The sequence below is a fragment of the Macaca mulatta genome, chromosome 6 (genome assembly GCF_049350105.2).
Source record: "Macaca mulatta isolate MMU2019108-1 chromosome 6, T2T-MMU8v2.0, whole genome shotgun sequence".
Classification (NCBI taxonomy): domain Eukaryota; kingdom Metazoa; phylum Chordata; class Mammalia; order Primates; family Cercopithecidae; genus Macaca; species Macaca mulatta.
In genome coordinates, this window is record NC_133411.1 from 116,020,322 (window position 1) to 116,507,908 (window position 487,587).

General features: G+C 38.3%; 1 protein-coding gene across 4 annotated transcripts; it reads right to left on the bottom strand.

The window, feature by feature from the left end:
* Positions 1 to 177,783: 177,783 nt before the first annotated feature.
* On the bottom strand, positions 177,784 to 473,250 carry EFNA5 (ephrin A5). Of its 4 annotated transcripts, none has more exons than XM_078004020.1 (6): positions 472,268 to 473,250; positions 471,410 to 471,569; positions 228,621 to 228,913; positions 188,530 to 188,595; positions 188,058 to 188,138; positions 177,784 to 182,251 (listed from the first exon to the last, which is right to left on the bottom strand). In XM_078004020.1, exons 2-6 carry the CDS (start codon positions 471,532 to 471,534, stop codon positions 182,130 to 182,132), a joined length of 687 nt encoding a protein of 228 aa, XP_077860146.1. In that variant the 5' UTR covers positions 471,535 to 471,569; positions 472,268 to 473,250; the 3' UTR covers positions 177,784 to 182,129.
* Positions 473,251 to 487,587: the final 14,337 nt, after the last annotated feature.

Consider the following 487,587-nt stretch of genomic DNA (forward strand, 5'->3'; position numbering starts at 1 on the left):
TTGGAAAAGGTTACATTCTCCTGTAACTTGGGTACTAGAAATTAGGAATTAAGTTTACAAGCTCTTCCAAAATAGAGTTACTTAGGGATTGGGCAAATAGCGCTCATTGTTTTTAAGAATGAACATGCTATTTTGCAGAGTACTAAAAGTGTAGGGCAAGGTTTAAGTTCCAGAATTGATGCTAAGTGACCATTCACAAGATGAGATCTACGATTCTGAATCATGTTGATTTAGATTATCTGTTTTAATAAATATTTAAACTCAATTGACTATACTTGAGTATCTTCAACAACTTGATTTATATTTGTGAAAAATCTCTTAATATTCTATTGCATAGTTTTCATGTCACCAAAGTAGCTTTGATAACAACTACTCACAATTCCTCTAGATACATTATGGATTTTTCATTTAAACTGGTCTTTATTTTAATATGCTCCAAAATTTATATGATTACTCTGTAATAAATACATTATATTATTATTCATATCCAATATTCAAAGAATGTTAATAGCTAAAATTCAGCAGTCTTTCAAGTAGTGGAAAATTAGATTTATTTCATCTTCTTAATATTTTAAACAAATCAACCACTGGAGTTTTTGAAAGCTAAGCTTAGAGGTCAGTTTTCAAATTTCTAATTTTTAAAATTTCCTGACGAACATCATTATTTGTGTAATACTGAATATTAGCAGGAAGAGTCCTAGGAAACCCTTACAGAAACATAAATCCAGGTGTATAAGCTCATGAAGTACACATTAGATTTAATAATTTACCCAGGATTGTTAAGAGCTTCTCATCTGATATTAATGAAGCCATAATATCTTCCTGCTCTGTTTCTTCATCTAGAAGAGGAGTAAAATTTTACCTACCTCCAAGAAATTGGCATTGATAAGTGAGAAAATCACCCAAGCCTCCCATGGAAAGCATTATACCCTGGAAATAAATTAAGCACATCTGGAAGCAACATTAAAACTCTTTCAGGCCACTGGGGTAAAGCTGCAATCATTTGTTAGTAAACGATACTCTAGCAGCATGGATGAATGCACATTTAAGAACCTATTTTACTCCCAAAGAGAAACTGAAACCTTGGGAGATTCCCACTGAATATGCAAAATATAATGAGATTTAAATCACATTTGAAATAGTTCTTTCTTTTCTCACTTTCTGGTTCCATATTGATACATTGATTTTTTGTGCATCAGCTTGACTTGGATTGCCTTCAAAAATCAGGAAATTATTCTCTATTTTCATGCCCTTTAACACCCAACATCAGAAGCTATATGAACTCTTACTATTTGCTATTGCTGTTGGTTTTATGGTAATTATAAATTCAGGTAGTCTGAGCCATTTCCAGATTATTTAAAAAATTTTTTAGATTGTTTGCACTGCTAATATTTCAGGCTCTTCATTTGAAGTCAGAGGATGCCCACTTAATTTGCCACAATTTTAAAAATAATAACTGGAAAGTCAAGGAGTCACATCGTTTAAATTATTTTCATTACATTGACAAATGAACTACTAAAGGAACTGGGAAGATGTCTGGGCAGTTTCCTGTTCTTGTCATGTTCTGTAGCAGCAAGAGTCCTGGGTGACTATGAAATCTACCAGTGAAGAAAACGAGTGGGGAGTCCAGTAGATTCCATTTCAGAACACTGTTACCTTGAAGCTGCTTCAAGCTTACCCTTAGGTATTCCCCAATTTTTTAAAAGTCTGATCACAATAGCAAAGATAAAGTAGATAAAAAGACAAAAAATAATCCCAGCAAAGGTGTTTCAACTGTAGATGAGACAAGTAATGACTCAGAACTTTTTTTTTTTAATAAGAGGTAGTAAAGTTATTTGGTAGAGTTATGGAATGCCACTTCTTACAAGCACACCTTATTAAAGCATATATTATTCTGTATGTTTTTCATGATGTTCCAGCTAGAAAAATAATGATAATTAGCTGCAGAAAATTATCACCTGTTTCAGAGTACCCATTGCCATTGTTGTCTTTTGTCTGTCACCGAACTTGTAACTGAAACATTTTCATGCCCTGTGAATGACAGTTTTTAAATTAACAACACCTTCACGTTATTCAGAAAAGAGTGTAGGAAGAGAAACACACCAGCATGCTTCTCACTGGGAAGCTGGATCACGTTGTCATTCAAGAGAGAGAACTATGTAACTTGCATGCCCTTCAGGCCTCAAGAAATATGCCATTTCTCACTTTCTAAGCCTTCACTGCTATAACTCACAAACTAACACAAGACACTCACAGGCTTCTACACGTGAATTCTGGCACGATTGCCTAAAATATTGGGTTTGTCTATTTTGTGCTGTCAACCTGCTGAAGACCAAAATACCTCAAAGAGCCCAAAACATAAAGAGTATCAATATATTTTTCCTTTAACTTTCATGACTTTGGCCTCTGACAGAACCTTAATTTATTATAACTACTGCGAGGAGCCACATTTTAGCATCAAGTACTGAAGTCAGCTCCAGACACACAAGCCTGCCAACTCTTAATTTATTTGAAATGAGATGAGATTCAATCATTTATTTTCCCACTGAGAAGATTTGTGCTGCCTTTTAAAGTGAAAGAACTTGGTATACCTTCAGAAGCTGTTTCGGGTTCGTTGAAATTTTGTTAATAATCATGCTTTGAGGAACGAGTGAATATGGCATAAGCTATAATCAGATACAGCCAAAACAGAGCCAAAAGCATCTTTTATTCCTTTGATACTTACCTCAGTGACTCACTCAATGACCTAGAAAAGATAACCATTTAGAAGAGTCAAACGACAGTGTCCTGAGAGAGGGGAGAGGGTGCTGAGGAGGTAGAGTTGATTCAAAGTAAAAGTAAAAGATAAAATGAAAAATATAATTTTTAAGACTGATGGGGTGAAAAGATATTTAGAATTTTTCTAAAATACTTACATTACCAAACTAAGTATTATTTAAAGTAAGGTAATATTTTGATTAATAAAAGTAAATCAAAACCAAAATATCTATTGAGTTTTTTAAAAAATGTAAAACAAAGCTCTGTACAAAAAGATGTGAGTAGAAGAGTGTATATTTGAGGAAGACATGAGAAGCACAAAATAAATAACACTCCAAAGAACAATAGAAAAAAATAAAAAATTATGTATAATAATAATAAATGAATTTAATAGTTAATTGTAGGAGAGATTGAGGAAGGAAAGAAAGCTATAGAGAAAAGAAAGAAAGCTATGAGAAAGGAAAGAAATGTAAGAAGGAAAAACAGCTTTAGAATTTAAAGAAAATTTAAAAATATATATATATCCACAAAGTTTAGGTGAATTCCTTTAAAAAAAAAAAAAAAGTTCCCAAAGTTCAAAGACCACAACTTTTACCATTTTTCTCTTTATTTAATTAATTTATTTATTAACTTGTCTGTTTATTGAATTAATTTTTTTTGAGATGGAGTTTCGTCCTTGTCACCTGGGCTGGAGTGCAATGACACGATCTCAGCTCACTGCAACCTCCACCTCAGGTTCAAGCAATTCTCTTGCCTCAGGCTCCTGCGTAGCTGGGATTACTGGCACCCGACACCACACCCGGCTAATTTTTGTATTTTTAGTAGAGATGGGGTTTCACCGTGTTGGTCAGGCTAGTCTCGAACTCCTGACCTCAGGTGATCCACCTTCCTCAGCCTCCCAAAGTGCTGGGATTACAGGCATGAGTCACTGCACCTGGCCCCATCCTTCTCTTTATGAAGTGTTAAAAAGTAATGTACAGAAGAAGATACTTTTTGGTTGGATTAAGTTCATAGAGATCAGATTGCTAGCAAAATATATAGGTAGAAAGTTGAAGAAATCACTGATAAACATAGATGCAAAAATCCAACACAAAATTTTAGCAAAATAAACCCTTCAAAGTTTGAAAAAACATAGATTATACTTACCTGGGTTTATTTCAGGAATTCAAGGATGTTTTAACATAGGAATTTATATCATTACAATTTACTCATGCTCACAATTTATATCTGAAAACCATGTGTTCATCTTACACTTGATCTTAGCCAAAAGGCCAAGAAGCAATCAACCATGTGTTCATCTTAACTGATGCAGAAAAGTATTTAATAAAATTCAACTCTCATTCATAAAAACCCTCTCAATAATGGAGCATCAAATTGGATAATATGTAACTAACAAAAATTTGCAGCAAATACCATAATTCATTGTAAAACTTTAGCAAAATTTGTATTAAATTTCAGAATAAGGCAAGAAAACCCATTATCAATATTTCAATTCAACACCATATTTATATGGCATAATCAGGGAAATATGACAAGAAAAAAAGTAGAAGTACAAGGGTTAGTAAGGGAGAAATTAACTTTCAATATTCAGAGATGACGTGATTATCATTTAGACTGTGTAAAGGTCAATAAATCAAATTATTAATTGTTGAATGTATCAGATCACTGGATTTAAGATTAATAAACAAAAGGTTCATTCTTCCATACTAATTTCAAACAGAAAATGTAATTTTTAAAAGGTACTATTTATAATTGCCATAAAAAAATAAAAATGTGTAGGACTAAATCTGACAAAATACATGTCTCCAGTTTATGGAATAAGTTATGAAACTATTTAAATAAACTAGAAAAGAAATTAATAAATCGAAAGAGTGATAATATTATCATAGATAGTAATAATAGGATATCATTAAAATGTCGAATTCTTCACAAATTGACCTATAAATTTAATGTGATTCCAATCAAAATCCCAAAAACTTTTTTTGGAACGTGAAAAGGTAATTATACAATATTTGTGAATGAATAAAAGCTTAAGAGTAACCAGAACAGAGTTAGTGATTGCCTTTCTAGATATCTAGGCTATTAGAAAGCTATAGGAATTAAGACATTCTAATTTTTTAAGCAGAGATAGGGCAATAAAAAAAGGATGGAAAATATAGAAAGAGACTTTTAAGTATACAGAAACTCAAAATACAAAAGAGATGACATTTCACATTAGTGGCAAGAAAAACATTAATACACGGTGCTGAGAAAATTTGCTATCCATATGTATTTTTTAATGTATATCTACTTAAAAACATGCATAGTCAAGATGAACAAAGACATAGGTAAAAGGAAAACTTGAAAAAAACATACAATAAGTAGAAAACTAGGGCATACGGTAGTGTCCTTTTACCAAGATGCATATATAAATAGACAAAGAAAATATTATAATGTCTTCCATTTATCAAAAGATAGTATTAAATATATTTTTGGTCAACTGGTTTTTGATAAGAGTGCCATGATAATTCAATAGAGAAAAAAGTATTTTCAATAACTGGTGTTGGGACACCTGGATATCCACATGCCACAGAATTACCTTAGACCCCTATGTAACATCTTTACACAAAAATTACTCAAAATGGATCAAAGGTCAAAATGCAAGAGGTACAACTATAAAACTCTTAGAAGAAAACATAGGCATAAACATTTGTGAATTAGACAATAGTTTCTTAGATGTGAGAAAAAATAGATACATTGGACATCAAAATGATCCTTCAAAAGGCATCATGAGCAAAATGAGAAAAGAACCCATAGAATGAGATGATTAAAATAATGGATATGGTAGGTATTGCCTTCCATACCCCCGTAAGAAACTTCTAATGAAAATATAAGATGAACACCTAAAACTCAATAGAAAGACAACAATCCAAATAAAAATTGGCCAAAATATTTGAACAAATTTTTCTCTAAAGAAGATATACAAATTGACCCAAAAAAACCATAAATATGCTAAACAACATTAATAGAGAGATTCAATTCAAAACCACCATGAGGTACCACTTTACACCCAGTAAGAAGGTTATAAAAAAAAAAAAAAAAAAAAAAAAAAAAAAAAAAAAAAAAACCAAAATAACAAGCGCTGGCAAGGATGTGAAGAAATTGCAACCCTCATACATGGCTGACAGGGATGTCAAATGGTACAGCGACTCTGGAAAGTATTTTTTTACAGTTTCTCAAAAAGTTAAACATAGAGTTACCATATAACCCAACAATTCCATTCCCAACTATACATCCAAGATAACTGAATACACACATTTACACAAAAATTTGTACGTAATAGGAAAAAAGTGGAAAGAACCCAAATGTGCATCATTTGATAAGTGGATAAACAGATATAGTATATGTATACAATGGAATATTATTTAGCCACACAAAGGAATTAAGTACAAGCTCCAACGTGAACTTTATTTTTATTTTTTATTTTTATTATATGTTAAGTTCTAGGGTACATGTGCACAACGTGCAGGTTTGTTACACATGTATACTTGTGCCATGTTGGTGTGCTGTACCCATCAACTTGTCAGCACCCATCAACTCGTCATTTACATCAGGTATAACTCCCAGTGCAATCCTTCCCCCCACCCCCCTCCCCATGATAGGCCCCCGTGTGTGATGTTCCCCTTCCCGAGTCCAAGTGATCTCATTGTTCAGTCCCCACCTATGAGTGAGAACATGCGGTGTTTGGTTTTCTGTTCTTGTGATAGTTTGCTGAGAATGATGGTTTCCAGCGGCATCCATGTCCCTACAAAGGACACAAACTCATCCTTTTTTATGGCTGCATAGTATTCCATGGTGTATATGTGCCACATTTTCTTAATCCAGTCTGTCACTGATGGACATATGGGTTGATTCCAAGTCTTTGCTATTGTGAATAGTGCCGCAATAAACATACATGTGCATGTGTCTTTATAGCAGCATGATTTATAATCCTTTGGGTATATACACAGTAATGGGATGGCTGGGTCATATGGTACTTCTAGTTCTAGATCCTTGAGGAATCGCCATACTGTTTTCCATAATGGTTGAACTAGTTTATAATCCCACCAACAGTGTAAAAGTGTTCCTATTTCTCCACATCCTCTCCAGCACCTATTGTTTTCTGACTTTTTAATGATTGCCATTCTAACTGGTATGAGATGGTATCTCATTGTGGTTTTCATTTGCATTTCTCTGATGGCCAGTGATGATGAGCATTTTTTCATGTGTCTGTTGGCTGTATGAATGTCCTCTTTTGAGAAATGTCTGTTCATATCCTTTGCCCACTTTTTGATGGGGTTGTTTGTTTTTTTCTTGTAAATTTGTTTGAGTTCTTTGTAGGTTCTCAATATTAGCCCTTTGTCTGATGAGTAGATTCCAAAAATTTTCTCCCATTCTGTAGGTTGCCTGTTCACTCTGATGGTAGTTTCTTTTGCTGTGCAGAAGCTCTTTAGTTTAATTAGATCCCATTTGTCAATTTTGGCTTTTGTTGCCAAATTTGGTGTTTTAGACATGAAGTCCTTGCCCATGCCTATGTCCTGAATGGTATTACCTAGGTTTTCTTCTAGGGTTTTTATGGTATTAGGTCTAACATTTAAGTCTCTAATCCATCTTGAATTAATTTTCATATAAGGAGCAAGGAAAGGATCCAGTTTCAGCTTTCTACTTATGGCTAGCCAATTTTCCCAACACCATTTATTAAATAGGGAATCCTTTCCCCATTTCTTGTTTTTCTCAGGTTTGTCAAAGATCAGATGGCTGTAGATGTGTGGTATTATTTCTGAGGACTCTGTTCTGTTCCATTGGTCTATATCTCTGTTTAGGTACCAGTACCATGCTGTTTTGGTTACTGTAGCCTTGTAGCATAGTTTGAAGTCAGGTAGCGTGATGCCTCCAGCTTTGTTCTTTTGACTAAGGATTGTCTTGGAGATGCAGGCTCTTTTTTGATTCCATATGAACTTTAAAGCAGTTTTTTCCAATTCTGTGAAGAAACTCATTGGTAGCTTGATGGGGATGGCATTGAATCTATAAATAACCTTGGGCAGTATGGCCATTTTCACAATACTGATTCTTCCTATCCATGAGCATGGTATGTTCTTCCATTTGTTTATGTCCTCTTTTATTTCACTGAGCAGTGGTTTGTAGTTCTCCTTGAAGAGGTCCTTTACATCCCTTGTAAGTTGGATTCCTAGGTATTTCATTCCCTTTAAAGCGATTGTGAATGGAAGTTCATTCATGATTTGGCTCTCTGTTTGTCTGTTACTGGTGCACAAGAATGCTTGTGTTTTTTGCACATTGATTTTGTATCCTGAGACTTTGCTGTGATGGGTGTATGACTTTGTTAATACATTAAAAACCACTGAATTGTACTCTACTTTTTATTTTTTTTTATTGACAGATAAAATTGTATTAAATTGTATACTTTAAAAGGGTGAGTTTTTGGTTTATGAATTCTATCTCGATTTTTTTTTAAACAGTCAAACTGCATAAATGCAAATAGACATAGCAATCTCATTTTTGAGAATTTATTAATTTTCTGAAATAGTAACCAAAATGATAGTGCCAGAAAGTAATGATCTATATGTGAGAATGCCTGAGGCAGGACTGTTAGCATTATCAGAAAACAGGGAACAACTTTAAGAGTGAAAGAATGGTCAAATAAGTATGGTGCATCTATACAGAGAAATGTCATGCTTTCTTTTAATTGAAAAAAATTACACTGTTCTTTCCATAATCAAACAGTATATGTTTATAGTATAGAAATAAGAATTACAAATAAGATTTTTAAAGAAAAATTGTTAATTCCAGCACTCAGAGATATCATTTTGGTGTATATCATCTCAAGTCTTTTATTCTGTATATGTATGTGTATTTGTGTATGTATGCACACTTGCATGCATATATTCTTGTTTTGTGTATATACATATACTTGTTTTGTGTATATACATATACATGTATATAAACACACATACACTTGTTTGTCAACTAAAAAGGGATCACTCATTTTTTAAAAATAGCATTAAAATCTTGAAATAATGAGACACAAATTAGGAGAAGGTACAGGCAACACATATAACTAACAAATGATTAGTATCCATAAGTTTAAAAAATGTTACTGGTAAATTTATAGAGTACGAGTGCAATTTTGTTACATGTATCACCTTCATAGTTATTGAGTCAGAGCTTTTAGGGTATTGGTCACCTGAATAATGCACATTGTACACATTATTTCTCATCATTTTTATAAATTAATAAGAAAAATATATATACCCAAAGAAAAATGAGCAAAAAGTATGAGTAACCAATTCGCCTAAAAGGAAATATAAATGATCATTACATAAAAAATAATCAGTACATAAAAAATAGGCTCATTCTATTATGGAATGTGGAAAGTACCACTTAGATCATCAGTGAAATCACATTTCACACTAATCAGATTGAGGGAAAAAATCTGACAATATTAAGAGTTGGTAAGGATATAGAAAAGTAGCAACTCATTCACAGCTAAAGAGGATGTAAATCAGTATAATCAATTTGAAAAATAATTTGACAAAGTTGAAGATGGAAAAACTTATCACTCAGCAATTCCACTTCTAATTATATATTCTAGAAAAAAAATTGTGAATGATAAAGGGTACTAACCAAAGACTGCTAATGGCAGCATTTTTCACCATACTGAAAAATTAAAATAGTAATGTCAATATACAGGAGAAGAGATGAATGATGGCGCATTTATTCAATGTACCACAAATGAATAAAGTGTAGTCACATATACCAACATAGATGAATTTCAAATATTTATGTGAAGCAAGAGAAGCAATGAGCAGAAGTATACATCCAATTCATACACATAAAACTTAAACCATATTTATGGTGTAAAATTTTAGAGAAGTGCATGGAAATTTCAAATACTAATTTAGAAGAGTGGTTCCTCAGAGAAAAATAGAGGTTGAGGTGGGTGGAATTGAGGGAAAACTTTGTAGCTTTAATTGTTTAGATAATGCGATAATGCGTTATTTCTTAAATTGTATGGTAGGAGCATTGAGTATATTGATTTTTATTCATTTATGAATGTCTTCAATATTTCTAATTAAATGTTTTAAAGAAAATAAAATATATGGAAGTGGGTTCTTCTGGTTTTGATATAAATCTCAGATGTGGATATTAGAAATCCTTAGCCACACCATTTTCTATTGTCTACATACAAATAATTTTAGAATAGAATTAAAATCTCTTAGCATTTGACTTCAGTACAATCAGATGGCAAGCTGGAAATTTTATTGTGTTGTTGTAAACATGTTTTTAGTGTTGTTATAAACATAGCATCATGTCATGATCATTATTCAATATAATCACTGTTTTGTGCAGTTCTCCCTAGTTGAAAAATTCTTATTCAAATTCTTCAGTAGACTAAAGACATTTAGAGAAATGCTACTAAGACTTTGAAGTTTCTAGTAAAAGTATCCTATAAATAAACAATAGAGATTAGAAGAACTTAGCTATAATGGGCACAGGATTTTGAACTGAACTATTTAGCTAATATCTGTTATTAACATAGTATTAATGAGAGAGGTCCTTAACATTCAAATGCCTTAAATGCACAGACCAAGTCTATCTCTATTCAAGGTTCCATCCATCATTCTTGTTACCAAGTTCTGCAGTTTCTTTAGAAATACAGTAGTATAATCACACAAAATTTCTCCACTAAAAATGTGTAAAATAAATTATTATTTTTGCTTAACCTTTGAGTACATTTATGTGCACGATGTAGTCAAGAACACAAAATATCAGTATTCTAATATCAGAAGACAAAATCTTATGGAAGGACACAAAAAATAATTTAAAAAACAAGTTTCCAGTAAAAACAAGAGAGCTGAGCAGAAGGTTTCAGTTATCTCTCAGTAGAGAAGATAAGTACACAAACCATGTTTATACATGGCCACTGGATTTTCTGAGTATCTTAATGAATTTTCAAAAAATACTTTATATTAGTTTGATGACATAAGACACTTGAGGGGGTTATAGAAATTGACAAAGATACATATACAGTGATTCTACTTATACTTAAAAATTAAAAAAAAATAGATCAATGCTTTTGGAAATCATGTCCATAGTCCTTTTGTGAGTCCTTAATTATCTTTTTTCTGAAAAAAATATTGCATAGAACCTAGGATAAAATATCTCATAAAGTTAAACTCAGAGTCAGCTGAATGGCAGAACAATGGCAGGGAATCTTTCCCTTCAATCTGTTTATGAAAATTGTTCATTGTGCCTGGAAGAGTTACATGGTGTGCCAAATCAGGCTTAAAGTACCATTAGAATTTCTCTGCTAGTAGTATGCATAAATATTTTTTTCAATTGCCCAACCTGTTCTCTAGGAACAGAAAGAGACACATTTACATAGCCCCTGTTTTTCTGTCCACTCCCAGAACAGATATTATTTATGTGCAAATCAACTGAAAGGCATGATCTGCTTCACTTGGCTTTTGCTTTACACACTCTTATTTTCCCTTAGACAAAATTTGGGTGAATTATGTCTTAGCAAAACTGAGTATTGAGTCTTTAAAAACATATATACACGCACAGACACACACACATATATATAATATAGATATACATATACCTAAAGTCATGAGCCTTTTCTAATTCCATTTCATCAAGTTTGCTGACATCAGGTTGAACGCTTAATTTAAAAATGGGGTAACAACCTTATACTGTTGTCAAAGATTTCTATACCATTCATAAAGTTATGTGGAAATATTTTTATTTTAATTTTCTTGGCAGCTGAATAAAGCATCACTCTTAAATTTAGTTAGTGTGATCTTTATACCCCATTACTCTTACTTCAATTTAATTTTTGTACAATAATGAGTAAATGACTCATGTGCTCAATATTTCAAGCAAATGCAACCATTTTTGAATCTCACAAAGAACTACCTTATTGGTTATTGACATTAAGCACTCATGACAAGTCATTAGAAAAAGAAATATACCCAAGAAAGCCTCACAACGTTAGTGACGCAGGGCCCTGATCCACTTGAAATTTTAAAGTAACTAGTTTTAATTTTTCCTGCAGTAGTAATATCACAGATTATTGTTGCTGTTTCCATTTTTGACCCTTATCCTAATGTGCCACCAAGCATTTTCCCCCAAATTCATTTTTTCCACATAAGCAAATTAAAGTGGAAAACTGAGATAATTATCCAAGTCATTCAAGCCAAAAATTGCTTTTGCATAAAATATATACAAATACCAAAATAATGGACTCTAGATCTATAATTATGAATCATCTAGCTATTAGAGGCCAGACTGCCTCATATCGGTCATGTCTCTCTCACCTTTTTCACTGAAATAATCATTTACTAACCAGAGGAGCTTTGCTCTAAATCAATTGATCCATGTCCCAGGTTTCAAGCTAGAGCATACACAAAAAAGTTATTAAATGCAGAGGTCAAAGAGACTAGTTGAATTAGTAAATTGATAAACAGATTTTAGCATTAATTATCCTGACAGTCTACACATAGAGGCCTGGGCGCTCATGGGCAAACTGACACTGCCAGTTCATACTCTGAATTTTTTTCTTTCACTCACAAGAGAGCAATAATTTTAAAAATAAGTAAATTAATTAAAAGATGCAATCACACTAAAAAAGATGATAAGGATTCACGCACCAAAAACATTCAGAAGTAGAAGCTGAATCTACCAGCCTGCTCAGTTTCAAGTAGAGAAACAAGGAGATGCATCGTTAAGCTGGGACGCTGACCAGTGAAGGATGCTGACAGAGCGTTCCATTGCCTGAGGCTACACTCGATAAAGCTGTGAACTTCCAGAGGTTGGAAGACCAAAGGACTTCCAGTCAGGACCTGGGCTGTGCTGCTCACTAGCTTGGTGTTGGGGTGTGGGTCAACATCCCAGGGCGGGGAAAGCCACCAGCTCTATACCACTGTAGGATGACTGTAGTTAGCAATTCTATCTTGCACAGTTTCAAAAACTAGAAGGAGGATATTGAACATTCCCAGAACAAAGAAATTATAAATGTTTGAAATGATGGTATGGTAATTAACCTGATCTGATCACTATACATTATATGTATTGAAACATCACTATGTACTCCAGGAATATGTAAAATGCTTATTTGTTCATTAAAAAAAAGACAGTTTTTAAAAAGCAGTATGTGTAGTAGTAAGTATAGAGAGGAAGGGAAGGCAGGCAGGCAGGATGATTGCTCAAGATAAATTTAGGAAGGATCATCCTAAAGCCCCTAAGAATCAGCACTACGAAAGAGAGGAGCATCATTAATAATTGAGACACTCATTCACTACCAATAAAATAATTTTTAAAAATCAAAATTAATATAATAAAAGCATTTGAGCTCCTTATAAAAATAGTTCTAGCTTTAAAAGTAAAAAACTTTTTAAACCAAAATAGAAACAAATCAAGAACAGATAAATTTAAAAATAGAGCCAATTTAAAACATAAGAAAAAAGATATATTTACTAAATTTCTAAACCTCCATATTAATATAAACAAATAGAAATTCAGTGAATTAGAAGACAGGACTAATCAATCCACTCAGAATGCAGCAGTAGATTGATATGGTCTACCAAATGAGAATGGAAGATAAAACTGTATTTGAAAAGATAATAGCTGAGAAAATTCCAGGATTTGAAATACAAAAAAGTATACCCCAAAATAGTTCCAACCTAGACACAGCACAGTGAAATGGCGGAACAATTAGGATACAGAGAAATCTTAACAGCTCAACAAGAAAAGACATAATTTTTAAAAGAATGAAAATTAACATACACCTTCCTTGAACAAGTAGTTAGATAGTTAAATATCCCTTTCAGTTTTTCTGGTTAAATTTTTTATATCCTATAGACAATTGTATATGTTAATAAAGCTAGTTTTGTTTTTCGTTTAGAGCCAATAAACATGAATAGAATAGCATTGGTATTTTTACAGAAATTAATAATCTGAAATCAAGATGTCAGCTGGGGAAAAAATTAATAATGAACATTTTACAATAACTACAATAAGTTAGTGTTAAATAAAGAATAAAGTAAATACTTTTCATCAGGGTTAATAATATTTTAAATCTACACCTGGCCTCTGCGGTCATTAGAAATTCAAAATATAACAGCCTGTAAGGTACAGCAGTCTGCAGATGAGCTTCTGTGATATAAAATTAATAATCTTTTTGTTATCTGTGAGCCAGTGCTTTACTAATACAAACCCAGCCATGGACTATACTATAGTCTAGTAACAGTATAGTTAGAAATGAGAAACCATTTACAATCAAAGCCTGAATATTCAGATGTGTATAATTTTTTATTATTTTTATTATTATTATACTTTAAGTTCTAGGGTACATGTGCACAATGAGGTTTGTTACATATGTACACATGTGCCATGTTGGTATGCTGCACCCATTAACTTGTCATTTACATTAGGTATATCTCCTAATGCTATCCCTCCCCACTCCCCCCACCCCACAACAGTCCCTGGTGTGTGATGCTCCCCACCCTGTTCCAAGTGTTCTCATTGTCCAATTCCCACCTGTGAGTGAGAACATGTGCTGTTTGGTTTTCTGTCCTTGTGATAGTTTACTCAGAATGATGGTTTCCAGTTTCATCCATGTCCCTGCAAAGGACATGAACTAGATGTGCATAATTTTTGTATTAAAATATTTTCTGTTTTAAAGCTTCTTTTGAAAAAACATATCTTTCTTATCCAGTTCTAGACTCTGTAACCATGAACAACCAAATTCTTCGATGGATAATAAATACTTCATAATTTTTCTGTAGGATAGGATAACCATGATTAAATTTCTCCTTTTGAAGAAAACACTATGCACCAAATAAGTAATAGTTTCTTAATATGATTAATTATTAAAGTAACTTTATTGGGGAGAAGAAAGAGGATTTATTGTTTAATGGGTACAGAGTTTCAGTTTGGAATGATGAAAGAAGTTCTGGAGATGGTTGATGGTGACGATTGTACAACAATGTGAACGTCCCTAAAATGTACACTTAAAATAGTTAAAATGGCAAATTTTATGCTATGTGTATTACAACAAAGTTAATATGCATATTTTAAAAATAATTTTAAACTTTAGGTTGAAAAGTAATTTTATAAATTTTTTAAAGCATAAGGAAATCTGTGGTTTCTACTGTATTTAAAGAAATGACTGCTCATCCTCACGCATAAAATTTAGGATGAGACGCTGTCTTACAATTTCCTGGTTTCTGACTGTCCTGGATTGATGCTTTCAGTCATGCCAGTTTTTCACAGTCTGTGTGGCACTTCTGCAACAGGAAATTTACCTCAGATCAGCTCATGTCACCAGTCCTCCTGTAGCTCTAGCTTCTCTGCTCCAAGTTAAACTGAAAACTACCCTGTCATTTCTTTTAATCTTTGAGTTTGAGGCAGTTCTGAGAACTTCTCTCACAGCAATTCCTTGTTCATCCTGGGCACCATGCTATAACTAGGCTTAATCATAGAATTCTAGGGTTGAGGAACCTTGAAAAGCACTGTGACCTCTCCAACACTGGCCGCAGCCACTCACAAACCATCCTCACACACTGTAGAAGTTGTGTTGCCTTTTAAAGCTCCCTCTCAGAGTTCTATACGTCAGGATTTTCTCCTAAAAACACCAACTGCAAATCTAAATCTATCAACCTTTGTGCTAAGGCACACTTCCCTTTGCTCTTGCTAAAGCGGGATAGGGGAGAAAATTGATCACTTTCTATACTGACATTTTATGTCCATTTTTTGAAGGCCATTACTAAATCAAAGTCAGATCTCAGCTGTCTCCTTCAGAGCAAAATAACCCTTATTCCTGAAACTTCTCCACATAAGGTTAGATTTCCACTATTTTAATAAAGTTTGTGACCATTTTTTTATTCTCTGTTAAGCTCCTTACATTTCCCTTGAGTTATGGAGGGCAGAATACTCAAATAAGGTATTTTATTAACTTTTGCAAATTTTTACATTCTAGAACCATGCTATCTTTTTATGAGAGATTCTGCTAGACAGCTTAAAATTCAGTGTGTCTCTCATATCGCCACTACTACATTTATTGTAAATATTTACATTTGTCAGTTAGTATAGTTTGATTCGGTTTACCTCTCCAAATCTCATGTTGAAATTTGATTCCTAGTGTTGAAGGTAAGGCACCTGGAGGTGTTCTTGTCAGGGGGGCAGATCCCTCATGAATGAATGGGTTGGTGCCATCCTTACAGTGATGAGTGAGTTCTCTCTCCAATAGTTTCCATGATAGCTAGTGGTTACAAGGAGCCGGGCACGTCTCTCCTCTTTCTCTCTCTCTCTTGCTTCTTCTCCCACCATGTGATCTGGACATGCCTGCTCCCCTTAGCCTTCCACCATGAGTGGAAGCAGCCAGGGGCCCTCACCAGAAGCAGATGCTGGTACTAGGCATCTTGTACAGCCTGCAGAACTGTGGGCCATATAAACCTTTGTCTATAAATTACCCAGGTTCAGGTATTCCTTTACAGCAACACAAACGGACTAAGACACCAGTCATTTATTTTATATGTATTAATTATATTCAGCCTATTCTTCCTGAGTTTACCTTTAAGAATCATTTTTTTCCAGCTGATACCAACTAACATCAATATAACACTGATCTCAAATAAGCTGTTGCCAGTAACAATTATTAAACCCACATCCATGTCAGGATAGCTTTTTTAAAAAGAAAAATGCCGATCTATTTTAATATCTTCATTAACTATGACTTTTAAGAGTAACACACTGCCAGTAATTATCCAGAATAATGGATACTCTCAATATATGCTTTTCTGTGTATCAACTTGCTATTCATATTTTAAAACTCAGGTTACTAAGTAAAGAAACTTTGAGTATGTATTATGCATAAACATATTTCATTACAATAGTTAAACATCTTTTGTATTAAGCTTCTTTACTTCCTTAAGAGGAAAACGTTATGCAGGCATCAAAACTCCACATTATGCAGGTAGTGTGAAATTCACCCTATAGTTCCATCAAATCATAGAGGATCAATCATGTGCACCCAGGAGTAGAAATGGTTTGCTGAGGCGTTCAGGCCCAGCAAAGGAGAGCAAAGCACGATGATCATTATAAGAGTGACAAATTTAATAGTAGAAATGCTTTAAAAATTAGTGTTTTACAGCAGCCACAACTTGCAGCTCCAAACCTGCAGCTTATACATAATCTCTGACCTGTTCTGGGCTCCAGACATCCTCAGTTAGGAACAGCATACACTCAGTGCCAAGCAAGACCAACAAGATTCCTAGGCTATGATGAATACAAGGAAAGGAGGGAACAGGGCACCCTTGCCATGGCAAACCTGTTCTGCCCAGTCCCCCAAGGTGATGAAATGTGTGACTGTCACAAGACTCAGTAATACTGTTATAATTGGGATGTACAGGGAATAGATGCCAGCTGCAGAAACAGTATGTGCTTTGACAAGGAGTGTGTTGGAAACGACTGCCAGCCTGTGCCTGCTGCCAACTCCACTCAGCTACAAATAGAAATGACGATGCACAGTGGGCCACAGCTCTCATAGTAGCCTTCACCAACCACTGCTCAGGACCAAGCAGGACCTAGAATTTGAAGTGGTCATGGCAGTCTTCAAATTAGTTACACATTGCAGAGTGGTACTATTCAAAGTGTAGCCACAGTATAACTGCACTGGCATCAACAGAAAAGCTTGTTAAAAAAATGTAGCTTCATCCCTGACCCAGACCTATTGAATCAGAATCTCTAAGGGTGAAGCCCAGGAATCTGTATGTTTAAATTTCTGCTGGGGTTTCTTATGAATATAGGTTTCAGAGCTAAGGTCAAGCAAGCTGAATAAGAGATACCAAAAGCACAAATCACAAAACTATGTAAAGTAGGGGAAAATAATATCATCTTACATTTTTATCATGCTTTGCAATTTACCAAGTGCTCTTATATGTAACCTCATTTCTGCCCAACTATATTTTACAGAAAATATAATACCTAGGAGATCTGAGTTAGAAATACACTTTAAAATATATATATACACACACATATATATACATATATATATCAGGAATAGAGCAAAGGTATTTTAATGATGTCTAGAGCTCTATCCACTCCATTGTTATGACTCATAGTCATAATCATTATGATGACATGAATAACAATAAAAGGAATAAAACAATAGCATGTGCCAGACATTGTACTAAGAGTTCACATTTGTTACCACTTTTAATCTCTGTAACAACACATAAGATATTATACTTCCAGTTTTACAACTGAAGAAATTAAGACTCCAGGAAATTAGATTGCCTAAGATCATAGAGCAAGTAATTATGGTTGCCTAGATCCAAACATGTTCTGCCTGACTCTAAAGCATATACATAACCTCTCTGTTCTACAGCCTCCTTAGTGTGATTCACTCAAGCAAAGTTACAGCATTGTTCAAAGATTAAACGTGGCCTCACTTTCTCACAATAACCAGCATGGTAAGATGATGAAGTAAATGAATTTCTCAATGACTCCTTCACCACTGGTTCCCCATATACTCTTTCACCATCAATGTATTGAATGCGAATTCCAGTGCTATACACTGTGCTTGGTGATGGGAAGACAAGGATGAGTAAAATGAAGTTGCAGTTTCTGCCCTCATGAAATTTACACTGTGGTATAAATCTGGGGTTAAACCATTTTACACCAGGTCCTATTTACCTTGGCCAGCACCGTGATCTAGAGATTTCCCCATTTCCCTGTCTTAATAAAATATTGTGATTCTCTTACTTTCTTGGCCTTGACCAACCTCTCTCCTGGTGAATTTTACCAAATCAGATCCTTACATTGCTAATAGCTCCTAGTGGAATCAGGTGCTACATTTGCAATGGACCGAGATAATTACATCAGTCAGGACTTTGTCCACAGCATTTTGTTTGGGCTTGGCTCAGATATCCACTCTGTAATAGTGTGACCTTGGAAAAGTTATTTAACCTCTTTGTAAAATAGAGATGGAAAAATGGATCTCCTAAAGTTGTTATGAGAATCAAGTGAGCTAATTGAAAGGGAACACTTAGCCACACTAGTGGCTGCCACAGTATAGGCATGAAAAACTATTATAATTACTTGAAAATCATTCTTGGTAATACTTAGCAAACAACGGTTACTAGGCTTGTTTGCAGCAACCATTGAGTTATGCCAAAAATTAGACTTTGCCTTAGATTATGATTAGCCAAATACTTTTCTTACTATCTCTTCTATGTGGTAAGAACTTGAGGTCAGCAAAATCATTGATTTCTGTATCTTCCCCCCACCCCACAGAACCTAGCATTCTGTAAATTATCTGCTAATTTACATTTTTAAAAGTTTCTTTACAATCAACAGAGTGAAGAGACACCCATAGAATGGGAGAAAATATTTGCAAACTATTGATTCGACCAGGACTAATATCCAAAATATAAAAAGAACTCAAGCAATTCAACAGCAAAAAATACAAATAATCCCATTAAAAAGCGGACAAAGTATCTGAATACATATGTCTCAAAAGAAGACATACAAATGGCCAAGAAATATACAAAAAAAAAAAATGTTAAACATCACTAGTCGTCAGGGAAATGCAAATCAAAACCACAGTGAGATATAATCACACCCTGGTTAGAATGGCCATGTCAAAAAGACAAAAAATGACAAATGCTAGTGAGGATGAAAAGAAAAGAGAACTCATACACTATTTGTGGAAATATAAATGAGTACAACCATTATGGAAGACAGTGTAAATTTTTGAGACGGAGTCTTGCTCTGTCGCCCAGGCTGGAGTGCAGTGGCCGGATCTGGGCTCACTGCAAGCTCCGCCTCCCGGGTTTACGCCATTCTCCTGCCTCAGCCTCCCGAGTAGCTGGGACTACAGGCGCCCGCCACCTCGCCCAGCTAGTTTTTGGTATTTTTTATTAGAGACGGGGTTTCACTGTGTTAGCCAGGATGGTCTCGATCTCCTGACCTCGTGATCCGCCCGTCTCGGCCTCCCAAAGTGCTAGGATTACAGGCTTGAGTCACCGTGCCCAGTCTGTAAATATTTCTTAAACTAAAAATAGAACTACCATACAATCCAGCAATCCCACTACTGTGTTTTTATCCAAAGGAAAGGAAATCATTATATCAAAGGCATACCTGTACTTCTATGTTTATCACAGTATTATTCACAGTAGCAAAGATATGGAATCAAGCTAAATGTCTATCAAAAAATGAATGAATAAAGAAAATGTGGTATATATACATCATGAAATTCTAGTCAGCCTTTAAAAAGAATGAAATCCTCTCATTCATGCCAACATGAATGAGCCTGGAAAACGTTAGGTTAAACAAAATAACTCAAGCACAAAAAGATAAATATCACATGTTCTCACATGTGAAAGCTAAAAACAAAAAGCTCAGTTCATGGAAGTCATTAATTGGTTAATGGATACAAAATTATAGCTAGATAGAAACTAATTAATTGGTTAATGGATACAAAATTACAGCTAGATAGAAAGAATGAGTTCTGGTGTTGTGTGGCACTGTAGGGTAGGTATGGTTAACTGTAATTTATTGTATATTCTGTAAAATCTAGAAGAGACGATTTTGAATGTTCACAACATAAAGCAATGATAAATGTTTGAGGTGGTGGATGTGCCAATTAACACTGATTTTAGCATTACACATTGTATGCATATGTAGAAATATCACTCTGAATCCCATAAATAAAGGCAATTATTTGGGCCAACTAAAAACAAAAGGAAAAAAGTTTCTTCAATTCGTTTTTTGTTATTGAATGAATGAAGAAGTAAGTAAATGAAAATGGACAAATGAACCCATCTGTTCTTCCATCCTCACATCAAACTGTCTTTCCTTCAGATTCCTACATTTTCTGTAAAAAAAAATAAATAAAATAAAAAATCAACTAATATAAAAGAACTTCTACTCACTGCAATAAATAGATTTCCAAAGATTATTCCTAGAAAGGACAATGTTTTACTTCTAAAAAAATAATAATAATAATTGATTGATGGAATTTCAAGAACAAGGACAGTCAGGAAAAGGATATATTCTGGATCAGTGGACACTCCCGGCTGCCCTGAAATCAGCCAGTGTAATTTGTCTTTCACGTGAGCAAACTTAGAGACCATGTTTATTCCTTCTTGCTCTTCACAGCACCCTTTAAGCAAAACTAAATGCCTGGGAGTACTTGCTTCCCCTCAAATCTCACCCCACAGGCTAACTCCTACTGCGTATGTGCTTACGGGACGCTCTTGTCTCTATTAGACAGCTCTCCATATTTACCTCCCAAAGTGCACAAGTGGGAATGAAAATAGCCAGTTCTCTAGAATAACATCTGAGGTACCATGTGAGTACTGACACGCTGCAGAATGGCCACAGATGACCACCTGGGGACAACCATACGACTGCATAGACTTCTGCAGTGAGCAATATGTGCTGGCAAGTGGAGCCAAAGTCTACATCTACACGCCCACCCTGGAGTTGCATAACTTGTGCCACTGCCAGAGCTTCCTGAGGAGGGAGGAGATTGAGCAGGTGTCCATTTTCAAAATGTCCCTCCCCTTCTACAACAAAGAGATTAAGACCTAGCTCCATGTAACAACAGCTATCTGAAGCCCTCTCATCCATTTAGAACACAGCACTGCAGGAAAATCTTTTCTCCAGTCTCTATGATTTTTCTATCTCAGCATTTTTACACCCTCTGCGCTTAACAGGTTAATGGAGTTTCATCCCCTGCAACGCCACCAGAAATACAATGTTATCTGTAATACATTTAACCAAAAGGCACTTTCTAGCTAGGGTTCTTAGTAATCATTCCCTTGATAGAGTTTGCTGAAGCATTGATCATAAGCTTCATGCCTTGGAAACCTGACCTTCTGGGAGGGTCAGTCCCTGTCTATGGAGTCACAACTAGATCTTGCTCCTATAAAATGAGTGCAGACATTGAAAAGGTTACAAAATTGTTTTAAATATGTTTATGTGGTCAAAATACATATAAAATTAGTAATCAGACACCTCCTCACAAGTATTCTTTTCTGTGTGGTCAAATATCTTTTCATTATTCTAGACACTATGAGTAAATATTTTTATCTACTTTATTATTTTTGGTACTAATTATTCAAAAAGTTAATGGTTTTAAACTGTATTTACTGTAACAGTTAACTCTCTTTAATTTTTTTAATTCATTTTTTAAAAAAAATCTATTTCTAGCTTAAGTTTACAGTCTACCTGGGATATTTGCCTAGATGGAATGATAATTTCTTAATTTGTCTTGATTAGATGAATAAAATACATCGTGATCTTTTGTTCACCAAATTTACCTGTATTACCACCTGTTTCATTCTGAAAATATTAAGAAAACTTAAAAATAATTATATATATAATAATAACATATTTTTAAAGCACTATTATTTTTAACTAGATTTACGGTTTTCAAAAGTAAAAACTAATCAAGATCTTTTCTCTTCAATATTCATTTTATATGCTGGCTGTTTAAAGGTTGTAGGAAACCTGAAAATATACTTCTTGACATTTTAAGCTATCTGAAAAGAGTCAGATGGATAATGTTTAACTTCACATTTTTATGAGGGTTACCAGTCACCTAACACCAAGCTATAATTTTAGGTTCAAAATGCAATTCTGAAATACTTTTTAACAATTTCTTCATGCATTAGAGCCACAATTTCTATAGGTGACACAATTTATATGCAGAAAGGGAGATAATATTTTATTTATCTTTTAGAATTTCAGGGCATTTCTTGGATATTTCTTTAATAATGTTCGATTTATCCCAAGGAATATAATGCAAAATAATGACACACATAATTTGTTTTTGAAGTACTGATGTGAATCACAAAGATTCCCATGTTAATTGGAGTGTGCTTGTTCAGCACCTTGTATGCCAATGCAGCTTCTCTGAGTTCATTACATTGTTGCATAGGTTTTGAAAACATTATTAACATTAAACAAGTCAACCCTTGTGCAACAGTGATGAGAACTATAGGAAAAACCACACTAAGATGAGATTGCTCCACTGGGCATGGTATACCTATTATGTCACATCAATTAAGTCATTTCTGAAACACGAGGTATTTATTTGAACTAAAATGGGTGTTATTCTTAATTGGCACTCTGAGTTCTGAACTTGAATCTTACAGTGAGCAACTTCTTATGATATCTAAAAGGATGGAAATATGTTCGTGTGTCACTAGAGAATCTGTGCCTGGTATTATAAAAAAATCTCTTCTTACGAAGTTTCAAGGTGCTTTAAGGGAGGTCTTCTTCAGACTGCTTATCTTAAGCCATCACTTGTGTTCAGTTCTATTTTCAATGCATATACCTTCTTTCATTGAGAAAATTAAAAGAAAACTAACAATATTATCACAGCAACATAAACTAGGCACAATAAAAACTAGGCTTATTTTAAAAGTGAAAAGGATGAGACAAAAGTGTGTCATGATCACAGTTATTATAGTTGATTTACTTTTCTTGTTTCACTTTTTAAATTTCTAGTAATGTGAATATTAGACTTTAGAATTTTTTTTGTATAGGAAAGAATTCAAAGCAACAAGTTAATGGGGAACTACCATTGCAATAAAAATAAATAGCGGTTCTGACATCCAATTAATAGTGTCTAGTGAAAAGGAAAATATCGTCCATGACATACTCAAATTTGGTGGTTCTTATAACAAAATATAGCAACAATAACACCTCATTATTTTTGACGGCATCTATAGTTTGGTAGCACTGAGAGCAAATCAATTGAAGAAGAATACATTAATCTCAATTTAAAGAAAAAAATTATTTAAAAAAGCATTCAATGTATACTACTATATTTTGTCTGTCTTTTCTTTAAAATGTTTCAAAAAGTAATAACATTTATAGAATTATCTTCAATACAATTTGCAGTCTTATTCTAATTTTTATAGTGTTAAATTAGTATTTGGAATTTGAAATTTGAGTTATAAATTACCTATCATATATTCCAGCTAAACATATTTCACACAGGTTAATGATTGAAGTATAAAAAGGGGAAAAGAAAAAGAAAGAAATAGCTCTAGGAAAAATTGTCTAATAAAATTCCTTCCCCAAAATAGTTGTCACCTAGTTAGACAAATTCACAAAATTGAGTTGGAAATAACCAGTCTCTGGTGCTTCCTTCCCTTCATTTACCCCTTCTGGCAAACATAGCAATTATTATGACAGAGGACTTCTAGTACTCTAATCTTAGTTCTTGAAGCTTTTCCTGACTTTGCCTTCTGTTCTGTTTTATAAATCTGCTTAAGGTCACTCATAACAACTTAGTCACTTACTAGTTATGTGTCACTTATAAGCTGCTTAACTTTGCTCTTTGTGGGTTTTCTCATTTATACAATAGGCATAAAAATAGTGTCATCTCAGGCCTATTGTGAGGACTAAATTAGTTGCTACAGTGGCTGGATAGGTAAATGCTCAATAGATATCAGCTACTATTATTTGTATCTATATGGATGATGGATAGAGTATCATTCCTAGATAAATTTTGAAATAATCAAAACTTCTCTTAAACTTTTCAACTTTTCTATTTATTTATTTTTCCCAATTTCATGCCTTACTCTCCGTGCTACATGCCCCACCAGAGTTGGCAATGGACTCTGTTCCACAAAACCAGAGACTCAGGTTGGGAAATGTAAGCAAGCAGATGGAATATTAGGTAAGCATCAATATGCTTGCCACAGTCTGCCCTTCTGAGCTCCAAACAGTCTCTATTCTCCCTTGCTCCCTTCTTTCCACACATGTGTTCTGTACAAGCCCTTCTCAAGGGAAAAAATCAAAAGCCCATCTGCTTGGCATCCTTATCAAAGCCCATTATCCATGAGGGATGCAGAATTATCTCTAAATCACTTGCAAACATGAATCCATCTGCCCTGTACTCACTCAATGCACAGTAATGGAACAGTGGCCACCATAAAAGTCCTACTGAAAATAGGATGGTTAGATATTAGACCTTTGTCAGATGCATACTTTGCATATATTTTCTCCCATTCTATAGGTTGCCTGTTTATGCTGTTGATAGTGTCTTTTGCTGTGCAGAAGCTCTTTTGTTTAGTTAGATCCCAATTGTCAATGTTTGCTTTTGTTGCAATTGCTTTTGGTGTCTTTGTCATGAAATCTTTGCCCGTTCCTATGTCCAGGATGGTATCGCCTAGGTTGTCTTCCAGGTTTTTTATAGTTGTGGGTTTAATTTTAAGTCTTTAATCCATCTTTAGTTGATTTTTGCATATAGTATAAGGAAGGGGTGCAGTTTCAATCATCTGTATACGGATAGCCAGTTATCCCAGCACCATTTATTGAATAGGAAGTCTTTTCCCCATTGCTTGATTTTGTCAGCTTTCTCAAAGATCAGATGATCATAAGTGTGGGTCCTTATTTCTGGTCTTTCAATTCTGTTTCATTGGTCTATGTGCCTGTTTTTGTACTAATACCATACTGTTTCGGTTACTGTAGCCCTGTAGTATAGTTTGAAGTCAGGTAATGTGATGCCTCCAGCTTTGTTCTTTTTGCCTTGGCTATTCGGGCTCTTTTTTTGGTTCTATATGAATTTTTAAATAGTTTTTTCTAGATCTGTAAAGAATGTTGTTGATAGTATGATAGTTATACCACTAAATCTGTAAATTTCTTTGAGCAGTATGGCCATTTTAATGATATTGATTCTTCCTATCCATGAGCATGAGATGTTTTTCCATTTGTTTTTGTCTTCTCTGATTTCTTTGAGCAAGGTTTTGTAATTTCATTGTAGAGATCTTTCACCTCCCTGGTTAGCTGTATTCCTATGTATTTTATCCTTTTTGTGGCAATTGTGAATGGGATTGTGTTCCTTATTTGGCCCTTGGCTTGGCTATTGAGGCTGTATAGGAATGCTAGTAATTTTTATATACTGATTTTATATTCTAAGACATTGATGAAGTTGTTTATCAGCTGAAGGAGTTTTTGGGCCAAGACTATGGGGTTTTCTAGAAATAGAATCATGTCTTCTGTACACAGGTATAGTTTGACTTCTCTTCCTATTTTGATGCCCTTTATTCCTTTATCTTGCCTGATTGTTCTGGCCAGGACTTTTAACACTGTGTTGAATTGGGGAGTGCATCCTTGTCTTGTGTCTGTTTTCAAGTGCAGCTAAATGATGAGAATTCATGAACACAAAGAAGGGAACAACAGGCACTGAGGCCAACTTGAGGGTGGAGGTGGGAGTAGGGAGAAGAGCAGAAAAAATAACTATTGGGTACTAGGTTTAGTACCTGGGTGATAAAATAATCTGTACAGCAAACTCCAAACTCCCGTGACATGAGTTTACCTATATAACAAACTTGCTCATGTATCCCAAACCTAAAATAAAAGTTAAAAAAGAAAAAGAAAATAGGAAAATAGGATGGTTAGAAGACACACAGAACCCACTGGCTTATAGCTATTCTGAAATCCCACTGAGAAGACAATATGAGGTGTTCCACTCATGGGTATGGAATATTTCTTGATTAGGCCCTAATTCCACACTTAGGGGAGATCTCCCTGGCTCCATCCTCTAACAGATTTTTTTCATTCTCTGTATCCTGTTTTGCTGCAACTGAAGTGATCATTAGAACAAGCCCCACAGGAGTTGCACAGATTTCTCAATCACCAACACATGAGAAGAATGGCGTCCCAAGATTTGTTTTAAAGCTTGAGCAATCACAGGCCTTCAGTACAGGTTCAGTATGATTTTATTAAAAAAAAAAAAACTGATAGGTTTCTTTGATGAAATGCCCACAGTTCATTTCAAGACAAAATCTCACATTGCTTTCTTCCTTCTTTTTTCTTAATACCACCACCCCTGCAGCTCCCTCCGTCTGCTCACCCTCCCCAACTATGACCCACCACACATGACATATTTCCCTTCCAATTTAAGGGACACTCCTTGAGACTGAAAACCACATACCAGGTCTGATATTTTCCCAGTTTAATAAGTTGAAAGTTTAATCAGTTGAAAGATTTAATCAGTTTAATCAGTTGAAAGACTTTATTGAGTTTAATCAGTTGAAAGATTTTATTGAGAATCTGCTCACTGTAGGCTGAATGGAGAGTACTCTCATAAACCATTGGATTATGGATTCACAAGATAATAGAGGCCTAGATCCTTGAATCACCATGTGGAAGAGACCTGCCTGTGTATCAGAAAGACCTGTATCAAACTGTTCCATGAGTAAGAATTAACTTCTTTGATATTTAGCCATTGAAATTTAGGGGTTTATCTCTTACTGCAGTTAGCAATTCCCCAACTCATACAATAAATTATTCAGGAACATACTAGAAATTTTGTTTCATTTGACTGATATAATAAGCAAAATTGTTTTCATGTATTTAAAGTGCAATTGATAGCAACTGAGATAGCATTTTTGTAGAATATATATATATAAGGCATTCACTAATGAACTAAATGAAAAATAATTATATGTGGGCTTGCCAAGAAATGAAATGTCTTTGCTGTTCACTTAGTTTTCTGTTGATCAAATAAAAAATAGAATCATAATAGACATTCCCCATATAAAGCAAATTTGATAGTATATAACATGTAAAATTTAATAGCCAAAATTAGTTTAAACCATATATGAAACAAAGTCACATAAAAGAAATATTAATGTATGCTTTCCAAATGTGACTGATCTGCATGTAAAGATTAAACATAATTGTTTTTTAAAATAGCAACAATTTCCACTAGGCTCTGTTTGCAGCCTTTGAATTACTGATGACATAGGGGTCTGGATATATAGCATTTTTGTGTGTGTGTTACCAACTCATTGTGTATAGATGTAACGGTTTATTGCTAGATGTGAACTTAAAATGAAGAAATTCAAATTAGCTTTTAAATGTAGTATGTAACAATCAATATTGATAGATTCCAGGTTTACCACTAGTAAAATGATGGGAAGTGTTGTTTTCCCTTTAATTATTCCTTATTTAACTCATTTTCAAATTGCTAAACAAAACTTCTAATATCGTTTTATTTAGTTGTAAATAGCTTTTGGAAATGTTGCTATATGGATATTTGTATTCTTATACGTGCATAGAAAACTGTCTGGAAGCATACCTTGAAACATTTGAAAAATGGTTAACCTTGGGAAATTGGATACAAACAAACGGTAAGATGAAGAGAAGATTTTATTTTCTCCTTCTTGTAATAGCACATTGTGTAATTTTTGGAACTCTGTGAATGATTCACTCTTGTAAATATATTTAATAGAAAAAGTTGTGAGAACTGAATGATAGAATCTGGAATGGCTTCATTTGCATTAAGTGCCTAGAACAATACCCTGCCTGAGGAAGGCTCTTAGTAAACAGTCATTAAATGAATACATCAAGCTACTACTTTCAGAACATATTAGTACATGGATGAGGGAGGAGTTACTAATGTTGGATTTCACCCACAAAGAGTTGTGATAGAAGTGACAGCTGACAGTTGCTTTCCAGGAACAAATCATAAGAAAGTTTTGTTCATATTGTTCTTGAAAAGCTAATAATAAAATTAAATTAGCTATTACCAAAATAGGTTTAATTATATATTTAATCATTGGGGAGGGATTTTTTTTACATTCCTTGAAAAATACTAAAAATCTTGAGGTTTTAAAATGGAGAATATGCAATCCCATTCCATTTGACACATAAAAGGTTTGAATCCACCATCTTGCTCTTAACATCTTTGAAATAAATTGTCAAAGAAAAAGCAGTGTGCTGTTAAATGGAAAAGCCTTCTTGTGGTTAACATCACCGTGAAGAACCAGATCCCATGCTATGTTGGAAATACATGTTGGTGGAGCTCATATAGATCACAAGGTAAGGGTCACATTCCAGACACCTTAGGTAGAATTTTAATAAAGATTTTTAAAAAATACAAAACATTCAGCAATCACAAAATGAGCCCATGGCATATTTAAATGAGTCCCAACTTCATGTTCTATCAATTTTTACTTTTACAAAGTCTTTTCTAGAAACTATCAGCGCTTGGAAATGTTAAGAATCAGAAAACAATGTCCTAAAATGAAGGCCTCAGAAACAGCTCTCTGACCTTCTCCTGCCCTCCTGTCTCTGGCCCTGCATTCTTCCCTGAGGCTAGGCATAGAAACTAGAATCCCTCTTTCCCAAAGCAGTTCAGAGAAACCAGAAACCTTTTTTCCCAAAGGCAGCCATAAAACTTAAAAATAATACTCCAAAAATACTTTCCCCCACCTTTCTGTGTAAACTGGCCATAAAGAAGTTATTGGGCCAAACATGTTTGATTGTAGGTCGTAAGACCCCCATTCCAGAGAGGGTCCCGCCCCATACCCAGAATGCTGCACAGAAAGAACAAGAAGAATCTAAACAGACAGACTTTGTTGGGTTTCCCCGCTCAGCCTCTTAGCATTACATCACATCCTTTTTGTCCTGTCAAATTTCTACATGGCTGCCCATACTTTGCTGAATCTAACCATAAAAATGGACAGTTTCTCTTGTATCTTTGGGTCTTCATTCTAAAGGTTCCCATATCACATAAAATTGTGATTAAATTAACGTTTGTGTCTTTTCTCCTATTAATTTGCCTTTTGTCAGTTGATTTTCAGCAATTCTTTATAGAAGGAAGAAGAATTTTTCTTCTTCTGGCGCCTACAGGAACAAATCATTTGAAAAGTAAATTCCCATTTTAGGCCTATTAATGATGTACCATTGAGAAAACATAAATTTTGGAGAATAAGCAGTATCAAGTAAGAAAATTCATGTTCAATTTATGTCAGTAAACACTAACACATTCACAGCCCCTTCTCGTGAACCTAGTTATCATCTTCTTTACCCATTAGTTACATGTACAGGCATATACAGCTTCATATGCCCCTTGTTCCTAATGGAGAATGTTAGAAGTAGTAATCTCTCAGAAGCATTCCTGCTGTTTAATTTGATTATGTGCATTTCTGATTGGTAAGATATTGAATTTTATACTGTATTTAGCAAATCTTTTGGGCTTATTTTTACTTGTTTCTAAGCTCTAGCACTTAATTTATTAGTATGAAATTACCTCTATGCCAGCGTCTCTCAAAGTGCATTCTACCAATCATCTGCACCCAGAAGCTTGTTCAAAATGCACATTCCTGCAATCCAGTCAGACCTGCAGAATCACTACTTCTGGAAGGTGAGCCCTAGCAATCTGTATTTTGAAAAAGTGCTTCATATACACTTAAGCCTAAGAACCACTGTGTTTGTAGGGGTGCATAGGCAAAAGAATCTTAGCTAAGGGGACGAGGGAGAACTAGAAGAGAGGGGAAAGCAGTGGAAAAGGAAATTGGAACACTTGTTCTGCCCTCAGACAAGCCTTGGGAGCATAGAAATTTTTTCCACCACACCCTCTTTGTAGCAGGATTTGTTCTTTCGCATTTGAAGTCACCGTGCAGCACAAGCTGCTTGCTAGGTGCTGTCTCCTCTGCCCCAGCCTGGAGTGGGTGCAGTGGGAGAAAGCTAGGCAAGCCACATCGGAAGCTAGGTGTCAGCAGTGGAAAGAAAAGACAAGAAAGCAGCTTTACAAGAGCAAAATTTCAGGTCTTTCCTCTGGAAATTTAAGTATCCCATTTTACAACCCACCAGCAAGAGAATTAAGTTTTAGTTTTGCCTCACAGATTTGAAAACAATTATCAGTAGGATTTTGAAAGATTTTGGCCTCTTTGAAAAATGTATAAAAGAGATTTATCGTCTGTTTTCATAAATCTAGAATGATAACTCATTATAACTTCTAAACCATTAAAAAATTACCCTATGTTGGTGAAAGAATAGACAAATAAATCAATGCACCAGAATAGAGAGCCCATAAATAAATCCATACAAATATAGTCAACTGATCATTGAATACAATGAAGAGAGTCTTTTCAATAAATGGTGTTAGAACTACTGAATATCCACGTGCTAAAAAAAAAATGAATCTAGACACAGACTTGATGCCCTTCACAAAAATTCACTCAAAATGGATCATAGACCTAAATGTGTAACGCAAAATCATAAAACTTCTAGAAGATAACAAAGGAGTAAAATCTACATGACCTTGGGTATGGCAAAAATAACTGATAATTTTTACTTCATTAAAATTTAAAACTTCTGCTCTGTGAAAAACTATGTGAAGAGAATGAGGAGACATGCCACGGAATGGAAGAAAAGATTAATAAAAGGACAGATCTGATAAAGGGCTGTTATGCAAAATATGCAACAACTCTTAAAACTCAATAAGAAAGCAAACAAGTCAATTAAAACCTGGGCAAAAGACCTGAACAAACAGCTTATCAAAGAAGAAATACAGATGGCAAATAAGCATTTGAAAAGATGTTCAATATGTGTCATTAGGGAATTGCATTAAAACAAGTTACACTACACACCTATTAGAATGGCCAAAATCCAAAGCACTAACATCATCAAATGTTTGGAAGGATGTGGAGCAAGAAGTCTCATACAGTGTTAGTGGCAATGCAAAATGCTACAGCCACTTTGAAGAGCAGTTTGGTGGTTTTGTAGAAAGTTAAACACACTCTTACCATACAATCCAGCAACCACTCTCCTTGGTATTTACCAAGGAGCTGAAAATGTATGTTCACACTAAAACCTGCACACGGATGTTTATATCAGGTTTATTCATCATCTCCCAAACCCGGAAGCAACCAAAATATCCTTCAGTAGGTACATGGCTAAATATACTGCAGTACACCCAGACAACAGAATGTTACTCAGTACTAAAAAGAAATGAGTTACCAAATCATGAAAAGGCATGGAGGAAACTTAAACACATATTGTTAAGTGAAAGAAGTCAATCTGAAAATGCTACATACTGTGATTCTAAGTATATGACATTTTAGAAAAGGTAAAACTATGGAAACAGTAAAAAGGTTAGTGGTTGTCAGGTATAGGAGGAGAGATGCATTCTCAGGGCACATTAGATTTTTGGGGGCAGTGAAACTCTTCTGTATAATACTACAGTGGTAGATATATATCAGTATACATTTGTCCAAACCCACAGAATGTACACCACCAAGAGTGAACCCTAATGCAAACTACTGGATTTTGGGTGATAATGATGTGTCAGTGGAGGTTCAACAATTGTAACAAATACAATTCTAAGGGAGATGTCAATGCTAGGGGAAGCTGTACATGTGTGGGGCAAGGGGCATATGGAAAATCTCTATACTCTCAGCTCAATTTTTCTGTAAGCCTAAAACTTCTCTAAAAAATAAAGTCTATTTTTAAAAATGGATGAGGGTTTAAACTAGGGCCTGATTATGGAAAGAAAAAAACCAGAATCCTCTTTATATATTTTCTGAAACTCTTAAAATAAGGCACTTGAGTCGTTCAAACATAGGACTTTCTAAGTATTTGGATTAACATGGATTAATCAGTTAGCTCTTTCTCAGCTTAGACTAAATTCCTGTTATCAAATTGACAGAAACCAGATTAGGAGGGCCCTAAATCAAGTGATTAAAACATTATTTTTACTTGAAAGAAAATTCCATTCTTCCTTCTCAGGAGTTGAAGTTTGGCTCCATTAAAACAGTTTCAAGCTTCACCTGAATCGGCCTGACAGTATTGTGTAAAAACTATTCGGCCATTCTTAAATTCAAATTTCCTCACTGAGGATCCTGCCCCCAACAATTTCTCGTCATCTGAACTTTGATGGTGCTTATGTTAGCTAAAACATAAGTAAGTGCTAACAATTACAACACTTTGGGGTAAGAATTCCTGGAAACTGGTGCTTTCTATCCTGAGACAAAGAAGGGTCTCCGTTAGCTAAGGACTGAGTTCACCGTCTGTTACCACTGAAATCCAATAGGCCCTCGGGGAGTTGCCACACATGTTTGTTATACAGGCTGAGTTCAGCGCAGCAACCTTCTGGTACTTTCATTCATTTGACAAGTGGAATATACTTGGTATGTTCTAATGGTCTCAGACATTCTAGCATGATGAGCTGAGAGATTTTTATCAAGTGTAAAATAGCTTTTGGAGGTTTGTGAAAAGCAGAGGACCTTTATAAACTTTATCATATTTCAGAAGAAATTGTTATAAAACGTGGTAGATTGTAACTGTATTTTAAAGCATTTTTCTACTCACTTCATTAATATCCATCCATTTTTCAATTCCAGAATTAAGCTTTTATAATCTGTGTCATTTTGTACTAAGAAGTAGAGAAGTGGAAGAAACTCCAAAGATGGTACTAACTCTATTTTTAACTTGCCAGTGACTTTTTCTTGAAAAGCCAATTACTTATGCACTCAAATTTTTTCTTCTTAGTTCCCACTTACTGCAAAGGACATTATAATCATTCAGATTATCTTGATCACACAGTACTTTAACTTCCTTGGAAGAAAATCCCTATCAATATAAAGTTTTAGGTTTAATTATAGTATAGTTCATGTTTTTAGTCTTTGCAGAGAACCATTAAAATAGTTGTTGCCTTAAGAAATTTGAGTAAAATATAAAATTTCTCCCATTTTCTTTCTCAGTTTGATGATTGAAAGCTACTCTTGAAATTCCCCCACTATCCTCAACCCACAAACATCTCTCCCCCATTGAAATGCTAACCATCCCACAAAACATTTCCCTACAAAACTTTCTGGATTGCCCCAACCAGATGTGCTCTCACCCTTCCTTGAACCCCATGGTACTTGTTACTTTTCTTATGGCACTTCTCTAGTTCTGTCTCATATTAATACTATTGCCATATTGCCTATTCCTTATAATAAGACCTTCTTGAAAGCTGGGGCAGAGTTGCAGCCATCTTTTGCTTCATTTGCCTAGTGCTTTGTAAATATTAATTATGCATAAAGTATGTGTTTAGCCAACTTGATCTTTTAGGTTTTGGAGGGAGGAGCCATATGAGCCATTTAAAATATGGTAATAGTCTTGAAATAATTCAAACTCTTAATGATATGCATCAAAATTTTTGTCTGTTTGTTTATTTCATTATCTTGTCAACCATGGCGTGATACACAATACTTCTCTCTGGAAAAACCCATTCATTTCTGATGATCCCAGCTACTGCTTATAAACCAGTTACTTCCAAATCTTTAATTTTAGCCTCTCATAGCTGCCTTGCAACTACCTATTGAATAAATGTATCAGAGAAAAGTTAATTTGCATTCATATTTATTCATCTTTAAGAGAAATATTAATGAAATGTATACACACACAACATTAGGACATTGTTTTTTTCTAGAAAAAATTCCAGACTTTCTAAAAGAAATGAGTTGATTAACAGATAATAAGCCTAAAACGGAATTGAGAAAACTAGAATTTAGCTCTGTCACAGCTCTTTTTCTAAGACCCTGTAAGAGCTATTTAATTGTCTACAAACCTCCTCTTCAAAATAGGAATTGTTGTCCTCTCTTCTGCGTTACAGCACTGTGAGGCTGAAATGATAGAGTGTGCAGCAGCATATCAGAGACTGTACAGTACTGGATAAAACAAAAGGTGAGTGGTTAAGGGCACAGGCCCTGGGATCAGACTCAGACTTCCTGGGTTTGAATCATGAGACTGCCCCTTGCTCCTTGTGAGTGCCTGTCCCTGAGACCTCCTCTGTAAAATGGGAAGCTAATAGAACATGTCTCAATCTCTTTGGAGGAGCAAATGAGAAAACAATTTTTCAATGGAACTTGGCAGTATGTCTATAATTACCCTAACACTGCGGTTTCAATAATGAATTTGTTAAGATCTTTTAATTTCTCAGAGAACTTTAAGCTATATCACATGGTTCAGGCAAACAATTAATATATCCATTTCCTGGAAGGAAATAAATGCTTAGACACTTTTATAGAAAAGGCTTTGTGTGTATTTAGCTGTTACAATCTCTTCAAATAATGTTACGTGTGAAAAAGGTACAACTATCCACAATACTCAAACATAATACATGGCATTCAAAAACAAATATGATTTCCAGTGCCATGAGTGGAACTTGACTTTCAACCTATTTCTATATTTCAATTTATAAAACAATTATCCTCTAGATCCTCAATCCACTGATTTCAAAGAGAGGTTAACTTTTTTATCTCGTGTTAATTGTTCAGCCCCTGTGTACATCCACCGAGAGAGAGAAGCCTGAATGTGTAATGCAAAGCACTGTACATTTTTGGTTAGCAAACTCCGGAGCAAAAAAATCTCTGTTAGCCTATTTTGACAATTCTTATAATTTGCGGTGATGTTTTCATTACAGTGTGTCACACAGGAAGCCACAAAAGGATTAGATATAGACCAACTCATCCACATTTCTTCCAGCCAGTAATCACATCGCTGCCCGCCAACATTCTTAACTTCCTTAGTGCCAACTCTTCCATTTACCATATAGAATGGCCCCTAAATTTGTTAAGAAATAGATGCATCACATGGGCAAAAATGTCATTATCTGCATTTTATTAAGCTCTGTGATTTGATCTTTCAGAAGTATCTGAGCCCACAACAAGACGAACGTCGGGTCTGACAAAAATATACCAGTGGGATTTTGAAAACCACAGAGAGAATCTATAGGAAATATTAGGAAAGAAGAGGGCAAGAAAAAGGTGACCTGGGGGAAAAAAGATAGATTCTATAAAATTGGATCCAGGCTATACTTTCCTTATGGTCTTGTAGGGTATGTTTTAAAAATCCAGAAATCATGTGCATTTTATCCAAACCTGAATTTAAAAAAAAAAAAAACTATAGCTTTATTGGACTAATAAAACCCAGGTAATATGCTTGCTGACACAATGGAAAGGCCACATAGGAAACATCATATTTGACATTTTTTTTTCTTTAGTTCCTGAATTACTTTTTTATCGCTATGGAGGCACCTAACACTCTTTACAGTAACAAAACCATTTTAAAACTTTGAGTCCTTTCACCAATTAAAGAAGCTATTTGCAACATTTCCTTTATTAACAAAATTTTATTTCAGTCATTTTATGTGATGCTCTGAAGCATTTGACAGGGTTGAAATTTTTTTTCTTAAAATTTTCCTTTCTTGACATTCAAAATGGGTCTCCTAGTTCAAGTCCAGACTCCCTGGATATTCTTCCACCATTTCCGTCCCAGACTTCACTTCCTCCACATGCTCTTTAATGAGAAATTTTGTTTTACCCTCTTCTTGCTCTATACTCTGAGTAACCTCATTCACTTCCATAGCTTTAGCTATCACCTCTAAAATGCTGCTTTCTAGCCCTAACCGCTGTTCTGAACCTCAGATTCAAATTTTTAACTGCTGAACATACAGTCATCTAAAAAGATGCCACATCATTCATTAATTCAGTTGTCAATTTGATTAACATATGCATTCATTAATTCGGCTGTCAATTTTAGTAACATACACATATGTGTATAACATTATATTTAAGTAATATTGTCTTTAATTCTTATTATCTTTCATTAACCAAATTATATATGCATAATATATGCATATAATAACTTAAGAGGTAACAACACATATATCGAAATGCATAATAACATAAATACTGCTTTTTCCCCCTCACATGCGGGTTTTTCACAGTTATATCCTATTATCTTGCCAACAACAGGCTTCTATAATTGCATATTTTCTTCTCATTGCTTTCCATAGCACTTTTTGCATAACTTTACCATAATATTTTTATACAGTAAAGCAATTATTCACCTACCTGCCCGTGTCCCCCATTACAAAGATCATTTTAAGTGCAATGAGCATTTTTAAAAATTAATCTTGGAGAGTGCCTAGCACAAAGGAAAAATTCAATCAATGTTGACAAATGGATGAATCAATCATGCAATTCATAAGACTGACTTTACTATCTTCACCTTTTTCACTGTTACAGTTCTTTAGTTCAAAAGGTACACAATTATAGGCTAGGTGTGGTGGCTTACACCTATAATCCTAGCACTTTGGGAGGCCAAGGTGAGTGGATGACCTGAGGTCATGGGTTCAAGACTAGCCTAGCCAACATGGTGAAACCCCTGCTCTACTAAAATTACAAAAATTAGCCAGGTGTGGTGGTGCATGCTTGTAATCCCAGCTATTCAGGAGGCTGAGGCAGAAGAATCACTTGAACCTGGTAAGTGGAGGTTGCAGTGAGGTGGGATAGTGCCACTGCACTCCAGACTGTGTGACAGAGTGACACTCTGTCTCAAGATAAAAAATACAAATAAATAAAAAGAAGGTACACAATTATAATCTTTCCCACTTGAACATCATTCATTGTATAATGGACATTTTCCTAAATCTTACAGTTCAAGTTTTATCCTTAGTAAATTGCTCAGTGTCTTTGGAAGAGTGATGACATTTGTTGTCATATGGTTATCAATGTAATTATAGAGAATGGCCGATTAATTCTTTGTTTCTGTATCGAAGCAGCATAAATATAAGCAGGTCTTTGAGCCCTTCAACAAGCTACAACCTCCCTCTAACTCTTTGCATCCAGCCTCCCAATGTAGATGTGGAATTCACAGATCCTTCTGTTTCTTTTCCTCACCTCATCCAAGAAATTTGTTTCTAGGCTGCTGCTTTTGATGCTTCATGTCCTCAAAATTTCTCCTGTAATCCCAATTTCAACACTTAAGATTCAACAATAATCAAATGATATATTTTTCATTACTATATTATTTAGGTAATGTAGTTTAAACATTTTTAAATCACTTGGAGGAAATGTTAATGAATAAAATTACTGGCTGATGGAGAACCAAAACTCTCTCTCAATGATTCACATGCTTATGAAAATAATTCCTCCAATTTTAGCTTTTTCCTTATAGGTTGTATTTTCCTAGAACTTTCATTCACTCAATAAAGATTGAGCAATGGGCATGTGCTAAACACTCTGATGAAGCAGAAAAGGATATTAAAAAAAAAAAAAAAAACACCCTCATGAAACTTGCATTCTAGTTGGAAGACAAATAATAAACAAAGTAATTAAGTAAAAAATAAATAGTTTAAACAATGAAAAGCACTAGGCATCAAAATTAAGCAAAAAAGTAGGGAAAGATGAAGGGGCATGCTTACATGTTGGATAGGGTAGCCAAGAAGTCCTCTCCAGAAATATGACATTTGAGTGAAGATCTGAACAATATAAGTAAGTAAACTATACAGATATCTGAAAGAGTATTCTCAACCAAGATAAAAGCAAGTGCAAAGGGCCAGAGAATTATGCCTGGCATATTCTAGGAAATGCATGGAAGCCAATGAAGCTAGAGCTAAGGGAGACAGGTGGTAGATAATGGGTTTGGAGTGGGGTGGATGGGTGAGGAAAACAGGAGGTATGACAGATTGAGTAGTCTCTTATTGGTTGTGGGAGAGTTTTGGCTTTTTACTGTGAGAAAGTTGGAAAGCTATCAAAAGATATTGAGAAAAGGAGAGGTTTTTCCTTATGTTTTAGCAGAAAAAAATGTTGGCTGCTGCATTGCAAATCAACTATAGAAAGGCAAGGTAGAAGCAGGAAAACTAGAGGGCATTAAAATAATCCAGGCAAGAGAGGCCAGTGGCTTGGTCTATAGTAGTAGAGAGGAAGTGATGAGAAGCAGCTGAATCAGGGGTATTTTTTAAGGGTAAGGGCAAATTTTTTTCCCAGATTGGATGCAGTGTATAATAGTCTAGATATATAAAACTAAACCCCCCACCCAAACATCTACAATGATATAATCAATTTCAAGCAGCACTTTTAAATCTTTCTTAAAGCTCCCACTCATTTCTACAACCAGTCTGTCACAAAATTCAGCCTTTTCCAATCCTGAAACATTTTCAAAACTTTTCCCTCCTCCCATGCCAACCACTCTACTTAAGGATCCTCATTATTTCTTCCCTGACAATTGCTATAATTTTTTAATGGGCTTTCTGGTTTCCAGTTTCTCCCATCTCGAATTCATCCTCCTCTAGTCTATCAGAATTGCATTGCCAAAACACAGACCTAACTGTGCCCCTGCTTTGTTTAAAATCTTCACTGAAGTTGCACTGCTACAGAACAAGTCCCATAGCCCTACCTCTTCAGCCGCAGCACCCAGAAACCCAAACACATCTATTCCACAAATCTTCCACATCCAAGTATGTGTTTGCCTTTGCTCATTCTGTACCCTCATTTGAATTTGCTCCGCTTTAATGTCACTTATCAGGGGGAACCCTACCCCTGATATTCAATGTGGGTTCTTTTCTATTTCCCTAAGTGTTGGCTGGTCTGAGAAATAAAGGGAAAGAGTACAAAATATAGAAATTTTAAAGCTGGGTGTCCAGGGGAGACATCACATGTCGGAAGGTTCTGTGATGCTCCCTGAGCTGTAAAACCAGCAAGTTTTTATTAGTGATTTTCAAAAGGGGAGGGAGTGCATGAATAAGGTGTGGGTCACAGAGATCACATGCTTCACAAGGTAATAAAGTACCACAAAGTAAATGGAGGCAGGGCGAGATCACAGGACCACGGGATGGGGAGAAATTAAATTTGCTAATGAAGTTTTGGGCATGCATGGTCATTGATAACATCTTATCAGGAGACAGGGTTTGAGAGCAGACAACCTGTCTGACCAAAATTTATTAGGCAGGAATTTCCTCATCCTAATAATCCTGGGAGTGCTACAGGAGACTGGGGCTTATTTCATCCCTTCGGCTTTGACCATAAAAGACAGCTGCCCCCAAAGGGGCCATTTCAGAGGCCTATCCTCATGGGCCATTCTCTTTCTCAGGGATGTTCCTTGCTGAGAAAAAGAAGTCAGCGATATTTCTCCTATTTGCTTTTGAAAGAAGAGAAATATGGCTCTGTTCCTCCTGGCTCACTTGCAGTCAGAGTTTAAGGTTATCTCCCTTGTTCCCTGAACATTGCTGTTATCCTGTTCTTTTTTCAAGGTGCCCAGATTTCATATTGTTCAAACACACATGCTCTACAAACAATTTGTGCAGTTAACGCAACCATCACAGGGTCCTGAGGTGACATACATCCTCCTCAGCTTACGAAGAAGATGATGAGATTAAGAGATTAAAGTAAAGACAGGCATAGAACATTACAAGGGTATTGATTGGGGAAGTGATAAGTGTCCATGAAATCTTCACAATTTATGTTCAGAGATTGCAATAAAGACAGGTGTGAGAATTATAAAAATATTAATTTGGGGAACTAATAAATGTCCATGAAATCTTCACAATTTATGTTCTTCTGTCATGGCTTCAGCCAGTCCCTCCATTCGGGGTCCCTGACTTCCCATAACAATCACTGTCTCCCTGATCCATCCACTCAGGCCTGAAAAAACTCTCTGTTCAATCCAGCCTGTAACCCCATGACATCATTTATAGGCACAGTGTGGCAACTATGATTCTATATTATGACTAGAGGTCTGATTTTGTTTGGCTGTGTCCCCACCCAAATCACATATTGAATTGTAGTTCCCATAATCCTCATGTGTTGTGGGAGGGACCCAGTGGGAGGTAATTGAATCATGGGGACAGTTTCCTCCATGCTGTTTTCATGATAATGAGGGAGTTCTCATGAGATCTGATGGTTTTATAAGGGCCTTTTCCCCATTTCTGTCAGTACTTCTCCTTGCTGCCACCATATGAAGATGGGAGTGTTTGCTTCCCCTTCTGCCACAATTGTAAGTTTCCTGAAGCCTCTCCAGCCATGCTGAACTGTGAGTCCATTAAATCTCTTTCATTTATAAATTACCCAGTATCAGGTACATGTTTATTAGCAGTGTGAGAATGAACCAATACAGTAAATTGGTACCGGTAGAGTGGAATGCTGCTATAAGGATACCTGAAATATGGAAGCGACTTTGAAACTGGGTAATAGGCAGAGGTTGGAAGAGTATGGAGGGCTCAGAAGAAGACAGGGAAATGTGGGAAAGTTTGGAACTTCCTAGAGACTTGGAGGGCTCAGAAGACTTGTTGAATGGCTTTAACCAAAATGCTGGTGTGGACAATGAAGTCCAGGCTAAGGTGGTCTCAGATGGAGATGAAGAACTTGTTGAGAACTGGAGCAAAGGTGACTCTTGCTATGCCAAAAGACTGGTGGCATTTTGCCCTTGCTCTAAAGATCTGTGGAACTTTGAACTTGAGACAGATGATTTAGGATATCTGGCAGAAGAAATTTCTAAGTGGCGAATCATTCAAGAGGAAACAAAGCATAAAAATTTGGAAATTTTGCAGCCTGATGATGTGATAGAAAAGAAAACCCCATTTTCTGGGGAGAAATTCAAGCCAGCTGCAGAAATTTGCATAAGCAATGAGGAGCTGAAGGTTAGTCACCAAGAAAATAGAGAAAAATGTCTCCAGGCCAAGTCAGAGACCTTTGTGGCAGCACCTCCCCTCACAGGCCCAGAGGCCTAGGAGAGAAAAATGGCTTCCTAGGCTGGGCCTATGCCCCACTGCTGTGTACAGCCTAAGGACTTGGTGTCCTGGATGCTCCAGCCATGGCTAAAAGGGGCCAAGTTACAGCTCAGGTCATTGCTTCAGAGTGTGAAAGCCTCAAGACTTCACAGCTCCCTCCCACGTGGTGTTGAGCTGTGGGTGCACAGAAGTCAACACTGAGATTTGGGGACCTCCCCCTAGATTTCAGAGGATGTATGGAAATGACTGGATGTCCAGGCAGAAATTTGCTGCAGGGGCAGAGCCCTCATTAAGAACCTCTGCTAGGGCAGAGCAGGAGGGAAATATAGGGTCAGAGTCCCCATATAGAATCCCAACTAGGGCACTGCCTAGTGGAGCTATGAGAAGATGGCCACCATCTTCCAGACTCCAGAATGGTAGATCCACCAATGGCTTGCACTGTGTGCCCGGAAAAGCTGCAGGCACTCAATGCCAGCCTAAGAAGCAGTCAGGAATGAGGCTGTAACATGCAAAGCCATAGGGGTGGAGCTGCCCAAGGCTGTGGGATCCTATCTCCTACAGCAGTGTTCCCTGGATGTGAGACATGGAGTCAAAGGAGATCATTTTGGAACTTTAAGATTTAATGACTGCCCTATTGGATTTCAGACTTGCATGGGGCCTGTGGCCCCTTTGTTTTGGGCAATTTCTCCCATTTGGAGCAGGTTTATTTGCCCAATGCCTGTAACACAACACCATTATATCTAGGAAGTAACTAACTTGCTTTTGATTTTGCAGGCTCATTGGCAGAAAGGACTGCCTTATCTCAGATAAGACCTCAGCCTTGGACTTTTGAGTTAATGCTGGAATAAGGTGAGATTTTAAGGGACTGTTGGAAAGGCATAATTGTGTTTTGAAATGTGAGGACATGAGATTTGGGAGGGGACAGGGATGGAATAATATGATTTGGCTGTGTGTCTCCACTCGAATCTCATCTTGAATTGTAGTTCCCATAATCCCTTGGAGGGACCTGGTTGGAGGTAATTAAATCATGGGGGCAGTTTCCCCCATGCTATTCTAATGATAGTGAGTTCTCATGAGATCTGATGGTTTTAGAAGGGGCTTTTTCCCCTTTTGCTTAGCACTTCTTCTTGCTGCCATCATGTAAATAAGGTTATGTTTGTTTCTCCTTCTGCCATGATTGTAAGTTTCCTGAGATCTCCCCAGCCATGCTGAACTGTGTATCAATTAAACCTCTTTCCTTTATAAATTACCTAGTCTCATTTATGTCTTTATGAGCAGTGTGAGAACAGACTAATACATGGTCTGACCATCTCCCATTCTATTCACTGTAGATAATGCCTGGTGGATGCTTCAACAAATATAACAGAGTCAAAACCTATGGTAAATAAAAAGATGTGTCTTACGCTTTTCCAAGCTTCCTTTGTCCTGGGCTTACACTAAGGCAGCCCAATGACTACCCCTTTCAAATTATATTATAGCAATATCTACCTATAAAGATCTACACCAGCCATACAGAGGGATGCCCCCCAGGAAGGAGCCTAAATATGTCTAAGTAAATAGCTTTCTCTCATTCCTCACCATTTGTGATAATCTGAATTATTTGTCAGGGTTAAACAAATTACTTCATAAACTATCTTTTCTAGACTGCCTCCACATTCTTATTCCTTTTTGTCTAGTGTTTATTTTTCTGCCTTCTTCACTAATTCCTATTTTTCTCTTAACATTCGAATCCTCATACATTGTCATCATACTTTTCATCTGCAATTATTATTGATTTCTTTGCAGATGTTAAAGACTCATAAACCTAAAGCTATACGCTGACTTTTCACCTAATCTCCCATCTTGCATTTCCAGATTCCTGTATTGCTCAGATGCCAAACAACATTCACTGCATCTTTATTACCCACTTCAGGTCTTCTCTCCAATTATCCCTATTTGTCTGAGGTAACTACTATTCTAATTTCTCAGCTTAAAATATTGAGGTTATCTTTGTATCTTTCTTTTAATTCATGCTTTACATCTAAATTAATAAGTATTTTTTCAAAATTCTTTGTGTTCTTTATTGTGTCAACTCTGGACTCAGCTGTCATTATTTTATCAGGGAAAGAGCAGCTCAACTGGCCCTATTCACTCCAGAATCTTCCTTTTCCTCTTCCTCTTGCATATGCCTAAAAGACTAATTAGAGAAATAATGCAAGCTGTTGTCTGCAGGTTAATCCTAAAATCACAATGGCTTAACCCACCCCCACACACTCAGGTTACACTTCAACACAGATGTCTCTAGTCATGCAATGTCCATTCAGGAATTCAAGATCTTTCTACCTTGGGACTCCACCTACTTCTAGGTCTTCAGAATGCCTCCATTCAGCCATCAAGTAGGGAGGACATGCCCTCTTCTTAACCACTCTGGCAGTGAGGTGACACACTTACATCACTTCCACCCACTTTCACGGGCCAAAGCCCAATCACATAGCCTCACATAACCAAGAGAAAGACTGGAAAATTGGTCTAATCATGTTCTCAGAAAGAGCAGAAAATGAATATTAGTAAATGCAAAGCAGTCTCTGCTACATTCATCTTTCTAAATCAGGACTCAGACACTTTCCCAAGGACAAAGTTTTAAAAGAATGAAGTCCAAGTCCCAGTCTCAATGTCAAGGCCTTCATAGTATGATGCCACTGGTGTTTGGGAGGAGGATAAATTGCCTGGAGTCCTACTAGTTATGCAGTGAAGAGAGATGACTTTTCTATCTATTTTTAGATTAGACCCTGAAGAGTGTTAGTCCATTTGTACTGCTATAAAGGAATACCTGAGACTAGGTAACTTATAAAGAAAAGAGATTTATTTGAATTATCGTTCTGCAGGTTATGCACAAAGCATGGCCTGACATCTGCTTCTAGTGGGGGCCTCAGGATGCTTACAATCATGGTGGAAGGTGATGGGGAGCCAGTATGTGTCACGTGGCAAGACAGGGTGTGAGCAAGAAAGAGAGTGAGAGAGAGAGAGAGAGAGAGAGAGAGAGAGTGAGAGAGAGAGAGAGGCTCTTTTAAACAACCAGATCTCATATGATCTCATAGAGTAAGAACTCACTCATTACTACAAGGACAGCACCCAGCCATTCATGAGGGACCTGCTCCTATAACCCAAACACCTGTCACTAGGCCCCACCTCCAACACTGGGGATCACACTGCAACAGGAAGGAACGATGTGAGGGGACATTTGAAGGGAATGAAACATCCAAACCATATCAAATAGTAAGTCTTTCCAATTTTAAGAGATTGTTAAACTAATGAAAGCAGCTATACTGCTACCCAAGTCAGTGGCAATGTAGATATTTTCACTTAACATCATGGAAACTTGAAGGAAAAAAAAAACCCTGTGAAATGCTGCAAAAAAAAAAAAAAACCAGCAGTCCATTGACTATTACCTGAGGCCAATTAACCAGACCACTTCATTTCCAAGCTCATCATTGTGGCAGTCTTGACACTCAGTAACATTAAATGAGACCAACTGCTGCCACATCAGCCATACATGCATGTTATCTACAGTCTGTAAGATAACAGATGCAATCAGGGTTAGCACAGTCACAGTTTTATTATTTCCATTCAACTAGTTAATATAAGGAATATTATTGAAGAATTTTAAGACTAGATGACTCTTGCTCAGACAGACTTCATGAGACTACTTTTCCTTTTATAGAAGAACAAAAGCACAAATTCCAACTGCCTGTCACTTATTTAAAAAAGAAAAAGAGGAATTAGCCAAAGATACACGCACTGCAGCAGGAGATGTGCCCCAGCTTGCAGATGCTTCAACTGTCAGTGCTCTCTACCTCACCTTACCCTCTCCTTGCAGCATCAACTTTAGAATGCAGCCAAAACAATGGAAGTTGAGAGAAGTATTCTGAAGGTTGAGTGACATATAGCCACATAATCACTCAATTGGATAACCAGAGTTACAGTTTTTGCAAACCAGAAGGCTGTCACTCAGAGTGACACCTGGCCTTTGCTCATTGGACAGTCCATGCATGTAAAATAATAGCTCCTCCACTTGTTAGAGAGAAAAGAGAAGGTGGTGAAGGCTGCTATTGCCTGAATTCCAAATAGCAGAAATATTTCAGTGTTGAGTTCTTTGGTGTGCAATACTAGTGGTGTCACAAGTGAAAAGGAAAAGAAAATAATTACAGTTACCGAAGAGAAGAGAAACAAATGCATTTATATTTCTTAACTTTGTTGAGGCATACTCCATTATTTTGGAAGGTGGGGTGTAAGAACCAAACTGGTTTCCCTAACTACACATCCCAGAAGGAAATGTTACCCTGAACATTTAGGATGGCAGAGGCCAAGATCTATGGATGTACTGTACATGCATATACATACCAAATATTTGAAATTAACCTTGTAAATGCACTGACATTCATTCAAAACTTGCAGTCATACCCATTGACTAAAGCTCTCCCAAGATTCCAGTAAATTATACAGTAAAATACCAAAAACGCTATGTCTAATTCATAAAGAATAAATACATAAATCATTCATTTATTCAACAAGTGCTTAATGTATGTCCATCACATCAGTCAGGGGCAGTTTTTACCATTTGCCAAACTAGACACTGTTCTAGCACAGGGAAGATAGCAGTGGCCATAACAGCAAAATTGCTGTTCTAATGGAGCTTAAATACTGAAGTTGTGGAAGCAGACAATAGATAGAATAAATAATAAAATATAAAGTGTATTAATAAGTGATAGTTACTCTGTAGAAAAATAATTCCTTCAAATTAGTCCAGTTTAAACTCAATGTAGGAAGATAATGTAAGGGCTACAATTGTAAAAAGGGTGCTCAAATACTTTAAAGTGAAATGTGGAATGTTATGAATATTTAAAAGCAAAGTAATCAAGGAAGAGAGAAAAACCAGTGCAAATGACCTGAGACAGGAGTGTGCCTGATACACTCAAGGAAAAGCCAGGAAGGCAGTGAAATGGAGAAAAGAATGAACAACGAGAGAAAGCAAAAATGTATGGGGGCCAGGAGTGGTGGCTCACGCCTGTAATCCTAACACTCTGGGAGGCCAAAGCGGGTGGATCACCTGAGGTCAGGATTTCGGGACCAACCTGGCCACCATGGTGAAACCCTGTCTCTACTAAAAACACAAAAATTAGCCAGGCATGCTGGCAACGTGCCTGTAGTCCCAGCTACATGGGAGGCTGAGGCAGAAGAATCCCTTGAACCCAGGAAGCGGAGGTTGCAGTGAGCTGAGATTGCACCGCTGCATTCCAACCTGAGCAACAAAGCGAGACTCCATCTCAAAAAATAAAATAAAATAAAGTAAAATAAGTATGGGGGAAAGTGGCCAAGATTGTGCAGAATTTTGTAGGCAGTTTAAAAAAAAAAATGGCTTTGGTCTGAGTGAGATGGGGGCCACTGGATGTGAATAGAGGTGTGACAGGATCTAAGTTATGTTTTAAATGGATCACCCTGAGTGCTATGTCGGGAATAGACTGAAAGGGGCAAAAATGGGGGCAGTAATACCAGTTAGGAGGCAGTTGCAAGAATGAAGATGAGTGATCATAGTAGCTTGGACCAGGATGATAGCAGAGGGGGCAGGGAGAAGTGATAAGATTCTGAGAATACTTTGAAGATGAAGCGAACAGGATTTTCCAGTGGAAAGGATGTGGCATATGAGGAAAAAAAAGAACCAAGAATCATTTTGGATTTTCTAGCAGTTTTCTTTTTGTTACTTGTTTTAGTTTTTCTTTTTGCTTTTTGAGCAACTGAAGATAGGGAAGTCTGTGAGCAGAGAAAATTTTAGAAGAAAAAAGCAACTGCTCAGTTTTTAGCATAATTTGTTTAATATGTCTATTAGGCATCTAACTGGGAGTGTTAATAGGCAATTGAATATATGAATCTACAATTGAGTTCTGGTTTGGAGATATATATTTGGGAGTGGTCAATGTAAATGTGATGTTGATATCCCAAGGGAGTGAGTACAGATAAAATAAAGAAGATGAGAGTTTCAAGAACTAGGCCTTGGGATACTTCAAATAAGAGAATGAAAAGATGTACAGACACTAGAAATAAAGACAAACAGAAGTGGCCAGTATTTTAGAAGGAACATTGAAATCCAAGAGAAAAACTTATTTCAAAAAAGAAGAGTTATCCATAAGTCCAAGACAGTTAATAGCTATTAATAGAAGGCTACTATAATCAAATTACTTGGTATCCAGTCTAACCTGATGTATTCTGCAATTCAGAGTGAAGCTGATATTAGCAACCAGAAAATAGAAGTGCTAATAATAATAACAATAACAATATGTCACATTACGTTCTTATTATGTTGCCAGGCATTTTGTCAAGTATTTTACAGTTACCTCATGTAATACTCTCAAAACCCTAGTAAATAAAGAGTTTCCCTTTTTTACAGAAGATATTCTGAGGTTCAAGATTCTTGTGATTTCCCTAAGTTAGCACAACTCTTAAGATGAGAAACTGTCCAAAACAGCTCAACACCACAGCCCGTGCTTATAACCACTACACCATAGTGAAGATATCTCACCCTGCTCAGTCTTCATTATCCTGAGTTTCCAACATTTAAAGAGCTTTAGTAACTTCGAGGAAAGATCTTATGTAAAAGTCAAGAAGAAATAACAAATGCACAGCTAATGACAAAATGTATTCAAAATTATAACAACTATTGTAACCAAATATAACTGTTCACCCTCATGAACCGTTTTTGGTTGAATTCACAGTGTTGAATTCAAAGATATAAAAGTTCAACCCCAGACATCTTGAAGAACAATATAGATCTTTACTTATAATTTCTTAAAAATAAAGTATGGGGGTGTCAGGGACAGGGGATACACAGCATTTAACAAAAAAAAAAAAAAAAAACTTTCTAAATATTTTATATGATGTATTTCTCTCACCCCCAAATTTACAACTGCCTTTCTCATAATTATCATATCTGTCCCCTGAAACCCTGGTGAATAAAATCATCTGCCTCATTTGTAAAGCAGAATAGCATAGGTAAAATTAAAACTCAGGTGCCAAGCCTTGTTACCCAGTCCTACCGTGGAACTCCAACTGCTTGGGGCATCAGTTTTCTCAGTTATAAAATGCAATAATGATAATATCTCACTCTGAGATTATTGTATAGATTAAATAAATCATTCTGTTTAGTACATTTAGTACAATGCCTGACACATGGCAGGTGCAAAATAAGTGTTAGCTATTCCGTATGGTGACAGCATCTTGGTAACATTCCACGAAGACTAGCAGCATCTCTGCAAGTGCTTCCCATGCGCTGCTCCTACTCACACTATGGTGCCTCACAGTCAGTTTTCTTCCCACCCTTACTGAGCTGAGGATGATTCATTTCAGTCACTATGACGGCTGAAGCTCTCCTTGGAAACTCCAGGAGCAAAACTCATCATATTTCTGACATGATACCAGTTTCTGTCTCTGATGATATTAGTGAAAAGGGGTATTCACTTAATTCTTTCCCTCAAGGGGCTGACAACCACTAGAAATCCCTTGCTAAAACAACTAAAACAAACGTGGTGTTGTCTCTTGCCCCTCAAAATTCCTGAGCAGCCTAGTGTCCTAAGGTCTGCAAAACACGGAGACATCGAGGGGGGTGCCAGAGAATCAAAGCAACTTTGCTTATGATCAGCATGCCACTTTTGAAAGAATAATAGAGGAAAATCTCCAACTTGATTATAACCAGCCTCTTCAGGGTTTGCAACCTGGAGACCTTATTTTATTGAGGGGTCAAATTTCATGAAACTGAAGCATACTCAAAGCACTCAAGCCGCCGAAATCGTGCCATCACCTCACGCTTTAGTTGTCTGTGTGCCTGAGGTTTGCTAGAGTTGCCTCTTTTTTCTCTCCCAAAAATCATGATGGTTTCTTGGTTTGGAAATAAAATCCAAAACGTTGCCTATAAACAGTAAATCAGCCTCAAGTTCTATTGACCATGCTTCGATCTACTGCCCCCTAGTGGATGGACCACAGTTGCAGTTGTACCTCTCCTTAATTCACAGTTGCCAATTCAAAACTATAAGCTATTCTCCATGGCCATTCCTGATGAGTTAGAATCCAAGAATGACCTGAATGCCTGTAGACCCCGACTTCGTTGGTGGCATTTCCCTGCCCTGAGGCTATTTATCTTTGTTCCATTTCAGTGGCATTTCTAACTGCTTTTCGAGACCTTTATTCCAATCCCTGGCATAAAATTTCCTACTAATTTCTCCAGTTTCTAGGCGAAGTGGCCTCTACCCTTGGGCTCAAAGCCTGCTTAAATCCAGTCCCACAGTTGCAGCCAAGTCCCCAGAGATTTGTTATTGTCCAATGAAGTGAGGCAAAACCACTGAACAAGCCTAAACATGGCTGTCACTGACCTCTTCTCCCTTTCCAAGAACAATTCCAATTTCCTCAGTAAATGGGTATTCATGGAGTCTGTTAAAAATCAATTTTCAGCCGATTTGTTCACAAGGGAATTTTTAAGGCTTCCTCTGTTGACCCTCAGCCATTAATCTCAAACAAACCAACATGATACTACAGAATACAAACTGATAGGAGGAGATCTACCCAACCAGAGAACAGAACTGTTCCCCAACAAGTCAGATGCAGCTACTATCTTCCCTATAATAAGAAATTTTTGCCATCACAAGGACTACCTTAGCTCTAGCTCACCTGAGAGCCTTGTCTTTAAAAGCAAACCTTACCCAGTCATAGTCTGGTAAAGAACCAATGACACAAGGGGTGATCTGACTTATACACAATGCAATGAAGTTTTTTCTGCCTCCCTCCCTTGTCTCATCTTCAGTTGTCCCCCAGCAACTCATTGCTCTATCCTCATGACCTTAACTCCTTCTGACTTATTGTTTTCTTACCGATGTCTCATGACCTTCATGACATCATCCAGAAGCTTGATATCATAGGAGATAAAAGATTGAGTCCATTCAGTTAGCTCTTCTTCTTGGCTAATCAACCATCTAACTATTCTTCCTTGGACATTGTCTAAGTTCTTCCTTGGACATTGTGTGTGAACATTGATACTGGTCAGTTCTTCCTGTTTTTGATTCAGTTTCTAGAATTATATGGCTTACCCATAAATCTCTGCCAAACTTCTACATCTATTCTTCCCTATTGCCCTACTGTAGATATGTCCTATGGACATGTATATACATAACACAAGCAACACTCTTTTATGTTTATATTTTACAAAATTTCATAATGCCCTGTTTCTTCAGTTGAAATAACCATGCAGCATAAACTTCATAATACTAATTTTCATATAATTCCAAAACATAGATGATCATACTAAAGGTACACTTTTAGTTTAGGTCTAGGGTAATAATTCAAATCCAAAATCCCACATGTGCCTCCCCACTCTTATTCCAAATATAGCTGACTGTCACCTGGACCAGTCTTTATACAGCATAGAATTCAATTAAACAGCACTCAGACCACAGAAGTCCTGAAGTATTATGTAGGTCTTGATTGTGAATTGCTTTTAATGAATAACATGGAGAATTTACACAAAGCTTCACAGAAATCTTTCTAAAAATTATATCTGGCAATTTCTCATTCAACCCAGTTCTCTCTCTCACGGATGTTGCCTCTTACTTCTCCTTGCTCACTTCCTGCCCTGCTTCTCTCTCTCCCTTTCCATCTGGTATGGCTTACACACCCAGGGTTACTGACAGGTGAATGTGCACACCATCTGCAGCCCCCAGAGGAGCAGAGTTTGTCTTCTACTCAGAATGCTTTTCTCACAACAGTCAGCTCTCAAAGGAATTCTGTTGAACACAAATACAAATTCTCCGTCTTGTTAAACTTTCAATTTTTAAAGTGTACAATGATTCACCTACCACACAACCACTGAAATTGTTCTGCAAATAGAAATTATTTTCAGTGACTTCCCCTGGACATCTCTTTCTGATTTTAAGTCAAAAAATCAATTTAAGATGGTCCTAAATGGGGAAAAATTATAACAACTAGTTGGTAACAGGCATACTTATATCACTTGAAATATGAATGAATGCAAAAGCTATTTTAGATGCATAGACAATATTGGAGGATGATAATTATAACTTGCCTAGGGTATACAGTGTGTGTGTATTTTACCAATGCAGATATTCTATTGCTCTATTGGTATCCACATTACTATTTGCTCACTTGCAGCTACAGATTTGGGAAAACCTATACCTGGTGCTGCATTCCTGAGTTTCTAGAAGACTTTATGGCCCTGCGGGCCAATTTTCAGAGACCAATACATCTTGTTGGGCTAGGTCTGAGAGACAAGAGTCTGAGAAGAATACTAAGGACTTTGATGGATTATCACTAAAACTGAACTTTGCTGAAAAGTTATAAATCATCAGCTTTCTTCAGGCTTAGATAGGACTGATACTAGAAAGATCATTAAAGTCACCAAGCTGTCCTCAGGCCTAAAAAGCACATTGAAAAGGGTATAGTCTACCAAAAATGTAAACGAGTGTAATACACATTCCAGGCATTTGAAGTTCAGGCACTAATCATCTCAAATAAATGATAAACAAATGATGACTTACATGTAAATCAACAGTGTTGTCAAAACATTGCCCTTGTAATCCCAGATAAATGATGAAGTTTATAAAAGGAAATTTCTGAGGGTCATGGAAGATTGTTTAAACATACATGAAGAGTGGTTTAAGTGCTAATCCATTGCCATTTATGTAAACTGCATTTCTATCATTGGTCTTTGCTGCATCAAATTGCCTCATCATTTTATAAATCCATAGACCCAGTTGAAACTAGTCCCTGCTGGAAAAAATTTTTCACATTAAGCTTGAAAGTTTTAAACTCTCCTCTACATACACATAGTGACACAGTTTTGAAAACCTCCGCTTAAGAAGTGACAAAGTTTAAAGCACTTCGCAACTTTCATGGAGTGTCACTTTCTATCCAATTCTAAAAGATCTAACGATACAGAAATGCTTCCACATCAAGATGTTTCAAAAGGTACTTTATAAATGAATCTGGATTCTACCAAAAGCTGTTACACATCTGCTTTGCTTTACCAATGAAGAACACAAACATGTTGATGGTTTCAGTCCAAACCCTTTTTGCAAGCAAGAAGGAAATGCAGAATGTTCAGCTAATTGCTAAGAGGAAATCCATATGTGTTATTTGCTTTCCATGAAAGGACAGGTCCTCTTGCTATTTAATTGATGAAATGTTGTACACAAAACTGACAGTGATTAATACCATTCTAAGATGCCATTTTAAGAGCTGTAAGTGTAATGCTTTGGAATATGTTCTTTGACATTTACATTGCTATTTGCTAGGTAAAAAAAAAAAAAAAAAATCTAGTTCTTGCCTTAAGCATTTATATTGGGGGAAAAATGTTAAGTAATTTCAAATGGCAATATCTTCCCGGGGAGCCAATCATTAAAAAGCCAGGAACCAATTACTTGTGCCCCAGATTTCCTTGTTCAAAACAAATAAACGGTACCCTACAAATTCATCTAGAAATATTTATTAAGCACTCAGGATATTTTGTGTGGTTTCCCTATGATGTGCCTCTCCCTACAAAGAGACTAAATAGGCATAGAATGCCCCAGATTCGAGGAGCATGTAATAAAATGAATGAATTCTTCGCCAGATCTTCCATCCATGGTTCTCTTCCCACAAACTCACAGAGAACTCAGCTGGGAAGTCTGTCCTCCAGTAAGCTCCAAGACAATACATAACAGCTCTCACATTTCCTTCTTTGATGCAGTCTCAAAAGGCGGTAGGGTTCAAGCCTGCGTTTTCTTTTGTAATTTCCAACATAGGAAAGGATGTGAAGAGCTTGTTTTCTTCTTCAAAGAATTCACAGTTCATTATACTTAAGCTTTCCACAGCCCTGTGACCGCTCAGACTCTCCCCCAACCTTAGTGCATTACTGCCACTGGAATCACTTATGTCTAACAGGAATAACAAAGTTTCTCTTCTGCATCTACCATAGTCATTACTCCTGACACCACAAGTATTCGAACACCAGAATTTTACAAAAACAAACCACACAAAATAAATCTAACGGGCTCTATTGCCTGAGTTCCTTGATGAGGGGACACTCTGGCTTTCTGACTGACATTCCTGTGCCTTACATAGAGTTGAAGGCTGGCAACACAAATGCGAACATCCTAAGGCATCAAACAGGTAACTACAACAGGTAAAGGAAGCAAGATGACATGGGCACAATGTTAAAGGTTCCTAACGCTGCTGTTTGCTAAGAGAGCAAAATTGCAAATACGATGAGTGGCAATTGACACTGACCTCAGTGCTTTGGAGCCTGTGGTGAACTTGCCCTATCTAAAAGGGCCAGTAGTTAGTAAGCCCCATGCACGAGTTTGCACGCAAGAATTTAAGTCCTGAATTGCCAGGCCTTACAAACTCTCTAAGAGCTGGAAACCAAGATTTTCATGTGATTCTCCCAACATGTTAGTTTTTAAGTGATAGCATTTAAGTCATCTGAAAGACAAAGTTGGCCACGTGGTGAGATATGTGTTCAAGATGAACAAAACCCACTTTGTGGACCAGATCAGGGCCAAAGGCTGACAGTTTGCACCTCTAGTTTTGGCAATGCTCAAAAAAGGTGTGTTTTATTTTTCTGATTTTAATTCAAGCCCAAGTTGAGAAGTTTCAGAAAGCTAAATCTGGAGTTCTGCTATTCAAGTCTTCTCTGACATCTCTTGTCAGAGCAAGGAAGGCCCCATACAAGTCTAAAGGAAGCAAATTCTCTTGTCAGCCATCATTTATCTTGAACACTGGAGGATGGAGTCCATGACGCCCAGTGTAAATACCGGTAACCAACTGCAGATTAATGCAACTGCCATCCACTCATCTCTTCAATTATCCAGAGGTTCTTCAACACAGAGAACAAACCATAAGGAAAAATGAAAGAAGTTGAGTTACAATTATAATAAAAATTTTAAAGTAGTATTGAAGGCTTAGTAAGTACTTTGAAAGGTAGAGGAGCAGAATGAGTAATTTAGGGGCAATGAAAAGCAGGGATATGGTGGCAATTTAAGCGGTTGAACAAGTGCATAGAATGTATGGAATTCCAGTGTTTTTATGGGCCACCAACCAACTGAAACTTCCTCCTCCTCCTGATGGTGAGGCGTATATGACTCTGTTTATGAACCACAGCATGTTTGTGTTTCCTACTCGAGCCGGCTTTACTGCCCTGGAGTCCCTGATGCCAACACATACACACACATTCTGAGTTCAGGGACTGAGCAATCCACCTTTCAAAACCCAACAGAAGTATTCTATGCCAGTCTCAGTTCTACTTTGAAGATGCTGACCAGGGGAAAAAATAAAATCCTCCATTCAAATCCTATCCTTGCTAATAGGAGGGCCATGAGCTGCCAGCTATCTTGTGCCAGCCCCTTTATGGTTTGTGTCTGACAGATCAGTATCAAACCAAATAGCTATAGGCCAACCAATTTAAAAAAAAAAAGAAAAAAAAAAAAACAGAAACCAAAAGACTCATGCCTGCTGGTGAAAACTTAAGCAGGCATGTGGGAAACATGAGTAGGACAAGCTGGCAGCCCACAGTCTTTTTGAAGTGAAGAGCAAACAAGTTGAGGATTTTTATAATGCAGGCTTTGTCCGGTAATTCAGCCAGAAGCTTTACCAATACAGCTGCTTCCAAAAACTAAAACACATGGGGCTGAAAGCATTGCAACTTAAAGCAAACAAGATTCGCAGCCAGGTCCAGTATTCCCAACAGCTGAAGAATAGACACGCTCTGCCACTAAAAATAAAGTGGTGGACCAATTCTGAATGTCTCCCAGACAGACCAAAAGTAAATGATGTTGGACAATTATAACCTGTAAAAAGACCAACTAAAAGAGACTGGGATCGGTGTTTGAAGATACAGCTACAAAGAGCTTTCTCTTGGGATGGAATTCAAGGGTCAGAAAGGGAAGCGGGGTAAGAGAGATGTCAGTTATGAAAATAATGCTTAAAAGAAAAGAATAAAGAGCTTACAATCATTTTCTTGTGAAATATGTAGCACCTATTACCCTTTATCCTTACCCTCCAAGTTGGGGGACATATACGTGTGTGTGTGTGTGTGTGTGTGTGTGTGTGTGTGTGTTTATAGCTTTTCACACATTTATCTCTCTAGCCCCTTTTCAACAGATCACATCCCCTCATTGCACATCAGGCTTCAGCCCAACTGAATTTGAACCTTCAGTGGCACAAGCAGCAAAAACAGCCCTATCGTTTCCGTTGAAGTGCAAATGTTCCTGTCATAACACTAGATGACAAACATCACGAAGAAATAAATCAACACATTCTCAAATGTTATGTTGTGATTATCCAAAGCCCAAAATACTAGAGAAAACTAGGCGAAGAGAGTGCTTGATCTCCTCCTGCAAAACAGATCAGTGTTCTTTCTCATCAAAAGGAGAAACTCCTCACTTTTGAGCTTTCAACAGGTGGCCTGAAAAAGCCTTCAGTCTACTGGGCAACAAAGTGGCACGTGCTAAAGGAGTCGGTGGATTAGGAGGACTTGAGGGGTTATTTCAGCCCAGAGTGCATTCTTCAAGCTGGGGGTGTAATTTATGTTTCTACATCTATATGATAGATTCCCCGTTACAGTAATTATTATGAATTATAGATAAGCACTCTGTGTGTAATGTTCTGCTCTCCATTTCCTACAAATCAAATTACTGAGGGTTATATTGGATTGTGGACATATTTAGAAAATCCTTTTATGGTTGTTTGTTAACTTTCCTTCTGCCAAGAGGCGCCAATCTCTCCTTTGACCAGATGGCTCTAGAGCTCCTGCCTTGTAAAGGAGCATGTGCGACCAAGGGGGCTGGCACAGGGCAGAGCCCTGGAGTCACCATACAGACCAACAAAGGGCTAATGAAGCCATGCTGGCCAGGAAATGGTTGAGGCGCCCTAAGTTTGGGCACATGGTAGGTGCTTAGGAATGATCTATTGAATTCTACACTGGATATGATCCCAAGGAGGAGAAAAACAGCTTCTACAGAGCTAGGCTTCTAACCCCAACTGTTACAGCTTCCTTATTCGGGTGCTTGATAACAGGTATCATGGGTACCATTGTGGGTAGAGGAGAGGGATGGGTCCACAAATTAGGTTATATCTTTTTTTTTTTTTAGACAGAGTCTTGCTCTGTCACCCAGGCCAGAGTGCAGTGGTGTGATCTTGACTCACTGCAACCTCCACCTTCTGGTTACTAGCGATTCTCCTGCCTCCGCCTCCAGAGTAGCTGGGACTACAGGCACCCGCCACCATGCCCAGTTGATTTTTTGTATTTTTAGTAGATACAGGGTTTCACCATGTTGGCCAGTCTGGTCTCAAACTCCTGACCTTGTGATCCATCTGCCTCAGCCTCCCAGAGTGCTGGGATTACAGGCTTGAGCCACCGTGCCTGGCCTCGAATTAGGTTATATCTAAACACTATTCCTATTATGAAAAATTAATCCCTAAATATTTTGACTCCTTGATCAGCTTCTCAAACCTGATTTTGGGTATCTTCTTGTCCCTCTAGGCCAAAAAGATGGGTTGTGTGCATAAGTGAAGATTGGAGGACTGCCCATAATGAGTAAAGACTGCCCATAATGAGTAAAATCTTCAAGTCTAATGAGTTGCAAAGAGCAAAGAGAAAACTCTAGACTCCTACCTTTCCTATAACCTCTGTACTTTAGATACAAGTTACTCCCATCAAAAATTCCCTTCTCCCAAGATTATTTCATAGGTGAGAGCTAGTTGTCACATGAAATAAATCTTGCTATAATGTTAATGACTAGCAAAGATACCCTGTAATTTTTAAAGAGCTAGCATTTATTGAACACTTACTCTGTGCCAGGGACTGCTGTACATGTTATTCCATCTTCTCAACAACCTAATGAGGTAAGCAGTACTACATATCATTACAATCTGACAAGTAGGGAAATTTAGGCAGGGAGGCTGAACACCACCTTCTCTAATTTGCCCTACAGAAGTATGTGCAAATCCAAGCAGTGTGGCTTAGAACCGGCACACTTAACCACCTTCTACGTACCAACTCGCACACTATCATCTACAAACAGACACCATCTGCATTATTCTGCAAATAACCTTATCTTGGGCCATTGGCTCTTGGGTCCTTCATGTCCCTCATCTTTAAAACTAAGGGGTTAAACTCCCTCAGTGGTCTTCAAGATTCGTCAAGCTCCCTTTGGGCCTGTTTGGTGTGGAAGTTGAGGATGAGAGTGGCAAGGCTCTGTTTATGCACCCCAATTTCAACCACAATACTTCGCTTCTGTCCTTACATGTGTTATATTTAGGTATCAAATTTCTTTTGCAGGATGTTTCTGAATCTTTAAACATTTTGAAATCTACAATCAAGAGCAGAGATCATAAACGGCTGACCTATGGTCCAAACACAGGCTGCAGATTTGTTGTTGCTGTTGTTTGGCCCCAAAGAGTTTGGTTGTGTTTTGCTTTGCTTGAATTTGATTACACACCAATATTTAAAATTTAGAATAGTTCACATAAAAATTGAGTCTCTCTTGAAAAATTAGATGTGTAAGCACTGGGCAGGCCTTCCCACCTAGCAACCATTTTGTGAATAGTTCTCTAGATGGTCCATGCAGTCTGCAGCTCACCACTGCACCTGCCCAGCCCACTTCATTCAGCACTCACCTTTCCTGATCCTTGTAGACATTTGAGTTTGCAATCCCTCATCTAGATTATCTTTAAAGCCCTTGTTAGTCTTGGCCAGGCATAGTGGCTCATGTCTGTGATCTCAGCACTTTTGGAAACCCAGATGGGAGGATTGCTTCAGGCAAGGAGTTTGAAGTCAGCCTGGGCAACATAGTGAGACCCTCTCTCTACAGAAAAAAAAAAAAAAGTTTAAAAATTATCTAGGTACAATGGCACATGCCTGTAGTCCCAGCTACTTGGGAGACTGTGGCAAGAGGATTGCTTGAGCACAGGAGTTCGAAGCTGCAGTGAACTGTGATGATACCACCGCACTCAGGCCTGGAAAACAGAGCAAGACCCTGTCTCTTAAAAAATAAAAATAAAAATAAAAAATTCTTCCTAGTCCCAAATATTCCCCAAACTGAATTGTAAACTTCCCCCATCATCTCTACCCCATCCTAGCACACACACACACACACACACACCTGCACACACACAAACATGAAAAATGTTCAATACATAAAGAGGTTCAATAGCTGCTCTTTATGTTGGAAAATGGCTTTCTATATTACACCACTCAGCATTATTTACATTTTATTGAAAAATCTTGAGCCCCCAATTTCTCAGCCCAAAAGAATGCATTTCTAATGATATATTTCATCTTGCAATGTGTCAAGCAAGCCTGGGAGAAATTTGGGGATAGAAGGATTCTGTTAATAAAGCAATCTGTTCCCAATAAATAAAGACTCACTCTAGTTCCCTTGATTAATTAGAGTTTATTATAAGGATATTCAAGAACATAAAAGAAACAGGAGTGCCATGGGACATCTTTTACCCCTCAGAGACTCGTATATTTGGGGATAAGAAAAATCCACCATGGCTCCAGTGACCACTAACCTTATGGGCATGTTATTAGCAGGACTCTGTTGATCTCTTACCTTTATGGTGAATGAGCTCCTCTCTGATTGCATCTATTCCTCCCACTAGTTCCAGTAGCCACCTTACCCTCTACTCGCTGCCATGCCATTTCTGTTTCAGTTTCTGCTTACTCATAAAGTCTGTTTACTTATCCACTTTATTCATCTTTCTTGCTGCCACAAGGCCTCCCCTTGTGGTTCTTTTCAGCTTATACTCCTTCCCAAAACCAACTAATTGACTCTCTCCCCAGTTGCCCTAGTTCAAATTCCTGAGTGAGAACATCTGACCCAGCTAATCACATTTTGCCTGTTTGGGCAGTTTTTCATGCCAAACCATCTCATAAGGACACTGGCCAGCCTAGAGATTGGTTAGGGATAGGACCACCCCATTGAGATAGGTCTGGAAAAAAGGGACTCGTGACCACCCAGGGCAGCTCCCACAGCCCACATATGGGTAGGCACTTTCCCTAAGATAGAAGCTACTGGCATGGCAGGCGATGTGATGGACCTGCCCAATAGTCTGAGGAGACATCAGTTCAAATCATGTCAGTGTCTCTATCTCTGAGGGTAGTTTCTATCTGAAACACAAAACAAAGCTATGACTATATTGCTATAACATTTTTGTTCATGTGAGCCTGTAAGCTGGAGACATATGTGGTTCTTTCCTGACCTTGAATTACAATTTACTCTAATTCAGTTTACTCTAATCCTTCATATACATGGATCTCAATTGTTTTCAGGACATCTCAACCAAACATTTTTATACATTATTACCTAGGCATAAGTTCCAATGAATTATATAGACTCCCAACCTCTTCATCAAGTTTATTCTCATGACTTCAAATACTACATGTTGGCCAGTTGCAGTGGCTCACGCCTGTAATCCCAGCACTTTGGGAGGCCAAAGCAGGCAGATCACCTGTGTTCAGGAGTTCGGGACTAGCCTGGTCAACATCTCTACTAAAACTCTATCTCTACTAAAACTATAAAAATTAGCTGGGCGTGGTGGCACGCCTGTAGTCCCAGCTACTCGGGAGGCCAAGGCACAAGAATTACTTGAACCCAGGAGGCAGAGGTTGTGATAAGCCTATATTGTACCACTGCACTGTCTCAAAAAAATATACCATATGTTAAGGAATCTCAAAGCATAAACTCAGTCCAGCTCTTTCTCTCCTGAGCTCCGTGTCTATATTACCCACTTCCACCTAAATATCTGATAGTCATTTTATATGTCTTCAATGTCACTAAAATTCATCATGTCTGTATTAGTCTGTTTTCACACTGCTCTAGAGATACTACTCAAAACTGGGTAATTTATAAAGGAAAGAGGTTTAATTGACTCACAGTTCCACATGAGTGGAGAGACCTCAGGAAACTTACAATCATGATGGAAGGGGAAGGGGCACGTCTTACATGGTGGCAGGTAAGAGAGAGTGAAACTGCCATTTATAAAACCATCAGATCTCATGAGAACTCTCTCACTATCACGAGAACAACATGGGAGAAATGGCCCCCATGATTCAATCACCTCCCACCAGGTCTCTTCCTCAACACCTAGGGATTACAATTCAAGATGAGATTTGGGTGGGGACACAAAGCCTAACCATGTCATTTTGCCCGGTCCCTCCCAAATCTCATGTTTTAACATTTCAAAACTAAACATGCCTTCCCAACAGTCCCCCAAAATCTTAACTCATTTCAGTATTAACCCGAAAGTCCAAGTTCAAAGTCTCATCTGAGACGAGGCAAGTCCCTTCTGCCTAGGAGCCTGTAAAATCAAAAACAAGTTAGTTGCTTCCAAGATACAATGGAGGTACAGGAATTGGATAAATGCTCCCATTCGAAATGGGAGAAATTGCCCAAAACAAAGGGGCTACAGGCCCCATGTAAGTCCAAAATCCAACAGGGCAGTCATTCAATCTTAAAGTTCCAAAATGATCTCCTTTAACTCCATGTCTCACATTCAAGTCACACTGATGCAAGGGGTGGGCTCTCATGGTCTTGGGCAGCTTTTCTTCTGTGGCTTTATAGGGTATAGTCCTCCTTCTGGCTGCTTACATGGACTAGCATTGAGTATCTGTAGCTTTTCCAGGTGCATGGTGTAAGCTGTTGGTGGATTTACCATTCTGGAGTCTGGAAGATGGTGGTCCTCTTCTCATAGCTCCACTAGGCAGTGCCCCAGTGGAGACTCTGTGGCAGGGGTTGGGCTCCAACCCCACATTCCCCTTCTGCACTGCCCTAGCAAAGGTTATCCAGCAGACTTCTGCCTGGACATCCAGGCATTTCCATACATTCTCTGAAATCCAGCCAGAAGTTTCCAAACCTGTTTTTGACTTCTGTGTACCCCAAGACCTAACACCATGTGGAAGCTGACAAGGCTTGGGGCTTGCACCCTCCAAAGCAATAGCCCAAGCTGTACTTTAGCCTAGCCATGACTGGAGCTGAAGCAGCTGGGACACAGGGTGCCATGTCCTGAAGCTGGACAGGTGTTGGGGGACCCTGGGCCCAGCCCACAAAACCGTTTTTCCTCCAAGGCCTCTGGGCCTGTGACAGGAGGGCCTGCTGCCAAGATCTCTGACATGCCTTGGAGACATTGTCCCCATTGTCTTGGTCATTAATAATGCAGTTCCTCATTACTTATGCAAATGTCTGCAGACACAGCAGACTTGAATTTTTCCCCAGAAAATGGGTTTTTCTTTTCTATCACATCATCAGGCTACAAATTTTCCAAACTTGTATGCTGTGTTTCTGTTTTAAACATAAGTTCCAATTTCAAACCATCTCTTTGTGAATGCATAATACTGAAGGCTTTCAGAATAATCCAGATCATGTCTTGAATGCTTTGCTGCTTAGAAATTTCTTCGGCCAGATACCCTAAATCATCTCTCTCAAGTTCAAAGTTCCACAGATCTCTAGCACAGGGGCAAAATGCCACCAGTCTCTTTGCTAAAGCATAGCAGGAGTCACCTTTACCCCAGTTCCCAACAAGTTCCTCATTTCTATCTGAGACCACCTCAGCCTGGACTTCATCACTCACATCACTATCGGCATTTTGGTGGAAACCATTAACAAGTCTCTAGGAAGCTCCAAACTTTCTCCATCTTCCTGTCTTCTTCTGAGCCCTCCAAACTCTTCCAACCTCTGCCTGTTACTCAGTTCCAAAGTCACTTCCACATGTTTTAGTATCTTTATAGCAGTACCCCACTCTATTGGTACCAATTTACTGCATGAGCCCATTTTCACACTGCTATAAAGATCCTACCTGAGACTGGGTAGTTTGTAAAGGAAAGAGGTTTAATTGGCTTATAGTTCTGCATGGCTCAGAAAGTCTCAGGAAACTTACAATTATAGTGGAAAGGGAAGCAGGCACATCTTACATGTTGGCAGGTGAGAGAGAGTGAAAAGCCCAGGGGAATGTACCACTTATAAAGCCAACAGATTTCATAAGAATTCCCTCACTATCACAAGAACAGCATGGGAGAAATGGCCCCCATGATCCAATCACCTCCCACCAGTTCTTCCCCTCAAAACCTAGGGATTACAATTCAAGATGAGATTTGTTTTGGGACCCAAAGCTTAACTATATCAATGTGTCCAAACTACTTTACCTGCCTTTTTCCCAGTTAACTGACCCTTCCTCAACCATCCAATTGCTAAAATAATAAATTTGGGAGTCACCCTTTACTTTTACCTCTCCAAGGTTCATATCCAATCAATAATTGCTGTTGCTACTGAATATCATTTCTCAAAAACCTCTTAACTTTGTCTCTATTGCTCCATCTCCATTGCCAAAGTGAATTACTATTAATTCCTCTCAGTTATCTCTGGTCTTTTATATAACAAAGCCATTCCCTCAGACTAAAACACTATCCTTCTGTTCATTAGTCCCTGTCCAAACCCTAAATGCCTTTTGTCTGGCTATTTCCTATGCCTCCTTCAAGTCTCACATTAGGGTCACTTCATCCAGGAAGCCATCCCTGACCCAAAAATTCTGCGGCAGGTACTTCTTCTATGTGTCTCAACTCTTCCATCCTATCTCTTACCTTGTGGTGTTTGGAATTGCCTCTTTGCTCCTCTATATCCCCCACTAAACTATTTGCTCCCTGAGACATGAACCACATCTGCCTTATTTAAATCTGTGTTCCTGGTGCCCAACACAGTGACTGACACATAGTAATTGCTTAGTTGCATCACAAATATTTGTTAAAGAAATAAATGCCTTACTCTGCAAGACCTATATGCTCTTCATAAATTTTTCTTCAAAATGCACCCAGAGAATAAATTGTGATCTTGATAAAATTTCAAAGACAATTGGAAAAGGCCAAAGACATGCATAACCCCAAAGATAAAACAGAATGAAAAAGATACAAATAAAAAGATGCAAAACTAAAGGCTCATGCCTGTAATCCCAACACCTTGGGAGGCCAAGGTAGGCAGATTACTTGCGATCAGGAGCTCAAGACCAGCCTGGCCAACATGGTGAAACCCTGTCTCTACAAGAAATAAAAAAATTAGCCAGGCATGGTGGCAGGCACCTGTAATCCCAGCTACTTGGGAGGCTGAGACAGGAGAATCACTTGAACCCGGGAAGTGGAAGTTGCAGTGAGCCGAGATGGTGCACCACTGCACTCCAGCCTGGGTGACAGAGTGAGACACTGTCTAAACAAAATAAATAAATAAATAAATAAAATGAAGATGCAAGTCACAGAGTCATGTAAATCACTGATAGAAGCAGAATATAAATTCTATACTTAAATGTGTTTCCCAACTCATATTTCTAAGGACAGTAGCACACCATGCCCCTGAGAATTACAGCATACCTTTTTTTCCATTGTTCATACACAAATTCATACTTCTGAAACTCAGATATTCAGATAACAAATAACCAAGTGTTGGAAGGAAAGTTACAAATTATAGTCATATGTCACAGTCCAAGCAAATGGCAGCCAAATTTCCCTGTATAAATTGCAAAATTCTCTTATGATTTCACAAGATGTATTGAAAAGAAAAACACTAAAAATTCATTTTTTACTCAGCTAATATAGTGTATGGGTAAAGGGTTCATGTTTAAACTGTTACAGATGAGTGAGTTTTTCCAGAAATGCAATGTTAACAAAGCATAATGCCACTGAGATATTAAAACTAAATTTAAATTTTTTAATATTAGGTTAACACCCTTAGAGCAAATCATGCTTATATCAGATGGTTTAAATAATGTTACTTAGCTAGCAACAAGAAAACAGATTTCAAAAGAAGACAATAGAAGAATAGAGCTAGTCAAAGGAATCTTCAGAAACAAAAATGACTTTTTATTAGTAGACCTAAAAACTAATACTAAAGAAGTTTTCATGTGGGTGTTTTAGATGATTTTGTTGCGATGGCTGTTACTGTTAATTATCAGTGAATTTGAAGTTATCACTTAGAGAGTGAGACACCACAGTGAGCCCATGCTTTTCAGGTCAGACTGTTAGATTTTATTGCTGAGAATGCATACAATATTCAAGGTCAAAACTTGAATTTGTTTTAAAAGTGACAATTAATTATTGCTAATCTTTGTCATCCTTAGAACATTTTTACTTAAGAGAACACTCAGAGAGAAATGCTGATGAGGACCAGCTCAAAGACAAGGTAGAGCTAAAAATCTGCAGCCTGGGGTTTCTCTAAAAGAGAAGCAGGTAAACAACACAGTTTTGCCTTCAGCCAGTTCAAGGGTAATGATTTGTAGGTAGGTGAAGTTTGAGACTTTCTTTTCACCCCCACGCTCTACCCTGACCCTCCTCCCCTACGTCAGGTATAACCGCTGTCCCTGACACACGGTAAGTCCCAAACACCCAATTTCTCAGCCTCTTAAAGAACTCCAGAAGCTCCTACCTAAATGCTACATGTCTTCTGATCATTCAAGGGTGTGGGTTTTGTCATTTGCATATGATTTTGCCCTGATCTCAAGTTCAAAAAAATAAAGCGTGTTTTGCCGCAGCCTGATGTAGAAACTCTAAACGTTCCCAGAATAAAAATAAACTTGTTCTGGCAGGGCCATTTGGGGATTATTAGTTGGCATCTTTTGGCTGTAGTCAGAAATAAGCAAGCATCCATTTGTAGCAATCCTTATAACATTATCTCTGTTTGGATTGTTATTATGCTTATAAGTGCTTTTGGAATCCATGCTAGTCTTTTTTAAAGAGATCTAGGGTCTCTTTTTACTTATTATTTTTTTCTAAATCAAGGAAATCAAAATTTCAAAAGCAATATATTTCCATAGACTATATGGGAGACATGAAAAAAATTCAAGTATAAGTCCTGTGAAATACATTTGTGATCAGTGGAATGAGACCTCTTCCTAGTGTTCTAGTGACTATCAAAACAGATGTGTGATATCTGCGTCTGTCAGGTACCTTTTAAAACCTTACATGGTTGGCTTGTCCTTGCTCAGCTCAGAGTCATTTAAAAAATACTTTGAGAGCTAGCCATGAGAATTACAAATCATTTTTCAAAGGTATGTACAGCTCTGCAAATTACAATGAGTTTACAGGTGCAGTCTTATTCTGTGTAACCTAGAGATGAAAGAGTTATCAAGGACACTGGTGCTCATTGCTGCATCGATGAAATCTTCATGAATTCAAAAATTGTAGCAATAATCTCTTTTATGGAAATAGATCTATGAGGTTGTCAAGCAGATGGCATCTGATTTCCTTCTAAGTGAGAAGGCCTTGTAAAGTAGTATAAAGGTTCCAAAAGCAGTGGTCAGTGGGAGCAGAAAACAGAGGCAAAGATCTTCACCCCCTTGGTGACCTGCTGGAACTCAGAGAAACAAAATGTGTCAGACACTCTGCTGGTCACTTTCTCACACACTGGCTCACTGAAAGCACACAGATACCTAATAAGACACCATTTTTTCCCTCTAATTTAAAGCTAAGGATGCTTCAATACAGAAAGATTAAGGGACTTGACCAAGATCACCAAGCTCACAAAGGTCATAGCAAAAAGGAACTAAGAAGGAAGAGGTGCTTATCATGAATGTCTGTCTTTCTCTCTCTCTCTCTCTCTCTCTCTCTCTCTCTCTCTCTCACACACACACACACACACACACACACGCACACTTACCCATCAACCCATCATATACAATTAGCATGTTAGCAGGGCTCAAAGTCTGATTATCAGCCCATTCTTTCCATCTGCATGTACTTTTCAGCCCGCGTGCTGTCCTATTTTGATAACTGCCATTCTTCCTTTAAATGATCGAGGCTTTCCTAAATGTCCATGTGAACCTGATTTTCCCATTAAACAATTGCCCTGGATTAGTTAGTGGTTTTCTAAACCTGACCCTGGTAGTGGACAGTAGGCTTGTGTGTGTTTCTCGTTCTCTGTAACTCCCTCTTCCTTTGGCTTCCCCTTTCCCTTGCAAGCATCATTGTCTGTACTTCTTCTGCCCCATGCTGATGCAGCTAAGCACTGTTAATGAAAATCCAGGAACCCAGCTGACCTGGTCTAATAAATTCTATATTGTCACACTGCCCTGCTTACTGCAAAGCAACATAACTACTCCTTCCTGACCACAGATGCTCTCAGATCAATATCTCAGGTCTTGACCCCTCATCCTTTTTCTAATGACATATTTCGTGCTGTCTACAAAATAACTCTCCTTGGTGATCTGCCAAGATCTAAAACTAATTATGACAACACTGAGCCCAGTGTCCTCTCCCTCAAACCCTCACCCCATTTCAACTTGTCTACTCTGGTCAGGGGCACTGCTAGCCATCTGAGCACCCAGCAATATAACTATGGGGTCATCTGCAGTCCCTCCTCCTCACCCATCCATCCCCAAGGTCCAACACTACTTCTACCAGTTCATCTTTCCTAATTTGGGGTCCATGTGTTCGCATATCCTCTTTGTTCCTACAACTAAACCACACTGACCAGCATTAATAGTGGAAGCATACAAATAAACTTCTCTCCAAATTCTCCTGATGTCACAGGAACAACTGCTATGTCCTCATTCACAAAATCTTCAGCATGATCAAGAGACCCTTCATTGTCTGGCCCCAGCTACTTCTCCAGACTCAATTCATGCCACTCACCCTCTAATTCACTATCTTTGTTTTTTTCCTTTCATATCTGCTTGCTTGAAATCCTTTTCTACCTCATAGCCTTTGCATATTCAGTCACTTTTCCTGGAATGTTCTGTACTCTACACTGGGTAATACCTACTTAGCAGCTCCCTCCAGCCTTCATTCTGGTAAGATTCCCTTATTGCACCCTGCACTTTTCCTTCATCAGTCTTATAATGGTCCCTGAGAATATATTTATTTTCAAATAAATGGATACTACCAATTGTTCCTCCAAGTAAAGGGAAGAGTATTTGCAATAGATCAAAGATGAGAAAAATGGTGACTCATTTGTGACAATAGAAGTTAAGACAGAGAGAGTGAGAAGTTCCATGCCACTAGATGAGGGTGAAGGGGTAGGTGAGACCATATTGTGGAGCTCTTGTAAGCCATGGGTATTAAAAATTGGGATATTGAAAAATAGGATATTAACCTACTAACAATGAAAATACATTGTAGAGTTTTAAGCAGGGGAATACTATAATCAGACTTGCATTTGTCAAAAATCATTCTAGGTAAAGGGCAAAAAATGAACTGGAAAGGACAAAAGCAATTACAGAAGAAGAATTTGGGTGTTCTTGCAGGTGGCTTGACTAGGAACATGGTTGTGAGGGTGAAGGGCAGATATTTAACTGAAGTATTTCTGCAGTAAAATCAATAGGTCTCACCTACTGATGGGAAGTAGGAGTGAGGGTGTAGGGGTATTAAAAATGATTCATAAATTTCTTCCTTGAGCAAACAGATGGATGTAATGCCCCTCACTGAGAGAAGCAGAGTGAAAGAGAGCAGCAGAGAGGAGTATCTTAATGAATTCTGTGTTAAATAAGTTGAGTTGAGGAATCTTCTGGAGAAGTCAAGCCAGTGGGAAATTGGATGTACTAAACTGTATATGCAAATATGAGAATATTTAACACAAGAAATATTTGAAGTCTTAATGTAGCCTAGGGATATAGAAAGAGTGCAATATGAGAACATATTGCCTAAGGCATTCTCCTTATCTGTGTTTCCAAAAACACAATCTTGCTGCTAAGACCTGTACCTTCAAAACATTCAAATTGTTATTCAAAACTCACATTTTCCATGAAAGCTTCTTAGACTTATATGGCCTTTGTCTTATTGTAATAACACTTATCACCTTTGAAAAAGTTATCATACATGTTTATAGGACCCTCCTCACATCAATGTTATTTTGCAAGACCTCATGTTTCTTCTTTCACTAAATACAGACACTGTACACTCAATTGGTATCCTTGACAAGCCAACTCTATACCCACTAGTAGTATACACCTAGTTGGATTTTGTGAATGTTGAGTTTCCTATTTGTACAGAGCAATTTTAGTTATTTATATAAATATTTTTGTTTTGGCCAAGTTATATATGAAACTAAAGACAATATAATCACATGATTCAGTGAAAGTAGAGGGTTAGAATTACAGCTAGTCAACACACTGTCCAAAGAAGAACATTAAGGCAAAAATGCTATCAGAACATAAAGCCAGCCAAGGTTTTCAAGTATCATTTCCAATTTCATTTCATTGACATGTTTAGATGCCTTGAAGTGACATTTACAACTCTGCCTCTGACACGTAAGTTGGCCTATATGGAAAGTTCTCCAGCTACTTAAACTTCCCTGACAATTGACAACTATCAGAAAGCATTATTCACAAAATAATCTTGAGCACCCTCATTAGCAGGAACCCTCACTGGGATAATGCCCACTGGTGGCTTGGCAAGGAGAGGGCACTGAGCTGCTGATAGCCATCCACCAGGGCGGCTTTCCATGGAAGCCACTGGATTCCAGTTCATTTTCTCAGACTTCCCATGAATGGGTAGATACAAAAGTTATTAATCAGAGTTCCACATCGCCCAATCTCCAAGTCAATTAATGAACCTTTCTATTTGACTGGCACATAGAGGTTGTCAAAAAATATTTGTTGGCAAAGAATAATATTAATACGAATTGACTATGTGTTTAGGCCTTTTAAAAAACTACACCAGGATTTTTTTTTTCTTCAGTATGCTAAAGATGAAATTCAAATTCAAAGAAAGTCAAAGAAGTTTGTTAACCTGCTCAAGTCATATAGCTAGTAAGTAACAAAGTGAGAATTTGAACACAGATCAAAAATTTAACTCCAAGCAAGATTTGCAATATTGGCAAAGTGAGCTTATTATCCCAACACATTAGGGAAATATACTGAATAAGAGAACGTCAGTTTAGAAAGATACAAGGCTCTCATACTCCCATTTTTGTATAGAACAGAAGTTGTTCTATACAAGTACCCATGAAGCTAATCAGTTAAATAAAACTGTAAAGTCAGCCCAGATCAGTGAATCAGATTTCAATTTTCCATCTGTTTCAAGTGAGTCACATCCTACACATTCAGGGTCAACCTTATGTGAGTGCACAGTAAGCAATTTCCTATCCTAGATTGGCTTTAATTAAAAAGGAACATCCTAAAAATATCTTCCCCCATCAGTTCTGCTATGAGTGCTCCATGCCCAGGTAGTCTTTCCAGGCCAAACATCATCTTAGAGGAACTATTGCATTAAGTTTCTCATCAATTAAAATACATAAGTTTTATCAAGTTACTTTCCTATGAGTTAAAGGAGGGACATAGCAGCATCCACCACGTGGATTATGGTGTCTTGGTTCACATAAGCGTGTCCTGGTTAAGAAAGCAGTCTTGCTAGACAGGCCATCCAACTGCCACTGTACTGCCTACTAGTGCTGGGAACTCTGTAAGTTACTTACTCTTTGTGAGCTTCAATTTTCTCACTTGCACAATTAGCAAAATACTAACCTTATATTTATGTATGAAATGGTGATAATTATTAATATTTCATTATAACTTATGGTGAAATCTATTTATACTTCCTCATATGCACAGTGAAAAGTGGAACCCATTTCATAATTATATTTGATGCATTTATTTTTAAGAAAGAAAATATCTACAAAAGTAGAAATCACTGATATAAAAAGACAGAAAAAATGTAAACATAGCTTTCTCTCAGCAAATAAGTGGTAATTTTTATGTGTGTCAATGATGAGTACAACAAGATAGGGATCTATATTCTGAATTAGTAACATCAGGATTTTATACATATATCAATTCTGATTTTAATGATATGAGCCCTCTTATAGGTTGCCAAAAAATTAACTACCAAAATACTAGTCTTCCAGAATGTAGAAACTTTTAAAGAAGCCATTGATACCAGAATCTTTACTTCATATTAATTTTCAAGGGCTGCCATAATGAAATACCACAAACTACGTGGCTTAAAATAACAGAAATGTATTCTCTTGCAGGTCTAGAGGCCAGCAGTCCAAGGACCAGGTGCCAGCAGAGCCACACTCCTGCGGCAGCCTCTAGTGGAGAATCCTCCCTTGCTTCCACCTTCTGGTAACTGCTGCCATTCCTTGTGGCTGCATCACCCCAATCTCTGCCTCCATTTCCACATGGCCTTTTCCTCTGTCTATCAGTCTTTTCTTCTATCTCAAAACTTTGTCATTGGACGTAGGGCCCATCTGGACAATCCAAAAAGATCTCATTTCAAGAGTCCTAATTCCATCTCCAAAGACCCTTATTTCAAATAGTCAAATTCATAAGTCCTGAGAGTTAGGCAATGGACATATGTCTTCAGAGACCACCATGCAACTCACTACAACCACTAACAAATACTATAATTGCTTAATTTTAATAATAAAAAATCATTAAAAAGTAACAGCTCTTTTCTATTAAGTCTATATTCATTCTTCCAACTATTTAGTACTGCCCAAATGCCCTCTTCATGCAGAAAATATTAGGCAATGGACATACCATGGTGAATCAAGCAGCCATGGTTCTCCCTTCCTGAAAGTATTTTGTACTCAGAAAAAAAAACTGCTTTTGTCTTATTTTTAATAAGAACTGAATTTCAAAATTCAGAAGCAAAAACTGTAAAGCTTCTATTCCCAGCAAATTAAGCCATTTAATATGTTAGCTCCAGCTATAGCATGCATTTATATTTTTATTAAAATTTTTAATGAGTATAAATACTTCTCTCCTAGAGAGTTTTAAAAACTAATGTTTATATTATGCTTCAGATTCATTGGATAAAAGGTGCTCCATAAATGCAATGCATTATTATTGAGTGTTATTAAAGTAAATTGAAGGCAAAGCATGTAATAAAAATTTCCCTGTGACAAAAGTCTGAGGTCTATATATGGTTCCACAGTGCTTAGACCATATTTAACTGTGAAAGTACCAATATTAACATGAAAATGTTTTTGCTGCAATTTGGAATCAATAATGAATATGTACCGTTTGGCATTCTGTTTTTAATTACATATCATATTTCGTACTAGATGTTGACATTATGTGCCACAAAATTTTATATCATTTAATAGGTGCCAAAATTATAAAAATTAAAATATTTCTATTTCATAGAACTCATGCAGCTAAAGTTTCAGTTGCTAACAGTAATATTAAGGACATATTGATGGAAATGAAATTTTTAAATGTCAAACAACCATCAAGATTTCCAGGTCTACACTCATATTTTCAATCAGTTCCTAGTTATTTACATCAGAAGTAAGTAATAGAAAGCATCTGTCAGACTGGTTCTTAGGTATTTTGAATTACAATAATCAAGAGATTAGTGAGATATAAGTCAGAGGAAAAAGGAGGGTATCCCTAGAGATTATATCTGTCTAAATAATAGAGAGGATTGGGAGGGAAGAGGAAAAAAGATAGCCAAAGTGAAGGTGGGGAGGGAGTTTAGATTGTATGACGTAAAATGTTTAATAACAACTTCAGGATAGCAGAAGAACTGGAGAATTTAGAAAGGACTTTTGAAAAACCCAACCCAGAAACTCCCTTTAACCCACTATGAAGGAGGTAGGTACACATTAGAATTCACTTTTAATTGTATTTGTTGGCCGAACACTTTTTTCTTTTTTGAATATAATTCTCTCTGGAAATTGCACTACCTGTGATTCTAAGATTCATTTGGGTTACAAAGGAATGTAATTAACTAAAAAACAAAGGAAGTATAAGCTTTTTACTTTGTCAACTGTGTAAGTTAGAGGTCCTTTCCTTTTTGCCATACAAGTAAAAGGAAAATAGCCTCCTGTTTTGAAAGCTTAAATCTAACATTAGCGTACAAAACCATATTTGCCAGATTGAATTAATGGTTAGAATTAATCAACATTGGGGAAAACATGGATGCAGTTAGGCAGCCCATTTTTCAAATCATGTGAATTATCCTTTAAGATGTAAAAAAAATTCTTCAATAATGCATGTTTTCTTTGGTGTTTTTTAATTACCTCAAATAAAGTTAATGTTTTTAAAAAATTAGTAAAACAATATAATTATATATACACCAGAAGTCAATTTCAAAAAGCAGCAAATTAAGTGTCTTAAAATATGATGTTAAGACAGGGATTCTAAATTTTATTATACATTGGAATCATCTGGACCCCTTATTTCAAATGTAGATTCCAGGATTCAGTACAACCATGAAAAGTCTAATTCAGAAGGTCTGACGTGGAACCCAGTCATCTGGCAAAGTGATTTCAAAGCAGAAGATTCACAAACCACAGCTTGAGAAAAACTGAATTAAAATTTGATTCCAAGTAACTGGCGAAAGTTTGGGGTACCCAAATCTCTATATGATATTTATCAGCAATTTCTTATGTATATTATATCCTAAAAGATTAGTCACTGCAAGCCTGTCCCTAAATCCACACACACAATTTCAGAACCACACAAAATTTCCATGCAAACTTTGGCCAGCCCATTCTTAAACTTGGCTCTGCATTTTTTAACTGCAGAAGCCAATGTCCCTGTGAACTGCTTTTATAGCACATTTTTATTATGGTAAATTATTGGCATAGTGTTGAATAATAAAACTGAGTTTATGGGTCAAAAAAAGTAGTTATTTACATTAGAAAAGTTGAAACTCATTTTCTTCTGCCTTTTTAACATTTTCTCACTGGTTTGTATGAATTAAACAAAATGGAAATGTATGTAATTATTCTGCGAATCTGAGTAATGGACCCTTGAGTCTGAGTAAGAAAACCTCAGATTTACCATAACAACATGTTTTCCCTCTAAATTGTCTGGATAATTTTGTTGATTCTCCAATTTATGTGACCTAAGTGCAAACAACCATTATGTTGCTTATCACTGACTAAACCTGTGTGTCAGAGAAAAATAAGACCAGAATCAAAGTTCTGTTAAAAAAAAAAAAAAAAAAAAAAAGACCACAACTTATCTACATCTGCATTAATATGGTTTAGCTGGAATTCAAAAATTTAAATCTCAAAGCACTTAATAAGCATTTTTGTAGAAAATGACTACATAGGTTGCTCTTTTATTAATCGGTTCAAATATTTGGTCCTATCTCAATTGGAAAACCAAGTTCTGAGCACCACTTACACTGGAATCTGGTCCTATATATTGCTGAATCCCAGTGCCTAGAATAATCCTCACAAGTAGTAGGAGTTCAACATGTATTTGTAGGAGAAAGTGCTATTTTGGTAAATTCTTGTAAATGAAGGTCAAGTATCACGTACTGTTTGGGAAAGTCACGTGGATTTCTTCGTCTATGTACAAAGGTATGCCAATCAGTGGTTCATGAACAAATGATGGCAAATAATAATGTCAAGAGATTATGTAATATTTGCCAGTCACCAAAGTAGTTCAGAATATGGTCACTTGTCTTTTGACTTTCATTGCATAGGTGACCTGAAGCAGGTTAATAATAATTTGAAGTCTTCATCAAAGCACAACAGTAAACTATATGACTGTCAAATCTATGAACAAATGCCCCTTTGTGGGTTATTCATAGGGAATGTAGGAGTTTCGTGTCTTATTGGCTTAGTGTACATATAACCTCCACAGGATTTTAAGATTTTAGAACATTTTTCTCTCGCTTCCTCCCAGGTTTAGACATCGGATAAAGCCACAGAAGCCAAAACACATCATTACTTTCCAATATGTTCCCTTAAGGAAGGTGTGAGTCAGACCGTGGATGAGCTTACCAAGAGATAAGGTGAGCTCCAGATGTTGCGAATCAGTCAGAACCAATCCAGCATCTCTCTTGAGCGTGGAATCAGTAACAGGAAAGACTCTGGCAAGTGATAAAACAGGATGGGAAGTTGGGAACTTTCCAAATCAGATATTCAGAGTGTGTTTTTTGGTTTTTTTAAATCATTTGAATGGAAATGGTATAAAATCCCCAACATATCAAACACCTGGATTAAATATATTACAGAAATGTAGAGCAAAACAAAATGTAAATGATTTGCAATTTACTATCCTTGTCAATGTTCCCCTCTATTAGCATAAATAATTCAGACTTTTAAAAATGATTTGTACTCCAGTTGTTCAGATTGAAAAATAATTGACTGCATTATGTGGTTATGCTTGAATTTTTTCTTTTTGTTGTACTATATATTTAAATAAACTGGATATATATCTGGAAGAACATTGTTTGATTGGAGTTAGTCTCTTGTGTTTATTAGTAAACATATTAGTTTCCTAGGATGTCAAAATACACTTCTAACCGTAGACTTGATCAAAATACACTTCTAACCACAGACTTGATCACATTTGTACATCCTGTAAAAGTTTAGTATCAGCAAAAATTTTGCTGCTTTTCTCTTTAAGAAATAATCCTGAGAAATTCACTAAAATGGCACTGTTAAGCCATACATGGACAACCCTCTACCAATCCAAACACACAAAAATGATAGATAAAAATATAACAAGAGAAAGTTTAAAAATTTATGCTCAGCTCATAACAAGGTAATCATCTCTCTGGACTAGAAGCACAAACAATTCTGTGGGGCAGAGGCAGCAGTCTTGCTGGGTTCTGTGTCTAGAAATAGGCAGAGGCAACCAGGAGTTTGCCTACACAATAACGGGGACTAAATCTATATATGTAGGGGCTAAAGTTGGCTCACTGCTTGAAAACAGGGTCGAGATAGGGTTCCTTACCCATGAAAAATAGCTGAAAGGAGCTGCAATTTAACATTTTCTAAGGTTACAGCTTACATGAAACTTCATGCCTGTGGTGGACTGAATGCATCCCCTCTAAATTCACATGTTGAAGTCCTACCTCCTGGTACCTCAGAATGTGTTTGGAGATCAGGTCTTTAAGAGGTAGTGAAGGTTAAAATGAGGAAATTTAGTTGGTACTAACCCAATATAACTGGTGTCCCTACAAGAAGAGGAGATTAGGACACAGATACACACTCACAGAAGGAAGACCATGTAAAAACACTTGGAGAAGATGGCCATTTACAAGCCAAGGAGAGAGATCTTTAGAAGACCTCCAACCCTGCCAATACCTTGATCTTGAACTTCCAGCCTCCACAACTGTAAGGAAATAAATCTCTGTTGTTTAAGCCACCCAGTCTGTGGTACTTTGTCACGACAGCCTTAGCAAATTAATACAATGCCTATAGAGGCAGAAAGATGTAAACGCAGCCTCACTGTCAGGTCCTGAGTCAAACTGCCCATTAGTCAGTCACTTAAACATGTACTAGTCCTAACATCGCCATGGAACCAGAGCCCCAAGGTGAAAATCTAAGATGGGGTTCTTAGCTGGACTAAAGGTTTTCCTAGGAAGCTGGTTGAATACAACCAGAAAATTACAAAACAGGAATAGGAATGTCTAGGGAGAAAAAGGAGAAGGGGGGAATTACACTCCAGATGAGTCTGTATACCAAAATTGCAAAACACATAACAAAAGCTAATGCCAAAAAAGGAAGCCAATCAAACCACCAAATGGATAAGGAATTCACTCAATATCAAACTAAAATAATAGGGCAATCTGAAAATAATCTTAAGAATATTTTAGAATCCTCAAAGAGATGAACAAACACTCCTCACAATAAAAGAATAAGAAATTATGAAAAAGGACAAATGAATATTTAAAAAACAAATAAAAGTTCCTGGAAATGAAAATTTATATTTATAAGAAATTCAATAGACTAGGTATATTCTAGAAAGGATAGTGCCAAAAACCAAGTGAATTCCAAAAGAGTGCTGAGGAATTCACCCAGAATGTAGCAAAACAAGAAAAAGAGCAGTTAAGAGCTATGGAGAAAAAGTTGAGAATCTAAAAATCATCTGATGCAAGTTCCATAGGATAAGAAGAGAGAGCATGATGAAAAAGCAGCATTCAAAAATAGAATAACTAAAAATTTTCCTTATTTAAATCAATCTGGAGCCCATTAAAAGCATCAGTTTTTAAAATATGAATTATGAAAATTTATTTCCAAGGACAAAAAGCAGAACTGCATGCTTTTTCACTGTGAATCTTAATAAAGAAGTTACACTCTATAGAAAGCGCAGACTTTAGAAAACACACTAACATCAAACAATCATACCTCGGTTGATGGGAGATTTCCCTTAAGCAAATGGATACACGTACCCTGGCAACCATCCGAAGATAATAATTAATTCTAGGGCAGAATATAGGGCAGGCCATGAGGCTGCGGGAAAAGAGACTTCTTCCTGTCTTGGGATCTAGATGCTAAGTAATACAAGTCTAACAGTACTAGTGATAGCAGTAGCAAAGAGCCATTTTGTGAATTAAGCCTCCAAATAAGTTAAAATCCTATTGGTATCATGAACATAAGTGGATCTGTGTTCCCACCCTAAGAACCACAGGCATGTCAGGAGCAGACACAACTGGTGTCTAGGTGCTAAAAGTCCTCGTAAGTACCTTGTAAAACGTATCTACCTGGATGAAGTGAAATGACTGGCAGTAAAACCATAACACTCAGTGCCTAGTGTTTTCTACCCAAGGACAACATAGTACACCTCTTTATTCCTGCAGGTGCCACCAAAGCCTTGGTGAATTGGCCCACGTTGGCATCCAAGCTAATGGAAGCGTAAAGATACCAGATGTATTCATTTGGTAGGACTGCCATAACAAAGTACCATAGACTGGGGGGCTTAAACACTACAAATGTATTGCCTTACAACTCTCAGGGATAGAAGTCAAAGATCCAGTCTCAGTAGGGTTGGTTTCATTCTGAGGTCTCTCTTCTCGGCTTGCAGATGGCCATCTTCTCTCCTTTTGTCTTTACATGATCTTCCTTTGTGTAAGTCTGTGTCCTAATCCTCTCTTCTCATAAAAACGCGAGTCATTTGGGATTAGGCCCACCCATGTGATCTCATTTTACTTTATTTACCTCTTTAAAGGCCCTATCTCCAAATATGGTTGCATTCTTGGGGTTAGAAGAGTAATGGGAGTTAGAGCTTCAACATATGAACTTGGGGAAACACAATTCAGCCCATAACACCCAGTTTACCTTTCACTGTCAGATCTACCCAAGACCAAGCCCAGGCAATCACAACAGGACTTTCTTCTAGTGACAGCAGCAAGGAGGTTCTGGGGGAGACAGGCAAGAGTGGAGAACGGGCTGTCCTACATTCAGCAGCTGCAGAAATCTGACCCTACTCATGGAGCCCTTATTCATGGACTTATTTAAGCTGCTCCTGAGAAAAATTTTGGAAGAGGATTACAAGAGAAAGTATGGATTTTGGAAGAGGATTTTGGAAGAGGATTACAAGAGAAAGTTAGAACAAATGGAAGCTCAAAGTGAATACCAAAGAAAACCACACTTTTTACCACAAGAGGGGAAAGTGAGGCATGCCAATCATCATCTCCGAATGTGAGTGAAGCCTCTGTTGCTAGAGGAGGAAAAAAAGTGAGAATGAGAGGTGGAGAATCTGAAAGGGCAAGAAGAATGGGGTTTAAGCAATGTGGGTCTGCTGCTTACCGGACACTGCTTAGCAACTTTGTGCTACAGATTCTACTTATGTCTGAAGGTAACCTACTAAATTCGGTACACGAGAGGAATGTTAAAAACAAGTATTTGTTTTAATGCAGTAGCCATATTATGGTTTTTAAATTCCATATAATATTTAAGAATTTAAAAATAAATCTAAGCAAAAAGAGCATGGAAAAGTTCTACTTATGACCTTACTTCTGAGAGAAATTTAACCACAGGGAGACTGGCATCACTCACAGAGCGGCTCCCCTGATAACTAATCAGTACTCTAAGTCAAGTGTTCAAATGCAGCCAGTGAAGAAGTTTCAAACATTTATTTTTCTGTTGATTCAGCAAATACCAATAAAAATAATAGGGAATGACAGAGGTGAGATCCCTACTCTTATACTATTTCCATTTATACCAAATAAGAATAACCTAAGAATGGTTTAATAAAGGACTACTTAAAAAATCACAGTCCCAGTGAAAATAAGCTGCAACATACAGTGCAACACAAGAACTGTTTCCATCATAAGCCTGAAGGAGGAAGAAAAGGGGCAGTTACAGGAACCAGGAAGGAGACTCATGTGGAGAGGGCCATCTTAACAGAAGCTGCAATTTAGTCGAGAACAGCTAGCTGAAGTGGACTGTTAGGAAGAAAACTAGAAGAATTCAAACCCCAATTCTCTCACCTCCCTCCCTGTGTCTCCTGCTAGGGTATACTATGGACCAAATTCAACCTGAGGCTGGAAGATGAGGGAACCCTCGACTGTAGCCCATGTAGGTCAGCTGCCAGGGCTGAGAGCAAGGTGACCAAGAGTGACAGCCTGTTCCAGACGGGAGAAAGGAAGACGCCTGGCCTGCATCCCTATCACTCCATTCCATCTCCCTGAGTCCAGTGCACAGAGGAGCTTGCACTCTTTCACAAACACCGTGTTGGACCCGCCTCAATAAATGGCCTTTCCAAATATTTGATGTTTTATAGTAATGGCAAAGAACTTCACCCTCAAAGAATTTGGACTCTCATAAATGAGATCAACACTTAAAATTTCAAAGCATTCGCTTAAAACATTCCCAAAGGGTTGGTGATGGAGCATGAAAGGCTGGAAGTTCTTTCTGGCAAGGGTTGGTGATAATAGCAGCTTAGTCAGGGGTGGCTCCCACAGCCTGTGCCTGGGTAAGAAGATTTCAAAAACCTATATTCTGAGTTGAAATGTGGCTCCCACCAGAAGAGAGAGCCCTTAAAAATTATCAGGGGAAGTAAAATGAACTAATATAAACTGGTTTTGTGTTGTTTCTCCAAGCAATCTATAGAAAACATGTCAGCATCATCATCCCCCTGACCACCACCTCCTTTCTTCTTGATTGTCTTAATATTGTCTCTCCTTGTTTTTAGCCAACTACTGAAATGTTTTAAAGAATATCCATCCTTTCCCTTCGTGTACTTTAAATGTTTTGAATACTCTTTCATCCATAGGTCTCAAATCATTTTATAAATATTAATTTTGCCCAACAAATATCTGAGATCAAAACATAAATATCCCTTTCTTCCCATTTGTTTAAATACAAGAAACACAGAAATGATAAGAAATCATATCCCTGGTCTCAGAACAAGTCCATTGCAGACTAGAATTCAACACTCTAGTTCCTAGCAATCTTCTCAGCACTTACATCACTAGAAAAAAAATTCAGTCTTTTAGTTTTTATTATCCTATTCCAATACTTGAGGAGCCTCCTAAGGAAATTAATGATTGTTGAGCACCTACTGTGTGTCAGACACTGTGCTTTTTTTCTAACTTTTATTTTAGGCACAGGGGGTACCTGTGAAAGTTTGTTTCAAGGGTACATTGCGTGTTGTGGGGGATTGGTGTACAGATTATTTTGTTATCCAGGTCATAAGTATATTACCCAATAGGTAATCTTTTGATCCTCATCCTCCTCCCACCCTCCACCCTCAAGTAGTCCCCACTGTCTATTGTTCCTTTTTTCATGTTCATAGGTAGACAATGTTTAGCTCCCACTTATAAATGAAAATATGCGATATTTGGTTTTCTGTTCCTGCATTATTTGCTTAGGATAATGGCTTTCAGCTCCATTCATGTTGCTGCAAAGACATGATTTCATTCTTTTATGGCTGTGTAGTATTCCATGGTGTATATGTACCACATTTTCTATATCTAGTCTACCATCAGTGGGCATTTAAGTTGAAGTTGATTCCATGTCTTTGCTATTGTGAATAGTACTGTAATGAACATACGGGTGCATGTATCTTTACGGTAGAATGATTTATATTCCTTTGGGAATATACCCAGTAATGAGATTGCTGGGCCAAATGGTAGTTCAAAGTTCTTTGAGAAATCTCCAAACTGTTTTCCACAGTTGCTGAAATAATTTACATTCCCACCAGCACCATATAAGCAATCCCTTTTCTCTACAACCTCTCCAGCATGCTATTTTTTGATTTTGTAAGGATAGCTATTCTGGCTGTCGCGAGATGGTATCTTATAGTGGTTTAGATTTGCAATTCTCCAATTATTAGTGATGTTGAGCATTTTTCCACATGCTTGTTAGCGGCGTATATGTCTTCTTTTGAGAGGTGTCTGTCTGTGTCCTTTGCCCATTTTTTAACGGGGTTGGTTGGTTTTGTTTTTTTGTTGAAGTTCCTTATAGATTCTGGATATTAGACTTTTGTTGGTTCAATGCATAGTTTGTAAATATTTTCTCCCATTCTGTAGGTTGTTTATTTACTCTGTTGATAGTTTCTTTGGCTGAGACACTATGCTTTAAATGAGTGATTCTCAAACTTCACAGCACATTCAAAGTGTCTGGAAAACTTTAAAAAATCATCATACCCAGGATGTACCCCATGCCAATTAAATCAGGAGCCTGGACATGGGGCACAGGAATCAGTATTTTTTTTTAAACTCCCCAGGTAATTTCAATGTGTGGTCATATTTTAGAACCATTGTTTGAAATTCTTGCCATTCAAGTGTGATATACAGACCAATAGCATCAACATCATCTGGGATTTTCTGGAACATGCAAAATTTCATACACCACACCAGACCCACTGAGACAATGTTCATTTTAACAAGCTCCCAGGTGATTAATATGAACATTGAAGTTTGAGAAACTGCTTTAAATAATCCAATGATGCCAGTGGCGCTATCCCCACTTTAAAAATGAAGAAACATGTTCAGAAAAGTAATACTCAGAGATTCTAACATACAGCTGATTGACTTAAAAGTTCATGCTCTTTTGACCACATCAGTTATAAAATTGAAGAAAGAGATTCACAGATTCTTTTGGAAAGCTGAAGAAGGCTTTAACATCTTATTTAATAATTAGTGCAAATATGCCCCAAATTTTGAATGTACTTTGAAGGATGTATTATCCCAGAAGCCTTCCATACAAACTTCCAGGCCCAAGGACCTCAGGTTGTAGATTCTTCAACCCCCTTTTTCCCCTAACTACTCCACAACCTGTATATGAAGATTTAATTTTTTTATTATAAAATGAGATATATTAAGAAAATAAACATGCTGGGCACAGTGGCTCATGCCTGTAATCCCACCACTTTGGTAGGCTGAGGCGAGCAAATCTCATAAGGCCAGGAATTTGAGACCAGCCTGGTCAACATGGTGAAACTCTGTCTCTACTAAAAGCACAAAAATTGGCCAGGCGTGGTGGCATGTGCCTGTAATCCCAGCTACTCAGGAGGCTGAGGCAGGAGAATCACTTGAACCCGGGAGGCAGAGGTTGCAGTAAGCCAAGATTGTGCCATTGCACTCCAGCCTAGGCAACAGAGTGAGACCCTGTCTCAAAAAAACAAACAAGAAAATAAACTTTACCAAAGATGGATATACTTTGTGTGGATAGACATATGTATAGGTATAAGAGTGTATGCACGCACGCGCGCGCGCACACACACACGCACACACACACAGACCATTTCCTCCAAATACTACAAATGCCTTGGGAATTTTACAACCAAAAGTAAGGCACTTTGACAAAAGGTAATATTGTATGTGGGCTCTTCTCCACACCTGTTAGCAATTGAACCTAATTGTTCAGCAGCTGGGACTGATTTGGGATTCTTTCACTATACCTCATTATTCCTTTTTCATGAATTTTTTTCTGGTTTGGAGCTGCTGCTGCTGCTTCTGCACGATGTATATATTTTCGAAACTAAAAAGACATACTTTGAAATGTCTCTGGAGAGAGACATGAAAGTAATTTTTTTTATATACCGTTTTGCAGTTGAATTTATTTAAACCGACGGTGGTGATTATTAGGTGTGGAAAATCTAAGGGTAAGAAAAGATTTAACTAGTTGGTCATCCTTCATTGTCTTAGATCTCTTTCTGGTCTTTAGGTAGTTTGGCTAAACTCAAAGGATTGTGATTTGCACATATTTGTGAACTGCAGTGCCAAGGAATATTGTCATTTATGGGTAGAGAAAGTTGGAAAACGTCTGGAGCAGAAGAACACATTAGCTGAACTGCATCATGGAACCAAGGTGCCCTTGATGGAACATTGGATGGAATAAACCATTTTCAGAAGAAACATGAGGAAGATAATAAAGGCAAGGATTTAAGATACATAGAAAAAGAGAGTAATAGTTGCACACACAAACATACATATACACACATGAAAATACAAAAACACATATAAGATTATCACATATCAAGTGAATATTTAAGAGTGTTTATTTGCAAATCCAGTGTGTCCTTCCCTGAATGTGCTTATCCAGCATCCAGAACAACAGCTACCTAGATAATACAGTATTTTCCCCCTTTTTATTCTGATTCGGAAAAAAAATATTAATTCTTTGAGGTCAGATAGTGCAATAGAATGTGTATTTGAAATCAACACCTCAGGCCAGGATGCTCACACCTGTAATCCCAGGAGTTTGGGAGGCTGAGATGGGTGGATTGCTTGAGCCCAGGAGTTCAAGACCACCTGGGCAACATAATGAGACTGTCTCTACAAATTTTGTTTTTAAATTAGCTGGGCCTGGTGGCATGTACCTGTTGTCCCAGCTACTCAAGAGGCTGAGGCAGGAGGATTGGTTTAGCATGGGATGTTGAGACTGCAGTAAGCCGTGATCACACCACAACCCTCTAGCCTGGGAGGCAGAATGAAACCTTGTCTCTAAAAAAAAATAAAAATATAAAACCAAATAAACACCTCAAAGCCTGATTGTGGCATTGGAATTAAGTAAAAATCAGACTTGTATTCATCTCCATCTAAATTAATTTTGGTATTTAAGGACCACAGAGACCTAATAATGAGGCAATCTTATTTATCAAGCAGGATCTCCAAGGAGAGCTATAAAGTAAAGGCGTTAGTGGGAAAAGAATACTTTGTAATGATTTAGATTCCTTAAATCATTGAATGGCAAAGTTCACTAAGATCACATACTTTCATTGCATTGACTCACATTCACCTCCACGTACATAGAATTCCTTCTCCCTGCAGACCGATACAGAATGTTAATTAATTATGCTGCCATGATATATTTTTCCAGTTTCTCCATGCCTGATCTGTTCTCCAGTATTAAGTTTTAATCTCCTTCACTCTTCAGCAAATTACTGGTGTTCCTCAGAACCCACCAGATGGTCTTACAAGTACTACTCAGGCTGATGAAGAAGACTATGGGTCAACGGCATTGAAAGTTGTTGGAAAATATTTAAACCGTCTGCCCTTAAATCTCTAGTTGGTAGTACACATTTCTTCTTCAACAATGAGAGCAGGTGTGTTGCTAGAGTTTATATGTTTAACTGAAATGAGAATACTCACCCTGTTGATAGTTTGCTTTCTGTCATGATGTCAACGTATACATCATGTTCTTTTGTATTTAGAACGGCAAAGTCTGTATTCATTGTAATAGACAATTTGCATGAATATTTATAACCCTGAGTTGAATAGTTAGAATTACACTAATTTGCATCACTATTGATGGAGTTAGGTTTGGATTTACCTATTAGTGTTCTTATAAATCTCATTAATAGATGTAATAGAGGTCCTCTTACCATGTGCCCTCAGTAATTCTGCAACCACAGCAATAGAAACCATTAATGTGTCTTGAGACAATTTTCTTTAAAATAGTGTCTCTGTGGCTTGCCAGATATTTATTGCAGCACAGTGTTTTATGTCTTTATCTTTCTTAATGCAGAATTAGCATTGATATTGGCTTGAGAAGGGAGTTATTGTACAGAAAGCATGCCTAAATAATGAAGAAAGAACTTATTTACTCACTCTTATGAAGGTAAGTAGTACATTTGTAATGACTTCACAGAATAAATACATGCTGACTTAAAGATTATGATCTTCAGTGAAATTAGGTAAACACTAACAACAAGTTCACAAAATTGTATTTTTGGTGGACTCTTAAGCTGTTGCTAGTTTGAAGGAGCAAGTATTTTCAAAGATTGGATGAAAAGGAAAGATCAATGGCATAAACTATAATTCAAATTAATACTTCCTTAATTCATCAGTTACAGCACTTTCTCCTCTCAGATCAAATATTTGAATGATGACGAACTTGACCCCAACAACGAGTTAGTGAAGTGTAGTGGAAACAGTTTGGCTGGGCATGATGGGTCACACCTGTAATCCCAGCACTTTGGGAGGATGAGGCAGGCGGATCACCTGAGGTCAGGAGTTCGAGACCAGCCTGGTAAACACAGTGAAACCCTGTCTCTACTAAAAATACAAAAATTAGCCAGGCATGGTAGCACGCACCTGTAATCCCAGCTACTCGGGAGACTGAGGCAGGAGAATCACTTGAACCCGGGAGGCGGAGGTTGCAGTGAGCCAAGATAGCGCCATTGCATTCCAGCCTGGGTGACAAAAGCGAAACTCCATCACACACACACACACACACACACACATACACACACACACACATACACAAAGAAAGAAAGAAAAGAAACAGCTTGAGTCAGACTAGATTTGGGGGTTCTGGTCCTGTCTCTGCCACAATCTAGTTGTATAAGCTTGGATAAGAACCTTAGCATTTGGGGAATTCTGTTTCCGTAGAGGAAATAAGGCTTGCAGGACAAGATGATCTCCTCAGGGTCTTCTAGCTCTATCCTTCAAGACATCAGCAGCTTTGGAAAGTCTTAAGATAAAAGAACCAGGCAATAGCCATTCTGCGCTGCTTCTCACCTCGTGGGTTATTGTATAGTTCGTATGAGGCAAGATACATCAAAATTCTTGGAAATGAAAGAGCATGAAGGAAAACAATGGGAGATGAAGGTAGAGGTGGCATTCCATAGCTAATGATCTCTAACCTATCACAGTTAAGTCTTTGTGCCCTGCTCCTTTTAATTTGCATTTTTTCCTATATCTTACTTATCTTTGCTGCATTGACCCGCACTCAAAGTCTCAACCTCAACCCAAAGGTTTTAACTTCTAGTTGTATAAAAGTTACAACCTTTTTAAATTTATAAAATTTCAAGGGATAGCACATTATATTTGCAATCTCTCAATCTGTTGACTGAGAATACATACTTAACCAGCATTTAAGAAACCTTCTTCTAGTACCCACGGACTTAATGGAATAAAAACAGATTCGTAGAACCTACACTCTAGTGGGGAAAAATGTGTAATAAAATAATTACACAGGCCAAAGTAAAATGCGAAATGGTAAAGAGACACAATGAATTTAGTAACTTTAAATAGATTTATATTTTAGTAATCACAGTAGATCCTATGTGCATTAAAACTAATAGCACATCCTTTTTTGGACTATGCTTCATGTATTATTGTAGGCCCTTTACAATAAAACTTCCATACCATAAATCCATACCCAACATGTTAGGAATTTCTATATTGTGTGACTATTGTGCCCTTAGCTAGAATTTATGTTAATTGAAGGCAAAGATCTTGCTTATTAATTAAACAGTCATTAAATAAATATATTAATATAAATAACTGCTAGCTTCTGCCTCAGACAAACCCCAAATTTATTTCTCACTTCTGTTACTTTCACAATGCTGAATGCTGATGAAAGGCAGGATAAAGAAGGAATGAAAATGTGTTCCACAGAAGTCAAACTAACAGAATCTCTACCATCTTACCATTACACTTTCTAGAACACATATCTTCTGAGGTTGCCACATAAGTAGACCACAGATCTGAAGGAAGTATTCCAGCTTTAACTATTTCAACCCAGAACTCACCACCACAGTATGATGTAATTACTCCATGACACAACTCCCAACCACTTAGGCCTGTATCACTAATGCCTTGTATGGTGTCCACTCAATGAGAGCTTATTGCACGAAATAATGGAATGTAAAATAAAATGTTCTCTACAATCAAGCAAAAGGATTTTTTTTTTTTACTCCTTCCTACCATGACACAACAGAACCTACAGCGCTGGCACAAAAGAAAAAGAAATATTTGGTATCAGCCGTCACCTGGAAACATTGCAAACATGACTCAGAACCTCACATCTGTTGTCTGTGAAGTGTTCCCATGACTCTGCGGGAATGGGAGATCACTGGGAGTGATCCGGTGGCTGCTGCCTCATCGTGTCCATCATACTGAGCCTCTCTAATAAAATTCAGTCCTGTTCTTGCTTCTTTGAAGGGATAAGAGAGGCTAGCTACTTCCCACCAGCCCTGAGCCTATCTCCTGCCAGTTTCAAAGCAAGGGGAACAGAAGTGCTTTCCACAGGGTAAAATATGCACATGGACTCCCAACACCCACCAAAGAAACACTAATTTCTGTAAGGTAAATACTTCTGTTACTGGTCAAAAGTCTAGGTTTTAAAAAACAAAAACTGTCTTATATTCCCAGATGTCTTTGAGTTCTGAAAGCAGCTTTGCATTAGTAATCTCATTTGATCCTCAAAATAACGTCATGCCCTAGGTAGGGCAGGAGCTTTTACCACTATTTTAAGGGTGAGGAAAAATTATCCATAGGATTAGGTGACCTGCCAGGAGGTCACACAAGGGAAGAAAAGCTGGCACTAGGCACAGGCCCAGGCCCTCTGACTCGGCACTCTTTGAACATCACATCACGACTCTTATCTCCAAATGGATGACGATCCTTTTGACCATGGGTTGTGGTTTTGGCAGTCGTGCCCACCTTTGTGATTACTGCCAAACTTGGCTGTCTCAGATGCTTGCTATTCAAAATGACCACAGAAGGCCAAATCCAAAGGTAGTAATTGATAAAGAAACTGCTGAGACATCTCTCTCTTTCTAGGTTGCCTCCAGCGAAGTCAAAAGTAATGTCAGATAGTGCCCAGATGTCCAGTCCTTTCAAGATGTAATAATAAGCCACCTGTAAAACAAACAACCTGATCACAGTTTTCAGGGAGAACAATTTCTTTCTACATTATGTTTTGTTTTTGTTTTTGTTTTTGTTTTTGTTTGAGACAGAGTCTCACTCTGTTGCCCAGGCTGGAGTGCAGTGGTGCCATCTAGGCTCACTGCAACCTCTGCCTGCTGAGTTCAAGGGATTCTCTTGCCTTAGCCTCCCCAGTAGCTGGGATTACAGGCACCTGCCACCACGCCTGGCTAATTTTTGTATTTTTAGTAAAGACAGGGTTTCACCGTCTTGGCCAGGCTGGTCTCAAACTCCTGATCTCAAGGGATCTGCCCTCCTCAGGCTCCCACAGTGCTGGGATTACAGGCGTGACCACCACGCCTGGCCTCTACATTGCATTTTCTAAACTTTTTATCCACCACGTGGCTATTCTGAAGATGGTCTTAATTTCCAATGTTTATTTTACAAAAACTTAAGCTTGCTTACCCCGCCTCTTTTCATACCAAAACATTTACATAAAACTCAAGAAATCCATAACTCAGCATAATTAGTACATGGCATTCTCCCTGTTCTTCCTAAAATAACTCTCTGTACACGATAGAACCATAATATATTTTGGTTTTATTTTTTCAGTTCCTAGGAAAAGAACTTACAATTATAAATGGTTAACAGAAATTAATTGTATTTGGCTTGTATTTAAATCAAGCTGTTTATGTATACTTGTTATGCACCAGCACAGCTCCTTGCTTATATAGGTGTTCAATAAATATTTGTTAAATGATTGATGGAATGAATGATGCAATGCCCTGTGAGCACACAATGTCTTTGTCCTGCTGTATGACTTTCGGTAGAAAATTAAAGTAGAGAATTACAAAGAATAGAAAGTTAGGCCTTTGAAGACAAAGATTCTAGTCATTAATACTAAATAACTCAGGACAAACTACTTGATTCACCAGGCCTTTAGGTTTCTTAACAATAGAATAAGAGTATGGATAAGAATCGAGATGGTCTCTAAGGTGACTTTCAGCTGCAACTATTTTGTAATTCTAGATTGAAAAATATCAGCCAGAGAAAAATACCACTCTCACCAGAAAATAAGTATGAATGAAGCGTGATCCCAGACCAAGGTCTAGCTTTTTAAGTTTAAATGTGCCTGGGGGGTTTTAAGAATCTTAAAGAGTCTAATTGAAGACAATGAGGACTTCCCAGAGTCTAATAGAGATTGCTTTTAGCACATTATCGTCTATTACAAGCCCTATAAAGGGACTGTAGTAGAGGGAGTTTGAAGTAGGCTCTGAGGAAAAAGGAACAGCACTGAAGAAAGCTAAAGTTTCTTCTCCTATTATTTTTTCTTTAACAAAGCAGATGAGGGAAAGAAAACACCCGTCATGAACTGTTCCGAAGTCCCCAAACTTGAAGAATGACTATTAAAAGGCTCTTGGAGTACAAAAGGAAAGAAACCTAGAGGAAATAGAATTTATGGAAAGAGAACCCGGAACAAAACTCCTAATTTCTGAAGAAATTGGCAGCTCGGACAAGAGTTTCCACCAGACACCAAAAAGGGATCAATCTGGGATCCAAATAGGAAAGGACTGTGCTCTGCCAATGGCCAAAAGGAGCTGAAGAAAAGTACCTCAGCCTCTGAGGAGAGGAGAGGAACCACGTGAAAAGATTGCTAAAAGGTTAGGAAGGGCTCAGAAGAGTAAGCAGTGACCACCTCAGAGGAACGAAACCTATAGTCAGCACCAGGTGAGGCTTCATCTGCCTCAGTCAATGATCCTGATACTCCAGAAGTTTCTCCTACTATCATACAACACTTGAAACAACTAGGCAACTGTGTGTGTGTGAGAATTCTATCGGCAGTGCTGCAGCAGGAGAATACAAAGCAGGGAAGAGTGTGACTCTGAACTAAGACCTTTAAAGGAGAAATTCCTTTCTTTCCCTTCCTCCCACCACAACCGTTCTCCTTCCTTTGTTTCCTCAGGGATAGCAGAGCAAATTTCACCTAATATAACCTAACGTTTAGCCTTAAGACCACTCAGGCCTGCCAGCAAATCCCTCAGTTTTGCCTCTGGATGGGGGTTTCACATCAACCAATAAAGTTGCCCATAAAGAAAAGCATAGACCCAACCAGAACATGTGACTATGCACCCTTTATATGTAAAGCCAGGTTTTTTAGAAAATAAAAAGGTAGGCAAGACATTGCAGCTGCTGTAAGAGGCTTCCAATCCAGTGGGGGAAGTAAAATATTGAACGAGCAAGACAAAGTAAACAATGTGCCAAATGTGAAGCTGAAACAAAAACCTAGTGCAGGAAGAGTCAAGATCACTTCCCGTGTGGCTCATGGGGTTGGTTCGCAAGAAAAAGCATCAGAGACAAACGTGGAAGGACCATCTGTTTCTCTGCATCCTCTTCTACCACCCTCTTCTAAGTACACTCTTCTCTTGCCTAGAATACTAAAAGTGCCCCACATTTATTTCTACCTCCTCTTAACTATTCTCTAATCAGAGGCAGAGTGACTTTTAAAAAGCAAACCTCATGCCACTCCACTGTTTTCAAAACCTTTAATTGTACTTAGAATACAGTTTAAGGTTAAAGGCTTCACCTAATTTGGCCTCTCTCTACATCTGTAGCCTCATCTTAGGCCTCCCTTTCCCACTGTAGTCTCTGTCAACCTCGGTGGTCTTCATTCATTTCTTTCCATATACTTGTTTGAAGCATTTACACTGGCTATTTCCTCTGCCCTGAATGTTCTCTCTCCCCTCCCCTTTGCTTAGTTAATTCTTGCACTATCCCTCATCCCTCCCCATATCCCTCTCGCCTGTTCCCACTAGTTTAGTATCTCTGTTGTCTGTTCCTGTGGCCCCCTGTGCTTCTCTTTCACAGCATTTATAATGGTTGATAAGTGTGTTATTTGTGGAATTCTTCAATGACAGTTGACACTCCCACATATTATAAGCTCCAGGCAGAGACCGTGTCTATATTCTCACCCTTATAAAACATCTAGCTCAGAGCCACAAAAAGTAGGCACTCATTAGCTACTTCTTCAATGAATAATGAATATTACAGATCAATCATCGGCTCTTTTTCAAAAGAGGGAACTGAGGCTCAGAAAGCAAACAGACTGACTCAAAACCCCAGGTTGCTGAACCAGAAAAAAAATTACTCTTGTCTCCAGACTTTTAATCCCATAGTTCTCATACAGTTCTACCACATGGCCTGAAAGCTTGTTCATGGGCCAAGTCACAGGTTCTAACTCTATTGCTGGGACAAAAGGTGATTGAGAGGAGAAACAAAAGGAATTATTCATTGGGTCATGTGAGCAGTTGAACGTAAGTGAGAAACTGAGAAATGAAAGACTGAAACTCAAACGAAAAGTTGATGAGTGGGTGGTGTGGTTAAAGTATTGACACACAGATGAGAGATTGATCTGGTTGACTGATCTGCGATGTACACACATACAGCACAGGAGATGAGACTCCACAAAGACAGCACATATACCTAGCCAGAACCTAATTAAGAGAAAAGAATTCAGTGGAACAAGTGAGTGTTCTGGAAAGTACAACAGGATCAAGTTTTGTTCAATTGATTTTGGATTATAAATTCCTCCTAGGGGGTGGAGGGGTGGGGATGGGGGTAAAGGTAGAAAATAGGCAATCTATTGATGTTTTTATATTTGAGGAATTATACTTATTAAGCAGTATGTATACTATTGAGTCTAAAAATGCCAAGTTCAAAAAAAAAAATAATGGAAGTACTGGAAGCCAAAGAAATGGTCTGATGAAGTGATAGAGGTTAGACACGAGAGAGGGGCTCCATGCTGGCACCACACCCTTCTGTTCAGCCAGATCACATCTTGGCCATGATCTTTCCTTTTAACCAGTGCCAGTCACAAGGAGGAGGTGTGAATCCAGGCCCAAGGCTGAAGCACAAGGTTGATGAGCCGCAAAGGGTAGGGCCGCCTCAGCCTAGGCAGAGAAGGCAAGGGCTCTTTTATATTTCCTCTGAAGGCAGCATCATGTTTTAACTCAAAAGTGGAGGGCTATTAGTTTTCCGACTCCCCCCCAAAAAAAGGTCTCAAATGTGGGATTCCACATAGCAGAGCTGCTTTTGAACTCCCCCGCCCTCAACATCTGCAGCCATTTTCATCCTCCGAGTGTTGCCAATTTCTGCTTTCAGGACTGATATCTCCACACACACACATGGGTTCTGGCAGCCTCTGTTCCAAACAACAGACTGCGGGAAGCCGAGTCAGCAAGGAAAAGGGTAAGGGATTCTCTGCACATGGCTCTAACTTTACTTTGTCGCTAAATCTCTGCCTATAGAAAAACTTTAGAATATACAAAGTGCATTGAGGTGCTTGTGTGAAAAGGCCTCCAGGCTTATATAAGGGTAATTAAATATATATACATACACTCTCAGAGTAGTCCGGGTAATATGACTTTCAGACTTTAGAAGAGTGATAACACATTTTTAAATTAATTTTTACACAGAGAAGACTCCTCAGCGTGGCATAGTGGAAAGAGTGCAGGCTTTGGACTCACACCAGGTTTTGAATCCTGACTGGGTAAGTATGAAAAAGTTGCTAACCCTCTCTGTGGCTCGGTTTTCCTACTTTTCCTACTATAGAAGAATTGTAGCAACCACTTTGGAGATGTGGGAAAGAATTGGAGATAATACCTGAAAGCACATATGCAAAGCCTAGAATGTAACAGACACTCATTAAATGGCAGCTACACTCACACATAATGATGAAAGAAAACAAGGCAGTATTTTTCTTTGTCTGTGTTTTTAACAATCATTAATAAGATTGTAAAACTTGAGTTGGTAAAAATCAACTCAGCCCCAGTATACTGAGTGAGTCACTGACAAGCCATTCTTCATCAGGTTCCTGATTCTAACTATTAACTATTTCCTCAATATGCTTTCATTCACACGGGGCAGTGAGGAGGGGCTTTCTATCCTTAAAAAAAAAAAAAATGTAGAAGGTTGTCTATGGTACCATCTTAGTCACAGCATAGGTAAGCACTCCTTAAAGTTCTTGCATCATCACCTGACTTCCTTAGCCTACCTGCTTGCATTTACAGTTGCTTAAAAATCTAGTTCAGAAAAGGAACGTATTAATGGTTTAAGCCTTCCGATCCAGTCTGAGTACCAACAGTCGCATATCATTAGCTATCACTTCTCTGAAAAGGAGTCCCCAAACTGCATCTCCCTTCAAAGTGGTGCCACATAGCTCAAGAGACAACCCTTTCAGCCCACTTGTAGGCTCTTTAAGCCTTATGCAACTAATGGAAAATTACAAAGTACTTAGAAACTATACAATTCCATGAAGAGTCTACAGTGCCTGAGCTATTCAATCTTTCGGCTTCCCTGAGCCACATTGGAAGAGGAAGAATTGCCTTGGGCCACACATAAAATACACTAACGTAATGATAGCTGATGAGCTTTAAAAAAAAAAAATTGCAAAAAACAACTCGTAATGTTTTTAGAGAGTTTACAAATAGAAAGTCTCAGAATGTTTTAAGAAAGTTTACAAATTTGTGTTGGGCTGCATTCAAAGTCATCCTGGGCTGCGTGAAGCCCATGGGCTGCAGGTTGGACAAGCTTGAGCTATATATTGCAGTGATTTTATTAAAGAGTTGCCAGTCCCCCCACTTCAGTCACAGATTTACTCATTTTTTGTGAATACATGGTGATCATCCCTCCTTGTAACTCTCCCCACAGTCTTCCAATTCGAATGCCTTTTCTTATCCGTTCTCTACATCAATCCCTAAACCTGAACTGACTCCCAAGAGTCTGCTCCATTAACAACCTGAACTGACTCCCAAGAGTCTGCTCCATTAACAACAGCCTCCAAGACTCTGCTGCCACTCTAACCTTCCTGTGAACTCATTCAAAAGTATTTCTTGAATACCTCCAACATGCCAGGCCAGGCCCACAGCATTCACTGTCTGCCACTCTTGCTTGACATTTAATTATCTACTGCTTTGGAACACTTCTTCTGTCATTATTTAACTCCAGTTATCTAAAGGGTCATTGTGTCTCTTGTCAATTTGTTAAATTTTAAATATACGTCCATTTCCCATAATCCCAGAATAGTTCAATATCAAAAAGAAGATCCTTATTAAGATTTTGAATTAAAAAAAATGAACTTACCAGCGGATACTACTGCAGTAAATAATTGTTTATTCTTTTGCACAAATAAATTTTGCATACTTTATTCATTATGGTTTTCACCAGGCAGGGTAAAAGATTCAGAACTAGCATGGTTGTGATGGATTGGATAATAAAAATGTGGTACATACACACCATGGACTACTACTCAGCCATAAAAAAGAACAGGATCATATCTTTTGCAGCAACATGGATGCAACTGGAGGCTATAATCCTAAATGAATTAATGCAAAAACAGAAAACCAAATACCACATGTTCTCAGTCATAAGTGGGAACTAAACATTGGGTACTTATAGACATAAAGATGAGAACAGTAGACACTGTGGACTACTAGACGGGTGAGTGAGGGGGGGTGTGAGTTTAAAAACTGTCAAAATTACCTATTGGGTACTATGCTCACTGTCTAGGTGGTGGGATCCATACCCCAAACCTCAGCACCACACAATATACCCATGTAACAAACCTGCACACGTACCCTTTGTATCTAAAATAAAAGTTAAAATTGTTTAAAAGGTGAAAATTTAAATTGTGTGTTTTTTTGAGACAGACTCTCTCTCTGTCACCCAGACTGGAGTGCTGTGGTGCAATCTCGGCTCACTGCAACCTCTGCCTCCCGGGTTCAAGCAATTCTCCTGCCTCAGCCTCCTAAGTAGCTGGGACTACAGGCACCCGCCACCACACCCAGCTAACTTTTTGTATTTTCAGTACAGACGGGGTGTCACCATGTTAGCCAGGATGGTCTCGATTTCCTGACCTCCAGGTTTGCCCGCATCAGCTTCCCAAAGTGCTGGGATTACAGGCGTGAGCCACCGCTCCAGGCCTTAAAATTTTTTTAAAAGGAAAAAGAATGAGAGTGGTTGGAAGCTGAGTTCTTCTATTTGCCTAGCCTCACTCTGACTCATGCCGATGCTGGCTCCACATCTTCTCATCCCCTCAGCCAGGAGAGCCTCACGTTTGTCATGTATGTCAAGTTCCTTTCACTTGAGGAATTTCTACAATCTGTTCTCCACTCTTGCAAATGTTTAAAGTAAAGCATTTTAGAGTAAAGTATTTATGCTCTCCATTAATTCTGACTTAACAGAGGTTTCGTATTAAAATTAGAGATATGATTTGAGACTCTCTATAAATAAAATGGGAATCTTTCCACATAGACAAAGGGGAAACAAAGAATGTCTATGGAGTGAATAACAAATCCATGAGCAAAGAGGTTGGGGTCTCACAAACAGGAACAGAACTGTGAAGGAGCTTCATATAAACATCTTCACATGCTTACGAAGGTGAACCAAGAGGCAACTTGGCTTCTCTTCTTTTCAAAAAGAAAAAAAAAGTTTATAAAAAATGGAGTTGTTTATAGTCACTCAAAACTCCATATCCATAAAACAGGATAAGGAATGTCTCAACACTGTAGATAAAAGTCATTTGGAGAGAGAACACTCCCTTTAATCCAAGGAATGCATGCTGATTAGATGAGGAGGGTGAACGAGGGCGGTACAACACCTATTATTAATAATAATAAAATGACTTTGAACTTCTCCAGCCCCTTTCATCTAGGAATTTCAATTTGTTATTAAACCTCACTTTTACTTTATCACCCCTTGTAAGGAAATAAAACTGTAATACTTAGAATTTCTACATTCTCTTGTAGTTTTAAATACTTTATAATCATTCATTTGTTGTTCAAGGCTATAACTTACTGAGTAAGCTAGGGTAATTACCCCCTTTTACACAGATAGGGAAACTGAGATATAACAACCTCTTGCCAAGACCACACAGTGAGGCCGCTGCAGAGCCAGAACCAAGGCTAATACTTGAATTTGTGCAGGGCTTCTCGGTGGGAAACTAAATGAGTTGCCACACTTCCTCCTGAACAGCCATCTTAACGCACTGATAGCCTTAGAAGAAGGAACTTCAGCATTTTTAAAAATCAACTCAGAAGAAGTAGAATAATGTTAAATATTCTGCACACTTCAAACGTAGAAGGACTAGAGAAAGGCTAACTGACAACTCATAATAGAACAGGAAGAGAAGAAGAGGAAGTGGGCAACATTCACTGCTTTTCGAAAGATTCACCCCTAACTTTCACAATGGGTAACTGAAGACACTAAATAACAACATATAACTTGTACTTTATATATACATTGATATTATTTGATTGCAGCTCAAATTACCTTTTAACCCATTCTTCTCTCCCCACCCACCAGGCACTGGGGAAGAGGCTGGCAATATCTTAAACATATTACATTTCAAATCCTCCCTTAAGTCACAATGACAGCAACATCAGTGACAACTCTTGGACAGTACGGAGCATTTTTAGCCCTTAGAATCTACTCATTTGAAGTTAGTGAACTTCTGAAGAATAATTGCCTTAAATATCATATTTTAAAATTCAAATGTTATACCGAAAAAAAGCAAATACTTTATCAGGCATTTGTGGTCACTTGACCTTTTCCAAACCTAGAATGTTAGCCTTATTAAAATCCACAGCTTTTCTGCCTCTTTCCATTGGGAAAGGGAGGAGGGAAAGACCTAACCCTTAGACAAGTATTTTATTTAACTTCAGAGGCCACCAAAGTATTTTATTTCCTTTGTGAACTTTCCAAGTGACTTCTGCCCTAGGCAACAAGCAAAGGGTGAATGTAAGGAGTGGTGAAACCAAAAGTGACTTGGCTGCTCCTGTCAAAAAATAAAAATCAACAACTTGTTCAACCGTTGAGATAAATACCCTCCAAACTTAAATCTTGTACATGAAACAGGGTCAGATCAGTCCAGGCCAGGTCATCGTGCCCAGTGGTGGTTATTGATGGATAACAACATCACAGGCAAAGAATCCCGGACCGGAGAGATCCCCCTACCTCCCATATCCCCATACCCTAAAGACAGATCATGCACTTTGGCCATGTATAGAAAAGCAAAAATAAATAAACCACCCCTTGATTACTAATCTCAAACTTCAGGCAATGTGTGAACGAGATGGCCGAGAGTACATGCCAAACTCCGCATACCTCAACAGAAACCTAGCATCGTGTGTATTTCTATCAATTTAATATGTTAGATTACATGTAATACAGAAGCCGGACTCTGATTTTCTGTAAAGTAGAATTGCTACATTTCTACTCTTCCATTAGCCCACCCTGTAAAACAGCAACAACAATTAAAAAAAAAAAAAAGTTTCTGTAGACCTTTCATTTTGTTTTCCAGAAATATTGCCAGTTTTGCCAAGTTAAAGCCAAAGTTCACCACCGCCCATTCCAACCCCCAACCCTGCCAAAAATCTGAGAAAACAATAGTTTCAGACATAACAAACACATTGCAAAAAGAGTCAGAACAAGAAAGTTATGGAAATAGGAAATTATTTAAAACCTTGAATAAAATATCCTTGAAGCACTTAAAACACACACACACACACACACACACGCACACACACACACACACACATTTCCAAGTCACAGGATACATCGGAAGTCCTCTTAAGGAAATATAATTTGGCAAGTGACTGCCTAGTAGAAATTTATACTGCTGGTAAAAGTTGTTCACTAGATGCAGAACAGCTAAATTGCAAGTTCATGGAAGAAACCACCTCTTCAAATCTCAATAAAAGATTAGAAGGCAGTTGCCTGTAAGCTTGGTTTTAAATCTGCCAAGCTGGCTTGGGGGCAGCTCATTTTTTTTTTTGTACAAGTGTTCATTCAAAAACAAAATTAGACCCAACTGTCCCTTGCAATTACATTTCAGTGGCTTGAGCTGGGTGTTTGTGTTTTTTCTAGGTGATTAATAGCGCTCACATTTAAATGGTCTCAGTCAGCCTCTACAGTCATTAACACCCCATTAAGATGGATGAGAAGAACTTCGCACCTTTTGTTTCAGTCTGCTGCGCCCTAGACTTAACAAAACAGCAAGGCACTGATTTAGGAAGGGAAGATTATCTGCACAACCAGACAAGCTAAAACTTCCTTTACAAACAAACGAATTTTCAAAATCCCGTATAAAACCTTATTTTTGGAAACACTCTTCAAATATCATCTTAAGAACATTAAGCCCGAAGTTTTCTCGTACCTGAATTTATGCATATATTTGGCATGGTTCTTCAGTAATGTTTACAGAGCTCTGGGTTTCTTCACCACTATTGCCTTTGCTCAAAGCCTGTAATTATGATCCGGAGACTTCTGTTTCTAAGGAAAAGCAGTAGTAACATGAATATCTAGTTGCCTTTGAGGAAAAATACATTAGTGAAAGTCTATGTGTGACAATGAAAACACTGGCTCCATTCCCCCAAAATGGTAGTGAAACCTCATGTATTTGGAAATTTCAAGTAAGAATTAATTGGTTCTATTTAACGGAAAAAAAAAAATGAAGAAGCTAAAAGTCTACAGCAGTATGCTGCCCGAGATTTTGTTTAACCACCAGAGTGGTCATTGACACTTGATATTTTTAATTTTTCCTCAAAAAGCATTCCCCTAAGAACATCCTGTGTGGTGACAGTGGTGATTTTGTAGCAAAACCACTTGTTCACAAACTTGCAAAACAGAGTACTTCACCTTTTTGTGTTGAAGTACTCACAGAGAAAGTAGGACACACCCTCCTTTTAGAACAAAAACCTGAATTTAATTGATAGGTTTGTTCAGTGTACAGGTGGTTCATGAATCAACATGGCATTGCCATTGTTACCATTTTGACTTATCAATTAAGAAAGTGAATTTATTGGATGAAAATTATTTATGCTATTGCCTCTTAATTGTTATCTTCCATTGAAGCAGGTATCTTTCAAATCATACAGAAAAGTATAACATTTTTAAAGCAATGACAACATGCATATCTTAGCCCAGTCACATAAAAGTTCAGAATCCATGTGCATCTCACATCCTTTACCTGAGTACCCACACACACACGCCTGATATTCCTTATTATACTTTTATATATTATATGAAAAGCTTTTCCAAAGGAGCAAATGTATCAATGTACCTTCAACATTCTAACAAGGCACTGATTTCTACAGAAGGCAAAAGTTCTTCCTCCTGGCTATTTGATGATCCTAATAGTTTTAAAAATTATTAAATTCCAATTCGTCTCAGCTTCTAAAATTATAAAGTTAACCATTTTCTCTCTTTTCTGCTATTACATTTGAAGGACTGTCCTGCTTCTATCAAGGACCAATCCCCCTACTAGTGTTACAAAATTCATCCTCCTCATCCTCTCTAGGATTTCATACCCTCTTTACTATATCATCAATTTCCTTCTCTCTATTGGATCTTTCCCATCAGTACACAAGCATGCTGTAGCAAGAATGGCCTCACCAGACACCAGGTCTGCTGACACCTTGATCTTGGACTTCCCAGCCTCCAAAACTGTAAGAAATAAATGTATGTTGCCTAAACCAGCTTACAGTATTCTGTTCTGGCATTCTGAACTAAGATAGATCCTATATCTCCTTCCAACTGTCACTCCATTTCTCTGCTCTAATTCACAATACAAATTTTCTAAAGAAATTCTCTCATTCTTATCTCCCATTTTCATTTCTCCCTGCTCCAACCCCATTTGTTTTCTGTCCCCACCACTGCACTGATATTGTTGTTGTCACAACCATGACCGGCAAGCTCCATTTTATTAGTTCTCTGATTTATTCTGTGACCTCATCCTAATTGGGTTCTCAGTAGTGTTTAATATGTTGTCTAATTTTCCTGTTCCTGGAACACACTCCTGACTCTCTACCCTATGGTGATTTTCCTTCTACCTCCCTGGCCAGTACTTCTCAGACTCCTTTATTGGTTCTTCAGCATCCAGCTAACATCTGATTTTACAAAGCTCCAAGTCTTGGTTCTGTATTTTTTATCATCTTTTAGGTGGAATGATAGGTAATAATATTTGAGGTGAACCTGGAAAGTCATCCTTAAGAAAGAAACCATTCTGCTCATTCTCCATCTTCTTTACCTGGGGAACCAACCATGGAGGCCAAGGTGGCTTAGTGTGGCAGGAAGAAAATCTGTAGGGTATGGTATTTAGAAAGTAGACATGACCAGCTGTGCTAAAAGGAACCAGAAATGAAGTAAAACAAGGACTGAGGTGTGTCCACTGGATTTTTTTCAACACGCAGATTATTAATGATCTTAGAGAGAACAATTATTTGGGGCAATGGGGACAGAAGGCAGCTGAGAGTGGATAGAGCTGCAAGTGAGAACAGAGCAGAAATAAGGATAAGTGACAATTGTTCAATGACTAAGTAGTCACATGCTTTAAAATTCTTCAGAATAAGCAGTATGATTCATATGTGTATGTAAGTTAACTTTAATCAGACCTCAGTAGGAGGTTAGTTAGCTCTTAGAGGAATGTCATTAGGAATCCAGACTTACAGAGGCACTAAGACAAGTGCTTCAAATACTATCTCAATCTGCCCCAGATAGTTAATTACCTTAATGGATGTTGGAAATAAATTTTCTTTTGTGAAATGAGTAGGGTTCATGATATTTGGAGAACAAAAGAGATTGTGTGGGTTCTATCTTCTCCATCTGAAAGAAATTAAAGAATCTAGCAAACGTAATAGCCTAACACCTCCTAACTAGAGCCTAGGTTTCCAACTTCTGTGTCCTCCACACACACAGGGCTCTGATGCCCAATCCAATTAGAAGTCCCACAGTATATCAGGTGTCACTTTAGAGTAATTCTTTCATGCAAATGCCAAAGGACAGCAACGGTCTCAGTTGATTTTAAAGGAACTGGTTTTATACATTTTGTGCCTATTTTATAACAAATACTGGTATAAATAGCAGATTTCAAACCGAGACTTGCATCCGTTATAACACACTACCTGGAAGTAAGATGACAGGGAGGAGCCATAAATCCTTCTCTGCCTCTAGGATCAGAACCTACTGATGTTTACCAAAATACCTTATTTTTGACCTGCAAATTTAGCTTGAGGTCACTTGGTAGCAACTCTTTAGAGAAGTGTAGCTGTGAAAGGAAGAAGATAGAGGGAAAGCTAACTAGAATCAAGAAAGTGGTTTTGGAGGACCAGTGGCTCACGACTGTAATCTCAGCATTTTGGTAGGCCGAGGTGGGAGGATCACTTGAGCCCAGGAGTTTGAGGGTTTGAGGCCAGCCTGGGCAACAAAGTGAGACCCTCCTCTACAAAAAAAAAAAAAAAAAAAAGAAGAAGAAGAGAAAGAAAATCATGGTCCCAGATACCCAGTAGGTGGGAGGATCCCTTGTGCCCAGAAGTTCAAGGCTGCAGTGAGCCACTACACTCCAGCCTGTGCAACAGGGCAAGACTCTGTCTCAAAACAAACAAAAAAAAAAAAAAAGAAGAAGAAAAAATGAGGTTTAAATATTTGTTTTTGTTTATTTGTTGTGTTTCTAAATGGAAGAAAAAGAGAAGATCAGAGACGTAAGACACAGAAATAAAATGAGAAAGAATAGTGAGTGGTAGCCAGGGAGCAGAAGAAGAAGGGACTTAAACATGGGTAATGATAGGCCTTGAAATATCAGGCTCCCTCCCATAATAAACAGAGGGAAGGAAATGAGGACGAGGTAGTGGTGGGTAGTTTTGCAGATTTTATAGCAGAGATTTCAAGATCTTACCTATTTCTCCCTGAGGTGAAATCATTCTTTGAGGATAAGCGGAGTGGTAGATAATTCACAGATTTTAAATTCTCCAAATATAGAATTGATCACTGGAACTCAAGTTTAATATCTAGAGTTTATGATTTAGTTATTCTGAAGCTATCAAGATTATGCTTGTATAAAAATACAAAGGCCAAAAAATCTGTGAATTCACAGTGAAAATTTATTTTGCTTTTTCCTACAGTTTCCTTATTTCTAAAGCTCAAAATGGAGAAGGTGATTTAATCAGCTCATTTGAGAACTGGATCACTGCCTAGTAAAAGGGGTATGATGTCCATTACCACATAAATACCTCGGTAAAAGGGTATAGTCACTCCTGCAGCCACATCCAAATTTCAAGGGAGTTGGGGGAAAGAAGGTTGATATAAAGAATATTAAATTAAATTTCTTTCTTTTTGCTTTGCTTTCCTTATTTTATTTCTTAAGTAAAGTAATTTGGGAACAGGGACCTGCTTTCATTTACCTGGTTTTGAATTTGTTTCAAACCAGCTTTCGGGTTATTGTTTGTTTTGCAGCTGTCATTCTAGCTTCTATTATATTCCATTTCAAAACCAACATTTTAAGTCATTATCTTTTAGATGCCTGTCATTTGGGAAAGTACGTGCTATAAATCTCCAGAAAGCAAAATTTTAGTTTTCTATATTTACTACTATTTTTTATATTAAATGGAAATAGTGGTTAGGGTACCAAAAAAAATCCTTTTTCTGTTTTCTTCTTAACTTTTTGTTCTATATGAAGCTCCAGAAAACCAGTGTTTGACAGAGAGTTTATGTACAAAATGCAAAGCTTAGAAAGTATGTGAATTATCCGTACATATGGTCTGGGGTCTGGGTATTAGTGAGACTTAGAAATCTGGAGTATTTCGTCTTGATCCTAAAAAGCCCCATGGAATGCTTCGGGTGTCTCACCACATGGTGAAAGAGATGGGAGAAAACTGGCAGAGACTCTCCCTTCCCACCCAGTTTAACTGATTGAGACAGGGCAATTTTGCTGGAAGAGTCTGTTGGCAATCTGTAGGTCTCAGCTTGCTCCTCTATGCCTTGCTGCGAGAAAGAACTGTTGGAAGAGAATCAAGGCATGAAACTTTTGCTGCTCTGGTTTAAAGCTTATGAAAGCAAATGATCTCCAGGGCACTAATCCTTTCACCTTAGTAAACATGCAACAGATCTACACGAAAGAAAAGCTGAAAGACATCCCATTTCTCCTCCTGCAGCAACTCAGGCTCCACACTGACTAATAGGTGCCTCATGAGTCTTTGCAGGAGAAACGTCGTAAGAAAACAAAAAAGACAGAAGTTGGAGGGTTAAAAAAAAAAAAAAAAAAAAAATCATGAATTCCCATAAAGTCCAAAGTTGCTCTGACTAGAAGCCATGTGTTATTCCTCCTTGTCCTTACCATGCAGATAAAGATAGTTTGACAGAAATCAACATGGGTTGCTAATAGTCATTTTGCTTTATTTTTAAACTCACAATAGGATGTCAGGTTTTGTGTTGTTTTACTTTTTAATCAACCCCATTCTTTCCTATTTACTGGCACAAACTCCCTCGGCAACTTGCTGTGTCAGGGAATGACTTTGAGAGGCAATCAATTAAACTCAAACTGAAGGATTTTTTTCCCCCTGTAGATCTGTTTATCAGTTTTAATTATTGATTGAAAATTGTTTGCAATGGATAAAATTACACACTGAAGGTAGGGGAAGAAAAAAAAAACACACACCCAAACCCAAAGATATTTTTTTCCCCGTAGTCATACATTTCTTTTAAAATATTGGTATAGATTGTCACTGTATTTGAGGACATTTGGCAATCCATACCAGGGCTTTCATCTCCGGAAATTGAATATAAGGTCAAACTAGTGGTTTTATCAGGCCCTTATCAGCAAACAAGAGCATGAAAAATAGCATTTGATATATAGTCCCTAGAGAAAGTGGTGAGGCAACCTGGCACCAAATTACAGGAAAACTCCAATTATGAATGTTATACCAAGATTTTAATCAATAAAGCTACGACTTTTCCCCACTAGGGACACATTACTTGGTGAAATACCTGAGATTGCTTTAAAAACCCATTCTCTGGGCAATGTGGAAGGAGAGGGGAGGAATGAAGGGGATCACACTACATCTAATCCAAACGCCTTTAAAGAGAAGAGAAATCCATGTTGGAACAAAGCTAGGCAACCATCAAATGAAGATGTACTTCCTGAATAATAGAAAGGAAAGTCCCTCTACCCCAGCATGGGGATTTTGCTAAAGAGCAAAGCACGATTTATGTTCCCCTTTCAGTCTCTTCCCTCCAGTGTAATGATGGGAAATTCTCTGAAAATTTCAGCTATCACCCATTATAAACCATTAACAGAGGTCTCACAATGATTTTGAATTTTCTGCCACCTACAAATATGACAAATGCAGCTGGAGGACTGAAATTTTCCCCAGGCTGCCCCAGAGATAGACTGGGACACTGAGGGCCCCAGATTGAAAACATCAGAAAGTCTTTAGAGGTCATCATTTCAAAGTCATAGGAATGGGTCTTTATATTACAGAAGGGAAGGGAGGGAGGATAGGGAGAAAGATGGAATCTTAGATCAGACCAAACTTTATAGCTACAGGGTGGGATTCCCTGAAGCTGATGGGGAGACCCAGGGTGGATGTATAATGCACCTGACTTCACCAAAAGCCCGAAAGAAAGGTGAGATTACAAACTGAGTGCATCAATATGACAATCTCCATGAGGGACCATGGGAAATATTAAACATTAGCTGCAAATTTTCCCCTACTGTGTCATCACTGCCATAAGTTAACCCAGTCCATGTTACTATCAGTCATATCTACTCCTTGAGTGGCAGTGGTGAAAGAACAAATGGACAGGGTAGTTAAGGGACCTGTAGCCTTCCCATAGCCAGGCTCTGTTGGCAAAGAGTAGGATGCACAGTCATCTTCCATTAGCCACAGTTTCACTTTCATGGTTTCAGTTACCTGTAATGAACCATGCTCCAAGTACAGTAAGTGAAAAAGCAGACAATCCTCACTTCAGAAGGTCTATTTACCTAATGCTCCATCACAATGCCTACATCATTCATCTCATCACACAGGCGTTTTATCATCTCACGTGATCACAAGAAGGGTGCATACGGTACAATAAAATATTTTAAGAAACAGACCACACTCACATAACTTTTATGACAATATATTGTTATAATTATTCTAATATCTGCTTTTGTTGCTACTTGTTTACTTGACTCATTTATAAAGAAGACTTTATCATACTATGTAAGTATACAAAAACCAGTATATACAGGGTTTAGGGCTACCAGAGATTTCAGGCCTTTGCTAGGGTTCTTAGAATGTGTCTTCCATTCATGTCACCATTGGGCCTAGTTGCAGAAGTTCAAGAGGACGACTGTAGCAAAGGAAGGGTTGGCCCACAGGAAACAGGAGTGACAAAGAGCTGCCTATGGCGCTGAGGAGGAGAACAGAGAGCTATAAGGCAAAACCATGCTTTTCCCCATTATATGTAAATACGTGATTCTTGAAAGGGAGTGTAGGGAGGCAGGTGCTTGGGTTGCCTGCTCTATATTTTTTCTCGTCTGGTTACCTAAAAATCAGAGATGTCTTCACTACAGACTTTTGATAGAATCTTCCAAGTTATTCAGTTTCTAACCAAAATATTCAGCCCTGAAGGTTTTCTAAAACAGTGATTATCAGCCAGTGCTGTAAGTGCCACCAGTGGAAACCCCCCAAAAAGCCTAGAGCTGAAAATTACTTCCCTTACCAAAACCTGGGCATTCTCTCCCATTCCTTCTCAATGCTCATCCATTTAACAAATATTTATAACAAGACTGGGATGTAGCAAGATCATTATTTTAAATATTTGTGTTTTCCTTTCTGAACTTCCTATGACATCCCCTCTAGTCAGCCAGAGGCAAGCACATAGCCTTGAGGAGAAGTCAGTTTGGAATATTTGTTTTTAATTTCTAAAACAGTCTCTAGAGAATCAAAAGAGAAGGCCTGAGGGGAGCAAATGATCAAGTTCAGGTCATGAAAATAGAGCAGGTAAAAAAAATAGAGGAACAGATAAATGTTCAGGGAAAGGCTGCGGGGCAGTCAGGCCTGGGAGCCTCAGAAAGGAGAGGTCACAGTGGACGGTGGAGAGTGGGACCTCAGGGCGAAGCTGGAGACCACCTCTCAGGATCCCAGGAGTACAGCCCAGAGTGGGGAAGAAAAGCCTCGGGAGACATTTTCTGTGACACTGAGAGTGAGGTCTTCTATTCCAGAGGTGTATGCATAGCCCTGAATCCTCTGCAGAAAGACTTCCCATCCCCAGCACAGGCCCTGGAACTTTCTAAGCTCATCTGAGACTATTTGAATGAATTGCTTTCCTCCCTCTTTACCAAAACCCCTAATAAGCATAAGCCCTCAAAACAGAAAGCAGGGCATCAACACACAGGTGGCACTGGTGGCTTCAAAGTCCTGTCGTGAGGACAACCGCAGAGGGACACAGAGATGGAGGCGCTACAACTTCATGAAGCCTATGAGCCAGGCCCTTTGCTACCTAGGACTCAAATAACATAGGACAGAGTCACAGCTCTAGGGCAGAATGCAAGAGGTTTGAAAAAGGAGGAGAGAAGAAGAGACAGGAGAGAGGGAGAGAGAAAATAGATATCCATAGTAAAATAGAAGGAATATTGAGTTCACCGTAGGAACATAGAAAAGAATCTCTTAAACCAGAATCGTTGCTTCAGCTGAGTGTTAAATGATTAATAGCATTTAGCCACAGAGAAGGTGTGTTAGTCTCCTATTGCTGCTGTACAAAATTACCAAAAATTTAGTGGCTTAAAACAGGAGACATTCATTATTTTACAGTTCTGGAGGGTAGAAATCTGAAATGGGTTTTACCAGGCTAAAATCAAGGTGCCAGCTGAGCTGCATTCCTTCTGGAGGTGCTAAGGGAGAAGCTGTGGCATTGCATTCCTTGGTTTATGGACCACTTCTAGCAGTGACATCACTCTGAACATCACTTCTAGCAGTGACATCACTCTGACCATCACTTCTAGTGGTGACATCACTCTGACCATCACTTCTAGCAGTGACATCACTCTGACCATCACTTCTAGCGACGACATCGCTCTGACCATCACTTCTAGTGGTGACATCACTCTGACTATCACTTCTAGCAGCCACATCGCTCTGACCATCACTTCTAGCAGTGACATCACTCTGACCATCACTTCTAGCGATGACATCGCTCTGACCATCACTTCTAGTGGTGACATCACTCTGACCATCACTTCTAGCGATGACATCGCTCTGACCATCACTTCTAGTGGTGACATCACTCTGACCATCACTTCTAGCAGCCACATCGCTCTGACCATCACTTCTAGCAGTGACATCGCATCACCTTCTCTGACTCTGACCCTTCCTCCTATAAGGACCCTGTGGTTACACTGGGTCCATCTAGATAATCCAGGATAATCTCTCCATCTCGAGACCCTTAGCTTAATCAAATCTGTAAAGTCACTTTTGCCATTTAAGGTAACATATTCACATGTTTCAGGAATTAGCACACAGACATCTTGGGAGAAGGGAAGAGCATTGTCCTGCCTACCACAAGAAAGTTTCAAGCAAAGGCCACAACCAATGTATAGACCAAAAGGCAGAGACAGTACTACATGTGAATGAAACACCAGGTTCATAAGGCTTCAAAAAAAAGGTTGGGGCCCAGGCAGGAGTGATAAGAGAGTGTTCAGTGGGACAGGCAGGGACTGGGTCAGGAAAAGGTCTGTATTCAGGTTTAAAGGACTGGATTTTATGAGGAGAGCAATAGCCATTCATCAGTTCTAAATAGGGGACTAATGTCATCAGATTTACACTCTAGAAAAATCATTCTGGCTCAAGTTTAGTACAGTGTACAAAAGCCCAAGGAAGCTGTGAGTTGGAAGGGAGGGAAACAAAGCGGGAGGCTATTTTTATGATGCAGGTGAAAAGTGAGTAGAGCCTGAACTAAGGCAACAGATATGAAGAGGATTGCAGAATTCAAGAGAAAGCACAGAGTGAGCATCTGCAGGATGCGAGGATGGACTCTAATATGAAAACAAGAGAAGAGTCATGGATGATAACCAGGCTTTTATGTCAGGTGACTGCATACATGATGATGCCTCTTCTTAGTACCTTTCACTGAGTTCACAAATCAAGGGGCATGGATCAGGTTTCAGACAGACATGGATGTGATAATACATTTCATTTCAGTCCCAACACTCCGCTCCTTCATTCCTGCATTCAAATCTCAACAACTACTCATAAGATGCCCAATTATTGGGATTAGCAGAATGCTCAATCCCCCAAATTCAAAATGCTACTTGTTTGTATATTATGTTGGCTTCAACCAATCCAGTTTTGTGTGTGTGGGTGTGTGTCTTATTTTTTCAGATGGTGAATTTTCCTGGGAAAATTTACATGATTTGGAGTTGGTGTAATGGATCTTCGGTGTGCCAGGACCCAGCACTCAAGACTTAGGCACTAGCTCCCCTAGCTACATGGGTGGTTGCTTACTGAACTCACAGCTTAGCTCCACGTCAGGAATTGCCTTGAACGTGAGGAAACTGCCTCACCCAAGGTTACCTCCACTCCCCAGAGGCATCCCACACCCAGTGACTGGACTGGTCCAGTCAGGAATTCAGAGGCCCAGCCCTCTGACTTCATTTTGAGACATCTCTAAAGATCCATACTAGCTACATAGCTCCCTATGGGGTGTGCTGAAGGCTCTGTTACAACTAAATCACATTTCAAGTGCTCCCTCTACCCAACCCTGCCTTCCCTACCTCCTTAGAGATCATCTACTACTGTCGCACCAGCCCTATGGCTGCATGGAGGATGGAGTGTACCCTTATGACCCACTGATGAAGGAGAAAATCATGGATGGTTTAGACTGATATGAAAATGCAAAACAAAAATGAGCTACTGCCATACTTTTAGGGTAGCTCTGAAAAACATCAGTGAGGAAATCCTCCCAAAGGAGCTTCAGGTGGTGCTCCTAGTTATCCACTCAAAGTAGAAAAATAATTTGCCAGCCGGGCGTGGTGGCTCACGCCTGTAATCCCAGCACTTTGGGTGGCCAAGTCAGGTGGATCATAAAGGAGATCGAGACCATCCTGGCTAACATGGTGAAACCACGTCTCTACTAAAAATACAAAAAATTAGCCGGGCGTGGTGGCGGGTGCCTGTAGTCCCAGCTACTCAGGAGGCTGAGACAGGAGAATGGCATGAACTCGGGAGGTGGAGCTTGCAGTGAGCTGAGATCGCGCCACTGCACTCCAGCCTGGGTGACAGAGTGAGACTCCGTCTGAAAAAAAAAAAAAAGAAAAAGAAAAATAATTGGCCTGAGCCCTATTATAGGCAGTGAAAAATGGCTTAGTTTGTTGGTCAGGAGCTTGGAGGGAGAAAGATTGAAAGATCAGGGATAATAAGGCAAAGAGATGTGTGAATATGGGACTGGGCACAAAGTCTGAAGATCTTTGTATCATCTGTTAATGCCCACTAGAGATCATCCACCACCCAAGAATAGGTACTAATTAACAAAGTAGACCAGATGACTTGGACAGAGGACATTACAGAGCCTAAGTCATCAGCCACCCCAATGTTGGAATAATATGTGCATGAAAAGAGTAGCCACATTGGCAAGGATGGAGGGAGGATATGTTGGGCCAAACAGGACAGCTCTTCACTCACTAAAGCTTAGATAGCTATTCTGCTCATGAATGGACAATCCGGCAGCAACAATGACCAAAACCAAGTCCCCTGTGGCATATCTCTTATGCACATAAAACATCACAAGGTGACATGTCAATTCCACTGGACCCCTTCCATACCGGAAGAGGTAACATAATAGAGTTGACTCCGGGATATTAGAAGTCCAGCCTAATAGACTTGCCACTAAAGAATATTTTGTCTTCTCAAGAGATGGTGCCATACCAGGAGCTCAGTGTTGGTCTCTGTTGCTGGTAGCAATTCATCTTACTTGCAACTAACTAAAGTAGAATGTGTCCATGAAGGGAGATAGAAAGAGTCAAACTACTGCACAATCACTTTGGGCTCATTGAGCCAAGTGACCAGCTTGTAAGGAAAAGCATCATTTTCCTTAAGTAGACCTTCATTTAAAATAAATGGACAAGTGTACCAGCTAGGACCTAAGAAGAGCATGGTGATCCCTTAGGGGTAGGCTGTGAGTGATCCTACCAGGTAAGCCTCCTAGACCAAAAGAGGTGCCAGTTGAGGCTAAGGGGAATCTAGAAGGGATAGTAGAGGAGGGAAATAATGAGTTATCAGTTGCAGCGCTGAGAACAAGAGCCATGGTGGGGGCCGTAGTTCCTCCTACAAACCTTGCTGTAGTAGTTGGGATCCTGAAGGAGTCATCTTCAGATCGAATGAAGTTATTATACAAGGCAGTGGATCTGAGCAACACCCCCTCTCAGGACTAAGGTACTCGCTTACCAGCTGGTGGGTGTGTTTTCTGATGACAGCCTAAGGATGACCCTCAGCTGCAAGAAGCTATTTTGCCCAAAATTATACCCACATTAAATCACTAGTCAGAGAGGGCTTACAAAATCCCAGACCCCTTACCTCAATTCAAGACATCTCAAAAAGGCCATCCCAGCTTGCGAGCTCCACAGGGGATTGGCTGAGGGCTCTGTTGCAACTACATTGGAGCTTAACATTTGCTCTATGAAATCTGGCTTCCTTCCCTCTTTCCATTAAAAATGTCATTCTGTAAGTCCACTCCCAATAAACCACCTGAACACAAATCTCAACTGCAAACTCTGCTTTCCATGGAACCCAAATGATTACAACTGGCTTCTTTTGTAATTTTGCACTCTTGAATCTATTACACAGCTTGCTTTATCTTGTTTCTATCACTACTGAGATCTCTGTTTAAATGTGTCATAGGATTTTCTCAAAGCTATCACAGTGAAAACAGAAGGCTTGACTTCTCTTGCCCTCTGCCAACAAAGTGATTCTTCCCCAATCTCAGAAAAGTAGCATCACCATTCATTCGCCTTGTTGATGAAGTCAAAACTCTGTTCGATAATTTCTCTTTTCCCCACTCCAGAAACAATCCATCAGCAAGTTCTGGCACCTTTTTCTCCAAATAAAAGTGCATAAATAAAAGTCCCATTTGCATGATTTGAATACTTCATGCTTTTGGTATTGTTAACAAGATTGGATTACTGAGCCTTGTTATTATTATTTCTAAGTACGTCTAAATCTACTTACATACAAACAAATATAATACACTTGCATAAGCTCAAAAGAATATGGTATATTCTTCTGCCTGATATGTTTTAGAAATGACTTACGTGCATCATGTACTCTTGCAAACATTTGCCAATGTAGAATCTATTTAAATTTGTGTCCATCATTCTTTAGCTATCTTGGATTCAGTGCCTGGAATACCCTTTGGTCTGCAGACAGCACTGTAGTTCAAATGCTATTATTACAGAAAGAAATCTTTTTCTCTATAAGTTCCTACTGGTATGTTATAAAAATTTCTTAAAATCTATCTTTAAAATGTCTCTTACTATATAATGCTCTATCAATGGAGAATGATATTCCTGAATGAACTATTATTAAAGATAAGAATTGAAAGACCAGATATGGTAGTTTTCCAGAATCCACTTGCTAGGTAATTCTGAGTCTCAATAAACCTGTTTCTTCCTTTTAAATATCTCATATTCTCAAAAGTGACCTAAAACTAACAATTTCATGTTATCAGCTTGCCTTATCTTGTTTCTATCACTACTGAGATCTCTGTTTAAATGTGTCATAGGATTTTCTCAAAGCTATCACAGTGAAAACAGAAGTCTTGACTTCTCTTCCCCTCTGCCAACAAAGTGATTCTTCCCCAATCTCAGAAAGCAGCATCACCATTTGCCTTGTTGATGAAGTCAAAACTCTATTTGATCATTTCTCTTTTCCCCACTCCAAAAACAATCCATCAGCAAGTTCTGGCACCTCTTTCTCCAAAATTTAACCTGAATCTCCCCACTGCCCATCATCACTGCTCTCACCGTGGCAAGCCACACTTGGCAAGTCCTTCTATCATGCAATAACCTCCTAACTGGTCTTCCTACCACCATTCATGCCACCTTCAGGACACACACGTAACAATCAGAAAAAAAAATTATTCAATGTAAAGCAAAATGCATTATGATCCTGCTTAGTCTCGAATGCTTCCCATTGATCACAGAATAAAATAAAAAATCATTACCATAGCCTAGAAGGCCCTTACAATCTCCATCCTTCCTCCCCTACTGAGCTCATGGCATGTCACCTCTTCTTCACTCTCTACCTCCAGACACTTTGGCTTTAGTTGTTATTGTAGTTATTGTGCAAATAAGCCAATTTTGTTTCTACTTAGGGACTCCTGCTCTGTTTGTTCCCTCTTTTTATTTTTTTTTAGTTGTTATTTTAGACAGAATCTCACTGTCACCCAGGCTGGGGTGCAATGCTGCAATCATAGCTCATTGCAGCCTTGACCTCATGGCCTCAGGCAATCCTCCCACATCAGCCTCCTGAGAAGCTGGGACTTCAGACATGCACTACCACACTGGAGTTTTTATTTTTCATTTTATTTTATTTATTTATCTATTTTTTGTAGAGATAGGGTCTCACTACATTGCTCATGCTGATTTCAAATTCCTGGGCTCAAGTGATTCTCCTGCCTCAGCCTCCCAAAATGCTGAGATTACAGGCATGAGCCATAGTGCCATGCTTCTCTGTTCCCCTTTCCTGGAACATTCTGCTCCCATGGTTTCATGTTGCTTGCTGCATCTCATCACCAGAGTCTTAGCTCACCTGTAGCCTTCTCAGAAGTTTTCCTGACCAACTCGAAGATACACTACTCATCTTCTGAGGCCTTCATGAACAGATTGCCCTGTTCTATTTTTGTGACCTTTATCACTATCATTTATTTTAATTTTATATTTCCTGTTTCTCCCTTACTGGTACATGAAAATGAGGACCTTATCTGACTTCTTGCTGTTGAATATTTTTACCACACCTAGACAGTACTTGGTGCTCAGTAGATACTTGTTGAATGAATATATAAATGATATAAATAAATAATATAAATATATATCTTACATAGTAAATATAGAAATATATTAGTAAAAATGCTATAAAAATATAAATAAATATATAAATGAATAATATTTCAGTACATAAAGCAATTTAGTCTCATATAAATCTAATAAAATATGCATTAAATTGAAGGTAAAAATATGCTTAATATCACCAATCACCAAGGAAATGCAAATCAAAATCACATTCTAACCTCACACATGTCAGAATAACTATTACCAAAAAGACAAAAGATAACAAGTGTTGGTGAGGATGGAAATGTATATAGCCCTTATGGAAAACTGTATGAAGCTTCCTCAAAAAATTAAAAATAAACTACTGTATCATTCAGCAAACTCACTTCTGGATTTATATCCAGGGAAAATGAGATCAGTATTCCCAAGAGACATCTGCACTCCCATACTCATTGCAACATTATTCACAGTAGCTGAGATACGAAATCCACCAAAGTGTTTGTTGACATATAAAAAAGGTGTGGTGCACACATACTCACACGTGGACATGCATGCATAATGGAATATTATTTAGTCTTTAAAAAAAGGAAGTCCTATCATTTGCCACAGCATGGATGAACCTGGGGGACATTATGCTAAGTGAAAAAAGCCAGGCTCCAAAATACAAATACTGCATGATTTCACTAGCATGTGAAACCTGAAAAATCCACACTCAGGTAGGCAGCACCTGGTCATGGTGGTCAGAGTCGGGGGCATGGGGAAATTAGAAAGATAAGGACAAAGGGTAGTACCTTGCAGTCACACAGGATAAATTCTGGAGACCTAATGTACAGTGTGCTGACTATAGTTAATAATACTGTATTGTATATTTGAAACTTGCTGAGAGTAGATCTTAATATTCTCACCTTATAAAAATAAGTGTGGTAATGGATATGTTAAATAGCTTGATTTAATCATTTTACAACATGCACATTTATCAAAACATCACTTTGTATATCTTAAATATATACAATTTTCATTTGTCAATGATGTCTCAATAAAGATTAAAAAGATGTCAACATCAAAGGTACAAAATAATGTTTCTGAGTTGTTTACTTATAGTGGTAAGGTATTATATTACAAACTATATTTTCCAAATTCTAAGACAAACACATTTTTTCACATTTTTTTTCACATTTTTTTCATACATTTTCAAGTTTATATACATATTATAACCCATGGGTTTTTAAATTCATAATGTTTATTCTATTCCTAATATTGAAGTGATGGTGCCTCCTATCATCAATGATGTCTTAGAGTTAAGAAATAATAGTAACAGAAGTTTAATAAATACTGTTGAATAGAATGCAAGACTCAATCCCCTACCTTGTAAGCAAGTGAACATGAGTATGGGACAGAAAACTAGAGCCACAGCAGAGTCAGGTATTGCAGAAGAGTCTTCTCTGCATTTATCTGACTGTGACAGGAAGACAAGGGACTGAACCCCTAACTACAGTCTCATTAGTGCCAAGTTCCAACCAACCAATTTCAATGATACCTGGATCAAAAACAGAAAAATAGAGGTGACTGCAACTTCAACATTAAACATGAAAAAATCTCACTAAACTGTAAAGAGCATTAAGATTTTCAAATAATTAAAGCTTTCTCCTGTGAATGTTTTTGATAATCTTCTCAGTATCTCTGAAATTTGCCATATAGACATCATTTATTTTGTTCTATTTTTTAAAAAATAAGAGAAACCACTAGTGCTTAATTTTCATATTTACATAATTTTAACACCTAAGGAGTTTAAAGGGAATGCAAGTTCACACCTCTCTGCTGCTATTAGTCAGATGAAGAATATTTAATTAAAGCAGTAAGATTTAATAATTTCTCATAGTCCTCTTATCTGTGCTCTGAACAAACCTTACCCCCCTAAAAGATAAAACTAAGACCCATGGTATCAGAAGAAATCAGAAAAACATTTCTTGTTTCCGCCATCCTCCTCACTTCTGAGTGGTCAGTGGAAAGTAGGAACAGATAAGTCTCCAGATGAACACAGAAAAGAAAGAAATTTCATACATTCATCTGAGAACCAGTACATTCCCTGGATCTTAGAAGAGTGACAGGTTTTTCCTTGCATGCATACCCTGATTGGTATTATCATCCTGCAACACTGGTTGAGAAGGATTTCTAAGATTCAGCCAGGTTTAGGAAGAAAGAGCATTATGATCAATCAACAAATAGAACCAATTTGCTTAGACTATGGTGATCAGAACTGGACAATTCCAGGCATAATTAAACTCAATATTTAACCATGATGTTATGTGCTTAGCAACGTGGGGGGAATAATAAAGTAGAAAAGTTGACTAATTTCTGTCATTCATATAATTTTTTTAAAGAACCTCACTTTTAACATTTTAATCAATATTAGTTTTTGTATTCCAAAAATGAGCCCAATACAGTTCCAGGTACTAAGGACTGGTCGGTAAACAAAACAGTGAAATGCTGCCCTCTTGGAGCTTATATTCTAATTAAAAAAATAGAAAAATCAAAATACCAAATATTTATGTAGTGCTTCTCATGTGCCAGCCTATTCTATGTGAATTTTATACGTGTTAGCTCATTTACTATTCACAAGACCCCCTACGACACGGACGTTGTGGTCTCCCCAGGTCATGCAGGTGGCAGGACGGAGAACCCGGGTTGTTGAGCTCTGGACGCTGCTACTCTCCAGTGCTGCTGCTACAATGTGCTGCTTCTCTAGCTTCTCGTTTTAAGCACTGAGCTACAACAGTAATAAGCCAGAAAATGTTCCTTGCTCACCTAACTCACATTTTGGAGGAAAGAGACTGACTATAAACAATAAAATAAGTTGGGGTAGTGCCTAGCGCACTACGGATCACCCAGAGTGCCTGCAGGGAGGGCACTATTATATAGAACAATCAGGAAACGTCTCTCTAAGGCAATAAGAACTGAATGACAGAAGAAACTAGGGAGAAAAGTTATTTGGAACAATCGGAACAGCAAGTGCAAAAGGCCTTGAGGTAAGGAATCAGCTCAGACTATCTATGGAAGGCCAGTGTGCTGGAAGCAGAGAGAAAGGGGAAGGACAGTGTGACATCAGATCAGAGAGGACACTGGCCTGTTCTCTGATATGACCCATGGCCAGATCATGGAGAACATTGCAGATCCTAACAAGAGATATCTATTTCATTCTCAGAGCAGTAAGAAGGCACTAGAGAATTTTCTATCACTAGAGACACAACTTTTTCCAAAGATTCTAGGTGAAAGAAAAAAAAAAGGAAATTCGTAACCCAGGATATTTAGCATTTTCCTTAATTTGCTCATTAATTGATTTTCATTTTCTCATGTTTACATCTTCTAAAATAAGCTTAAAAGTGGGTGGGTTGTTATCATTGTACCCACACATTTCCTGAATATGCTCATTAGCAGAAATGCTCCACCATGGAACTTTAGAGCAATTACTATAAATCCTATGAAGGAATATAAACAGAACCAGTTCCAAAAGTGGAGGAGGGAAGAAATGAGGAAGGATAAACTGCATCACGTTCAACACCAAAACTGTTCTTAAGGAAGCATGGGGATCTGAAGGCCACCTGGTTTCATGCGGGGAGCAGGGGAGGGGGGACGGAGGTCCCTTTTTTCTGTTTTGACTGCTGTCATTGTCCTGAGGATTTGGGGTTTTGATCTTCAACTAATGTGCTGAAATGACATTTCACTAGCTCTTTGTCAGGGTGATATTCAAAAAACTCCAGAACCAGAAGCATACAGCCACGGGCCAATCAGAACAGATGCTATCTATGGTCCAGGAGCAAAGACTTGAGTCTCTGCCAGGAATTACCCCTTGAGTTGCTGACCTTAGAGAGGGTTAGAGGTCAGGGAAGGAGCCACAATGGCCAGGGGCTGTTGGTGGGGAAGGTTACTCAGGACTCTGGCTATTTATCAACCAGTACAGAAGTAACTCTGTAATTCAACAACACTTAGAGCCATACTGATATCCCTGTCTGCATTGCCCTTTCTCCCAAACCCTCTATAATTTAGCCAACCGCATTCTGAACTGGGTGAGTCCAGCAGAAACAGGGAGGAGCTGGTTTCATATAAAGTTATGTCAGTTCTCCCCTTCTAATACTTGGGCCGTTTACACGAGAACAATAAACTGTATTGGCTAGAAAACTCCCCTCACTGTGAGAGAACAGACTGATTCCCATAATACAATGTTGTTGGAGTAGCCGCCTGGGCCAAACCAGCTCTGTTAGGAAAACACCACCCACCTCAGTCTGGTCTGGTCTGGTCAGCCCTGAACCAGACTGTTGTCCTCATGCAGACACCAGGTTATAGTACAATAGAGGGTAGTTTGCCAGTGAATGTTAGTTTGTTGGCCAACAATTTAGTAATAAGGGCATTGTATTAGGCATACTCGTGATTATTATTCTTGAACATTGAGCAGCACAGCATCCACCTTGCATAGCACATAAAAAAACATTCCTTTCTCTCAAGGAGTTTTTATAAATATCCACACACCCATTGAAAATAATCAGTAACAAAATTTTTGATAAAAGTCAAAGATATCTCTTGATTTGTGAAATCCTTAAACCTTACAACTTTACAACTGGCCTTAAGTGGTTATCTTATAACTCATATAAACAAACATATAAAAATACAGGGAAACATTGAGATCCATTGGAACAGAAAGTAAATTGTTGTACTATTAACTCATTCTCATGGTGGATTTGAACACGTTTGCTGGAAATGTTCCATACATCAATGCAATATTTAGCTCTGTGGTTTCTTCAAATAATTTTTTTTTGCTCCCAAATATTGCTGTGGTTTTTTTTCCCTTGCAAAAGAAGAACTGGGAAAAGCCATTTACATTAACCTAATTTTAAGAATTTTTAAGACAGTTTATCTGCTATCTAATACTTTTACATTAAGGATATTTTTATCTCTGAGGAAAAGGAATAGAGTAAAACCCAATTTGTTTTTGAATAGTGTAGAAAATTTGGCACCATATACGCTTTCTTTGCATTCATTATATTTTATGTAAACGTGGTGTAGTTACTTTTAAAATTATAATTTAAAAAGTCTATAGTCACTAAAGTCAGTTTCCATAAGGATTGCAGCCATAAAAATATATCTCTACAGTTTTTGTTTTTATTTAAATTGTAATTATTCCTTTTTTAGTAGTCAAGCCCAGTTTTTAATTTAATTTAAATATCTGCCTCTTATTACTTTAACACTATAGCACAACTTTTAAAATAAAAACGTGGTAAAAAATCAAAGCCAATTTTAATGTCTAAATGACTTGAAAAATGATTTTAAATGTTTCAATATATTATATTTAAATGAAAATTACAATTAGCAAACCAGTTGCTTTTTAGACAAGAAGCATTCATAGAAGCTCATCTAAATTAGCCTTTCCATTTTGTGACTAACGTGAATCAAAATTTTGAAACAAAAAATAATAAAGGTGGCCATATCATAATCATTGCCTCATCCAAATAAACATAAAGCCATCTATCTCAAGCTTACATACCTGAAAATTAAGAAAGAATATAGTTGTCTTAAGTCAAGGCATATCATCTCCTAGCACCTGCCAAGAATAAAATCTATCCTTCCATTCCATACAACTTACTTGTAATTAGCTCAACATAGAATCATGGCAAAGGTATTTTAGGCAATTGTACAAGATGCATTAACTTTGCATAGGTTTTTGGTATTTGTCTTGCCAACATCCAGCCTTCCCTCTTCAAGCAACCATTCTCAAGTTTCTTTTGGACTTGTACCCTTCCCTCAATCTCTAAACCACTTTTAAGCCAATCAGCCCATCATCCTTCCCTGGCCACAAGGATTGGTACAAGGGTGGGATGGGAGCAAAAGTGCTAAATCAGTGAATTTTAGATCTGATGTGGGAGGTACTTGATAGAGCTCACTATTTCTTATTGCCTTTATCCTCAGAGGCTTGAGACCCTGGAGTTAGTGCAGTCCTTTGCCACCACCAGGACTGAAAAAGGAGGCAGCATTGAAGAGGCAGAGCTGGGAGATGGAGAGAAACTGCTGGCATGATTTGAGCTCAAGTCAGTCATTTTTCCCTTCTTAAACTGGTTCCAGTTGGTTCTGTCCCACTTGCAATACGAAGTGTCCTACTGACGCAGTCTGTTTAAACCACTCTATATTTCTGGCTAATCAGAAACTAGTAAGATTCACAAATTAAGTGTGAATCTTCAAAAAATATCTCTTAAAACCCTAAAATTGTCTTTAAAGCTGAAGGCCTTGGGATCACAATCACCATGTGACCAGCTGGTTATTCCTTCTCCCATTGTACTCTCCAGTTAACCTAAGCCTCAATTTCCTAATTTGTAAAAATGCCAAGAGTAGTGCTTGAAGCCAATTAGTGGGTTTCAGCATGAAATGACTGGTTCTATAATAAACTAGGGGCTTTCCATCTCAGCCCACAATATTCCTGTAATTTTTAAAGCAATCATTTATTTGTGCTTTAACCCCTTAATCCCTTACCACAGTGATTATATTAAACATTTTTGGGCTTTTCTCAGGCTCCTACTCATCACTATCATGCTCATCCTGATCCAACCCTATATGAACCTCTTCAGGTTCCTTCTTCCATGCCCCTTACCTACAAATCTACAAACTTGTACATCTACCTATATGTACTCTGTGTGCGTGTGTGTGTGTGTATAACTATAGTTATGCTGCATATATAAATTCACATCCTGTATGTCTGGAACTAATTTCATCCTTTTCTAAATATTATATATTTCAAACATTCATTGGGGTGACCTAGATGGCAGACTTTATGGTAATCATCATAACAACCTCAGTTTACATTTATTGAGTGTTTACTATGTGCCAGACACTATCCCAACTGCTTCATGTTTATTAACTCGTATAATTCTCTTAACAGCATAGGAAGTAAATACTATTATCCTTACTTTACGGGTAAGGAAACAGAAGCATGCAGAGGTCAAGGTCACATCTTAGTAGGTGGTAGGGCTACGATTTCAGCTGAGATTCAAGAATCAGTCTGACTCCGAACCCATGCCAATAACTGCTATGCTGTAGTGTCTCTTAAAGGCTCCAGGAAGATATTGTCCAGAAATAAATTATTATATTTGTGTATATAACATCACAGTGTACAAATGGCTTTCATATTAAAAATGCCCTATTAAATTAATGGTTAAGTTACTCTTATTTGTACTTTATAAATGCAGAAAAATTCAAAGATTAATGGGCTTATTTATCCAAGGTCATTAAACTAATGAATGGTGAATCCACATCTCCTTCCACGCAAAGGAAATTTAGATCAGAAAATTGCTTTCCCATGGGCTATTTCTATAGAGATAAATGTTTGAAACTTTGATAAAAATAGCTGGTCAAACTCATCCTCTGTAACTCCATAACACTAAATGGCAGCCTCTGGGCTATCTGGGGGACATCAGCATTAATGATCTATTAATATTATAATTTATTGTATTTTCACTCCTTAAATTGATACCATTGCCTCTATGGAAATTGTTTCCTTCCTCTTTAAATGTACTTTGACTTTCAACATTATTGCTCCTGAGTCTGACTCTACAATCAGGTGAGAATAAGAGAAGGTTACAACGCAATGAAAAGGTCAAGATGGAAAGTGCATCCCACAATTCCTCAACTAACCTCTACATTGCCTTTTCAAATAACAAGAAATAGAGAAATAAAGCTAGTCTTGACTGTTTTTATCTGGGAAAACAAAAGTCTGGCTTAACTTGACTCTTGATTCTATAAAGATTGATATCCTCTCCCAAAATAAACAAATAAACAAAACAAAATACCTCCCTGTTATGGGTTTCATTGTGTCTCCCCAAAAGATGTATGGAAGTCCTAATCCCCAGTATCTCAGAATGTTACTGTATCTGGAAAATAGAACAGTTGCAGATGCATTTAGTTAGATTAAGATGAGGTCAGACTGGAGTAGCAAGCGTCCTTAATCTAATCTAACTCCTGTCTTTATAAAAAGGAGGAGAGACACAAAGAAGGAAGATGACCATGTGATGACTGAGGCAGAGACTGGATTATGCTGCCACAAACCCAGGAGCACTTGGGGCTTACAAGAAGCTAGAAGAGGCAAGAAAGGACCTTCCCCTAAAAGCTTCAAAATGAGCATGGGGCTGAGTGTAGTGACTCACACCTCACATCTGTAATCCTAGCGCTTTGGGAGGCCAGGTTGGGAGGATTGCTTGAGTCCAGGAATTTGAGACCAACCTGAGCAACATAGTGACACCCATCTCTACAAAAAATAAAAAAATGATAATTAGCCAGGTGTGGTGGTGTGTGCCTATGGTCTTAGCTAATCAGGAGGCTGAGGTGGGAGGATCGCTTGAGCGCAGGAAGTCAAGGCTACAGTGGTCTGTGATGGCAACACTGCACTCCGGCCTGAGTGACAGAGTGAGACCCTGTCAGAAAGAAAAAGAGAAAAGAAAAGGAAGGCAGAAAGAGAAAGAAGGGAAAGGAGAGGAGAGGAGAGGAGAGGAGGAGGAGGAGGAGAAAGGAGGGAAGGAAGGAAGGGAGGGAGGGGAGGAAGGGAGGAAGGAGCATGGCTCTGCCATTACCTTGATTTCGAACTTCCAGCCTTCAGAACTGTGAAAGAACAAATTTCTACTGTTTAAAGCCGTCCACCTTGAAGTACTTTGTTATGGCAGCTCTAAGAAACTAACACATTCCTCTTTTCTTCTCTTTCCTTCTCTCATTTCCACATTCAAAATTTTTTCAGTATATTGTATATAAATATATAAAATAAATATAAATGTTTATATAATACATAAATTTCATGTTTTATAGAAACATATATAATAAGATTTCAGTGAGAATCTTTGAAATCAGGCACAGAGAAAACAATAAAGAGAGGAAGACATGGTTATTTATAACTTGACTTTTGACAGAATTAATAGAAGCATAAATCTTTATTTAAATTCACACAACTGTCTCTATATTTTGTACAATTGATGGACCTCCCCAGATGGAAGCCAATGACAGTATCCAAGACAAAGGACTTGATAAATTCCTAAAGGACTCCACTTCTGTCCCCAAACTATTCTCAGTTCTTTCTTCTCCTTCTTTTCTTTTTTTTTTTTTTTTTCTTATTGTTGTTGTTGTTGAGTCAGTTTTGCTCTGTCACCCAGGCTGGCGTGCAATGGCACGATCTCGCCTCACTGCAACCTCCACCTCCTGGGTTCAAGCAATTCTCCTGCCTCGGCCTCCCAAGTTGCTGGGCACATGCCACCACACGCTAAAAATACAGCTAATTTTTGTATTTTTAGTAGAGATGGATTTTTGCCATGTTGGCCAGGCTAGTCTCAAACTCCTGACCTCAGGTGATCCACCTGCCTCAGTCTTCCAAATTGCTGGGATTACAGGCATGAGCCCACCCTCTCGGCCTCTCAGTCTATTCTTACTCTGTTCTTATCCTGCCAAATTGAAAGTCGAAGTCCTTCAGAATTGCCAACTTTTACAAATGGATGCTCCTTATATTCTGAATTTCAACTTCTTGACTTCTTAGACATGCTTTATAAACTCTAAGCTGCAAGTTGATTTCCAGCACTATTATTCAGTTTTCAACTTGCAATGTCTTAACCCAGCCTCCCTATTGATCACCCATCCCCCTTCAGACTGTAGGACACGTATCAAACCAACCCACAACTACAACATATGGTACAACTATTCGAGAAACAAGCTGTATTCCCTCTTGGTATAGCAAACAGAATGCCAAATATCCTTCTTTACAGTGGCCAAACTGTTGAATATTCTCTGACAATAAAACAAATAAAGGTCTTGAGCATTGGACTCATCAGTTCGTAAATTCAAAGAGGTCACTTGATCTCATTTCCATCAAAATTGGTAACATCTGGTAGTCTTCCGCTAACATTTAAATGGACATTTTAAAATAATACTATTCAACAGATTTAGGTATGGCATGTGTATTTTGCAGCTAACACTTCCTGGCAGGGCTATCAAAATGCATTTTTACTTTCCACAGGTAGCATAAACATTTCTCTGCAACCAGCATGCTCTATGGTTGCAATAGCTAGACAATAGGAAGATGTGGAGAAAAGACTGGTCCTCTCTCCAAGCATTACAGCTGCCCATGACTCTGCTAAAAGGTAATACTTTCTGGATGATGAGAATACAAGTTAAGCTTTCATAACAGAACAATTATGCCTCATTCCCATCTATCAGTTTCTAGTTCAGAATAGTATCCCGAAGTTGACAATAATCCAGGCCTGCTTAAAGCATCTAGAATTTGAGAGAGACTGTCCAGGAATATTGAAACCACTTCCTTTTTCTGGATTCTCCCAGTTCTATTCCTATATTAAGCCATATCTTCAACAAGTGGAATACTTACACTTTATTATCCAAGCACCCCTAGAGCTGCCTTCACTGAGTTATGGTTTAATATCATATCCTCAACCTTCAAAGAGGACTGATTCAAAAAGGGTCTATTTGAACGATCTTTCTATAAAACAAAGCTGGTATTTAAGACACTGTCTACTTTATTATTAAAAGTCCCTTGTTCAAGAATCCACATAAAAAAATTTCTCTTTGAATTTACATCCTGAAATAAGTTTTTCTCTGCTAACACATATAATTGCTTTCAGGTTAGACAATGAAGATTGTGTAACCAACATATTTCCCGTTTGCTGTAGATGCCAAAAATTTCAAGTCAATCCAGTTCAGTGGCCAACTAAATAATTTGCTTATCTACTGTACCCAGTGACATAATATCTTTGTTCCTTTTGATATGTGTTTTATACAGCTGTTTATATTTGCTTTATCACATGTTATGATTCCATTTCACTCATATTATGGGTCCATTTTAGGGACTTCAAACGTTTTGGATGTGGAATAGTAATTACTCCTAAAAACTAAAATGCTTCTATATAATTTTATTTTATTTTTTTCCTTAAAAAGGAGTTCAAAAAACCCTTCAAGGGACACAAGTAATAGTCTTCCTTTGAAGTACAATGACAATGGAAGAACAAAAATTATAACACTATTGTATTATACTAGCAAAGTAACAATGATCAGACCTAGTATTCCACCTTTTTTAAAACATTTACTTTTTTGGTTTTGTTGATTCCGTGAAGTATACAAAATTCAAAAGAAAAACTGAAGATAAATGCATGCTTTTGCTCTCTTCCACAGAGTATTAATAGCTTTTAGAATTGAAATTGTTTTATTAATTTGATTAAGCTGAAGGAAAAATCCAAGACTCTTATGAATAATTCAGGTTTCTGTCAGATCCTGGAAAGCCTTATGGAAAGTACTGTTATACCTCAAAATGCCCTCACAGTAGACCAGACATTTAATTTCCAATAACAGTGATTTATAGTTTTATAAAGAAAAATAATAAATATAATGAATTACCCCTATATTTCCTGATCTCAGTCACTATAAAATAACTGCTGTAGTTTTACATTTCCAGTGTGAAATATTAAATGCATAAATCAAAACAAAATTATTTTTCATCTAGAGAGAGAGAGAGACAGGTTCCCGAGACTGACAAATTCATTTTGTTTTAAAATTAATGTTTTAAGAAAAAAAAATCATTGAATCCCTATCAGCTTTAAAAAGAAAAAAAAAAGAACTTGCATCTTAGGATTTTGCCTGTAATGTCTACTAAACAGGTTCTGTGTGTAAAATTATTAAGGTCCCTGTGACTCCAAACTTATTGGGAGCCAAATTATAATTCCTGACATGAATCATTTTCCTCTCCCACTTCCTTTCTCATGGCATTTCCTTTTTTCATAATTGTTTTACCTTAAGTTGCCAGCCAGAGATAAGCTTCGCCCACAGTATATTTCTCTAATGCCACCAGACTGGCATTTTTGTAATTCAAATATTCTCTTACAGCTACAACTAAGTAATCATGTAATGAGAATATTATCAAATAAGAACAATTCAAGAGAGATACAGATTTTCAAATAGGCAGAAACAGATGCATTTACTTTTGTATTTTCTCAACTTCATCTCCTAAATTTCATTGAGAACAAGAAATAGTATTCTGCATCCTTGATTAAAAAGAGTAAATCTAATTATAATAAATCATTTTCACATTTAAATACCTCTCAGCTTTTGTGAGTGTTCAACATTCAACCACAAGAATCTTTCCGAAGGAGTGATGAAGGCTGAATACTAAAAAGTGTCAAACCCTTGAACAAATGGGTTACTCTGAGTTAACAGACGAAGAAAAAAAAATTAAATCACCTAACAACCATGATATTGGAAACCTAGAAACGACCATGGGTTCAATATTGTCTCTAAGACTCAGTTACATGCTAAAAACAGATGAATTTAAAGTAGCTTTTTTTTTTTTTTTAAGTTTAAGGGCTCACATGATTCCTAAAATTATCATATGCATTTTTGTCAATTACAAATACATTAATTCACAAATTATTATGAATCATTACTTATAAAACCAAAGAAGCTTATAGGCGAATCTTTTAATAAAAAAGTTCTGTTTGTCACCTGGCTAAATACAAACTAACTTCTATTAGAAAAGATTTAATGTGAATAAGACAAGGAATCAATACTTGATTTTAATATTTACAATAACTCGGTGTAGTTTTAAGGTGGTGTGTTTTCTGGAGGAGTTTCATAAAGAAAAGGAAGAATCTCTGGAGCCCTGAAATAACCGTCTGGTGAAGATCTGCACAGGCCTCTCTAAAAATAACAATGGACTGTAGACTTCAGAAACATTTTTAGAAATTAAATAGCTGCTAACTTGTTCCATATGGAAGTAAATTCACAGAGTCCAACATGTTGTTCATTGAGATCATCATAACACATATACCAAAGAAAGAGGCAAAGTCATCCACAAAGTCATTCACGAGAACCCAGAGGAAACAGATGATCTTGAAACCTCCTAAAAAAATAAAACATGAAAAGCAAAGAGCTCTGAAAACCACATGATACTCTTGCTCTAAGATTCCCTGGGGCTCCTTAGGTCAAGCAACATTTGAAGATCCCCAAATAGTAATAATTACTTATTAAATAAGGGCAATAACAAAACTGCTAAACATTTTGGACAATTGTTATAAAGGTCAAATTACAAATAAATTTAATTTTTTTATATTGTCCAAAATGACAGTATTTCATAAATCTACTTTTATAATACGCTTAAAACATGAAGAAGTGCAGAGATTTTCAAATTTTAGAAATGCTGACTTATTGATTGTACGCTTACAGAGACATAGTCAGTTATTCAAAATGGCCCAGGTGTCCTTTCACTCAGAATTCTAAGTAGTCCCAAGTAATCTTCCCAACCTCTGTTTTTGTTGTTGTTGTTGTTGTTTTTGTTTTTGTATTCTCCTCGTATAATAAAAGAGAATGAGAAGGCAGATGACTCACAGCACACTCTCCCATCTGTTAGTCTGTTTACAAACGTTTCAGTGTCAGCTCATTCACTCCGCAGGGTTATGCAGCCCAACTTTCTGTTACTAAATTGGGGAAATTGGTTTCCTCTGGTAAAAAACACTTCTACTTCAAAGTATTTTCCCTATATTCATACTTCTGATTTTCCCTTTTTGATCTTTACATCTGCTGTTGAATAGATTCAAAAGCCCTGAGATTCGTACCTCCCCTCTGAGAATCCCAAACACATGGTTACTATTTGACATCCAGAACTTCATTTTTATTTTTTAATACTTATAATTTTGAATGAAACTGTCACAAGAAATGAACTTTAAAGAAAAGATAATATCAAATACATCTCTAAGACTAAATGTATTCAGGGTTTTATAATTCAAATCAAATTGATTTTTCTAAATAAAAGAGGGGGGAGCTAAAATTTTGGGGGCTGTTGCCATAGAGAAAAGTAAGAGGAAAATCTATAGGAAAGAAGCTGAGCAAGTCTGGTGCAGCTGCTTGCATTCACACTGGTGAAACACAGCAGGGCTGTGGTATTATTACCTATGTAATCACTGTTGCGTGTTTGTTCTTACATACCAGCAAAAGGATAGGAAATTTGAGAAGGGCTAAGATAAATGTGTAAACCTTTGTTACAAAGATTTAAATCTCTCTGAATTAAAATCTGCTATGAGTTAATAGTTGGATGTTTCTCTCAGCAACTAAGAGTTTTACAATAACCTATTTTCATCTGATAGTATGCATATCAAATGATTGCTCTTTGGTTGGGGAGTGCAGAATTGCAATGGTTTCTCAATGTTTATTTCTAAATTTCAGGACCATTTTATAAATAGTTGCTGAAATAGATGGCCATTTATAGTCTGTCATTTGAAGAAAATATTCTCTGTCTTAAAATTTTATTTCCCTATCAGCTGTTGGTGCTTGAAATTTAATCATTAAAGATTACATTTACATAAGATCCTAGTAAAAGTGGTTACATGGAGGAGGTAAAGGAGGTGATACAGAATGTAAACAAATTCTCCTCAGTGTGTATTATTTTTATTTGAACCATGTGACTGCATTACCCTGTATTGCTTATTAAAAATAAAAATTTTGAGGCTAAAAAAGATTTTCTTGAAATTTTAGAGATCCTCTGGAAGTTCCCATTGAAATGCAAATGAAATATAAACGCTTCTGGAAAAAGAAGCATATTTTTGCAAGAATTAGCTGTTAGCCAGCTGGGAATGAGAGCAACCCTTGACCCAGAATGATCTTTCCCTATTTGTGAATTCTGCCCTTTTTGCAGAGCTTGCCTAGCCAGCCTAATTCATCAATGCAACCCTGGCTATCCTTAGAATTATGGATGCACAAATAGCTCAACTTTGAATGTGAAACAAGAAAGGATCAGTAGCGGCAGAAAGGAAGGAGAAGAAGGGGTCACTGCAAGGAGAGCTGTACAGTAGGAGGCTGCCTGCTGTACTGCACCACATAGGGCCGGCACCACCTGTGTCCTCCTCATGTACACAGACACTGTGGGTACACCTACATGCACACACACCCTCAAATAGCTTATATAGTACTATAGAATCCAGTTGAGAACCAAGATTCACTTCCAGGCAGAAAAGTATGGCCTCTTTTCAGCACTCTCTGGTTCCTTTCCGAAGCAATGCCACCCCCTTGCTAATGCTCACCGATGCCCATCATGATCTAGCTCCACCCATCAAAAGATGCTCTAAGCAGGCCCTTGATATAATAGAAGAATGAATATGTTAACACATATGTTTCTATGCATCTTCATGAGTTATGCTAGCTTCTATAACAAGCAATTCCAAAATGTCAGCGGCTTAAAAAATTAAAGGTTTATTTGCTGCTCACACCACAGTACAAAAAGGTAGGGGATCTTCCCCTGGCAGATCTCCTCCAAGTAGTGGCTCAGAAATAATAGTTCCTTTCATCTTTGTTATGCCACCCTCTTCCACAGATGGCATCCATTTTCACCAAGGTAAGGGAAGAGAAGACATGGATGATAATACAGGAGATTCTGTGGCCAGGCTTAGGAGTTACAGACATCATTCGTGTCCACATTTGACGGCCCCTTAATAACTGCAAGGAAGGTTTCAAATGTATTTTTCTTCTGAGCACAGGAGAATGAAACATGATGAATGACCATACAATCAGTCTTTTATACAATTCCCCCTTCTGATCATCAATTATTCATTTTAATGTTCCTCCCACAGTCTCTTCTGGTCACTGCATCAAGTTCAGAATCCTGTATTTCTGGGAAAAGCACAGTCCTATCCCCCCATGCTGAATATGACTAACCTAGTTCCTCCCACAAATGTACTGAAGAGACAAGTTTTCTGTCCCCACATGCATGTTCCCTATACAGTGGTGTAATAGAGGCAGGATAACTGCAATAAACACTCCCATTTGGAAAGAGGAAGCATATGGGTCACACAATAGGCAATGGTCTGTTTCACTTCTGAAGTTCTGCTAGATACATGGAGGCAATTCTTTGCCTGGCTTTTATTCTACTCTCTGGGAGAAATTCCCTGTCACTTGTTCTCCATGGCCCCTGGCTATACTTCTGTATGGCCTTTTTGCCCATTATCCTCATGAGTCACATCTGATGGAGATGTTTCAGAGCATGGCCTCCTTGGAGGCTGCAGAGCTTTTGAAGCCCTATTTGCTGTTCATGGAAAGTAGTGACCTGTCTTGGTATGTGTTCCCTAAAAATCAGACTCTTGTACAGAGACTCAGGTGCAAGAACTTTATCTGGGAATTGATCTCAAGAAGCACTATGAACAGCAGAGAAGTAATACATGTGAAGAAGGAAAGCCAGTAAGGGGAGCCTTCGTGACTAGATTATCACTTAGATAAGCTAGAGTTCAAAACCTCTGGAGATGCTCCAGAAGACTCTATGAAAAATGATTTCCCTGAGAGATGCAGAAGCCAAGGTGTTAATATATCCCAAATCTCCTGTCCCTTGCTGGTTTAAAGTTACTCCTGGGACACTAACTCCAAGTAGTCCTGTAGCCAGCAAAGTCTACCAGAGCAGAGACATAGACACATGTCTGTTGTATCCTAGAATAAGCAGCAGGACATAGACGGTGCAATGACAACATCTGCTACAGGCCCAAAAGTTACTTAAGACCAAAAGTCAAAGACTGCTTTAGTCTGGATTTACTGTTTCTTTGGCAATACAATTCCCTCAATGACTTAATAGACTTCCAATATATTTGCTATGAGTTGCTAAATGCTTCCAACTTTCTTTCTGAGATATATTTCTTAAATCAGCTTTATTACTTTGCTTTCTCACCCCATACCTCTCTGGCAATTTAACACAGAGAATGGGGTAATCTTCCATATCAACAAACAATCAGGATAAATTAGGTAATGGTCAGCTAAGGAAAGATGACACTTAATCTAATCTTTTCCCTGAGCTACTATACTTCACTCAACTAACAATTTTTTGAACCCAACTTTTCCTCTTTAGGATTATAAAACAGCTTACCAAATAAACATTTCTGTAGTCCATCGATTCCCTTTCATTTATGCTTACAAATCAGCCAATTCTTTCCTGAACCCAACTCTTTGGATAGTACCTTGAAAAATACAGCCTATAATAGCAAGCAAACACTAATGCTCTGATTCATTTCAACCATCTCTTCTTGGAGCTGCAGGCTGAGGAGGGACCAGTTCTGACTTCCAATTTATTGCAGGGAGACAGTTTTACTCAATGTTTTGCCACTGCATTACATGGACAGCCATCTTTGAAGACTCTAATGTCAGTCTTCTCACTACTTACCTTGCAACAGTTAAGTCAACACCACCCAATTTAGATTTTTAATAGCAGTGCTCCCCTTCTGATATAAATGTCTGCATTAGGACAGATAACCTTAGCTACTCAAACAACTGCAAAATCCCAAATGTTTAACACTAAAAAGGTGTGTTTGTCATTTATACACAGTCTATTTTGAATGGGCAGCTCTCCATGGAGGTTCTACTTTCAGTGAGGAATCAAGGATTCAGAGCCCTTCCCTTGTGTAATGGTGCCATCTCTAATATAACTTTTTGAATCACTAAGGTTAAAAAAAAAAAAAAAAAAACAGAGCTAGGAAGACCAAGCAGGAGATTTTAAGTCCAGGTCTGGAAGTGGTAGGCATCCTTCCACTGACATTTCCTTAGCCTCACTCTAATGCAACAGAGGTTGCTAATGTAATTTGACACATACCCAGAAAGAAGAAACAAGGGTTCATCCAGTTTAACTCCAGCATTATGACTGTTGATTCTAATTTGTTACCACTCCCAAGAAGGACCAACTTTGAAACAAAGAAATTAATGTCTTACAATAAAATTCCATATTGAATAAGACTAGATATGGAAGGCGAGGGGTTCCTTGATATTGTCTGAATCACACTACCATCACCTGGCTTCTCCCTCAATATTTAAGACTGTTCCTGTATTAACTATATTCTCCCTGGGAAGTAAACAACCAAGAATGGAGCAGAGATGCTCACTCATTTTGGTGATCTGTCTTGAAGTGATGGCACATACTGCTTTGTTTCGCTAATCTCCTAATGTAAAAACCTTGCCAATCCCCTTAGTAATAGACATATATACAAAAATGTCTTTTTTTACTTTCCTATAGACACCTTTGTTACAACTGATACTCAATAGTATATAATATTGAAAACCTTGGAGAACAAAGTATCCACCTCTGACATCACCTTTTACCAAATACTTTTCTGTGTCAATATGCATGAAAAAGTATGTGGGCTAAGGAAAAATAGTAGAACATGCACCCCAGAGAGTAAGAGTTAGCCCAGGACCCAACCAGGATTTTAAGAAAGACATAATAGATGCATTTAACATAAGTGAGTTTAACTATTCATGTTCAAGATTCAGTTTAGAATATTACAAAATGCTGTAAAATTATACTTTGCATATGTACTATTTTAATATGCCCTTTAATGTTTTCTTATATGGTCCTGTATATACAAAACCATCTATATTATACTTCATGAGGAATAAAAGATTGTTTAAGCATAATTTTGATGATGCAATTTTTGCCAGTGCTGTTTTGTGAATTGAATGCCCTAGGAAGATATTAATAAAACCTTGCAGTAATCTCATTTCTGCACATGACCCACCATCTGACTCAGCCTCCCTGTATTCTGAGCACATTTCCTCTTTGCTGGTTCATCTTCTGTCATGATCCTTGTGCCCCTTGGTAACAAGCATCACTTTTTGGATAATCCTTCTGTTTGATAGCCTGATTTTGACTTTCTGTAAAACAATGTACTAGCAGACACTTGAACTCTGCCAAATGTTTTCTAAGACAGCCATTTCCTATTAAATAAGATCTCATTTACGCAGAGATCTTGATTTGCACATCAGACACAGTTCCAGAATTCACAAGCAATCATGACAATCAGCTTAGGCGAGTACTGATAGAAGAACAACCACTCCTTTGCTACTGCTGCTTAGTTCTCCTCAGCCACTCAACTCTTCTCCATTTTGGTCTCTACCGTAATTGTTTACGTCCCCAATATATCTTAACACAAACTTCTTTTGCTAGAAGCAGCCTGTGTTCTCAGCAAGAATACATTTGACCAAAGAGTTTCTGCTCCAGTTACAGCTTCACTTGGGAGTATGAAGGGTTTATCCCTTTTGAATCAGGAAAAACTTACAATCATTATAACAACAATAGCCACCACTAGAGTGTTTACTATGTGCCAGACACTATGCTGAGCTCCTTGTACATTAACTCACTTAATCATCACAACAATCCCATGAGGTAAGTATTATCATCTCTATTTTATGAATGCTGACATCAAAGAAGTTCAATAATTTGCCCAAGGACATGATCCCTATAGTAGTGAAGCTGGGATTTGAACCCAGAGAGTGTGGCTCCAGAGTCTGTGTTCTTACACATTTCCTCTCTTATAGGAGATTCTAGTTTTATCTGTCAGTAAATAATGTCCAGTTTGTAGTAGCCATAGGATTGCTGTCAGCAATGACAAAAATAGAAATTAGCATTTTACCTGAAAAAAACAAAAAAAAAAAAAAAAAAAAAAACAACTTTCTTTCAAGATTGATACTTTCTGGATTTTTAGACCTGAGTAAGTCCTAGGATGTTTTCACATTGATTAACTGAGGATGATCACTTAGTCCAGCATTATTATCTCAAAAATTACTTACAGCTATTTACTCTGGCAGAAAATCAGTAGGAGTTGTCATTACTTAAATCTTGTTGCTGGAGCACTACACTCATGGAGCTATTTCCTGAGTGGGTGCTCAATGAGAGAAGACAGCTATTCAATCACCTGGACCCCAGAAAACAGAAGTGAAAAATGCAAAGCTGTGTAAGACTAGGTCACAATGGATATGCAATTAACCTTGGACATCTATCCCTTGAATTGGATTGTGTCTGTACAATGCCACAAAAAAAATCTGTTAATTTTCTCATTCAAATCAGTCAAAAACTCAAAGTATAAAATTACTGACAAGTGGCTTATTTAGTAGCATATAAATATGTGTGTGTGTGTATATATATATATATAGTGTATATATATGTGTGTATATATATACACATACTCAAAAATGTTTATTAACAAGACTTTACAACCATTTATTGTGATGTTTAATGAATTAAAGAAACCTGGCATAAATTGCAATAGGCAGCTTCATGTGTCATTGTTACATGTCTGGGTCCCTTCATCACATCATTTGTTGGTAGAGGGAAACACCTCACAAACCAGAAGTTTTATAATAAAAAGTGTCCAATTATGGAGAAAGTAAAGTAAAAACAACAAAGGACTGTGACCTGACTTTAAGCCCTTACTATTTAGGAGGCAATTATGAGGGTATACTGTATTTAGGCTTCTGGTCTCCTCTTCCTGAAACCTGCCCTTGGGACAGTACTAGAACTCCCACCAGCAGGGTTCAAAGACAGGGAACAGTAGGCGGTTGACTGTGTAATAGAACCTGAAGGATATGACAGGTGTGTTTGCCCCAAGATATCTGCCCTACTTTTCACCCTTACCCTCCTCATCATGTAATTTCCACTTCTTGCCTTTTTTCTTTTCTTAGTCAAAGTCATGCCTGCAGATGGACTCTATTAAAATAAATCTGTTACTTGTAAGACATTATATTTTAACTCAGTAATGGTCACTTACGCAGTGACCCACTATTTACTTAGCAGACCAGCTAACATGTTTCCTGGCATAGCTCAGGGTTCTGAGGGAATGCAACACTAGGCAGGTATATTTTACTAGGGAGAGGAGGGGAGAAAGAACAGAGGAAGTCATAGGAGTCATCCCGAATGTACAGTGCTGAGCATGCGCATTGCTGCGGAAAGAAGGCAGTCAGGATGGGGAAGACAGCTCCAAACAGAGCCACTGGAAGTGACTCAGCTAATTTGGTAGGGGTGAGGGAGGATCCTGCTCCTCTCTGCTAGATCACAGAGGAAGAAAGAAGAAAACATGAACTAATATATAATTTGCGAAACTAATTAAAAAGTTTTATTGGGAAAGAGACGAGAATATGAAAACCAAAAATGGTCAAAATTCATTATCTTCAGATCATCTATTATTTTCATCTTCATGAATGTATTCATTTCCTAGGGCTGCCATAAAAAATTACCACAAATTGAGTGCCTTAAAACAACAGAAATTTATTCTCACAGTCCTGGAGGACAGAAGTCCAAAATCAAGATGTCAGGAGAGTTATACTTCCTCTGAGGCTCTGGGAAACAATCTGTTCCATGCCTCTCTCTTATCTTTTGGTGTTGCAATCCTTGGCATTCCTCAGCTTGCAGACAAATTACGTACTCCAATCTCTGTGTCCATCATCAAGTGACATTCTTCTTATATGTTCCTCTCTCTGTCTCTTCTCTTCTTATGAAGACACCTGTCATTAGAATAGGGCCCACTCTAATCCAGTATGACAACATCTTCACTTGATTACATCTTTACAGATGCCATTTTCCTATAAGGTCACATTCACAGGTACTGAGGGTTAGGACATCCACACATCTTTTTGGAAGACACAACTCAACCCACAACAGTCTCTTTCCAAAGAGAAACAAGACTTCAAGCTTAGTGTTCATTCTTCCCAGGGCCTTCCCACAATTCAGAAGGGATCATTCACTGAAGGAATGGTGACCACTCAACTAAAGGAGGCAGTTGAGGAAAACTCTATCACTGTGATTAGGAGACTGAACAGCTCCTAGAAATTTAAGATCATATTCTTATTGTGTTCTTCCACTTAGAACTTTACCAGCATCAGCATTTCCATAAAGTTTTCAGAGTTTTGTCCTTGGCTATAATCCAATACATAAGCACAACACTAAGGCATTGGCAATAGAGCATAAAGGACCTATTGTTGCAATGAGGAGTGGCAGCTCAGAAATAAGGAGGAAAGAGAGGAGCTAATCTCAGCGGCAAAGTAAATTGCACACTAAATCAGTGATATCCATAATACTAAACAAAGGGAGGCTTAAAAGACAGGTTATTGACTTTTGTTTTTCTTTAAAAAAAGACAGGTTCTGAACAGGATCACAACCTGGGATAGCAACTAGATATAATTAACATGTAAACTATAGTTTTGATTCTATAAGTTTTTCTGTCTCCAGCCTTTACTACACACACACCCAAATTCAAAGCAAGGCAAGGAAACTCATTAATAGATCCATTACTGAATAAATGAAACTGAAGCTATCCATGGCATCCATTGAAAATGGGCCAGCATGTGTATACCTACATATCCGTGCCAACCATAATCAGCTGAAATGAATCGGAGTCTACCATCCCTCAACATTTAGGATGTCAGCCATTAATAATGGAAGTTTCAGGATAATGCTCTTAAATGAAATTGGGACACTATTAAAATCAAGATTGGCTGTTAACAGTACAGTTTCATCACACCCAAATTAGAATACTTGAGAAACTTCAGAGGTCTTAGGAGTAAGAATAATCGCTCAACTCTTTAAAATTGAATAGAAAATGACTTGGGGCTTTAATATCTGAAACTATATTAAATGATAATACTGCATAAATTTGGACTGGCCCCTCACTTTCAATAAAGCTGACCTTGAAACTTTTTATTTACAAACTCATCAAAGCTAACACCATAGCAATTAAGCCTTGAACTGCTTTTTATGGTTGCATTGTCAAAAAGACAGCAAAAATGTATTGAATACCTACTACAGGCCACACAATGTTCTAGAATCTGGTGATTCAAAAGTAAACAAGGCAATGTCCTTACTCCATGAAGATTACAAAGTAGCAGGGTGAGACAGATGAGCGTGCCTCGGTTCAGAAACAGGCATACTACTGGGTATAAAGAGATTTTGGGGTTTGGGCTTTTTTCCTACTACATGAGTATTTTAATATGACAGCTACTTGTAGTAACTAGACTTTTTTCTGGATCTAAACACCCTTTAAAAATTATCTTTTATTATACTTTTAAGTTCTGGGATACATGTGCAGAACGTGCAGTATACACGAGCCATGGTGGTTTGCTGCACCCATCAACCCATCATCTACATTAGGTATTTCTCCTAATGCTATCCCTCCCCTAGCTCCCCATCCCCTGAGAGGCCCCAGTGTGTAATGTTCCCTTCCCTATGCCCATGTGTTCTCATTGTTCAGCTCCCACTTATGAGTGAGAACATGTGGTATTTGGTTTTCTGTTCCTGTGTTAGTTTGCTCAGAATGATGGGAATGCTTTTACACTGTTGGTGGGAGTGTAAATTAGTTCAACCGTTGTGGAAGACAGTGTGGTGATTCCTCAAGGATCTAGAACCAGAAATACCATTTGACCCAGCAATCCCATTGCTGGCTATATACCCAAAGGATTATAAATCATTCTATTATAAAGACACAAGCACACATATGTTTACTGCAGCACTATTTACAATGGCAAAGACTTGGAACCAACCCAAATATCCATCAATGATAGACTGGATAAAGAAAATGTGGCACATATACACCATGGAATACTATGCAGCCATAAAAAAGGATGAGTTCATGTCCTTTGCAGGGACATGGATGAAGCTGGAAACATCCTTTTATAGACACCATAGAAATAAGTATAAAGGGTTACAATGTATTTTACGAACTATACTGGAAGGCCTGAAAACTCCTGTGTTATAAGTTAAAAAATTCTGAAATGTATTTTCCAAAATTTATTATTTACTTTATTTGATAATAAGAAAAAAATTAGCAGTGTGCAAAGTGAGGAGAGTCATAAGCTACAATAAAAGCAGACCTGTGGACTAGTCCTTCCCAAGTTCCATCACTTGGCTTTATTTTCATAATCTGTGACATTGGGGGTTAATTTTATCTACCATTTTTAATGCATTATTCAGATATTACTGAATTATTCTGAGGAGTTTTGTATCTTCCAAAAGCTTAGTTGAAATTTAAATTTTTCAAATAATTTTAGAACTATTTTTAAAATAGAGTAAAGCAAAAGGCACAGTAAAATGATATAGCCCATTGGAAACTACTAACAGAAAATTTATGCATGTAGGTTAACATATTTGCACAGGCCTCTTAATGATCTCTGGGCATATATTTGAAGTTCTCGAAATTGGATTATTGATAAGGAAAGTTGTAGCTCTGACATGTCCTTTCAATAAATATGTTCCTGCCTATATGCACTTTGTGAAGAATGATTTGAAGAAGTTCAATTACTTCAACTTTGCAGTTTGAGCAACTACTTTAACACAAACCTGCTGGGCTCTATTAATGGCAGCTTAGACTCAACCAGATCCATTTGGGGTAGATTCTATTCAGAATCAGTATAACAGCTGTGCAGTAACAAGTAAACCTAACATATTTTATAATACCATAATGTAAGTAGTTTTAACATTTTCTCTAACTTTTGTAAGTTTATTGTCTTCCTTGTATGTCCATGATGAAGAATGCAGATATGTTAGATATTGATAAGAATTCCAATTTATAAAGAAAATTAACCATTGTTCCACTTTCAAGTTCTAGGTCAGATTATTTGAAGAAAATCCTGAGGTTTCAAGATGAGCTGTTCAAATCATTTACCATTTGCACCTATTTATTAGTGTGAATTAGAATTTTTTCAATATCATGCAAGCAATGAAAAACACAAAAATAAAACTGAAGATTGAGACTGCATTTATATCATCTATAACCCAGAGTTCACATTTTTGTACTCATTAAAACAGTGTCATTTTTCTCATTAATTCAGCTTTATAGAAAATAAATGTTACAAATATGAACTTCTAAAATGTTAGAAATATAAACTTCTAAAACAGTTACACTGTTCTCATCTCTTTTATACATAGAGTTTTTACATGATACAGATTTAGAAAAAAGTTGGTCATTTTATGAAAATGTTTTACAATTCTTCTTGTCAGGGGTTGTTTCTTTTCAAGAAACAGAAACCTACTCAAGCTAGCTCAAAGTAAATTTTCACAATTTTCAGACTAATATTATTGGAAAAAAAAGCAATTCAATTCACTTGCTCAAAATATCCTTAGCATGACCTTCAAGGCCCTACATAATAAACCCACTACATCTCTCTCTGATCTGAAGTTCCACTAAGCTCCTCCTGGCTTCTTGTGCACTAGCCCCAGTGATCTTGCCGTCCCATGGCACCACTCTCATTTGAGTCTTGGCATTTCCTGTTATCTCTACTTGGAAGTCTCTTTCTCCAGCTATCACAGTAGCCCATCTCCTCACTGCCTTCAGCTGACAAGTATCAACTTGTCAGCCAATAAGAACACTATCACTCTCACATCGATTTCTTGATCACTCTTAACTTTTTAGTCTTCTGTAGTTTTCTTCAAAGCACTTCTAATATTCTCTATCTCTTTCTCTCCATATATTACTTTATTTTTTCTTACTTTTTCCTTCTTTTCCTTTCTTCTTTATTTCATTTTCCTCTTCTAAAGTATAAGCTCCATGACAAAGGCAGGAACTTTATCTTATTTACCACAGTATCTGCAGAACCTAGAATAGTATTGACACAGAGTAGTAGCTCAGGGATTATTTGTTGAATGAACAAATAGATGAATGAATGGAGAGCCAGGACACTCAGCCAAGTTACAGAAGGAGTGAAAACAGAAATTCAGAAACTTACATGACTTCTTTCATCTATTGTAAGGTCTAAGCCTCTCTCCCACTCCCTCTCCTCACTTCTAACCTCTCTCTCTCTCTCTCTCTCTCTCTATCTCTGTTTCTCTGTCTCTGTCTCAGCTGGTCAATTGAAATTTCCGTTTCCTTCTCCAGGCTTGCCTTTTCTGTTTACTAGTCAATGTGCACACAGCTGAAAATTACCACTAGACTCAACATGACCTGCAGTTCAATTGATCATCTTTCTCTCGCTGTAATTTTGTCTTCTAGTTCAAATTCTCAAATGAGATAAAGCATTTGGCTCAGCTCAACCTCGAGATTGACTGAATCTTTGTCTGGTCACCAAATGAGGTTGCAGGGACTCAATATCACATGGAACCAACATAGCCTTCTAGGCCCACCACTTCAGCAGGTGCTGTCAAATATATTGACAACAACTCAAAAGGAGTGGAGGAGGTTTCTGCTAGACCCAAATAGTGTCTCCTTAGAAAACCAAAACAAAACACTGAGTAAGGTGAAAAATGATTTCAGATAGTCCTGTCTCACTTTAGTATCTTAATATCATGATAGAGAAGTTAAATATACTTTAACAAGTTTATCATATTGTTTCCTTTTTACTTTTTATTCTTAGGATTCTTTGAATTGCAAGTCACTGAAACCCCAATCCAAATATGCTTTAAGAAAAATAAAATCTACTGACTCACAAAAACAAGACAGAGATATTCTAGATTCAATGAAGGATTGATCTAGAGCTTGAATAATTTTACCCAAGAGTTTCTGGTTTTCTTTTTGATTTTGTCCTTACCATTTCTCAACTTGATGTCCTTAGTGTTTTCATGGTTTCAGACCGGCTGCCAGAATCCAAGTAGTCCTCAAAAGTGCTAATGGATTGACTTGGCTCACACTGAATTATCTACAAGTGTTAAAGGAACGTGATAGGTTGATTGGTGTAGGCTTTGGTCACATGTTCTACCCCTAGAATTAGGAATACAATCAACTGAATGAGGTCCACATGAGCTTAGACTGGGGCGAGGCGATTCCACCACCAGAAAACCTGGATGCTAAACACCACAGCCAGTTCCTACCATCCTTGATGTAGTATTCAACTTAGTGAGACTGGAAGTAATTTCATACCAGGTGAAAGCTTCTAATCTATAATTTTAATTTAATTTCAATTTTTGCTCTGCCAACTTAATGTAAATATTGACTATTAAAACCAAACTATCTTTTTGAATAGTCTGTAGATAAAACATCATTACACTTCATATTTATGCTATATGCTTTACTTTTGGTTGAACGGCCAATTCTACCAATCTACCCTCAGTAAAGTGCCCACAAAACCCTATTCTCTAGACACGTACATCAGGAGGGGAAGTGAACGTTTAATCAATTAATATTTGCTGGCTAATGCTTTGACATTTACAAAGTCTGGGGCACATCTGCATGAAACTCTAAAATAAAATTGGGAAAGTGATTAAGAATAAGACAATGAAAAGAAGCCAATTGGATTTAAGAAACAGATGCATTTCTTAGCCATTATGAGATCTGAAATGATGCTCATTGTCTCCTCAGTTTGTGAAAACCCTTTGTCAGATCATTCTACCCACCATTAACAAAACAGAGAGGTGCACTTCATGGATTCAAGATCAAGTGACTGGTGAAATAGTTCAACGTTCAATAGATGGTCTAGGCATTTTGTGCAACTATACCTAAACAAATAGAAAATTCAAACCCCAACTTATTTTGTGTTATGATGATTTTAAAAATTAACTTACTGTTTTCCAAGAGCAGTCAGCAATTGTTATGTAGAAGAGAAATATGTCATAAAAGTTGAAAACTTGAGTTCTGATGTCAGACTGCCGGGGTTCAAGTCTTAAATCTGTATTTTATCCCCCCCATTTCTTTATCAGAAAAAAAATCAAAATACTACTATTAGCTAATAAGGGTTTCCATAAGGATTAATGAGTCAGTCCAAGGAAGCTCTTAGAAGTTTCTGGAAAGCAGAGTCCAAGGAGTGTTAGTTACAATTGCTGTTCTCCACTTTTTCCCTCTCTCTCTTCTCTCTCCCTTCACACTTTTATTTCTTCATTACATTAAGAAATGCTATTAAATTGTTTTATGGATACCTCATTTTTCTATAATGCAGATCACAAACTGGCCCAGTCATGATTGAGATATAATCACCAAAGAAATGCCTTTGACAGAGATGGAGTAGCTGACAAGTTGCTAAACACAATGTTAAACTGTTTGTTATTGTTGAGGAGTGGGAAGCTTCTCTTTTAAAAGACTCCCAAGTTTAAAGCCAACATGATTAATATTCAGAGAAGACAGACTAGTTTATATAGCCAGAGACACTGAGGTCAGCCTGGATAATGGAAGAGCATGCTCATTCCTGAGCCTGTAGTGACACATACTTACATCCCTACCGAGTCCAGGCATCTCAGGCTTGTCAAAAAGAGGTGTGTCCATAAGGTTGTAAAGATTTGAACCTTACAAATGAGCATCATGTAGTCATAAGCATTTGGATGAGTCACCGCTTATTTTATGGGTGTAGCTCATCTTCAAAGGAAGATTGAACTGACCATAAACATCAGATCATGGAACATAAGCTTTTCCAAAGACTCCTCATAAAAAATACAATAAAAATAAATATAGCTATTGCCTAAAATTCAAAGTCTCACAGAGATTTATTGTGGATCAAACGCATCATTGCTCATCTTCTTTTTTTTTTTTTTTGGATGATATCTATGCCACTGAACTGAGTTTCTTTCTAAAATGTTGATAAAGCTATTTTTGTTAATGTACATAATCAGTTATAGAAGACAACCTCAATACAGCGTGGAATAGGAGAACATTTTGAAACATCTGCATTTTTACTGTTTTCCAATTTTCATCAGGAATTTTACTGGCCACTCAACATGTAATCTGACATGACCTAAATAATACTCACATTTGGAGTGGCCAAAATGCCAAAAGATTTCAAGATATCACAAAAACAAAAAAAATCCAAAGTTCAAACACATTTTTACATGTGTGGTCCACCACCCTAAATTTTCTGAAACTAAACATGAAGATCATTTTCGTGAAAATAATAAATTATGTTTTTGCTAGCTTCCATTTATGTGAAATCATTTAACACATACTGTTTTAACATACCTATTACTTTTCCAGCACAATCCAGATTCTGCAGGAAATTTAGAACAAACACAAGAGCCAGTTTCTGCACTCTAGGAGCTTATATTTCAGCAGGAAGAATATATTGTGTGCACACAATATCAAACATCATAAGGCAGGCAACAATTACTGGTGTCTTTTGGTAGAAATCAACCATTGTTGAAGGTTAGAGAAGAGGAAGAGCAAGGGCATAAATCTGGCAAAACTGCATGAAAAAAATGTCTTGAACTGAAACTGAATGTATTAATAAAACCCAGAGGAAAGTTGAACAATGAATTAAGTCAAATAACAATAACATCATCAAAAGATGAGTAAAGAATAACAAGTCAGTTCTTAGACAAAATCCAGGTTTCATTAGTAAAACAGATGTATGAGTAACAGGTAGCTCCAGCATTTCAAACTTGGGTAACCTAGAGAAGATCTTTATCAAATACAGGAAAATTAAAAAACAGAGCTCAAAGGCAAGAGAAATTTTATTTAAGAGATATTATAGTTGAGGTGACAGTACGATTTCTCATTATTCATGTCTGGTACAAAAGGGGAGGTGATAACGGAGAGTAGAGTTTTAGAGAGAGATCTGGGGTTGTAGCGTAAAAATTATAATATCACTTAAATTCTCCCCAGGCAGTTTATTCAATAGTGTCTAATGTCTTTTTCCCCCAGCACAAAATTAGAGTGCCCCTTTAATATGAGATTCATCCTACCCTGGAATCATTACCCTATTGTCTACATCAAAAATTATTCAACTCTTATGGGTCATGGTCAGTTGAGCCATATTTTCTAAATGTTCCTTCATCCCAGTACTCATGGAGTTAACTAGTATCATGCAGATATGCCAGATTTTATTTTTTTCAGTAATGTCAGGGATACTGCTAGGTCAGGCTGACCTAGTGTGAGTTTAAAAGCATTGATATTTTACATATACTATTATTACATGTAAATGCATTAAGGCATAAGAAAATTCCAATGTTTGTAGATTTTTTGTTTGTTTGTTTTATCTGAGTCTTAGTAGTTATGCTATGCCGTTTTATAACAATCCTGTTATGAAAGTCTTGAATGTATTTTGTATTTTCCAATGCTGGCCAAATTATTTTGATCTCTCATTAACTGTCCACAAGAATAAGAAATGGATGCTCTAGATGAATAAATGCAAGAGTTGGAGATTTAATGGATGAGCAGCAAGGAATGAGAGGAAGAATGTTATATATGTGAACTGTAAGTTAAGCATTTCCGCAAATAGCAGCTCCCTACATGCTTTATGGTGGAATCTCAGACCTCTGGGTTGAAAGGTACCTTAGAGCTCCTCTAGGCTCACATTTCTTAGGAAAGATTAGGGCTGTGGCAGATGCAGAAGGATTTTGAGTAGACTCTCTTTCTTGCACTGTTCTGCTCCCACTTGGGGCAGAAATTTGGGTTTTGTATTTGAGTGTTTGTAAAAGATAACATTTAAAAAAGACCACAAGACCCTGGTTACTAAGCTTGATCCCTCATTTCCCTAAAGAAACTCTGAAGGATTTTTTTTTTTTAATCACAAAAATAACAACAGAATCCTAAGATCATTTTTACCTTTTATACTAATGCTGCTAGATGGTCTTTGAAGGTCTCTAGTTACAAATGGATAAATGGAGGCCATCTCCATCTCTAACGACTTACCAGCTTAACCTCACTAGGCCTGTCTCCCTTTCTGTTGAGTTAGATGCCCTTAAACTCATTTCCAGCCCCATCATTCCATAATTCCACACATATTCTGAGATAGTCTCATGAAGTCTATCCAAAGGCTCCATGATGGCAGATTCCTAATTCAACTTACAATCAAGATTACAATTTGGTCATTTTACTGGAATGTGAGTTATTGTTAATGGCTTGATGATAACTCTCCTTAAACTTAGAGAAGTTACTATGCAAAGTGTTTATTTAACATTCAGTTAATTCCTGTGGATAACACAACAATCCATGAAGACAATGTGAACACTAATTTTTCAGAGTGAAAAAAAATATATAGGAAAGAGTTAAGTGTACTTATTAACCTACAGATGGCAATTTTGATCAATAATTAGACCTAGAAGAACTTTTTTAAAATATATTTTAATTTAACCCTAGATGAAGCAGTTTTGCTTCAATATGCATGACTAGGTTACTTACTATAGCTTCCAGGTTTCCAGGCTATTTGTTTGCATTTACAAAAGAAAGAAAACTGGGAATATATGCAATACACAATTTCTAAGATTTTTTTTTCAGAGCTAAAATCATATTGTAATAATTAAATAAATCCCTTTCTCCCTTGATCTATACAATATTTATATATTGTTGGAAAATTATAGACATGATTCTTAATATATCTTTATACACATTCATATGCCTTTAGACACATTAAATAATATTTAGAGGTTTTGCTAACTTTATTACTTAGGAAACCAGATTGCCAAATTAGAGCATGGAAGTGTATTCCTACCTGTGTCAGAACAAATCAAACTTTGAAAATGAGACTGTATATCCCTCTCATCGATGGTCCCTAATGGCAAAGGTCCCATCTCCAGCTTTTGATCATTTTTCATTTCAACGGAGCATGCTGGGCGGAGGCTAAGCCTGTGGAAATGGCCATGAGTCAGGGGAGTAAGGGAAGCCCTGTGTCAGCACATGCTGAAAGCAGCAGCTGAAGTCCTGTCCACACTGGTAAAAAGACTGCGCTGGAAACGTGTTTTGCCACACCCTGACGGTTGCCCTGCTTCTACCTGATATGGTCAGTTTCTGCCTGTTTATTCTCTAACCCACAGGCATGCTGCATCCAAGTTGCTGTTTCCTTCTTGATGAATCTCCCTTGGATTCTGAAGGAATCCTTGGATTTTGCAGCACATCTTCACCAGGATAGTCAAAAAAAGCTGCAAGTACCATCCTTCCAAATCAGATTTTAGTTAAGTTCAAGGAGTCGCTTTCTACATTCCTAGGACTGGTTTCTTTTCACTTAATGAGGTTTTTCAATTATTAAGATTCTTTATCTATCCACATCCAAGTCATGGCAGGGCGGGTTTAAATGATGAGCATTTCCCCAACAAAATCATCATTTAATGTTGAGCAAGAACTTAAATAGTAGACGGCACATTCAGGCTCGGAACCAATGTCTGACAAGGACAAGCTTTCTCCAGCTCGGCCTGAATGATGATAAACTTGGGCTTCAACATTTCAGACTCTAGAATCTGGGAAACAACTCAGTGGAAATTTATATACAGTACGTAATGTGAGGCTTGGCTAAAAGCAAAGCTGCCCTTGGAAAAAGATAGATGGTTTTAAACAAGGCTAATTTAAAAACCTGAATCAAAGATAAATCAGCTTTCTGAACTTAGAGGGGCAACCTCCACAGCAGAGGTCCCGCACAGCCCACCCAGCGGAGGAGTCTCTCTCCTGCCCTGCCAAGAACAGAGGCCTGGGGCTGCTGGAAGAATCCCTCTGTGAGCCCTCTCTGGATGGGGAAAGGCAGGCTGGGGCCCTTGAGAAAGGCATTAATCACATTTGGTTCCTTGTACCTGAGAAAAAATAGCTATCTATGGGATCTGATTTTTTTGTGTTTCAAACTGGAGAAAGCTTTTATGATGTCTCTTGATGAAATATAACCACCCTCTCATTCTAAGCAGCCTTTAAATTCTCAAATGTGTGTAAATGGAAAACATGCTGTGGGTCTTTATTCCACTGAGCAGCAAGAAATAAATCAGAACTCTCCCTCCGCACCCCCCATTCTGTCTCTCCCCTGATACCTCACAGATGTGCAGCGTTAGAGGGAAGAGCAGAAATGCTTTATAAAATTAATATGTGGAAGCTGCTTTATTTACCATAAATGCCTAGCCCGGGGCTTTCTCTACAGTGCCCCGTCAAGATATTAAGCTGAGTTCTTGCCTTTTGCCTACCAAAAAGTCCTCTTTCATTTCTGTCGGACGGGAGGGTCTCCGTTTTCTGCATAGGAGAGGCAGTTGGTGGTGGTGTGGTATTTACCGTCAAAAGTGAGATGGCTCAAGTTAGTGGTAAACAAAACATTTCATCCATAATGTATAAAATGTGTAAATCACTTTAGGATCCTGCTGGGTTGAAAGTCCTATATTAATATCCTTCATTAGTATAATTGATATTAAACTGGATGCTAGAGACCCCAATAGATGAATACAAATGCTAGAACTCGCCTCCGAAGCTCATTCATATCTAAAAATATGTAGAAGACATACCACAGAGCTCATGAAAGACTTTTAACTGATTTTAATAGCAGTCATTACATTAGAAAATGAGACTTCCTCTTGTAACAGAGATGAACTGGGAAGAAACAAAGGAGGAGAGGTAACTAGTGCAGCGCCCCAGTGCCCTGCCAGAATTACTGCTCATCATTCTTGCTTTCAGCAGTTAGCCGGCTCCTTTTGTCAAAGACTACCACCATCTAATGAAACAATTAGGGCTTGACAGTTTAAATATGCTATTTTGTTCTTTTCAAGCGTAAGTGCCAGCCACTAAGACAAACTATACCCACTACCTTCCTATCAGCAGAGCCATTGTTATCCCAGATAGAATGCCCTAAAAATAAAATCCATTTTGTATGTGAAGCTTCATCAAGTCAGGTCATGTCTGCTCCTCAGGGCAGACTGCAGTGTACTAATTTCATTATGCTATTTTTAAATGTGGCCTCCTTGGATCTTTTAGTATGTCCTACATAGCTCAACAAGGCCCTGAGTTAATGTTCAGGGTTCTCTTGCTAATCACCTCTGTCCAACCTGCCCTCCACCCTAACCTCCACAACCTCTCCAGGCCTAGATGGTTAACAGGAAATAGGCACACTAACGATGGATGTGTTCACACGAAGATGAACATCACCTACTGGGCATTGGCCAACACATGAGCTGTTAGAAGACCAAATTGGCATCAGTTGCTTGAATTCATTATTGAAGTTACACCAGTTTTAAAACTAGAAATCCCCAAAAAGAGAGAATGGCTTTTTAAGATATCATCTTGAGTTATTTTTTAGTCTTTGTACCTATTTCTGTTTTGTCTCTTATAGAAAGTTTTTTTTTTATTTTTTATTTTATTTTGTTTTTAGTTGTAAAATGAACACAGACTCAAGTAATTGAAAAGTGTAGAAGAAAATATCATTATTCATTACTCTTTTACTTGTGATTAATAGAAACCCAACTCAAACTTGATACACAAAAAAGGACATATTGTTCATTTAATCAAAATTGGAATGGCATTGGTCACAGACAGATTCATGGGCTTAAATAATGCCACGAGGACAAGGTTTCTGTCTCTTGGTCTCTCCGTTCTATTTTTTCCTGTGTTATCCTACATTTCAGGGGGCCCACTCCTCCTGGTAGCCCATGACACCCTCAGCATTACATCTTACCGGCTGAGTAACCCTCATGAATGTCATCTCCTGGGGGTAGGGAGAATGAGATGATGGCCAATGGACAGAAAATCTCAGAGAGGAGAAATAATATTTTTTATTTTGAAGATCTATCACACAGTGTTGTGACTATAGTTAATAATAATGTATTGTACATTTCAAAAATGCTAAGAGAGTAAATTTCACATGTTCTTACCACAAATAGAATATTTGAGGTTATGGATAGATTAATTAGCTTGATTTAATTATTTCATATTGTATTTATAAATCATAACATCACTTTGTACCCCATAAACACATATCACTATAAATTTTCCATTTATAATATTTTTTCTTAAAAAAAGAAATGTTTTCTTCTTCAAAATTATTCTAACCACACTCCCCAAATTGAGTCTCATCAGTATGGCATGGGTTATGTGTTCATCTCTGAACCTGTAAGTATGGACAGAGTAATGAAAATCTCTGATTGAGTCCATTTCTGGCATATGCTCACATAGAGCCAGAAGTTTAGATCAGTTGCAGGTACGCCACATGGACTGAGAAGAAGCAAGGCATGGTTCCCCAAAATGTCACCAAGGTGTACCACCTTAAGAAAAAGGAAGAGATGCAGAGAAAGTAAAAACAGCAGATGTCCAACAGAGACATTTATTCTCTCAAGCTAAAAACAAGATAATATTCTCTGAAAATTTTATCTTCTTTATTTAGATAAGAATCAAAGATACATCCTTAATCCTAGAGGAGGTGGAAGGTCCAAAACTATTTTTGAAACTTTGATGAATCTGTTCTGAAGAGCAAAATATTTTCCTCTCCAAGATTCAGAAACTGTCAGGAGATACCAATGTGGGGAATAATGAAGAAATTTTACAGAATAAAGAGAGAAAAACAAATAAATGGCATAAAGTAATTGGGGAATCATGTCCACAAAGTCCAGACCCCAATTGCACACTCACATTTTCAATATACTGTCCTGCTGATTTCTTACCTCCATTGTTTCTAATGAGAAGTTAATTGTTTATCTTACTGGGGTTCCCTTGTGCATGATGAATCTTTTTTTGTTACTGCTTTCAAGCTTTTCTATTTATTTTTGGCTTTCAACCTTTTGATTATGACATGTCTGTAGATTTGTGTGTGTTTGTCCCACTTGGAGTTGGCTGAGCTTGCTGGATGTATAGATTAGTGGCTATCATTAAATTTGGAAGTTTTCAGCCATTCCTTCTTTCTTTTTTTCTTTTCTTTTTTTTTTTTTTTTTTTCCTTTTTTGAGTCAGAGTCTTGCTCTGTCACCCAGGCTGGAGCACAGTGGTGCCATCTCGGCTCACTGCAACCTCCACCTCACAGGTTCAAGTGATTCCCCTGCTTCAGCCTCCCAAGTAACTGAGACTACAGGTGCCCACCACCACACCTGGCTAATTTTTGTATTTTTAGTATTTTTTAGTGGAGACGAGGTTTCACCATTTTTGCCAGGCTGTTCTCAAACGCCTGACCCCAAGTGATCCTCAGCCTCCCAAAGTGCTGGGATTACAGGCATGAGCCACCACACCTGGACAATTTCCTCAAATACTTTTCTCACTTCTTTTTTTCTCTATTCTTTTTTGGGTACTCCCACTATACACATGTTCCTTGGTTAATGGTGTACCAGGTTTCTCTGAGATACTGGTGTTTGTTATTTTTTTTTCGGTTTTTTTTTTTTTTTGTTTTTTTCTCCATTCTTTTTTCTCTCTGTTCTTAATTCTAGAGGAGGTGGAAGGTCCTCTCTATTGAACTAAGTTTACGTTTGCTTATTCTTCTCCCCTCATTTTGAGCACCTCTAGTGAATTTTTCATTTTAGTTATAGTACTTTTCAACTTCAGAATTTCCATTTGGTTATTCTTTTTAAGCCTTTCTATCTCTTCATTGATAGTCTCTATTTGATAAAACATTGTCATCAGGTTTCCTTTGATCCTTTAGATATGATTTTCTTTAGTTCTTTGAACATATTTTTAATAAATGCTTTGAAGTCTCTGTCTACAAAATCCAACATCTTGGTCCCTTAAAGACAGTTCCTATTGCCTAGTATGTTTCCTGTTTGTCTGTCGTTCTTTTCTGCTTCTGTGCATTTCTCATAATTTTTTGTTGAAAACTGGACATTTTGGATAATATCTTGAAGCAAACTTGGATATGAATATTCCCTGGGGTGCTGATGTTTGCTTGATCATTTGTTTGTTTGGTGACTTGGGTGAACTAATTCTGTGAGGCCTGTTTTCCACGTAATGTGTAGCCTCTCATGTTTCAGCTCAGATTATTTTCCCCTTGTTTTTTACCTTTTAGCCTGGTTTCCTAGGGGTTGCCCCTTAGTCACCATAAGCTACTGATTGGTCAAAAGAAGATACTAATTAGTCAAAATCAAGCTCTGTTAGACTTTTATCCCTTATTATTGGATGTATGTGTGTGTGACTTGGGGGCTGCTATTACAATTCAAGAGGGTGGTAGTTTTGCCCACAATCAGCCCAGGGACTAGTAGCTTTGAAGTTCTTGTCTCTAATTGCCTCTAAGAGGGCACCACTTTGGGTATGCACACTATCTTCCAAACTGCCAAGGATGCATGTGCTTTTATTTTTAACCCTGAATTCCTAGGAATTATTTTTGGGCCAGGGTAGCTTATAATTCAGCCAGTGTTCAGGAAGAGGTATGCTTAAAACCCTTGTGCCAGTGAATCTTCTGCCCGATGTTGATGATAGATATGTTTGTAGTTTTGGGAGTGATTTCAAGTCTGTCCAAGTCCTCTTCCGATTGCTCTTGAGTAGGTCCCTAACACGTATGCACAGCGCTTTCTGATCCACAGAGTCGACTGTGAATCCAGAGGAGTATTCTTAGCTGTTTCTTTCTGTTGTTCTGTCTATTAGACTTCTGGCTGTTTTGTTTTTTCACTTGTTGCCCTCAGTATCATGGAGCTACCAACACCCTCATAATTGCTTTCCACCAATATTTCCATTGTTTTCAACTCCTTTAGACCTGGAATTCCCATATTCTGTTTCAAATAAACTCAGTTCCCTCCAACTGAGCTGTTTACAGCCTGCCTCTCCCACTGAGCACAATCTCCCAGCATAGGAGCTGGGAGCAGGGATGGTGGCTCACCTCTCCTGGATTGACACCCTAGCTCTACCGGTGGGTGCTAGAATAGGAAGTGGTAGCCCCTGATCTCAGCTTACCCCTCTGAGCACAGAACTTCCACATTGCTAGGGCATGAGTGATAGGGGCACATATATTCTCAGCCTGCCATGCCTGGGTTAGCACTTCTGCCCTGGGAGTAGGGGCTGCTGGTGGTTGGGAGTCTTAGTTCTTTCAGCCACTCCTGTCCTGCATAGAGCTTTTGCAACAAAGGGCCCAAAGGGTGGGCAGGGTGAAAAGATAGCGCTGGACTGGGAGCCTAGGGATGAGGGAGCCCTTCTCCTCTCTACTCTCACTTCTTCATCTTCTTGGCTGCACCTGCACAGAGTGGGACACCCAGAAAATAGTTTCCTAAACACAGAACTGGGCTAGAGGCAAAGGTTATGACTCAAATGTCACAGACTCTTGCTGTTCTTACTGCTCAATGAATTTTCTTGAATGAGTATTTCTCCATTTGCTGTGTGACCTTATGACAATGTCCAGAGATGTTTAAATGACATTTTATAATTTTTATCAATTAAATAGTTATTTTACTGAGAAGAGAGTCCTCTGGCTCCTCACTCACCATTCTGGAAGTCCCTCTACACTCACATTTAACTTTCATTCTGTAAGTTACAAATCCATCAGTCACAAGCCATTCAAGAGCTTAAAGAGTTATCTACCCTATTCCATCTGCCTTTGGATAGGATAATACCTTAGCCAGCCCAGATAGGTGAAAATCTATACTGGTTTTGAAAACCTTCGGAGAAAAAAATTTCACAGCCTTTCTTAATAACCTAAATCAATGCTTAACAACTCTCACTGCCAGGAATTCTTCTTTGCTCATAACCTAAAACCCACATGCTACAGTTTAAAAGCCTTTCCTCTTCATCTGTCCTGGAGAAGATAAAGAACAGCTGGTCACCATACAACATACTTCCTCTCTGTGAGGAACCATCTCTAACATCTTTAAAAAAAAATCCTCTTTTGACCCTGTCATTAGAATAATCTTAATATTTCCTCATTCTAGTTTTAATTTTAATTTTTGTGGAGGGATACATAACATATTTTGATACAGGCATACAAGGTGTAACAATCACATCAGAGTAAATGCAGTATCCATCACCACAAGCATTTATCCTTTCTTTATGTTACAAACAATCCAATTATATTCTTTTAGTTATTTTAAAAGGTGCAGTAAATTATTGTTGACTGTAGAAACCCTGTTGTGCTATCAAATACTACATCTTATTCATTCTGTCTATATTTTTGTACTTATTAACCAATCCCACTTCCCCCTAACCCCACTACCTTTCCCAGCCTCTGGTAACTATCATTCTACTCTCTATCTCGACAAATAAGGGAAAAGAGATGAAGTTTATCTCTATGTGCCTAGGTTAGTTTCACTTAACATAATCACCTCCAGTTCTATCTATGTTGCTATAAATGACAGTATCTCATTCATTTTCATGGCTGAATAGTACTCCATTGTGTATATATATATATATATATATATATATATATATATATATATATATATCATATTTTTTTAATCCATTCATCTGTTGATAGACACTTAGGCAGTTTCCAAATCTTGGCTATTGTGAATAGTGCTGGAATAAACATGAAAGTGCAGCTATCTCTTCAACATGCTGAGATTTCCTTGCTTCTGGGCTGTATACCTAGCCATGGAATTGCTGGATCACCTGATCATTCTTTTTCTATTTTTTTGAGTAACCTCGAAACTTTTTCCATGGTGGTTGTGCTAATTTACATTCCTACCAGCAGTGTATATGAAGGTTCCCTTTATTCCACATCCTCACCAGCATTTGTTGTTGCCTCTCTTTTGGATACAAGTCATTTTAAATGGGGTAAGAAGATAGCTCATTGGAGTTTTAATTTGCATTTATCTGATTATCGGTGATGTTGAGCATCTTTTCATATACCTGTTTGCCATTTGTATGTCTTCTTTTAAGAAATGTATACTCAGATCTTTTGCCCATTTTTAAATCGGATTAGTAAATGTTTTTCCTATTGAATTGTTTGAGCATGTTTAATATTCAGGTTATGAATTGCTTGGCAAATGGATAGTGTGCAAATATTTTCTCCCATTCTGTGTGTTGTCTTTTCACTTTGTTGATTGTTTCTATTGCTGTACAAAAGCTTTTTAACTTTATGTGATCCTATTTTTCTATTTTTCCTTTGGTTGCCTGTGCTTATGGGGTATTACTCAAGAAATCTTTGCCCAGTCCAATGTCCTAGAAAGTTTCCCCAATGCTTTCTCTTAGTTTCATAGTTTGAAGTCTTAGATTTAAGCCTTTAATCCATTTTTTATTTGATTTTTGTATCTAGTGAGTGATAGAGATCTAGTTTCATTCTTCTGCACATGAATATCCAGTTTTCCCAGTACAATTTATTAAAGACACTATTCTTTCCCAAATATATGTTCCTGGATCTTTGTCAAAAATGAGTTCACTGTGGATATATGGATCTATTTCTGGGTTATCTATTCTGTTTCATTGGTCTATGTGTCTGTTTTTATGGCAGTACATATTGTTTTGGTTACTATTTCTCTGTGGTGTAATTTGAATTCCAATAATGTGATTCCTCCAGTTTTGTTATTTTTGTTCAGGATAGCTTTGGCTATTCTAGGTCTTTTGTGGTTCCATATAAGTTTTTGGATTTTTTTCTTCTATTGCTATAAAGAATATCATTGATATTTTGAGGGAGATTGTATTGAATCTGTAGATTGCTCTGGGTAGTATGCGCGTTTTAACAATATTGATTCTTCCAATCCATGAATATGGAATATCTTTCCATTTGTTTTGTGTTCTCTTCAATTTCTTGTATCAAAGTTTTATAGTTCTCATTGTAGAGGTCTTTCACTTCTTTGGTTAAGATTATTCCTAGGTATTTTGTTTTCTTCGTAGCTATTGTAAATAGGGTTGCTTTCTGAATTTCCTTTTAAGGCAATTTTGCAGATGTTGTAAGCATGTTTCACTCTTTTCTATTCTTTTTTCTTTTGTTTCCTCTGACTGTGTATTTTCAAATAGCCTGTCTTCGAGTTCACTAATTCTTTCTTCTGCTTCATCAATTCTGCTGTTAGGAGATTGTGATACATTCTTCCATATGTCAATTGCATTTTTCAGCTCCAAAATTTCTGCTTGATTCTTTTAAATTATTTCAATTTCTTTGTTAAGTGTATCTGATAGGATTCTGAATTCCTTCTCCATGGTACCTTGAATTTCATTGAGCTTCCTCTAAACAACTATTTAGAATTCTCTGTCTGAAAGTTCGCATATCTCTGCTTCTCCAGGATTGGTTGCTGGTACATTATTTAGTTTCTTTGGTGAGGTAATGTTTTCCTGGATGGTGTTGATGCTGTGGATGTTCCTCAGTTTCTGGGCATTGAAGAATTAGATATTTATTATAGACTTTGCAGTCTAAGCTTGTTTGTACCCAACCTTCTTAGGAGGGCTTTCCAGGTATTCCTGGAATTCTAAGTTTTGGTCTCTATAGCCCTATCTGCTTTAGAGTGTACCCTATGCCCAGTAATGCTTTGCCTCTTGGAGATTCATAGAGGTATCACCTTGGTGATCTTAGGCAAGATCCAGGAGAATTCTCTGGATTACCTGGCAGAGACACTTGTTCTCTTCCCTTACATTCCCCCAAACAAATGGAGTCTCTCTCTATGTACTGAGCTGCCTGGAGCTAGGGGAGGGGTGATAGAAGCACCACTGTCACCACTACCACTAGGACTGTGCTGGGTCAGACCTGAAGCCAGTACAGCACTGAGTCTTGCCCAAGGCCCATAGTGACCACTGCCTGGCTACCACCTATGTTCACTAAAGGCCCAAGGGCTTGTGTCTTTCCCTTCGGGGTAGCAAGTTCCCCCAAACCCCAGGTGGGTTTGTAGATCCTGTCCAGGAGCCAAGGCCTGGAGTTGAAATCCTTTTGAATCTACCAGGTACTCTATTCTACTGCAACTGAGCTGGCATCCAAGCAGCAAGACAAAGTCCTTTCTACACTTCTCACCCATTTCCTCAAGCAGAGTCTCTCCCCATGTCACCAACACCCTAGGCCAGTGGCAGGTTCTACCAGGCAACTGCCAACGTTCACTCAAGGCCCAAGAGCTCTTCAGACAGATTATGATGAATGCTGCCAGTTCTGAGTCTTTCCCTTCAAGGCAGTGAGATCTCCTCCGGCTCAGTTCAGGTCCAGAAATACTATCTAGGAGCCAAGACCTAGATCTGGGAACCCCTGCAACCTGCTTGGTGTGCTACCCTATTGTGGCTGAGCTGGTACCTAAGTTTCAAGACAGTTTCTTTACTCTTCCCTCTGCTTTTCTCAAGCAAATGGATTCTCTCCTCATAGCCACTACATAGCTGGCAATGTGCTGGGTCACACCTGAAGACAGCACAGCTCTGAATCTCAACCAAGGCCATGGTGAGTATTGCCTGGCTACCACTGCTGATTATTCAGGGCTTAAGGGCTCTTTAGTCAGCAGGTGATAAATCCTGCCAGGATTGGGTCCTTTCTTCAAGGTAGCAGTTCTCTTCTGGTCCAGGATTGTGTTTAGAAGTGGTGTCTGGGAGCTAGGGCCTGGAACTGGGGGCCTCAGAATTCTGCCTGGTGCCCTGTTCTACTGTGGCTAAGCTAGTATTCAAGTTGCAACACAAATTCCTCTTTACTCTCCCCTCTCCTCTCCTCTCCTCTCCTCAAGCAGAGGGAAAGAGTCTCTTCCAGAGCTGTGAGCTATGTTGCCTGGGGTTGGGAGAGGGGTGACACAGGCACTTCCTTGGCTGTCTCACCTGGTATTTCACAGGTTGTGTGTATTCCAAATCCACTGGCTTGAAGCCCAGCACAGCACCAAGATTTACCCAGGAATTTCTGTCTTTGTGGCCTAGACTGCCTTTCAAGGTTATTTAGGACCCCAGGACTCTTTAGGCCAAGGTGGTAGGACTTGCCAGGATGGGTGATTCCCCTCTGACTAAGGCTGGTCTAAGTGCTCCCTCTGTGGGTGCCAGCTGAGTTCTGCCCCATATTGCTTTCTGCTGTGACAGGATGGCACTGATTTCCAATGCAAAGTCCCACAGTCTCTGTCCTCTCCCTCCCCCAAACACATAGATTCTCTCTCCATGCCATATGGCCACTGCCAGGGATGGGGAAGGAGTGGTGTAGGCGATTTGAGACGGTCTTTCTTACCCTCTTCAGCACCTCTTTCCTTAATATGATGTTATAACTAGGTACTGTGATCACTCACCTGATTTTTGGTTCTTTTGAAGGTGCTTTTGGTGTGGATAGTTGTTCAGTTTGGCGCTCGTACGGTGGGGAGACAATCAATGGAGGCTTCTATTCAACCACTTGTTCAGCTTCCCTTCCTTCATACTATCTTTCAATCCATGAGCAACCATTGTGCTCTCTTCCAAAATCATTTCACTGTTTTCATTAACCTCTTAAGATTTGAAATGTTTCTCAAAACAAGGTCCAAGAACTTTATACGTGATTCTCTTAAAGTGCTTGCTAAATACACAGATTCCTGTGACCCTCTCTGGACTTAGTGACTCATAATCCTGGTTATGAATCTGGAAATCAGCATGCCTAACAAATTCACCAGGTGCTTCTGATGCACTGATGTATAAGACCCTCTAGGCTAGCCTGTAGTCTATTTTCACTGAGTTATAGAGTGCAACACCTTGCCTGCATAATAGAATCACATGGGAACTTTCATAAATTCTGAAGTCCAGGCTGCACCCCAGTCTAATTAAATCAGAGTCTCTGGGGGTGCCATTAGGGTCAGAAGACTTTTTAAAGCTCCCCAGGTGAATTATAAGTAAATTCAATGGAGACAGCCAGTTTTCCAAGGCAAGAAGATATTAGCATTTGTATCTTAGCACCTATCATCACAATGCCTAATACAGAGAATGTTAGTGCCTAGTTAGGTCACTGAGTAAACTAGACTTAAGTTTTATTTCTAGGTCCATGTTCATTGAATGTCCCATTTTCTATCTATATCATGGGATATTTTGTATAATAGTAAGAGTGAACTGTCCTTTCTCATAGTAAAGATAGGTCTTTTTGTTACTATTTGTTGTTTTAAAGGAGAGTTGACTTTTAGGGGCAGGAGACAAATACTTCAGTTCAGAAATGTATAAGGTTGGAGATGCTGAGTGATCCCTGTGTAAAGATTACTCATAGGCATTGTGAAGACTGGAAATATGGATGACAAGTGTTGAAACCTTCACATGGAATGATGTCACGACTCCTTTCACGTACCACCTCAGACACACTTCACCTATTCTGATTTTTGTTCTGTCATCCCACTGGGGTACTACCTGCAAGTTCTACGGGCACCACCTGACAGTGTATCACTTTATGCCTACTCCATATCCCCTTTTCTTCCCCCTGAGGCTTCCCTGACACAAAGAAAAGGAATAAGGCAGACTCCCAAGGTGCTCACAAATGGGTAACCCCAAAGTGTGAGGAAGTTAATACTCCAAAGAGCACACATTCAGCCAATGGAAAGTAGCAGTTGGTAGATAAATTTGTTTCCCTTTCTCTATAACTTTTCAACCTCCACCATGTAATGCCCTGAAACACAGACTATAAAGTTTCTAGGGGACAGTTCTTCTTCTTCTTTTTTATTTTTTAAGACAGAGTCTGGCCCTGTTGCCTAGGCTGGAGCGCAATGGTGCGATCTCGGTTCACTGCAACCTCTGCCTCCTGAGTTCAAACGATTCTGCTGCCTCAGCCTCCTGAGTAGCTGTGATTACAGGCGCCTGTCACCATGCCCAGCTAATTTTTGCGTTTTTAGTAGAGACAGGGTTTCACCATGTTGGCCAGGCTGGTCTCAAACTCCTGACCTCGTGATCTGCTCACCTGGGCCTCCCAAAGTCCTGGGATTAAAGGCGTGAGCCACCGTGCCCAGCCTTCTAGGGGACGGTTCTAAGGAATCTGGCAGTCAGTTGCACTTGGTGTTGGCCAACTGAATAAGACTTCCTTGGCTTGCTCTTCCTCCTTCCCCAGTTCACTGCCCTATGTTCTTCATTTCTAATCCCAGGGATCACAAATAAGAATGGCATATAAAACACAGAAGCACTTGGCCTCAGACATTGATTTCCGGGGGAATCCAAACTAAGCAGATAGTGTTAGGGACATGTTACTCATCTTATCCTTACGTATCAATCACAGTGCCTGACACAAATGAGGTGCCCAGTAAACATATACTGATCTGAAATAGAGGAGAAAGTTGAATAGAGGAAGGAGTGCCTCAATACACTATACAATACATGATGAGAGAATGTTTTGGTGAGAGAATAACCAAAAGATTGTAACTTAGTGCCATTTATTAGTCATGAGAAAATGAGCAAACAAGCAATTTCTTGGATATGCAATTTCTTTACCTTATAAAATGAGATTCCAAATTATATCTGAATCTCTTGAGACTCAAATGAGACAATACATACGGCAGTGTTCTACAAATTACAAACCAAAGTGTTAGGTTATTGCTTTGGTATCATAGACTTATATGACAGCTTTTTTTCTGCCATTCAGATTGTGAGGGTAGTTCCATGTATTAGCAGTTAACGCATTTCAGAAAGAATTTCTAATAGCTATGTTAGAATAGGATAACCATAATTAAGAATTGTGAGTGGTCATCTGAGATAAACATTTTTATTTATGATTTATGAATATATTATATAAATACTATATTATATAATATATAATATAATATATAAATGTTATATATTACATAATATATATTTAATAATATAAATATATATTATTTATATGTGTTTATATGTATACATATAAGTATATATTCTTTTATATATATATATATATTTTAGAAAGAAGAAATGCCTAACAAAACAATTTCAGGATATGCAAAATTTTTTCTCTTTTTTCTTCTTATTCCGTAAATTATAATCTTAAAATGTTAGGTAAGAAGGAGTCCCCCATTAGATTAGGCACTTAAATGACTAGGACTGAATCTCTGCAATCGTATCAGCTAGCAAGGTGCTTCCCTTAGTTCATACTTCCTACATGTCTGCCGAGCAAGTAAATAAATAGGTTGAGTGATTATTTTTTGGTTCTTCACCTTCAAGGCCATTCCATTAAGTACCCATGGTAAAGAGTGGAAAAGAGTTGGAGTCAGAAGTGTGCACAAAAGCAGCCAGTGATGCACCAACCTCAATTTACTGTTTCCAAGAGTTTGGGACCCATGTTCCTACTACCATTAGAGAGGATTCTAAGTGCTAGAGAGCCCTCACATGAAATAACTTTGAATTCCATATGAAGAATGCATTTCCTTTCAAATGTCTTTCAAGCTTTAGAAAATCTCAGATGGTGCTTAAATGTCTTCACCAAACTTCTCTCTCTGTCTCTCTCTTTCTCTTTTTATCAAAGAGCAAGGCTAGGGGTCAGAGCATTTGACAAGCAAAACTGCCTAGCTAGAATTTACTAAGATTGGTTTATTTTCATTATGTTTATTTTTATAGTTATTTCAGGGCAAGTGCAGTGACCTGTCCCTTTATATAGTAACACATTTTCTTTATTTAAAAAAATACATTTAAGTTATTTTTTGAAAACATGAGCTGTTTCAAAAAGGAAAAATATAAGCAAATCATACAGGGAGTATACAAATTTTTTAAATAAAACTGTGAAATTCTAGGACTGAAGTTTGAGAATTATTATCTAGGCTTCTGCAAAGCACATGAGATCTCTTATTCTCTGGCCTACAAAATTAGTGAATGTAGTCTTTCTTGTTTTGTATGGGTACTTAAAATTTTAATACTGTATAACAGTAATAGAAGAAAAGCCTAGTTCTTTAGTATTCACTGATAAAGTTATATTTTTTCCTGAAATCAGTCCTATAGGGCTTTCAGCTAGAGCTGCCTCTTCATGGGGTATTACTATTAAGAAGAAAAACTACTGATCAATGCTCATTAGAGAAAATTCAGAATAGAAATTCAGCTAGCATTCTAAGCTTAATTGAAGGAGAACCTCAGTGATATCTTTTACATATAATATTGTATTTATAATACATGCACCTAAATTCATATTCTTTGTTCTTTCTGCACAGTATGTTTAGTTGCACTCTGAGGGTTTATATATGGAGGCCTGGAGAGGCTAATACGAAGTAATCTTCAAGAGAAAGTTTTGCAAACTGCAAAGCTGATTACAGAAATATGTGTCAGAGATAGGAGATTAATTCAAATATATATATTTTCCAGACCACTAGTAAAATAGCTATGTGCAAGACACATATATAAAATAAAAATTTATGTTCTAAACCATGTATACTTTTTTATTACCTTATCTCCTTTTTTTCCTCTGTGACTTGAAATCTATATTAACTACTTATTTGTCATGTGTTTCTGTCTGCTCATTTAAATGTGCCAGATGCCTTTAAATAAACCAGAATACATGGAAATAAAGCTTTCACATAGCAAATAATTGTACAAACAGATTCTTATAAAGTGTAGAATTTATCGGGACCAAACAATTTTTTATCGATAAATCCCTTAGACAAATCTGTGAATGACGCAGTTTAGTCCATGTTAACTAACCTCACTCAGAGAGGGCAAGATTGAAGGATAGGCTGATTATTTGGAAAACTAAAGTGTACCATTGAAGTATTTATCTAAGAGTTGAGACAAAATAAAATAATAGAAAAACTGCTGATAAAACCAGATGAAAGTGGTGTGGAAATGAGATTCGGGTCCAATTATTGTGATCAGTTGTTCACATTGATCCACCACTTTTCAGGTACAGATATAATCACAAGTTCTCAAAGAAACTGTGAGTAAGAAAGGAGATAGAAATGTACATTGAAACAAGATTGACTTGGATGCTACTACAAAGGGTTTCCACAATCCCCTTTACTGTACATATTGTGAGATGAGCATTCTGAGTTAAATGATTCTACTTGATATCCCATAAGGCCTTTATTTGAAATTATGGAATTGTGCTGGGGGTGACCTGGGAAGTAGTTCTTTTGTTTAGCTAAATCACATTTATACCAACCTGGAGAGTCAGAATAAGAACTGCCACGAGCCTATGGATCACCCTTGTGCTAAGTGGAAAAAACACTTTGTCTTTCGGGCTTATGCAGCTCCAGGTTGGCAAGTGAAGGGCAGGCTGAACTTCAGTTCCCATTTCGTCCTTCCCTTAGCCAGTAACCTGCACTGCTGTAGGGAGAAGCTCTGAACAGGATCAAGGATTTCTGAAGCACCACCAAGAATATGTCTTTTTATAGTTTTTCTTAACAACTCATGTTTAACAACCAATAATGTCAGAAAGTCTTTTTAATAGTTAACTACCTTGACAAACTAAGTCACTTACCCCTATGTACTAATAACCCTTCTAATACGTTTACAAGTAAACTACTGCTGGTCTCATTTGTGAAGAAGCGATGCCCTGTTATAACAATGATCACTAAAATTTTCCTCAAGGAAAGCATTGATTCAGGACTTGCAATGATTTAATCATTGACCCAGTGGCCCTGAGAGCACAAAGCTCAGATAAGAGTAGAGCTTATGTGGCAATTCAGTTTCTATCAGGTGGAATTATACTATAAATCCAAAAGACAATAATGGTTAGATCCATTGAATTAACATCTGTGACCATACATACAATAAAAATACCTTTTAATGCAATTTGCTCCACCAGCTCAGAATCCAAATGTGATTGATTTTAAACTTGAAATCTGATTTTTAAAATGTTTTGGGGATTAAATTCCATAGTTCCTTGAAAACAAAATGGGGAAATGTACATTTAAAATACTTTAAGCTGCTTTAGATGTCATCAGGTATATAATGGGTATAATTTTCTCTGCTCCAAGTCATTAGGAGTCTCAAAAACTGTTTTCCTTAAACAAGGGGGAAAAGCCAGAATCAGGAAAGGAGGTGACCTTTAATTTAAGAAGGCTAGAATTATCATATCATGTGGTATATTAAACTTGCAAAAAATGCAATGTCTTTATCTGGCTTGCTCTGGGAACCTAGTAATCTATAAATTTGACATTATTTGTATAAGATATATTAAAACAAAAAATGTAAGCTGAATTGTTATTAAATTTGTGCAAATGCAGTCACTAAATTATAACAGTAAAGCATTATTATGCAAATTGGAGCTAATTTTATAATATCGCTACCTAATTGTTTACAGTACAGTAGAATTATGGCACTGTTAGGCAGGACAGGATGTTGTGTGAAAGACAGTGTTTTTAATTTGAACCATTTTTACTTCCTGTGATTTTTTTACTTATCGTAAGCATGGAAAAGGGATTTAGTATGGAGAAAACAAGGGCAGATGTCTTCTGCATTGTATACTCAAGGACTTAACTAATTAATAGCTTCCATGTGCTTCAGACGCAGAGATGAAGATGGGCACTCTTTGGAGATACACAGAGCTTCCTCTTTTCAGTCTCTATGAGATGTCACAAATAGAACAGTCTACAAAGATGCGCTCCAAGGAATATTTTTAAGAGATTTGTTTTGAGATGAAGGGCTGCTTGAGTGTGAGGCTTCCTAAGCGGTCCTGAGCCTGCAGCTGTGTTCTTTAGTAGAGGGGTTAGAGAAAGCAGCTCACAACAGGACTGAACAGAATTATGTTTGAAATGGCACTTACAGAAAGGTTTGGGGAAGAAGACAAGACCACTCTCCATCCAATGGAGAAATCACATTGCATAAACAGTTTTAGCAAGAGGTCAATGAAGGCTGCTTCAAAAGAAAGGCCCTTCATCTTCTTAGATAAAAAAGGCAGTCTCTGGGATTCATTTAAGGAGGGCATTGCACTTCCTTTTCCCCTTAGAATCCTTATTTGATCCTTCCTATTACTCAGCAATTTCATATAAGCTAAACTGTCAGCACACAAGACACCTCCCTGCCAGTGAGATGACTTTTTTTTTCTAGAAAGCCTTGCCAAGTTTATGAGCCAAGAAATAGCTGAATTATAATGGCTGAAACTTCAAAGAGAAAGAAGAGTGAAAGGTATTAAAATATTTTTGGAAAAATCCCTGACTCTTAAAACCAGCAGGGGCTGATCGATATAAGAATAACATAGTAAAATTTAAAGATTTGACAGGGAGGGGCTGAATATCTGGTGATAAGGAGATGCCCCCACGTGGAGCCTTCTTGCCTAGTTATTCTCCGTTGCTGGGGGTGAAAATATGACTCTAAAATTCAAGGAAGACACATGTCAGATGAATAGGACCTATTGCTTTCCTCTTGACTTAGCACAGGTTGCCCCTGCCAAGGTGAAACACTTTTTTTTTTTTTCCCAGTCGCTTTGGAATCTTCTGAAAACCTCAATGTAAAGTCTCTTTATCACTCCACCGTTTATATTAAAATAAGCTGATATTTAATTATCTTTTTAGTTGCTTATGGGATGCGCCCTCCCTGCCCGCTCTGAAACCCTTTTCTTCACTCTGAAGTATTCTGTTTCTACCTTTGCACTTTTTTTGCAAAACCTGCTCTACAGAAATGACCTTAAACTCAATATGTTATTTCTCCCAGGGGATTCTGCACTTCACCGAAGATCAAAGCTTAAGACCAACAAGACCCATTGCTTTTTAAATTTAGACAGTGTTGAGTATTTTACTCCAAGTATCCATTAGGAATTTGTGTGTGCTAGTAACAGAGACTTGAAATAAGAATTACTTAAATAAGTGGGTTTCTCGCACATTAACGGAAGTCTAGTGATAAGTAATCCAGGGTTTTAGGATCCCTGCGGTCATCAGGGATACAACCTCCTTCCATTTTTCTACCTCTCTATCCTTAAAGCACAACTTTCATCCTCAAGTTTGCTCCATGGTCTAACATGAGTGCTGTCATCATGTCCACAACCAGGTAGGAAAGAAAGTGCGTGTGAAAAGGTCCTAGCTGACTATTACCCTTTTATGGTATTTCCTAAGCTCTGTAAATAATTTTTGTTTACCTCTTATTAAACACAACATCTGGCATAGGAATTATCTCTGCCCTAGATAAATTCAAGGATTTTGATTTTTTTTTTTTTTTTTTTTTGAGACAGAATCTGGTTCTGTTGCCCAGGCTGGAGTGCAGTGGTGCGATCTCAGCTCACTACAACCTCCGCCTCCTGGGCTCAAGCGATTCTCCTGCCTCGCCTCCTGAGTAGCTGGGGTTACAGGCATGAACCACGACACCTGGCTAATTTTTGTATTTTTAGTAGAGACAGGGTTTCACCATGTTGGCCAGGCTGCTCTCAAACTCCTGACCTCAGATGATCCGCCCACCTTGGCCTCCCAAAGTGTTGTTATTACAGGCGTGAGCCACCATGCCTGGCCAGGGATTGTGATACTATTTTAAAATTGAGAATGTTTATCATATAGGTAACTAAGCATTGTGTTTTTTTTCCCTCATAAACTCAACCAAGTGTTGATGACTAGAAGTTCCTGCTTCACCACCTAAAATGCAAACTTCCTCACAGTTACCTACTTACTTCAGTTATGTCCAAGCCCTGTCCTCTTTGTTAGCCTATTTTATCACTTTTTAAGAAGATAAATATATGGTCATTTGGAGGGCCTGAATTGTAAATAATACATGGAAAGAAACACATGGTCCTATAATCAATAATGTCATTCATTCTTTATTCTCAGCTATATTGAGAATGACCAATTAATCATGTGTATTATTACTCATTAGTCTTTTGTGATGAGGCAACCCTTAATTTTTCATTGTAATGGGACACTAGATTATTAGGGATGATAACAAACAGAGGAAGCTGGTGAGATGCTCAAATTAAACACCAATGTTCAGAGTTTAAAAAAATCCCCACTTAAATTGTCAGTTGAGTTTCGCACATGTGAAAGTAAATGAAGAAACCAAGTACTTTTCCAAATAATCTCAAATTCTTTGCTTGTAGACAAACCCACACACAGAAGAACATTAAAGTTCGTATAAGTGAAAAAGACAGAAGGAATTCTTCTCATTGTTTAAAGGAAGTTCTCAAGAAAAATGTCGCAATATTTTAGTGTGTTAGTGCGAATGATATAGCATTTGGGGAGAAACAATTGAGGTAATATCTTTTTAGGTTTGTTATTTTGCCTTTCCCTGCTTACCCTAATAGAGTGGGTTAATGATGTCAACTCTGGAGAAAGCCGGAGTTAAGGCTGCCCGAAAGCACATGGATAATGCAACCTGCAGGGGCGAGGAAAGGGATTTTGAGTCCACAAAATGCATCACTAACAGTCACAAAATTTACCAATTGGTTATGTAATACTGAAGCTTCTTCCTCTTGTTCTGTAACCTTTCCAGGGTTCAGTTCATGACTGTTGCTCAACCCAGTTTGAGTTACTAGGGCCTTTTGGTAAAGTCTTGATTTGTATTCACACCCCGCTGACTTCAAGTCCTTGCCCTATTGCTTAGGTGGCAGGAGGCTTTAGGCGAAGGGTTCACACTTTCTGGAGCTCAGTTTCTTCACCTCTAAAGTGTTGTTACAAAGATGTGCGACATCTTAACGTGTTTCACATAAGGAACACACCTACCACATCGTAGTGGCTCAGAAATTGGTTAGGTGATGGGAGAAAAGGGGAGAACTATATGCCAACTGGAGACTTTGAGACAATGTTCTTGGTCCTTTATGGTTGCCTGGTGGGATGGGATGGTTCATGAAACATGTGCCATGATAATAATTTGCGGGACATACTGTGCATGAATCTTCAACATGAATTAGTGATTATGAAAGAATATAATTATAGTAAAAAATATTCAACCACACAACTATAAAGAACATCATTTTGGCCAGGTGTGGTGGCTCACACCTGGAATCCCAACCATTTGAAAGGCAGAGGTGAGCAGATCATTTGAGGTCAGCAGTTTTACACCAGCCTGGCATATGGAGAAATCGGCTTACTAAAAATACAAAAATTAGCCGGGTGTGGTGGTGGGTGCCTGTAATCACAACTACTCAGGAGACTGAAACAGGGGAATTGCTTGAACTCAAGAAGCAGTGGTTGCGGTGACCTGAGATGGCACCACTGCACTTCAGTCTGGATGACAGAATGAGACTCTGTCTCAAAAAAACGAAACAAAATGAAAACACTTTTTGTTTCTTTTGATGGTTCATAAAGTATTTTACTATCCTGTACAACCTTGTGGTCAATGTAATTGCAGGAGCTTTTCATTGCACTACCAAAAAATTTAGATTAACAGAGGTTTCTGTTAATAGGATACCCAGGAACAGAAGTTTGCTGTACTCAACACCATCTACCTTCACATGCCTTGAAAGCATTGTTAACCAGTTTTATGACCAAGAGATTTCCATAAGGCCATAAGTACTTTCTCACACAACATATAAAATGCACATCTCGAGCTGATGAAAATAAGAAGTTTGATCCACTCCATAGCAAACATTTATAATTGCTAAATTTTTCACACATTTTTTATTACTTTGTATATTACAGATGTGAGAAATGTCACCATCTCTGGGTCTATTAGGAGTGACAGAAAGTGATGAATGCTGACTCTGTGTGTGTATATTTTTTAACCAGACACAAAGGGATTTAAACAGCCAAAATAGATGTCCTTCAGAGGAGTAATTTTAGAAACCAGTATCGATTCTAGAAATACTGAATTTATTTGAAATATCACTGGATTTTCCCTCTGAAATGTTTAAAACCCATGCAAGAAAATCGTATTGATGTTTTACAAATTACATCTCATTTTTGCATAAAAACAGTGCTACCCAAATAGCTCACACTCCATACTGATCAGTTGTGCTTTCATGGACTTTTGGCTACTTCTCAAAATTCAATGCACCTTCACAGCACAAAAATGTATCATCATTGGACACTGAAAATATTCTGAAAGCAATTACAAAAGGGGAATGTTTTTAAAAAGTATAACAAAGGTAACAACATTGAGAATGTGTGTATGGCCTCCCAGAGGACTGTTCTAAAGCAAGACTCTCATTTGGGGGATATGTCGGATGGGTTTCTTTTTATAAAGAGGTCATCTCAAGTATACCATCTGTTGAGCCTTCCTTATTTGTTAGACAAAAACATTTTCATCATTTCATCATTTCCTCCATTTTAGGAAGTATGACAAGCACTAGAGGCTAGAAGTCTCGAGAACTTGAGAAAGCTACACATTTGTATCTCAAGTTAAGAGAAAAGAAAGGTAAGAAAGAGAAAACAGGAAAAGACAAGCACTAATGGCAAAGTAGGCCAAACGACTTCCTATGTTCAAATATTCCCTAGGTATTGTTTCAAATGTTCTTGTTGGTAACAATTATTATTGGGCGTTTACCCTGAGCCAATCACTGTGCTTGTTGCTTGATATGCTCTATGTCATATAATCCTTCTAATGCCAGTGCTCTCTCAAACCATACCAAGAAGCTAACATAAACCAGCACCTCATGTAATTTTTAAGAAGACAGCAAGTTCAGATACAACTCAGACACTTCCACAGGGGATTTGGACAATATGTTTGTCACTCTGAGGCTGTGTTATATGATTTCTGTTGATTCCATCGGGTGACCTTTTTTTTCTTGTAAGCCTTGGCCCATCTCTTGAGATCTCAAAGAATATGCCTGAGAGCAAAGGAACCACCAGCTCAATTAGGTTGAAAACAGTTAGCCATTGTAGTACTACTTAGTGCTGTTTTATTTAATTGATTAACTTCCCTTTTAAAATGTGTATGTATTTTCTACATAGGTTTTTGGTTCACATTTGCTTTTCCCATGACCTTAATACTTCCTATGCTATGATGGCCACCATTAGAAATTAATTGCATGCCTGATGGTGGAAATAGTCAACATAGATGACCACTGATGTGTCTCTACAGGTCATGTTTGCCTTAGGTTTTCAATTCCTGTATTTTTTCCCCTCTCATCCCATGCATCTCTTCCCACACTTCCTTTGTGAATTAAGATAGAAGGAATAAGAAACCAGGAAGTCTTCCTTCCACCTGACTTCTGACTACACATAACCACACAAACAGCCTATTTTGATCAGTTTCCTCCAGTCTCCATCATAGATGTTTGATCTATAGTTTAGACACCAAGTCCTAGATAGTAGAACTCATGTTTAGCTGAGTGTTACACATAGCTCTTTATACAATGCAAGGACTTCCAAATGACCAAGTGTAACCATGACACACTGGTCAGAAGCAAGTCAGACTCAGGTTCCAGCTCTTGGTCCTAACATTGTGATGATTCTTTTCATTCTGTTAGCTATTACTGGACATGCGCATAAATATATTGTTGGAGGAGGTGGAAATATTGGAATTAGAATGTACCTACATGATCTCAGCTTTGGGTAGTATTAAAGCTTTTTGCTTTTTATGATAAACAATAGGATGCTGCTTATTTCCTCCAGGAGACTTTTTTGTGGTATTTCTGACGGTAAGGTGGCATGGGCAGGGAACTTCCTTCCAAAGCCACTTCTCATCCTCTGTTCTATGAGTTTTCTTCCTCTTCATTCCTCTCTTCTGCCTCCTTTCCTTCTGGCTGTCCCTCCTCTAGCTCTGTTTCCAATTCCCTGGGGAGGCACTCCAGGGTCTATCCTGTGGGAATCCAATTTGCAATGACTCTTTTTGCTCTGTGAAACACCTATTATCGGTTCCTCAGATTTGAACACCTAGACAGATGTATGTGCTCCCTTAAGGGAGAAGTACTGTGGCATGAGGAGTGTGGTGTGCCAGGCCTAATCTTCTATTCTGCGGATGTTGGTGATCAGTTGCTAGTCTTGGTTGACTGGGCAGTCCCCATGTAGCTTTTGCTTAATGTCTGAATAATTGGAAGGAGAAGGACTTTGGTCTGTCGTTCTCCTTTTGTAACTTCCTCTTTTTGCACTTTATCTGAGATTACCAGTGAGTGTGATTTCAGATGAGAAACACTTAACAGTGAGTCAGGGAGATGAAATTTCACTGAGACGCGGAACACAGGAAGAGAAAATGTGTGAAAAATCACGTTGACGGGGTTGTCTTGGTAGCTAGTAAAGCAGAGAAAGGAAATTCCCGCACAGCAGGCTTTAATAAAATTGGCAGGCAGGAATGTCACACTGTGTGAGAATATTGGTGAGGAATCTAGGGATGGAGAGCAAGTAAAGGAATCATAAGGGCCTTCTTATATTGGACATTCTTTCTCTGCACCTAATTTACTCTAAATGAGTTTGCAGATGAGAATTGTTTTCCCATGAATTTGCATCAATAGATTTAAGAGCATGGATGTGCACATCCCAACACAGGGTGTCAACCAAATATTAGGCAATATAATGGCTTATTAAAGATTTTCAACCCAAGGATAGTTTACGAAGAATGGACATTTATGTCTGTGTATAACAAGCAGTATATGGAAATTCAGATTCCCAGGGGAGATAAAACAAGACATGGTCATTATTTAACAAAAGGATTCACCATGTAATTCTATATAAGACAAACACACTCACACATTCTTTAAGGGCTTTAAAAATATCCTTTGATTTTCATGCAACTTTTCTGGACTTTTTATATCTACCACATAAAGCGAGCCTGTTACCAAGATAAATGTGGAAGTTCTATGTCCTTATTGCCTGGGTCACTTTACCAATGATCCACCACTTACGTATTCATTTTATTATATAAATTCTGTCTTAAATCTATTGATACAAATTCATGGGAAAACAATTCTTATCTGGAAACTCATTTAGGGTAAATTAGGTGCAGAGAAAGCATGTCCAGCATCAGAAGGCCCTTATGATCCCTTTACTTACTCTCCATCGCTAGATTCCTCACCAATATTCTCACACAGTCCGACATCCCTGCCTGCCAATGTCATTAAAGCCTGCTGTGCAGGAAACCTACCAGTGTGTAAGATTCTTGAGAGCAGACCATTGTCTGTTTTGTTCACGTATGTATCACAAATGTTTAGAACACTCTATGGCACATAGTAGGTGCTTCATAAATATTTATTGAATAAATGAATGAATGATCTTGGGAGGTCCGGGAATGTTCACCTCACTTGATGAGTAAACCACCCAAGCCAAAGGTGGCAGCTAACCCAGAACTCCTCCACTTAACCCCCTTTATGTCAATGGCTCTCTCTGGAGTCACTGCCAGGTTTTGTGTGTAAGGAGGCATAATGCTCCCAGGGTAGGCTGCTGGGGACCAGGCCCTGGGACACACAGAGCATCCTGAAACACCAGAGACTGGCAGGGTCACACTGGGAATCACTTGTCTTCAATACATAAAATATTGGTGGGGATAGCAATTTTAACATTTGCCTTTTAGAAAATTATGATGAAGGCCCTTCCCAAGTTGAAGTTGGTGGCCTGGGAGACAGTCAGCAGCTTCCAGAGAGAGGGCGCAGCAACTTTTTCCTCCACCAAGTGTTTTTTAATTAGTAGTTGGCTCAGAAAAGGCAAAGCAGTAACTTCTGCTGGAGAGCCAAGGCTGAAATAAATACTGCTGTTAGAAGTGGAAGGTCACTTTACAATGGGGTTGTCTATCACTCTGAACTTTCTGCACTTCCAGGGAAGGCCATGAGCTTAGGCACGAAGTGTGGATAAATGCCTACTTTAGCTGATGATGTAGATTAAGAGAGGGGGAGAAAAGAGCCTACACCCTGTGCCCTCTTTTGCACTTGGTTGTGGTGGACGGGACAGGGAGGTGGTCAGCTCCTGCTGTTCTCAGTGGGCTCCCTCCAAGAGCAGTCCTTGTATTACCCACTTCACTGTTTTGTCCCCATCTCATTATCTGTTCTTGTTAAAATCTTTATTATTCATGGATGCAAAAAATCCCATCATTAAACCATCATAAATATTCATAACACTTTGCAATTGTGTGCATTTCATTTAGCCACTTGGCAAAACTTCTCTGAAGTACCAGAGTTTTAAGGAAATCTGGCTAATGAGAACAGAGCCCAGGAAATGCAGGATAGCTTTTCCACTTTATTTTACTTTAACCTGAAAACAAATGCAAAATATAAATAATAATTAAAAGAGAAAAACAGGGAAGGCGTTCACTCGCAATGAAGAGCCACGCATTCTTTGGCTTTGTCTTGATTGTGCTTTTGTGTCAAGCAAAAGATAAGGGTAAACACTATGCTACAAGAGGGGGAGTCCTGAGGCTGCAATGCTAATGGATTTATCCAGGAGCCTACAAAGGCCAGATAAAGCCCCTGCTTTGGTTAACAGGGACCTCTCTTCTTATGTTCTATATAATTACTGGCATCAGGTTGGAGTTGAGATAAGCATGGTCCTTTTCTTGGACTTATTATAGCAGGCAGCTATGCCATTTTTAGTGTCTAAAAAAGAATTATATCCATCTCTTTCTCTTCTTCTAATCCAGTTTATCTAAACTGTGCACTCTCCCATCAGTGCTGAGAGCTTTTTCTCGGAGTAAAAGAGAACCCGGCAAACTTCCGCGGCAACCAAGTGGAATTGGAATAATGCGCCTTCCCACTACCACCCCCTCCCATCCAGGGCGCACAGATTTAAACCACCGAGACATATTTTGTTTTGCACCACAAATTATTGCATTGAAACATTTTTTTTCCTGCCTTAAAGATTATCCATACTGAAAAGGAATTTTTAAACGGTATGAACTTGTGGAAGAAAATGTTTATACCAATAGGAGTTGTTGCCCCTGGCCTGCACTCGTTTAGGACTCCTCCCTGCCATTACTGACAGCATTTATGCTTGATAACGAGTTGCCTTCCCTGCATAACGGCTAACAGGTGCTGGAAAATACTGGTAACAGTCAAGACTGCTCAGCAAGTTCTGATTTCCCTGAGGGTTTATGCCAAGTAGAAACAAGTTACCACCAATCCAAGCATTAGACTGGCTGATGTGTATATCACTTCGTTAGGAAATGTCACATGTTAATGGGAGAGCGCGCTAGGTTCCCAAGCAGAGGACCAATTAAGTAAAGTTCTCCTTGGTCTGCTCCTGTGGACCTAGGACTTAGAAAGGGTCCTTTTTTTTTTTTTTTCCACTATTGATCTTTGAGCTCATTTGTGGCAGTGTTTGGCATTCATCTTACCATTTGTTAGCCCTTTTCATTGACTCTCTAATCAGAATCTTACTTTTGTAACTCCTCCCTGTGCCAACTGAAATGAGATATCAGTAGGGATATTTATTTTATTTTGTATTCGATCCCATCAAATTAAAAAAAAAAAAGTCTGAATCTTCAAGAAAATCAAGTGAACCATTTTATATAATTATTTTGTCAATTTAGATGTGACCTTTGAAATATGGCAAATGTCTTCAGTACGGTAATATATTGAAATTCAAAATCAGGTTCTGAAATTCTAGTAGTATTAATTACTCCCTCTGTGCTTTCATCACACTTTCTTCCCAGCCCTCTTATCCTATCATATTTGTTTAATAGACTATTGTGCTTGCAAAGAACTGTGATTCACACGGGGTAGCTCAAATAATGAGGGCTTATTTTAAGGACGCCTATGCTAATAACGGAGTCAGAATATTATGAAACTCTCAAAATACAAGTCAAATAATGACCAGGCATTACAGTAGCCAGAACTAGGTTGTTCTGGGCTTAAGGACACAGCTGTATGGAACTGCACAATCAAAGTTAGGGCTTTGTTAGAAGAAATGATACTAGATACATTCTGCATATCTGCTCTCTTTTGTTTATCTCCCTTCTGACTTATTCTGTTTCTATTACCTTTCAAGCAGGATATACTAACTGTCCTGGGTAATTACTGTATAACAAGTAATGGCAGAAATATTTCTTTCCTTGCCAGAATGCATAAAGGACATTGACTAGCCTGAGTACTGGTTGCCTCTGGGTCAGGTGCCCACTCTCTGTCCAATCAGTCATCAGTATGATGACTTGGCATATTACATGGCAGCCCAGTGAATGTCTCCTTTCCTTCTTAGAAGGGACTATGACCTCACAAGTTTCCTCACTGATGTGTGCAGCCCCATAATGACTGGGAGCTTCACCCAGGTGGAGCCAAGTCTCCTTTTAAAAATATCCATAGTTTTGAGCGTGAGTTCTGGCATATAGTAGATGCTCCATAAATTGTGACTAAATGAATAAGCAAATCTTTATATTCTTCTTTCCTGGGGCTAGTTTTGGGTGAAGTGAAGTAACTTGCAGTATGCTTGTGATTTGATGTCACTTACTTGTCAACAGCAGGAAATTGAAGAGGGTACTGGATTCTAAGATGATGTATTTCACTTTCCCTCTGCCCTTTTCAGAAAAAATTTTTTACTTTGATCTGTGAGAATCAAGCCATTGTAGTAAAGTCAGCAAGTCAATGTGATATGACATGAAGGCCAAACCGTATTTTAAGATGAGAAACTTGCTATAACTCCAGTCATTCTCTCTCATACCCTGGAGTCGTTCTTCCCAAGAAACTAGAATAAAACCCTACTAGTTACTACAGAAACAAGCAGTTCCGAAGACTATAAATTTGTATTCTGGTTTCAAGAGTGGGGTCAGAGTTTATTTCTTTAGAGAGAAGTCTGGAGAACCTCCCTCTGAATGAGAACTTCCTCTAAACTGTGAACTTCTCAAGGCCATGGACAGACATCAGGGATGATGGGGTCTATGGGAAGGCATAGGGCAGCATTGCCTGCCCCCCACCACAGGAATTGTGGGCACACAGTGTCACTAAGTTTCAGTCCCTTACATAAACTTCCCAGTGGGATTGTCTCCAAATGAAAACTGCACCAAGACTCTGTGACCACAGTGAGCAGTGTAGACACGCCGCACCAAGAACAGATTTGTGCTGGACAAAGGCCTATCCCTACCAGGACTGGCTCCCATTACATAGTCATCATTTTCACTTGTTCCTGCCTGTCCATTCACAAACTTGATCAGGGCAGAGGATGGGTTTAGAAGCAGGGGAAATGTTGTAGTGATTACAAAATCAACCTTCCTTTTTGCAAATCTCCCACTAAAAATTAAATCTCAATTCCTTCGGTGTAGGGTCTTTCCACATTTCTGGAAAGAAAAACTCTCTTGTGTTTGGGTGGCTGCTTCTGGAAGATTGTGTATACCTGTTGTGTACAATAATGAGGGGTCCTGATGACAATTACTTTGCTTCCTTCTATGTAAACTTTTTGGCTTCTCAGAGCATTCTGGGGAGTCAGTATCTGTGGAACCCACTGTTTCTCTCTCCTCTCAATGGAGTTGTGAAAGTTGGGATCAGAGCACTAGGGTGTGTTTTTGTCTGCTGTGAACAGCTTAGCAAAGGAACCTGGCATCCTCAGTAGATAGAGTAGGTAATAAGTCTTGTGGGCAAACTCAATGATAAAAGGAAGGGGGAAAAAGCAGGACTAAGAGATGAGGACAGCCAAACTGATTTCAGCTAAAACTGATTCGGCTTGCTAATGAATCCACCAGCTAGTACTGAATTCTTGATACTCTCCTCACTTCTCAAATCAAGTTAAAAAAATTGATTCCATGCCAGTTACAAGAGGCAGAGCTGTCACTTACGAGGGAGATTAACTTGCTTTGTTGAATACTGACAGGGACCAGAGAAGGACAGGATCCACAGAGAATGCAGGGCACTCTAATTTGTGGTAACCTCACAACCTGAACTAGTAGTAAATTGAGGGTTTGTAATTTGTGCTAACATCCAGTCCAGACTAAGGTAAGCCTAGAGAGTGAATTTAAGGAAGCCCTAAACCTATAGGATTTTGTGTCATCTTTGTGAATCCAAGTGCCCAGAATGGGGTCAGAGCTTTAAAGGTGCAGATCCTAGTCTTTTTTTTTTTTTTTCTGATACATACTACTAATAATAATTGTATATGTTTACAGGGGTATATCCTAGTTCTCCTGCTCAGAGTCTGCACACTCTCACATTTAACCAGCTAGACCCATTAAGAAAGCTTGGGGCTCAAATATTGGCACAATGATGACTGCCCTGCCTCCAAATATTGGAGAATCCTGTAGGTGCGAAAGTCAGCTGAGTCAAGGAGAAAACACCGAGGATCCAAAATGCCAAGTGATGTTCCCTGCCAGAGTACATGGTTTTCTGTTTCCTGCTGGGGCTCTGGGAAATTCTCAGTGTGGTCAGATATGTGAATATCACAGTACCCGGCTGGCCACCCCTGGTGTGATTTCTTTTAACCACCACACTTTTGCCCTATGGCTTCAAGTATTATCACACTGGTGTTTAAATGTGCCTAAAGTGACCCTCAGTGTCCTTTCAAATACCACACTGCTTAGCACAGACAATGCCAAGGGAAAAAGGCTGTGGATTCATCAAATTAGAGAAAATACTAAAAAGTGTGTGACTGTATGTATGCGAAGCAGGGGAAACTGCTTTTAAAAAGTAACAGTATGGCCGGGTGTGGTGTCTCACACCTGTAATCCCAGCACTTTGGGAGGCCAAGGCGGGTGGATCGCCTGAGGTCAGGAGTTCGAGGCCAGCCTGGCCAACATGGGGAAACCCCATCTCTACTAAAAATATAAAAACTACCTGGGCGTGGTGGCGGGCGCCTGTAATCCCAGCTACTTGGGAGGCTGAGGCAGGAGAATTGCTTGAACCCAGGAGACGGAGGTTGCAGTGAGCTGACACGGTGCCACTGCACTCCAGCCTTGGTGACAGAGTGAGACTCTGTCTCAAAAAAAAAAAAGGTAACAATACGAATTATTGTTCTTTTCAATTCTTCCTAATTTTTACAGATTAAGTTTGACTATGCACAGAAGGAGGAAGACACCTTAGGAAATTATAGAAGACCATTACATTTGAAAAGTTCACTTTTATGATAAAGCCACAAGACTCACAAGAAACATTTGGAAGTTGCCTAGTGCCCCTCTCCCAATTACATTGCATTTGAAACTTCCTAAAGGGATAACACGTCATTTGTTTTTCCTTCAGCTGGAGCTCTTAACTTCTCAGGAAATAAGAGTAACGAACCAGGGGCCTCTGTCCAAAGCCTGGATCAACTTGACTCTCGTTCTTTTTTCCTGGGCTACCTGAGTTAAGTTGCTTTCTTCTACCTGTTTCTCCAGGAAAAAAAATGATGACAATCCTCCTTTCCAGTTAATTCTTCCCAAGCTTGTTGGAAAGAGCCATTAGTTTATGTTTTATTCTTTATGCCTGTAAGATCTTGGGATGAAATACTCTTGATAAACCACAAAGCCTATTACTATTTTAAGTACCTGCATCTTCCAAGAGAAGGAACATGCTGGTTCCCTGCAGGAGAAATAAATGGAGTCAGCTTTCTGGCTGGCACACTGTCTTTAAGAAAAAAAGAAAAAAGACACAGATCGTCTTGTTCTGTCTAGTGAAGAAAATGTGTTCAGATTTAGTAAAGCCGAGCACACATTTCAGAGGAGTTACTCGTTCCATACTCTCTGCTACACAAATCATGGTGCGGAGCGGGGGTTGTTTTGTTTCAGTGTGGTTATTTTTTGGTCCAGAAGAACAAGCTCTGAACACAAAATGGAGAGGATACCAGGGTGGTGATAAAATGTGCCTTTTAGGACGTATGTGGGAGGAAACATGTTCTTTCTCTTATTTTAGTGTCTTGTTTCATGGGTGTGAAGGAAAGAAAATGGCTTTGGCTACCTGCATTTCAAATCGTATGTGTGGTCTGAGGGAGCACCTGGCTTCCTAATTTTTTACAGATTAAGTTTGACTATGCACAGAAGGAGGAAGACTTGTAAGAAAACAGCATGCAAAAATATTTTGTTCTATTTTCCCATTGTAATCTCTCTTCAAGACTTTTTTTTGTCCCTCCCTTTGTTTTCTTGTCAAGATTGACAAGCATCCATGTGTTACCAAGTGACATAAAGTTCTTGCTTGAATAATCATGACTAAAATCCAGGGTATTTTAAAGCGCGTTATTGACTTGGAGAGCCACCCACTAGATTGAATTCTTCTGAATTAACAAAGACTAACAGCCTCAGTGAGGTACGTTTACCCTAAACGGTTGGGGCCTCCCAGGTTCCTACCGTAGCCCTGGTGCTGGCCTCTTCTTCCCAGGGCTGTCATGATGAGGGTTATGGAGCTAGAAAGGGTTTTCTCATTAATATTACAGAAAACTACATGTTTAGGAACTAAACTCTGGATCAAAAAAAGCAGATGACAAGAAGAGGAACTGAAACTTATTTTTATTTAAAGTGGGTAGCACTGCCTCGTTGACCTGCCATCAGCATGAACACCAACTAATGCCATCCTGGGAGTGAGATGGCAGAACTCATGAGACACTTAGAGAGAAAGACGGGGCCATATTTAATGAAAAGTAGTGAAATCATGTTTTACTCTCAGCATGTACTGAGGCTCTTGGGAAGGGAGTGTGACAATCTCTGAAGAAAATTGTTGAAAGGGTCATTATGTTGGAATATGCCGAACATGAGGCCTTTACTCCTTTTTCTTTCTCCAGTGCTAGGAGTGGCTCCAGAAACTCTGTATAAAAGGGCTTAGAAACTGCATTCTGTTTAGAAAGGAGGAGGGGGAAAGGGAACTTACCTGGAAGCTGTATTTCTCAGCAAGCCCACTGTTTTTAATTAGATACTATTTGTTTAAAGAGTGGCTTGGCTAATCACCTCCCTCAAACCAAATGAACCCTTGGTGAAGCCTTTGACTAATTCCTTGGGCAATGCAATTTCCTTTTTTTTTTTTTTTTAATCTTATGCATTTATCATCTGTATAAAACAAAGACGCACAATTGATACAAATGTACTGCTCACAGAGTCCAGCAGTTACAACTCCATTTTAAAAATAGACCCTCATATGTATTTAACCACTGAATGACTTAATATAGCAGAATGTATCAAAATAAAAACTGATGGAGAATATTGGCCAGATTAATTATTTCTAATAATTTTCAGAAATACTTGTTTTCCAAAGGGAATGTGCAAAAATCATAATGCTTTTCATAGCATTTTTTGCCACTGCTTTCCTGAAGGATAGTTATCAGCAGAATACAAAACTAATCTTTGCAAACAATCTCTAAGAAATTGTTTTGCAAACAATTCTCAAGAAACTGCTAGAATGGTCAGTGAGCAATTCATCAGGATTATACTGAACTTTTAAAATGACACCTAGATTATACACATTCCTATAAGACATTCAGGTACATACATGTGTGTTTTAGTCACCACATGCATGGACATCTAGATTCCAACATTTTCCCTGTGATTCTTTTTATGTAACACCTTAGATTACTTGAGCATTCCAAATGCTTTGTTACCAGATTAGGTGTGTTCGTGCAGCCCTGCTCATTGTCCCATCTCTGGTCCAGTCAGCTTTCCATTAGAGTGTGCAACACTTTGCATCTTCTGGATTTTATCCCATTTCCCTCATCTGTGTGTGGGTGTGTGTCCAGCCTTCCCGCTCGATGAGGTTCTAGACATCTCACAGTTAGGTGTAGATACAGTCTCAGTTTCAGGAGCAGCTACCTGATTATTCTGTAAAGCAGAATCTGAAATTGTCATCTACTCCTCACTTCCCCTACTTCCTTAGGGGAAGAAATGTGTGATTTCTCTGGACCAACACACCCAAAATTTGCTTCAGTGACATTCAGATGGTGCGATGGGTTTTCACATTTCTACAGTAGCCTCTGTGGCTAACATGAACATTTACGCCATGCATTTCTCCACTCTCTTAAAGCCTACAATGCTTTTAACTCAAGTGCTCTATTTTCTAAGAAGTCCCTAACCCCATCTTGACTATTTTAAATGTAATTTCCTTTAACTCAATTTTACTAATCTATAATCCCAAACTTTTTCCCATTGACGTATGTTTTTTAAAAAGTATTTACCTCTCCTATTATATATATAATATAAATGCTTGAATTTTATTTCTTTCCTACAAATCACTATCATGTCATGCTTACACGTAATGTCTGCCTTATGTTGTAAGCTTTGGAAGTACAGACTGTAAACATTAACTTTATTTTGCACAGCACTGAGCACAATGTCATGATCACTTAAATGCTTTTGATGATGATGGTGAAGATGATAATGATAACGTAATGCTGTTCTGGTTTGAAAATGTCATATAAGTAGTCCAGTACATATTTTTTAATGTGAGTTGTTTCTCATTCTATAAAGCTGTCATTCTTCATTAACAAAAAAAGGTTACAGTAAGTTATAATTAGTGTTTAGTGCCCTGTCAAATAATTAAGTATAATAAAAAGCTTTCAATGAGTTTAATGTTAACATGGGGTAATTAAAGCCAAGTCTTGAAATGCATTAGGTGTCTATTATGTGAGATATTTGATGCTTTTTTCTTCTACAGATGAAATTGTCAAATTGTGCTTATAGCAATGTCATCATCAAAGACAAAAACACTCACATCACATAGATGTAAAATGGGCTTTACAGTGCCCCAAAAGGGTAGAATTGAGAAAAATCAAACAAATCTCTTATACAACCTTGTTATTTACAGATAAGGAAACTGAGTCCCAAAGATACTGTGTGACTTGCCTAAGGTCACACGGTAGTAAGTTAATTCTTCCTTGATTGTGAGAATTGAGGCTTTGGGCAGTACTGAAGTGATTATTATTACTGTTATTGTTTCTTTTCTTCTTCCAGTGTATTTGCTGGGAAAATGCTTATTTGGTCTTTTTCTTGACGGGGTGAAAAAACTACGTGCAAAGTAACAGAATATAATTTGTATTTAGCTCCTGTTGTATTTAACAGTCGTTTTAGGATGCAGGGCTTGTTATAGTGCCTATTTTAAGGCTCAAATACAGAGACTAGGCTGAAATCTCACTATTCTCTCATCAGAATAACTGGAATGCGCCCAGATACTTGGCCATTTCTAACTCTGCATTCTTTGAGCTTCCCAGGCCTTCCCTTGTGCATGTTGTATTATCTTTTCTGTCCACAAAGATTTTGAAAAATCAGCAGAGTACAAGTAGCCCCTGAAATAAAGGCGTCATTCAAGGAACAAAGAAGTAGAAGGAGGGATCCAATTAAAATGATGAAAATCTTTAATTTTTATTTAGGTATACTTGTACGGACACGTGTATATACAAATACAGATCGTATGGGTTTGTTTGTGTGTGGGTTTTTTTTTTTTTTTTTTTTTTTACATTTTCTTTAACGTTTATATAATGTCAGCATTTCAAAACAGCACTCGATGAGTAAGTGCAAAGGAACTGCAAAGCAGGGCAGTACAAGCACAGGACCACACGGAGCTGGACTTCACACCCAGACGCACACACAATGAGTGGCTTCAATGGGGTGTCAAGAGTAAGCATGGAAAGCGGATTTTGACTCATGGGTAACCTCCGACATGCCAGCATCTATTAAACTGTACAGACAATGGGAGCAAGCCCATTGTAGGGAGATTTGTCTCACATCCTAGCAGCCCTGGGGCCAATGCATGGGAAAAACTCAGTGATGCCAAACCAGACACAGACCTGACCATTCACGGCTCTGAAGGGAAATAAAATGTGGGAGGAAGGCGAGAGACAAAAAAATAAACTAAACATATAAAGTAAAAGGGGGGTGGTGTAGGCAAACGGGGGTGTTGGTGGAGGTGGTTTTCAAAAGAAAAGTCAGTGACCACAACTCTGAGAGTATTAATGGAAAGGAGGAGTTGAAAACTGTTTTTCTAATTATTTGAAACTAATACAAATGGCTGCTGCCGTTGCTAAGGCACCGGAGAAAAACAGAGTCCCTGAAAATCCACAGGTACTGTGTGACTCTTCCTTTCACAACGACATGGAGAGGGAAACAGCCCCATTGAACCTTCCTACACTGATTGGTTTGCAACCATTTCCATGAGCGAGCTGCACGTGATATCGATAAAGACTCTTCCTGGGAAAAAATAAAACAGTCCATGAAAACAATCACACACAGAAAACCAAACCAAACCAAAGTACAGAACCATTTCTAAATTCCCTATCCTTTTCAAACCAACATGCTGGTGGAGAAGGGAGGGTGGGCCACAGGGCTCCAACATCAGACCTTGAAAACACTGAGGACAAAATATTGATCAAAAAAGTCATGTTGTTCCAGGTCCCGAGATGATGGAGTCATAAGATTGGGTGGGCAATGGCCACACACGAGTCCTGTATGGAGCAGTGTCTCAGCCACTTGTGACTCTTGTTTTCAGCCACGGTACACATTGGATGTTTCAAAGCCTCAATGCATGTTTTGTATCCTGAAAGTCTATTGTTCTCACTTACAAAAGACATAAGAATCAAATTAATACTTTATTATCAAACACTATATACAACAGAGGTTGCTAATAATACAGAATTTAAAGAACGCAGTTTTTTTTTTTTTTTTTTTTAATGTTTTACTTTTCTTTCCTCTGCCACCCAAGAAAGTACAGTACAAAACAATAGTCTAAACTAACACGAACTGTTACCTGGTCTATTAAAGGATACACGGTATCCACTAAACAGACAGATCCTTATTTCCCTGCTTCATGTTGCAAAGCCCTTGGCAACCAGGGGCAAAGGTCACTGGGGTTTGACTAACTGGGGCTGAGTGGCAGCTATGACTGCCCTTTAGACTTTTGAGTTGTTTTTGAAATTAAAAGCATCTACAAAGTTGCATCAACATCCTCCTAAGCCCCCAGAGGATTGTAACAACACCACAAAAGGCCACTAACACTTTTTAAACAAAATGAAAACCGTCTGACACCAATCATCTTGAAAACTCCATGGCAAGTGCATTAGCTATGATTACGTCACTTATAAGTAGAGAAGCATACTGTCTACTGGTGTGGATAGTCTTGCTATTTTCTTTATACTTAATTTGCAGTGGCAGAATGGTGAAGTAAAGGGGTCGAATTTCACTGTGGAAAAAATGAAAGACAATGGCAGAGAGGGCCATGAGTAATTATTTCACCATTTGTTAGAGACAAATGCTAGGAAAACCACAGAAGTCACCATTTCTAAATTGAATTTAGCACTACTAACGTAGTTATGACTAACTGGAATCATTACAGAATCATTTGATTTCCTTGTGGTTATAGAACATGCAGTATTATTTTGGTTGTACTGATTCATTTTAGAAGGTATCTTTCTCCCCCTACCCAAATCCCACTGGACCAACAAGCCTGTAACTATTAATTATTTTTAAAAAAGTATTTCTGAATATTACTGAGAGTACTAAGTATATGAATAGTTAAAGGAAAAAGGAATTGAATGCCGTGAACTTTTGTTTCAGTGAAATGGTGGCTGCCTTCTGTGATAAGACTCTGCCACTCCAGAGGAGTTCCTGATGTCAGGGGGGAATAGGATTGATTGTATCTGTGAGGCTGGCAACCCCACGCACATGGTTCCATGTGAGAACAGATTCGGCAGTGACATCCACTCCAAATGGATCAGGTAAGCCCAGATTACATTTCAACATGTGTACAACTCTCCAGGGTGCAATACGTTTACAGCTGCCTTTCATTCACATACTTTTCTAATTCAGAACTACTCACAATTCTAAGCAAATTGCCATTCACGAAGTCTGTCCATAACGTGACCTTCTCTTTTTTTTTACATATACATCTTAAAAAACAAAGATATAAAAAATTCTTATTTTGCTGGAATGCTTTCAATTTTTCACATTTTACATGATCATCACATTTCTTACTTTGAAAGGCATGGTTTCTGTTGACATATGCAATAGCAAAAAAAAAAAAAAAAAAAAAAAAAGGTTGGATTCCTTTTCCATTGGTCTAACACTTTTCCCTGTCTAGGCTTTGGATTTAGAAGTTCATGACAGCCCCACCACCAGTAGAAACCCCGAGGCTTGCATTTCCTGGTAATCGACTGGAAATGTCCCCTGTTGGCCATGCTAAGATTCCTTCAACAGGGTCATCCTGCATTTATTCTCCTTCTGCCCCACCCCCACAATGAAACAAGATAGCCCCCATATTTCTAAATGTATCAAGGGATACCACTTTTTCTCACAAGTTTAAATAGGACAAGCATATATACTCACTCTCAGCATAAAGTATATCTAAATAATGTATTTTCTATTCTAGTGGATTTTTAAAAAAATATTTTGTTAAAGTCTTTGGGACTCCATCTTGTTTATCTCCCACAGATAAACACATGTTCCCCCTATGCTTTAGGCTGTGCCAGAAAGGGAAAGAATATAAAATCAACACTTGAATTTTTTTACTCCAAACTTTGGAATTTTATTTCCAAATTTCCCTTTAGCCCTCCCAAGTCGTGCTGACTGACTCTCCTGGTGACAGGGGTTTGTGTCCGAGCCCCTGCAGTCATGGAGTGTGGAGCAAAACGTGGGTACTAGGGTGGGAGGCGGGGAAAGGCCACAGCACACTGGCGCTCCAGCAAAGCCAAATCATGTCTCCTCTGGCCACTGCGGTCCTCTCCTTGGTATACATCATCCCCCAGAGGAGCATCCAAAGCTATTCCACTATGCACTCATCAACCCTGGCTTGTCAGCCTTGGGGAAGGTCACTTTATTCATAAAAATGCCTCTTTGAGTTTCTAAAAAAAAAACAAAGTTGTAGCACCATGGTGATCTGTATTCAAAGAAAAAATATCTGGTGTGCACTGCCCAGTCACCAAAAAAATTAGAGGCACTCACACATACACACCCCCAGCAAACCTGTAGTTTTCTCTGTTTTCACACCTGCTCTGTATTAGCATTCCACACCCAACCTGCCTCCTAGAAAAAAAAAAGGCTTCTTTTAGAGAGCACAAGTTTTGCTGTCAAGAATGCTTTAAGACAGTCATATTAAAAAAAAACCCAGTGTCTCAACCTTTTAGAAGCCAGTTCATTTATACACTCCTATAGGAAATGGTGTAATATTATATCTATTCTTAATACCTCCCCTCTGGACCTGACATGGTGACATGATGCCCTGCGCGATCATCTTACAGTTCTGAATGAGAAGGCATAAATATTGTATAGGACAGCAAAACCCTCCCGGGCCTAGCCAGCGCTGGCTGCATCTGCCACTACTCTTCCTTGTCCATAGACCGCTGACACAGTGCGCTACCGGAGGTGAGTTCTTAGAGGAGAATGCACAGGAGCTGACGAACCACTGGTGTCACTACGACAATTTGGCATTTTCATCTGGAGTCCATTTAATTTGGGAGGGGCGAGAGAAGTCAGGGGCCAGGGCTGGGGGTGGGGGGGGGTGAGGGAGGCAGGAACAAGTTTAGGCCCCCAGCCCCAAGTTGTTGCTTAGAATTCAGGCTGAAAGAAAGAAAACAAAAATCTGACATCTGCCAAAACCCAATAACAAGTCCCTTCTTAGGATGAGCAGTTAGGTGGATCTCTGGTGTTCCAAGACCCTGATGTTTTCTGTGACAAGTGACGGGAGGAGACTGTGCTATAATGTCAAAAGCATCGCCAGGAGGAACAGTAGGATTGCCAAAAGGCGGCTGGGTATCCTTGGTGTTTGTGCCGCGTTCTCGCCGCGGGATGGCTCGGCTGACTCATGTACGGTGTCATCTGTTCAAATAGAAAGCACACATTCCAATGAGATTTCACATCCTTAATAACTCTCTTGCAGCAGCCTGCTGTTAACAGACCTCGCCACCCTCTGCAAAGTAGGGTAATGAACCTTGTGCCACCATTGACTTTCATGTCTGCATAATCACTCATTATTTACAGCAAACAAAGAAGCAGCAAAGAAAATTGGACTTTCTCAGCAATATTAATACTTTCCTTAAAAATTGAAGGGAAAAATTATGCATACACTGTAACCTTTGGCACGTGAACTGCTTTGGTTAGCCAGCAGTCAGATATGCCTTGCACAAATTTCAGATATGTGAATGTACCTTTGAAACCTAAGATGTCACAAGCAGGCAACTGACATGTTGGTGGGGGTGGGGCAGAATGCACTGCCCATTTCCCTTCTTTTAGCTGTTTCATAGGATTAGTGTAGATTGCCTGGTTGTTGGATGCCTAGACGAATTTTCAAACATGAAAAACTAAATGCCAAAACAACAGCATTTTGGATAAACTATACATCATGCCTAGTAAACTTCAATAAACCTATGCCCACTAGTTTGCCTATAATTAGGTGTCAATTATGGTGCTATCTCTATTACAAACCCTGTATTTCTAAGATTAAATTACTTGAACTTGACTATTTTTATTTTTATCGGGCTGAAGCTTGGCACATAAATTATCAGCGTGGATGCAAATTTTCCTCTAAATAAAATGGATTAAGTGAGTTAAGCTTCTTTTATTTAGCTATAAAGTGTTCTATGAGGCTGCCTCTGACTTTGGATAGCCTTCCTGATCTGCATGATTAACAGGCTTAACTTCAAAATGGGAACTCTGCAGCAATTAGTACCAAAGAGAGGTTGGAGGCTTGCCTAGGAGCCATGCTCTGCTCCAGGGCTGCCTGTCTTCTTCTTTCCACCTGTCTAACATGCTTTTCTTTACTGTTAATTAAATTAAATTAATCAATGTTTTTGAGAGGTAAGGTCTTGCTCTGTTGTGCAGACTGGAGTGCAGTGGCCCAATCACAGCTCGCTGTAGTCTTGACCTCCCGGGCTCAAGCAATCCTCCTGCCTCAACCTCTCAAGTAGCTGGGACTCCAGGTGTGAACCACCATGCCTGGCTAATTTAAAACATTTTTAGAGAGACAGGGTTTTGCTTTGCCTCCCGGGCTGGTCTCAAACTCTTAGCCTCAACCAACCTCCTCCCCTGGCCTCCCAAAGCATTGGGATTATAGACAGGAGTCACCATATCTGGCCACTTGTGCTTTTAGACTAAGGATCTCTGAATAACACATTCTGGGGGGCCAATAGTGAGTCCCTGTGCAAATTTTATCTCAGCAACAGGGTAACTTCCTGTAGGTGCTCAGCAGTTGCCATCTGGGAATTGCTCAAGGGTCAGAGAGAATGGTAACAAGGCTCTAGTGGTTGTTCACAATTATATTGACCTCAAAGGACAATCCCTAAATACCCCGGATGGGGCCACCTCAAACCCCTCAACGGGTTAACTAACCATTATTTTAAACTCATTTATATTTTCCTACCACACGTGTCACAATAAGGGTGCTTTTAGTTCACTGGGTAGAATCACACTCCCTAACATTTGTCCTAAAGTAACCACTTTTCAGGTTCACAGGCTGACTTCTGCTTCAGATATGCTCGTTTGGGATGTTTCTGTCCATCACATCCATTCCCAATGAGAAAGGTCTTCTTAGTGTTGAGTCTCCTGCCCTGGAGTGCTCTTACCATCTTAGCCTTCCCTCGAATGAAAGCTGTTGCATCCCCTTGTCAAATTTGCTCCCTTTTCCTGGACCTTAGTGAATCTACATGGAGTGATTTTAGCCTAGGAGACTAGAAAAGGTTAGGAAGCAAGATGGTAAGATAAATGGATGCAGAAAAAATATATATAAAGTCCTCCACAATGTGGCCAAATACCTTCAGACTCTCCTCTATTCTCTGCTCTTTTTCAGCCTTGCAAGTGTATTAATTAAATCTGTAGTTAACAGGAAGTAGAAGTAAAGGCCCTTAATAGCCCTGAAATTAAAATCCAAATCACTTTCTTAAGAGCACCAATATGTTGTCAATCAAAACAATGGAGCACTTCAGGCTTAATTGTGAAATAACCATAAACCCTGAGGATTCCAGAGTTCATTTCATAATATCACATATTTAAATACCTGAAATTGCATCAGCTATTGGATTCCTCTCTATCTTATTTTTACTAGCATATTACCCAATCCTTCTCCTTGTATAGTTTACAAGTGTACTGTTAAAGGTACCCAGCTAGCACTTAGATCTTCGGTGTGAACCCCTTCACCACAACCCTAGTCCCTTCTATGTACACAGTGAGGGCTATCCATTATTCCAGGTCTACTCAGCACAAGACACAGGGAATAGGTCTTACAGGGTAATGGAGAGAAAGGCTTTTGTTTTTCATCTAAGTGAAGTATGAGGCTAAGTGGGCCTTTCAGTCCTTTTATCATATACAATCTTTGGAATTAACCTTTTATAAGCACCCAACGAATATATATCTTCCTGCCCCACAAAAGGAAAGTCAGTCCCATTAGGGCATCAGGATCCTTCTCTTCTTCCTGCAACACGCTGTTCCTCATTTGGGATTCCACAAAGCATCCTTTGATTAAAACAGGTTCCCAGTGTTGGGAAATTCTACAGCCCCCAAAAGTGAAATGAGAAACTGGCTGTCATTTGGGCAAATCTGAGCAATTTCAGAATTCTAAGGAGGAATTCATAGGCAAAATCTATCCCAATGAAAAGTACACCTAAATATGAGAGAATTTCTAACACTTGTAACATGGGCTTGGGAGAAGAAAATGTTCCTCTTCAGAAGCTAAATCAAGTTTTGCCTCTTGGCTACAGGATTCCACAACATGGGGGTTTCAATGGTTAATGGAGAGAACACTAGCAATATTTTGGAGCATGTTATGTGGCATATGTCTGCCCTGAGATCATCCTGCATCCCTGATGATAGGAAACTGGCAGGCAGAGTGTGCAAGCAAACAAAAAAGACAAATACATTCCAAAGACAGGTGAATTAGTACACATTGCTGAGATCATGCAGTGGAATCCTTTCAGACTTGCTGGGTTCATAAAGACTGGGTCTACACCCGGAGCTGGGGGAAGGCAAATACCCTTTCATTCAGTGGTTTGACACAGTGGGGAAGAATTGCAAGTCTGACGGGACTTTCTCTCTCTTTTTAGAGACAGAATCTTGCTCTGTCACCCAGGATGGAGTGCAGTGGCATGATCATAGCTCACTGTAGCCTCGAACTCCTGGGCTTAAGCAATCCTCCCGCCTCAGTCTCCCAAGTAGCTGAGACTACAGGCACACACACCACTTCTTTTTTTTTTTTTTGGAAAGACAAGGTCACACAGTGTTGCCCAGGTTGGTCTCAAACTCTCAGCCTCAAGCAATCCACCCATCTCAGCCTCTCAAATTGCTGAGATTATAGGTGTGAGGCACAGTGCTTCACTCCTTATTGTTTTCTTATTGCCAGGAATTGTGGCTCAACCTTGTCTCACTTTGTTAGTGAAGTTGCTCACCAGCAAGCCCTTAAAACATAGCTCTGACTGACTCAAGGAGCTTTTCCTGCATGTACACCTACGCTCTACTCCCCAGCGCACGTTTGCACACACTGAACTACATTCTGCCAAACTTTTGCAAACTTCCAGCAGTTACATGTCCATCAATTTGGGGCCATTGTGCATTTTAAATGTTCAGTGAAAAAAAAACATTGTTTCCGCAAAGACAGTGACATATGTTCATGCACGAAGGCATCTTAATATCTTGCATTGTATCGTTAGTGGAATTCAAAGGTAATTTTCCTAATGGCAGGATGGTCCTCCATGTGCCTCTTCATTACCAGAGAAAAATATGCAATCTGTCAGGTATCTAAGCAGCCTTCTATGCTGTAGACAGGCAGTGGAGATTCCCTGGGGAAAAAAAATCCATGGGAAAGAGATGCCTACATTATGTACAATGTGTATCAATAGATCATAATCCTGGGTAATTTTTTTGTTTAGAACATGCTGCTCATTCTTCTTGTGGCTTCTTAACAAAGCCAAGAGACTTAAGTCCTCTTTATGAACATACCTCTAGCAATGGTAAGAGACTACTACTTTGATACTAATATTGGAATAGGAGTCAGAAGATCTGAGTATTAACCCTGGATCTATCTAATCAGCAATGTGGCACGGGTGAGTCTCCTCAGTCACAGAAGGAAGAGTGTAGACTCTGGGGTTGTTGAGGGAGATACTGAGTAACTTGCAGATCCTCTGATGGCCCAAGTCCCCAATTGTGAGGACTCTGGTACCTTAAGAAGCCAAAGTCATGGCTCCAGATTTCCAGGACACAATTAAAATGTCTTCATGTCAGCATTCATTCCTTAAAACTTTCTAAAGCAGCTAACTGATCCCTGGGGAGCCACTAAGACCTCAGAGAGCTCATTGTACACACCTCTCATTTGCGCTCTGGGTGAGATGCCTGCCTTAGAAAAACGAGAATGCTTCAGGGAAAAAACTCTTACTCTTTCTGTCAGTTATAACGGGCAAGCTATTGTATGTCCTGAGGCACAGCATTTACTCAGGGTAAGTTTCCCTAAGGCTCATTGACTGTGCAGTCCTGGTTACAACATTGGAGGAAAAAGTGGACCTCAATGCCTGTTAGTTTCTAGGACCATAAGGAAGAGAAATTTCTACTACAAAAAGAAAAAAAAAAAAAAATCTCCATTTACATAAGGGGGCTCAAACCTCTCCATGAAGAGGAAAACATTTTATTGCCCTTAAGCTTTGAGATGATCAAGGGAGATGGGTAAGGAAACCAGTGAAGATCTGGAGCAGGTAGGGGAGAAGAGGACACCACAGAGGAAGGGAACACACAGGGCCTCCAGGCACACTCCTCCATAAGCAGTTGGCAGAGGGCGACCACACCTCCCAGTGAATCTAGTTTCATTAAATGGCCAGACTGAATTGATAACCAAATGAATAGTTTACATGTTCTCATTATCCATAGTATGCGACAGACTAAATGCCTCAATGAGTGCTTTGATGGGTTTTATTTTTCTTTAGTTATGGGAAACATTAGGAGTGTGGAAGTCAATAGTAGAAAAATTTTATTTATCCTTAAAACTTATTTTGCCTCGGTAATCAAGGATCACATTTGGCTCAACAGGCTACTGGTACATTTGTGGCAGCAAGAGATGTGTGAATTTGTGGTAGCAATGTGATTATACTTCTCTAGACCAATTACTATTGACAATAGCTAAAATAATATTTAAATAAAATAAAGTTCCTTAGGTCAGTTCAATGATGCATGTAAATTTCTAGAGAAAACTAAATATGTTGAATTAGTTTCTATTTTGTGCAATAGTCTTATTACTTTTATCTATAGATTTGGACATAAAAAATAAAATTTTATGAACATATACAATAGAAATGTTTTGTGTCTTATATGAAAACAGAACCTTTAATATTCACAGTGATTCACCAGCATGCTCTGAGGATATGGTAAAAGGCAGTGAGATTTTAGCATTCTGATGGGGCTTTTATATTAGGATACTGCATTAGCTCAAACCCATTCCAAAAAAGAAAAGTTTTATTTTATCTAACATGCATTACACAAAGATACTGGAGGAATGAGGTAGAATATAAGTCATATTAGCATCGCTAGCAATGAGCAAAAGCAGAACAACAACTATACCATGCAAACATGCAGAGAGGAAGAAAGGAAAAAAATACTGAAGCACCAGAGAAATAGATGCATTTGTTAAAAGAGATTCTCTAAGCATACTAACCTGCTGGTTCTAATGAATTTTCTACTTTGTCGTTAACATCGAAAACACGATCATGAACACCTATAGTTTTCATACAGCTATCTATAACAAAAATAGAGATAACAGCCAAATATGTTAGTGAAGACACCCTTAAACTCCCATTTCTTTCTTTTTTCTTTCTCTCCTTTTTTTCTTTTTTTATGTAAAGATTGTTTTGCAATCAATGGCATGTTCTAAATGCCAATATTGTTCCCATTTGCTCTGCATGTACAACAGTCTAAGAAACAACAAGTTAGCAACTGCTGTGTACTTAAGTAAAAGCATCATGAAGAATGAGAAAAAATATGATGAAAACTAAAATATGAATGTTGATATACAAAACAGATACCACACAAGATTTAACAGTAAAAAAAGTTTTACCGCTGTGAACCAGACCACACAATAAAGCATGCGCAGTGAAGCCACCCTCTGAAGCTCATTCTAGTGAACTTACTTGTTGGTCTCACAAAGACTTTGAGCTTTAGACAGGACCTTCTTCCATTATCTGGGATTGCAGAGGCTGTAGATAACACAGAGAGAGAGCAGGAGAGAAAGAAGAGAACAACAACACATTACTCTTCATTTTCACATACACATGATGGACAATAAATTCTTTCCTGATTTGGACAACAGGAACTTTCTCTAATTCTTCCCCCAAATTAAAACAAACAGTACTTTTCAGGTCTCACTGCTACAGAAAGGCTACTTTCATATCCTGATCTTCTCTTTTCAATACAATAAAAGAATCATGCAAGAATCTGAGTAATCTGTGAAGAAATACTTTGGATTTTTATTTCAAAGGCTCTTCCATTTAACTTGATCTGTTATCAATTTTCTCTAAATCGAGAGGATAATGTGTGAGCCCTCTGGCTTTCACAGAGCTGCTCCTCCTCTGCTGCAGGAAAAGGGGCCCAACAGAGGCATGAGGTGAAAGTGCCGGCAAAAACCAATAACAGAGAGTTACAAGGCAGACTTAAACATGACCTATTTCTGCTCGGGAAAGCAGAGCTTTGTCCGTCCTGAAAGCTTGTCTGTCAGTGCTTTTGCAGGTAATTCAATTAGAGGTTTTACTCAGAACTTGGCTCTGCATTCTATATGACTAACCCAAGCCCGGTAACTTCCATCATGCTATTATAAGTACAATATGCTATTGAGAAAGCACTATGTTGCAATGGTACATGTATTTTTTTTTTTAATTTGCCACAGAGAAGGATGGAATTAATAAAGTGGGCTTACCAAAACATGACAGCATGTTTCAAGTTATAAATCACTTGAGGAAGAAACTTTCTTCTCCTCTTCAAGATAATAAGACTGTAAACTTTCCCTACGGTTGAAAGATTATCTCCCCTCTGTACACACAGCAAAATGTCAAAGGAATTTCCAAGGGCAGTAAGGCCCTTCACAACCACATGTATTTACTAATGCATTCTAGAAATGAAAAAAATTACAGAAACGAGCGTCGCATACTTTCCTCCCTATGTGTTTGCTTCAAGTGGTTTCTTTGTTCAGAAAAAGCAGATGACATCCATCAAATCACACATGGCTTACAATTAGTTTGGCAATACCCAAAGTGACAAAGCGAGGGATCGGCATTTGGTGTGTCTTCTCTTTCCTTTATTTTTAAATTATTCCTCATGGGGAGCCCAGAACACAAAAATGCTTCTTTTGCAGGTGAGAGGATTCAATATACAAACTTGCAAACACATTTTATACAATCTCCTTATGTAATTCTAGATCCAAGTAACTCTCCTGGAGGAGAACTAAATTCACCAACTAAATAATGTCAAGTAGTATAGAGCCCCCAGTGTCCCTATTCAACACCTGTTGAAAACTACTTTAATTTTAAAACAAAAGTATAGAGAAAAAGTGTTTTTGGTCCTCCCTATCTCCCCTGGTTGCTCTGACAAGCAGTTAAGAAGTGCTAACAGCTGGCTTTGCTGTAGGCTTTCATTAAATCAAAGTCAGAAAAACTCCCTCTACTGACATTTACAGTAACTAGTGTGTTATTTAGGGCACAATATTTGCACTCTGCGGTTTGATCCAGGAAATGGTGTCCTTCCTGTGGACCTCAACTGCAAATGTGCATGTCGCAAATACAGTACACATAGGTGACTCCAATTCATTAGGAAAACCACGGGTTCTTGAGGGAGTATATGTCTTATTCATGAGAGTTAGTGTGAAAAAAGTGACACATGGATGTTCACACTGCTGTTCTATGAATTTCCGAGCTGAGATGAACTCACTTCAAGCCTCACGAACTTGATTTGCTACATGCAAATAACTGACTTTACAGATGATACTGCTAGATAAACATGGTGAAGACAAAATCAAATGCTTAATTGGTTTAGGGAGGAGCTTCTTGGATTTAGTACAGGTCTTTCAGATTTGTATATAGGAGAAATAAATCCAGGACATGAAAATTATTGTAGGGCACATGGGAATAACTAAAGAGCAAATGATAAGCCATCCAGGAAAAAACTGGAGAGTTCTCTCATGAGCTCTCAAGGAGGGACATAGTCTTAGCTAGTGGATGTGCTACATACTTCTGTAAATTAAAAGTATCGAATGTATTTGTATTTATATGACACATAAAATAAAAACCTCTCTTCCCTAACAACCTGCCCCATTACTTCCTTATTTTCTATCACCAGAAAATGTGGCTGATGCCTTGTGATACTGTTTGACTATTATACTCTAATCCTTAGAAAAATTTATGAACAAGGAATATTAGCATACAATGTGATATGTGAGTACACAACACAGATTGCACGCCATGGATTGACTCTGTCATCACTGCATCACTGGCCTGAGCTCAAGGAGTAAACTCCTAACCCTTCAAGACAACCTGAGAAGTGTGCCTTACTAGCTCAGTATAACTTGGGTTTCTTATTTAACACCTTGGAAAACAAACAAAAAATCCAAAAAGATGAAAACTTTTTCCATATAGTATCAAAACTCTATTTTTTAAATGTAAGGTTTAATAAAGTGAGAGTGTGGTTTTCCTCTATGTTATGCTCAAGGTTCTTTCACCACACACTTCCTGGCTGACAAAGGATACCTTTATACCAACTTAAATATACAGATGATTAATTTTTAGTACTATTTGAAGATATAAGTGCATTACTAATCACAATAAGCAAAAGGCAGAGGACTGAGCACTAAAAACAAAACATAACAGAGGAATTGAAACATATAATATTCCCACTACTAAACTTATAAAGAAAATCTCAGGATCAATTTATGAGCAATAGATAGAGCAGAGGATGGAAATGAGGGAGTAAAATCTTAAAACACGCCTTGTTTTTGTCAGGAGGTAGGTAGTATTAATCCTTAGGGCTCTAGAGATACATCACTTTGTCTTAGTTAAAAGCCAACTTTATCTTAGTTAAAAGCAAATATGTAAGCATTTTATACATAAATTATATACATAAATATATATAAATTTATATACATAAATTATATTCACTATATATAACTTCTTGTGCTGCTTTCCTTAGAAAATGAATAGTCGATGTTGAAAGTTGATAGTGAATAATTATAAAAATCCATTACATATTACTGCAGCTTCATCTACCATTTCAAATGCTTTTAAAATGCCTACTATGGGCTGGGTGCAGTGGTTCATGCATACAATCCTAACACTGTGGGAGGCCAAGGTGGATGGATCACTTAAGGCCAGGAGATCGAGACCAGCCTGGCCAACTTGGCAAAACCCTGTCTCTATTAAAAATGCAAAAATTAGCCGGGCATAGGGGCACACACTTGTAATCCCAGCTACTCGGGAGGCTGAGGCATGAGAATTGCTTGAGTCCAGGAGGCGGAGGTTGCAGTGAGCTGAGATTGAGCTACTGTACTCCAACCCAGCAACAGAGCTAGACTCTGTATCAAAAATAAATAAATAAAATAAAATGCCTACTATGGATCAGCTTCTTTATTAGGTGCTGTGCATGTGAAGAGATATAAGATTTCAAACTGTCCCTGCCTTTGTGTTGTGCTTCTTCAAGCTGGGACATAAATATGAACCACAGTTCAGGGTACCCTGGAGGGATCCATGTGATAGCTGAGGTTCACATGAAGAGCCAGTGCAGCTCTGGGCAGGAAGCAAGAGTGTGTACCAGACATGGTTATCAGAGGCTTCACAGGTCCTCCAGAAGCTAACCAGCAGCAACTGGGACAGAAGACATTTTATCCCTAAATTTCCAAATCGGAGCTTTGGCAACCAAAAAGAGGCAGTGACTTGCAAACAGGTGAAAAAAATCTAGATCTGAAATCTTCCTCTAAAGATACGCGGATTTTCTAATAGGATTTTTCAACTTAAAATGAGAAATGTCTTAAACAGCCGCCGCATAATCCAAATTCACATCCATTTACTCAGTTTACTCCTTAAAGTGTATACTGGAGTCAGGAAGCTGGGAATAGGGATATGGGGACAATTAAAACAAGCATTATCTTAATAGCAACTTTATAAATCAATCCATAGAGTCCCTTCCCCCGAATGAGCTGCAAAGTACCAATCAAAACCTTGTAACACATAATGAAATACAAGCTGGAGACTCTCTGGTTCTCTGTGTTTAGAGTACCTCGCTAATAAGGCCGTGAGGGCCCCTTACTTTTACTCTGTTCCATGACCTCAGACAGGGGCTCTAACTTTAGCCTTCCCAAAAATCTTGGTCTCCTGGGGCTCAGGTGAGTGTGACTCAGCACTTAGCCAATTTGGTATAGAAAAGTGACCATATTCAGTGCCCCAAATCAGCACTTCTAAAAGTTATATGCAAATATATGTAACATTCACACCACAATTCATCATAGGTCTATCCTTCAGACAGAGTAGAGAACACATCCCTTCAGGTACTGCCATGATGCTTGTGGCAGGCAGCTTCTGACATGGCTCCCAGTGATCCCCAACTTCCTGTAGGCAGGCCTTTGTATAATCCCCTTCCCTTGAGAGGGCGCTGAACCTATTAACTTGCTTCTAATGAGCAGAACACTGCAAAAGTGATGGGTTGTCACTCTGATTATGTTACAAAAGACTGTGCCTTACTTCTAGCAAACACTCTGTCTTTTGCTCATGAAACAAGGTACCATATTGTGAGATTTCCAATGGAGAGGACCATGTAGCAAGAAACTAAGGGAGACTTCCAGCCAAGAGGTGCAAGGAACTGATGTCATAGTTCAACAACCCACAAGGAACTGAATCGGCTAACAATCGGGTGAGTGAGCTGGAAAGTGAATCCTTCTCACTGAGCCTTGAGATGACTGTTGCCTTAGGAGAAACCCAAAGGATCCAGCTACGCTGCCCCTGGATTCCTGGTCCACGGAAACTGTGGAATAATACATGTTTTAGCCACAAAATTTGGGGGTAATTTTTTCATCAAGAGCTGATACAATGCTGTACACTAACAAATCTGTGTAATTAAAGGCTTCAAGCCAACTTTGGACTGAAGGACGAAGACACTCCGGCACGCTCTGCTAATGGCCAGCATGCCCTTGCTCCCACAGAGCTGCACACTCCTGATTCTGCAACTGGATCCCTTACTAGTTTACATTTCAAGCTACTGTTACAAGTCCACTTAAAATATGCCTTGAAGAAAGGTAATTATAAGCTGCTGTTGAAGAAATACGACAAGACGTATCAATTTAAATGTTCTCACTCCAGCATTTAAAAAGTGTCTTTCATTTTCCTTCCTATGCAGCTTAGTTTGCTTTTGCTAAGGCAGCCAACCTGTGCTGTTCTTTGCAATTACATGATGTCTCATTTTAACTCTGAACTGCTGGGGAAACCAAAATGAGTGGATACAAAATGTGAACACAAATCTTAAGGAGAATGCCTTTCTTCAAATAGGAGAAATAGAATGCAAAGGTAGTCTTTAAAAATACCTGAAAGGATTTTAAAATAAGTTAAAACTTCTCTTACTATAAAAAAAAAAAAACTCCTATTAGTTATCTTCCACACAGGCCAGCAAGTTAAATACAAAGATTATGAGACTTCAAACAACTCAAAAGTTCCCTGATCATTAAGGTAACAACCATTCTTCTTTACGAAGTACCAAACTTTTAGCAGAAAAGGAGGGAAATATTGTATTTCTTTCACATTTTCAGGCCCAACACTGTACTCATTAGTCAACCTTAACATCTCTGCCTAACCTTATTCAGCTTCAAATCTTAATTCTGAAAGCCAAAATCCTCCTTTTCTGTGTCCCATGTCAATCTGGGTACTTTGGGAAGTTTTATTTTTAAGAATATTCAGCCGCTTTCTTCTTTTTAAAGAAATGAGTGTGTGGGGGGGCACTAAAAATGCAGTTTTCCATTATGTTTGCCACAGGCAATATTTCTCAATTTGTGCAAGTCAAAAGAAAAGATAGGCTATTAGCTGTTAGCACGGCCCAGTATTTTCCCCTGTAGGTTTTTCATGCAGTTCAACATACAACACAAATATATGCAAATTAGGCAGGTGAAGGTGGAATTAAGCATTAATATTCCATTCACAATAAATGCTGAAAAAGTAAAGCCCGTTTAAATACATGGTACTACTAGAAATATCTCCTAAAATTTGACGAATCAATAAAATCCAGTTTGTGTATATGAGTGGAGTGGGGAAACAGAAGAAGTGGTGGGAACAGAATAGAGATTAACCAAAGCCATATGGACTTGGAAAATGGTTACCAGATCCACAGAAAACTTCTTAAAACAAAAGTTAGGCCTCTTCTAAGGGAAGAATACTAGAGCAATAATTTGCAAATGGCTATGTGCCCTTTTTTAAAAGCACCATAGGATACTTAATTTTCATAAAAAGAACAAAATCATGTGTTATGATGAAATACTTCTCACCCATTCTAACTTTTGGGATTTAAAAGTCACGTGTTTTAATGACTTGCTCATGGCCCTGGTTTACCAAGCTTGCATTCATGGTGCAACCCCAGGAGCTGCTAAATTTGCCAACACATTTCTTCTTTTGCAGTCCACTGTGTCTCAAGACTTAAATCATGGGCAGGTTAAGGTCAGAGCCCAAGATGTAAAATTTAGAAAGGAGGTCACTAAGTAAAGATAGAGGCCTTGGAGAAATTAAGAATATCATGTAAATATTAGAAACTTTGATATGACTCTGGGGATGTTTCCTTTAAAAATTAGAATAAGAAAAGGAATGTGTTTCCCACCACATAACAAGAGGGATAGAAAAACATATTCTGCAAGTTAAAACTTGGTTTTAACACCAGGGAACTGTAACAGGGAACAAATAATTAGAGTAAACTTCGGGACAAGGGAGGTAAAATAAGTTCCAGCTGTGCAGCCACACACAAACGAGAAATGGGAAGCACCACCCACCCTACCCACTGTTTCCCTCCCCTCCCATCTCTCTGCCCCCTTAAGGCAAAGTTCTCATTGCTAATAACTAACCTGAGTATTATTTAAATTCTAGCAGGTAACTCTCAGTAGATCAATTACTTTTTCTTAGCGACCTCAAGTAAATGGCTGAGGACAAGTTTCCACTCATTTCTAGGAATACTTAAGTAGGACATTAACATGCTTTTTATATATATGTATCTGAAGTATGAACAAACTTTTACTTGCGTTTAAAAGCTCAGTGACAACAAACTTTGTTTCTGCTGCTTACTGAAGAAGGGGATGATTTGTCTCATACAGTTTGATATCTATTCAGGTACGAGACAAAAACGTGGATTTTGGAGGACGATGTTAAAATGTCTCCTTATAAGAAGCATTTCTAGTTCTTTTTTTTTCTTTCTTTCTTTTTTTTTAAGACAGAGTCTCATTCCATCGCCCAGGCTGGAGTACAGTGGTGCGATCTCAGCTCACTGCAACTTCCACCTACCACGTTCAAGTGATTCTCCTGTGTCAGCCTCCCGAGTAGCTGGGATTACAAGTGCATGCCAGCATGCCCGGCTAATTTCTGTACTTTTAGTAGAAACAGGGTTTCACCATGTTGGCCAGGTTAGTCTCGAACTCCTGACCTCAAGTGATCCCCCTGCCTCAGCCTCTCAAAGTGCTGAGATTACCGGTGTGAGCCACCATGCCCGGCCCATTTCTAGTTCTAAGGAAATTTTAAGACAGCTTTAAATAAATCTCACATTCTGAATGTAAATTTCACCTCTGTCAGTCATGTGAATGGGGAAATCTCGTCCACAAAGGCACAGAAAGCAAGATAATATTTAGATATCACTTTAATTGTCTAAGAAACTCCTTAACATGAAGAAATATATTTCAGTTTCTTATATATTTTACTATTTTTAAAAATCACTGAACATCTTTGAACAGTTAAGAAAAAGTAAGTTTTCGATTATCAGTGAGTGTTCTAACTATTCTCTGAGACCTGGCCTTGCCTAAGGCCACACAATATTTAAGTGACTTTCTCAGGCTTTAAGGTCAGCCAGTTCTTTCTTTCTTGTTTGTGGTTACTCTGGTGAATCTACTGTACTAGAGAGGTATTATCTGACAAAACAAAACAAGACAAATCAGCAACAAACCAGATAGGCAGAATTACTCACTTAGAAAACCTCTTCTTCAGATGGAAGCCCCATAATAACCATAATAACAACAAAAACAAAAACTCCAACAAAGGCAGAATTCCTAGAATCCCACAAGAGGAACTATTTATATTATTGCTTCTCCACAGGCTCCTTTTGCCCCTCTGTGTGATACCCTATGAGGGTGGCTGTTAGCTGTTAGGCAACGAAAGCAAAGCCACAAATCTCATTCCTCATTCATACGATATTAACAGAAACAATGTCGTTATCAGACAGCACTAATGTAGCATGACAGTAAATTACTAATAAATCATCAAGTTAATACAATTCAAAGAAGCTCCTAGAAAAAAGTTAATATTTCTGTGAGCCTTTCAAAACCCCTTTCATTTTTATTCTCCTTGGTGAGGGTTCTTTTAAGAAACATGGCTTAGCAGTTTGAGTGTATGCATAATGGTTCTCTTTCTCCCTGGTTCATCCTTTTTGACTTATTTTGTGGTTCTGAGCCAGCTACTTAACCTGCCTATGCCTCAGTTTCCTCATTAGCTTCATCTTCTCTAAAACAAATTTTAAGTATGACCTGTTTTAGAGGGGTAGTACAATTTTATAGGGCACTTAGAAACTCAGGTGATCCCTACAGATCTAGAATATTGTTTCACTACTCTACAGATTGATAGCATCAGCTCTGCGCTTACTGAGGCCTCTGCATGGGGATATCCCTAAGCAGGGGGCACCCAGCTGAAGGCTTCTGAGGTTGTGAGTTCTAAGTACAAATATGGAGGGGGAAGGACTCAGGTGTGGATAGTGGTGATTAAAAGTTACTTAGGAGTCATAAGAAAAACAAGGGAAATTAACTGTGATCCTTTCTAGCCTAAGTTTTAAAAACCAGATTCTACCATAGTTTGATTTGTTATTTTGTGTGTGTTGGAGGGTGGTGGTGGTGATGAAGACATTTATGTGAGGATGTGTACTGAGGCTGAGAGAATTTAGAGAATTAGGGTGCTGGAAGATCCTGATCCTTTTGAAAATATGTTAAGATCTCAGGTCTTTTTTCAATCCATGTTAAGAGTGTGAGCATGCTATTAAGCTAGAGGGACAGTAGGACAAGGATGTAAATCCTGCAGAGAGGAAACTAGGCTGGGTGTTGAGACTGCTTTTGCAACATGACAGTGATGACACTAAAGAAAACCAGCCCAGAGGTGGCTATAGGGCCTGCACCATGGCCATACCAGTCCATGGATATTGTGCTGCTATATATAAACGCTCTCATTACGCTCTTTAATTTTGTTTTGTATGCTATTTGGGTTAGCCTGGTGTCTAACTATAGTCCCAGCTACTAAGGAGGCTGAGGCAGGAGGATCACCTGAGCCCAGGACTGAGACTGCAGTGAGCTATGATTGTGCCAGTGCACTCCAGCCCAGGCGACAGGGTGAGACCCTGTCTCTAATTTAAAAAAAAAAAACAAAACAACAACAACAAAAAAACACAGGCTGGGTGTGGTGGCTCACACCTGTAATCCCAACACTTTGGGAGGCCAAGGCAGGTGGATCATTAGGTCAGGAGTTCAAGACCAGACTGGCCAAGATGGTGAAACCCCACGTCTACTAAAAATACCAAAATTAGTCGGGCATGGTGGCAGGCACCTGTAATCCCAGCTACTCAGGAGGCTAAAGCAGAGAATTGTTTGAACCTGGGAGGCGGAGGTTGCAGTGAGCCAAGATCACACCACTGCACTCTAGACTGGGTGACAGAGCGAGACTCCACCTAAAAGAAAAGGGTGGGGGAGGGGTAATTATCTGTTTACACAAATCAATGATTTCTTTGGTTATATCTCTTAACCAGTAAGCCATGTTCTCCCCAGTGTCTATCATTTCTGGTGGTATTACAATTATCTAGACAGAAATATCCATTCATCTAGCCTGCAGGCTCCACATGGAATCCTAGAGGCCTGAACAAATTAACGTTCTCTCTGTAGAAGATGAAATTTTACCAAGGAGGGAGTCGTTAGGTACCAGGAATGTATATTTTGTTTCACACTCAAAATGCTTTCTTTGATAACACTTTTATGTAGATAGAGTGGAGAAAAGGAAAGTCAATCGCATGGACTAAATTCTAGCTTACTCTGATTGTCTCTGAGACAGATTATCTCCAGAAAAGTTAATGGCTGTGCATTTCCATTCGTCATAGCACAGAACAGCAGCCAGGGTTTCCTCTTCCATAATCCGGTCCCAACCTTATTCTTCTTCATTTTGTTTGTTGTTTGTTTTTTGAGACAGGGTCTCTGTGGCCCAGGCCGGAATGCAGGGGTGCAATCAGGGCTCACTGCAGCCTCCACTTCCCGGGCTCCCTCTTTATCCCTCCCACTGTTTTCCCTTCTTTGGCATACATTCATAGCTTGTACCAACAATATTCCCTCCTAGAATCTCCTGGAAAGTCCACTTTTTCTCATGTGACCTTTCCTTTGCCTCTCAAAATTCCTGCTCCCTCTGGCCACTTGAGGTATGTCTCCATTTCTCCAACACAATAACCCTCTTCCAGGTTCCCACAGAGATCTGTTTCTGTCTCCTTATTAGCACTTAACCCATTATATTTTGTTTTAGAACTGGTTAATACATCTTATTTCTGCCACTAGAGCTGCAAATTCCCCCAAAGGCAGGAGCCATGCCAAGTTGTTGTGTTCTTGGGTTCTTGGTTCTGGAGAGTCTATCGCTTTGTTCTTAACAGGTGTTCAATAAAGATCTGAAGAATTATTGTAGAGATTTAAAAAAAGTCTGCCAAGGCCAGGCACAGTGGCTCACATCTATAATCCCAGCATTTTGGGAAGCTGAGGCAGGAGGATTGCTTGAGTCCGAGAGTTTGAGAACAGCCTGGGCAATGTGGCGAGACCCTGTCTCTCTATATATATAAAAAAAATTCTTTTAATTGGCCAGGTATGGTGGTGTGTACCTGTGTTCCCAGCAACTTGGGAGGCTGAGGCAGGAGGGTGGCTTGAGCCCAGGAGGTCAAAGCTGCAGTGAGCCGAGCCGTGTCTGTACCACTGCACTCCAGCCTGGGTGACAGAGTGAGACACTGCCTCAAAAAAAAAAAAAAAAAAAAAATCTTCTAGCTGCAAGGCGATTTGTTGACCAAATATGAACTAAAATTTAGGATTAGGACACAAAAGTGAAGAGAGCGGTAGCGGTAAATGTCAAAGAAATTAAGAAAACAAAAGAGGGCCTTGTCCTAGAACTAGAAGTCTCCCCTGCCCACACTGCTGGCTCCTTCTTGTAGAATGATCTTGGAAACTGATCTAATAATCAGGCAAAGCCAGGGATATATGAAATTCAAGTAGGTAGCATTTCAATATCTGTAAGAGTGTGGGGTCCCAAGAAGTAAGAAATAAGTGAAAGGAGGCCAGGCGCGGTGGCTCACGCCTGTAACCCCAGCAGTTTAGGACGCCAAGGCAGGCGGGTCACCTAAGGGTCAGGAGTTTGAGACTAGCCTGGTCAACATGGCAAAACCCCATCTCTACTCAAAAAAAGAAAGAAAGGAAGAAAGGAAGAAAGAAAGAAAGAGAGATACAGAGAGAGAGAAAGGGAAGGAGGGAAGGAGGGAAGGAAGGAAGGAAGGAAGGAAGGAAGGAAGGAAGGAAGGAAGGAAGGAAGGAAGGAAAGAAGGAAAGAAGGAAGGAAGGGGAGAGAGAGAGAGAGAAAGGAATGTGGGCATCTTTAGATCCAAAGATATGTAGATGTAATCAAATGATAGTTTGGGTACAGGTTGCAGGCCCCTCCCAGTGAACAGAGAATAAAGGCAAAGTGAGGTTAGAATCCAGGTGACCATGGGCTTCTTTAAGTAATGATAAAAGGTGGCTCTGGACAATCATGATCACAGGTAAGGGTGACATTGTCCTTGCTGAATTCCTCTAATCATGAAGATTAGAGAAACCTCTCAGCAAGTTACAGCAACTCAGATGTTACATGAGAACATAACCCCCCAAACTGTTCTGAGGGATACAACTATCTTTCAACCATAGCAGAGCTTAAAAGAGGCATTTTTTAAAGAGTCAAAACCATAGCGAGTATTTCTTGTACATTAAAAAATGCCATCTGTGAATGTGGTACTTTAATACTTTTAAACTGTGGGATAACTTTGGCCAATTTGAGTAACAGGTCAGACAAGCAATTCTAATTTAAAATATATAATGGAAAAATTGACTTAGATTTGTGACTAAGTGAAATTTTAGCAGTGACGAAACCTATAATTTACGTGTACAGTTTTAGAACATTTAAGAGAACTAAAGGTTCATCATACTTTAAAATTTAATTTGTTATAATAAGAATTACTGAAATAAGAAGTTTTTACAGTCAGACAACTAAAATACTTTTAAACGATAGAGAATAACTAAATCTAAGTTCAGCTTAAAATGTTTTAAAGTCTATTTAATTCACCAAGGTTTTAAATGAAACCAAATATTTACATTTGCTAGTTTTATATATAGAATAAGATGTATAAGCTAATCTGAATAGGCTAAATTTGAAATTTTTAGAAAGATTTAAAAAATTTATAACTTCAATAAGTCAAATTTTAAATGTAAAATTTAAATGAACTTATTTTACAGATAAAACCCACCCTTCTGTGTACCAAAAATTCATCCTGACACTTCCTTTCAGGTCCTGGATCACATGCTGCCTCCTCAGAGAAGCCTCCTATGACCACCTAATCGAAAGCTATCTCCATGTTTCTGTAGCACTGCATCCAGCTCCCTACTAGTATAACTGGCAGTTATAGATTTGTTTGTTTCCTGGTTTATTGTCTACTTCCTGATGAAGCTGTAAGCTTCAGAAGCAGGAACCATTTTTTAATATATCACAGTGTTTCTAAAATCTAACATACTGCTTGGCACAAAGGAGGTACCCAAGAAACATTTTGGTAGGAGTGAATAAGTGAATGAACTGAAAACTGAATTAGCCAGAAATAATCAGGGCCATATATTACAAAAAATAACCAAAGGCAACAAGGTGTTCCAGAAACTTGAGATCTTCACAGATTGATTTGCTATGTTTTTAACTCTGTGAATATTACCTTTTATATTTCCTCTTGCTAATGTACAGAGCAATCTCATAGCTAGCTAGATGAAAACTTTGCCTACTTTATTGCTGGTGCAAACTTATTGAGAGATTTGTTTACTATCTGATTTGCCAGAAACCTTAGTTTAGCAATCAGATAATGCACAGATGGATAATAAAAGATTGATAAATGACAATTATAACTTTAACATGAAGTATAGTAAATAAATCAATGATGCATTTTTAGGAGCTTCTAGTATACGAAAAGCCTGAAGAATGGAAAAAAGGATAACCATCCTTTAACATTTTGTTTCTATTTCTTAAGAAATTGCTGCAGCTAACATATAAAAACAAGTATGCTACCCATTAACCGTGACAGTGACACCGATGTGCTACTTCAGTTTTAAGGAATCATTCCTATTGCTATGCTGACTCAACATGTCATACAAATAGGAAGATTTCTTGTATTACTTGGCATTTTGAGGAGAAATGCATTCGATTTTGCCACTGCTTAGCAGAAGAAAACTCATGGGTCAACTTATCTTTTTAATCTAGGAGGTCTCAATTGAAATTGGCTTTGAAGTTTGCTAATTACAAAACTCAAAAGGGGTTTTCCCTTATTTGGTGTAACTCATATTTCTATTCATTAACCCCAGTTTTAAAAAGATTAAAAAGTCTGAATAGAAACAACTTAAAAGTTTGAAGAACAGCCTCTCCCCTGTGATACCTTTATAGACACTTCAAGTGCAAACTTCCCCCGTACTATCAAACTCTATTTAATTACAAATCTTCTGTGGTTGCAGGAGGGGAAGGTAAAACCCATACATTTTGAACTTTCCAACCACACAGGGCTGTAGGAAGATGAGAAATCAGTAAATTCTTTTCACTCTATATATTGGGGAAATTTATGTCAACCTGAGTCACAAGGAAATCAAGATTCTGAAGGGCAATCCTGCTAGCTGCTTTTGCAGGGCCAAGCCACTGGGTTCAGATGCTTTCATTCGGGTGAAAAGATCATTACCAGGCGGCTCCGGGGAAGCTGGCCCTCCTGTAAGTGTGCTCCTTTGTTATGAATATGGAACAGATGGAGCCAAATCTATCTGCTCTGTAGGAACAAAAACACTTACAACCCAGCTCTCTCTATTAAAGACTCTACTTAGCTCCTTTATACCATCGGCTTTCTGTGCACTGCTGTGAGGTTTTGACTTTATAGAAAAAGGCACTTCATAAAAGCAACAGTTCTTACTCTTAAACCAAAGTGGCCTAAGAACTAAAGAAGATGAATACATGGTTTCACCCACAGGACTCCTTGGAGATATGTAGATATTCAATTAGGTGTGTGTGCGTGTGTGTGTGTGAGTGTGTGTGTGTGTAGGAGGAGAAAGAAGACTATATTCAACTCTGGTAAAGGTCTGCATTAAAACAGCATGAAAATATAGAAGAGAGCGATGAAGATGTCATGTTTCTCATTACAAGGATGGCATCTAATTGCTCTAGCATAATAAAATGGCAAGATTTAATTTTGTATATATGTCTGTAAGGCTAGCGAGGGCTGTCTTGAACAAAAAATATGACTATGCACAACAAAATCATGCGGGTAAATATGATTAGTAATTAGGACCATACCACAAAACAAAGGCTATATGACACCTCTTCACTATGAAAAATAATATTAATTACTTTCAGCATCATTATGCCAATTTGCTTTTACAGTCTGAATGATGCAAACACTGCAGGTAAAACCAATGCATGCACTTATTTATCATGCCACAAGAAATCTAAGGCCATCCCTACAATGTGCTGTTGCCGAGATATATGTGCTGACAGTTAGCAAGGTAAGTGTCACAGACCTCCAGGTGTGGATACACTACTGTATATGCACCTTCCATTGATAGCAACAGAGGGAAAGGAGTGTCTGCCTTATTTCATTACATTTATTATACTGATACATTTAAAGTCTGGCTGCCTCTTCGGAGATAATTGAAAAAAGAAATTCTGTGGCAGGATGCTTTGATTCTGACTAAATCAAGTCTTCGGGCAAATTTCCTCCTGCCAGTGGAAGCACAGCTTGCCTGAAGTCGTAACCTTTGTGGGAGGAAAGGAACTGGCCTTGAAGCAGATCATGAAGCAGATGTTTTATGCCAAATCAGAGTCTGGGGATACGTAGGCTACTGCAAATAAAACTCTTCTTCTGTCTGTTCAATCATTTCAATTCCCTGCAGTGTGAAATATGAACTTGCCAACAAATGGCCAGCGTGCTGTGCCTCGCAGCAGGGGGGGAAGTGCCACAGCTGTGCCAGAGACTGGAAAACTCAAGATGCGCATGACATGTTCATTAGTTCCCCTGTATAGCCAGGGCCTGAACCAGGCCAGTCTCCAGAACCATCCACAGGGAAGCAGAAGGAGTGTTTACTATACCCCAAAGAGTTAAAGACACGATTTCCACCAAAAGGTGTTGCACAACTTGTAGTGATCCCTTTGATGACCCGAGGTTAGTCTTTAAAACAAGAACACATCTCTGGACAGGAATAGGCAGAAAATATTATGTCTGCCAATGATTCTAGCTTTTTCTGATTTTATTAGCAGCCTGCTCTGTGAGCAATCAAAAATGAAATAATGAATAATACTTTCAGTCTCGAAGCATCTATGAGAGATTGAAAGAATTTAGATGTCTCTTCCCTTTATCAGAAAGAGAGATTTGTGGAAAATGCCTGGCTCACCTGTTGCAGGCAAACATAACACTAGTTCTTCCTGGTGTACTAGCCTTCTACTACATTCTACCTTACATTTTCACAATAATAAAACAGTTATTTGACTAAATTAACAAAAAGCAACATTAGACTAACAAATTTCAATTTGATGTCCTTTACGGCATATTGAACATACATATTCACACATAGCTTTATAGCTGTAATCCTAGATTATATATATCCCATATTCAGTTCTATTGTGAGATTTTTCAAAGGTTATTCACATGCTTTCTAGTGCCACATTCTTTCAAATTTTAATCATGAGCTCCCTAAATAGAAGTCATTTGCATCTGTAAACATTCCCTTGCAGTAGTATTTAGCAGTGTATTCTCTTTGTGCAGAGCTATTTTAAAAGGAAAATAAACCTTAATATGGAACAACAATCAAGCATGAGCATAAAGAGATAAATTAGAGGCTTGAGAAACCCTGTAAACCCTTTATGTAATTTCTGAAAAATGTCTGAAGTTTCTCAATCTTAAAATAGCCCAGAATCATATAGCTTATTTCAGACGGTGGATTATAGGGATACTATTCATATAATCCAACTTATGACCTAAATCATAAGAACATATTCAAGAAATGAAGTGAGTTTGAGATAATTTATTATTCTGAAATGAGGCCAAATAAGTACACATGGTTCAAACTCGAAATGATAAACCACTATCACAAGTGATGGTGAGTTCTCATTAGTTTGGCATTTCTAAATCAATGTTGTAGTCAATAAATCTGTTGCAGAATGGTTACACATGACTGTTTTTAGGAATTAATAACAAGACATATATTTTTTGGTTTAGGATTCTTTTGGCACCAATTACTCTAGAATATTATTTCTTCATAATGTTTATTTTTCTTTATTTAACTTGACCACATACAAATTAGAAACATGAAATTATTTCTTAATTGACATGGAGCTTGGTGGAAGCGAACATCATCTCAGGATGCACAATACTATTAATATTTTTATAACAGCTATCAATTATCTACTATTTCCATGCACCAGGAACTGTGCCAGATTTATTAAGTTTAATCCTCAGCACATTTCTTTGAGGCAGGTATTATTATCCTCATTTTAGAGATGAGGAAACTGAGGCTTAGGGAGGATAAGCAGTTAGGCGATGTCATACATAGCTAGTGTAGGGTGGAACGGATATTCAATTCCAAGTCTTCCTGATGCCAGAACTATACAACCTCAGTTTACAGTATAAATCATACTTTTCTTCCTGACTGCCCTACTTCAAATATTTGTTTCATAATTTCCCAGAAGCTCTTAAAGGTCCTTCCAAAAAAGTCTAGGGGAGGTTGAAACTTGGTAGAACTTGACTGTGTAATGTTAAGCATGTGCAATAGATTTCAATAAAAAAGCTGCATGGGGATTTAGCCCGCAGAGACATGCCCTATGCATATTTTCTAATCAGATGCATGTCAAGAAAAAGCCTTTTAATACTATATTACTATAACTGTTGTGCTCCTTTTTAAAAATTTTCATTGTTCAAGCCATGGTAGGACTTTACGATGTACTCCTAAGTACCCACAGGCGCTATGGCAGGAGAAACAGGAAACAAACATAGTAACCTAATGTTCCAAAAAGAAAACTGGAAGAACTGACAGTGACCTCACTTGCTGTGAAAGAAGAGATTTCCCAGCCTGGCCTTTCCATCTCTGACCTCACAGCATGTCCCTTGAGATTTGGGCAGCCCTTGCCTGCTCCCACTCCTGTGCTGCCTCAGCCCTGGCCGGAAGGAGAAGCAAACTAGCTGATGAGGTTGTGGCACAAGAACCCAAAGTAACATATAAATCAGAAACGTCTCTTATCCAAACCCAACTGAGAAGGCTCTGTCTCGAGAACGGGCCTGCCCATTTACATACAGACATTCCAGGGCCTTTCTGGATGCCTCCGAAAAGTAACAGATGCAGCAGATTCACTCATTTTTACCTTAAAGTCAGTAAGGATATGGTTATTCATGAGGTACACCAAAGTGACTTTGTATCTATTTTTTTTCCTTCTGTAATGCAGGTATTTAATCAATGAATATCCTACTTAATGGCATGTGTAACATTTTTCTATACCATCTGTTTGCCAAAAATTATTTACTTTAACAGACCGAATTCACAGAATCTCAGCCTGAGAAGCAAAAAGGATTCTGCTAAACTTGGGGCAAATGGGCAACAGTCCAGAGTGATCCTTGTGGAAACTAAGTCAGATCATGTTACTTCTGTGTTCTAAACTCTCCAATGGCTCCGATCTGACTGAAAGTGAAATCCCAGATCCTTACATGGTCTATGATGAATGGCCCCCCATACTCTATAGCACCAATTAATATTTGTATACATTCTATGTATATAAATACATATATTTTCAAATATAGAATGTATACAAATGTTAAATTAATAGAATGTATACAAATATTAATTTTGGTTTTTGCCATTACTTTTAAATGGCAAAAAAATGCAATTACGTTTGCACCAACTTAATACATACTCTGCACACGTCTACAGTCCTTTCCCTCTGTTCAACCTACTTGAGTCATGTGAGCCTTCGTGGTGCTTCTCTAGGCCCATGATCCCTGCAGCCTCTGGATATTTTCCTGTTCTCTCCACCTGGAAAACTCTCTTGCCAGACAGACACACGGATTGCTTCCTCACCTTCTTTAGGTCCCTCTTCCAATGTTAACTATTAGAAAGGCCTTTCCTGACCGTTTCATACATACACACACACACACGTATACACATACAATATGTATGTTTTATTTTTATATATATATATATAAAAAAAATAATTTCCCCACCTTCACATTCTCTATTCTTCTTTACTTTTCCATCATAGTACTTACCACCTACTTGACATATTTTATATTTATTTATTTGTTTATTTAGTCCCTTCCCAGCCTCCTGTCCCCAGTAGAGTGTAGCTTCTATTAAAGCAGGGCCGTTGCCTATTTTTTTCTCTGTTGTATTCACAAAGTCTAAAATACTATCTGGCCAGCAGAATGTACTCAATAAATACCTGCTGAATGAAGTAAGGGAGGAAGGAATCAGTGAATGAAAGACAACATCGCCTCAAGAAAAACACTGTTTTCTCACTGATCTACTCTAATTGCCCATAAAATCACAAGTTTAAAGTAGAAAAAAGTGAAATAAAAAGTCTAATCACTGCGTAGGCATATGAGTTTCATGCAATTTAAGTAGGTTCTTAAGTCGGCTATAAAGATGAATAAGTAGCTTATTTTTCAAGATATAGCAGGTTTTTCTTCACATTTGTTGCCCAGGCTGGAGTGCAATGGCCAGATCTCAGCTCACTGCAAGCTCCGCCTCCCGGGTTTACGCCATTCTCCTGCCTCAGCCTCCGGAGTAGCTGGGACTACAGGCGCCCGCCACCTCGCCCGGCTAGTTTTTTGTATTTTTTTAGTAGAGACGGGGTTTCACCGGGTTAGCCAGGATGGTCTCGATCTCCTGACCTCGTGATCCGCCCGTCTCGGCCTCCCATAGTGCTGGGATTACAGGCTTGAGCCACCGCGCCCGGCCTTGGTAGTTATTTTCAAAGCATTCCTGCAAAGGGTGAAGGCAGATGATGGCAAACTATCAACCAAGCATTGAGTCTAACGCAGGCCTTAGGTTATTCTTGGTGACCTTTTTTGCAGTAATGTCGAGTAGCAGCAGTAGCCCTGATTAACTGGAAAACGTCTAAGGAGTGACATAGACCTGGAAGACAATCTCATTTCCAACATCATCGATGACCACTTTCGCATCCTCAGACCAAACAGAAAGCTAAAATCACGGAATCACAAAACTCGTTTTGTGGGGGATCATCTAATTTAATCTCTTCGTTTTACAAATTTAAGAAACTGAGCTTCAGCATTTCAAAGAGATCAAGTGGCTCACCGAAGTTCACTTTACTTGGGAGAAGAATATTGAACAAGATGACCTGGGCCAGGGACACTTATCAAAAGAAAGTGTTCACTCAAACTACCTAGGACAGAACTAGAGTAAAGAAATTGTCCCCAAAGCTCCTCTTAAATACTAAGAACCCAATTATTAGGAATTAAATGTTTAATGAGTTTACATTATAGCTAGTTCTGCTAAAATTCATGAAATAGTTTAGTTGAACTTTTTATTTGCTGAACATATTCTTTAGAGTGCATGTAAAATCAATGTGTATAATACATTTATGTCCCCTTTATAGAAAAGAGTATAATTTTACTATTTTAAATAACGGTGAAAGGTTATGGCTACTGCATCTTTGCCTCTGACATAGCATTGGTCATAGTTATGATTTATTGTTTCTCAAATATATGGTCAGAGACACAGTCTCAATTAAGATATTACTCCTGAAGGAAAATGGGAGGCATTTTACAACTCTCTGCTTTATGATTCTATTTCCAGAAAGCAAAGGGGTGAAAAGTGGGAGCTGTCTGTGATACTAATCTGAAAAACTAATGAAGTAATAGAACTTATTTCTCCTAAGTGGCTACCAGGCCCTATTCTCTGCACAGTGTAATACTGTATCTACACATCTATGACTTAGGCCACAGCTACCACCACAATGTGCCCCCAGCAAAACAACACACACACATGCACACACAAAACCATCACTTTCACCATCACTGCTGCCAACACATCTTACTAAAGAAGATGTTTATAAACTTTTTATCTCAATTCCCAGGGGCCAAGAATTTTACCTCAATCTCAAAGAAATGTTCTTTACACTCCCTCACAGCTATCTTTTCAAAATTTTCAACTACTTTTGCTCCTTACAACCAATTTGATCCTGAAAAGTATATGTAAACTGAATTTTTAGAAATCAGACCATTTTTAAAAATGCTCTAGGGCTACTGAAAATAACTCCATTTTTGTAAATGAAATAATCACTCTGCAATTTATCTTTTGTAAAATCCTTATTTTCTTATGTCATGCTTGTTTAAAATGATATAGACCTGTTCAGAATTCCTCAAGGGGATAAAACCAACATAATTATTTCTTTCTACTCCATTTAAGTTGAAAACTTTCTCTAGACTAAAAAACAGAATTTTACTAATACTTGGCATCATCTGCCTTGTCATTCTCTTTATATCGGCACAGATCCATTCATTCTAGAAAGCAAAACTTCTCCTGGTAAGGCCTTGGTGAGCTCCGACCCTTACGCAAATGTTGAGTGACAGAGCCCTGGCCTCCCACGTAGACAGACCAAACCATCTTTTATCAATTCCTCCTTCCCTTCCTTGTGCCCCTATGTCTACAGTAAGAAAGAAGATATGCAGTCCTGCTCTCAGGGCCTAACGCTTTAAAGAGTAAAATACAAAATTTGAAAATGTCATTGTTCTGAAGAAAGAACCAAAAGGTTTGAAGGTTCTGTATGGGATGGAGTGGTAACACCAACTATTGAACCAAGGGGCACAGTCCAAAGTGATAAACTCCACATCAAGCTTGAACACAAAGACATTAGAATCTTCCAAGGGGTCAGGTTCAATTAGAGCCCTTTGGCAATCTGGATACACTTGCTAATCTGAAGGGAGTACCAGATGCAAGACAGTTCAAAACGCACTGACTGAATATTTACACCACCCTAGGAACTGAACTCATAAAGACAGGAGTATGCCTCAACTTTTGTCTTTGGATCACCAGTGCTAGAAGCACCTACATTTCCACGTCCAGAGTAGTTTCAGAAGACATCGAAGTTTGGGGAACGTTTTGGATTCAGCAGTCAGAACCCAACCATTAAAAGCACCAAGGGCATCCCCAAACATCAGGCCTGTGAGAGATTGGAAGGGTGTATGGGATGCAGCAGGAACAATGCCCTGGTGTAACTATGTAGGTAGCATGATGTCTTTTGCAGGACAATGAGATATCAGATGAAAAACCACTGTGTACTGCTAGGGATTGCAAAACTGACTAGCTATTCGTTGCAAAAATAGGATTCTCAGTGTTCAGAACCAACTTGGAAGGCATATGTGTTAGTGAGTGCCTGTCCTTCTCTAGCCCCCAGGTTAGTCATAATTGAGGTATTACTTAATATTTTCATCAAAGAATGTAAGACGGACTTACAAATAGGTTTATAAGTAAAATTATTTGGGTGTGGTAACTAGTTATTGAAGCCAACTAGTTAAATTGTTCATTAAAGTGGAATGAAGTTCAATAAAGACAGTTAAGGGCATGCTATGAGTCAGAAGCACAGAGCCTATCACATGAACAGAAGAGCCACTTACTAGGTACAAGTATATCTCAGGAAAAATGAAACCTACAGCAGACTGCAAATCAGATGTGAATTATACTGGTCTACTCATCAAATCTAATCATAAGTTTTATTCTCACATTTTGGATCTGCATTCAAAATGTGACTCCAGAAAGATGACAAAAGTTACTTAAAAGACTTAAAACTGGTCTTGTAGGAACAACCAGAGGAATTTAAGTGACTTTATTATTATTATTATTATTATTATTTTGAGATGGAGCCTTGCTCTGTCACCCAGGCTGGAGTGCAGTGGCACGATCTTGGCTCACTGCAAGCCCCACCTTCTGGGTTTACACCATTCTCCTGCCTCAGCTTCACGAGTAGCTGGGACTACAGGCGCCTGCCACCACGCCTGGCTGATTTCTTTTTGTATTTTTAGTAGAGATGGGGTTTCATCGTGTTAGCCAGGATGGTCTCGATCTCCTGACCTTGTGATCCACCCGCCTCAGCCTCCCAGTAAGTGACATGATTCTTAACAAAGGCATGAGTCTTTGAAGGAAGAGAACACTTGTCTGTATATGTTGCTCATCTGAAAAGAAGACTAGAGACAAGGATGTGTTTTTAAATATACAGAAAGTCTGGTTGCACTGACCAGATAGAAAGGACTAGATGATGAATGGTATTAAAATGGATTTTTTTGACCAGGAGAACTATATACTTAGTATACTTTAAATGTGAATGGGATTTTGTAAATAATCTAACCTAATCCATGGAAGTCAGTTCCCTCAAAATTCTCCATAAAAAAGGGTTCCTAGGTATAATAAATTTGGTGATCACTGTATATTGTACCACTCACTTTGAAGAATTAACAATACACAGTATCATATTTAAGGCATCAGAAAGTTTTTCAGGAAAAAAAAAATAACTTTAACAAAATTTAGCAAACTTAAACAGAAATTATAACATCTTAATAATTTTCTTGTTCCTTGAAACTATCTTTGGATCCTCAATCAGCCTAAACCCCTCTCTTACATTTGAGAAAACAGACTCACTTATATGACTGGCCCTAGATCTGATTAGAGTTGGGCAGTGGCAGAAAGGAGACTTAACCCAGTCTACGGCATGTCTTATATTCTGTTGATGCCAATGAAATAAAGCTGGAAATTAAGAAACAGGATGTTTTCCATTCTTTGTCTTGGAGTTGTTGATTTTTCGTATTACATCCATTAAAAGAAAGAAAAGTAATTAAATGTGAGAGAAATCTTAACTGAAAAATATAAACCACATTCTTTGATTTGCTGACCACAGTTAAACCTGCAAAAGCACTAGAAAAATATAAGAGTACTAGATAAAGATAAAATAATACTGTACAACACCAGAAATATAAATGGTAAATTGACCTCTGCCCCTGTTGCACTTAAAGGACTGACTGCATAAATTTTCTCTTTGTTTTGAACTATTCCACATATTCTACAGTACTGTTCATCAATGAAATACACCCTGGTTTTGGCCAGTGGTTGTTTCTGCCTATTTTGCATCACGACCTAACTTCCTTAGGCTAAAAAACCAACAACAACAACAAACTCTGAAGAACTCCTCTTTCCTTATCTCATGCAGTCCTGGAGCTGTTGGTCAAAGTACTCTCTATTCTTTCCAAAGCACAGGCATATAAGCCAATCAAATTCCTTCTCCCAGGAACTTGCATCCTGAGCAGGGTGACACAAGGAATTGAAAAATGTTAGAGCTAAGAAAATCGAATGGCTGAGTCTTGATGAAACTATCTACGTGTTTCTATATTTAAGATCCCCAGCACTGTCTTGGTTCCTGTCCATCCTGAGGTCTTCAGTTAAAATAACCAAACTCTGGGAGGAAAAAGTCCGTCTCTTTTTGTTTGTTGGTATTTGACACAGGGTCTCATTCGTTGCCCAGGCTGGAGTGCAGTGGTGCAATCATGGCTCGCACCAACATATAGGCATGGCCAACATGCCTGGCTATTTTTAAACTTTTCTCACAGATGGGGTCTTACATTGCTGCCCAGGCTGGGCTCAAGTGACTCTCCTCTCCCGCCTTGGCTTCCTAAAGCACTGGGATTACAAGGTGTGAGCCAACACGACTGGCTCTTTTTGTTTAAGTTAGCTAAAGTTGATAAAAATGTTGTTTATAAATGGAGAACCTTAATGAATATAATACTCATCTGTGGTGTACTCTGCAAATGGATGGGGTATTATCAAATGTTCATAATTATTACAGGGGTCATACATTTGGCAATGAATTATTCCAGAGTATAGACACAGAAATGAAAAGTAATATTAATTTAGGTGTGATGGGTTTTAAAAAAAAAGCTCTTAAAATCATCTACAAACAAGGCTTGCCAAAATTTTAAAAATATAGATTGGGTGATACTAACTTTGGGCAACTTATTGATTAACCTGTTTCTGATGATAGAATTATTCTATCTTGTGTCTCCATGGTATAATTTTATCAGTGAAGTGACAAACCATGCTTTCCAGTGATGCCTTGAAGTGACTTGGAATGTACAGTAAAATACAGATTTCCTCAAATGAACTGCCAAAACCATTAATCTTTATCTAAGGACCCATAATAGTGTGTTCTCAGTAGCAGGTGGGGGAGAGAGAGAAAATGTCTTCCAGAAAGCACTTTGGCAGTCAATCTGGTTGATAATAAAACTTGATGAAACATCTGTGATTAATATTAATTCTGATTCTCTCTTTAATGGATAATTGTGAAAAAGATAATTTATCCCATTTCATTTAGACTAAAGCTAAGTTTTTCAATTTAGAAAAAGAACATTTCTCCATGTTTCTCAGGTATGAGACTACAGGGGAAAAAAACCAGGTGCACAAAACCTGCCAACAGACAGGGAATTTTCTAGTTAACCCTCAAAAATATTTTGTACACATTCAACTGACCACTACAGATTTGGATGTGACCCCAAAATGATTCTCTAAGTGAGTAGACTGATTATTTCTTCATCTTCACCACTGCAGAACACTCTAAATGAACCTCAGTGAACTGAATTAATACTTTTTGAACTCGATTAATATATTTGGCCATATTTGATTCCGCAAAGATGGTAAGAAAAATGCCCTTGTGAGTAAATGACAGTGAGCTATTTCTGACCACCAGTGTATTTCAAACTAGTTGATGATAGAAACTATTTTTGACACATGCAAATGTATAATTCAAAATACCCATAAAAATTTGTCATGGAAGCTACCATTAATTTTGACAGAAACTAGGAAAGTAACTAATTGCCTTTCAAATATCAATATTAAGAAAACCATTTATTAAACTAGCACTTCAACTCATTTACACAAGGAAAACTTGAAGCATGGGTTGAAGTCTCCTGCCCAACTCTCCACACCTAATGAATGGTGGAGCCAAAACCCAGGCCTCCTCATTCTCATCTCATCTATCTTTTTAAACTTAATAATACTTTAAAAAGGAACCTATGAAATGATAGACTTATTTTCTAAGAATCAGGGCATATTATATGGGTAAAACAAATGACTGTTGTCTAACCCAATACAGAAGTGGTAAATAGTGATTAAGTACAGATCACTGTTGACCTTTAACATAACCAAATCATTGCTCCATTTAAATTGATTCCGTTTTCATCAGACTCTAACTGACATCAGGGAGAGCAAAACAAACTGACAAGCACAAAAGGTCACAGACAATAGGCACTCATTTCTTCGGTGTACCTTCCAAAAACCTCATGTTATATAAATAGAATATTACAGGAACTATTCATTATTCTTTTCTTTCTCTCCAGGTACACATTTTCCTTCTAAAATGTTGGTCCAAAATGAATATTTCTTATCACTTGATACCTTGCCTGTTTTCTATTTTTATGTGGCTTTCTGATTCTTATCCTAACACAGCTTACCACTTTGAAAAAGAAATTTATTTTATGATAAAAAATTTTAATTGTACAAAAAATACAAAAACTCTAGAGGATTCTGTGGTTTTTATTTGCATCAGCAAGGTCAAATTGTGTCTAATTTATGGGTAAAGCAATGAGAGACAATTTACTTGGTCAGGCAGAAGGAAGGATTTGTTATGACCATTGTGAATTAGATGACTCCCAGAATCTTAGTCTATTTTAGTCTTTATCTTAGACTTAGTCTCTCCTTAACCAGAGTTCCCTGGATTATACCAACATTCACATCACAAAGACTGCTGTTTCTCAAGGCTGATGGTACTGTTGACATGACCCTTCCACTTAATCAAATCCTCTAGTACCCACTTCTTTCAAGTCTTGAATTCAAACCATCCATTCCTACTTTACGCCAGTGTTCCCGAACTGTGGTACAACTTGCAGGAAAAACAGCTGGAGGGCTTATTAAAAATAAATTCCTACATTGCAACCTCGTAAAATTGAATGAATCAAACTTTATGGAAGTAGGTTCCAAGAATTTGCCTTTTTACCTATCCTCTGCAGGTAGATCACTAAATTTGGGATAGCATCTTAAGCCCTGAGATTTAAATTCTACCTTGTCCCTCAAATCAGCATGATTTTTAACTGATCCCTTCTTCAGTTAAAATCTTTAACTGATCCCTTCCTCCTGAAATAGTCTTCTCTCTCTCTCTCTCTTTTATGGAAAGTGCTAATCTGGTAATTCACTTTATTTCTCTTTTTGCTATTATTGTCATGAATATATTTTTCCCACACTGGATTGTGAGCTCCTAGAGGACAAAAATCATATCGAATACTTTCTCCACAGTGTCCCCTACATTGGCCCTCTAGGTAAACATAGCTCAGTAAGCACTGATGAACTGCTTAACTAATGAGAAAATAATATGTAATACTGAAGTGTGTCCTTCTATAGCCACTGTAGATTTTCTACAAATATAATGATGCACAAGTACCAACAGCCCAAGTAGAGTTTAATAAAGGGCTTTTATAGCATTTTGAATACAAATATTTCACAAAATTGCCACAATAAATCTTCTAAAATGTACTTTAATAATAAACTAACACATTGTATCTAAAGGTCAGAAATTCTGTTATTTGATTAAACTAATAATCTAGCAAATGTTATTGATTTAGCAATTCCACTTAATATAAATATCATAAAAACTTATAGAAAAATCTCTACACCTATTGCAAAGGAACTAAAGGCAATCAAAAAAAAAAAGAAATTCAAGTAAAGGATATTAATCTCTCTGAGATTAGAATCATTTCTGCATAAGTACCAGTACTATTTATAGAATAAGCTTTTGAACATTGCTTTTCACACATGGATAAGAGCTAAGGGCATGAACTTTGAAGTCAGAATGCCTTTGCTCAAATCTGGACTCAACTGTACATGAACAGTGTGATTCTAAACAAGTGATTTGACCTGTTTGCATTTCAGTTTTTCTCATCTGTAAACTTGGAACGGTAACAGTGCCTAACACATACCTGTGATAAAGTACGGATGAGATAATATATATATAAACACATGGAATGGATAAGTGCTTACTACATGCTAGCTATTAATATATACCCAGCAAGCACGTAGTCATAAAACAAATGATTTCAATGTATTTGTATACTACTTCTCCCTATTGCCTGTTACATATGTTCAAAACTCTTCAGACCAGAATTAATGGCCCTTCATAATCTGACCCAATCTATCCAGTTTTTATTTTCCAAATACTCTCCATTCTATTCAGACCTGTCTTTTCATTGATTCCTGAGTTTATGCTGTTCTGATTCCTTATCAGGAGAGGGGAGGCCGGTAAGAGAAGAAATCCATGTAAGCGGTGTGAAGCTTGTTTTTTGGAGGGCTGCTGGGTGGGCTCCCTGACTCTGGTAATCACCCTCATGAACCAGTGCCAAGACCCCTTCTGTGTAAAATCTGGGTGCTGTACATGGCTGCTACAATTCCTGAACTTCATTCAAAAGGATTTCAAATGTTATAAATTCTCAAAGTGTCTTTCCCCTTATGGGAGCTCTACTCATCTTTCTTGTGCAAAGATGTATAGTAACTGCAAGTCTGTGAAAAACTGGTGGATTTTAAATAACAATAGCAACAGCAAGCATAACTAATTACAGTAAGTGAAACAATAATTTGCAGCTGCTGTGCTGCTTAAGGCTAGATAAGGTAAGGAATCCCCGGCATGGCGCATCATGTTAACAAGCTGCAATGTTGAGACAGTTGTTCACTAGGCTTTGCAATATATCCACCAATGCCTACACTGTGCTATTGATTCTGTTAATGAAATTTAACCTCTGAAAAATGACTCAGGGTACTGAAGAGACATATACTTTCAATACACTTGCTAATCATTAAAAGCCTTCATCACAATTGAAACAGGAATGGTGAATGACACATTTCATTATGTCATCATGTCTGACCCCACAAACCATTCTATAGTACTCTGCTTTGTTCTATAAACCCATTAACTTCCTAGTATGTGAATTTCAGGAATAAGTTGACATGAAATTCCCCTATACATTTCACATTAGCTGTCTTGAGAACAGGGTCTACCTGAGTTCCAAAGTGAAGGTAGAACTTAGATAACGACTTGCCACTGATGCTTGAAATCTGTCTCCTTTTAACATCTTTTAAAATATTTATTATGAAATAAGTGAATAAAGACTCTAGGCTTGGGGTCAAACTGCATGGGTTCAAATCCTGACCCCAGTACTAACTACATGATCTCAGGCAAGTCACGTAACCTCTCTGAGCCTCAGTTTCCTCATCTACATGATAGATAATGATAGTACCGGCCTCACAGATGAGGATTCAACAATTTAAAACAGATACAGTGCTAGGTACAGTGCCTGCCACATAGTACCTGCAATACATGCTAAATCACTCTAATTACGACTATCAGAACAAGTGTTATGGGAGGAGTTATTAGTCAAAGTATGAGTAAACTTTTAGCAAAAGGCTGAACTAAACTTCATTTAAATCATTGCAGTATTCATCATATTGCTTCAAAACTGACTGAACTGAACTGCCTGCACTGTATATAGTAAGACCTCTAAGCAATATATCAAAAGTAAAACATTTCCCTGTTCACATTTTTAGCCTCTAATTTATTCTCCTTGCTTACTTAGATTTGCCCATTAAAAATTCCACCTAAAATGAAGCAAGTATTTCTGAAATCAAGGTTGAGGATCAATAGAAACTGTTAAAGCAAAACATACAGTAAAACTTAATTCAGATTTTAGTCAGAATTTGTAACAATTTACTGTAGGAGAAAATGAACTTTTAAAAATGTCTTTTAAAAAAAAATTCAGGCAGGCCGGGCGCGGTGGCTCACGCCTGTAATCCCAGCCCTTTGGGAGGCCGAGACGGGCGGATCACGAGGTCAGGAGATCGAGACCATCCTGGCTAACATGGTGAAACCCCGTCTCTACTAAAAAAAAAAAAATACAAAAAACTAGCTGGGTGAGGTGGCGGGCGCAGGCTGAGGCAGGAGAATGGCGTAAACCCGGGAGGCGGAGCTTGCAGTGAGCTGAGATCCGGCCACTGCGCTCCAGCCTGGGCGACAGAGCGAGACTCCGTCTCAAAAAAAAAAAAAAAAAAAAATTCAGGCAAAGCAAATTTACATTAGAAGCCTGATATTGGAGGTACTAAAAGTTGGGCAAGTTAAAAATAATATACATTCTTCTTAAAAATGATTCAGAGCACATGTTAGTTGTTTTTATGGGTTTACATACAAAAGGGAATGCTAACTAAAAACTAAAACTTAGTTAACATTAATGTAGATAAAGCTAGTTGGAAATATTGTATATCTCTAAAAATAGTCAAATGAAAAGATATTATCATTCCAATTTCCAACAATAATAGACTGGCTGTTCTCCAATTCATGATATTTTGCTTTTGAGGCTCAGAATGAATTAATTTTTTTTGTGAAGCTTTAAACTTTAAAACCAAACCCATACATAGCATATATATTAAAGTTCTGTTCCTAATGTGGATTTCATACAATCTGACTTAAAATATTCGATGGAAAAAAAGCCTGTTGCCAAAGTCCACATATTTCCCCTATTAAACAGAGGTAAGCCATATCCCCAGAAACCATATTTCAAGCCCACTGGATACTCATGAACTAAAATAATGAATGATAATGCCTCATTCTCTGCATTAATATTAAAGAAACGAGAAAATAGAAAACTTTATAGCCACTATCAGCTCTCTGGACCATAAATCTCAAGTTTTGAGAATTGCTTCCCAAAAGGGTAGGGAGCAAGGATGAGTTGTGAGGGCTTCGGAGCCTAGAGATATTTTTTAGCAAGCCAGCAAAGCACTGACACAAATTTCTACATATCTCTGGCTGTGAAAAGTCTCATTTGTGGTGATTTATATTTCCTCATAAAGAACTCTGTAGATAATATAAGCCTGCTGTGAGGCTGTATGACAACTTTCAAACCAAGAGTTACACGACCATTCGGTGAAAATAGACCAAGAATAGATGAGTGGGAAAGTCTGTAGAAATAGTATTTCTTCTGATGAAAGGCCCAAATACTGTTCTTCCAGCATGCATGAGGTTCAGAGAGTAAACTTTCACTCTGTGTGTATATCTTGTGGATAATATTTTGGTTGTCTATTCTAGAAAGTATTATTTTTTTCCCAAAGATTGACTATGCATTTGGTGTGTGCATGCTTGTGTAATTTAAAGAAATGACACTCAGACATCATCACACTGAAATTCAGTTGCCTTAATAAGTTACTAAGGGAAACACAGAGAATAGCATGCTGACAACCCAAAGTCAATGAAGTATAAACACTGCTATTCCAAGTGTCACTGGTGTGTTATTTCCTTTTTTCCTGGCATCTGCTCTATGTAACACTGTACATACATGTGATACAGCAGCTCATTAAACTGTTTCAGTTAACTCTGAAACCACATTAGTACATTACATGTTTATAAGGCTGAGAATTACTGCTTCCCTGTGAAATTACACAATTAATCAGGTGCATTATTTCTTTAGGAGATGCAGCCATGTTTGACATTTAGGGATAAAAAGAACAATCCTTTAATTTGTTTCCATTTCACCATTTAGTCTCAGTGGGGTAAAGGAAGCAAAAGGTGACATAATTCCTCATTTTCCCTTAGGAGGTCAGAACTCTACATGCTTCCTCTGTCTTATAATAGCATTCTGAATTCTTAAAATGAGTACAAATAAAAACTATTTTGGTTTTGAAGTTCTTATCTGAGTGTCACAGTCTTTGAAAAATTCAGACAATGGGAACGGTACTTAGGAGTCTTCAGTTTCTTATGACTTTATACCATGAATTTCCATCAAGTCTCGATTATTCAGTAACTTTTAAGGCTCCCTTTGCAAACTTTCAAGATGGTCCCAATGTCAAAATCTATTAAGCAGTGATATGTGCTCCACTTTCCTTTTTCACAGACCTGGCATTAATTTCTCTGATTCTTTTAAATGAGTAGTTAAACTAGACTCAACCTTTAGTCACTTAACAGGGCATGCATTTCCTTTTAAAATCCATGTTACTTCATCAAATAATATTGTCAACAAATTTAAAAATACTTTTCAATACCCTGTGTTCCTATGAATTGCCTCCTCCACCTTTGATTTCACTCAAACTATGTGAAGTGTGCTGGGCGAAGCCATTACCAGAAGGCAGAGGGACAGGTCTAGCTCCAGCAGCAGCTGAGCTGATGTTGTGCATGCTTGCTCAGAAGGTTAAGAGAGCACCTGGCAGTAAACAACTGTTTTCATAAGAGGAAATTACAATTAACAGAATAATTTCCACAAGTCCCTAAATATCCTCTTTCATGTTCTTTATTTAACCTTCATTTAAGAGCCCTTGAAATTCATTCATGCTTTCCTAAATAATGACTAGGGACAACTTGAAACAGACACAATTCCCTAAACTCATTCTTTAAATAAAAAGGTGCATTATTGAAGCTTCACTAAAGACCTGTGGGAGTATACAAAGCGAATAGAAGGACTATTTTCAAATAGAGACCTGATATAATCCTTAAAAAATATGCTAGCTTTCAAGTGGAGAAAAATTGTTCCATTCTATTTTCAAAATAGACGGGCGGATCACGAGGTCAGGAGATCGAGACCATCCTGGCTAACACGGTGAAACCCCGTCTCTACTAAAAAATACAAAAAAAACTAGCCGGGCGTGGTGGCGGGCGCCTGTAGTCCCAGCTACTCGGGAGGCTGAGGCAGGAGAATGGTGTGAACCCGGGAGGCGGAGCTTGCAGTGAGCTGAGATCCGGCCACTGCACTCCAGCCTGGGTGACAGAGCAAGACTCCGTCTCAAAAAAAAAAAAAAAAAAAACAAAAACAAAAAAACAAAAAAGCTTAAAAAGAAAAACTAAATAGTTTTTGGTGACTAAGATGTACTCTGCATCTGTATCTGGGTACTTACTATTTGACTTTTGTGCCATCTTTATTCTTCTTTAAATTTTTTTATTATACTTTAAGTTCTAGGTTACATGTGCACAATGTGTAGGCTTGTTACATATGTATACATGTGCCATGTTGGTGTGCTGTACCCATTAACTCGTCATTTACATTAGGTATATCTCCTAATGCTATCCCTTCCCCTCCCGCCACCCCACTTTTCCACTTTAGAAAACGTTAAAATTTGTCAGTTTCCCAACACTGCCTTTCCACTTTTCTGTATTAATACAAGTGTGTCTTAAAATGCCATGTGCTAGTACACATACTTGAAAAACTAGAGGTGCACTAGTATTTGACCACAGTCTTACAGAACATTTCAGTTATAAACCTCTTCAATCTTAGCGAAGTTGATGCTACAGTAAATAATGCTAAAATAAGACTTCAGTAATCAAAAACATTTTTCAATAACAAAAGTAAAATGCGCACACACACTGAAGCAAACATTGAGTTTTTCATTGTAAGAAAGTACATTGTACTTACAAGTCATTTCCCCTGCAAGAGTAAAAGACAGTGAACAGTGAAAAAGATTACCTCCTGCTTTGATAATTGTGTCATTTTGACACTCTTCTATTTCAATAAGAAAAACTATGTAAAAAAGGTGATTGGTGTGAACTGTCCGGAGCAAAACAATTCTTAATGTAGATGACTAAAGTAAGGCACTGAAAAACCAGACATCAAAAGGAATGAAGAATTCCTTAGGCGTAATAAACCTAGCATAATGCTCCTTAAGAATATAGGAAATAGTCTTAAAACTTAATCTTTATGCATTTATGAAATTTTTTACTGAACTAAAATATCAATCTGGGATATTTAAGTTGCCTTAAATTTTCAAAAAATGCAAAACTTTTTGGACTTGGATTACTGAAGTTATTATTTTGGCAGTCAACTGGTTCCTTAAACAATATTTCATCAATTGAGACTCAAAAATCAGAAAAGAGCTGTGATTATTATACCCATTTTACAGAGGAAGGAAGTGAAGCTCAGTGAGGTTTGGTACAGTGCCCAAGGTCACACAGCTAGTAAGAGCACAGAAAGAGGATTCAGACCCAAAGCTACACTTACCAGAGTCTGTGCTTTCTTTAAAAAAAACCAAAAAACAAAAAACAAAAACCAACAACAACCATGTTCCACTCTCTGCTTTGATGTTATGTATTCCTAGCATATTATTTTTTAAAGTACTAAAATACTAGGGAACTGCTGCAGAGGGTGCAGTAAAACTTGTGCCCTATAATTTATCTGCTTTTCTAAAAAAAAAAAAAATTAGAAATTTAAAAAATTAATTGTTTTTTTGCCATATGTGGCTTATTATAGCATTTATCCATGCAATAAATATTTACTGAGTAACTCTTCTAGATGCTGTTTTCTAAAATTTTTCATTGAAACATATAGCTTATCATCAATATTATGACTAAGCAGATTCTCCATATTATGGAAAACTTGCACTTCTATAAAAAAACTGTATTCTAAATTCTAAACAACTCACCTGCAAATAAGGTTTTGAAACACATCGAATTGTTAAATGAGGACTTTCTTCAAATTAGTTCTGTTTTACTAGTTTTACTGAAGATACTCTTAAAAGGTTAGTCAATAACTGTATTGTACAATCAAATGATTTCTGAAACTGGTCTTGATCATTTTAATAAGATAGTTCTTAGGAAGTTAGGTTACTTTCTTTTAAAAATTATACAGTGCATATTAAAATTGCCTGATGGCTTAAGATAAGACTGCAAACTTTCAATCTAAATACGTAAAGCTGAGAATTAGCAGTTAACCACATATATTTAAGCATCTACATACTATAGATTTTAAAATGATGCCCATAGTAACACTGAATGTCCCAGTAATAACTCAGATATAACAAATGCTGGAAAAATTCTCTTTTAGTATCATTTTCAGAAAATGACGACTGTCTTCTTTATTATAGATCTCTCATTAAAACATACTAATTCCTGAATCAAGTGTGCAATCGTGATTCAGGCTGGATGATGACTATTCAGGGCATTTAAGAATTTCTTAGAAAATGCAACTTTTCTGGTTTCTGAAGTTATCTGAGTTAAAAGATCAACCCTCTGGGAAGATACAGTTGAAATATCTTCTGGAGATGGAAAAGTATCCTTTGGAGAGGAGAAAATGCAGGAATGTGTTTAAAATTTATCTTTCTACTATCTGATTCAGGGTTCCTAGGAAGTGTTCATAAAGTAGAATTCTCTAAACAGTAGATATCAAAGTGAGTGCTATTTGTTTCTAATCTGTGTTTTAAAAATATAAAGTGTATTTTTTCAAGTATAATAGACCCAGGATTTTATCTCTTCACTTTTTCTTTATTTTTATTTTTTCTGAGACAGAGTTTCGCTCTTGTTGCCCAAGCTGGAGTGCAATGGAACGATCCCAGCTCATTGCAACCTCCGCCTCCCAGGTTCAAGCAATTCTCCTGCCTCAGCCTTCTGAGTAGCTGGGATTACAGGTATGAGCCACCATGCCCAGCTAATTTTGTATTTTTAGTAGAGATGGGGTTTCTCTATTTTGGTCAGGCTGGTCTTGAACTCCCAGCCTCAGGTGATCCATCCACCTCAGCCTCCCAAAGTGCTGGGATTATAGGCGTGAGCCACTGCGCCCAGCCCTCTTCACTTCTTTTAGTTGCTTACTCACTTAACTTCCTCCCAGATCAGCTAGTTCTTATCTGTGTGAGCCTTTTTCAAATTACCTAACTTTTCTGTGCCTCAGTTTCTTCACCTGTAAATAAGGAAAAAGAACAGTTCTTCATAGTGTTGTTTTGAGATGGTGCCTGAAACAGAATACACGCTATATAAATTCTAGTTATCCTTACTTATTAAACATCTGCACGTGCCAAGCAATATAATACAGGGCAGAAAGCAGGAACAGCTATGAACAACCTACCATAAATATATAATGTCAGGGGTGATAAGTACCTGAGGAAAAATAAAGCAGAGTAAAAGTATAGTGAATGCAGAGAACAAGGTGTTATTTTTATATAGAGAGGTCAGAGTAGCCTCTTGGATAAAGACATTTTTTGAACACAGACCTGAAGAAAGTGAAAGCAAGGAACGTGAATGCCTGGGACAATGGGAAGCCGAGGTAGTGGGACAATGAAGTTCCCAGGCCCTGATGTAGAGGTGTACTGGATAGGAGAGGGAGGAGCACGGGCGGCTGAGCAGACAGAATCAGGCAGAGGGTGGTAGCAGAGGAAGTCAGAGGCCGAGGGAATCAGGGAAAGTTCAGCCATGGAGGACCTTGCTGGCCAGGTTAGAGACTGTGGACTTTGGTCTGGGTGAGACAGGAAGTCACTGGAGAGCTCTGACTGAGCAATGCCATGAGTCGGGAAAATAGGAGCCTGCTGCACTGGTAGAGACCACAGACAATGGTGTCTTGGACAGAGAAGCTGGGAGAGAACTAGTTCAATAACCCTAATACGCCTCTCCACTCTGCATTTTCCCTAAAAATGTACCTTTAACTCTGATTTACTGAACACCTACTAAGCAAGGTATTGACCTGGACCACTGTACAGACATTATCTTTTACCCTAATGCTGCAGACCCTCAGATAAAATGTAATAAAATTAGGATATTAAAGCTCCAAGAATTTCTGAAGTCGATTATAATTACATTATTTTATAGATGGAGAGTTCAAACTCCAGAGAGATGAAATGATTTGCTCAAGATCATACAGCTAGTTAGGTCAAGAAAAGGACCTGGGACTCAGTTTTCTTTACTTTATAAAAGCATATATTCGAATCAGTGTTTTATGGAATTACAAAAATAACTTATTTCAAGGATTTCCCTTTTCCCATTCTGATGTAAAAATAACAGCAAAACTTCTCTCAAACATGTTCTCATTAGGTTAATATTTAAGAGTATCATTTCTAAAGTGAGTATTTTTTAAGTTTCTAAAAGGAGTATTTAAAAAAAACCAAAAAACAAAAACAGGGTTTTGCTATGTTGCCCAGGCTGGTCTCAATTTCTTGGCTCAAACAATCCTCCTACCTCAGCCTCCCAAACAGCTGGGACTACAGGCATGTGCTACCATATCCAGCTAAAATGTGAATTTTTGAATTTTTTAAAAATTACTGTTTCCTTTAGGAAGTCTATATAAACAACTATTGCCTTAATCAATTGGCAGTTCTGCAAATCTATCATTGATATAAATACCACCAACTTTCTGTAATTACTTTAGTATGCCAATCTCTTACCAAAATAACTCCTGTAGATTAAAAACAGCATTTATCAGATTCAGAGATAGCCCCAGTCTACCTTAGCAATAATCAGCAATTATAACAACTTAATATACTATCTGTTCCCAAGGAAAGGAGAATATAGCATAGAGTTATTCTTGGGAGTTAAAATAAAGGGACTAGAACTGCAAAGGATGTTTTATTTTTAAAGTAAATTGGAAGCTTCGTTTAGGATATTTTCAACTACCACATTTTCTTAATTTTATAAAACTCAGAGACATTAAGAAAGAAAGAAATCTGGTTGAGGATAAGGCAAATGTTGATAAGAATCCTCTGACTTGTGTCCTCTCTAAGTAACGAGGTGAACAGCTTGTTATGAAATCCTTTTCTCCCCTTCCTCCAAATCTGTTTGTATCTCAATTTTGGCACTCCACAGTTTCCACTATACTTAAGTCTTAAGTCTACTCCTAGTACCATAAAGCAGGATGTTAGCTTTCTTTTTTCTTTCCATTTTATTTTTTATTTTTGAGACGGAGTCTCACTCTGTCGCCCAGGCTAAAATGCAGTGGCTCAATCTCGCTCACTGCAACCTCGGCCACCCTGGTTCTAACGATTCTCCTGGCTCAGCCTCCCAAGTAGCTGGGATTACAGGCTCCTGCCACCGTGCCCAGCTAATTTTTGTATTTTTGTATTTTTTTTTTTTTTTTAGTAGAGATGGGGTTTCACCAGATTGGCTGGGCTGCTCTTGAACTCTTGACCTCGTGATCTACCCACCTGGGCCTCCCAAAGTGCTGGGATAACAGGTGTGAGCCACCATGCCCAGCCAGCTTTCTTTTTTCTAGGAAAAGTTAGAAGAGATTTTAAGGCTATGAGGAGCTAAGATGTACTCCTGTCCTAGCAAGAACATTCTGTGAAATTGACTGGTGGGCAGTGAAGCTTGTTCCTGAGATCAGCAATAGAGTTTCTTGTAACGTAGTAAGTGTGAAAATAGCTATTTCCCAATCATCTTGTTCATTCCACACACATTAGGGAAGAGGAAAATTCAACTGAGGGCCAATTCTCCCCTAAGAATCCTTTAGTTTAATTATGACCACAGTACATTAAATGTCTGTAAGACAACCATGTTAGCTCTGCTGCTCCTGACTGCAGTGGTGGAAGAGAGGAAACCCTTTCATTGCTAAAAAGACAGGGAAGGATGCCTTTTTGGGTAGAAAACATGGCTGAAAATTCAATTTAACTGAACACCAGGCCACTGTGCTTCTTGTAAATGAACATCTTTTTGCTGCTAATTTTGTGCTATTTTACCTTTCATTAAAAAAAGTAATTCAAGTTAAACTCAGCTGAACAGCAAAAAGCTCTTCATATTTTGAAGCATTTTGGAACAATTACTTTGACGGAAGCCCTTGACAGTTAAATGACTCCGTTAAATGAATGTTATAGAAGTCACATAATGATTTTTAGTGAAATATTGAATTTAACCACAAATGAGGAAAAACCAGTCATAAGCGCTATGGCTATATTTGAATAACATCTTGCTTATGAAGCTGAATGAATTCTATAATTTTTAATAATCAGGCAATCAACCAGTTAGCTGGTGGGTATGTTTCCCATCTTGGTGCTCTCTATTCATTTTTTATTTTTGCTTTTATTGTTGTTTTTTTAATCTGAGAAGCCATTAAGAAAATTTCAAAACTAGCAAGAATTTTCTCTTAAATTGGTACAGTATTTTACAGTTGGACAATTAATGAGTTGCTGTCCCACAAGTGAAGTCCTCCTCTTTCCTTTTTCTCATTTGCTGAATGAGATTCTTTCACAAAGTAAAAAAGCAACAAAAGTCAAGAACATGCTGCCTGAGAAGTGTGAATTCAGTGTATGCCAGTGCTTCCTGCATCTGTGGGACTCAATATTCCTTTTCTTATTTTATGGATCAAATGTGAGATAGTATCAAGGCTTTTTGCATGTTTTCTCATGACTAATAACTGAAATATGTACTGAAATAATAAAACTGGTACTGTTCAATTTCCTTTTTAAATTCAATTCCAATATAAGTGAGAGTTATTTTGATGGTGAAATCTGACTTATAAAATTCTGTTTTCTGGAGAAGGAGAGGAGCTAGAAATCCCTGTAGACTCAAACCGTGTGAGTTGTGAGTGGGTAGGGACATTTGGACTGAAAAAATGAGTCAGAAAAAAAGAATGTTCTTGTTTGTCTGGCAAGCTGGGGTGAAAGTCGATGCTAAACATACTGAGTGGTATAACTTGGATCTCTACCCACTGCGTGCGGTTGCATTTCCTGATTTTTCCAAGCAGGTGAGGCACCACTGTCTCCATGTTCTCACTACTCTCTGCATTTATCTTCATCATCAGCAACTGTCGATTTATACTTTAATTGCCTATTTACATGTCTGCTCCCCAGTAAAAGGTCACTCCCTAAGAACAGGGAATATCTTTTCATCTTGCATCCTCCAACATTTCTCAGTTCAGATTAAGCTGTCCAATAAATGTATTTTTTAACTAGTAAACTTTTAACCTCTTTGGTTGACAGTGAAAATACATGGAAAAGGCCAGATAGTTTAAATATAAATACTAAAGTCCAGATACACAACAAGCTGCTTAAAGTAGCTATTACCTATAATCTTGCTACTCAAAGCGTGGTCCACAGTTCAGTAGCAGCAGCAGCATCTGGGAGCTTCATATATCCAGAATTTCAGGCCCTGCCTTAGACCTTCTGAGTCAGAATGCATTACAAGATCCCCAGATAACGCTATGCACAGTGAAGTTTGAGAAGCATTTACCTATAACATATGATAGCAGGATGTCTGAAGAAGTGATGGGTACATAATGGAGAAGAAATAAGGTCAGGGATTCTGATTAATACAGAAGTCTACTGAGAAAGTTTTAGAGCTCCCAGGACAGAGTCACTCGATGCTCACAGGTGGGAAACTCGCTCCTACCAGTTCCCTTGGAACCCCTTCTAGACACTTCTTCACAACTCTTTCCAGTTTAAAGACAGAGCTGCTCTTAAAAATGATCTTTTCTCCTTGGTGCAAAGAGAGCATTTATCGTCAGCATGCTGACATTTCCAGGAGTTTTGGCTTCCTCCACTGAAAATGTGGATGATCGAAAGGATATTGCTGACACCTGAATAAGAAATCCAATGACTCCAAGCTATGTAAATTTAATTATTTCCTTCAATTTTTTTTCAGGAGTCTTTTTTCTTTTCCTGAGCTTTGGAGAAGTCCTGGCAATTTTCATTTAAAAGAAATACAAGTCAGCAGTGGTTCACTGAACAGGCTGACACGTAATTTCATAGGGGGAGAGGCGCTCTGTCTTTAATCTAATTTGTGCTCTCAATTCCCAGCTAATGTATCTAGGGATCCTGATGTATGCATTTACAAGGAGACATCTGTAATGCAGAGTCCAGCTCTCTGCAATTCTCTGAAACATGGGTAAAAAATTAGTCTGGGCTCTTGCAGCTGCCCTACAACATGATAAATCTCTATATACTCACAGATGTAGAAATATTCTCGGCCTGGCCTGAATTCAAATCCTAGAGAAAAGGGAGTGAAGAGCTGGAATTTTTCAGAGAACTTCAGCGGTCCATTTGGAGAGTGAGGCCGGTTACATTCCCATCTCTTGAACCCTTTGGAAGTGTGGTCGCAGGCACTGTAGCCATCAAAGTTCACCATGTAGAGGACATAGCGCTCAGTCTTATCTTCTGGGACGGAGTCCTCATAGTGAGGGCAGAAAACGTCCAGGTAGTCATTGATACAGACATCAATGTGGTAGTCACCCCTCTGGAATCTGTTAGAAAAAGAAAAAACATGTGATAATTCATAGAGAAGGGGCTTTCTGCTTGGAATCAGTGGTTAAGCTATTCAATAATTCTGGAGCTAAAGCATCTAGTATAGTAAGTTGTACTGAATGCCACTATGATTTGGGGCATGGTTTGAAATGCTGCAGTTCCCAATCCAAGCCACAAAAAGCCATTTTACAGAGGGATACCATTATATTTGTTTCAAAATATCCTACAAACTAAGTGCTTTGCTTTCATTTTAAATATTATATTAAATATCACTCTTTCAAACTGTGGAACTCTATAGAGGTACTAATGTGCTGTTTTCCATGTTTCATTATTAAAAATCATATATTAAAACAAAGTTCTTCTATTTTTATAATAGTGTTTCACTTAATAACTATTTTTGAATAAATGAATGAGGAAATTAAAGAACAAATAAATGACTGAATTGTTTTTTGTTATAGTTGAGGCCATTTTCCACTTTCTATGCAAATGAGAATTAGAGCCATAAAATTGGGAGAATTCGAATCACAACATTTTATAGTTAGAAAGAAAATTCCTAAAACACTTCCATTTTAGAGAAAAATAAAAAGACATAAAGATGAAGCAGTGAGTGATGGAGCGAAACCTAGTGTGGAGACTTCGGATCCCAGTTCAGTGCTTTTCTTAGATCTGCTACGTCAGAAACTTATTTTAGTGCATCTCGCTTTCGATGCAGCATCTTTTCCATATTGAGAAAACAACTCATCTAAATCAAATGACTTTTCCCCTCATTTCTTTTAATTCTACAGGTCATGTTCTAAAGCTGGGCTGGTGAGTAATGAAAAGTAACAAGGCCATTGAAAATAGCCAAAGCCATGGCAAATTCATCCTAGTTAAAAATGTACACATGTGAATACACACCCTCCCCACCACAAACACCACACTATCTCCTTCAATTCTCATCTCACAAAAGTCTTGCTTATCTGCTTTAACTAATGTGTCTCTCCCCAGCAGTTGAACAGTATTTCCCAAAACACAGCGATGTGTGAAACAGGAGCTGTTATGCATACAACTTTCTTAGTCTAAAATCATGGTGGAAAAGCCTACAAAACTCCTTTGTTTATAGCTAGTGAGGAAATTCTTCTCTGAGCCCTTAGAAGTTTCATCATAAAACTGTTACTGCTGAAAAGCAATGCTCATAAAGCCATATAATCTCTGAGCTGGACAGTCTGAGCGTGAACACTTCCCAGTGGCAGTGAGACAGTCTATTCCATTTTTGGACATCTCTAAATGTTGGAAAGTTTCTTCTTATATTCAGCATAAATCCGCTTCTGTGTATTTTCTACCCAATGGTCCTACTTCTGCTGCCTGGAATTACAAAGAACAAATCAAATTCCTCTTCTGCAAGGGAGTCCATAAAACATTTGAAGATGTCAGCTATATCTCTCTGTATCTTCCTTTCTGCAGACATTTGAAAATCTTGATTCCTTTGGTTCTTTCTAGTATAGTTCCCAGGCTCCTCATCATTCTAGATTCTTGCCCTTTCTCATAGCCTCCAGTTTCCCAGTATATTCCCTATAAAATGCTGCACCCGAACATTGACATAAAAACGACCTCTCACAGCTTTGACCAAAGTCCACCCCAGGAGAAATATACCACCTTCTAGCCGGGTACAGTGGCTCACCCCTGTAATCCCAGCACTTTGGGAGGCTGAGGCAGGCAGATCACTTGAGTCCAGGAGTTTGAGACCAGCCTGGCCAACACGGCGAAACCCTGTCTCTACTAAAAATACAAAAAATATTACCCAGGCATGGTGGCACATGCCTGTAATCCCAGCTACTTGGAAGACTGAGGCACAAGAATCGCACAAACCTGGAAGACGGAGGTTGCAGTAAGCTGAGATCACACCACTGCACTCCAGCCTGGGTGACAGAGTAAGACTCAATCTCAAAAAAGAAAAAAGAAAGAAATATACCACCTTCACTCTGGTGCTAAATATTCATTGATAAGCCAAGATACTCTTCTGAGAGACAACATTGTGAAAAAGTGGTGACACCATTCGTTTTGACTGAGTAGACCTAGATTTAAGAACTGGATCTGCTGTTGGTTGAGTGAGAGATTCATAAATCATTCTGAGCCTCAGTTTCCTCATATGTAAGTTGGACTAATCATGAGAACCTGCCTTCCTGGCCTCCTGTGGCTGCTTCAAGACTTAGATAAGGAAATGTATGGAAAGAACTGTGTAGATGTAAACCACTGTTACCATCATCAGGATATACCGAAGCATATGAAAATAAGTAAATAAAATATTGATTTTAAAATAATAGCAGTAAGAACATACAACAGAGATAAAAATAATATCTATATTTCCCCTTTTAAAAATTCAAAAGGAAAATCATATAGAAATGTTAAATTCTGTCCTTAAATGTCAAATGATCCATCGAAACTCCACTTGACCCTTGCTCTTGAAAAGCAGCATGCTGATTTACACAAGAGAAATAAGGAAAAATTCTCAGAATATTCACTTTTCAGCTAGAGGATCCCAAAATACATAACCATTTAAAAAAAAAAAAACGAAAACACTCAGAAGTATTTATATTTGCAGTGATCACGGGTTTACTTTTTCTTCATTACTAGCAGACAACGATTTGTCAAGATGCAAGGAAAGTCTGTGTTGCTTTTAAAAGATTTTTGAACATCAAGGTAACATCACTGCCAAAGTACAGAGAAAAGACACTGCAAGGTTCAGATAAAAGGGTGCTGGGATATGAAGCATCAGCACTCAGAGTAGCCTGACAGTTTTGGATAACAGCCAGACAAGAACTGCAGCAGAAGGCAATGCCCAGATGCACTTTATATTATTATATTATTATTATAGATTTTAAAGAGATTCAAGGGGGAAGTTTTTTCTTTCCCTAAGTGTCACTCATTTTAGCTTCTACTAGCATTTGGCACTGCTCAAAGTGAAAGTAAAAATTAAAACTGCCATTGTCTGGACCCATTCTGCTACTCCTTTATTCTACAATTCCTTTATTCCACAACTGAAAACAAAAAAGGCAGTTTCTTGATGCCTAAAACTTTTCTCTCCTTTCCTAACTTTTATCCCTGTTAATGTGCTAAATTTTTACCAAAGCAAACTGTGAGGTTGAAGACACATTCTACTTTGTGTTGACCAGCTATCCCTTCTGGTGACATTTTATTTTGCATGGAGTGTGAAGTGAATTACTGTGGTACCTATTTTAAACATGCGATTGCCCCAGAAATTACTATTTCTTTTCTTTTTTTTTTTGAGAGGAGTCTCGCTGTGTCACCAGGCTGGAGTGCAGTGGTGTGATCTCGGCTCACTGCAACCTCCACCTCCATAGTTCAAGCAATTCCCCTGCCTCAGCCTCTTGAGTAGGAGGGATATAGGCACGCGCCACCACACCCAGCTAATTTTTGTATTTTTAGTAGAGACAGGGTTTCACCATGTTGGCCAGAATGGCCTCGATCTCCTGACCTCGTGATCCGCCCAGCTCGGGCTCTCAAAGTGCTAGGATTACAGGTGTAAGCCACTGTGCCCGGCCACAATTACTATTTCTATCCTTTTAGCCATACGACAAAGAGAAGATGATGATTCACTATAGAATCAATGTATACTTTTGTTTCAGATCTTAAATTTGTATAGTTTACTAATGTAAATTTCAAAGGGTGGACAATATAAATATTTTTAAAATGACAAATTGGAACTGATAAAATGTATCTACATAACGTACTCAACTATAATCCAAAGAAAAGTTTAGGATCAGATATGCTAATGCTATTAGGTTGGTGCAAAAGTAATTGCAGTTTTTGCCCTAATATATCAAATCATGTTCTCTGGGTATAAAGTCGAATGGAAAAATTCTTTTCTGGCCATACTGTGAAGGAGCACACAAATTGGCTAATATTAGAGTGCTTATTATGTTACATTCATTATCTCAACTTAATTTCTATTACAATGCCACAGAATAGCCACTATTATTACTACACCCATTTAAAGATGAGGAAATTCAGATTAAGAAGTCAAGCAACGTGCCCAATATTACACAAGTAGTAAAGAAAAAGGGAAGGCAGAATTCAAACCCAGTCTGACCTCAGAACCAAAGCTCTTCACTTTTCCATTTTGTGAGAGATTAAATTGCTAGAGCCAAGTCCTTAGGTCAGCTCTGTATTCCTCCAGAGGGACCCATTTTCATTCTTGATGAGGTTTCAGTTCTTTCCTTCATTCACTGATGCAACAAACATTTGCTGCATCCAGGATCTGCTATGTGCTTTACATATGTTATCGTATGAAATCCTCCAAACAACCCTATTGTGTAGTTTTAATTAGTTTCACTTTACCAATGAGGAGAGGACATTCAGAGAGGGCATTGTCCAACTTTTTATAGCTAATAAATAGCAGAGTTAGGATCTGAACTCAAGTCTTACATGGTTCTGAAGCATATTCTTGTCCTCCTAACCACAATGGTTCCAAAGCTTCACCAGCTATAGTAACGACCCTCTTAAGAGTTTGGGTTACCTTTATATTTACACTGATCTTCTAGCAGAGCATTGCAGCAAGGTGTCCCAGCCCTACTGTCTCCTCCACGAGGTTTGTCCCAAACTCCTAAACTGGAAAGCTGAGGGGTGTGTCAGCATTTAGAATACACCTCAGACTGCAGGGTTAGCTCCTGACTCATCCTTTCACAGAATAACATGTCAGCAGCCATTCACATAAAGGGATCTTTTTTCCATCAGGAAACAGCTTTCATGAGCTCTAGCTCATATTAAAAGAGGAAACTGACATCTAGGAAGACTGATTCTGCATGCCAATATTTACAAATGCCATGGGTAACACAGCCATTGCTTTAACACATTTGTAAATTTCTTGGAAATTTTCTTGTAAATGTCTTCTCTTTGTGTCTTATTCTTAATTCCATCCATTGTATCAGCAGTTCTATACCTCTCTCTGAGATCACCACATAATTTTAACTATAAGAATATCTGGCTCTATACCAAGCCAGCAATAATTACAATACAATCTCTACTAAATTATCACAGTGCTTCACAATGTAAAAGCACGCTCGGTTACCATACCTAGAAAAGCAATTGTGTTTGAGTAAAACAATTACTGGGCTGCCTGTTTTCACAGTGCAAAAGTCTCAAGAGTCAAGAAACATCTCATATGCACAAAAAGATGGTCCCTGCTCCCCACCAGACTGCATGGCCACTTAGGTCAATGTTCTGTGAAAATAAATAGTTGACCCTTGAGCAACACGGGTTTGAACTGCATGGATCCACTTACATGTGGACTTGCTTCTACCTGTGCCACCCCTGAGACAGCAAGACCAATTCCTCTTCATCCTCAGTCTACTCAATGTGAAGACAAGGATGAAGACCTTTAGGATGATCCACTTCCACTTAAAAAGACTAAATATATTTTCTCTTCCTTATGATTTTATTAATAACATTTTCTTTTCTCTAGCTTACTTGATTATAAGAATACAGTATATAATATATTTAACATATAAAATATGTGTTAATTGACTGTTATATTAATGGCAAGGCTTCCAAGCAAACGTAGGCTATTAGTAGCTAAGGTTTTCAGGAGTCAAAAGTTATACGTGGATTTTCAACTACATACAGGGTCAGTGACCTTAACCTCCCACATTGTTCAAGGATAAACGTCATATTATATGTACTCTATTATGGCAAGAATACATTGTACACATTTATCAAAATTTGGCAGTAGACTGGTTCAGAATCAATGTCATATATATTATGAAAGTGTAATTTTAGTTAATTTAGAAAAATAAAATTCAGCATGGCAACTAGTCCTTTGCAATCATCTCAAATGCCAAAAATGAATTATGTACTTTACGGTAGTTCTTGATGAACCAGAGGACACCTGGAGCATTGGATAAAAAGCACATTTCCAGGGCTATTGACAGCAAAAGTAACAACTGAAGCTGGGATTAGAGCTGAAAAGTGTGCTTCTGGAAAGTGTGTTTGTTTCTCAGTGTTTACCTATGACATTCCATTGTATGCTGAATAAATTTTAATTTTCAATTTAAAGCCACTGTTAATATCTCTCCCTTGCTGAGCATGGTGGCTGATACCTACAATCCTAGGACTTTGGGAAGCTGAAGTGGGAGGATCACTTGAGCCCAGGAGCTTGAGACCAGCCTGGGCAATACAGTGAGACTCCATCTCCATAAAACATTTTTTTTTTTTTAAATTAGCCAGGCATAGTGGTGTGTGCTTGTAGTCCCAGCTACTCAGGAGGTTGAGGCAGGAGGATCGCATGAGCCTCAGAGGCAGAGGTTGTAGTGAACCGAGATTGTGCCACTGCACTCCAGCCTGGGCAACAGAGCAAGACCTTGTCTCAAAAAAAGAAAAAATAATTGCTCCCTGTACTGAACCTGTCTGCAAGAAGTAAGTCATGACTTGAGTCTCAGAATTCAGATGAAATAAAGACAAGAGAAGTGAGGTAACAGTTGATAACTACCTTTTCATTTAGATCTCACCAGTGTGCCCTCAACTTTCTACTGAGTGAGGAAGCAAAGCACTGTTTGATGACATTAGGTAGCCTAAGCCATAAGAGCTTTGTCCTCCAAAGTACTTCATTTTCAAACCTGGGTGACTGCAAAAGGTACATCTACTACTTAAATAGTCTAGGTCCTTTACTAGTCTCAAGTGTAAGTTCTCAATGTACTCTGACCCTGTCTCTTGGTTCCTCTTTACTAAGGTAAGTAGATATCACCTCACCTTTCTTCCTTATGATTTTCATGGTGCTGACCTGACTTCCTCCTCAACACCACACTCTAGTATTGTGGATATTGACAGCTGGAGAGGCCACATTGAAAGGACACTCAGGCAGTGCCCTGGGCTTCAGGCTGCAGAGGAGCAGCACCATAATCCTCCTTCTCTGAGTTCATCTTTAGCCACTTTGCCCTGCAGTATTCCCCCTTTTATTCCATCCTCATTTGCTAAAGCCAAAATGCATTTCATTTTAGAAGCTGGAAAAGGAAGGGTAGTGCATATTTAAAATGTTCTAAATTGGCCTTTAGCATATGTTGCTGGCACAGCAGAGAGCCTGCTTCCAGGGAAATACGTACGGAGGTATTTTATCAAGCAGCTCCTGAGTGAAGTTTCTTCACTCCATAAATATAGAAACAGCATTACTGAAAGGAGACAGTGTTATTAGAGGTTGGGAAGCTGTGAGATACTTTCATCCCCCTTCACATTATGTTTTAAAGAATTCAATAATGAAAATGTTATTTCTCATGAACTGGATAGTTGATTATTACATTTTAAATGTATTTTAATCTGTCAAAGAGGTGATTGTTTTAATATTCCTACTTGAACAGAAATCCAATGTCACTTCTTTAATTACAAGGCAACCTAATGTATTACATTCTGAAATTGAAATGTAAAAGAAGGATATGATTTATGGTCAAAGATTAAGCAAATTTATCAGCTTAGGGTTCCTCCAAAATTTTAAACTAATTCTAGAGTGAATGTATCTTGGGAGCACTGTCTTCAAATTCTACTATTACCGATTTAAAGGCTAATTTCAGAATAAGATGTCTGTTTTTAACTAGTATAATTTTTCATTTGTCCCAAAAGGGGCTAATGGGTCCTGCAACAGATATGGGTTTGGTTTATAAATATGTTTTTGTGAGGAGATGGGCAGGACAGCAGTCTCTGTTGTATAACATGCTGCTTCTTGCCTCCTTCTGTTATTCCTTTCAGCACAGAATGCAAGCCTTATGGCTTTCCTATTCTAAATCTGAAGATGCTCTTTTTTTTTTTTTTTTTTTTTTTTGCTTTTCTGCAGAGGTTAAAGCATGGAATACAAACAGCAAATCAAACTCAGGATAGATAAATAATACCAGTATCACTGAGGGCTGAACAAATATTTGTTTTGTTAATTTTCAATTTCTCTTCTCTCTCATGGACTGAAACATGTCTGTCTTTCAGATGTATTGGTAATCAGCCTCCATGTTCAGCTCTGAGACAATAGGAGTCATGGACAGTTTCACTGTTACCACACCAGGTGTAAAGGCTGAATGAGATATTATATGATGACCAAAACACATAATTTCAGACCAATCCAGCTCTTCCAGGCTTTAGAACATGCTAAAAACAATGAATATTCCTAGAGAAGTGAGGGTTTACAAGTTAAAAAAAAAATTCAAGGATAAATTTCAAAGATGTTTCCTACTTATTTTGCAGCAGAAATGCAGTATGCTACAATATATACTGACAAAATGTTCGGAACCTTGAGTTGGTGCTGTGTTTGTCCATTAATGAAAGTTCCAACAGAGCTCTTGTACATGCATGTTTTGATAATTACAAATTCTGCAGCATAAGAGTTTTACCTTGAGTTCAGTAACTGTTGATGATGATAAGAAGACGTCATTTGCTTGGCCAAATATTTAGAATTCATCAGCAGTTTATTATACCACCCTGTCACTTTTTTTCTTGTATGTATGTGTGTGCACTTTAAAAGCAAAACATTTAAAAATCCCACAATACTAATTATATCAGATAGATGGATAAAACTCACATAGCTTTTGCCTGTTGCCTTTCTACTACAAGTCATGTCAATCTGAATGACTTTTTAAAACTGGTATCTCCCAGGAATTGCACCTGTTTCATATACAGGGCCCACAAAATGTTCTCTCCTCCAGTGTTTTAACTCATTTGGAGTTTGTTTTATTAACTTGATGGAGGAGCTTCAAAGGAAAGAAAGCATTAAATTGGCAGAGCCTAATCAAGACTTTCCCTCAGGAAGGGGCTGGAAGCTTTGGGTGACAGTCTAATTGCTTCTAAGCCCCCAAAGAGGCCTCGGGCATGGAGTAAGAGTGTGTCAACGTCTACAGGCCAAGGCAGCCAAAGCATTAACCAGGCAGAGTTCTAAAGACCTAACACATCACAGATCACTTCAAATGGTTTTCAAAAGGAGATTTTAAAGAAATAGTTAATGTCTGGCAATCGGTATAGTCCTAACAGAGGTCACTCCCACAATGCAAAACAAGCTCTTCCTCCACTCTTGCTGGCTGGGAGCTTCCTATCAAAGCTGTACTTCAGGTCTTAAGCCAGTAGAGTTTTATATCCCCCACCCCCAACTTCAAGCACATGGAGCAGAACACCTGCCACATACACACAGACCCAGCAAAAGGACACACAGGAAACCATCAAATAGGCTATCTAGCCACTGTCCAAGGAGAAAAGAATTAAACAAACTGATTCTGTTCAGGGGATGTGGGAGTCAATCAAATAAGCTACCTGTCAAACTGCTTACTTCCATGTAGCCCTTTTGTATCTTCCAGATACAAAAAAGAGAGTTACCTAGCAGAATTTCAGGCTATTCACAGTTTCAAAAATAATAATAATAACCAAAGGGTAATAGTAAATCTCCTTTTTATTGACCAACTCAAGGAGAGATTTTTGGAAAACAGTGATTTAATAGTTCTTAAGTACTTGGTGTGCAAAGAGTGAACTAAATATTTGTATTATGGGTTGATGATAACTTACTGGAATCATTACAATCTAAATCTGAAATTTAGCCCAGACTTTTAAAAAATTGAGATATCTGATAATTAATCTGTTAATTTATTAAGCAAACAAAAAACAATAAATCAGAAGAAAGAAAATACATGTGTTTTGTGACTTTCTTTTAAGTTTGATCTTCATCAGACAAGGGGAAGCATATATTTAGTAATGCTAGGGCATAATAATAATAATAATGTTTTCCTACAAAACTGTAGACAATAAAGCATAAAGCAGAAATTGTGGCTGTTTCTATGGAAATTGGCATGTGCAAGGTAATTACTTCTATTTGGCTGGTTAGGACCTTGTGAGCAGTTGGATACAAATCTGGGACTGCGAATGAGGCTAATACAAAGAAAAGAGCTCTGCAGTCATTAGAAACGAGGTGGTGGTCATAGTCATAAAAAGTACTGAATTCATCCGAAGTCAGTGTATAGATTTAGATGAAAACTGGGACTCTGCTGAATGCAAATTGCTGCAATTATTACTACACTATTTTTATATAGACTTTTTTAATGTATAGATCTCCTTGAAGATAGTGATGGTGTTTACTTTTCTCTGTATCCCCAACACTTAGCACAATGTTTGCACACAGTAGTGACTACATAGATGTTCGATGAAGAGGAATTGTAGCTGAAGGGCAGTGATGCTTAAAAACAGAACTGTGTAAAACATCCAATAATCTCTTCCTGTGTTCTGGGTCCCTGTATAAAATTTTGAGAGAAGCTAAATATTATAAACAAAGGTCAAGATCAGGAAACAAAATAATGGCAGGCTGCAAAAAGGAAAATGATAATCAGGACTGTTGTTAAAGCAATGCTAGAAAATTATGCCTAGCCAAGTAGATAACTTAAGCACCTAAGGCAGAATGAAAGTTTCTCTCTTGTCATTAAGTCCTCTATTCAATTACCATTTATCGGGGTAATTAAACACTGGAAAGTGATGCCAGGCTAATTGTTAGATTATGATAATTACACGTCTTTGCTATGCTACAGCTGATCAAAATAAGATGTGGTCCCGTGCACTTAGCCAAAGCTGCTCTGTAATCGTCAGACTTTTGTACAGAGCTAGGACATTTATTACTAATTCATTACAAATCAGGCGGAGAAGCTTATTATTTGTAATGCTTCTACCCGCCCCCCCACCCCCCACAGCCTCCTGAAACAAGACTCGCAAAAGGTTAAGCACAAACTTCTGCCTCTCATTGGCCCATTTCCATCCCAATTACACAGTTGAGCAGCATTAGGTGCCTCTATTTGAGAGGGTTCATCAGGCTGCTTCACAAACATCCTGCAACCGCCTATCACATTGGCAGAAACATCCAAGACTCCTTTTCAGCCCCTGCCAACCACTGTTTTGCTCTCAGTTGTGTCCCAGCAACCATGAGTTGGAAATACAGAGGCTCCTTTGGTTTTGGGGCTCCCTCCTGCTCAGGTCAGGCCTCAACCAGGCTGAGATACACCCAGGGGTTTGCTCCAGTTAGCAGGAGTCATGGGGAATACAGACTGTTCTCCACCTATCTGACATCCACTCTCTGTTCTTCAAGCCAGGGTCAGGAGAGGAAACCAGCGTTCTCAGGATCCCACCAAAGTCACCTCAAAGCTACCAAATAGACTCGAATCTTTGGAGAAAAAGACTAGAACCAATGCATTGTCCTTGGGCTTTACAAGGCCAGAGTCCCTGGCATATCTGGGGTTTAGAAATCTCTCCTTCCATCTCTGTACTAACTGCTCCAGGCCACTGTTGGAAGGTGGGAAGGCACACAGGTATTTTATATTCTTCATTTGGCTTTATCCTGGGACTTTTGGGGTCCTCCCTGCAACCATCATCAGAATGTGTTAACATGAGCCACTGTGAGGTGGAGAAAGCATAAAGCATCAGATTAAAAGTTTAGTAACGGCTAAAACATTTATGTCATGGTATGGCTCTCTATTTTGGGATATTTTTTTCTCATCATTTTAGCAGTGTTACAGACTGAATGTTTGTCTCCCCCACCCCAATTCATGTTTAAGCCCCAACCCACAATGTGATTGCATTTGGAGACAGGTCTTTTTTGGAAGTAATTAAGGTTAAATGAGGTCACAAGGGTGGTGCCCTAATCCAACAGGTTTAGTGTCCTTATATGAACAGACAGCACAGAGCTCACTCTCCTTCTGCCATGTGAGGACTCAGTGAGAAGATGGCTTCCCCAAGAGAGCCCACACCAGAACCCAACTCCTGTTGGACCTTGCTCTGGGACTTCTAGCCTCCAGAACGGTGAGAAAATAAATCTCTGTTGTTAAAGCCACAGGGTCTATGGTAGGTTGTTGTGGAAGTCTGAGTAGACTAATATGAGCAGTTTAACATTAAATTAGGGACGCAGTGGGGGACAGGGTGGTTTTGAATTACATTGCTCTCAGTGACTTCAGATATATGTAAACATCAATAAAAAACAGCTAAGTAAAAATGTCCAGAAAGGAAGGGAGCAAGGGGGAAGGAAGATAGCAGAGTTATGCCACTACCAGCACTTCTCATGATACCCTGCACATGGGAGAGACTAAATATCCACTTGCTGCTCTGACCAAATGCCTGCTCTGAGGCGAGAAGGCATGCTATTTTTCTAAATAAGCATAGTTTCACCTCTGAAATTAACTCATGGCACTACAAAAACGACTGTATTATCACCTGGCAACTGTGTTATCTCACTGTTTCAGCAAGGCTTTTGCCCAGAGATAGAATGAAGGGTGTTACAGAAAAGTCACATATTCCATTTTACCCTTCCTTGACCCTGGAAATTAAAACAGAATATGCCATCACCCTTCAACAATTGTACTAAGTGCATTCTAGGGGCAAAAGAAACCATGAGGTACTTTGTTAACACCAGAATACATGAAACTGTCATTTCATGCACACATTTATTGGTGGCCTGTGGTTTAGACTGGGGAGCTGGGGAACAAAGGTACTTCAGTTCATCACATAAAAATGGTTTTGCACTACTTAGTATTACTATTTCCTCCCCACACTCATTAAAAGGATATCCATTCATACAGCTGGATCCTCTATTTACTTTTATAGCCTGGACCACAGAAAGATATATGCAAGAATAATGCAATCATAAAAAATAAGAAACTAATTGCTCCATCCCAAGGAAACATAAGGGGGAGAAAGAAATAAACAACTCACCATTTATTTCTCAGAAATAAATCTAAGCACTTTAGAGGATTCTCAAGCACTACAATATTTCTACCTACTTAAATGCTTGCCTATCTCAATGACAGAGAATATAGTTGTTTTTCTTTTTCCACCTTTCATCTTAATAAACTCTTACTTTCAAAATGTCTACCTTGGAAAAGAACTATAGTTCAAAGCAAGTGCACATGATCTTCCTATTGAACTTGCAGAATTTTTGGTATTGCTAGAAGCTCTGAATGAGCCACTTGTGTCAACTGCAAGGTTTCAGAGGGAAGGTTAATGCCAAGACACAAAGAAAATGAAATAAGCAGATGATAATGGGCACTCCATGCCCATGACAACTCAGCACTGTGAGCTTTGAGAAGACAGGGTCGCAACTTACTTTCTTCAGTACTCAGTAGTGCAATCCCAGATCCCAAAGTTTCACGATGTACACATTAACATTTTATTGCTGCTCACACTGTTCAAGGCAGACAGAAAGAGAGGATGTGAGCTATTTTTGGTCACAAACTCAGTGTTGATGAGCTGGGTCAAAAAACAACACAGGATTTACAAAATCTATGGGAGATATTAAATGAGATTGGGACTAAGCACAGAATCTGTATGCAATGTAAGGGTAAATGTTACTCTAATATAGCGCATCAATTGATTTATTTACAGAATAGGGTAATTTTACTTGCTGATATTTTAATTCAACATCTGGGTATCTACCTTGCACATGTCAAATATTTACCAAAATCATACCCCATTTTGCATGCTAAAAAAAACTTGGATTTTTTTTTTCAATTCTACAAATATAAAGTATTCCTTTCAACCCTCTCTCTGAGAAGTAAAGGCATAGGGCAAACAGGGATTTCATCTTGGCATATCTCAGATTTCTGGCTCAGGACACTCTGTATCTGAGAGAGATTCACAACAGCCAAAACCCACTCAAGAATGTTTTTAAATCCAGTCATTAGTTAAAAATCCTAAGTCATGGTCTCTAAAAGTACTGGTTACTATGGTTCTATAAACATGACTAGGGAAAATAACATGACATGTGCTGACCAGGTGAGCAGATCAGAAGAACAATCTACCAGACTAATACAAGAGTATACCCACTCTTGGTGCTGTTAAACCTGCCCTGAAGCATGCACTAATATTCAGGGCTGGAGCAAGGGAGGATAGTGTCCTATCTGCAGAAACACCTCTTCCTTCCTTGTGTAGGCAGTGAAACTCTGCTGGAATTGCGTTTCCCACCATATGACTGGGACATGATCTGAAGCTTACATATACTTCAATGTAGGGTTCTGAATCCTAAAAAGTTACAAATTATTTTAACTCACTAGAGGAAATGAAAATTAGGAGCTGTGGGAAGTGCCTATTGTTTTTTTGTTTTAGTTTAAATATGAATTTCTGGCATAAAAGCTGAAGAAATATACTTACATATGCATAGCACTTTCTGATACAGCATTAAACTTAGTTTATTTTTTAAATAAAGGTGGTGTCTTCTGGATATAATATCTCTAAAGATGTCAGAGATGTTTACAAGTATATGGAAACATGAAATACTGCATTTCTTTGGCAATTAGGACATTTAAAAATTCGTATCACATATGAGAAAATTGAGTTGATTCTAATGATGAAAAAAACTTACTGGACAACTCAAAATTAGACATATCACTCCTGATTTTCTTTGAATCTATGAACTCCTCCCACATAAAACTTTTGATAAAGGTTTTGACTCAACAACAGCTACAACCATCTTAGTAGAGTTGAGAGCAACAAAATCCTAACTCACCACTGCTTGAAAACACCAGGTTATTTGCCTTCGTATTCTAGACCAATAACCTGGCTTTGTATCCTAGACACCACTGATGTTCACTAGTCTTAACCTACAGTAATTATATAAATATAAATAGCATGCATGACATCAGCTTGCAAAGAGATGACCTTTTTTTTTCCCCCATTGATACTTGGGTCTTAATAATTTCATAAGAACCCTACTTCAGAGTCAAGACTATAGAGAGATATACTAGTAAAATAAAGTTTGAGCCGTCATCTTATCCAGCTGTTTCCTTTTAGAATTCTTAACTATCTAGTTTCTTTTTTGAAAATATCCAGGGGGAGAATTTCATTCTAAAATAGTAGCTCTTTTCCAGGACCTACAGATGTCATTCAAAATTCAGTGCATAAAGAAATTCTCTTTTCAAGGGCATCCAGCTTTCCAGTGTAGTTCAGAGCAATCCCCTCAACCCTGGCCTATAAGAAGATTTGAGAGAAATGTATAGGAAATTTAGCTTATGTTTTCCTAGGAAAGTTGAGCTGATTGTATTATCGACTGTCTATTGCATTAGCAATTTCCAACTGAATTACAAACTGTTTCCCCGCATTATATTGCTATTGTTCAATATCATTTTCATTGTCCTAATGACAAAGCTATATAATATAACCATAAAGTACTGATTATAGTTAACCATAATGGAAGCGAGCTAACGAAAGCTCTATTTTTAAAATAAGCAAACAAAAAGAAGAAATGCTGATACTCAGAAGACTTTTTTTTCCCCCTCATTTTGGTTTACTGGATTGGGATCAAAACAACAGTGACAAATTAATTCTTCTTTCTCTTCGAACGATACAGAGGGTATTTCCCCCAAGATAGAATTTCTAGAAAATTTCCCAAGGAGCAAAAGCTCCCCAGGTACAAAAAACAAACAAACAAACAAACAAAAAAACTGTGAATTATATATGTCTTAAAAAGTGCCTACCTCACACCAGAGTATTCTCTTCATATCATGGAAGAAGATATCCAAATTTTCCCTGGGGTACAGGTTTCTCCCTGTCTGTAGATGAGCTCTTTGGAGAAGTACCATTATGAAACCATTAGGGTCATTGCTTATTGGCCTATATTAAATCGATCAGCAACACAAATGATTAGGATGCTGTACTGGGCAAGAGGCTGCCCAAATAAGATGGCAAATGCATAGCTGAGGTTTCTGCCTTTTAGTAAAGGCAATGAAGATGACTTGGCAGTTCCTTATATACCCAGCTCCTTTTCCATAGATAGAAGCAGTAAACAAAGAATTGAAAGGAACAGGCAAAAGATAAAATTCTTGGGTGTTGCTAATTATATGATGGCTATAAACTACAGTGCCAGGCACTTGCTGTCCTCTGACATGCATGCCATACCCATGATACCCCCTCAAGAACAGCATAATCAGAGTAAGGGGGAACAGAGTATCATTCCCCAAGCATTTCTTGAGTTGAACTGGAGACAGTTAATGAAACTACTGTACAGTGCTATAGTGGCAGATGATCTGTGACTCCCGTTGTTCTAGGCGCTTAAACATTCAACATCTGAAAAATTCTTCTTGCCATTTCTTCGGTAGATATGGTGTAAATGCCACACGTTCTTACTCATAAGTAGGAGTTGAACAATGAGAACACATGGACACAGGGAGGGGAACACTACACACTGGGGCCTGTCGGGGGTTGGGGGAAAAGGGGAGGGACAGCATTAGGACAAATACCTAATACATGCAGGGCTTAAAATCTAGATGTCGGGTTGATAGGTGGGGCAAACTACCATGGCACGTACCTATGTAACAAACCTGCACGTTCAGCACATGTATCCCAGAACTTAAAGCAAAATATAATAAAATAAATTTTAAAAAGATATGGTGTAAATGTAAAGTACACTGGAAATGCCGGCATGTCAAGATCAGAGACTAGCTCCTCCAAGACAAACTCCGGTAATGGAACAATCCTTCCTCTAGAGATCTTTGGTGAGTATTCACGTATCTCTGAGGAACATGGATGATAACATCATCCATGTGGACACAACATGCTGAGTGCTACATACTATATTTGATGCATTGATCTGATGTCAGTGGCTCAGAACAATTTCCTCAATGCTCAATTTACTTGCATTTTCTCATTTCTGCACCCCTGAAAAAAACTAAATCAGGGTGGTATCTGTTAGACCTCTTTCAATAGTGTGTATTGCTTGAAGGATGAAAGAGAACATGCATTTATCTTTTCCTATTAGAGTGCTAATTTATGCAAGTTCATTTGCCTTTTGCGTCTATTGATTGGATTCTTGTTGTCTCATCCCCTGTACTCCATTAGAATCCTCGCTGACTTAACAATAATGCAAAGGCAGAGAAAATTTGTACAGATTTTTACATGCTCTTGCATCTATAGCCTATTTAAAAGTTTGCATAAGCAAGACAGTGTAAGTAGAAATTATGGGCAACATGAAAAAGTATTTCACATCATTGCATCAGAAAGAAAATCTCAGAGAAGATGAGAATACTTAATGGTTGAACTTCTCTTTTCAATTTTAAATAGTCATGGCTGAACATTTGAAAAGAATCTTGTGCTTCAGGCATGCCGAAATTAAAATAGAAGCGCAATTTGAGATTACAGTTTATAAAACCACTAAGCACAGCTGCTACATGCAGGACAGGAATGGTCCTCCTTTTCCAAATCCATTTGTGTAAGTCAAACTTAGAAGTAAAATTTTCTTTACTATGAAAACTGGCAAAAGGACACAGACCTAGGAGAATAATTTTCCGACATGGTTTCTTACTTATTTGCTCCCAGACTCAAAGAATGCTTGATTTCCTGCTTCATTGGGAATATATATAGATATTAATTAGTTTAAATGCTTACTGTTTATGAGGTCAAGCAAACAAATCTGATTTTGGCTTCAGGAATAATGATAAAATAACTTATTTAAATATTAAGTGACATAAAAGCTGTTAATCATTGGACAGGAGTATAAAGAATGCCATTTAAAAAAATTTTTTTTGGAGACAGAGTCTCACTCTGTCAACCAGGCTGCAGTGCAGTGCTGTGATTTCGGCTCACTGCAACCTCTACCTCCTGAGTTCAAGTGATTTTTGTGCCTCAGCCTCCCAAGTAGCTGGGATTACAGGCACCTACCATCACACTCGGCTAATTTTTGTATTTTTAGTAGACACAGGGTTTTACCATGTTAGCCAGGTTGGTCTCAAACTCCTGACCACGAGTGATCTGCCTGGCTGGGCCTCCCAAAGTGCTGGAATTATAGGCATGAGCCACCACACCTAGCCTCAAAGATTGTCATTTGAGATATAACTTTAAACCCCAAAGAGTATTTTAATCCACTTTGTACAGAGCACACATGTGCTCTATTGAAGGGTGGATAACTATTCCTTCTGGTTTTCACTTGACTAACATATCTGTGTCCAAAAAGGAAGAGGAAAAATTTAAACGTCCACTGAGAATCTGTTCTCATCCTCCAGGTGATTACTGGCCTCAGAGATTTGACAATGGAGAAATCGCAAGATGCTCACGAGTCCATGAAAAGGGAGGCTTCTCAGCTTATTGAGAATTCTAGAGTTGTTCAGGCAGGGATGTTCGACAGAGGCAGAGGGACACCTAGCAGGTGTGGAGTTCAGCCACCCAGACCTCTCTAAGGATGGCTGCAAATAGCACAAGATGTCCATGAACACTAATAGGCGTCCTCTGAACCACTTGGGAGGTGTCACTAATAAAAAGTGGAAATCAAAATGGAAAGAAAATTTCACCTCTAATCCTTCTTGTGGCACCTGGCTTTTTCAGCACGTATGGTACATAAAGTTTGCTAATGTCTGGTGGTTATCAAGTAAATCAGAGTTGATTAGAGATGTTTCAACTTTATCTTCATTTTTCAGACTTTATAGACATCCATCTGATAACTGAGAATAAACAACTACCTTATTGTTTGTGGCAGGCAGTGCAGGAAAGAGGTTAAGAGAAAAAATACACAGTTGTCTGTCTATCTTCGAATCTGGGCTCTGCTGCTACTAACTGTGTAACCTTGGCACATTCCATGACCTCTCCACATCTCAGATTCCTCACCTGTAACATCAGAACATAACACCTCACTCCTAGGACATGTTCGGATTAAATGTATAAACTAAATGAACAAATAAATGAGGACTAAAAGTACAGTGCTTAGTAGAGTGCCTGACAAATGGTAAGTGCTCAGTATGTATTAAAACTAAGAGGAATATATTCAATTATATTATTTATGGAACTAAAAAGGGTATTTTTTTAACCACTAAAAGAAATTTTAATTATTTGAAAAGCATCTTGAGAATATCAAAGATCCTGCAAAATAAAAATTTCAACAGTCATTATAACATATCTTGAGTAGGTAGAGTGTAATTTTTGTTTATGAAGTAAGGAAATGTGATTTCTAAAACTTTAGACAGGCAGGACACGGTGGCTTACACCTGTAATCCAAGCACTTTGGGAGGCCGAGGTGGGCAGATTACAAGGTCAGGAGATCGAGACCATCCTGGCTAATATGGTGAAACCCCATCTCTACTAAAAATACACAAAATTAGCCGGGCATGGTGGCGCACGTCCTGTAGTCCCAGCTACTCAGGAGGCTGAGGCAGGAGAATCGCTTGAACCCTGGAGGCAGAGGTTGCAGTGAGCCAAGATCACACCACTGCACTCCAGCCTAGGTGACAAAAAACTTTAGAAATTAAAAACTTAAAAAAAAAAAAAAACCTTCAGAAAATGGGGAAAAAGACACTGACTTTCTCAAGGGGACTGTCTATGCACTCACAAAGAAATCTTGGTCACCTCCTGGAAGCATGCAGGATATATAAATACACAGAGGAAGGGTGGGCAGTTGCCTCTGTGAGGTAATTCTGGGACACAAAGGCCATCTTTAAACAAAACTGCCTTCCCAAAAGTGAATGTCAATCCTTAAATATGTGTAAAATGTTACTTTGCTCGGGAGGAAAATCTTACTTGCCAGCTAATGCATTAACATATTTTCATCTCTCTGACCCATAATACCTGTCACCCAACAGAGTTAAGACCCCTGAGAGACTGGTGAACACAGTGGGTAACTTTTTATGAGAAAGGGGCCTCAGGAAAGGGGAATCAGACTGAATGACAGAGGTACAGGGTGACAACAGAGGAACACTGAGACTTTGCAATTCTGCTGAGGTCAGCTCAACAGACTAAGTGTCTTCACACTGCATTAGACTAAATGATGTTTCTCTACAGGAAGGCCTGTTTTAACTTAAACTTTAAAATTACACTGCATTTGAGCAATGTGATATTTGATTGACCTTCCATCCTTTCCTAATATGATTGACTTTTCACATATTTATGTCCTGTCTCCCTTGTTAATTAATTCATTCATTCAAGACAAGTATATTGATTGCCTCCTGTGGCTCAGGCTTTTTACTTAAAGGTGGAGAAACAGAAATGAACCAAGACATAGCCCTGCCCTGGAGAAACTGACAATCTAGTGGGGAAGGCAGTCATCCAAATACATCACTCCAATACATCGATGTACAATCACATCCAAATACATTGCTATAAATGTAAGAGAAACGTGTACCAAATGCTGTAGAAAACAGTAAACAGCAAAATACTTTAAAAGAGTTCAGAAAGACCATACAGAAGAGCCAGCACTTGCAGCATGGACAAAGGGGAGGGGGGCTTTTCAGGCAAGGCAAAAATGTACAAACCCAAAGAAATGTGAAAGCAAGGACTGTGTTGAGAGCAAATGAGACCACCAAAGGAGGTTAGAACCCTATTTTGAAAAAGGAGTTTGACAGGCAATTAAGAACAAGGGATTTTTTTTTTTTTTTCCTCTGAGATGGAGTCTGGTTCTGTCGCCCAGGCTGGAGTGAAGTGGCACAATCTCAGTTCACTGCAACCTCTGCCTCCTGGGTTCAAGCGATTCTCTGCCTCAGCCTCCCGAGTAGCTGGGATTACAGGCGCCCACCACCACACCCAGCTAATTTTTGACTCCTGACCTCATGATCCACCCACCTCGGCCTCCCAAAGTGCTGGGATTACAGACATGAGCCACTGCGCCTGGTCAAGAACAAGGGAAAATTTTAAAGAAGGTGAAGAACATGACTGGATTTGTATGTTAAAGTGATCATTATGTTAGTCCAGGAGAAGACAGACTGGATGGAGTGAAAGCTCAGAGTAGTAAGATCATTAAGCAGTCTACTGCATTAGACCAGGCAAACAAACACACAGACCTTGCCAGCTTCAGCTGAGAATTCCTTACTCCCTGGCACCTGCCAATAAACTATTCACTTATTCATCCATTAAATGACTATTTGTAGAGGCCCTATTGTATGCCAGACACTGGCCCTGTGGAAAGCTACAAAATAATACACATAAAGGCTTCACTTCAGCCTCTTATGACTGCATAGACATGATAAGAGCCTGAAGTAGGTCATTTGTGGGCTTAAGGAAAAGGAGATGGACAAGAGAAAGGTTACACAGAGGGAGGAACATCGGAAGGTTAAAAATAATCCCCAGGGCTGGGAGTGGCGGCTCACGCCTGTAATCCCAGCACTTTGGAAGGCTGAGGCAGGCGGATCACGAGGTTAGGAGTTTGAGAACAGCCTGGCCAACATAATGAAACCCCATCTCTACTAAAAATACAAAAAATTAGCTGGGTGTAGTGGCACGTGCCTGTAATCCCAGCTACTTGGGAGGCTGAGGCAGGAGAATTGCTTGAACCCAGGAGACGGAGGTTGCAGTGAGACAAGATCATGCTACTGCACTCCAGCCTGGGTGACAGTGTGAAACTCCGTTTCACAATAAATAAATAAATAAATACAAAAGTAATCCCCAACATTTGCTCATTATTTTGCAGCTCTTACATGTCACCATGAAGGGCAATGTGGGGTAGGTTGGGGTGGGGGTGAAGGTCTAAAAGAGTAGTGTATGTGAAGTTAAAGACCTGGGTTTAAATACTTGCCCTGTATCTCAGTTTTTAAATAAATAAATGAAAAATTAGGTGTCCTAAAGGTTCTATAACACACAGAACATGCAGAATAGTCAGCATATATTTGGTGACTGAATTATTTCAGAAGCCAAATGATACGATTTAGTGGAACACTTGAGACTACAGCTAATTCTGCTCCTGGATTTACATTTATCACATCAATTTCCACAAATGAAGAGCTGCTATAACAAAATGGCAAAAGCTGTCAGAATGTCTAATGCCTACGGGCACAAGGAGGTCATAGTGATTGTCTAGTGACTTGTATGAAAGGGTGGAAGCCAAAAACATGGTTAAAACCATAAAAAAAGGAGGATTCTACTCTTTCCTGATGGAAAATGGCAGAACTAGGGACATTTTAGGTGGTGAATACTAATAGAAATGTCACCACTGATGAAAAGCTACATGAGAAGATGTAGCTTATCACATCATCCCTCCCTGCCCCCCCACCACCTACACCTGCTCTGAACCCTTCCAACAGCCAAAGCAGCACAACAGGAAATGACAAGAATAATGATGAGAAAAACCAGTGAGGTCACCATTTAATAATTTTCCCCAAGTATTTTCTGCACTGTTTCATGGAGTATTGTCACATCCAAAATCCTTAAGAAGCTCTCTAGGTTCCAACATTCCTGAGAGGAATATAAATAAATAACATACACTTAATCAAAATCGTTTTACACCTGCTCCCTCCTACTAAAAATGATAGAAAAGAAAACATCTGCATTACCGTCTCTGGACAAGTAAACTTCTCCTCTTCCAAAGTCTTTTGAAGGGTAATGAGATGCCTTACGTGCAGGGAAAATTTAAGATTTTGTCCATGTCTGAAATTGTTGACAATATGTTAAGCAGATGGAGGTCATTTCTTTTGTTTCTCCAACTTTCCCTTTTGGCTCTGATGGAGGAGATGCTGACATACATGTTTTCGTTGTTTTGCATGGCAGATAGACTTGCAGATCTCAAAGGTGAAGCAAATCATCTCCTTGAAAATGATGGGTTATTTTTGCAAAAAAAAAAAAATTTGTATTAACGATGGCAGAAAGTCGTGAAATACTTATACGCCTTGACTTCCACGTGAGAAGGAAGGAGGGGAGTTGTGAGAGAGGGAATGGGGTATGCCACACAAAAATTTTTTGGTCATTTTGATTCATAGAAACAAAATGGCTTTTTAAGTACCCTGGGACCTCCATGTGTTTGTTTAGGATTCCAAAGGCAAAGTTCTTCCCTCCTCTAGATGACAGCAAAATCTTCACTTCCTTGAAAACTGGTGCTGTCAGCCTCAATGTGAACAAGATTTAAGTAAAGCTGCAGAACTGGAATTGTGAAATGCCTCCTGCCATGCTCCCTCCTTGTCTTCTTTCTAAACTAGTTTTGTTGACTAATGTTTTATCCTCCTGGTATCCTTAAGCATGCGCAAAGCATTAATTCACACATAACATTCAAGAGCGCCTAATGCCTCAAAGTATTGCTCAGTAACTCCAGTGTTTTTTCTACTTTTGCTCCTAAAATTTTGCCTATAATTGATAAAAGCACGAAACACTGAGCAATTACAGGGCTGAGGGTGAAAGCCAGGGCACTGGATGTATGTGGTTCATCTACTAAATACGCCAACAAAGTGTCCATTATTTCACATGAACCAGACTCTGTTTTGTAAGAGACACTGGGGGTGTTTAGAATTCTAAAATTATATGGTATTGTTGAGGTCAATCAGAAACCACTCAAACCAATGAGGATATGAGAGTTATGCTTATATGTGGCAATTCAAATGTAATATTAAAAAGTCACAATGCTTTATCATTTATCCCATTTCTTAAGAGAACAAAGGTAATGATTCTGGAGGCTTTCCATTGTCTTTAGACAACTGCAAGAAATTGAGAGCTATGTGGTCTTGGCATTTGATCTTGAAGGTTAATCCCTTGGGAAGTCAGAGAGCTTTCTTTGCAATGTCTAGAGGACTACACTATTCTATAGCATAAAAGCTGGAGGTCTTACCAAGATGGAAAATGTTAAATATAGTTTATTAGACTATTAAAAGTTTATGACATCACTTCCCTATTCTCTGGCATTCATCAGTAAGCTCCCATTGATCTCTACAGGAATCTCAATGTAGCTTCTTGTACAGTAATACCTATGAACTCAAGCTTCAAAGCTTCATTTACTTCACATGTGTAATTTGCCCACTTATTCCTGCTGAGATAATACCCTTGGTTTAATTGCCCATAGAGCAACTGGATAAATCAACTATGTTGGTTTGTATTAGCTGTCTATGCATATGTGTAAAACAAAAATAAATAAATAAATAAAAAGCAAGATTGTTCAAGTCATTAACTGCAAAAATTAGAATAAATTTTTTTTCCTATAAGCCACAAATAGACTCAACCAGCATTTCTAAATTTTACAAAATGAAAAAAGTCCTTCAAAATATACTTGGAGATATCAACTACTTCATTGTTTTGGAGTCAGAGAATAAATAATCTCAATATACATTTACATAGATAGATTTATCTATAGAGAGAAAATGATGGTGAATAGATGAATGAATGAATGAATGGATGAATAAATAAGTGAAAACCTAAATGAATGAGTGAACAAATACATAGAAAAAAGCATATAAATTACACAAGCCTGGACCCACTTAAGAAATGTCAGACTTATCAGGAAACAATAGGTACTGGAGAGGCTGTGGAGAAAGAGGAATGCTTTTACACTATTGGTGGTAGGGTAACTTAGTTCAACCATTGTGGAAGACAGTATGGCGATTCCTCAGGGACCTGGAACCAGAAGTACCATTTCACCCAGCAATCCCATTACTGGGTATGTACACAAAGGAATATAAATCATTCTACTATAAAGACACATGCACACATATGTTTATTGCAGTACTATTTACAACAGCAAAGACATGGAACCAACCCAAATGTCCATCAATGATAGACAGGATAAAGAAAATGTGGTACATATACACCATGGAATACTAGGCAGCCATAAAAAGGAATGAGATCGCGTCCTTGATGAAGCTGGAAGCCATCATCCTCAGCAAACTAACACAGGAACAGAAAACTAAACACCACAAGTTCTCACTCATAAGTAGGAGTTGAACATTGACAACACATGGAGAACAGGGAGGGGAACAACACACACCAGGGCCTTTTGGGGGAGTAGGGGGTGAGGGGACGGAACTTAGAGGATGGGTCAATAGGTGCAGCAAATCACCATGGCATGTATACCTATGTGACAAAGCTGCACGTTCTGCACATGTATACTGTTTTTTTTCTTTTAGAAAAAAAGAAGTGAGACTTATACAGCTGACATTAATTTATAGAAATTCAAGCCTATTTTCACTTAATAGCATTATGATGAAAGAAAAAATCTCTTTATAGGCTGGTCACATGGCTCACGCCTGTAATCTCATCACTTTGGGAGGCTGAGACGGGAGGATCACTTGAGCCCAGAAGTTTGAGACCAACCTGAGCAACATAGTGAAACCCCATCTCTACAAAAAAAAAAAAAAAAAAAAAAAAAAAAAAAAAAAATTAAAAGTTAGCCAGGCATGGTGGTATGCATCTGTAGTCCCAGCTACTTGGGAGGGCTGAGGTGGGAGGACTGCTTGAGTCCAGGAGGTCAAGGCTGCAGTGAATCGTGATCGAGCCTCTGTACTTACTTCAGTCTGGGCTCAGAATGAGACCCTATCTCAGAAAAATTTTTGAAAACTCTTGTATACAACAAATTATTATCTCTTATGTTTTAAACCTTTAAAGAGTCATTTTCTAATTGAGCTTCTGGTTATTACATTACATTCCTAGGAAAACTCATATATGTACAGACATGCATACACACAAAGGCTTAACTCTAAAACATAAAATATTTCAGTAAAACGCCTTAATCCTTCAAATAAGTGAAAACAAAAGCTTGCCTGGCCTGATTTCTTTCTTTCTTCTTTTTAAAAAGGCTTATATGAATGTTGTATCCATATAAGAATAAGCCCTGCATTGTTTTAAATAAATCTCTGTTTGATCTTCTGGCTTCTTTCTAAAGACACATTACTTCTCAATAACAATATGCTATTTAACTGGATATTGAAATACATAAATATATATTTGATTACAGAACCCTAGAACATAGTCACATTCTAGATGGAGTTCTAAAACTGACAGAATGTTCAGATAGAAAGATGTGAAGGCTATTTAGACATATTAGATATTAAAAGAATTGATAAAAATCATTGCTTTTTTATTTGAAAACTTTCAATAGCTGGTAAAGTCAGACAATGACCACCAGAATAATATAATAAATAAATCTTATATTCAGAACAAAATGTATTTCATCTGAAAAATATAAAAATGTATTATTACCAACTGGGTCTTACTTATGTCATTCTGATTTAAGTATAGCTTAAAATATGCTGAGCCTATTATATATGGGACTCTTTCTTATGCACTGTATGTATATTCATTTTACATGGGAATTAGACTCTATAAATTGAGTTGTATAAGTGCATAAGTACAGAAACAAATAGAAACCTATTTATAGGTAATTGATTTCATGATTTTTGGAGTTGACTAGGTAATTTTTAAGTGGCACTAGCAATGAGGTCTACCAAGTTTCTACATTCTGAACATTTCTATACCTTGGGGTCTCAATTTAAAATAAATGAGAAATCACAAATTCAAGCAATGCCAGAGATGAAAGGCAGACCTTAGCAGCAGCAGGTGGAGCGGAGGAGGTATTATTGAAATACTTGTTGATATGATTCAAGAGTGCTCAAGGCCATCTGATGCTAAGGGCCACAAGCAAAATCAGCAGAGGCCTAACCTGACTAATTGTCTCCCCTGATTGTGACGGTTTTGATTAGAAGAATAATCAGCTCTCAGCAGCCTGTAGGCAAAAATGCCAACTGAAAGTATGTGTGTGTGTGTGTGTGTGTGTGTGTGTGTGTGTGTGTGTGTGTGTGATGGATGCACAGCAGAATTAATGCCAGATCAATATTAACCCACTCTTAAAACATTAAAGGGGTTCCAGTATGAACAAAAGCCAATAATTCCCTTCATAACTAACTAGCATGAACATTTTTCCTTCTGTCACTTTATAATTGCTTTTATACAATCTAAAGCAAATGCTGATATTCAGGCTTCCCAAAAGTCCAAATGCATTCATATTTTGTCACTGAAAATTAGAGTCATACAAATTCTGCAAGTCATTTTTGAGTAGTTACTTTAAAATACTTTATGTTAAACTCAACAAGACATAGTTTTAAGATAAATAAGTAAAATTTTTTCTTAAAGCCTTTTCTACTATATCATCAATATGTTAATGAAAATGTATAAAAATTATACCTTTGTTTCTAAAATTAAGATTAAGAATATATATTTAATCATCCAAAGGACTACATTAAAACCAGCTGTAGTCATCATTTGAAGCTTTAGTTTGTGATTGTCTGCTTCTTTTTTCAGATGACCAGTCTCTCAGTTTTGTGCAAAGAATCTTAAACTTAAAATAAATGGTAATTTACTTAAATTACTATTCCTACATTAGAAAATTTTAAATCTCAAGATTTAGAAATATTAAACTTCCTGAAGTTATTAAGCTCTTAAAGGTGAAAATTTGGGGAAATCTTATAGAATGCAAATACTAACATTTTTTAGTGCCCATAAAAAAGCTAAGGTCATTTGGTTCATGTGAGAATATAAAACGTATACTTTATTTGCTTACAAATTTATCATGTTTAGTATATTTAGATATAGGCAGGGAGGGAATGAGGAAGAATGCATTTCGGGAAAAAATGTATAAATCTTTCGTAAATTTTATTTTTACTTCTTAAACTTTCTTTCCACTGTGGCTATGAGACAGTGAGAGGGAACAAGAGCAAGAGCAAGTAGACAGGGAGGGAAGCTTTTAGGTCTGAAGAGCTGAAACTGGGATATTTGAAGCTCCATTCCATGAACAGAGGTGGTTTTTATCTTCGGCTAAGTGTGTAAAGGCATGTGATAACACTAAATGCAGATTTCCATCTACCTGCTGGACTCAGCAAAATCTCAAACCCTCAACTGGTGCCTCCAAATGTAGCTGTCAGTCAGCTGATGTCAAAACCTAATGTCTTTTCCATGGCCTTACACATCTGGTCCCTGTCAGTGTCAACGAGGTTTGTTGGATGTGGTGTCATGGCAGGCAAATGATTTATATATACAGACCCAAAGATCTCAGAGCTCCTTCAGAGGATGCTTTCATCTGGTGTACTTGCCATCAACAAATGATTGACTGAAATTAAACAAAACCTTACATCCTGAAACGTGAGCATTCTCTACTCCCTCTCTTCACTCGGATCATGAATATATTTAGTTAGCCAGGGAGTTCACAAAAGACCCATGTCAACAGTCTATTAGTGAGATAGAAAAAAATGCACATTAAACACCTCCATGCTTTAGCCTCTGACCTCCTTAAGCTGGCACATTTTTAAAATTCTTTGTGGGATAAGGAGTTACTAACCAGCCACACTGGAAACTTACGAGTAGCTGATGATCAAGTCCACCCAGCACTTTTCTTTGCAAATCTTCAATTGAGGGAAGAAGACCTTCAGAAATCAGTGTTGCCTTTAACAAATAAATTACCTAAAATACTGCATCAGATTAGAACAACAACAAAAAATTCCTCACTCTTGTCTTTAACCTCTCTTATTTCATCTCCTTAGGACAACACGAGGCACCCAAAATGTCTCTTTCTTTGCTCTTAAAGTTTATTGTTGCAATCTGGTTATGGATAATTCTTTCCACTTTACTCAGTGTGAATTATTCTTTTTCACAAGCCTCATAATGAACTATAAAACTAACACTTTGGTCCAGTTAGCATTAGCATATGTTGAGAACAACTTTAATGCACAGCTGCCCTGACTGGGTACAGCCAAACTTCTGATTTTGAGGGCTTCCTGCAGGAAAATGCCATCCACTGCCTAGAAATGCTTCATACTCTGCTGTTGTTTGATTAACACAATTTTAGCTTTGACAGACATTAATACAATGTTAAAGACATTAATTGTCTCTTAACTTAGAACTCTTAATTGAAAAAGAATTAGGAACCTGGTGAATGGTTACAGGTCCATATTCCACATGGAGAGGGCTAATTAAGAGCTCTGGGGTGATGGGGTGGTGGTTTAGCTCCTAAAAGGAGGTGTCCATATATATCAATCTAAAGTTAATTTAACCTAAGCTAACTAGGGTGTGATTTATATTTTTATCCCAGAGCTCTAGGCCATTTCCCATAGCTCTCTCTTCTAACATGCTGAAACTTGCTTAAGCACTGAAGGAAGAAAAAAAGTAAGTAATGATTGTTTAGGTAATGTCAGGGTGGTGCAGATCAGCTCTTGAAGAAGCCAGCTGTTCATGCACCGTCATCTATCCACATAGGCTTGTTCAAACATGTAAAGCAGTGGGCTACAGTGCTTTCCATCTATCTAGGTAAAGGTGTAAAACTGGCATGTGTAGCAGCCAGCAAACAGGAGCAAAATCTTTTCAGATCTTGCTAAGCCTCTAGAGAGCTTAAAAACATTCCATTTTAAGAGAGATGTTTTGAAACCAAGTGCTGTTGCAACTGTGCCAGTGGTTGGGGCCTGTGTCTACATTAGTTGAACAAACCACTCTTGTCCCAGCCAATCAATCTGGCTTTGCTGCTGCATTGGATGGGGTTGATCTATACCCTTCTGCATCTCTCAATGCTCACCTCCTGTCCAGATGAGCTCTCTGGTCTAGCTTGCACTCTTGTTCAATATGGCCATGGAAGAAATTTGGGGGAGGAAATCTGATGTTTGCGGTCTGTAAGTCCCTTTCCTTTATAAATGCTATGCTGCTTATCTAGTCAAAAAGCATCCCAAGAATCCGCACAACCCTGAATGTTCATTCTGACCCTTAGCACAGTTGTTCCGCTAGTGTACACTGCTTCCCTTCACGCTTAGTGTTGTGTTCTTGGTGGGGAGTCTACTTGCAGGTCAAACTCTCTGTACCTCTTTCCTCTTTGCCCAAGATTAGCTGGGCCCACAGGGTCACAGGCTCTCTAGTCAACCTACCAATGAACAGCCTCGGTGGCCCGCTCAACTCTGATTCAGAGGCCCCTTTTGTCATTTTTAACAGATTTAAAGTGTGTGAATTTAAAATTCCAAATGCTGTTAATATACAACTCGCACAACGTTTTGTGCTTTAACGTTCATTGCTAACCTGTTATGATCTAAAATTCTCCAAAAGAAAGTTCGTTTTAATACTGTACTCCATAGAGGTGGTAGGAATAGTCTCTAGCCTGAGGAAGGCACTCTAGATCCTTGACTCAGCGTCTGAAGTTCTAGGACCTCCCACAGATACCAATATCCATGGATGCTTAAGTCCCTGATATAAAAAAGCATCGTGTTTGCATATAACCTATGCACATTCTCCTGTATGCTTTAAATCGTCTCCAGATTTCTTATGATACCTAATACAATGTAAAAATATGTAAATCATTGTTATACTGTATTGTTTAGAGAATAATGGCAAGAAAAAAAAGTCTGTACGTGCTCAGTACAGACACTTTTTATTTCAAATATTTTCAATCCAAGGTTGGTTGAGTCCATGGATGTGGCAACCATTTAGTATAAGGAGAGCTGACTGTATTTATTTTACCATGTTATTTGAATAAGTTACCTCATTTAAAAAAAAAACAGCTAATAATAAGGCAAAGTGTGAGCAGGAGAGAGAAGATGGGAATGTTCCGTACTATCTGCTCAATTTCTATAAACGCACAACTGTTCTACTAATTTAAAACAAAACAACAACAACAATAAAAACATTGTGATCCTCTGAATTGCTTCACATAGGAGCAGCAACTACCTTCATTTCACATATATTAATTCATTTGCTCCTTAAAACAACTCTAAGAAATGGGTGTTGTTATTCTCATTTTGCAGATGTAGTAACAGATAAAGAGAGATTTTAGAATGTGTTCAAGGTTACTAGTCAGTAGTGGCACCAAGATTCAAGTCCTCTTATCTCCTCTTCCAAACCCCATGCTATTCCCTCTAAACCACACTATTTTCTACTATATGTTGATCATATCACATTTATTGTTGGGCTTGGCTAGCAGTCAGAGCTAAATGTAATGCTCAATGAGAGTAAGATGCTACTTTTGATATATTTGTTTTCCCTCACCTCTTTACAGTTTTTACAGTTGTTATAATTATTTGAACAGTTTCATCTGATATGCCTTCAATCGGTCATTCAAACACCTTCCCTGAGCTTTAACTATGTGCTATGTATCACATTGGACTGTGGGGTACAAGGATGAATAGAAAATAATTCCTTTGCTCAAAGAATTCAGGCTAGTCAGGGGACAGACCCACAAACTTGTAATTACATTTTGAGATGTAAAGGTGGGATCCCAAATATAGCCTTGGAGATAAGAAAAGGCTTACCCGAGTCAAAGTTTGAGCAGGAGTTATCTACAGTTAGCAGAGGCACTCTAGATAGGATGGGCAGCATGAGGAAACCAAAATTACAAAGGTGAGAAACAAGGTGCCTGGAACCTGGAGTGCTAAAGCCTTTTTGGAGGTGGTGAGACAATAAACCACAGTTATAAAGTAGTACATCATTATAAAAAAATTTGTGATACAGAAAACAGAGTGCTGAAAACATCAGTATGGGAATCTTGAATTATTTGCTAAAATCAGGAGGGAAACTATGCATTGAATGGCCATCTATCTCACAACACCATTTAAAACAATTGTTACAGTGACCAAATCACTTCAGTGGTTTTTAAGAAGTATTTTCTTATCGTGTGCAAGAGAAACTTCAATCATCCATTGTACATCAGGGGAAGAGACAGAATAATTTTAGTCTTTTCTTATTGAAAACTTCAGGATATTGCTGATATTTAAATACATGCAGTCTAGATCTTTTTTGTTTGATTCTCTATCAAGGATTTCTAGGCACAAATTTGGATTTTTGTACCTTGACACCAAAATACACTTTTTTATAAATATATACCCGACAATTATTTGTTATTTGACTTAAGGAACATTTCTTTCTTCAAATTAAATTTAAATTAACAGCGTTTTATTTTAGGACCTCAAAATATCAATTGGAGGCTGGATGCAGTGGCTCACGCCTGTAATCCTAACACTTTGAGAGGCCGAGGCGGGTGGATCACCAGTGTGGCCAACATGGCAAAACCCCATCTCTACCAAAAATACAAAAAAATTAGGCAGGAGGAATTGGGAATCGCTTGAACCTGGGAGGCGGAGGTTGCAGTGAGTTGAGATCACGTCACCACACTCCAGCCTGGGTGACACAGCAAAACTCCATCTAAAAAAAAGAAAAACAATTGGAAAACATAAAAAAAAAAAAAAAAAAAAAAAGAAAGAAACAGAAAAGAAAAAGAAATGTAGAACAACAAAGCAGAACAAAGGCTAGAACTACAGACAAATAGATGGTTAAAGTGAAGTGGGCCTGAGGATCATTTATCCTATGTTCATGTTTTATAGTTGAGTAACTGACACCCAGAGAGGTGAAGTCACTGGCCTAACATTGCCAAGTTCATTAACGGCAAAACTTAGAGTAGAGTGAATTCCTGAATTCCAGGATAGTGCTGCAAAAATTATCTCCTGGAGTTCTGTAAATGTAAAAAAAATTGAAGACCCTGTGAGAATTGAGATTTTCTTCCTTTGCTCCACAAGAGTGGAAGGAAAGTGGTCAGAATTGAGTTGTCATGCAATGGCACAGCAGAAGAAAATTCCTAGCTTCAAGCATGATCGGTGAGTTTACACTGTCTCAGTGGGGCAGCACCACCTGGAATCTCATATGAGGAAACATCAGATGATAAGGGCGGCTTGACTGGAGTCAGTTTTAATAGCCTTAACTTTGTCTCCAGTTGCCAACAAACAGCAGGGCCAGCTAGACAGCAGCAGCTACAGGTGGCCATCACCACTTCATCTCTCTTCCCCTCTGCACGCCTCAAACGCTTAGCCTTAGGAACTGTTTAAGCACTGCAGAGGTAACATTTTTAGGGCAATTTTGGCCTTTCTGGTTTTAAATCAGGAAAGGCTACTGTGTTATACAGAAGACTACCGTAGCCAATAGGGAATTCCATGCAGGAATGGCCTACTCTGCTAATCAAGAGGTAGAGACCTTTTCTGTGCCCTCATTTAACAATCTGTATTGGAATAAAAGCAGAACATATGTAAAGGCTTGGAAAGTATCTGCTTTTTGATTTTGCTGATGCCATCCTCATATTGATGAGACGAGAATTTTTTTTTAAGACACTGAAAATGAATTTAAGACATGGATCTAGCACCATGGAGCAAAGGATTATGGGCCCTAACCATTTCTGCTCCATATCTTCTATTATTGCCTGCTGACTATTTCTGCTCATAAGGGACCGTGAACTATCCATGAGTGCAAAATGGATACAGCACAAATTGATTCAGTAACATCACACAGACATGTATGAATAATGAGGCTCAGTTGCAGTCTGTCACACAGCAAGTATATCAGTGTAGCTGATTTATTGAAAACTTGAGTGAGTAAAGCCTCCTTCTTAAGAGAAGGTATCAGCTGTTTCTTTACTCTTTTGGTAAAAAAATAAATTTGAGCAAACTAAGGTATTTTGTAATTTAAAATGTGAAAAAAAAAAAAACCCTGAAAGTAGCTTTCAGTGTAACTGACCTACTTCTGACATCTTAACCAAAAAACAGAAGAGAGGGAGAAGATAAATGGCACCAACGTTATCATAAACCTTAAAGGTTCATCAGAGATGCTAATCAATTTCAAATTCCCTAAGGAAAGCTGTGTTTTCACATGGGCATCTATGACTGCTAGAGGAATATGCCTATGTCATTAAAACAAGTGAAAATAAGCTTATTATTAGCACCCCTCCCCTTTAGAAAAATATCCTAAGATATTCAATGAGAAAAACAAAAGGACACAGTATTCATTCCACATCTGTCATGCAAATACGGTGGGTGTAGCTATCAAAACCAAAGAGAACAATCACAATCTCAGGCACAACAGTCCAGCATCTCTGAAACTTGCCCTGTATTTCTTTGTGTTTTCAGAGCAGGGAAATTTCAAATTCTGACCACCTGCGTATTTAAGTAAAAGAGGTAGGAATCAGATTAGGTGATGACCCCTCCTATCTCTTCTAATTCCCAGGTTCCAGGAGACCTTGAAATTTAAAAATGAAAAAGCAAAAGAACAAAGATTAATATTTTCCTAAAAAAGAGAGACTACAGTAAAAGCATGTGTTAAAATATCCATAATCACAACATCTAAGCAGTTTTCAGATGAAGCAAGGACAGAGAATATACACGTAGAGACAGAACTTGCCTAACAGTGGAGAGAAAGCTGTTCAGTAGAATTCTTTAAGGGTAGCAAGGTACCACTTAGTAAGTCACTGAGTTCAAGCCCCAAACAGCATCTTTGGGAATCCAGCTGATATATCCCTAAAGAGAGGCACAATGTGTCAGACATTAAATATAGAGGTGGAAAAAAAGACCTTTTCTACAGGTTGTAATTGAGGCAAGAAAGGACAGGGGAGAACGACTGCGTTTTCTAAGCAAGAGAGAACAGGGAAAACCAGCACTCAACTAGAGTGAACCTAGATCAGCTTATAGATGCAGCATTGCTTCTGTAGGTCAAAAGTGTTTAACTTTATGTGAGAATAACGAAAGATCCTGTTATTACCTCTTGAAACAAGACATTATTTTTTAAAAGTGGGGAAAATTAAGCAAATCTAGCAATAACTTGATTAACCTATTTAGTTATGTTGGTTCATGAAGAATCAATTATTTAATATAGGCATTGAGTAAATTTTTTTTTTTAAAAAAAGCATCTGTAATTTATTCACTGGCCCTAGGGATATCTTTGGAATCAAAGACAGCTTAACTGAGTTCTGAAGTTCTCACCAAATAGTTGTACATGTTTTCAAAGGGCCCTGAAAGCAGCCAGGCACTTTCTGCTTCAGGCTACACATTAACTAAATTCCAGTGTGCCCTGCACAGAGCAACCTCTTCGTCAATTATTTCCTGCAACTCTTCAGAATGTTCTTTTTGCGGCATGTGTGGTTAGACCCTGGGATCACTGTAGAAATCCAGAAAATGCCAGGATGCAGATGGACAGATACACATGCACCCCACACAAAAACGGTAAGGTCCTAAAACTGCATGAAGTTGTCATCTTCACTGCAAAGAGTGAAGAACTGAGAAAGATCAGAAGAGCTAAGGACGATAGAGTGTGCTGGGGAGGAGGTTTGCAGAAAAAAAGAATCAGCAAGAAAGCAAGGAAAGAAAGGGGAAGAGATGAGCAAAAAAAAGAAAATCAAAGATCGTCTTTTGTTTATGTAAATAGCTTCTGGATTGTGACTTTCATTTGATGTCAACATCAAATGAACAAACAGGACAAATGCTGTATTGCTGAACTGACAGCCTCATGTTAAATAGAAATGTTGCTCCAGAATAAACACCACAGTGCAGAAAGTTCCATGGTAAACAGCTATGGGTCCACACTATGAGTGAGACCTAAAGCATCACACAGGGCATGGCCCTTGTAGAGCTAATATGTTCTTTCGTTCCCAGAATTAAGTCACTGGTTCAATGGAAACACTAACCCTACCAATCTCCCAGAGACTTTGCGATGATAAAAACATAAGATTAGAGATGAAAACACCTGGCAAAATGTAAAGCTGCACCCTGCTCTGTGGGACAGTGCTAGTCAGAATGCCTGCTCCCTAAGATGGAAAAGCATCACATCTGTCTAATAAGCAACTCAGTGGCCTCAGCTAAACCAAGTTTGGTTCTCTTCTTTCCGACACTCCCAAATCCATTGTATGAATGGTTCACACCTTTTCTTTGTGCTGAGATTCAAACGTTCATGAATCTGAAGTTCATTAATAGGAATAAGGAGAAATATCACACAATGATTTGTACTGGAAAGAAAATACAGCTTGCTAGGGGGCAGGAGACGTGGGTTCTAGTCCCTATTCAGTCACTGGCGTCCATCGTGATGCTGAGTATGTCATATACTCTCCAGGGTTCAGTTTCCTCATCTATGAAGCGGGGGGTAGGGTGGCTGAGATTAGATGGACAGGCAAGGGCAACTCCAGTTCTATAGTCTTTAATTCAAAATCTTTAATTTTATTTTTGCTCTAAAATGTAACCACAACCATTCTCCAAAGATTTTGAGGCAATTCAGTTTGATCATTTTTCCAGTAAAATAAATATCATATCACTAAATAAAAAAGCAGAATACAATAAAATATATAGAATAATTTTAATCTTGTTAACACATTCACACACATATATCTCAGACTTTATATATAATATATTCTGGATAGTAGCATTATGAATAAAGCTCACTTTCATCAGTGTACTTTAAAATATATGTATTTCTAATTTTCCTCCATAATACATTTATTTTATAATCAGAAAAATAACATTAGAATTAAAGAGCTAAACTACTACACCTAATATTTTCAGGATTGTCTTCCAATATTTTTCCAATAAAAACTAGAGACATAGGTACATATTTGTGTATGTGTATATATAATTTATAAAATATTCAGATTCAGTAAGGAATTGTGATACTTGGTAAAAACAATTGATCTAAACAATTTAGAGAGTAAACAAAGAGGAATTATAAGAATTCTGATAGTCAATGTAAATTCAGGGCACAAAATAATTAAAACTTGCTTGAATTAACTCAGGGATGCTAGAGCTATAAGAATTTTCTTATAATCAATTCAAAATTCATTAAGAGTGAGTGAGCTTTTCTATATTTTTCCATAAGCTTCCATATCCTCTTTTTCCATCAAATACAATATGCACTTTGGTTCCTTGTGAGGACGATTTGAAGTTTCTAATGTTGACTCCAAAGGCAAGAAGTCACACCCACCGAGCTGCATCTAAGTACCTACCTGGGAGAATGTTCATGTGGCATCCAGTACCTCATATTAGATCACGGTTTACTCTGTATGACAGCAGCATGGGAAGTGGGATAAAAGCATTAAGAAAATAATTTCAAAGCCCAGGAAAGCTTTTGGGCAGTTTTACTATGAATCTTTAAACCAGAAGCAATGACTACAGTGAGGAGACAATAGGAATTTTATGAGATTCAAAAAGAGGCAGCGAAATAATTGAGGCACAACCTGCCCCTAACCTCCTAACCTCTGGAGTCTGGGCTGGTTAGAATTCAGCCCTGGGGCCGGCAGCACTTCAGCAATTTAGCACCAAAAGGAAGCTCTGGCCCACTCTGCTGTCCTCCAGGGGTATGTGTCTCAGAACATCCCTCCAATCTTCATTACGCCTGTCACAACCCAGGCCCCGGGAAACCTTCTGGTGAAGATGACAAGCATCACACCTGCCCCTGCCCCAGCCCCAGAATAAATGAAAGACAGCAAGATTGTACTTTAGCAAAGGTGGGGCAAGACATGGAGGTGATGCTGCTGCTTCAAAATCGATTGTGTGTACATCCTCGGGGAGCAAAGGGGAGAAATTCTGCATTTAATTTTCCAGAGAAACAAAGCATCACAGAGGATTCTCAGCCCAGACCTTCTCCTTCTCTGCTGCACTGCTCCTTCTCTAAGGTGAACAGTTTCATTTCCTGCCTGAGCTTTCTACAATGAAGTCCAATAACTCAGCTCTCTGCTGTCCTGACAGTTTAGTTAAACCTACTGAGCAAAACGTTACAAATACAATCCCAGGCAAGAGGGGAGTTGCCCACAGGCTCAAATTCACTACCAGTCCCCAAGTAGCTAACCCACACTTATCACACTGAAAGAATTCTGAAGCAAAACCAAATCCATAAGCAAAATTCATCATGCCAGGAAAGAGGAGAGGGGAAAATAAACACCTCAAGTCCACAACTACTGTTTCCAACTCTCCCTCCTCACTCTGTGTCCTGACAAGAGACTGTGTTCACAGCCATCCCTCTGCCTGGAGAGGTAAATCTGTTTTTAATGCAAAACTCCTTTTTTCTCTCTCTTTTTTGTCCTTGAGACCAGCACTGAGCTCACTGAGGAAGCACGGCCTAAGGGTTTACACCTGTGACCCAAACTTTCCATTCTGTGTGAGGTTTTGTGTTTTTCGTTTTTTTTTTTTTTTTTTTTTAAGAAAAACAATTCAAGGGAAGTTTCTGAACCACTCACTGCTTTTCCTTAGGCCAATGGTTACCAACAGCGACAGCAAAGCTTTTCATTTTCAAGTGTGACCCAAATTATGACTTACATTACACCAGATTTCACCTTCACTTCTTTCCAAGGCCCTGCGAAGGCCATCTTTTCTTGCATACCGGAAAGAGTGAACATCAACATTTTAAGCCTCTAAAGATAATGGTTGATGGTTACCTAACATGACAACCCAAAGTCATTTCTCCCTGTTTCCTAGATCTTGTTCTGTCACAATTTATGTAGAACATTAGAAGAATTAATATGGACAGGTGAGTCCTAAAAATGAGTCTTGGACAGCTCATAATACGGCAGAACACCAAGAGGTTTTACCACTTTACTCCAAAGACGCCACCTAAATGTGGCTTTGCCTCATAAAGCGTGAGCCAAAATGACAGCAAAGACGACATGGCGATCATGAAGTGATGACAGTTAGCTTCTGAGAACTTAAGTGCAACATAATTGAAAATCAAATAGATAGCTAGTTAAATAACTACCAGAGGTTTTATTCTCATGCAAATCCATCACAGCAGCATAAGAAATGTAGGGATACAATCATGGTGATAGTCTTTGTTCAATCTCTGGCTAGTCCAGATTACTTGCAGAGATGTTCCCTCATTTTAAATGTACTGCCATGGTGTCTTAGTATATCATGGGGGAAGAAAAAGGCCCCTTACAAAGATGCACACACAATCCAAGCAGGATAGAGCCTGAGATCCTCACTGAAAAACAAAGAAAAAGGGAATGAACTCAGGTTCACGACTACTGGTACCAGACATGTGCAGCGTGCTCTGCAACCACCTGCCTTGCCCACTACACCCAGCCACACTGTGAAATCAAGACTGGGTATTTCATTTTCAGCTCTCACTCATAGGAGAAAGCCAGGAGCAGGAGGAGGCAGACTAACTCACATCAAGTCACCTTGCTCCTAAGCACAGAGCTAGGACCCAACCCCAGGTATTTGTGACTCCAAAGCACTTTTCATTACACCTTGATTCCAAAGATGGTGCTCGAGTTATTTAGAGATGCAGCCCATTGCTCAAATAGTCTGCCCCTGCACTGCCAAAGCTTCTGTCATGATACCAAAGTTCCACTGTGGATTTAGAGACAATAGACAGCTCATAAGTCGTGTTAAGCCATAATGTGTCAAAGGTACAGGTATTAAATGCTGAGTCACTGCTATGCTTTGCAGAGATAATACTTCATCCTCCCTGTTCAGTCAGCTAGGCTTGGAGAAAGATAGCTCAAGCAGAGCCCCGCACCAGAGCTGAAATGCTGGAAAAGGTTTCTCTCTCCCAGATTCCCTTCTCCACTCCCACACCTCAGCAAGCCTCAATGTCTGCCTGTTTTAATGATTCATGCACAGGAGAACAAGGCTGATGTCCCAGGGCCAAATCTGGGTGAATGGAATGCTACCCTTCCCAGCTGTGTTGCATGAGGAATGTTCTTATGAGATAGGCTTAAAGAAGCTTGCTTTGAGACACCTGCCTTTCTCACTTTCTGTCACAGTTAATGAAGTCAGATGTCCTGTTTGTACAGCACTCACTCGGTGTCTACGAGAGATGAGGCAAGCTCACAAATCCCTAGTCTGTAAGTTAGTGTGGTGAGTCTGGTGGGTGAGATGCACAAAGGCTTCAGCGTTTGGGGTGGGCCATCAGGGAATGGCTCCAGAAGCATTGGCATTTGACTCCAATGTTGTGGAAAGTGTGATAGCTAGAACTGGGGCAAATGGAAGGTGCTATACTAGGCTAAGAGAAATACTGAAGAAGAGACAACAATCCTAAATTAATTGGGAAGAGTGTTAGGTTTGTCTTAAGTATTTATTTTATTCTTCCACAGCCCAGATTTCAAGCCTATCTTCACTGATGGAGCCTTAGTCTCAATAATAAGGAAAACCAATCTTTAGAAGATTACTAAGAGGTTACAGAGTAATTTACATTTAAATAGGTAATTACTGAACAAAATCGAAATATAAATCTAAAGGAATGACTGTAATGGTGGAATTTTAGACAACATGACAGGTGGAGGAGCCCTCTCAGCATCTATCAGATCTCACCACTTAGGACAGTACTTCCAAAGTGAATACCTAGACCTTTAGCAGTGTGAGGAGAACTACAGGGGATATGTGGATATGGCATTAACAAACAATGGATGATGTAATGAGAAAAGTATGAACCTTCTCTCAAGCAGTCAAGAAAAAAAAGTCTCAGTATAGTGCTAATAGGTCTTTAACACCTCTCTAGCACTGGCTAATCTTTCCTTTCTTTTTTTTTTTTTTTTTGAGACGAAGTCTCGCTCTGTCGCCCAGGCTGGAGTGCCGTGGCCGGATCTCAGCTCACTGCAAGCTCCGCCTCCCGGGTTTATGCCATTCTCCTGCCTCAGCCTCCCGAGTAGCTGGGACTACAGGCGCCCACCACCTCGCCCGGCTAGTTTTTTGTATTTTTTAGTAGAGACGGGGTTTCACCGTGTTAGCCAGGATGGTCTTGATCTCCTGACCTCGTGATCCGCCCGTCTCGGCCTCCCAAAGTGCTGGGATTACAGGCTTGAGCCACCGCGCCCGGCATCTTTCCTTTCAATAGAGAGAAAGAGCAGGCTTCTGGATCTGAGGCTTGTTGGCTTATGACAATAATATGTACATTCATAGCAAAGGGACATTTAGAAAAAAGCTATAAAGTTTCCATGAAAAAAATTAGGTAAAAAAGATCAGTGTCTATTTGAAAAAAATATATTAAGTAAATTCTGACATAGGTGATATGTGCACATGGCAAAAATTGTGAAGCTGGCACATGGATAACCAAAGTGTGAGAAATCCGGTCTCAGAGCCTGTTCATCAGGCAGGTTTACCTTTGGGCTTTATTGACCTAGAAGCAAAATATAAGAGTGAGAGTCAGCAGGAAAAGCCAGCTCTGAGTGCTAATGGCAGCAGACCCAGAGGCAGGGCATGGAAATGTTACCACGCTGTCTTTCCCAGGCAGAAGCAGGATGACCCACTGTCCAAGGTCCTTTCCTTTGCACAGCAAATCAAAAATCATCAGAAAGAGGTAACAAACACAGGCTACATACATGTGGACATCAAAATCAGGCTTAGGGTTTTTCATAGGAAATTCATAATCATATTATAGCTATAATGGTGAAGCACTTAAAGCCAAACTTTCAACTATAACATAGCATTCTGTTCTATTTTCATGATCACACTTCGCTTAATGCTCAATACCACTGACATCTTTGTAGAACTGATAACATACAAAGTCACATACCATTCTTTTTAAAAGCAGAGTTATGCTAAATGTGCTTTAAAACATGTGTGAAGAAATGCAAAAATCACAATTTTTAAAATGGGAAGAAATCTTGACTCTCCATTGTTTTGTCAGAAGGAAAGTTTATCACCCAATAAAAAAGAAATTATACTTGTAGCTTTAAATAGGCAAGACTCACATTGTCAAAATGCACATATTTTCTTGAAAATAGTCACCCTTAGGCAAGAAAAACAAAATTGCTTTTAATGACAGAACTTTTTAGATTGTGCTTGGAAGGGAAGGGTGTTTATGAGAAATAAAGCTAATGAGTCACAGAGCAAAATAAAATGAATGGTGCAGTTCCTCACTTGTCAGTGCATAACTTGATAAGAAATCAAGCTCTGCTAGCAGGAATCATTGAAAGGTCCATTCTGAACCGAATGGTGCCAGGTGACCGTCCTTAGAAGAAGTCACTCCTAGTCTGGAGGTGCTTTTGAAATCTTCCAGGACTAAAGAATCACACCCTTAGAAATTAAGGAATGTGCTCCTGGGTGTGCAAGTGTTAAAACCTCACCAGTGTTGGCACTCTACCAGCTTTCACAGTTCTTTTGGTTGAAAGCACACATTAAAACTCACGAAACTAAACTCATTAATTAATTCTTTGTATTTTATTAACAAGGAACCATCAGCTACATGTGATGTAGAAATAAAACAATTGAAAAGGAAAAAAAATAGGCCATGCAGGTTATTTGGCATCATGTAAGCATTAAGGAAATACAGCTGCTTCACTAAATGATATTTTTAAAAAAGAACAAGTCTGAAATGTTGTCGTCAAACCAGTTTATGTGTTGATAGGAGCACAGAATTTAATTACTTATGGGTGATGGAGGAGAATATAGATTCTAGCACACCTGGTAAAATTTAAACCACATTCTGCTGCAACCACCAATGAATGCTTAGCAGGACCAGCTAAGTGCTTACTTAGCATTCTGAATTTGCAGGATCCAGTGCAAAATAAAAATGTGGGGCCCCTTGTTAAAACATTATTAAGAATTTCAAGACAGTAGCAGCACAACATTAAACCAAACACCAGGCCCTTTCGAACACTGGGTCCCATGTGACTGCCCGGGCCCAGCATCCATGAAGCTAAGCTGTTCTCCACGCTCCTCAACTGCAATTACACTTTTCAGGCCCCTCAGAAAGTTCCAAACCAGTGGTACAGACTTGCCCATCCTACACTCAAAAGAAAATAGATCCTCAAATGCCCTAAACAATATTCCCCTTAACAGATTCAAAGATTGATATAATTTTGGTATTTCCTCTTTCTTTCTTTTTTTTTTTTTTTTGCAAGCCTGAATAAAGACTTCTCAAAATATTTCAGTTTCCTGCTGCGGAGCTAAGCCAAGGAATGCCTTGGTTGCTAACAGGCAGTTCAGTATATTGTAAAGGAAGAAGTTAACAATCATCTGAAAGTCAAGGCCTGTAGCCCACCACCTTCTGGCTGACCTTGCCACAGTGGTGTCTTTCTTTTCTTGTTAATGTGTCTTTCAACACTCAAACAGGATGTCAGCTATGAGAGAAAGTTACTGCCCTTTTTTTTTCTTTTTTCTACCATGCACCCAAGAGCTGTTTCCACACCACAAGAATCCCTGTTACTTTCCAGTGAACGACTATGCATTGTGGCTTAACCTCAAAAGGAAGTAGACGTATAATACCTTAAAAGAAAACAAACATGCACACACAAATACCAGAAAGAGAAATCATCCCACAAATTCCACCTCTGAATTCTAGCATCATTTCTTGTTTCTCCATCTGGAAGCTTCAAATTATTCTCTTTAACAACTCTTTCTAGCAATGAAATATGAAGAGGTGATGATTTCCTCCAAATTAGGAGGACATTAACAATTAAGTGTTAATGCGAACACCGTTAACAGTAATGCAATTATAACTGTATTCCACAAAGGGCAATAGGAAATAATTACTCTGATTCTCAAGTGATAGTTCCAGGAGAATGAGATTCTCAGTCTAAAATTCATTAGGAGGGGCTCTGAAACTCACATGCACACCTACTGCTGGAGAGCCGCTCCTTTGCTGTAATGATAACCCTGTAAGTGCCAAATCTGGCACTCTCTTGCCGTCTGCTTTTAGTTCTGAAAAATGGCTACAGTGAGGGTCCTGGGAACACTAACTTACTGCTTCGGGGGCTACCATACAGCACTCAGATCCTGATAGGGCTTATCTGAATAGCCAGAGATGCTACTTTAAGCCTCCAAGCTGGACCCAAAGCAAATGACATCCAATCGTCATTGTACGGCTTCTGAGGATGATGAAGTATATCCAAGGAAATGACTAATCTCCAATTATCATATGCATGTCAGCATTGAGACTTGACCAGAGAGAATGGTATAATAGCAGTGAAACCATTAATGCCTGTGTCAGTCTTATTTTATTAAAATTGGAGGACTAAACAGAGAAGCTGATAGAATCAGTCAATTGCTAAAGGTTTTATCCTAATGATGCATAGATGGGAGTTTAAAAATGTGCCTCTAAATTCTGTATCAATTCTCAATTTCAGCAGTCCTTCAACAATCCATAAATTCCTCTCCCCTTTAATATTTTAAATATTAACATGGCTGATAATGGATAAACTAAACTTATTGAAATTTCACTTCTCTATTCTGTACTCTGTGGTGGACATGTCCACAAGAATGATGGAATGAAATCAGGACAAGGCAGAGGCGGGAGACTCACTTGAGCCCAGGAGTTCGAGACCAGCCTAGGCAACATAGCAAGACCTTATCTCTAAAAAAAATTAAAAATAAAAATACATAAAATCAGGAGAAAGTTTTTTTTTTATCTCTTTTCTTCAAGAAAAACCCATCTACTAACACGTTCTGATGATTTCTTTCTTGATATCCTTCTCAGATCTCTCAGAATCCATTTTAATACCACAGGCTCATGCAAGATTATTGTCACTCATGCAATTAGTATAATTACCTTCTAGCTGGTCTCACTTGTCGCCTTTATCACCTCCCAATTCATCAGGCTTTCCCAGGTTAGGAACCCCAGTGACTCCCTATTCTGTAAGATCAATTCTAATTTGTGCTTGGTCCTTTGCACCCCCCATATTTTGGTACCATGGAACCTAGGCAGCCTCAATTCCCAGGACTCGTCTGTAACCTGGTGTTCTCACCTGCTGTGCAAACTCCTACCTCAGGCTTCTGTTGATCCCCCCCCCCTTTGCCTCCAATTCCCTCATCCCTCCACTGGGCTTTCTTCAGTGGTTAAGTTCTGTTAAGCTTTCGTTACCTTCATAGCCCACCCAGATCTCTTCCCTTTCTGAGACTGCACAGGACTGAGGATATTATTACACTTGAAGTGTGCAGTTATAGAGATTATCTTTTCTATATCTGAGACATGGTCCCAGTAACATTTTATATTCCTTGGCATTGATAAGGATCATGTCACTATCTTGTCTTAATCCTTCATTTTGGGGCACATGGTCTACAAATTCATGCTAGTCAGTTGATGATAGAAACATTAATCCTCCAACTGAATAATGTAGCCTGGATGACTGATAATGAACTACTTCTACTAATAGGTGAATCCACTTGCAAATTATGGGTAGGGTAAGGCCATGTTGCTTAGTGATGCTAGACCATGGATTGTGATTATTTACAACAGCTGAAAAGATGTATTTGGTGATCCATACACATGTGAATGGTAGCTAACGAAAAAGAATTTAAACATCAAAGAATACAGTATTCTCCTTCATAGCTTGGTGTTGTAGCTATAGGGGATAATAAAGGCAGTGATATTACATATGTAGTAGTTCCTACATGTAGTTAGATTTATCTATTGCTTCTTTTAACATTTAATAAGTTATATCCACGTCCATATGTTTTAGAAATAACTGCTATATTATTTCAAAGAGTGCAAATAAATAGCCTTAAGTCTGCAGTGATATACAATTTCTGAAAAGCTATAGACATAGAAAACACATGCACAAAACCATACACACAAAATATCAAGTTTGATTGAATAATTTATTATTCCAGAAAAACAAGAGTAAATGTGGATATTAAAGGAAATAAAAACAAATCCATTCTTTACAATGCTTGGGGGCTAATTTAACCTACATTAATTAGACCCCTGGAAGATCTCACAACTAGTCAAACCAGTACTTCCAAACACTTCTTTTATTACATGTTTTGTCACTAGGTTACGATGGAGTCATCAAATAATTTTTATCGTAAGCGTCTACACTTGCAGTGAGTCAAGACCATGTTTCTCTCAGTTACTGCAAATAATAATGTTAATAGTATTAGTGAGGATAAAAATTGTAACACTTTGGATGTTAAAAACACTAGAAGTTGTTAGTAAAGGTCTCTGGAGATTTCTACTCAGAATTTAAATGAGAACTTGAGATAATTCTTATACTCCTGGCTGCAAATTAGCAACCATCACTCCACAGCTTTCATATTAAAACTATGTGCACTTGAAGACTTTAGTCATTAATAAACTTTGCCCAAAGGACGTTAGCAAAAGGCACGCATCAGGTGATGGGACAGTGCCTCCCAGGACAGTGGGACTTGTCACACTGTGCAACAGGATCCCATGGACCTGTCTCAATCAAGTTAATTAGAGACATCTGCAGCACAGAGATCAAGCCAAGCCAGCTCTGGCAGTTTATTTGCACCAAAAAGGTACAACTCATGTGGGAGGTAAGAGAGCTAGAATGACAAACAGATAGAGATCAGTAACGTGAGCTGGCTCAGTCATCTGAGCGTACTCACTGCTGAAATAAAGCTGGTAGGACCAAGGGATGCAAATGTCGAGTTGATGAAAAGGCTGAAGGATATTTGAACAAACCTTTGATATTCTTAGCCCCTGCAGGAATCTCAACACTGTAAATGGAGCCCCCAGTCTCCCTCCCCCCAGCACCTGCTTGAACTCTTCATTCACCTATACCTTACCTCCGGGGGTTGCTCTCACTCATTCCAGGGACCCCAGCCACCGTTTTTCTGCAAACAATTCTGCCCTCTTCCAAGATGTTGTTACTGATGGAGATCTGATGTTGGAAGTTGTAGCCTTTGTACAGCTGACATTGTTTGAAACTTTGTCTCTGAAACTTACACTCTATTCAACCCAAATCTTGACTCTAAAAAGCCACATCATTCCCCATTTCTTCCAGGCCTGATTTTTTTTTTTTTTTTTTTTTCAGTCTGGGTCTACTAATCTTAGTGGAGCTTGGGTCTTTAAATATTTCTTTTATTCATTCTCCTTGTTGATATCATTCTTGAATTCCCTAAACATGATAGTAGCCAGCTTCTAATGAATTCCACTTATTCTACTTTTCATACACACACCAAGAAGAGCCAGGTGTCTGCTCATTGGGGAGGCAAATAGAACTATGCCCAAAGTCAGAATGTGACTACAACAGATTCAGTTCTCAAAGCAGAAGGCATCTGAAAATACAGGTAGCCTAACACTCTACAATCTGGTGTGGAACAGATACCAAACCATGACACATTCTTCCAGCTCTAGAACATGTTATGATCCGATATTCTAATTCATTAACAATTGGATTTTCATTTGACTTTAACATCCACATAGCAAATACACAACTATCATGCTTTTGACATAGATCTCCATGAAAGACAGATTGTAAATTGATGGCCTGTGAATCAATTTCAGCCCTGTACACTTGAGTTTTAGTCAGTACAATGTTTCATAGTCATCTGAACCAATATTTAGAAATCCAGAGATTTCAAATAAAGTACATATTTCTACCTTCTCTTGAAAAACTTGAACATCAGACGCCACTGGCTCCATATTCTTCTTATACAGAAATATTCTGCTGGAGTGGATGACCAAGCATCCCTTTCAGCAAGGTCATTATTCACCCAGTTTTTACACCAGGCCTGATTTTTTCACTTAGGTACCTGCCTGGCTGCATTAGCCATGGAAGTTTGCGTCCCTTGCCAAAGCACCCATGTCTTTGTCACTTTTCAGTTTACCAAGTAATCAGTAATATTTTACAGATTGCTTTCTACTTTAAGAAATAGTCATCAGCACTGAACAGCCACAATGGAGTTTTCAAGGATTTCAGACAGTCTGAATTCAAATCTAGTACGTAAAAATTTCCCAGAGGATCAGAAATCCTTGTTGAGTTTTCCTCCAAGCATGACTAATACAATACAGGGAGGTGTTGTCATGCAACCACGCATCTCTGCATTACCAACAAGGAATGGTTTAATTACAATTCGCCTACCTATAGCATTCTGGGATGGCTTTATCCTGTTGAAGGGTGTATCTTTAGGCCACTAACCTTGTTAAAATATGTCAGGCCTCTTGGTATCAAATATTGACTAATACAGGAAACACCACCTCAATCTTGTTAAATCCTTTTAGGAATAGGCCACCATGTTCCAGAATGATGCTAGCTGACCTGCCAGAGGCCAGAAGAAGCCCTGAAGATCTAAGACAATGTAAATGAATGACTAATTAAGGGCCATTCTAAGGAAAGGGACGAATTATATTGACTCATAACTGTCTAGGTTCCTACCATTTAAGGCCTATACAATTTACATAAAAATCACTGTCATTAGAAAAGTTTCTGTCCCACTGTTAAGATAGTGTTTGTGCAATGTGAGGTTAGTTCCTGCTTCCACAATATGATTGTGCCTTACTAAATAAACTTCTGGGCTAAGATGTTTACTTGACTGGGAAATGACTACTAATAAGCTGTTAAAGGATGTATCCTCAAGTTACTACTTGTGGCATTTGTAACACGCTCCCTGTTGAACAAAGGTGTCACAGTAGCACACTGAATCCTTTTTTCTCCCTGTACGTTATACGGTATTAAATGTTAATAATTAATTTGTCTTTGTGGATTAACATACAAGAGCTTTTCAAACAGGTACTGGCGCAACCCCACCCTTGTGAGATGGCTAATCATTTCATACACTTCACACTTACCCAGCTATCAGTATCACTGACCTCAGCTAGCTAAGTGTGAAATGGCAGATGGTTTGTAGTGTTCAGTAATGTCCTATGAAAATGTAGCACAGAAAACTGTAAAAGGCTTTGGAAGAGAAAGGTAGTTTATATGAACTTTTCAAGAAACTCAAGAGAAACAAAATGCCACCACTGTCCACGTCAAAGGATCTGGTGAGGATCCTGGGAGAAAAATGTCAAGAGATTCTAAGGCTTTCAGTAGCACAATATTTTCAAAGTCCTTCAGAAGTTATTTCAATCTGCTGCATTGCTAAAGGGGAACAGAGCCTGAAAAGCCAGTATAATTTTGAAGGCTGTTCATGGACTATGTCAGCAACATTCTTACCCTGATGCATAAGAGTTATACATCTTAAGACAGAAGATTTGTCTAGGGTATCCACAATCTGATTACATATTTCTCATGAGAACCACCCCAAAGTGCAAGCCCTTTGGGTTGTTCTACCTGAGATGACACGACTTCAGTCTCAAAATACCCAGGCTGAACTGTTTCTGGAGCAATGAGATGTTGTTAATTAATATCAATACTTCCCAGATCCTTTAAAAATACCTAATGTCAAAATATTTTACAAGAGTGAATTTCAAACTGTGTTTATGTTTTTCACAGCATGGTACCTGTTTGAAATGGTACAGTTTGACCATCTATAAAACATGAGATGGAAGATACCAAGGTGGCTTGAGAGTTTTTAAAGAACTATATATATATATATATATATATATATATATATTTTTTTTTTTTTTTGAGACAGAGTCTCGCTCTTGTTGCTCAAGCTAGAGTACAATGGCGCGATCTCAGCGCACTGCAACCTCTGCCTCCCAATTTCAAGCAATTCTCCTGCCTCAGCCTCCTGAGTAGCTGGGATTACAGGCACCTACCACCACGCCCAGCTAATTTTTTGTATTTTTATTAGAGATGGGGTTTCACAATGTTGGCCAGGCTGGTATCGAACTCCTGACCTCAGGGGATCCACCCACCTCAGCCTCCCAAAGTGCTGGGATTACAGGAGTGAGCCACCATGCCCGGTCAAGAACTATATTCTTGAGAGCAAAATGAGCACATTATACTTAGAATAGAAATATGTAAACCTTTATGCATCTGTATTTTCAAAACAAGAACCCAGAGCTGTTCAAGTGATAAAGTCATCAGGTGACTTGTTCAGAGTTTCAAAACAGACCCTTCTGTTCCTGCTGTTTCTCCCTCTGGTTTCATTAAACATAAAGCAAATGAAAATGACCAGTTCAATAGGGATATCTGACAGAACTTGGGGAGAAACATTTCATTAGCTTTCTATGAAGTTCAATTCTATAATTTTACGTATCAGGACTCTTTGATTTCAAGTTCCTACAGAAATGCTTTATTCTTAGTCCATTTAGCTGCCTTTAAAATGTTTGTTTTTTCTCTTTCTCTCTCTCTCTCACACAGAAACATCCAAACTGTGTTGCCACAGTGTATAAAACAGAGGCATATTCCTTTCAGGTTATACTATACCCTGACTCCTTGATGAAATGATTTGATGTGGTTCACAAATCAGAATCAGACAGAATGAAATCATTACACCTTATACAGCTTAAAAACAAAAAAGCCAGACACGAAGTGGACAGGAAATCAGTTATAATGAAAAACTATTTCATGTCACACATTTGCTGATTTAGCATCTATTTGCTGAGCATTTGTATCACTATGTGCTGGGTGCTGCTGGGTCTGTGACAATGAACAGGAAAGGCTGTGTGGCAACTCAACATGAAAGCCAGCTGAGCCTCCTAGTAACCAAAACAAAAAGAGAAACATCACACAGTTTCAAAAGGGAGGTTACTGGCTTATCAAGAGAGAGAAAAAAAAATTCTTGGTAAGAAGCTACGGAGAAACATAAGGAATAGGTCAAAGTATAGATAAGAGATACTAAGCATAATATTAACATATAGATATTTATGTACCTATTTAAGACTTTCTCTTCCACTAAAACAGATGAAGCAATTTATAATCTTTTGAATTAAGCAATCAATAGAGTAATATCTGCAGAAACTCTTATCTTTCTGCACTGTTTAAAGGTACAAAGACCTAAAGTCGCATATGTGATTTAAAACAAGCAGAAAATACATATTGGAAAAGGGCTTTCTTATATGAGGTATTACTGCTTAGAAAATTGTCTACATTGTATTTGTAACTGTAAAAGGATCTCTGGCAATTACATTTATCCTATTCCCTTATTTTTCAAGTGTCTTTTGGGGATACATGTTATAAATCTTTTTTATTTCTCGATATAGCCCTTCTTTCTTTTGGGTAACCTGATAGTAGTAACTAAGCCACAGGTGAAAGGTTTCTTAAGGTGTGGCTATTGTGTTCTCTTGACTAATTTCTACCTGCACTGTGTCCTTTTTACAGGGTGGCTCTTATGTGACTAATCTAGGCCACAATATATGATTTTTTTTTTTAAGTTAGGTAAAAGTAAATGTCTCCAGACCTTTAACTATATAGTACTTTATTTGCTAAATTATGCAAATCAATATACCCTAAATCAAATACATACCTCCTCTAAAGAGAGTTCCCCTTGGTTTTGAAACTCACTTTAACAAGCTATCAATCAGAGGCTGATATTTAGAGGTAGCATAACTGATTGGTAGCAGTGGGATTTCTGGCCATTTTTTGTGATAACCACTGAAATACATGAGCAGGGTTTTTAAACCCTAGGAAGGAAAAAGCCTGACCAAAAACCCTGACAGATATATAATGCCATGATAGAAATACTACTCATTATGTCATACCTAATAATAATCCACATGTGCCTCATTACACAGCTGTTTGTGTTACACCCTGTTGCCAAAGGAAGCTCCCTGCTTCTCCTCCTGATCCAGCAATTAATATGCATATCAAGCACAGTGGCCAGACATCTACGGAGAAAGAGGAGGCAGGCAAGAGATCCACAGTCATAAAGGCCTAGGCGAGTAATATTCTCAGCATTATTCAGGAATGTTTAGTTGCTTGCTCAAATTTATCATTAACAAAGGGCCTATTTCCCAAAGGTTTCCACTGTGTAATTAGCAGCAACAAACACTGCCCCTACTCAGGTTAACCTACGGGATTAGTTACAAAGGTTTTGTAAATTTCAGAGGATATCTACGCAGATGTCAGGAGAGCACACACACAAACACACAGTGCAGCATAATGGATGCAGACATCGCCATTAAGTAGTTTAGGATTTGTGAGACTCAGACAACGAATACATTTTATGGGGGAAGTCATAAAAGTCAGACAGAAAAAAATATATAGCATGAAAGTTGCAAACTTCTAGACAGCATGTAAAAAATACGGAGAAGTAGCAGGGGCAAAGGAAGAAACATACCAAGCAGAGCTCATCGGTCTTAATAAATAGGACAAGGTCACCTGAGTTTACTTCTGGAACCAATAGAAACCCTGTACTATCTAATTATTTTTGTAAAATGATTATTTTCATGCTTCTATTTACCATTGTCATTAGATTGGTTCATACTTCATTAGTCTGCTTTCTAAAATGAAACTTTTCGTTTTATTTATGGAAGTTTTTATACTTCTCTAAGCCTGCTCCAAAAACATACAATTAAGCACTGCTAACCCATTGATCAGGAAAGTATACTATACCAAAAGAGATGCAAAGACATGTTGACCATTCATACTGATTGAAAGGGCTCAATTTAAGAAAGTAATTTTAATTTAGATTAAAAAATAATTTGTAAATGACAGAGTCTGGAATAACATTATGAATAAAAATTAAGGCTAATGACCTCATCTTAACCATAAATTACTCTAGTTTGTAGAGATTTGTTCACACTTGGTAAATAGCACTGTTCATTTCTTATGATGTTTATTCGTGTTTAAACACGTTAGCAATTTTCAATTCAGAAGTCAAAATACTGTCTTAGTTGCCAACAAAAATAATTAATAAAACACTTCTAACCCCAGGGTAAATATGTAAGCAAGTGCATGGTAATGGATAATAAAAATAGCACTTCCTTTTACATCTGGTGCTAATTAAAATCTGATCAGAGTAATAATTGAGCAGTGCCCAGGCTACCCTTGATTTTTCTTGTCAAGTTTCAATTGTTCGACACAAATGCACTGACCTCAATAAATGAAAACACATTTAAAAAAAAACCTAAATTATAGCTATCCTTATTCAGGCCAACAAGTGATTTTCCTGTCGCTATGGGTTTTGAGGTTACTTGAGACACAGAAGTTTTCTAGGGAGCCACTGACTGCCACTGGTGTTCACGAACAAGAAGGCACCAAAAAGTCCATGAGACTTTCATTCAGAGGCTTCCCCCACCGAATACAGAACTCCCTCCCTATACAAATCCCAATTAAAACAAAAGAATAATATATTACCTAAACAGGGGTTGAATGAGTGTGTGATAGGCATTTTGCTAAGAGCTTTTCAGGTATTATCTCAAGTCTTCACAACATCCTGATGAAGAAGAAACATTACTGGCCCTATCACACTGACAAAGAAACCGAGTCTCAGACTCTGGCTCCAGAGTTCATGGTCTCAATTTGCTAAACTATCTTAAAGTAATGGAAAAAATGCATACCAGTATATATACATGTATATACACACACACATATATACACATGTATACACATATATACATATATATACACATACACACAAGCATATATACGTATATATACACACACACATATATACACATACATATATGTGTATGTGTATATATATGTATTTTTTTTTTTTTGAGACAGAGTCTTACCCTGTCACCCAGGCTGGAGTGCAGTGGCGCGATCTCAGCTCACTGCAACCTCCGCCTCCCAGGTTCACGCCATTCTCCTGCCTCAGCCTCCCGAGTAGCTGGGACTACAGGCGCCCACCACCGCGCCGAGCTAATTTTTTTTTTTTTTTTTTTTGTATTTTTAGTAGAGACGGGGTTTCACCATGTTAGCCAGGATGGTCTCGATCTCTTGACCTCATGATCCACCTGCCTTGGCCTCCAAAAGTGCTAGGATTACAGGCGTGAGCCACCGTGCCTGGCCTACCAGTATATTTTTAAAAACAAGAAAAGGGAAAGAAGATTCTGAGTATAATATCTGTACTCTCCGAAATTACCCTTTTTCAAAAAGAAAGATTAAATACCAAACTTCAACTGAAATTGTACTGATTTAATTCTACAATGTGATGTCTAAAACCTCTAAGTACCTGCTTATACAAGTAAAACCAAGTCATGAGAAAATAAGAATAATACATATTTCCATGTCCCAAGTGCCCCACAGATACGCTTCATATTCACAAAGCTCTAGTTAAAAATGGGAAAAGCCAATATATTACTAGTTTAAAATGAATGCTTAATGAAATATATACTAATACTCAAATTCAATTTTTCCATAAATCAATGTATTGCTAAAACGTCATACATTTTTATCCAGTCAACAGTCATTATTTTTATTTAAAATTAAATTCAATTGTGTTTTGTATCTACCTACAACTTCTTGCCCTGTGAAGGGGTACAAAGATGTATCAAAGAAGCTGTCTGCTTCTAAGAAATTGTTGATTAACTGGCACAAGAAACAGCATCAACTATAATATCTAGTAGAGTGTACAAAAGGGTAGAGTTCAAGTTCCTAAAAACGTAATGCACCAGGCTCTATGTAAAGTGCTGGCCTAGGCACTATATGGATCAAGACTAAAGACATAGGCACTGCCCTCAGGAGCATTCTAGTGGGAGAGGGGAGGTATCCAATACGCCAATTACATGAATACCTGGCTCCCTTTCTTAAGTGCATAAAAAGCAAACAAAGCCTTAAAGGACTGCTTCACAGAGCTCTCCATAAGCAGGGCTGGGGATACACAGAAGTCAGGGAAAGTAGATACAAGATTCTTGCAGTAAGCAGTCCCAGAAAGACAAAATGAGAGCTTGTCCAAAGGCCTTGTACTGGGAGTGAAGGCAAGTGAAAGGAACGAGCAATGGGGACAAGCAGGCCTCAAAGGGTGGGCGACTGCTTAGAAGTGAGCAAGAGAAGTTGGAAATCACAGAAGTCTGAACAAAGAGACAGATTTAAATAACAGAATAAATAAGAAGTAGGTTAGGTAGACAAGAGAAATAGGTGTGGTCACTGACTTGTGGAGCCTGAGGAGCTGGCAGGGGACATTCAGCACAGATTTACTGAGCTCCTACTACATGGCAGGCACTGTTCTAGGATCCAGAGGTACCAGAATGAACAAAACAAACTAAGAGGCATGCAGTAAGCAACAGGGAGTTAGACTCTCCTGCTGACAGACAAAAGCCAGAAATACAGACTAAGAAGTGTCAACTGCAAATGAGAAAAACCCTCCGTTCTCCTGTGTTCAGGAGAGTTTCAAGAAGAGAGAAGAGAGGCTACGACACGGAATACAGGAGTGGGTTGGGGAAACAATCTGGCTGGATGAGAACCGAACTCAATCGATTTGATATTTCTGTGACTGCTGAGATGGCCTTCTCCATCGGACTGGGCCAGGATCCAGCAGGAGGAGATCATAGCAAGTGTGCCTTTGAGAAGTTTGTTATTAAAATGAAATAAAGGATGATATTTTGATACATAGTTCTCTGAGAATACAGAGAAAGTAGTGATTTATTCTGACCAGGAGATCTGGGAATGCTCATGGTTGGGAGTGAGGATGTCCTCTGTTTTTGAACAATAAATGCAGGAAAAGAAACTGAAAAGAACGCCAGGTATGGTGGCTCATGTCTGTAATCCTAGCACTTTTGGAGGCCAAGGTGGGCGGATCACAAGGTCAGGAGTTCAAGACCAGCCTGGCCAACATGGTGAAACCCAGTCTCTACTAAAAATACAAAAATTAGCTGGTCATGGTGGCAGGCACCTGTAATCCCTGCTACTCAGAAGGCTGAGGTAGGAGAATCACTTGAACCCGGGACGCAGAGGTTGCAGTGAGGTGAGATCACCCCATTGCACTGCAGCCTGGGCAGCAGAGCGAGACTCCATCTCAAAAAAAAAAAAAAAAAAGAAAAAGAAATGGAAAAGGGATGATAGTCAGGGTTACAATAAGGTCTCATTACAGTACAGCTCTAAACATTAGAAAACAAACACTGCCCTGTGTAATCATACACTTCTAAGTTAGACCTATTTCTGAACAAGATAAAATGTGCTACATAAAAATAAATGCTGGGTGGGTGCTGTGGCTCATGCCTGTAATCCCAGCACTTTGGGATGCTGAGGCAGGTGGATCGCTTGAGGTCAGGAGTTCAAGACCAGCCTGGGCAACAAGGGGAAACCCCATCTCTACTAAAAATACAAAAAATTAGCCAGGTGTGGTAGTGCGCACCTGTGGTCCCAGTTATTGGAGAGGTTGAGGTGGGAAGATCACTTAAGCCTAGGAGACAGAGGTTGCAGTGAGCCGAGATCGTGCCACTGCACTCCAGCCTGGGTGACAAAATGAGTTGACCCTATTTTTTTAAAAAAAAAAATATCCTATTTTTGTTTAAATTAGGCAAATATACTTATCTGTTATTTTAAGACTAAAAACCTAATCGGTTGGTCCTCCACCTAGAAAATAGTCTGTTTTAAGACAAGGAAACAGTTCTTGTTTAAACTAGAGAATGAGAAGTCTGTCAGGCACATGGCCCCACTCTTGCTCCAAGTCCTTCTCGCCTATTCTCAGATAAGACCCAGATCTTGGGAAACAAATTAAGGGCGCATCTGCTGCACTGGACCTAGCTGCACTGGGAGTTGCCAGAGTGCTCTGAACAGCATCGGGAATTCCTCTGGGCCTTGTCATGACATCATTTGCACAATGTAGCCTGTGATGGCAGAAAATGAAGCTGGTATTTATACCGGGTATTAGAGAAGGACCCTCCCCACGCCAGGCTTAAAATGACAAAATGTCAGCCTCAGTCATCCCACAGGCTTTGGTCTCCCTCTGTAACCTCTTTCTTTCTGGCCTCTCTCTCTCTCTCTCTCTCTCTCTCTCTCTCTCTCTCTATATATATATATATATATATATGCACACACATACATATGACACTAACAGAAAAATAAATTGAAAAGAGCACTGAGGCAGAGTGTATTTCACGCACTGGTGCCAATGTTTCATATCTCATGAACCTCGGGAAAACAATTCATAGAACTAATTAGTTTACAGTGTTTAAGCAGCTTGTTCCTCGTCTTTAATCTTCTTTACGTAATACTGTGAACAAAGCCATATTATCTTCTGATTTTTTTATACAGTTTAACAAATATAATCTCCCTTTTCTTTCCAGAGATTACTTCATTTAGACATCAAATTATGTTGTTGTTGTTTTTTTTCCCCTGGGGAGAGGGGATATAAATAAATTGACATCTATTCACATAGGTCTCAATGGTCTACCAGATCCACCCAGGCCCTAATCCTCTTTGTTGTCATGGAATCCACCTGGCTTAATTATATTTACAGTTTTCAATGACACCACATGGCATGCAGGTTTTCCCTGAACCCTGCACATCTTCCCGAATCCTAGCTGTAAGTCACACTCCAGCTGCTGTCTCTGTCTCGGATTCTGGACGATGACAAGGCACTCTTGCCTGAAACTCAGCATCAGGTCCTCAAATAATAGAGCCTGGATAAATCTCCCCTCCGGTATTTTTACAGCCTACTGAAAGAACATGATTTAAGAGCACTCGGGACCTAAACCCAGGTGATTGGAAATAGATACATAGGTGTACAAATTAGTTGGGCAGTCAGGGGAGCAAAGAAGAATAAGATACTTAACTTAGAAAAGTTTTATCTTAAAATACTGCTCACAAGTATGACTTTTAAGAGAAATAGAACTTTTTGTGCTTTCTGATTCTAGATAAATATTTAGTTGCTAGGCTGCTAAGATGCTATGAGATACATTTTGGGTAGAGTCAAAACTGAAATCCAAGAACTGGGTAAGGCTAGTGTTGAAGTAATTATTATTCATCTGGTGGGTGATGCTGCACACACATAACTACTTGCACTAAGGATTTGGAGCAGAGCTACTCCCTGAAAGAGACACTTTTCAGGTGGCAGAAACCTACCTCAGACTTTTATTTATACACTTGAATCCACATTATTAAAGACATTTTATAGTCTTGCTAAAACACAGCACTTGGTGCAAACTTTCATTTTGCTTGCTTGAGAACTGTTTACTGTCCCATGGTACCAATCTGCCTTAAAGTTCACTCTGTCCTTAATTGTCAAACAGATTCATGGTAACTCCTAATTAGTGCAAAACAGGTAACACAGCTACGACTCTGCAACTGCTGAACACCTTTAGCATCTATATGAAGTTGAGCTCAGGAGCCCTCTCTGCTCTCTCCCAAGGTTAATGGTTTCGAGTCTTCTGAGAATTACGGAGTAGGTGCCCACAGTGAGAGAGGGCGCCTGGTTCTCCAAACTGCTGCTCCTACTACTAACGGAGTCAGCATAAGAAGCAGCCAGTTTCCAGCAATGGTAACAATGGATAAATTTCTTTCTTACTGCACAGCTGCCAAATAACTTTGAGGATCTGATTCAGAACTAACATGGAAGATTTAAATGGATCCATTGCAACAGACGTTTTGCATGTTGGCACGTGGGAATTAGAGGAACTAATCAGAGCCAGAGTGGCAGCAGATGGTCTCTTGAGAATTCTTCTGAGTTTAAGATATGTGAGCCAGTAAGACAAACTGTATAATTGTCCAAGATTTTACTTTAAGAGCACTGGCACTGGGAGTAAGACCACTAGGAAACTCAGCTCTGCCACTTTCCAGCTGTAGGACCTCAAGCAAATTAATTAAATAGGATGGTGTTGAATAATTAAATGAGATACTGTATCTAACACCCAAGGTATCTAGGTAGGGCACAAGGAAGATGAGGAGCTGTTAATTGTGATAGTTATGATTTTGTACTTTTTTTTAGATTTCTGAGTTAAGGAATATTTGCAAGCAGGTACAGTAATGACCCAATCGAAGTGTTTATAGAAAAAGAAATACATCTTAAAAATAAAGGTACCACAAAAAACAAGAAGTAGAAAATTGGAAGATGGGAGAGATGAAAGAAAAATAAAGAAATTTCAGAGAAAAACGAAAAAACAAAGCAGATTTAAGAAAAAGAAAAAGAGAAAAAAAGGCAGGAAATACAAATCTAAGAGGAGCGTTTGAATCCTAATCCTGTTCTTTTTCCTTGTGCTTCTATTCAAATCCTTTTTCTGCATCTCAACTTTTGTCTGCACTATATCATCCAATTTTAGCAGGACTTCAACTTGTAGCATTCCCAAGGTAGAAATGACTGGAAAAAAGAAAGTTCCCTCTGAGCTATGAAGAATGAAAAACGTTAAAATACAAATTCAATGTAAAAAAAGAAAGCAGGACTATACACACATTTCAGAATGGCAAATGCTTAGGCAGAAGTGGAAGCCAGCAAGTAACTCCCTGCGGTGTGCTAGCGTAAGTGTTTCAAGTTTTGGGGATGACAGATAAACAGCAAGTCCTGTTACTACTGAATGAATCTCTCAATCTCTCTCTCTCTCTCTCTTTCTCTCTGGAAAGAAAATGTTTGCGGTAGAATTGGTCCTTGAGAAAGAGTGAATTGATCTGTTAGCTTTCTGTGCTGGACCAGAAATAATTACTGTCATACCTACTTCCTATGGATTATGTTCAAAAGCTAGAGATACTCACTTATTCTGTCTTTATACTACGGGGAACTAATCGGAAGTGGGGTTTGCTTCACTGACTCTCACTTATTTTAAAAGTCAAGCTTAGTAAGAAAGAAAAAGTCAAAGAGATTGACCAAGAAAGGATGAAATGTTCAGTCTAGGTAAACAAACACTGTCTCAGATAAAGTTCTCCACGGGTCTCAACCACACCTTCTACTGCGTGTGAATTCACTTTGCAATGTTCGTTTTTAAAGCTAGATCTTTGTGTGCTTATTTTCAACAAGGGATGACAATTGATTTGTTTTCTATTGAACCTCGCCAACTGGATACTGAAGCGAGCACGGCATATTTAGATGCCCTTAAACTTTCAAGTTCACCTTTAAAATGTGCCAAGACAATGTCATGTTGAGGGTAAATGTGCAATTTTCACTAGGCTGAGACGAGAAATGAGGGTCTCACAGGTGAAATGACATTAAAGGCGTTACAGTAAAACAGAGACCAATCCTTATTGATTCATTTTTAACTCAAATAAAATTCCAGTCACTTGACGGACATGAAATAGCAAACAAAAGAAAAAAACAAATGAGATGATTCCTGAGTATGTGTGAAAGAGCACCCAAGCCCTGTTAGAAAAAAGCCACACTGCCAAATTCAACCCTATGTATATTCACAGGCACTTATTTAGCCCATTGGCTTCTCCTTTGGGATTAGGACTGGTAAGGGACTTTAAAAGCTAAAAGATATGGAAGATACAACCCAATCAGGTTCAGGTAGCTAGAGAAACAAGACACACCCATAAGACAGAACTTATGATGATAATTCTAAAAAAAATGCATAACTAAATAGTACAGAGGGGTTCAGGTAATTTATGGAAATCCTGAGGCTATAAAAGAAAAAAGAATGACATCAGTTTATGAAATGGTAGGGATTTCTAGAGTTCACCTATATCTAACTTTCTTCTCCTTCTGGGCATATGAGAGTATTATACCTCTCTGCTACCTTAGAGTTAGGCAGAGTTGTGGGCAGAAAGAGCATGAGTCACCTATGGGCTGAAGCAAGACTCTTCAGCGTTCTCTTATGTGGTGGTTTGTGTTGAGATGACAAAACCACAAGACTAAGAGGCATCTATCATTGAGTCACACACAGATAATAGTTACCTGCCATAATAAACTCTGTCAAACCCCTGAGATCCTGGGGTTGTTTGCTACTGCAGCACAATATATTCTGTCCTGACAAATATTGATACCAAGGCAGGGAGGAGCTAGAGAAAGTTGCTATGAAAAGAATTTTAGGATCTCCTCAATGTATTTATACTTTAGTTTCCTTCTCCCTTTGGCTGAGAATATTCCAATACCCTGACCTGTCTACCTCCAATATCTCTCAATCAAATACTCCGCATTACTGCTAGAGCATTCTAAGACCTACATCTGTTCATATCTCTGTTTGAACTTCAAATGGATTCCCCTGGCACAAAAGATAAAGAACAACCTCCTTAGCATAGGGTCAAGGCCCATGGTATCCGGCTGTTTCCCAATGTTATTATTAACCACTAGCTCCCATCCTGTACTCCTGCCATCGGCACTCTGATTGAGCCACACTCCGCTCTGCCTCCAGGAACTGGGACACGCTGCTCTGTCTGTAATGGTCCCCACTCCCTCTTCTCCCGGGTGAAAACCTAATCAACTTCTGGCAGGATTCACTTCCTCTGCGAGGCCTTCAGCTCCTCTCTCCTCCCTCGGCACTTTGTGCATTCTGTTACAAAACACTGTTCCTTAAAAACTTTGTTTATCCGCTTCCAGTGGATAGGGAGTTGCTCAAGGCAGTGAGTGATTCACTTTTGTTTCCCCCAGAGTACCTAGCACAGTATCTGACAAGCAGTTAGTATTTGCAGAAATAATGAATGAATAAAGGAAAGAAGGAATATGTGGATGAAATGTGTTCATGAGAGTATTAGGCAGATGACAGGAGCACAGTAGAGGTTTGTTGGACAGAAGTAAAGTAAAATGTAAATGTAAACAGCTAGCAGGTGTCAAATTACAAAGAATGAGAATTTTTCATTTGATCCAAAAGGTAACAGGGAATCATGATAACTTCATGAGCAGCAAAATGATAATTTTGTTCAGCCCTGTAGCACCTTGTGCCTTGAATGTCAGCTATGTTTATGCCAATCTTATTCCCCCTTGGACTATAAAGCTCCTTGAAAACAGGGGATGTGTCATAATCATATTTGTATCCCCTATAGCAACAAGCCCAGTGTTTGTGTAACAGGTGCCAAAAATATTTGCTGAATTTAATTTTACGAAGATTACTCCCTATGCGATGAGGCTGGGTAGACCAGCTAGCAGACTACTGTATTATATACAACATTACATGGGAAATGGACTTAAAGGGGGTATTGCCTATGGAAATGCGGAAATAGAAATCTAAGATGTCTAATAGTCCAGTCAGCAGCCTTTAGGGTCTCTAATATCAATTAATATTTTGAGCCTGGGGTCCTAGAAAAATGGTGGTCTATTTAAAACACAAATGTTGGGAGGAAGCTTTGCTTTTCTCAGGGAGTAGATGAGTCCTGTGTGGGAGATAACAAAAGAAAATATACTAGAGCTACAAGCAGCTAGAGGGACTAACTGCTGTATACAAATTTTATCCCCCATCCTGTGGCTTAGTTCAATTTTTTATTGATTGATTGATTCATTCACTCACTCATTCATTTTATTTTTGTAAATTTCTTACATTGTACAAAGCAATGTTTCCAAAGTTTATTCAAGTCTATTTAGATTATTGTCTGTTTCACATTAATCCCCAAAGTCAAAGATGGTGAGCGAAGTAATGATGTGCTAGACTCTTCTGCTTTGGGTTTCCCAGATATCTCTAGTAATTATCAGAAAGGGTTTGCAGGGCTTCCTCTTGTTGGAATCCTATAAGCATCAAATTATTTTGCAAATCCCAAGTTAAAAAGAGCACTCCATTCGGAAGCTATACCTGGTTTTATCATGGCTCACTTCTTGATAAGAAACACACACACACACACACACACACACACACACACACACACACTAGTGAGCTCTTAAAAGAAACATTAAGAATGAAAAACAAAAAAACTCTTTTTTTTTTTTTTCAAGACAGTCTTGCTCTGTCACCCAGGCTGGAGTACAAAGGTGCGAACTCAAATCACTGAAATCTCTGCCTCCTGGGTTGAAGCAATTCTCCTGCCTCAGCCTCCCGAGTAGCTGGGATTATAGGCAAGTGCCACCACGCCTGGTTAATTTTTTGTATTTTTAGTAGAGATGGGGCTTCACCATGTTGGCCAGGCTGGTCTTGAACTCCTGACCTCGTGATCTGCCTGCCTCCGTCTCCCAAAGTGCTGGGATTAGAGGCGTGAGCCACTGCTCCCGGCCCCCCAAAAAAATCTCTTTTAAGATACTGTCCAAAGCCTGTACCTGAAGGATTCGGTGTTATACCTCCCAAAATAAAATATGGATTTAAAATTCAAGGTATATGTAATAGGTTATCAATAAGTTAACTATTACCATCATTACAATATGTCATTTAAGCTATTTCTAACTCATGTATTGGACCAGACAAAATGTATTTGTTTATTTAGACGGAGTCTTGTTCTGTCACCCAGGCTGGAATGCAGTGGGGCAATCTTGGCTCACTGCAACCTCCACCTTCTGGGTTCAAGCATTTCTCCTGCCTCAGCCTCTCTAGTAGCTGGGATTACAGGCACGTTCCACCACGCCTGGCTAATTTTTGTATTTTTAGTAGAGTCGGGGTTTCACCAAGGCCAGGCTGGTCTCAAAATCCTGACCTCAGGTGATCCACCCACCCTGGCCTCCCAAAGTGCTGGGATTATAGGAGTGAGCCACCACGCCCGTCCTGGATCAGAAAAAATTTAAACCAAACTTAACAGATTTAAATTTTCTGTGGATTAATGTTAAAATCCTACCTAAAAAAGTTTTATTCCAACGTGAACCTAAGTTCGCATTCTAAAAGGTACCTAGAACCTCAGGTGCCTTCATTGGACCCTAAAGCTTCTGAGCATTTTATGGTTGATTTGACCCCACCTACCCCCCACCCCCACCAAGATCTAACACTAATGTTTCATTCCTGTAACTGAATATTATCAGTTTTTCATATCATTTATTTGTGGCAAAATGAGAAAAAGAACATATCCATAGTAAGGACTAGGTACAGGAAAATTCTCTAGGTGGCCTTGCACTGACTCAGTTATGCTCTTTCTTGCTTGTTGCTCTCAAGAATAACTGTACCGGTGTGTTAGGAATGCAACATCTTGAGATAAGAGGAGAGCTGGCTAGAACAGCTGGACTTAGTTCCAGTGTCCCCAGAACAGGATGTTCTTCAACACTTTAGCCCAGCAGATCTCATGACTCAGGGTATAAAACCCAGGGTGGGTGGATCTCCAGGGTCCCTCAGCTGGGGTACAAGTGGGGCATGCAGGGACAAGATTCCATCCTCCCTGGGCAGCTTCCTTGAACCATGGGGGACCAGCTAGCTAGCAATTAATTCTAGGATTATGTTATTCCTTGATGCCTATCTATAGATAACAAACCTGCTTTGTGTAGCTTGTGTGCTTGGGTGTTCTGTCTCACTAGACTCAGACAAGTTGGTAACCAGTGCATAGTGAACTTGCTTCACAGTATGCCATTTATTTATCTATTTATGCATTTTAGGGACCTGATCTTCCTATGGTGCCCAGGTTAGACTCCAACTCCCTAGCTCAAGGGATCCTCCTGTCCCCGCCTCCCAAGTAGCTGAGACTACAGGTGCACGTTACCATGCCCAGCTATTGCTTTTAGCCCATCCCACCCATGCTTCCAATTAAATAATTATTCTATCTCCCCGAATTACGTGACATTTTCCAAAAAATAATCATCAAATGAATCCTTTCAAAAGAAGTCAAGCATCTCTTGCATCCTCACCCTGCAGCACTTAGAGGCAGGTCTGCCAGCAAGGGGGTAAAATCTTCACCCTCACCTTTCAGGGCAGTGCAGGGCAGGCTACCACCTGCACTGCAAAGTTTATCCAGTATGAGAGTTCCTTTGGCAGGGAGCACAAACTGCTGACTTATGCTTGCCACTGCATAGGTAAAGGACACTGACACAGGTAAAGAAGTCTGCATGTGCACCGTCATGACCAATGCCTTACAGCGGCTACTCAGATTCCTCTTTACTTGCTGTGTCACCATCCAGTGGGGAAAAGCACCTCAATATTAATCCTAGTTACACAAACTCTAACAGGACATGATCCTAACCATTAGGGCAGTATTAATTAAGGTATCTTGCAGAAATGCTGCTCATTATACATTTAAAAACAAGATGAGGTTTCATTAACTCTTTTACTTTCAATAATCTTCAAACTCAGCTCCCAGACAGCAAACTGGGTTCCATACTTGCTTAAGGCTTAAGAACACATTTTACATTTATTCTCATTCAAGCCACATTGTGACATGAAGTGATTTACGAATTAGAGAGCACATGTGTTATCAGAATTCTGTAATAAAATGTTCAGAGACTCTTGGCTTTGTCACCATTAGGGACACAGGCTGGTTTTTCCATGGTCTGTCCAAACGGTTTTAAGGTAATGGTTAAAGGACAAGTCTCCACCTCTGTGCATATTACAAATTGTAACATGGTGTATGCTTCAGGCAGAAGAACTCTTAATTCTAGCATGTTCTCAATGGCAATACAGAAGGCCCCTCCCTACCTCCCTTCCTTCCTTCCATGGAGTTTTGCTCTTACTGCCCAGGCTAAAGTGCAATGGCATGATCTCAGCTCACCACAACCTCCGTCTCCCGGGTTCAAGTGATTCTCCTGCCTCAGCATCCCGAGTAGCTGGGATTACAGATGCCCGCCACCATGCCCAGCTACTTTTTGTATTTTTAGTAGGTGGGTTTCACCATGTTGGTCTCAAACTCCTAACCTCAGCTGATCCACCTGCCTTGGCCTCCCGAAGTGCTGGGATTACAGGCATGAGCCACCATACCTGGACTGTTCTTTCCTTTTTCTTGGAGACTGGAATAAGGGAAGTCTGCTATTTTTATGACTTTATATGTGTACCCACAAAATCTATGTGCAAAGATTACCTCTTGAGAGGAGAACTGAATAGTTGGAAAATAGGAGTGGGAAGAAGACATGTTTTTTACTGTATACTCTTTTATAGCTTTTGAGTTTTGTATCATGTACATGTATTATACGCTCAAATACTAAAAATTAAATTAATTAATTTTTTGAGACAGAGTCTCACCCTGTCACCCAGGCTAGAGTGCAGTGGCGCAATCTCAGCTCACTGCAACCTCCACCTCCAGGGATCAAGTGATCCTCATGTCTTAGTCTCCCGAGTAGCTGGGATTACAGGTGTGCACCACTATGCCAGGCTAATTTTTGTATTTTTATTCAAGACAGGGTTTCGCCATATTGGCCAGACTGCTCTCAAACTCCTGGCCTCAAGCAATCTGCTTGCCTCCACCTCCCAAAGTGCTGGAATTACAGGCATGAGCCACCAACCCTGGCCTAAAAATGTAATTTTAAAAGAACAAATAAAAGCAAAACACCTACAAACTTTTCTAAATCATGTTTAAAAAATTTATTCAGTCTTATACAGTTACAAAACTTTTTAAAAATCTAACCCTTAAAAAAATATTCAAAACACATTTTAGAAAAAATGCTTCAAAGATGTTATATCTAAAACACTGCACCTGGACACTGTTAAGAAACAGTTATATGTCGTCCTTTTATTATGATAACTATTCAGCTAGAAAGATCATTACCTACTTTGACATTATAAAAGTTAGTGAGTTTAAAAAATAGATAATGTGTTTTTAAAGGAAAGCATGCTATTTTTCCCTCTAAGGTATACTTGACAAATGTTCAGCATTTCAAGTAAATACACATTATTTCATTTATCAGCTGTGATCATCTCATTCTCTTCAGTATGACTTAAGAAGCTTCAGGAGTGTGTTTTTTCTCACCTCAAGTCACTCTCACAGGCAAGCCTTCCATTAGAGAAAGAAGCCACCAGACGCCACCAGAAACTTAACAAAATTAAAGATACCTTAGGCCTCTCAATTTCATTCCAAAAGAAAATCATCCTTGGCCGAGCACAGTGGCTCACGCCTGTAATCTCAGCACTTTGGGAGGCCGAAGCGGGCGGATCATCTGAGGTCAGGAGTTTGAGACCAGCTTGGCCAACATGGTGAAACCTCGTCTCTGCTAAAAACACAAAAATTAGCTAAGTGGTGGCGGGCACCTGTAATCTCAACTATTCAGGAGGCTGAGGTAGGAGGATCACTTGAACCCGGGAGGCAGAGGTTGCAGTGAGCAGAGATCAGAGATCAGATCGAGTCACTGCACTCCAGCCTAGGAGACAGAGCAAGACTCGTCTCCAAAAAAATATAAAAAATCATCCTTAAGGTCTATTCTTGTAAGAATTTTTTTTCAACAGGGAAGCCAAAAAATGCTTAAAAACATATATTATTTTAGATTTGAAGCCACCACCTAGGGAAAAGGAAATATATGCTATGTGTTATATAATGCCCCTCTGGAATAATTACTGTTATTTGTTCACTTTCTAGAGCAAACACCATAGTTTTTTTGTTTGTTTGTTTTATCTTTTACAACCAAATACTCCCTAGAAAATAGGAGATAAAGACCAATAAAACCTTTGTTCTCTCTCCCTTCAGCCAACCCCTAAGGCATATTTTACCTCCAGAGTTGTTATCTGAAGTGAATGACTGATTAAAAAAAAAAGTTAAAGGACCCAGACTGCTGAATGTGTGAGGTAATTGCAGTGTTTCCCACACCTTGTTTCTCTTTGGCTAGGCCCTACCAATAGTCACTGTTCCTACCAGCCTGCTTTTGCAGAAAAGAAAAAGTTGCCTAAGTACCATGGCTCCAATGCCTAAATTCCTTTATCAAGAAAAGAAAGAAAAAAAAAAAAAAAAGTACAGGACAAGACTCTGGAAAACCAAAGTCCTACATTTACAATGCACTTATTTAGATTTGTAAACTCCTAAATGGCAGGAGAATATTAACATGTACTTCTAAGGAACTTTCACAGGCAAACAGGTTAACTTCAGTAGCTAACTGCACAAGGTTTATAATGAGCTGTAGGCCCTTTTTTTCTAACTCTCTTGGCCCAACTGGTATACTTTGCCTTCAGAGTATTATCAGAGTGTATATGCATTGAACATTGGCACAGTCTATCATTTAATATTCACAACACAATTATTACCCACATGTCACAGATGAGGAAACAGGCACAGGCACTTACCCAAGTCTACACTGCTTGTTAGTGTTAGTGTGGAGGCTGAAACGGAGGCAGGCTGGCTCCAGAGTCTGCATCCTAAACCCTATTTTGCAATGAGTTTAATTCTCCTAAAATGAGCAGAAATGAAATGTAAAACATTTTTTACCCCAACACTTTTTTATGATGTCACTGACTCAGGTAGCAAGCATCCATGAATTCTTAAACTTTTAACATTATTCATTTTTAGTAAATACCTATTGACTCTACAGAATATGCAAAGTCTTGTGTAAGATATCTGAGGGGAACACGAGGAAGTATGACAAATAACGCCATGTTCCCAAGCAGTCTGAAACTCCTTGGCACCTCCTCTCCACCAAAAATGGAGGAAAAAACCAAATTAAACATTTAAAAATACAATTCCAAGCATCCCCGGAAGTCAGGATCTTCTAGTACCCATGGCCTATGATATAAAATGGTTATAGGCCTGGTGTCGACTGGGTTGCTGGGTTCAGTTTGCCTGGAAGTGGATTCCAGAACAGCCTGTCAGGAACAGGTAGTTTCTGTAGTCAAAGGCCGGAGGCAAGCTTTAACTACCTCCTGTACTGGCTTGAGATGAAATCAAGAAATCCACCCCATCACTGCTTGTCCAGGCCTCTTTTTTCTGTCCTTCCTCTAATGTTAACCCAATTTCCCCAAATTACTTAGAGCAGGCCAGCGTGGTGGCTCATGCCTGTAATTCCAGCACTTTGGGAGGCCAAGGTGGGTGGATCACCTGAGGTCAGGAGTTCGAGACCAGCTTGGCCAACATGGTTAAACCCCCGTCTCTACTTTTAAAAGTACATTAATTAGCTGGGCGTGGGGGCAGGCACCTGTAATCCCAGCTACTCAGGAGGCTGAGGCAGGAGAATCATTTGAACCTGGAAGGCAGAGATTGCAGTGAGCCAAAATCACACCATTGTACTCCAGCCTGGGCAACAAAAGCGAAACTCCCATCTCAAAAAAAAAAAAAAAAAAAAAAAAAGCCAAACAAAACAACTACCCAGCATCTCTTTGCTACAGACAAGATCAGAGAGTCTCGTTCATCCCATGTTTCTGAGAGGTAATGTCAAGTTATTCCAGTTCAGCTGCTTGTGTTTCCATAGAGGATGAGCATTTGGCCTTTAAGAGGGATTGCAAAGTACCTTATCACAACGCTACCTACATGTTTGGTAGGTCTTACCCCTCTCCTCCTTCCTGCTCTCACTGACACAGATTTGTAGCAGAATACACAAAGATGCCTTTTGTGGGAAAATGTTGCCAACTCTACCCCAGACAATAGCTGATGCTGTCTGTTGGGGCTTGCTAAGCAATAAAGTGCACTTAAAGAATAACTGCAACTTCCGTTAGTGGATGACCCATTCCTAGGAAGGAACATGCTGGAGAAGAAACGTGGGTCAGCAAACCTAGGACTAAACCCAGATGCAGCAGGGCTTTTGGCTTCTCCTCCTTCAGACTAGGCCATAATCTCCCTGAATGAGACAAAGTGGTTTTCAGAAAGTACCAAGTAGACAGTTCATAGGAGCAAGTCATATCCCATTTAGAGTCTTGGCTTTATGCTAACGGGGACAATGTCTCCTGGACTCCTTTGGCATGGCTCACCACCTGCCCTCCTCCTGACCAGCATTCTCATTGTCCCAAAGTAGGCACCTGTAGTTTCAGAACCAGCTACCTGAGCTTGCTTCCATTTATTAAGACAATTTGGGCCTAGAAGCTGGTTGGAAAGTTGCCATGGTATCATGAGCAAAACATTAGTCGGCTTGGCTTTGCTATCTGTAGCAGTAGGTGACCTTTTATTAAAAATTGTTGATGTTCATGAGGACAAATAAATCAACACACTTACATCTCCTAACTCATTTGTAGGAACAGGTTCATATTCTGCTAAAAACAAAAAATCAGGAGAGGGTCAGAGGCTGAGGCCTGGGCAGGGAGGCTATTTTATGTAACTGTATTGGTATAAAATTACTCCTTTTGCTAACCATATCTAGAAGGTAAAAGTACCCTTATATGGAGAAATAATACTGGAGAAATAATAGTCATGAAAAGATAGGCTGCCTAAAACATAAAGGCTGGGAAAGGTTTTCTGAACAGGTAGAAACTTTGAAATGTGGTAGGATCTGATTAGATGGGAACCTGTCCTGTCTGCATGAGCTAAAGCTCTAAAGAAGGCATAAGATGCTTGTTTGGTGTCTGCATCTCATGGTACCTAGAGAGCACTGGAAAATCTTAGCAACCTCTTCAGTTTGCTCCAGTTAAATCTGAGTCTATAGACCACCTATGCGGGACCCGTTACATAACACGCAGGGCATAGTGCAAAATGAAAATGTAGGACTCCTTGCTCAAAAAGCAAGAGAAAAATAGTGCCATTAAGAACACTAACATATAAAGCTTTTTCCTTTCTTCCACAAACTCTCAATTTCTCATGATGTTTTTGATTTGCTATTTAAAGTCATTATGAACAAAGAAAAAGAAAAACTAAAACATTTAATTATTAGCATGAAGTTTACCATTTATCTTTATTTTTATCATTGTTATTATTTTTTGAGACGGAGTCTCAATCTATCACCCAGGCTGGAGAGCAGTGGCGCGATCTCGGCTCACTGCAGCCTCTGCCTCCCGAGTTCAAACGATTCTCCTGCCTCAGCCTCCCAAGTAGCTGGGATTATAGGCATGTGCCACCACACCCAGCTAATTTTTGTATGTTGACCAAACTGGTCTTGAACTCCTGACCTCAAGTGATCTGCCTTTCTCAGCCTCCCAAAGTGTTGGGATTACAGGCGTGAGCCAAGAAGCCTGGCCTACAATTTATCTTCATATGGTACAATGACAGTTTAAATGCAAATATAAGAGCATTTAACTTATATGTGGAATAATATGACACAACCTTTTTTCATAGCTCATACATGTGTATTTATTTCATTCTTACTAGGGCAGTGGAAACACTCTACACAACTAACTCAACTGAAACTAACTCAACTTACAAATTTCTTGATTCATGCATATTATACCAACACACTATAGGAACAGACAGTTTCTATAATGTACTTACTTTCTACTCCCCTGGAGCCTCCCTGGACCCCCACACATCATAGTCTACCAGAATTCTGTATTTGTGAAACACTGTGAATGTGATATGCAGATAGCGCCACAATGGACAAACAAACATATCACACATCGCCTCTGCTCATGCAGATGCTCCATTTATGAAACACTAGTTCAAAGACAAAATTCTGAATTTTGAGACGTTGACAGCAGAGTCTTAAGCCACGTATGGGGCTCTTCTGAACTCAGGGCCCTGTGTGACAGCACAGGTTGAATGCCACAAAACTAGACCTGCACCTCAGACCTCTGGCCAATATTCTTAGAGGGACTATTCCTGAATACTAATAACGAGGCCTTCCAAGGAGGTAAGTTTGATGCCAGTGTACACACTGTGATAAGGCTGCAGGGGATAGACTACATATAGTGATTACCCTGTAAATTACCTGTTCATATAGCTTCCCCAGGTTGTGTCGTTAGGGCCTATGGTTTTATATGTATGTATGTATGTATGTATGTATGTATGTATGTATATCAGCCAAAGGAGTCTTTGATTTCTTTTACTGTGAGATTTCCATTGGAAACAGACACCTGCTTTGCTCTCTTCTCCTTTTTCATTATACCATAACCAAATAGCAAGCACATAGATTTTACCTGGTCATTCTAAATCAAAAGACACAAATATATATAGGAAGATCTCAAAAAAAGAGAAGAAAGATGAAATTTTTTTTTAAATCGGGGGAAAGTAAAAATACCCTCAATTCTTAAATCTCCCACAATGCACAACAATAAACCTTCCCTGATAAGGGCACTGCCAGGGATATACTCCTCTCCCTTTCTGTCTCTGAATAACAACAGGTTGCAACTAGTTTGAATTAAAGAGCCTGCATCTGCAGCCAACAGCTGGAATTCAGCAACTGCTGTTAATCCACCTTAATTGCTTATTATTCTATGAGTTCTTGTTTGTGCTTTTGTTATTCAAAGTAATTTTCCCCACATGCACATACTACCAAGCATGGTTTTAGCAAGCGGTGGCCAAAGAATTCTTGTGTTTCCATCCTAGGGTTGTTATTGTTTTGTTTTGAAACAAAAACACATCGACACTGGATTTTTTTAAAGGGTTAGCAAGTTAGCAGCGATGCCCACAGATGGACTAGCATTGGCCTATATGTGCAAGAGATACAGGTATTAGCCAACGTCTAAATAAGAACAAGTCTTCTTTTGGTGTTTTAATTAGAGCCGCAGTTAGCAGGGTTGCTATTTTCCCTAAACAATTCTTCCCCTCCTTGCGTTAGGGAGGGATTTTTACTCCACCACTTTATTGCACTAGTGAATAAATGAGATACCAGGGTTCCAGGGAGAAAAAAAAAATTACCAATATAAACGCATCAGGTGCAAATTACCAAGGTAAATAGGCCCATGGAGATTGTAAAGTTAGCAACACCAACTGGAATATCTGAGAGGGCCAGCAGGAGAAAGCCCATGGGTCACGTCTCAGTTCTGCAGTGTACTTTGTGTGTTTCAACCCTGATCATTCATCCTGCAGCCTGCAGAAAGGAATCCACAGCACAAAGCAGTTGTGATTTGGCATTGACAGTGTTCTAACTAATGCTTCAGTTGTGGCTTTCCTATTCCCCTCTCTTTTTATTCACCCAAATGCCACTCTTGGGTAGTGTCTCTCAAAGCAGATCCTCCATCGTAAGAGACCACTGCGATATAATATCTCCAACTATAAGTTGATCATTAGTAATTATTTGTTTTCTGGAACTATTCATAATCTGCAATAAGGAAAAACTGCCACAAACATCCATATTAACTGTGGTCTGTAGGGCATGAAGGCTGTTCTTTTCTGTTTTCCCTACAATGTATATGTATATCCGCTAAAGAAAGTATTCGTAGCTCTGCATTTCTTCTTTCCATTGCTCTTTATTGCAAAGTCTTTCTTGTTCTGTAATAATTTTGCCAAGGTAAGCCTAGTCCCACTGTAAGCTTCACATAAAGCAAAGACCTGTCATATACTTGTCTCTCCCACAGTGCAGCACTATTTACTGACCTGAGTTCCTTTTTTTTTTTTTTCTAGAAGAGAGCAGGCAAGGCTTTCCATTAGCCTGGCCTTGTTTCCACCCAACACTATCCTCATATGGTGTGGCTGTCTCACCTCTTACCGTCTTATAAATGTAGCCTGAATGCACACTTGTTAGTCTTATTTATTACCCTATTTGTGTACTGAAACACATGTCCCTTAAAAATTAGCCTGCTCTGCCCTGACTGGAACATGAAATTCTGCAGGCAACTGAGTATACATTCAAATATAATAAAAGGGCTATATCATAACAAAGGTCTTTAAGGGATATTTGCCTGGCTCTTAAATCACCTTGATTTTGTTTCTTCAAATAGCAAGTACCTAAAAAATATTCCAAAAAAAAAAGGTTTCCTGTGAACGTTTCAGCCAGGATTGTTCATCCTGAAGCCTGCAGGAAGAAACTTGTGAACCACTGAGTGGGAGAATTCACAGTGGAGTCAGCTCCAGCTCCTAACTCTTACTATTTATTCATACCTGGTGCCGTCTTGGTTTTATGCTTCCTGTTTTAGAGCATGCCATCAGGCTAGATAAGGACATATTGTGTGCATGGTATAAACTAACATGAGGACAACTTCTATAAGCCTTCTACAGCGTATAGATCAAGTGTCATTCTTAAAGCCACAGGCCCTCATTAAAACAATTTATTTGCATGGATTAAGCCTCACTTATAGATATTGAATCAACTGTATGATTTTGTAAATATTTTTTTAAAACATTCTGTTTCTTTCTTAGGATATTTCTTACCTCCTGTACAACACAACATCAACCATACAATCAATAAAATATAGTCTTTAGCTACAAATTAAGCTTCTTATTCTATCTGTGTAACAATCATTATGTGGTTGAATGATGATCTGCAGTCTTAATACATTATATCCTGTTATATTAGAGATGACATAAAAGTGCAAATATTAGAGCTTATTAAATCAGCCCCTCCTTAATCAGTTTGGTAGCAATAAACCAAATTGCCTTGACTTAGCAAAGAAATTCCCAGAAACTATTTTTCTCGTTCAACATTTGTGATTTTAATTCTTTAAAAAATATTTCAGTGTCTTATTTTGCACAACCATTCACTATTTTTTTGAAAAACTTAAAACTGTAATATCATTTTAATATAGTCATTATAAACTAAAATTTAAGATACATACTACAGGCTACATTTCTATTGTGGTATTTTAAGGCTCACTTTGTTGAAGCAGCAATTATTTTCATAACTTGAATTAATGAATGCTGATTTTGTATGTGAAAGGACGGAGGGAAATGTCATACTTTAATTCATGCCATTAAACAAACAAAAAATGGCCATAAAGTCAAAATAATAGAACTAGATGAAAAAAGTAGTGGATCGAGAACCTGTGAAATTTTCTCTGATTTAAACTGTTTCTTGCCTTAAAGAAAAGTACTGCAGCTGTGATACAATTATGAGCCCTCCTCCCTTTAAAAGCTGATGTCAATGAGGAATACCCTATCTGATGGGTTTCTAAGATGTACACCGGGCATCTCCTATGGAAGTTAGTTAATTACACCAACCTGCAGCTGTTAGCACTGAGGACTGCTCCTCTTCACCCAACATAAGGCAGAAACCAATTCTCTCAGTTCACTGATCTAATTCCAGTTTTCAGGCACGCTGGCCATCCACTGCCTCCTTCCCTTCCCTCTCCAACTCTTAGAAAACAAGGAGTTAATTTATGTTCATTTTATCCATTTCCTCTCATGCCTCACTGCAACAGGAAACTGCCGTCTCTGTTGTGTTTAGACCAGTCTCGTCTTAGCCACGAGCTAACAATATCATCATTTAGAAAGAGCCCTCATCATGCCACAGTCAACATCAAACTGTTCCTCGACATTCCAAATTTATCTGGCACATCTCCCCTATCTGATGCAAATGAACCAGCAATCATTCTAGGAAGCAGTGCCTTAAAGAATTGTGATCCTGACACTGGCGGTTTACTCATTACGTTATGACACACAGCTGTATCCTGTTGTTTCATCTGTGGGGCTTTTGACAGCACGTAACTATAACTGCTGAAAAGCATGTACATGGGGTTGATAAATATACACACATACATACATACATACTCAGGATGTGCAGAGGAGAATGTGGCCGTGCTCTAAGTGTATCAAACTATGACTTCTAAATTCCTTTCCATCAAATGCCAGTAGAAGCACTTGATAAATGGGCCCTAGGAGAGCACTTCTCATTGCCTCAGGATGGAACGACTCGCAGGCATACGACACTCCATCAATACAGAGAGCTGGCAGATTGAAAGGCAGGAAGGACTATCTCTGATACGGTGCATCTGCTTACTAATAGCAGCAGCACTCCAGCCCTCTTCCCATTCATCGCCTACAGAAACCACTCCTCAGAGAGGCACGCCAGTCAACAGATGGTCTCTGGCTAAGGTGTAATCAGGAGCAGCTTGCTAAATTTACCCAAAACAAATAGAATTACAGGCTTTTGCCTGAGTCTGAAATTGAATTGAGAACTTGGGTGGTGGATAATGGAAGCTAAAATGGAAGAGCTCAAAATGTATCACAGCATGTTGGGAAAGGGCCGGCACAGGGTGCAGTCTCAGTTGTGAACTCCACTGTTTACTACCAGGTCATCTATTGCCAAAAAACTTGTCTACTATGCAGGATCGTTTCCCCTCAAGATCAAAGCTTCCAGAATTGGTAAAATTGTCACCAGTTAATGAAGTCATCTGCCTTCGGTGCACAGTGAACAAAATACTACCTGATGTTTTGAATATGTTTTGCCCAGTTGCAATGCCTTCACGTAAAATGTCAACAGTTTTAACCATCCTACTTTCATTAGTAGTTTTTATGTTCACTAAAAATCTGTCATTCAAAAGGTAAGAATCACTAAGGATTCTGAATAATGTGATCTTCTAAGAACAGGTGTTCTGATGTCTATCTCCAGAATTCCTCACTGTTTTGAATCATGCATTGCTCAGAATACAGGCAACATAAAGCCTCAGAAATTGCCTGAAAAAGTCAGCATAAAATTAAGAGTAAATCATTTAACCTATGGCTTTGTTTCACTACTTACATAGTAAGAACTGTGCCACCCACACAAATCGCTGTATCAGGAAGCTGTAAAAGTAAATGAGGCAAAATATGTAAAAGCACTTAAGTTATAAACAGATAAGGTCTTAAGGATAAGGCTATTTGTAACCCAAGCTATCAGCAATCACTTTAAAATTATTATCTTCATAACCTTTAATTTTTTTATTACTAGAGAAAATTGTTTACCCATTAAAAAGGCCAATAAAAATTAAAAATTTCAGTTTCTAATATTTTGTTTTCTAATCGTCTTTGGAAATAAAAAGATGTGTATTTTGTGAGTATTTTACATCATTCAGTATTTGCAATGCAGAACTTTTAAAATGTATTACAGCATGCATTGAATTAGCTACCTTTAAACTAATAATCAGGCAATTCTCCTCATTCTTCATGACTTAAAATCCCATTATGGAGAATTTCATTTTTATACATCAGTCAGTCTAACACTTTCAAACATCGGTTATATGAGAAGTATCTGAAGTACCTTCTATTTTCTTCAAGCATTTTGTTGTAAGGAACTCTGCCATGCAGAGAAGGAATCCCAAAAGAAAGGTCTTTTTTGTTCAGGATGAAAGTATTTAGAGAGAGGATATTTTTTAAATTAACTAAAAAAAGAGCTTCATTCTTAAGGTTTGAATTATAGACAAGGGCTAAAATATCTTTTCACATAATTATTTTTTAAAGTAACTGACTTGAAATGAAACTAGCATTTTTCCTAAGTGGATGCTGTTAATTAAGTAAAACAAATGTGTCCCTACACTCAAAGAGGACACATTTTTAGTGATATGTTATATATATATAAAAGAACTAGATGCTAAAGTTACCTTACTAAAATATGTATCTTCTCTATATGGAGCTTTATCTGCTATTCCCTCTTCTTATATAGAAATAGAAAATTCATTATTAATGTACAAATAACATGCATGCTTGTAGGAACAAACATTTTGAGCTGCAGAATAAACTAATGAAAACAGTACAGATAGATACAGATATCTAATTACTACATTACCCTGGGCAAATCATTTAACTGCTCTCTGATTCGGTCTGCCCATCTGTAAAATCAGTGGAACAGCTTCCCTGCCTATCCCCAAGATATTTGGTAAGAGTACATGAAAAAGTGTTGTTGAAGCCTATTTAGGCACCAAGCTTAAAAGGTCTGGCACATATTTGTGAAAGTACAATTATAATGATTTTCATTACTATTCTAGTAGACTCTGAATTTTAATCTTTAGGAATAACCCTCATTATTTTATTTTAAATGCTTTGAAAATATAGCTATAACAGAAAAACCTATCATATAACTACTGGTAAAATTTTGGCCCTATAATATCGTCATATTTATTATTCAATTATTGCTTCAATAAACCACTGTATGTATAAAAGGTAGACTTTGTTTTTCTGTATCTTTAATACAATCTGTTCTGAAAAACTACTGTGATATTAATAATAAAGGACAAGCTCTGTAAAGAAAAAGCGCCTAACAAGAACTTGGCAATGATCTCCATTCAAAGCAAAAATGCTATGAATTTTAAGATAAGGGACCTGTTATATGTTAAGTAAAAATATTCATAGTTTATTATTTATGAAGCAGTAGGCATTGCATAACTCTGAGAAAAAATGCTGTTCATTATATGAATGGCAATTTCAAATAATATCAAATGATTTAAGTTCAAAGGACTTAGGAAAGCTTCATGGCATCCTATGTTATTAATTTCACAAAAATTTCATTAGAAAAAAAACTGAATCCTACACGAAAAATGTTAAACTACAAGGTGCACTGTGTACTGATTCTCCATGCAACAAATCTGCAAACATTGCCTAGGGCATGCTGTATGGGAAATCCGGACAGCTGGAAATCATAGCAGACAAGGAGATGTAGGTCACTGATCTCAGAATTGGAAAATTTCCCCTAGTGAGCCAATATGAATCTGGCACATATCATTGATACGCACACATACACCCCTCCTATATCCTCAAAAAAGTAACATATCACTGAGAGATATCATTAGAAAATGTATGCAGTAATAGCAAAGGGTGTAAATATGTAACTGATTGAGTAGGAAAATCTTCAATGTTCAGTAAATATTCATTGGGTACCTCCTATGTACACAACACTGTGAGAATCAGTAGTAAGAGATGTAATTAACGTTTATTAAGTACTTGCTATTCTAAATTCTTTACCTAACTCATTTAATCCCCCTTTCCCATCTCTCTCTTTTTCTCTCCCCCCTTCTCTTGGAGATAAATAATAATTATGATCATCAACATCAGCCTCATCCCCATCTTCCATTTGAGAAAACTGAAGCCTAACTCAAGTAGCTTGCCCAAGGTGATAGAGCTAGTGAGCGACAGAGCCAAGTTCTGAACCGTGGCAGTCTCATCCAGTCTACACATTCAACCACTATGCTATATTGCTCTAAAGCAGAACCACAGGGAGCCACAGGAAACACTTCAAGCTCCTTCGCTTTTACGCTTTATTTGTGTAGCTCTCACTGCCTGAAATGACTCCTAGTTTAGGACTCACCAGTTCCATGAACCCTTCCCAGGTTTCCCTCAGGAACAGTTGTCTACTCCCTTCTCTGGTCCATCAAGATATCCTGTACATATTCCAAATTCTGTACTTATCAGAACTATAACTATGTCTGCATGTTTGCTCTTTTTGTGTTAGGCTTGGCCAAGAATCCAGCACACAGTAAACATCCAATAGAGTAAATGATTAACCTGTCGTTGGAACATTACAATTTAGTTGAAGTAGTAGTCTGAATTCTATTGGTGTAAGTATTTGTGTTTGATAATGGCAAATAAGAATAAAGATTACCTTAGCAAAGGTTGCTAAATTATGGACTGGGGTGAAGATAAGGCTCAAATCTGACTCTGATGGACCTTAAAGGATGGGAATGAATCAGATGACTGGAGAAGAGGAGAGGCAGTTTGGGGCCAGATGAGCAGGAGCAGGGGCTTCGAGAAATGAGTGCCTGAGGCAGGTGTGGAGGGTGGGCAGCCCGTTTAACAGCAAGCTAAGGAGCCTCAAATGTATTCTTAGGGCACTGGAGAGTCTTGAGCATGGCAACAACATGATCAGAAAAGCGAGGCAGGAAAAATAGTTTTGGCTGCAGGAAAGACAAAGGTGAATAACAAAAAGTATATAATATCTAGATTTTGAGAGTGAAACCTACTCAGAATCCTTTTTTAGTAAGGAAAAGGGCAGCTGAAACATTCACCACCTGCTGAAAAAGCCTTATGTCTCCAACAAGCAAACTATTACTAATAGTTTTTAATGTACATAAAAATTCATTAAACATTTATTGCTGCTTTATTATCCTATGGGCTAAGAATACAGAATTCTTATCTCTTGAGAGATAAGAATCTAAATTTTTGAAAATGAAATACAGAATATGGATTAGAGAAGAAACATAAAATGATCAAAAGTTTGTATGTGAAGGTCAGAATGAGAGAGCTATTATTCTTATATAATATGATCTGTCAAAATAAAAAAAAAACTTTTGCTCAAAAATAAATGATACATTTTTCTGATTGTATCAGAAAATGAGAAAGGACATTAGAAGTAATCTAATCCCATAGCATTTTAGAGATGAGAAGAATGGGAGGACCAGAGAAGTTAAATGATCAGCTCTAGGTCACACAGAAAGTTGTCAGTAAAATATGGATTACAAATCTCATCTTCTAACTATGGTTGACTGCTTTGCCTCTGCTGCTTTTCATAAAGCTATAAATATGATTACACTAGAAAAATAATTCTGGTATATTTTGGCATAAAACAAATTATAAGTCTTTAATAACATCTATGTAAACTTTAAAAGATTAAAACAATAGAGCCAATGAAAATGGATCATTCATTCATTTAGCAGCCTATATTAACTAAGAACCTAGTCAAGGAATGCAGGAGTGGATGAAAGGTTTGGATATAAATAATGGAAAATGGCAAGGCATGGTGGTTCACACCTGTAATCCCAGCACTTTGGGAGGCTGAGGCAGGAGGATCGCTTGAGCTCAGGAGTTTGAGACCAGCCTGGGCAACATGACAAAACCTCATCTCTTAAAAAAAAAAAAAAAAATAGCTGGGCATGGTAGTGCACCTATAGTTCCAGCTACTCAGGAAGCTGAGATGGGAGAATCACTTGAACCCAGGAGGTTGTATTTTGGACATGCTGAATTAAATATAAAATTAATGTCACCAGCGTTTTTAATTTCTTTGTAAAAATGTAGCTATTAGAAAACTGAAAATTACATACATGGCTCATATATTTCTATTGGACAATGCCACTCTGGAGAATGAGCAAAGATTAACCTGCTGTGGGCTGGTGCATGCCTAGGATGGCCAGGAAAGAGGACAAGGTGGGATCTAACCATTAAAGGATAAGAATCTGAAGATTTTTTTTTTTTTTTATTAAAGACGAATTTTCAGGGAATCATGAGGAAGAAAGTCTCACAGAAAAAAATGTGGGTAGTTACCCATTAAAAACGTTTCTCCCATCATCTTTGGAACTTTGGGCAAATCAGGTGATGCCTTGGGCAAATCAGGTCTCCTTCCTCCTGCCACTGAACTAAACTTGCAGTTTATCATTCTGTTTGTTCTCTGTGGAACTGTGAGCCAAGTGAAGTGCAGATGGATGGCTTCTTAGAATAGAACTGAAAGCATGCCAGTACTTAAGTTAGAATAGCATCCACCTTCAGTGACCACAGTTATGTGAACACCGTAGGTCCTCACGCGTGAGGTCACTATATTATAGAAGCAGCTCTCTGGATAATTATTCACACACACACAAACACACACAGACGAATGTCATCAGAGTTTTTTAGTGTAAAACACTATTTCCATGCATATCTTCTGCTGCATAGTTTCTTTAATTCCTGTATATGTCTTTTAAATAAAAATGTGGGCCTCATCTATATTACACCAACCTCGAAGACATGAATTGCAGACAAATTTTCAGAATAACTTCATGGCTATCAAACTGGCTAGAATTGAAATATCAAGGTCAACCCTGCCATTTTCAAATTATCTTCAGCCGTGGTGATATAACAATAATCTTAATTAAACAGACTTCTAAAAACTAAGTGTAAGTCAAGCTTGAACCATCACTATTTTCAGAGTATACTAAACAGCTAGTAATACAAGTATAAGCAATAAATTATCCCTGATTTTTATAATAATGAGAAAAAAGTTCTAGAAGTTAATTCCACTTAAAGGTGTTTCGATAATTAATAATTTAATTTTTCTCATGTCCAATGTCATTAAGGAATTTGGTATATTCATTACTTTCTAGGTATATACATTTCAATGTTTCATTACTTGAAACGTTTCATTTAATCATTCACTTATTTACTTATTGCAGTGTTCCTTTATTGTATTGCAGTTATTTGTCCTGATGGTTTATAGTTCCTCAATTAAATGGATATTTTAGGTATTCTGGTTTTAATTACCTAGGAGCAAACTTCAGGTTTTAAAATTGCATTTGGACAGAGTGCTATTCCTATAAATTTATTTATAGGCTGGTTTTGCTCTTGAGTTAATCAGAATTTGTGTCACTTACATAACAATGGTGACTAGTGTGACATCCTCTAATGTAATTTTGCTAAAAATTTTCTTAAAACCCATTAATACATAAGAGCAGATGTCTTTAGATACCCCTTTACAGACTCTTTAAGATGACTATTTGTTCTTTTCACCTGAAAGAACCAACACAAAAGAGCAAAAATGAGTGTCAACTCTTTCTTTACTTCTTTATCTCTTTTCTTTTTTTGAGAAGGAGTCTCACCCTGTCGCCCAGGCTGGAGTGCAATGCTGCCATCTCAGCTCACTGCAACCTCCGCCTCCAGGATTCAAGCAATTCTCCTCCCTCAGCCTCCCAAGTGGCTGGGATTACAGGCGTGTGCCACCATGCTCAGCTAATTGTTTTTTTTTTTTTTTTTTTATCTTTAGTAGAAATGGAGTTTCACTACGTTGGCCAAGCTGGTCTTGAACTCCTGACCTCGTGATCTGCTGGCCTCGCCTCCCAAAGTGCTGGGGTTACAGGCATGAGCCACCATACCCGGCCTGAGTGCCAACTCTTTTTACACCCCTTAAAAATATACTCATATACAGATAAATGGTTATAAATGATTAAAAAACGTAGATGAGGAAGACTGGAATACGGTCTTCCTGAGGGCAGAAATTTTTGCCTATTACATTCATTAGTACAATCCTAGAACTCAGAAGAGTCCTTGACCCTAGCAGATGCTCAATAAATATCTGTGTATTGAATGGCACATAATGGACACTCAGAATATAAATGTTTAATGACTGAATAATTCATGGAAATGATTAGGCCATTAGTTAATAACAATATGCTACATGATCATCATTTCACTGTATGCTACTGTCAAAGGCATTTGAATCACAGCAACTCCATCTTGAATAGGGGCTGGGTAAAATGAGCCTGAGAGCTACTAGGCTGCATTCCCAGGAGGGTAAAGGATTCTTAGCCACAGGATGAGATAGGAGGTCAACACAAGGTACAGGTCATAAAGACCTTGCTGATAAAGCAGCATGTGGTAAAGAAGCCAACCAAAATCCACCAAAACCAAGATGGTGATGAAAGTAACCTCTGGTCATCCTCGCTGTTCATTATATGCTAATTGCAATACATTAGTACGCTAAAAGACACTCCCACCAGTGTCATGACACTTTACAAATGTCATGGCAATGTCAGGAAGTTACCCATATGGTCTGAAAAGGGGAGTAACCCGCAGTTCCAGGAATTGTTCACCCCTTTTCCGCAAAACTCATAAATAATCCACTCCCTGTTTAGCCTATAATCAAGAAATAACTATAAGTATCCTTAGTCTAGCACCTCGAGCTGCTGCTCTGCCTATGGAGTAGCCATTCTTTTATTCCTTTACTTTCCTTTCACTTCACTCTAGGAACTTGCACTAAATTCTTTCTTGCAAGATCCAAGAACCCTCTCTTAGGGTCTGGATCTGGACCCCTTTTCTGGTAATAGTACAATATGAATACTTTAAATGGTGGTTACCAGGAAGTCTTAAATGTTTATGACAAGTAGGTGCTTAGTAAGTTTTCTTGAATATATGAGTGAAGAAATAAACTAGAAAGACTGAGTCACAATTTAGAAAATAAGTCATGAGGTGCTGAAGGCCAGAACTGCCCAATCTTCTTTTTTATAAACCTCCTGGATGCAAGTTTTAACACAGTCTCAAAAAAGTTGTGATCATTTTCTCCAAAGTTACATACTGAGACTAGGATGATAATGAGCTACCCACTCAGGATTCTGCAAGGACCAGAAATCTTTTCTTACTTTACAATACTTTCAAATACAAAATATTTTAAACTACATGGTTAATTCAACCTTGTGAACTGGATGGTCATCAAAATGAATATATAATTATTTCAACATACTTGCATTTCTATTTTTTTTCTTTTTGAGATGGAGAGTTTCGCTCTTGTTGCCCAGGCTGGAGTGCAATGGCACAATCTCAGCACACTGCAACCTCCCCCTCCTGGGTTCAAGTGATTCTCCTACCTCAGTCTCCCTAGTAGCTGGGATAACAGGCATGTGCCACCACACCTAGCTAATTTTGTATTTTTGGTAGAGACGGGGTTTCACCATGTTGGTCAGCCTGGTCTCAAACTCCCGACCTCAGGTGATCAGCCCGCCTTGGCCTCCCAAAGTGCTCGGATTACAGGCATGAGCCACTGCGCCCGGCCCCACAGTTGCATTTCTAAATATAAAATCCTCACAAAGTTTGAAAAGATGATGAGATCAGGGACATTTGAACACATTTTTTAAAGTAAATGGATGTACGGAATATTATGATAGAATACAGTAGTAGTGGTAGTCAAGCATGAAACTGGTAGATAAACAAAAATATACATGTAAAATAAACTCAGTATTTTAATAATAAAGTAAATAGTATCCTAAACAATACACTGATTTTTTAATACTATATTTTGCTGTTGTGACTTTCTATGCATATCCATTTATAAACTGTTACATTCCAACCTGAGACTTTTTTAAAAGTACAACAATCTTTTTAGTTTCAACTTTAATCTGTAAATTAAGTGCCCTAAATCATCTAATAGGATAGCTCTAAATTCATCCTTACCACCACTGCCTATTTAACACCAAAACTATCCATTAAAAAAAAATAGTTCTTATCTATCAATGCATACATATACTACTTTTCTTAAAAAACAAAACTGACTAATAATGTGGCACCATGAACATGTTATATGCAGACATGGGTTGTTCAAAGGGCTAAGAAACAATTATAGCCCTGCCTACTCACAATGCATTCCCCCAAATTTTCATTAGCTTACATCACAGTAAGACTTCACAAAATTTTCATTTGAAAAGACCTACTTTCCTTATGATCTTGCTCACAAAACACCCAAAAGGTGCATTTTGAGAAAATGAAGAAAATGCCATGATGCTATCTATGGCTCCTGCAACACTTGTTTTACTTCCTTTCGAAAGAAATAGAAAGTCAAAGGAGACTTCAAATGGTGGGCAGATGTAAATGGCATTTGCCTGAAAAGACATAAAGCAGCATTCAACAGGGAAGTCCCACCCCACTGAGTCTGTATAAGCGCTCACTCCATCTCTGTTGTAGTTGAAGACAGTGGCTGTCAATCAATCCTGGCTCAGTGGTTAAAGAACCCCACATAGGCTCCTCAGTAGGGTGTAAATGGCTCCAATCGCCGGGGTATAAGCAACTGATTTGCAAGCTGAGGGGCAAAACAAAACAAAACAAAACAAAAAAAACACCAAAAAAAAAACCCCACCTTGTTTCTTCCTCACACAATCTGAAATCAATACTCTAGCCTGTTGTTTTACCTTCTAAGAGGTTTACAGTTCTTGTAGGCCATCATTCCAGAGAGTCACAGAAGGCACAAAACTGAAGCATGTCACCCAGATTAAGAAGCTGAAGACTTTGTGCTGATTTTCAGTGATTATTGCCATTAAAATAGAGTAATGAGATAAAGTTTTGCCAGAGCGAAACACACACCATGGTGTTTTTGTAAAAGCATATACAAGAACTGAACTCCAAGATGACAGCTCCGTCGAGCAGCAGTCACCAAGAATGCTGTTCTGAATTCAAAGGCAACCCTGCTAACCACTCTTTCTGAGTAAATCACTTAACCTCTTTTACACCTCAGGTAGTTCATTGTGCACTACCTCACCATGGGTTGCTTACCAAGAAAACGTAATAAAAATAATTGGGGAGCTCTTTGAAGACATAAAATTACTGTGGAGAAAATCAACTGTAAATTTAAGTCTGCACTCTTGGTGAAGAAGTCTCCAAGTGAGCTAGTCTTGATGAGGTCTTCTTTGATGATTTGGACCATATTGCTCTTAGTAGAAAGAGGCTCTGTCCTTTCCTGATGGGGACTTACGTACCCAGTGGCCAGGAGGAATGGACTCAGGGATGGGGCTGGGGGCCTCGCCCACCAGGCATGAGAGGTAATTTGTGCTTCCCTGGCTGCCTTGGTACCTTGCCTCTGTAGTTTTGCTTCAGGGATGACATGCTTCAGCTCAGGCTGCTGTGCTTAAGTCCTACTATAGTCAGAGATTTGGGGCTGGGAAAAGACGGCCAGCTTTACACCCTCCTTAGCCAAGAGGAGAGGAGGAAGGGAGGGAGGGAGGGACGGGGAGAGAGAGAGAGAGAGAGAAACTCTATCAAATAAAATGCCTGTGGGGATTTACAAGGAATCACTCACTTGGGAGCTCAATTAATAATAAAATGTGATGAGCATGTTGATTCTGTGGGTTTTGTTTCCAACACGTTTTCATATCATTTGCTACCTGCCTCATTTCAGAGCATGTCAGGAATGGGTACTATCCCATTGCAAAGATGGGGAAATGAGTCAAAGTGTCTCACTTGTGTAGCAAGTAGAAGCCAGATGTCAGAAGATGTATGCTGGGCAGATGTTAGAATTTTAAAGTGAGAACTACCTGAATGGCCCCAGCTGAAGACATGGTATTCTAAAAATAGGACGCTAACACCCCACTGAAATCAACTGTTCATTTATTTATTCTACATGACGGGTGCTGTGGGGCACCAGCTTCTTGCAAGACTGCAAAACCGCTTGTGATTCATAAGACATTTCTGAACAGAAAGAGGCTGGTGGTTCCCGTCCATTAAAAACAGGCTCATCACTGAGATACTGGGCTCTATGTTGTTTTTTCTTTAATTCCAAGAACTCAGAAGGAGGGACAGAAATGTTCAGTGGATAGCTATGGATGGATGAGCAGAGGGGAGAGGAAATAAGTGTGACATGTAAGTTGATCTGTGTGATACAGTAAGAGAAGAGGATGTTGCCAGGTAGGCCTGGGTCAGCGTCGCGCAGGTGTTGGTGCTGGAATCTGTTTCCTGAACATCTGTGCTGAACACAAAAACAGCCAGGACCATGGGGGGAGAAATAACAAGTCTCACATTGCTTTAACAAAAACAACAAAATAAAGCACTATTCCTGTTTTCTGCTGTTTCTGTCATGCTAAATGACATCCCTGTCCCCAGGTTTAGCTATGTATTTTGCCACCTCATAAAACCCCAATCAATCTTCCCTTCTCTCCTGGCACCAAGTTATGAAGCATCCCTGATCTTCCAGACCTAAAGAAAACAGCAGAGAGACGGGGCCCCTCATCAGGTAGAGGTTTTCTTTTTTGTCAGAATTTGAGACTAAATACAGATTGGAGTATTCACTTGGGAATTCAACAGAGATCCATCTTAAGGAACATTCCAAATACACAATCAGAAAGAAGCATTTGTGTGCTTTTTCTGCTCCTAGGAAAATGTAGAGAGAAAGAAAAGGTTACTGTGTCATGTGAACTGATTTCTCCTTTCTCTGTGGTAGGCAGAGAACACATTATCCCACCTGGAACGTGAGTCATTTGTGAAATGCTTGTTTTTAATTCAAACTTCTCCTAACCTGACGAGTGTGTGGGAGACCCAAGGAGGCTGACATACAAGGGCAGATTTATTTTTCTATCAGAAGGGAACCATCAACACAAAGGCCAATAGTAACCCTAAAAATGGAAACGTGCTAACCCTTTCTATTGTCAAGCAAATTAAAAAAAAATATTCCTCAAAGGAGGAGAAACAAATGCTCAGACCCTCTAATGGCTTCCTGCCTCATTCAGAGTAAAAGCCCACGTCTACAATGATTCTGTGAGGTCCTACGTGACCTACTTCCTGTCTCCTCTTTCCTTACTTGGCTGACTTAAGTCTCTTACCTCTCCTTATGATATAGGAGTAAAGAAGAAATTAGGCAGATAGCAAGGGCATGGGAGTCCCAGGTAAGGCTCTTCTTTTTAATGAAAAACAGAAAAACAGCCCGAAATCATTTTCTAACAAAGAGCAGCCCGCAAGCTAGGAGCCTGCATGTGTGAATGCCGGCAGGAACTAAGAACTAGGCGTGTTCAAGATGGCGGCTCCATCTTCCTTTCTCTGCCAGCCACGCGTACTGTAAAGGAGCAGACAAGATGGTCCCAATCAACTAGAAAGTCCACTTGCACTGCAACCTCCACCTTCTGGGTTCAAGTGATTCTCCTGCCTCAGCCTCCTAAGTAGCTGGGATTACAGGCAACTGTGCCACCACACCTGGCTAATTTTTGTATTTTCAGTAGAGATGGGATCTCACTACGTTGGCCAGGCTGGTCTCAACTCCTGACGTCAACTGATCCGCCAGCCTCGGCCTCCCAAAGTGCTGGGAATACAGGCGTGAGCCACCATGCCCAGCATCAAGACATGGCTTTTATTTTATGTTACTATTATTATTATTATTATTTTGAGGTGGAGTCTCGCTGAGTCGCCAGGCCCGAGTGCAGTAGCACAATCTCGGCTCACTGCAACCTCTGCCTGCCGAATTCAAGCGATTCTTCTGCCTCAGGCTCCCGAATAGCTGGAACTACAGGCATGCGCCACCACACCCGGATAATTTTGTATTTTTCGTAGAGACGGGGTTTCTCCATGTTGGTCAGGCTGGTCTGGAACTCCCGAACTCAGGTTATATGCCCGCCTTGGCCTCCCAAAGTGCTGGAATTACAGGAGTGAGCCACCACACCCAGCAGACATGGCTTTTAAAGTGCTCTGTTTTATCTACTTAAGGCCTGGACTCCACAAATCAAATCTATGTGTTATAGAACTCAGGGTACTTCCTAATCTCATAACCTCTTCCTACTCATGCTCATGCCCCGAAGGTTATGTATCTATGAGATATGTTGTACACAGGAGAATTCAAGCCCAAGAAACTAAAAATCATCCCAAAGCAGTTTAAAAATGAACAGAGTTGATTTTACTGTAGAGCTTGTTACATCATCCATTTGCTGAATTACCTTTTATGTTGGGTTACTTATCCTTACAATTCAAATGACCTACAGCCCTAGACACTAGAATTTTATTTCACTTTTGAGACAGTCTCATTCTGTCGTCCACACTGAAGCACAGTGGTATGATCATGGCTTACTGCAGCCTCAAGTAACCGGGCTCAAGTGATCCTCCTGCCTCAGCCTCCTAAGTAGCTGGGACCAAAAATGGGCACCACAATGCCTGGCTAGTTGTGTGTGTGTATGTGTGTGTGTTAATTTTTGGAAAGATAGGTTTTCGCTATGTTGCCTAAGCTGGTGGCAAAGCCTCGCTTCAAGCAATCCTCCTGCCTCGGCCTCCTAAAGTGCTGGGATTATGGGCCTGAGCCACCATGCCCGGTTGAGGTTTTTTTGTTTTGTTTTTTGTGTTTTTTTTTTAAGCAGCCAGGATATACAGGAATCAAGATAATTTAGTCCTCAAAAGTAAAAAAGAAAAACCTCTATGAAAGGAAATGACTTGGGCTTGTGTCTATGTAGGGCCCCAAACAACCTGTTGGTCTGCTAATCTGTTAATCAAACAACTGTTTTAACTATATTATGAGAAATAACCACTTCAAGTTATTTTTCTTTTTAGAGAATTGACAACTCCTGTTCCTCCCAAACTGCTTGACACACTACACTCCCAAACTGCTTGACACACTACACATATGGCTGTAAAAGAAAGAATGCTTTAAATACCATGAAGCCCACATCTAAGTACTTAATTATCTGGGAAGCTTATGATGATGGTGATGATGTTTTCCCTCAGTGGTAAATCTAAACCGTGTGTGACAGCTGCAAACCACAGCATTTGTTTAGTAAAGCCAGGACTCCCTTGCTTCTCTATAGGCTTAGGAAACATTTCAGTGATGTCTGAAAAATAATAAAATCTTTTACATAAAAGTCCAATATCTAGAACCTCCAAAATATTATATTCAGTGAAAGAAGTCAGACATAAAAGAACAAATATTGTATGATTCCATTTGTACAATATGTCCCAAAAAGGCAAATATATAGAGACAGAAAGTAGATTACAGGCTATCAAGGGCTGGGGGTAGGCATAGAGGATGACTGTAAATGGGTATAAACCTTTCTAGAATACACATGTCATAAAATTATATTGTGATGATTGGATGGCTCTGTAAATATACTAAAATTCATTGATTATACATTTACACCTCATGAATTTTATGGTATGTAAATTACACCTCAATAACACTGTTACTAAAAAATAAATAAATAAAAGATGGGAAAAAGTCAGTATCTATAAAAGCTTACAGGTTATAGGGTGCAAGGAGGAGAAGCTAGAAGACAATGATGCTATCTCACAGTATTCATCATGCAAATTATGGTTTCTGTTCTTTTCTCCACTCCTATACAATCATGGTGACTCAGGAGAGGGTTACAGGTGTGTCAAAGCACAATGATAAAGGTACTGAACTCCAGGCCAGACTGCCTAGGTCGGCCACTTACTGGCTCTGTGACCTCAGGACAAGTCACTTGGTGCTTCTTGTACTTTAGTTTCCTCATCTGTAAACACTAGTAATAGTACCTACCTCATAGGGTTGTTGTGAATATTAAATTCAATATATGAGAAATGTCTAAAAGTGTTTGCTATCATTATTATCCCTTTAGCCTCTTGTGTGCCCAATAAAGATCTTGGTTTTCTGTATATGCCAAGATATGAAAATCACTGGGAAACACTGTCAAACAAATTGCACTGCATTATGTCTGAATCATGTTCTGTGACAAGTCATATTATAAGTGGTACTATTATATTATGCAATGTATGTGATAATGTGTGAGAAAAAACTAAGCAGACTACATAAAAGACTTTTTCAAAAATAAGGTTGTACACCACTTAGAAATACATTCTTAAGGATCTATTAAACTCATATTTTCATTAAAATCTGCTAAGTATGAACACTATAAAAGTCTTTTGTCTACTCAATTGTCAGGGTCAAAGTAGAATTGGGTTGGGTGGATTGGTATATCTGTTAAAAATACTATATTTTTCTTATGCAATGGAGTGTACTCAGCAGCGATCCAAAGTATATATGCAACAACAAAACACGATTAAAAGCTTTTTAATGAAGGCACTGTAAACAGTGTTTTCCTTCTGCTTTAGAATATTTCAAATACAAAATTAGCAAGCCCCAGAGACTGGAATTTCTGCTACAGGAGAGATGAAAGGTTAACTGTCTAAAAAGGAAAGACTATGTTTGACATATTCTATTTAGAAAATAAAAGGGTTTCCTAATAAAAGCAGAGGCCCACTTGATGCGCCTAATGCTCCTTCAGTGTTTGCATACACAACTGAGTAATTAGAAAGCCCCACTTAGGGGGAAAAAAAAAAAAGAAAGAAAGAAAAAAAAAGTGAATAAAAAGCCATTGCAGACATCAGTCCCTTGTTTACTAGGCTTGCTGGAGGCCCCGGAGGTCACTGTGATTGACAGGATTTTGGTGTTCATAGGAGAGTTGATAATGCACACACATCTCTGGAGAGTAGAGCTCCAGAGTCCTGATCATGCTTAATAGAAGGGCAGCCACTGTGGAGAACAATGGAACAGGCAAAGCCTGAGGGACTGGTGGGTGGAAGGATGTTCAAGGATTGCAAATGAGATCCCAGTCAATTAGTACCCATTGGGAAGCCGAGGTACACCATGTCAAAATAATAATAATAATAATAATAATAACCTAAAAATTCTCAGGGCAAGAATCTTCCTTTGTCAAAGACAAGGTACCCCTGTAGCCATTTCCATTAGGTATACTTCAGTAACCTTAGCTCCCCCAAAGCACCCTTATGAGCTACTGAACATCAAGTCATTTTAGAAAAGCAACACTAGTTCCTACAATGTATGGCAATGTTTTCATTAGGCATAGCTGAAAGGCAAAAACCACAGCTTTGAATCACAAAGCCACCTGTACTTTACCTTTTTGTTATATTGAATTCCTAGAAACTCAATAGAAAGTATTTTCTGTATTTCCAGTTATTGAGAGGAACCATGTTAATTATTCCCAAGGTTCCTCCCCTTGAAGATCCCTGTGACCCAAATTAAAAAACAAGATCCAACCTGTTTCATTTGATGTAATGATGTTGAGATGTGTGGTTACAGAGAATAAATCTATTTCTATAATATGTTATTACATTAGTTTAATGAATATGCCTTCAACCAATGAAGATATTCCTCTTCCAGAGACACAAAGGTAGTTGCCACAAGAACTTGAATTACCCTGTCGTTGTGCTTCATTTCCACTTATTAATGAGATCACATATCAGCTGCTGCTCGTGCAAAGTTTTAACCATCAAAACATCCTAATTCTAAAAGTTGGAACCTAGTGAGCAGAGTCATGGTCCAGTTGTTGATTCTGCTTATACAACATCAGTTAAAACTGTAGGAGTACATATGCTGAAATGTAGATTTTTACAAAATGGGCTGTTTACCTTTTCATAAGTCCTTAGCTCAAAAACGCAGGGCCATTTATTGAGGCAAGGGAATAAAAATAATCTTGTCTTGACAAGGTCACACCAGGTTTTCCTAGCTTAATCCTTTTGGAAAACTTTTTCTCACTTAATCCATTTCATCCTGCAGAAAGCCCTGTTCAGAATTTCTATATGATACTGAAACAATAAACAGACATGTAGGGTGTCAAAGTTCTAAGGGAAAAATATACAGAGGTCTTTAAAAGAGTGTCTTCCAAAATAAAACACTGAGAAAACGATTGTTGTTTCTTTGGGGCACAGAGTGAAGCGATCCCCTTGGAAAGCACACACTGCAGAAAATGTAAAATTAGACATCTACTTGAACACCGTGACTTAGTCTAAAAAAACATGCAACTATGCTTAAGTGAATTTATTTGAATATTTTTACTTTAAAAATAAAGTAATTTTAAGAAAAGGAGAGCAGTTAGTGCATTTTCATTCTGAGAGCTTCAAATCACATCAAAATCTTCACAGAAAGTTTCCTTTCCTCTTTGAACTATAAGCACCACTCTGGCTGGGCCAGGTGGGATGAAGTGGAGCAACAGTGACAAAGCACAATGACTTACTTTCCCATTCCATCCTGATTTCTCATTCATGCTTTGTTTCATTTCTTTAAAGGGGGGAAACAGCCCTCCATTCATTTGCTACAAGGTCCACAGAACCATCTCAGGGCTTACAGGGACAGTGTGTCACCAGGGCAACTGAAATAAACACGAAAGACAGATGTGAAGGCTGGAATTCTTCAAAGGCAAGAGGGTTTGACACTTCATAAATCACTGTGTCACTCTGCTATAACAAAAACTGGTCTCATGTACTGTACCCGAGGCTTTCTCTCGCTGTACTTGCTTGTGGAGTCTGTTTGCATACCACATCTGGTTTGTCACTAAAAGCTTTATCAAGGCCGTGAATCAATAAGAGTGAGAAAAGGGTGGGGCCCTTCGCTCTCAACACAATAAAGTTCTCTTAAGAATTCAAGAAACCAGTTACTAAGAAAATAAAAAACTAAAAAGGTCTTAGGTAAGAAATGAAATGCTTTCAATTTGAACACATAAAAAAGCACGATCTTGGTTATCTGGCTACTTTCAGTTGGCTATGCTGTTCTCAAGATCACAGGCACAAAATATTGAGCATCTATTTGTATCTGTGTCTAGGTTAGTCCAAATTAACTATTCTGTCTTTCATCTGGTAGGCAAGGGGGAACTCCTAATGGAGTTCAGTTTATTTAAAAACATAATAAATGTTTCTTAGGTTGAACCGAACAAGTCTGCCATCTTATGATTTTCTTCTGAAGAGGCTACAAGAAGAGCTGGCCTTCAAACTATAATTAGCAAGTTTTCCAGGATGTGTGAGAGTGTTTCTGACTGCTTGGTACCAATCAGATCTGCCTTAAGCAGAGTGAATGGATAGTAATCACTGTGGATCAAGATGTATTTGCTGTTTCTTTTACTAAATTATCTTAACAGTGATAGCTCAGGGTACTTAGTGGTCATTCATACCCTGGTCATGTAGTCAAACGCAAAATTTAAATGTATCATATTAAAGAAAACACCATTTGTGTCTATTTTGAAGCTTCCATTCTCTTACATTTAGTCCATTTAATAATCAGATAAATGTAGTATGATTTGAAATCTAACTTAAAAATAAGCATGTGTCATTTCACCATTAGACCTATACGGATGCTCCTCTGACTTATGATTGGCTTATTTCCTCATTGTGAATTGAAAATTATTGTATGTAGAAAGTGCATTTAATATATGTAACCTAACAAACATCATAGCTAAGCCTAGCCTACCTTAAACGTACCCAGAACGCTTACATTAGCCTATGCTTGGGCAAAATCATCTGGCAACACAATAAACTTTAGAGTATGTATGTATGTATGTATGTATGTATGTATGTATGTATGTATTTACTTATTTATTTATTTGAGACAGGGTTTCATCTCACTCTGTGGCCCAAGCTGGAGTGCAGTGGCACGATCATGGCTCACTGCAGCTTTGACCTCCTGGGACTCAAGTGATCCTCCTACGTCTCAGCCTCTTTAGTAGCTGGGACCACAGGCATGTGCCACCACACCTGGCAATTTTTTTTTTTTTTTGTAGAGACAGGGTTTCCATACATTGCCCAGGCTGGTCTTAAACTCCTAGGCTCAAACAATCCTCTCACCTCAGCCTCCCAAAATGCTGGGATTCCAGGTATAAGCCACCAAGGACTAATTATTTACCCTAGTGATTGCGTGGCTTACTGGGAGCTGCAACTCACTGTCGCTGCCCAGCTTCATGACAGAGTACTGTACTGCATATCGCCAGCCTGGAAAAAGATCAAAACGCAATATTCAAAGTATAGTTTTGACTGAATGTGTGTCCCTTTCATACCATTGTAAAGTGCATAAATTGTAAGTTGAAGACCATCTGTATATTACTGTATGCCTTTTTTTCTTTCTTCGTCAGGGTCCCGCTATGTTTTCCAGGCTGGAGTGGGCAGTGACTATTCATGGGATCAGTGATTATTGCACACTACAGTCTCCAACTCCTGGCCTCAGGCAATCTGCCTCAGCCTCTGGATTAGTTAGGACTACAGGTACACCATCTTGCCAGGCATTTTATGCTTTCTTATTCTGTTATAAGAGTGGACAAATCATCCTCATGCACCTAACAGTATTATATAGTAGTGGTCCATAGTATTTTCAAGAATGAAAACCCCTCCATGAAGCAGCTGTATTTCTCTTATCTGAACACTAAAAAGTACAACATGACAAAAAGTACTCTATTGCAGTAACCTTTTATATGAATTTGTACTCACTAGCATATATATTATTGGGCGGAAAATGATGCTACAGGTATTCTAAGGCACATCTGCACATGTTTTATTAGTCACCTATCAAATTTTGTGATACAAGGAAACGGGAAGACCTCTTTGAAATATCCATGGAGTCACCCAGGACTTTATGCCTCACAGAGCCACTAAAATCTGTCTCCTGGTTCTTTCTTGCTCTCTTTTTTTCTTTGTCTTTTTTTAAAGACACAGGGTCTCCTTCTGTTGCTCAGGCTGGAGTGCAGTAGTGTAATTATAGCTCACTGCAGCCTGCAACTCCTGAGTTCAAGTGGTTCCCACACTTCAGCCTCCCAAGTAGCTAGGATTATAGGCACATGCCACCACATGCAGCTAATTTTAAAAATAATTTATTTTTTTTTTTTAGAGATAGGATCTCACTTGAGGTCGACCTGACCTCAAGTGATCCACTTTGGCCTCCCAAAGTATTGGGATTTTATGCGTGAGTTTCTATACCTGGCCTCTTTCTAATTTTTCTGGCCTCAGTCCAAATACTACAGCACGTTGGAGTCAACTTCATTGACTACCCAGCCACTATGCTCTATCACATTTCTGGCTTTTATGAGCTATATTTTTTATTCAAACTCATCATACTCTCCAATTCTTTTGTTTATTCATTCTTGAATAAAGGCTGTCTGTATCCCCCATTCACTAAATCATGGGACCTTGCTTTGTTAACAAATGGATGGGTATTCCCAACACCTAACCAGGGTTCATCAAATTTAAAGACTATTTAATTTCCACTGATACTCAAGATTCCACAAGAGACAAACTGGCTTAATTTACCAATATCAATAAGCTCAATTACTTCTTTTGTTTGTTTGTTTGTTTGTTTATTTTAACCAACGATGACCAATCTTCACATAGACCAGACCATATTGCTCCTCTTTTAGCGTGTTTTTACCTTTGCTTTTGAAAGATTTTACATATGCCAGACACCACTGGAAGGGCCGCTCTCTTAGTATTATCTTGAGCTGGGAAACAGCTATGATATCATTCAGTTATGAAAATCAGAAATGTGTGCTTCTTTTTTTTTTTTTTTTTTTTTAAGAAATAGTCTCAGATATTCAACTTGTTTGTCTTAGATTTGCTTAAACCCCAAACAATCTGTGTTTAATGTTTTTGGTGTCCCACTGCTTTGCAAGCAGACATACCACTTGCAAATGTGCCAGCCCTTTGTGCAAACACCCAAAAGGCTACATCAGATCCAAAAGCTGTGGCTCACAAGGGGGCCAGCAGGTGGAGAGCAGAAGAATCAGCCATGAGTTTGTGCCTTTCTGCCTGCTAAGAAGGAACACAGTGGTATAAAGAGAGGATTATGGTTCCAGGCACAACTTCAGTCTGTCCAAGAGGTTCTATCGTTAATGGAGAATACAGAGATTACATTCAGTTACCCAAATTATACAAGCTTTCTGTAATGCTCAAAAGGTTTAAGTGCACTTATCTGTCATCCCTTCACTTTCCTTATTGAAATAAATCCCTTTGTAATAACAAATCAGACTTTCCTTCTTCTCCTTATGCAGATGAGCAATGCATGGGTGCTTTTCATATTTGGTTGGTGGGGAAGAAAGACAACAGGTAGCAGAAGCAGACTGTAGATTATCATTTGCAATTAACAATAGGAGATATATCTCCCTTCTTACCCTCCAATTCCTTTCTCTCTACTAATAGAAAATAATTAAACTGCATAGCAATTTAAAGTATCAGGTTGGGTTCTGAATATCTTTAAGGTGGTTCACAATAGCAATTAATAGATTATTTTTTAATGCCAGTTGTTTAGATCTTGATAAGCAACATGTTGGGTTCTTCTGTTTTGTAATTCATGTAGTTAGTCAACCAAAATGATACTACTTAACCTCTTTCCACCCATGCCAATCTTTATTGTAGATGAAGTCACTGAGCCATGCACATTCGAACTTGAAATTATCATGAGTGATTCTTTAACTCGAAGTTACTCACCTATGTTCCTGGCAGTCCAGATTTGCGAGCAAAAATTTCACTGGAAGTAACATAAAGCCATTCCTGGCACCAGCTGTCCCAGTAGGAACAATGAGAGAGGGATATTAATAATAGTAAAACGTCGTTGTTTGCCTGGTCACAGAAAATGGCCCAGAGCGCAGGCTGAGTGAGTCACAGCTGATCAAAAAGTGCCTCAAAATAGGAAAATGTCTAAGCATGTTAAAAATGCAACAACAGCTTCAGGTAGGTGAAAAATAATAGGCAAGCTATACTATTTATACATCATCTACTATTCACTAATGCAAACACATTTTTTACTACTGGCAAATAGAGAATAAGAAAGTTAACTACATACAGGTCTAACGATGCTAGCCATACTGAATATAAAAGAAAACTGTGAAGTTATTTGCTTCACTAAAAGCCAAACTGGGTTTTTACACATTAGGTAAAGTTGAGCTTCATGAATAAATCCAAGGACAGGTAACTTTCCTTGATATCCCCTCAGGCCTAGAGTGAACCAGTAGAAAATCCAAAAGTGCAGAAGGGATGTCCTTTTTACAGCATCTATCCACCTTTACCTATAGTGACACCACTTTTGCAATTTTAGTAACTTTCTGGATAGTTGCTTCATACTCAGAGTCACCCTATAAATTTCAATAGTAGTAAATATTAAACTTATAAAAATTAGCATACAAGCTTACAGTTTTAATTAAACTCATACTGTTAATGCAGATTAGGCATATATGTTTATATCATACACAAACTGTACTTCTGATTTACATGTATTAATCTTAGAGTAATAGCAAAGTATAAGCGAAAAGAACACAAGCTTGATGACCTAAAGAGATTTTACTTTCAGATCCAGCATTGCCTGAGAGACTTTTGACAAAAAATTTAACCTCTCTGGGCCTCTGTTTCTTATGTAAAAATGAAGACAATTATATTACAACTTGCAAGGATTACGAGATTAACAGATTGGAAGATTAGCGAGTTAATGACTAAAGAAAGTACAGTTCTTGGCACATAGTGTCTATGTGCACAGTGAATACACAGTGTGTATAGATATGTTTATGTATATATATGTGTATATATATAAAATGTATATGGCATATATTCAATATCTGTTGCTGTCTTATTTTTTCCCTAATTCATATGTTAATGTAAATGGTTCAATTTTAATTTATTTAAAGCCATGAGCACCTTACATTTGACCAACCTCCATGCAGTTGAAAATCCATGTATAACTTCTGACTTCTTCAACCTTAAATACTAATAGCCTACTGGTGACCAGAAGTTTTACTGATAACATAAACAGTCAATTAACACATATTTTATATTTTTTATATATTATATGCTATATTCTTATAATAACATATGCCAGAGAAAATAAAATGTTATTAGGAAAATCATAAGGAAGAGAAAATATGTTTACTATTCATTAAGTGGAAGTGGATCATCGTAAGTTTTCATCCTTATCATCTTCATCATGATAAGTAGGCTGAGGAGGAGGAGAAATAGGAGGGGTTTGTCTTGATGTGGCAAGGATGGCAGAGGCAGAAGAGGTGGAAGAGGTGGAAGGGGAGGCAGGAGAGGCAGGTGCACATAGTTTAACTTTTATTGAAAAAAATCCATGTGTAAGTGAATTCACATGGTTCAAACCCATGTTGTTCAAGTGTCAATTTTACTTAAATTTGAAGCAATAGAAGGTCTCTGATTTTCTTAAAACCTAAATCTTTCTTTCAAAGCTTTTATTTAGTTAGCAATCAAATTTATACTGTACTATAGAAGATATTTATGATGGATATGGAAATGAATCAGAATTGCCCCCAAAGGTCAATCAAAAGAAGACATGATGCCATTTTGTGTATAGCCAGCAAATATAGAATGACAGAAATCAACAGAAACTTCTCTATTATTTTGTTTATCCAAGGAGATAAAGGGATCCAGGAAGTTTTCTACTGGGTAACCATAGGCCTTGTGTTATTCTAGAATGATTCTAGATTCTAGATTCAAGATTCTGGATTTCAGAATGAGAACACTGCTTCTTGCAATAACCAGTAAGTTTCACCTAGAAGACTCAAAGACTGCAATGGGAAGAGAAACCTGATCCCAGTCCTAGCTCTGTAGGTCTACAGTGAGAGTTATATTTCCTCTGTAGCAGTTCATTCAAGTGTAAGGTTTGCCTGAAAACATTCTTCCTGAAACCAGGGCTGGGCTATACATGTGGTTTCTGCTCACTCTGACAGGAGAAAGCAAACAGCCCAGACTTGATTGGGTCTGAACATGGCCACCCTCTGTGACTCTGCCGTATTTCACAAGGCAAAAAGTATATGAGTTCTGCCTTTCTAGAAATCATCTTTATATGTGCTTTTCTGTTCAGTCATGGATTATAAATAGATTCTCTGATTAGTTTCCCAAGTGAAAAGTATATAGAAAAGAATAGAACAGGATTTGCTTCTGAATGTGAAAGTACATTATTTTATTCTAACAACTAAATCAGTAGAGCAGCAAGTTATCCCAAGGAGATCAGAAGGAGAGCAAATTCCTAAATAATAAGGTCATGTAGTAAAAATGGAAGTGAGGACAAAATGTAAGCACAATGGGAAATTCTACTTTCTTCAATTATAGTAATAAAATAGCTTACGGTGCCAGGAAAATACCGTAAAACCATTACAAAAGTCTACAAGTTATGATAAGATGGCTTAAAGTGGAAAAAAAATAGGGCCTTCACCTATGCTGTTCTTTTAATATAATGACTATTGGTACCACATGTATTTACATTTTTTGGATACAGAATAACCAACCATATTAGCTACAAAATGCCAGATTTTTACTTTATTTTCTCATGGATAAATCAGGAAAAAATACCTTTGTGGTGGGAAAAATTACTTGTGCTTTTCTTCCCCCTAAGTTTCTGGACATAAATATGACCTGGCATTTTGTCTATGAGCCAGAAAACCAAAACATTCCATGTTCTTGTTTTGTTTCATGTACGAAATTTGAACTGCAAAGGGTATAATATAATCATATAAGTAGATGTAAAAATGGGTTATTCAGATAAACTTTATTTTCTTTTAAAACAATTTTTTTTTTTTTTTTTTTTGAGACGGAGCCTCGCACTGTTGCCTGAGCTGGAGTACAGTGGTGTGATCTCAGCTCACTGCAACATCCACCTCCCAGGTTCAAGCAATTCTCCTGCCTCAGCCTCCCAAGTAGCTGGGACTACAGGCATGTGCCACCATGCCCGGCTAATTTTTGTATTTTTAGTAGAGATGGGGTTTCACTCTGTTGGCCAGGCTTATCTTGAAAGCCTGACCTTGTGATCCACCCGCCTCAGCCTCCCAAAGGGCTGAGATTACAGGCATGAGCCACCGCGCCCAGCCTAAATCAACTATTTAAGGTTCATCTAGATTGGGGTGTGTGTTAGGGGAATCGGATAAGAGAAAATAATCACAACAATGCTAAAATCATTCTATTGTTAAAATTAATTTTCCTTTTCAGAGTAGTCTCACGCACATTATCTTATTTCAGATGCCCAACACCCAGATGTGGCAGATAGGGAAGTTTCATAATAACCTCACTTAACAGGTAGGAAAACCAAGATGGGAACATGTGAAAGGATATGAGGGAGGTCAGGGAATGACTGACAACAACCGCGTCAGGGAGACAGCTCTGACTCCTGGGCCTTCTCCTCCCCCTCAGAACGTGAAAAATGTCACAACTTTCACCCCCAGAAATAGAAGTTGTCCCGAACATTCTCCACAAATGTTACTTCAAAAGCCAGCAAATAAAATGACTTTCAGGAACCAAAGCTTGGCAAATAGATGGACAGGAAGAAACAGTGTGAAGTCACTGTTAGCACAAAATTGCATCTCTATATTGGCATGGAGCTGGTAATTGACAGACAGTATAGCAGGAATTACTCTTCAGCTCTATCATCTGTGAAATGGGAATGGTAGTACTTACCCTGCTCACCTCACCAGGCTGCTGTGACAACTGACTGTGATAACAAGAAAAAACAACCTTCTTCATCCCCAGAGCTTGATATCGAAACAACTAAGCCAGAAACAAGACCTTTGGTCCTTACCTGATGGGACACTCATTATAACAGGAGAAATAATAATGTATTTTACAAAGCTACAGACACAGGTTATTTGTGATAATAAAATAGTTTTGTTTTTTAGTTTTTTTATTGACATTAATTTACTCAGAATATCTACTAAGTGCACTAATAACTTCATAATATTAAAAAAGGTAAAATTCAGAATTGAATAAATATGGAAGGGTGAAATGTGCTTGATCACTCAGTTAAGCCATGACCATCTTATATGTGTACTGTGAGTTTAAAGCAATAGTCTCAAAAACATGAAACCACCTAGCTAACTTCCATACACCTCTATTCTTGGCTGTATTGAGTTTATTAATTGTCTCTCTGAATTTTCTCACAGCTAGAATGTTCTTCCTAAACACAACAAAAACTATTTGAAAAATAATGTTTAACATTTATCTCAGTGATATCATTATGGTCAAACTATTGCAAATGAAATTTAACATTTTAATTATCTAATAAGTATTGATTTAGGTATAGGGGGTTATATTACTATAAGCAATAAATTGGGACTGATAGATATACAGATAACATGTTCTAGGCTTTTCAAACTTTGTATCATGACCCATCAGTGGCTAGAAGCTTTATTTGTATAGAATACAACTAAATAAATACATCAGAGTTACTTACATATTATGAAGAAAGTATTACTTTCATGCAACTTTTGTTTCAATTAGTATACATGTTTGTGTACATGTATTTGCTTGGTCATTTACAAAACTAATTTCTTACTATGGGTCATTGTAAAAAATAAGTGTTTAAGAAACACTATGTAGGATACACATTTCATAGGTCTTTTTCTTTTAAGTTTGTTTGAGTTTATTTCCATTTTCTCAATAATTAAATTAGCCAGCTAATTATTTCAATATTGGTAGATAAATGGTTGCTATGATTTGAAAAACTAGTTTGAAACACTGGGATGTTAGAACTGATGGTATCTTTCAAATCATTGAGTCCAGTGTATTCTGTTCACAGGTAACAGAGGTCCTGAAAAGTGAAGTTCCCCCCACCCCCACCCAAGGTTTGTTAATGTCTGTACTAGATTCAATTTATGCACCAGGCCAGATAAACTCTAGCTGCCAGCACAGCCCCAAAAAACCAACTAGATAAGTATAGCTCGCTGTGCCTGCACACTGTCCAAACTGGATTCTCAGAGGATCTGGCTTTCCCAGAAGCTTGGAAATGCTTCTCCAGGCAGCACAATCTGGAAATGCATGGGATTTTGACCATTGAGAGACAGGAAAAAGCAAGGAGGCAACAGATGAATTGCTTGCCTTCCTTCTCTGCACCAAGGCAGAATGGTTCTGAAATACAGCCTTTTTGGTGCCATTCCACATGACCAAGTGACCACTTTTGTTTTGTGCTGAAGCTATGGCTGTTTTAGTAACACCACCACCTTGTATTGCTCTCCTACCTTTCTTGCTTCAATTCATTTTTCTCCTCATTCTTGCTTCCCTGGAACTGCATGGCCAACCCCCTTCCCTCCACAACGAAGTGTTAGTATACAAGCCATTGATTCATGCTGTGCTTTCTAGGGAGCCTAGGCTAAGACAGCGTCCTACATACAAATGCAAATTCCACTGTGTATTAACAACTTAGATAATGAGAAAATAGAGGTTTCAGGTATTATCTATACATGTCATTTCCTTATGTACTTTAATCTCAAGAACATTTTTAGGTTAAGTGCACATTTTCTATCTTTTGGTCTTAAACAAGGGTTAGGATTGATTACAGACATCTTACCCATGCTCTAGCTTTGTTAAGCTAGTTGGAATAGTCAGGATAGGCTAGATTATGAAGCAGTAACGACCAACTTCCAAATTTCAGTGACCTAAAATAATACAGATTTATTTCTCACTCACATTGTACGTCCACTGTAAGTCAGCAAGGAGCTCTGCTCATTGTAGTAACTCAGGGACTAGGGTTGACAGACAACTGCTATCTTGAAAGTTGTACATGGTCATGCCAGAGAGGGAGAAGGAATGGTGAAGCACATACTGCTTCTTAAAGCCCCTGCCTAGCAGTGACATGGGTCACCCTCACTCACATTTGGTTGACCACAGCTAATCACGTAGTCATGCCAAATTTCAAGTGGGTGGGGGAGTGTAATTCAACTATACGCCTGGCAGGTAAGAGAATCAAAACCTTTGTAAAAAGCTCAAATGGCTACAACAAATAGTATTTGGGGTAAGTTATCTCCACTACAGAAACATTTTGCTTTCGATCTCTAATCGATGGATTGGCTGTGATTTCAAATGGCCTGCAGAAAATATTGAAGAATTTGGAAATTTATTTTAAAGGCCAAATGAACATACCAAATTTAACATAGGCATCAAGGCAGAGTTAAAAGAAGGACAGAGTGGGAGATCTGGGCTCAAAGCTTGCTTATACTGCTTACTAGTGTCATGGCCTCAGGTAAGTTACTTAATGACTCCCAGTCTGGTTCCCACACCTATAAAAGGGGAAGCAACAATCCCCACCTAGTAGGTTTTCTGTAAGGATGAGAAATAATAGGTGATACCATTTCATGCTATGACTGGCATACAGTAGGCACCTGATGAAAGGCAGCTGGTACTGATGGGTATTTACCTGGGACATTTCCTCTCCTGTAAAGAAGTGCCCAAATATACCATTTATTTCTTTTTGCCATATTTGTATACTTTACTAGTATAGATGCACTACTTTGTAAAGAGAATTTTATGAATTAAATTTGCAGTAAATCAAAGCTGTAGAAGATGATTTAGAACTCACTAAAAATGCCCTTTAATGAAGATGTTTTTTAAAGTTCTAGACTCCGGTTCAAAAAATGTCAACTACACAAGAGTCAAAAAAGGGATAAGTCTCTAACTTACCTAAAGTTCATGTGAATTAATCTGAGGGATTCTGGTTAACTGTAAGCTCGCCCTGGATCAGTGACACACAGCTGTCTCTTAAGCCCTAGGTAGACTTAGCTACTTTAATTAACACCTAGAATCCAGATGAAGGGGCGTAACCAGTGCTGTACATTTCAATTTGTATAGCCAGACCACGTACTTATTGTAGTGCTCAGGGTGCCACCTTCTAAACGTCTACTAATGAAAGGGGCAGGCAGGACGGTGAGGATGCAGAAAGCATGACAGATGAGAAATGCCTAAAAAGACCTGGAGACATTTAGGCTGGAAGAGACTGTTTTGGGAAACGTGATACCTATCCTCCAATACCTGAAGGGCTGTCATGCAGAATAGATGTTTGTTTCTCTGTGCCGCTCTAGAGAACAGGAAGAGGACAAAGAGGTAAGAATTAGCCCTTGACTGCTGGTGAGCTCACGGCCAAGCAGAGGCCGGCTGCTGACCTCTGGGGATACACCAGTGATTCCAAGTAGACAGGACTGGGGCTTTGGATCTCTTATGTGTTTCTTTTCCCCAACCTTACAAATCTATCAGTGCTTGGGTGCACAGTACTTGTTCTAAATAGGCATTCTCTCTTTGCCTTTTTAATAAAGACATTATAGAAATAATAACGTAATGTGCAGGAATTCATTTACACTGCTTATGCTACAGAAATCTTGATTTAGTAGATATCCCTTCAGGTTACAATTTCTGCTGCTGGCTGCAATATAATAAAGATGCTGACAGTTGTGAATTACTTTACCAAGTTCTACAAATTATCAACTGAAATGGTAAATAGGAGAGAAATAAAAGGTAAAGTAGGTGGCTAGGTCACCAAGGGTGATGCCTGCCTTTCTGAATAATTTAAGACCTCCTGAAAATGATGGCAAATAGATGTCCCTTGCTGAGGAATAAGAGACAGTATATAGGGCTCTAAGTTTCAGGACATAGAGGTTAATGGAAAATGGGAACGGCTTTGTTTTATGGGCCCCACTGAAGATGGATGACCGGGGAGATGGGCAGGAGGAATTATTTCTTATCTAGAAGAAGCTGAGGTTAAGAGATGAGGCAATGGCGTGTGAACGCTGCATGGGACAATTATTAGTGGAGAGCTCTGACTAAAGGTGAATGGCCTGCTGGGAGATGGGAGACATCTGATAGGTAAAGTCAGTCCGGCCCTGGGGCCATGACCTCATTAATAGTTAAACAACAGCACTGAAAATTAATGACCCACACCTGACTGCCCAGTGAAACTGCACTCCTCTTCACAACTGTCCGGAAATCCTCACACACATTCCAGCAGGGAGTCTCTGGCTGCCAGTGGTTACAGCAATCCCTCTAGGAATTAGCCGGGTTAAATGAGTAGTGGCAAGACAGATGAAGAAATAGACTTTATCCGGCCTCCACGGTCCAGCGTGGGACGGAAGAAGCATGGAGTTTCTAAGAAGTACAGACTGGCCATGTTGAAGGTATTTAGAAAGGAAAGACCATGAACTGGTCCTCTATCACAATTGGACATGTGGACCAAATCCGAGTAAGGAAGGCCGGGCACCGGAGTGACCTCTACCCCACCTGCCATATGGCTGTCTGACAAAAGCGATTCATCAAGCATCCTGGTTGCCAAATACGCTGGCTTTAAATCATCACGTGGAGCAGAGAGTATTTTAAAAGAACAATCTAATCAACCTCCTAATTTTAAGTATGAATGCTTTTTTCTACACCAGACGCAAGATCACCTAAGGTGTTTACACCACTGTTAAGGTCTGAGGAAACAAAGACTATTCCCCCAGGTCTCCAGGTTGTCTGCTTTGTGCACAGATTTTTGAAAACAGAGTACGATAAATTCCATGCACGACAGCTCACGGCAGCTAAAGACGGAGCTCCTGATATGTACCTTTTTTATTTATTGGGGTTGGAGAAGGGAGGTGGTAATGTTTCCTGTATTGGATGCCTTATACTTTGCAGACCTTTGGGGACTCATCTCTGCTGAATTCTTTAACAGCTGAGATGACAGGGATGTCCATTACCCAAATGGACAGCACTTTCTATTGATCAGGGCTCCACTTAGCGATCTCATTTGTCATCCTATTGTCTCTCATCTTCACTGTTCTCGGTATGAAGGGGGGATCTTTTTTTCAGGTGTTAGAGAGTTAATCTACATTCCAAGCACAATTGAGCAATTAAAACATGTAATGAGCAGAACACTTCAGTGCTTCACCTACAGAGAAGTCTGAATTGGGCTTCTTTCTATCTCCCCCATACAGGCCACAGGAAGCTAAAGAGGTAATCCACTCCTGAAAAAGCCCAGAAGAATAACTATAATACTTTTCAAACCTTAGCTGTGTCAAGTGCTTGCTTTGCTTCCATTTCTGCTTTCGGAAACTCATTTTAAAAGATAAAAAGGAATATTACAGGAAGAAAGCCCAAATCCCAACAAAACAAAGGAAGGTCTACCTAATCTTGCCAGTTAATCATTTGGGGAAAGTCCTGCTCTGCATCTAATTAGATCCATGCAGTTAAACATCCATCAAGAATTCTCCTATAAAAGGTATGTTTTATGTAGTTCCCATATAGGGATTAAATTGGGCATGTGGAAAGCAATGTTGATCCATTTAATGGACTCCCCCAAAATATGTATCAGCATCCTTGTCACGGAGCTAGACGGCTTCTTTATCCTTTCACCAAAATGCAGCAACAAAAATAATTAAACATCTCTCAGATCTGAACCGCATAGTCATTAGACAACAGTCAATGACTGGAACTGCCACGAGAGCCTGAACCACACTTTACCTTGGCTTTTCTAGCCATTTCTATTCGGAAAGCTTTCCATATCTGGATTTCCCCTGAGAACTATTTTATGATGCTATAAATACTGTCAACCAGAGGCAGGAGCTCCCCAGCACCTGAGCCACATACAGAACTATCAAATAACATTTAATTGCTGGATGACACTGTGTGTCTGAGCTTGAATTCTGATCTCCAAATATTATCCATGCAACTGTCTGCAGAGATAAGGTTGTTATGATAACAGCAGATAAAACCAATTAAACCTAGGAGCAGCAAACACTTCAAGATCTTGACTTTCACCATAAATAGAGTTTGAGGATGTGTAAACTATAAGGGGTCTGATACTATCTTCCTTCTGTAAGGAACATTACTTGAGGCTTTTTTCCTTTTGTGTATGTCGGGGACTTTTCCATGTAAACACATGAGCTAAGAGAAAGCAACACATGCAAACTACATGAGCTAGTAATTAGTTTTATGTCTAGTCCTGGAGAGCAAATGACGATAAAGAATGTAAATCTAGATCATCTTTAAATACATAATACTAGTTGTGGTTGCAATAATAGACTCAAACATGCTATCCTAAATACACTCAGCACAATTTTTCCTTTTTCACATTTCAGAGGCTTTTCTGCTTTTGAGCTGACAAGATTCTACTAGTGTCTCTAGCTGTTGGTACACATATTATGTCTGCTTTGTGATATGTTTTGCAGCTCCAAAGCCAAAACGCCAGGCAGAAGTGCCAAACCTTAACCTCAAGTTACTTCTGGTAGACCACAGATAAGGAGAACAGCACTGAATTGGGGTGAAATGAACAGTGTATGTGAGCTCCCCGCAAAGCTTATCAAAATCTGACAGCTAAACAGGATACTAGGAAATTTATCAACCAAATGATGTTCTAAAGGAAAACAAAATTGATAGAAAGGAAAACAGTACATCTTCAAAGGGAGCCTGATTCTATAAAGCCTGAATTTCTTTCATGAAAAATAAATAAATAAAAGCATAATGAAAGTTTGCCATGAAGAAAAATATTCCATTTTCTTTATAAAAGTGACTTTCTATACTTTTTTGTGTGAAAAATATGATGTACCTTCTTCCACATATGCCTTTTTTAGGAAAAGTGGAAAAAAGTCTTAGTAGCTATTTCATTTAGCTATCTCTCACACCTGGGGTATAAATAGAGTATAATAACCTGTATTGTAAAGAGAGGAGGGTAATGGCAGAGTGGCATTCAACAGCGGTGGGTACCTAGGTAGGCAGATAGAGGATTGCAGACTTAGAAACGAAAAATAAATGTCACATACACCAGGTGAACAATGACTATTTGTAGATTTGGGAGAAAAGAGATTGGAGGCCTAATGACCCCCACCTAACAAATAATACAGTATGTGGTTTAAAAAGGAGGCAATTTGCCAGTAGTAGCAGATGATAAATAATACTGAAGAACTTCCAAGTAATCTTCCTACAGTATATGGGCCTGATTCCACCTTTACTAAGACTATGAGAATCTAAAAAATGCAGGAAAAAATAGAGTCAAAAATAAAACAAAAATTTTCAAAGAATGGAAAAAACTGATAGATTAATCAAATGATAAAGTTTGAAAAAAATTATTTACCTTTATTATATGACATTATTTTTTATAGAAAACAGAAACTATATATTCTTAAATTTCAAATGGAATATAGAGTCCTCTAATTGCAGCATAAGTAATTTTTATTAACTATAAGAAGTTTCCAGATTTAGAAAAGTCATAGGCAAATAATGTAGTGTCTGGTTCATTTTTTTTACTCAATGACAGTTGTTTCTTGAGGTCATTATGGACAAAATTAATTTTAATTAATGTTAGTCATGAAGATCATCACTATCATTACTCCCAGTTAATACTGATGAAACATCAATATTGTGTGCCGGGTTTAGAGGAAATACTAACATGATTTGTTTTACAAATAGCCAGAATTCCTCACTCATTGTCTAGTCTACATGTGTCTATCTGGGAAGCTCATTCTTCCCTCACCCTTTTAAGGCACAGCACACCCTCTGTTCTCCGCTGGTTCCCTGGAATCCTCTATATCCCTCTCCCCACAAGCCAAGCACTCATCAGTGGCAGGAACCATTGCTTGAGCCGGTTTGCATACTTTTAGCACTGTGTACCTGACTGATATGAGCGAGGCATTCACTGAACTTCTAACAAGACTCAGATGACACCATACAATTACTCCTTGTTCTATTCCTTTTCAACATTCTCACTGCCAGAGAAGCAGCTAACTTTAATAATAAGACATTAAATGGTAGCACATGGAAATCTTCAAATAATCTGCTTGTTTCATACCATTCACCTGTAGCAACAGGCGGACCCTCTACACAGAGAAGAAATCCTAATTTAATAGGAACAGAGAGCCCAGGCATCTGATTTTTTTCTTTTTTTCTTTAGCAACTCAGGTGATTAACATGTAACTAGGGCAGAAAATTACTGACATAAAGAATTAAAACTTCTTTCAAATCCTTCATTTCCTACCATAAGTCACTCAACTGTATCTTTATACTACTGGTGGTCATGTACATTGTTATTAGAATTATTCTATACTTTTGTTTCTTAAATTCCATGCCTAGCACACATAGGATACTGTTTATAATCTTATTTCTAAAGGATGGTCAACATACCACCCTTAAAATAAAGATAGACATATTATGTCCAAATTCTTAAGGCAGAAAGTATTTAAAATATATCAAACAGAAGCTCAAAGTCTTGCAATCAACCTGCCAACATGGCAATCAAAAAATACGTTTTGGTGCTGACAATAATTCAAAACACAATTTACAGTTTGGAGACACAGGGAAAACATGGCACCCTCAGGAAACTTAATCAGATAAAAAGTAGATTTTTTGCCGAGCGCAGTGGCTCACGCCTGTAATCCCAGCACTTTGGGAGGCCGAGGTGGGCAGATCACGAGGTCAGGAGTTTGGGACCACCCTGGCTAACATAGTGAAACCCCGTCTCTACTAAAAATACAAAAATTAGCTGGGCGTGGTGACGGGCACTTGTAATCCCAGCTACTCGGAAGGCTGTGGCAGGAGAATCGCTTGAATCCAGGAGGCGGAGGTTGTAGAGAGCTGAGATCATACCATTGCACTCCAGCCTGGCAACAGAACAAGACTCCATCTCAAAGAAAAAAAAAATGAAGTAGATTTCTCAAAATTAGCCAACAATTTCTTTCATTAGTATATTGGTTTAAAAGCTAAAAACGCTTGTCTAGGCTGGGTGCGGTGGCTCATACCTGTAATCTCAACACTTTGGGAGGCCGAGGTGAGTGGATCACTCGAGGTCAGGAGTTTGTGACCAGCCTGACCAATGTGGTGAAACTCCATCTCTACTAAAAATATAAAATTAGCTGGGTGTGGTGGCTCATGCTTGTAATCCCAGCTACTTGGGAGGCTGAGGCAGGAAAATCCCTTGAACACCGGAGCCGGGAGTTGCAGTGAGCTGAGATCATGCCACTGCACTCCAGCCTGGACCACAAGAGCGAAACTCCATCTCAAAAACAAAAACAAAAACACTTGTCCATTCATAATCTTATTTAATCTTCAGAATGATTCCATGAGAGATCATGAACATTTTACTGATGACAAAAGTAAGTTTCAAAAACGTTGAGTGCTTTTTTTAGCTCACACAGTTATTAGGTAACAGAGCCATGCAAACCAGATTTCTGAATGCTTTATCCTACATTCAGGGACAAACATCACGCTAATTACTGTGCAGTATTCCAAAGAATTAAACTATGGTCATGACACCTCAGAGGAGGCTGTAAACTAGTTATGGAAAGAGGCCAGATATACACAAATGATTAGCACATAACATACTGGAGTATTGGCAAATATTAAATGATGGAGGTGAGTCAGCTGTCCTCCAGGGCTGAAGAAAGGGGGTAGATTGAGATTAGAATGTTGGGGAAGGCTATTTTATAGGGTGGACCTTCAGCTGAGTCTTAAAAGATTGGTAAAGCCATTAAGCAGGAAGAAGGGAAGCAGAAGCTCGATAGATAATGTGTCTTGTTATAGTCAGTCTGGAAATGTCAGGCTAAGAATAATTCCACAAAGGGTGCATCTCCAATTTTCATTTAGTACACAGTTTGAGGCCAAAAGGAGTTCACTACAGCTGAGTTTACTCAACATAGGGGAGCACCTGGATTCTTCTCTCAGATTTGTCCATCCAAATTCATTTTCTTAAAGGAAAAATAACAATTTAATTACTGAGGTACTTACTGATGTTTACTGAGTACTTACTGAGCCTCTATTATGTGCAAAGTACTATGTTTGCCATTCTGACAAGTACAAAGCACTGTTTATACTCTCTAATCTCATTGGGCACAGACACAAAAATTTAGATGCCTAAATTGAATATTCCATTACTGAGGAACATAAGAATGGTCTGAGCAGCAAGTACAATGAATGTACAGATGGGAAGTGGGATTTAGATGAGCTGGATACTGACATGGTAGTCTTGGCCACTTAATAGCACAAGCAAAGCTGACAAGCGGGGGATGAGTAAAATGTATTCAGTAAACTCATCTGACAGTTTAGTAGTATCTACTCCGTGGTAGGGTGGTGTAAGCCATTGGAGATACAAACTTCACCAGGAATGTAGAGCAGGTGTAGGTTCAAGAAGAGATAAAGTGGTTACTCCATGCTATGTTCGTAATTTTGTATTCCATCTGTAAAGTCCGAATTCAGCTGCAATGATGTCATGAGAACATCTGGGTCCTGGGAGTATGGGTTGGAGGAGAATGTATACCTTTCTAAGCAGTGGTTCCTTTGAGGCATTCAGCTTTTCTCTTTTGTTAAGGCTGCCTTGCTTTGATATGGTTTCTGTATTTCCGGCTTATACAATTAACAACTACACACATGGGAACAAAAGCCACTGTCACAACATTCACAGCTTGTGAGGCATAATACACAGAGTATGCACTGGTACACTAATGAAAAGGCAGACTTTAAAATCCCATTCATACCCCAGAAAGTTCACAGCACACTGACATGTCCTTGGGAGCTGCCTGGAAACACTGGGTTCTTTGAATGTGGTCCTGATCATTTTCTCAGAAAGATAATCATGCCCTACATGCCTGGACTATTTAAGGCCACATGTGCTAATTTAATTTACGATGCTAAAAAGAGCTGCACCATTTGTGAAGGCAGTGGAATGCAAAGGGCTGCTCCCAGCCCTGTACCCACAAGGGATCCCCGATCCTCTGACACTGGGAAAGAGAGAGCAATAGAAAATGCTAGCTGTGGTGTGGCTGTGGGTAATAGTGCTTAATCCATGACCAGTGTAGGCATGGAGCTATGCTTGGAAGGGAAGTAAGATTTAAGTGGGGGAGGGGGAATCACTGACTTGGAAAACTTTTATTTATTTATTTATTTTTTGAGACAGAATCTTGCTCTGTTGCCCAGGCTGGAGTGCAGTGGGGTGATCTCGACTCACTGCAACCTCTGCCTCCCAGGTTCTAGCAACTCTCCTGTCACAGCCTCCCAAGTAGCTGGGACTACAGGCACGTGACACCATGCCCGACTAATTTTTGTAGTTTTAGTAGAGACAGAGTTTCACCATGTTGGCCAGGGTGGTCTCAAACTCCTGACCTCATGATCTACCTGCCTCAGCCTCCCAAAGTGCTGGGATTACAGGCTACAGGTGTGAGCCACAGCGCCCGGCCAGAAAACCCTTAAATGGATTCAAACCAGTCAGCATACCATTGGTGACTCTATGGTTATTTAACTCTATGGTTAAAAGGAGGAAGTGGGGGAGGGAAATCATGGAAAGAATCATTCGTGCCACAGCTAGAGGTCAGACAGGCTTTTGAATGTGGCTTTCGAAATCACACCTTAGCTGGTGGCTTCCTGCCTCAAACTACATGTAGGGATCCATAAGGTGGAACGTCTGCCTTTCACACAGAAATGCTCATCAGCTTTTCCTTGTCCATGGACTATTTGTTCTAAAGGATTCTAAGAGGGTGAAGGAATGCAAATTCCTCAGACAGATGATCTGACAGATGGACTCAAGGGAGGCAAGGCTGTACCCTGGGGCTGAAGTGGGGGAGGGGGTAAGAGTCAAAAAGCAGACAAGGAAAACACAAAGGGCATAACACTCTCAAGCTTTATGAACATACATAATTATGCCCATAACTATAATACATAGTCAAGATAGAGGAAGCACAAAATAGTTATTCTAATGTATAATCTAAAACCGGATTGAGAATGCATGACAAAACCTGTTTATGTAAGTTTGCTAAGGCTGTAAAAGAATACAATATAAAAAGAATCCTATTTATTCTTGCACATATTTGAAAAAAGGAAAAAAGTCTCACTGAAATGAAAATTATGTCACTGAACAAAAGCTGATTATCCACTAACTTTTTGCCCTAATTTTATGAAAACAGTATTGCAAAAAATATGAACAGATTGAAGAAATAATGCAATTGTATAATACATGTGAAAATGCTCCCCCAATCAATGAGGTAATCAAAGATAGAGAAAATCACTTTTGCTACAAATTATTAAAGCTAATGAAAAGATAACTCAATACTTTCAGATATTTTAGGAGTAAAAATTTGTAAGAACTTACCAAAGCATTATTCAATATACCTGTACTTTAAAGATCTTCAAATTGTTCATAGGTTTTGAGTGAGAAAGCCTAATTCTGGGAATCTACCCTAAGGAAATCATTAGAATATGAATAAAGATTTCTGTTTAAAAATTTTAATCAAGAAAAAATTAAGGCCGGGTGCAGTGGCCCATGCCTGTAATCCAGCACTTTGGGAGGCTGAGGCGGGTGGATCCACTTGAGGTCAGGAGTTCGAGACCAGCCTGGCCAACATGGTGAAGCCCTGTCTCTACCTAAAGTACAAAAAGTAGCTGGGCATGGTGGTGTGTGCCTGTAATCCCAGTTACTTGGGGGGCTGAGGCAGAAGAATCACTGGAACCCAGGAGGCAGAGAATGCAGTGAGCCGAGATTGTGCCACTGCATTCCAGCCTAGGCAACACAGCAAGAAAAAAAAGGGAAGGGAAGGGGAAGGGGAAGGGGAAGGGGAAGGGGAGGGTAAGGGAGGGAAAAATTAACTTTCTAAAGATTTCAATGGGATGTAAAAGTAATTATAATAATAAGTGATGAAAATTCAGTTACATAATTATATTCACGGTATGATTACAGCAAGGCAGAAAAAACAAACAACAAATGGAAACTTTCATATGATACGGACAAAATACTGAAAGTTAATACATCAGAATGCCAATAGCAATTATCTATGTGTTCTTATTTTACTTTTAACTCATTAGAATTTTACAAATACGTTACACATGATAAATGTTATTATCAGAAAAATGTAATCGAAGCCTAACTCTAGCAATAGCAATAAAATCACCACAAAGTTACTTCATGAATGATTTAGGAAGAAATAACATAAAATAAATTAGATTAGCACTGATATGGTCAGTTTTCTCTAGTATAACATTGACCTGAAACTTGCATTAGTTACAGATTGCACTGAAAGAGCCAGGTGGCTTTGTCTAGCAGGCAACTTCTGTGTATGCACACACACAAATCCCAGATTGGAGCAGACACACCTCAACTTCAAGCTCAGTAAATTGCAATGAGGAAAAAAACAATTTTTTTTGAAGTAGCCCAAAGCTTAACTTATAGATTTTATACTTGATAAGAAGATAGGGAAGAAATTAGAGCCATCCTTTGGGAACTTGACCCAGTCACATGTGGAAAATTTTCCTGACTGATCTGTAGAAATAGGCCAGCCACCATTTTAATTATTCTCTCTGTTCTACTATCTTCAAACATCTAAATTATTTTTGTATTGTAAATGTTTGGCAAATAGACTACAGTTTTATTTTTCTGTGTTATTGAAGAATAAAAGTGAACATGCTTCACAGTCACAAGTTCTGAAGCAAATGGTATAGAAAAAAATTTTAACACTGAAAATTCTTCAAGAAAAATCAACTTTCCCAAAACAAATCATGACATTTTGTTAAGATCTGATTATATTTAACTCTTGTATTTCCCATATGCTCAAAGAGTTCATATGAGACTATGGGGCAACACTTTAAGGGGGAAAATAATATGACTTCTTAAATCTTTCAAATTTTAAAGTTCTTAGGATCATAAGATTGTTTTAAAAAAGTTAAAATCTTGAAAAATAAGAAACAAGAGCCTCCTGCCTCCCAAGCTGTACTGAAAGGAAACTCAAAGAATAAAAAGTCAACTCTGCTAAGAGTTCCATTTCTCTGGTCCTATAGGCACAGTGAGAATTTCCTGTGGAAAAGACAAGTACAGCTGGTGTCAAATTAGTAAAAGATGGCAATGAAAGGATCTAGTTATTCAGGGTCTGTTCTTTGAAAATGATAATGACCTCTGATTTCTAAGTTCCGTAAGTAGAGTATGCCGCCTGCATGCAGGCTGCTCGTAAACTTCCCACTTTCCTTTTTCTATCTGTGTTGTTGTGGTATAAGGGGTGGAGCGGGGAGGGGGTAGGTGCTGGAGGTACAGAAGGTCATGCCTTCTCTGCCGGCAAATATGATTAATGTGTGTGCAGGGAGGAGAAACACACCACTCACCTGGCTATCAGCCGGCCTGACTCATGCCTCCTGGCATCTTAGAACACCAAATATCCAGCAACTCTGGCTGGGGTCTAGAGAGATGTCTATCAGCTTTCACAATGTCTGGGTTAGGAAGGTGCTTCTAATCTTGTTTGTAATAAATACCAGTTCAATTGTTAGAAGTGTTTTTAATCACCTAAAAGGAAGTAAACAGGCATGCCTCACAACCTCAACAGGCAGTGTATGTGTGACTTGTTCTTTCTTTCCGGAATCACTCAGTTCAAATGCTCAGAGGGAAGAAAGATGGTCATAAGTTCAAATAAAAGTGCTGACCTCACCCAGGCCCACTTACCACACTATTCACACTATTGCCACATAGCCTGGCAGCACCAGGAGCCTGTGTTCCCAAGAAATGGAAGAGGCCAGCAGGGAAGCACCCATGGGTCTGCTCCAAGTCCTTCCTGGGCAGGGCTTCCCGGCAGAGTTACACAACATCTGATACATCTGTGCACACTCCCGGAGCCTCCACTCCGATAGGAGCTAAATTCATCTATCCATGAGAAAACAAAGTAGAAGGGAAAAAAATCTGGGGACTCCAGGTTAAAAAACAACAAAAAAAGATTTTCAAAGCAACTTCTTCAAAGGCCCTTTTACATTGATTTTAAGGAGACATTTCAATTTAAGTGACATTGTCAATCATTTTCTTTTTCAAATATGACAATGCTATTTTACCCCCACTTCTTTCTCATGGCTTGATGGAAATGAGGGGGAAAGTTATCTTCCTTACCCAAAAAATCACACAAAGAACATCTTGGCAAAGGCAAATAACTTAAAAATACTGTTTTGTTTTCAGCGTTCTTAATTTAGCTATCTTCCATTAACTTACTATTGTCATAAAAAAGTGCTCTGATTAAATAGACTATATACAGCATATAAAATACTTTTCTGAAGTTACCATTTGGGAATACAGCAGACTAAAAGAAAGGAAGAACATGGGTTGCTGAGAAAGAAACAAAGTGGTGAACATGCCAAAGTATAATTTAAAAAAAAACCTTTTTTCATAGGAATGAAAATCATTTCAGAAACCATTAAGCCAAAATGTAGGCTACAACTATAACTTTTATATCCCAAGTATTAGCCTTGGTGAAATGATCATGTATATATTTTAACATTTAATATGTTGTAAAATGGGATTTCAAATACCGAACCTATAAGCATCTCTTACATTCCGTAGATTCCGAAGATTAAAACCAAAATCAAAAGGTGCAGAGCGGCAGTTCTGGCTCCCTAACTCCGTGAGGGGACAGAAAATCAGGGTGTAGAGTGTTCTGGGCAGTCCAGGTATTTGAAAGAAAAGCAGCTTGTCAGGTGGGCCCTGGAGGGAAGCCCATTATATCTGTGGGGGTCCTGACATTTGGGGTAATCTAAACCTTGTTACTTGTGAATCGCCCCTGGTGGGAGGGAGATTTAGAATGGATGCCTCCTTACTCAAGCAATTAGATCATTTAGGAAACAGAGAAAATGGGCAATAAGGATCTCCCTCCTAGAGAGCACTTGCTGGTGTTCAATCAGACAGTTCTGACAACAGAAGATGTGCCATTCGCTGAATAAAACAGTAAATGCTGGGGCTCAGCCCCACAGAGGGCTTTGAAAATCTCTTAACGCGCAGTGCACAGAGCATCACAAAGCTATCACCTAGCATCCATAGTGTCCTTGAACACCTGAGGACCAGGCAGAACAAGGATGCATTTTTTTTTTTTTTTTTTTGTGAGTAACCTCAGAGGGTACCAAATGCAAGGGCTTCTTACAGAGCAGGAGCAAGGTTGTTCTTGGAGACAGGTTATGTTCTGTGAATGATACAAAACCCTGAACTTCAAATTACACAAAAGTAGCACTTGGAAAAAGCAAATAATGAATTCTTGTAAGTTCTAGAAATTATCTTCAGAGCCAACATAAACACTTTGAAAGGATAAGAGCAGTTCAGGGGCTGGACCTGCAGAATTAACCACTCCCTCCTCAGTGTTCCTGGGCTATTCCTCAGTGATGGCGCTCGTCACTCCATACCAGAATTATTTACTTGCCACTCTCCCTGAATACCTGGAGAACACAGAATGTCTTATTCAAATCACAACCCAAATATTTAGCACAATGCTTGGCATATTTTAATTGCTATTTAAATATAAGCTGAAAAAATTAAGTAACTTTCTCAGATACGTAATAAACAAACTCCAAAAAACTACCATTATCTCTGATCATTCTTTAACTCCCACAATGTCTACACTGTCATTTTAGTTATCACTGTCTACATCTCCATCCTTGAGGCTGATTTGAAGCCAGGTGACTTGTAAAAAAAAAAATACTGAAGACAAACATAACCGCCATCTAAAGGTGAATGACAAACAGAAGCATATGATGTCTACCTTCTAAAGCCCTGTCTATATCTCAGCTAACCGAGGAAATAAAAGTCACACATCGAACATTTACTTGCCTTAAAGATGTGTATGAAACCACATCTTTCACAAACATTACCTACCTGTCACAGTATAAGGGCTTGGCCAAAGGCCTTAGTGTTAGTTCAGTAATATCGGCTGTAAAGCCAGATGTTTCCAGAGCTTTGGGCCACATTTTCAAAACCACACGCAGTATTTCTAATGATCTTATATGTTGGGTATATTGAGTATGAAATTGCTTTCCTACCAATCTGGTTAAAAAGGAATCACCCGAAGGAAAATATTTACTGAGGACTGCAGGAGTGAAACAGAGGCTAAAGAAGCACAATGAAAATACTGCGGTTCCACCTGGGTTTTAGCAAGTGAGCCCTAACCCTGTTTCATGAGGTAAGCTACCTGTGTTTCTATACTTGCATCCATTCATTAATTAAGGATGAGGATGTATTTATTTTTCCAGATGCCCTTAGAGGATGATGTGGCTCCTAGATGGTTAATTACTTAAGCCAAGGTCAAGAACCTGCGGTGGGAAAGCCACATGGAGCTCCTCGGCAGCTTGTGTTTAGCTCTTCAATCTGCTGGCATCAAAGCGAAATTTTCAACAGCACACAAGTGCAAGGGAGTTTTGTTGGCAAGAAGGGCCTTTGATGCCTCTGTAATCAACTCGGCTTCAACAGGCCTTTTGCACAGACCAAAAGCAAGTCAAACTTTTGGAAAGCCATTCGTTTTTTTCCTAATCAAAACACTGTCTCTTGTGTCCTAATGTCCTGTTGGAAGTGATGTCTACGATTTCTAAGAGAAAACTTTGTCTGTAGCAGTTTGAAAACAGAGCAAATGACACTTTGGCAAGCCTGACATTAGTGTTTTGTTTTTAATTGAAATCCAACATCAAATAACATGCCTTGCAATCAGAAGAGGGAGAGTGGACTTTTGGAAAAATGGGGTTTCAGTGGATTTCACTGCCCAGAGAAATTGGGGCTGCTTTCTGTTTCCCTTAAGCGATACCAAAAGTGGCATTTTTTCAAATACAGAAGTGAGAAGCAGAAAAAGGCAGCTTTCCTTCTCTTCCTGAAGTATAGAAAAGAGCTAGTAGACAACAGTCTCAAAAGATAACACAATTTGTAGGGGCCGCCCTCCTAGCACTGGTGCGGCTGTTCTGCTCATCCTCACAGATCAATCTGGTCATCTCCAGCACATCTGCCTGGGCACTGACAAATGATGAATTCCACCTCAGAATCCATAAGCAGAAAGAGGCTGGCTGATAAACAGCTATGAGCGGAAATGTATGCACCTTTCATAAGCAAGACAAATCACTCATTCTCACCAAATGCTTCCAACAGGAACACTAATTCTGTATTTATTTGCACGGCATATGTACTGCGTCTGAAGCAGTGCATTAAAAAAGATCTCAGGCAGCCAATTGCTTTGATTACTTTATTCATCGTGGTATTACAAGGGCTCAATGGCAGAGCAATGAAATAGGAAGCTAGCGAAGACTGAAACACCTTGTCAATGGCTTGTCAGAGCTGGAGGTTTTTCTGGTGCATAAAACATACATACACACACACACACCCACAGACACACACATACTCTCACCCCTGGCATAGGAAAGAATTTTTTTTTAAACAAAATACTGCGGCCATGCATCTTAAATTTGCCATATGCCTTTCCTGTCAACCAGCAGTTATTTTTATTAATAACTCCAAGACCATATCATGGAATTCTTTTTTGTTTTGAGATCCGGTCATGTGACTCCTTCAACACTAGGGAACACTGGGTAAATTGTAATGTTCTAACATGCCAATGAATGGTCTCTTTTAGAGCCAAGTTGGTGATGAATTGATATTTGCTAAGGCCTAAGCAAGCACAGGGCACTATATATATTCCGTCTTCTGTGCTCTCTGCAATGATGGATGGAAGTAAGGAGCAGAAAAGAAGTCACACAGACAAGCTCAAGCTGACAACCAAGCAACCACCAGTGGATTGTTTCAATCAAGCTGCAAAAGAAGTAGCTTTTTGTATTACTTACTATAGCTTCATTCTCCTACTGTACACATGGATCATGGATACACTGTACCACTGGCCTGTCTGAAAATTGGAATGCAATAGAAAAAGCAAAGAAGATACAACTTCCTTCAGGCCCCTAGAGGAAGGTCTTTTAAGCAAGGCATTTTCCCATAGATGCCAGTACAGGAAATTCATACTCCCATCTTCATGAGAGATCTGACTTTTGAGAGGAAAATCAAGATGGGTTTGCTGTTTTCCTTTAATAACACTCGTACCTCCCAACAACAGAAACCTCTGGGACCACAACACAGGTGTGATGGTGTCACATAGTATACTCTAAACTTTGTTCTAACAGCAAAGCTCTCTTGGTCAGGAGTTTTGGGTTTACAGTTTAAAATGTTAGGGCAAGACACTGATGTTCAAAAAAAAAACAAAACAAAACAAAAAAAAACAAGCCTACTTCATGAAACCAATGCCTGCTGCGCAAATAAATACAGAATTAGTGTTTACCCCTGGCAGGACATTTTTCTTTGAGTTGGCTGCAGAGCATTAAAAAAGACATTAAGTAGATTATACATTTACATGAAGTCCCTTGTTATTTTTAACCATTAAAAAAACAAAGCATTTTTCTTTTTGATGATATATATACTAATTGTGAATGATTACAAGGGGTGACTTTGTAAGACAGTGTAATTGTGTTTTTTTTTTACCCCCCAGAAATTTCATGGTAATGTAACTTTGGTAAAATAGCTTAACTAAGAATCTGTTATTAAAATAAGTGCTTTTGGCTTAAATTGAATCACTATTTTTTGAACAAATAAACAAAAATTATACCCTAAAATAGCATTCAAGTTCACAGAAGGTTGTTTATTCTTTATGTGTGTAGGCTCAAGTTCCTAAGAAGGTCTATATAAAATTCTGTAAACCCTGTCTAAGTTAAAAATAATTGTGAAGAATAAACTATCTTTAGGAAGATTCCAGAAGAAGCCACAAAAATCAAATGATTTGAACCTTCATTTTCCAATGACGAAAATGAGGTCCAGAGAGGCAAACTAACCTACTCAAGGAAACACATCTAGCATAACTGAAACTAAACTCAAAATTAAACTTCAGAATCCAATTTATTATTTCAGCTGAGGAGGAGTGAGGAAAGACTACCCACACTTTTTAAAAAATTTTTTGAAGTTTAGAACCAACATAAATGTTATTAAACACTGGACTTTTATTGTTTTTTGTTTTATTTGTTGTTGTTTTTTTGAGACTGAGTCTGGCTCTGTCGCCCAAGCTGGAGTGCAGTGGCCGGATCTCAGCTCACTGCAAGCTCTGCCTCCTGGGTTTACGCCATTCTCCTGCCTCAGCCTCCCGAGTAGCTGGGACCACAGGCGCCCGCCACCTCGCCCGGCTAGTTTTTTGTATTTTTTAGTAGAGATGGGGTTTCACCGTGTTAGCCAGGATGGTCTCGATCTCCTGACCTCGTGATCTGCCCGTCTCAGCCTCCCAAAGTGCTGGGATTACAGGCTTGAGCCACCGCGCCCGGCCAACACTGGACTTTTAAAACAATCACTGCCCCTTTCACACCAGAACAGTATGGAAAAATTGGATATCGCATAAGCAATGCTACCATTAATGGTCAAAATATTTCTTTTCTGTAATTTTGCTTCACATTTAATATGATTATTTTTATAAGAGCAATAGCTAAAAATAAAGGAATGTTGTAGATATACCTTCAGATAGTTTTTTTTGCAAGGTGAGTAAGTTTCTAAAAAGATTAACAGGTAAAGCTTGAAATTTGGGAAATACTTGCTTGGATTCCTGTTGTACAACGGGCTACAAGGAACTGTCACATAAATAACACAGCACTGAAACGTACAGCTGACGTGAGCTGTTAGTAGGAGCAGTGTCTAGCAGAAGTAAAGAGGCTGATGCTGAGTATCTGTTGAATCAGTCCTTTGTTTTAAAACCAGATGTGCAAAATGTGAAACCACCTGTCAGTGTCCTCATCTGTAGGAAGCAGTCTTTCAAAGGTGTGTTGGCTTTGGTGGATTATGGTGATAGGACTAGTACTCCACCAAGTTCAACAGTGTAAAGTGGAAGAAGTCCAGTCAAGTAAGTCTTTGACAGGATTTGCTCTAGACGAGATTAAGATCCCCCAAACCCTCCAGTGTCTGAATTAAGTAAAATGACACAATTCTCGCACTGAGTAAGAAAACATATACATTTACACATACACATTTTTTGCAATGACAATTGTGTAATTGATTTACCCAATAATTTTTCCAGAAGGCTTTACTTTGCAGGCTGGGTATTTCTTTTCTATGCAATCAAGCTCTAGAGAAGTAAAAATTCATTCAAAGTATGCCAAGAATGTTGTTTCCTAAAATAGTGGTCCTGACACATTTCAGAGTAAGAAAAAAAAAAAAAAAAGCCCAAATTGTAATTGATTTACATGATAGTTTTTCCAGAATGCTTTATTTTTCTTTTGGATTAACAATTAATAGTGGTCAAAAATCCTGAGAATTACATGTAATCCCTGAACTAACACAAAACAGACATTATTTCATTTGGTCCCCACAAAGTCTTTAAGATAAGCAAGGCAAGAACTATCCTCATTTTACAGGTAAGGAAATGGATGCTCAAAGTTTGCCATACTCATATTGCTAATATGTAGCAGCTTGTTAGTCCCCTCGAGCAGATGGAGACTAAGAGAGAAGTATCCAGTCCCTAAGAGTAAACTGGGGTTTTTTTGAACAGATGGGCCTGGACCATCGCATTATGTGCTCATCCATACTGAGCACCCACATCTTTCTGTATCTCACAGGCACCAAATTCAGTCTCTTCAGCTCTCATCTCAAGCCTGTTGGGTCCCAGGCTTCCACAGTGGTAAGAGGGGAGGAAGAAGGGCCAGTCCTCTGATGTAGGATGCCTCTGCATAGGGATGTCCCTGTGAGAGTCCTGGCAGTGGCCTGGGCCTTGTCCTGAGATCAGGCATTGCTGCCCTGAGTTCTGGCTCTGGCCATGAGGAATGAGCAGCCACTTTCCCGGGCCTCCTATGCTGTCCAGATCCTTCACCACCCACCGGGTTGCCTGACCCACACAGAAATAGTACCTCTCAAATTTAAAAAGGGATTGGTTAGTACCTATGGCTCTCTGGAAATGGAAGTCATTCCTTATAAGGTATTTGTCTACCTTTCAACTTTTGGATTTTTTGACTGTCGAACACATTTTTAGGACGGCAATCTGTAGTCAGGTAAGGGACTGCTCGTTATAGGGTTCTCTTAGAGCAGAAAGACATTAACAAAGAAAACTGTAAAATAGCTCTGATCATGGGCAAAGTGCCCTCACATGGTTCCACTAAATGCAGAGATGCTTTTAGATGTGCTCAGATTTCTGATGGGTACACAAAACTGCGGTCCTGAAACACGGGGAACAACTCTTGTCAGCAATATTCTGAGATGTCAAATGTCAATTTAATATGGAAATATTATAACAAGTTAATAATTTAGAAGTTCTATTTTAATATGATTGAATTATATAATACTAATGATAAATTGTCATTGATATAATCAATAAGCGTTTCCTCATCTTTATATGTATGCGAGATAGTGTTAGGACTTCAACACTGAATTTATTCCTCTTTGACAGTATTGTAGAGGAGAATGATTATGCGCTTACCACCTACCTTATAGGCAAATTGTCTAATCTTTCTGAGATTCAACTTCCCCATTTTTCAAATGGGAAGAAAAACACATACTTCGCAGTACTGGTATAATGGCTAAATTATACGATATATGTACTGCACCTTAATAATAAGGCAGTTATAATTTTCATTCCTACTTTCTATAGTGAAATAAAATGTATGCACTTTAGTAGACATTTCTACTCACAAAGAATACCAAACTTTATAGTTTCATTTCAATTTGTCCACCATCATAATAGAGACTTGTCTCAGATGAAGTCTCCTCAAATGCCACTACTTGGTAATCTGCAATGTGACTTCTAGAAGTCCTTAGAATATTTTCAGGCCCTACCAGTATTTTGGTATTCTAGGTAGACTAGAGTAGTATTCTAGGTAGTATTCCTGCTAGGTACAATGAAATGAAAAACATCAGTTTCTTTAACTATCAATTTAGTAATTTTAAAAAGCTTTAGTATACAAATATCATGTTATAAAATCAGGATGCTATAAAAATTGTTTAATCCAGTAGTACCCTACACGAATAAGGTGTTTTAATAATATCACATAAACCTTATATAGCACTTAATAAATGCCAGGTGATGCCCTAAGAGCTTTTTACAGTATAATTATGCATCCTAACTCATTTCATAGTCTTGGCCACCCTGTGGCATTGGTACCATCATCATCTTTTTTTCCAGAGATAAAAAGATAGAGATATAGGTTAATTAACTAGCCCCAAGGTCACACAGCAGTAACTGCAGAGCCAGGATTCAAACCAAGGCCAACTGGCATTAGAATCCATGCTCTAAGTCAGGGGTCTGCCAGTGTTTGTTTGAAGGCCAGAGAGTAAATATTTCAGGCTTTGTGGGCTACACAATCTCTGCCATAGACAATCTGTAACATGTAGTTTGCCAACTCCTGCTTGAAGCCATTACAGTCTTCTGCCTCACAAATGCTTCATATTTTTCAAAGTAGTTTTACACATAACTCATGCAATTCTCACAATAACCTTTTGTTGTAATGACATGTTCTGTAATTCCCCTCTGGTCAGCAAGAAAATGGAAGTACAATGAGTATCCCCCTTAAATATCCAGCAGCAGAGACCAGAGACCCACGTGCCTGGAGTCCAGATTGAGGGATCCATACAAGAATTTTTTCTGATCTACTTTAGCAACTCCCTGCCAATCTCCATATTCTTCCCTACCAAACAGGACACTTAGGAAACAAATGATCAAAGCGGAAGTTATGACACCTATTTTACCCCTCTTCGCAGTATCGATTCATTCTATCTCTTTCCTGTCCCATCAGACGAAAGGATGTCTCTGAACATTTACTTTAAACTTTCCCTACGAAATTTTAATACAAAAACATGTTCTCAAAAATCTCCTAGGACATGATAATTCTTTTAAGTCTAAGAAGGAACTATAAGCAAAATATGTAAGCTTTTAAAAAAAGGCTGTTAAAGATTTTACAAAGCTGAAAAAAATCCCCACTACTGTCTCCATATGACCAACACTTTCAGCTAAAAGTGTACTTTTATAGCAATCTCTTTCTCTTTCTATTGAGACTCAAGTTTTTTTTTTTTGTTTTTTTGTTTTTTTGTTTTTTTTTTTTTTTTTAATATTGCCAAATGCATGCACTATAAAAAGTGACTTAAAAACTTCTGGCTTTAGCAGAGTTATGCAAACCTGGCCATTTACTGTGGCCCACAACACTGCAAAACATGACCAGGGCTCTCTTTGTCTCTGGTAACTTCTGGGAAAAGTGAGAAAATGCCTAAAAGCCTTCCATATACTATCTTTATGGTAAACGGGAATAGCAAAAGTGTTGTAAAAAATTACAGTGCCAATAACAATACTAAGAATGATAATAATAGTAACTGCTAATATTAAATACGGGCTGATTATATGCTTGGCATCATGCTCGCTGTGTGTTAACTCACTTGATCCCCAAGTGACCCATGAGGGAAGTGCTCTTCCCATCCTCATTTAATAGGTGAGGAAACTGAGGCACAGAAAGTGTAGGTAACTCATGGGAGAGAAGAAAGCTGGGAAGTGACAAACAGCCATAACTACAGGCTCCAAAGTCTATGTTAACCATTCTTACCATTCCATTAGTGAACAACATCTGGTGTCTACTTAGAGCAGGGTACTATGAAAAATGTAACTGATAGGGCCGGGCGCGGTGGCTCAAGCCTGTAATCCCAGCACTTTGGGAGGCCGAGACGGGCGGATCACGAGGTCAGGAGATCGAGACCATCCTGGCTAACACAGTGAAACCCCATCTCTACTAAAAAATACAAAAAAACTAGCCGGGCGAGGTGGCAGGCGCCTGTAGTCCCAGCTACTCGGGGGGCTGAGGCAGGAGAATGGCGTAAACCCGGGAGGCGGAGCTTGCAGTGAGCTGAGATCCGGCCATAGCACTCCAGCCTGGGCGACAGAGCGAGACTCTGTCTCCAAAAAAAAAAAAAAAAAAAAAAAAAGAAAAATGTAACTGATATGGCAAGTTAACTGATAATTTTATAGTACCAGTCTGAAATCTGTTTATATGAATTGGCTTCATCTCATCAGGGAGCTCTGTATATTCATGGAGCTCTCCATTTTACAAAGCCAAGGGAATGAAGATTTTAAAAATCTAGAGAAGAAAGTTTTGATGTTGTCGCGTGCACCAGATATTGTAAACAGCTATCTATGGTACGGTGAAGTGGAAAAGACTAGCCCACGTAATAGAATAGGATTTCTGGGTCCGGTTCCTGGCTCTGACATTTTGAGCAATAATTTTTATAAGCTGTAATATGTGGGCAATAGTAATTTACCTGTGAGGGTTAGTTTTAGGGGTAAACAAGACAATATGAGGGTACTTTGTAGGCTGTAAAAGAATAAATAAATGCAAGTTGCTATTTTATTATTACAGCCCTCCTCTAAGGGATTAGCTTTAGATATAAATTTCCCCCAGAGGTGTAATCCTAACCACAAGGCAATATAAATACACCAAGAAAGAAAGAGTGACAGAGAGAGAAAAAGAACTGCCCCTGATCCTGTTTGATTAAACACCCCGGAACTTGAGATATTTACTTGGGTTTTCCCCAGGGACCTTATTAAACTGTGGGCAGGCAGCGGCCATGACTAACAATGGGACGAACACTCACTGCCTGCTCTGCAATCCCCAGTGACCCTGCCATGGCTGGGCTGTGGAAACGTTAGGGAAGAGAAGTATGTGACACAGGGAGAGGAAAGATGGGAGCTAGGAAGGAAAAGATCTCGGCCCCACTCCACCACCGTAACATCATCTGCTACTTTCAAAGCTTGGTGAGAGTAATCCACTCCATAGGGTCAAGGCCACAGTCACCCCAGGGAAGGCAAACCCATCCATTAGATTTTATATCCCTAAAGGGGAGAGACCATCTCCATTTTACATCTCCCCAAGGTGCAGTTGTTTAAACATTCGGAGGAGACCTTGACCTTGAACAGAAGCTCTTATTGGACTAACATAGCCTGCCTTCTCCTACTGGTAGAGCAATTATCTGGCAGGACACTCTACTTTGTGGCCATTGCTATTGACTTTAATGTATCTTCTTCCATATCCAATGGGAATTCTACATAATTCACTAAATAGATAATAGAGATGAGATGTTGATTCCTTTTAGGATTTTTCTTCTTCCAAATGAAGCATATTGAATATTGGCATTTTTGGTCTAAATTATATACACATTATAATCATTCTGAGGGATTAGTTCTTCATAGAGACAGTTAAAAAAGCATTTGAATGATTCTTTTTTCTTAAGAAAAAAAAAAAGACAACCTCACACCTAGTAACTTCTTCCACACATCATTATATTTTCTTTCTTTGCAGTTATTTCTGGATTATTATTTAGCCTGGGATGTGAAAATATCTGCTACTTTACAAAAGAAAATTAATACCCAGAGTTGAGAAGTAATTCCTTTGAAAAACAGAATAATTTTATGATACAAATTCTATATGCAGAATAAAACGAGTTTCTTCAAAGAGGCAAGCTGTAACTTATGTCCAGAAAGCCAGCTGATCACCCTATAATTTGTTAGCACTGTTTTTAAAATCATACTGATCATAACAGTTCATTCACTGAGACATTTTATTTTTTTCCAATATTTCAGGGCTAACAAATTACAAAAGGGAGAAATTAATTATACTAGAATATAAACAGGTGTATATTAAAAGCACACATCTCATATGTATCAGAAATAAAATAATTAAAGCTTTGAGCATCTTTTCTAGAATCCTCCCATTCTGATGTTCCAGTTGAATCTTATGCCCCAAATAAAAGAAGTATTACTGCTGGTGATTCTTCGATGTCACTGATATGGGAACAATATTTGCATAATACATGTAAAAGCTGAATGAAACAAAAACATACCAATAATAAGTAATGGTGAGGTTTCTCTATCCTCATAGAAACATTAAGTGAAAGAGAAGGGTAACAATTATAATCATTTCATAATTAAAAACGAGGTAGGAAGAAACTAATTGATAGGCAAAGAGAAATATCAATGAAGTGTATAGAACCCTCAATTTATTTAATCTTTTTATTATATCTAACAAATATCATGTGCCAAATACTGTGAGATCAACTTCACTATCAGTAATAACCTTATGGATTAGGCACTATTTTCTATACTTTGCAGATAGGAAAACCGAGTCTTAAAAAGGCTATGTACCTTGGCCAAGGTTAAAGTGCTACTAAACGCCCAAGCCAAGATGCAAATGCCTACACCCTGCACATCTTTGGAGGGACATTTACTATTACATTCTGCAACAGCAGCTTCTGCCAGCCGAGAGGGAGAGAGGTTACCATGCTATCCGCCTGGCAGTTGTGCAGTTCTCTAGCTGAGCTCTGAACAACTGAGAAACACTCAACTGGATCTGAAGCTGTGCCTCAGCAATTCTCGGTAACCTGGGCATTCTCACGGGTTCCCCACCTCTTGCTCTATGCAGGATACTTTGTCTAACATACCCTGCAGAAACAGATGTAGAGAGTTGAGCAGCTTTAAAAATAATGAGTCTTGGCAAACTCCTGGCTTATTAGCCCACACACCAGTTCACATATGACTGGAATCCTCAAATCAGATTACCTGACAGGCAATTTCATTATCTTGCTCTGGTACACCTTCAGAACCCTGAGATAGCCAGATATACATCACCCATTAATCTATTTGGTCGGCTGACATGCAGCTTTGTAATCCTGTTTGTGCAGCTACCCATGTTCAACCTTTTCTTAGTGCTTTTGTGTCCATTGCTATATGCCATTTTGTGTATAGGAGAAGGGGAATGGAGATTTTATTTGTGTTACATATTTAATTTCATCATTATTTTATTCTGCAATAATTGAGCCTGAAGTCATCAATGTAAAGAGATTTTTATCCCATTACTTCTCATATAGTCATCTGAAACTGAATGTTAAACATTCTGCCATGTAGAGTAAGCACTGAGCAAAACATGGGTTTAATTAACCTGTGACAGAAGAAAGGAATGCAAAGAATGGATAATAGCTTAAAGTCAGATGTAAGATATACACATTCTTCTATAATAGTAGTGTATATAGCTAATCTGATTTTACTACAACTGTTCATTAAATCTCAAGCCAAAAATAATGGAAAGAAACTTCTTTATTAAACACCAACTTGCTACAAATCTCCATTTCAAGAATATAGCAAAAATAGCATTCTTTCTACTTCTTTCTCATCTTTCACCCAGAAGGCTGAAAATGAAGGGTAAGCTTTCCTTAGGGTGCAGAGTAAAACGTCCTGGTCCTTTCAAAGCATCTGTATCTGGCTCACCAGCTAATACTTCTCCTATAAAGATCAGGCATTCTATGCAAATTGCACGACTCAGTCTACACTGCTGGAAACATCCATGATTTCCCTTCTTCACACCTTGTGCCCCTCCAAAATACAACCATCCTGAGCCCTTACACTACTTACCATCTATTTGGTCAGTAAGTCAACCCCACTGCCCCTCTTTGGCACATAAGTATACTAAACTGCCTTTGTGGATAATTATCCTATCCCCATCAAGGCTATCCAGACCTGGCACTCACAGTTTCTTATCCACTTTGGTCTCTCCCACATCACCTAAGAACCAGGAGAACTACATTTAATCCACACTTCCTATGTGCCAGGTACCATGTGAGCTGTTATAGGTACACATTCTTACTTAATCTTCTCAAGAGTCCTATTAGATTTTACAACCACCACCAAAAACCTGCACAAGTTATTTAGCAACATAGTGCAAAGTAAAACTCAAATTTTCTATGCTTCAAGCTGGAACTCTGTTCTCCTACTCATGATAGTCTTCTTAATAAATACATATCTCAGCCTGGTGTGGTGGCTCACACATGTAATCCCAGCACTTTGGGAGGTTGAGGCTGGAGGATCACTTGAGGTCAGGAGTTTGAGATCAGCCTGGCCAACATGGTGAAGCCCCGTTTCTACTAAAAATACAAAAATTAGCTGGGCATGGTAACGGGTACCTGTAATCCCAGCTACTCAGAAGACTGGGGCTGGAGAATCACTTGAACCAGGGAGGCAGAGGCTGCAGTGAGTCGAGATCGCACCACTGCACTCCAGCCTGGGTGACGGGAGCAAAACTCCATCTCAAAATAAAAATAAATAAATAAATAAAAATATAAAATAAATAAAATAAATAACTATCTCAAATCCAGTGGTCTGCGGCAAGAGGAAGTCACCTGAACCAATGCCCTCATAAAGCCAATTCATTACTCCATTTCACATTCCACTAATGAAAAGCCACAGAAAGAGTTTTTTTTTAATCTAAATTTTGATCTCATTCAGATCCCTCCAGCACATCTTACTTGCCCTAAATTACCCGGTATGTGGGAGACTAGTCATACCAAAGTTGGAATACTTAGGAAGAAATTAAATGGCTGCTTAGATCCAAACCTTAAGGCTCCTGTTCCAAATCCCTCTCCAAAAACCACCTATATCTCCTTCATTTCTCACAGCATGTCTATTATTATATGCCCCTTTTGAACTGTAAGCTACACAGGGCACAGGTCATATCTGTGGCTGTAAACGTATTTGCCTTGGTCCCCAGCACAGTGCCTGGTACGTGGGAGGTGCTTAGCAAACATTTGTTAAATGAGAAGGGGCAAGAGAGGGAAGGCTGGAGGTCAGGTGGCAGGCATCCTAGCTTGAGTTTCAACCACACACTGCCTCAGGAATCATGCAGCCCAGTGGCAGAGTTGAGGGCTGACAGGAATTCTGAGACTGCGGTGCCTGGGGCAATGTGGTAAAAGCTATTTTTGTTTCCTCATGTCTAAACAATGACATTTGTCAACGGACATATACAGAAGTGAATTCAATCCTGGTTAGTGTGGCATTCTTCTACACGCTGCCAGCTCTTGTCTGTGTGTGTACCATAGTTCTCATCTGTACAACGGGGATTTAAAAAGAGGCTCTAATATCAGAGATTTTGCTCAATAACTAAAATTATAAGTGACCTTTTTCAGAGTTCCTTTGGAGACAAAATAGCTTGTATATACAAAGTTTTGTTACTATTATATGTGTTTAGAAGTGTTTTTACCTTTGAATAATTAAATAGTTGGCCTCTTATAATAATGATGTAACTAATAAGGCAGTCAAGTGGAGTGGTTTATAGCATAAATTTACAATCAAAGAGACCTGGGTTCAGACAATTTCTCAAAAATGTTACGCAAGATAAAACAAGCACAAAATTGCAATCATATGATAGTATCTACCCCCATGGTATAGGTGGGAGGATTAAGTAATTAAATATAAAAGGTTTAGAATAGTGCCTGGCACATGGCATATATAAATGCTTGCTGTTATTATATTGCATTTTTTAAAAAGTCTGAGGGGGGAAGGGCATTAAAATAAACATAAACCAGAAAAAAAAAATCTGAGCCCCAAAAATATTACATGACTTGCCCAACCTTACACCGAAATATTCAAAGTTAAGCCTAAAACTCAAGTTTCAACTCCCACTCCCGGCAACTCTCCTACATCATGCCACACAGATTATAATGGCTTTTTTGTTTTGTTTTTTTCTTTTCTTAAAGTAACTGGCTTTTTTCCCTTTGCCTTTTGCATTTTACACTGAAAAATAATTTCCTAACTTTCAGGAAATAGTAATTTTTAAATGCTTACCTCCTGATTATATTCATTAAAGATTTCCAAAATAGTCCCTAATCTAACAAAGTAGAAATCACACCATGATTATATTATGACGGAGCTGAAGAAAGAGAATATATTTCTCTTCCAAAACTTCTCTGAGAGTCAATATAATTCCCATTATACTTTCTCTACTATTTTATTATCCCTTTCTTTATTAGAGGTTTAGATTTGAAGCCGCTCAAGAAAAAGGATAGGAATGGAAAGAGATTTAAATTGCTCTCTGTCCATATTAAGGCCAAAGCTTTAGCAGATAAGGGCAAAGGGAAGGTTAAGGCACAATGGTCAAATGCTGTGACCTAATTATGTCTGGACTTACTTATTTTCTTGTCCTTTCATTAATGAGAATCATCTAATTTAGACTCAGTTATCATGTAACAATAAAACCCATATATGTTTAAACATATAGCTTTGCCTTGATGTAATTACTTTCTAAATGGGAAATATTTATGGAGCAGAAGAATCCAGGCTGAATCAAAGGAAAGAGAACAAAAGAAAATTGGTTTACATGAGGTTTTTGTTGTGTTTTTCTTTTCTAATATATGTCTGGCACTTTTATGTTTAAGCCAAAAACTGGAGGCAGAAACGAAGAGAATTCTACAGCCAGATGGGCGCTTAGATGACAGAATGGCAAGAAGGGATGCTAGAGATAATCTTATGTTCCAGGGAACTGACACAGTTTCGTAAATCACTGGGATGGTGAATGGCCAGGACTGGGGCCAGATGCCCTGATTCCCTATGCAACTTTCCTTCCCCCTACCCTGGCCCCTGCCACCACCACTGCCTCTCCCACCACTCAGCACTTTTGCAGCCCTGCTGGTTCCCATTGCCTCCAAAACCCTTCTTCATGGTAACGTCCACTGTGTGGGGCTTTATTTTCTGATCATTCATTGTGACTCTTCTTCTTAAACCATCATTTAACTCTTTCTTACGTATTTGTCTAGCAAAAAATATACATATATATATATATATATATATATATATTTGCAGCCCTCTTAGGATATAGTATAGCAACAGGCCCATAATGAGCACTGAATATTTACTGACAGGATGAGGGAATGAATGAATTGCTCTTGATGTTTGCAGAGAGCACTCCCTAAGTGTTCTCTCATAATTTTTCTTCTCCACAGTATAATTCATAAAGGAATGCTAACTTTACATTTTATCAAAGACCCAATTTTACATCTGCTTATGTTCATTTCACTACATACATGAAGTTTTAAGTAATATGCACAATCAAAAGAATATTTATATTCTCTCTGAAGGAAAATATGGTCTCAAATAGAACTGTTTAAAAGTCATTCATCACATCTCTGGAAGAAGTCCTCCTATAGCCATCCTGGTGCTAGGAGTAAAATTGCTGAAAGAAAATAGAAATGTACCCTACTGCAAAGATAAACATTAAAATATACATTGATGCCTCTAGAAGAGCAATTATCCTTTGGGGAGTTTATTTGCTTTAAAAAATACTTCTGGCTGGATGCTTTCCCCCCGCCCCCCAAATCTGAACATATGAATACACTTTGAAACAAGGATTGGGCATAGATATTGCTTTCTTTAATATGTGTTCTGAAATTGACTAAAAGAACAGGCTGGCTGTGGGGATAATATATTCATATTGGAACCTATCTCAAACTTGTTACTGTAAAACACTTGGTATTCTAAGAGTATTAGGGTAGTTATATAAAACTAGATTTACTCTATTTTCTCAAATGGTCCAAAACTGAAGATTCAAGCTTCTTATGCTGAAAGTTTATTTTTAAGAGATTGCTTTTACATTAAAGAGCTAAAGAATGAATTACTTTCAAATTCAAATTTTACATAATGCTTATCAGCCAATATATGAAGATTTTCAATTTTTACTTAAAATATTGACTATGTTATTAAAAGCAACAGGCCAATTAAGGCCTTTGAAATAATATAAAGTACAAAAGGAGAAGAAAAGAAGAAAAATTACCTGATTCCTTAAAGTAACAAGGTAGCTAGCTGACAGATGAAATTTCCTCTTCTAGTTAGGTATTATGTAGTCTCAACCATAAAGAGCAGGTGAATTTGGTTGTGTTAAAATCTAAGTAAAAAATACCCTGTTCTCATGTTTTGATTAATCAAATATTAACCTTTAATATTACCCACTTGTCCTTCTTTCCATTGAACTCCTTGAGTCATCTCCCCCATGCTGCTGTGAAGTGTGCTCATATTTTAGCTGCCCACAAACGTTAAGTCAAGCTCTTAAATATCCGTTCTAGTTTCACACATGCTACTACCTAGCTGGGTAGCAAGGACAAGTGGCTTAACGTTGTGATTATCAGATTCTTTATCTCTCAAAAAGTGCATGAATTAGACTAGGTTCCTCTCCTTGCTCGCATCCCCAAATACCCTCCATATCATACTGCAGAGACAGGCCCTCATCCATCATAACAGCGGCTTGCTTAGACAATGCATGGAGTGAGGCTCCCTGACATGAGAATCCCAAAGGTGAGGCAGAGCCAGGAATGGTTGCATGGACCAAGCTCTAAGGATCCAGAACTCAGCCCTACAGTTCTGTAATGTGAGCGCTAACTTTACATTAGGTTCTAAAGACAATGCTCTTTATTCAACCCACAGGCAACTACTGCTTTAAACACCCATGAGCCTTTAACCATTAATTATGTCTATTAAGAACAGGTGAAGCCTTAGTAGCAGACAGATGCTGTATAAGGGATATAAAGAGTAACCAGTAAATTTTCACTAGTAAATGTTCACTATTCTAGGTTCCCCAAACTCTACCTCTTTACAGACCTGATGATCAAATTAAGCATACCTGGACAATTTCAGTGCACAAGACAACTGCAACCTACCTATCCTGAAATGCCTCCTATGATTTAACAATTCAAAACCATGATTTTGGTCTTTACAGGGTCATAGTAAGAAATAGCCATAAAATGCAATTTATAAAATTCAAAATAAACTCTGCTATGCTACCTGGTACCACTTATGTTGAGAGCCATGTGACAAACACCTCTTAGTCATTAAACACCAGGAAAAAAAAATACACTTTTTTTTCCTTGAGATGGTGTCTTGCTCTGTCACCCAGGCTGGAGTACAATGATGCTACCTTGGCTCACTGCAACCTCCACCTCCTGGGTTCAAGCAATTCTCCTGCCTCAGCCTCCTGAGCAGCTGGGATTACAGGAGCATGCCACCATGCCCGGCTAATATTTTGTATTTTTGGTAGAGACGGGGTTTCACCATGTTGGCCAGGCTGGTCTCAAACCCCTGACCTCGTTACCCGCCCACCTCAACCTCCCAGAGTGCTGGGATTACAGGAGTGAGCCACTGCACCTGGCCTGAAAAAATACACTTTCATGAGAAAATTACAACTATATGAATAATCAGGTTTCTCTTTCCCCATAGCTAACAGGAGACTAAATGCCAAATTTAATGCTTAAACAGGTATTGGACACTAAGTTCTCCATAAAATATTCTCATCTGAAGTATTTCTGATTTCTTTTATCATTTTTATTCCAACTGACTTTTTTTAAATGTAGTTTTTCATTTACCACTTTAAACATACTCGAAGTGAGTGAATATATAAATATATACAGGCCAGCACAGTGTCACAGGGAAACGTAAGGAACCAAATGCAGTGCCGACTACACAGCCTCCTCCCCACTGGGTGATGGGACGCACCGTGCCACCATTGGCAGTTGAGGTCAGGCTGATGATGAGGAAAGAAATGGTCATGTGGATTCACTGCTGAATTAATCAACCATACCAGCACTTCAACCCAACTATATTCATTCATCTAGGAGTTTTCTTTGAGCTCAGCAATGTTGTTTCTTGATCCCTTGACAAAATTAATGATGTAGCAATTCATTACTGACAGGGCAAAAAATTTTGCCACAATGTTTACAAGCTCTAATAAATTATGGATAATTTACCAAATTAATACCAGTGAAATGAAGCCCGCCTTTTTAGATTTTCATTTATCATTCTACCTAGCTCTTTCTTCCCCTCTGCCCATCCTCTCTCTCTCTCTCTCTCTCCATCCCTCTCTCACATACAAGCAGATAGCATCATTTTTAAGCTTCTATTTTTTCTAAATCAACATTCTAGGTCACTTTTTGTGAAATGAATTTGAAAGTATTTCTTAGGTTGCTTGTACCCACACCAACAATATTTCTGTAACAGATTTTGACTTAAGAATCAAAGTTTGAATATAGTATAATTGGTATGTTCTAGCTTGGTTCCATGGCCCATAAACAAAAACTAGAATTAGACGTAAAGTAATGAAGGATCCTATAAAAGTAGCTGAGCATCATTTCTTTAAAAAATTCCTAATATGTAGTAAACTCACCATTGTGAATATCAAACTGTGTTGAGTACCTACTGCGCAGAAGACAGACTCTTCCATCAAGAAATTTTTAAATCTAGTGCAAAAAATAAAATAGAAAAGAGAGCTTCCCGTTATATAGCTAATATTTGGGTTTGGAAACAATATATTGGTATATGAGCTTATAAAGCCAAATTATTCTTAGCATCCAGATAATTTCTTGTGGCAATAATGGGAAATTTTATTTATAATGTAATATTTATATTGCAAGGGCCAGGATTAAATTACTGAGCTGTTTGTGTTATAAAATACACAAAAAGGAAAGGCCTCATTTTCAGAGGATTCACAAACCAACATGAAAGTCAGTGGGGTACAAAAGTAATCACCCACCAGCTCTGCAACCCTTATGATGACCATGAGAGGGATGCATGGGTTTTCTCAAAGCCATATCCAATTCTAGGGGAAGAAAACTCATTCAATAACTCCTTTGCAAAGAACAGGGCTTAGTTAATAGTCCATGCTCTTTAAGGATCAAACCTTTAAAGAGAGATCACTCTTATTTGCTATTTTTGAATAATTCCACACTAACAGCTTATCTCCAGCTGCCTATCTTGGGTAACATCTGACTTTCCCCAAGCACCCCACTTTCCTGCCCCATCATTAAAACCTGGGAGTCATCTCACCACCTGTTCCTTTTGTGTTCCTGCTCCTTTTATGTTCCCTCCTGTGGTCAGATGCTTTGTCTTCCAAGTTCTTGGGACACCAACTTTCTTTTTATTTTATTTTTAAAGTTTATTATTATTGTTGTTATTATTTTAAGACAGGGTCTCATTCTTTTGCCTGGGCTGGAGTGCTGAGGCTCTATCATAGCTCACTGCAGCCTCCACCTCCTGGGCTCAAATGATCCTTCTGCCTCAGCCTCGTAAGTAGCTGGGACAACAGGTGTGAGTACTATGTCTGGCTAATTTTCAGTTTTTGTAGAAATGGGGTCTTACTATGCTTTCTAGGCTTAGGCTGGCCTCCAGCTCCTGGCCACAAGTGATCCTCCCACCTTGGCCTCCCAAAGTGCTGGGATAACAGGCATGAGCCACTGCACCCGGTCATGCTTTCTTTTCCTTTCCTTGAGTCTCCTTGTATCTAAACTCACATCCCTCTTGCTTGCCCAGTGGCAGCAGCCTCCTAACTGGGCTTTGGGTCTCCAGTCTCACCCGACCTTAAGATCACTCTTTCTAAAGTGCAATTCTCACTTCTTTGCAGTCTTGTTTGCAAGTAATCAGAACCCTCCCTCTACCTTCCTGGGTCAAACAACTTCTCAGTTTATCATTTGAGAACCTCCTCCTTGGGGCCACTATTTGCCTCCACCAGGCTCCCTCCTTCAGTCAGAGCCATCTCAACTACTGTGCTCTACAAGGATTATACCTGCTATTTTCCTCCTCAGCCTGCAGAGGGGACGGGCAGGGACTGGGGAGGCTGTGGGGTGGGGGAGGGACACTCTGCAGGCCTGTTGCTTCCCAGCCTCCAGCAGCTGGGTCTATTTACCCAAGTGTCCAGCATAAATCATTTTCTGGAAGATGCTCCAGGCAAAGTGGCTTGACAAATTACTGTTAAAAGGCAGAACTTCTTGTCTCTGTCTTGGCTCCTAGCCTTCCCTCCATTCTGCATTTTCAAAATCCTGCCATTTCACACCCTTCTCTCCTAAGAAATCCTTCCTGACCTTCCCGTCAACATGGGGCTTCCCCTTTCACACATACACAGCTTCTGGCATATGCTTGATGGTATTAGTTGTATTTGCCCTGCAATTAGTGGATGATAGTCTAATTGTCCTGTGTCTGTTATTAGGATGTAAGTGGTATTGTAGTCCCCAAAAGCATCTAACTCATAATATAGGTTCTCAAAGAATGTTTGTCAAGTACCAAGATACTGAAAAAGAAATGGCTGAAACCACAGTTGGAATACTTTATTTTGTTTTTGTTTGGATTTTTTTTTTTTTTTTTTTTTATCTGATACTCTTCGTTAGACAACAGTGCAATCCGCGTCTCTTAACAACCGCATCTGTAATGACCTGGGCAGGTCCCTGCAGGGCCTCTCACCTGATCCTTGTCCTCTTCTAGTTTTCTCGAGGGTCCTTTTCCAGATTTAAAATTATTAATTTGTTAAGGATACATGGTAATAAAGGTCGAACATTAAATTACTATCACTGTCTGATCTAAGAAGTCTTTTAACTAGCTGAATGGGTTCCATAAATTCTGACTCTAAGAACTGAACGTGAAGAGTTCCAACTTTTCATTCTTAGTCATCTTACCACATACCCTCGGCGTGTGTGCTTGGCCAGTAAGTAAGTTGTATGTGACCTTTTTGGGGATTTGTGCTAAAAGATGGAAAACTGGAACTATTCTAGCAAACGTGAAGACCAATAATACGATATCATTCCAAAATAAAGCCGCAAAGAAAGTCCATGCTGGAACTAATTGGCACCAACCAGGAAGTGTGATACAATACTCTCCTTTCCACTGAAAAACCTTCTGCGGTTTCAGGGTGAGGATGAAGAGAATGAAGAAAAATAAACACAATATGAAATTCAAACCACACCAGGAACAAAAAAAATATGGGCTGAAAGACCACAGAGTATTTTTATGGGTAACTTTCAATTTTATCAAGATAGAGTTAGGAAAATAGTATGCATAGCTATGCTATGTGACCTAAATGCCAAGTTTTCATTTTGTTTTATATTAATATTAGGGCTTCTCATATTTCACCTCTGTTTATGTTTACATAAATTACATTATATTAAATCCAGATTTGAAGCATCTCGGAATAAATACTTGAGTAATTCTTGCTAATATTTTCATAGTTCAACTTTGATTTTTAATGTTAGTCTGGGAAATAGTGTCTGTGTGTATAAATTTAATTTAACCACATTACTATGCTCCTACATTGTGTTTTCATCATTTGCACAACAAAATTTGCTATTTAATATATATACATATGTTTTATGTTCATCTAGAAATATGTATTTTCCTGTTTTATAACAGCCAAATAATGATAGGTATATATATATAATACAAAAGCCTGCAAGAAAATTTTTCCTTTGTAATATTCATATTTATGTGTTTAAAGGGGACATAAATTATTTTTTAACTTATATGGCTAAATGATTAACGTTCTAAAAATAAAAAAATAGCTGAGTGAAGACAGAAAAATAAGAGCTGAATCAATCAATTTTCCACTGTAAGAAAGAAGATGGAGGAGAAAAGGTTAATTTTACATGATGCTGCATAATTTTAACTTAACTGCTGTTTCATTCAGTGTCTAAACACATTGTTTTGGAATATCCTTTTGTCATATGTACAGAAGGGCTTTGCTATTGTCCCTCAGGAAGGCTGGCAGCTGGCCCTGCACTTTGACCCCCAACGCTGTCTCAGCAAGGGGCTCATTGATATTCCCAGAAGCTTCTCTCAATGGAAGGAGATCATTTAAAAAAGAAAAACTCCACCTCATGGGCTGGTGGTCCCCTCGCTCCCACCCTCTGCTCCTGCCCTCCTCTAAGTGATGGCACGCAGGTCCGGTCAAGCCCAACAATCCCTGGGCCTTCATAAACTCACTATTTTTCATGTATATTTGATGGGTCCTTTCCCTCTTATTCAAAGCAGCTTTCACAGTCATGTTAGTGGGTGAGAGCCTTCTATTCTGGACTCACATTTGATTAATTTGTGGCATTCATGTGTCTAATTCTCTGCACACAAAGGGAATGAACTAGCTTGGACTCTATCGACAAGCCATTTTTGCCAGGAAAGTTCAAACGTAAAGGAAAAGGCTGTGTCAGTGGAGATGGTTTCCAGCCCGCTTAAAAGGAGCTTAGAATAAAACACAATAAAACAATCTAGCTTAAAAAAAACACACACACAAAACACTGCCATCATTTCCAATGCTTTTGTTAATGATCTTTTAAAACACGTAAGCAAATACCTAAATGCCGCATTCCTTGTCATGCATACACAGATCTTCACAAGAGGGAGCACCTGAAATTACTGCAGCTTCACAGACATCCCACACTTAAAAAAAGACTCCTGGCTTCCTTTCAAATTCCATCAGTCAACTTTTATCAACCATAGGGGAAGCAGAAGACGATAAACACTGCCTGCAATACCATTTGGGTTTTAGGTTTTGGGTTTCTTCCAGTTATGTTTGCAAAAGTGTGAAGGTACTAAAGAACAGAATATTGTTCCTCATTCTTACTATACAATAAATACTTCCAAATATGTCCTGAAATGCAATCCTTTGTGATTCCCTTAATTAATCTTGACTAATCCTTGAAAGAATCACGATAGCAAAAATTTAGTGTCTAGCATAACCTTACTACAGTTTCCCTTTTCAAGTTCTCATTTGAATTTGGTAAGTTAATATTTACTTTTTAAAAATCCACACCACTTCTATTCAACGGCACTTGAACCTTTACGAAATGTTTCAAAGAAATTAAAGCTAGATATGAATGATTGGAAATAAGCAAAATGAGAAAGAGTTGTCCTATGTGTATGTAGCACAACTCTCCCTGTGTCCTTTAATAAAAAGCAGGACTCTGGTCATTCCATGATGTCACTGGCCTTTTGCACACACACACAAAAAGTCCCCACAGATCAAATTCCACTTCCTTTCAATAAAGCTAAAGATGAAATAAATCTTTAAAATTCAGGGGAAAGAGAAAAATGTACATAAGTTCTTCCAGAAAATCTTAGAGGGCTTGCAAGGAATAAGGCACAGAATCAACAACCCTGGTTTCCAGTTTTGCTGACTTACTTCAATGACCTTGGGCTTACCCTTGTACTAGAGGCAGAATGTGTGTGGGCACATGTACCTGTGCATACTTTCAAGCTCTGGGGCCTGAAAAAGTCATTTATCTACTCTGGAGAGGTGAGAGAATACCATGACAGACAAATGAAGTTTGAGACACAGCACCCCATCCACCCACCCCTACCCCAGGTTGGGATGTCTGAAACTAAGACACCCAAGACTTCCAAGAAAGGGAAGACAAAGGGCAGACATTCACACACAGGGCTCTAGCAGCAGCATTCTCTCACAGGAGCAGCAGGACCATTAACTTTATTAAAAAAAAAAAATAGCCAGGTTCCCTGAAGGCTGCAGATAGGGAAAACCTAGCTGGAGGCTGCATTCTAGGATATGCCAAGAAATTAAGGGGTGTGGTATTGGGCACTGGACATGTGAGGTAAAGTAGCAAGTGGGAGGGAATGAAGAATGTGTTTCTAATATTTACATTCAAGTTTTGTTGTTGTTGTTTATTTTATTTTCTTACAGTCAGGGTCTCACTGTCACTCAGGCTGGAGTATAGTGGCTAGCTAGATCATGGCTCACTGTAGCCTCAGCCTCCTGGGCTCAAATGATCTTCTCACCTCAGCTTCCCAAGTAGCTGGGACTACAGGTGCATGCCACCACGCCCAGCTCATTTTAATTTTTTTTTTTTTTTTTTTTTTAGGGATGAGGTCTTGCTGTGTTGCCTAGGCTGATCTCAAACTCCTGGGCTCCAGTGATCCTCCCACCTCAGCCCCCAAAAGTGCTGAGATTACAGGCATGAGCCACTATGCCTGGCCTATATTCAAGCTTTATACAAACACACATATACCCCTCTGCATATACACATATATACCCCGTAGCTATCAAAATACAGACCCATTTTTCTACAGGGGAGGGGAAGAAAAAGAGGAGAAAAGACAAAGAGGAATACTAAAGAGCATGGGGAGAGAACAATCCATGGGAAAGCCAGAAAGGAGAACTGAGAGACAGTTAGGCCAGGGAGAAGCCTGGGAAGTCCTACAGAGGGGCATGCCGAGGCAGGTGGTGAAGGGGAAGGAGTGGTGAAACCAGGCAGCAGCACTGCATTCACACTTGAGTGATCAAACAAAGGGTAAAGCCATCAGGAAAGAAACAGACAGCTGCAGTCCTTAACTGCTCAACTTAGAGACACAAGGACTCCTTCTTCCACTGGTCATCCTCAAACCTGAGTCACGAACATGCAGAAGTGCCTCTCAGTGAGGCTAGACATAGACTTTCTAGACGGAGAACACACAAATAATTGTGGGACATAATAGAATCAGAAATGCCAACATAAATCAAACTTCAGAATTTAGTAGTGGTTTGAGCCTTGTGATGAAATCAGCTACTTGAAAAATTGTTTTTAATAAAATTTGATATAGAATATCTTACACATAAAATATATAAACCTCAGTTTTATAAAATTATTATAAGCCCTCCATACTTTTACAAATCCTTCTCAATTTTCAGATTCAGAGATGGTATATCTATAATAGGAACTCATTCTGAAGGTACTTAAAAACAACAATGTCAGGACAGCTAAATATATGACTAACAAAAATCACTAGTTCCTCTCACCTTGATTCTGTTGACCTTAGTGGCCAAGTCCTTTTCCTGAGCTTATAATAAACACATGCCTGTAAGCAAACATGCATAGTTAAATCTATACTTAGCATATTAACCCCCAGATGAGGATAAAGACACATGCTACCAGAGATCCAGGAAACAATCTGGGTTTTGGGGATTTCTGTATTGGAGGAGAATGTTCACCTTCCCACAAGAGTCTCACAATGGTGGCTTTCCCAGCCCTCTAGGAAGGGGCTTCCTCAAAAAAAGTGGCATCTCCAAACACTCACACATTGTGAAGTAACTCAAATTTCCAAGTAAAAAGATATTAAATGTATTAATAGAAAGGATGGCAGACTACCCTTAAAATATATATATATATATTCCCAGCACTTTGGGAGGTTGAGGTGGGAGGGTCACCTGAGGTCAGGAGTTCAAGACCAGCCTGGCCAACATGGTGAAACCCCATCGCGACTAAAAATACAAAACATTTAGCCAGGCACGGCGGTGGGTGCCTGTAGTCCCAGCTACTTGGGAGGCTGAGGCAGGAGAATCACTTGAACCCGGGAGGCAGAGACTGCAGTCAGCCAAGATCGTGCCACACCACTCCAGTCCAGGAGACAAAAAAAAAAAAAAACCAAGCAAACAAACAAAAAACACAAGAGGAAATGATCTACAAAAGGATAGTGAAGTATTAAAATTCCACTCCCTAAGCAAGTGTACACCAGTTTTTATTTTGAATTAAAATATCAGAAGATCACTGACAGGGAAAAAAAAGTAGGCCAGAATTATCTGGATTACTGCCCTAACTCTAGAAAGCTGACAAAGCATGACCAAGGCCTACTTAAAAGCTGGCTGTATCTGTTTAACACAAAACTCTAAGGAGAGACCTACCTCCTAATGGTGAAAGAAACTGTTTCCACATTTTGAGAGGCAAGACCCATAAAGGAAGGGCCTCTAATTTCCAGTAATTACCCTGGTACCTTAAAGTCCATAATTACATAGAGAACCATGCCCTGAACTGGCCTTCAGTTTGTTCCAAACCCATTGCATGTAATTAGCCTTGATTAATATCCTACATTTCACATCAACAGACACAGTGAATCCAAATGATCCCCATGTTCTGCTGCCTTGGGAAACCTCACTGTTCAAATTCTGTGCCTTTATCAAGGGAACATGCTGAGCAAATGGGATCAAATGATGCCTTGGCACCCACCTTGGTCTAACTATTCAGAGGGAAGCAGCAATGCCTTTCATGTAATCATCTTAATCCCTTGTATCAACTAATTAATACACAGAGAAAGCTTTTACTTGCATGTGAGCAATTATAGCAACTTCCTGGTCGGTGTCCAAATGGATTCACAATATAATTCATGAACAATGAGGCTCTGGGAAAGACAGTTCCTAGAGATGACTTTCAAAATGAAAAAGGGTGTGTGGGGAGGCAGGCATTAATGATTCTGTTAATAGTAGAAAAAGAGGACAGAAAATAAATCTCAGTTTCTGAAAAAAATAATTTTGGAACCCTATTGTGCACATAACTGGCTTAAACAGACCCATTTATGTGAGCAAAGTAAGAACCAATAAATACCAAAGAGTTTGGATTCTATATCCTTATGTACCTGAAATACCACCAGGTTACTTCCAAGGGACTTGAAAACGAAGAAACCTGCTGCCATTAAATAATGCGCTTCTGCTAAAAACAAACCAAAGTAAACTCGCTCTACACACTCTTCTGAAAGCCATCTAAGATTTGAGCTCAGTGATTTCACATTCCTCCCTGGGGGGTACCTGTTGCAGTTGCACGGGTGCACTCTCTTTCTCTCTCTTCTTCTTCTCTGTCTCTTTCAACAGGAGGTAGCACATCAGTATTTTCAGCTGCCTGAGAACTAATCCAAGAATGGGGGCCCAGGGCGGTACAGGTTGGGAAGTGTGGGTGAGCAGGGAAGAGGGCTTAGGGGCCTACAGAAAAAGATATCCGAAGCATCAGCACCTGCTGTGGGGTTTCTGCTCCCATGTCCGCCCCAGCCAGAGTGGGAATTGCTCCAGCATTGGGGCGACTTGTAATCCAACCTGGGGCAGAGAGCACAGGAACCTAGTGGCTCAGGCGTTCAAGAAAAGGCTCTCAGTCATAAAGCACCACATTGTGGTAACAAGCCCCGGGTGTGCACTGTGAACTTCTGCTGCGCAGATGGCTCGCTGTCTGGGGAAAACATTACCCAGCAAAGTCCAGTCAACAAGTTCACTGAATCCAAGTTTCAAAAAACAAAACGCTTCCTCAATCACCCTCTCGTGACAGACTATGCTGAAACTGCTTATAAATTGCCAAGAGTCATCCTCTTTTTTTTTTTAAGAATAAAATGCTAATGGCATAGGTTTGGGCTCTCTGAATTAAATACTGTACTGAGCCACCCTGGGAACCAGACACTATCCTCCGGCTAGAAGGCTAAAGAATGAGCAATTGCCAGCCGTGGAATTTTCATGATCCAGTTTCCCCACCTTCTTGTCGCATACCCACTGGCAGGAACCAAAGGGCTGTCACCCTGACGAGAGAAACAAAGCTCTGCACTGCGTTATGAAACAGGTTTTTCCTTTCTCGTAGAGACATTCCTTTATGGCGAGGTCATGTAAAACAGCAAAATGCTCAATGAACACACTTGGTCCTGTTCCCTGCAGGTGACTGTACCCTTCAACTTGACCTGTGATACAGGGAGAGCAAAAGAAAACCACTCTCCAATTTCTAAGTAAAAGGTGACCAGACGGCAGGGATGGCAAAGCAGAGCCTACTGTTAACAACAAAAAGAAACTGAAAACAGCAGCGTGGACGGACAGTCATACAGGTGTGGGCCGGGACCTGAGCGGGCAAAATAAAATGCTTCTGGAGTCTAATCTTGAGCCAAACTGACTAAAAAGGACAGCCTGGCAGAGAACGTGCGTGATGTGAGTTACTCTGGCACCGAGAAACCTGTTCTTATCTGGCAAGTATGCCCCCTGCTGGCCGCGGTGCTGAACTCCGCCTCTTGGTCCTGCGCCAGACAGCCCTCGGAGCTCTCTGGATTAGACCCGGGGAAGGAGAAAGGAGCTCTGGCCCAGCGAGTCCCTTGCAAAGCACACAATGGGAGCAAAGGGTGCCGTCACAGCAGTCACCGCCCCAAACCACAATCTTTGTCCAGTCACGGTTCTCTGCAGTCAGATAAAATCCAAGCAGGCTGAAAAGAATGAATACAAACCTGATTGCTGCTTTGCAAGTGAGAAGTTTAGAAAGTTAGGGAGGAGGGTCCACCAAAGGGAACCTGCCATAAAAAGATTCTTAAGTCACTCACATATACAGTGCTTGACTACTGGAGAAAATCTGGACTAACTGCCCTTTTAAAAGTTAGAGTTTACTATAACATTCTTAATAGCAATTATTTACATTCTTAGCACATGGACACTGCAGCATAGGATCAAAATGCATTCAAACAACAGGGTGGAATTTATTGGCAACAAATACTAAAATCAGTTTTGCACTTCCATTGTTTCTTTTTGGTATATATGTCTTCACAAGGACATTTTCATGTTTCTTCCCAAGCTTTTGCCTTCCTTTTCACCTAATTCTTTGTCATTTCTATTGCTGTTGGGCTCTTACATAAGCATGCTGATGTTTTGTAATATCAGCCCGCTGCCCCTTATGATGATTCCCTTCAGAATTGTTGCATTCAGTGTCTTTGGCAGAAAATCCTATGTAATACTGGCTTGTGTGTTAAGCTCATTCCCATCATCATCAATTGGAGACGCTTACTTAAGGAAAACTGCCAAGATGTTCAGCTAGGCGCCATCCGTTAAGACAACCAAGAAGAAACCTGTTTGTAAAGGCGCAGTGGGTCTTTCCCTTACTGGCACAAATGTCGTAAGTGAGTATCTTTAGTTCACGTTATCTGCCCTTAGTCTCAGTGAGTTCACCGGCTCAGGCTGAACTTGGCTTCTCCCTGGGACCTCAATCTCATGTCTGTTCCCAGCTCTCAACTTCAAACACAGAGGACAGAGAAGGCAAGGCATCTAGGCGTGAGCAGAGAAATATAATGGGCAAAACAAACATGCTTCATCTCCTTTGGGTCATTGGGTCTGGTTTTCATTTTCTGGTTTACATATGAAACCAGGGGGGTTAGAAGCACCAGCGGAATATAGGCCCCAAGGACAAATGCTCTCATTTCAGAATTTAAAATAATTTTCTGAAGCTAGATACCTCAGTGCTTCTTTACTTAATCCTGTTGGTTGTAATTTTTAGGTTTTGTTTCTTCATGCTCCTTATGCAAGCAGAAGACTGTCCAGGTAAAACGAGAGTTTGTAGTCAATCTTTCATTTATTTGTTCAAGAAATATTTATTGAATGTTAGATCTGTTTTTGCCAAAATATCCTATGTGGATAGTACAGAATATAACAGCAGCTTTTATTCACCACTTCTTTTAGCTTGTACTATGGATGTCTATCCCCGGGAATAACATGATTACTTGGGTTTCCATGCTGTGGTTTAGAGAGTTCAACTTTTACCTATCAAAAGGTCTGGGAATGAGTGTGTGGGTCTATTTTTATTTATAAGAGAGGAAGAGGAGAACAGTTTTAGAATGAACAAACTCAATCTGCACCAGTTTTGGGAATAAGCTTCTGCTGTGAATAGAGCTGTCAAGACATTTGCAATCTGTTTGGCCCTGTGTCCACAAGAGGCTAAAGGTTTCATAATCAAAAAGTAAGGATTTTTATTCTTTACCACTCAGATAGCAGGAGCCTCATAAGACTTGGGGTGATTTTAGCTGTTCTATTACACCCTAAAGCACCAAAATGCACATCTATATTTATACTCACATGCACATATGTGCAAAATAATCTGTAAGGAAAACAGAATCTTAGGCTCACTACTATTTTATTTCAAGTATGGGGATAAGTATGATAACTATCAACTGGTTTTCTTATTGAATTTAAGACGTATTCATACTTTCTCCAATAAAGTCAGATGGAAAATAGTTATTTGGAAGAACTCAGAGAATTTTTAATCATGGCTTTAAACATCACTAAATGGTGGAAAGTGGGAGTACAAGGAAGACTTTTATGAATCAAATGGTTGATTTTTGGGGGTATTCAGTGACTTTCTCTCATATTGTAACAATACTAGGAGCCCTCCCTTGCAAAAAAAAAAAAAATCAATCAATAAGCTCTGACTGATACCAAACCCCCTCAGATTAAACTCAATATGCCATTAATATGAAAAGAATTTGACAGTTTACATAAGGGATGTGACCTGGTGCCAACAACCTCTGGCTTCTCCATTCTCCAGATGGTAGCAGATTAGTAGGCAGCCTTTATTCTCATAAGAAGATTTTTTTCCCCCCATGGAAAAACTATAAAGGCCAATTCTGTTCCAAACTTCAAGTCTCCTTCACAAATGTCTACTCAATTCTGGGCCTTAACTAATGCCTATTAAAAGAAGCCCTTGGGCTTGAAGCTATGGAAGGGGGGAAAAAGGCTAAGGCAAACTTAACTCTAATGCCTGTCTTTAAAAGATCTATTGACAGAAGCAGTGGGGAGAGTTTGAACTAATGTTAACTTAAAGAAAAAGGCTGGTGAGATTCAATTGTGGATGTGAATGCTTGCTTGAGTTTGATCTTGACGGGGCTTAAGATAAGGGAGATAAAAACCTAAGCCTACTTACATATTTAAAAATGCAGTTGCACTAAATTCACTACATACCACTGTTCTCAATTTGATTTATGCCCATCATCAGCGAAGATGCTGAAGGACATCCCTGTCTAATATGGTAAAAAGCCACAGCAGAGGGCACTTGCTCTGCTTTGCTGATGCTAACATGAAAAATCATTTCCTGACAATGCACGATGTTCATTCTTTCAAATTAGTTCTTCAAATGTAACAAAGAATAAAAATGGAATTTTTCTTTGGTCCTGTTCTGAGGTATAAATATAACAAGCAGTTAATCAAAGAGATCCAAGAGGTGAAAAGCAGCCTTCAGTCTGTAAGAAATTATTCCAACAACAGATAGGAAGTGATCTTTAAGTAATCAGGAAAAAATACCATATTTTGTAAACAGACTGATCTTAGTAACACTTTTAAGAATTTTTAGGTGCACTTTAAATCCAGAAAACTAAGCAGACACTTTTCCAAAATGTTTGACTTGTTTTGTGGTCATCAGGACACATACCATGTATCCCAAAGGAGAAAATTATGTTCTCTGAAGGGAAAAACTTTTTCTAGTAATCCTTTGAACCCACAAAGACTGCTTTCATACCAATTAGTTCATAAAATGTGTTAGAGATACTTTTCATGCAGTTTTAAATGTTTTTATTAACATTTTCTCAAGTTGGTGAAAATGTGGCAAATGTAGCTTGGATTTTTTTTTCCAGGCAAGTTAGTCATGATGCCTGAGATCCTGAAAACTATAAAATAATCTACTGTAGACCTATGGAGCTCAACGAAAACAAGTAGTACAGCACGTGGTCCTTACCCTCGAGGAGTTTACATTCCACTATGAGAAATGGACCACAGAATGAAAAGATTTGGTAAAAATTCAAGGTATTAGAGAGAAAGAGATTGGAAAGAAAAAAGACAGCATCTAGGATTCCACCTACTTAGCATGACCTATTTCTACCAGTTTCCAAAATCATTTAGTTAAGAGAACATCAGCATTTGCCAATAGCAAATATACTTAGAGGTCCCAAGAAATAAAAGTTTTCATGGAAATCTCAAAGGCAATAAAAAGGAAAGGCAGGATTTATTTAATTTCTTTTCTGCAAACTGCCTCATTTCCTAAAGGAGGAAATGCCAGGCAAACAGTAACTTAAATGGTTGTATTAAACACTCACCCAAGGATGCCATTAATGATAACTGTCCAGAACTTGTTTAAGCTAAATGTCTAGTTCTCCAAATGCATCGGCAGGGTACAAAATGGGTTGTCGTAAATGGATGTTTTCTAGTCTTCTGCTTTTCCTACAGTGTTCTCACAGAAACAACCATTTCCATCATCATTATCATACTCTTTTTAAGTGAGGAAAGTTACATCCAGTAGAGGAACTATCCCCAATCCAATAACGGGGACCATCACGGCAATCAGATAACAAGTTTAGGAAACGGCTTAAGGAAATGAGCTAATAACATGACTGCGCACAAGCAGATTATCTCTGATTGCTACAAAGAATGCTATTAGGGGGCACCATGTTTCCAAGTGATCATTTTTCCAGCCTGTTACAGAAAGGTTAATCTGCCGTCCTATTCATAAAATCAATTTTGAATCTTGCCAAATGCAAAATTACATGAAAAAAATCCATCATCAGGAACTATGCTGACATTTCTTTCAATTGTCTTAGACGAGACTAATTCAGATATTTTCCTGACCATAAATTTACCCATGAAAATAAAGGCTGTATATATGACTTTATCAATTACCACTGTTTATCCAGCACATTGGAGCAGACTCATATAAGAAGAAAACACAATGGCTGTTTATAAAGGTTCTTATAAAGCTGCTAACACCCAAATTATTTACTACATGAGAATGAGGGAAGACATCAGAGAAGCTTGCCATATTGTTATTTAACTGTAAAAATACTAAGCCTCCTCCCTTTACAATCTCAGAACAACTGGTGAAGTTGTACAATACTAAGGTGTGATGAAATCCCTTCTCTAATCCACATTCTGACAGTCAAATTGTTGCACACATAAACTCCTCCACCCCATGAAGGTTAGCATTCCAGGGTTATTTCCAGTCCCAAAACATGGAAGTCTGTTTCAACTTGCCCACCGATCTCAGCTTTAGTCAGAGAATTCTGCCTGAATCTTTAGTATCTATATTTCACTCTTAGTTTAGAAAGATCTAGTGGCCAACTACACCAGTTTTTCGCCCTTGCCTTGCAGCAGATCAGATTGTGAAACGTAAATCAGAATACCTTTCACCTGCAAAATGACTAACATAATTGCCAACACAAATTTCCTCAGGCCCTGAGGGGGTTTTCAGAGGCACTCTGGCCACCTGGTCACTCTGAAACAAGTCAATTGTGAACATAAAACTCACATCTTGCTTGGGAACGTAGCCTGGGAAAAGGGGAAATGTGCCATTCCCATATGAAGTCAGTTTCTCGGCTGGGCTGTTTTGTCTGTGAATAGCATTTCATAGTTTCTGTGAAATCTAAATTTCAGATATTACTGTAGGCTAAAACAAAAAGGAAGAGCTGTGTGCCCTTTCAGACACAGAAAACCCAGTGAAGGTTCAGCAATAAGGGTTAGATCCAAAAGGCAGGCCGAAACGGGAAATTTAAGGATACCTCAAACTCCAGATGGATTACATCCAAGGCCCACTTATCTGAAATGGAATTAGACCAAATGTCAAGAGGAAAGAATGGCCAGGCTTACCCCTTCGTGTTTTGGGAAGAGCTAGTCTTAATGTTTTGCTGACATTTTAAGTATAAAAGGGTCTTATTGTAAACTCTGGACCCCCAGAAGGCCTGCTTCTAGAGAACTGTGAAAGGAGAGATTAGTTGGGGGAGCCTCACCATCGGATTCCACCCTTCAATCACGTTAGACACAGAGCTTTAGCCACTTTTTTGCTTAAAGTCATGCATGTGGTCAAAAGTTTAATTATATCACTGGCTGCATCAGCAAGCATATTGTCCGCCATCCACAGGAGGGATAAACCTTTTTTGGAGCGCGGGGGTTCAGACGTTGCTGTGGAAGACTTCCTGAAATCTTAGGTTATGCCTGACAGTTGGCATTTTTTTTCTTAACTGATCAAAGAACATAGCCTGGATTCTGATAAGATTATAAAAGGTTTCTCTCGAATTCTAAACTTTTGGTGAGGCCCCTACTCTCTCGCCAAACAGCTGAGTTTTTAATGGATTGTGTCTCAAAGCAATCAAATTGGCACCTTTGACATAACTGACTGGTTCTTTGCCAGCCAGTCATTCCTCCAATCAATCAACAAGAATTTATTAAATGCTTAGGTGTTGAGAAGATGCAAAAGTGTGACTCTCCTAGAGAAGTCTGCAATCTAAGCAAAGCACCACGTAATTAAACTAGTCAATCCAACTGGTTATGCATGTATACCAGGCCAAAATCCATGAAGTCTGAGGTAACTACAAGTTTCATTTTGGAAGTTGAGAAATGTTGATGATAATCAGTTTTTGGTTGTGGATTTCAGAGGTGCTGGGCAAGGAGTAACTGCCCTGGACACCAACCCGAAGGGGCCACATGAGGCCAAAACCAGTTGCCAGTTCTCATAAGTAGAGGAAAAAAAGTGAGAAATTGTTCTAGACTTTTTAAATATATAACTTTCAGTTTGAATCTGAGTGTTCTAAAAATCACAATATATGTCAAAGAAAACAAAACAAAAAAAAATGATAAATGGCCTACCTCAGACTTATCAGGCAAGAGGCACCCTGATAAGCATCCACTGTTAAGAGCATCTGTCCAGTTAATACTGATGGTGACAGACTTTTGTTCTCCCCAGACATACACACTCATACCCATGTACATTTGCCAAGCAGAATTATTTTTGCAGTAAAAAGGACATAATGGCAACATAATTCACAAAAGAAAATGACACTGCTCTGAATGTAAAAGGGAGCCTGCGATGATATGGGGCTGGCATTGGACACAGGAAGCCCAGTGCCTAAGACCCCTGCAATGTTTTAATTTCTTTTAAAATAAAAAAAGAATAAAATCCAGCCTTGATCACATTTGTATTTACACCAACACAGTCATAAGACAGAATTTTAATTTTTTTTAATGGAGGAAAGGACCCATAAAGACAAAAGTACCTAAATGGGGTCCCCACAAAGCACACTCGGGCCCTGATCAACTCTGCCACTTCCTGCTTGCCCACTGTGTGCCTTGAACTCTACATACCCTCTCTATTCTTCCCAACAACTCTACAAGTTAAGCATTAACACTGTCCTCATTTTATATAGAAGGACATTATAGTGCAAAAAGCTTTGGTAATCATGATGCAGAAGAAAGACCACAGATATTGGACACAAACACAGCTGGATTAGAATTCTGGCTCATCCATTAACCAACTGTGTGACATGGAGCCAGGTACAACTTTCCAGGGCTAAGAGAATGAAGTAAAATACATATAAAGACCAAGTACAGAATAAGCAAAAAATAGTGGCCACTACTATAATCGTTACTACTGTCTAAGGTTGAATGACTAGTGGCTGAACCAGTATTCTAACTCAGGTCTGCTGCTGAAGTCTTTTCTTTAGCCACAGTGTTTCTCTTTAGAACTGCATGACAGACAAGAGGCCCCAAGAAACATATAGTTGTGTGACCCAGTCTTAAAAAGAAAAAAAAAAAAAAAAAGATCACCCTTGAATAAAATCATTCCATTCAGAATAATTAAAATAAGCCAGTCAATAGTACCATAGTCCTTTTCTTTCTCTTTCTCTCTGAATAATAGAAATGAGCAATGTGACTTGATAATTTCAGTTCAAAAAAAGTACAGGGTGAACTCATCATTTAGTTGAAATGTTTTCATTCACCAAAGAGGCTGCACCCCAAATTCACTTCCAGCAGAACTTCCATATGCCCCACCTTGCTGCATGAGTGGCAATTCTGACCTTTGCATCCTTCAGAGATTTCACTTTGTAGCCAAAAGATCTCTCTCCAGTTCTTTGCAATATTTTAACTATATAACAAAGAGATGGAAAGTTTAATCAACTACAACTCAGAATATTTATAATAAAACTCTTTATCCATAAATCTCTTAACAGTTTACAGTCGTCCATAGCATTTCCTGGACTTTGAAGGCTGATTTTATATGCTTTGGGTGAGAATTTCAACAATAATTCAGCCCCTCAGAAAGGTCTATTAGTGGACTATATAATCACACTTTTAAGGGTGCTTGACAAGTCTATATAGCTGCACACAAATTACATTTTAAAGAGTTCTTTTCAGTGACCAACTGCCAGTACAATTGAAGATACTTAATATTAAAAGTTAAATATCTGACAAGACCTTATGAACACTGAAGAATGTTCCATTTAGAGAACATTTTTATAATATACAGAATTCTACACCTAAATTTAAAAATTAGGAACATTTGCATGAGAACAGGGTCTATATTTTAATCAACTCATTTTCTCCAGCTACTTATTTCCTCTCACAAGGATCTTCTTCTCTTCATGATCATCTGAAATTATGATAAATTAGGGTGAGCAACTGCACAGCACAATACTCACACCCTTTCACAGGAAAAAAAGAAAAACCTGTAATCCCAGCATTTTGGGAGGTCGAGGCGGGCAGATCACGAGGTCAGGAGATCGAGACCATCCTGGCTAACATGGTGAAACCCCATCTCTACTAAAAATACAAAAATTAGCCGAGCATGGTGGTGGGCGCCTGTAGTCCCAGTTACTCAGGAGGCTGAGGCAGGAGAATGGCGTGAACCCAGGAGGCAGAGCTTGCAGTGAGCCAAGATCGTGCCACTGCACTCCAGCCTGGGTGACAGAGCGAGACTCCGTCTCAAAACAAAAAAAAGAAGAAGAAGAAGAAGAAAGAAAAACAACCAAATACCACAGAAAAATAAGCATGCGCCCACACTGTGTTGTACCACTCCATTAGCTGTGTCCACACAAAAGTGTGGCTGTTTTGGTCAATTTGTTGTTCTCCAAACTGTAAAAATCATGGATCTTAAAATCAGCACGTTCCAAAAAAATGAGCTTTCCTGATCTCAGCACTGAGCCAGTATGTTCAGAATATGTTTTTTACTGTAAATTTGTGTTTTGGATGAAACTGGAAGATGACTTTCAACAAGAAGTTTTTAAGATGTGTGTGTATAAAATATATGGTTGTAGCAAGACCTCATTAAAGTTGAGCAATTCAGGCTGTGAACAACATTGCCAGCCAGGCTGTTTAATTCAGATCTAGTTCCCTCCTCCCCAGCATGCTCATCTGCCAAAACTGCATTAATAACTTCCAGAAACATCGCGTTTTTCACCTTGGAACAAACTAATACAGGTTAAACTGTTTCATAAACAGTGCTGAAAGAGACCTCAGAAATAATTTCGTCTACCTCTTTCCCCACTTGCTAAACTTTCATTCCCCTTGTGATATGATCCTGGGAGATTATTCATTATCATGGTCCTTTACCCCGGAGACATATAAAGGAATAACAAAGAGCAACAGAGACATGCTGTGCCTTTAGGGATGTTAACAGCCAAAAACAGTGAAAAATTCCACTAGTCTACAGCACATCGAATATCTGATTAAGCTGCAGGCCAGAATTATACTTCAGTTTCAATGAAAAGTGTTTAAAATCAGTTCCAAAGCCATCTACACTGGTGACCAAGTGCTGCTAGAGCCTTCGCCGCCAGGCCCAAGGCTGGGATTGAATTTCCCCAGACAGTTCACTACTGCAGACAATAACAGTTGCCACATTCAAGTTTCATATGTTACAGCACCCTGTGATTTAGACTCAAGTTCCACTTGTACAGCTGCCTGCTTAGTGTGTAAATGGGAACGCGGAGTAGAGTCTAGGTCCCCAGCACAAGGAAAGCAGATCCTTTTATATCTTAAGAGACAAACTCGCTGTCCTGAAGCCTCATGAGAACCCAAAACTCCTATATCATTTTAGCAGCAAAAACATCTCTGCTCAATATTCAGAAGACTTTAGCTACATGTTGCGGTTCTTCTCAGATCACCAACATCAAATGCAAATAAGTAAAAGAAAATCAGAGACAGAAAGCACCTCACAATTCTATCTCTGCAAAGAAAGGGAGAAAATGAACTGTTTTCCATACATACCCAGAAAACAAATCCTGGTGCCTAAAGTCCTATTCTAAGTACACAGGTATCAATCAATCGTATATAAGTGAAAGATGAGTGTAACAAAAAGAGACTGAAGGCTTACAAAAATAAATTGTTAGTAACTCTTAACAGAGAGCTACAATATTACTTACAAGTCCATTTTCACTTCAACTAGTATAGCGTTAAATGTTTTTGATATGCTAAAGCATCTACCAAGTACCAGACTGGAATATAACAGGTACTCAAAAAATATGGGTAGAATGAACAGATATTTTTAAACTACTTGTATTCATGAATCGTTCCACATATCTACATAGGAAATTAAGTTCATTTGGGGCTTAGATGATGCTTTGCTCACTTTAGCAAATGTAAGACAGGATACTACAAATAGTTAAGTGATTCAATAAATGTTTAGAGAACAGAATATGGGCCTCCTGAAGATTCTAAAGACCTGTAAATTACCATCTTTAGTCAGTTTAGGAAGCTAAGCAAGAAACGTAGTATTGCTCAATCTAGGCGATCAGAAACCATTTTCCACTGAATTCTGCTACAGGCCCCAGAATGGAATATTTTGGAACATAAGAGTGATTCTCCATTATTGTCCAAATGATATTCCTTCAAGTTAATGTTTAAATGTTATTTTTATTTTCATCAAGCCCCAAAAGTAAATGATTTAAAGTAAAACTAAACATAATTTCTAAGGAATTTATGAAGATCTTGTACCAAAAAAAAGTAAAAATAAATGACCTCACTCTCTTTTCTCCCTTTTTCTGTTCCTTTCCTCTTCTACTCTCACCAGATTAATGTCAATAATTCCACATTCCATTTCAAACAACAGATGAATAGATAGAAGATTAGCTTTTCAGAGAAACAGCTGTAAATAACTATAATCTAGTTAGTAGGATTCCTTTATGGCTTGAAAGATTAGAACAACAGGAGTCCTAAATTTCCCTGATGAAAAATTTTAATTCCCTCCTATAGGGAAACAACAGGACATCTTCTAAAGTTCAACAACAAGGTCATGTATACAACATTTATATATATGAACTTGTCATAAAGAACCAGGGTAAAGAATTTTAATCCTATAAAATTTAGGTATACAAAGATCCAAGGATCTCATAACTATTTTCTAACAAAAAGTGAGAGGAAAGATAGCTTAACATCAATCAGTTCTCAATATCCTAAGAGTGACTCTCTCTCCCTAAAAAATAGAGCATCCTAAGAGAATATCCAAATAAGTCTGGCTAAATTTAAAACAACTCAAAGTGAAGTAGGAATAATTTATTCAACAAAATATTCTGGTTCAGACTGAAGTACCCAGAAAAAGAAAATATGAAAATATCAGGTTTAATGACACAGTAATAATTTGGATATAAAAATATTAATTGTGCACTACTATTTACTGAGCATTGGCAAGGCAACAGAAATACAATGGGCATAATTTCCCTACTCTTTAATGTGAACTTGCTTTTCCAGACATCTTCTCAATGAATGAATTTGTAGAGAAATGCTTCTTGCTTGGTAAGAAGCAAGAGGGCAGTCTGAAGAACTGGGCCCATCCCTTTGGAGCATCTGTGTGGGTTACACTATGGCTAGGGAGCAAAGGCAGAGTGGACACAAGAGAGAAAAAGGGTCTATATAATGGGACATCAGCACTGCTGGGGAAAATTGGTTTATACCTCAGTAGACAAGACATGAAACCTGCTTACTTATAACAAGTACTTTATATGGAATTAGACAGCTCTTACCCATTAGAACAATCAATCTTTTATTTGATCATTCATGAGGCACAGACAAATTGAATATTTTCATTCTCTTGACCACCAACTGTGGAAGACACCCAGAGCCAACCAGACGTCATAGATGTAGGCCAAATCCAGGTAGGTTTTCTGGTGACCACTGACTTGCACACTTAATCTACACCTCAGAGCAAAGATAAGGGCCCTACTTCTAGTTCATGGTTCCAGAAGAGTCCATTGTGGATCTACACAGGCTCGGTGTCCACGGGGGATTATACATCTCTAGGGAAAGGTCACATGCAAAGATCCCCAAAGGTTCTCCCAATGAGGTCCAGGCTACTCTGGGAATATCAAGATTTTCTCCACAGGACCAATCAGAATCCCCTTAGGAAATCTACAAAACAGAACTTTGTCCTCAAGAGATCGATGAGTTGGGCAATAAATCAAGACCACTGCTTGAGTTATGCTCTGAGGCAACGTCTAACTTTCATGGTGACTGGGATCCAGTAGTGGCCATATTTGCCTAAACCAGTGACCTCTAAACACCAAGGAGGCAGACTCACTGAAGATGAACCCCATTTTGATGTCCACACAGCCCCAGTGCAGTCCTTTCAGAAAAAAGGAGTATAGCCAAGGCACAGTCCAGTTAGCTGGCTGCAGCATTTCCCCTCAGATTTATATATTCCCTAAATTATTATTTAAGCATAAGTGAACTTTAAATTCAATAGTTAGGCATTTCTCTCTCAAATATTATTTTGGATAGTCATTACTTTCAGAATCTTGCCAGTCTGTCTTCTGTTGTGTAAAACTCAACCATTAAGAAATTTAATGGGCACAATTAATGTCTCTGATTTGTACTCCTTCCCAGGTGACAGCATTTACTGATAGTTATTGCTGATGAGCAACTTGCTATCAACTTTTATAGTTGCTCCTGCTTGCCAGTCATGGGACTTTGTGTGAATTTCTAGTATATAGTAGGCACTCATTAGGTGTTTGCGGAACAAATGAACGAATGAACTCAGCTGCTGCTAAAATACTATGAGGCTCCAAATAAAGAATGTAAGAGGTCTGACCCGTTGCAGGCACTCAGTAACTGAGGGAAAGGCAGAAGTGGCGGTGATGGTGGACAAGGTAATCAGAGTGGTCAAAATAGTAGCACGTCTTCTTCTGGTTATTTTAATGTAGGGAAAATAAGCACATCAAATGGAGAATATTCTCTGGTCAGTAGGGAAAGTCAATTGCTGATATTATGGGACCAGTGAGGATAATGATTACAGATGGGCAGTCCCCATGGGCTACAAATGGCATGAAAATCTACCCTGGGAATAAATTCCTTCTATTCCTGCAATGGATGGGGATAAAAGTGGAATAGGATTTGAAGAACACAGTTTCATGCAATATCAACGTTAATAAGTAGGTACAATTTTCTGCTTTTCACTTATAATAAGAGCTACTGGGGGGAAATTCTAAGTTACCTTCTAGAAAATACCAAGCCCAAGGACCCTCTCATAGGCACCCAGCAGCTGGTTTATTCCTATTGTACTACATCAAGGGCACAAAGGAGTTTTTCCTCATACCCTAAATTTCTTTCCATTTCTGATGGCAGCAACAGCCAATTCAAGGCAAGCAGGAAAACAGTTTGGGGATCTGGAAAGATAAATTCTTCTAAAAGAAGGAATGATAGCTTAGTGATAGTACTGATAAATTCTAAACAATATTAGGCCATATAGAGAAAGAGAAAAACCTGTGAATAGCATCCATTTCTTACCTAAAAAGTACAAATAAGGGAAGAATTTTCAGAAGGAATCTGGATAAGCCAAATAATGAGGCCATATACTACACCCACTATCAAACAGGTGAAGGTAACTACAAGAAAAGAGGGTGGTAGAGTAGGGATTTTATTGAATTAGTAAATCCTTTAAAATCAAGTCAGTCCCCAAATATGGAAAAGATAATTTTCTTTCCATGAGAGAAGTTGAAATGGTGCCATAATAGAAATTAGCCCTAAATGTTTCAGAACTGTGGTTAGAAGTTAAGTTACATAAGAACATCTGGATGGCAGTAAATCAATGGAAGATATTATATGGTATAAAATAAAATTACATTTTCGGGACAGTTTAGTTCACTGGTATGTTTAATGCTGCTTTGGACAGCACAGTGAGTGAAACTGCTGAAATGAAGACTACTATGCAAAGCAGATCACTCAAAGAGAAAAATCAGACTGACATCAAAATCCCCATCAAACTAATGCTAGAGTGGATGCAATTTTTTTAATGACTTATCTTGCCACTGGTCTGAAAAATATTGTGTTTATCGTGTTTTCCTTTGTTTCTGAATTCTTTGGTCAACTCATGGGATTGCTCGAATTCAGGTATTTTTGTTGTATTCAATCATGCTCAATTAAGAATAAAGCCTGCCTAAGTAAAATTCATGAAGTAAAGATCTACAATTACAATAATTGCAATAATGGTTTTTAAAGATACCACATATCTAGATCTCAGGAAAAGTAAGCTTGTCTTTTCTATAGAAAACTAGACCAAGGAAAGAAAAAGATGGTAAACAAATCTCCATCCTTAACCAGCCCTAACCAGGGCTATTGAGTACACAACTGAAATAGCCAACTTCATAAATTCACCTTTAGAAAGAACAGCCAAAAGCATGATATTAAGGGAAGATGTAGAACCATGAACACAGGGTAAAAATGTAGGACAAGTCTTCTCCATGCATCTGGACCCAAGAAAACAGACCCTGTGCTACTGTATTCCAGGCATCCCTAGAGTGCTTTTACTGGGTGACTGTTTTTATTACCCCTCTACCCAAAATAATTATTATCCATTAATGTGTACATTTAAAATCCAAGGAGTGGGTTAAATGTGGTTCAATTTTATGGGAAAATAGCTCCAATAGCCTTGTATTGACAGAAATATACCAATCTTAAAGGAACATAGCCACTCAACAAAGCGAAGTGTTTCTGTTCAGAAGGAAACCAAGAAGACTCCTTCAAAATGGGTTATTTTAAGGAAATAATTTAGGTTAAAAATTAGAGATAATTTTGTCTTCAGAAGTTTTCAGCTGTTAAGCATATCAGTGCCTTACCAAAGAATACTTCAGAGTCTCTATTTCTGGAAAAATAATTGTAAGAGTTAACAACTGCCATTCAGATATGACTAGGGGTAATCTTACATGGACACAGAAGGATCAACTAGATTATTTTTTATGGAATCTTCCCAGATCCATGAATCACTGTACACTAAATGGATGTATCAGATCTCTTGTAGATTGCATTTATTTTCACCTATATCTCAGCAAAATGTAGAAAGCAGGGAATATTAGGGAATGTGGGTTAATTTTCTATCTAAAATCCTAATAGCATCCAAAACCCACTTAAATGATTAACATTCATGACATATAAAAATTCTCGATAACATGCTTAACTGAATCATGCCATTTCTCTTCCCCTTCTCCCCCTCCTGTCCTTGTCTCCTCCTTCTTATCCTAGGGAAGTAGTAAAAGTGGAAGCCTCTTGGCCTCCAAAGAAACCTGAAAGTTATTTCAGGACTCTCAGAAGACTTCTTGACCTAATTGTGTGCTGGGAAAAAAAGGAGAGGAAAAGTGGCAAGAAATGCGCACAGTTTTTAAAGTCATGAAAAATCAAGCATTCACCCTTGAAACTGTATATATAACAGTTATCATGCTCTAAGACAATGACATCAGTTTTCTCCTTGTTTTTGCCACCTATAGTTTTTGTTGTTGTTGTTTCTGAGACGGAGTCTTGCTCTGTCACCCAGGCTGGAGTACAGTGGTGCGATCTTGGCTCACTGCAAGCTCCACCTCCTGGGTTCATGCCATTCTCCTGCCTCAGGCTCCCGAGTAGCTGGGGCTACAGGCGCCCGCCATCACGCCCAGCTAATTTTTTGTATTTTTAGTAGAGATGGGGTTTCACCATGTTAGCCAGGATGGTCTCGATCTCCTGACCTCATGATCCACGTGCCTCGGTCTCCTAAAGTGCTGGGATTACAGGCGTGAGCCACTGCGCCTGGCCTGCCACCTATAGTTTTAATATATGATGACTGTTCCTGTCTTCTGGGGTCACGACTCCCTTATATCTAGGAAAGCAATCCAGGTAGCAGGAGATACGAAGACAAGTGGACCCATAGCATGCTAAAGCAACAACTACAGGCCTTATGATGCCAGGCACCAGGCTGCAAACCAACGTGCACAAAAGAAAGTAACCAAACCCAGAAAAATTGGAAAGAAGGCTACATAATTTAAGCTGTGCAGAGATGAAGCTAAAAACTCCCAATGACTCTCTCCCTTGGCTGATGTAATAACTCATTCAAAAATATGGGTTGGCAAGAAATTAATCAAACCAACCCATTATCTGGAAAGGGTGTTCAAATTTACTTGTTGCTTATGTTGCCTGAATTAGTCTTGAAAATAACCAGATATTATTTTTGGTTAAAAAAAAATAAGCAACAGAGATAGACACCAGGTCCATTGGCCTATTGTTCCACATTTAGAGTACATAACTAGGAGGCCCATTCTAGTCACCCCAATTGTATCCTTCCATCCTGGAAGAGGATCTTCTCATGATTTTTCTTTTCTTCAAGTGATGTTCATCGCCTATTTATCCTAGTCTCTCTGCACTGACACTAATCTGCCTTGAAATTGGCTGATTCCGCTCGAGCCATGTTTACAGGGAAGTGAGTTTCATCAGGCCGTCTTGTTCATAGACCAGTTTATGCTCCACAGCAGAGAGATTATTAAAAACTATATATTACGTGCATACACTTTTAAATGACTTGGGAAAGATAACTGTATCATATCTGCATTTCATTGCCTGGATTGTAGAAAGGGGGCAGGTAGCATTACAATCTTGAATGGAAATTGTTTCCTAAATATATTATCCTCTGTAAGAAACATTTAGCAACTGTTAGTGCCCAGGAGACAAAGGCTAAGGGGAAACAATGTGTGTAATAGAATGTAGAGAGGGATGGGAAGAGAGAGGAAAAAGACTCATTTAAATTATCAAGCTGAGCATTAACCACAAGGAGAGAAAAACAAATGTTCTATGTTTTGCACAAACATCAATTACGTCTAGTAATTCAGCTGATTCCTCTCACTGAACAGGTGCTCTGGCTGCAGTGCAAAGTGAAAAGCGTGCACACCACTCTGGCTTCTATAAAAGGTACCAAGGGTTCTCAACTTGCTCTAAAACAGGTTTCCAACATATCCTGGCACTGCCATTATTGACAGTTTAAGCCGAGCCCCTACCTGCTATGTGGCAGTGTGAGAGTGAAACCCAGTCTAGAGACTTGCCATTTCAAGAGGCTGCACATTGGGGGCAAAGAGAATAAACTCAAAAAGAAATTATGCAGATGGACATGGATTTAGTTATGTAAAGCCAACTGAATTATGCTTGACAAGGAAAAGCAGGATGACTGAATTAAGATAACTATAAACACTAAGCATAAGCAATCTATTTAACTTGCTCATAAGACCAAGCCCAATATTGCTTAAAGAACCAGAATCAGTCATTTGAGTTTCATTCCCAGACCCTTTTCTATTCAGATCCTAAGAAAACAAAGTGACTGGCCGGGCGCGGTGGCTCACGCCTGTAATCCCAGCACTTTGGGAGGCCGAGGCGGGCGGATCACAAGGTCAGGAGATCGAGACCACGGTGAAACCCCGTTTCTACTAAAAATACAAAAAAAATTAGCCGGGCGCAGTGGCGGGCGCCTGTAGTCCCAGCTACTCAGGAGGCTGAGGCAGGAGAATGGCGTGAACCCGGGAGGCGGAGCTTGCAGTGAGCCGAGATTGCGCCACTGCACTCCAGCCTGGGCGACAGAGCAAGACTCTGTCTCAAAAAAAAAAAAAAAAAAAAAAAAAAAAAAAAAAAGAAAACAAAGTGACTGAAAGACGTAAAGCAAGTAGGGGGAAAAGGTATAATCAAGAGCTCTGCTAATATGCAAGTGAATTAAGCGGCTTCCAGAAAACTAAAAACTGACTATAAACATACCCCCTACACACACACCAACAAAGGAGTAAGTTACTGTTAGCCATAGTTAGCATTTAAAAACTGTAGAATAAAGTTGAAATACATGGAGTTTCTTCTGCAAAGAGGTACAACGCTAATGAATGAATCTATCCACCAACTTGTTTCCCTGCAGTTCCCACAATGCAGAGTGAAACAGGCCATTTACCTGTTTCTTTGTTATTTTATCATCATCATAAAAAAGAAAAAGAAGGCCAGAGACAGCATCCTTTAACACTCTTTGTTCACTTTCTACCTTGATTATTGATGTTGATTCTGGAAGAGGACAGGGGTTTCGGTGAAAACAATGGTCTCAGGTACTAAAGCATCTGTTCCACTGAGTTTTACCCGTGTGCTAAGAAAACTTAAATGACTTGGGCTTTTCTTCTTTTGCTTGTAGTTAAAATTCCAAAATATCTCCTTCTGGAAACCCTGCCAGAAAAAGTGCTCCTGCCTTTTCTCAAGAATGAATAGCTATATTCCCTTGTCTTATGTAAACACATGGATCGCAGAGTATTTACATAAGACCAGAGATACAGCCATTTGTCTTCCATGACTCTCATGAGACATGGTGATCTGGATAGAAAAATCATACTTCCATACCTTGGTTTCCTCATCTGTATAAAGAGTAGCATAGTCATATTGAGCCATTTACCAAAGCACCTAAGAGGATGAAAGAAATGGCTAAAGAAGGCTTTCAAGACCTTTAGAAAAATGCTAAAGAAACAACTCATCTCCTCTCATAGAATATATGAGAGGAGTAATTCCTTCATATATTCTAAACTCTACCTTCCAAACAGCAACCTGAGGAAGAACAACATTCTTGGAATGCTTCCAAAGCAGTTCCATTAAGAAAAAGAAGAATTTGTAGTTCTGTGTCAAATGTCGGTGATCTAGGATCTCTAGCCATGGACGTAATTTTTCCTTTTTTTCTTTTACACAGTCTCATTCTGTTACCCAGGCTGGAGTGCAGTGGCATGATCACAGCTCACTCAGCCTTGACCTCCTGGGCTCCAGTAATCCTCCTGCCTCAGCCTCCCAAGTAGCTGGGACTAAAGGCATACACCACTATGCCGAACTATTTTTTATTTTTTTCTATTTATTGTGGAGACAGGGTCCCACTGTGTTGCCCAGGATAGTCCCAAACTCCTGAGCTCAAGTGATCCTCCCAACTCAGCCTCCCAAAGTGCTGAGATTACAGGCATGAGCCACCACACCTGGCCTCATGGACATTATTTTATCTTGAAGGTAAATGGTGCACACACATAAAGGAAGAATCTTATTTGTTCCCTAGTCATAAGGCTGGACCAAAGTTGCTGCAACCACCACTGCTTTCAGAAATTGTTCTGAGAAATAATGCAAACATAACTCCTTTAGTCATTTGGATAGTATATGTGCCCGTATTTATGAGCATTTTCCACACCAATAATTATAGATGCTTGTAGCCAGTTTGGTTCTTAATGCAAAAATGTTAACAGTTGTGTGGGTGGGTCAAGAGGGGAGTGTATGTGTGAAGTGAAGCTATCATTGTACATATTTTACTACCATCTGTTGTTTCAATAATTTTTAATTACTTAACATGGAATTCTCAGTGCTGAGAATATATTTTAAAGTAAGCTGCCCTGATCAAATGTTTTCCAGGTGTTTGGGAAGGGTGGGCTGGGAGGCAGGGAAGAGAGCTACAAAGATCAAAGGTCACAAAGAGTCCTCAGTCAACATAGATATTTTACTCAGCTGGCACATAATGTTTTTAAAAACTTGAGCCAACATTTAAAAGTCAATGTGGAGATTACCTAAAAATTTAGGTAACTAGCTTCTCATAAAAATATGGTAACATCTGGCAGCACTGTCTATATTAACATTCATGCCCAGCCATAGAGCTGAACAGCAGGCACCCCTGGAGGTGGGAGCTGTACTCTCCAGCTGACCACAGTCCCCATCTCTCCCTATTCTTTCCACAGCATCCTATTTTCTTCCTTTATTTGTGTTACCTGCTTAGGCTTTATTGGTGTGTATGAGATCCCCTCACACAGATGAAGGAATTTAACCCATGGTAGATGCTTAATAAAAATGTATCGAGGCCGGGTGTGGTGGCTCACGCCTGTAATCCCAGCACTTTGGAAGGCCCAGGTGGGTGGATCACTTGAGGTCAGGAGTTTGAGACCAGCCTGGCCAACATGGTGAAAGCCAGTCTCTACTAAAAATACAAAAATTAGCCGGGGGTGGTGGCAGACCCCTGTAATCCCAGCTACTCGGGAGGCGGAGGCAAGAGAATTGCTTGACCCCGGGAGGTGGAAGTTGCAGTGAGCCGAGATTGCACCACTGCACTCCAGCCTGGGCAGCAAAGGGAGACTCTGTCGCAAAACAAAAACAAAAACAAAACAAAACTATAGATAGATAGATAGATAGATAGATAGATAGATAGATAGATAGAAAGAATAAGTCAATGAAGAATCAAACATTAAATATCATTAGAGTAGGCAAGCCCAAAATACATTCCAGTTTATTTCCAAAGCAGTTACTTTTTGTACTGTAAATCTTATAAGTGTATTCAAGTATATTTTCAAATAGATTTCCAACATTTAAAAATAAGTTTGTATAAACTTCAATTATACCAATGATCAATCTCCACTAATTCACAGTACACATTTAGTATATAAATTTGACCAAGAAGTCAACTGATGGATGCAAATACAACCCTTATTCTTCAGTAAAGTGAAGTGAAATATCACAATTATTGGCAACATGGACATGTGTTAAATATTCTATGAATACTCTCATGTTTTTAATCTGAAAAAAAGACCTCTCTCAAACTAGGCTTTTAAAATTACTTAAAAACTGGTCTCGATGTCGAGGAAATGAGACAGACCAACAATGTTATCTCTTAGCTTTAAATTTATTCCATGCAGGTTAGGGGAGCACCAGGCCCCAGTCAGAACATGACTGCCAAAGAGATGCAGGGACAGGTTCTTCAGAAAAGGAGGATCCTGGAGCTGGAATAGGGCCTTTTCAATGTGAGCAAATCGGCATCTGTGAGCAATGCTTGCAGTGGAGCTGTACACAGACTGGGAGTAAGCCATCACACTTCCTAATGTCTCCACCCAAATGACGAGCCAGAGAGCCCACTGCCATTCTTTTCTGCAAAGGAATTCAGCTCACAAACCATAGTGGAGACAGGAAAAGCCAAGCTTCTTGTGACTAATTTTTCTAAATAGCCATGAGGAAGCAGTGATGAAGCAAAATCTGTCAAATTTAATGTTTCACAAAAGCAGCAGTGCAATATATTAAAAGACATGTGAGAAACTAACCTCCAGAAGGGATTGTGGCATGTGATCTCTGCTCATGCTCCTAGTTAGCAGTTCTTATGTAATTCTTTGCTACGTCCATGGCTATACATCAGCACCTGTTTTGAAACAGCTCTGAGAGCAGCTGAGTGAGTCCATGACTGGAAGAAGATACTAATCAAATACAGAGACTCGGCCCTTATGTGCACTCCTCGTTGTCAATCATCCATCTGGGACTGTCAAAACAAGGCCAGTCTGTTTCCAGGAGCAGCGTCTTCCTAGCACAGGACTGGACTTCAGTATCCAGGCATTCTGTGGCTTTGCAGCAGGAGAACAAATCTGTTCTTTCTGGAAGGAGAGGAGATTTCCAGCCAAACTGTTTGATGACTCTAACGTGGTCGATAATGCCAAGACTACGATAGGAAACGGCACTGCTTCTGACTTAAAGTCCAACCTGTTTATGGTTCCTAAGACATGTCCAGTTTTGTCAGAGATGTTCAAACCTCAAGAGCAGAGGGGCTCCACTCTGGCTGCACATCAGAATCACCTGGGGAGCTCTCAAAACCACCAACAGTCTGGCCTCACCTGACTCGAATTAAAAGGCTTTCTAGGGGTAGGTCCTAGCATCACCTTCACCCAAGGAGATTCTAAACATGCAGCCAGCATTGAACTATGGATCCAGAAGGATTAAAGTGAAAAAGGAAATAGAACCAGAAAGAAAATGTTAAAAGAAAAAGGCAGAGTAAAACACAGAATGTTGCTATAAAAGGATCCCACCACCACTATCAAATAATTACAAACTTACCCTAGATCTCCCACGACAGCTCAGATCTAATTCCTTTCCTGACCTGGCCATCATCTTCTTTCCACCTGAAAATCCTTCTGTTATTCATAATCCTTTTATTTTTAAGCTACTAAACTAGAATTACATTCTGCCTACTGGAGAACTCTTGCTTCTCATACGACAGTTATTTGATTAGTAAAAAAGGTAAGACAAGTCACGGTATGTGCTTGTTCTCTCATTCCTTTTCATGACTGACTCTTCACATAATTAAACTTGAATGGAAAAAAGGCATCTGGTTTCAAATAATACTCTAACCTGGGTATCTCTACCTCACCAATACAACCTGATTCATCTGCCCTAAAAATGCCACATCCATGATAGTGTTAAAAATTGTGAGGCTCTTTTATCAAGGACCAACTGCGAAGGTAAGATGGATTGTTAAAGATTGTATATGTAGACATTCATTCATAATCAGCTTTTTTTAAATGTTGTAATTGAATGAGGCACTAAAGCTACCCCAGGCTCATAGTGAGGGGTAAAAAGAAGGGCTGGTGGTGGTACTGAGAGGCACAGAGATAGGAGAAGGAAGACAGAAAGGCAGTCTTCCAAGGCCGGGGGCAGGAGGAGAGGAAAAACTGAGCCAGGTCACTGCAGGGTGTGGCAGTGAGGGGTTTGGATACATGTGCCAGCTGCTGTAATCACCACCATCCACAAGCCGAACCCTTACACATAAGCTCAGAGATTCAACTTTTTTTCAAAAGTTAATTTTTAAAAGCAAAACCCAAGTTAATAAAATGTTCCAGTAATCCCCTATCATCAAATTTTACTCAATTTGTGGTGTGGAACTTCATTTATTCATATTTTTAGCTACAAAGTCAGGGCCTGCTTTCTCCCAACTATTTTCTAATCCTTCCCCTTCACACAGCACTCCCCTGATAGGCCCCATAGGCCTGGGGAAATGGGAGCCCCTGTTTTACCCCATATGCACTGACCTGCACCGGTGAAATTACAACACCAAGGAATGAAATACAGATCATTATTCCCCAATACAGACGGCATTTAGGCCTTTCCATTGCTCAATTGTTCATCTTCATGACCTGGATACCAAAGTAGACCTCTGGCCAGAACAGCGGCTAAGTGGGTGTGCCACTTCTTTTATTACTGTATCTCATATCAGATAGTTTAATTTTGTGTAATTTGTGGTATATGGCTGGATTACAAGAAAAAACAAAATGGAACCAAAGAAAATATAGAAGAAGGAGGAAGTGGAGTCATTGGTCCCCCCTTTAGTAGCCAAAAAAGTACACTATAAAAACCAAGATTGAACCTTTGGTTTAATTTTTTTTTTTTTAAACTTTGATTACACAGTTGGGTCGGTTTGTGAATATGGTAATAAGTATAACCTTTAGAATGGAAGGCAGGATGAGCAGATGGAACCTAATTAATAGTGAAATATTATTAATCTGTCTCCCTAAGAGGAAGAAAAGTCAGTCGTATTTTACAAAGGAATTTCTCTGTACAAATTAATAAAATCAGGACTTACTATACAACAAGGGCTCATTATGAAACAAATGTTTGATATAAACCTGTACCAAACCCCAGTAATTAAAATCACTTCACCCTATCATATAAAGCTTAAATATACCATTAATATGAAGCTCAGTTGTTATATATCACCACATTTTTTACATTCATAATTTAATAAATATTATTTACAGAAAAAGAAGCAATAACTCATTTTTGGGAAGCTGGGAAAGGGAAAGATAAAATTAATTTACTATAAACTCAACTTTAAAATTTCCCTGAAATCATAAAACTTATTTAGAGAAGTGTTCACATCTGGGTAGCTTCCCTGCAATGCCAGGGGTAACACCCATTCCCCTCAGCGTCCACAAGGGATTAGAAGCCCAAGATTCGGAATCAGACAGACCCAGATTTCTTTCTCGTTTTGCTACTGCTAGCTGTGTGTCACAGGCAAGTTAATTAAGTCTTTCAGTCCTCAATTTACTGATCTCTAAAATGGGGATAAAATACGTACTTCAAAGTGTCAGGCATCTACATACCCAATAAATGATACCTATTCAGAGAAAAAGATACATAAACCTAAATAAGTAAAAATGCAAAAGAACACATATTCATAGCTGGCATTAAGTAAAAGGCTTACATTTTTAGTAAGTATAATCCAAAGACTCCAAATATTTATTTTTTTAATTGCCTCAGAAAAAATATTCCCTTCGTCCTATTTCTTGTTAAAACAAGATTGAAAAATAAAATTCAATGGTAAGCAGTACAGCTAACATTTTACTCAAAACTACTTTGTTAGAGGAAAATTTAATTTTCTTGTATTATTTTTTATTATGGCAAAAACATAAAATTTATCATTTTAGCTATTTTTAAGTGTACAGTACAGTAGTGTTAATTATATGCACAGTGTTTGCAACACATCTCTGAAACATCTGCATCAGGCAAAACTGAAACTCTATGCCCATTGAACAATAATTCCCCATTTTCCCCTTCCCCAATCCCTCGCAACCATATTTCCAGAGCTTGACTACTTTAGATACCTCATATAAGTAGAATCATTTTATTTTCTGTGCCTGGCTTATTTCACTTAGCACAATTTCCTGAAGGCTCATTTGAGGTGTAGCATATGACAGGATTTCTTTTATTTTTTAAGAGTGAATAATATTCCATGGTATATAAATATATGCCACATTTTCTTTATCCATTCATCCATGGATGGCCACCTAGGTTGCTTCTATCTCTTAGCTGTTGTGAATAATGCTGTCATGAAATGGATGTGCTGTTTCTTTTAGAAAGTGATGTCCTTCCTTTTTGTAAAGTAATTTATTAATAATTTTTGATAATTCAATCTGTGGCCTGCAAATATATAAAAGTTATTTAACCTATAAAATTGAAATGTCTCTCCCTCCCAACAAAAGGAGGTAGATGGAATTAGCAGGTTTTGACAACACTCCTCCATTCTCCCCTGTCCAAAGTAGATATGAGGAAAAAAAATACTGAAGATTCTATTTTTGTCACCACTGAGACTTTATATTCTGAGAAAATCAACAATCTGTAACAGTCCTAAAATGAAATCTCATTGGCACTTCACTAGACAAAACAGAAAATCAGTTGACAAAAATTGAATTAGGTGGATCAGGACCCCAGGACCCAAGATCCAACATTTAGTTCTGGTATCTAATAACTGTGTGGCTTTGAGCAAATTACTTACCTTCTCTGAGCTTACTTCCTCATCTGTAAATTGAGGTTTGAAACACTCACTTCTTTCAGGACTGTTGCACTGATAAGAGCCACGCACATAAAAACTGTTTTAAGAAATACGTCGTTTTAAATTCGATTACAATATTTTAAAAAGATCCATCAAAAAAATTTAGTAAAGGGAATAAAAACTACTATTTAAATCATCTTAAAGCCTAAAATTAGCTATCAAAGTGAAATTATGTACTATATATCTACATACCATAAGGTATACATGAGTAGGCAAAGACAGATAACATACACAGTCTCATCTTGGTCAAATTTGGTTTCCATCAGACAACCTAACAAATTCCAATGTAAGCTTCCACCCAGCCAACATTACTTGGAAATGGATTCATCTTCCGCAAAATTATTTCCTTCCACTGGCACTGACCCATCACCACAAACATCATCTAGTTTTTTCAGAGCACTGAATTAGTAGCTGGATGCAAGAGCTGAAGAACGTCTTGAAACATGGCCATATTGTATCACACAGAATATAGCTTGGAAAAATATTACTTTTCACAAACAAAAAAACTTGGCTAGAGAAAGGGGGGAGAGAAGATTAAAACAAAATATCTCCCAGAAAAAAGTGTAGAAAAAGGAATTGAAACAAAAACACTGAAAATTAAGTGTACTCAAGCCTTGTGTATTGTTGCTGCTTCCAGGAGATGCATTCTGAATATAACAAGATGAATTTCAACAGACCATGAACCAGAGATTTTCAACATGATAAAGGGGAAACGATATATATTCAATTTTTACAAGCACTGAGTGAGCAGAAAACTGAAAATTCTTCAGCTGCTGATAATGCACTGATAGAAGTGCATCCCCCGACAGAATTCCTAATGAACTGCCAGAAAAATGGAGAAGTATTAAACAAATGGAAAGAGCTAATAATTATCTGTAAGCATGCGAACATGGATCTCTTACAATTTCTATAGTCATTTTCCTATTTTTGAATGAGATAATCATTAAAGATCATTTGAATAATTTATTCAACCATTTACAATAACTTTAAGAGTCCTCAAAGATAACAGAAAATCATAAAGTAATATATGTAGGAGATAATGTAGAATACCTACTATTTATTGAGGTCCTACCACATGTCAGATACCATGATAGGTGCTTCACATTCTTCCCCACTACCCCTCTCTCAGTAACAAAGAGGAAAAGACACAGTGTTATTATTCACATTTTACAGATCAGGAATCAGAGGAGTTAAATAATTTTCCTTACAGCAGTCCTGCCCTGGGTCCTGCATAATTTTTAACATATTATCCATAATCACTGACTCTGACACCAAATTGAGTGGAATAGTAAATACTCCAAAAGTACAGAGGATAAGCAAAAACTAAATTTATCTATGAATGGAGGAAATTAAATTATAGGAAAAGACTAGTTATGCTTAATATAGAAAAATCAAGGTTCATAGTGGACCACAGACTCTGTGCAAAACCAGATGTGATGAGAAATAAGAAAGAAAAGAAAGACTGGAGAATGAAACAGAATTATTTACTTGAAAAGTTTATAATCTTTCCTTTGGAAGGCTATGTACCCACAAAGCAACTTCTGAACCCATAAATACATACAGATAAACATACAGGTGGTCTTATAAAGGTCAGAATTCAGAATCAGAATTATGAACTCAGACCAGTATACTATGACACTAACTTGTTGCTCACAGCCAGTTACATTTAAATTCTCTACTTTTAAATCTCAATACAACATGTTTCATGCTTTTTATCTAACATGCCCAATGATCTAAATGAAATTTTAATATTTCACTGTATGGCAAAATTCCACAACATTTAATTCTTTACATCTGACTGTAAACTATTTCTTTTGAATTACATTCATTCTTTCTTAGCTTAATTCACTGAGTTAAAGATGCTCAAAAAGGCCAGGACTGAGTCAAATGAAACACTAGATGCCAGGATTGGGGGCATCTTACGGTTCAAAGTATGGCTTCCCTAGTCAGGAAGTCACTGTGGATATATTAAGGGAAATAAAAACAAGTATATTTGGTTTTTCTGTGACTTAAGAGGTCTACGAGGAAATGGGCAAGGGAACCAGAGGATAAAGATCAGCAGGCACATATTTGAAATGATATGTGTACAAGGTTATTCATTACAGCATTGTTTATACAGCAAAATACTGCAAACAATCCAAGGGTCCATCACTAGGGAGCTCCTAAACAAACTATAGCACATCTATACAATAAAGTGGTAGGAAGTTGTAAAGAATAATGAGGAAGGTCTCTTTATCCAGGTATGGACAGATTTCCAATTTAAAAAGCAAGATACAGAACAGAGTATATAATATGCTCTGAATATGATATGCTTTAAGTAAGAAAGCAGGGATTATAAAACATATATTTGCATATGTTTGCACAAAAATAGAATACTCAAAAAACTAATAAAAGTGGCTTCATATATGGGACAGTGGGGAATAGGGTAATGGAGACAGGGACAGAAAGCAAGATTTCTCACTCTGTATCTTTTTCTGTCATGTTAATGTTTGAACCTTCTGAATGTTTTAGCTACTAAAAAGTAAAATAAATAGATCTGCAGCCAATTAGAAATTGATAGAAAACTTTTTATAACATGTAGTAATCATAAATATCACTGCAGTCTAGAAAGATTTGTTAAATATTTTATGAAAAGTAGCTACCTATAGGGCATAGAACAAAACTTCAGGAATTTGATGAGAAAAGAAGAATAATTGCCAAAGTATGCTTCTAGGAAAATCCTACTGTAGTGCCATTGCTAGGAAGACTCCAGGGAGTTGCTCTCATTTTCAGAAATGCATCTCTGAGGCTGTGCCTTGCAGACACACAATGGCAGCTGCCTTTAGGAAGGTAGCTGGAAAAACCTAAAAGTACCTGCTATTGTCCAAAGCAGCAGCTTCCCTTCAGGACGCTCCCCAATCTCATGAATACCTTCCAAACTCAGTAAAAAGGAATGTGAAGTAGACAGATTCAAGAAATGAAAATTACAACAAAACCCAGAATGACAGAATAAACTGGATGCTAAAGTTCCTCTGATGTCATCTGGATATTGAATATGACTGATCAGTGTCATTTGGGGTTAATCACAGGCTACTTCCCAGAGGAAGTGAATTTGAGCTAAGGTTTGAAGGTGACAGAAGGGAAATGAATGCCAAGTTAACAAGAGATGAATTGCAGTAAGATTTCACAGAGCTATGTGAATAGATAGAACAGTGGCACAGAAGCTGAAATGTGGGCAACTGTAATGGCATGCATTTAAGGGAAATGAATATAAATTACCCTTGGAGGATGATCAAGGATGATCAATTGGCTACAAGATGTCAGTTACAACCTAAGAAGAGGAACTGTTGGCCACTGATGACTATTCAGTAACAATTACAACCTAATATACTGCGGTAGCCCAGAGGCCAACAATAAACTGAAGGTAATCAGCTAAGTTCATAAAAATGTTTCTCTCTCTCTCTCTCTTTTTTTTTTTTTTTTTTTTGCGACAGAGTCTCACTCTAGCCCCCAGGCTGGAGTGCAGTGGCAGGACCTTGGCTCATTGAAACCTCTGCCTCACAGGTTCAAGTGATTCTCGCGCCTCAGCCTCCTGAGTAACTGGAATTATAGGCACGCACCATTATGCCCCATTAATTTTTTGTATTTTTAGTAGAGACGGGGTTTCACCATGTTGGCCAGGCTGGTCTCAAACTCCTGACCTCAAGTGATCCATCGGCCTCAGTCTCCCAAAGTGCTGGGATTACAGATGTGAACCACCGGGCCCAGCCAAAAATCTTTCTCTCTTAATATACAATTCTGAAGTATGTTTACATCTGGTATCCCATCTTAAATCTGGACCTCAGCCCGTGAAAAGCCGAGGACAAGTTAGAGGAGAGAAACTACATTGATTAAGATATGGAAGAGCCCAGAAGACCTATAAAGATTGGAAGCCCTTTGTCTAAAATAATGAAAGCTGAGACAAGCAATGATCAAGTTCTTGTTACCTTCAAACCTGGTAAATGTGAGAAATTAAAGGTAGTAGTCCCTGTAAAGTATGTGGAAAACTTAGAGAACTCATCATCCCTAGATGAGATACATGCTGAAACTAAAAGTAACTTCGAAAAAGGTTTAGATTCATAGGAAAAGCATTCATAACATATTATTACTAGAAATCAGGACCATTTGTACTATGTTCCAAGGGAGGAGATCTTGGACTGTCCATAATGTTTTGGCCACATTGGCAAGCAAAGAACTCATGATGCAATCTTACCTCTATCTCAGTTCCTATGTCAGCTGGCAGGGCTGACAGTGGGGGGCATTTTAAAGACAGATAATGTAACCCATAAAGCAGAGCATTAGGGAAGCACGCACAACGTAATTCACTACCAGTCTCTGCCCACCACTGTACTGGGCTGCACCATCTTCTCAGGACTGTAGAAATAAGTGTAACTCTGAGAAAACAACCAAAATGAATCAAGCATACCAAATCAAAGGAGGTTAGGAAATCTATATAATTTAATCTTAAGAGAGCAAAATAACATGAAAAATTTCTCAGTTGATTAGGTAGACAAGGTAATAACCATCTTTTTAGAGAAAATCAAAGTCCCTAAAAGTTAAAATTAGAAAGAATTGCCTACAACTGACATTAATAACACTTGCTAAGGGTAAGTGCATTAACTGAACACTTAATAGTTGCTAGACATTGTGCAAGGTGTTCCAAATTCTTTAACTCAAGTTTTTTCCTCTTCCTTTTGATTGTTACCTTTACAGAAACAAACAAACAAAAAAAAAAAACCACCTAGATAATTTATGGAGGTAAGTTGGAGTTCCATGAATTTAACTTCATGATGATGACTCATTGAGACAATAAACTATGTGTGCCAGAATATTCACTAAACACGTAAGATGTTTTCTCAAAAACTTATGTTTTTGGAGTCTTTCACGGCTTTCTAGGAACCACTTATTTTCTCCTTTCCAGGCTTATGGCATGTATTTAAACTATCCTTAATTTACTGAATACTAACAATGAGCATTACTCTGAATTTAACACTGGTTAATCTTGGGAAAGAGGTGTGAGCTCACAGAGGAGGCAAAGAAGGAATGGTGATTTATGATCACAGAAAATGTGCACATTATTAATGCGACTCAAAGCCAAAACATGTTTCATGTGAGAAGCTGTTTTCAGTCTCCATTTAATGCAGGAGTTAAATTTGGAAAATCCACAGGCACCTCACTTAACCGTCTATAACCTGGCTTTTCATAAAATGTTTGTAACTCTGAATATTGATGAGGAGTATATTGATGAGGCAGAATCTGGGACTTCATTACCCTGAAACAGGTTTGTTAATGTATGTGGATGTGTCATCCCAACAAATAACCATTCCAAGAAAGAAAAAGTCACAATAACTATGGGGTAAAGATAAAAATCAAAGCCTATCAAGCCTGCCATTAGAAGGGAAAGTGGAATTGCTTCTCATTTTTTGGTCAACACTTAGGAAACCCAGAAAATCAGGAACAAAACAAAGGAACATTCAAGCTAAATGAAAACAGCAGTTTCAGAGCCCATATACTTTGTTCAGTAGAACAGAAGTAGAGTGAGCTGTGCATTTTTCCCTCCATCCCCCAAACACCTCACAGGCTGGGGACAGGACTAATAATCTGACTTAATTACATGGTAATACTTATCTGGATTCAACTAGAAATCCTCAAACTGGTCCTAGGTTACAAACTGAGAAAGGAAAGGAAAGCCGATTTGGGATTCTGGAAGTCGGAGCAGGTTCCCAGTGGTTAGACGTGGCAGAGGAGAATAGAAATGATCACAAAGGAGGAAAAAGAAAGAAAGAAAAAAAATACTAATTAGAAGAGCACAGTGACTAGAGGCCCTGGGCTTTGGGATAAAAAGCCCTAGATATTGGCAGAAGGCAGGAGACGCAGCCATCTGGGAAAAATCATAAAAAAGTCAGGCTAAACCTACAGACCTCGAAGGCTCCCGAGTGCATTCCAGTATTACCAAGGAGTTCAATAAATGGTGTTCTTAATGAGGGTCCTGGTTCATTGAGAAAACTCACCATACTTTGTCAAACCACGTCTTGTAATGACTGTGACATTTTAGAACACTTGCAATGAGAGCAGTTATAACTGTTTCATTGTTTAAAGGATTAAGCAGATTTAAGCAGAACTCCTCCTTCCTGGACGCTCTAGATGAATTAGCCACTGTAAGGAAGGTTGTAGTTCAAGGTGCATCAAAGAGTCACTACTCCTTTTAATGGAATTTTTCCCCATTCCAGTCTTAGCTTAGAAAGGAAATAATATACAGAGTTAAATGTAGTTTCTCAAGGAAATATCATGGCAATTTTTGTCCCCCACTTTCATATAAATTTAGAGGCTTTTCTAAGTGACAGGATAAATCACTGTCTCTGATACATGAGGGTTTATACTTAACTGAGATTAATAGGCCGTACCTCAGGAGAACAGCGTTCTCATTCTGAACAATACATGTGAACCAACGGAAAGGTTCCATTTTAGTCATTCACTTCCATAAAATGCAAGTTCATTTCAATTACTACTGTGGCTCACCTACTAACGACCGACCCCAACAACATACAACACATTAAATCACCAAATTTGTCATCAGTGTTTTACATGTGTTTCCTATGCTTGGTAAAGTACATTTACTGAGAGCAAAGAATGTTAGAAGTGGAAGCAAGCTACAGACACTACTCTCGTCTGTCCTGACACTCTAACCGTGAGGAGTTGTGACTTATGTTAGCAAGTGAAAACTGGTAGGCATGAAATTTCTTTTACAAGAGCAAGCCAAAATGATAGCAGAAATTTACTTTACATGTATAGTTTTACAGAGCGGCCCTGTGGTTCCTGCTCATAAAACAAAGTGAGTTAATCTGCTTTGCAAGAGACAATGACCTTTCAAAGCAAGCTGTGATAGGTTTATCCCTTACCTTACAAAAAGAATATCAGTTCTTTAGCAAAACCACAAGGACAAGGTAATTTTGTAAGGACTAATTCAGGTACTCCTTTTTTCAAGATGAAGTACACACATTTCTCAAATCTTTGGGGACATGAACCAATATTATTCTGCAATATGCATTTAAAATTCAGATAATTATTGGACAACTAAGCATCTATAAAAGAATGGCTATTCCCAGTCACTAATATTAACTTTTATTTATTTATTTATTTATTTATTTATTTATTTAAAGAGACAGGGTCTACCTCTATCACCTAGACAGGAATGTAGTGGTGCTATCATGGCTCACTGCCACCTTGCACTCCTGGGCTCAAGCAATCGTCCTGCCTCAGCCTCCTGAGTAGCTGGGACTATGGGCTTGCACCTGGTTCTGATTTTTTTTTTTTTTAACCGAACCAATTTCCTATCTTAAAAGTCACAAGAAGAGCACATTGGTTGTGTGGCTTTCATGTCTTACTTCTCAGCAGCAATAAGAAATAAACAGGAGCTGGAAGAGAGAAACAGAACACTAGTCTCAGTGAAGGAAATAACTTAATTCAGCACACTGCTCTACAAGCATCTGTCCTTGGTCTCACTGTATTCAAAAAATAACATGGAAAAAGGAATGGAGACATGAGTAACACATATAAGAAAAAAATAATTAGAACTTAAAAAAATAAATATCGTAATGAAAGTTGCAACCCACTCGCCGTGCAGACATGTTGGACCACAGATCTGTACCATCTATATGAATCACTGCCAGGCATATTAAAATAGAGGCAGAATGTCAGTGGCAGGAGTTGGCATGTGTACAAAATGTTTAAGCGCCCTACATGATTCGGATCTGCCCCAGTAGGTCAAAAATCACTCACCTATTCACATCACGGTAGTTCACTCAGTGGTTCATTGTCTCACTTAGTGCTTAACTGTGGGATGTTTTCATAGGTCCACTGGCACCTAACTAGGTTCAGTCTGTGTTCTAAGTCTCTCCCAATCTACAAATGGTTATCTCCTGCCTATTCATACGCACCTGCACACCAGCAGCCTAATGACAGTGGCCTAAACTAGTTAAACTCATAACTGTTTGCTTTTGATCAAAAAGGGCAGCAAGAAAAGGGCCAGTGGTTCCACTGGGAGGAAAGCCATGTGGGACAAATTAGGTGCCGCTGTAAGATTTAAAAGCTCGGGGGTGGGGATGGGGGGGAAGCAGAGCTAACTAGAGGCAGCTGTTAGGATGTGGTTTCTGTGTTTATATTCTTCTCCTTCCCCCCTAATGCCTCTTATGGGTATTAGGAAGGAAAGCATATATATGACCCAGCAGAGAGGATCAGCTCTCTTGACTGTACATGATGCCGAGACCATAACTCAGCACATTAGAGACAAAAGTTACCTGGCAGGAGAATGAGGTAAACCTTTATTTGAAAATTTTTTGCAATCTTCTTTTATCTAAACACACGAATACAGCAGAAAATTGCACTGTTAGCAGACGGCTGTCATGATAACAGTGAGAAACCCTAAAGGAGCAATAAACCTGAGCTACCTAGAGATTTAAGGCTGACCTACCAGTCTGCAAATGGTACATCCTGTTGCTGTTATGACCTTTACTCCCACCCCCTGCCACCCCAACAATTCCACCTTCAAACTCTCAACCCAAAATTTCAATATGGCCCATTGCCAGCACCTTTCTCTTCTTTGGGGTGCAAAAGTGATTCTGTTGATCCATACGTATTTCAGCAGGCTTTGACTGAGAATTAAAGTCACATACTATTTAAATAACACAGAGACTGCATTGTTCTTACAAGAACCTCCCTTTTCCCTGCCTGCCCCAACCTCTCTTCCCTTTAATGTTGTCCTCAATAACAGGCTTTCTCCCCCCTTGTAAAGCCCATACGGGGCACTGGGAGGAAGCAGGGGGAAGGCAAGTATTTCTATTTCTCTTGGCACTGAATAAAATGGCTTTCCAGGGGATGGAGTATCACTCTCATTTTAATAAAACTCCTGTTTCCTGTATAATATCATTCAGGTCACTTCAAGGTGAGAAGGTGATCAAAAACAGAGACAAGAGCAGTGGACTACACTTGTGAATAGCACTCAACAGGGTCCACACGCCCCAAATCAATGCAGCATGACCAAGTCCTCTGCCCAATCATCCAGCTACTTAAGTATGGCAAATCTTAAGAATTCCATGTGCTCAAATAGCTGCTGCAAATACTTAAAGCAATGAAGCCACTTTTTACTTTTTTTTTTTAAAGTCCTTTTTTAAAAAAACTGTGATATTATCACCTGTAACATATCACCTGTAAAACTGTGGTATTATCACCTGTAACATAATGAACATTAAAACTGATTTTCACCAGCTCATATGATTTGCCTACACATAAAGCTTTAATGCAGAGTAAAGAACAGATTAGAATAGCATTGGCCTTAACTTTTAAAATAGCTTTTCTCTTCCTACTGGGTGAATGAGTACACGAAGCCACTTGATTCACACAGGGAAACTTAATTCCTTCCTCATTCTCTGCCATCTGTCCATCTACCTGTTTTGTATTATTTGAAATTGCTGTGATGCTGTGCTCCTGCTACTCTACCCAAATCATAGACACACACTTGCATGTACAACACATACACACACACACAGCTAGTAATGCAGTATGGCAGAATTTTTATCTAAACCACATATTAGCTGTATGACTTTGGAAGGTTACATAATATCTCTAAAACTTCAGTTTCCTCTTCTACAAAATCAAGATGATAATTCCTGCCTTGTAGGGCTACAAAATATCACAGCTGTAGTAGGCACTCTATAAATACTAATTCCCATCTTTTCCCCTCTCTCCGTGAACAATGCACTCTGATATCCTTTAAATACAGACTTTACAGATCAATGAATAGAAAAGGGTTTCTCCTGGAGTTTCTGATGCCAGGAATAGTCCTAATTTTTTTCTCTCCATTGTTAATTTCTTAAATACTTCTTACCCCTTCTTTCACAAATCTGTATTCTCCTATCCTAAGTGGATTGATACTTTCTTTGTTTCTCTATCCAATCTTTCTCAAAGGTACAGAGATCTAATATAACTATATTAATAATAGGTACCAAATTGAAAGAAAAACATGAATATAGTCACTCTGCCATTAGCCTTGAGTTTCAAAGTTGTGTTTAAAATGCTAAAACTCTGCCACTGCATTGAAAACCAATATGAAGTGTATATCCTAAAAGAGATTGTCTGCAAATACAAATGAAAACATTTCTGAACCAGATTGCTATGACTAATAACACACTTCGATACATTAGAATAGAAAATGGTGGAGGTTTATGATCCTTCTCCCACCCCGGATGGGAAGCACACTCGCACACACTGAAATAAAACGGTGAGTAGGCTAACTCGCTGCCTTCTGGAGAGGGCACTGCACACATTTCTTTTCCTTCTCCAAACATTTGCAGTAGAGTTTGAGCCCAGTTAATCAATACCTTAAAAAAACTGTTTTAAGACAACACTGTCTATTTTGCTTTCTGGCCATTTCAGGTACAAACCTTTAAAACGAATTATTTTTTTTTTCACAGATTTCAGATTTTCCGAACCTGTATTACAAGTGATTTTTAAAAATCTGTTGCTACAGTTTACATCAATACTCATCACGACAGAGACTATGATATTTGGTAGCCGAACTTGTATCTTTTCAGCTAAAAATTCAAAGTTGGTCTTCTTTTTTTCCTTTACCTCTCAACAAAGTTTCTCCCAAACTTGCTATGGGGAGTGGAGAGGGAGAGGTGGGAGGGAGTGTATGACCACAGGAGGGAGGAAAGCAAAAAACAAATAAATCTTCAGTGTCACAAAGGGCCTCACCTTGCTTACTGTGCATGACCCACATCTATAAAAAGACCTGGACCAGACAAACCTATTACATCCTTCAGCATTTCCTCCTCCCCCTAACACTTCTCTCATAACCTTCCAAAGCTGCCACCTTCACAATAAAATGCAGATAAGCTGTCAGAGCCTGGTAGTCCAAGCGATCTACTCTCCATCTGCTCGCAAATTTCACGGATTTTTTTAAAAATTCAGCACCATATGAGGAAAACAACGTTCAGCAACGTCAAAACGAACACAGACTGAGTTCTTCTCTGAAGAGGGCTGGCAATGTTACATCACTGCTGCTGCAATTAATTCTGAAGCATGAGTTGTACTTATCATATAGAAACGTGTAACTTTCCCTGAAGCAAAGGCTTCAGAAACTAAATGACAGATGCCGGCCTCTAGGTATCTTGTTTGCTGCTCAGAAGGCTTGCTTCTCAGTTCAGTCCCCAAATGGCTCTGCCATTCTGTGATTCACGTTGCACCTCCTCTTGAGCAACTGTGTTAGGAGACTTGATGCAGCCATCGATGCAACAAAATGAAGACAGATTCCCATGCTATGGCCCACAGTCTAATACACAACTTAAAATGCTAAGCCTCATTCATAGTAAAAATTCACTGCTCAAACTCTAGTTTTCCTTCTCGTTCATGCAGACACTTTCAAATGTTATGTCCCATGTAGACAGATCTTTCTGCCTGCTTATCTCAGCTGAATATGTTCTTTGCAAAATATTCTTTTTGTCCCCTGCATGTCATGGTGCCAGGAGGCCACCAGTAGCAAGGTCCTGAGCTCCCAAGAGAGAGGCCCCTTAAAGCAGGAGATGGAGGCACCAAGTCAACTATAACTTCATGGCTGTGCTTTATCTCCCTGCTGGGCAAGACACATTCATGACTTCACGGCTGGGCTCACCTTTCACAAAGTGTCAGCAGAGCTGCATGTGGCCACAGCCTTCACCCTTTATCCACAATGGCATTAATGATGGCCCCAAGCAGGCTGGTCCCAAGGCTCGGTTTATTCCAGAAGCTGAACGAAGAGATCAGTTTCTGTGAATGTCCAAATACTCAGCCAACAGAACACTTTATTAGAATTGGGAGGGCTCTAGGCTTTTTCATTAAACCCTAAATAGTGGCTTTCTAATTGTGACATATTCAATAAATGGAGCACTACAAAACTTCCTGGTTGCTCTCTTCATCCACTGAATTCTGAGTGTTACACTTCTTCCTGTAAAACATGGGCCTTGCATATTCCATACGCATATGTATACAGCTACAATAATTTATAAAGGAAAAAATCTCAAATAATCAAGTGGCTGTTAAATTAAGTAAGAAGGAAATTGGAAGAAGACCAGCTAAAATTACACAATGTAATTAAAAGGGTATCCCCTCTACATTTCTAATAAAATGCACTTGGTTGTTATCATGTATGGTTGGGTACAGTCTCTACCCCAGCATTCAATATCACACAGAGAAACAAAAGCAATGAGAATTTACTATCAATAATTTCCATTCACTTAAGCAACAACCAAAATCTGTCATTACTAAAATTACCTATAAGACTGGTAATTAAAGCTGTCTGCCATGACAGCCCTCCTCCCCTCTTCCCGTGACTTGGCCTCCTTTGATCTTTCTCCCCTGGTTATTAACATTAGTGGCAGAAGTAGTAGATCCACATCAAAATCAGAAAAATAATTCCTAAGCAGAAGAGGTCTTAAAACACGGCAAGCGTCCCCGGTGCTGATCCATGCAAAAACAGGGAAGAAAAATTACCGCAGAGCCCATGTGACAGCTGGAGGCTGCACCACCGAAGTCGCCTCACCCTGCGTCCACCACTCCATCCTCAGTGCTATGCAGAGAAAACGGATCTCTGCTAAAATTGTTTCTTCCTAAATTTACCTGCACCACACTAGCCATGCTTCCCAAGGCCACAGGCCTCCAAACACACAGTCTTTGTGCCTTCCACCTTAGCACTCCTCCAGCCACCGTGCCCCTGCCCGCTGCCGAATAAGATGACTGAATGGTGCCTCTTGAAAGGTCGTGATAACAAATCCAATTTACGATTCTCAAAGGGATAAAACCAAAAGGTGGAAGAGTCTGAATCAGTGAAAAATTATATTATCATTTAATTGTATTCATCAACAAGATCACCTCTCATTTAAGAATGAGATAGATAGCAATGCTCAATAGAAAGGGAAGGGGGAAAATTGCAGGGTGGGAGTGGGAGGGAATCCCACCTGTCCTTCAAAGTGTAACCCCGAGTTAAATTCTCTTCTATTATTTCTGTCCTTAAAATAGTCAGATAGCAAGATGTTCAAAGGAACACAAAGCAGTATAGTAGAGCTGCCTTCTTTCAAAGGGGCCAGAGCAGCCCTTCGAAGAGTTATTCAGGTCACAGAGAAATTACACTTCTTTATGCATCTATAAAGAATTCACAGTTTTCCATTTTTATTAGCATTATTATAATATTGAAGGTTTTCAGGCATATCATGAGAGGAGCATTTACAGAGAAATGCTGAGCAGACCAGCCTCACGGCGCACCCGCCCCGCTTGAAGAAGTTCCACAGCCTGGCAGACATTTTGAAAAGCCTAATAAACACATAGCACTTCAACTGTTAATTTATATATTCATACAGCCAAACACATTACTTGAAAAAGCCAAGATTCAGTTGTTTTTGTCAACTATTAGACTCAACGTGATACTCTGTCTTTATGAATGCAGACTATTTGGGGCCACTCTATTCCTTTGATAAAACTGTCATGCTATCATTGAATCATCACAAAACGTATCTCTTTTTTTAATCCTTTCTTAATCTTTGCAACTGAAAAACTAGAATTATCTTTTGATTATTTTTCAACGCACACAGTGTCAAAGTCCCAAGTTTCTGATATAAATTCCATGAATATTTGAAAAATTAATACAACTGTGTCACCCATTGTTCATTTTATTCACATCTCTTCTTGCCTTCTCCCTGGCACTTTTTCTAGCAGCCCTGAGCCTTCCATAGCGGCACCGAGGCATAGGCACATATTCAAAGGTAGAAGACCGAAAAGGTCATATAGCAAGAGGAGAATTTTCTAGCAACGCAGGTTTCGATCTTTGCTATTTCAGTGTTATTCCCGCTGAGCCTCGCGTGCCAAGAATACCACTGGCGCTGTTCAGAGACACTCATGATGACTCAATGGAGAATCAGGCGACCTGGGCATTTAACTATGCGCCTATTCCCAATGATATTCTGTCTCAAATCATTTCCATCCTCATAGAAACATGAAAGTGGGGCAATGACAGATATGAAGCCCAGCATGAACTGCCTGGAAGAACTCTGCCTAGCAACACAGCTTTATCACTCCACCACGCATATGAAGCCAGAGCCCACCGACAAAAATAATGACATAAAAACCAAGCTGGAAATGCTATAGTTTAAGAAAAGCTACAAAAATCGTATCATAGAAGAGAGTGTTTAAAATCGTTTTACATTCAACCAGTAAGTACAAAGGAAACATTAGTCGATATTTTAACCTACAATGAACCAAATATTGTGTCAGCATACACCTTTTTCCTATGTAAAATCACACATTTCCAACAAAAACCTATGTTTGTAAAACTCCACAGAAAACAAGGTAAAACAGTTCGCTAAAGTCTTGGCTTAGCGTATTCCTCAATATAGTAAAAGAGGGCTGGGATTAGTTTGATGACCCTTCAAGTCCTGTATGTAAATATGTTAGGTTTTCTTTATTCTATTTCAGTGACACACACATAGATCCAGAAGGTTATTTCCTTTATTTTTCTCTCTGAGGATTCTGGGTTCTAATTGTGAATATGTGAATATGACAGGACACAGAGCATGAGCTTATAATTTTTATTCACAGGAGATCTAAGTTTGTGCTACTGTGGTCACACTGATCTTTCTACTGGTTCCAAAGATAAATATTGGTGAGGGAGCAGGCCAGGACTGGGACGGGCATTTTTAGTATTAAAAAGGAATTAAATTAGCTAGTTGAATGCAGCATGAACCCAAGTCCTTGACTTGATTAGTAATGAAAAGCACACTGGTAGCAGTGAAGGAAGGAATGAATACATAAGGAGTAGTTATTTCCAATCATTTTCTCTGCTCATTTTCATTTATGGAAACTAAATGGGTAATTGCTTCTGTTCCTATCTGCACAATAATTTTGACAACATATTAATATAACATTAACATAGGATGGAAAGTGGGAGTTAAGCAATGATTAACAGATATCCTTCAAATGTATCTACTTTCTTCAGAAGTTAACAAAGGATTTGAACATAAATTCTACCATGTCTCAAATAGCATCATTCAATAGAAAGCATCTGCATGAAAATTATCTCGGGTTATTTTACTAGCACTACATTTATTTCTCTTATTCATTTCTGATGTTTCTTGGGAGGCAAATTTTACTGATAAATATGTAAAGTTGATTATACCTTCTATATCATTTATAATGAGTTGCATTATAACAACATAATAAAATTATATAGAATCCAGAAATACATGAATTGTTGAGGAATGTCAGGTAAGACCATCTTATATGGCCTCCTCTGAACTCTTAAAAAACTAGACAGGTTACAACCAGGAAAGCCTATTTGTTGCTAGAAACTGCCATCAACAATAGCCCAAGCAAGCAAAAAACTGGTCAAGTAAAAATTCTTTTTAAAATATAATTTGAAATACAATTTTTTTTAAAAAAAGCATCCAAAATATCTACATTGATTAGACAGTAAACATAATTGGTAACTGTCAAGGCCCATACAGAATTAGTATTAAAAAGTTATCAATGAGAGCATGCTCTTTGTTTCGTCAGGATACAGAAGCAAACAGAAGCATATCACTGCAATGCACAGTGAAGAACTGGAACAAAGCTGTGAGCAGCTCTCCAACATAAAGACCAGGGTTGTGATATTCCCGTCAGTCACTGTATTAATACAGGGAAAGCCTACTTAATGAACTGCTGAGAATGGAACAGAGTCACAATGAGAATACATTTTGTGTTTACCAGACTGTAAAATCTGCAATAAGATCCCAGAATCCTCTTAGATGAATAAAAGTTAAAGGAAATAACCTTCTAGACATACAAACTCAGTAGCAAAACAGGGAATAAAATAAATAGTTTCCAAATAAAATTTCTAAAAGACTCATTACTTTGGCAAAAGCCAAAAAAATTGCCTCATCATCGAACAGTGACAAAGTAACACAAACAACTAAAGATAATTTCCTGAAAGACTTGAAACTCTAACAATTTTCTTTTGCAATAATAATAATAAAAAAAAAAGATGAAGGAAAACCTTGGGAAAGGCTGTGATTTTGTACGTTTTATTAACCAAGCAATATAAACTTGAATTATATCACTAAGTTTATTTGCTAGTTACTCATTTCTAAGTGTCTTACACTAATAAAAATAAAATCTCAAGTGTTTTATAAAAGTAACGGGCCTAGAAAAATTGCTGAGGGTATTTTTTAATATCATCTAAGTTGCTTTTTTCATGCCTATGGGGTTAAAGAAATGATATGTAAGTTATTAACTGTAATACAACCAGTGTAATTAGTACCACCAAATTAAAATAATCTTCAAGATATTTTAAATATCCTAAAATGGATGAAAACACCAAAAACTCGTTAAAAACTGATGCTTGGATGGCATAGCATGACCCTTGCTATATGAACTTCTGTTCTCTCTCCATTTCCTCCTGACAGATCATGCTTCTAGAGTGAAATGAATTAAAAACAATTTTCAACTGATTGATAGCTTTTTAAACACAGTGCACCTTGAAGGAAATCATTTACATAAAGTATTTCAAGAGTTACATTGCTAAGTTAAAAATCAAAGTAAATGACCCCAATAAGAGATTCCTGAATCACTAAGTAATTTCAAATAAATGAAAAGAGAATGAAAGGCATTTTTCTCACTGGATGATAGACTCCTGATTAAATCTTCTTCTGACACTAAAGCAGGTCTTGCAGTTCTAACAGCTCTTCATTTCCACTAAGGTCATCATGAAAAGAATGATTATCAGATAAACCCAATCAGAAAAGACTCAAAAGTTTTCAGAGGCTCCATTTCCATACGATTTCTAGGCATCCTGATTGACAGTTTTGTAAAACATAATGATAATTAAACTGACATGAAAATCACTACCCTACATAAATCCTAAAAGCAGTTTATCTAACCTTTTGATCCTTAGAGAACTCAGTCGTCCTAGCACCTGTTCCTACTCACCATCTAATGAACCTTCAAAAACAGATTAACACCCAACTATCACACCCTGTATAGTTTACACACATAATCCATATCCCCACAATATCATTGCTGTGCTCATTACACAGATAATGCTTCTTGCTGGAACTAGTTCACGGCAACTTCAATCTCTTCCCCAGGCATAAGACAAAACTGGATGGATCTTCCAGAAGGAAGCTTTGTGATACTGAGAAAAAAAATTAAAATTTTACTTTTAAACCATAAACCAACTGAATATTTGACATATTAACATAGTGTTAACAATGTTTAAATTTCAAGTGTTTCCATTACATCAGGTAGTATTTTAAAGAATGTCAAATCATATACAAAGCATTACCTTATGTGAAATGTGCAATTTATTTTTAAATTATCATTGAAATATGCTGTTAAAAATAAGTTAGCCATATGAGACAACACTCAGTTTTAGATGGTTTTCTCCCAGGTGAACGTGTTCAGACTATTTGTCATGTGTCCATTTATCACTGTCTAAGGCATAATAGACACACACATACCATCTTTGAGTACCTGCAGCTGCCTCTGGAGAAGTCTTTTCTCCAAGACCAATGGGTTATCTTAGCTTTCAGGATAACCCAAGATCTGGGTTATCTTAGCTTTCAGGATAGTCATGCCAAGACATTCACATGAATTTCCTGTAAGACTCCTGGTTGTGTCACATTTTCTCTCTCAAAAATCCAGAAGGAACTTTTGAATATTTGTGCCATATTAAAGCAAGAAAGGCAAAGATCCAAGTAATATAATAAACAGATCTTATTAAGAAGTTATGATAACATAATGAGCACTATATATAAATGTTTAATTCTTTAACAACTATTTCTTTAAAGTGATACCAAAAAATTTTGCCATATGTTTAGAAAGCTCAGCTTTTATTGCCATTTTCTTTTCAGACATGGGATTTTACTTTATCTTTTTCTATTTCAGACAAATTATTTAGGAGCCACAACTGTTTTGATATTGGAAAATACCTATGTTAACTGCCAAAAGAAAATTAGGTTATCTACTAGATTTTCATGCAAAAAATATTGAGAGAAATAGCCAAGTTCTGCTTCTAAAAAGAAATTACCACTAACCTCATTTCTCTTCCACCTTTTAAAAAAATCTTTAAAATGACAAGGTAATCACAAATTGGAGTTTTAAGGGGCACCTGAGGCTTGTCAGACTAAAGTAGCATATTAACTATACTCATTGTGGCACCATGGAAGCCTCAGTTTTTATCATTTTGATATCCCCTCTAGGGTTTCAATCTTCTCACTTGGAGCTCAATCATGTTCTGTGATGCTCTGTTCCGTCATGAGGATGCCAGAGAATTTCTATTTAAAAAAAATTCAGGTTGGGGGGGAGTGGTATCAGGCACTACTGATTGAGAAGGCATTCCGTGATGATCCCTATTTTCAGTTAAAATGCGCACTTACAGTTTTGGATTTAACACCCTTGCCTTTGCAGTCAGACAGTCATTTAGCTGGAGTCAATCAAGCGTATGATTAGAAATAATAACTCACAAGCAATGAATTCAAAAAGATTAGATCTTTGCCGAAATGCACAAGTACAGCATCCCATTATGCATCCTTTCCTCTCTGGTTTCTAGAGAGCAGACCAAAAAACAAACAAACAAACAAAAATTCTTTTGCACTCTAAAAGCTTGCTTCACTTAAAATCTGACTAATCATTCTTTTATCTCATGACAAAAAACCTCAGTCAGTTGGAGATATAATCAACACAAAGGGAGGGGTCGCTCGTCTATCTTTTCTTCCCTCCTGTTATGGCAAAAACTGTGTTTTACACTGAATGAATGGGTCAGAGGTTAGACACACCTTGTTTACACAAAATAAGAAAGATAAATAGACTATGGTTAAAACTCAAAAATAATTAATATACAAAACAAGAAAGAATAATTTTGCATTTATAAATTATTCTTCAAATTACATTTCATTTCAAGGTTCTGGTATTATATTTAAGCAGGGGTTTAGAGAGAGAGAAAAACTATGTTTGGATTTACTAAGTATTATATGGAAATCAGTAACCCAAGTTCAATCAAACCTTTCCATGTAGCACCTTTGATCAAGTCAATAGGATTTAATTTCAATAAAGAAGTTGGGAGAATTACAGCAAATTATAAGATTTTATTTTATGTGGTACTTTATCTTTAATCAGAGCACAAATAATTCACGGTCAACTGTGCTAATAATGGGTAGAATGATTCCAAAGGGGAAAAGATTGACAAAAATGATAAATATTTTGCTTTAGAATATAATATAGAGGGGATGGGTTGATTTGCCTTCCCAGCTATGCTTGGTTTAGGCTGCACTACCGCAGCACACACTGATGACACTAACATAATTCATACAAATGATGATAGCAGAGAGCAGCCTGGGACTTGAAAAATTTCTGCAGATAAATCCCAAGGCTGAATAAACCACATGTGGGTAACTGAGAGCTGATGCAGTATAGGAAGTATACATGAATAAAGTCCATGCACACTCTTTTAAAAAAATAAGTAAATAAATAAAAATAAAATTCCAGAGCTTCTCGTGTGTGTGTATTCTACACAAAGGAAGAAAGAAAAGAGCCACATTTCAGTTGCCAGTAGAAAGTATCCTGTTAATTATAACAAGTATCTGAACAGTAGCTACATCTGGGCAGTTAGCTTCATCAGTAAATACTCATTACAAGTTGTAATCTTACAAAATTACACTGTGAGAACTTTTAGGAACCAATCCTTTTTATTCAACAAACAAAAATCACATTTTTATAAATCCAAATATTAATTTGAATGAGTTCAGGTCCTTTTGATTACATCTGAAAATAGCCAAACCTAACATTTCATTTTCTTCCAGGAGCCAATCAGGGGATCAATTTCTACTCCTTTGCCTGACCGTTATGTCTAAGGGCAGAGAGCACATCAGTAGTTTTGTGGAGGAAACTCAGACCCACCCTTTACTTACCTTTATGGAAGGATCACCAAGAACCAAATCTAAAGGCTTTTGCCCACTGCGTATCTTCAGCTTTAACACAGAAAATATTAACCCTAATTCAGCAGATACCACTACTCTTATCCTACCTTACCATGAAATTTTAATCCATAAAAAAACTAAACATTACACATACATACACGTGCACATGCACACACACACACACAGAGAGAGAGAGAGAGAGAGACAGAGAGAGAGAGAGTCAGAGAGAGAGAGAGAGAGAGAGAACCACAGGGTCTCCAAATACAAGAGAAAATGGAACTAGAACAGTATCTCCTACTCACTCAACCATTAATTCTAGGAACATTCATTCTGTACCAACCAGATGCTAGTCACTGTTCTAGAAACCTGGAGAGACATCAAAATTGATAGAATAGATTTCTGCCTGTTCGGGGGAAGTTTGCTTTCTAATCAGAGAAGCAGGTAAAAGAGATATACCTAATGTAAATGACGAGTTAATGGGTGCAGCACACCAACATGGCACATGTATACATATGTAACAAACCTGCACGTTGTGCACATGTACCCTAGAACTTAAAGTATAATAATAATAATAAAAAAAAGAGTCACCGCCAGCACCACTACCCAATGCTCACAACAGCTTTCCCCGCCGCCATTATCTGCAATTTCAGACATGACAATGAAGCGGGAAAGGAAGTAAAATAGGAAGAAAAGAAAATGCATATTGAGAGGCAAGTTTGCCTGAAGAGTTTGCACTTGTTCAAAAATAAATAGGAAGAACTGATAATTATTAATAAAATAAGTACTATTCTTCTTTTCTACCTTCTAGTGGGAGAACTGTGAGATGGGCAATGCAAGATGTGGACTGAATGCTCTGTTGGGGCTAGAGTGAAATTCAAATAGAAGTGGAAACAAAATATAGTTTAAATTTTTGCCTGACAGGAGGGCATCCACTTAAAGTAAGTGGACCTATAAAAAACTCAGATTCAAAAATCATGCATTTCAAGCTGGGCACAGTGGTGTGTACCTACTATAACAGCTACTCAGGAAGCTGAGGTGGGGAAGACTGCTAGAAGCCCAGGAACAGGAGACCATCCTGGACAACATAGCAAGACCCCGTCTCTGTTTAAAAAAAAAAAAAAAAAAAAACATGAATTTCAAGAAAAAAAAAAAAAAAAGACCCAGCACACAACCTACAATCTTTCATTCATTCATTACACACAGATTTTCTGAGCTCCTACTATGTACCACGCCACGCCCATTCTTGGTACAATATCTTTATGTGCATAGTATACATGCAATCCAAAATATTCTGCCTGATCAGAAATTCTCCTCTGTTTCTTTTGAACAAGTAAGGCCAATGAAGAAATATTTGAGGCTTTCAGTGCTAATTTGATAATAAAATCTTGATGTATTTCAGTTACTTGATAATAGTAAAAAAATGTGTGAGCATGAAATTCATTTTAAACCAAATTCATTATATGAACTTGTGACATTCTCATGCACTGGGTTTTTTTCTTCTATTTCCAAACACTAATTGACAGCACTTGAAAACAGTGATTCAGCTTCCGCATGTCATATGATTCCCAGGGACTGTTGCTATATTCCTCAGGCCAGTAGACTGACAAATCAAAAGATAAGAAGTACCTCTCAGCTTGAATCAACTGAAATGTGTCAGAAAATACATTTGGCATAATCTTCAGAAATGTCAGATTTGGCGATGACAGGATAGGCACAGTTTTCCTGACAGTTTTAGCACACCAAAGTTTCAGAGTCCAGGTTAGAATGAGAAGGAAAATAACCACTTTTGTCTGCTATTTTGGAGAAAACTTATACAAAACAAGAGGAAATGTATGACATGCCACTTGAGTCTCTGACTAAGATGTTATAAAATGCCTGACTACCTAATTAATGAAATACACAACTTGGGAAAATGTCCACTAAGATTAAAAAGGAATGAGGCATCTTTTCATATTTTTGCTTAGAAAACCCCATCCTAACTCCTTCTCAAGGGATATGCCCAGAATTATTCCTCTTCATATTCCCAATGTGCCCATGCCAGTTGTGTACTCGTGGTGTTTTTTTTTGTTTTTCTTTTTGAGACGGAGTCTTGCACTGTCGCCCAGGCTGGAGTGCAGTGGCGAGATCTCGGCTCACTGCAAGCTCTGCCTCCCAGGTTCATGCCATTCTCCTGCCTCAGCCTCCCAAGTAGCTGGGACTACAGGTGCCTGCCACCACACCCGGCTAATTTTTTTTATATTTTTAGTAGAGATGGGGTTTCACCGTGTTAGCCAGGATGGTCTTGATCTCCTGACCTTATGATCCGCCTGCCTCGGCCTCCCAAAGTGCTGGGATTACAGGTGTGAGCCACCGTACCTGGCCAGTTGTGTACTCCTATAAATGTGTGTCTCATGAGTGAAGTAACCAACAGCACTGAAACTGTTGAGAAACCAAAATTTAGCTGAATATATTACATAGCATACCTCCACTTGACCTTGCATGTCATCCATGCAAGCCTTGACAAATAAATTTTTTAAAAAATCAAAGCAAATTAAAATACAAGAAAGTGAATTCTAATCTAAATCATGTTCCTTTCTGAATTCTACATCAGCTGGATTTTTTTTTTTTTTTTTTAAAGACAGACTCTCGCTGTGTCACCCAGGTTTGAGTGCAGCGGCCTGATATCAGCTCACTGCAACCTCCACCTCCTGAGTTCAAGCGATTCTCCTGCCTCAGCCTCCCAAATAGCTGGGACTACAGGCACGTGCCACCATGCCTGGCTAATTTTTACATTTTTTTAGTAGAGACGGGGTTTCACCATGTTGGTCAGGCTGGTGGTCTCGAACTCCTGGTCTTGTGATCCGCCTGCCTCAGCCTCCCAAAAATGCTGGGATTACAGGCATAAGCCACCGTGCCTGGCCTATCAGCTAGACTTTCTTCTGTCTTTCAGTAGCATCACCATCCTTAGCACCCCCCCACACAATCATATTCTTTACTAATCATGAATTACAAAAAAAAAAAAAAAAACAGCTTACTCGTTTATCTAAGAGACAGTACACAGAGCCAAGACCTATGTTTCTACCTCTGGCTACAAAACTGTGACTCCCCCAATTTCCCATTTGTAAATAGATCTCCAAAAGAAATCAGCCCGAGGGCACTAAAAGGCTACAGATCTCCGCAGAAGCACTGTAGGCTGACAATAGCACACCTCAATGACCTTCTCAGATAGGAGATACAGAGTGCCTTATTCAGACACTTCCTTCCAAGCCCTCTAACAACTCCAGCTCTGTCAACCTTCATCTGATTTTCATTTATAAATGAAGTTGCACAAATTTGCAACAATAAAGAATATTGACAAAATCTTTGTTAACATTTGGCATTTCTCATTTTCTAAAAAACAAAAACAAGATTCCCATTTGGGCAACTCCTAATGGTGCTGGCCACGTTTCATTTACTTTCACCACCAATTCAGCAGCAATCTGTCAATATTTGTACCGTAAATTACCAAATACTCTAAATTACTTATTTCAAACTGATTGTACATTTACATATTTATGAACATTATACACAGAAAGTTAAAAATCATTTCTCTATTGCCTAAGTCTATACAGTCTCCCAATGAGAGAAGTACCAAGTCAACTAAAAGAGATGGTTAAAAAATACATTTTTTTCTGACTTAATAATGGGTTCTGTATTTTCAGTATTGCTTCCTTTTCAAGAGAGCAAAGTCAAATTGTTTTTCACTATATTTGGCAAATGCAACATAATATAAGAAAACACTGCAAAAGACCCTTATTCGATGTATTCCAAGAGTTAATTATTTCAGGAAATATACTCTTTAGTGAATATTTCTTAAGTATGAACTAAGTGCCCCCTACCATGCATAATTAAGAAAACAGGGTGGGGTAAAAGTTGAAAAGCCCCTCCTACTAACTTACAGACTAAAGGGAAAAAATACAGGCAAAAAATTACAATATAAAATAATTACTACAACAATGGAGTTTTATATGTAAAACTTTAGGTGCAAAGAAGCAGGAATAACTAATGTGACCTGAGAATTGAAGAATAAACAGGAACCAATAAGGTGGAGCAGAGGAGTAAGAAAAATCCATATTTGGATCATCATGTGTAAGAGCGTGAGAAAGAATGGAACATTAGGGAAGGGAAAGTAATTTGTTATGTCTAGAACATAGTGGGCAGGAGGACAATGGTAGATATTAATATCAGAAGATGGGGCTAGAAGGTAAAGAACTGTCCTTTAGGAAATGTGTAACAATCCAAGAATTTTAAGCAAAAGAAAGATGTGATCAGATTCACACTTCTGAAAGGTAACTGTGGCAGACAGGCCTGGCAGAAGATTAACTTCAGCAGAAACATCTAGGAGAAAACAGATTGGGGCTGGAGTAAGGGAAGACAAAGAAGCACAAAGAAGCTATCAGACAGGCCCAGGGCTGGAAAGCCAGCTTCTGCTTCCAGCCCTCAGCACTGGCAAGGATCCTTGGAACAGGAAGCAGCACTGGGCCACTCTCTGCCTAGAAGTGGTCATTCTTCACAGTAGGGATGGGTACCTGATTGAAGGGCAAAAGAAAAATAAATGCCAAGACTTTCAATTTTAGTCTCTCAACCAAAAGGATCCCCCTAAAACAATGTGGCCTACTTAAGGTCCGGTTAACAAAATTTCATATCTGATTATATGAGGGAAGCCATGGAACAAAAAGCTGTAGGAAATGCATTTTGAGACAGGCAAATCCTGAATCCATCTCCTAGCTCCACCCCTCTGAGGCAGCTGATCATGAGAGAGCTACTTTCCAATCTATTCTTATGTGTAAATGGGACTAATACCTAATTCACCAGTTTATTATGAGGATTAAATGAGCATTAAACTAAAAAACCTGTAATTATTATCACCATCACTATTAAATAACGATGGATAAAATAATGGGGGATAAAAAAGAGGAAGGAGGCCGGGCATGGTGGCTCAAGCTTGTAATCCCAGCACTTTGGGAGGCCGAGACGGGCGGATCACGAGGTCAGGAGATCGAGACCATCCTGGCTAACACAGTGAAACCCCGTCTCTACTAAAAATACAAAAACTTAGCCGGGCGAGGTGGCAGGCGCCTGTAGTCCCAGCTACTCGGGAGGCTGAGGCAGGAGAATGGCGTAAACCCGGGAGGCGGAGCTTGCAGTGAGCTGAGATCCGGCCACTGCACTCCAGCCTGGGTGACAGAGCGAGACTCCGTCTCAAAAAAAAAAAAAGAGGAAGGAAAAGAGGATGTCACAGGTACTATTTTGGAAGATATTAGTTGCTATTAACATAGAAGAAACAAGATGTGAGTTTGGTTTTGGATGAGCTGTCTTTTAAGGTGAAAAGAGATGGGTGTTGAAAACAGAGGCATTTAAATAGGAGGTAATATTGTCCTCCTCTACTTGACTTTGCCTTGATTTGATCATTTTCAGAACTGTAATGTAACCCTGTATAATTCTACTACTTTTTAACTGAATGCCATGGCTGCCTTAAAAAAAAAAGACTCAGTTTTATAGGTTATTCCCCCTGGCAAGTAGGTGATCAAGTATTTACCAATTTGACAAGTCTAAATATGGGACCTACTAGAGGGAGGGAACGTCTTCCTCTTAATTCTTTTTTCTATCCTGCTGCCTAGAAGGTAAGTCTGATGTCTGGAGCCCTAGCAGCCATTGTGAGCCGTAAGGACATAAACTACATCCTAAGGAATGGCAGAGTAGTGGGATTATCAACTGCTTTGTTACCCTAGCTGCACAGAATCACCCAGGAAGCTTTTAATAAAATACCCATGTCTCACCCTCAAATATCCTAACTGAACTGCTGGGTTGGGGTCAACATATGGATATTTGAGTATAGGTATTAAAACCTTTCCAGGTGAACAAAAATATTAAACTACGGTTGAAAAATCATTGATTTAGACACATCATTATCATCTTATATTATTTAGTATCTTATTCTATCAAGACTTCTGCTAGAATGGCATAACTAGTACTAAAACGGTAATAATGGCTACCACTTACTGAATATCTCCATTATGCTACTATGCTAAACTCCTTGCAAATCAGTTTACCTACATTCTGTAAGTCAAGCCTTGTAACAACATCCTGATGTCAATATTATGATTTTCATTTTACTCCTTAGAAAATTCAGGTGGATTGAGTTTGAGTAATAGACTTGGAGTCTCAGAATTGAATACTCACAAGTATTGAAGCCCAGAACTGACTAAATGCAAGGCAGTCCTAACCATCACACAGTACTGCCTCCCCAGATGGGTTTTACTTCCTTTTATTTCATCTAGAGGTACCAGTGAAGACGCTAATGAGCAGGGAGACGGTGGGGCAAGGAGAAGAAAGAGGACACGCAATAGTTGAGATCCATCTCTCTGAATAATCAGTAGTTAATCTGACTTCTTAGTAATACTGAGTTTGCATTTGTTTTCATGTAAATTTATTTCTGATCTAGGTCCAGAAATATACCAAATACAGATTAAATTCCAGTATATGAGTAGAAGCACCAAATCCTTACCTATTTTCAGCTTCCTGGGTTATAAATTTAAATAAATCATGTGAAATACATAGAAAAACTCTTTCTTTCCTAATGTTTAATGATAATTTATAGCCCTAGAACATTTGTAAATTTAACAGCCCATCAAAGTGTCTGAGAGCATACCAGTTCTAAGGACTCATTAAGTGACATTAAACATAACTTTCCATGAAGAACTGTACAGCATGAATGGGTGGGCAGGCTGGTGAACAGCCATCACTACAATAATTTATTGTTTGTAATTTTTGCCTTATTACTTCCAAAAACATTTTTTAAAAGAGGAGGGGGACAGTCCAAAAAAAAAAAAAACAGAACAAAAAAACTACCACTTTGCCAGTACTATAAATCACAAAGGCAGAAAGAGCTTTTATGATCCTAAGGATGTGCTAATTCTTTTTCCAGTCACCCAAGAAATGACAAGAAAGAAGTTTTGTGGTAAAGCTTATAGGATTTTAAAAATTCATTTCTTTAAACAGGGCTGTATTGTTTCTAAGTCATCTCCTCCCCAAATTCCAAAGATTATCAGTAAAATGAAACTAAAGAAAGGTAGAATTTTTTTTCCAATACATAAGTGGGAGAGTCGCCTACTTCATCCAATTCACATTCTTAAAATAGAATTTCTTTTGCTCTAGAAATATGCAGAGTTAAGACCCAAAATAGGCCTTAATCTAGTATATCTGGATTTTACAATATCACCCTAATTTTGTCAGGGCATTCATTCTACCTTAATAAGTAATAAGTAAAATTGGGACACTAACAATCTGTAATTAAAAGGTAATATTAACTCAAGGCAAAAGTGACCCACAGACTAAGTTATAATGACAAAAGTCAGTGACTGAAGTTTAGCCTTCCCACCTGCATTAGAAACATCCTTCACACGTTTTCTTTAAAACAGCCCAATCAGACAGTGAGGAACATTACACAACCTTCACGGTTTTCATTCTTTCACTACATGATGGCAGATATAATAGAATTCAAAAGTTTTAACTATCAGTGTATTAAGCATAATGTAATAATTATGCTGATGGCACAATTTTTACTATAAAGCAGATCACTTATTTGATTCAGGCTTAGCCTAAAAGATTGTTTTTTTCCTCTTTTTCTAGACATGTGGTCCAGCACAGGTGTCTACATTCCTTTGCCAAATCCTGGTTATCACTTTGACTAATTTTGTTGACTAAAAATATTCTCTCCATAAACTTCAACAACTTGGTAGTGAATATCTGCAGCAGAAATAGTCTTCCTATATAAACGTCAAGTCATGGATTAACTCCACCTCAAAAGAGCAGCCATTTTGAAAAGGAACCCATCAAAATCACAAATACCCTTAGCTAATTCCCGTTAGTGTTTTTACACTAAGTGACAACATATATAATAGTCCCAACAAAACTAGTGTCTGCTATATTTGAGGCATTCGTTGTTTACCTTTAAAACCTCCTTTCTGAACAACATTATTTAAGAGAAAAAATACAGTTTTCACAAGGATTATATTTTACATATAAATTTTCATTTACCAACTACTTAATACAATTTCAGCCAAACAAAAATAGCTTCAGTAATTTTTATTGGGTTAATTTTAACATTCCTGTAGCTTTCTGTGTTTTTATCCAGCATGCATGCACAATGCTGGCCCTAATGCAATTCAAAATGTGAACATGTAAGTATGTTTGAGAGATTTATTAATTGAAAGTAGAGGACCCTCATCAAAATAACTTCCAAACTTTTGCTGTAGTAACTAATTTTTGAAATACTATGCAGAGCTAATAAAAAAGGAATCTTTTAAAAATTATTATTTCTGAATGGCCATTTGTTTGACTCAACTGAGAAAATTTAGTTGGCTGTTTTGACATTAGGTGGTCAGCTGGTATACACTCTAATTTCACAGGTGAGGTTTTTGAGATTGTCTATGCATTATTATATGTAGCTACCACCATTAAGTTAGAAAGAATGATTATTGAGTTCACAATTACCAATTTCTCCCAACATATATGTACAAAGCAGAACAAAGAAAAATGAAAAAAAAAAATCGCCATCAGGCAGCATGCCTTGTTGATTCTTTCCCCATCACTAATAACAATTTATATAAACTACAAAACATGTTATAATTTGAAGCAATTTATTCACATCTAAAATTATTACTCTAATTCCTCATTAATTGGTGTTAAGTAAGAATTACCAGATTATTCCAAAGCTAATATTGCATAATAGCAAGCAGAAACAGGTTGAGCAGTCATCTAAAATTAGCTTATTCAGTGTAAAATAAAGATTGAATGTTAAGGTATAAAATTATTCTAAATCCCCAAACACACCAGAACCAATTGTGAAATTAAATGTGACACTTTCCATAATTCAAACTACAGTACTTGATTTTCGTCTTTCTCCTCAGCTACCCCTAAATTAAATTAGTCCTATTGATTATAACTCAGAAATCCCTGTCTTGTTACTATGATTTTCAAATTTTAATGAAATGTACAATGTAGTTGAACATAGTTAAGTTGGTTTCCTAAAATTACAATATAGGAGATTAAGTATAGGCTCAACAAATATCCTCAGTACTATAGCTACAGACACAGTGAAAGCCAATTCCTTTGCTTGCTTATGACAACTGATAAATTCATGCATTACAAACATGTTTTCAAGTCTGTCATGACAGATGATCACTCACTGAAATAAGATCTTATGGACTGATTATCAGTGTTATTTAATGAGGCACTGGCTGCACATAGGTACTGGAGCGAAATAGAAGTCCTAGTCCAATTAAAATGTGGTACTGTGTACAAATGGTTGTTAATAGCTTTAGTAAATGCAGAACCACCAAATTGAAATTCACAAGTCATCATCCTAGCAAACAGAATAGTACACAATATGTTTTCTTTTCTTTTTCTTTTTTTTTTTTTTTGAGACAAGTTCTCGCTCTGGCTCTGTCACCCAGAGTGGAGTAGCACAGTCATAGCTCACTGTAACCTCAAACTCCTGGGCTCAAAGGATCTTCCCTCCCTCAGCCTCCCAAGTAGCTAGGACTATAGTTACACACCACCACACCTAGCTAATTAATTTTAAAAAAAAATTCTTTTAGAGATGGGATATCTCTATGTTGCCCAGGATGGTCTCAAACTCCTGGCCTCCAGCAATCCTCCCACCTCACTTCCCAAATCCCTGGGATTGCAAGCATGAGCCACCATGCCCAGCTACATTTTCTGTAAATTGCTAATGAGAATAAAACATCTATGCTGTAGACAGCAGCCTTATTGAACCTAGAGCCCATACTGGGTCCTTTGCCTTAATAAAACATAACTCTGGTATTACATATATAATTAACAGCCTCAAAGAACATGTTTGTTTATTAAACTCAGACTGTTTCAGCATTACCTGCAGTATACTTAGATTTAAGTTTGATTTTGATTTTTTTTAACTTAAGTGAAAAGTATTTCTTTCTTATCAGCATTTCTTTGACATTCACAGTTGGTGGTGCCCTGAGCAAAAATGAATGGATCCTAGACCACCCCAGACCATTCCTCCTTCCTCCCTAAACCAAAGCTGTGGAACTAACTCTCAAGCTGTCTTATTTGTAAACAGTGGCTGTATTCATGGCTAATATTGTTAAGATTTTCAATACAGTATTATCAAATATAATGATTCCTTAACAGGAACTGTTCATTAAGTGTTGCTTTCTTTCTATTAAAAAATAGGTATGTGCTACCTTTTCAATCATCTTCTCATAATATTTGAGTGATTTATTTCCATTTTGAATCTTCCTGCTTGTTAACTTTGGTGAAATTAATATACTATTACTAAAGAAGCACACTAGAGTAACTGGATGAATGACTTGAGCTCCCAGCTCTCTTCATCCCAACAAATGGGGATGAAACATTCATTTTCTTCACATAGATATAATACATGTTATCAGCCACTTTCCCACCTGAGGAATTGTTACTGAGGGAGCGCTGAGCATACAAATTCCTATATCAGAACTACCTTCTTTCTCAACACAATGCAAGCCAAGGCTTCATTAACTACTGCCTGGTCATTTATAACACACACCAAAAATAAATGAGGATGCTTTTTAAGATGAGAATACAATAATGTTTAAAGAGTATTAAGCCACATCAGATGCAGTGGCACATGCCTGTAGTCCCAGCTATTCAGGAGGCTGAGGCCGGAGGATTGCTTGAGCCCAGGTATTCGAGGTTGCAGTGAGCTATGATTGTGCCATTGTACTCCAACCTGGTTGACAGATCAAGACCCCATCTCAAAAAAAAAAAAAAAAAAGGAGGAAGAGGAGGGAAGAGAAGTATTAAGCCATTGTCATCAGCTGTAAATATACTTAAATATATTTAAGTGTAATCTTTCATTTGTTGAATCATGTATTTTATATTTGACGAATTTCCATTTCAATTACCACAATGATGTTTACACAAGCTGCAAACATTTGTTTTTACTAGAAGAGACTAAGTCCTATTCATTAGCACTGCTCACTGTCAATTATGAAATACATTTATTATCTCCATCAGAGCTATACGATACTTAGTTTCAAAATACATGTCATTACTCAATGAGAATGAATTAAAATAAAGCATCAAGATCAACTAGGCTAGATCCATAGTAATATATCATTCAAATAATAAAAATTAATGCTTATTAATATTTTACTGCATGCCATGGACAGTACTAAGCACTTCACGTGTAATAACTCAATGGCATCCATAAAATAACACTTTGAGGTAGGTACTGTTATCATATCTATTTTACAGATAGGAATAATAATGCACCAAGAAGCTAAAGAACTTGCCTAAGACTACACAGCTAGTGGAACATAATTGCTTCTAGAGCTTATGCTCTAAAATCTAAAATAAGTCAGTTATGTCATGATGCCTCTAAAGAAGTCTCATATGAATCAAATGCTCTATATTACCAGCACCTGGAGAACTTTAATTTTAAAAATAAATAGGCTTATTAAGTTACACATATTGTAATACTTTAGATAGTTCCTGTTAGACATAGCCTAAAAATATATTAGAGCATATAAAATGAAACTCAAAACAAAAAGTACCTAGAATAAATATTTTGCTCCACTTTCCCCAATCCATTCATTATGAAAAATTTGCCACTAAGGATATAGAACATTGGAAATGGTTTTTTTGTTACTGTTTCCTATTTAGACTATAAGCTAGACATAGTCTAGAAAAGTAGTTAATCTATACATTATCGAAAATACCACAGCATATTGTACCGGGGAACCTTTGATAAATACTAAATATTACATTGACAATGAGTAATGGTGACTGAAAGCAAAACTACAATGTAACTCAAAGATGAAATATGAAGCCAAAATAAAATGGATGTGAGTCCCATGCAAGCTGTCCCTCAGTCTTCTGAAGGCTGTGTAAAGAGAGAGCCTTATTTAGGACAAAGAAAGGTAGTATTTTTGAGGTCTGGGGAAGATGCTGACATCACTTCTGATTATTATTACAATACTAAAAACAAGTCATATAAGGAGACAAAGAAGAAAGGATGGACAAACTATCTCATATAATCATTGTATTTTCTGCAAATACAGAAAATAAATGGTAAGGGGGCTATTTTATCTGAAACTGTAGTTTATTTGGCATCCTAAGTGATTTTCCTAAAGTGTCATTCATTTGTCTCTAGTGAAAGGAAGGAAAGAATGTTCAAAGGTAGAACCTTCGAACTGCCATTATATTGTTTAAAAATTACTACGCGCATGTATCACCTATTATTTTAATAAAACTAACATTTTAAGTGTCAGTCTACACACAAAAAAAATTAAGCAAATCCAATTTAAAGTTAGTTATTTAAAATATTAATAAACGATTACTAAATGATTCTGAATATTCTACATTTAAAGCAATTACCCAAGGAGAAAAATATGAAACTGTATTGAAAAAATACATTAAGCCCTGTCCTTTCCATATATATGTTAATGGAATACAAACACGCACACACACACACATTGCATTTTGGGGGCAGTCAAACTACTCTGTATGATACTATAATAGTGGAATAAATGTCATCATAGATTTATCCAAACCCATACAATGTACACCATGAGTGAAACCTAATGTAAACTGTAGACTTTGGGTGACAATGATATATCAATGTAGGTTCATCAATTGTAACAAACGTATCACTCTGGTGGGGGATGTTCATAATGGGAGAAGTTGTGCACCTGTGGCAGCAGGGAGTATATGGGAAATCTCTGTACCTTCTGTTCAATTTTGCTGCAAATCCAAAAATGCTCAAAACCAAGTTTGTTCAACCTGTGGCCCACAATGGCTCTGAGTACAGTCCAACACAAATCTGTAAACTTTCTTAAAACATTATGAGATATGGCCAGGCACCGTGGCTCATGCCTGTAATCCCAGCACTTTGGGAGGCTGAGGCAGGCAAATCATTTGAGGTGAGGAGTTTGAGAACAGCCTGGCCAACATGGTGACACCCCGTTCCGACTAAAAATAGAAAAATTAGCCGGGCATGGAGGCACACACCTGTAATCCCAGCTACTAGGGAGGCTGAGGCAGCAGAATCTCTTGAGCCTGGGAAGCGGAGGTTGCAGTGAGCCGAGATCTCACCACTGCACTCCAGCCTGAGCAACAGAGCGTGACTTCATCTCAAAAAATAAATAAATAAATACATAAATAAATAAATAAGAGATTGTTTTGCAATTTTTTTAAAGCTCATCAGCTATCATTAGTGTATTTTATGTGTGACTCAAGACAATTCTTCCAGTGTGGTCAGGGAAGGCAAAAGACGGAACACCCTGCTCTAAACTATAGTCTATTTAATATAAAGTCATGTGTCATTTAATGAAGGAGAAATGTTCTGAGAAATCATTAGGTGATTTTACCACTGTGTGAATGTCATAGAGTGTACTTACGAAGACCTAGATGGTATTGCCCACTACACACCCAGGCTATATGGTATAGCCCTTTGCTTCTAAGCTACAAACCTGTATAGCAAGTTCCTATTCTGAACACTGTAGAAAATTGTGACACAATGGTAAATATTTGTATATCTAAATGTATCTAAACATAGAAAAGACACAGTAAAATTATGTTATAAAAGATTTAAAAATGGTACACCTATATGGAACATTACCATGAATGGAGCTTGTGGAACTGGAAGTTGCTCTGGGTAAGTCAGTGAGTGAGTGGTGAGTTGAATATGAAGACCCAGCACTGTACACTTCTGTAGACTTTATGAACACTGGACACTGAAGCTACACTAAATTTATTAAAAATACTTTTTCTTCAATAATAGATTAACCTTAACTTACTGTAACTTTTTACTTTATAAACTTTTCTTTTAACCTTTTGACTCTTTTGTAATACCACTTAGTTTGAAACACAAATACACTGTACAACTGTACAAAGTATCTTCTTTATATCCTTATCAGGTTTTTACTAATTTTTTTTTTTTTTTTTTTTTTTTTTACTTTTTAAACTTTTGTTAAAAGCTAAGACATAAACTCACATATCAGCCTAGGCCTCCACAGGGTGAGAAATATCAATATCACTGTCTTCCACCTCCACATCTTGTCCTGCTGAAGTCTTCAGGAGCAATAACACACACAGAACTGTCATCCCCTATGATAACAATGTCTTCTTCCGGAATACCTCCTCAAGGACCTGCCCGAGGCTGTTTTGCAGTTAACTTTTTTAAATATATAAGTACAAAGATTATACTCAAAAATAATGATAAAAAGTATAGTATGGTAAGTACTAGGCAATAGGCATTTTTCAGCTCCATTATAATCTTATGGGGCCACCATTATAAATGTAGTCCATTGTTGACTAAAAACATTGTTATGTAGGGCCTGAATACACACACACACACACACACACACACACACACACACACTCTCTCTCTCTCATGTGCCCTGTCCTTTTCATATATATGGAATATTTCTACACATATATATGAATGTACATTTGTATACATGTACATATACGTATATATACATATGTCTTTCATATATATACATATACGAACAAACATACACAATATATAAACTTTGCCTATGGTAAAACTAAAAGAGTACGCTTGTAGACATTCATTGAGCAAATAGTTTTACTGGATACCAAAAAATTAATGTTTTATATGAAAATACAAGAACAACTCTTCCCATAAAACACTGATGGATATGAAATAAGTAATTTCTTTATGCAATTGAAAAATAATTTTGAGATGTAGACATGTTTATTTTCCTACAAAAAAGATAAATATTTACACCTTATTATCTTTATAGCATAAAATATTCTGATCATTTTCAATTTTAAAAAGCATTGACATAAAGTATTAATTTTCTCCTAGAAAGAAAATGGGAGGGGGGAAATAAAGTTATCAGAATCGTTTATCAAGGCTTTAGTTGAGGTCTGCTTTCTCAAAGTAATACACATATTTGGATGTTTTGTATTTATATGCAGTTTATTAGGTTTCAATTTGATTTTTTTCACTGCTGCATCACAGGATGGTTGCTGCTTTAGAAAGGAAGCAAGTAGGCCAGCCACCCAAAAAGAAACCCTCGCTGTACCTCCCAGGAGATCCCTGCAACAGAGAGATGCTGGCCACACTTCACAGCCTTCCAGCCACCAGCTGCCCAGCACATAGCCGAGAGGGAAGAACGAGCCAGTAATGGAAGGCATAGCATTTTATAAACAGCCGGTTCTCTAATTCCTTCGTATCTCCCTCTCTTTTCTCTCCCCTTACCTCTGTCCCATCTCCTTTTCTTTCTCTCTTCTCAACAGCCTTGCCTATTTCCCCGTTTTTAACTCACTATTCTTGCTTCATTCTTATTCCTTTCTCCTTTTTCTCCTCACTCACTCTCTGCTGCTCCCTTCTCCAGTGTTTTTCCTCTCCTCCAACATATCTTATTTGTAATTGCATCCATCCACAAAGACCTTGATATACTTATAAGAACCCATAAAAAATTGTAACACTTTAGCAAAATTCCAGCAAGGAAAAGTGTGGATACATTAGGTAAGCAAGACTCACAAATGCTGGAGACCTTTCACCATTCTCTTTCCTATACCTCCAATCCCCCATTCTTGTCAACTATTTACTTTTTTCCTCTTTAACACACTATTCTCTACCTCCTCGTCTATTCTCCCCTCCAGCATCCTTTCCCCGTCTTCCTTGTTCTTCTCTTCATCTTTATTACTCTAGTTTAAGAACATCCTTTCAATAACCAAGTGCTCCACAACCTGTCTCTTCAAATGTAAACAAAATCTCACCAAATTTTATCCAGATAAATTTTGTTTTCTCCCATCTCCTTGCCTTTCCTTAGCAAGCCTATAACAGAAAATCCAGAGGCTGTGTCTCAAACACTTTCCTAGGATGAAAATAATAATGTGCATATCAAACTTTTTAATCCATTATAGGAGATCTCCAATATAATTGTTAAGGATATTCTTTGAAAATATTTTCCTAATCTACTAATGCACCCCAAAATATTTAAGTTTTAAAATTATCCTTTTGAAATAACTCTACTAAGATTACATTGTAGAATTCACCTTATAATTCAGTATTTTACTTTTCTTTCTATGCCTTTAATCTGCACTAAACTAATTCTGGTTACAAGTGCACTTTTGTGTACAATGCAGATTTTTTTTAACTTCTTGCTTTCCAATAAATGACACACAGAGATACAACAAGAGGGAAGTTCTTCGGTAGTCTAAATTGAAGTCATTTTTAAAAGTGCATTCTGCTTTTTAAAAATTTCTTCCTGCTTTCATTATTTGTGAGTCATTTGTTGTCCTTAATACCAATGGGGCCAAGACTCATGGTCCTTTCCCGCAGTGAACTACTCCTCCAAAAACGTTATGAATGTGTTTTTCATGATGAATTATAAGTAAGCCAACCAGTTCTACTCAAGAGCCAGGATGAGACATGCAATTAGGCTGTTAAAAACCTGATGTGCTCTTTCCACCCTTCCTGTCCCTTTCAGCATGGACAAAGCAAGAAGGGAAAAATCTCCTGACAAGATGCCAAGTAAGCCCGGGCCCTTGTGAGGCGTCCTGGCGGTGGCCAGCAGCAGCCCCTCTCTGCACTGCCCTCACTGCCGGGGCCCCGCGCCTCATGGCACTGCTGCATCACATTACTTCCGCTTTTCTAACTTTTCCACTTCTGAGCACCATCAATTATGCACTAGAATAACAGGGGCTGGCCAGGCAGTGTAACATAAAGGCCGATTATGACGATAAATAATTTAAACACCTGCGTGCCATGTTCCTTTTATCAATGATAGGAGGCCAGGGGAATGTGAGGCACAATGAAGGTCCGAATGTCCCAGAATGGCCAATTTGGGGACAGCAGGGAGCACATTCACCCATGAACCTCCTGTTCACTGCCCACAGGGAGGAAAGGGGCAAACTGAATGAACTGTTCACAAACGTATTCACACTTGAAAAAACTAGCTAAGAATCACAGGCCACAGATCCAAAGAACTTTTCTTTCTTTCTTTTATTTTTGGCCCTAGATCTAGCCTAGGAATTGCAGGGAACAATATTTTAGCAGTGGGTGTCATCTTATATCTTCCAGAAAAAAAAGGGAAACAATTCCATATGAAAAGATTTTAAGAGAAAAGGCATCGTTTCATATAAAGTTATTCAGACTTTAACAAAATTCAGACTTGATGATCTCTTTACCACACAGTATGTTTAATGATAAAGCATAATTGGGAGCTGGTAGGGGATAACAGATACAGTAGAAGTGACTGGTCTAACCCCCTTTTAAATGACACCTCACCATCTCTCAACTGTGATACAGAAGTTCTTCAAGTCTCTTTATTAGTATGCTATTTTTTTTTATTGTGATTTGAAAATTCACAATGGTGTCTCACTCCCGTAATCACAGCACTTTGGAAGGCCAAGCTGGGAGGTTAGCATGGAGGCTAGGAATTCAAGACCAGCCTGTGCAATCTAGAGACCTTGTCTCTACAAAAGATTAGAAAATTAGCTGGGCATGGTGGTATGCATCTGTGGTCCTAGTTACTCAGGAGGCTGAGGTGGGACATCATTTGAGCCCAGGTGTTTGAGGTTGCAGTTAGCTATGATGGCACCACTGCATTCTAGCCTGAATAACAAATGAGATCCTCTCTCAAAAAAGAAGAAAGAAAGTTCACAACAAAGAAGAAACTTTCGTATGTTCAAAAACTTCCAAGAAAACAGGTACCCTCCCACCAATGCCCTGGGGAGTTCAAACTCAGTAACACTGACTGTATCTAATGCCTGGTGGATGTTCTTTATCCACATAGGCAGACTAAGTTTTAACCTGAATCCTTAACGGCGTACACCCACACCAAAAATGATGACAGTATTTCAAATGGGAGAAGTTCAGATAACTGTCTCAAGTCTATTGATCTTCATGGAGATAATTTCCAAGGTATAATGCAACATTTCTAATGTTTAAAAAAGGTAGAACAACCCCAATAGCCTATACAAGAGTGAAAGGGAAAGGAATAAAACTAGATACCAGTAGGGAGGTTGACAAAAACTGACCTTAAAATATATAAAATTCAAAAGAAATGCATTTAACTTACATCAAATGATAGTCAACTTCACTTTTGGAATGAGACTTCCATTATCTAGAAATATTCCAAAATTAATCCTTAGTCTACATGAGAGCTAATATTGCATTTCTAAATGCAAATTGATGAAAACTCTAGGGGGAAAAACCATTTTGAACTGTGGTTTCCAGAAGGCTTCAGGTTTAGTCATGTCAAATTAAAGGGGAGCAAAGCTTCTTAAAATAACATTCTTCTTAAATCACATCCATATGATTTAGCAAATTGATATGGCCAAAGTCAATAAATCATGATGCAGGGTTTTTACTTTAATGTATAACTGCTTTTATTTTATTTTTTGCTTTGAGCCAACTCCTTATAATTTTTAGCCCAAAGTTAGATGTATATTCTTGTCTAGGCAAAACAAGCTACTTCTCACATAACGGGTTCCTGGTTTTCAATGTCAAACCACCACAAGTGAAGGAAATCTTCCCCCAGCAGTTCAGCAGGGCACAGAGCTGGCTGCCTCTGGTTGTACCAACATGCAACCCATTAACTGCCTTTCAGTTGGCAGTATTTGAATTTGTAGATTTTTCACCACTTTTCAATGTGTAAGTGCTTCTTTTTTCTTAACCCCAGGGATTTCATTTTGTGCTGACACACACCCAAGAAGCAATCTCCATGAAACTATCCTTTTAAGGCAAGCATTTTGTGCACTACTTAATGATGGGTGTTTAAGAGAAACGATAATTATGATAGATTTTGAGCCTTAGGTAACAGACAGCCTCACAGTGAGAGGGTTCACTACATTTAAGACCAAACTCCTCATTAAGAAATGGAGATGTATCAATTCAGCTCTGTGCAGACACACTGACAGTGAAGTCCAGGTTAGTAAAAGCACTCATCCTTAGGACAGATCGTCTCAGGAGTGAGCCAACACTCAGCAAGGTCATGCTAGTTCGCCCAGATTGTGAGCAAATGAAACTTCTCAGGGACAGTTAAACCTAAGGGACACAAGTTGAAAATATTATTGAAGCATCAATGCTTAAAATATCATTTTCTTCTTTCTTATCCTTTTTATGACTTTAAAATATTTTTGCTCAAATGAGTCACTTAAGCTACCACATTAGATATTCTGCATGCTATAACTGATGCTGAAATCAGTTTCAGACAAAAGCCAACTAAAGTTCTTAACTAATGCTAATAATAAAAGTACCATGAAAACATATTTTATATAGGTGTGTGTACATAAATATGTTTTGCATATATATGTGTGACTCCTAAGACTCTCCTCAAGATGTATTCCAGATAAACATCACTGTTAAATGAGAAAAAAAAAGTCCTTGAATCAAGATGCCATGACTTCAATCCCCTCCCCACATGCTGCATGTGCATGCAAAAGTTTTCCTGCCCAGCTTGCCTGCAAGGATGGCGAACAGAATTGAGTATTTCATGGAGCCAAAAGCACAAAGCATGTTCACATTCAATACAAGAAAATGCTTTATCGCATCCTTTATAGATTAATAATCCAAAACCGTGAGAAGCCATGACAAGTTTTAACCAAATGACATGTAAGTTTCTTCTGGACACCCTCAAGCTATTAACGAAACAAAAAATCTGAAAGAAAAGATGTGTTTGATTTATCTGCTTAAGATATGTATTTCCAAAAGAGTTACCATATCCCATCATATTATTTATTATAGCTAACATAACTTGGAATATCTTGTCCAGTTTTTCTTCAAGAAGATCAGATCATATTCTTGAATATGGATGGCATAAGCCACGTATCTTGCATAACAACACTTCCTCTATTAAAGCTAAACCCCATGAAAACTGTTCAAAGGGAAAGAGTGAAACATGGGCAAACACGGTCCCATAATAACCAGCTGTGAAGGTGATAAGGTTCTGGCAGGGCAGTGATGTGATGACACAGGGCAATAATCTGTAAACCATTAGAAAAGAGCATGAAAAGCATTTAGTGTTTTACAAATATTTCAGAGTAAAGCAAGCATGTCTGGTTTAAATCAACCAGATTTCAGCTTTCTGGTTTTATAAGAATAACCTACTATAAATCTTTCTAAAATTTGCCTGCTTTTTGTTTATTTAATTTTATTCAAGCCAGTAGTGACCATGACAAATACCTAAATGCTGCACTAAGCGAGATTTCCAACCCTAAATTTTGTGTGGGAGGCTTAAATTTCTTTTATAAAGCCAATGACAGTAAATGAGTTCATTATTGGTCACTTTCTTTTGATAAACCATAACCAAAAATAAAATCGTAATAGAATTGTAAGAGAAATCAAAAGTCCAGAAAAAACAAGAGTACAGCCATATCTTCTCCAATCTTTAATCCACTCCCAAGAATGACTTTTGGTTAAAATGAGTCATTTCAATCTATAATATTTAGAATGACAAGAGAAGTCCTTTGACTCCAGCCTGCTTCCAGCATCTGTCAAGAAAATCACAAACCTAACTCTCAATTCATGGGAGAATGCTAACAGGAGATGAATAAGGCTTCAGAGAGAGAAAGCGTATTATTAGAAAGGTTCAAGACCAAATATTCACAGCAAGGCACTCTGTGTGTATGTGTGTGTGTGTTTGCTTTTCAAGTGTGGTACTGAGTTTTTAAAATATATGGATTAGGTTATTTTTAGTTGAAAATTTTTCAAAATAGAAGATACATATATAGTGTGTGTGTGTGTGTATATATATATAAACTGATTTTATATATATAATGTACTATGTATAATCAGTTTAAATTTAAAAGCCCCTACTGAGAAAACAAAAAAACTAAGCTAACAGTTTACTTTTTTTTTTTTTTTTCTTTTTTTGACTGAGTCTCGCTCTGTCGCCCAAGCTGCAGTGCAGTGGCGCGATCTCGGCTCACTGCAAGCTCCGCCTCCCGGGTTCACACCATTCTCCTGCCTCAGCCTCCCAAGTAGCTGGGACCACAGGCGCCCGCCACCACGCCCAGCTAATTTTTTGTATATTTAGTAGAGACGGGGTTTCACCGTGTTAGCCAGGATGGTCTTGATCTCCTGATCTCGTGATCCGCCCACCTCGCAAAGTGCTGGGACTACAGGCGTGAGCCACTGTGCTCGGCCAACAGTTTACTTTTTTAGGCCACTTTTGCATTTCAACTACTTTTAATCGTAGATAACCTAAGGGTTCTTGCTTGCCAATCCACACAAGAAATCTTATCAAAGATACAATACCGCGTGATCTCACTTACATGCAGAGGCTAAAAAGGTAGAACTCAGAGAGAGAGAGTAAAATGTTTTCCAGAGACTGGGGTGGGTGGGTGAAGAAAGAAGAGAGATGTTAGTCAAATAACACAAAATTTCAGTTAAGTGAAATAAGTTCAAGTGATCTATTATACAATATAGTGGCTACAGCTAATAACAATGCATTGCATACAGTTGACCTACTGCAACCACAAATTCAAACAGGCAGGGATCAAAAATATTTTTTTAAAAAGCACCCAGTAAGATATAACAATACAAAAATACAAAAGTTAAAATACAGTATGACAACTATTTACATCTATGCTATATTAGTTATTATAGGTAACCTAGGGATGATCTAGATTATACAGGAGGATGTGCATATATTATATGCAAACACGACACTATTCCCATTTTATATAAGAGACTTGACCATCCGAGGACTTTGCTATCCATAGAGTTTCTGGAAAAAATCCTCCACAGATACCAAGAGATGAATGTACTTGAAAATTGCTAACAGAATAGATCTTAAGCGTTCTCACCACACACACACACACACACACACACACACACACACGAATAAGTATGTGAACTAATGCATATGTTAAATAGCTTGCTTTAGCCATTCTACAATGTATACATACATCAAAACATGTTGTAAACCATAAATATACACAGTTTTTACCTGACAATTAAATGGATTTAATAAAATAGAAAAAAAGATACATGTGGTATGTTGCAGAATACTGTAGAAGCATATAGAAAGCACTCAGGTAGTAAGAATTCAGCCTTCAGTTATAAAAATGTTTCATTTAAAACACAACGTATTACTTTGGTGATTTAACATTTTCCCATTTTTCTCCATCCTATACCCACCACACACAGAATAAGCAACATAAGTTGGAATTTTAAAATGCGGGGTTATCATTTAAATTTTCTAGACTACCACTACTTTGGAAAAAGAGGAGCAGCAGTGAATTGGCAGTATTCATTTGGTAAATTCGATAAGATGACATATACCTGCTTAAACAATAGTACTAGCAACAGAAGCTCAGTAAAATGGTTAAGAGCACAGACTCTGGAACCAACTTCCACCGTTCATAATTCCAATTCTGTCACTTACTAAAGGTGTAACTTTCATCCAATAATCTCTCAATGCCTTGGTATCCTTAACTGCAAAATGAAGACGGCAGTGTAGTACCTACCTCATAGGGTCATTAGGCAAATTATATGACTTTACGTATGCACAGTGCTTGAAAAGAGACTGGCACATGGGAAGTGCTATGTAATTTTTATTTTTTTATCTTAATGCTATTGTACAGACTATAAATGTATTAAGCGCTCAGTACAGGGCTCAACTCAGCAGGATGGTAGCTGGTAGTAGTATTTTTTTTTTCTAATGGCATAGGTTAATAAGAGCAAGCGTTACCAATTATTAGTGCCTTTGTAAACAGTAAACAAATGAACAAGCCTCTATTTCATTATCAAAAAAATGCCTATTAAAACACATTTTTTGTTTCTTAAAAAAATACCCAGAGCTAGTAAGAGTGTAATGAAACTATAATCTGACAATATTACTAAGAATTATACCATGTTAATAGTTTGATCCCATTATCCTAATACTGTACCCTAGAGCTATACCAAAATATAAGAAAAGCTTTAAGCCAAAAATAAGTTATTTATATGTCACTTATGAAAAACTGAAAACAAAACAACATAGGTGTCTAACAGTAAGGAACAGTAAGTCAGTATGTGAACATAGGAGGTTTGGGATATGCCTGATATAACTAGAGTTCTCCATCTTGGCCGGTCAGTGGTTATTAATATATTAAAGGCACCAAGAGACTGAGACTTAAAGCCATTTTTTAATCTGCATTTCCCAGACACACGCGGTAACCGAAACTTTGGGGGAAGGTGGTTTCCCATTGAACTAAAGTGCCCAGGAACAGGACGGCTAATCTTGATGATAATATATGCAGTACTTGACAAGGATAGTTTTCAATATTATTCAGCCTGCTTCCAGCAGTATGAGAAAAATACTCATTATATCATATTAAGAGAAAAAAAAAGGCTAGACTCACTCAATTAATAGCTAAGCATATGAGAAAAGCTCAAATCCCAAAATGAGTTATAGAAATATGTGTAAACGTTATTTTAATGTGAAGCTACTTCTATAGTGAAAATAAGTTCATAATCATAACATTATAAATCCAATGTGATTTAGTGATAGCAAGTCTTCTGTCTTCCTGATTTGGAAGTACAGTTTGTTTATCTGGTTACTTTAATAAGGCCTGCGGGGAGAATCCTTACTGAAAGTGACCGGTAACAAGAACATGGAAAACAAACAGAGCGATCATTCAGCTTCACCAGAGGAATACGTGGAGGCAGCCAGCCCCGTCAATTTGGAAGAGGCTAATGAAACATTATCTGCAGGTGAGCGGACTGTCTTGCAGTATTACAGCTCTAAACTACAAACGCTTTCCTAACCACAGAGGTAACCACTATACAGATACTTTGAAAGACAAATGAGAATGCTGCCACATGCAAGGTCAATCACAAACAACCTGGGAGTCTCTCTTTCCCTAGGAGACGAGAACCTAGGGGGCCAGTGGGCAGACCCGAGCAGGCTACACCCTTTCCCTAGGAGATGAGAACCTAGGGAGCCAGTGGGCAGACCCGAGCAGGCTACACCCTTTCCCTAGGAGATGAGAACCTAGGGAGCCAGTGGGCAGACCCGAGCAGGCCACACCAGGTCACTTCTCTTATATTTCTGAGTTTGAATTTTAGCAACCTGGTATGTAGGTAGGTAGATAGATAGATAGATAGATAGATAGATAGATAGATAGATAGATAGATAGATAGAGATAAGATATATGGATGTGATTAAAACAGGTTGGGTGCGGTGACTCATACCTGTAATCCCAGCAATTTGGGAGGCCAAGGCAGGGGGATTGCTTGAGGTTAGGAGTTCGAGACCAGCCTGGGCAACATGGTGAAACCCCATCTCTACTGAAAATTTAAAAAAATAGCCAGGCATGGTGGTGTGTGCCTGTAGTCCCAGCTACTCGGGAGGCTGAGGAACAGGAATCACTTGAACCCAGGAAGTGAAGGTTACAGTGAGCCAAGATTGTACCACTGCACTCCAGTGTGGGCAACAGAGTGAGACTCTGTCTCAAAAAAAAAAAAAAAAAAACTATGTAGAAATAAAGCTCACACACATTTTGGAAACTGCTTTTCCTTGTGTCAGAGAAAATGAATAATCATCAATTTCCAGTGCTTATAATTTTCTGATTAAGGTTACTACGGTTTCAGGAAATCACTGTATGCACAAGAGCATGGTAGGCTGTGGACTACGTATAGGGGAGAAAAATAAAAAACCTAGTCAATAATAGTTCACTTTTATCTGGGAAGTTTATTAATACATCAACTCCCAAGGTATACTGGGACGATGATTTTATTTGATGCAATACATTCTATTTAAGGATTTTTTTCTTTTTATGAACTAATGATGCATTTAATTTTTAATTAAATTTCATTTTAAAGTATAAAGAGTATTATAAAAGCCAAAGCAAGTGTGCAGCATCTGTTCATTGCATCTGCACTCACTACCACAAAAATTAACCTTAATCTAAAGAGGCACAAATGGGTTTTTATGCCATCAGGAGGCCCAAGTATTTAAAAATCAATGACTGTCCACCCAGACAAAGAACAGCTGTTTCCTATATTCCAGCTCCACATCAAGCCCATGCTCAACCCAATGGCTAGCCTAAAACTGCCCATACTCTCGTTTTCCCCAGTCAGAACTGTCAAAAAAGGGCAGTATCTAAAAGCCATGAGCTGGATTAAGTGGAGACAAGGCAGAGAAGGCCTAGCCCAAACAGATGGCATTTTAAGTGGCACCCTCTATCACCATCATTCAATGACTTAGTAAAATCATAATCAATCTTACTTCCTGTGTCCCAAAATCTATCTAATGAGACACGTCACTTTTGTTTAAAAGGCCAAGGAGGGGATTGTAGGGATTGGAGAGATTTTGGTCAAAGGACACAAACTTTCCCTTAGACAGAAGGAATAAGTTCAAGAGATCTATTGTGCATTATGGTGGCTATAGTTAATAATATATTGTATACTTCAAAATTGCTGAGAGCAGATTTCAAGGGTTCTCACCACAAAAAATATGTGAAGTAATGCATATGTTAAACAGCTTGATTTAGTCATTCCACGATGTATACCTATATCAAAATATCATCTTGTAGACCATAGATATATACAATTTTGTCAACAAAAAAAGCCAAGGAGTGTCGAGAGTGAATCAATTGTCAACCCTCCAAAATAAGACTTCTTTCCCTGGAATGCACGTGAGTTCTAAAATATTTCCTAGACTGGAGAATATCACCACTTAATCAACATTTAATTGGGCAGTTAAAACATTCTCTAAAATGTGTGTTTTTACTTTCCTGAAGGACATGAAGCCAAGATGGTAGAAGATGGTATGAAGACAGAAGAAAAAGTAAAATGTTTGCAAAATGGAGAGAAAGAAAGGATATGGGGAGTGGTCGTGGTTTTTAAAGGAGCCTCCTTGGCACTAGAATTTTCTATTAAGTCTTTTAGGGACCACTTTAAACAAAGAGTTTCATGGGGAGAGGGGGAAGAAAAAAATCTTAGAAATTATAGATAAGAAGACAGACTTGAGTTTTCTGTGACATCTAAAATGTCATTTTGTCCATTTTCTTCACCTGAAAGAAAGAAAAAAAAACTAAACGATCTTGAAGGCCCCATGTGGTACCATCTTTATATAGTTTTCCTGATTCAGTCTCTGAACTAAATGTTAAAAGGCATATATTGAGACAAATCACCAGGTAATACAAGAAAACTATTAGGAGGGCCAGAAAAAACAACAGGAGGCAATAGCACATGTATCTTCTAACACTGATGCCCCTGCACTGGGTGGCTTAGTCCTTTAAATAACACTTCAGTACATCTAACAAATGAAATCAGAATCTTGCCATGCTAGTGCCCCCACTGTGCAGGGATGCGGGTCCCATTACAGGGGTTCTGGTAAGCACTGGACTACATGGACTTTAGTGGTAGCAATTCTGACTGGTCATATATTCAAATGCAACCATTTACAGGGGGATTTGTGGGCTGTGAGTCAAGTGGGTTAAGAAATCATAGGAAGCACCCTCTACTGACTGCACAGAAGCCCATCCCTCTATTGACTGCTTCCTTATCTATCATTCAGGCCCCTGGACACCCTGCTTCAGTGATCTGCCATCTGTAGCACATCCTGGGGTGCTCTCCAGACACAACCATCTGGGCCCCCAAAAGGGTCCCATGGTCCCAGCCTGAACGGTGATTGTCTCCAGAAGCGCCTTCACTGTGTTTCAAGCATCAGGGCTTATTAAAACCCCAAAGGGAAGTAATCCCTGAATGCCACTAAAAGATCTCCAGCTGCTACCGTTTATGAAGTAAGCTTGACAAGAGAGGGGGAGTGAATGGGGGAGTGGGGACAGGAAGGACCAGAAGAGAGAAGAATTTAGACAAGGGCAAGTTATCCAAACAGAGCCCCCATCAAAAAAGAGTCATGTTTTATCAGCTTAAGCTTTCCTGCCTTCTTTCCCAAAGGTATTTCCCCCCTCAACTCTCATTAATTCTTCTTTATAGCAATTTACTTTAATAATAATAATAGTAATAATAAAGGCAGCACACGGCTAGAGAAAGTCTGTGTGTGAAAATCAGAAAGACTTGCCGGATGAATTACCTGGAAACAACTGAATATGTCTTCCCTAGAAAATCAGGGAGGAAAATGTTTTTTTCATGGAAAAGAATTAGAGTAGCTCTCAGTATCTGTCTCTCCCTTCTCCATTCTTTTGAAAAGGTCTTTTCATCTCATTAAGTTAAGCTGATTAATAAAAATTCAACAGTTTGCCCATGGATCCTTTAGAAGTGGTGATACAAGCTGAAAGATGCAGGCGGAAGGTTTTTGTGCTGGAGACAATACAGGGGATGACTTCTTAAATCCGTCGTTGTCATCCTCCATTAGAGATAAATAGTCACCTTGGCTCAGATTCGTCAGACAAATACTACATTGCTACTTGTTATCTTCTACTAACCTTCAGAAAAACTTTAATGCTTACTTAAAAATAAAAAATGAGAAAAAATCATTATTTAGAAAAAAATACGACATTTTGCTTCATTTCAAAAATTATTTATTCAAATTAGTGAACAAAACATGGTCTATCGGAATAGGTTCAGTAAACAGAAAAAATACTTGCATCCAAAGAAATCTCATATAAAAATAGAAACTTGTACTTTTTGCTGTAACAAGCAGACAAATCCAGTTAGTTTTTCATGAATAACTATTTTGTCATCAAAAAATCTTTGTTAATTACCTAGTTGGTAACTGACACATAATAGATGCTCAATCAAGAGTTTAAGTGAATTTCCTCAACAAATTTTAAGTGACTACTGTTTACTTTTTGTTTTTTGTTTGTTTTTTGAGACAGTCTCGCCCTATCACCCCAGTTGGAGAGCAATGGTGCGATCTCAGCTCACTGCAACCTCCGTCTCCTGGGTTCAAGCAATTCTGCTGCCTCAGCCTCCCGAGTAGCCTGAGTAGCTGGGATTACAAGCATGCACCATGATACCTGGCTAATTTTGTATTTTTAGTAGAGACAGGGTTTCTCCATGTTGGTCAGGCTGGTCTCGAACTCCCAACCTAAGGTGTTCTGCCCACCTCGGCCTCTCAAAGTGCTGGGATTACAGGCATGAGCCACCGCACCTGGCCTGTTCTGTTTTTTAAATTTTAAGTTTTGGGATACATGTGTAGGACATGCAGGTTTGTTAGGTAAACGTGCCATGGTGGTTTGCTGCACCTATCGACCCATCACCTAGGTATTAAGCCCCACATGCATTAGTTATTTATAGTCAATTATATAATGCCATGGCTTACAAATGTCTTCAGCTATTCAGACATGGGTTAAATACATCCAGAAAAAAATATATATCTATTATGTGAAAAGCTCCAAACAAGGGGACACAAAGATCAGTAAATCTGCCTTGGAGAAGTTGAAGTAATTTCCAAGCTACCTTTAAACTTGCGTAGCACTAAACTGTCCACCGGTATTTTATCCAAAGTATTTTTCCCAACTGACCGAATTAAATTTGTACTACCCTTCATAATTTGTTTTAAAGTCCTCGTAAGTAGCATTCACTATTCACATGTTAATAACTCTGCCAAATTTATATCTAGCAGATCTTGGTGTGTATAAGAGTGTTTTTAGTGCCATGTAAACCAATTTGTTCACACTATACTGAATCAAGTTCTATAGTCAATCTAGTCATTAAATTTACTCTAAAACACCAGACCAAATAAATATTTTTGTCTGACTCTCACTTCAGAAAGATTGGGCAGAGGTAGTTCTTTTCATTCACATCTTATGGATATTACATATACTTAAAGTCATGAATTCTTTACAGAACAGCCCTCAAATGTTTAAAAGTGTTAGGCATGTTTAAAGACGCAACTCTTGATTTGAAGATTGCTAAAACAAAAACAACCACAATAAAAGGCTCATTCTAAACCTTGATCACATTAGCTACTTAGCTATTATTGTTTTCTCCAGATAAATATGGATTCAGTACCATTAAGAGAGCCAAACTCATTTGACCACATATTCCCTGTGGCCTGAAGCTGTCACCTGTTTTGCCATCATCAATCTATCTTTTCAAATACCTAAGAGGCTGAGACCAATGCAGCTAAGAGAAACAATGGATAAGGATCTATTTACACTTCTGCTGTGAAGAATAATCATAGGTTAGCTGTGGCTTCCAATTAATAAAAAATTGGTTAACTAAAGCATAGCTCTTTTTCTACAAAATGACAGGTAAGCAGAATCTAACAGACAGTATATGCTTAGTACCTAGTGTCTAAGGTATAGGCAAAGAGTACGCAGTTGCAATCCAGAGATGGAATGTACAGCATGATGACTATAGTTATTAAGATTGTATCATATACTGAAAGTATGCTAAAAGGGATAGATTGGATATACTGATTTCCTTGATACAGTAATCATTTCACTCTGTATATCAAAATATGATATACATATATCATGGTGTACATGTTGTACATCTCATATACAAAACATTTTTGAAAAATTTAAAGATACTATATGCTTAAAGCCATTATCATTCTCATATTTTAAAAATTCTACAACATGCCTACTGTGTGCCAAGCACTATGTTGACTACTGTAAACACAAAGAAACGAAGTAGATTATAAGTATCTGGTATTAATGTCCAGTGAGGTGAGATAAATATTACTGAGGGATACTAAAGGGTAATACTGATTAAACATGTTGGTGCTAGTTCTTCCTTTTACAAATCTACTTGAGTTCCTGGATCTCCCTGTAAACACTGAGACAGAAAGGGTCACACGCATTGACTCATTTTGTGCATATCTTATTGAAAGGGGCAGCTGTTGAAAGAACTTTCAACTGCTTCTCAAAAAAATATTTACATGGTGAGGGAGATACTTCTACTTACTATCAGTGGGTACCATCGCTGCAAGTGGTTCTTAATATAGAATGTCCTTGATTACAAAGAAATATTTTTAAAGCTTCTTTTAAAAGCTTCATTGTATGGGATTTTCTTGCATGTGTAAAGTACAGACATTTGGGATCAGTTCTCTAAGTTTCTCCAGAAATAGTATTTTATTATATATATTCCACTGAAATTGGGACTTTTGAATATGATTATCAGCATACTGTAGGCAACTATTAAGGATATTTTAAATAACATATCAAAGATAATTATCACATGCATAAAGCCCCTATAATGCAAATTTTTTTTAAAAAGTAGCATCTTTGTGATATTATCACCCGGACAACAATATGAAACACAAGAAAATGAAATATAGTTGATTAGATTATGTAAAATGCAGTATATGTATGTATTTAAGATGATTTATTTTGCATCTTAACAAAATATCAACATATTTCTATCTTATTCATTTCTGGAAATTTAAGAGCCAGACAAGCAAACTTTTTGGTATAAATATGTAGCTACTATGTACACTTTCTTCAGCATCTCACAATGCATCACGGCTATAACTGTCTACAATAAATTAACAGTAACTCAATATTTATAAAAGAGAAACACAGTTCAAAATCATAGTCCTATAACTGGCATTGCAATTATAATGAGCTCTTATTTTATGTCTGTCAATGAAAATAACTATACTGGTAACTGGAAATAATCATTAGTAAAACAGACCTACTTTAATGCTCATTCTCATAATCAAAAAATTTAAGATTACAGAATTATAAAATAATGGAGAGGGATAAAATAGATCCCATAAAAGTTCAACTTGGATTGTTAAGTTGAACTGCTTTTATTAGATAACAAGGAAATGAAAAACATTAAGTTCATGTCCAACAAATTAATAAATGCAGAAACACCAGCAAACACACATTCTACTGTCGGTAGTGGCTGCTGCTCACAAATCAACCTACTTGGATGAGAACAAGCCTAACCTCTAAGAGGACACATCACTGTGCTCTGTGACTGATTAGTCCACCGAAAACTCACACTGTCACAGGAAATGGAGTGAATCCAGTCCAATTTACCCATGAAACTGATTAGGAATAATTTGACTGGAAACTGCAGAGAAAACAGACCCTGAGTGGGCCAGGCAACTCCAATAAATGAGCTCTATAAGCAAGGCTGTCCAATGCAAGAAGGGCATTAAACAGGTGGATTAGATAATACTTAGGCATTTCTGTTTATATACGCTATTTCTATAATTACCATCATCTTGATGCAAGTGCATTTAATCACTTAAAAGTTTCACTGAAAAAAAAGTTTAACTGATTTTTTTGCTACATCATTCTTGCAAAGAGAACTGGCATCTTGTAACTTGCTTTAAAGAATCAACATGTCTTATTCACTTAGGTTCTCACTGATTATTAAAGCGAGTTTTGAAAAGTCTATTTCATATTATGAAGTTTACTATGATATTATTTATATACTTTTAATAATCACATGAAAGATATGTGTAAAATTAGTTGAGCTTTGTCAAAACATGGAATAAAAGGGTGTGGCAATGGGGTCATATTTATGTAACTATGATAAATACTTACATTGCATAATTGTTTGCTGAATTAAAATACTTATACAATTACCCAATGTTTAAAAATTCTTATTCTACTTCTTCCTTCCAAAGGCAAAGGGAAAACAAATGAAAACAAATAGTTTCAACTTGTGGTACATTTTATAGCTGTGAATTGAAAACATTTTATTCTACGCTCTTCTTTTTTTCTTTTGAAGAATTTAGATTTTTTAAAACTATTTTTAATTCTTAGAATTAATCTAAGTTAAGAATTTAATCAGATACAAGGCAGCTGCAATCTCCCTGCCTCAGAATTCAGGATTCAACTCATCAACTCTGAGGAGAGATGTTAGGTAGTTTGGGTAGTTGAATATATGTCACACATTATTTTTATTACTGACTAATTGTAACTTCAGTGTGGTTTTCCAGATATAAACACTTAAAGTCATGTCTGAAAACAAAACAGAAAAAAAATCCTTTTAATAAAATCTTCAGAGTCATGTTTGAAAGTAAAAAAGAAAATCTCTGTGTCCTCTTCAAAAGTTTACACAATGTAAATATGTATGTATTCGTTCCTCGTAACTGAAAAAAACAAAATTGAGGGGTTGAGAAGTAAATTATAAGTTTTAAACAAAGAAGTTTTAAAGGCCGATGGATTCATGAAGTCGAAAATGACCTCCCAGAAGACAACAATCCCCTCATTTCACAGATGAGGAAACATGACTTGACCAAGGTTAAGTGACTTGCCCAAGGTCAAACAGTTAAATAGTGTCAAGGCCTTGCCACATCTCAGATCTTCTAAGTGAGATGCTCTCGCCTAAGAGATCGACTAATTCAATCACCTTGTAAAGATGAAAAACAGAGTCCCAGAGCAATCAATGACTTGCTTAAGGTAAACATCTAGTTGGTAGAAAATAAAAAGACCTGACTCCAGGCCTTGGTATTTTTTTTAAAGATATTTTCTCATCTTTCAAACTGCTAAAATCAAAAAGAATAATTTTCTCACAAATCAATACATGAATTCAGTTAGGTTGGCAAAACATCTGGCAACAGGCAGCCAATAAACTGAAATGAAGAGAGGCACACTATGGGCAGACAACTCATAGGCTAATCCTCAAATGACTCATTCTCCATGTTAATGAATCAAAATAATAAAAATGAATAATACCTAGATTTCATGAATCAAATATTATGCACCAGGCATTTTATATGCATTTACTTTCTCACTGAATCAACACAATTTTGCAAATTATACATCCTCCCTATTTTACATAAGTGAAAACTGAGGGTTGGAGGAAAGAGGCATTTGATCCCAGGTCACCCCAACTCTAAAGTTAGACTATGCTCTCTCTTTGACCTATCTCTGTATAATTACATGGTATTTTTGTATAATAATACAGAAATTCATTTGAAAGTATTAATAGCTAAAATTTATTGACCACATACTACATGCCAGGCATTTTTCTATCCTTTATGTTTAATAATCATTTAATCCTCACAGTAACTCTATCAGACAAATATATTAGTATTTCCATATATAAATGAGTAAGATGAAACAGGGAATGATTAAGTAACTTGTCTAGGACCATGGCAAGTAGTCAGTGGAGGAGCAGAGAAGTGTACTCAGAACCAACCCACCTCAAGTTCTTAATCATCATGGGCCAGCCCCTGGGTGTGGTGTTTTTGCATGACTCAATCTCTGACCTCAAGAATCTTAGAATCTAGTAATGGGAACACACACAAAAATGCAAACATACATAAACTATAGTGTAACTCATATATTAATATTACCCATATAAACAACTAAATTAGAAGATGGGGTAACAACTTCCACTGCGGAGGTACAAAGGGCTGTGCTAAGGAATGAATTGCCTAATGTTTCCAGGCACATAATTCAACGAAAAGACCTGGGTGAGTCTGGCAAAGCAGAGAGGTACATAATGCATAAAGTATCACACCCTTTCTTCTCCTTGCATGTTGTCTCTCTGGAGATTAGGTGAGAACCTGATCCACTCACTGCCTATCAGGAGACTTTTGTCTTTGAAACTAATCAGGAAGAATTTACTGGCTGTTAAGCTCTATAGCAAAAACTCCTGTGAAGGAATGAAACAAAAGGAAGGGAAACTAAGATGAGAGTGAGGGATTCAGGACACAAAAGAATGCAGAGTCAATTCAAGCATATACGTATTGTTCCCTATAGCTTAAAAATGATTATTTCTTGCTTAAAATGTGCTTATAATATAGAAAGCAAAATCTCCATTTAAAATTCTTAAGTAAATGCATATTGTTATTATGTAAACCAAAACTGACTTTAAGTTAAATAATTTAGGTTGAATATAGAGGAAAATTTCTTGACTGTATGACTGCTAAATTCTAAAACTTTTATTCAGGGAATATCCAGAATTTCTTCTGAAAGTCTTCAAAAATAGCTCTATACCTTCGCCAGCCTTCAGGAACCAAGCTTACCTGCATGCAGGCAAGAAGGGCCAGTGGGCATGTGAATCCCTATCAATCTGGTTGTATATACAGCTTGTACATACACATGGTCTCACAATTAGCTCCAAAGCCCCAGTCCACGAAACATTTAACCTCTGGTTATACTAGTTACTTGCAGTGGATGCCAAATTATGGCTTGCTACCTCAGTCCATTAAATGCTCAACAAGGAGGAATAAAAATGTGCATTTTTAATACTCTTTTCATATTAGCATATAGTCCCTATCATTCTCCTCCACTGCATCTCCTTGGAAATTCTGCCCCAAGGTCACCTTCAACATTTCATTGAGTTCTGTTAGACAAAGTATATTATTCCACATAGCCCAGCTGAGCGGTAAGGGCCATTTACTCGCCAAGTGACCTTTGGCTAGTATAAAGTATGTAAAAATCAGTTTTCTCATCAGTAAAACAAGAATCATCATAATACCTCCCTCATAAGAGCTTTCGTCAGGAATTTTTAAAATGATGATTATTTAGTCTGTAAAGGACTGTGCTCATATACAGTAAGTGCTCACTAAATGGGAGCTATTCAAGTTGATTCCTAGAGGGTCACATAAGTACTTCTGTGGCCTGTAAAAGCAAAAATGAATCTCTTCCACAGCATTGCTTCTATTTGCCCCTAAGTAAATGCCAACGCCTGTACTCTAGGAAGGTTTTAACAACATGATTCAAAGAGCCATAGGGGTCCTCGCAGGCCTCTCAAGAAGCCTGGGAACAGAGCACAGCCCAGCCCTCAACCTCTCCAAACTACAACTTGATGTTTGCTTGGTGGTTTGGCGTTTCTTCTTCTGTTTTACACATTACATTTTTGCTAATTATTTTTGCGAACAATGGTTTTTTGGCAAAAAAAAAAGTTTGAAAACTGTTTAATCCATATATCAGAGAAACAATTCAGATATAATAGAGCACCCTAAGTTTCATCTGGAAATATTAAAAGTACTCTGATTTTTATCATCCCACCACCTAACCACTTATAAATTAGGCCTAATTTGAAGATCTTCAACATTTACCAGTACTCAGTTATATTTACAAAGCAATTAAACAGTGGCTAAGATACACAACAGTGCAGAACAATTATAATACATACTAGGACCATGTTAAGGAATAATGCAATATAATGGTCCTCCTTCCCCTACTAAAAATGCAGCCTCATGTATGTGTGGGAGAGTAGGAGGTATATGGGATATCTCTGTACCATCCTCTCAATATTGCTGTGAACCTAAAGCTGCTCTAAATAAATAAAGTCTTTTTAAAAAGTCAAAAACAAAAACCAACCTTAAATTCACACTCCACAACTTGGCCAACCTACCTCTTCAGCCCATGCTGCAGGTACTTTCAGTAGATCCCCTTCACCCCGAATAAACTACTTTCTGTTTATTCCCCAAATCCATCTACAAGGTTACAGTCAGTAGGCCTTTGCTCCTGTTCCTAAGGATCACTGGAATCTTCTTCAGCTACTTTCCCCATCTCTTTTAAAATCATATCCATCATTCAAGGTCTAGACTAAATTATTCCTCTCAAGAAAGTAGTTTCTGATACCCCTGAACAGATGTGCTTTCTCTCTGTCCATAGCATTTCATGCTATATTGTGACACTATTGTTCTAATATATTAGTGACCTGAATGAAGCAGAACAGTTTGATGATTGCCTTGGCAATCAAAGAATTTTCTAATTGTCCTGGTATTTGCCTGCATGTGGTCTTTAGCACTGATATGTTCACATCAAATATCACAGAAGACTACACATTTAAAAGCATGCTTACAATATCAGTGGAAATGAATTAACAATCCAAATATGCTATTGGTGTATTTACTGTGTATTTATTAACAATTACTTTGTAGTCAAGACACACAAGAATTTCTTTTTAAGGATGTTTACTTTTCTAGTTAGTAAATGTACGGGATGCTTTTCACTAAAACATAAGTCAGCCAGCTGTTTGTTTGGGTTCTTAAACTGAATGGTAAAAATACAAGCAGTTTTTCCTCAAAGTACTCCACTTTAAACAAGCGAATCTGTTCCATATTTAAATGATTTAATTTTCTTTTTCTAAAAAAAAAAAAAAAAAGTTTAAATTTTTCATATAATAAGAACATCTTCTCTTCAGAACTTTCATTTCAAATGGCATATGGTTCTCCCTCACCCATCTGATACCCCAGGGATGCCAAAGCACTTAGGAGACCCAAGAGAGTGTGTAATCCAACATGACAGCTGAAGGAGGGAAGGCTGACAGAGGCACCAGAACAGGTACCAGGGAGGGAGAAGCATCATTCTGGAATCTAAGGGTTTACCCTTTTTCTCTCCTCCAAGTTCACCAAAACACTGCAATTCACGTCTCCTCGAGAAGACAGCATCACTGACACGAAAGCTGCACTCAGAGACGGGTTGGACCCACCAAGACAAGCAGCTTTGTGTACCTTAAACTTCACCGAAGCAGACAGGCTGGCCAGCGTTTCTGCACTTCAGTCTCCTAAGTTCTCCATAACCCAGTGTAAGCTCCAGCTGGCTTTGTAGTCAGCTTCCCTTCCCTCTATACGGTGCATTTATGAGTTCAGCTGTGGGCCCTGTTAATTTCCCTCCACAGCCTTTCTTCTCTTCCTAACACATGCATACTTGAGCTCGCTCTGGAGTGCTGACTAAGGAGGAACAATAGGAGGCTTTGAGCAGGGCTCAGCCCCAGACCCAGTCAATATTTACTTCAGTTTGGAGGCACTGTTTTAAAGCTCCTTCCAAGCAGAACTCAACAGGAGGAGTCCCCAGAGGTTTCTAGATTTTAACTAGAGGGAAGAGGGGTATAGAGATAAATAGATTACTGTCCAAACCACTTTCTCAGAGAAAATAAGAGGCTGTTCAACAAAACAGGTTAGACTTTCAATACTAATTAGCAATTTATAACAGGAAAAACCAATCGTCTTCCAACACCGATTACTGCAGTCTTAAAACTCCATATTCAGGCTGCAGTGCAAATCTACTTAATGTGACCCACGTATATCTTGTGAGCAGGGTCCTGACCCTATCACCCACTCAAGAGCTTGCCGTTTGCCTACTCTGCCCAGAATGGCAATGCAAGAACTCTAGGTGAAGTTAACCCAAACTCCACGACTGACTTCCAAACCAGGTCTTATGTATACTACCAATTCAAGTGTGATTACAAAATGAAGTTGTGAATACCAAACCCCATGAATTAAGAGTATGCTATGATAAATACTAGTAAGGATGCCTGCTATCTTTGCAAGAGATTGGAAAGGTTAATCTATGGCTATGAAGAGAGTGACTAAAAAAAAAAAATCACAAATATGCTCTTCCTGCCAGTAAAAGAGGCTTACTATGGGACAGCAGGTGGGAGGTGAGATGGATAGTTTGTTCTAATACCATATTAGAGCCAATAAAGCTTTCCTGTGGGTGTACGTTGCATTCTGTTGACATAAATGTAGACAGACCCTCTATATTAAATACGAAACTACTTAACTGTAAGGATTTTTGTATTTGCCAGCTGGTTTAAACTTTTTTTTAAAGGTCAATTGCCACAGAACTAACCCAAAGTGACAGTTGGGAAATTTTACTAAAATGATTAAGGCTATATAAAATTACTGAAGATGTGTTAGATACCTGAGGAAGAAATCCATAGTTGTCTGCCATAACCAACTATAATACTCATTATTCCATTCAAATCATTAAATAGACTTTGTTCCTTTTGCTTAAAGACTTAACTGTATATTCCATTCACATTTTGCAACATTTCCATAAGAACAGAACCAAATGATCTAAAAACTTTAAAAAGAGAAGTTGAAGAGAATTTACAACGGTGCAGTTACAATTCTAGTTTATGACAATCTTAGTACTAAAGAGCATCTTCTGTATTTTAAACATGTAAAATACATTGACATAACTCAGCCTTTCACTAAGAGAAATAGATAATTCAAACCATCCCTCCCTCCAAAAAAATGAGGTAAAAGGTGATGCACTAGGATTAGCCTATTCAACTATCTAAATTCATCACATGCACTGGAATCCGTTCAGCTCTAGCCTTTAGTACATTATTTACCATATTAATAAAAGCTGAATAATTAAGGTGCAACTCAATCCAATCATTTCAACATCTTAAGGAATTACTAGATAGCTATACACATGCAATTTGATCAATCAACATGCTCTCATGGAAAAAAATAAAAAACTGAGTAAGCCTGGCTGAGACGTAGTCTTTGGTTGATATTTTTTAACTGATATACAAGAATATAAGGAATTAGTATTTTAATAATACAAAATGTCAATACGTAAGTTATCAAAATTTAAACTTCTTGGCTACCCTTTTGCCAAGAAAGCAAGCCTGGAGCAAGGGAGGGACTGTAACTAATATCATTCACCAGACATGGAATCCAAGTAACATAAAATTACCAACCTTTAAACTTGAAATAAACTCATAGCAAGTTCATTCCCTCAACAAATTTTAACTTCCAATGTAGGAGGAAAAAAGAAACCTGCTTTTGTACAAAATGATCTAAGAGCAACAAAGCTAAACCTAACTTTCCTTTGAGCACAGCGATTGTAAATATTAAAATGCTGTACTTTTAAGAGAAATCTGTTAAGCAGAGTTCGCAGTGTTCTTTCAAATAATTTTGGTATGGCTTATGTTAGACCCAATATTTTTATTGCTAGTGGTCAAGTTCTGCCCACCGACATCACTAAATTTCTGGGTATGGCACATAAGGATCATTGATAATTTCCCTTATGAATTACTTTTTTCTGGCATAAATGAGGTTTGTACCTTCAGGAGTAAAACAATGTTACAAAATGATTATGTAAGTATATGACGGAAATTTTTTAAAAAGTAACAGGCACATTTGCTATCCACCTAAACAACTATAAACATAGGAAGTAAAACTGGCTTTGAATAACCACCAGACAATTCTATAGGAAAGCAGCCCTTTGGCAGTAATGTATTGCGCAGGTTTCAATGCATTAAAATATGTGTTCCTTGACAAATCCTGTTTCCTTTCTCAGCTACATGTTGTTATGATCTATTCATGCCTCTCACATCAATGTGTGTATAATATGTACTAAGTTTAAGATAGTCAATAGCAAGAGTTCTCAAGCAGAGCGTCAAGGGGCTAAACCCTGCTCTTCTAGCAGCAGAATTCAGAAAAATCCAAGGATCCCAGGGACAGCCCAGCTACCCGTAAGGAGCAGGCCCAGATAGGAATTGATTTGTTTCAACAAGCTCCTCATTGGAAATACAAGCATCCTCCAAGAGGATGTCGGTATTCATTAATTTCTCCTTTGAGATGGAGATATCTCATTATAACTATGAAGTCCAAAGCAGAGTATCAGGATTTTAGAAGTCAAAGAAGAAACAATATAGCAGAGACAAACTGAGAGGGGAAGAGAGGGCATTAAAAATAAACCTGGCCAATTTTACAAAGGAGATTCAAAATTCCTTTCTGGGGAAGAAGATCCTGGAAGACTTGCCTCTCAAGAGTCACTCTTTACACATTATTACTCTTTTAGAAATCACAAGATAAAACCTAAAATGCAAATTCCTTTAAATAAAACCCAATGTAAATGTACAAATCATCTCTCAGGAACAACATACATTACAAAATGATACAATTTGGTCTATCTTTTAAAAAGTCAACTATTCTGTGATGCTTTTAAAATAAGTGTTATTTGTAAGAATGTATTTTCGATGCAACTTACCAGAATGTATATAAAGTGAGATTCACAAGAAGATATATAAAGTGAGGTAACTCCCCTTAAATCTCTATTTTCCCCCCAATTTATTGAGATATGGTTGACTTTATCCTTTTTACAAGTTTTATATCAGTTTTTAAAGTCTGGTCACATATACACATTCCTTTAAATTTTCACAAGTCTGAGGGAGATATTTTTATTATACCCATTGATCTATTAGGGTAAAGAAACTGAGGCTTAGATTCACCACTATAAATGGCATACTTACAACTCAGACAGAGCTGAAATTTAATTAGCTCTGAAATAAAACCAAAAAATGTTAACAGACAAATGACAAATCTAATCTGATATGGGTTTTTTAATATCTTACTTTCTGAGTCCTTGCCTATCCAACACCCAAACAGATTTGAAATTTGATCTGTAACAGTTGCTATTGTAAAAATTCAAAACAAAAAAGTACATAAACACAATGTTTTTACTACATGCAGTTAACTAATCTGTATAGGAACATGTATTAGTATACAGAAGAACTTGGTTACAACCTATCAATATGATGACAAGTCACTGTTAATAACTCTGAGTTAAATAAAAAACATTTAATGTGCTTATTTTCTTTTTTAAAAAATGGAGGTGAAAAACAGTATTAAGAACTACTGAGCATCTTCTACTTCATCCAAAACACAAATCTTAGGTATATCAACTCTATTTTCAACAAACCCATTCCTTAGAGATATGCAAATTACTTCACTTTAATCAATGACTATATCCTATTCCTAAATGTAACTATCTTTGAAGCATATAGCATAGTTCTTTTTTACGAGCCACTTAAGTTCACACAGAGTCACAGAAGATTCTCGTATTTTAGGATCAATGAGAATCAAAAAACTGGAAACACTAAGTGCCTGTCACCCCCAAATTCACTGTTTGAGAACCCTCATTTACACCACAGTGAACATAAACATAAACTAACAAAACAGTACTATCTTACTAAATAATATTCATAGTTATTATGAAATAGTACCCAAAGTTCTAATTAAATCCATTGAAGATTTAAAAAGAAAAATATTTGCTTCTGTTTTAAAATTATCGAAACGTATTGGTAAAAATTTGTTTTAAAAGTAAAAGAATACTTAAATGAAGTTGCCACTGTCTTGTTCATCTATTTCCTTTCATAAAAATACACTTGACTTAAAGTACAAACCATTTTATCTTTTTTAAAAATAATCATTCCATAGAGGTATATTTCAATTAAGTCAGTCTACTTAACTGATGCTTTCAAAGATTTGACAGTTCATTTAGATTAGTAATACTGTATTTATATACACAGAGTGAAGATCAGTAAAAACAAAACACAAAAAAAACCACAGAGTAATCTTCTGAATTTAAGTAGTTCCATTTCTTACTTGCTAATACAAAGATTTGCTTTGAAAATGCAAATAACATATATGCTGTGAGAAAAGTGGAAGCATATTTGCAGATCTTGTATTACCTAGACTCTACAGGAGCAAAGGTTTCTCACTATGAGAATCATAGAACTTTACAGAAAGAAGGCATTTTGTCCCAAGTCTTTTATAACTCCATTGAAATTACAGGCTCCTGAAAGCCACCCACAAGAAATCCAGACATTGAATGTAGAAAAACTGTTAGTCATCTTTTATGCTGAATGTAAAAAGAACATTTGGGGTTAATTTAACCACATGGATTTAAATTGGAAAGTGTTAAAAATCTGTTTCTGAGGTGTAATTCTGGCATTGCCACATAAAATACATCTTGGGAGGGTTTGCAAATAAATATCCTTAGACATTTATGACAGGATCCTCCTTAAACTTTTTGGACCAGGGTAATATTTTTATTCCAGTGGAATTTGTCTACAGAGACCAAATCTTATAATGAAATCCCCATCCTATTACCTTTGTTAGTGGTGTATTTTCAATGAAGCATAAACCTCAATGTAAAAGTCTGTTTTATTTGTCTGAGTTTTGAAGGAAAGTGGTTAGAAAGGAACACTAGGCATTCTGGGCTTTCTAAATGGCAAATAATTTTCCTTCACATAAATATGGAGCCACTTTAGAAACTGCAGAACTCTATGAAAAGTTCAGTGCAAATACAACCAAGAGTCCTTGAAGAGGAGCCAAAAGTAATCTCTCTCCCACTTAACTGTATCTAGAACCTTGCTGTCCAAACCACGGTTCATGAGCCAGCAGCATCAATGTCATCTGGGAGCTTGTTAGAAATGCAGACTGTCAGGGCCCTATGTAGCCCAGACCTACTAAATTAAAATCTGCATTTCAACGAAATCTCCAGGTCTGTGTTCACCTTACAGTGTGAGAAACAGTGACCTAGAAATTACAGATCGAATGCTTCATGATGACAGGGATGCTGTATATATGCTGTTTACTGCAGTATCTCCAGTACCGAGAACAGTACCTGGCCCACAGTGGACACTTGACATAAATATCTGTCAAATAAATCTACATGTGCACATTTATAGTACTATTTTATACTCTGTAATATAATTATATGTATAAAATTATTGTATCTGCACAATGCTCTTAAGTTCCTTACAGGTGCAAACATTCTCCTATCCCTGAATTCTCTGTATGTCTCCCAGTGTTCTGCACATAATATCACTTAATAGTTTATCAATGATAACTTTTAGATATTGAATATAGGAATATAGAATTTCTTCAATGTGAAAACTTTGGAAAAATAAGTTCAAATCAACATGTAGTTGCTGAATTCATCTATTTGGCTTTGGTTTTAGATACAGCTAAGAGTGCTCACCCTAGGAATGAAAATAGTAATGGAAAACATTACATAGGGCCAAGTTCTGATTCTATGTGGTATCAGAGAACAGGAATGGCGTGGATGACTGAAATCCAAAATTGAATCCAAACCCTCATGTTATTCAATAGCTTTAAGGTCTTTCCTTAACAAATCTTCTATCCAAGCTGCTAAAAGTTTGAGAATTTTTTTTTTTAAGTTTCCTTTTCTTTCTCAAATCTATCCACAGGTCTACAGGCCCGGAGACAATAAAATGGGCAAAAGCCATCAAAAGAGAAAAACAGCCATTGAGAGATTTACATAATAAATGAATTAAGTGATTAGCTCTCAAATAATCAGATGTCATTGAAAAATCTCGAGTTAAGTAAAAAAATAATTTTCAAAAGACGTAATTATAATAGATATGTTAATATATGTATTGATAACAAGACCATGCCAAAATAATATTCAAAATAATTAGATATTCAGACTCATAGATACTGCTGGTTCTCTCAGTTCATATTATAAAGGAAGAATGCTAAAATAGGGAGCCCCTTCCTAACAAAGAACTGCATTTTTTCATTTTAATTAACTAAATTAGATAGTCCTTTCTACATTTTTTTTCCTTCAGAGAACAGAGGATAATGGTAAACCAATAGGTATGTCTGACCTTAGGTATACATATTCTTATGGAATATCGTGTATACATATACCCACCCGCTCCACACACACCACCTCTGTCATGTTGTCTTCCCAAGAGTATAGCTGACCACGGTGATAGCAGAGTGTGTAATTAGTTTTCATTGTTCCCTTGACAGCTATAGTTCCATACAAGACCCTTTGCTTTTGATGCTGTAAATGCTATGGAAAAAAAATACACTAATAACAGACATTTAATTATGGTTCTAGCAACCATAGTGGGAACACTGCCAGAAAAAGACTGGAACCTCTGGGATGGCAGAAATATATATATATATATATATATATATATATATATGGTGAGGGGGAAGGTTCTGTTCTTCAATCATAGTAATTTTCAAAATATTAATGACAAGCATATGGTGGGAAAATTTTTAAATTTTTCCTTGATTCTTTGTTGACAATAAAGTATGTATACAATGCTACACCAATACTAAAACCACAAAGAACACTATCATGTCTGTACTAAAATGCTAATAAGAATAAAGGCATTATTGAGGGAAATATTCTTTAGAATAGTTTTACATTTTGATACTATTGGTAAAGAGTGCAAAGATTTCATTTCAAATTTTGTTTTCTGCCTGGATTTTCACAGACTTAAAAAAATTATCACTTGTGATACAAAATATCTGGGTGCTACATTCTCTGAGGTTTACTTTAATTTGTTTTAAACGGTATTTAAAATAAAGCATCCCAAGTTGCTGCCATGGCAGACACCAGATCTATCACTGAGGTCCCTTCTCTCCTTATTAATTAGTAATTGGGAGACACATTTTGGCAGCTTTCGTTTCCCCATTATTTTCTCTAGTTTGACACAAAACCCTGTCAGAAGCACCACTATTTGAACTGTACCCCTCTTAGTGCTGGGTCACTAAATTTTAATAAACGGAGCTCCCGCCAGAAAACTACTGAAATAGGCGTAAAAGTTTATTGAAGCAGTAACAGTAAACAAATATATGAAGAAAGCGCTGAATGCCACAGTATCTAAAACATTAATGGTCTGTCTGAACCCAGGGGTTACTGGCGAGATTGCAGAGCAGAGGCTAAAAGAAAAGGCCTTTAACAAAACCACTGCTTTCATCTGTCTGTTAAAAAGAAAAAAGAAGAAGAAAAGTATTAGCTAAATAAAACAGGCCAAACACTTTGCTGCAGCAGAACTGTACATCTGAGCTTCCCTTAGCCTCCATTATCCCAACACATTGACTATAATTATTGGGAGGCAAAGATTTATAGTGACTATATGGATACAGAAGCCATCCAGAAGCCACAAAAGCTCTGTCAGAGCCAAAGAAACATTTTTATAAATGGTAAGGTGAGAAACTTAAAATGAAAACTAAAAAGACTGATACTTTGGAGGGCTGCAAATAACTACACAATCAGTTTCAAGATCTCCATCTCAAAGTGTCAGTCACTTCAAAACGCATCCTGCTACGATGGTGGCTCAGGACACTTGTGTGCCAGGGCAGTGGCCATGCTGTGCGAGTCAGAGGTCACCGCTTCCACATTCCGACATCTGTCTGTATTTTCTTGCCCTGAAACAATAGAAGGGGAACTAGGCTCATTTGCTCCCACTTTGTTTAACCTAATTGTTAGACATAAAAGATAATTTCCCATATTTAGAGTTATTTTTTCCTTTTCCCCCAAATTCTCATTTGTCTCCATAAAATTAAAAACTATTAAAAATGTAAGCAGGTGAAGTTGTCTATACATTATTGAGTTTAGTAAATGTAACAAAATTGTTTATCCCACTGACATCTACGAAATATGAAACATCAAGTATCATGTCTGTCATCATCACAACCTAGATAACAATTTGCACCATAATTATCCAATCTAACTATGCCATAACTTCCTTTAATTCAAACCACAACACTGTGTGTTTCATATAAAAATACTTTCATTTACTTTCATAATTTTCAGGGAAAGAGGCAAGAGTTAATTCTTAATTATAGTTTTTACATATATAAATAATTAATAAATTTTAAAATGGAAACTCTGACAGCTTGGAAACAGCAAGAAAAAAAAAACAAAAGGTATTTGTTAATTCATTTAAAAACAAAAGGTCACTTTGAACACTCAGTTATTTTAGTCTCCTCACTAGCCAAAGAAAAACAGATGCTAGATATCAGAGGAAAGTTTTCTGTGCAAAAATGGTCAACTCATACCTGAACTTTAACCATGATACATGTATCTGTTATTAAAACGTGCACTTTATTTATTGCCTTTACACTACATCTACAACCACCCAAAATCCTACCTCTAACGAACTGAAGCAGTTTTTCATACGTGACATTAGTAGTATTTATCTGTGCCCAGCTTAATCAGGCTAAGTCAGGTTACTTCTGAAATAAATTTTACAGAAGCTCTGTTTTTGCTGCAGTACATGAGAATAATGTTCCCAGCCATCATCAAACACATGCAGTAGTAAGGAGTATAGTATAAATTTTTAGTAAAGTTTACTAGGTCACTTGGTTTTCCAAATGTATCCAGAAATACAAAACATGACAGAAAATATAGTAGACTCAGTTGATATACTCTCACAATTTTTAGTAACAAATATGAATTTACTTGTAAAATAATCTATGAGAACCCACAAGAAAGATTTGTTCTAATGTGATAGGAAGAGCTTATATTTCAGACAAAAAGGCTCTGGCTTAATGTAATCTATCTTAAATAACCCCAACTGCTTCATTTTTAGAGGTACCTATACTCTTATCAGTACCTTTTGCTGGAGAAAGATTCCTGGTAGACTTGAGTAATTAAAAAAAAAAAAAAAAAAAGGCAACCAACAAATAAAAAGAACTACTTAGCATAATCAGAAAAAGGAGATCAGGATTTGGGGGTGCAGGTGACAATAGGGGCTATTGATATGTTCCTTTGAAATTAGCCATAAAGTATAAGCTTCAATAAAAAAAATTTATGGAAACATGGTACAGCCCAACATTTAACATTAATATATAATATGCCTGAGTTTAAGCATATTATTACTAAGTTAAAACATTCTTTTCTGTCAACTAAATATAAGATAGCATTTTAGTGAGTTCGCAAATAAGATAGAACTTTAAATGTAGAGAGCCCTGCCAAAATGATCATAAAGTGGTTTAGTCCTTTTCTATCGTCCATATTCATTTCTGGACCAATTTCACGAAAGAAATAAAATCGGTCTTAAAACAAGATGGCTGCTTCTAGGGGGGAAAAAAAAACCACGCTGATTTAACTGAAAGCCAAAAAACTAGCTTTTCTAAATCAGGAAATAAGACTTAATCATATTTTTTCTAATCTCTAAGTAGGTATTCATGTACTTCCACATGGTAATCCACATATTATACTGTGCAGTTATTTTTAATCATTAATAGCAAAGTGATTTTTAAAACAGGTCTAATCGATGTGTACTAGTAACATGATTGTCCAAGGCATATACATATTTGCTAATATATATGACTGTCCAGAGCATATGCCCAAACTTCTACTTTTAGTTCATACCAGAATCATGATCATCAGTCATGAAAATCAGGTCACTTGATAAGCAATAATAGAAAGAATATTTATATCTTATATCTCCTAAGAATCCAATCATAAAACAGGCAGTAATATCCTATTACAATCAAATCAACTGTACTTGACTTTTTAAAAGTAAAAATCATAGGAACTTTACTGTTAGACGATCTTTCCTTGAGCTATACTTTGCTGACCCTCCCTAAAGCAACTGGAAGATCAATTCCGATATGCATATAAAAATTAAGAGCATTTTATCCATCTTGAAATAATTTTAAAATAAGATTTTTAAAAATCATTCAAACCTATTTTTATTCCTCACTTGAGTGGAAAATAAGACCTGACAGTAACATTTTCTTCAACCTGTCAACTGTCAATTGTATGAAGGATGTTTCTAAAGATGACAAAGGTTTATTTTTCCTTATTGAAAATGATAGAATTCTACCTGAATGAAAGCTGAGCTAACCATCACTGTGGTACACTACTGTCTCTCAGCAACTAGTTAGCTTAAATAAGAGTTTTCAATATTTTAAAATAATGTTTTCATTGAACTATATGGTTTACTGTTTGAAAATTATATTCAGAAGCCTCAAAAACAAGAATTTGCATCCACTCAAATTTTCCAATTAGAAAATAGCATACAGATTTCAGTTTACAATAAATCCTTTAGAGAGTACAAAAAGAACTATCAAGAATATGAAGATATTAGGAATGATTTTACTCAAAATCATGCAAAATAGTTGTAGTCAGAAAAAAACTTGATTAATTTTTAATTTTAAGCTAAGTGGTCCTGTGTCATTGTGCTCCTTTATGACCGACTAAATTTTGAAAACATAAATGCAGACAAATTTAAGAGGAAATAGATCTCCTAGTAGTGAGTAATATCCTATTCAGAAGCACTGGAAGTTCACATTAATCACAAGAAACTTTTCTACAAAACAGCTCAGGACATAGGTTGAAAAGCAGACTAAAATATAAATTTGATAATATAAATCAGGCCCTTAAAAGAGACAGTAATTTATTGATGTTTGGCTAAGACCACCAACACAAGACAAATTATTAAAAGTGAATATTAATACCTCATTTCTTATACTCCTCTTTGAGGTTTTTATACCTGAAAATGAAGGTGTTATCCGTCACAAATGATCAAAGGGCAATTTTTTTCCTCAGTTCAGAAGGCTGATCTGACTGAGTTGTCCTGGGTAAGAGGCAAGGACCTTCCTCACTGTGCTTAGGGAAATTGAGGCTTCCTTTGCAACATGGATATTCTAATCAGGAATGCTATTTTAACAGTTTGTATACTGCTTCTGAAAAGAAAATTGATAATACAGAATCTTCAACATAGAGTCGTTCATTATTTCAAACAAAGTATCACAGCTTTTTAAGTCCTTATTACTATAGAAGTTATTCAACACATACACAAAAATGAGGAGGGTTGAGTGGTATCTTATAAAAAATTTCAAATTGATTTATATTGAAAAAACAAATCAATAAGCACTAGACCAAATGCTACCCAACATGTAAAATTCTATTCTTAACATATTCTCATATTTTGTTCATTTTTATTTTAATGCTTTCTCTCTCTCAAAGGTAAATTTTCTGGCATATACTTATCCCAAGCTAGCAAAGGCCAGAACTCCTGAAGGACTAATTGTATTCATTCATTTTCTTGGCCCAGCATGAAGCTGGTAGCTTGCTTGGTTCATAGCAACAGGGGAGAAAAGGAGGCGCTCATCTTTATCTGTCCTCATCCAACAGGAAACCAGGCCAGTGGACAGAACGCAATGCAATGCCTGTTCAGAAGGCATTCTGCAAGATTAAATGGCAAGAAATTCACAAGGTTAATTTGCACCCAAGTAACTAAGTGTTCCCTCCAAACCTGATCCTCAGCCTTCAAAGGTGGAAGCTTCTGAAGCTATTGATTGTTAGCCACAACACATATGACAACAAGATATTAGTTCAGTGAAGTGATGGTTTAGTTATCACCACTAAAATTACCTAACAGACAGTAATAAACTACTGAAGACTGATACTTTTAATCACAAGTAGTTTACTGATCTTGGTCTTACCCTGAAAATGCCAAATTAGACTATAGAGTCAAATCTGCCTCAAATAGCTCTAATGTTCCTGTCATCTAAAAATCAGACAGTTGAGTATTTCTGATAGTTTATTGTGAACATATAAAATAATGAATAAAATAGATAGAACATATCTCAGTAGCTAACTCTACTTTTCAAAATTCTACGGAAAACTGGCCAAAAAACAAGAAGCATACTTCTCTTTTACAAATTTCTAGATTAAAAAAAGGCAGGGGGGAGTCAATTCAGGTCTCTTACAAACATATAAGCATAAAAACATGGGTTATAAATCTCAGTCATACTGCCTTATTTTTATCCTGGTACTTGCATAAATTCTGATATAAATTTCAGAATAATAAAATTACTACCAATACATCTAATAAAGTGATACGTTACATTGAGGCTTAAAGTTAATGCATTTTACTTGAAGAACATTTATGTTTCTAACATACAAAATATTACATTAAATATTTAAAATTTCAAGAATAAGGACAATCCTTTCTAAGTTTCGTGACAAAACTCATTCAAAACCAAGATAATATTCAATCTTTACTCACAACAAATTCTTAGATTTAAAGCATGCTGATTTCATTTATTTGTCAGTGAAAAGGTCACAGTGCCGGTATACTGGTATATATATATATATATATATCAAAATGATGATGGCTCAGATTTTTTTTAATGGAGCAAGTAAATTTTGAAAGAAGAAAAATACTCAAGGGAATATGATTAGGGAAAAAAAAATGTCACTACTTCTCTCTTCTTAGCCACATACATTTGACCTGTACTGCCAGAGGATTTGGGAGTGTTGACCTAGAATTCACATTACTTTCACAACTCCAAGATCACATGTTAACAAAACTAAAAGGTGTCAATTACCTGCTACTCTAATATGAAATGTTTAATTTACAAGTCCCTACAAGAATTGAGAAAGTCCAAAGAAAACATGATTAGGTTAAAGTTTAGTAAATCCTTGATGAATTACAGAGATATTTTCCTCTTAAGAGTATAACCTTTTAAATTGATGATACTCAAACCTTAACGGAAGCAAAACACCGGTTGAGGAGGACTGGTATTCCTAAAAGAGTGTTGGTCATATTTGCTGCTGTATTATTTGATTATTGCATCAATAATGCCAACCAGTAGGAGATATGTTTAATTACCCTAATGTCATTTCGGCAAATAGTCAAAATAATCCAAGAAGAACTTTCAATATGCACCCGATGTTTAAAAGTATATTCTTATTAGATGCACCAAAAACTGTTTATGGCATACTTCAGATGAATAGGCATGTTCTTAGTATTATGACTCTCTTTATAAGCATAGCTACTAAAGAGGACTGTAAATAAAGTTTTATTACTGGAAGTCTTTTTAACATTACTTAAAATCTTTTTACATTCTTAAAGAAATTAAGGACAAATAGTTATATTCTTCTTGATGTGGATTTTCATTACTCAAAGTTACTTAGTGACATTCCAGTTTAGAATTCAGCATAACATTAAAAGGATCATTTGATTATTTACACTTTCAGGTAAAACTTATACAAGTTTTCAAATTTTGGAAATATAGAAGATGCATTTAGGCAAATGTTATCATATATTTCTATTCAAACTGATAGTTCTCAGTTGCTATTTCACAAATTTGTGCGAATTCAACACATAAAATCAGTTTGGTCCCCTATCCAATAAACACTACCAACTAAAAAGTTATCAGCATTTGAAAACTCAGTATCCACTTCTCAGAAGTGAATACCTGGGTACATAGATTCTAACAGTAAAACTATTCTGACAACAAATAAGTTTAATATTTTTCCCATGAAACTACATCTATAGATGCTCATTTATCAATGGAGATGCAGTAATGAAACTCCACGTAGAAGATAAACTCCTATCAGATACACAAGTTACACATAACTCAAGTTACACAGTAAGATACTGTACTTAATACCTGTGATCAAGATACATTTAATTCTGATTTTACCTAAACATAATTTCAAATTGAATCTGTTAGTATAAGCTAAAGTAGATTTACTTCATTTAGACACAGTATACATTATCATTAGTTTAATGTGCCCACTGAAGTTATAGTCTGAGGGAAAAATAAAAAAATTTATTTAAGTTGCAATTAAAGTCCTCTATTCTTTTTTCAAAAGATTGAAGTCTTTCTAGTTTATCAAAATCTTAACAGATAGGTTCTATATAAAGACACAAAGCATGGCTAGCTTACTTTACAAAATAACATATATGAAGAGGAATTGCACAACACTGAATTTATAAAATTTACTAAACCCGTGGAAATTTTCTGAAATATTTTCTTACTATGGTTTGTGAAAAACTGTTAGTTTTTATTTTTAAAATACTTATTCGGCATGTGGCCTCTTTAAAATTATATCCAAGTTGACTTTTCTTAATGCATCAAAAAAGCAACATCTTATTCAACACTTCAGAGATAAAACTGCCTACTTTTAAAATATTGTTTTTAAAGTAAGTTTTTAACTGTGATAACATACCAAGATAAATGTGTCCATAAATTCCTAAGAATAGTAAGTGTTAGGGCTGTATCTCTTGGGGTTAAGAGGAGTACATCATTCTTTCTTTTGGCCATTATCAAACTGATAATGATCAAATAGAAAGGTATTTCCACAAACCTGAAATCAGAATACCGATTTAGAAATACTCTTGGTATTTTAAAATTCTGCAGATCAACTTTGTCTGGGCAGGTTCAAAGCCTCCGTGGCATCCTGAGCAGAAGAGTTTTCTGCAGGCAGGGCAGATCTATTAAAAAACATGACCTGTGACAAAAATCAATGTGCTAATCTCAAACCAAACAACAGTATCAAAAGCATAAAACAGAGATAACCTAAGATAAAATGTCCTCAAACTAACTCAGTCTAGCTTGACAGGTTAAGAAGGGGGGTTAGAGTAGGGGTGCTGCTGGTTCTTTCCGTTTTAAGCCAGGAACACTGGAACACCCAAGTATCCAAATAAATGAATGCCATGAGAAAAAGATCACATTGTGGAGTTTGGAATGGGAAAGAAAAGACAACCAAGAGCAAGATAGCCCAAATTCAACGAAACAATTTCAGTGTTGCTTTATTTAATAAGGTGCTAAAGTTCAGAGATACACATTTCTGCTTCGTATATGCTGCCTAATAAAGCACAAACGGGGGGAAAAAACTAACAAAATGAGACTTGCTTTTAACACCATCACAACTGGAAAGCTTGCTCTATTTGTCTTGTCAGCTTTAATAAAAGGCATCTCCTGTGGCAGGATGGCTTCTTTTTCTCTTTTCCTAATAGTGGTAAGTGGCATGTCAAAGAAGAAATCGCTTCCCATTCCACCACCCACCTCCAGGAGACTTGTTTTTTGAACCAAACTTTTAGGACTATCTCCACTCCTGTTCGGCGGTTCATTTAGGACTTGGGCAGTTACCTGAGTAAGACTATCCTGGACTAGCGGGATAAGGGGAACTCCCTCTCGGTTCTGTAACCGGCGGACTGCTTGTGGGGAAAATCTTCCCATCTTCAACTGCGCTGACATTACTCAAGCGGGGAATCCCACTCTTGCCTGCATGCCGAGGGGAGGCTGGAGGCAGGCGGAGAGGGCCCGCCGGACACAGAAAAAAATTGGAGGCGCCCACCGATACCCTCTCTCCTGGAGAAAAAATTGGAGGCGCCCACCGATACCCTCTCTCCTGGAGCCCGGGACGCGCACCAATTCTAGGCTAACCCCTGGGCCTCCCGCCTCTCTCTTCCCAACTTCCACTCCAGCCCAGTGAAAAAACCTGTGATTTTAGATGCAATCGGTACTCTTAATAAATAGTACCTAGGAGGGCACTGAGACCGGGACACAGCTGGAAGCTAGCCTCTGTCCCAGAGAAAGCAGTGCGGTATGGGCCCAGCGGGGCCGACTTCTGTGCACAGACCGGGAAGCAGTAAAGGTTCCGAACTGCTCCAAACCCGGAGGACCCCGCCGGACACTCTGGATAACCTCCCCACTCCACTCCCAGGGTCCGAAAACACGGGACGTCTGCGACTGGCCGGTGTCCAGCACGCGCGCTAGGACGGCCCCAGGCGCCCACCTCTAGTCTCCCGCGTACCCAGCGGGCTTCGGGGACGCCTACAAATCGGTTCCAGGTAACCGCGCGCGTTCCTCCGGCAGCACATCGCCAGGCCGCGGGCGAAGGGCTCCCACCTCCTGGCTGGGCCAACTCTGGCAGCTTGTTCCGCACACATGACGTAACCCGGTATTAGATCAAACTTTCTGGCATCTTGAACCCACTAGGGTGGGTGGAGGGATGGAGAAGATGGGAGAATCCTCTCCACTGCAAAGCGCGCCGGGCCCAGACTGACTCAGGGGCCGAATGATTTCCTCGCAGTTAAAGAGGAAAATAAAAACCTAAAGCTTCCGCTTCCCAGCCCCCCTCACTTCCCCTAGCCCGTGCGCTCTCTCTGCGCGCACCGGGAAAAGAAAAGGAAAAATTAAAAAGAAAAAAAAATTAAAAAAAAAAAAAAAAAACTTTGGGGGATGTTCGGTGGGTTCTTTCTGCAGTCCCTGCGGACCCACGGTCCAGGCAGGAGCTCCCGGCGGCGTACACTGGGGGCTCCCCGCGCCGGGATCCGGATGCCAGCCAGCCTGCCGGGGCTGGGAAGCGGAGAAGTGCCGACTCCCCGGCTCCCGCCCTTTTCCGAGTCTCCCCGCGCCCCGCAGAAACAGTTGGTCTGGGCAGCCCCGGGGACTCCCAGGGGCACCTGGCCTTTCCGCGGCGGCTTAACAAAGAGGGGCGCGACGCGAGCGCTTCCCGCCGACGCCTAAAGCCATCAGCGCCCGGGCGACGCAGGCTCCTAGGGTGCGCGCCGCCAGCGGCTGGTGCGCGCGGATCCCCGCCGCCGCTCCTTCCGCAGGGCCCCGAGGCCCGGGTAGCCCCGGCTCTCCGCCCCTTACCGGCTTACCTGGGGTTGCTGCTGTTCCAGTAGACAGCGTAGCGGTCGGCGACGGTCTTGGAGCCCGGATCCTGGCTGAACACACACATCCAGAGCACCAGAAACACCAGCGTCAACATCTCCACGTGCAACATCACGCCTGGCCAGCGGCGGAGCCCCCGACGCGCCACTCCGGGGAGAAAGCAGGGATCCGGAGGGAGGGAGGCAAAGGGACAGAGAGAGAGCGGGCGCCAAATAAATATGAATAAATAAAAATGAAGGGGGGCAAGAAAGGAAAGAGGTGCCCACCAAGCTGGGGAGGGGTAGGAGAGCGAGAAGAAAAGAAGGCGGTGTGGTGGGGGGGATAAAGACAAACTCGCACCCCCACTGGAGGGTTCAGGAAGAAAAAGGAATCACAAGATGGAGAGAAGCGTGCGTGTGTGTGGTGGCGGCGGCGAGGGCGGGGGAAGAGGTGCCAAGCTGTGTCTCGGGCGGCGGCGGCAGGCCGGTCACCCCGGGAGAGGGAGGTGCGCGCCGGGCCGGGCGGCTGCAGCGCGGGTCGGGGCAGGCGGCGGCGCGCGCTGCACAGTCACCGGGAGTTTCGCGCCGCAGCCGCGGGGAGACATACACCGGCCCTCCGGGCCCGGCTCAGCGTCGGCGCAGCGGACTACGCACGGCTCCGCCGCCGCCCAGGGCCCTCGCACTGCGCCTCGCTTCCCTCCAAGTTACTTTGGCGGCCGGTGGGAAACTGCAGGAGGAAGGCGACGTGCAGATAGGGGGCTGCGCGCTTGTGGTCCCGGGAGTCTGAGAACCCCTTTCCTCAGCCTCCTCTGTGCCTTAGCCGGACGACCCCCAGAAATCTCAGAGGAGTCGTAGGTGCTGCGGTACCGGGCGGTGCGCGGAGAAGGGTGGGGATCCGGAGCCGCAACCCAGCCCTGTTGGTGTCCTGGAACTGGTTAAGCGGCAGCTGCGCCGGCGAGAAGCGGTCTTGCCTCGAAAACCTCAGAGAAAAGTTTGGCTCTTCGCGTCTTCCGGCAGGTCCCCCAGCACAGTCGGACCGCGGCGGTAGCGGAAGAGGGCACCCCGGGTGCTGGCCGAGGCTCGGGGATTTCTTGCGCGTGCTTTCCTTGGCTGGGTGTGGGTGCACCACAGTAAATGAAGAGCAGAGGTTAAGGCCAGCCGGCCTGGCGGAGCTGGGATGCCTAAACCTGCAAGACGACGACAACCCAAGTGTTCGGCTGGAGAGCGGGAGGGGAAACAATCACTTTCAAATGGATCCCTCCAACTCCTGGATGGGCTGATGTCAGTCTCCGATCGCCTTCCGAGAGGGAGACTGAGCCCCCACTCGCGGTGCCAAGAGCCCGGGGGTGAGCTCTCAGAAGTGTCCCTGCGACTCCGGCGGGTCCAAGCCTAGCAACTTGTAGAGATGCATCAATCAGTTTGAAATGGGAAAAGAGAGAAAAAAAAAAAAAAGGGATCGCACGAGCGAGTGGCACCTCCCCGATGACTACATCAGAAAACCTTCCCGCAGCTGCTCCTCTTTCCCTCCTTAGGCACAGCAGCAGCAACAGAGGTGAAAACCACAAACCGAATCCTAAAACCCCTACCCAGGCGGGAAAATAAATAAACTTGAGCGCAGCAGCAGCAGCAGCACGAGCAGCCCAGGAGGAATTGAAACGACTGGCAAGAAGTGGAAAGGGTTTTGCAAAAGTCAGTTTTGCAAAAGAGGGGGAAAAAAGAGAGAGAAAAAAAAATGCTTTATGGGAAAAAATCTCCTCGGGCACGCCCCCTCGTTAATGACTTGCGTGTAAAGCCGACAGCGGCGGCGACCCAGCGGCAGCAGCCTCAGCAGAGCGCGAGGCCGCGAGCGTGAACGTGGACGTGGGCGGGGGGATGGGGCTCCGCCCGGGCGTGTTGCGCGGGACGCGGGGCGCGGGGCTGGCGAGCGGGCGGGCGGCGCGAGCGCGGGTGTGAGCTCCGGACAGAGCAGGGGGAGGTGCCGCCAGCCCGCGCCCAGCCAGCGCTGCTGCCGCGGCGGCCCGGGTCATGTGGACTGCTTTTTTTTTTTTTTTTTCTTTTCCTCCTTCCACGCCGTTTACTTGGGAAGGGTGCGGGCGGGTGGGGGGCGAATAGCTGGAGCAGCCAGTCAGGGAACGGCCTGCTGTTTGCTTACAGATTGGGGGTTTTTCCTCTCTCTTTACTCCAACTGGATTGGTTTGCTCCACGAGAAAGAGGCGTTTTCCTAATCTCCTCCCTTCCCCACGCCTCCTACCCCCTCCCCCCGCCCCACCTTCCAGAAACCTGACTAATTGAATTACTGGGAGTGCCGAGGCGCCCTCTCCTGCGCCCGAGCCCGGCAGCCACGTGTAACCCTTTGGGTGCTGAATTCCGTCTAGGCTAAGGAATGATTTGACATCTTTCTACCTGGGAGTAGGGTCTTTCGATTTTAAAGGAACCGGTGCCCACCCTTTGACTGGAGAGCCGGCATCTGTCTCTGGTACCCCTCAGGTGACGGATGGGCTGGGACAGAGCCTCTGGGAGTGCGCGTTCCTGTCCTTTCCATACGCTCTCCACGCCGCACCATGCCTGGCGCTGGGTTATCTGGAAATCTGAGCACCCCTCCTGTGCCTTTCAACCCTCCTCTTCCCACTTGGGATTTAAAGATTCTTGGGCAGGAGCGAGTTTTCTTTAAAGTGATGCTCTGAAAACACGTTTTTAAAAATCAGGCAAATCACAGTTTAAAGTGATTACAATTCAGCGCGAACCTTCCACAGAGAGGAAATGAATGCGGCAGACGAGCCCTTCAGAAATAACCTCACACCTCTTCCATTTCAACCTTGAGGGTAATTTGCTGCCCACTCCCCAAAGAATAAACGCCTTTAACGAACCCGGTGCGGAAAGAAATGGGGGCCGGGGGTGGGGGTGTGGGAAGGAAAGCAGTTCCTTTATTGTTGGAAAAGGCCCCTCGGTTCTGGACTTCAGGGGCAGGTTGCAAGCCTGGGTCTTCAGCCGCCACCGGAGCGCGATCTCCTGGCAGCGAGACTGTCCCAGTGCCTCGGGACGCGTCTCCACTGTGGTCCAGAGCCCGGGAAGCGAGCCTGACGCCTGCTCTGCGGGGCCACAGGTCCCCGCGACCCGCCCTTGAGGGGTCCGCGGGCTCGGGAGCAGCGGTATTTTTCTCATGGTCTCTGGGGAGTTTGCTGCCTTAGTGGGAAGGGCAGATCCCCAAGAGAAAAAAGGCAGTTTAGTTTTGCTCCCACACCTGCCTGCTCTCCTTTTTACTTATTAATCCAATAAAATCAAATCTCACATTCTCCCTCCTGCGCTTTCCAGTCCTCAGACGGGATTTCTAGGCGCTTCAGAGCTGTTTGGAAGCGTCCAGACGCCCTCCAGTGGTGGGCCTGCAGTCCGCACCCAGCAGGGGCATTGCCTGCAGCTCAGGCCGGATTCAATTTGGTGGAAAGTCTAGGGCTATGACCAATAAAGACTGAGAGGAAAAGAAACGGTTCATAGGGGCATGGAGGTACCTGGATGTTATGGGCTCTTGGTTAAACGTTAAGTCGGTTTTCAATTACAGTAATATTTCCTATCTGAAAAGATCCTGAAATCGTCCTAGGAAAGTGACTTATGTTTTGTGACTAGATACAAATTGCAATCTGCACAATAATGGACTTTACCACAAACCAACCATCTGCCTAATTATTAAAAACTGAAATTCAGAATGTCAACATAAATACTCCTCCATCATCTGTATGTTTCACAAAGTTCCAGCAGTGAGAAAGAAGTGGGGAAAGAAGTGAGAGAACCAATGGATAAGCTCTTATTTTTCAAATCAAATTTTCAGTTAAAGGGTTATTCGCTTTTTTCCCTGGTCTCTAATCTTGCTGATTTTCACGTTCTTGGCCCATTTTAGGGTGTATTTGTTTTTGCTGTTGCAGGAAAGATGGATTTCTTTCCTTGGCTTTTCTGATAGTGGCTCTAATAGGTGCTCATATGACAGAGACAGTTTTGCAGGAAATATTCTGGACTCTTTTAAGAGATATGTGTATCTTTAGGAAGAAAATTCACGACTCCTGTCTGGGGTAAAATGCTGATCCTCACTGAAGAGTCTTTATTCAGGGAACTATCAGGTAACAGGGAGCTAGCAAGCTGGCTTCCTGTGGGATCAAAGCCAAAAAAAGGTGAAGAAAAAGAAATGGTATCCACTCATTTCCCATTTGAAATACATACGATAGCCAAATGGTAAAATTCAATACATCAGAAAAATATGGATGTCATCATATTTAAATATCTCTATTATTCAAAGTTTGAATAGCCCCATGTTAAACAGAAAAAAATGTATACATTGTCCTCTTCCTTAAAGTGATTCATAAGATTGGAATAAGATGTTGAAATTTGCAGCTGTTCGTAACATAACTCAAATGTCTACGTGAAACAATTCATAAACCTAAATCTAATGACTCTGGGATTATGTGCCTAAGTAATTATTGGTATGGAAGTTACTAGGCAGTGGGATGATAGATACAGTAAGTCCTTAATGTCAGGGATAGGTTCTTGGAAATTGTGACTTTAAGCGAAGTGGCATATATAAGAAAAACAATTTCACCATAGGCTACTTGATATAAACACGAGTTAAATTCCTGTGCATATCTCAGGTCACAAAAATGTCACCAAACTTCCAAATAAAGACCAAAACACTTCTAATGTTAAACACTGAAATAAATGTGAGCTAGACATACATTTGAGAAAGATTAATAAAAACAAGTAAGATCATTTAACCAATTTTTCCAATTCAGGATTGCAAGTGGTTGAAGTTCAGGGCTCAAGGAGGAAAGTAACCCGGGACAGGACACCCTTCTATCCTGGGGTGCACTCACACTCACACTCACACCCACACTCACTCAGACTGAGAATATTTAGATATGTGCACAGCTTAGAGACAACCTAGCGAGCACAGCTGTGGGATGTAGGAGGAAACCAGAGTAGCCGGAGAAAACCCACGCAGACATGAGGAGAATGTGCAGACTCCACACAGACAGTGACCATGGCCCGGAATCGATTTTTTTTTCCTCATCACCCATTATGACGAAGTGACGTTGAACCAAACAGCGTTGAGGACCTGCTGTACTTGAATAGAGTTTGAAGAGCTATATTATTAACTGTACACTTACCGTTAGATAGTGTGACTTTGTCTCTTCAGGAAAACATTCATGTGATTTACATTTATACAAATCAGCATTATATAAAATAATTTTACTATAATTCGCCAAGTGTCACAGAGGCAATGACTTTTAAATGACTTTAAATGGCCTTTGGAATGTAAGTATTTTGCCAGGTATAGAAGGAGGTGAACGTGAACGTAAGAACCTAAAAACGTGGAGACAAAAAAAAATGCAAAGAATGTTTGAATGCTTCGAGTTTGACAAGACAGTGTTGTAGGGAGCTGAGACCTGAAAAACTAGGTTGGTAATGGACTATAAAAGGGCTTACCTGCAATTCTGTTTCCATTTAAAGCTATAGGCTACTGGGTGCACTGGTGGTTTTAAAGCAAGTGCCATTGAAGCAATAATTTATATGCCTCAAATTAAAGCACAAATAGGAATTTATGCGTTTATTTAATTTTTTGGCCTTGAACTACCTTGATCGGTGTTCTAACCTTGGCTACAAATTAGAATCACCTAGGGAGCATTAAAAACAAACATACAAACAACAACAACAACAACGAAAAACAATACCAGGGTTCCACTTCCTGTTTTAGCTGGTTAGGAGGGGGACTTGGGATCTACAATTCTTAAAAGCTCTCGAGGAAATACTAATGAGCATAGAGGACTGAGAACCACTGATCTCAATAAATAACCACTGGTAATTTATTTTTTCCTTAACTAATATTTCAGGCAAAAGTAAGTTCTGCAGTTACTTATCTGGAGAAGTAGCCCAACTCACCATTAAGACCAGAATATTGATACCTTAGAGAATTTCATGATTTCTATTAATGTGAAGTGATACTGATACTTTTAAATAATTTTTACATGACACCAAATTATCTGTGAGTGCCATCTCCAAGATGTGGTTGCAGGGCAAAGCTTAAATATGATTAATCTTCTTTTATAGATTAGTTTTTAATTTGAATTAGCTGCCACCAGATAGAAGTAGAGTTCTATGGGCTCAGGGTACCTAGACAAATAAATGAAATAAGCTGGCAAATCAAATTCCTCAGTCCTAAGCAACTTTCAATATAGCAATTAAATTAGAACTAGTATCCAGAAGAAATAATAAAGAAAATAAACTCTAGAGCAAAAATTCAATAATAATTAAACACAAAACTAACAGATGACTAACATAATGGTATTTAAGCTAACCCTGCTATTTTCCTAGAACATTTAGAATAAATTCTGAAGCTCCAAGAAGCTCAGATCCTATCTCCAAACTGTGACTCAGCTGTCCTGCCCACAGACTGTTTGAAGTTACCAATAAAGCACTCTCCCCTCCCCACCTTTTTTTATAACAAGTTCCTAAGAATCTTCAGAAATAACTCTTTGCTGACTTTTCTCTCCTCAGAGACTTTAAGAAAAGCTCCTTTTCTATTCCTGATCTAGTTATCTCTTCTGTGTACAATCAAAAAAAAAATCTATAGAGTATTACATCTCTTCTTTCATTCCTGTGACCTTCAATTCCATCATGAATTTTCTCCCTTTTCCTCATTCTCCCCTTCATTTTCTGGGGTTTGCTAGAGTTTATTTCCTTAAATCTACAGAGAAACAGAAGCAGTCCTGCAGGTTGGGCTGCAATATTCTGAAAGAGGCATTTAAAAATGGTTTTATTTATGAACTTAGTCTATTTGTTGTTTTGCTCATTTCAAAGCATATTTTAAATAAAACCAACATAGTAAACTTCTTAAACACACAGAACTTTCACCAGTCATTTTGGTAAACAACATAAACCATATAATTAGGCACATTTGTAAATACGTGTTATGTTTCTATGTATTACAATTGTGTATGTGCTCATATGAAATTTTTTTAAAAAGCAAGCAAGGACTGGTTGATGTAACCAATTTCCACATCACTTTTCATTATCTAGATTTCAGGACATATACCATACATACATTTATGTGACCAGTTTTCAACCATAAAGCTTACATTAGTAAGTACTTTTATTCCCATAAGTCATTTTCAGGTTGTCTTTTACTAACAAAAATGTGCATATACATTCTACTCCTCTGTATTTCCCTCTTCAGATTTTTAAATTAAAATTAACAAATAAAGTTTATCTGTATTTTATAAAGCTAATAGATCAATCAGCATAAAGTATATTGTTCTGGCTGGTGTGGTGGCTCAAGCCTGTAATCCCAGGAAATTTGGGAAGCCGAGGCAGGAGGATCACTTGAAGTCAGAAGTGTAAGACCAGCTGGGGCAACGTAGCAAGACCCTGTCTCAGAAAATACTATTAAAATTAGCCAGGTGCAGTAGCACATACTTGTAGTCCCAGCTACTCAGCGGAGGCGGGAGGATCTCTTGAGCCCAGACGTTCAAGGCTACAGTGAGTTATGATTACACCACTCTCCAGCCTGGATGACAGAGCAAGGCCCTGTCTCTAAAAAAGAAAAATTTTTTTAAAAATATGTATATACTCTCCTGAATTGTTCTTTGCAAATATTTCTATTTGCAATGAATATATTTTACTACATTCCTTGCTTAAAAGAATACGTATTACCATGAATGTATATTATCAAAGAAAATAAAAGTTTGTATTTATGTTTTACTACAATGGTAATCTTAGATATCTACAGCAAACTTGTTTTTAAAAAAGGAATACAAATAGAATTTTCAGAAACAAACTTAATTTGTACTTTTTTCTGCATTCAAACTAATAATTAGGATATGTTTCTCCTAACAGGTTGAAGAAAAGCATATAAGTATGCATTTTTGTATTCTTTTACTTGCATAGAGCCTTCCAAAAAGCTGATATATTTTTTAAAAATTTTGTTGATACACACACACACACACACACACACACACACATATACACAGAACATCTGTAATGAGCATATAGACAGAGAGAAAGAGAAATAACTTATTTTTCAATCAATTTTCACCAAATTATTTTCATCAACTTCTGTGAGAATTCTACTTAAAGATGAATAGAGGATATGACCCTTAGTAACCATGATTATATAAAACAGGAAATGCTGTTTCTAAGCCCCTGTTTTAGCTTTGGCTTTACTTTTTTCCCCCTCCAGATCTAAACTGGCTAAGCAAAGTAAAGTGTAGAATTATGGCAGACTAAGATATTCTTTCCTCATATTATGTGTATTTTTTTTAGATAAAAGACTTCTTTAGAGGGATTTTGGTGTCAGTATTTTTCGAGTCTGGGAAAAATTGTTCTCCTACTGCAGATTTATAACTCTAGTCTGAGACTTCTAAATGCCTTATGCCAACATTGTAAATTTTATTGTGATGCTGTTAAGTTACAGTTTAAAGTATAATTTTTTTAAAAGCATTTCATCTTGTAGTTTGGGATAATAGTTTTAAAGCTGGTCTCCATAGAAACCATTTTAACTTATGATCTTAGAACGTCAGGTAATAACGCAGAGAATTATTGGCCAAAACTTTTTTTTAATGAGAAATATTTTACTGAATTGACTCTTTCTAAACTCAAGTATGGGGAGGAACGTGTGCTCTTAAGATGACTACGTTCTAATCAGAGATTATCACTCTCCATTTCCATTAGTCTCTCTTTTTTTGGCATGTGATGTATGCTAAATTAAATAGGATTTATTGGTTCAGCTAGATTCTGAATTACCCTCTTTTCCTGTGGATTAGGAGAGTGCATTTTTAGCCCTTTTCCTTGAAATCCATCAGGATCTTTTATGTGGACTATCTAGTATTCTGCACACTTCCAATGCTTAATAAATATTACATTACAATATTAGCATAATAATAAATCATCTTAAAGTACTACATGGGCTATTGAGATCCCATTCAGTTTGAGCCAAGACATCAAAAAGTTTTATTTTCTCTATATGCATGCAAAATAATTTAAAACTCCCTTTCCATGAAATGTCCTTGCATCCATGTCTGTATGTTACAAAGTGAAGTGGTGAAGTGTGTATCTTCCAGTTACACATTTCACTTGTTCAATATATTCTGGGGACAGAATTTGCCATTTTAATAAGAGAGAGTTTAAAATTGGGCAGACAAAAATGGAAATAGCATCATTTGTCAAGTAAATGTTCTTTTCCCAATGGCAATTCTGAAATTTTTATACAAGATTACCAGGCCAGCAGCTAGATAGTGTTTCTTGCCGTTAAGAAGTTCTGCTTTGTCTATGATTGGTTATGTCACACAGACCTAGAGTAACAGCCACTGAAAACATGAGGATTTTCCTTACAGTTACAGAAGCAAAAATGAAGTAGAAAATGATTCCATTAACACAATTCCATCCTCACTGGTTGCTTTAAGGAAGGTCCTAGTTTGAAACTGCCATCAAGGAAAAGAATAAAAATGTTTCCCTTCCAAAGGTAGTGTTCAAATATTGTACATTTTATCCACCTATATGTAAATCAAATGGTATAAAAATGATGCATCATCTGTGGTAGATAGCAAAATGGCCCAAATCACCTCCTTACAGTGTAATTTTGCAATTAGTCTCCCTCCCCATCAATAGATAGAGTTTTGTTTTGTTTTTTACCCTTTACACCTGAACTGATGTTGTGACTTGCTTTGGCTAACAGAATGTGGCAAAAGCAGTGCTGTACCAATTTTGAGCCATGCCTCATGCAGTCTTCAAGCATTCCTGTAAGAATGCTGTCCAGTTGCCATGCAGACAAGCCTAAGCTAGCATTCTGGTTAATGAGAGGTATGTAACCCAGTCACTCCTAGTGTCCAATCCAATCCCCAGAAACAGGGCTACCTAGATGACTGGCAGCTGTCTGCAGATGCCTATAGATGCATGAAGAAGCCCAGTTGAGACTAGAAGAACTGTGCACCAAAGCCCAGCCTAAACTGCCAGTGGTTCTTGTAAGTCCCCACATTTTGAGGTGGTTTGTTATACAGCAACAAATAACAGATATGTCTTCTTCTTACATTACTGGAAATAAAAAATTGAATATTATTTAGCTCAAATGTTATTCTTTCACAACCTTTTCATTACTGAATTACTTTGTGTTAAATTTGTAATTGGTAATCACAACTTTCCAAATAAGTCTAACAAAAATGTTTGTTTCTGCTACATTATAAATTTCACAGGGAGGCTGTCTTCAACACAAGCCTAATATGGAACCCTGAATGAATACAATTAACATTCAGGCTTTTCTTATCTTCTTGGATAATGTCATTTGGTTAGAAGAGCAAACCTGAGCAGATGATTTATCCAGAGGTGATTCTTCTTCTAAAGTGGTGTCCAGCAAGAAAAATGAAATGGTAAAATCAAAGGAAGCTATGTTTAGCTTCAACTCAAATCTCTGCATCACTCACTACTATTGATTTAACATCATGGCACCTTCATATTTCAGCAGGAGGATCTGCCACAAGACAGAAACTATAGTGACCCTGTAAGGGTCATCTTGATGTCAACTTCAAATTACAACATCTCTGCTCTTGGCTGACAGCCATGGCAGGCCCAGGAAAGTACAGCTGTCTTTCTGTAGATGGAATAGATGTATTTCAAGGAAGTGAGATTATAAAGGGAAATATTATATGTCAAATCTCATCTTCCTGTAAAGTTCTAAAATGAGAGGAAGGTTTTGTCAGTGTCCCTTATATGCAGGTCTGTTTACTAGCCCAAGTTTACTCATCCAAATTTCTAGTGAGTGCCATCCAGGGTGGAGTCTAATCCACAAACTCAAAGTCATCATTCCATCTTTCACTGCATTTTCTTCCTTGGCAGCAACTGAACCATTGGCTATCCTTCCTTCTTCTCCTTTGGAGTTTGTTACTTCGCACTTGCAGAGTTGGTTGTCTTTTTTTTTTTTTTTTTTTTTTTTTAATCTCCAACTGTTTTTTTCCACCACTTCATCTGTCACTCACAGTCCAGGTCCAGGCACATAGTAAACAACTTAATGATTATTTGTGAAATGAATAAATACATAGTACCCATTCCTTAAATATAGGTGTTTTTCTTTAGACTCCTTCTTTACCAACATGATCTTCTTTAACAATTCCAACCACAGTTACAGCTCCAATTATAGTTTCTTTATGGCTGTCTCCCAACTTCAGCTCTAGGACTTATTGTCTGCCACTATCAGAACCACCTCCCCAGGCTTCTGGTTGACTTTTCAACATAACTGTACTCCAATACCTCAAAGACAGCAAGTCCAAAAAAATTGCATCTATTCTTTCAACAGACAGAGCTACTGCTCTGGGCACTCCTGCTCTCCAGCATGCCAAGATCAGAATAAAATCCCCCACCGGTTCCCAAATAAGAACTTCTAGCTGACAGGTCTGATAAAGCAGAGGACTCAGTATTCTGTCAAGGAATGTAAAAATTTGTTTTTCAAATTGTCATTTCTATATCAAGTTGCCTCCTAACTGGTCTCAGCCATGTAATCTTACATCTGTCCAATGTCTATCCCACTCTACAATCAGATTGATCTATTCCAAAGAGAAATCCTGATGTCATCCTTCACCATTTAAATGCCTTTCCATATCTTTCAAAATAAAGATAAAACCCTTAACATGGATAACAAGCCCTGGCCAAGCTGATCTCTGGCTTCCTGTCATCTCTTTTCATAAAATTGTTGCCACATCAATAACTGCAGCCACTCTTGCCTTCTGTCAAGTCTTCAAAGAAGCCATGCATCTCCTTGTCTCCAGGTCTCTGCTTATGCTGTCGCCTCTGTCCAAAATATTTAGGGTCCTACCTGGTTAACTTGTATTCATCCTTCAAACCTCAGCTCAGATGTCACTTCCTCAGTCAAATCTCTTCTGACCCCAGAGAATAGACCAAGACTCCTCTAAATAACCACATGGCACTGAGGTCATTTTCTTTATACCACCTGTGCCCTGATTGAAATTCCATACTTGCTTGGCTATTTCATCTGTTTCCTCTTCTAGTTCGATTGCTTTCCATTATCTCTCCAAAGCTTAACATTGTGCACAGCATGTAGTAGGCATTCTATAAATATACATTGAATGAATGAATAAATGAATGAGTGTGTTAGTACCTTACACGGTGTGTTCTCCTGTGGTTGCTATTAGGAACCAGATCTCAGGGTTATACAAAAGGCAGTGGAGATAAGAGGGAGGGACAGTCAAGTGACTCTCAAATATTTGGAAAAGGATTTCCCTTGGAAGGTTTAAGCAGAGAAGCTCCACACAATAGACCCCAGCAGAGAGACAAAACCCACCTTAAAGAAATACTTGCAACCTAGATCCGGATCTAACTGAAGGTCTTTCCATTTCTAAAAAGGAACGTGATAACCTCAAAGGGAGCCAGTCAGAAATGGAGTGAAGAAAACAAAATTGCCTGAGGCAAATTCACAGTTTTCATTACTGAGTACTGGAGGAAAGTGTTGCTTGGGCAGGTTGACAGGTAAATCCAAATTATAGATAGCTCCACCTAGCTTTCTCAACATAATACCATTAAACATTTCTGTCACATAACATCTCCCTTATACTGATGCCACCAAAGAACCTGTTAATAATTTGCCTTCATTGTAGTTTGCTGTTCACTCATTTATTCATTCGTTCATGTATTCATTCATAAATATATAAAATCATTTATTCATTAATAAATTTATTGAGAACAAGTATATTCTAATGTGTACCATGCTTTTAGGATATAATGGCAAGCAATACCAAGCTGTTCCCTAACTTCACGGAGCTTATGTTACAGTCTAACAGGTAGCAGAGACAATTAATAAAGCAATTTATTATAAAACTGTTGGATCCTATTGTGAACTAACACTGCCTGCCTGCTTAACATCCTTCAGTTGGAGAACTTTTTCTCCCATCTTTCCGATCCTAGTGAAGCTATCCATTGCCATGACCTAGCACCCTGCAACACCACCACAGCCCTATCACCACTACAGGGGAGAGTATGCTACTAAATTAGGCATCTCAGGGTACTTGTTGAGATTTGTAAATGGAGCTGGGATAGTAAGGGCCTGCCCTCTTTTGGGAATTTGAGTTATGTGGATATAGGTTTGAGCAATTTTACTATGCTGAAGAGTAGGGTTGCCAGAGTTGACAAATAAAAATAGAAGACGTCATCATTCATGCAATAAAAAAACACTTATTGGGCACCTACTATATGCCAGGCACTGTTCCAGGAGCTAGGAATTCATCAGTGAACCAGATTAAAATCTCTGCCCCATGGAGCTTACTTTCTAGTAGACGGAGAAATTAATAAGCCAGATTAATCAGTAAAATACATGATGCATTAAAGAGTGATACAAAGGAAATGATCATGCAGGGAAAGGGAATAGGCAGTTTCTGATGGAGGAGAGGTTTGCAATCTTAGAGCAAGAAGACAGGGAAAGCTCTAGTGAGAAAATGACATTTGAATAAACACCTCAGAGGGGTAAAGGAGCAGCCACTCTAATAAAAGAGACAGCTGGTCCAGGCAAAGGGAACTGCAAGCACAGGGGCTCTGAAAGGAAGGAGTACACAGAGTATTTGGGGAACAGCAAGAGGCCACAGTGGCTGGGAAGAGCCAGTGAAGGAACAAGCAGAGGATAATATCTTAGGGGGAGCAGGGGCCAGATCTTTTAGGCATCATAAGCCTTTCAGTTCGAAACCAGCCTGGCCAACGTGGTGAAACCCCGTCTCTACTAAAAATACAAAAAATTAGCTGGGCATGGTGGTGCGTGCCTATAATCCTAGCTACTTGGGAGTCTGAGGCAGGAGAATTGCTTGAACCTGGGAAGTGGAGGTTGCAGTGAGCTGAGATTATGCCATTGCACTCCAGCCTGGGCAACAAGAGTGAAACTCCGTCTCAAAAAAATAAAGTCCCGAATGAGGGGAAAGAGTGAAGAGTTCAGAGCTGAGGATCAGACTTAAGTCTAGTAGGATCATTCCAAATGCTCTTCTGAGATTCCAGGGCAAGGCAGAACCACAGAGCCTATCAGGAGGCCTTATGTTAAAGATTTAGGCTGTTCTCTAATAGTTCTACTACTGTTAATTACATCAATTATAGGTAAGTTCTACATGTCAGGATTTCAAGATCACTATATACTTTTAATTCATTAATTCTTTTCTTTCCTTGGTACCATTGGACTTTGTTTTGTTTTGTTTTTTGTTTTGAGACAGAATCTTGCTCAGTCGCCCAGGCTGGAGTGCAGTGGCGTGATCCTGGCTCACTGCAACCTCTGCCTCCCAGGTTCAAGCAAGTATCCTGCCTCAGCCTCCCTGGTAGCTGGCATTACAGGCGCAAGCCACCACACCCGGCTAATTTTTGTATTTTTGGTAGAGATGGGGTTTCACCATGTTAGCTAGGCTGATCTCAAACTCCTGACCTCAGGTGACGCGCCTGTCTTGGCCTGCCAAAGTTCTGGGATTACAGGTGTGAGCCACCGCTCCCAGCCTGGTACCCCTTGACTTTGAAGCCCAAAAATGTACAGTTTGGAGCTGAAGAAATGGCACGGGAGATACCTGAATATCAGTAAATGGACCTCTTCCCAGGATTTTAGCTTTAGGAGCATCCATACATCAAGAGGGAAGATTTTAAACATCATCCTTGTCCCTTGATGTCCTAAGCAAAAAGAGCAACTTATCTGCAGCCACAAGGGAACTTAGCAACTGGTTCCTATGCAGGTGAATTATGGCTTAAGAAATAATAAAAAGAAATTGTGAATTACTAAATGACTTACATTGAAAAAATCAAGAAGGGAGGAAAGATGCATGAGCATAGGGAGAGGATTTTATAATGTACCTGAGTCTACTCAATGATAAATGTACATAATTAATCATACACACCATTTTGGCAAATGATATTTTTAAATGATAGAGGCAATTATCTGTACAATTACATATGCACAGGAATGCATTATTTTCTGACTTTCAACAGGCAGGCTACCTTACAGAATAGGTAAAGAAGAGACTTACCTAATTTAGCATCCTACTTCGTAACCTCAATCTAATTAGGACATTTTTTAGTGATTAGAAGAGGTTGAGAAGAGGAATGTAATAATAGTAACTTCATGATTCTACTACTAATATCTTTGTGAAACTATTTAATCACTTATTGTTTCCACTTTGCACTGTAAAATATAGGTTACATATTTTCTTCCTTTCTCTCTAATGAAATATAATTTTCTAAATACCCTTTCAATGAATGTTTTAGAAACAAATTGAAAAATTTGTGGAAACAATGAAAGAATTTTGCTACTCTCTATAAATAACATTAAAGTGAGAAAATTTCAGTGACTGCAGTAAGCAATGATGTCTTTCCTAACTTGATAGAATGAATTCACACTCTCTGCTATTTCTTCAGCCTCATGGTCTTATCATATAAGGCAGTATGGTATAGTGAAAAGAGTTCAGTCTGGAATGAGACAAATGTAGTTTCAAATCTGGCTCTGCAACTAACTGTGATCCTAACCTTGAGCAAGTTACTAAACATTGCTAAACCTCAAATTATTTTTAAAAGTGAGGCTGATCATATCAATCTTGTAAACTATGCAATGAGCAGTATATGATACGATAATGTTCAGGTATCTTGTCTAATGTTAGGGATGCAACACATATTCACTACTGTGTGTATTATTAGTGGTAAGTCCTCCCCTCCACTCGAGTTCTTTAATATCCTTCTAAAATAAATCACAATGCCATTCTATCATTCACTCATTCTACCAATGTGTATTGAGTATCATGCATACATACAAGAGATCAGTACATAAATAAATGAGTCGTTTTGGATATAAGTAAGGAAAAGATGATTATTCAGAAAATGGCTTGGAATGACAGGCCAGCAATTTTGGTCTTTAAGTTTGATGGTCTAAAACTGTGTTGCTCCATACAAAACTCATTAGCCACATGTGACTACTGAGCATTTGAAATATGGCTATTTTAAATTGAGATGTGATGAAGATGTAAAATACACACAAGATTTTGAAAACCCAGTATGAAGAAAGGACTGCAAGATCTCTCATTAAAATTTTTTTTAATTGATCACATGTTGAAATGGTACTATTTTGTATATACAGTTAACTCTCAGTATCCACAGGGGATTGGCTCCAGGAACCCAACAAATACTAAAATCTACAGATA

What these genes read in the sequence shown, in the direction of transcription:
- EFNA5 (XM_078004020.1), bottom strand. Translation starts at nt 471,534, where the DNA reads ATGTTGCACGTGGAGATGTTGACGCTGGTGTTTCTGGTGCTCTGGATG. An exon ending in TGGAACAGCAGCAACCCCAG is followed by an intron (nt 228,914 to 471,409) that starts GTAAGCCGGTAA and finishes TTTTTCTAACAG; the next exon opens with ATTCCAGAGGGGTGACTACC. An exon ending in AGTCTTTGTGAGACCAACAA is followed by an intron (nt 188,139 to 188,529) that starts GTAAGTTCACTA and finishes TTTTTGTTATAG; the next exon opens with ATAGCTGTATGAAAACTATA.